This window comes from Lycorma delicatula, chromosome 3, assembly GCF_047948215.1.
Source record: "Lycorma delicatula isolate Av1 chromosome 3, ASM4794821v1, whole genome shotgun sequence".
NCBI classification, from domain to species: domain Eukaryota; kingdom Metazoa; phylum Arthropoda; class Insecta; order Hemiptera; family Fulgoridae; genus Lycorma; species Lycorma delicatula.
The window spans coordinates 88617041-89062871 of NC_134457.1; the positions used below are offsets into that span (position 1 = coordinate 88617041).

At 29.3% G+C, this 445831-nt stretch overlaps 2 protein-coding genes and 1 long non-coding RNA gene across 7 annotated transcripts; 1 reads left to right on the forward strand and 2 right to left on the reverse strand.

Annotated features, from left to right (window-relative positions):
- Positions 1-21914: 21914 nt before the first annotated feature.
- LOC142321167 (uncharacterized) lies at positions 21915-31201 on the reverse strand. The gene is made up of 4 exons (XM_075359162.1): positions 31068-31201; positions 29967-30216; positions 23956-24150; positions 21915-22004 (listed from the first exon to the last, which is right to left on the reverse strand). Exons 1-4 carry the CDS (start codon positions 31199-31201, stop codon positions 21915-21917), a joined length of 669 nt encoding a protein of 222 aa, XP_075215277.1.
- A 47290-nt stretch (positions 31202-78491) lies between these two features.
- Positions 78492-440130, forward strand: LOC142321782 (myosin-IIIa-like). Of its 5 annotated transcripts, XM_075360162.1 has the most exons (27): positions 157688-157789; positions 270122-270260; positions 352288-352463; positions 352906-353010; positions 355851-356027; positions 361354-361650; positions 363813-363977; positions 367718-367834; positions 368054-368242; positions 371285-371487; positions 379508-379652; positions 383116-383308; positions 385350-385554; positions 387411-387555; positions 388217-388367; positions 390856-391121; positions 394004-394281; positions 398245-398410; positions 402094-402484; positions 403325-403395; positions 406940-407014; positions 409353-409451; positions 412687-412763; positions 419983-420066; positions 423803-423898; positions 431133-431150; positions 435291-435419. In XM_075360162.1, the coding sequence occupies exons 2-26, from the start codon at positions 270128-270130 to the stop codon at positions 431137-431139; spliced, it is 4011 nt and encodes a 1336-aa protein (XP_075216277.1). In that variant the 5' UTR covers positions 157688-157789; positions 270122-270127; the 3' UTR covers positions 431140-431150; positions 435291-435419. The 5 variants fall into 5 exon arrangements, with proteins under 5 accessions (XP_075216275.1, XP_075216277.1, XP_075216273.1 ...); XM_075360160.1 differs by lacking the exons at positions 157688-157789; positions 431133-431150 and adding an exon at positions 78492-78593 and having other exon boundaries at positions 435291-440130; XM_075360158.1 differs by lacking the exon at positions 431133-431150 and having other exon boundaries at positions 435291-440129.
- On the reverse strand, positions 297835-311450 carry LOC142321783 (uncharacterized). The gene is made up of 3 exons (XR_012755715.1): positions 311342-311450; positions 307585-307720; positions 297835-297957 (listed from the first exon to the last, which is right to left on the reverse strand). It is a non-coding gene; the product is annotated as an uncharacterized LOC142321783 (long non-coding RNA).
- Positions 440131-445831: the final 5701 nt, after the last annotated feature.

A 445831-nucleotide genomic window follows, 5' to 3' on the forward strand; every position in this document is an offset into this window, starting at 1 on the left:
CGTAATTCTCATACCTCAAGACTTAATAACTCAAGAACGACTCAACCAGTCTTTATCAAATGTTCACATGCACAAATTTAGATAAACTACTACAGCATATGACAATTCAATTTCACCCTCCATTCCTACTCTGCAACCGAAAGTAATACTGTATTTTTCTTCGAAAATTCGGTAATAGAATATCTGAAGTGATCTTAAAGTCGCTTTTGTGATTTACTAGAAAAAAAATATTTTTTCCAAAATATACGATAAATATAAATTAAAAAAAAAAAAAACGGATAATTACATAAAATTTATTTTTATTAAATAATTTAGTCCCTTAACAAAAGACACTGTATAATTTCATTTTATTATTAATATTAAATTATTCAGGACAACAAACATATATATCCCCCTGGAAATTTTCGGGGATTATAACATTAATATCTTTATTAGAATTAGGTAAAGTTGACACTGCTTTCATATTAATTTTTCTTTCACCAAACGCTGATGCTGTTTCTTGAGGAAAACAAGTTGGCCATGGAGAATCATTGCATTCAGGTCGTCCAGCACAATCCCATCTTGGACAATCATCTTGTAATCCATTTCTTCGTACGCAATCGCACTCTTTAAAATGCAACCCACCTCGTAATTCTACTGATGAACTACGGGGATGTACGTTGGGTGGTGATCTCTAAATAAAAAAAAAATATATATTTATATATATATATATATTATGATTATGTTGGAGACTGAATTAATATTAAAGGTGTATATAACTTTCCTTTGAAGGAAAGTGCTGATTAAAATACTGATTGAAAATCAACAGAAAGTGCGAACAATAAAAAATTAAAGTCTAAAAATTATAACTAAAAAAAATTTAACCAAAATTAAAAAAAAACAGATTATGGTGGTACCTGCAAAGCGGTAACCTTTTTATCATATAAATACATGAAATTTGTAGAAAAATTAAATTTAAAAAATGTCTTAATTACAAAATTATAAACAAAAGATTTAGACTATCCCTGCTCTCCTCGTCAGACCACTCAACTACTTAGCTATAAGAATCCATAGTATAACCCAAATATCTATTTTATTGTATCACGTAATCGGAATTTTTCAACTTTTTACAAACTGTGGAATTTTTTATTTTGCGAATTTTGATTTGCGAAAAATTCTGACGAGATAGAAAAAAATAAAGGTTATTTGCGGATTTTCAGAGTTGGGAAATAAATAGAACAAGTCCCGAACTCAATCAGATTTTATGATATCCTACGTAAAACAGATATTCGGTGTCGAAAAATTGTTATTTTTTTTTTTTTTAGGTATGTAGTACAGTAGATTTCTTAAATGATTAATAAATGCGGAAGATTTATTAACAACACTTGTAGAGAATTTACTTCTGAAAAAAATTATTGTAAATACAACCAATTTAAAAGTAAATAAAAACCAAAAAAATCGGGTTTTTATTGAATCTAAACAAACGAAAACAGACAGTTTATTCTTTTTGTATCTAATAAACATTCTTTTTAAATATTTTTCGATGTATCAGCATTTACTAACGAAAGGTTCATTTCCAATGTGCTCTTTTTCTGTTGAACACCAAGTAAATCATTGCGTTAATGATGACCATTTGGTTAACTGGCATTTCTGCCACCACCCCATTCGGTCGCCCTAGAGCATAGACCAAATGTCAGTGCCATGATACGGCTACTGTGCCTCTAAAACAGTTTAGCGACCTCGTTACCCAAGAGCTCCTAGTGAGCTACCTATCAGCGTGAGCGGATTAAGCAGGGTGCTATTCACCACCCGCTTATGTGTTCCAACTGCTCACTTGTTAAACTAAATCTAGACCGGAGAGGCGCACCCCTTGTTACTAATTACTAAAAGTCATTAACGTTAATAAAATAAAAGACAGCAATTTAGGCTGTCACGCCTCGGTCGCTGTATGCCAGCTAGTGCCTGTCCACCATTTAAAGAGCTTGGAGCTTGTATCTGGCTGGTGGCCAGCCATTATCTCAGGAAAAACTTCCCACGGCGGCGCTACAGGAATCAGTATAACCCAGATTAATTAAAAAACACTAGCGATGCCCGTTGAACTTCGCAACCTCATCGAGGAACTCCCACACGTCCGACAATGCGGCTCTCGCCACACTGACTCGCCGTTTATGAGAGGCCAATTTTCCCCCGACCTCTAAGTTCCAGGGTGGCCCGGTCTCTGGCCCCCCCAAGAGCAGGGCAGTCGAACATCATATGCTCGTTCGACTGGACTCCCCGCAGACACACAACTCATCAGCCGCTAGGCGAAACCGAAACAGATATTGCTTCAAATCCACATGGTCGGTGAGCACTTGGGCATCCGCTACCCTTAAAAATGAATTCGTGGCATACCATCCCCCCAGATCCTGTATAAACCTATACAAGGATCTTCCCTTAGTCGTGGTGTGCCATTCAAGCTGCCATGCCTCCATCGCGAGGCTCCATAGCCTCATCCGCAGGCGGGAAATGGACAACTGAACGAAATTTAGATCCGGTGCATTGTGATCGCCGTTCCGCTCCAGTTCTAGTCCGGCTTGAAACCGCATCCCAAATGCCTCGGCTTCTCGACCTCTTCGCAACTTCCACATGGCTGTCCGAACTTTCACCACTAAATCAATTGGGAGAGCCTTTCCCAATACGGCGGTAGCCTCGTAGGAAGTTGTTTTAAAAACACCAGTGTAAACTATCAAGGCTCTGCGCTGGGCACTCCTTAAATTTTGAAGCAGTGCTCTATTTCTATCCAATCTATGTTCCCAAATTGGCGCCGCGTATGCGATCATAATCTCGAAGATACCTCGGTACACCAAGTACATTTGACGACCCGACAACCCGTAATCCTTCAGAGCAATCCTAAGTTTGTGCATCACAGACGGCGTTCGCCGCAACTTGCTTAATGTGGTTACTAAAAAGTAACTTGTCATCAAACAAAACACCTAGGAACTTATGAACCCTTATTCGGCTGATTACACAGCCTTTATACTTAATGTGGGGGTTACGACTGCTCGATAATTTGTCTGTACCCTTCAGAAGCATAAACTTCGTCTGGAGCACAGAAATCTTTAAATTTTGCATGTCCATCCAGCCCTCGGCGGTTGACAAAGCCGCCTGCGCCCTATTCTCTAGCGATCGTGAATTGCCACGAAATAAAAGGAGACAATCATGGCGAAAGCCTGGGCCGTGACCCCTTCTGGGAATGTCAACCCCAGAAATCCATCAAACACCAGGTTTCACAGCAGGGGACCGAGAACGGAACCCTGCGGGCTTCCCCTGGTGATTCTTTTCCACAACTAGGTGGGCATCCTTAAACAGTGCCGTGCGGTTAGACAAATAGTTTCTTACCACGACCTGCAGGGGTTCGGTAACATTGCGGCGTTCCAATTCATAGAGGACAGAACTCCAACAGAAGGAAGGAAATGTTGCCTCTATGTCAATAAAAATTGCCAAAACGTATTTGTAGTCGGCGCTTTGCACCTCGGCGAGAGCATTTAAGATGCAATCCTCGGTGCCAACCCCTTTTATGAAGCCATATTGGCCTCGATTTAGAAAACAGTTCATATCGATGTTTTCCCAGAGCCGTTCTACAACCAGCCTTTCCAGCAACTTGCCGAGGACCGGCAAGAGGCTGATGGGCCGATAACTGCTGACCTCACCAGGATCCTTTTCAGGTTTTAAGAGCACCTTCACCAAAGCCACCTTCCAGCAATCCGGAAAGCAGCCCCAGCTTAGATACCCCGATAACAGTCTGCCAAGCGGCTCTCTTATGACAGGCAGCAGATGGTAAAAAATATCCGGGTCATGTTGGTCGATCCCCGGTGCTTTCCTCATTGCCATTCGAGAAACCACTCGGTCTATATCTTCGGGTTCCACGGTCCGAACGCCAGGGAATGGTGTTTCACCCTACCTAACGCCGATTTCCGCTTCACCTCCGGATCATCTGGAAAGAGTATCCAGGAACGCCTGGGTAGGTCGCCACAGATGTTAATGTGTGGTACCTTATCCTCGTGGACCTCACTCTTGCGCGCAGCACGATAAGGTCAGAGGACCACCATTTCTTACCGGGTCTCCGTCTGCGTTCCACAGACGCCCCCCTCCCCCGGAAGAAGGGGTCATGACGGCTCCAGGCCCGCTAAGATCAGCGGACTGGCTGTCTATGATGGGTCATCTATTGGCCTAGGCCGCCGTAGGACAACATCACAGCCAATCTTGATGGCTCGGCCGATTTGCTCCGCCATCAATTCCACCTCCTCCCTACTCGCCATGCGCCACTGCAATCCCTGTAAGATGATAACCTGTAATGATGACCATACTGTGATTCAGCATATTCAGCGTAACCCAGGTTCTAGAACAAGGCGAATTTCATGCCGCCCTGGTTTTTCATAAACAAAGTGGCGCATCCAACCGAAAAAAAATCTTTATCCTTTCCGCCAGCAGAAGGTTCAATATTCGTGGCGGACAGATTACTACCCAGTGGTTAATCATCTGTCATTGGCTTTTAGACAACGTTGATAAGGCAAATTCAATTTTATTTACTGATAAAGCCACTTTATTAATGTTTAGTGTAGCATTATTTATGACAAAATCTGGGACCATTTTTTTTTCAATGGAAACCTTAAGGGAGTTGCACACGGCTTTCTTTTGAGGATGTTCCTTTACAAACTAGATTACAAATGATTTTCCAGCACGATGGTGCAACGCCAAGTTTTTCTTTAATAACTAGAAATTACTTGAATGCAAATTTCTTAAACTGGATTGAACCTGGTGGACCAGTCGATTAGCCACCACGATCACCTTACTTAACGTCACCGAATAATTCATTTGGGGCATATGAAAACGATAGTATTGCAACATAAAGTTAATTCTAAAGAGTTACTCATTAAAATACGGAATGCTATTGCATTTATACAAAACGATCCTGAGATGACACGGACAGTCATGCTGTGTACAGCATGTACACTGCTGTGTACAGCAATGTACACAGCACAGAGTGCTGTGTACATTGTGAAGGAGAGAATTTGAAACAATTAATGTTACTGAGGTTTGTTTTTCTGTTACCATTTATCATTTCATGTATTTTATTTTTTGTTCTGCTGTATTTTGAATTATGTTTATTAGGTACAGAAAGAATAATACGATTTTCTGTCTATCTTTTATCTGTTTGCTTCAATAAAAAACCGATTTTTAAAAGTTTTTGTTTATTTTTTATTGGCTGTTTTTAGATTAATTAGGATTGCGTCCGTTTGGACGCATAGGTTGGACAGAAGTAGAGCACTTATTCAGAATTAAGGAGTTCCCGGCGCAGAGCATTAATAGCATGCACTGTTGTTTTATACAACCTCCTAATAGACCTTGGATAAGATATAAATTGCATTTCTTCTTACATCCTAAGGTTCCAAACATTTGAAATATCTCACAAATTAGATCCTGGAAATTGAAAGGTATGAATTAAGATGAAACAGAACGGACAAACCCACGTTTAGTGAACGGTTTCTCTAGGTCTTAAACTTTATTGACGGCTAATAACCATAGCAATGGAGAAAAATTATATCAACATACGTAAGAGAAGTTTTCTTTTTTAATACAACAAGGTTTCTCGAAGACCTTTCTCCCATCAATGGTAACTTTAATCGGGAGAACCTTTTGTTTTGGAGGAATTTTAACATACTGCTGTGTCTGCGGTGAGATTCCGATACAAGGATTTCTGGTTCCTTGCTTTCGCTTTTCTGTAAACTTTGAATCATCTCTTTCTCTTCTGCACATGATATCTTCACATAGCTCTTCACAATAACTGTAATCATAGAAATAAAAATAATTATTGATTATTATAATTGGTTGACTACTATTTGATAAAATGTTTACACAGTACATCCATTAAATGCGAATCATAAAGACGATAATATTACAACCTGCTTGGGGTTTTTCTCAAATTTTTGTCAGTTATTCCTAAATATGTCGTCCTTATATATTATTAGACGATTTAGGGGTCGCAGCCCAGGCTTTCGCTGATGACTGTCGTAACCCCCACATTAAGTATAAAAGCTATGTGATAAATCGAGCTAAAGTTCATAAGTACCTAGGTGTTTTGTTTGATGAGAAGTTGCTGTTTAGCAACCACATTAGGCAAGTAGCGGCGATGCACAAGCTTGGGAGGATTGCTCGGAAGGATTACTGGCTGTCGGGCCGTCATTTGTACTTGGTGTACCGAGATGTCTTCGAAAGTATGGCCTATTATGCTGCGTCCGTTTGTGCGCATAGGTTGGACAGAAGTAGAGCACTTATTCAGAATTTAAGGAGTTCCCAGCGCAAAGCATTAATAGTATGCACTGGTGTTTTTAAAAGAACCTCCTACGAGACTACTACTGTATTGGGAGAGGCTCTCCCAATCGATCTAGTGGTGAAAGATAGGGCGGCCATGTGAAAATTGCGAAGAGACAAAGCCGAGGTATTTGGGATGCGGTTTCGAACCGGGCCTGTATCGGAACGGAACGGTGATCACAATGCACCGGTTCTAATTTCGTTCAGTTGCTCATCTTCCGCCTGAGGAGGGGGTTTGCAGCCTCGCGATGGATGTATGGCAGCAAGAATAGCACACCACGACTAAGGGAAGGTCCTTGTATAGATTTATACAAGACTTGGGGGGATGGTATGCTTCGTTTTTAAGGGCAACGGGTGCCTAGGTGCTCTCCAACCACGCAAACTTGAACCAATATTTGTTACGGTTCCGCCTGGCAGCTGATGAGCTGTCGTCTGCAGGGAAGTCCAGTCGAACAAACATATGATGTTCGACCTCCCAGCTCTTGAGGGGGGGGGCAGAACTCGGACCACACTGAAAATTGGCCACTCATAAGCGGCGAGTCAACCGCATTAAGTGGCGTCAGCCGCATTGTCGGACCATATGGGTGTTCCTTGATGCCGTTGCGCTGTTCAACCGGCATCAGTAGTTTATTTAAGGGAATGACTCCTACCTCGCTGCTGTGGGAAGGTTACCCGAGAGTTATAGCTGGCCATCAGCCAATTAAAACTAAGCGCTTTAATATTGGTGGACAGGTACTTGATGGCATTCAGCGACCTAGCCGTGGCAGCGAATTGCTGTCTTAATGAAATAAATTAATTTATTGAGTGTCATATATATTTTAGTAGTTGACGGGGTGCGCCGACCCATTTTAGAATATATCACAAGTGAGCGGTGAAACACGAAGCAAGTGGTGTGTGGCAACATGCTTAGATCGCTTACGCAATTAGGTTAGCTCTAGGAGCTAGTTAGGACACTGGTCGCTAAACTGATTCGAGGCTCAGTAGCCGTTTGTGGTACAGACATTCGGTCTTATGCTTTAGAGCGACCGAATGGGTGGTGGCGGGAGAAATAAATCAAATTATTAGTAATTATAAATCAAATTATTAGTCGATGGATATAGTAAAATTAAATATTTCGAGGTGGGTGAAGTCATATACCATCTACTACGTTATAGTAACTACACTTTCTGAACAGGGATCAGAACTCGTAGAGAAGAATAAAGAAATTTTAATTATAACTAAAATACAATCTAAGAAAGTGATTGAAATTTAAGAAGTTGGCGATACGATATTGAGAAATGCCATTTTGCACACTGCTATATAGGAAGACTGGAAGAAAATGAAATTTAAAAGAACTGTGTTAACGACTCGATGGATTTTTTTGTTATATACTCATAGATAATATAATTTATGTATAATAAATTGTGTTTACCGCTCGAAAATATACGAGCAGTAATAGTGAACCCGGTTTATGTTTTTCTAACCTTGTTGGTTGACAGTTGCAACCTTGCAATTTCACAATGTAACGACTTTCTCATTGACAAACAGAAGCCAGCGACCTTTCCACATCTGCTAAGTTCTACCACATTTATATCGATCATAAACTTACATCTTGTTAGCTTAGATAAATTACTTAGATGTTTCATTAATCATAAAAATGTACGGTAAGGTTCTGAATAGTTTATAATTTTCTCGGTCAATCCAAGCACTGAATTGGTCTTGACTTTATGTCATCGTTGCCAATTATGACCCCTACTGTGCCTTCGTTTCCCTCCTTCATGGAATGGGTATCTATGATTTTGAATATACATTCACTGACAGTCGGAATTAATCTTTATGCTCCGTTTTTATTTTTTATTTTATGCAAAAACAGTTATTAACTTTTCTCTCCACCCACTACTTTGTCTCCGTACATTCGTATAAAGAACAAGTTATATTAGAAGACTATTTCCATTCTTATAGGCCAACTGTAAACATTTAACTAATATTTTTTATGAAAATAGATAATCACACATTAAATATTCAATACACATTAATTTTAGATGATTTAATTAAAAAATTATTACTGAAAATTCCATTGTATTTGCATTAATAAAAAAATAATAAGTATTATCAAATGCATTGTGTAATTAAATATATGCTAATAATTATCGTTATATATTAATTATGTAAAAGTAGCATATTTTTTATTAAAGAAGTCACTGTTAATTAAATGTATTGTTGTATTTATACAATATACAAATGCACCAGAATTAAAAACACCTATTTTTTTTTAATTCATTACATTTCCAAAAATTAAAATTTATTTCTGTAAATATGATAAATGAAGAAAAAATCGTTTGCAAAATAAAAGTAGATTTGTTTAAAAGGAGTACTCTTTTGTTCCATTTAAAATCGAATTTCAAGAAAATCTAACTTTGTTTAGTAAAAAAATGACATGAAGTTTATGAACCTACTGACGTATATCCTGGAAGTTTTTACTCAAATTTGCAGCTTCCGTCCAAACGTGTAAACTAAACTATAATAACTCAGATTCCTTTGTAAACTAAGTGTATAAGCTAATTACAATAATAATAATAATAACAACAACAATAATAAATAAACATTATGAACAAAAAATTGTTTAATTTTTAATTCTAAAAAATTCCAAAAATTTATTTCTTGGTACGTAATAATTCCATTCCTCTCACCAGACCCTCCACCAGCACAAAAAATTTACCTAAATTACGCACGAATACCCAAGTTTATCAAATTTAATAATGTTATGTTAACCTTGATTTCATTAAAAAAATTTTTTATAGTTATGAATCTCCTCTTCTGACTAAGTCCCTTCTTCTTGATTAAGTCAACCATGAAAATATAATTAGACAAATAATAACGTCACAGTACCCTTGTAACTCATTTATTTGACAGTTGATTTCGAATCTATATTTTTTTTTATGGAAGTACAACTATAGTCTTAACATTTGCAAAGAATGCAATGGAAAAATGCTGGAAAACAAGCAAAAATCTATTGGCGCCAAGACAAGAATGTATATTGAGCATTCCAAAGAGATTACATTATGCTGTATAAGCTACTTCTAACCAGCATGTATAGATCCGCTGACACATCAAGGGAATCCAATTGTTTCTTATCACTATTTCAGGACGTTTTCTTCTGATTTCATTCCATACACGACGAAGGATTTTTACATAAATTTATTTTTCACTATTTGGCCTGCCTGTATGAATTCATATCGAACAATACTCCCCTACTTTGATTATTCGTAATCAAATAAATTTTAATTACGAATTTCTACGTTGGCAGAGATGATATCGTTTTTCATTCTGACTACTAACAATTTATCTGAGAGTAGTATAAAAATCTCCAAGCCTCTTGTACTGTAATAATCTTTAGTCATTTTTCTTTATTGGTCAGTCATGTACTTTCATTGTCATTCCTCTTTTATTCTGATCAGTAAAGAAAATTTGTAGAACAATATTTGATAAATACGATTAATTTTCAAATACTTGCGAGAATATTGCAATAAATGTCCACCAGTAGCGTAACTTCTGAGGTTATTTCCTTATAGAAGTTCCTTATATCACTTGAAATAAGCATTTTTTGTTTTATCTGTCATTTATCATAGTAGATGGCCGTCTGCTACGAACATAATTATTATCATCATCGTCAATGATACTAACATCCTTGACAATCCTTCATGAAAAACGCGTATTTTTTTAAAGTACATTATGACCTATTATAGTAATATTTTAAGAAAAACAGTACATTTGATATTTGTATATTGTTCAATAAGGAACTGCTTGTCCTCAGTTACATCACATGCACGTTACACAAACGCAAAGCTATTGTTATGGGAGAAACAAAAACACGATTTATACATTTGTATATAGCTTAGATAAACCTTGTATATTGATTTGTTTTTTGGTTTTTTTACTGTTTCATTACTGTATTATTATTTTGTTGTACTTACCTGGCATCAAGTGCTTCGACGAGTTCTTTAAGTTTTGCGTTGATGTTTCTATTATTGACACATTGTACTTCGCACGATTCCATGGCAGTGTCATTGGTTCTGTAAGTGATTAGTGTTTGTGTGTTTATGTAAAATGGAACATGGTGTTTTAGCATATATGAAAATATATTTATACAAGTGTTGTCATGGTAACTAGAATTTTTCCTGTGTATGTTTTTAAAAATAAAAAATTGTTTTTTTGTAATTATTTCAGGAAAAAAAGAATTGTAGTATCAGTTCGTAGATTGCCTTATTCAAAATTTGCAGCCCGTTCCACAGAGTCAAAATTGTATACATTAGAAAATTGAAAACATACTTCAATGAAGCTAACATTGTATTAAGAAAGGCTAGTTTGTTACTGATTGTGTGAGCTACTATGTGCAGTTTGGCAAGATGGAAAAGGATGAAGATGTTTGATTAAAGATATAAGGGTGGATGAAGGCCAAATGAAAACCTTATGATCACTGTAGATCCCAATTTAAATTATGTTATTTCAAACCCTGTTCTGTAAAAATGATGAAGATATCTCGTCGAAGAGTAAAATTGAACACCTGACGTGAGGAAAGATTTATGCATCAATTCATACCGATTACATTTTTGATCAGGACTCATCCGTATCCGACCTTGATGATTTTTCCCAATATTATAAGAGGTTTTGGATGTCATCAGTAGATGAATTTAATGCTTGTAGTTCTGTTGATCCAACACTTGACTACCTTTTGGGAGTTTGTACCACGTTTTTACGATGGTGAGGATTAGAAAACATTGTTTCTGATTAAGGAAATAATTTTTGGTGATAACGTAAGCTTTTTTATATATCCGTGAGAGTTAATTGATGAGATTGCTCTTGAACAATCTTCATTCTTACACCTAAGCAAATCCTTCATTTCATTTGCAAAACGAAACATATTTACTCCCCAAATTAAATCTTTCATCAATTAGAGAGATGGCGTTTATTGGTCTACCAATATTCACTGACACTTCTGTTATATTTAGCCGCTTTAACCTTCATTTACCGTTACTTCAACTCGAATTAAGCCGTCTTAATAATAAGATAAATTAATGTTCTTAAGATTAAGAATGTTGTTAACTGTTTGCATCTTCCTATAAAAGTTTTTATAGGTTGAGGTTTTATTTTATGAGTAAGCAGCAAATAATTTATAAATGATTAGATTTCTTTGGAACTTACTGGTAAATTTATTGAAATTTTTAATTAAATAAGTATAAAAAAGCTGTTATGACTTGTAAGTTGATATGACCGCCGTAATTTTCTTTTGGTTGCCACTGACAATGTACCAATGTGTTCATTTGACAATTAGAGTTAATTGCACCTACAGATAAATATATTTTATACTTAACCTCCTTCAATAATAATTCTGATAACGATATTTTATTTTAATTTTTTAAATTAATTTCTTGTTTAAGAGATTAGTAGTAAAAATTGTGTGTGTGTGTGTTGGTGTGTGTGTGTGTGTGTGTGTGTGTGTGTGTGTGTGTGTGTGTGTGTGTGTGTGTTTTGTGTGAAGAGCACAGGGGAAAAAAGATAAGGTCCGTAAAAAAAGCTATTTTCCAGAAAACAGAATTTTTCTCTACAAGACTTGTACCGAATGATACGACAAATAAACACAAGTTATGTATCCAATGGAATGTATGTTTAGCATATTTTACAACTTTAGCAGTCTGTTGAAATAGCCCTCAGCTTCTTCGGAACATAACTTCTTGAGACGTATATCTGTATATTTAGTTTGTGTAATTAGCAAAGTTGCCTCATATGCCAGGTAAAGAAAAGTAAATTTCTCTTCTGCTTGGTGACAGCCCTGTTAGTTACTGGTCCATTTTAAATGGGGCTTTTTTCATATAATGTTGAAAGAAATTTTGTCCAAGCCTTGAAAACAGTTTGATCTTCTCAGAATATAACTGTACATGGAACAGGTTTCCGCTCGACCATTTTATATAATTACATTACTCTTTATTGGAAGTTCTACATGCTACTCCTGATTGATCAGTCTCATATTTTTATCACATTCAAGATATGAATGTTCACGTATCGGGAAAACAAATTTAATTTTTATAGTTTCTTCGTGAAATTGACAATATAGTGGGCCATTCTGAATAATACGTATTTTTTTCAGGTACTCAAACGAGCCACAAAATAATTGTCAATTCTTTCACTTGTGGGTCCAATGAATGAATAAAAAGTCAAATAGCATAGATGCTATATCATCTGCACGTTTTTTACCATAAATCTCTGCATAATTGTAAAACAACTGATTCAGAACTAGACAGTATGTGTATGAAACAAATAAAACGTGAACTGCCTACGGTGGTAAACATCGTTCGTACTGAGCACCTAAAGATTTTTTTGAAAATCCATGACTACGGCTTCCTTAAAAAGTGATTTTTGAGCCTCAGATCTGGCAGCACTTTTCTTTTTGTAAACGATTTCTGCTCTACGAAGGTGAGTTCTGTATTTCTAAATTTTTCAGCTCTAAATGTAACTGCTTATAAAATTCAGTATTAAGGCTAGCTTTTTTAAGTTTTTAACAACAGTACTGATTTTAACATTTATTTAATTTGCAAAAACTGCATGTATCACTGCGTGGTTAGCCAAAAGCGATGTTGAATATTTCATTGCATACTTCTCTATACTTTTCCTAAGTACAGCATTTTCTGCAAATTTTTTTGTGTACATATTGTACATTATTTTATAATTCAGCTCTTCAGGTAAGTATTTTTTTTTTTTTGGATAAAAAGCAAACGCCCTAAGCTATAGTGAAAGTTTCTCGTTTTGAATGACTTAATATGTACAGTAATGGAATTAACAATGACTTCCTGACTGTTTTCTAGCCCGATTTTCATGTTTCCACGCTTCTTTCAAGGTGTTTAACTCGTAGTTTTTGGACCTTCCTGTAACGTTTACACTCTTTTGACAGTTATTCCGTGCATTGCCAGAAACGCAAGGAAATCATTTTTCTTTATCATTCATACCTTGTAGGTAAAATAATAGGAATGGAAATCTGCATTTTCTTCAGGTTTTCTCAGGCGATGACGAGCAACAGATTTGCAAATTATCAGGAATACAAATAGACAGATTGTTTATCATAGCGTTTTAGTAAATTAAAATCTTTAATGATGTTTTTTCTTGATTCGGTATTAACTTTTTCAAAACATTTCAGTTTTTTGTATTTATAGTTGTTACCTGTATGTTGACTATTTTTTAAAGTTTTTTTGCAACATCTTTCATACGTCCGAATGACTTCCTTTTCTTCGTTGAAGATCCAATCTCCCACGTAATTTGTTCACTACTCATTTTGAAAACTTAATACACTAATACCTTTTTATTAACACTACACTTACACACCACTATTATATCAAAAAATACAGCACAAAATAAAAAAATATAGAACGACGAATGTAAACAAACAGCATGAGTAAGCCACTGCCATCTGCCGTCATCTGACATTGGACGCTCATTTTTATTCCCCACATTCCCTGACACCCTCATCTTTCTTCTCCACATGCCGTTTACTTCTAACAGCAATAACATATCTTCCCCATCTGTGATAAAATTTTATGCTAATCTTTTTTCCCTATACTCTTAATATATAAAAATGTAGTGGTGTCTCACTTATTGCTTCACGAAAAAACTGCTCAACTGAATGAGGTGAAAGGTTCACATGAACATAAGTTTTATATCTATAAAGAGCATAGCACTATTTCTGTTACAAAATGTTTCACAGCTTTAATATGGTGGCCGTTTTAATGGCTTGCGTTAACAACCAGATTATGTTCCATAAACATAGAACATAGGAAAACTTGAAACAAAAATCAACTTTATAAAAAACGTTCTTCACAAGAAACTGAAATTAGCACATTTTCAATTCTTTAATAATGCTCACACTCTTTTATCTCTTCTCATACGAGCAGCAATTTTTGAACTTAAATTTTTACGAAAAAAAAAGAAAATAACAAACGAAAAAAATAACAGTTCGCGGTTTCACCGGGGTAGTTATGCAATTCCACCTAACGATGATTTCATCCTCGGCAGGCTTCTACTTCGAAAAGAAAATTACATGAACATTAAAGTATGTAATTATGGAAGTAAAAGTTATCTAAAACATTATTCTATTTTGAGTACAATTTTAAAATACTGAACCTATTGGGACTGTGTCTGTCCATTCCTTCACCGTTTGTTAAATGAATTAAATAGCGTCGACATTAAGAAATAGATCAAACAAAACCATTTCTGACAAAAAAAAGGCAAAATAATTAGGCTTATTATCTCCCATTTCTGAACGAAATTGCCCAAATACATAACAGAAATGACAATATTATTGTAATGGAATCATCTAATTAGTACAAGGGTGTGACTTATTTTCAAAAACGACAAAATAAAAAAATATTTCTTGCCCTCATTCCATATACAGGTTTGAAACGCTTCTAAGGCCAAATATAATTAGAAACTATCTTAACAGGTATTAAATTATCTGAAAAGATTTTACATGTTAATATTTAGCTTAATAAATATTTTGATATACAGGACTCGTGCGATCCGAATCTTCCTGACCCGTTAACCAACCGTGAGCAAAGTTTGATTGCATCGTTGCAATTTCATTTAAAAATCATGCCAAAATACAATTTTTGGGGGAATTTTTCACTGGGAAAACTGTGTTATTTGATAAGAGGAGGGTGATCTAACACCATTCCCCTCATTCAATATTGGATAAAATTAAAAAATTGGGATGAGTAGTTTTCGAAATTTTAAATGTTAATTTTTGTGTAGAGATATTACTTAAGTTATATACAATTATTCTAAAGATTTAAATTATTCGGATTTAGGGGTGAGGGACATTCAGTATTATTTCTAAACAGTTTTTCTACGTATATTGAAAACTTATAAAAGGGGAATTTGCGAAATATTTGACATATGTACCAAATTTTGCTCGGTTTTCGAAACCATCGGCCAAGGAACATCAAGCTACCCATTCTTTTTTAATTTTATTTGTTTTGGCAATAAATAATTTTATTTTAACCATGTTGATTAACAGTGTACCCAATCGGGTAAACTTTTTGAAGTAAATAATTATTTCAGTAAATATAATTTTAAGCTGAGTTGAATCCATACCTAAAATATTAATTATTTTAAACTATAATTCTCAAGCCTTCTAATGTTATCTGGTATTCATGAGGATGATGGCATCGGAACGTTTTTTAAAAAGGAGTCCCATCAATCCGACTTAAGTATAAAAAATTTATTGGAAAAACTTTGTTTTTACTTCCTTGTACAAAGTAAAGTATTGACATCGCGAAAAATTTTTAAGATTTCAACGGACATATCCATTTTCACCATCCCTGAATCCATTTTGACTAGTTTCGGCGTGACGTCTGTACGTACGTATGTATCTCGCAGTAGAATGTTGAAATTTTGGATGTAGGACTGGTGTACCATCTAGTTGTGCGCCTCCCCTTTTGATTGCAATCGGCTGAACCAAAAGTGTCCAAAAAAGCCCAAAATCCGGACTTATTTTTAACTGCAGTAATAAGCCGTCATTGAAAGCGTTTCAACGATATATTATAAGTGGTACTTATTTTCATTGGTTCCAGAGTTAAAATCCAAATCAAATCTTAAGCAATGACATATTTAGATCTTACAAGGGAAGGCACATCGCATCGAATAATTATTTATTGTAAAACTTTTTTACAATCACGGGTTAATAATTCTTAATAAATCAATATATTTATAATTAAAAAAAAGTAAAAAAGAAAGAAAATGAGATGAAGTCTTGATACGAATCGAGTGCCGTCCCTTGTAATAGCCAAATATTTCATTAATTAAAATTTTATTTGGCTATAACTCTGGAACCAATCATAACTAAGCATATATCGTTGAAAAGCTCTCAATGAGGGCTTATTACTGCAGTTAAGAAAAAGTTCAATATCCTAACGTTTTTGGATTAACTCCTTTGGTTCAGTCGATTGCAATCAAAAGGGGAGGTGCACAACTATATATATAGCAGTACTAAATACAAAATTTCAACCTACTATGGCTAATCGTTTTTTAATTATACCAGGTACATACGTACATGCATACATACGTACAGACGTCACGCCGAAACTAGTCAAAATGGATTTAGAGATGGTGAAAATGGAAATTCTGAAAACTGAAATTTTTCGCCATCACAATACTTTCTTTACTTCGTTCAAGGATGTAAGAAGCCATTTAATCAATCGAATCAAAAGACCTTTTAACTGAATATTTGATCATTTTCACAATTGTACTCAAAAAATTGCATAATAATATTTAGAATCAATATGCCGTATTTGAAATAAAAATCTGTGAACTGTAAAGATAAATATTGTACGAAAATTAATTCTGTATCTAATGAAAGGTGTTAATGTTGAAAGGGTTGGAAGTTCAACTGCAATGCGGTTTCGTGCATAATTGTAATATAATACCTTAACTGTTCAGTACAGTATTATAATTCTTAGTTTTATTTTCGCTGTTCAAGAAAATTTTTTTTTTTCAAATTAAAAAAATAAATTAAAATAAACAAATAAAATAATTTGTTTCAGTAACTACAAGATGATCAATTATAAATATGATTCTCTTTTTTTATGATAAAAATAATCTTGTCTCGTATGAATAATTGATTGAGAATCTTATTACTTTATTAAAAATCTTATTACTATAAGTAATTTTATTAAAAGATTAAAATCTTATTTTCTTTTATGTTTTATTTTTTTTTTTTACAAAAAGCAGACAAAATAATTACAAGTTTTCATTGACAAACAATATCTTGCTTCACAAATCTTTAAAAAAAATTAAAAATTTTCATCTATTCACTGATAAGCAAGTAAATTATGTAATTCATTGCGATGTAAATTACTAAAGAACGATTGAAAAATTATATTGCAGATTGATATAAATTAATTGTATTGAAAAATTATAAAATCTAATAAATAAATGCTCAAGTTTATAGCGGGTTCTGTCTATCCGTTTGCAGCAGCATCACGCGAGAGGCAAACCTGTTTCAAATTTTCAAGATACATTCCTGTTATCCCGGGGTTGGACTTAAGCCAATGATAGAGGCCTTATCCTCTTGCTTTGGAGTAAAATTTGAGTTTTCTTTGCCAAAATTTTTTGTACTTTACTTTTTTTTGTAATTTAGTTTCTTTTTCAGGTGTAGTAGAGCCTACTTTATTCATTATAACCGTGAGGATAAACGACGCTCAGCCACCTGGCTAGACGAGAAGGACATGGAAGCGAGCCCTGAACGGCTACGCAATGCTTAAACATATACTACCTGTTATCGAACCTTTGTAACTTGTACAATTTTACCTCTGCTCTTTTTACAATATTGACTTCACCAATCAATCTGAAGATACCTTACTTCATGGGGAATTTTTTTGTTGTAATATTCTGGTTCATATAGATTACCCTCTGTATCTTCTCACTCCTTCACTTACTCGTAATTTGTAAATTCCATCTATTACAAAAAAAAACCACTTGCCAACAAAAAATCTCCTGATGGTTGAGAACATATTTATTTTTTGCAGATAGTGTGGTTAAAAACGTTATAATTTTTAATTATTAAAATATATCAGCGAAAACCATGTTTAAGAGAATTATCCATGTATTACGTGTCATTGTTTTCGGTTTTTTTCCCGTAATTACACTTTAACGGCGTTTTTACTTAGGTGGATAATATGGATATATGGTGTTTTTGATAGAAAATTATTTCTTGATAGAGATTTAATTAATATGTCATATTAAAACACCTGAGTTTATATTGAATCACTTAAGCTCTACAGCTTAAGCTTATCCGAAATTTCAAAAATAACATAAAATGTTGAAATGAGAATTATGGTTAATATCGTATAAAACTTTTCAATTTTCTACGCTAGTAATTTACCGAATACTGCATACTACCGCTACCTGATAGAAATATAGATAACTAATACAACATGCCGAATACTGCATACTCCCGCTGTCTGGTAGTAATTTAGTTAACCAACACAACAGAAAAACTATGTAAAGACTATGTTTTTACAAAAAATTTAAACTGCATTTATAATTCAAACTATTGGCATAAGTACTATCTTATTCACATTCTGAACGCCCGATATTTTCTTCGTATGTTGACTAATAAAATAATTAAAATAAAAACAAAATTTAAAGAATTTTCTACAAAGTCAAAAATAGAATAAAATAAATTTGATTGTCCAATCAACAGACCTGGGTTCGGATATGATATTTCTATTAAAACAGAACGAAGGCATAAAACGTCTGTTTCGGTTCCTCTCCTTTCTTTTTTTTTTGTTCTTTATGATTTTTGTTTTATATAATACTACACGATAGTGTTACTGTAGTCGCTAATGACAAATTGTTTAACGACTAAATTTGTTTATATTTTAGTAATCACAGCCAGTCACCGGCTTCCGTGGCGTGAATGGTAGAGTCTAGGCCTTTCATCCGGAGGTCCCGGGTTCGAATCCCGGTCAGGTATGGCATTTTCACACAGCTACAAATGCTCCGCATACACCGCTTCTCATCCTCTGAAGCAATACCTAACTGTATATAGCCCATTGGGTAGGCCTAGTGGAGTGGTTAACTCATCGCAAATCAGCTGATTTTGAAGTCTATAGTTCAAATCCTAGTAAAGGCAGTTAATTTTACACAGATTTTTATACTGATCGTGGATACCGGTGATCTTTGGTGGTTAGGTTACCCACGATTATTTTTATTTTAAAATTATAATTTTGTAATTCTTAATTACCCGCACTTCTCAGGAGTGGTCGACCGGAGACTGTACAAGTGTCATTTACATTCATATCATTCATCCTCTGAGTAATACCTTACGTAGTTCCTTAGTGCTATACAATCCAATTTTGCCATTTATTGCTGGAATCGTATATGGTGGTTTATAATTAACTGTTTATAAATCATTGGAATTGTCTTTCCTTTAAAATAGTTTTGATAAACTTTTTCGCTTGTACAATGTTTGATCAGTTTGATCATCTCTAAACACAAACGCAACAATAGTCACCCACCATTCCAGAATCCTATCTTACTTGGTACCGATGCTCCATGGTCAGAATATCCTGATTGAACAATATCCTTGCTCATCGTGACAAACCCATATTTTCGGGAAGAGTGGCGCACTTCTCTAGTTTTCTGGATAGTTGAAACCATGAGCAGTTTAAGATCGCTTAATTTAGGAAAAATTTAAAAGTCAAAGAGTTTTATGCGAAGAGGTGGCAGTATGATTTTTTACCACTTAATTGCTTACATTTTCTTTACCAGCCACAAAGTTCTAACTCGGTGGCCAATCCTTTTTTTTTTGTAATGACTTAGTAACGCAATAAAATACAGAGAGCATAAGTGGTAACTTTGCAGTGATATGAAAACCTCGTAAACCAAGAAATAACGTAACTTTCACATCACTGCAAACTTGCCATTTTTGCTCTTTGTATTTTATTGTTACTAACACTGATGCCATAGTTTCATACTTTTCTTTCATGTCGAATACTGAGCTAATGGAATGACTATTCATTAAATTATACAAATAAAAACTGCTTCCATGCTAACCGAGTCAAAAAGACGCCATTCTTCACGAGTATGCTGAATTCCAAGCTCTTTTCATTATGCCATTGACATCCGTACAAACGCACAAGTTCTAGAAGTTGTAAATTGTTTTTCCCGCTAAAGATTCTCCACTGTTACAATCTAGACCACAGATTCAGCTTGCTGCTTTGAATTAAATGAGGGCATTTCCCATCATACTGGAATAAATTCTTCAACATCCTCTACATCATTGTTGTTCAGCAATGTCGGATTAGATGGTAGTACAGGTAAAGTAAAATTATGATTACTACTCTGTATGGTACCGGCTTCAAAGGTGAGGATACTGCAAATTTTATTAACTTAAAATTATAAAGTTTACTACTACTCTTTATAAATGCTACTCATTATAAAGAGTAGCATTCCTACAAATGTCATGGCTTTCCCCTTCAACCACTCAAGAATTAATGAGAATATTATGTGAATAATATGAGGCGCCCAGATTTATTTTGATCCAGAGTGTGCCATCAAAATAAAATTTTATCGATTCAGAAATAGTATTTGAGATTTAGGAATAAATTTACAGAGACAAAAATTGTCTATGATTTGAACATCCACGAACTTTTGCAGATGCAATGATATTTGCAACTTCTCATTTTCTTTATTAAGCGTAGACAAATTGTTTAAAATTAAAAATACAGAATCTATTCTAATTGTGACCAGTAGTTGTTCAAAATGATTTTTATAAAAATCATAACGTAAAACGTTTTACTCTGGTAACACACAAGTTACCCAAATTACTGGGAGAAAGTTGTGCAACATGTTAAGATGCAAATTAAGAATTTATTATGAAGGAATTTATTATTAGGAATATGCATTTATATAATTTTCAACTGTTATTGTTCGAAGAATGTACTTGTTAGGAACTAGGCCATTGAATAGCCTATTAAAACACTAACTTATATAGCAGAGTATAACAAATGTCAACTATAACTATAACAAATGATCGACTTTCAACCATTGGATTAGATTTTATCAAACCTTTTGCCTAAAACTAACAAACCTGTTTTATAATTAATCCTCTCTGCCGAGTACCAGCTCCAGTAAACAATTTTTAAAAACCTTTTAAGGATCTGTTTTGCGATAAATTTGTTTTAGAATATTCAGTGCAATATGAATTCGACTGAATTTGAAATTGAAATAAATTTGAGACTCATTGTAGATTTAAACCTACTTCACAAACAGTTTAAAATCTATTACCATGCGTCTCCAGTTTGTCAACCGAATTTTGAAAAAAGTCTCGCTTATTTTGAAAAACCGTCATGGGCGTTTTTCATATACTAGTACTCGGCAGAGTGTGATTAATAAAGATTAAATTAAATTGAAAGAAAATTTTAAATTTTATCCGATCTAATTCCACATTTTATCCCAATAAAAATACTTAAGACACTTAAGGGTGGTGGTTTAAATATTTTATGTAGAAAACATTTCTAAACTTTTTAAATTTTTTGTAGTTTTTTTTGACGACAAAGTCACTTGCCATGTTATGTGGGGATTATTTAATCCCCACATTATTTAATCAGTTTAAAGCTGTTATGTAATAAAATAAACCAATATTAACAATTTTTAACTTTTAGGCACAAATTGCATGTTTCATATTGCTAAATAATTTTGTTAATTAGTTAAGAATTTTTTAGTAAAACCACAGTTTTTCACTTTCAAGAAACAAGTTTACAAATTTTTATTACACAAACTCACAATGTCTTGTGACAAATAATTGAAACTTTTTCATGCATTAAATTATATTGACATTACATTTAAATCCTTTTCTTATGTATTTTACATTCATTAAAACTGTAAAATTTTATATTTTGTGTTGGCTGAATATTAGCGTAAATGTTTTAAAACTCATATTTATGGCTGCTTATCTTAAATGAATTATATATACCAATACTTTTCTATTACACTTCATCCCGCTAACGTAATGTCAATATAAACATTTTAAATAATGTTTTATTTAATGTATAAGGTTAATATTCATGACAGCAACAACACAACGCAACAGGACGATTTATATGACACATTTCTTTAGACGGAGTTAACTCTTGTGGAGATTTTTCCTGAAACAGAAAAAGGTTAAAATAGATAATAAAATCGAACAAGACGGGGGTGAAGGCCTATCGCCAATATATTTTCCTGACAAATTCAATCAAGTCAATATTAATTATTTCAAAGTTCTCAGAGATCATGCAGTACTCTCAGAAGATATGGAATCAGTCCACAACAGGACTGATTAGTCATTAGTCCTATCAGTCGATAGGACTAATGACAAACATAAAAATACAAAGAAACTGAAATAAAGAAATAAAGAATTCAGTTCTAGAGAAAATGGATTAGAACCTCAACAATAAAAAATAAAAAATTATAATGTAGTAATAAGAGCAGAAGATCTATATTTGATGTTCTCTTGATTGATATGTTTGATTTTACAAAATTAAAATAATCTTAAGTTAGATTTGCTTTAGAGTATTTTTTTCTTTTTTGACTTTAATCTTTGTATTTCGTTAACTGTACTTATTTTGTATTTCGTTGTGTGCGACGCAAATACAAGTCCAAACGAGTTTTCAAATTAACAATTTCATTTTGATTAAATATACAATTTTAATCAATTCCATATTTCTTCAATAATCTTTTTGCCTGTAAACCTCGTACAGGTGTGCTATGATGATTTGTAAAGCTACTTATATTCTTTATCACGTACATAATCGGCCAATCAAAAGAACAATGGTTAAAAATTTCTTAAGTATTTTCTCGAGAATAAGTAATCATGAGAATAAGTACAAATGTTCGTGTAAATCGAAATGTTCGCGTAAATTTAACGTTCAAATCGTTCGTTCACTACAACTGGGTCTTTTTTCAACAACATCAAAGAATTTAGACCAACTCAAAGAATTTAGGCCACAGGACATTATTTGCGTAGACGGTTTGCTGAATAGACTTTTTGCCTAGCAAAAAATGTTCGCACTTGATTCCAATCTACAAATGGTTTAACAGCAATAATCCAAAAGTTTGGATTATTGACTGGTGGTATCATAGGGCCATTTTGCTGAAACAAAGTCAGGTTATTCCATCAAAAGTTTGGCGATTCAATAATTTCACGAAATTGTTTTGTCCTGAAATTCGACATAGAATTATGATATTATAGATAACTAGTTATTCGACATTGTCGATAATGTCTCATTCCCGTGAGGTAACCATCAAGATAGCGCGATGTTATATTAAAAAACGTCTACAGAAACAAACTACTAACGACTGATGACTTATAGGACGCGTTATTAGTGGGGATTCAAGGTGGTGTATGAAAGTCACGCAAAACTTTCTTGATAGACAGATGTAAAGCAAAGCCATGGGGAGGTCGTATTTAAGGGTAGGGGTATTCAAAATTCAGTTTGTCTCATAACTGTTAGATTGGTTGGTAAAAAGGATTTGATTTTTCCCACCTCCGACCACATTTTTCGCCCCGTGGACAAAGAGAACACCTGCACCCATATTTATTTTTACCAAATTAATCTTTTTAACCTTATTGCATAAAATTGCCTCAAATCGGGTGGATAAATAAATCAATTTTAAAAACTAATTTTATTTGATAAAGGGGATCCTACTGCGACCCAAATCAGTAAACTTAATATACAAAAGGTTTTTGTATATATGATGTATATATAATGGGTTGTAATTTTTTTTGAGTAGGGGGTATTTATTCGAAAAAACGTCAATTAGTTTTATTTGCTATTTGTTATTTTATTTTGTTTTTCAAATGTCTATTCTTTTTAAACATCATTGCATATTTAATTCCGGAAGTGAAATGTTGAATATCTTGATCGTAAATCATGTAGATTAACAGATCGGGAAATCTTGATCTTTAAAATACGGATATGTTATCTATTTTCAAAGATAAGAATTAATATTCATGTACGCCTGTTATAAAAAATTAAAGAAATTTTGTAAAAAAGACTTTGGAAATTCTGTAGTTATGAAATTTTTAATATCTTCATTTTTCAAATTTATACGTACCGGAGGAAGCATAGCGGCTTGATAAGCTAATGCTGGAGGACAACAGGGTCCAGGATTCATTGCGATACATTCTGGCTTTCCACCACATTCTCGTCTTGGACACTGGTCTTGTAGTCCATTTCTTTTTACACATAAACACTGATTGTAAACAACACCACCTCGTAACTCAACCGATGTCCCTGATTGATTGGAAGGCTGTAATAAATTTAAAAAGCGATAATTTTTAGTTACATGCACATATGGCCGCAAGCGGGAACGATGGATAAACTATACGACGAATAATTACATTTTTATTTAATCTGCGTTAGATCTTTGTCGATGAATTTAAAGCTTAACACACTTCATAGCAGTGTAAAATCTTAAATCTTATATTAGTGGTTTTCAATTATCACTAAGTAAAACTAAAGCAAATTACGTTAACCCAATTTTCTCGTTTCAAGCTTTGTCCAGTTTCATACTTTTTATTTATTGAACATTTTTAAAGACATCAAACAACTTTCCGTTCTAATCAGAAATTTTTAAAAATTTATTCAGCTCCTTTTTGTTTCTATACATAAAAAAACTTCAAAATTAATAATTATGAGTTATCGCTATTAACAACTTACAGGATAAAACTTTCTCCTGAGCACAGCAAATTTCAGACATATTTTAATCACGTTTGAATATATTTCCTCATTCCATTTTTTTAGCATTGCAGTTGTTATACATTACTCGTTTGAATAATTTCAAATTCATATCTATTCAGAGATTCAATTGAGATCGAAGGTTAAAATTTATTTTGAGGCGAGCGTATACGTGAGTACACTCATGTGTTTACGATCTCAATTCTTAATTGAGTGCTTCTTTGCTTGCGTGGGAGGTTGGGAGGTCTTCGCCAGATTAGACAAATTTAAATTTTGTAAAATAAATCAACTTTCTACGACTATCAATATCGAAATTTAATATTTCGATAAACCATCAAAACTAATTATTTTTATGTATTTACGATAATGTTATATATTATTAATATTACATATTAAGTACATTACGGAAAGGATAGTATAAATTTGCCTGAAGAAGTTTATATATAGATGACAAAATGTTCTAGATGAGATTGGTGAGTTTAACTATGCAAACATTCGAGGCTCGAAAGAAAGCTAAAGTTAAAATTTTTATTTTTCAGTTAATTTTTCGTGAAAATTTAAATTAGTTTAAATTCTTGTGAATTTTTCGTACAAACAAACTAAAAAGAACTATCAATAAAAATTTAAATTTCGATTAAAAATATCACGAATAATGTGCTTTTAGAACATATTATACTGGTGAAAAAGAAACTTCATAAAGGAGGTTCGGAAACGCATTGTTTACTAGTGTTAGCTGGTTAAAGATTCTAGAATAATTCTTGGGACCTTAAGGGTTAAATTTAATGATTTTATATGAAATTGACCTGAAAAATTGAAAAATAGGACCCAGAACTGATTATTAGTAGTTTAAGAAATCTGGAGTAATAACGTTTGGGTCAGAAACTCTTTATATTGTCTACAAAATTTTTAAAAGTTATACTAAATACAAACTTATTTCGTAAACAGAGTAATTTAATAAGAAATTCTCATAAGCTTTTTGATTTGAAATTACATAAAATTAAAAACTTAAATTGTGTCGACATACGTAAAATAAGACTTTTATGAATCCCTGCAAAAAACAGAATGTAGCATACACTGAACAAACTTCCGTAACGTTTTCAAGTATAGCTAAAACATTACCTTGGACAAAATCCAACTCCGCCTCTACATACACTTAGAGTGCGGGCAGTAACTTTGTACTTTGAATACGGGATTGGCGGTCCCGAGCTGTCCGCGGTTGTACTTCTTGCTTTGGCTTCTTGAAGCGAGTATACGGGAGGCATAACCGTGGCCTGTTTTTATGAGATGTTGGGCAGGGCCAGTGATCTGGGCATGCACAATCACCTCTCCATCCGCACCTCGTATTGACTGGCAACAACAACTATTTTATAGAAAAATCCTACTTGTACACTTTATGGAAGAGTACACAAAAACCTTTATCCTGGAGAGCTTTTGTCTTCAAATGTGAAGCGAAGGAAAAGTTTCGAGTCTATATAAGTGAAGAACACACTACGAAGATTAGTTCTTTTGTAATATCGCGAGGAATAAGTTCCAAGCTGCCGGAAAACCGCTTAAGGTTAGAATTAAGTACTAGAGTAGAGTAAACATACTAATATGGCAGAAGAACCTTTATCCGGTCCTAGCCAGAGGTACAGGAGCCAGATAAGGAGAGATATTGAAAGGCCAGAAAAAGATGGATGCAGGAAAACAGGTAGTACTGCTTAATCCATGAAAGTAAAGGATTACACTTATCTTTTATAAACTAATTGGCAATTTTAAACAACTTCAGAAAGATACTATATTTTTTTACATAAATTCCCGTAATTTTATTTAATAAAATTACGGAAATTTTTTCCGCACTATTTTTGGGTGTAAAAAATAAAATTTTATTATCAGTCAATTTTTATATTAGTTTTAACAATGATGCGCTGCGGTAAATAAACTTACCGAACCACTAACGGATGTGGTTCGTAGATAGATTTCTCAAAATTATTACTTTTGTGGTTTTCGTATTTCGTCAAATTTCATTCGTAATATTTCTAGACCGCAGATTTTATTTCCATGAAAATAGAATGTCACCTCTTTTTAACTGTATTCTGTTTTAATATTTAATGTTTGTAGTAACGTTATACTCTTATACATACGGATTTTTTTAATATAGCTGATAAGGTAATTTGACAAGACTGGTACTACTAAAGTTTCATTTTAAGATTCCTTCATCTGTTTTGCTATTATGAACATGATTAAACATCCCATTGTTTAACACATTTAAGCAGTTTTAAAAGAACACATTAGATTTAAAAAAGATGTTTTAATGTTATTTTGTCTATAATAAAATAAGCATTATATTTTCCATTAACTTTAGGGTGTTCCATACTCTTCTAGTAAAGTAATCAGTTAATCATCTACAATAGTCATTTATGATTATAAAAATTAGTTAAAATATATCTTGTAAAATGGTTGAGGTTATGAACTGTTTATAACATCAAGATAGCAATAGGATGGTACCAGTTTACCTCAAATGCTTTATTATTTTCACATCAAAGCTTGAAATATATGGGGGAATGAATATAGGATTGAGATTTTTACCGAACGAAAAATATCAAGCTGATCAGAATTTTTAAACAGGCATTCTTGGATGAAAAATTTCTACCCCTTGGTCACTGAAATCGCAACATTGATATTAAATTCTTTTGAGGAATGTTAGCGTTCAAATCTTTTAAAGAATGTTTAATACAATTTTAATAGAATCTGGGTCACAAATCATTTATATATATTGGGGTAGCAAGAGAAGTTTTCCTTGCTTAAATCTCCCATCAGAAATTTTAAAAATTATATTCATAATTTTCAAGAAAAGCAATTTTAAATTTGTTAAATTTAAATTCTTTTTTACTCTAATACTAATACAGTATTAGCCTCACCTGATCGCTTACTAAATTTAACAGATCGGTTCAGTCTACTACAGGATCTACCTTCTAACAGGAATTTTTTTTAAATAAAGATTTTTTTTGTCATCAGGGATTCATAACATACGTTCGACGAAAAAGTGAATTTTTATACAATGATATAAAAATGTTTTTTATATCGGTTTCTTAGTATAGATGATTTTTGTCAGCACTAATCATCAAGAATGATCAAATGACGTAAAACTAACCTATCATATATCTACCTTACCTCGGGAACAGTAAGTAGTGTTAAATATCAATATAATTGACAAAAGTCCAACCAGCCTGTTAACTGCTCTGTATTCAGTTTTATTATGGCTGACATCCTGTAACAGTTGCCGAGAATTGTAATGAAAATTTTTTATAGCGAATGAAAAATTTCATGTCCGACCGCGACTCGAACCTAAATTCTCAGATGAATAGAGTACGTTACCACTCAAAATAATTTTACATTACTCTGAACAATCAACTAAGAGTTGGTAACGTTCATTATGATAACATTTTAAACTTGCAATAAAATCCTTGTTTAATTCGAATTACGTTCGTTTACAATGCATAAAGCATTTATTATAACATCCAATACTTTTAACACACAAGTAGCGAAATAATTCAAGTACGTAGAATACCAGCAGAAGGCAGTACACACTATTAATAATAAATAATAAACATTGACAAATAACCTTTATGATAACTAAAACATCCATCGATTAATTTGTTACAGTCATTTCAGAGTAAAATTTTGATTTATATAAAATTAAGAAAAAGGAAAGATTCCTTAACTGTCTTAATGAGAGCCAATACTAACCTCATACCAAATGTTTAACAAAGTTTTCTTCATACGTTTACTAAAAGTTTGCCAAAAGTCACAATCGTAAGACAGTTAAACATTGTTTACACTTTTAAAGCTAACAAAATAGCTTTAATAGTGTTATATGTGTGTTACAAATGAATTGTTTTACTTTCAATAAAATTTGGGTTTATCATTACACACCAGAAATATGATTTACCAAATCTTGAACAACGGGTGCTAACCAGTTAGAGTGACAATACATATACAAAGGCAAGAATCATGCTTCACCTAGGATTGGTATGTTTTTGTTACGATAATTTACGGTGTCAGTACAGACATCTCAACGCAACCCACTAGAGAATATTGATGGATGAATGAAATGAGTTTTATTGATCGATGAATGAAATCAAGATAAAATACGATCACTAATATATGACAGTGCAACACCTCAGTTTCATCCGAAAAGCAGTTGTGACTATTAATTCCTTATAAAGCTATAAGGAATTAAAGCTAACAGAATTAAAGCTAACTTGTTAAAGCTAACAGCTAAAAGACAGTTGAAAATTTTTTTTTAATTTACAATGTGTTTTCATTGCTATTCCGAAAAGTTGTCACACTATACGTTTAACTGTTATCCTTATATATTTATATTTCTGATTGACAAAGCTATAAAATACGCTCGTGTAAATTTTTATTGATGCGCACTGCATCACTTTAGGTTAGGTGTAATGTCACTACTCAAATACGTAACAAAAAATTTGTACGTTATAACATAAAACCAATAATAAATTAGGGATCGACTCTAGTGCAGAACTATACTCTCTTCATGAGTTTCTCAGTCATACTAACCTCAAATTTCTCCAAATTTGGACGATGAATTTTTAAATATTCATTTCTTCGTCTTAGAGGGCGTCCTGATGAATATACGTATCCGCGTTGGTTCTCTGTCATCACACAATCGGCTCGGTCTCTAAACAAATTTACAGCTCTTTACTAAATTTAAAATATTTAAAATATTTTTGTTACAAAAATGTACGTAAACAAGTACAAAAAATATCCTTTAACGCTTAAAATTTCGCATGTTTTCAAAATTTCATGAATTTTCTTTTTCGTTTAAAAGAGAAACTTTTAGGTAAATCATACAATAACCATATTTTCAGCACAGTTTTTATTTCTGGATTTCCCAACTTGTTTAATTAAATTTCTTGTATACAGTCTTAAAAAATAAAAAATAAACAGAATTTTTTTTTTAAGTGATTAATTACTAAATATTAAGGCAGTGTGCGATTGATCTTTTAAACAAACATATGCAAAATTAATTATATTTCCGTTATGTCTGTTTATATTACCACGCATTTTCTTGCTTATAACTATAAATATTGAAAATTACAAATAAATAAAAATTATGTGTGTATTTTCTTCTACAGTACTAAATATAAAATTATAAAAACTTTCTCCTGTCATATTTAGAGGAATTTCTTTTTTCAGATTAGGCTACCCTCAAATACCATTAACAAGCGAAATTTAAAACGCGGTAAGCTTCAAATCCATCGACAAATGCATAGCGCGTCAAGTAGTGAGCATTTAAATTAAAAATTAATTCACAATTTAGATTAAATACTATTTCATAAGGCATTTATAAATATAGCACGTAATATTTTTAATATTACTTACACGAAGGTTTTGATATTGCATAGCTTTAAAACAACAGTTTGGTGGATCGTCAGCTACTCTTTTTGGCTCGCTAGTCGGCCGAACTTCAGTAACACAAACATTTGTAACAATCGGCCTTGCCCACTTTGATGTTTCTGGTAATGGTGATGGTGGTGAATATGCTGGATGACGTTTATCTACATATCCAGGGTATTTCATTAGAGGACGATTACTTTGATCCTTTGTCCTTGTATCCGGAATAAGACATGGCCTGTGCAAAATATGTAAAATTATGTTGAGTATTTATCTATTTCAAATAGCGTAATTACATAAAATTTAAAGCCCTGCCCACTCATTGCACATGAAAATTCTGAAATTTTACCTTTGTTACAAAAACAATACTTAAATTGTACTTAGTGAATTGGCTTTGTAATTGTACGTCATCTACGGTTCTTCTAAAGGGTTTATAAACGGTCGTCTTTAAAGGTTCCTCTTAGGTGTTATATAATTTATGTTTTACGGGATCGGCTACCGGTTGAGTCAATCCTTCACAAATCATGTAAATAAAATTAAAAAATCTTATACAAATTACGTAAAACGCTACGCTAATTCTCAGAAAATGAGAAACAAGATAAAAGATAAATAAGAAAAGATAAATAAATAAATAAAAAAAGAAAAAAGATAAATGAGAAAAGATAAAAAAAGTACACATTTAAACAAATTTGGGGTTATAAAGAATTTAGAGATTATGCACCAACAACATTGTACCAGATCAGGAAAATTAAGTATATTTCATACACAACATTAAATTGCAAAAAATATACATGCTAACAGCACAATATACTCAAAGCATACCACAATGCCACCTCCCCCTCGCAACACACACAAAAATAAACAGGCTCGCGCGCTCACAAATACAAACGCACACACAGAGACATGTACAGAAACAACACACGTTAGTTCAAGGTACTTGGGTTAAACTATGAAAGTAGCGTTCCTATGAAAACTTTTTCTAATAAAATATTTAATTTTTATGTAAATATGCAAATATTTTAATTTTTATACGTTCATGATCTCTTTAGAAAAATTATACTTAGGCTAAAAAAAATTAGTTGTAAATACCTGTCATCTGCTTTATCTAGAAGAATCTTCAATTCGTTTATAATATTCTGACGTTCCTCACCTACAGCATGACATATACATTCATCATGCGGACGTGGAGCATGTGTTCGGCACATTTCTTCTATGCCCACCATATTTATTTATAGTTTGTCCTCTCTTTGTAAACTTTATAATAGTATAGTAAAATCTTACCAGCTCTAATTTAACAGATTTTTATTCCTTGTTGTTATAGCTATTCTCCTGTTAGTTATTTTAATTAATTTCACTTTGGTTTCACTCTTTGGCTGTCGTGAGTATCACCTATATGTTTGTATGGATATGTTTGTTTTGTTTTAGTCCATTTTTTAAGTCTAATTTGGATATAATATATGAATGTAATTTATCTGTTAGTGAATAAACTTTACATGTTAGCGACTGTAAATTTAGGTAGTGTATAAATATAATTTGTGTATCAGTGAATGTAATTCATGTTTATTATGGACTGTGTCTAGTCATGTAAAATAAATATGTGAATGAAATTTGTATTAATGAGTATAATTAGTGTGTCAGTGATTGTAATTTTGTGTTAGTAAATGTAATTCATGATTTATGTTGTGAATTGGGTGAGTATTTATGTCGTGCAGTTGTCTGTCTTTGAAAGTGAAGTGGCAATGTAACAATACATTCATTTATTTAGCAGCAGGGCCTACGTAACTTCTTATTATTCATTAATTTTTTAAAAAATATTAATAAATAAATAACTTGTTACTAAAATTAATTATTTATTAAAATTGTTGTAATTCTTATATATATATATTTTTTTTTTAATTACCCAAGCTATTTTTATAGCTTGGAATTTTTATAGCTTTATTACCCAAGCAATAGCATTTTTCTTATATTTGTTTCTGTTGCTAACGTAAAACTGATGATAATTTAGAGACCTCTATTGTTAACTCTAAGAATCTTGTAGGTAAAGCCTTTATCGCATTCATTTTAGTCAGCTTTTCCTTATATATCATTCATAAATTTTGTAAAAAGAAATCAATTGAAAATTTCAATGTAGTAAAATTTTAGAAAAATAATGAAAATTAAATTTTATAAATTTTGACATTTTAAAGATCGTGCCGAATTAAAAACACTATCAAATTAATGAAGAATTGATAAAATATAATATTTTTACTTTACCGGCAATAGCTGGTGATCAATAAAAATTTTGAGAATAAGGATTTTTGCATGAAAAATTCTGCAAGGATTTATATATATATAAAAATATATATGTGTTAGTCTATATTTTAATAAATACCTCCAGACTGTCTAAATATTAAAGTTTGAAATTTGGCTCAGATACTGCTATACATGAGATGGTATTGTTGCCGTTGTATTTTGAATTTACTTAGACAAAGGAATAGGGTATTTACTGCCATTTAAAATTTTGGCTCTGAGTCTACAAGGGGGTAACCACCGTGCCCTAAATAATTTGTTTATACATTTTCTTAATATTTCTAAACCATATTAACTATTAAGCACCAAATTAGGCCAAAATATTTCTGTTCGTAAGTTCTTAATATATTAAGTCTCCATACAGATTTAAGACGGTACCCAGTTTCGCATTTTACACTATAAAGTGCGTAATGTAATTAAAATTTTTCCTCTTAAGGAATAGTAGGAGTTATTAATTTTAAAGATTTAGAAGCCCATCAGGTCAAAAGTGATAAAACGGTGGCACACCGGCTTGTGAGGGTGATCGGTGGCACACCGGCTATTACTCCGACCGTTGCCCCGTCTACTGTTCGATATGCCATAGCTGACGCGATCGCCAACCCTGGAATGACTGTAAACGCCCACAGCTCCTTTTAATTTCTCGAACTGTCCTCTAGTCCGGAGCCGCGTATAGCAGTACAGATGTTGCTACTGATAAAATAAACTTCCTTACACCAGCTCTGGGTCCAGACTCTGTCGGCAGTCATGGTCCTCTCAGCTTTTGCTACAGCCTCCCTGGCAAGGGGTAGTAAATTTCCTGGATCTCTCCAAGTATACCCCTAAGTACTTAACTATCCTATCCTCCTTCATTATTTGTCTGTCTACTACAACATCTCGATTCCCCCCCCCCCCCGAGGGGAGAAGAACCCACCTCGTAGCGTGTCCGGTCGCTACACCACCCCCTCCGTTCCTAGCCAGCAGTGGCTTTAACGGAGGACTTCTTCTCGCCCTCAAACTGATGCGTACCACAGCTTACAGTTCAGGCCCCGCAGAGATGCCACCGATGCAGATGCCCCAAGGGACGTCTACTACAACAGCCATATCCCTCAATTTCCGTCGGCCAACCAACGGCAACACCGCCGTCTTATTGGGAGCCATCTCCATCCCCCTTTCTGAGCCAGCCACTGACTCTCCTTATAGCTTCGTTGGCAAACTCTTCCAACTCGGTTCTCTGTGTCTGCAGCCACCAACAGGGTCAAATCGTCAGCGTACGCGACTATCTCGGAGCTCCCCGGTAACTCCATGCGCAGAAGACCGTCGTACGCCGCATTCCACAGTATTGGTCCAAGAACCGAACCCTGTGGGATGCCACCGAACGAATTAAATTCTTCCCGTCGTCCTTCCACCAGTAGAGTATATCTACCAGTAGAGTTCGTTCGTGCAGATACCTGTTGATGACTGCCATCAAGTAACATGACTGACACACACCACACTATTAAACACACACTACGCATATGTCCAGGAAAATTAACAAGGGAATTTGTCTCTTCCTCCTTGTTCCAGCGGCCTTGTTCGCAGCCCATCGCATTACGTAGTTAATAGCATCAACAGTAGAACGTCCCTGGGTGAAGCCGTACTGATTGTCTGAGAAACCACCGGAGAGCTCTATCTTCTCCAGTATCCGTCTAGCAATCATCCATTCGTACAGTTTTCCTATTGAGTTAAGACATATTGGTCTATAATTCTTATTCTCATGCATACGGTTTCCGGGTTTAGGGACCAGGACTAACCTTGCAACTTTCCAGTTGTAGGGGAAGTTTCCCCTTCCAAGGGCCACGTTCAGCACCTCCAACAGGCCCAGGGATGGCACTCTGCCAATCTTCTTATAACCGACCCCGGCACCACCATCCGGACCTGCGCTTTTCTTTTTATTCATCTTTTTCTTCGCCAACTGAAACTCCCCTAGAGAGAACCTGTGTACCTCATCACCGAGAATCTCAGTCCACTCCTTTTCTACAACAGAGAAAAGGGATAATATCGCCCTCTTTGTCTGCTCGGGGGGAGTTTAAGAGGGGGTTTAGGTTTACTGGGTAGGGCTCAGAAACACATACGCACTTTAATAAACACCTTGCAGAACCTGTGGCGAGTCCGACAGTGTCCCTTATGACAACTTATTGAAAAAAAGATTTTATTTAATTTCAATATTTAATATTAAATTTTTTTTATTAATGTTATTAAAATTTTGCTTACTTCAGCGAAAAATGCATGTATTCAAATGAAATTAAATGCAACTGGAAGTTCTTTGTTTACTTTAATTTAAGCTTCAAAAAAAACAAAAAAAAAAAAACAGCGGATAGACCGCAAGATCGATTTCGCATTTGTAGCGTAGATTTCCTAGAACTTTTGGGCCCATTTGGAATACACTAAACATTTGTATATGAATATTTCATATTTTTCGAAAATCTATTTATGACGAGACAACTGTTTGCTGAACCCAAGGCTGTATTCAAGTTACACATGAACACTGGATTTACTCTTCGCAAACTGTAGCAAACAAAACGACTTCTCTAGCGTCACATTTGAGCTGTATTGGTATTGAATGTAACTAAAAAGCGGGCTTTTAAAATTTTGAATCTTCCTCCTTACATTTATGTCTGATATGTAATTTCTCTTTCATAGCTTATAATAAATAAAAATTTAAAAACTGCACAGTTTTATAAATAACAATTACAAAAATAAAACAGACATTTTCATATGTATACCGTACACATCAGTGTAATAATAATTGGAAAACAACTTTAATTCATTTTTTCGAAGAATCTTCATTACAACTCGTATTGCAATACACAAATTTTTTGAAATACGAAACAAAATTATTGTAAAATCAAATGATTTTGAAATGAAATGGATATATAAATTAATTTTGTTGATACCAATATTAGATGAATTATCTGAAGTTTATTCCTGTAATTGTTATGTTTTATTCCTTTGTTATACTTAAACCTTCGTTTAAAAATCACCTTCGTTTTAAAATTTACCTAAAAACCTTCGATCAAAATTTCTTCCCCAAAAGATATTCAACCAAAAATGACAAAAAAATTTATTCGCTGTAATTCTGACTGTTAAAATCTTCTAATAAATTTAGAATTCATCTTTAAAGGATAAATTAAAAAAAGCATTTTTTGTATTAAATAAGGAAAATGTGTCGCATCGTAGTTTAATTACAAAATACATCATTTCCTCTCGGGTTTAGATTATAGACCTGTTAGATTTCCGACGTTCTCTTGGTTTCTTCAAACCGGTGCGTAGTTTAATGTTTCAGTATTCATTCTATCGTCCTGCATTCTTAACAAATGTTCGTGTCTATTTCTCTATAAGCAAAAAGTTTTGTACTGGATAGAAACTGTTAAATTTTTTTAGAAAATCGTTTCTAATTTTTTCCATGCAGGACACACCCATGATACTCCGAAGAAAAGACATTTCGGCAACCTGTGTAGAGTTCAGATCTTTAAATTTTATTACTTTTATTTATTTCTATCAATTCCTTAGCGAATTGCTACTAAAAAAAATTATGGAATCCTAATTTTGCTCTTTTTCTTTTAATATTTTTCTTATCCCGTTGTAAAGTACTGTAGATGAAAATAATCTTTAGAAAGTAAATCGTAAAAAAAAATTCCTTGCAACAATATTTTGCTTATGTTTTCCTTTGTATTACAGTAACATTCGATTTTTAATAAAAAAAAACTACATTATGGCCATCCATAATGAAACTTTCAAAAAAATTTTGTTTTCGTATGTAATCTAAGAACTGAAGAGTCGCAGTGCCAGCTAGCTGGATTTTTTGTTAAGGAATGAAGGGACAAAAGCTATAAATCCTACTAATCCACGTATATATTTTTTCTATCTGGCTCTCGGATTTCTTCACTTTCTTAAATTAAGTGCCAAAACCAACATTTTCCCAATGTTTCATTGAACCTCTAACGAGTTCCTTATTATAATAATTTTAGTGTACTATAAATTGTATTCGTTCTGTAAAAAAATTAACATTTTTTTAAAAATAATATTTTCAAATTTTATTTATTTTAGTTAAGTATAGAAACCATTTTATTAATACTGAAAAGAATTTGATGTTCTTCGTTACAGTTAGATTTTTTTTATTTTATGCATGTAAAGTGTTTGAAGTACTAATATTGCTAACCAGAGCATTATTACTCAAAGAGTTATGAAAAAGTAACAACAGTGTCTGTTCATTATATAGAGTAATTGAACCGTTTTTACTGCTGAATAGCATCTGAAATTTGATTGGCTGCTCAATGAAGAAAGAAAGTAGGTATCCACTGCTTTCCTTACTTTCCTTGGTAAGCCTGTCATGTGACACTTATGTTCATGGTAATGGCTGTGCTATATTCAACCAGTGATCTACACCCAAAGTCCATTAAGTGTAGTAGAAGTTTGTAAAGAAAAATGACGTAAATATAATGATAATTTTTATCTACTACTATTTTAACTACTTTTGATAAGTTTTATAAAATTTTTTTTTTTTAAATTCATAATCGCTAAAATAATTGTTAACACGTACACGTACATCGGTGTGATACTTTTATTTAAAATGTATTATTCACAAAGGCTACCAAAAAATAACAAATAAATAAAACCAAAACAAAAATTAGCCAAATTCTTTTAGTATGTGTGAAATCGGGCAGTCTGAGAACTAGAACAGAGTTGTTATACTTTATTCGAAATCGTAGGCATTTTAACACACTATCGGCTCATTAAAGGACCTCTTAAAGGATCAACTTCCATCGTCTGAAGAGTTTTATGGAACTGTCCTTCGAAAGTTTGCTGAAAAAATCAAAAAATTTTATACATTAACATCGTTTCTTCTACTTCATTCTAAAATATTTTATTTCATATTTCATCTACATTTTATTACTTTCCCGGGTTTACAGAGTTATGCCGTATAGCTACATAAAGGAAAGTACACTAAACCAGTCAAATTTTGCACATCAACATTTTTTCAGATCTTTTCAAGTTTCATAAGACGCCCTCTATTATTATTCAAAAATTCTGGAAGGATGTATGCAGTACGTTTGTATTCTGGCCTGATTTGCTTGATATCTCAGACAATGGACCGATTCGGATGAAATTCAGAACAATGATTTCTGTATATGGGTGCCATTTAATTTTGTTCGCTTGGTCAAGGCGGTCGATTTCATAATAAAATAAATAAATAAGCCTGTTTTTGTTTCAATCTTACATTATAAATATCCATAAAGTAACGAATACACACACATTTATAAATATAAAAATATTAAATGTAGCATTTAGTAAGTTTCCTGTACTTCACGTAACTAAGTGTATATATTACACTTTGTAAATTTAACGAAGCCTATATATTATAGGCTTATTCCAATACACTCAACATTTCTTCTAATATTTCTGGAGATAAAGGAAATAGTACCAGACCATTTGCAAACTTTAAATTTGTCAATCTTCTACCGCTAATATTAATTTCAGATTTTTTTTCTGTCCATTTTAGTATTACAAATATTTCTTCCAAGGTTGCACTGAACAAAGCCGACTGTAAAGGGTTTCCTTGTTTCACTTATCCTATTTTAAAATATGAACCTGCCTATATTCAATCTGTCTATAAATATTCAATCTGCCTATACTGCTCAGCAACTACATGAATGACCGTACCTTCCAAGTACGCGTCAACAATGAATATTCATGTGAAAGAATCTTGGAAAATGGCATACCGCAGGGTTCGCCGTTGAGCGGTACCTTGTTTACCATTGCCATTAATAAATTGATACTAGACATTCCAGTAGAAATCAGCAAAAGCGTCTATGTTGATGATCTGGCAATTGTGTATGCCAGCAACAAGACTGCTATGGTGAGGTACAAATTGCAACGAGCGATCAATGCTCTAAATGAAGTTGCAAGAAATAACGGATTCCAATTCTCACCAGAGAAAACGTGCTGTGTACACTTTTGTAGGAAGAGAATTCCTCATCAAAGTCCTGCGTTGACAATTGACGATAATCCAATACAATATAAAGATAGCGTAAGATATTTAGGACTAGTATTGGATAAATCCCTTACATGGGGATTACATATACAGGACTTGAGTGATAGATGGAAAAGAGTCCTAAACATTATAAAATGTTTATCGAATTTAAATTGGGGTTCAGACAAAGAGATATTATTGAGATTGTATAAAGCATTGGTTCAATCTAAACTAGACTACGGATGTATAGTATATTCATCCGCTAGAAAGTCGCACTTAAGAAAGTTAGACGTAGTTCATAATAGCGGAATAAGATATGCAACAGGAGCTTTCCGCACAAATCCGGCGGCTAGTCTGATGTCTGAAGCCGGAATAATGCCACTACATTATAGAAGAGAGATCCTTTTGTTAAGATATGCAGCAAACATGGGGCTTTCCCTGCTCACATAAATAATAAATTGTTTACGAATCATACTATGGCTGCAGTATATGAACATCGTGCTACCTATTCCAGACCAACCGGAATTAGGTACCACGAATTAAGAAGAAAATATGAAATTGCTATACCAGAGACACTAGCAATTTCTACTAGAGAAATACCGCCATGGCTCTTGCCAGCGGTAAATACAAGTTTGGATCTCCCTCAAGGAAAAATAAAAAAGAAACCAGCAGTGATCAACCAGCAGGAATTTTTAGCAACCGTCAGTAGTTACGAAGAACATATTAAAATTTATACTGACGGTTCTAAAACCGAACATGGTGTTGGATGCTCGATATATGTAAATGAAGAAGCCCACTTTTGGAGACTGCCAGATGTGGCCAGTGTCTACACGGCAGAACTCACTGCAATTCAGCAAGCTCTTCGCTACACTGAATACTATTGCGAAGAGAGAGTGCTAATATGTTCCGATTCATTAAGTGCACTCGTCGCAATTCGAAACAAGAACATTAAGGATGTCCTAATTGCAAACATCCTGTCCATTTTATACGTACTAAAACAACGAGGACAGCGATGCGTATTTGTATGGACTCCAGGGCATGCTGGTATTACAGGTAATGAAATCGCAGACGAAGCTGCCAGAAAGGCAACAGTCTGCGATGACTTGGATGCATTTCCTGTAAGAGTGGCAGATGTTAAAAACCGATAACAAACATAGTAAGAAACAAGTGGAACGCTGAATGGAGGAGTTTAAATACAAAATTAAACTCAGTTAAAACTTCTCCTTACAAATGGAAAAGCGACTTTAAGTTGACTCGCCGTGAACAAGTAGCGGTGACCAGACTTAGAATCGGTCACACGCGATTAACAAATTTATATTTGTTAACCGGCGAAGTGAGACCAATGTGCGGTGTTTGTAATAAAACACTGACAATCAAGCATCTAATAGAAGAGTGTACCATATATGAGGACCTCAGAAAGAGGTTCCGTCTTACAAATAATATTAGTGCTGATCTGGATAATGGAAATGAAGAAAATATAGTTGCATTTTTACACGCCAGTGGACTTCTTAAAAGTCTATAAAATGGAAGTTTAAAGCTGTGGTAAAAGATACTCTAAGCGGTAGTTTTATATATACGTATCAGGGAGTCTCGAAGCGTGGCACGTATAGTGACGGGAGGTAGCCCTCTTGCCTAGGCCATTTTGGCTCACCTGCATTCAAGAGCAGTGAGTCGGGGTGTGTCCGATGATGGCATGGGGGACACTCAAGGGTGGATTGAGGGCGCGAGGCTATGGGTGTACGCCGTGCATGCCTATGGCCTGATATAAGAAGGATTCAACTGCCACGGCACCCTGGCACGACTGATATACTGCTCAACGGCGGTTCTGGTCGCCCCGAGGGTGCTTAAACAAACTATAAATGAGACTAAGTAGAAGAAAGAAAGATATGGTATTGATAAGTTTAATTTTAATTTTAATTTCATGGTCTTTTGAGAACCTATCTCAAATTTTAATATTGGGGCCCTTTACACCCCGTAAGTGTTTGTGATTGTCCTTGTCTTTTATGTTTTAATGTTTATCGTGATGTTTGTGTTTTTAAATAAAATGTAAGGGCCCTTTACACCCTTACATATGACGATCCTGATGGAAATAATAATTTCTTTTAAAGAATGTGACGAGGGCTAATGACCTTAGCAGTCGATGCCCGTAAAAATTCAGTTAAAAAAAAGAAAAATATGAACCGACTTAGTTAATCACTATTCAAGCCTTATTGAGGTATATAGGAAGGATGTTTCGGGAGCTTAACGTTCTGTATAGGAATTGATGGTTTATAGAATCATTGAGGTTTATACTGTTTACCTGTATTTGAAATTTTATTACTTTTTCAATATTTGATTTGCATGACATTTGCACAATGATTTCTGTATATAGGATGTTGATGCTATTTAATTTTGGTCACAATTGTAGGAAAATACGGATTTTGTATATCAGAAATTATCTCAAAATTCTATTCAAAGGATAAGTAAAATTTTTCTCAAATTAATGCCCCTCAAATCGGTAATATACTTTTGTCACAAATCAATGATATATGCCACCACAATGATATATTTGAGTAATTTGATTTAGGAGTGAGGCATAATAAGCCAATTTCTTTTCCTTTTTTCGGTATTATCTTTTACCTTGATTTCATTAGAATGAAAATGATTTTCACGGTAAACAATGAAAAGATTTTGAGAAGGTAGGCTTGCAGCAAAACCTTGTCAAAGTAGTTTAGTAAACTTATACAACAAGAAGACATTAGGTATCCAGTTTTATTTGTTATGTATGTCATTTTAAGCCGATAGCGGTAATTGCATTTGCCTATGACACATACCCAGACTTTGGGTGTATGAAATTATAAGGGGTAACAAATTTACCTTCTAGTAATTTCATTCTTACGTTCCTGGCATTATAGCTCTCAAGCATAGAGTTGAGTTTTTCATTTTCAATGTTTCATGAGCCAGGGACCCGAGAAAACAATAAAAAAGCGGAGGCACGGAGGTCACAATTAGATTTATCCATATTTGGATGGTACGTGCGTTGGCGTATTTGAAGTTTAATAACTTTTGACAGGATAAACTGAACCTTCACCTTCGAAAATCAGCTGTTAAACAACTGATTTGCGATGACGAGTTAACCATCATTATACGAGTCTGGTGGCCAATGTCAAATATAATATCAAATTATACAATTTGTTAATATATGTCAAATTATAAAAAGTATAAATATTAGGTTTCGAGTAACTAAATTAGGTTAAAACATTATTAACAAACTAAAATACTAGGGGGTTATATTACGTACGTCGTAGCAGTTGTTTTGCGATTCTTCTGGCATCAGATATGGACAGGGCGACACTTGCTCAGACGAGATACAAGGTGACACTTGTTCAGATGGGATACAATCAGACTGTTTATGCTCAATGCGATATCGTTTTTCTTTTGCTCTTGATTTTCGTTGTTTTTGTCGCCAACAATTCAATGGACATTTGCAGCAAACTTCTAATGCAGATCTAGAACTTCTGCCAGGATATGGCCATATCCTGGAAACCTGAAAATCCGATCTACGTTTACCCGGCACCTAAAATTTATTTTAAAAAATGTTTTAAAATAACTTACACCTAATAAAAAATTTAAATATATATTTCCGTTAACTTTATGATTATAATGATCTGAGTGGTAGCGCCTATGCCTTTCATCGGGAGGTTCCAGATTTGGATCCCAGTCAGGCATGGCATTTCTTCACGCGCTATAAAATTCATCATCCATCGCTATATATTATTGGACATCAGCTTGTAGTCGCTGTATAAATAAATATTTGTTATCATATACCTGATAACGAAGGCAGCTATATTAAACTTGCTACATCTCTAAAACAGTAACTAAAAAATAACTAATTACGCAGATTTTACTATTTTGGTATTTTAGTAAACGTGCATACATCTTTTTCTAACTTTTTACAAATCATTCTATTGAAAGCTCAAACTCAAGCTTATATTCCGGCTCCTCAGGAGAATGGTCAAGGAATTCTATCAGATTCCATTATATATTGGAGTTTTATATGTAACAAAATTAAAGATTATCTGGTAGACATACACTTAGAATCATTCCAAGTCAATGAGTACACCAGCCTTTTCGAGAGAGTCGGCAGAAGAATAATTTACATCCTCTATATTCTAATACATTATTCTCCATGTTCATTGTTTCCTTTCTTTTATTGAAGGAATGCTAGAAAATTTTTTTTAGAAGATCTAATACTACTAAACTACTCAGTTTTGACTGCTACATTAATTAGTTTGTAAAGCTCGTCTTTCAGGGTCACGCTGGACTTACCATTTAACCATCTTACGATCTGCTGCTTTAGGGGAAGAATGGACCTCCAATTCTACCACGGCCTCAATAGGGGAGGAATTGGGACGTGGAAATTTTTCAAGAAAAGATTTTTCTGATAGGTTTTCTAAGACAGGTCAACTTGAACTATATAAGATATATGGAGTCTGACAGAAAGAATGTTCAGAAGCTTCACTTCAACTATATAAAATAAATGGAGTCTGACAGAAAAAACGTTCAGAAGCTTGTTTCAATCAGCTATGGTAAGCTGAACGATCTACTAAGCAGGGAAATTAACTCTAGACACTGCACAACCCATTACGTATTTAAAAAATTAGTGATAACTAACACAATCAATTACTAACCGGTTAGAAACTACCAGGGATATCTCGTCCATCGGTTACATCAATGCTTATAGCGCGAACTGCCTCCTTTCATTGAAATAGGGGTACAAAACCATCAGTAGTTTTAAAAAATTCAAGCTTACATTGAACACTAAATTTTACCGCTTTTATCTCCCACCCTCACTGCGGAAAAAAAATGAGATTCGCTTCAGGCCTATCGGATTCAAAAGACCTGGTAATGTGTATGATCTGATTGAAAGTATATTAATTAAAAATAATAAATTAAATCCAAATATCTCACGATAATCTTAACGTTATATAATGCTATAATTATACGTTATATAATGTTATGATTTCACATTTGTGTGCGCTGTCAAATTAATTCCTCCACAGAATAGGAGAAATACTGTTGTGACTAGTATAAATCCTATTCCAATTTCTAAAACATACTCATAACATTTTATCAAAATCATTAATAATAATGGTGAATGGATTTTACAGCTATGTAATTTTATTGAAAGATATTTGAACCAAATTCATTCTGTTTTATCTACATTACTAAAAAAAATAATTTTAATTTAACTTTTTTCTGTACATGTTCTCTTTTTAAACAAATTTATATATGAATGATTTTTGTGAATCATGTTGTATAACTACATATGAATAATGTATGAAAGTAGCTGGCTAGCTTCAAAAAACATTATGCACACACAAATGTATTTTTTAAATGTATATATACATATATATATACGCGCGAGTGTGTGGTTGTGTGTGTGTGTGTGTGTGTGTGTGTGTGTGTGTGTGTGTGTGTGTGTGTGTGTGTGTGATTGTGTGTATTTTTGAATTTGAATTTAAATATATATATATATATATATATTTATATTTATACACAGTAAGTATCGTTTATAGCGACATCGGATATAATGACATTCTGATGTGGTGACCAAAAACTTGGCTCTTGATTGGTTTGGTATGCTGTTAATACATAGATACACTATGAATATTGTTTATAATTACGACGGTTGTAGTGACATATCGGTTATTAGACTTATTACAAAAAATTAAATCCAAAAATTACTTATTAAATTCAAAAAAATACATATTCCAAACGTTGCCTGTCTGCACAGTTTTTCCTTCTACCTGTCCCTCCAATTTTAAAGCAACTATTCCAGGATGCCTTAATATGTGACCTATAACGTCTGTCTCGTCTTTTCACTATATTTTTCCAAATGCTTCTTTCTTCATCAATTTGTCACTTTATCCACCCATCTGATTTTTAACATTCTTCTGTAGCACCACATTTCAAAAGCTTCTAATTTTTTCTTCTCAGGTACTCTGATCGTCTGGAATGGAAGTTTCACTTCCGTATAAAGCTACACTCCAAACATATACTTTCAAAAATGTTTTCCTGACGTTAAAATTAATTTTTGATGTAAAGAAATTATATTTCTGATTGAAGGCTCGTTTCGCTTGTGCTATTCGGCATTTTATACCTTTCCTGCTTCGATCATCTTTAGTAATTCTACTTCCCAAACAACAAAGTTCTTCTACCTTCATAATCTTTTCTCTTCCTATTTTTACATTCACTGGTCGATCTTAGTTATTTCTACTACACTTTATTACTTTCGTTTTGTTCATATACTATTTAAATTCAAATTTAAAATTTGTAAGTTAACGATACAATTTAAATACATTCCTTAATGACTGAAATTATTAAATTTTAAAGTAAATTATTCTACTTAGTGCTTTTCACTAGTGATTTATAACCTTAAGTGTCATTACCTTATAACGATCACGCGAGCCTGGTACGCAAGATGGTTCAGGTTTTGTTAGACATTCAGGCCTGCCGCGACATTCTACTTTCTTGCACTGATCTTGTAAACCATTACGTCTTGTACATTCACAATTACTTACTAGTGTTCCACCAACGATTACTTTGCTGTTTCTTCTTCCGACTTCAAAAGTTAATTTCTGTTTAAAAAAATAATAAAAATCTCACTTTTTTACAACATATATATTAACTATTTATAAATCTTTTGTTTTCGCTGTAGTATTATTAAGGAAATTCTTAATTTACGTATTACTTATAAATTTACTAATAATATTAATGTAGTATTATTTATTATTAATTGAACTTAAAATTTAATCTATTGCTAATTATAGATTAATTTAAACTTACGTTTGGAGGTGTCCTTGGTCTGTATTCGTGCGGGGGATAATCCGGGTAAACAATAAGCGGGCTTTTTAATGAATCCGTTTTCATATACCTGTATTTATAATGATGTCCAGTTCCTATATCAATGAAAATAACAGTTAAAATTTTATTTTTTTTGTAATGTAAATTAATTGTAATTATAAAAAATGATTTACATGATAGTTTATTTTTCTCGTTAAAACAGATGGTAACAAATAATGAAATATTTTTACCTCTCTACCAATTCCTGTTTGTTACATGAACTCACATATTCTGAGGGATTATTGTTTAAGTTAAGGATCAATGTACCTTATGGTTCTTATATCTCTTATAATTTAGCTGCATCTTCTGCTCTTTCTTGAACGGTTATTTAAAGACTAACAGATTGGAGGTATGTACACAGTTTATAGTAGATTTTAAGGAAATTAACGTAAATATTTTAGCAAAGTAATAAAAGAAAGATCGAAAAATGTAGACACAGCTTACCAAATTCCAATTTTATTTTTCTCCAGCTTTTTTGCCATCTTCAAGAGGAGTATAATTGTGATTAACATATATAAAATTATAATCTTACATATATAAATGTATATATATATATATATATATATATACATTTATATATAACGTATTTCATTATTTTGTATATATATATATATATATATATATATACAAAACAGTTGATCGTCATTTTGTTAGAGTTTGTCAAAAGTAGTTAACGTTTTAAGTGTAAGTGATTACGTCCGTATTGTAATAGTTTCTCAATTTTTTTATTTTTACTCCAAGCACTCATGGAGGACAACTCCAAAATTTCAAATAAAAGAAGTTGAATTGTGAGAAAAATAAAACTTCGGGGTATGACAATCCTAACCAAAATGGTGACTAATTAAGCTAGTTCCAGTAGTGGTCTATAATATCTTAAATAATTGCTCAGCAATGAAACCCTAAAAAAATAAAATTTACCACATCCTTGCAACACAGGTCGATCTACTTTTCTGTATGAGGCCACTACTTGGGGTATACTACAGGCCAAGTTTGAAACTAATTCTGAAAATATTAATAGACCGCCATTTTGTTTGATGTTATAGTTTGAAATTTTTAACATCAAAATTTTTGTTTTTCAATATTCTTTTTAATATAATTTGTCACAATCGCACCTTTCCCTATGAGGGATATTTGGGATCAGTGTGTTCTCAAACCAAAAGATTGATGGTTTCAGGGAAGGAGCACTTACTAAAATTTCTTTTATCTCTGTTTTTACTATTAAAAAATTATTTAAGGGTTTTTTCCCGTCCATTATGACTTCATTTAAAAATGTTTAATAAAAAGTTACTTATTCAAAAAATAAACCTGATAAATTACAACATCTCATTTAATTTAGTGTATACAAATTATTCATTATTATATTCTACTGAAAATTATATGGATATGAATTTGGTAATTGGAAATTTAAAATATTAAAAATCTACGATAAGGTTACATTATTTTTACTTACCCTGGTCGTCTGATAATTCATTACAACAACAGCAATCCGAATTTTCACTAGGCTGTCTACAAGGTAATGTGTAAGATTCAGCTTGCATACCCAGCCCTTCCCTAACATTGTTTTCACAACTGAAAATTAACATTACATTGATTAAAATTAATATTTCTACATATTAAAAAAAAAAATTAATTATGAAAGATTAATGTATAAAAATTCTATGATATAAATTATCTTAACAATTTAGTAAAATATTAAAAATAAAGCCGAAAGATGAAATTTAATCATTAATTTGCAGTTTTTTGACCGAAATTAAAAATTCTATTCCAATAAATTTCGTTCGGTAATCGGGAGTGATTTAAACTTAAAAGTAGCCACTCGGATATCCTCAATATTCGTATTCCGAACAGCAGTGAGTGCACTTAATAAAGGATCAGAATACTCTCTCTTCGCAAAGATATTCTGTAGCTAAGAGATTGTTGTGCAGCCACGAGCACTGCCGTGTATACATATCTGATATTTTCCACCAATAAGCTTTACCATTTGGTAAAGCTTTTTGTAGCCCGAAGATATTTACGCCAAAATTTGTTGTTTTTCAGTGCAGTTTAAAATGTCATATCCCTATATATTCCATTTGAAATTTTTGAGTTTCTCCTCCATTTTGATTTGGGAATGTGCAGAAAAAATGATCGTTCTGAGCATTTGCAAAAATTTTGTTTTTCTATGTTTCACTGTTGAAAGTTATTTAAAGGTTGCCAGACTTTGTTTACACACGGGATAAACTAATCAGTATTTATAAATATATAAACATTATGCGTGTGATATAATTTCATTATTTCGTATTAATTATTATTCTTTCTTTTTTTTAAAAGTAATCTGTTATATATTATTGTTTTAACGTAGAAAACTCTATGCACTTTTATATTAATATAGTCGTATTAAATAATAAGTTTAATGTTATAATATATATTACATAAATAATTACAATTTAAAAATTAAAACACGCATGTGCCACAAATTTAAACCACATTTACAAACAGAAAATAATGCAATTTTGTGGTTTATAATCGTTCACAGATTCAGACAATTATTTTTAACTATGATTATTGTTCGCGTGATTGATGTAAATAAAAATATAGGAAAAAATGTAATGATACGGTTGAATAAATTAAAATATTTCTCATTATGACGATTATTTTGTAACAAATAAAATAGATAAAGATTTACCTAATAATAATTGTGTAATTTAGCACGTAATTATATTTTATTTACAGTACAAAGTGATTTCACTGCACTAGATAGCAATGGGAAAAATATGACGGTAATTAACAATTGATCATTTTTAATGAAGTGGATATATGTTATCTAACTCTTTGTTACGAAATTGTAATTATTACTGTCTATGAGAAATATTGTTGTGTACTATATGAAGAAACAAACGCGCGGTAATTTAGTAAAAAAATATTATTGTGCTGTATTTAGTATTCGATAACAGTGATATACTTATATATAAACAGTGATACTTATATCTAACTATAAAGAGTATCCCGGGAGTTGCTGACCAAACGTAACGAATTGATTCACGACATCAAAATAAACAAAAAATTTCATGTGGGAAAATGTTTATCTCGCTTTATTCCACTCTCCCGCCATTTTGTTTTTATTCGTAAAAAATCCATATCTTAAGAACGGATTGAGATGTTTTAATGAAATTTGATATAAATAAACGCAATAGCTTCTTTTACAAATTAAATATTTAAAAAATTTTACCTTTAAGAATTCCAAAATGGAGGCTATTAAAATATTTTAATCATTAATAACTTCATAAATATTAGTTTCACCGATATAAATCTTTTATTATCGAGTTAATTTTTTTATATTTATAATGAGTGCTACAATTCCTCATCCCTGCAAGAGTGTAGTATGAGGAGTTATCCATTTTTTGGTGGCGAAAAAATTCTGCGACTGAAATTCATTGAAAAATGAATGATGTTTAAAGGCCGAATATTATGAGTGATGCTCAAGTAAGACATTTCGTGATGAACGTAACGGTCAGCTGTCGGTGATAGCCAATGATTTTAATTAAAAACGTTAACGAAATAATTCTAGAAAACCGAAGCTTCACCGTGTCACAATTGTCTTTGATGTTTCCTGTTCTACCATTTATGAGGTTTTGTTTGAAAAATTGACTTATAAAAAATGTTGTGCCGGATGGGTGCCAAAGATCTTAACGAACAAGGAAAAACGTCCTGATGCAGAGCATGATTTTTTATGAGATTACGAAACTGAAGGTGACGACGAATTGTTTGATCGCATTGTTTCCTGAGATGAAACCTAAATTTCTTATTCAAACGTCGAGATAAAGCAGCAATCAATGCATTGGCATTATTAATCATCTAAACTGAAGAAATTCAAACAAGAAAGTTCGGTAAAGAAACTTATGGTTATAGTTCTTTGGGAAAAAAAGGGTGTCTTGACTGTCGAATTTAGTAATAAATTAATTGCTGTACTACCGATTCGTATAGCAAAACGTTAAAAAGTCTTAGATCAATAAAAAACAGACGGCGTGGGATAATATCCTCTGGGATTTTGTTTTTTCGTGACAGTGGCCAGCTAAACACGGTAAATAAAACATCGGGCGATCAGAGAAATCTTGTTAGAAAATCTTCAATCGTTTACCATAAACATAGCCTCGACCTAGCTTCCAGCGATTATTTTACTTATCTTCACGTTAAACAGTGGGTCGCATCATAAAGGTTTGACGGTAACGACCAATTGAAGAATGGTGTTACTGCGTGGTTTAAGTCATTGGCGGCGGAATTTCCTGAAGACGGAATGAAAAAGCTAGTGTAACGCTATGAAAGATTTGTTAAAGTTGAAGGCAGCTGTGTAGAAAAGTAGTTAATAAATGTAGTTTTTTGCGTAAGTAATAAAATTTCTTGATTTTTTCAGTTTTAATTTTATTTCAAAACGGACTTTACTTTAAAAATAATATTGATTTAACTTATTATATTTGTATAGATGTTATATTAAGCAAAAGAGCTTTGATTCGATTCCCATCAAGAGTGCTGTACTCATTCCATTTATTTTAAGTTGAAATTTGTACAAGAATGTGTTTAGAGGTCGTGACAATTAAAAATAAATTAAAATTAGAATTATAAATTTATCAAAAATGATTTTAATTTAACACAAGAGTATGTACTCACAATCTGGAAATGTATTCAATATCGCACTGAATACATTGTTGTTACCAATATGTACTAGGTACTTATACTAAATATTTAAGCAAAAATACTATTCAATGTAGATCATTGTAATTTCATTTTTTTATTTTTTTATTAAAAAAAGAATAATAGTGGTAAAATAAAATGACTGGTACAAATAAAGTGAAAATAACATTTATTCCTTAAGTGTCTGAACCTCTTAAACAAAATAACAGAAGCGTAACATAATTCTTCATGTTGGTCAAAGTCCAGAGCTAATGGTTTGAAAAACTACCATTAATTTGAATACTTCCGTGTACAAATTCTGCTTGATTTATTCCAAGACTAAAATAAATTACAGTTTTTGAGATTTAGAATATTTTTTTTTTTTTTAATAAAATAAAATAACAGTGATTACCTTTTCTTATTTTTAATTTTATATAATTTATTTAAAAAATATTAAGAAATATTTATTATCCATAAATTAATAATATTTTATTAATCTCCGTGGCGGAGTGATAGCATCTGTGCTGCATTGTGTTAATTGCTCAACAGATTTTTACCTAAAATTTTTTGTTTTCATAATTTTAGTATTGTGATATGTTGTATATTTTGTAAAAATGTCTCTTAAGATAATAATATTTTTAACCTCCAGGCTACATAGCTATACTTTACACTATATGAAGGACAGTATACCCGACTCAACTCGGGATCAAATTTTGCATGTCGGGTTTTGTAAATCTTAAAGTTTCATGACTTCCTCAAACCAAAATCACAATTTTTGCTCTAAAAAATTCCAAAAGGATGGTATGTATGTATGTATATTGAATGGCCTGTTTTTATCTCCATTTGGATAGAAATAATTGAATGAAATTTGTATAAATTTATGAAAGAAAAATGAGTAAAAATTTAAGCGTATAAAATATAAGCAAACTAGTATTTTTTTTTAATACCGTTCTTTTAAATACTCTAAAATAAATATCAATTTATTTCTCAGATTTGTTTACTCGTTTATTAAAAATGTGTTAAAATACATTAATTTTTGGCCGAATTATAGTTCTTTGATCGAAATTTCTTGAATTTAGAAATAAAAATCACAAAATGTTTTCCTTTGAAAGCTACCATCAACAAATCCGTTAAACATCGAATAATAGCTTCTTATTCTAAATTAGTTGGATTCCATATAAAAAAAAAATAATTAAAATTAGAAAGTTAAACTATTCTTGCAGTGTCAAACTAAATGAGTTCTGCAAACAGGAAATTAATTATAAACGTTTGTAAATAAAAGTGTAATCCTTTCTGCTCACATTCTTGTCAAATAAAGCAGTTGTATCATTTAAAAAATTTATTTAACATAAAAACTTAGAAAAAAATAATTTCTACATTTTAGTAGATAAATAGAAGCGTATTTTAACTACGTACATCGTATATGTATTTAGTAATAAATTTAACAGAATAAACAATTAAGCTACTACGTATATTAAGCTCTATGAAATAACACCGTAGCTGTAAAAAAAAATATATATTGACTCCAAGCAAATAAAATCCTCCTACTTTTTTAAATAACTGTCTTAAATCTAGATGTTATGTTATATATATATATATATATATATTGTATTTATTTCAGTTGTGTTATACTATTTGTAGTAATGTGTTCTAATTAAGTTATATTGCATATTACTTTACATAATATTTTGAATTCAAATCAGTTACTACAGTATTCTATTTTCAATTAGATTATTAGATACAGTGCTAAAAAAAAAGGCTGTACAATTTCGATTACCATAATTTAAAGATCCGAAAAAATTAAGGAAAATAGACATAGCTCAAAAAACTGTAATACTGTACATTACATATCCAGTACTGTATTTTCATTTTTCTATATTTTATTTGATCTTAACATATTCTTATTTTTAACTCTAAATATTTTAATTTGTTCCAGTTTTAACTCAGTTGACATTGTTTTTTTCGTAATCTTCGAAATAACGGAGTTAGCCTATAATGCGGATATAAAAGTTGCCTCCGTATGGCAATGTTCTAGCGGGATCATACTGTTTTAAAAAATTGTGACAAAATCGAAAAATGACAAAAAAGGAAATTTTTTCTCTCCTTTATAGGATTTGAATAAAAACAAACACCATCAGAAATTATGTAGCTACTCCAGATTATTAAATTATGTGAATAAATTAATTCGCCTTTCGAGTGAAGGTTTTAATTACTACACTCATGAGGTCCTTATCTCTACGCCTGTTTGACCGATTGTGAGCGTAATTAAATGGCTTTAATGCAACGTATAGAAATAATTGTACCAAATTTCATCCAAATCGATCAATTCAGTTTGAAGATTAAAAAAAAAATAGGCCAATAATATACATGCATATATCCTCTAGAATTTTTCAGAACTAAAATTATGGTTTTGGTTAGTGAGGGTCACAAAGACCCTGTCATGTAAAATTTGATCCGGTTAGCATACTTTTCCTATATATTGTAAAGTATAGCTACGTGTAAAAAGTATTGTAAAAATTTTAACTGTAAAATCTGATGAGCAATTAAATACATCCCTCTATGGACTACCGGACAATACGAAAACTGTCCACACTTTTAGACTATTACTTGGTTTATAAATTTATTACAATTAATAAATTTGTTGATTTACTCTTTTAATCATTTTTCCTAGTCTTTATTATGACTTCGACAGATGTGAAACACTTAAATGTTCTACTCCGAGGTATTTCTTTGAAAGTAATGATTTTCATTATTCATCTAATCCTTGCGAATGAAATTGTTTCTTTCAACAACACTTAAGCGAGTTTGGCATGATAATATGCAAAAATACATTCGGCTTAGTGCCACCGAAAATTAAATAATTTATCACTTTACGTTGAGGGTTTGACATAGGAATGTTGTTAAGAACCGCTACGTATATTTTTAAGATGCTTGGGTCTGATTTCAAGTTGCCAAAATCTTTCTGGTTAATCTTTCATGATTATACAGTCTTTCAGAAAAATATTAATAAAGATTTTTGGAAATATATTTGAATAAAAATATGTCTTTTTTTGATCAAAAATTCACTGAAAAGTTTTTTCTTAGGTTTTGTTTGAGTCTGTATCTTTTGTGAAAGAACATAACCACCATAGTTTACCGCGTGTTTATTCCGCTTTGCCTGTAACTACGAGTGATCGATAATTACATGTTTCACTGTAATTTAACGTCCAGCATTTAAAATTATAAAAATGTTATGTGAAATAGCTACTTACTTTTCCAACTGTAATGTTAACGCTCGTAGTTGTTCTAAAATCCTCCGCCTGTTCTCGGAAGCTGTATGACAAAATCCAGAATCATGTTCTGGTGTAATTGTAGTTGCCATATTTATTTTTTATTTTTTTTTAGTGATTTTATTTATTTTGTTACTTGAGAATACTACAAAAAATTTAGAATTTTTATAAATAAACAGGAATTTAGGTCGTAGCTTTTTGTGAATAAATGTTTATAAATTATTTTGGTTACTATGGCATCATTTTTTATATATTTTATATGATTTATTCTTTTTTTTTAATGTTGGTAATTATTTTATTTAAATTCTTGCTACGATATTGTCTACATTTCCAGACATTTGGACAGAACTAAAATTAATCTTTTCTTCAATTGTAAACTTATACTGTAGAGTAACTCGAAATTTTTTTTGTGTGTTTTCATCGGTAAGACATCCAGTGATATTTTCGATACTATTATTTTTTTTTATTTTTGGAGTTAAATAAAAATATGTTCGAGTAAAATTTTTATAAAATCAAATCCCGTTTGAGATGGCCCACCCTCTCATTATCATCCCATCTTCGTATCCTGTTAAAAAAAATGTTAAAATTATTCGTCCTAATATGTAAAATATAACTCTGAATTTAATAAATATTAAACCTTAAACCGTTTATGAAATTTAAAAATAAATAGAGGCCAAAACACGTGCGCACTTAAAAATATTACACGCAAGCGTTCTTAAAATATTTTGATACACAGATTTTTGTATTTTTCTAATTACGGATCTAAAAGCAGACAAATTGGAGTCCTTAGGAGTCAATATTTATCGGTAACAATATCACCCCTAACCACATCCTGTAATAGCTAGGAAAGTAAGATTAATTTATATCACTTTCATTAATAGAAAACGGTTTCTCAATTCGACCCATATCTATATTTTTTATCTCACAAAATTTCTGATATTCTTTGTATGCGTATTCTTCTTAATTATAATAATGAAATAGGTTTATATAAACAGAAGTCTGGATATGCTTTGTTTTCGAATTAAAGGTAGCGAAAGAGTTTTGGTCTAAATATTAGATAATACTGAAATTTTACATACAGAAGCTATTGAACAAAATTAGTAATTTTTTATATTAAATCTTACATGAAAAATTGGAAAATAATGGGTTCCACAACTGTATCTCTGAAATGTACGAGAAAATTATTCTAAAACCAAGTTGAAAAGTACTCTTTATTCGATTTAGCCCAAATATTCTATGATAAATTGCCAAACTAAATGAAACTTCAAAATAAAATTTGTAGAAAATTTATGTAATTATGAAAAAAATTTATATTACATCGTTTAAAATCATTTATAGTAAAGGATTTTCAGAATTTCTTAGAAAAAATTTATGCCAAGAAAGTAGAGAAAAAAGTGAATAACAGAAAAAGAAAGTAGAAAAAAATTTTGCTAGTGCTCTTAGATTTCAATCTTTTGTATTGCTTAATAATAACTTGTGTCAATAGAGTTTTTAGTATAACATTATTTTACCTTTAAACAAAATTTTCTTCGCTACTTGTAACGTGAAAACAAGGCCTTTCCAGACGTATGTTTACGTGAACTTTTTTCCATTATTTTGATGAGAGGACTACACGTAGAAAGTAAGGGAAAAATTTCCTAAAACGTTCTATACATATGCTTGTATGTATGTGTACAGTGATTCACGAAGAATGTAACAAACTTTTAGGACATGTTCAGTGGTAAGAATAAACAAAGTTCATATAAATTTAGGTTGGGAAACGCTTCGTTACCGAGTGTAGGCTGGCGAACGTTTTCGCCCTTATTTTTGTCCCTTTGTTAAAATTAGGCCATAATATAGTGTTTTTAGCCTTTTTGTTATCCGAGAATGGGCCCTTTAGACCCATCTTGGACTTTGTTAAATTCTATTTACTTTTGGTATTATTTTAGATTTTATCTCTGATATTAGTTGTAAGTTTTATCTTTTAAGCCATCTTTTAAATTAGTTTTACTTTCTTTTATTTTTTTATTAAAAAAAAAAAATCCGAGCGATGATAACGCGTAGGCGTTTTTCGCCTTCAAAAATAAAAAAAAATATAGTTCATGAGACCCAAATTAAAGGGTAAATTTAATAGTTTTATATGAATCTGACCTGAAAATAGATCCCAAAACTGTATTTTTAGTAGTGTTAGAGAAATTTCTGGTAAACGATAAAGAATTGGAATCGAAAAATATAGTGTGTTTTTCTAGGTTAGGCGTAAAATAGCTTTTTTAAATGGATAATAAACATTTAAAATTTTAAACAAACCTTTTAGATCATTTGACTCTCAGTAAAATGGTACGAGTAAAATCTACAGCAATTATATATAAACGTAAGAATTTCGAAGTTTATTAAAAACAAACGTATCAAAATCTGGTTGATTTAAATAGATAAACAAAATGTTAAATATTACAAAACAAAAGAATAAAATATTTTATAAAAATAACAAATACAAACAATAAAACCGACTTATAAACAATTAATTAATTGCTGAAAATATCCTCCGCCAAAGTGGACACAGCACCGCTGGACGAATAATGTTAGTGGCTTTCCGTATTTCAACACGGTTGTTTATTTTGAATCGTGCTGAGAATTCTAGTAACAAAATATCCTCTTTTATTACACTTTTGTTCATATACTAATGATTTCAAATGGCCCTACAGGTAGTAGTCCAGAGGTATTAAGTCAGCCGACCTTAGAGGCCAATTGATATTTCCGCCACGTCCAATCCACCCGTTTAAAAAAGTTACATTAAATGATTTTCTAACAGCTACAGAAAAGTGTGAAGTTGTTCCATCATGCTGAAAATTAATTTGCCTTCTTATTATCAGAAAAACATCTTCTCATACACCTGACAAATTCAGTTGAACATGTCCTGAATTTTGTACATTCTTTGTGAATCGCTCTCTACTACTCTTTGGATCGACTCCGTGATTTTTTTAAAATTTATATAGCAATTCCTCTGATGATAATGTTGCAAATTTTTTAAGTGAAAAATACATAATTTTTGTAAAAGATTTGAAGGTTTTTTTCGCATTCAGTGCTTAGAATTTGATTATTATAGGGTAATGTTAACTTATCATGATATTATTCAGGTTTTGAGACTATTTTCATCTAAAAATCATAAAAAAACGTTAGGATAAAATGTGATACAGTTTTCTAGGGAGACATAGATAACTTTAATTAACAATCCCACATCATTTCTCTGATATTACCATATGTATTTTTATGCTAGAAGAGTTGTTGATAATTTTTAACCTTTACTTTCAATTTTGAATTTTTTGGTTCTATGTCTTTAATTTTATTATCCGAGAAGGGAGCCTTTTGCACAATCCTTCGGAATTAGGTAAGTTTTATATAGTTTCTTTATTCGATTATTTTAACTTTTATATTTTAAAGACTTCGTCTGCGTATTAGTTTTGAGTTTTATTTTACCTTCTTGGCTCTTGTTTTAATACATTTTTATTATATGATTAATATTAATTTTATACCTTATGAGTTTTATTATTTTGGAGTTATATAATACCCTTTTATTAATAAAATTCCGGGCGATGATAACGCCCAGGCGTTTTTCGCCCACAAAAAAAAATCATTTCTCTGACTCCATTTTTTTTAATGAAAAAGGCAATAGTAATACGTATTGATTCCAGTGAACTTTAGTCAAACTCGCTAATAGCCTTTTTACGTCGTTTCTTTTTGAATTCCTTTTCTTTCTTTTATCAAGTTTCATTTTTTTTAGTAGGGTTTTTTCATACCTAAAATTTTTTGCTTATTCAAACCTTAAATAGAAATAATATTTGAATAAAAAAAATAATAAATAAATAAATTAACTGGCATCACAATAATCTCTTCTTAAAGCTAAATATTTTTCTCTTATTACCTGTATTACAAAATACGTAGTTACCTATCATTCCCTTAACACTTTATTTATTTGTTCATACTTTTTCGTTTAGAATAGTGTAGATATTGTAAGAATATTGTTTTTTTTAAGAGAAAAAAAAAAAAAATATTTTTCGTACTCAGAAAGATTATACATTTTACAATTTACTGTTAGAAAGTATTTAAAATAAAAACATATATGTATAATTAATTTTTTTACGCGGTTTTTCTTTGGTTTTTGGTTCCTAATTTACAATTATTTATGTATACGTAGGTACGAAAGAAAAGGTGTAATAAAAGAAAATTCCTGTTTTTAATCTGAATTGAAATTTAAAAATTTTTAAATATACGACTGAACGTTTTTATCCTTTTTCATAAAAAAACGTATTAAATATAGACTCATTTATATTTTCGCGCGCGCGTCTCTCTCTCTCTCTCTCTCTCTCTCTCTCTCTCCCTCTCTCTCCCTCTCCCTCCCTCACTCTCTCTCTCTCTCTCTCTCTCCCTCTCCCTCTCTCTCTCTCTCTCTCACTCTCTCTCTCTCTCTCTCTCTCTCTCTCTCTCTCTCTCTCTCTCTCTCTCTCTCTCTCTCTCTCTCTCTCTCTCTCTCTCTCTCTCTGTGTGTGTGTGTGTGTGTGTGTGTGTGTGTGTGTTGTGTGTGTGTGTGTGTGTGTTGGGTGTGTGTGTGTGTGTGTGTGTGTGTGTGTGTGTGTGTGTGTGTGTGTGTGTGTGTGTGTGTGTGTGTGTGTGTGTGTGTGTGTGTGTGTGTGTGTGTGTGTGTGTGTGTGTGTACAAATCATTAGTAAAAAGATTCTTTCTCTCTCTCTCTCTCTCTCACATATATATGTATAAATTTATTCCAGATATTAACTTTTAAAGTTTAAATGTCTGAAAAAATTGATTAATTTATATGGAAGCAGCTGCACAAATTCAATATAATTTAATTCTTTAAATTCAGACCTAATCATTCATCTATTGTAATTTTCTATTTTGATATAAATATCAAATGGATTTATGTTACAGTATTATTGGCTGAAGATACCTTGTAACGAGTGATTTTTAAAACGGCCTATGTTAATTTTTTCTTTTATTTCCTAACGTATGGCAGCACTGATATACAAGGTCACGGTTTAACTAGGGTTCAGTCTGCGGTTTGTTTTATGTTTGTGGTGAAAGAAGTTACTCGTGCAGTTTTATCTTGTTTTTTTTATTTTCTAACTGTAATATTCTCTGCAATACAAAATTGCCGTAGTTGAAGCTTACGTGTGTACATGATCGATTGAGGAAACGCGCAAATGATTTGCGTACATTTTTTTCTTCTCGTAATTTCTATATCTGGAGAAATTACTTAAAAGGATAGCCATTATACAAATCTTCATTATTTGGACCAAAACAAAACATCACCTCTAGTCTACTCAGTAAAAATGATTTTCCTGTACAAGGAACGCACTTGGATCATCTGTTGTAAAAAGTAAAGAAATAATTTGTATTTATTTTTCTGCAAATAAAAAATTTATTAAAACGGGTAATAGTTTTCAACAGACTGACTTATCGTAATTTACGCTGTAGTTAATTTGTTGATATAATTATACAATATCCGCTTTTAAATTGATCAAGCCATACAAGCAGAAAACTTCATAAGTTATTTTAATTATATTAAGACGTCAGAATAAAAAGATAATTCAATATAAGTGGGCATGTACGTTTGTAAAAAATTTTAACAATTGATTTGTATTTTAGATACCGCTGCTACAATCTGAATCAATCTCTCCCAGTATTTATTGAAATTTGATTTACATTCCAATTATTTTATTTAAACGTTACTTCTCGACGTTTACTTAACATACGAACAGTTTTTTTTTCATACGGACGTCATAGTTTTGTAAGCGTACCCACATTTTAATTAATTAAAAATATAACTAAACTGTTTAAAATAAAATTAACTCCTTTTTAAAATGAAACAAATTAAAAAAAAAAACAATACAAACGTAACAATAAATACCGTTTGTATTGTTTCTGTTATTTTTTTTTTTTTTTGAAATGGGCTAAAAATTACGGTTGATTTAATTTAAACGACTAAAAAAAAAAAATGAATAAAATAACAATATTTAAAGAATTGAGTAATGTACATATTTTTTTAGAGGAAAAAATGGATTTTTAGGTATATTTTCAGCTATTTTTCGTTCTACTGAGCGTAACTTTTTTTTTTCATTTCCTTCTATTTTCTTAAGAATAAATTATTTTAAGAGGTAATACTTGTTTGATGCTTAGCAAATTTCAGTACAAAGCCTTTGTAGCACTGGTGAAGCATACGAAATACTTTTATTTATGCTGTCATAGGCAATATTTATTAAATATATGATAATATATAGTAATTAAATTTTTAATTTCATGCCACTACAAATATTTATTTGATTAAGTTTTGGTATCCTAACCGCGAAACTTGAATATTTAAACAATAATACAATAAACATTAATTTTTTTATCGGATTTACAAATAATTTGTAGAAATCGCTACTGCGCCCGGTCAGATTATATAAGGACTGTAGAGGGGAGAGATGGCCAACTTTTCTTTACGTATTGGTAGTCTCCTGAACACGATTCTGCAAATTTTTATAAACATTTGTATCTTTGTATATTTAAGATATTTTCATCTGCTTTACCGGATGCATATCTTCACCGATTTTAACGAAACTTGGTGGGGTGATTTAAACCTACTGGGAATAGAGTCGTATTGATTTTCAAAGGAACCGGTTTTCAGAAACCGAAAACCGGAGAGAGCCAAAAAAGAGGGGTTTGGTTCCATTTTCGTATTTTTTGTCTACTGGGCAAAATTTTTAACCCATTTTGATGAAACTTGTTATGGTGATGTAAACCTAGTAGAAATAGAAATCTATTTCCTGCTTCCTGCAATTGCCATGTTGTTACATCTTGTAGGCTTTGGAGGCTTGTTGGTAGACCTCCTAGGACACCCTATTATTATTAATTTTATAATGGTCTTTTCCATACATTTTTGATCTCAATTTATAAGTCCAAGTTCTTCTTCTTGGAGTCGAAAATCACCGGGATTAGCGATATCTATTATCCAAACGCTCTCTCCCCCACCCTATAAACACTGATTGTCTGGGGTGTTGTGCTCCAAGTGGTGGTCAATTTGAATTCTGAAGACCAGAATATTTCAACTATTTTGCTCTGATAGGCTAAAAATTGGCATGACGTATCTAAATAAAAGATCAAGGAAGAGGCATAATCCCAAGAAAGTTGAGGCTAATAACCTATCTTCCTACCACCTTCAAGTTTATGACAAGAATAATATCCGACGCAATACAAGGACACCTAGAGAACAATTTTTAGTCACCAGAAAAAAAATAAAACAGGAAGAATTGAAGAGGAAAAAAGATCTACTCCTCACTGACAAAATGAGAGTAGAAAATTTTAAAAAGCGCAAAAAAATTTTAACATGATGTTGATAGATTACAGAAAAAGCCTTTGACTCCTTACCACCCGGCTAAATCCTAAAATGCTTGGACATTGTAGGAATCAGCAACAACATCAGACAATTTTTTAGAAAGGCAATGGATATTTAGACAACTAAACTGACGTCAGGGGGAGAGATTGTGGGCAATTTTAAAATTCGCCGCGATATATTCCAAGGAGATTCACTCTCCTTACTCCTTTTTGTAATCGCATTAGTATCATATTTGAACAAAACAGGCCACAGATACCAATCTTCAAGTCATTAGCAAAGCTAAGCCATCTTTTTTTAAAAGAATGTTTTAAAATTGTACAGCAAATCACAATTAAAATCACTGTTAAATATGTCCATATGAATCCCTATTAAAAACAGTACAAATCTGTTGCTCTGACATTTCCTTGGGATTCGGGTTGGATAAATACGCGTTCTTGACAATAAATAGAGGGGAAATGGTCACACCAATGGCATATTAATGTCAAATAACAATCAAATAAAGAGCCTGGCCTCTGAAGCAAGATAGGAATTCCACAGATGATAACATCAAGCACAAAGAACTAAAAGCCAGAATAAGCAAGGAGTACATCAATGAATTAGGAAATTATTAAATTCAAAACTCAATGCTGGCTGAACTTCAAACCATGAGCACCTGAACTAAGCCATTTGTTAGGTATATTCCTGGAATAGTCAATTGTAAACAAGCTGAATTACAGAACATAGATCGAAAGACTCGAAATATAATGACAATTAATCATGCCTTGCACCAAAAATGTGATACTGACAGATAGCACTTGCCTAGGAATGAAGGAGCAAGAGGCATGATTCAAGTGCAGCAATCTTATATATTCTTTCTTTCTTTATTCACCTTTTAGAGTCCCTTCTTTGCATGCTGCCTTCAACCATTGTTCTTGACTTTCTTCAATATATTCCGCCATTATTATTATTATTATTATTTTTATTGTATTTAATCATGAATATTTGTTAGCAACTGTTAGGCTTTATACGAGTAACCCTAAAACGGTTAAATCAACAATCATGAATTTAGAATATTAGGGTTAATTTTTCTTTACCTGTTAATTTCTTTTTTAATTGAATGAACAGTTGAAGAAGAGAGGTATGAGAAGTTACATAACTCAAACGAGTTGGACTTCATGGAAACTAAAATGTTGAGTTTTTTAACTTTTCGTAAAATTTATGAAAGTATAACAAAATCGTTTCCAGCCTTTTTTTTTTGTTGATACTTCGTATTACGTTTTAATTACCTCCTGAACTCTTACTTTCAACGGAGTTTTTTTAATCAAGACTTCATATTTTTATATAATATTACGTATTTATTCATTTAATTAAACGTTAATTGGAATTATGGTCTGATTTTTTTACTATTTTATAAAATAAAGGAAATAAAATTTGTTTAATTAGAAATAATTCAAAAAATTCAATTGAAAAAGAATTTTGTAGTAATTATCCTAACTCAGAACTTATGATAAGTTTTATACCAGAGTAACATAAAAAAAAAAATAGCTAATTGTGTAATGGAAGTGCTTTTAAAAAACAGATAGTGTAGATAAATGTCCATTAAATTTTTGTAATAATTGTTGCAGTTTCCAAATAATGAAAAATAAATAATTATATTATTTTTTATATATCAAGGTCGTGCATTACTTTATCTAATGAAACATAATAGCGCAAAAAAAATGACAGTTGAAGGTCAGTGTGTATTTTTATATTATAATGCCTTTGAATGGATTCTAAACACCCTCTTTAATGAAAACGATCGATGATACCCACGTGAGAGGACTTAGTCTACTTTCAGTGTGATAGAGAAAGAGAGCTTATCTAGGCGAGCAGTTTGCAGGTAAGTCTTTCTTTTAGTAATATTATGTACGTTTTTAACAACCACATTTTACTTCCTTATTCCTATACTCATACGTAAAGACGATTGATATTTTAATAAGTGACTGTTATGTATAATGTTTTCAAAATTATTTTTTTTATTTTACTTAAAATAAGCTAAATTGATATGTATATTTTTTAAATTTATATACTCGTGTATATATACATACACGAGTATATGCTTGCCAGAACCTGGACCCTCCGGCTCGTGTCAGCCCAGGCGAATTCTGAAGCCAACTCAGGGGCTTCTCGAGGCCTTCCTGGGCCAAGGGGCCTACTCCATAGCAGTAGAGGTCGCCATTCCCAATTTTCCAGGGGGAACGGCGCCTGAACAACCGCAGAGCTTGCTTCGGTCACCATTACCATCTACTCAGAGAGCTCCACCCGCTGGACTCCCGCACTCTACGTTATTCTCATGGTTGTGAGGATAATACTGATAAATAATAATTATAGTATTCAGGCTTTATAGAAACCTGAAAAAAAACTAAATTACAAAAGATGGAATAGTAGTAACTATGGTAACTAAAGTACACAACACATTTGACGACAAAAAATGCAAAACTTATTTATTTGCCATGATGGCAGAAATATAATAATGAAGTAAAAGGATTAATCTATTTTTTCCTTAATGAATATCTTTAATTCACAACTTCACCCTCCTTGGGAGCGAAGAAATAATGAATATTTTTGATATCTCAATCTTCAAGAGAGATATCTGACTCGTATCTGAGATATATCTGAGATATCATTGACTTCGGTCAATGCTTAAAACCTTCCCTGGAATAACACGAATGTGTCCTCCTGCAAATTTGCAAGTAATCGATCGGTTAGTTCTCGCGTGATGCGATAACAAACAAATAGGCAAACTTTATATATATATATATATATACACATTTCCGAATAACCGTGATCTGGTAGATCGAGAGGGTACCTGATCTATTCAAAAGTTACCCTTGAACCTATTAACAAATACCCCGTTTGAATTTTCAAAATTGGACGATTGTTTGCCGTGATATTATAAGACCACCCCCCATTGCACCTCCCAAAACAGCGCCCCAGGAGCAACCCGTTTGTTACCAGTTGATGGTGATGATTGTCTAGCCTCCCAGTAGGTGCTCCCATACCCCACCATTCTAGCCTCACACTCAGTCCTCACGGGATGCCCATTATTGTTAAACAGATTTTTTCAATATTAATAATTTCAATTTATTCAATATTATTTTATTTAACGTAAATTTAATTCTATTACTTTTGTAATATTATTCATTCAATTAATTCGAATCATTCAGTTCAAACCCAGTTCACGCAGTGATAGACACTCTCAGTTCACATGTCATTAATTCAATTCATTAAAGCTTTAACTAGCAAATCTCCACTACTACTATTACACACGCGCACACACACTTTTTTTTCTAAATTTTTATATCTAAAAATCTTCTCAGTTATGCCAAGATATGTTGTTAAACTTGGTTGCGATTGATCGTGTAGGTTTTAGCTTATCCCGAACAAACAAGAACCCCTGAAATCAGCTGATTTGCGAAGAAGCGTTCACCACTAGACCAATCCGGTGGGTTAGTTTTTATCTTAAGTCTTTTGTTCTCCTTCTAGTTTTCAAGAATTAATCCTGAAAACTTTACTGGAATTTTTAAAGTCATTTAAAAAGTAATTCTGAGATAAATTTAAAATATTCAAACGTGTACTGTATAAAATATACAGTATTTACGGCGAAGTCGACACCTTCTTCTTTTCCATTTCTTCTTATTCCTTCAGTTAACGTCACAGTTATTTTCATTACTTGTTTTTTACTATCATTAAATTTTAAAAATTAACTGAATACCAGATTGCATAGTTCTAAGAATGCTGTTATAACTTTTATTTTTAGGAAATGATTTAATTTCATTATTTATAAGCATTTTTATTTATTATTCTGTACGTTAAGATAAATTTTCATCATTCAAGTCACGTATCACTACAATAGTACTACATAAAACCACAATTTACGATACCTTCATTTAAATAAACAAGAACATACGAGAAGAAATCTCCTTTTCACTCATAAATAAGTTCATGGTTTTTTTTTATTCACTATCTTTGCCAGTGTTAATTTGCTAATACGCAATTTAGAGAAACGAAAAAACTGAACGTGAATTAGACCTGAGAATTAATACCTTTTAATAAACAGCTCTAATGTTTCTGAATTTGTTTTTAGTTTTTATAAAATTAAAATTTCATTATAAAAAAAAAAAAACGAGTTGAAAGGTAGAAACTAAATGAATCTTTAAAAATTAAGTAAATATATAATAGTAAACAGACAAAAACGTCATCTTGAAAAGACTTTACATTGTTTTAACTTGTTTTCCTTTAAAAAAGTATCATTAATTCTAATCTAAAATTTAAAAAAAAAAATGAATATTTAAATAATAATCAACACGATTAAGAAATAGTGAAAAAGTTTGCATATAATGGGTATCCGATAAAGAATTCCATGGATTTAAATTAAATTTATTTTATTACATTCAGAATTACAAATATATGTGTTTTATTATATGATAGTACAAAGGCTATCGTTTATTTACCTCATACTAATTCAACGTTAGTACTGTTTACAGCCCTGCAAACGTGAAAATTCTAATCCACCTCATTCCACACTCTGGCGTACATTTCTGCAGGAATCGTTTCCTCGGCTGCTGTTATTCTTTCCCGCAGTTGGTTGAGTGTCTCGATTTTTCTTGGTATACGAGTCTTTTACATAGTCCCAAAAAGAAATCCATTGTCGTCAAATCGGGACTTCGCGATGGCCAAGTGTTGGAAGCTTCTCTGCCTATTTAGCCTTCTGGGAAACTAGTTTTAAGCGCAGTCCGCACTACTTCTGAATGATATGGCGGCCTCCATCGTGTTGAAAAATTAGACGCGCTATATTTTCAATCTGCGTAAACGCAAAGTTCAACATATCGGAGTACATTATGCCCATAGTAGTCTGTTCATGGGAAAGAATGGTAAAAATTTCGATTATGCATGATACCCCAGCAAATATTCACTTTCGGACATTTAGGAAATTCCATCGATTCGTGTACTTTTTCTCAGAACCATACTCGATGTTTATGGTGATTCACGACTCTATGAATATTAAATACTGCTTCATCAGAAAATAAAATGCACTACAGGTAGTTTTCATAGGCAGAAATGAAGACTAACACGGTCACAAATTGGAATCTTTGTGGCTTATCGTTGAACGTAATTTCATAGAGTAGTTGCAGTTTATAAGCATGAAGTTTAAATCGTTTGCAAACATCATAGACTGAGCTTTTAGGAATGTTTAGTCGACAACAAATAATACGAACTTAACGACTTGGACTTCGTTACGTATGTTTTTATTACTTAGAGAATTTCTACGATAGAAACTCGTATAAATTTTTTGTATGATAGTCACAAACATTTGTAGAAGTAAGAAGGTCCGATATCATAATAATGCAAAGAAAACTAACTCAGTGTATAAGATCGCAAAGCCCGTGACTTTTATACTATGCTGTAAACATTAAAAGATTAAGTAACAATGGAGCAGATATAATTTGACCTACTAGCTGTCGAAATTTGTGCCACGTAAAAACGCTTTAAGAGCACCAGACAAACAGGTTGGAGGTTGGAGCTGTAAGATGGGTGTGGCAACCCCTCCCGACCCGTTTTTTGAATGAATAGCTTCTACAATCTTTTGAGCGGTGGGGTGGTGTGGATGTTACCATGGAGAAGAATTACACCTTTGGAGAACGGGTTTCAATTTATATCCTAGGATATCAGAATAATATTCACTGTTTTTTGTTTTTTTTTAGGCGGGAGAACTCTGGTGTTTTGATTCCATATACTGAGGTTAGGATTACGGCAAAAAAAATGAATCCAAGTCTCAAGTTATTATGCGAAATAAAACCTTACACTAAAAACTGTCGTTCGGATATCTTGGTGATTTGAGTCGACCGTCTCAGAGCTTACCTCGAACACATTTTGCAGTAATTCAAATTATATGAATGGAATAGACAGTTTCGATGTTTGCACTACAAATTTAAATGATTTATAAAATTTTCATGCGCCTGTTCTCGCTAATAATAACATTAATGTAATCTTGCAAAGCATCAGTCAATAGTTCCATTGCTACGATGAAAATCGGTGACACTTTTTCCGCCGGATTTAAACTGTTTATCCACTTATAAAATTTACGCGATTAATATACTTTTTAACATAATGCTTTATCATTCTCGAGTGAATTTCATCCGGTTTACATATTCAGAAAACAAAAGCTTTATCACGGCAAATTGTTCTTCCATGATACAATTCACGCAGACACGCGGAACCGATATCTTGAAATAAACAAAAGAGGTGATAATGGATATTGTTTTCGAACAGATGATATATTTTATATCAGGGGTTCCAACTTGTACGTTAGACTGTTTCAGTTCATTCTATTAAATAATTTTTCTGCAATGTATTTCACTTTTTAATTATTGAAAGACCCTCGCAAAAGTATTATTGACTTTTATAATAAGTATTGCTTATTTGTAGATCTTCAATAGTTTTGATTTTATTTGGTTATAGGCCTAAATCTTGTATTTCAGTAATATAAAGCAGCAATTCATAAAAACATTTTTCGTTATGGTGATTTTTGGATTTTACTTACAAAAGTTTATATGTTTTGCTGTCTTACATTATGAGTACTAAGTTGATTTAAGTATTTTGTTTCAAAAATTGGAACTTCTTGACGCATTATACGAATAAAAGTTGTTTGTTGATCTCAACAAAATTCTGTTCATAAATATTGTTTATTTATTGTGGTTATTTCAATGTTATTTTCTGTAATTTATTCTAGAAACATAATACCTAAAAACATAATAAGGAAAACACTTTTCCTTAGAGTTTGTAACCCGCTTCATACTGAATCTAATAAAGTAAGTGTCTCAGATTATCATAATTTATGTAAACAACAATAACAGGCTGATGCTCAATAACAGTTAATGACAGATGACAATAATTTTGTACCGTAAAAAAATAGTTTTTTACCGTGGGAGAACATTAGAGTTCTCCTGCCAGAAAAAAATTCAGCTCCTACGCATCAGCCTGTAAAGTGATAGTAATGATATTTTTGTAATAACCCATACACACCCAACTTGCATGAACCGGACTCGAACCCGAAATCTGCGGGTGAAAGGTAGATATTCTATATTCCACCACGGAAATCGTAATAAAAGTATTTATCACAATTATCACAATAATAGCAGGGCCAGCTCTAGCGTTTTTGCCACGGTAGGCAAACCAAAAAAGTGCCGCTCCCCAAGCTTCAAAAAAACTTAAAATTAAAAAAAAAAAACAGAATTAGGAAAGAACCACGTTAACCAGAAAAATTAAATAATTGAGTTAAGACAATAATACTATTAAGATGGAAAATTGTTTAATGTATTGTAAATGTATTGAAAAAATAAAATTTATATTTCTAACGAACAGACTTACAAACTAAAAGCAGTACTATTTTCAGAGTTAAATACACTTTTAAAACAATAGACAAAACTAGGAAAATAATAATATTATTGTACTAATAAATAGTAAATAATATTATTTTGTAGATTCAAGTAATCGAAATATATTTTTGTGGGTTGTGTTTATTTTTTTGCGCTCTGGTTCAGGCGGTTTTAACGCTCCTAAATTTTGCCGCCGTAGTCAGTTTCCTACCTTGCCTACCGCCTAGGGCTGGCAACAGTATAGTAGTTTGTAAATAATAATATAAATTCTGTTGAGGATTAATTTAGTAATATATTTGTATCTGAATTAATTTTAATAAAAATGAATTTATTAAAAAAATATTACGTTGAATATATAAATTCATGAAATATAGCATCATTTTTTTTTAACCTCCGTGACCACCATTAGGTGTAGTAAGTATTGCTTCAGAGGAAGAGGTGAATGATTTGTAACGTGTGAAAATGTCATGCCTGACCGGGATTCGAACCTAGAGACCTACGGATGAAAGGCCGAGACGCTACCACTCGCACCATGGAGGCCGGCAAATTTTTATTTTTGACGTACAGTTGAATCGCTGGAAATAAACCAGTTGGACGTACTACATTTCTCTTATTATTTATCTTTTTGTTTAAAAAAAATTTCCTTTTTTCCATTCTTTTAATATTATCTTTTACTACTTTACGTTAAATTATAAATCGATTCAACTGATAATATTAAACAAAAGAATGATTCTACTTTCTTTGTTTAAGTTATTTTTTAAAAATAATGGAAAAAACAACCAGTTCTTAAAACTACGCTGTTTTCTTCTTTATGAAAAAATTGACCCGGATTTTTCTTTGATTATAACAAAATCTATTCATTCAATGCAACTTTCTATTTGATGTAAAAATTGGATTTTTTTTTTTTTTTTGTAAAAAATCGATGGTTTTCATTGTCTTCTTTTAACCATGACTAATAGGTTAAAGAATAGCTGTTGGCTGTTGTGGTTTATTTAATCATCATTGCTTATTGTTATCTAGGTTGTAATGTAATTGAAGGTCACAGTGCCATAGATATTTATTTACTGCTCTCTCTAAGAACTATGTACATCAATCAATCAATTGATTTTTTTTTAAGTAAAAATAATTTTAATAGTAGAAAAATTAAAAAAATAATATCCGACACATTTTTTTTATAATTTTTTCTTTGTTATAGAAAATAAAACTTTTATTATTCTTTTTTAAAAACTTTTTTTGTATGTTCTACTCCCAGAATAACATTTTAATTATAAATATTTGTTCCAAAATTACAAAAACATATTTCTGACATAATACTTCCGCATTTTTGAGGACTCTCTTACGGGTAAGATTAAAAATAATGAATAGAAATCTTTCCTTTCTAATTAACGTACAGTACAATACGTAATCCATTATTTCTAATTTAAGAATCTTTTGGGCGTTTCTAAATGAAAGTTTTTTTAATTAAATTTTGTTCTGCAACCAAAATAACCCCCAAAAAAATCTTCTTTTTTACTTTTCCTACTGTATAATTGTACTATATAGCCGTAAAAGTAAACTTACTGTTTGCTATATATTGGAAAATATGCTAATCGACTTAGGTATTCCATGTCAGGAGTTTTACAGATTTTGACATTTCATATCCCTTTCTAACAAAGCAACATAATTTTAGCATTAAAAAATTATCAAAGGATATAGATATACGTAAATATATATGCAAATATGAAAGCCTGTTTTTTGTTTAATACCTCCAGACTGAATGGTTCGATCTAAATGAAATTGGGCTTGATATTTTTTTAAATTTTTAATAGATGACATTAAATTTTAATACAATCGGTGAAGGGAGTAAGTATATATGGATCTTACGGGTTCTGTATCCCAAAGTTTTACTCAAAACATAGGAAAATTTGTTCACTTACTTTAATGCCCCTTAGGTACCTAAAATAAGATGGTACTTAAAATTTATCAAATCGGTTATAAAATATAAATTGAAAAACAATTTTAAAAATCTATTTTATATAATAAATTTTACGAACAATTTTTTAAAAAAATTGTAGAAATTGATTTCTACACGGTATTCCTAAAGATTGAGTGTAACACTTATTCTGAAAGACCTAAAACTGGATTTTTTTTTTTAAATTGGGCGAGTATAACCCACTTAACAGTCCCCAAAATCCTCAGAAGTAATATTAATTTTCCCTAATACATATTTTAAAGGCAGAATATTACAAAAAAAAAAATGAAAAGATTGAATTCCGTTTGACACCTTCATAGACAGATTATAGACAATTATAGTGTAATACACATTTTTTAAGGATATGAATCTTTTTTTCATTCTGAATCCAGTCTTATCCTTTTTATGCTATGGAACCACAGAAACCTTAAAATTAATGTTCAGTTATAGAATTCCCTTTGTTAAATTACATTTTCATTAGATGTCAAGATTTAATGCAACATGTGTTTAAGAATATTCTAAGAAGACTAGTAAAATTTTAAATCAAGTACCGCCTTGCCCACTTGTCTGTAGAGTTTAAAGTGTAATAAAATTAAGATCTCTTGCAAATAATCATTTTGACTTAGTTTGGTGTTTAATGCTTTAGCCTGTTTCCCAATATTAACAATTATTTTGGGTACGACTGCAATTTCTAATCGGACCGTGCGCAACATTTAATGAGTAATGAATTTAGCGAACGATTTTAGAAAACAGTAGAGACATTGATTTCTACACAGTATTCCTAAAGATTCTGGTAATATTTCATTAAGAGAAAACTCATTGAGTGTAACAGTTATTCTGAAAAAATAAAATTGAATTTTTTTTTTTTTTTAATTTGGTCCGGTGTAAACTTCTTAAACCCGATAATCCTCAAAATCCTCAGAAGTAATATTAATTTTAGCGTAATACATATAAGAAGTTAGAACCCATATGGACGAATATTTTTTTCAAGTTTCATGAGTTTTTAGTTATCCTTTTTGGAAATATATAATAAAAACCAAAAAAAAATTGAGATTAATTATATTCACATCGCCATGTCCGACCGACCTAAAATTCAAGTAATGTAAGCAAATCTGCAAGTATATTTTAATATCTGTAAGTATACATACATATGCAAATGCTGAAATATTAAATTTTAAGTGATGCTAAATATTGACCCCATCCCTTTTTTGATTAAGTGCAATGTTTAATAACATCAATGTGTAACATAGAAATATTTGAACTAAATTTCAAGTTTTAATGTTCTTGAAACAAATATCGATAAATATTTTTTTTTAATATAGGCCAACATAAGTATGTATGTACATAACCATATCCTTCTTAAGTTTCTCCAGGAGATTTTTGTGTTTTTGATTGGAAATAGCCATAAATCGTCGCAATTTGCAAAAACTTCAACATTTAAAATTTTGTCCGATCACCATGCTTTCCTCTACAGTTGTTGCAGCAGAAGTTAAATAGTTATTGCCATGAAAGAAAAAACTCTGTTAAGTAGCTATTATTAAATAATAAAATATCTATGTTATTATTAAACGTTCAATGAATTAAAATACATATCTTAAGCATTTTCTTTTAAATACATTAGATATCACTTGAAATACTATTTTTGTAAAATTTCGGTCTTCGTCTGCAAGTTTATCTTAAAATTTCAAGCGTAGATATAAATATAAAATTACGAAAATTAGTTGATTACTGTATACAGAGGTTTAAAAATATACTTACTCTTTTTTTTCTAAAAAAAATTTAAAGTAGAATCTGTATCAGATCAAGTAGCAAAATAAATTTATTACGCATTTTATTGCTGGGAAAGAAAACAAATTTAACTCGAAGTTTTATTCAATTTTTAAAAAAAATTTGACCGTTTTAAATCTGCCATCGTGATTAAAAGAAAACTATCAATAAATAAAGTATGATTTAGATGGAAGCAGTTTACAACTTTTGCTATAGCAATGAGTTATTAACTCACACAATTTAATGTAGAAATAATTTCTGTTTTAATTTGTCGACTTTAAAACATTTTAATGGTATTTTTTTCTTTAAATAAAGCAATATTAAGGATAACAATAGTTTTCAACCTTTATTTTTGAATCGGAATAATTTTTTTCATTCTTTTTTTTATAAAGTAGTTTTTCGTTCATGATCTAAAAATATTTTTAAATCTGCAAGTATATTTTAATATCTGTAAGTATGCATACATATGCAAGTGCTGAAACTGCGTTTTTTAATTAGAGGAGATCATGAAAAGAAGAGGTCATAAAACATCAAAATGTGTAAAAACCCGACATGTAAAATTTGACCTCATTGCCATACTTACATAGTATATACTATATAGCTACGCAATATAATTATATAGCTATTTAAAATGACAATGTAAACCTAAATACAATAAATATTTCAATACATACATTCTTTCAAACGATTTGTCAATGTTTTTTTTCCTTTTAATAAAATTACGATAAATATGAATAACACTGAGCTTAAACTTTTTTAACTTTTTACGGGTTTAACAAATCAGTATCGGTAATTCCTCATATTCATCTTTTTAAATCGTTTTTCTTCAGATAGTAAAATAAGTGTAACTAAGTGTAATAATAATGCTGTAAAAATAAAATATTTTTTTTTTACTGATGAATTAGTCACCACAAAAAATCTTACAAAGAAGCTTGTACGTGGGAATTTGGAAATTTGTGTGTATGAAAAATGACAGACCTAACCAGAATTCGAACCCGAGACTTCTGATTGAAAGGCCGAGATAGGCGGAGTGGTAATGTTAAATTAATTAGAGCAGATTGGATTAAAGATATATTAAAATATTCTTCAATTTTAAGAATTAAAAACAAGCTTTACGAGTATAAAAATAATTTTAAAGATAACGTACTGTTTCTTTAAAGATTAATTAATAGATTAACCACCACCGTTTGAGAATTTTAAACGTTTATGATTTACCGTTAGTTTCAAAAAAAAATATTTTATTTTTCAGAAAATTATTATTTCTTTGTATATATTTATATTTTCAAGCTTTATTACTGTTATTAAATAAATATTATTTATTTTCTTTGAAGAAGAGAAATAATTATCACTTTCCGTCCTGCACGTAATGCAGGGTTAATTGAATATAACGTATCTTTTAAACGGTTCCGTCATCAAAATTCTGTTACGGTATTTTAAAATTATTTTTTTCTGTTATTTCTTTCCTCTTAGCTGCTTATTTTTATTTTATTACAATTTATGTAGTGAGACCTGTAGCGAAATTGTTAGAAATTTAGTAAATTATAAAATATTTAATTCCTTCAATAATATTTTAAGATATGTCTGTATTTTTTTTATCATTAAATGATATGATCAGCTAAATTTTGGTATTCACTGACAAAAAGCCTGCATAGATTTTCGTTACAAGAAGATAACACGAGTACGTGAGACGGATGAAATAAAATATTTTTAATGCACTTTCTTTTAGTGCTTCTAAAGATTAGTATACTAATTACAAAAAAATAGATAAATATTTATGCCCAGAATTTATCCTACATAAAATTATTTAAAATGGTTTATCGTATGTCCTAAATGTAATTGCGATTAAAAAAAATGTTCAAGAAAATAAAACTCTTTCGAAAAAACTCATAAAAACTAGGTAACTCCGGCCACCGAAAAAGATACTTCTCATGAGAAAAATTAAGTGGAACATTGAAATATATAATAATGTAAGTGAAGAATTAGGTCAAAAAATTATTCTCTTTGAGTATAATTTTAAAAGTTGAAATAATTTTAATAAAGTATTAGTATTTTGGTGAACCAAAATTAAAAGCATCAGTGACCCGTACTCGGAAGTCATCGTACAAAATTTTATCATAATTGGTTTATCTACTCAGAAGATATTAAGCAAAAAACTATACTCTCACACATAGGTATATAAGTATGTGTGCGTTACATAAGTACATACGTATACATGCACTTATACATAAAACTGTGGTTTTGGAGGAGTTCATGAAACATCAAAATCTGTACAACCCGACATGTAAAATTTGATCTCATCGGCATACTTTCCCTTATGTAGTATACTGTATAGCTACATAATATAATTATACAGCTGATCAAAGTGACAATATAAAACAGATTGAAAAGAGAATATAACAAATACTAATCAATTATTCTTTAAATTTTGACTTTTTGAAGTCGTCGGAAAAATTAAGGGTTGGTAAATTTTATCGAGCTCAAAGATTGAAATTTAAAAAAATAATATATCTATTTACAACACTTATACGTTGTTTTAAGATTGAATATATTTAAAATAACTGTATAAAAAATATCTAGGAGAAAACCTAAATTACTTCTAGACGTATTGTTAAGTTTGGGTTCGACAGGACACAGCATAAACTGCTTAAGCCTCGTAAGAGATATTAAATTATATAGAACGACTCATGAATAATGTAACAAACTTTCAAGATATATACTACTGGTGAAAATAAAGAAGAAAATTCATATAAATATAGGTTCGGAAACACTTTTGGCAGTCGGCTAGCAAAAGATTATTTCGCTAGCCGACTACCAAAAATCGCTGATTTCATGCGCCTTCGGTAAAATTAAGGCTGACTGTAATTCTTGGAACCCAAATTAAGGGATAAATTTTGTGAATTTATATGAAAGCTGCTCTCAGAAATTAAAAAAATAAAGGTTTCAGGACTATATTTTTAGTAGTGTTTGAGAAACCTGCAGTAAAAGACAAATATTGAGGTCAAAAACACATTTATGTTTGGCGTAAAGTAACTTTGTCATATGGTAATAACCACATAAAATTTGTAAACAAAACTTGAGAGAATTTGATTCCGAGTAAGGCAGTATGAATAAAGTCCACAGATACTAAACACAAACATAAGATACGTTGAAGTTTATTAAAAAAACAAGACCTGGTGGGAGATCTTCTTGGGGGTTCCCCATTAGAGGCAGGACATAAAGACCGGAGTCCCGGTGAGGGGACCCTTTTGGGGCCCTCTTATTACAGGCATAGCATGTACTGCAAGACCGAGTCCCGGCTACCTGGGCGGGACCTTGTGTTCTGCCGAGATAATTTGAGGCGGAGGCACCCCCCCCCCCCCCAAACGAGCTGAGCTATGGTTAGATGCGTGTCCGGCACTGGGTGGCGGGATAAATGAATGTGAATAAAAAAATAAACAACAACAGAATTAAATATTTTATAATAGTAACGAATATAAAAGATGCAAACTATAAAACTAATTTAAAAACAGATAAACTACTGAAAATATCCTTCGCCACAATGAATACAGCAAGCTGGCCTACGAACAATACTTTTAGTGGCTTTCCGAATTTTAACAGGGTTGTTTTCTTTTAGTTGTACCGCACTGAGAATTCTAATAACTAATCTTCTCTTATATTACACTTTGTTCTTGTACTAATGATCTCAAATGGCCCTTCAGGTACTAGTCCAGCGGTCTTAAGTCAGAGGACCTTGGAGGCCAGATCTTTTGTCTTTTACCCCAGATTTTTCGAAAACTACAAAAACGTTTTCAGTTTTATAGATCAGCTTTTATATAAAACCATTAAATTTACCCCTTAATTTGCGTCCCAAGAATTACCTCCTGGCTTAATTTTATTGAAGGCACAGAAATCACGGCGAGATATTTCTTCAGCCGATATTAGCTAACAAAGTGTTTCCGAACCTATCTTCTTTATTTTCTATTTTTCTTTATTCTCACAAGTAGAAAATTTCATTAAAATTATTTACATGCTTTGTGAGTCAATCTGTATAAATAAATTATTCTACTCTTTGAGTAAAATTGTAAAACAGAACCCTGGAGTCATATCAAGCAAAAAACAGGTCAGCATCTAAATATTACGTTCAGATATTCATCCTTCCAGAATTTTCAGTGTTAAAATTGTGTTTGTTTCGGTTACGGAGTTCATGAAACGTTAAGATAAAATTTTTTTAAGTCGGAGAAATAGCAAAATTTGACCGATTAGTTTACTTTCCCTTGTCAATTGTATACACTATAACATAGGTGGCAGAACAAAAATTCGATAAAGTAATTATAAATTTCAGATGTGCATAACACGTAAAAAGTAAAAAAATTGGTTTAGTTTTATTTTTTTAATTTTAATTTTTCTAATTTAAGAAAACTGTATATTCTCGTATCATAACTTGAAGATTCTTATCTCTATAGATATTATATATTACCCTGATTTTAACTCATTTGTATAAATTTTATAATAGTATAATATATTTATTAATATTTCATGGTTATCTTAAATTTATCATTTTAATTTAAATGTAGTTTTACATATATAGCAGAATTTCATTTTCTTAAATTTGCTTTTTTCTTTTTTTAAGTAAAACGGTTACTTATACAAAAAAAGGAAATAAATAAAAATTAACATTTTTTATTGCGCCTAGAGAAACTAATGAAATTAATTTTTTTTTTCAGAAGGAAATCTAGTATTTCTCTGTTTACATATAATAATAAAATTAATATATTATAAGACTCTTACAACCGGTTTTTCTACTTTTTAATTCGTTTTCACATAAAATCTGGAAGACTGACGAACTAAACACTGCATATCCTGTCTGTCTCGTACTTTTAACTTTGCTTTATATTCATTTATATAGAAGTTGTACAGTAGTGTGTATATTATTCGAGAAAGTAGAATGTTACTTTGATAAAATAGCCGTCGGGTGTAACCACGTATTTTTAAATGAACGTGTATATATATATATATATATATATATATATATATAAAATCTTCCTTTTTCAGAACACGACTTCCTGACTTGTCTTCTTGCTCATCTGTTTGTGAAATGCATTTATGTAGTCCTACTTCGATTTCTCTACAAACCATCGATTTTAATTTTGATTTCTTTCTTTTTCAATAGTATTATCTTTTATTGGTTTTAATTTATCAATATTTTGACCTCCTTATAAAATACCTAAAATGTATTTTTAAATCGATGGTAAAAAATATCTAGTAAAATATATAGTCCATAGAGTAATATTAAATTTTACTTATCGTTGAGAGCTGAAGATATTTTTTAATTAATTTACAAGCTGACCTCAAAGCTGTAAATTGTAAAGAGGAACTCAGCGTATTCGACGCAAAGAAATTTATATATAATTTCCTAAAAGTAGAAAACATTGTTTTTTAAAAGAATGAATATATCATTTTTCTGGATGGTAAAACGTGGTTGACAATATAATTAAATATAGAATCCCATTTGTTAGGGAAAAACTTCTAGGAAATTATTTTAATAAGATAATATAGTAAATAAATAAATCTCTTATTTTAATTTGTACAATATAATAATAATAATAAAACTCACATCAGCAAAAAAAAGTTTATGTCTGTCTAAATAACCGTCTATTGAGTTTAAGGTTGTGTTAATCCTAGATAAATATAATTTTTATACGAATACCTTTTAAATTTTATTACTTTTAATCTTAATTTCAATGTTGTAATTTTATTATGGATTTTTGTTAATGATGAAGTAATAAATAAGAATGTTATGTGTACATAATAGACTTGAATTTTGTGATTTATTATTTGAAATAGAAATTCTTTTAATTCTTTCTTTAAAAGAGAATATCTGTTTAAGCTTTTCATGTTATGCGGGAGCTTGTCAAGAATTTGTTAGTAGATATTTCTGGTGTTGATTTACCAATCTCATTGAATTTATAAGCATATTATAACATTAAAGCATTTATAATACTATAAGCATAATAATAATAGTAATTAAAAAAACTATACGAAAACTCTGAATTTTTGTTACTGTTCAACGTGCACATAAATACAAAAAAAAACTTAGCATTCTGCCCTTAAGATATTTGTATGTTTTTAGAGTCCTAAAAATGTCTGTAAAAGTTTTTAAGTACAGAGTTACTCACACGTATATCAAGAGTAATTTAGGTAGGAATGATAAATTCTTGTTATATTTGCCAAAATTGTAACTGTAGACATTTTTATTCATTTGTGGCTCCAAAGTTTTATTATTTATTACCTAATACTATAAAGGAATCAAGAAACTTTACGGAATACAATGCTCTGTTATTTGTATGGTTACTAGAAATCGATTAAATTGAAAAATTATTTTTCTAATTTAATTACTGAAGAGATTGTTGAAAGAAATTACTATTTTAGGATTACAGTATTCATAAATGTTTATTAATATTTTAAGTTGCTGGCAGTGTATCTCAGAATTTCTGTTTCACTTTATTGTGATTGTAACGCTCAACATGTAAATAATATCTATTTTTTGTTTTATAATAATTCATTTTCTATTTTTTTTATGTTGCTTTGATCATGGTTATTACAACGGTTTCCCTTGATCTATCCAGACAAATAGTAGGGCAGTTCGTTTTTTTATTCATAAAATACCTTATCTATCCATTCCTAACATGTTATCTATAATGAATTATTATGTAAGATTCAGAATAAAAGATTTACTTATTTATTTATAAGTAAGTACGCTACAGAGATTAATTTATCAGTCCCTAGTTTAATAAATAAAAAATATTCTTTTTTAAACATTCAAGGATAAATATCGGATAATTAATTATATTTAGTATTATATCTTTTATTTTCATAATTACGATGTTTCTCATTTATCGACCCTATTATCGCTGACTTCACGTGGATGTAAACCGAAGCCGTATAGAAGATAGAATGGAATTTCTGCAGTAGCAGTCTTAATCGCAGTGCAGTGCTAACTGCTGCACACTGCCATATATCGTGGGTGTATTGTGAGTGGCAGAACGCCATAAATATTACACGTGTAATACTTATTGGTGAGTAAAAATAAATTAATAATTTTTTTCTTAATTTAACATATTTGTTAATATATTTTTAATATCACTTATCTCAAAAATTAGATGTACATTAAATTTTAAACTAATTTCTTTCATAAATATACCAGTAAAAGTAATTTTCATAAAATTTTTAAATATATTAATTTATTTTGTTGCATTTTTGCTACATTTATTTTATTTATTTTTTGACATAAAAAGTAATAAAAATTACAGATATTTTGTGGTTTATGTAAATTAATCTTTATTTATTTAACCTTTATTAATTACTTGTATCTTCATGTATTTACCTAAATATTATTTCATGTGCATATACTTTACATAGTTAATATGGACTTAAGTTACATCTATTTTTTTATTTTATAATAATTAATATTAATTTTGTATTTTTTATTTCGCTCTGACCAAGGATTTTACTCCTGTTTCCTTGGATCCGTCCAGGAAAATGCTAGGGCAGTTCGTTTATTATCCGTGGAATAGCCTTTATTAACCTTTATTAGTATTATTATGTTTTTACAGATTGAACGTATCATCAATCATAATAAAATAAATAATTAGATTTCCAGTGGAGCTGAATGAAGATAAATTTGAAATTGTAGATAATTACAACATTTTAGTGTGACATTGAGTTTTTTATAACTAATTTTTTTTTAAATAATAATTTTTATTTTTTTAAATCATTTATCTGAATTCGTATTGATTAATTTATTTGGGACACCTTATTTTGTAAAATATGTATCACAATATAGGGTACTTCATATCTATCCAAATTAAGAATCATATCTTGTACTCTATGGTAATTGTAAGAAAACTAAGTACATCAGCTGATCGGTAAGATTATTAAATTATTTGTAGGTCATAATAAAACCATAGGCAAATTATCTACTCAGATTGCCGGGTCACTATAACAGTAGTTTGTTTCAGGTACGTTTCAAAAGCAATATTAAACACCATTAAATATTTCATACTTCAATCATTTAGAGTATGAATTTAAAAGATGCAAATTTGAATTTTCGTTATATTTTTTTTTCATACCAAACAAGTTTTTAAACTTTTATGGTGGTAGAATAATTATTTTTATACTATTTAACCTGTATACATAATTTATAATGTAATTTAAATAATATTTTTAAAGAAATTTCATGATTATTTGATATTTTATTATTAATTATGTATGTATTGTTAATAGCGTATTATATTTTTAAATATTTTATTCAACATAAAAACCTTGATTACGTTTTGATGTTTTCTTGAGAAAACATTAGTTGTAGTTTACTTTTCCGTTATATCTTAAAATAGATTTACCTTAACATTATTCAAGAAAAAGCAATATAATGAAGATTAATTAAAAAGTTTTATAAAATAGATCAAGATACGGTGTTTCATTAATATGAATCGTTCAGATAGATGCTTATGAATTATTAATGGTTTTTTTTTTATTCATACAATTTGTGCAACTAAATTGAAACACCGATTAGATATAGTTTATTAGATATAGTAACACTATTTGAAAATGATTCACGTTGAAAATTATTCTTGTAATTTTTCTATATATATATATATATATAATAAATAGTAAGCTAATTAAACTAATAAGACTGATCACATTAGGGAAATAAATATATTTAAATTTTAAGATTTCAAAAATAGTCAAAATGCTAGAAAATAAATTTAAATTTCATATTCTGAAGGAAATACACATAATAAATAACAATAAAAATATAACTAATGAACAAGTTAAATTTGAACACTATAATTGCATTCGGATAAATAATACATTAGGCTTAAATTATTCGATTTAATTTAAAATACATAAAATTATGATAGTACCGAAACTAATAGTTCCATTATCTACCACAGTATGTAATAGCAGATCGTTTATTTTATATCAGATAAAATCAATTATATCAAATATCAAGAATGACAAAAGAATGAAAACTGTTGCTTCATGTGGTCCTCAGTCAACCAAACTCGAAGAAAAATCAGCATTTACAACACGTACGCGAGCGCGCATGATTGTAGAACTTATGAGCATTTCGATTGATCTTAAATCATTAATATGAATTAACAAGATAATGTAAAATTAATATAATTCCAAAGAGGTGATATTAGAAAATGTGTATTAAAAACATAAAAATAATACTTAAAAAAAAAAAGATTTAAAAGTATAATAATTTTTTTTTTTAATTTTATAAATGCAAAATTGAGGCTTTTGAATACGGTGAATCGTCTATAAGCGTTGTATGCTGTAAAATGTTTGATAAATGATCAACAATGGGGTTTAAAAGAAAATTTTAAGAAAAGTATTTGAACCTATATAAAGGACAACCCAATATATATATATATAATACATTAATATCCCCACAAAATTCTGTTCCAGAAACTTTAAGAAATAACACATGCAAGGCGGTTGGTTTTCGTAAGCCACATTTTAAAAATTATAATTATAAACTTTCTAAAAAAATTCTTGTTTTCTAAAAAGAAAATTTTTTTTTAAATATTATGATAAAATTAAAAACGCTAAAATAAAACAGGAATATTAATTCTGAAATTACAAAACTCGAGATATATCAAGAAAAGATTGAAATAAAACCAATAAAGGACGACTTCTTTTACAAAGAAAAAGGTCCAACACAAAAAAAAAGGAAAATAGTGACAGAAAAAAGGCCATGAGAGACTTAAAAAAATAATGATGGGAAAGAGAGAAAAGCGATGCTAAAAAAAGTGTTAAACGTGATCCATAGTTGGCCGAAACGAAAAAATAATAATACAAACTCGTTATGATCTGTCCAAGTAGTAAACATTAACTTTACTTATAATGTAGCCTATACTATCTTAACTGTCATCTGGTTTGGCCAGTTTTATTAATGATTAACGTAATTTATTACACTTTCTTCGTTTATTCTCTGAAAAAAAAAAAAATATATATATATATATATATATATATATAAATAAAAATATTATAAAAGCTCTTTTAGTGTAAATAATACGAAAATATGGTGACTAAAAAATACCTGCAGAATATAATTAAAATTTTTCAACATTTTAGTAGATAAATCCCTCAATATTTTCCTACCATTTATTTATTGTTTAATATCTTTTACAGTTCCGTATGGGCGTTCACTATTTAGTCTTCGAATCACTGTTTTTATTATACTTTGAAATATAAATTTCAATTTCTTTGACATATAAACATTTTGAAAATTAAGTAAAAGAAAATAAAGATGTGTAAATTTGAAAACGGATTTTAAAATTAGGTAAAAGGTAAAAGAAAAGATAAACGAACCACATTTACAACATAAAAAAAAAAAAAAAAAACAGTTTATCTTCTATATACATTCGTTTTATACTGAAAGAGCGACATTGCAGAAATAATAATAATTTATTTCTTAATTTTGTTTTATATAATGTAGTATCCTAGAGATACATTCCAATCTTAAATCTACTTATACTCCATATAAAAACAATGGGTAAGAGAAATTAGGTATCTCTTATAGAGTATTCCTTGTTGGAGATTACCATTAAAATTAAAAATAACAAAAAAATCTATAAATTAAAATTATTTATTTATTTTTATTGCCAGCATACTTTACACCATTCAATACAATCATATTTTCTCATTTTAAGGTAATTCCTTCAAACATTGCATTTTATTAATCGAACAAAAATTTCTCTATATGTACTTCACGTAACCAGAAGAAAACATTTTCTCTAAATTTAGTTTTGTTTCTACATTTCTTGGTTTCTTCTGGGAGTAAGTAATACATTTTTAGTATAAAAAAGGTGTAGAAATGTTATTACAATTCAATTTTTGTTTTAGGAGTATAAAAATGTATTTTCTACATGATTTTCTTGTATTTTTTTCGTTATGAACTGTATACTTCTGTTAAAAAATATCCTTAAAATTTATAAACATATAAACACCTAAGGTGCGAAATATTAAGTTTCTTAAAAAGGGGAAAATTTTTTCCAGTAGATTTTTATTTAAAATTAGTCTAATTTTATGTTTCTGAGCAATAAATATCGGTTCTTTATTTGCATAATATGCTCCTCCCCGATATTGCAAACCAAAAATTAATCCTTGACTCCATTATTGCGTGTTATAACATTTTTAAAACAGTTGGAGGTCAATAACTCTTAAACAAATAGAATAGATAATTATCTACACCTAACTCTACTAAATTTTTTAAAATGCTTAAACCACGTGATATCAGCATCTAGAATCACTCTTAAATATTTTATCATGATAACCTGTAGTATTGTTGGACGCAAGTCATATCTTTTTAACGTACAATTTAAATTATGATATTTAATATTTTCCAAAGAGTTTGATGAGCATTTTAATTGAAAAATTAGATAATTAGTCTTTTCTACTTTAATGTTATTTCATGCTTTGTTAACCACCATCTAATTGTAATTAGGTCTTCCATATCCATTTTTTATTATTTTCACATTCTTTCCTGCATAATTAAGTGTCGTATCATCAGCAAGCACGTTATGTATCATCAAAAAATTAGAAAAAAAGATGTTTTTAATTTTAAAATTAATATTTTTGAAAGATCAAAAATTATATTTTGATCCACTCTTAAATGATTTATTTTTAGAATGCGCAAATATAACAGGTTTGTCATCTTTCAGAAATTCATAACCCTAATGAGAATACTGGATTGACAAATAGCCTAAAATCTATACCTTTTTAAAATAGAAAAAAATATGTTTACAAGTAAAACTAAATAATAATTATACAACTGTAATGTTAGATAATTTAGAGGTCATTAGTTCTGATTAGTAACAAGTTTTAAATTTACCTTCGTCAGTATCCTTTACTATTGATGCTTAACGTTAGAAACTTTAAAAATATATATAAATAATCTACTTACCAAAAAAAAACTAATTCTAATTTTTTCATGTAAATTAATTTTTTTCATGTGTGTTTGTGCTCGAACACACTATAATGTATACAAACATACACTATTTCTCTCTTGTTCTATTAGAAATTTTAATTTTTAAAAAAGTCTATAAACTGATTTATGAAAAAGCAATAACCTAGTAGTTTAAGAAATTCAAGAGTAAAAATTCTGATATGGATACAACATGACTTCCTCGTACGCCTATTCAATTACATATAAAATTTTTTGCTGCACTTCATTTATACTTATTTCTTTGAAAGTGAGATACGATCGTCCAATCGTTAATAAAGTGGACATTTACACAGTTGCTTAAATATTAGTTTTTATTAACATCAAATATTTATATAATTATTTATTCAACAATCTTACATGAAATATTAGGATAGAATAAAAGTCCCTTTATTACTAGTATTACTACATCAGTAATATTCATATGTGTAAGTTGCTGATTATCAAAAGTTTTAGATCTCTTCTGTATTGTATAAACAAAAGTTAATTAATAATAATTAAACTATTCCGTTTAATGAACTCCTGTATACTGGTTACAAATGTTAATTTCGACCTAACAGTGTAAAATATTCAGTTTTTATTATTGGATTATTTGGTGAATAATCAAAAATAAAAAAGACATAATCATACAGGAACAAGAAAGATAACATAAACAAAAATATATCTCAAAACATATGAAGGAAAGAAAATGTTGAAAACAAGGGAAGAATAAGAAAATTAAGAGATGGTGATAAACATAAAGAGGAAGAAAATGTTAAAAACAAAGAATAAAAATATTAAGAGAAGATGATAAAAGGGAATAAGACGTTAAGACCAAGCAAATAATAAAAATATTAAGATAGGATTATGAATATAAAGAGAGAGAAAATTTGTAAACTAGAGAACGTGTGCACAAATTAAGATCAGAAGAATTATATCAAACCAAAGAGCTATTAAATGATTGGCAACAAAAAACAAATAAACGAAATGATGATCTACTCCGACCTAGGAAAAATATTGTCCGACAATATCAGAGGAGTAATGAACTAAAAGATAAGAATCTTTTGCAATTTATTAAAGATCGGGCACGTATACCCGATCTTTAATAAATTGCAACTGATGCATGTATACCTCAGTGTATATGTTCTTGTGAGGGTCTATTTTTCACTCACTCTGTAGTTAACTTTAATGTAGATAAAATTAAACAGAAATTCCCGAATAATTAAATAAAATTAAACTAGAAAATCCAAAAATAATACGATTCTAAATTACGTATAATTTTCAATTAATATCATATGTTTCACCAAATCTATTACATATACACATTTTTAAAAGTACATAAAATTTTATTTCAGCAATAATATTTATTTTTTATTATCATTGAATTATTATTTATCGATTTTTTTATAATCACAGGTTGGTAATTATTAAATAAATATATTTAAATTAAAAAAAAAAAAAAGTTAAAAAAGAGATTTAAAATGTCTGATTCGAAACGGTGTGCCTTCCCTTTAAGATCCAAATATTTCATTAATGATAATTTTAATTTTAATTTCGATTGCTGTCAAAACGGGAGGTGCACAACTAGACGTTACAACAGTGCTAAATCCAAACTGTCAACATCCTACAGCTAATCATTTTTGAGTTATGCGAGATACATACGTACATACGTACGTGCAGATGACACGCGGAAACTAGTCAAAATGGATTCAGGAATGGTCAAAATGGATATTTCCGTTGAATTATGAAAACCGAAATGTTTCGCGATCACAATACTTCCTTTACTTCGTACAAGGGAGTACAAAAAGAAATGGTGTTTGGTTCATTTTATTAAAATATTTAATTTCACTGTAAGTGAAATGTACAATGTGTTGCTGTACCGTTTTAAATATATAAAACTATATAATAACTGAAAATTACAATAATAATTCAGGATAATGATAAATTATTTAAAAATTTCTGGAATCTTTTAATGGTTTTTTTTTTCAATCATTTACTCCATTTCTGTTCCCGTTCTTTTTTTTTAAAAATAACTGGTTTAAAAATTTTTTTAGAGTGACAGTGATGAGTTTGTGGTGTTACTGTGCCCTAAAAAAAATCGAGAAAAATGTAATTGCACCATTAGAATCTTCAAAATATTTTCTGAATAAAATGTATAAAACAACACTAATTATTTGTTGCAAAGATGTATGGCATTTTAGACACATTAGCTTCAATATCTGTCTATTAGAATCAACAATATTACGTAATTAGTATTATTTTTAGTATGTTAAATTGAATTGTTTAAGATGCCTGTCAATATGAGTATAGTTATACGGAAGAATTAATTTACTGATTAATTTTTTACCATTATTGTAAGAGTACTTTAGGCTTCATTAACATTTTTATTTTTTTTTTATTATTAAATTGGTTTTTGTATTTTCAATGGATAAATTTTTATGTGTAATATAAAGAAGGTCGAAAGAATGGGAGTTCATTCTAATTAAAGAATATCATTTTTTTTATTATATTATTGTAATACTTATTTATTTTTTTGTTTTCAAAAGTCAAAGTATTATTTCTAATGGAATCATTAATGGATAGTATGAATTGTTCTAAGTAGCGAAAAGAAACCTGGTAAATAGGTAAAATTTTAGATAAAAATTTATTTATTAGTTTAGTTAATGTTATTGTATAGAGTTACTTTATTACTTTTTGGATTGAGTGTATTTATTATTGTTATTTATCTTTTTTTTCTGGATTTTCGTTTTTTATTATGTTATATTGTTGCCATTGTTCCACTTCTCAGACTGTCGCGTGACCACGAGTATTGTGTCTAATGTTCAAATCTATTTTATTGTATTGTATGTGATTTATTATGTTATGTATTAAAGACACTTTTTATTATTATTATTTATTATTATTATTATTATTATATTTATTGACATTAAGTTAAGGTTGCAGACATACCTTTGAATATTAAGCTTGATAAGGGCACGGATATTATTTATGACTTGACGTCAAAGCTGATGCATTGCTTAACGCAATTGACATTATGAATCGTGAACTGTGTTTGCTCAAGAGAGAAAACGCTCAGCTTAGAGAAGTTATTAAAGAGCTGAACAAGCACATTAAATTTAATATTAATAAATCTATTGTAGAAAATGTGGCTTAACCTTCCTGTGTGGAGCATTCAGCATCTCCTGATGAAAATAAGGTAAATGTATGATATGCAGGCGATGGGGTCTACTTGGACCATGGTAGCTTCTGAAAAGAAAAAACATTGGAGAGGCTCAAGACCCCAAGGAATAAGTCGTTAATAGCTCTCATGTCCATACGAAACCAGTGAAATCCTTTTCAACGAAGGCGAGAATTACAGGTCTCGTGCTACTGATACGGACATTGTGGTCATGAAACCAAGAAGAAAGGCTCTATTCTTCAGTAGATTTAAACCAAATACGAGAGCCTCCGAGCTAGAGCTGTTCATTAAGAAATGCTCGTCTGTCTCTTCGCTTCAGTGTATGAAGTTAAACTGCAAATTCTCTGATAAGTATAGTTCTTTTCACGTTTCAGCAATTGAAGCTGAATTTAACGAACTTAAAAAGGCAGATTATCTGGCCTGTGGGAGCTTTGTTTTTTTATATTTTATAGAAAGCTGAAGGATGGGAATATTGCCACTTTTTCGCATAGAGAGAATGATATAGTTCAACGATCTAAAATTGTTGAAGTGCTCACGGTGAAGAGTAAATTTTTTGACTATTAATGGGAGATATGAAGCATCTTAAGACCCTTTATCAGAATGTTCGGGGACTTCGTACAAAATCTGAAGGGTTTTTGGCTTCCACGGCAGCCTAAAACATCAGATTGTTGCTGTGACTGAGACTCTTCTCTGATTCTTCACTCAGAACCAATTACTTCACTGATAAGTACCTTGTATATAGCGCTGACAGAGATCAAGAGTCCATTAACAAACACCGTGGGGGAAGATCCCTCACTGCAGTCAGCACGGACTTGCGCAGTTTTAAAAGACATGAACTGGAACTGACAGAGGAATGTGTATGGATCGAGGTGAAATTTTACTATGGGTTTAATTTACTGATCGGTAACCATTATTTTTATCCTAATTCTTCTCCTACGATACTAAAAAATTACATTGACGCGATCGAGCCTGTTCTGGACATCGCACGTTATCGAATCATTATGCTTGGTGACTTCAACATTCCAAATGTATCTAGGAAGGATCGTTGTTTGGAACCCGGTATTTACTTTTATACCAAGAAAAAAGCAAAGCTATTTATTATTTGAATTTATGGATAGCATAAATTTAATACAGCTAAATAACCACATCCCTTTTCAGGGTAAATCTGTATTTGATTTGGTGCTGTCCAATACTGGTGTATATGTCTCTGCAGAAGCCTTCTGTTTAGTCTACCCTGATGAACGTCGTGATCCCCTGTTGATGTCTGTATGCATGGTGTTAATCGTAACCTCGAGGCATGTTTTATAAGAAATTATCATAAGACCGATTTCATGGACTCTATAGAGAAGCTGAGGCCACAGATTGGGAAATCATCCTTTTCGCTGTTGATCCGGAGGTGGCTGCTGGTGATCTGAATGACGCTGTTGATGATTTAGTGAACAGATTTGTTCCATTTCATCGCACCAGAGTGCAGAAGTTCCCCTCTTGGTTCTCAAGCGATTTAATTGTACCTCTAAGCAACAAGAAAAATTCACAGGAAATTTAAGAAGTCTGATCTTTCGAGGGAGTATATTACATTCCCTGAATACAGGAAAAAAGTGAAGATGCTTACAGCCCGTAACAGAGACAGAAAGTCACAGTTAGCTGAGAACAATCTCCACGAGAAGCCTTCTGACATTTTTAAATACATAAAGTCTCACTTAAATGATAGTTCTAGTGCTAGACCCATCAATATGAATGAAGAGATTATTACAGATCCTTCATTGGTAAGTAATTTATTTGGGGAATATTTCCATTCTGTTTATAAGTCTGATAGTGGTAAAATATTTTATAATAAAATAGAGACGGACAAAATTATTACTGTTCCTACTATAGAACCTGGCGATGTCCTGAAGGCTATAAAATGTCTTAGATGAAACTCTGCTTGTGGATTTGATAAAATCTCCCCGATAGTGATTAAGAGAATTGGAAGTATTTTAGCACCAGTGCTACGCTCTGTGTTTAATTTAAATTTAAAATGTGGTAAGTTCCCCGAAATTTTGAATATTGCAGTTGTATCTCCAGTTCCCAAAAAAGGTAACCTGCCTGACATAAATAATTATAGGCCGATCTCTGTATTGGGAGACATCCATAAGCTATTTGAGAAGATTGTTCACGATTATCTATATGATGTACTTAGAGGCCAAATTTCGTTCCAACACCATGGATTTATTAAAAATAAGTCTACAAACACCAAACTTGTTGATATGTTGACTTACATTGTGCCTAAGCTTCAACATCGAACTCAGGTGGATGCCGTCTGTTTTGATTTCAGTAAGGCATTCGATACTGTTCCTCACAGTATCTTTATGAGTAGATTGAGGTCTTATGGTCTCATTGATCCAATGATATGTTGGGTAAAGTTTTATTTAGCGGAACGAAAATTTAAAGTGAATGTTAAGGAAAAGCTTTCTGCTGAGTTCCCGATTTCTTCTGGAGTTCCTCAGAGTTCCAACTTGGGCCCATTGTAGTTCGCATTGTTTATTAACGACATAGCCAGGCGTATATCCTCACATTATTCATGTATGCTGATGATCTCAAGATATGTGCCGAGATTAGGAGTGCATCTGACTGGGTTGCGCTGCAGCAGGACATTGATCAAGTGGTCAGATGCTCGAGACTCAATGAGATGGAACTTAACATCAGTAAGGCTAATACGTCGTTACGTATACTAGAAAAACCGTACCGGTTATATACATATAAAGTGAATGACGTTATTTCCAGAGTCAAAAGACCTCGAAATCAAAGATCTCGATGTTAATATCGACGCTAAGCTTTTACTTAATGAGCTTGTAGCTAGAACTATATCTCTGCTAGGAAGAACTTAGGACTGGTTTTCTGGATTGGTGGACATTTTAAACATCCTACCACATTCCTTCCTTTGTATAATGCGATCGTTCGTCCATTGCTGGAGTACTGCAGCGTCGCCTGGAATTACGAGCGCAAGTCTACTATAGGATGTATTGAGGCCATCCAGAGAAAATTCATTCATTCCTGGTTATTAGAGGTTTTGTTGATCCAGCCCCTTATGTGCTGCTGTGCAGATTCTTTCAACTGCCTTTACTCAGTCAGCGTAGTAATAGAGCTTCTATCTTGTATCTCTACAAGCTGCTGCATGGTCGGATAGATGGACCTATTGAGCTTATTAGTCTGAGAGTGCCTTGTGGAGGGATAAAACAATTTCGGCAATTTCAGTACATGAAGCGTTCCTTTAATGCTGTTCTGGTCTGGAATGTTAAATATTGTAACTCTGTGGATTTCTTCACTTTGTCTAGTCAATACTTTAAAAAGGGGAGCTTCAGGCATTTATCAGCATTCTGTGATATTTATGTTTTTTTGTTAATTCATGTTCTATATGTTCTTCAATGTTTAATGTTTTTCATTGTTTATATATATATGTATATTGCTTGGTGTTTCTTACTTGTAACATCGACTTGTGACGTTGCTTGTTATTAAGTATGAATATTTAATCAATGACAGTGAATCAATGAGGTTTTTTCTTGATATTATTTCTACTGTTTATATTTTATCTTTGTATATGTGCTTTTTATGAGTTAAAAATAATAAATATGTGGCATATTAAGGCTTAAGGCTGTTCTGTCACATTGTTTCCCACTTGTTACCTGCCTGCGGGTCACATTTGTGGGAGAAGACGGCAGATTATAGGATAGAGTGGGAGCACTGCAAAAAAAAATTATTATTATTCTTTGAGATGATTATTATAATTAAAAAAATAATAATTATCTTTATAAAAACATACGGAAGATTCAGACATAATAGTTGTTTAAATATTGTTACCTAAACAGTTAAAAAAAATACTAGTAGTTGTGGCACTTTTATGAACAATTATAGCATATTGAAAACAGTCTTGCCCTAACATTTCACAATGAAAATGTTATTTACAAAATTTATGTACATAGATTGTAATTATTACATAAAGTACGTGTTAAATAATCGATTTATATAAATATATATTTTGTTGTTTATTATAACGAATTTAGTGTGATTGATCAATAAACAGATTTTTTTTGTATTTACAAAATATCAAAAATATTAAATTCTTTGCTTAATTTGAGTGCACTAATTACATTTATGATGTGAAATAGCCATTATGTTATAATAAAAATTTGTATCAATTTTAATCATGATAAAAAAGGGGAATTTATTTAATGGTTGTATTTTGTTTTTCCTTTATTAAATTACAGTCATAATTATAGTCTTATTATGATTTATTTTTGGTGACCATAAAATAATGTGAAAAAATTATGTTTGTCATTTTTATTATGTTTATTATTATGTCTTGCGTAGATTCATGTTATTTACGTTTATTATTACTTTTTTTTATTACCATTTTTTAAATACAGCAAGGGGCAACCGGTAACCGTCTAAAAGACGTTGTCTCGGCCGCAGCCGTGTGTCGTGGCGTTGACTAGCCTCCCCCCTACCTTAGGAGGACCCGAATGGACGCTCCCTTCGGGGTCCCCCCTGGATCACAAGAGCATCCGACCTCCTCATCTGGATGACCGGATTGCCCCTCTCCAGGAGAGCTACACTTCTTGTTCCTGCCCTACTTGGGGTCCGAGTATGCGTTCCACGCATACCCCCCCCCCCCCCAAACAAACGCGCCCACCCAGCATACCACGAGAATCCTTTACTCGTCATCGAAACGCCCCGACCTAGCCACACTCTTGCGTGCGGATGAGCCAAGACACCCTCAGCAAAAAGGCTACGTCCCTGGCCCTACACGGTTCCACGCTTCGACCCTCTGGCGACATTATTTCTTCCGCCAGCTCCCTTAAACGTTTATTACTACTTGTGTGTGTATATATGTTAACCTTATGTGTACATAAGTATTTTGTGTTGCCTGAGTTGAATGTACAATATACCAAGGCTTAAATAGCTGTTCTGTTGTACAAATTAAAATAAAAATTAAAAAGATTCTTAAGCAGTTCTATTCAAGAAGATCGACTTTTCGGATTTTTTATTTTGTATAATATTTTACGCCAGAATTATACAAAACATGAATTAAATAAGAAAAATAAAATGCTATAATATTTTTTTTATTTATTATTAAAATATATCTCTATGTATAAGAAAATTAAATTATTATAACCATAATTTGATGAAATAATTAAACGAGCAGATCCTACACAGAAGCATAAATTTTGACTAACCACTTTGACTAACTACATAATTGCGTACGAAAAATAGCCAATATAAACCTAAAATTTGGGTTATGTTGTCTGTTGTCAAACTTAAATTGGGCTTAACTGAAGAATGACTCAACCAATCTTCAACAAATTTTCACATGCACAACTTCAGATACCCTTCTACAGTATATCTGAATTTCAGTCAAATTGATCAAGTAGTTTTCGAAAATTTTGACCCACAAATTTTATACAAGGTTTTTATATATATATTTATTTATTTATTATTTATATATATATATATATATATATATATATATATATATATTATTTATGTATGTATGTAATACCAGGTTACATAGAAACAGCACAGGGACATAATATCAACAGTACTCTGCAGAGATGCTAAGACGTTCCCAATCTGGCGTGAATGTGTAAATGTGTAATCTTGAACAGACTCAGGCTGACCACTCCTGAGTTGTATGGTTAATTAAAACCCAACCACCAAAGAACACCGGCATCTACAATCTAGCATTCAAATCCGTAAAAGTCAGTAAAACGAATAAGAATTATTATTATATAAAACAATGCATGCGTATATTTTTCCGTAGTGTGCTTTTTTTTATTCTTAGGAAAATAGAAAAAAACATGATTTTTCTGAAAATTTTCGGGAAGGTAAAACTTAAATAGCTATGAAAAACATAATCAATTGCGACAAAAATTTGATATTATAACATATTGTTTATTTAACCCTTATTTATCACTCTGCCGAGTATCAATTTGATTAAACGATTTTTAAACGTTGATCATGTCTTCTTTTTCACCGAAATAATAAGTAGCTTGATGAACCTAGTTTTAAAAACATCTGATTGTTAAAAAAGCGCGCGTGGAATGACAATTCTCTTGCTCAGGTACACACACACTTTAAACTGAAGAACATTATTAAGTCACGATAAATTTTTAAAGAAGGTAATTGCAGTCAAAGAATTCATTACAACCAGACGGTATTTGAACAAGTTATATGGCACTTAATATATCTATAACAAGTTAAAATCATCCCCCCTGAACAACAGGCTGTATTCAATAGAGGCGAAAAATTCAGTATCTTTTACTTCACAGAAAAAGAAGGGGATATAAATAATATACAATGAGGAGCTACAATCTAATATCATTTGTAATATGAGTAACCTTATTCAACCGTCTCTGACTTCCCCTTTCAGTGAAGATAAGCAGTTTATAGTATAACTAAGTAGATTATAGAACGGTGGGTGGATGACTTGTTGATGTATCAGTGTCACCTTGGCATTTCAACTATGTAAGGTTGTTCTCCTCACGATAACTTATAAATGGCTTCAATAAAGATTTAAAGGATTTTTCCTGGAACCTTGGAATAGTACTACTATGTTTCTTAAAAATAAAATCGATTTAATGGTTTGCCTTCTTTTATGGGAAATGATGTTTTCATTTTTTTAAATTCTATTACCAACATATTTTTTCTGTTTGTTTTACTAATAATAAAATAATTTACTTAAAACGTAAGCTATATTTAAAATTATCTTCAAAATTCAACGATTTTATTTTATTAGAAGACTGTATAGATAGAAGTTTGATTTTTAATTAATTTTTTAAAATTAAATTTTAAAGAACATATTTATCTTGACATAGAATTCATTCTCTAAGTTTTGAATAGTTCACTTGAGCTAAAAGAGATTAACCCAAAATTAGAAGAGATGTTATTTTGAATATTTAATAAACTTTTATATGACTTCGGTTTTTTAAACATTCAAATTATTTTATATCAGTTAAAGTGCTGTTGAACTATATTGTTTGTTTTGAAATTACACTGCCTCTTACTGGCGTAATAGATATATCTGTAACAGTTTGGCTCATCTGGCAACTACGTTTTGATATACGGATTTTCAATAATAAATATCGAATTACTGTATAAACTTCCAAAAAAGTTTACATGATATTTTGAATTTTTTAAGTTATTGATTATTAAGCTACAAAGAATATTAAATTATAAATACTTTTAAAAAAATCTGCACTTAGTAGCCTTCATACGAAGTCAATGACTTGTTAGCGGGAGGTAATATAATCCAATCCTATTAAAAAAAAAACAATGGTATATAAAATAAATTAGTTATCTTTCAAATTAACCAATAAATATAAAAATAATTATGTAACAAATATTTATAATCTTAAGCAAGATAATAAAAATAGTTTTGAAAATTTTAACAAAAAACTTACGTAAAAGATAACAATTTATTATCTATTTCAAAAATACCAAAAATATAAAATAATTTAAAAAATTGTCACACAAAATAAATTAATAAAATTTTAAAAAAATAAAAAAATCAATTATAAAATAATTAGCAAGCCAAAGGATTTTAATTTAACCAAGACAATAAAAATCTTTGACAATTTTAATAGAAAATTGTAGATAAAAAATAAAGATTTTTAATTCTTCATTTAATATCTGTATTTATTTCAGTAAATATTTATTCAGTTAATATATTACTAATACTTATTAAATCTTTGAAATAATACTATTGAAATCTAATATATAAATAGATATTAAAATTCTTCAATATCTTTCACTTAGGATCTTTCTTACTTAAAATGCCTAAAATAGAATACCGAAAGATTAAAATCTATAATACAAGCGCGCGAGAGGAGACGTGCGCACGCGCACACACACATACATTAATAGTAATAGTCATATATAATCAGTAACACATATACTATCGGTACAATAACAACAACAAATAAATGTAAGAATAACGCTTGTTATTCGTATTTTTCAATTATAGTAGAAATTAAATCAAAAGTAAATTGTTGAAATCTCTCTTCAATCTGTTGGCAGTGTAAATAAATTTCCTAATATTTAATTTAAATTTTATTAAAATCTAAGAATGTGCAAATTAGCATTGTTTCTTTACAAGTAGTGTTATTAGTTTTCGTATTTGTACATTCCAACTGTAAATTTAATTTTTCTATACATATAGTAGAAAACAATTCTTAGAAAATTTGAGGAAAAAAAAATTAAAGAATAATTATATATTTTTATCTAAGTATTATCTAAGTTAAAATATGTAAACTTGTTATTAGGGCTCTTAAATGGCAGACATTAGTAGTTGCCCAGATAACATTACCATTTTATAATTAGAACTGTAATATTGGTTAATAATTCTATCACAATTTTAGATAATCGTGCCTTATCCCTTAATAGATTTAAGGTTATTTATTTTTAATAATTTTCAGTTTAAAAAAAAAATAATATGTTTGAAGTGCATTTTATTCAGATTTAATCACTTCGTATATATATAAATTACTCCTACACTAATAAAATTATAGAAAAATTAATTAAATCATATAATAAGAGTAATAAAAAATATAAACCTTCTTATAAACCCGATAACTATGTAATAAAAAAATTGAAATATAATAAACAAAAAAATAATAAATATAATTTTTCTGGTATTTATAAAATAAAATGCAATAATTGTGAAAAAATATATGTATTGGAAAACAAATACGTCTTTTAAGATAGATATGATAGTAGATAAAAAAGTAGGTTTTTCAAATGTAGCTGACCATTTAATAATCAATAAACATAATATAACTCGTTTGAAAAATAGTTTAGAAATAATTGAAAAAAGTAAATATTGAACATGAAAATAATAATAAAAAATTTTAAATTTTAGAAAAATTTTATATATATAAAAATAAACGTGAATTTAGCCTCATGAATCTGCAGACAGAATTTGTTGGGAAATTCATATAAAAATTATTTAAGTTGGTAATACGTTTGATAAGATTTTAAATAAAATTAAATAATTATTTACAGAACCGTATTAACATTATATAAAACAACATATTGAAAGAAAATTTAAATAAATTTTGGTAAATTTTAGTAAAAAATTTTAATTGTAATTTTTAGTAAATGTTTTTAACTTTTTTTTTAATTTTTTCTCTGAACAAATGTTTGTTTTGTAAATGTAAATATGTAATTTCTTATATTTTACTCAATAATCAAGTTATAAAAAGTAACCAAAGTGTAAAGGTGTTGAATAGTAGGTATATGTGTAAATGTAAATGAAGATAAATCAGAAAACATTACTGAGGGTGGGCTTATGCTTAGAAGCGCTCTAATGTAAAGAAATAATTAACAATATATATATATATATATATATTGTTATGTTGTTATGATGTGCAGTTTACACAGATATTTTAACGAGGAAAGTGAGATAAAATGAACTAAAACGTGAAAATATGCCATATTTAGTTGGATATTGAACTCTAGGTTACCCGATTTAGAAGATAGCAGATGTCTATCCTATTAACTGGTGATTTCTAATTCGTAACGTTACATTCCGTATCTAACATATAATCTGATTTGTAAAGATAAAACTATGTAATGATAAAATCTACCTTTTATAACATGATTAATGCTAATTTTTTTTACAGCAACTGTAATAAAGAAATCTGAGTTGAAAAGTAAAATAAATAAAAATATGAATTTTTAAGATTTTAAAAAGATAAATGTGTAGAAACTCTTCACAAAACTTGTGTAATTAATTTACTCTTTGTTTATAAAAAGAAAGATTACTCTTAGAATAGAAAAAATCCGCTCATTTCTACCTTTTTTATTTCTTTCATAAAAAATTATATATATATATATAATTGTTTTTAAATAGACATGCATCGTTACGTTATTTGCTGTAGCACAACTCAAAGACTGGCATACAAAGTGTAAATTTTTGCTGGATCTCTTAATGTATAATAATAACAAATCAGAAATATTATTCGCTGATAACTCCTTTTTATAAATAAAACATTGCTTTAAAATGTATTAAATTATAGACATTTATCAAGGTTAAAGAAAAAACTAAAATAAATAAATTTAAAAAATGTTAATACACACACACACACACACACACACACACACACACATGTATAGAAAGAGAGAGTGATAGAGAGATAGTTTCAACAAGGAAATCTACACGCGCGCGCTCGCGCTCGTACACACACATAGTGAAATTCAAGAAAACTCAAGATCTAATTCTGTAGCCACATTTCTCGAATAACATAAGACTCACAAAACGTATTATCACGTACATCAACACTCAGTAGATGGATGATCGACGACATCCATAAAGATATATAAAAAAACATCGCCGATGAAGAAACACAAGACCGAAACAGATTAGAAACAAAATCAAGAATTTCAATGGGTTTCAAAAATAAACGAAACAAGACAACAACTTGACGTGATCTGAAGAGAAAACAACAGCTCCATTCACAAAAAAATGAAAAATTACTGGAGTAAAATATTGAAAACCATACCTAAAGTTTTTCACGCGCTTCGTAGATGGCTTAAATTGTGAGAAAAAATATAAACAAAACTATGATTAGTTTTTTAAGTTATCGAATATAAGGATGAACATAAAGAAGAACAATTTCAAGATTACGACAAGAAGATATACGAGTATATTATATCTGCAATAATAAACTTTCTTTTATGTTAAATAAAAAATGTATGAGTATATGAATCTAAATATAATTTAAACTTACTAAAAGTAATTTAATAAAGTAACTTAATATAGACAGCAAGAAAAAACAACTTCAAAATCAAATTAATTTTGGTAGGGCACCACAGATTACCCTCAAAAAAAAATTATATAGAGCAGCAGTAGGAGTAGCAGTAGAAGTAGTAGTAGTAGTAGTAGTAGTAGTAGTAGTAGTAGTAGTAGTAGTAGTAGTAGTAGTAGTAGTAGTAGTAGTAGTAATAAATAATAATAATAGATTTTGCTTAAAAAATTATTAAACAGCCTACCTCAAAGTATAAAAACGTTAAACTTTAAAATACTCCTAGTAGATAATATTTCAGGAATTGTTTTTTGAAATAAAAAATACGTAATATACACTATATAGCTTTATAAAGTATTTATAGCTATTTATAAAGAAAATTATGTCTAACCAAATTTCTGATTACCAATCTCTCATCACACAAATATGCTGAAACACATTCATCCTATATGAAATTTTATTTTTAAATAATAATAAAACGACCATTTTGTCTTATTTTATAAGAAAATTAAATAAAATTTTATTCAAATTTTGAGAATAAAGAAAATTTAAATAATAAAATGAATCTATGAATAACGATTAGAATACTAGTAGCGTAATACAAAATCAATCCCGTTTGGTGATGGAAGATCAATAAACGAAATAATTCGACCAGAGTAGCTAAGCTTCAAACGATCGCTTCAGTTGGACACAGCAATTTTGTTTCTTTCCCGTAAAAAAGTATGGTGGGTGGGTTTGTTTTTTGTTTGATGTAATTGCTCAAATTTTTATTTTAGCTGCTAATGAACGATTCATTCGTTCGAACAATTTATACTTCTTTATTCGAACGATTACTGAACGATATCTAATATTATATTTTTGTTTTCGGTAAAAAAAGGAAAATCAAAACTTAGAAAATCAAAACTCAAGAAACAGCTAAAAATGTTCAGGAATTAAAAATATTTCGTTGTAAAATTTTTTATTGTTTTTAGTACGCTAAATTCTTGAACAGTATTTATTTACAGTTGGAAAAAATATTTAACAAAATCATTTGTAGTGAAACATAAACCGTTTTCGCGGCGGGCCGCCTTTTTTCTAATTTAAATAAAAACTGCTGCAAACTAATATAAGGCGATCGCAACTTGATTAATACCAGTAAGTTTGGAAGTTAATAATAATGGTTGGAAAATGATGTACATATGCGTCATAATTTATAGGATTTTTATAAAAATAAAATTTAATACAAAGATTGCCATGCTTCAAATCATCTTCGTGGTTACGCCTCCAGAGGAATGGGTCAGGCTGTAAGGTTCATTTTCAGTTGGATACCATCACATGCCACTCAGTTTCGGCGATAGGTTCTAGGAAAAAATCATTTTTGTTGTATCATATATTTAAGATAGTAAAAGCATAATTGTTGATTTTTAATGTTCTAGATAAAATATTAATGAAATCATTTGAGCAGGAATAGGAACCAACTGAAAGAGGAGCCTTAAACTTTACATTGGATGAAATGTTTGTTTTTACAGTTTATCCGAAAGAAGGTCGCCCTTTTTTCACCATCCTTTTTTTCTTAATTTATTCAACCTTATTTTTTGTTTTCTAGGAAAGGATCCTTCTAGATCCACGGTGAAGATACCGACCTCTGGTGTACCTGATGTGTTTAATGCCCTCTAGATCAATCCAGATATTCTATTTCCTGTTCCAATAATAGAATAGAAGTCCAAGTAAAAGTTTAGTCTACTCAGAATGATTAAAATTGTAAAGTCTAAAATATTCCTGAACGAGTATTATGGTTTATTTTATTCAACAAAACAATTAATAATTATGCATATCTCATAAACTTCTTATAAATGAGATGTGTTTTGAAGTTTCGGTGTCAGTTTATTTTTTTAGATAACCCAAGATTTTAGAACTCCATGATTAACAAAGAAAAGTGGGAAATGTTTCAGCAGCTTCTTTTCAATCAACAGTTCATTTGTTTAACTAATTATTTTTCTTTTTTTTTTTTAGTTTTTAAATAATGTATATTAAAATAAGATGTTAGGAAACTCTGGTTTTTGTTTGTTTTTTTTTTAGTAGATGAATAATTATTTTATAATGGAATTAATTCTTGATTTTCATACTTCGTTTTAAACAATTACATTTTCATAAACTAATAGTGTCCTTCTGAGGCTTATGTATAGGTTACGTAACAACCATTATTTTAGAGGCTGTTAACCCTTTTTCCATACCTAAACCTAGAGGACCAGGGTTCTTCTACCACGAATTTCCTTCTCTGGGCAAAAAATTCTTCGTTTTATGGTGCCGAAATCCGCCTTTTCACTTTTTTTTAATATATAACTGCAATCCAAATGAGATCACCCATTGTCCATGATTCAAGTGAACAAGTCATGGATGTGATTTGCTGGCAACGCTATCCAGTAAAATAGGTCTGTTCCATCAACGGAAATATTAATGGAATTTAAACAGTATAAATTTCCCACCAGTGCCTTTAACCACAGCCAAAGAACCTTCCTGATTTATTCCCAGGGCCTTAATTGATTTGTTTAATATTATTACTATTGTAGTACATTAGTTGTCATGTAACAACACATAACACTGAACCTTCCTGAATAAAGATTCAGGAAGAGATTGGATGCAAAGGCATCCAATCTCCTTTTAAGAAAAACTATTATTTTTTTATTAAAAAAAAATATATATATAATAATTATAGTAATATAATATTATTATAGTATATTATTATTAAAAATAATAATAAGAATTATAATTTGAGAAAAGCACCCATTGAAAATAACTCAACCGTGTAGTTCCTTATCGCGTAAGTCTTTTTCAGCGTTCTGTATAGGATAAAGTTTATTTTAAGTTTAGTGAGTAAGTTTTGCATTAGAATTTTATTAAGGCGTACGTGACTTATTCGACCGTAGCTTTCAAATAAACGGATCACTGCTAGGGTTTCCAACCGACCGCATTCTATTTTTACTTGTATTTTATCCATTCGCTTTTTACAGGATTCAGTCTTATTACCGATTTATGCAATTTAAGTAAACTTCTCGGTTTGCTAGTTTACTTCCTGACTTCTACTCATTTACTTACGAACAAGTATACTTTTATACTGGGAAATATCTATTTTAACTAATTTCACTCATTAATTAAATGGATTTTAATTTTTAGAAAATAGTAATATATGTAAATATACAAAATATACATGTATATTTACATATATTTGCATATGTATATTTTTGTGTGTGTGTGTGTGTGTGTGTGTATACACAGTGTTTCTAAAATGGTAGGCTGGCTAAACTTTTTCGGATTCTATTCGTAAAAACTAAACAAAAAATATCCTTAAGAAAAATGACAATTTTTCCTTCATTCTACCCCTGTCAGCCATTTTATTATTTTTATATAAAAATGTATATCTCAAGTTCAATAAGTTATATCTCATGTAGTTTTGAAAATTGGTTAATAAATAGCCGAGTTATGGCAGAAAATTGATATTGTAATTATGTGTTTATTTTCATGTCCTCCACTTTATGTTCAATGGATGAAATATTAATTGTTTTAATTCATTATTAATTCTCGTATTGTAAATTAGTATCAAATTATGTAATAATTTTCTCACAATAATAGACCTACTAATTATGACACAAAATTACAACATCAATTTTCTCCCATAGCTCGACTATTTGTAAATCAATTTAAAAAATTAAAATGTAATTTTGTTCAAAATAAAAGCCTTAATAATTTATCATATCATAAAGTTTGATAAAACTAATATTTATAGAGATGTAACGGATTGAAAAATGAACATAGCCGCCATTTTGTAATTTGCAAAGGTATTTAATTCCTGATTTTTTGATAATTTTAAAATTTTATTACCAAGACGCTTACTAAATAATAATGTGATTCGTCTATCCAAACTTGAGATATAAATTATTATATAAAAATAACAAAATGGCGGACAGGGGAAGAACGAAGGAGAAATTGCCATTTTTCCAAAGGATATTTTTTGTTTGGTTTTACAAATAGAATCCGAAAAAGTATAGCCAGTTCACCATTTTAGAAATACGTTGTATATTAAACTAATATCCTTTCCTTTAAATCTATTAGTACTTGGAAAAAATTCTGTACTTAGTTTTTTATTCTTTCTTACCATCATTCCAGTAATTCTGTTAGTTCTTTTGTTGATATCATAGCATTTACAACCCTGTATAAGTTAAATTGTCCTTTTATATTGTCTTACAATTCCCTTCATGTGCTGAAACCCTTCCCCACCCAACCAAAACTGTATTCTTTTTATATTAACTTTTATTTATATTTATGAATGCTCGTGCTGTATTTACTGAAAAAATTATTTAAAATCTTCAACCATTTATTACTACCATCGTCACATCAACACAACTGTAAATATAACCGAAAATACTTATTTAAATGGACTCAAAAATACTTTCAAAAGATTATTCATCGAACTGAACATAAAAACCATCTAATCTTAAATAACAATAAAATGTTGCATTGTGCTTCTCTTTTTCTTTTTTATGTTTAGCATCCGGAACCATCGTAATGTATTTTACTTCAGAGGATGAGTGAGGATGATACGTATGAATGTAAATGAAGTGTAGTTTTGTACAGTCTCACGTCGCCAATTCCTGAGATGTGTGGTTAACTGAAACCCAACCAAAGAGCACCGTATCCACGATTTAGTATTCAAAGTTCAAAATTCAACGAAAGAGATGTAATGAACAAAATGTACAACTTATTTTTAAATAGTATTCTTAATAGTGTTTCGTATCTTATTGAATTCATCTTATAGAATTCGTTGTAGTATAAAAACAATATGTTTCTTATTAAAATGGGATCCGTATAGAAAAAAATTTTGAATCAACCAAATAATCCAGATCCGTTACTAGATTTATTTTTAATCAAAACACGCAGAACATTGACCATACGTGACCGGTCCGCCGAAAGAGATTTTAGACTAACTATTCTCTTATTTAGAAATAATTGGTCTGCATAAACGTGAAAAGTTTTTGTATTATAATACGTGTTTAAATTTTTTGAATATATTTTATATTTTCATTTAGCAGTGTAACTTATAAATGTGGTAAAAAATTAGATTTAAACATCCACTCCGAGCTGATACTGATTTTGTCACCTCTGCTAACTTCAGATTCCATGAATGTTCGTGTGTACCAACTTGGACCAATATTTGTCCTTTCTTTAACTTCAAGTCGCTCCAGCTCCATTTAAAATACAGGAGGATGCCAAGCAACTTAAATTACCTGAGTAAAAATAATTTTTTCTGTGAGTGCATTTCTAATACAGAGCCTCAATCTTCTTGAAGTTAATAAAGGTACTGAAGCGATGTTAATGGGAGAACTAATTGAATCCGTATGTTTGAAATTCAAATGAAAAGATGGAAATCAGAAATTCATTAAAAAACTCTTAGCATAGTTGAATAAAGTTTTACTTTTTAGATGCTTCAGTCTGCTTTGGCGGTCCGCTCAAAATGGTCGAATAAAAGTTTAACCTTGATAGAATATGTTTTTATTTCATTGTTTTTTTGCGTAGAGTTGAAGATGAATGTGGAGTTAACAAAAATTATCTCTAGATGAAAGCTTGACAGAATGTGTTTTAATTTCATTTTGCATCGAGTTGAAGATGGAATTGTCCATAGAGTTCCACCTACAATTAATAAAACTGTCTTATACTGAAATGAAAAAAACCTTTACGTAGTAGGCAAATTATAGAATGAAAGTTTAATCCACAGAGTAGTGGGGACCATAAAGTCACACTTGCGCCGAAATAATATTTTTTGTAAAAAAAAAAAATCATCATTAATTTTTGTGAAATTTCCTTGTATTTATATTTTTTAATTTGCGCATCTTTGTTGAACTGGAATAATTACTTATGAATAAAAAATAATGATATCCTTTATCAAAGCAGGTAACAGAACTATTCTTACAACACAATACAAACAAATCTTCGGTTTTTGAGAAAGAATCTTATTAGGTTTCCGTCATCATTTTTAATAATATATCATTTAAAAAATCTTCCCTCCAGTTTATTTAAAATAAAATTAAAGGATATTTTTTACAGAAACATTATTACTCTGTCAATAAATGGTTAAAAAATAATAATTAACAAAGAAAAAAAACCCTGAATATCCTAAATTCCGTTCAACGTGTACATAAATGTGTGTTCAAATAATTTTTATTACCCCCTTCTAAATTGTTAATTATTTTTTATAATTAGTAAATGTAAATGTAATTAGTAAATAATTAAAAATTATTAACTTTATTTCATATATTCTATATTTTTAAATACCTAATATTAGTCAATCTATTTTTTTATTTTATAACTATCCGGTCGGGTGAGTGAAGCGAGCCCCGACTACCCAAGGAGCACCGCCTTCTGAGCTCCGGGGTCGAGGTTTACCCAAGCGATCGTGGAACCGATCCAGGGACTCTCTGGGCCTAAGGGAACACAGAACTGATTTTTTTTTCATCAATGAATATCTTAATTCACAATTTTAACCCAAGGAGGCTAGGGCTCGAACCAAGGCTGAAAACACTCCCTGTAATGACACGAATGTATCCTTCAATTTTCAAAGGGATCGGTCGGTTGGTTCTCGCTTAACGCTGATATAAACAAACAACCAGAAAAACTTTCGCATTTATATATACAAAATTAACTGTGGTTTTTTATACTGATCTGATCAAGGTTTTACTACGGTTTCCCTTGTTCCATGCAGATAAATGCAGTTATTTTTTTATAAGTAGAGTAGCATATCTGTCCATTCCTGATTTATTATTATTGTGTATTGTTATTATTATAACAATAAATAATAATATTTATTGTTATTATTTTTATAAACTTACATTTATCCTTATTATTTTTTTTTTTTTAAATTGTGTAAGCGGCCACGTTTAGAATATGTAAAACAAATTGTTAGGGATGTAGGATGTAGAGGGTATACTGAAATGAAACGACTAGCACTAGATAGAGAATCTTGGAGAGCTGCATCAAACCAGTCAAATGACTGAAGACAAAAAAAAATTGTTATTGTTATATACCGTAAGAATAATATTAAGTACGAATAGAAGACGTATTTAATTATTTATTTATCAGACTCATTCTGCTATTAATACTACGTTATGTCTTAATATAACTGTTATTTTTTTATTTTGTGGTATAAAGAAATACCGTGTTTCTTCGTGCAGAAAGTTGACAGTTCGAATTCAGAGCGGACCAGTTATATTTTAGTTCCACCGGCTTCTCAGTGCTGTTTTCCAGCCGCCATTGTGTTATTAGATTGTAAATATCCGAAGATAAACAAGCAATGCAGCTACCTATTGACCCCAATTTCATAAAGATTCACTAGTTATCCTTATTATACTTCCTAAATTGCAGAAAAATATTTTTTTTCTGTTCGTTGATGTATATAAGCTATATTCACAGAGTGCTTACATTAAGTTAAGCTTTATATTAGTGCTTATATTAGCACTTTGTCAATCCTGTAATACAGGATTCATTTAAAAAATATAATTCTTGTTAATTAAGGATTATTTTACAAAATACAAAATTCATGAATGATTTATGTAAAATATTTGTTTTGTCCAACCTTAAACTAAGATTTTAATAATTTTTCTAAAAAATTGATAGCATACAGCTTTTAAACGATAGAAACTTACTTCATAAAGTCGGACATACGATGATTTCATACATAAATGATGTTGCTGTGTTGCGTTATAAGTTTTCATGTCTTATGAATATAGTATGCATTTTAGTAATAATGGCACAACTCTTAATCATTAAGCGTACGTGTATGATTGTTAGTTGTTCCGTGCTGTACAGTATTCTTAACAGAAATAATTATTTACTGTTATAACGTAGGACATGTTTTTTAACACGTACGTACTTCAACGAGTAAGATAGAATGAACGAAATAATTGTATTATATCTTGCCAGCTAATGAACCCAGGACTAAAAAATTTCGAAGACCACGTGATGACATTACACCAAGGGATCAACAGAACTTTGTGTATTTATTTATAAGTCAAAATAAAAATCATAGTAACGGTAAGAATCATTTACAGTTTTATATCGATAAATTTTAGAAATAGTTCACGTTAGAAATGATGAAGTGTATTGTACTGAATGTTAACAAAGAATAGCGACAGTTAGATAACTTTTCAACAGTTAAGCATTTAGCAGAAACTCCTATTTCCTAAGCATCCAGGTTCCCTTGAAGGATATTCGAGAATTTTAAATGAAATATAACTGTGATGTATAATTTTAAAAAGCATTAAAAAACAAAAATTATGACTTAAGAAATGTCCGGACCGCAGGTAATCTAACCAAAGTGATGAATATTTAATGTTTTTTACAGCAATTTTCAACAGTGGCTCACAGAAGATCCCAAGTAGTGATATGATATCGAAAAATAGATCGTTTGAAATAGAGGTATTTGCAAAATTTTTAACTGTTGAAAGTTTTTTAAGGATTGCCATACTTTGTTAACACTGTATATTCAAATAATATAGAAAGCTCATTATGTTTAAATATTATAAGTGTAATTTTCTTATATAGAAGTTTTAGGTAAATTTCCCAAGAAAAAACTACGTAATGGTACGATGATTTGACTTACGGAAAATTTCTACATACCTTTGCGTTTCACATCCCCCAGACCCCAAAACCAGCGTCAGTTCAAAAGATTATATATACATTTATATGTGAAAGTTTGTGTGTGTGTGTGTGTGTGTGTGTGTGTGTGTGTGTGTGTGTGTGTGTGTGTGTGTGTGTGTGTGTGTGTGTGTGTGTGTGTGTGTGTGTGTGTGTGTGTGTGTGTGTGTGTGTGTGTGTGTGTGTGTGTGTGTGTGTGTGTGTGTGTGTGTGTGTGTAATAGTATATATATATATATATATATATATATAAATTTCTTCATATTCTTGTGGACACGATAACTGTCGTAATTTTCGCCAATCACTTCCAAGTTGATACATAAAATTTAACGATGCAACATCTCGGCCGAGTTCGTTAATGGCCAAAATCGGACCACGGGGTGAAAATGGTGGTGGGGGGCTTTCTCGAAAAACAAAAATTGAAAAAAGAAATGTCTTATTAACTAAAATACCGAATTTATTATAAGTTCCTACTATTCTTTGGATAAGCGCCTAAAACTTAAATAAGTTAAGTTTTTTGATATCACGAACCATTGGCCCAGGGGATGGAAAAAAATGGGGTTTCGAAGACAAAAAAAATCATACCTCCCTTAATATATACAGCGTCTAATCGAAACAGTTTTTGATATGACATCATCCTTACGTCAAAGGATGACCAAAATATTGCTGGAATTGTAAGAAGATGGGACTTGTCGTATGCTAAACATGTGAAAATTTTTTCACATGCAACCATTGTCGTATTAAGTAAATTTGAAGTTTTTCTTAACTTATACATGTATGAAATCTTTTTTATCCCCTACTTTGCACCGGTGAAATTTACCTCCGCCTTTCGGTGTGCTGAAAGGAATATTTTTTTATCGACTTTAAAATATATTTTCAGATACCCATAATATAAAATCTAAGTTATACGTAATCAAAGGGAAGAGTCCAGATTGTGTAATAATCGGTTGTGCGTGTCTGTATTTTATGTTTTGTCTCTATTTATTTATTTACATGCATATTTTAATGAAAATTTCACGGGAGAAATTTTTACTTTTCCTGTTATAATGATATATTCAGCTATTGCTAGATAGGAGAATATATAGATCGGTAAAAATGAAAAACAAAAGTATTGGTCTTTTTTAAGTTTTGTTCCTAGAGACATTTAAAAAAAATAGATTTAAATAAATTGTTAATAATCTGCGGAAAAAAAATTTTCCAGTGCTCTCAAGTCAAAAAAAATCTATTTTTGTCAACTTGGTATGCAGATATTATCTTACTACCTTTGGGGGTAAAAAATGGATTAAAATCTTTGTAAAAATTGCAAAAACGTGGTAAGGTGTTTTGACCGAAATAGAAAATCAGATCTTTACTGCGGGACTTAGCAAAAAAATTTATCTTACAAAAGTTGAAATTTTTATTACCAAAGATTTTTAATTAATATTCATCCCCCTCCCCAAGATACATTTTTTCTTTCTTTAGCTAAAAGAAAGAACATTTTTCTTTCTTCAGAAAAGAAGTTAGTGGAAGTATTTTGCATCTATATTTTCGACATCAATAAGCCTTCAAACTATTACATAATTCCCGTCCCACTTCAATAGTCTATGGTAACAAAAAATATTTTTTTAATTTTAAAAAAATTTTTTTAAATTTATTTTTTATTTAAATCCACCTTGAAAGTTACCCACTGCATTTCAAATGTAAAAATCTTAATTTTCTGATATGCATTACTCTTTAATAATTAGCCAATCATTTTAACCCTTTCCTAGAAAATTACAACTTTCTTTATTTAGAATTACGGCTGTATCTTTGTATTTTTTTTAAATCTTCAAAACTTTTTTCTAAGTTTATTATCACCACTTTGGGAATACAATTTTTTTAAATTAATTTTACCTGAATGCTTCTCCTTGAATGTGGGAGTCCCAAAATGAAAAAAATGTTTTTTTTTCATTTTTCAAGAATATAAAACAATAGTCCCAACGTTTAACTTTCATTGAGTCCTCTACAAGTATAGAAATAATCAGTTTTTTCTGTATTTATTTAACTATTATCATAAAATTATAAATAAATATTTTTACATAAAAATGTGAAAAAAAGAATTCATAATTTTGGTAATTGTTGTTTTAATAAAAATAATTATTTTATCATAAAGATACAAATAAAGCTTAAATGATTGAATTGAAAAAACGTTCTGACTAAGCCAAAAATTAATTGCATCACTTGATCGGCGAAGCAGGGAAAGTTATGCAACTCATTTCCGCCTTTTTTTAGACTGTTAGTGTCGTTATTTTTTTTTGTTAACTTAATTTCTTACTTCCTCAAGATTAGATAAACTGCGGAATGACCTTTTCTGGGCCCATGATAATTACTTTCTCAAGCCTTACAAATATTTAATTAAACGTTTTTTTTTTTAAATAAAAAAAAATATATATAATGAATATTGCCAAAGAAAATACAGTTTTTAAGGATTAAAGAACAATGAGATGATATGTCGGACTAGCCTCCGTTGTAGTTTGATAATGTACAACGTCTGTAACGTTTCTAACTTCGTGGCCTAAGTTCATGAATTCATCAGTGATCAGTGATTTATCTTCTGAGTGATTCATGCCTCGTATGACCGCTCTATATGCTCTTCCATGTTTAAGTTTATATGTACAGCGACTGATGTTTTCAAGCATTTTCTGACCTAATAATTTGATATGTTTCAATATCAACAGACAGAACTTTTACCGTGTGGCCCTATTTCATTGTTGTTAATTTATATTTAATAGCATTACAATTAGAAAATAATTATGACAGACCCTTTTTTTCAGTTCAGTTATTGCATTAATGCCAGTTACAAAAATAGGCTCAGGTTTTAAGGTTTTTCCATGAAAACTTCCGCCAACAATTTTTTCAGGAAGACTAAATTTATTAGACATAGGAACAGCAAAATTGGATTGTACAAACTAATTGTACGCGAATATTAGGTTCATTCAGGTCAGGAAGACTAAATTTATTAGACATAGGAACAGCAAAATTGGATTGTACAAACTAATTGTACGCGAATATTAGGTTCATTCAGGTCATATTAGGTTCAATTTGTGCATTGGCGTTTTTTTTTCACTGGATTTCATCGTTCTGCCAACTGACATTATCGTTTTATATAAGTAATACTGGTATTGCTCGGCAGTGAGGGTTTGCCTCGCTGAAATCCGTAATATCACTTTCACTCTCTGTTCCTGAAAAATCACTCATGTTATCGATAATGTCATCTCTAATTACCTTACGCCGCGTCGATTTCCAAGAGTCCCTGACAGAACATTTTAGAAGCTCACATATTGTAACCCTAACATACAAGGTAATACAATATGTGGGCTTCTAAAGTGTTCTGTCAGGGACTCTTGGAAATCAACGCGGCGTAAGGTAATTAGAGATGACATTATCGATAACATGAGTGATTTTTCAAGAACAGACCTTGTATGTTAGGGTTTACATTAGGTAATAGATTATTGTTTACATGCAATGATTTGCCGTTGCTAGGAGTAACAACTTGTAGCTGGTACATAGCAATACGCTATGTACCAATACGCAGTAACAGTCTACCGTAACAGTCTACTGAACATTTCCTGTTAGAGAAAACGATTCTGAATAGTGAACCTTATACTTCAGGAGCATTACATATTTTATAACCATAAGAAGTTAGGAAGATATAATGTTATTTTTTTTATTCAGAATGCAAGGCATTTTATATTATTTACATGCGTAGCATACGATTTTATTTTATCGGTAGGGTAGAATGATATTTGGATTTTTTTCATTAGAAGTTTCCTACATATTTACCTCCTTCCACTTGTGAAAATTTTATTTTCGGATTAAACATTTTATTTATAATGTCTTAATTAAAAATCTTACCTTACTTTGTTTCAGTTCTCTCTTTTTTTGATGTTTTACGTTCTGTACAACGAATCGGGCTAATACATTTTTTATATTACTATTACCACAAACGATGCTTAACACTTATATTTTATATTATTTAAATTTCCTTCATTTGTTGTAAAATAGCTCTTACCATTTTTAACTTTTGTTATCTTTGTTTAATTAATAAGCTTTTGAATTTTTTTTAAATATATATATTTTTTTAAATTTCAGTTGTATTTTAATTATCTCATTCCGAAGAATTATAAACGTTTTTACGCCTTCGTTTATGGTATTTGAGCTCTCAATATCTTTGTTTTGTGTTTGTAGTATATATACATAGTGTATATATATATATATATATATATATATACACTAGTATATATATATATACACACACTTTTGTGTGTGTGTATATATATATATATATATATAAATGAAATTAAGAAAATTTGGTCATTCCCATTATTTATATTTTTACCTTTATTTAGATAAAATTTTATTAGAAGTAAATTTTAATAGATGCAGTAGTACTTAGGTTCGGGTTGTATAGGATATATTATTGTGTTGCATCTAATACTTTTAGAGATAGATTCTGCTTTGTTATATTTCTTTTTAAAATTTCATCCTAACTTTTATTTAATATTTCTATTTTGTAACTCAATGCTGTAAAGCATTTTTTTATATTTTCATTATTGTTAACAGTATTACGTTAAAAATTCTACGACAAGACAATGGAATACGTTACGGTTTAAAAATTGAAGGTTAGTGTGCTCTGATGCTTCGTGTATTATTTGTGTATTTTTACCCAAGGGAAGCAGAAGCAATTATTAAGTGCGATTTGTAAATTCTGAACGTACTTTACGATTAGTAAAGTGCATTTTGGAGCATTAGTAAATTGCACAATATTTTAGCAATATTGTGCAATATATTGCTGGAAAACTTGGTCTTTTAAGTAAAAAAAAATTTAAATTCATAAAAACAACTTATTTTACACTTATAAATTTTGTAATTATGTACATTAAAAAACAAATTACAATAGTTGTAAAACAACGTATTTTACACTTATAAATTTTAATTTACATTATATTATTTTTTCTAATATTATATCTTGATTATTTACACGATTATTTTTCACTTAATAATTTCGATTATTTACATTATATTATTTTTTTAATATTATATCTTGATTATTTACACGATTATTTTTCTAATATTTTATTTTTATATACATGTGTTATTTGCAATATATCCATAAATTTCGATTTAATACATGAAATTATTTTTCTAATATTTTATTTTTATATACATGTGTTATTTGCAATATATCCATAAATTTCGATTTAATACATGAAATTATTTTTCTAATATTTTATTTTTATATACATGTGTTGTTTACAATAATCCATAAATTTCGATTTAATACATGAAATTATTTTTCTAATATTTTATACTTATATACATGTGCTATTTACAATATATACAAATTGTTCTTAGAACTTGTTTCCTGTGAACATAAATTATAAAGTTGTATTAGAATTAATTTTAAATTCTTAATGATTTTAAATACTTAAGTCTAGTTTATCAAGGTGTAATGACAATATGGAAGCGTAATCTGTCTTTTGTATACAGTATTTTTCAAATACAAAAATTAATTTGTAGGAGGCGGTAACTGTTGAATGGCAAATGACCAGTTAGGGTCAAAAATAATCTAAAATCCAAAAGTAAAATGTTTAGAATCTGATTATTTATATAACATAGTGGTCGGGAGAAAGAAAAGGAAAAGGGAGACTATTTACATAGTATGTACGCGGTAGTCATCTGTAATAGATTATTCGTTACATTTCACTGGAATATGTAAATTTAATAAGAATCATTTCAAGTCTGATGATTCATATATTTTCATGTCATTTACCGCTTGAATTTGAGTCGAATATAAATGACCGAGGTTTACAAAGTAAACCTCCTTTGTAAGTGCGCGAACATAAACCTCCTTAGAAGGTGAAACAAGTAGATGCACCTTTAAAAAACTGGCAAATCATGCGATAGGATACGAAGTAGCTGTATTAATTGTAATAGAAAAATTTATTATCTTTGAAAATCTCATTTTCACAGGTGGTTTGATGACGATGCGGTTTGGTTCAGTCCGAAGTGAGTAGTTAAAATTGTATAAGAAGAATGAAAATACGTTGAATGTTATGTGTTCGCTTTCTATGTATCTTAAGAAGGTTGTTGATAAACTTTAGAAAGAAAGGATTATAAACGAGCTTTGAGCGAGTACAGGTATCTTTAAAAGTGAAAAGTTAAAATTATATTCGCAGAAAAAGCTGCAAAAAACGGGTTGATTATTTCCAAAATCGTAACGCGGATGAAATTCTTAGCATGTGTAGCATGTGAAATATCTTTTGTGCTGCTTCAATAATTCTTGTTTCGTTTTGTTAGATTTATGTTTTAGTTTCAATGAGTTGAATGAGGTGTTGAAGAAAGTTTATTAAATCCCGGGAATCGGTCGTATCCTTACTTATTATTAATTATTTTAATAAAATATTGAACTGTAGAAAAGTGTCTACAGTTTCTCTACAGTGTCTACTCTACCAGAAAGTTACTCTTTCTGGTAGTTAGAGGGATATTTTGTTATTAATGGAATTTTACTGAAAAAAATATTTTAAATTTAATAAGCATGTATTATTATGAATAACTTAAAAGGCTAGAAAATAAGAATGAACTTATACAGTTCTCTAAACCGTTCGGTTCAGTTACTACGTGATCGATTGTTTTTTTGTCATACTCCGTGACAACTAATCTCTGTTGACTATTACTTTAATTTTATTTGGAATCGTGTCATGTTTACATCGTTACTGTTTACCCTTCTTTTATTAATTTATTGTAATAAAAAAATTAAGTAATTTTGAATAGATTTTTTTACCTGCAAAATTTCAGTCACCGGAGCTTGCTCCCTGTGAATCAAACAAGTTTGTAGTTCCATATGATCTTTTAATTGGTATCACAGAGACTTCATCGCTGTCATAAGTGGCAACAGATGATGAGGAAGATGAATCTTGGTCGAAGGGTACATCATCGTCACTAGCTTCTGTTGGAGTGCTCTTGCGACTAAAAAATACAAATTTCTTAGATTAAACAAACAAATTTATTTATATTTTAGTTCTGTTCTAATTTATTTAAAGTTTTTTTTATAATCATCGATAGATGATTATAAAAATTGCTTAGTAGAGCAAAATAATAAATTAGAAATAGAATAAATAAGAAATGTAATGTCGAGTATTTTATCAGCATCAATTTTATACGGTGTAATATTTCTTTTTGAACGATTAGACCTGCCGGTAGAGATTAGAGTCTATAAATTTTCGGGTTTTGTGTGATGAAGACAGGCATGGAATAGAACCGATTGATTCATAGCAAAAAACAAAAGGGTGAACGAACATGTGGCAAATTATGTCCACAAGGTACCACTACAAATATAAAATAAATGTGCAGCAACAACGAAAAATGTAGAAGAAAACAAAACTAATAAAAGAAAGCACTAATAGTAACTAAAATCAAATGGAAAAATAAATTGAAATCATAAAAAATAATAATTTTGTGAAAAATTCGTCGATACCCGATAAAAGAAAAAATCTCTCGAATTACCATTTAATTCAAGTGAATTCAAGTTTGGTGGATCGTCAACATTTAGTCACATACTCGTATTACTCGATCTTGAGACGACCGTGTTATAATACTCCTTTCCACCGTTCATAGTTTCGCATTCACTATACCGGTAAGCGAGATAAACGAGTAAAAGTTAACCGGTTTCGTCAGGAAAAGCAACGTAACAAAATTTTTTTGTGATGGTGATGCAGAGGGGCTCGTTTCGAATCGCACTCATACAGACGAGATGAAACACAAGCACATCACTCAATATACGCCACTGACGAATCGGTTCTGTGTTGAACTACGAAGAAAAGGTCAGAACCAGGTACAGGGAAAGCTAAAATAAATTTGCCAAGGCATAAATACTGCACATTATATGCCTGTTTTGCAAGATCGAGGGAAAACTTATCGCTTTAAAAGGCGTAAAATTCCGATCCTCAACATTTCCTCCTATAATCCGAACATCTTAATGCTAGATCACACTTCACCGCAATAATCGAACAATTATTTCAAATGCATTAATCTCCATCTTCAGCTGTGCGACTATTAGCTTGGACCACTAGAGGAGGAATCAGGAGATCAACGACTTGAAAGTGATAAAGAAGTAAAGGTGGAATAACCAGGTGTATTATTATTTTCTATGAAAGTAGCACTTTCTACGATAAATGAAGAAGTTGTTTTGAACAAATAAAAACTCGCTACAAAATTTCGATTTGTTTTTGACCAGCCCTGACATGACTCAAAGTCAGTTGTTCCATTTCATTTGTACATGTTGCTATCACTAATATTATTAGAACATCTAAATAATAGGTTCGCAAACATTAAATTTTAATCACGAACCTATTAATCCCCGATTAGATTTTAATTGTCAGTAACATTGTGCGGGTTGATAGGAATACCTACCGACTCGATTTTCTAGAGGGTTAATTGCTAATGATCAATCTGTATTAACCAGTACGCAAAGAAATTTTGGTTATCCGAAAGTTTACAGGTTAATAAAGTTTGTAACGTGTATGAATATGAATTACGATTAATCGGAACGAAGATAGATTTTATGTCGCTTGTAACTAGTAGAAACAGGACGGTGTGTGATGCATTATAATGTATCAGGCGATGTACATTTACAGTAGAATTGTACAAATTAAAGTTATTTATGGAAAAGAGACATTCTTATACGTGAGGATATTTTAATACGTATATTTTTATACTTGAGGAGATTCGTCAAGGAAATGTAATTGTGAATCGAATGAAACTATCGTTAGCAGAAAAGAGCAAAGGCGAGTAAAGGGAGAGAACAGATAGAGCAGAATTCAATAACTTGTGTAAGGATTTGTTTCGGGACCTCGGGAAACTCTGGTATTTTTAGTTTACATAGGGACCATTTGTAAAGCCGGAGTAATAAAATCTCAGGAAGAGAAGAGTTTTAAAAATGTATATAAATTATGTGCTTATTGTTTTATTTACTTATCGATCCATTATATTAGAAAAATGAGAGCTCTGTTAGTTTGCCTTATAAATTTTCAGATAAAATGTTTAGTTTCTAGACATCGAAACGGGCAGGAAATTCCGCTGATCGATAGGAAAAAGTTGTTACAAGTAAGCGTGTTGAATGAATTATTATTTATCTAAACAATTGTTTCACTTCGGTGCAACGTGAGGCGATTATTCTATTCTCTGAGAGAAAATCCTGGAATTGAATACATGTTATCTTGGTAATAATGAATACGTATCTATTTCATGGAGTAACTTATGTACGAATGTCAGTTCATCAACAAACGTTATGCTTATTATATCTAAAATAATATCGGGTTGGCTTGAAGTTATGAATACTCATTATGCTGGAAAACTCCCATATTAATTTACTAATTAAATAGGCAATTAATTATATTTATAATAGCAATAAATATCCAGTAAATATTTTTAACCAGTTTCATTTAACAAAGCTGTTTCCGCCTAACCGACTTTGTTGTAATTTGACATGAATCCTTCCAAATTATCTATTTACTTAATAAATTTTAGAAGAAAGAAGCACGAATAAATGTGTAAGCATGATTTTTTAAACAACTCTTGAGACTTTTGTATAACTAATTAATTAATAATATATATTAATAAGTATATATATGTTAATTATTTGTTTAATTAATAAACAGAAACTTCTTAATTTATGCCATAAATTTCACATTCGTTTAAGCACATTTTTTAGCGATCTGGAATGATTGACAGTGTACATTATTGTATTCCGTCCCATAACTATAACCTTAAAGAATAAATATAAATTTCATCATGTTAATAAATAATATAAAATGGAAGTCATTTTAAACTTATCTACAATAGATATTCATATATATTTCTTTTAATGTAAAGGTGTACACAAAGTGTTCAAAGTGTAAAGTGTTCAAAACGTCAGATCTAAAAATAATACCTGGAAGTGAAGGTAAATACTGTCATGTTTCGATTACTTGCAGTTCATAAATGTACTCCGGATTTTCACTGCTAGATAACTAATTAAGTTACGGTTTCTATTAAAAAAATGTTTTTGCCCCTTTAAGATAAAAAAAATTCCAAAGTGGAATTGCTGCTATTCGAAACAGTGACCATTAAGTTAAAATTAGTCACACTTCAGACAATTACTTTAACTATCTTTCTTTCTAAAATTATTTTAATTTCATTAGATGCAGGTAATGAATCTCATTCCATGTCTCTTAGATATGTGTTACCTCATTAAAATTATTATAATAGACTGTAAATTAGTAAAAAAATTAATGAAGTATTTTCAAAGAATTTTTATTGAAAAATGTTACTTACTTCATATAGTAATAAATCGCGGCAATCCCGCCAGCTACAGCTATTGTTGATATTATTATTTTTGAATACATTTTATAAAATAAAACCGAAAATTAAAACGACTTCACTAGATTAGATCAATTTCAGGAATAATTATGTAAAGAGATCGAATAGTTAGATCGAATAATATATTGTTTCCATAGAAATAATGTAAGTTTAATTTCTATAGAAACTATTATTATATATTTGAAAACAATCGGCAACTAAACCGTAGTATACCTCGTATAACCTTCAATTACTCTGTCATATATAAGCGAGTAATTGAATTGTCATTTACAATTAAATAAGTAACATTTAAGCACTCAAAAGTTAATTTCGACTTATTTATTAAATTTTATTCTTAACTTTCCTTTATTCTAACATACGCGTCTTAGTTTGTTAACCGAAGTAAGATATTTGGAGGTCTGCATTTTTAGACTGTCATGGTCGTCCTGAAGAATTGCAATTACTTCAGTTAATAAAAATGTTCTGAATTATCGAAGTTGTATCTCTATGGAATTTCTTATCCAATTTTTCGCAAGAGCGCTCGGATTAGCAGAGGTATCTCTTGAAGCTAAGATGTTAAGGTTGAAATGAGAGAGACTAGGGGAATTCTTTTGAATGGATCATTCATCAAAACCTAGATGTTTTCACGGTTATCAGCAGGGTTGATGGATTATACAAACATATAGTTCTTTAAGTGCTAAATGGACCGCACCAGTTTAATTTATACAAAATATTTGATCGTAATAAGAAAGCGTATTCTCAGTTCAAAAATCCGGAAATTTCAATAATTCTGATGAGAATCGCATTCCTGCAATTCGTTTTCAGTTATTTCTGTTTATTTTTACATTAAAATATTCAATTCATAATAATCTTAGTTGTAATGTTTTTTAAGTTTTATGGATATCAACTGCTGTAATCTTAGCTCTATGGAAGTTATAGCGTATGGTAAATGCTATGCCTGACCGGGATTCGAACCCGGAATCTCCGGATGAAAGACCGAGACGCTACTACACCACAACGGAGATCGGCTGTAATCTTATTAATTCGATTTATGTATTCATACATTATGCAGAAGTTTTCAGTACATTGTTTCTCAATAGTAAGGAATCATTTAATTTGAATTGTTTTTAATACCTACATATTCCATCTTTCTTATAACTATGAGATGCTTAAAATATTTTTTGTGCAAGATGCAACGGTCCGAGCCACATTCTTTTAAGGTAATGATATTTTTGACGCGTTTGTGTCGGGTTATAACAATACGGTTAAAATTTGGTTAATTTGACTATTGTCCCTTATAGGTATAGTTTATTGTATATATATATATATATATATATATATATATATATATATATATATATATACATATATATATATACCTATACAATATATATATATATATATATATATATATATGTTTTTGTTTGCACCGGCCACTATAGGATCACTTATATTAGTTATTTCTGGCTGGTTTTTAACTCTCCAATACCTCCTTTTTCTTTCACTGTGCTGCTTCCTTCTGTCTTCCGACCACTTTAGATTAGAGCATTCTTTCCTCTCTTGGGTCCTTTGATTTTTAAGGTTTTTTTCCTAAGCATTGCGCTGTCTTTTAAATCTGTCACGTTTTTGTTTGCTGGACTTTGATCCTGTAACTTGTGTGAACTATTTAACGTTCATCTTTTCGCCATAACGCTGGTCAAAAATTCTCTTCGTAAGTCTGCTTGAATCCAATCTTGTCAGAAGTCCGTCGAATTCCAGTCTTTCCTTACGTATTGCTTTCGTGATGTTAAATAGTGAATAAATATATTAATTGGTTATTAAAGTTTTTACTATTTAATAAGATTAGTAAACAATATAATTCTGAAAGAGAAAAGAAACTGTCCCTTCATTCCATAAAACATCTGATCAACATCTAGGGTTACGTAAGTTTGTTGATTGCAGTAGTAATTCACTGGTAGAATTTAGAGCGAAGTTGGACTGTATATTCGTAGGTGATGAATGAAGATAAGGCCTTGTTGCTTGTTGAATAACGGTTTAATGAATTGTCGTCTTGACAGTAAATGAAATATATAATTGAACTTGATACATATCTTTACATATATAATTAAATTAAATAACATATAACTTATACTAATAAACTAAACGTTCATCCGAATATTTCCATCCGGACTGAAAGTGCATACGACTGCTCTGAATCGGATTCTGACGTAGAATGTTAGTAGGAGCTTCACTTTCCGGTTAGCGCTAGCACCCATAGATCGCAGCACAGAACGGCTCTACGTGGAACGGAACATTCACTCATATCGATTTTTATTCTGATGAAATACAGATCCATGATTATTTGTACGTGTTTTATTTCATATTTCCTATACTAATCGTTTAAATTTTTTTGTTTGTTTCAGGTATGATTTGTATCCAGAAGTAAAAATATTATTTCGTTAGTTACACATTTTGCCATAAGTAAACAGTTTTAATTTTATTTTTTAATTATTAAAAAAAACTAGGAAAGTTTTTTAAATTAATAATCTATTTTACATATTTTAAGCTCTCTATAATTTTAAATTGTTCTTACAGTTTTGTGTTGATTCAAAGCATCTAGATAAAATTATTCATGTAATATTAATAAGCGTTTAATATCTAAACTCTGTGCATAAGTTTTGATCTGTTGCCAGAGCTAATTTATATATTTGTTTTATATATATATATAATGAATTTAAGTAAAAAACTTTTTGGTTTAAAAAACCAAAAAATTTGATGTACATTTTCCGGATGTTAATGTTCGTTTGTTTGGTATTGGCTCTATCTACTTATCATCTTATATCTCCAGAAGTATTAAACGATTTTGACCAAACTTGGTAAGATTACTTCTATATATAGGGCATTGATGCCATTATATTTTCTACTTAAAAGGTCAAGGAGATGAGTCTATAGAGCAAGGTCACCCTCAGAATCTCGATATTTCGCCTAATTAAGATCATATTTTTCTTAGGTACATTTGTTAACAAAAAAATAACAGTATTTGCAGAAAAATACATTTTGAAAAATTGCAATTCATCACAACAAATGCTGTTTTAGTCATCTGCTACGTTGTGAAGTCTCAGTTGAGCGGTATAATTAAATAAATGAATGATGAAGTCAAAAATAGTTAAATAACTATTAATTTAAATTTTAGCAGTACTCTTCGGACGATTCTTTCTTAATGGAAAGCTATCTAATCCGAACCCGTCCTCCTTCTAGCAATATTAGGGATAATATATAATAGTAACTAGTAATATTATAGGGAAATTCTAGCAATATTGACCCGTTTGCTCCAAGAAAAATCTCTAAAGGACTGTATTCAGTCCATCATAGAGTGACTCATTAACCTGCTATCTATGATTAGGCAAACTATTAGATTGCTACAGTGGAACGCCAACTCAGTAGTAGGCAAGACGGCAGAACGTGCCGTCTGTCCGAGGATCTACTAGTAGACATGATACTGTTGTCTTAGACGTGTCTGAGCGCGAACAAACAACTGACCATTCCGAATTACTTTACGTATAGGACGGATATTGTTGGTTAGTTGGCAACTCTCCTGCCACCACCCCATTCGGTCGCCCTAGAGCATAGACCAAATGTCCGTGCCAAGAAACGGCTACTGTACCTCAGAACGGTTTTGCGACCTCGTCTCCTACTGCTCCTACAAGCTCCTAATGAGCAACCTAACAGCGTGAGCGGATTAAGCAGGGTGCTATACACTACCCGCTTATGTGTCCCTACCGCTCACTTGTCAACTTAATCTAGATTGGGGAGGCGCACCCCTTGTACTAATTACAAAAATAAATAAAGTCAGTATAAAATAAAACACAGCAATTTAAGCTGCGACGCCTCAGTCGCTGTCTGCCAGCTAGTGCCTGTCCACCATTTAAAGCGCTTGGAGCTTTTCTTGCTGGTGGCCAGCCATTATCTCAAGAAAAACTTCCCACAGCAGCGCTATAGGAATCGGTAAAACCCAAATTAAATAAAAATCTAACGATGATGGTTGAACATCGCAACCTCATCGAGGAACTCCCACACGGTCCGAGAATGCGACTCTCGCCACACTGACTCGCCGTTTATGAGCGGCCAGTTTTCCCCCTGACATCCAGGGTGTTCCAGGGTGGCCCGGTCTCTGGCACCCCCAAGAGCAGGGCGATTATGAGGAAGCCTGAACGGCAGGAAGCCTTTGGGGACAGCTTTCACCAGTACGAACGCCTGCGCCTGGGGCAGATTAACCTGCACCATTCCCGGGCGGCCACGAGCGACGCCATAAGGCTCCTTGAAGAGTACGACCTCGAGGTCCTCTTGGTCCAGGAGCCGTACGCGGTCGCGGATAGGGTGGTCGGCTTCCGCGGGGTCAAGGTGATTCATTCTCGTGGGGGACGGCCGCTCTCTGCGATCGTGGTGGGCTTTGATTCTTTGGGTGTCTTCTGGATGCCCCAGTGGTCTGACGAGCAATTCACCGTCGTGCGGATCACGAGGGGTACGCTCGATGTCGTACTAGTGTCGGGATACTACCAGCTTGGATGGGGTATCGACGACTTGCTGGCGAAGTTGGGTAGGATTCTGGACGGTCTCCCAGGCGCCAGAGTGTTGGTTGCTCTGAACGCTAACGCCAAGTCCACTGCCTGGGGTTCACCACTCACCGACATCAGAGGCGCTGGTCTTGAACAGTTCACAGAAGCCAGGAATCTCTACTTGATTAATGATGCGGAGCAGCCGCCAACTTTCTCCAGCGAACTGGGAGAGAGTTACATAGACGTCACTTTGGTGACGGGCGACTTGCTTCGGAAAACAAGTAGTTCGACTGTCTGGCCCGAGGCCAGTGTGAGCGATCATAGGCTTATAACCTATGATTGCTTACGGAGGCGGTCTAAGAGCGCCAGATTGAGGTCGCTATAACCTAAGGGGCCTGGATCGGCACAGGCTGAGGCGTGTATGCGATGCTGCCTTACAGGGATTGCAGTGGCGCATTGGGAGTAGGGAGGAGGTGGAATTGATGGCGGAGCAAATCGGCCGGGCCATCAAGACTGGCTGTGATGTGGTCCTACGGCGGCCTAGGCCATTGGATGGACCCGTCATGAGCAGCCAGTCCGCTGATCTTAGCGTGCCTGGAGCCGTCATGACCCTTTCTTCCGGGGGGGGGGGGGCGTCTATGGAACGCAGACGGAGGCCCGGTAAGAAATGGCGGTCCTCTGACCTAAGTGTGCTGCGCGCAAGAGTGAGGTCCCCTAACGGGGAATATCGTTAACCACGTGCGCGCTGAGCGTCTTCGGATCTACCGGCGTGCCCGTAATGAATACGTTCACGCCATCAAGGAAGCCAAACTCAAATTTTGGAAGGACTCCATGCGCGAGTTGCAACGCGATCCCTGGCAGCTCGCAAAGACTTGTTACAAGCCACTGCACGTGTTGTCCAGTGTTCGGTGCGGGTTTGGTGGTCGTGACCACACATTAACATATGTGGCGACTTACCAGGCGTTCCTGGATACTCTGTTTCCAGATGCTCCGGGGGGGGGAAGCGGAAATCAGCGTCAGGGCGGGTGAAACACCATTCCCTGGCGTTCGGACCGTGGAAGCCGAAGATATAGACCGAGTGGTTTCTCGAATGTCATTGATGTAAACACCGGGGATTGACCAACTTGACCCGGATGTTTTTCACCATCTGCTGCCTGTCATAAGAGAGCCGCTCGGCAGACTGTTCTCAGGGTGCCTAAGCTGGGGCTGCTTTCCGGCAGCATTGAACTCCAACCACTAAAGTATACCAATGTATGTCTAGTATTCAAATTCATATAAAAGCAACTAACCTTTACTAGGATTTGAACCAAGAACCTTTGACTTTGAAAATCAACTTCTTTAAACAACTGATTTGTGACGACGAGTTAACCACTAGGTGGGTTACTTTTAGTACTCAGGAAAATTATTTTTCTTAATAGATTTTTTAATTTTTATCAATTTTAATTTAATTTTTATCGATTAATAATGCAGTAAAATAAAACATTTCAACAAAATTGGACTTACTATACAAAAAACTCCCAATCTAAAAAAAAAATTGTGATTTATTTTAAACTATCCATCAGTAAAGGGAGAAATTTCTTAAAAGCCTTCCTAATTTTGCATATGGGTAATATAACGAACAAGTATATTTATTTTTGTTGTTTTAAATAATAGAAACATTTCTTTCCCAATTTTCCGATTAATATTTTCGATAAAAGAAATAATTATGAAAAATTGAATTATGAAAAAAAATTCTAATTTACCATAAATGATTAAATCTTACCTAATTTGAAAATCTATAAATCAGATAAATAGTTCATTTTGTTTATTTAGTCGTATTAGTGCTTATAGCGTTAGAATGTCTACGTTTAAAAAAAATACTAATTCAACAATATATGTTTTAGCAGTCTACCAGAATTCCTTATAGTTTTAAAGGTAACTCTTGAAAACTGTTTTTTATGTTCTTAAACATCTTGCCTTGTCCGTAATAAATTACAATCGTGATATAAAGAACATGTAGTTAATATTTCGGTAATTATTAGTGCTTTCCATCATTTTTTTATGTCAAGGTTCCACTGAACATTCTCTCTGTGACGTAATAATGCGAAATAGTACTGCTCCCCGAATTAAAATTAAAATCTGACGACCAGTTATTTTATATTTTTAAGCAAAGATTTTGTTGTTATAAAAAAGTAGATTTTATGCCCGTTCTTAATAATAGATATCGAAAAGAAATATTTCAAATTGCGAAAGTTTATATTACAATACAATTTTTTCGTAGTAAATTTATGTGAAATATTCTGTTTTAGGTGAAATCGATGTGGTAATGGCTGCCTACCAATGAAATTATGTTAAAAATAACTTTATGATATAATAACAAAAACCTAGTACAACAATTAGCGATCGTTTTGGATGAACGGTTGGGATAACTACCAACCGATTGTAGTAACAGAAATTGGAAATTTTTCGAACTAACATGAACAAAATTGTTATCTACATTTCATTTTGAGAATCTAATCTCTTTTCACTCGCTTAGAGTAGTTTCTAACCAACCTCTAATTTTGCGGTTACGTTTACAAAAATATAGTAACAAAACAAAGTCGTTTCTATGGAAATCGATGATTACTGGAAAAATTATTTTCGAAGACGTAACGGTGTTATGGTTTAAGAAATCACTTTGTTCGGCAAACATTAACTTGGAAAATCGATGTTTTTTCGCATTGCCAATCATATGTAGTTTGCTCAAGAGTAGGCACACCAAAAAATTTATTTGTCTGTGTTCAGGACGAACAAATGAAAAACGCAGTGCACTTCAAGCCTTAAAATAAAAGTTTTAAGATAAATAAACTGTTGTCGTATGCCATCTACTAACCCCCCCCCCCCTCTTCTATTACTGTGTTACACACAAGAAACAAAAATATTTAGATGAAGCCGATATTTAAATGAATTATGATAAGGATCGTGCTCTGCGCAAACCCGGGAAACCAAGATTGTAAATTTATTAATTTGTATATGCACTTTTAAAAATATGTCAAGTTATGGTAATAATAAACGTTTTCAGTTCTCATAGAACCCACGTTGAGGATTACTGGTTAAAATTATATTATTATTATTTATAATTATTATAATAAAATGCTAGATTCGAGTCCTAGTCAGAATTTTTTTTATGAGCAAGAAAAATTTTATTTCATCATAAAAAAGAAGGAATTCTTTTAGGCTGTAATTTTTATAAGTAAAATATAGGAATATAGTTACAAAAGGTGATCATAAATCACTAGATAAACTACAGCAAAAAAACACATTTCCGTAATAAATATTTTAATTAACAGTGTTAAAAATATTATAGTTTTTTTTTTTTTTAATATGCACATTTAAGTGATTTATAGTCAGTAGCCATCATATAATAAAGATAAAATGATTAATAATGACTACATTAAGAAAGTATTTAAAACTAATTAATCACTCGCTCTTTGCAACACAAAAAAAAATAAATACTATCCGTTACTACAGGTTGATCGATGTTTTTAATTTACGCTTCCTTGATCGTCGAAGGTAGCTGAGCGTGAACCGTGGACAGTCACGGGCATGGTCTCTTCTCATTTTATTTCTTTCTAGCTCTTTCCGCTTCCACCTAGAATCGGTTCAATTTGTACTCCTGACTTTCATCAGTTTTGTTGTCGCTTGATCACTCTGGCCACGGAAACCACAGTCACACCTCTCACTTTAAAACTGCTCGTAGTAAGAAGAAACAGCACATTCGGTCATTTACCTGGTCTTTAATGTTAATGGTAAAGGAGTCCATTGGAGCGAAAAAAAGACTTCAATGTCAGGTTAAGTCACTACATACACACGCGGATTAACACAACCCGCCATATATATTACCAACAAAAGATGATTCATTGAAATAATAGAAAGTATTTCAATACTTTGGAACATTATCAAATTTCACAGTTAAAACTTTTTAAAATTAATTAAAAAAAGAAATAAGTAATGTTTCATGAAGTGTCGTAAAATCTGTAGTGCCAATAAAAAAATCCTTTGCAACTATATGTTTAATGGCAATGTAACATCATTTTCTAGTTTAATAACGAATGTTTTACTACTGTATTAAAAAAAGGCGATACGATATGGTCAATTTTCTTTTGTATCAACATAAAATAAAAATTGTTAACTCTTCTCTTCGTAATTAAAATAAATTTAAATTTGGAGTGTTTGAACGAAAAATTCATTCACTTTTTTTTTAAACTTATTCCACGTATAATAAAAATTGAAAATTATTTCAGTCATACTGGTATTAGGTCGCTTTTATTATTATTTCTTATGTTTATATTTTAAATAATTAATGTGGGCTTGAATCACATTTATTTTTAATTTGTCGGAAATAATTGTTAGCTTCTCCAGCAGCTGCAGGAATAAGGGAATGAGGAAAAGTATAATGATCTGTCAGAATTTTGAGCGTGACGGTTTTAGAAAATATCCATATTTCATGGTCTCACTAATCAAACATGTTTTTAAAAATCGATACAAAATTTAAAAAAAAAGTATTTATTTATGTAAATATACCGAGTGATTCATAAAGAATGTAACAAACTTCCAGGACATGTACTACTAGTGAAAATAGAGAAGAAATTTCACTTAACCATAGGTTCAGCAGCCATTCGTATAGAAAGTCGACTGGCGAAAGATTTCGCTCTGATTTCTACGTCTTTGGTAAAATTAAGCTCGACGACTGTGATTCTTGGCACACAAAAAAAATTTGTGGTTTCATATAAAATCTTACCTGAAAAAATGAAAGAAATAAGACCTGTATTTTTAGTTGTTTTTGAGAAATCTGGGGTAAAAGACAAAATATTAGGGTCGAAAAATACACTATTTTATATTTGTTGTAACATAACATTGTTAAATGGGTAATAAACACAAAAAAAGTTTTTAAAAACTTGTAGAGAATTTGATTCTGAATAAAACAGTATGAATAAAGTACACAAACTAAATTCAAACGAAAGGATTTCAAATTAAAAATAATAACATATTAAATAATAACAAAATAAATAATAAATAATAAATAAATAAATAATAATAAATAATAAATAAATAATAAATAAATAATAATAAACAAAATAAATAATAACAAATTAATTAATAATAAATTATTAAAAATAATAATAAATAAAAACAAAACATATCAATATGTGGCAAATTTTAACTAGGTATTAAATGAAACAAAATTTTCAATATTATGAAAGATAAGTTTTCCTCAAAAACTTAAGTTTTATAGGATAAGGCGGAATCCGATTCCAAATTTTATTAGTTATCTTCTAATATTATAGAACAAATTTTATATTAAAGTGTTTAATTGAGGCTGTTTTAAATGTTGCTTTCGGCTTAAAAATTCCTAAAGAATACTACTCCTAAAAAACGTTGTATTTTTTATATTATGAATGCAAAAAAATTCAATTCAATTTCATTTTGTGGCTCTTGGATATCAATAATTATATTTTTTGCATATGTATTTCATTTTTCTAAATAATAATCAATCGCGCTATGACGAATTGCGATCTCTAATTATTCAAGAAGTGGTTAACAAGGGAAATAATATTCTGATTCTATTCTAGGAGATACCACTTATCGGCTATCCGTAGAGAATTCCTCAAATTTTTAAGTCTTATTCTACTAATGGTGAATATTCCGATATCGTGAATATTGCGACCGCAGCAAAAATTTTCCCACAATTTCAGTTTCGAATTTTTATTGAGAATTTATAAGCTTACACAACAATCGGGAATTGCGCTAAAATGTGTAATCTAAGATTGTCAGGACAACCAAATAGGAGAAATTATGATGTGGATGTTAATGATGATGGGGATACGTCTTCTGTGACTGAGTTCCCTCATGGTAGTTTGATTCATGGCCGCTCAAAAAAACAAAATGACACCGTTTTCCAACGGTGTCGGATCGTCGTGAATTAATGAAAAATTGCAACCAAGTAAAACAAAGCAGAGATAAAAGAAATGAAAATGTTACCACCCACGAAGCTCTAAACCACATTGGTGATGAAAATGAAGTGGGTAGACACTCATGAGGGCTCATAGACAGACCTGTCAGTTTTATAGCGCGAAATATTTTCTTGGAGACGTATATTCCGAACAAAACGTATTCTACATGTTGCTCCAAAGGAGCAGTTAAACTGGACCACATTCGTATTTCCCCATTAATTCAATAAATTATGAAAAATGGACATGGGTATTCCAACTTTATTGAAAATATACGTTCAATGAATAGTTCTCTGGCATTTGCTTCAATGGGGGTAAAAGTGACTCCTTCACCAGGTTATAAACCTATTGTTTTAGAATTAATGGAACAATATATCAATGCGCTGGAGTACTGTACCCTGATAATGGTGAGCACCGCAAATAAACTCAATTATATATTCTTGATCTTGAAGAGGCTGCAGTCAAAAGAATTAAAACAACAGAAAAAGGTTAGTGCAATGAAAGTCTGTTGCAAATACTAAGTACGTTTATGACAAAATAATCCGTTTGAAGATGCGTGTTTTAGATTCGTTTATGAAGTTCGAGAGAATATTCAAGATGCTGATGTGAATATTGCATTCCCTTCTAATGTATCAATCAATGACATTATTCAAAATTGCAAAAATAATCAAAGGAAATATATTGCATCACGATCTAATGAGATTGTCATTATATTTCAAAACGTAGTAGGTGAACCACCGGCCAACCATGACTTATTGATTCATTGCCGGGTAAATGAAAGCACTAAACCAGAAAGAATTAACATTCTTGACTAAAATTTAGAGCCTTTGGTGTACCCACTTCTTTTCTCATATGGGTATAAAAGCTGGAGAATCAACATCCCACAACACAGACCAAGAACTATTTCAAATTTACAGAAGCAGACTTTAAATCCAAATTGAGAGTCACCTCAATGCAATAATATCAGTGCCGTCTTTAAATTCGTGATGAATTCAATCTGTTTGAGAGTGCAGATAAGCTTATGAAATAGTGCATTGTTGACGCCTATCTAAAAATTGAGGTTAACAGATTGAATTATATAAGACAAAATCAATCTCAACTACAGTCAACAAGTACATGTGTCTCATGCATGAAACCCAGAGTGCTGAGAATAATGAAGATTTACTTCCTGTAAAACTCTCATTTTACTATCGTCATTTCACGAGAGCGCACGAAATATAATCCAGCACCATTAAGATGCAATAGCAGTAATTAGAAATTATGGTAAGCCTAATCTATTTGTTACCATGGCTCATCCAAAGTGGGAAGAAATTTCAGAAACTTTGAACGACCAATTAGTAAAACATCGTCCTGATATAGTAGCAAGATTCTTTCAACTAAAACTGAAAGCACTGCTAAATGATATAACAAAAAAAATAGATTTTTGAAGTTCCTGCAATTTAATTTCAAAAACAAGGGCTACCTTATGCTCACATCCTTTTAATTCTGAAGAAAAGAAGAAGATAAACCGAAATTACTGAAAAATAGATTGAATTGTATCAGTAGAGCTTCTAAACTCAGAAAAATTTCCGGCTTTACATATCCTTTTTAACCATTCTTAGCACAATTCGTTGAGATCAAACTATGTTTTACCTGTTTCATCAACGGAAATTGCTGCTAATCTACTTGAAGTTGAATAAATATATTTCAATAAATTAAAATTAGTACTATCTTTAACTGAAACGTCCACTACAAATATTAAGTTAAAATCTTAATGAAGAATTTATTCGATCAAGTAAAGCCATAAGTTGGGATGAAGATACAATGGCTCCCGGTTTTACTTTAACTGTATTGGTCGACTACTGAAAGAAATTAACAAAAAATCAAAAACCTTTTGGGGGTAAGGTAATTTTACTTGTGAGTGATATTAGGCAAAGTCTTCCTGTTGTCAAACATGGTGGCAGAACAAAAGCAGTCGAAGTGAACATTAAATTCCACCTTGGAAAAAATTTTAAATCTTATGACTTAAAAATAATGTTCGCTCAGTTGATTCCACTTTCAGCGAGTGGCTGTTACGGCTTGGCAGTAGTTACCATAAAGCAACTGATAGTTTACCAGAGGAAATGATAGAAATATCTTCCCGTATTTTATTTGACGGAGATATACAAAAAAAAAAATTTGGTGACTGTTTAAATGTTTCAGATTGTTATGCAGTTGCTAAAAAAACCATTCTTTATTCCAAAAATTCAGGTGTAGACGACCTAAATGAGAATGTTCTAAATCTTTTAGACGGAACAACAAACACATATTTAAGTTTTAACTCCGTTGATTCTGATGATAGAGAAAATAAGGAAGAGTATTATCCAGTAGAATTTTTGAATGCGCAAACTCCTTTAGGAATATCTGTTCATGAACTGAAATTAAAGGTAGGAGCTGTGTCATCATACTTTTTTGAAATCTTAATACAGAACGAGGTCTGTGCAATGGAATACGGTTAACAGTCAAAGAACTAAAACCAAATTTAATTATTACGGAAGTAATAATTAAAGTTCGTTGTCAAGTGTAATGGTTTTCATTCCCCGAATTGAACTTGCATTTATCGATACCAGTTTTCCCTTTATACTAAAAGAATGATAGTTTCCTGTAAAAATTACATTTCCAATGATAATCAATAAATCTCAAAGTCAAACACTAGAAAAAGTAGGTATGTTGCCTTGTCAAGAGTGCGAAAATTCTATTACATAAATTTCAAATCGTCCACAGGCCAGAGAAAGGTATGTTACTTCCAAATTCAGAAAAAATTTGAAAAAACTAACGTTTACAAAGAAATTTTCCAGTATAACTAAATTACAACATATTATAGTGAAAATACAAATTAAAACTGTAAATTAATAAGTAATTAAGGAATTTAAATCAAGAAATAACAGTACGTAAAAATCTTCTGAGTCAGGGAGGACTATTTTAAAACCGAAAACTAAAGAATAGGACTTTAGGAAAACCAGTAGCAACTTGTATTTTATACATTTTCTGTTAAAGGTAATAGCATATATTGCATGGGATACCAAATATATTTATATTGCGTATTCTAGCCCCCGTTGTACTTATTTTTCTTGCAACAGGCTTTATTGCTAGTAAATTAATAACTTTTCATCTAGATTAAATATTTAATCTATAAATGTATGAATCGATAAAAAGCTATATTCAAAACCTTTATACAACAGAAGCAACCAGAAGAGACATTCGGCTGAGGATAGGACTCACAAAGCTAACCCATGCCATCTATTTGACTCTCCTCAGGAGAACTTTGAGGGTGCAATGTAAAATGGACCGTAAACCGCTTACTCTTAGATTGCCCAATGTTCGGTTCTATTAGAAAACAATTAAGCCTGAGTTCAGACGTGAAACCCACCGGGTTGGTGTATTGGTGAACGTGTCTTCCCAAATCAGCTGATTTGGAAGTCGAGAGTTCCAGTGTTCAAGTCCTAGTAAAAGCAGTTACTTTTATTCGGATTTGAGGGTTTCAATTAACCACACATCTCAGGTATGGTTGAACTGAGACTACGAGACCACACTTCATTTACACTCATACATATCATTCTCATTAATCCTCTGAAGTAATATCTGAACGGTAATTCCCGGAGGCTAAACAGGACAAGAAAGAAAGGGTTCAAATGTAAAGACTTTACTCAACCGGACGAAATATATCAAAAGACTGTTGCGGTTTCTCTTTGGTAGTAGGATGAAGAACTTACAGAGAACTGTATGCCCAGTGAAAATAATCGAGTCGAGTCGATGTTCCAGTGTTTCGTGTTTATTGTCTAATTATTATTTATGATCATATAGTTTTATTTAAGTCGCTAATGGCTATTATCGTTGATCCGAATATAAACAAACCACGGAACAAAAGACCTTTAAAAAAAATTTCAAAAACAATATTTAATTTTTTTATATTTAAATGGTGCCATTTAATGTCATTAGTGAGAAAAATTTTTTTAAATATAAATATTTTTTCAGTAAAAAAGATTAATGAAAAAAAGACAGCAAAAAATAATAAAGCAAGAAAAGAAAAAAAATCTGTCATGCTTAAAGAGGGTTACGTATTTATATAATTGGTTATTAAATAATAGCCGAGATATTTTTTTTAATAAATAAATATCTTCTATTGTTTCATCGCTTCGCATTTAGAAAAGATATAACAACTAACTAGTCACTGGAGAATAGTCACGTCTAATTAGATAGAGATAGGAAATTGTCAAGATTTATTTGTATTTAATTACACGATACTTATCACGTAATATGTAGTGAAGGTTAATAAAACAAACACGGGCTTTGAAATGCATATTAGCGAATTTGAAGCAATTGATTTTATTCAAGCTTTAAAATTATTATTTGTTAAATTGTAATTTGCAAATCAGTTGTTTATATTTAATTAATTTATTATTATTGTTATAATATTTTAATCGTAGGTACGTTGTTTATCACAGTAGCATATTGGTAACAGTTTTATAAATTTCCCTTCATACATTATCGAAGATTGATGATTGAGTGTTTTAAATCAATCGGTTCACGAACTAAATTGTAGTTAAGCATAACTGCTATTGCTATCTTGTCAAAATTAACTGTCTTTCGCTTCCGGCGCGATTTTCATTAAACAGATCGTATCAGTAGAGCAATACGTTAAAAAGTGAGCGTATAACGGTTGGACAATTTTTAAATAATTATATCGGCATTTGTAGCCTATACAAGTAGATTATATCTGATCAATTCTGACAGACTGAACAAGTACTACTGTACCCCGCCGCCAACCATCTAGTTCCACTCTACTTATCGAAATACTCATTAAGGCATAGTAGTATCATTTATTATTGCTTATCATAACAAGTTTTTTTAATGTCCACTAGTTTACGATTAAAACTCTTTTCCTTTCCGCAGTTACCCATCATTTTTATAACGCAAACGGGAAATTATAAATTGACCTTGTACGAGTCCAATCGTAGTAGTTTTAGAACTCAATACTATCGAAATTCTACTCTATTTTATATAATAAACGCAAGTGTAATATTATTTCATTAAATTTTTTAAGTAGATTTCATAAAAAAGCTACCTATTGTAATGGGTACCATGATTCGACTTCCGGAAAATTTTGACATATCTTCGCGTTTCACAACCCCTGACCCCCAAAACCACCGTCAGCTCAAAAGTTTATATATATATTTCACTTTCTTGTGGATACGAAACTGCCGTAATTTTTCCCCAATCACTTTCAAATTGTTCCTTAAAAATAACTCGTTTCAAAATCTCGGTCGAGTTTGTTAACGACCAAAATTGGACCATGGGGGTAAATATGGAGGGCTTTTTTGAAAAAAACAAAATATCGCTATAACTTTCTTATTAAGTAAAATATCGAATTCCTTTATACTTCCTACTATTCTTTGGATAAGGACCTAAAACTTATATACGTTAATTTTTTTTATATCACCTACCATTGGCCCAGGGGATTGAGAGATAGGGTTTCGAAGACAAAAAATCATATCTGCCTTAATAGGCGCAGCATCGAATCTGTTTAAAGTGGTCGTTAATCCTCTAAACATTACCTAAAACCTTTCTCTGAAACAATTTTTTTATATGACCAATCCTTACGGCAAGGGATGACCAAAATTTTGCTGGAATTATAAGAAGATGCTGAATATGCCGTATGCTAAATATGTGAATCTTTTTTTTCACATGCAACCATTGTTGCATTGAGTAAATTTTATATTTTTCTTAACTTTAAGGAAGAAATATTTTTTATCTCCTACTTAGCACCGGTGAAATCTACCTCCGCCATCCGGCGTGCCGAAAGGGATTTTCAGTTTTTATTTTTTTTTATTTGGACAGTATGGACCGTGTAACAACTTTTATTTCGGCTTATTATGTTGTTTTCTCTTTTTCAAATATTCCTTATTCAAATTATCCTAATATTCCTTATTCAAATATTCCCAAATATTTTTCATTTTTTAATTTTTTTTTACAACTGGATCTTACTTAATTCGTGGTATTTTATTTCGGCTTGAAATTTTTTTTTTGTTTCCTAAAGATTTTCTATATGGATTTTCTTTTTAAATTTCCGTTTCATGTCTTGAGAATTGAAGTCTTTTTAATCGCATGAACAGTCTTTTTAACAGCATATTAAATCTTAACCGTCTAACGTCGCTACCGTTATCCAACAGGTTTAAAGCTAAATGGTTATCTTGCGTATTAAGTGTTGTACAACAAATTATTTTTTTAGTAATTTGGTACAGTGTGCAGTGTAATGTTCAACATACGTATTAGCCTTTTACTGTTGTGTGTATCTAACGTCATGTTACTATTCTAGGTTCTAAGAACATTATTATCAATTGACGTTGCCAATTTTCTGGCATTCTAACATACTGATACTGGTTGTCAGGACTCAGCACTGACATTATTATATGTTTTTCATTCATTTATTACTATTTTTTGTTCCCTTAATATGTTTTTAAACCTAGCTATTAATTCCTGTTGATGTAATCGTTACTTTACTTTTATTTTTGTTTCTACTATCGACTGTTCTGATGTTATAATTTCATAAAGTGCTGTTTTGGAGGTTTGTTATGTATTATAATGTTTTTATCCAACGAGAATTGGATAGCCTTCATTCTTGACATAATTTCTCATTCGATTTACTTATGTTTTGAACTCTATTTAGGGAACCGATTATAATTAAAGCTGATTAGAAAAATAAAGATATCTGTTTTCTCCTGAATTCTGAAAAACAAGTTAATTCAGTTTTCTGTTTTTAAAAATTCAGATATTTTTTCTTTATCAATTGTTTTTTTTTAATTCTTGAAATATACCCGTAAAACATTAATATTTATTTTTTATCGAATCAAAAGTTTTTTGGATTTTTCATTCTCCCGGTTTTTTGTGGATGTTAAAATTAGTTCCTTTTTCTAATTTTTTTTATATTTCTTCTTTCTAATTTGTTATAATAATTTTAATGCGTAAAGACTTTCAGGGTTAATTATTCTGTTTTAATTCTTATTTTTGCGTATATGAAATTTTATTTTTATTGTAGATTCCTTTAGTTATTCCGTACGCTTTCTGTATTTTTCCAGTATTTTCATGGATTACTATTCTTTTCTAAGCAACTTTATTCCATCATTTCTCTGTAATAATTAATTTTCTTTGGACGAAATTAAAATTTTCTATTTTGTTTGTACCAATATTTTTCATTGATATATTGCAAACAAGTTTTTTATTCAAATTTAGAGTATTACAAGCTTTGACTGAATATTGTAGAGAGATTGTGTAAAAAAAAAAAGAAATAATAATAACAATAAGGAAAAACAGAGATTGTAAAAATAAAATGGATGTGAATATATTTATACTGTTTTACCTGGTATGAGGCAATAAATACAGGATGCCCCATATAAAACGCAACCCATCAATTACTCATCCAAGAAATTTCAAAAGTCAAGCCTACTCCCCTACTCGTTACTGAAATGGACTCGTCCAACATCTGAACATCGCGGCAACGCATTAGAACACTACCGATAGTAACAACAATGCAATCATAACGTTCAGTGTATTGCTAGAGACAAGATGGTGTTTTCGTTAGATGAACGTGTTTTCATTGTTGAGTCGTAGTTCAGTACGAAATCAGTGGTTGCAGTGCAAGATTTGTTTCACCATAAGTACCCAGATAAACCAGCTCCTAACAAAACATCAGTATTAAGGTTAGTAGCAAATTTAGAGAGACTGGTTCTGTTAATAACAAGGAACACAAAAGATCTGCGTCAGTGTTGAATACAGATACAGTCACTGAAATCAAAGACCGATTACTCGCCTCGCCAAATAAATCGATCAGACTTTTGTCTGCTGAAATTAATTTCTCTAAATCAACTCTTCATCGGGCGACCAAACAATTACAATTACGACCTTATCGCATTCAAACGGTTCATCAACTTCTTGAGCCCGACAAAGAAAAACGGCTACAATATTGTCAATGGTTCCGTCGATTTCTGCTTGAGGGAATTAATGTTATGGATTCGTTATTTTTCACAGATGAAGCACGGTTTCATTTGGATGGCTACGTAAACAGCCAAAACAGTAGAATTTGTGCTGAAAATCCCCACGTTTATCACGAAAAACAATTACACCCGCAGAAGTTCGGCGTGTGGTGCGCGATATCGCGGAAGAAAATAATTGGTCCTTTTTTTTCGAGTACATTAATGCAGAACGCTATCAGGATATTTTATTTCAGTTCATCGCACTCTTGGAATAGGAAGACAGACACTGCTGGCTACAACATGACGGTGCGACATCGCACTACGCAGGTTCAACTTCTGATTCGTTGAGGAATTCTTTGGTAATCGTGTTATCGGTCGAGGCTTGTGGCCTCCAAGATCTCCAGATTTGACTGCGGCGGATTTTTTTCTATGGGATTACCTCAAAGAAAAAGCCTACAGCAACAAACTACGAACACTTGAACGATTGAAAGTCAATTTTGAACAAGCTGTGTTAAATATCCAGCCACAAACTTTGAAAAAGTTGCCAGAAACGCTGTAAAAAGAATTGAAGCTTGTATTCAAGAAGGTGGCGGCCACTTCCAACATTTACTCTAAATGTAAGGTAATGGATGGTAATAATAAAAATTACATTTGCATTTACACATGCCTTTTTATTATTTCAATACCTACCAATATAAGGTTGGGCTGCGTTTTATATGGGACACTCTGTACTTACAATTCCGAGGAAGTCGAGGCCACATTATCGGTGACAACTGCAATCTTACTCTAAGCATTACTACCGTGTTAGTCTGATAACCACACCGGTAGTCGTTTTATCTTTCTGGGATATTTTTAGATCCGTGGTCTTTTGCAGATCTTGACGATCCATGAGTCAACTCAAACCAAAAAATACCTAAACGAAAAGTCTGGAAAGAAGTATATACGTATGCATGTGTGTTGACCTATTTTTTTATTTTTATCTCTAGACTGGATTCACCGATTTGAATGAAATTTGATACAATAATAATCTGAATATAGGGAATTGATTCCATTTAATTTTGGTCACAATTCATCAAAGGGTAGAAGATATATAGAATTTATAGATCTCGTATGTCAAACATTTACTCTTAGGTTCGGTAAATTTTTTCATATAATGCCTCTTAGATAGCTAAAATTCTATCTATTCTGATCGTTATTGATCTTTTCAAACTCTCATTTTGGTGGGGAGGAGGGAAAAAATTTTTTTTTGTAGTTTCTGGATTCAAAGTCAGATTATTATATTAATTAGATAATTTTATTAAATTAATTTCACTTTGCTTATGTATTTGGGCGATTTCATTCAAAGTTGAAAGATAATAAGGTTAAATACAATTAAACGATTGTTTTTTTAGAGACCGTAATTAGTCTGTAAATAAATTTTTAAATAATATTATTTTTTTAAATTTAAAAACCCTGAATTTTCTATATCTCGTTCAAGATGTTTACATGTGTTTAAAATTGTTCATTAACACCTTTTGAATTGTGATTTATTTTGTATATTTATTTATCTTCATATATTTGTCTTAAACATTATTTCATTTATTTATATTTTAAATGATTAATATATAGTTAAATCACATCTAATTTTTAATTTATAATAAACCGCTTGGTCAAGGTTTTACCATGGTTTTGGTATATCCAACCAAATGCTGGGGCAGTTCCTTATTTATCCGTGGAGTAGCATATCTAACAGTTTCTTACGAAATCTATATTCATATAATGTACTCTTATTTACCGATCAGAATAAAATATTATTTAATGTTTGTTTAATTCCTTTCTCGATAGCTTTTTGGTAATGTTTGATCAAGAATACGTGCTGGTATGCATTTAGTCAACTATCGTAAGATGGTAATATTTGAAATGAATATAATTTCAGGTAAATTACATATTTTATATTTTTATTATTTTTCATTCATTCAGATAACAATAGATACTATGCCTAATTTACACTTATCTGACAATGATAAACTTTTTAACGTATGAAAAATGTCAAGTTTCAGATTCAAACTTGTCTTCTTGATAAAAGTAAATACGTTACCAATCCGTCGTTTATATTATTGTTTTAACAAATAATTAAATATACCATAAGTTTCTTCATTGTTAAAAAAAAGCTTTCATTATTTTTCTTATAAAATCATAGTGTTATGAATTTTTTTTTTCATTTTATGCCGATTTATTATTTATTTTCAGTATTTCGTTAGGTAAATTTATTCCTTGTTCGAGGTCAATTTTAAGACTTTTCAGTGAAACAAAAATAATTCTATTCTGCTTTCTAGTTATTGTAAACAAAATAATATGAATACTCTCAATTAAACTTTAAAAAAATAATAAATTGTCAATAGAAACTAATTTTGTCAAAATTTCCTTGAATGTGACAAATTGATGATAAAAATCCTATTATTCTAAATTTATACAATATTGCCTGAACCTATAATTCAGTGAACGTCTTTAATTTTCTATAGCTTTCTCCTTTAAATGATAAATTCATAATAAAAAATTGGTGGTGTTTTCCAACGTGAAGTCGTAATTTTGTTTTTATATTAAAGTAATAACATTTTTGCAAATCATTATGAACAACATCAAACCTGGTACTAGTTTATTGGTTGTTTGTAAACCATTCTTGGCTTATATCAATCTGGATTCTGATAACGTCCTATCTTCGTTACTTTTCTTAACATGTCAAAAAAAAAAAATAGATTTTAAAAAATAGTAAAAAATTCTATAACATCTGGTGAATCACATTTATCTACTTTAAAATTTAAATACTTTTTTATTCTTTCTTTCACATTTAATTACCTTTGTTTTATTCTTTTTTACTACCAAATTGAATCTCTCTTTTACGAATAAATCCTTACGTGTTCATTACTTACCCATTTTTCAACTTGTTGCTTTCTCTGCTATACTGTTATACTGTAAACTATATAAGAGAAATTTTGCTATTCGGAACCCATTTTCTATAATTGGGTTCTTGTAGATCTTAACCTTTCATGACCCCCTCTAACCAAAATACAGTTTTAGTTTTAAAAATTTCCCGAAGAATGTATGCAAATATATTGGCCTATTTTTACATTCCCCCTCGCCTAGCACTATAACAGAGCTATAGCTCTAGAAGGGAAAGTATGGTAATCGGTCCAATTTGAGCACATGCGTTTTCACCGGATTTTTATGTTTTGACAACTAAGGAATCAAAAAAAAACTGGATGCAAATTTTCCAGTTGTACGTGTGTTCGGTGTTAGGTGTCGCACCCTAAATCACCTTATATTTCCAGAACTACTCGACCAATTTTGACTAAACTTGGTGATACTTCTTTATATGGGGCATTGATGTCATTAAATTTTCAACTTAAAAGGTCAAGGGGATCAGGTTGTAGAGCAAGGTCATCCTCAGTATCTCGAGATTTCGCCTATTTAAGGTATTATTTTTCTTAGGCGCATTTTTTAACTATTAAAAAATAATAATATTTCCAAAAAAAGATTTTTGCAAAATTCCACCCCATCCCAAAAAGTTTTCTAAATAAATTAGTGGCTAAGTGGGTATGGTGTGTCATTAGTATCTTCTCTCACCACAAGGAACGCTAGTGCAACACTGACGTAGCGCTGCTGTAGTCGTCTTCATTTTTCTTTCTCTTTTCTCTGTTTAGCCTCCGGAACCACCGTAACGTATTACTTTAGAGGATGATAGATATGAATGTAAACGAAGTGTGGTCTTATACAGTCTCAGGTCGATCATCCCTGAGATGTGCGGTTAGTTGAAACCCAACCACCAAAGAACACCACTATCCACAATCTAGTATTCAAATCCATATAAAAGTAACTGCTGTAGTCGTCTCCTACTTTGTAACGTCACAGGTGAGTGGTAGAATTAAATGAATAATATTTAAACTGTAGAAAAGTATTTAAAGTGGCCGCTAGTACAGTCACACCTGCGCGAATGAAATACGGTATGCGCGCACGCTTTAGTTAGTATCACTGAATTAAATAAACCAAAAAAATATTATATTTAAATAAAATGATTAATATTTTCAATTAAGTTGTGTGTGTAACCCGTGCATCAGAAAAAATACGCGTGGCGGTAAAGTTCTACAACTGTGTTGTCAGATTTTTAATTTATGTCTCTAGCCTGCGTAGATCAATTTGAGTGAAATTTAGCACTATAATTTCTATATATAGGACATCAGTGACATTTAATTTTGGTTACAATCGATCAAAAGGGCAATGAGATAGAGACCTTAAATTCAGAACCGTATCTCAAATGTTTACTCAAAGAATAAGTAAACTTTTTTCACATAATTTAACGCTCATTAGGACTTAGTGATGGTATTTGGTCTTATTCAGATTTCCCCCTCATAAAGAGTTGAGAAAAAAAAAATATTTTTTTTTTTTGTCCATAGATTCGAAGTCACATTCGTATACTATTAGATGATTCCATTTCATCAGTACGTCAATTCGGACAATTTCATTCTGTGAAGTCTGTGAAGGAAAATAATAAACCTAATTTTTTTATCCTTTTTTGTCAGTTATTGTTTTGCTTTATATTTTCACAATGAATAAACCGGTATTTATCAAATTGACTACTTATTATCACTGAGGTCATTTAATTTAGTTAGAATTGTTTAAGGATGTGGAAAATTGGTCTATTTAAAATAAAATGTTGATATACAGTTACCATAGGTCCCGTATCTCAGAATTTTATTCAAGAGTAGAATAATTTTTTTTTCACAATTTCTTACTTGCATACTAACATATTTTAATATTTCACTTTATTTTATCTTAAGAATTAGCGTCTTCTTTTTTCTGTTTAGCCTCCGCAGCCACGTAAGGTATTACTTCAGAGGATGAATGTGGATGATATGTATGAGTGCAAATTAAGTGCAGCCTTGTACAGTCTACATAGGTTAAGCCATGGGTCCTGAGGGATTTTGTGAGCTCGGTTACGAGCTCACACAGTTCCTGACGAGCCACGGCTGTTTCCGCCAATATCTCCACAAGTTCAAGAGAGCGGATGATAACGCGTGTCCATTTTGTGGAGAACTGGATAACGTGAACACGTTGCGTTCCACTTTTTACGTTGGGAACCCTTGCGGCATAATTACAGACATCTGGGTCCTCTCACAGCAGAGAATATAATAGAGAAGATGCTTTACAATGAGGAATCACAAAGCTTTACAACCAGGAGATGGGATTCCATCTCCCGTTTGGTCACCCGTATTATTAGGAGTAAGAAGTAAGATGTGAGAACAAAATAGCCTGAGAAAGTCCTAAGAATTCCAGCTTCTAGGTGATGAATTGGACCAGAGAGCGATGGGGGACGGACAACCTCCTGCGGAGCCGTAGTTCGTTCGCGTTTGCGTGATGGGCTACGGTGATGATGCACGAGAACTTTCGAACCTCTGAATTTGAAGGCACCCCCCGGAGCTGAGAGTGCTTCATTGTGGCCCAGCCCCGGTGGGGAGAAGTGGTGACATAGGAGTTTTAGTTGGTGGAGTGGAAGTACAGATACGCTCTTATCAACATCTAGCGGAACCTGTGCGAGTCAGACATTTATGAGGCGTGCGTAAATGGCACTTCTCCGACTCATCAACAAAAAAAAGAAAAAAGAAGTCGACTATTCCTGAGATGTGCGGTTAATTGAAATAATCCAACCACCAAAGAACACCGGTACCCACGATCTAGTTTAATCTGTATAAAAGTAATTGTCTTTACTAGGATTAAGTAGTCTATGTAAACTGCGAAGCCCGCGGTACTCAGATTTAAAATATATAATTTTCTCGAATTCACCGGGAAAGATGTGCAATTTTTTGACTGTTTTTTTATATTCTACGTAAAAAAGATAAATAAAAACAGAATACAATTCAGTAACTTCTCTCGGGTCATACTCTTCAACGTTAAAATTTATATAATCTTTACGTACTTTCTTTAACGTTTAATATTACTTTTTGTTTATCATCAAATTGTATTTCTAACAAACCAATAAATACCTAACTGTTTATTACTTGTTCTATTTCCAGTCCTTGTTTATTTTAAAGGATATTTTATATAGTTATGAAGGACGTTTATAAACATCTCTTAAAAATTATATTTGTTTATTTGGTTGCTAAGAGACTCACTTGTTGATCGTAAAACTATTTTAAATAGATTCCGATTATAATGTTTTGAATTCTAAGTGACGCGTTTTGTGTGTGTGTGTTTTTTTCTTTATTATTAAAGTGTTTCACAAAGATTTACAAAAAGTTTAAGTCAATGAAAGATTTTTCGCTTTATGTATCAACTTAGACAATAACCTTGGCAATAACAACCACTTTATACGCGATTTAGATATGTAAAATTATCTTCCAGGTAACCTCTTTTGTGATATAAGGAAATGGAATAGAGGCAATTAATGTTAGTATAACTTTCATACTAAACTTATATTGCATTATATGTTTGTTTTATTTTTTTCCTGTGGGAGTCGCATTACTTTATGTTGTTCTTCTCGCATATTACGCTGTTCTTTTAAGTTTCAACTTTTGAAAATGCTTAATACACTTTGACATCTGAATTGTTACTAACTGTACTTTTAAATTTTTTTAGAAAAAAGTAAAGAATATATTTTTATACCTCCGCACACTGTAATCGTCTATAATGGTCTATAATCACCAGTTGTGTAATTTTATATCTACATTTATGTTTGAAATTTTAAGATAAAATTGCAGTCGAGGACCAGTAAGTAGTTAACACAAATATTGAAATCGAGTATTTCAACTGATATCTAATGTACTCGTATTTGAATGAAATTATTTAGGTTGGATATTTTAATTCGCTGAACATTTAATAATAATAGTAATTTATATTTTATAATTTATTAATAACTATTTAATTTAATTTTTACTTTCCTGACAATAAGTGTATAGCTCCTGCAGTAACTGTAGCTATAAACGAAGCATGGTAATCGAACAAAATTTTGGATATGGAATTTTTTGTAAAACTTGACGTTTCATTAATTCAAACCAAAAATCACTGGAAAAAAAAATCAAAACACGTACAATCCTGAAAGGATATATATATAAGTTCTCCTGCAGTTTGACAAATATCTTTGGATCTACTAACATTAAAACCTGAAATTAGGCTCAAATATCTCTATAAATTAGACATTTATGGCATTTGAATTAATCAGATATGAGAGTGGGATTTTTACTGCCTATCTACAATTTTTTCGAGCGTCATAGGAACTTGAAATTCAGTACAGTGGTAATACTTTATAAATTGTTTACAGTACTGAAATTTTAAGTCCGATCGGAATTAGGAGTGGGTAAATAATTAGCATAATTGTTTTAGAATTTTTTAAATATATTTTGAAAACAGATCACTAAAAATTCATGAAATTTGGAAAAATTATTCGTTTATATACTTTTAACATCTGTTAAAATTTGTTCACGATCCGACAAGAGTGTTAGTTGAGCCATACTCAAAATAATTTTTTTTAGGTAGATTTCATAAGAAAGCTACCATGATTCGACTTACGAATAATGTCGACATATCTTCGCGTTTCACAACCCCCACACCCCGAAGCCACCGTCAGCTCAAAAGTTTTTTATATTACACACACACATATATATATATATATATATATATATATATTTATTTATTTCACTCTCTTGTGGACACAATAACTGCCGCAATTTTGTGCAAGCCACTTTCAAATTGTTTCTTAAAAATAACTCGTTCCAAAATCTCGGTCGAGTTTAATAACGGCCAAAATTGGACCATGGAGTGGTAATAGGAGGGGGGGGGCTTTATGGAAAAAACAAAATATCTCTTATTAGTAAAATATCAAATCCGTTTAAAGTTCCTATTATTCTTTGGATAAGGGCCTAAAACTTATCTAAGTAATTTTTTTTTATGCAACCACCCATTGGCCCAAGGGAAGGAAAAAATAGGGTTTTGAAGACAAAAATGAATCATACCTCCATTAAATAGGTACAGTATCGAATCGGTTTAAAGTGGTTGTTAGTTCTCTAAACATTACCTAAAACCTTTGTCTGAAAATTTTTTATAAGACCAACTCTTATGGTAAGGGATGAACAAATGTTGCTGGAATTGTAAGAATATGGGGTCTGTCATATGTTAAATATGTGAAACTTTTATTCACATGCAACCATTGTATTATTGAGTAAATATGACGTTTTTCTTAACTTTAAGGTGGAAATCTTTTTTATCCCCCACTTAGCAGCGGTGAAATCTACCTTCGCCTAGCGGCGTGCCGAAAGGGATGTTTTTTTTAGTTTTTGCTTAACATTTTTAAACTGGGTTAACCATTAAATTAGGCAAAGTATTTGTATACATGAGATCTCAATTTTATTAAGTTTAGACTCCCTCCAGAAAACTGAATAAGACGGTATCCGATTTCACATTCTATTATTTGTCTTCTAATATCATTAAACAAATTTTAAATTAAAGCTCACAATCTAATTAAAATGTAATAAAAAAAAGTAAAATAATACAACGGATATTACTATTAGGTACTCTGGAGCCCCATTAACAAATGGGTTAAAACAGGATCCAGATTCTTTAAAAAGATTTTAATTAATGATGTCTTCAAAAATGTGTATTGCACTAAAACTAATATTACTGCTGTGAATTACAAGTGCCTGTAGGACAAGAGAGTTAGATGGGACAAAAATTTGTTTGACTTAATTATTTTCTTTTTTTTCTAATCTTTGTCTGTGTCTTACGCTGAAATTACCTCTGAGGATTCTTGGGCTTTTATCATACAAGGGAATTTCACGGAACCGAAAGTTTTTTAAAACGTTTTCTTCAATGTTATGTCTTTAAGAATGTGTATTAAATACATTGTAATTACACTAATCTCCAAAACCTTTATGAACACTGTAGAAATACACTTCTAAATTTATTTTCTAAAGTCTTTTACCAACTTTGTTATCTAAAATCAATTTCCAAGTCGTTTTTTATTTTATATTTTTGTAACTGATTCGCTCGATTTTAAATAACATTAATAAAAACAAAAATATTAATATTTAAAAATCCCATTGCGTATTTGAAATAAAAATCTGCCATGGATGAAGCCGGGGAAAATATGTAACAATTCACCGGCTTTTTTTTAGGTTATCAATTTTTTTTTTATTAATTTCAAGGTATTCTCCATTTCTTTCTATTTTTTAAGTTAAATATAATTACTACGAGTATATTATTGATTATTCTGCAATGTATTTCAATCTATGCCGTATTCCAAAGGTTTTGCCTTTTACTTATTGTGTTATTCTAAGCCAACCTAAATGCCCTAATATATGCTAAAAAACTTAGCTCATCTGTTTACAAGATTGTGTACATATTTTTTATGCATAAATTCACGTTCAAAAATAGTGGAAAGTAACGGCGTCCTTATCAGGACACAACTACCAATTCAAACAATTAAGGTGATTGTATTGTTTACGATTTTATGGGTAATGAATAAATTCGATTAATTTATACATTCGATTCGGTGTTTTGCATATATACTCATATTTAAAACCTTTTTATGATATTAATTATGTTTATCTTCATCTATTTACTTTTTTTTAATTGACTTGATATAACTTTCAGCAATAATTCTCTCTACACTGTATCGGTTGTTGCTCGCTTCGCTGTTTCTGACAAATATTTATATAATTCTTATTAATCAGCTAGTATCTTGTTTAAAAGTAAAGGTTCAAGTTTGGATAAATATGGGTATAAGCTACATAAAAATTGCATTATGTTGAGTAGAAAATATGTCTGCATACGAGTACAGTTCATATATATATATATATATATATATATATATATATTGGTGTCCCACAAGAAAACGGAGAAACTTTCAGGACATGTTCTGCTGGTGAAAATAATGAAAAACTTCATACAAACATAAGTCTGGAAACGCCTTGTTTTCGAGTTAGTCAGTGGCTACATCACGCTGAATATGCAGAATCACACTATGATTTACTTGGCGTTCAACAGAAAACGAACACGTTGGAAATGATCTTTTAAATGCTGATGAACCAAAGAATGTTTAAAAATTGAATGTTTAAATTGGATTCCTAAAATTACAGTAGGGCTTCTTTTTATTAGAACTGAAATTCGGGCGAAATATGTAGCTAACCGTAACTCGAAAACAAAGCGTTTCCAGTCCTATGTTTATAATTAACCTTTTTCATTATTTTCACCAGTAGAACATATCCTGAAAATTTCTCTGTTTCTGCGTGAGACACTACACACACACACACACACACACACACACACACACACACACACACACACACACACACACACACACACACACACACACACACACACACACACACACATGCGCGCGCGCGCGCGCACATGCATACACACACACACATAAACGTGGTTCAAACGTCTCATTCGAGTTTGTATGCTTGTTTTGGACAATATTTTTTATTAAATAAAACGTGTTGTTTTCATTTTTCTGGATATATTCTGAGAATTTTCATATTTGTCATGAAAGACTATTAAGATTGTTAAAAAATTTGTATTTGGTGGTGCGTAATTTCGTGATCAGAGTGGTTGAGCCCATTTTTTTTCATAAGAACCGCAGAACATTATTCAGAGATTATTACAAATTTCGTGGCTCGTATGTAAGTGAAGAACAAAACTGCTGATTACATCAAGATGATACGGCGAACCAGACTGCCGATTTGATTAGGGAGTTGTTAGTTAATTTTTCTATGATAGTGTAATTTCCCGCAGAGTATGTACTTCACGGTCCTCGGATCTCTTATCGCCAAATTTTTATTTATGGGGTCATCTGAGAAGTACTGTTTTCAAGAACCACTCGTACACTTCGGATGAATTAGAAGAAAATATCGAAGACAGCAGCTCTATCATCAGTGTAACAACTCTAAAAAAAGTTGCAGTGATCATGAAGAAATGAGTTGACGTCTGCATCAACGCTCAATTTTTTAACTTTTTTGAGGCATAAATTGAAAACAATTAAACTATATTCTGCTTAGTTTAATTTATTACACAATACAATTACTCTTGTCATAATATAAATATATCTCACACATGGGTGACTTTCTGAATACTCTGTATAAAACATTAGAATTTTTTTTAAGTAAAAAATTTTATTTTTTCGAATACTTTTCTGAATACATAGTTAAAACACATAAGGAATTTTTTAATGATTTCAAAGATTATGGAAGCCGGAAAAGGATTGCATAGGATTGTATGCTTTGCCCTTGACAGATTTTTATTTTAAATGTACCATGGGATTTTTAAATATTAATGATTTAATTATGCAATATTTAGAATACAATAGCGAAAAATATCAAAATATTCAGTTAAAAAATCTGATGTGGGCATCACATGACTTCCTTGTTCACTTATTAAATTATACATACACATTTTTTTAAATGAAAAGTACATAAAATTTCATTTCATTAATAACTTCCGATATTTTTTTTATTATTATAATTGAATTATTATTTATTGTAAAAATTTTTAACAATCAGAGGTTAATAATTATTAATAAATCAATATATTTAAATTAAAAAAAAGGAGATGAAGTCTAATTCGAACCGATGTGCCATCCTCTTCTAAGATCCAATTATTTCATTAATTAAAATTTCATTTGACTGTAACTTTGGAATCAATGAAAATAAGTACCACTTATGATATTTCGTTGAAAAGCTCACAATGAGGGCTTATTACTCCAGTTAAGAAAAAGTCCAAAATTTGTATTTTGGGCTTTTTTGGACACTTTTGGTTCAGTCAATTGCAATCAAAAAGGGACGTGCACAACTAGATGTTACAACAATCCTAAATTCAAAATTTCAATATTCTACGCCTAATTGTTTTTTTTTAATATGCGAGATACATACGTACGTACAGATGTCACTCCAAAACTAGTCAAAATGGATCCAGGAATGGTCAAAATTGATATTTCCGTTGAAATCTGAAAACCGTAATTTCTCACGATCGCAATACTTCTTCCTTCTTCCAATACTTTCTTTCCACGATCGCCATACTTTCCTTCTCACGATCGCAATACTTTATATTCTTGTACGAAGTACAAGGAAATAAAAATGTGTGTCCCTATTGGTCAAATGACTTTTTTAACAACAAAATTATGTTGTATTCAGAAAACAATTGCTAAAAAGAAAAAAAAAATCAAAATATTTTTGTAAAAATATTTGCTTTTTCCCATTTAACCCCTTGTTCGATAGCTACCTAACATAACATTTTTAATAACAGCCGGCAATTAAAAAATATAAAATTATCAAAATTTATAAAAAAATTTAAATTATTTACTGGGGTTCCATAGGACTCCCTTTTTTAAATAAATTCCCAAATTTCGTCTACAGTAATACTAGTTACAGCTGGATTTTCAATCTTTAAAATTAAGATTAAAAAAATTGATTTGAGTACTGATCCCATTCAGCTCCCTTGTTTTTTGGGGCTTAAAAGAACCCGTTTATTGGAGGAATTATTTTCTTCAGTAAGTTGGTCCAAATCGTTGCAGTATTGTTCAACACGCTAAAAATATTATAGTTTATTAAAAAAATTAATTAACTTTTTAATTAATTAACTAGCGATTTAAAATAGTTTTATATTTTTATAAATAATTACATTTTTGTCAAATCTTAAAACGTTTTCGTTGTTAAACCAGTCTGATTAAATTTAAGCTGTAATTTAAATTTCTAGGATCTCTGTAAATAACCTTCAATACGTAGTTAGAGAATGTCACAGAAATGTTAACAAGGAAATTACATTTAACATTAAAAATTTTGTACATAGTGATGTATTAATAAATAAATTTCTCCTTTAATTTCTCTTCTTTTTATTATTAATATTTATCAAATAATTTGATTTTTTATTATTATTAAAATAAGATAATATTTTATTATAAAAATCATTAAATAATATTTGTCGGTTTTAATTTCAGAATATCTTGTTAAAAATGTTTTAATCTAAGCTGATTAATTTTTTTGAAGTTCATTAAGCATGTATGTAAATAATTTGTCAAAAAGAATTTCTTATTTAAAAATAAAACTATTTGTCACTTTAAACACTTTTACTATCATCAGATCTTTATTTCTACATTTTTTTTTATATTTATTATTTATTTTTTGTTGAAATAATCAATTATTATTTATGATATTATTATTATGTATAAAAATGTTATGTTCAATTTTACTTTTACTATTAGAAATGTTAAAATCAGTAGTAGTAAGATTTGTATGATTATTAATTACGATACTTTCATTTTAATGGTATATGTAATGAATATAAAAATAATAAATCTAAAAAACAGAAGGTATGTGTTTAATAATGAATGAAAATGTAAAAGATATATATAGGTATATCATTCAGAAATTGCTGCTGCTGCTGCATAGAAATAAATGAAAAGTATAACGATCGAACAAAATTTTGGGTATCGAAATTCTTTTTGCAAATGTTAATGTTTCAAGCCCCCCTTAACACAAAAATCACAAAAAAAAATTATAGAAATTTCCGGAAGATGTACCTACAGGTGTTGGGCCTGTACTTTTAATATCTCTCAATTGACTCGATATAAATTCTTTGAAAATAGCTCAAAACACTTTTATATATATTATTGATGACATTAATGTATGGACAATATTCAAAAAATGGGAAGGATACTTTTCGCCATTTTTAATTTTTGATTTTATACAGTGGTCGTTGAAAATTGAATTTTAATGCGATGAAAATATACGTATTAAGTTATATCTCAAAACGTGACTGCCCAAAAAAGTTGCAATTAGGCAAAAATATTTAGTTTTATATATATTTTTGTAAATACGAAATTTTGTGGATCTGTTTGTTTGTTTGTTTGTTTGTTTGTTTGCAACAGGGTTACGCGAGAACCAACTGACCGACTGTTTCCAAATTTTCAGGATATTTTCCCTGTTATTGCAGGAAAGGTTTAGCCGTAAATCGAGATCCTAGTCCCCTTGGGAGTTAAGATATTAAAGATATTCATTAAAGAAACAAATTTAATCCTTTCATTTCATTATATTTTTTTTTAACTATAATTGTTGTAGCCGTGTTGAATAATATAGCACCGATTTAGACCAACTTATTAAAAAAAAACAGTTACTCTAATAAATATACGAGTAATTTTAAGGCCCCCCCCCCAAAAAAAAAAGGGTAGCAGAATGGGAGCCGTACCTAAAATATATTTCCATTTTTTTTAAATTTTTATTTTAAAGATTGAAAATCCAACTGTAACTAGTATTAATGTACGTTATAGGAACTTTTTTTTATATAAAGGTCGTATGGAACACTTCAAGAATTAAATATTTGTTCAATTTTTTATAATTTTTGATACTTTATATTTTTAATTTGTAGTTACTATTAAAAATGATATTGAGGTAGCTATCGAACAAGTGGCTAAACGAGACGCAAATATTGTTATTAAAGATTTTAATTTTCTTTTTTTTTAGCAACATTTTTTTGTATTCTAAATAAAACACAATTTTGATGGTATAAAAGTAATTTGATCAAGGGGGTTAAGCAGGATGCAAATTTTTTTATTAATCATTCTGATCTTTTCCCCTGTTCTACTCTACATACTGGGTATTTAAATAATTAATATTTTAAAATCTTATGATACATTTTAATAAAAGTCTGTCAGTGCCAAAGCTGGAAAAGTATTGCAACCCTTTATAGGTTTCTGTTTTTAATTTCCATAATCTTTAAAAACGAATTAAAAAAAGCTTAAGATATTGTTCTATCTTTGAATTCAGAGAATATAATAAATACAGAAAAGATTACAATAATTTTTAGTGTTCATAAAGTCCACCCACGTGTAAGACAAAATATATTTGTATCATAGCAAGATTAATTTAATTATATAATAAACTAAACTACGCAGAATAATATATATATATATTTTTTTTTTCTATTCACTTGTCACAAAAAAATGTTTAAAACGTCCATGTTGAGCGTTAATGCAGACTTTAACTTGTTTCTTAATGTTCAGTGCAACTTATTTTAGAGAGCTGCTGTTTTCGATATATATTTTTTTAATTCATTCAAAATATGGAATTGTTCTTGAAAACAGTACCTTTTATGACTCCATAAATAAAAATCTGCTGATGAAAGTGTGGCACCATGGAGTCTGCGGGAAATTACACGGGCATCGAAAAATTCACATAATTCCGTAGTTGAATCTAGAGCACAATCTTACTCTAACCTTATGATTAAAGCCTGGCTATGAAATGTGTAATAATTTATAAATAACATTCCGCAATTAACGTTTCAGTGAAAACATTTGGTCTGACCATTCTTTAGTCATAAAATACCAACTTTTTGAAAATGCAATAATCTTTCTTGTGAGGAGTTTATGAATCCCATACTCTGTTGTTTTGGCTGTTAATGTATCGAACGAGATGAAACCACGCTTTATTAGATTAAAAACAAGCATACTACTTTGAATTAAATCCTTTAATCACGTATAACACTGAAGTCGTTTGTTGAAATTAGGTTCCCAAAATTGTGACACTCGAATTTGGCTGCATCGTAACTTAGGTTTTCTGTGCCTTAAACTCTGACAGAAAGTTCAGTTTGTTGAGAAAGTTTCCTTAGTGATTTTCCTGAAGGACGTAAAAGCGACTGATGAATGTCGTGCAACCTGAAGGACGATCACTACGTTTACGATAGGTTTCGCTTCCTGTTTAACAGAACCTAGATGTAAAACGAAGTTTATTAGTATTTGGTACTGCTTTATCGATAAAATTAGATATAAAAATATTCTGGCATTCAGAATACGACCAAATGATTAAATAATGTTCTATAGTAAATATTTTATGTGAAATTAATAAATTTTAGTAATAAAACTAGCCGGGCCTCCGTGGCGCGAATGGTAACGTCTCGGCCTTTCATCCGGTGATCCCGGGTTCGAATCCCGGTCAGGCATGGAATTTTCACACACGCTACAATTCGTTCATCTCATCCTCTGAAGTAATACCTAACGGTAGTCCCGGAGGTAAAAAAATTAATAGAACAATAACACTTTAAAAATTATACAACTGTTATATTATGTATCAAAGGTTTATTAATTCCCTAATAGTCTATCAGCTTTACTCTTAAAGCTTAGTCTTGATAACACCTAATTTATGAAAAAATTATAATAAATTTTGAAATATTCTGTGTAGGTGAACAGTAAAAAATTATAAAATTTAAATTTTTATCGGTAGGTGACTTAAATCGAATATTAACTTTTTATCAATAACTAATGAAAGAGACAGCATGTTAAAAAAAGACCACATTTTTAATAGATAGATTTCATAATAAGAATGTGCAACAATTACAAATAAAATTACATACTGTTAAAAAATGTTTAAAATTTCAATTACCAAGTTATAATTGTTCTACATGACCTACATTTGCTGCAAGGATAACATCAAAACGATAAGTCTTGAACAAAAACTGTGAACAGTTTTCAGTTCATACAAATCCGAAGGTAATGGTGGAATATAAACATTTTTTAAAAATATCCTCAAGAAAAAGTTGCAAGGTGTAATGACCGTGGATCTTGGGGCCAAGAGTGTAATGGGTGTCTTCTGTACGCTCTATTCAGCGTCGAGGCGATGCTTCATTTAGAAACCTATGAATTCGTATATGATGATGTGGTGGGTCCCAATCTTATTGAAAAATGAATTTTTCTGTTTTAATTTGGTTGTGGGAAGAGCCAGTCCGCAGCATCTCAAGATAAGAAATTACTGTTATTGTTTCCTTCAAAAAAGAAAATGCCATATTTTTTGTAAATGAAAATGCAGAAAAAAACATTAAATTTTAATGTTCCTTCTGTACAATCTTGTGCGGATTAGTGATGTGAAACTTTACCGCATAAATGAAATATTGCTTTATCACTATAAAACAATAACGGTAAGCGTCTCTGTACTTCCGTATCATCTAAGAGCATATCACAGAAATCTTTACGTTTTCTTTTTTCATTTACAGGAAGAGCTTAGACTTGCTGTAATCGGTAAGGCCTGAAATTCAACTGTTGTCTTTACCTACGCCAAGCTAGTATTGCAATCTCCGTCATTTAACACTCTAGGACGCGCAATTTCAAACGATACAAATTTTATTCATTTGCCATGAATGGTTGCAAAGGTGTTTGGTTTTGAAATCGGGTCATTCTGTTTGATACGCCTTCAAAGTCAAATTTTACCACTTTAAATCACGTAAATTTTGTCAGACCGATTTAAATCCAAACGCAGTAATTTAAACGTAGACCTTTTATCGGCACAAAAGAAGGTCCTTTACTCTCACTTACCTTTGTAAACCTTGCATCGTACGCTTATTATTCTTCAGTATGTTTGAAATTTTTGAGAAAGACTCGTATCTGATGTAAAGTTTTTTACAATCATTCATTTGTAACACCTATCATACTGGCATATATATTTCTTTACGCTATGAAAATATTTTGCAATTTTCATTCACACAAAACACAACATATACGTAATAACTAGTTATTAGGATATCCAATTTTACATCGGTTAGTATAATAGTGATCTCCTTTTATCTATATTTTACAGTAGCTAAATCTCTGAAATTATATTAATTGTCTCTTAATACAATCTAAGTTTACAGTTACGTTACGGTTTGAAAAGATGACTTGTAGATTTAGTGATGTTAATTCAGCTACTGGCAAATCCAATTCTTTATAGATTAACAAATCGGTTGAATATACAACATTAATGTACACAAGACATAATCAAGTATAGTATATATAATTTATATTAGTAATGTACGTACAAAAGAGAAGGAAAGGATGTGGGTTTTGGGGTTAACAGTCGTGCATGACCAGCCCCCTCCTCGTTCCTCACCGTATCTCATCCATCCATCCATCCATCCATCCATCGTCGATTAAATTTAGTCCCTTTCAAAATCTCAACCTTCTATCAAATATGTTCATTGTTGGAGCATATTTTCCAACGATTACGTACTCTGCTCTATTTATTTTCACATTTTCTTTGCTATTACGCACTGTTGTTCATTTACGCACGCTTTAATGACTATTCTTTATTACTTACAATATGTTAATGTTATTCTGTTAATTTTGTTTGTATTCTATCAGATTAGTATTTAATTTAAGGTAAAAGCCTTGGTCCATAACATATTTTAGACCAGAGAAAAAAAAAACTGTAGTGTTTATTTTGTTTTATTTAATTTTACACCAGTTAATATTACAATATAGAAAATATTTTAATTTATTAAGAATTTTTAAAACAAAATCGAAATTTACAGATAGGCATATAATGATAAATGATAGAGTAAATTAGGCTAATTATTAGAAAGAAAGCTTTAGGGGGAAAAAATCGCAATAGACTGGGCCTTCTTAGTAACAAAATATCGTTAGTACCATTTTACTGGCTGACGCGCAAGTTTTGAATTTTTCGCTAGCGGGCGAACAAAACTTTTTCTACTCTATAATTTGACGTTTGCGAAAAATTCCGACTGGAAAATTATGAATCAAAGTTTTATCACAAGTGACATCTGAAAAAAGTTCTACCTTTCGCTAAAAATCGTTTTTTAAGCCCTGTGCAAATGTGAATTTGGGTATCTTGAATTATCGTGGATAATGAAATGGGCAGTATCGATACTCGCACTACAATTCAACTATTTCTCAAATTTTTATCCGTCTGTCCTTGAGAATAAAATCATTAATTTGATTTTAGAAAACGTCACCTTTATGCTAAGATGAAAATCGGTAACACTTATTCTGTCCGATTTAAATCCAGTTATAAAAATTTGCGCAGTTAATTTATTTTTTATCATACTGTTCTAACACCCGAGAATAAATTTCGCCCGTTTTACACCTTCAAAAAATAGAAATGTTATCACAGTACGCTGTTCTTCCAAGATAGACGTTTGAAACGGATCCGATATTTTGAAATAAACCAAAGAAGTTATAATAATGGAAATTATTTTCAAACAACTGATATTTTGTTAGTCAGGATGCCAATTTGATCGTCAGCTTCAGTTTATTCAAATACATAGTTTTTCCGCAGTTCCTATTTATTTCTGTAACTATTATACAACACTCAAATATCCTATCTTACGTGCCATCAAGGTTTGAAATTCTCTGTATTTGTTTCTCTCATACCATAGTGGGTGTATGGTATAGTAATACCATACACCCACTACCATTTATTCCATAAAAAATCTAGTTTATGTGGATTACACCATGTGGATAACACATGACTACCCCTATTAAATTATATATACACATTTTTAAAAGTACATAAAATTCTATTTCACTAATAACTTCTGATTTTCTTCATATTTTTTTGTTTGTTATTATTGAATTATTATTTATTGTAATTTTTTTTTACAATCAGAGGTTAATAATTATTATTAATAAATCAATGTTCTTAAATTTAAAAAAAGTAAATGAAGTCGGATTTGAACCGATGTGCCTTCCCATTGTAAGATCCAAATATTTCATTAATTAAAATCTTATTTGACTATAACTCTGGAACCGATGAAAATAACTACCACTTATGATATGTTGTTGAAAAGTTCTCAATGAGGGCTTATTACTGCAGTTAAGAAAAAATACAAAAGTCGATTTCAATCAAAAGGGGAGGTGCACAACTAGATGTTACAACAATCATAAATCCAAAATTTCAACATGCTACAGTAAGATCGGTTTTTAATTATGCGAGTTACATACATACGTACTGATGTCACGCCGAAACTAATAAAAATAGATTCAAGGATGGTCATAATGGATATTTCCGTTGAAATCTGAAAACCGTAATTTTTCACGATCACAATGCTTCCTTTACGAAGTACAAGGAAGTAAAAATACAGGACTGCGTCGTTAAAAAAAAAATGAAGAAATTTGAACAGCCAGAATCTCCTCAATAAAAAAAGTTTGATTTTCTTTTTTTTATTTCTTTTAAAAATTTATGTATCCATAAAAAAAATTAACATCTAAATTTATTATTGGTTAATTAGCTGAATTAGAGATATTTATCTAATATGTCTAATTTAGCTAATATAATTTTTTTTATCACCCAAAAAAGATTATTTAGCTTCTACAAGGTGGTTTATAACAATTAGCCCTGAGGGATTCAGGCTTCTTGTAAGATTTTAATTTACGACATGAGTTTAATCAGGAATTACAGGATTATTTATGAAACGTGTATGTAAATAATTTCATAATTTATTAAATAGTTAAAATATTTTTATAGCCTACATCTATGTTTAAAATTTCTATTTTTCAACTTTTTATATATTTTAATGAATATAAGTTAGTGATATTTACTTTCTGTTATCTGATTTTCATTAAAAATTTAGAAAAAAGCTACTCGACTTCCTATAATGCATACGTTTATACAAATAGATATCTGTAAAGTAAAATTACGTATTTGTTTTCTTTTTATTATTTCCAGTTTGTTGTAAATTTATAAAAAAATGTATTTCAAAAAGAGAAATTTTTATGTATAAAAGTAAATAAATTTATACTATTGAAAACACAGGCTCATTAATTTCTACAATAGTTTCAGGTCCACCTATTTTTGTCTTATTTTATAATAATTTAAAGGTACATATTTCAGTAACAAATATAATAATGAAATAATAATTATTATTATTAAAGTAAATGTAGTTTTTTTATTGGTTTACTTGATTATTGTTACACAAATGTAAAAATCTGATGTGGACACCGCATGACTTCCTTGTACGCCAGTTAAATTACATATACATTTTTTTAAATGAAAAGTACATAAAATTTTATTTCATCAATAACTTCTGATATTTTTTTTTTATTATTATTGAATTATTATCCATCGTAAATACTTCCTACAATCAGAGGTTAATAATTATTAGTAAATCAATATATTTAAAATAAAAAAAAGGAGATAATGTCGGATTTGAACCGATGTGCCTTCCCCATGTCAGATCTAAATATTTTATTAATTAAAATTTTATTTGACTATAACTCTGGAACCAATGAAAATAAGTACCACTTATGATATACCGTTGAAAAGATCTCAATGAGGGTTTATTAGTGCAGTTAAGAAAAAGTTCAAAATTTGTTTTGGATTTTGAGCTTTTTTTGGACAGTTTTGGTCTAGTCGATTCCAATAAAAAGCGGAGGTGTACAATTAGATGTCACAACAATCCTACGGCTTCAAAATTTCAATATCCTACGGCTAATAGTTTTTGAGTTATGCGAGATACATTCGCACATACGTTCGTACGCACAGACGTCAAGCCGAAACTAATTAAAATGGATTCAGGGATAGTCAAAATGAATATTTCCGTTGAAATCTGAAAATCGAAATATTTCGTCATCACAATACTTCCTTTACTTCGCACAGGAAAGTAAAACTACTCGTTTTTACTGTTATTATTAGAAAAAAAGAAAACAAAGTTGTACACGCTTACCGAAAAAGGTCAAAGAATTTGACATTTAGTTGAGAAGTGAATAAAGAAATGTCTTTTTGCTCCCACTTCTTTACGGGGGTTTGAATAAGAACAAACACCATCAGAAAGTATTCTAGCTGCTTAAAGGGTATTAAATTATGTGAAAAAATTGACCTAATCTTTGAGAAAAAGTTTGAAATAGAGTACCCATAAGATTCATATTTCCCTAACCCTTAGACTAATTATGGCCAAAATTAAAGAATATCAATGTCCATATACAGAAATGAGTGACCCAAATTTTATCCAAATCGGTTTATCCAGTCTTGAGATATCAAGCAACAGGCCGATATACTTGCACACGTTCGTACATAATCTTTTCGGAATATTTTAATGCTAAAATTGTGATTTTTGGTTAGAGGGGGACATAAACTCAAGATCTCAAGAATTAAACTTCAACATCTGCATTAACCTCGGTGTCCAAAATTTTATCCAATTAGAATACTTTCCCATATATAGTAATGATGAAATCGAATGAAGATTTAAAATAGTGTTTTAGACAATAATCGTTTTTAAATTATGTTTATTCTAATTTTATGCTATAAAACTTTTAATAGAATACAAAATAAGCGAGCAAAATAGCAAAAAAATATTTTTCTTTAAGAGGATGCATCTCATAGCTAATTATATTTTTTGAAATGTTCTGTATGTATCCTATTACTTATTTTAATACAAGCTTTCTAACAAAAAAAATTTCATTTAAGTCGGATCAGTGATTCTGAATTTAAAGTAAGTTTCAAACCGGAAGGCCAAAAAAACAATTTTTTTTTTTAATTTTATTATTTATAAATCTGTGAGGCAAGACTAAAAAAATGTACAAAATTTATAAAATTTCAGTACTATTAAATATAAATATTATTTTTAATACCCATTATCAGGTATCGTATTCCGTCTTAGCGTGTTCTTATTTGTATATGATTTATTTTTGTTAGAACTAAAATATCAACTGTGATTTGATCTAGTATTAAAATTAAACGATATATTTAATATCGATTAATCTTTAGTTTATTTTTTGGTATATAAAAGTGTCTGGTAAATCTTATCTATAACAGATCAGCTTTTTCATAAACCAGTATAAATCATTTTCGTAAGTTGTTACATACAGTGGGGATAATGTGGCAGCTGATTTAATCGAGCGTAGTACGAGCTAGTATCAGAAGAGGGCGTTCCGGTCGCTGTCTGCTAGCCGACAAGCGTCTCTCCTGCTCTTCTCTCCAGCCGACAGTGCAGTGTACGGTGTTGTTCTGACAATAGTGTTTTTCCCACCGTATGCGGTGGGAGTGTTCAGTTCTGTTGTTTTTATTTCGTCATGTAAGCCGGCATATAATACGTAAGTTTCATTTTCGGTTTATAATTCTTTTGAATTAAAATATGTATTTTTTATTTCTAGTAAGCAACTGCTTATTAATACTATTACATTTTTTATTTTAATAAAATTAAACTATTATTTTTGTATTCAGAAACTGCATCACTGTGATTTCAAATCTGTTATATATCTAATTTTGTTATTATGTTTATTTATTATCATGCACGAATTAGGATATTTATCTACTGCTTGATAGAACTGTCTTCCTGTTTGAGTTATCGTGTGTTTATCAGTCCTGCTATTTCAATAGATTGATGTTTACAAAGTCATTTTGAATTGATAATATTTTATTTAATTATTATCAGTATTTTTATTTTTTTTGTAATAAATTCATCTAAATTAATTTATAAAATTATGAAAATAGTTAAAAATTATTTTAATTATAAATTAAATTTCCTTTTATTTATTTATTGTTTACTTCCAACTTATTATATCCTACATTAAATAGTTTATTGTACTAAGATCTAATATTTAAACAAGAATATTAATTATCTATTATCAAAAATAATTTATATAGTTTTAATATTTGTTTAAAATTAATATTATTTTTATTTAAATAGATTATTTATTCATGAATTCTTTCTTAAAAAAGTATTTATTCAGAAATATAACATTTATATTATATAAATATATAACAGATTTGTAAGTATATTATATACTAAAATTTATTATTAACGATGGGGAGGAATAAATTACTGAAAATTAAACTTGACATAATTAAATAAATACATCTAATTAAATATTTTAAGAAAAAAGAAATAGATTATTAAAATTAAAAAAAAAATTTTTTTTATTATTGCATTTGTACACAATAGTTATTGAATTTAACAAAAATTCAGCTTAGATAATTTGTTAGCAAGAAAGAAATTCTATTTTTGTATTCCGTTATTAGTTATATTTTGTTTTTGTTTACGTTCAACAAATCGTAAAATTAACTACAGTATGTCAGAATGAATGTTTATTAAATAAATTTGTTAAGTTATTTTTTTATGGACATTTATTTTAATATTTTCTTTTTTTAGATTTTTTCGAATCGGTCTACTAGGAACTATGCCAATATCATTTCTTTTTTGCTTCTTTTCCATACTTCCTTCATTTTTTCGGAATGCACCAGTTTTCTTTCCTTCGTCCACTTTTCTTCTGATGCTCTTTCTTTCATCATCCACAATAAACATTTCATTTAAACTTATTTCCCAAAACTATGCAAGTAGCCCTACTATTTTTTCCTTAGGTTTGAAAGTTCCCCTTTCATCTGTTTTATGTATCCTGTTTGGTTTTCAAAGGTTTTTGTAGATTTGTTTATTTAGTCGTTTTAAATTCATTCGGATCTTATGTCAGGAGGAATTTTAATCTTCTATTTAATTGGGGTTTCCAAATCTTCTTTGTTTATAAAAATCTCCTTATTCGATTTTAGTTTGTATCTTTCTGTTTGTTTTTATTGTAAATTATATCTTTATTTTAAAATTAAAAATATTAACATTCTCGCATACCACAGTACTTTTCAAAAGAACGGATTTTTTATGACTGTAAATTGTAAAAAAAAGGAAAGAAATACAGAATAAAAGGTAGACGAATTCAATTTCTCTTATCATTCAAATATACAATGTAAAGCAACTATACAATAGAATATACTTCCGCGAACGTAATATTTACATATTTAAATTCTTGAAAATATGATTAATAATTTTTACTTTTTGCTTATCTTAAAAAACAAACTTAATACGTTCCGGCTCATCCTTACAGTATAAATACAATTAAATAATTTTCAATGGGATAATTTATGAAATGCTTAAGTTAATTAATTATTAATCAGTTCATTTAATCAGAAATTATAAAAAGAAAGAATTAAATTATTTTCCCCCGATCTTAAACTATTTTATAACTGTACATCCGACTATAAGTAGAAAAAAACTAAAATTTTGTAATCTAATAGACATATTTCATTTAAATACCGTACCGTAACGATATAAGTAGATCTATAGTACGGGTGTTGAATTACAATATACGTAAGATTAATTGAACTTGAATCTAGGTCCGGCATTGGCACGGAGCAATAATAACTGTTGTTCAGTGACAATGCGATGAAGAATTATTCCCTCAAGTGTATTGACTTTTTATCGATTTATTTTCAAGAATTTTTTTACTTTAGAACTTTAACACTATTAAAAACAAAAATTTTACAAAAACGTAGTTTGATTTAATGTAGTTTCCAGTCTTTATTATTTAAAGTGTATAATAGATTATTTCGTTCTAAATAATTACCAGACTACATCCATAGTAGGAGTGGTAATGTATTTAACTGTTATGTATTTTTGTTTGTTCCCTTCTGTAGCTTCACTGATCCAATCAATTGCAACCAACTTTTAGATAGGAACGGGTCTTCAATCTGGAAGTAACATAGGCTATCTTAAATTGTTTTATCTAAAGGGGTGCGCTACGCTGTGGGATTAAAATTTAAAAATTATGCTATTTTCAAATTTTAATGATAGTATTCCATGAAACAATAAAAACGAAACACTTTTTGCCTTTTGAAATGTTTTTAGAAAAATTCATCGTCCTCGATATATGAGCGAAAAATGTTCTCGGCAAAAGGAAGCAGGAATAATCGTGGCTAGCAATAAATGCGTTATTTCAAATTTTAAATGTTGATTTTCTATAGAATGATAAAAAGGAAACACTTTTCCCTATTGTATCGAGATATAAGAAAAAAAATGTACTTAAGCAAAAGGAATCAAATAAAGTTTTTTAAACTTGGCACAATTGGTATATAATATTATTTATATATAAATGAATGACATTTAACCTTACCAAGGTGGAATTTCGGTCATTCCACCTTCCTCAAGAAAAGATATTTTTCAATTTAGATAATTAAAATTAAATTATGTAAAATGTAAATCTATAAAATTTTAAAATCACAGCAACTGGTCGTCATAGTATAAAGTTAGTCATGTTTGTTATGTAAGAAGGTCGCAGTTGTTATAAATATTAGTGGTTGGAGGGAGACAGTTTAGGAATCCTGATAATTATTAATTATTTGTTTAAACAAAATATCGTCCTCAAATCTGGTCTGTTCATTGATTAATTTATTGTTACAATAGTATATATTAATTTTGATTAATTTATTGTTACAATAGTATATATTAATTTTAATGATATAAATTGAAGAATAACATTTCCTGAGGATGGTCGAATGACCGAAAGTACTAGAAAAGAGACTGAGAACGAATTGTTGGTAAGGTTGAATTTAATTTATTTTTATATAAATAAAAAGGAATCAAGAATGCATCGCGGCTAGCGTACGCCTACGCACTATGTTGCCGATATGCATTGCATTGCTGTTATGTTGGAGTATGACAGGTAAGAACCTGTACGCGATATCTGTACCTGTTATAATTTTACATGTTTGAACCTGTACAATCCTCTTATCTCTCGTCAAATATTGATTTTTTTCTTGATGATATCACTACAGCTTGAACCTTCTGCGTGGGATGTGGGAATGGAATATTTTAGCGTATGAAAAATGCCATACCTGATCGGGATTCGAATCCGGGATATCCTTTATGAAAAGGCGAGGCGCTACCACATGGCTACGGAGATCGGCCTAGTTTGTCGTAATAAAATAATCATTTTATTGAACTGATACACAAATACGTTACACGCACATACATTTCAAATTGAAATGCATTAAAATAAAAGTTTTATTTAAATAGCTCAACATTTTTAAAAAACAGATTGTACCTGTATCGTATCTAGATGACTTCTATATTGAATGGTAAAGTTATGGAAACAACAAAAAAGCTCTATATAAAATAATTATTATAATACAAAAGACCCGACTGCTAATTGTACGCATCTACCTAGAATAATTATGAAAAACGAACAAAACATTTTATGTTGTGGTCGGGTACTTGTGTAGGCTATATGAGATGGTGACTTTAATGGCCTCCACTTTGTTAAGACTAACAAGCATCCCGAATAAAACATAATATGTAGAAGTAATATTAAATTTCACATCACAGACTAAGTTACTGTATCCTGAACAAATGCCTGTAACAAAATAAAGAAAAACTTGTTTAACGATTTTTTGTTCGTTTTTCATAATTATTTTAAATAGATTTGTATAATTAGTAGTCGGGGTTTTTTTTTAATAATAACAGTTATTTTTTATTTTCTTAGTTGACTATACAGGTTTATAAGACAAACTATACAGATTAAAAAAAAAAACGTATTACTCTTCTAAATCCATACGTGTCTTTTAAAGGAGGAAACTTTAACGGTAAATAATAATTAACAATTATGTTGACCATATTGCGTTAATAGGATTAGAACTCTAAACTTTGCTGAAATCGAAACTTTCCAACCGGTTTTGGATTTGTACTTAAAATAAATTTTCAATAGAAACATAGATTTTTTGTCAAAATTCTAACATAATTTAAAGATTAATGTTTTGTGGGTGTATGACAATTTTTTATATTTACAAAGTCCAAGATTTTGATCTTGTCAAATTGATTCAAGTGGTTTATTCTATCTTGGGATTGTTCTTACATTTTCTTGTTTAGCGTTTGTGGAGGACGCGTTCTTTAGGCGAGTAGAAAACGCTTCAAAAATTCTCTGTGACACTTCTTTGTAAACAACATTAGTGGTTATCCTACAGCTGGAGAATGAACCACATAAATATCTTAATCGTGTATTCAAAATTAAATTTAGTATAAATTATTTTTTTATCGTATGATTTTATAGTATTTTATTTTGTAAGTTTTATGCGTAGGATGTAATAAATTTTATGTAATTTGTTTTCGTATGAATATGTAAACTATTTACGACTTTGAATTGCATCTTGAAGCTAAATATTTATTGAGAACAGTACCAAACAAAGTAACAGCGAGCAAAAATAATAAACTAAAACTCCCGTGTACGAAAAAATAAGTTGAGCGAAAAAGTAACAATATTTCGCATCGAATTTGAAAGATAAAACGATGAAGAAACTGAACTGGAATCGTTTCGTAGAATATAATCAGTTTCCATTACATAATGTTGATATTCCGAATTTTCATACAAAATTTTGTGGTCTGCCCTCTGCTCCACAAATTAGATTTTTAAAAAACGGTGAAACACCTGTCAGTTTGTTTTTAAAGAGAAGTCTAAATATCAATTTTTATTACTTTAACACTCGGCATCATATAGTTTCACAAAAATCTTCCCCCTCCCCCTTTACAACCACTACAAATTGGGTATTTTAAAAATGGTGAAATATAATTTTATTTTCAAAAATGTATTATAATACCCATTTTCACGAATGTAACACCTTGTTATAGATTTATCCAAAGTCCTTCCATAGTGGTTGTCTACGTTATAAAAACAATATACTCTGAAAAATTTATCTACTTAGGTTAAGCGGTTTAAGCTGTGCATTGCTGAATTAGTCAGTCAAGACACTGTTTTACATACTCGTATATTTATAAAACCTAAAACGACAATAAAGAAAATGTTTAATTTGATTGCATGCTCTAATAATAATTATTAATGTTAATCGACTGATTCTTGATAAGAAATTGAAGTCACAAATTCTTAACAATTAAATATTTATAAGTTTTTTTAATTTGTAATTTAGGAATAAGCAGGGTGCAAAAAATTATACCTGAAGTGCCGATTCTGTTTTACCCCCTAGGCCAAGAAGGAAGTTTTCGAAAGATACTTTGATAGTAGTCATTCTTGGCTGTTAAAACTTACAAATATTTACTGTTGATACCATTTGGTTAAAATGGTTAAAAACCATTTTTATTCTTGACTATTCACAAATGACATCGTTAACAAATTATTTAAATTAATATAAGACAGAAAATAATTTTGTTTATTTTGCACGACTATTTACAAGTTAGGTTTGTTTTTGTAGATTTACGTTTTTATAGATAATGTTCTATGCCAATCCGAGCACTATAGCTTTTAAGTTTTTCTTATTTTTGTCTTTTTTTTATCTTTATAAACTTAAATTGATTTCAAACCTTATAATTAGGTGTTAAATTTTTATTAATAATGTTTTGTACGATAATACTTAAGTATCTGTATACAAACTAAAGATGTTACACATTATTTACGAAAATGTTGAAATTATAGACTATCATTTTCATTGGTGATTAACGGTGGATAAATACGCGGAAGTGTACCTCATTGAGGCGAAAAGACATTTCCTTATTTCCCTAAATTATTATTTGTTTAGTTAATTCATCCGTATTGTTATTTTAAATTTAAATAACAGTTGAACGGGCAGTTTAATTTTATTGTAGGCATTAAAATTATTGGTTTAATTTAAAAGAAGTAAACATTTTTAAATATCCATTATTCAGGATTTCTACGTTTTCCTTTTATATATATTATATATAAACTAAGATTATTATTATTGAATGATATAATTATTGATATATATATCTGTAGAAAGAAAATATCTATGTGAGTAAATTTTAAATGTAAATAAATAAAAGTTGTTCTTCTTTTTTAAAAAAAAAAAACAAAAAGACTTAACTGTCGGTAGGATGTCTTCAAGTAAAAATAAAGCAAATAATTATTCGTCGTTTTTCACCGTTGGTAAAGACAATCATCTCACGAGATAACATATTGTTTTTCGAGGTGTAATGAAATAAATGCATATTATTCAAAATAATTATTATTTAATTCTCTTGTGTGTAGTGTATATTTCAATAAGTTTATGTTTTTAAAAGTGAAAAGGTGAAATCGGAGAAAAAAAATTTAATAGAAGTCGACGAACATCATATGCATCGTGTACAAAATAATAATGATTTTACTGCACGTAGAAGAATAATAATTAATATAAAGCTTTATAATTATTACTAATCATTTTAATTTGTGTAATATTTAGTGTGAAGAAATTTTAATTTCGGTAAAATGTCGATAATAGTGTTAAAAAAGGAATATTTGTATATGATCCCTGAATTTTCAGGCGATCCAGCTCTATTAAATTAATTTATTACTCTGTGTGGCAGACTTGTAGCTAAATTCTATGTAAAGAGTAATCTATACGATTTGTAGAATGGATATTTGTTTTAAATAGTTTTGTCTGAGATAAAATCACTGGCTTTAGAATTAGTTGTAAGTTCAAATGGGCCAATGTTAGGCAAGTATTATTAAATGATTATTTAGATAAACGTGATTGTTTTACATTAAATTTAGAAATGGCAAAATTAAAACAAAAAACAAACAAAACACCTTTTAATTTTTACGAAAAAAATTCAAAATTTACAAATAGCTTACTTTATGAATAGAGAACCAGTAACAGGTAATATTTTGTGCGAGTATGTTAAAAAGTTAGCTTTAAGAGTTTTGTTAAGAGGTTTGCAGGAATCGTGAGGTTCACTTATGCACACAAAAAATTCGAATTCATTTAAAAAGTCATTGAGTATCTTAGCAAATGATTTTCAGTTTAAAATAAATAAATTTAATAATAATAATAATAGATTTTAAAGAAAGGTGCTCCAAACAAAGATCAAAATAATTTTAGATTTAACCAATAATAAATCCTATAATATATTTATTGAAACCAAAATTACGTTCCAAAACTCAATTCCTTAGAGATAACCTTACAGAAATTCAATTCCTTTTTGTAAGACCTCAATTTTATCATGCACAACAAAATTTTAGTCGACGACCATCTTTTCAACCCGAATCACAGACTTCAGTTTAAACGAACTCAAGAAACACCCATGAGTATTACAACAAGAGATTCAAATAACCCAAATTGTATCAAATGTCGGGGAATAATATTAGTGTCGCAAAAGCTATGAATGTACATTAAACGTCGGAACAATATGATGACTTTTCCCAAGAAATGGATAATTTTAATTTGATAAATAAATTAGTTTAGAAAATAATAAAACAGAGAATCATATGAAACCGAATATTTTTTAGGGTAAACTAATTTAGGAACCGTTTTTCAATTATGAATTTTCTTTCGGAAATTAATGAACTGCCATATATAATCCATCCAGGAACTAGATTTAAGATGTTAATCGATACTGAAAGTACCAGATCTTTTGTAAAAAAATTTATTGGATTTGAATATTTTAAAGAGTCTAATTAAAGACCCTTTCGAAGTAAACATGACACATGGCACGCCAAAAGAAGAATTTTGTACTTTAATATCATTATTAGGAAATGTTAATCGACAAGAAGATAATATGTAGTAAATTAAGTTTCGTAAAACCATTAAGTAATTATACTAGTGTACCAATAATTAATAATAATCAAATGAAAAATAGTAATAATAAAAAGAATAGTAATTTTAATACGATTAGTCACGGAATGAAAAATTAGATTTATGTAAAATCAGAACTGATCATATGAATTTGCAAGAAAAAGAGGTAATATTAGATTTCTTAAAAAGTTATGCGATATATTCCAGGTTGAAGGAATCTATTTAACTTTTACCAATCAAATAAAACATAAAATTCGGATAATACAGATGAGATACAAGTTTATACACGAAATTATCGATATCCCGAAAAATATAAGAATAAAGTAGAAAACCACTCAAGATACGTTAAATCAAAAAATTATTCAACCCTCATATTCGCCTGAAACTCACCTATTTGGATAGTACTGAAAAATCCTGACGTCTCAGGAAAACAAAAACTTAGATTAGTGACTGATTTTAAGGGATTAAATTCAAAAAGAATAGATTATAAATTTCCGCTTCTAATATAACAGACATTTTAGACAAGCTAGGAACAGCCCGTTATTTTAGTACGTTGAATTTCACCTAAGGATTTCATCAAATAGAGATGAAACGGAGAAGAATAGAAAAAAAATGGCGTTCTCCACTGAACAGGACAACGGATTTTTAATGATGCCATTTGGATTAAAAAATAGCCCACCCACCTTCCAACGTATTATGAAGAATTAAAAATTAAATTTGCCTTGTTTACCTTGAAGATATTTTTATTTATTCGACTAGTTTAAAAGAACATATTTTAAGACTTACAAGTCCTTGATAGGCTTAAATCCTCTAACTTCACAATTCAATTAGATAAATAAGAATTTTTACGAAAAGAGGTAGCCCATTTAAGACATATTTTGACCGCTGATGGTGATAAACCCAATCAGATAAAGTTAATGTAATTAAACGATAACTGTTACCAAGGATCACTAAAGATATTAAAGGATTTTTGGATTTATTAGGATATTATAGAGAATGTAGTAAACACTTTGCTAATATAACGAAACCGCTAGCTAACTAAACGTTTAAAAAAGGATGCGAAGATTAATAATGAGGGTCAAAATTACATAAAATGTTTTCAAATTTGTAAAAATATTATGTCAAATGAACCGGTACTTCAACACACAGATTTTCGAAAGAATTTAACTTTACAACAGATGCCAGCAATTTTGCTATCGGTGCTGTATAAAGGTAAAATAAAAACGGCGTAGATATACCCATCATATATGAAGGTCGGACCCTTAGTGACAACGAAACAAATTATTCCACAACAGGAAAAGAATTCCTCGCTGCTGTAGTATGAAATATTTTCGTCCATACCTTTACGAAATATAATTTAAAATATTCACAGATCATAAATCTCCACAATGATTATTTTCTATTAAGGAACCAAATTGCAAGCTTTTAAGGTAGCGATTAAAATTAGAATAATTTGACTACGAAATAGTCTATAAAAAAGGAAAGAAAAATCAGAATACGAATGGTTTATCAAGAATACAGTCAAATATAAATGAAAAACAAATAAAAATTTTGAAAACACACCAGGGGATGCTAGTGAAATAGATCAAATTATTAATGAAACTTATTTTATATTTTCCAGAATGAGATGATTTCCAGAATCGATGACCAATCAGTTATTGTAAATGTGGATGACAGCGAAAATAGAAAATAAATTCAACCAATTGAAAACCAGAAGAAGGTTAAGTCGAGGAATACAAAAAACCTTTCAACAAATTAAACTAAAATATTATACCCCGATTTAAAAGTACATATCCAAAAGTACATAAATAAATGTGAAATCTGTTTAAAACTAAATACAAAAGAATTCCTTTAAATCTAGAAATAAATTTGACTCAAACACTGCAAATAGTTCATATCGACACAGTTTTTCTTTTGAAAAACAAAAGTTTTTGTCAATTCTAGATAGTTTTTTAGGTATGCACAAGTATATCGGATTGCAGAACCACAAGCATCCAAAGTAGCTGATAAATTATTAAATTATTTATTCATAATGGAATATTTGAAACAATTATTTCTGATAGCGGTACCGAATTTAAAAATATTATTAGTAAATAATTAATAACATAAAATTAAGATATATTTTACAAGTACAAAATATCCACTGTTTAATGGAATATGTGAAAGATTTCATTCTAAACTAATCAAACATATTAGAATTTTTAATAACCGAGCAGAATTTAAACGAAGTATTGAAAATACTTCGCGTACAACAGCAGAATTCATTTCGTAACAAAATCAACACGTTGGAAATTTTTTATAGACATATTAACCCAAATTCATTATTAGAAGCAGATATACAGCAGAAGGAAATAAACGATTATTTTAACACTCATAAAGAAAAAGTGAAAAAACCATTTGAACATGTAAAGGAAACTAATGAAAAAGACAAAATTAAAAATTCCAGAAAATATAAATATAAATAAAGAAAATTACCGGAAAACCCACATGAATAAAAAGAAAATAAAAAGAGAATAAAAAGGAAAATATAAGTAAGAAAAGTCACTTCTGTGAATAAACAACGAAAAATAAATAGAAATAGAAGTAAGATATTATAATACAAAAAATAAAATTTATTTGTCGAAAATTAAATAAACGACCTCGAAGAATTAAACAGATACAAGATAAAAATCCTTTCTCCAATGCAAAAACTAATTATTATTTAAATTCTGTTGATCTAAATAAAGGAATTCCTCTCTAAGAAATAGATGAACTACTCCAAACTCCAACTTAATTAATTAATTAATAACATAAAAAAAGAAAAGGAACAAATTAAAATGAACTAACAACTAAAACACAACCACTAATTAAAGGAATTCCTCCCTAAGAAAATAGATGAAGCTACCCCAAATCCAACTTTAAAGTTATTTAGTCCTTTCTGCTCCTAAAAGGAATTCATCTCGGGGCAGCCAGAATAAGAGAATAGCTACTATTAATTCTGGAATAGTCCCGATAAAATTAGGTTTAACCAAATTGGAAGCCTCTTACCATACATTTATACATTATTGTAGTTTAGATAATTTTTTAGTTATTTAGAATATTTGAATAATATTTATCAATATGTATTAAATTGTTTTAATAGTAGTCAATTTAATGTAATTAAAAAATAAGATTTTGTAACCGATAGTAGTCATAAGTCTAGAGATGTTAGTAATCATTTTAAATTTATTAATCATACGAAAGTGTTGATAAATGAAAAGTTAGAGATAGTTTTTGCAAATAGTAAAATAAGAATTAAAAGAGGAATTGTCAATGAACTCTGTTCAACTGTTAAATTCTTAACTGGTAATTTAGACGCATATGATGGAGAAAAGTATTATATTATACAAAGTATTATTTATGAATAATTGTTCGAACAAATAAAATATAAACAATATGATAATGTAATAAAATTAATGGCCATGACCAGTACTCTGTTAGTAGAGATATAAATAAATTTAATAAAACAGTTAATATAATTGAAGATAATTTTAAGGAATAAGTTGTTAATAATGAATAAGAATGTTAATAATTTTATTGAATTAGAAAAATTAAGAAATATTTTTTAAAATGGTTTAAATAATTTAAATTTAATTAAATGGGTACCAGATATAAAATATATGTTGACAATTTTGTCGCAAGATGGAAAAATATAAATTGTAAATTATAATAAAACAATAACGAAAACACCTAAAGGAATATATCTTATTAATCCTAATAATAGTAAAATTGTATGTAGAAATAACCCACTACAGTTGCAGGTGAAAGTATCGGGCATCCAAAATGTTTAGACATAAATGAATTAAATTTTGATAAGGCTCAACACTCAGAATTTTCTGTAAAATTAAACATTAGTTTTATATAGACTTGATTTGAATACAGTCACATGTTAGAAAACGAACAGTTATTACTAAGCAAAGATTTATACGGATTTTGTTATTGTATTTAATTTTGGTAATTGTTATTATTCATGTATTGTATTGTAAAATATTTAAACAGCCTGAGCATGCTAATCAGCAGACCCTCTGGATGTTTTATTTGGAGAAGGAGGTAAAACATTGAAATTAGCACATGTTAGCACTATTACTAGATAGATTGTATTCCTGCAAATGGAGTAATTCTAAATAATGTTATTATGTTGAAGCGTTTGCTCTTTATGTAATTTTTCTTTAGTCGTGTCCTCACTTCGTTACAATGAACATGTAATGTAAAGTCTCTTTTTAGGACGAACTCTATTAGCATGTGCGCATAACATTATTTATTAAATTTGTATTTGGAAGGTGTATCCAAAATAATATTATAGAAAGAATATCTATGTAAACAAAATAAAAGTTATTTTTTAAAAAAGGAAATCGTTAAGAAAATACTTTATTATATACATTTCTTCTGTCCGTGTGTATGTGACTGAACTCCTCCTAAACGGCTGGACTGATTTTGATGAAATTTTGTGTGTGATGTAAGTTGATTCGAGAATGGTTTAGATTCACAATTTGATCCGATAGAAAATGTTATTTTAATTAATTTATTTATTTATGTGTTGTTGTTGATCTTGGGATGATTAAGGTTCACACACACACACACACACATATATATACATATTCCATATATATATATATATATATATATATATGGAACGAAACGCAAGGGTAGCTGGAGTTTATTATTCTTCCTATTAATCACAGAATCTGGACAATGTCTCTTGCTGCTGCGTCTTTCTTTTATCGGTCGGGTCGTTAGTTAGTGGCGGTTATAGATTCTCAAGTTTTATTTATGGACGGATTTAGTTTTTGCGTTCCGGTCCTTTAGACCAATGCGAAGTAATTTACCGGGGCTGATCGTGGGAGACTAGGCGCATATGAGCCTCGTACTCCCAGCGTAATTCCCCTTCATTCCGTCCGCTGAAGTCCTTTCGGTGCTAGCGCCTTTCGAGCTAACAGAAGTACGCGTACCATGGCCCTAGTTTTTGGAGGAAGCAATGTGCTCCCTTCTCCGGAGGGAATCGCAAATGTATATATATATATATATATACTTCTAAATAATGTAACTTGTCCTGCTGACAGATACATCAACGCCCACCAAAAACTACTGAAAATAAATTGATGAAAATTTGTGTGTATGTTCTTCCTACAGTGAAGTGCACACTATTAAAGGATTTTTTAAAATTCCGAGTGTAAAGGGTTCAAATTTAGTAACAATGAAATTACAATTTCTTTGTGACAAATGAAGACATCAACTTGATTTTTGATTCGTGTAATAATATTCATGCGAGTATGTAAAAACTAATTTCTAGATTTTTTGATTCCAAGTTTAAAGAGTTAAAATAGATTTTGAATTTTCTTTTGAAATTCAGCAATTTTTTTTTATTTTTATTTAATTGGCTCGCTTTGAATAGTCTAAGAATGTGAGTTTGAAAACAGTCAACCTCAGTCTTAAAGATATTACTATAACTGGTTACCCGTACTTCGAAGGGTTAAAAACGTATTTTTCCCGTTTCTTAGCGTTACCCGACAAACACCACTAGGAGTGACCGTAATTCGTTCTTATTTTTTAAATTTTTTAGTTACTTTTATATCTTAGTCACCGGAGACATATGCAGTCAGTCGCGTCGCACATAACAGTAAGAGTGGCTTTGTTTGTTTTTAACTCTTTAAACTCGGAATTTCAATTATACAAAAATTAGACAAAATATTCACATAAATATTGATATCTTAATTTGATACCGAGAAATTAAAAATTAATAAATTTCATTGTTACTCCATTTTAGATTAGAATTTTTGTTAGCCTTAAAATGTTTGTCTCAAGTAGGAGTATGGAATCTTTTAGCGTATGAAACTTGCCATACCTGATCGGGATTAGAACCCGGAATCTTTTAGATGAAAGACTGAGATTCTACCACTCCACCATGAAAGTCGGCAAAATATTTAAATTTAAATAGGTACTTTTTTCCAAAATGTGTACTGTAACATTAGTACAAAAAAACGCAAAAAAAAATTTGTCAAGAAATATTTTCTTTAATAAATTTGATATTAGTTTAAGTAAATAAAAATATATTTGTTATTTAAAATAAAAATATATTTGTTATTTAAAATAAAAATACTTGAATCGTAATTAATACAGATTGTTATAAAATAGTTTGCCTTTTATGTATTCAATTATTTTTTATAATCATCAATAAATTAAAAAGTTTTACGAGCTAATAAAAACATCCAGAATAATTTATAATTCTACTTTGTTCGAATTATTTGAATCTTTATATAAGGTTGAGTCTAATGAAATATTTATTACGTATAAATGATGTGACGTTAAATATTACGAAAGTATTTTTTTTTAATATAGATTATGCTAAAAAAGAGACTTGTTAAAAAGTGTTGTGTATGTGTATTTATGAAGTTAAATAATGAAAATAAGATTATTGTTATTTATTGTTACTTGCATAACAATAAATAAACAGATATATCTATTTGTATATCTGTAAAGTATGTACCCTTTTCTTTTTTTAATATAATAGGTGTAAATATTAGATTATTTCCTTCAGATATATGTAACACAAATCAGAACTTATCCCAACCTTCGTTAAATTTTATTACGTTTATTTCTTAATAATTTGATTCTATTGTATTGCTTAATTTAGTATAAATATCCTATTACAATTTGTACATTATTTTTAATTATGTATTCTTACTCCAGGCGATATATGTTTTGGGTTGGACTTTTTCTATATGATCGCTCATTTTTGCTTTAATGCCTCCGGAATATCATCAGAAATGATTATTTCGTTACGCGCCAGTTGAAAAAGATATGGTAAGTTTTTATTAAACAAAAAAAAAATCGCAAAAATATCCATTCTATTTCTTTAGATAACTCGATAACTGTTAATTTTAGAGAAAAAATTAAGACAGAAAAGTTTTTTTTATTATGCACGCAATATATCGGTTCCAAATCCAAAAATACGTTATTATTGATGCAAAAATAGTAACAACTGTCAAAAAAATGAAAAAAAAACAAGATTTTTTTGGGGAATTTTTTTCGAGTACTTATATACATAGGACCTTCAGATTTTACCTCAAAAGACTTTTTGATACGATAAAGCAACACGTCAAATTTCAACAAAATCGCTCTGACAGCTTTGCACAATAACTTTGCAACCCAGATTTAAAAAAAAATTGATTTTTCCAAATTTTGTTAGCCTAAAATAAAGTCTCTTTTTTCTGTTTAGCCTCCGGACCTCCGTAAGGTATTACTTCAGAGGATGAATGAGGATGATATGTATGAGTGTTAATGAAGTGTAGTCTTATAAATTCTCAGGTCGACCCATTGCTGAGATGTATGGTTAAATGAAACCCAACCACCAAAGAACATCGCTAATCACGATCTAGTATTCAAATCCGTATTAAAAAAGATACTTGAACATTTAATCACATATAAAAGAGCACTCAAACTTTCAAATGCATTTTGAAAAATTTAAATTTGTTAATTAGAAGATCCTAGGGAATTTTTCAAACATACCTGCAATTATTTTGCTGTTAAATTGAATATCTTCGGGAATTTTTATCTAAATTAGCTTTAAAAAGTACAGCTTAAAAGTACTCGGAAAGGTGCTTCTTAAAAAGAAAATTTCGATTAGTTAATTAATTCCGGAGATATAACCTATCAGAGTTGATCGCTATCGTGCATCTTTTGGAATAAGTTATTATCGATTAATTAATAGACTAATAATTAGTAATAATTCGCGTTTGCCAGGATGATATTTGAACTTTTTAGTTTACATGACATCCATTTAAAAACAATTTTGTTTGTTGAAATTGCAAGTATGTTTGAAAAATGCCCTAGGCTTTCCTAACTAATCGATTTAAATGTTTCAAAATGCATTTGAAAGTTTGAGTACTCTTTTCTATGAAATTAAATTTGCAAGTATCTAGAGACTTTATTTCAGGCTCTACACGATTTGGAAAAATCGTATTTTTTTAAAATCTGGATTGCAAAATTATTGTACAAAAACTGTCAAACCGATTTTTTTTTAAATTTGTCGTGTCGCTTTATCATATCAAAACGTTTTTTGGGGAAAAATCTGAAGGTCCTATGTGTAATATAAGTACTCGAAAATCCCTAAAAAATCTTGTTTTTTATTTTATTTTTTTGACAGTTATTGCTATTTTTGCATCAATAATAACGTATTATTCGTATTTTAGCCGATGATTTTGTGTTTAAGATTTAATAACAAAACTTTTCTTTCTCTCTCGATCTTTTCTCTAAAATGAAAGATATCGAGTTATCTAGGGAAATGAATATTTTAGCGATTTTTTTTTTACAATAGTTTAACAGAAATTTAAGCACACCTTTTTCAAATTAACGCAAATTTTTCATAAAAGCAAAATTAACGATCATATTCAACGATTAACGTTTACAGCAAAATTAAATTAAAGCAAAAATTAATGATCATATAGAAAAATTCCAAATATGCCCATTTTAAAACATATACCGCTTGGACTATCTATTTATTCTACGAAATCCCGTTTATCATGGACGAATACAATTTAACTACTGAGTTTTTAATAGCTCCCATTTTCTTATAATTTTTCTACAACTTTTTAATTTTTTCTGATCTTTTTTTGTAATATTACTGTTCCTTTTATTATTCATCTCATAATATAACTTAGCCAAATAGCTATACAGTATTATTCTGGTTTTTTTTTTATTTTTTATTTTATTATACTTTTATTTTCATTTATTTTTTAAATGGGTTATCACGTCATTGTTTACCGTTCATAAGTATGAATCAAGTAGACCGATAGTTAGAAAATAAAAATGTTATCTTTGTGTTGAGGGTCATTCGGAAAGTTCTCGGCCTGACAAAAAACAAAACATTTTTCAGAATTTATTTTTAGTTTTCAACTTTTTTTTTATTTCGATCAGTCACATTCTAACATTTTAATACCCTAATTAAAATACGATCAATCCACTTCTGCCAAATAAAAGGTTTTTTTTAGCTTTGGACCTCATCCTTTGAAGTGAATCTTCGTTCACCGAGTCATTTTTTCACGTTTGGAAAGAGGAAAAAATCGCTAGTCAGAAATTCACTCAAGTTCTGCACATATCTTTATATCGTACCATTTTCTGCCTTATAGGCTGAAAGGGGTTATTATATTTCTGATAATAGTGTGGGTTGAAATTCTAAACCACCTGGTATCTAGATTTAAATACTGATTTAGGTATAAAAGGCTTTATTAATTTCAATAATTTTATATACCTCATTATAAAATAATAACTTATAAGACAATATTTTTATAGAAAAAGTATAATTCAATAAAGCAGTGAATTTATTTAATATTATTATTATTATTTATGTAATAAAGCAGTAGTCAATTTATCTAATACCTTTAAAAATTAAAAGGCTTCTTCTTAATGTAGCATACCTTTAAAGATTAAACTTCTTTCGTTTTAAATTTATAAAATATTTGAAGAATTATTAAACAGTTTAAAAATTGTTTAAACCCGTTTTTATATTTATTTTCTCTTAAATACATTTTTTCATTTATTTAAATATTTAAAAAAATATTATTAAAATATTTTTAAATTATCGATAAACATTATTATAAGAATGCAACTAATACGTCTATGATAAATGGAATCGTGAAAGAACTATACTAATTAACCTAGACATTAGTTTAATTATGCGTATAGCATAAGTGTCTAAGATGCTTGTGTTACGTCTGTTAAAATAAAAGTAATAATAATAATATATACACGCAATTATATACTTAAAATCACATCAGTCTCTTTTTTTCTAATACGTTTTATTAGCGTGAAAAGTATCTGCTTAATATTCTTCTTTTACTTTTACCGATCTAGTAAAAGTCATGATTTTTTAGATAAATTTCAAAAGTTTTAATTGAAACCAAAATGTAAAGGTAAAGTGATGACGGTGATTTTTGGAGAAAATATAAATTAAAAGTTTGTGCGGCTAATTTCACGTTAAATAATTATAGCTAAGTATAGATGTGAAATTAAAACAGAAATTTACATTTACACTGCTTCCGGACTCCCATGATAGTTTACATCCTCTAATAGTTCTCAGATAAAAACGTAATTATGGTAGATTTACGTAATTTATTTCGCAGGATATAAAAAAGTAATAACTGAATTATTAATTATTGATATGTATGAAGTATTAACGTTATAATTATTAAGAATTGCTATTAATTAAAATATGAACTTGCATAAAACAATGTAACATTTTGTTAGAAACAAAAATAAAGGGAACATTAAAGTTAATCGCTCTAAAATTGATAACATATCTATACTACGTTTCCTGGAACGTACTATAGATATGTTATCTATAGTAAACAAGTGTATAATTTATATACTATCTAATATATAAATGCGAAAGTTTTTGACGGGTTCTATCTCTCCTTTGCAACAGTATCACGCGAGAACCAACCGACCGATTGCTTTCAGATTTTCAGGATACATTCGTGTTATTCCAAGGAAGGCTTTAAGCCAAAGATTGAAGCCTAGCCCAACCTAGCCCTCTTGGGGTTGAAGTTGTCAATTTTTCCTTGTTTGTATTAGTATTTGAGCTAATATAATTTGTGAAAAAGAAGGTAAAAAAAAAAAATGCTTAAGATTAAATATCAATTTATAAGTTAAATTTTGCATTTTAGAAAGTCGCTCCCGTAAATGACAGAAAGAATTGGAGTATGTATCTCATAACTGTGCTTACTAGAAAAAGTCAAGAGTGAAGAGGTTTCCCGTTGCTTTGTTTATTTAGCCTAATCTACGGTTGTATTTCAGAATACAAAGCTAACGAAATACAGGGGATATTCATCCTCCCAAACAAATGTTTTTATTCAGTTAACCGCAAGGATTGGATGAACGATTAACATTAGCATCTCAGATAAAGGATCTCTTTTGAATTTTGCAAATCGGGTACATATCTTGCGTTACAGTTATAAAAAAAAAATTGGGGAAAGTAGTGTAAAACCACAAATTAATTTCTGCGACACACAAAACATTATTATAAGCACTGATTCAACTCAGCGAGAGATGTACAGTTTTGTTAATATACTGCTCAACTGAAATACTGATTTAATTATACATTTGTTATTTATACCATTTTTACCATTGTTAAATTATATATACATTAATTGCATTTACTGTTAATCTTCATAACTGTTATTTCTTAGAGGTACATGAATGTAATATTAAGCTAGAAGTAATTCAGATGGTTGTGAGTATGCGATTCTGAAATGAAGACAAAAATTTATTATCACAAATTGACTAATATCTACGTAGGCAAGTATATAGTTAAAAACATAACAGTTTTTTCTGTTGAATTTTTAATCAGCTACAGGACAAACTCCCAATTAAAATCATTGATGGGAAGTAAGAGTTTGTAGCATGTGAAAAATTCCAAGTGTGACCGGAATTCAAGCACAGAACCTTATCTTAATTGCAAAATATTTTTTACAAAAAAATATGTATCTACTAAAAATTGTTTAGGAAAACAAATTCTTTAAGCTTAAAACCCGTAACAATTTTATCTATTCACGGCTTCAACCTTGTCAGAGTACTACTTAGGAAGAAACTTAAGTGGAACATTAAAGTATTAAATAAAAAATTATACTAAAAAAATGCTCCACTCTCTGAGAAAAATCTTTACATACAGGAGCCATGGTGACGGTATCGCCCCACCAGTATTCAAGCCATCCGGCACTTTTCATCAGTAAATAAAACCGCATTTTCTGTTAATACGGGGTCATGAAACGTAGGATCTGAAAAATATTGACGTATAAAATTTGACCCGATTAGCATTCTTTTTTCCCTTATGCTACATACTAACTAATACATTCAGAAAATAAAAATCACAATATACCTTTGGCATTATGTGAAAATTATAGATAGAATGAATTTATTCGAAATTTTATATGCAAATTAATATATTTTGTGTTAAAATCTTCAATAATAAAAGTTATTCAAGTACGTAATCAAGAACATTTCTTGATTAAAAAAATATATATTGTAATTACTTTAGATGTATGTTAATTTAACCTAGTATTTACGCTTGTTTATATGAATAAAATTACATTTTACATTTCATGCAGAACAAAAATACTAGTAATTCATGAAGTCTGACAGTAGATTGTAATTTAAAATAATAATTTTTATAATAATGGTTTTTATATTAAGCAAATGCATACTTTCATGATAATTTTTATTTTGTGGTTTTATGATGTTTCTTTTGAGTATTATTGCCGAGAATTAAAAATTTATTTTTAATTTTATTTTGCATTTTGCATGTATGTATGTATGTACGTACGTACGTGTGTGTGTGTGTTTCTTTAATTTTCTTTTAGAAAGTTTGTATGTAGTGATAAAGTTGTATTTATCAGTACGTTTTTCGTTTTATTTGAATTATTAATAATATTACACAGCATAACTTTTGACATTAAAACTGATTTTTATGTTTAAATTTATAATTTTACTTAATTCAAAGGGAGTGAATTTTTTATTTTATTTAAAAAATTCATCTACATTTTATCTGAATATTATTCATTATTTATTTAATAATAAATAAACAATATAATCTAATAATATAATAATTTTTAAATATTTTATATTTTAACAGACCTGCATTTTTTTGGATCGACTTTCATTCTACATCTGTTAATCTAATTACAAAATTGTTCCGTATTCTTAATGTCATTAAGCTACCCCAGTTCTAGTGTTTGGATATTGTGTTATGCTTTTGCTTATTTAAACTATTTTTCTTTCATTACATAGGGTAATCCAAGGATAAAACTTAATTCCTTAATCTGATTACGTTAAAATTTTCGGATTTTTTAACGAATATCGAATTTTTCACGAAAAATTTCGGTTTTCAGATTTCAACGGAAATATCCATTTTGACCATTCCTGAATTAATTTTAACAAGTTTCGGCCTGACGTCTATACGTACGTATGTATCTCGCATAACTCAAAAACGATTAGCCGTAGGATGTTGAAATTTTGGATTTAGGACTGTTGTAACATCCAGTTGTTCACCTCCTTTTTATTGCTATCAACTGAACCAGAAGTGTCTAAAAAATCCCAAAATCAAAAAAAAATTGAATTTTGAACTTTTCTTAGCTGCAGTAATAAGCCTAGATTAAGAGCTTTTCAACTATATATCATAAGTCGTACTTATTTTCACTGGTTCCAGAGTTATAGCCAAATAAAAGTTTAATTAATGAAGCATCTGGATCTTACAAGGGGAAGGCACATCGGTTCAAATCCGACTTAATCTACTTTTATTTAATTTAAATATATTGATTTATTAATAATTATTTACCTCTGATGGTAAAAAATTATTTACGATAAATAATAATTCATTAATAACGATAAAAAAAAATTATGAAAAAATATCAGAAATTATTAATGAAATAAAATTTTATGTAGTTTTCATTTTAAAAAAGTATGTATATGTAATTTAATAGGCGTACAAGGAAGTCATGTGGTGTTCACATCAGTTTTTTATTCGTTTTTATTATTATACCATCAAAATAAATTATCATAATTTGTATAATTATCTTCAGTTAAGTACCTAATAAACTAACACGTATTTGTTTAGACAATGATTGGTGTTTAATGATCAATTTTGTTGTGTGTATTTTAATACGGCTAATTTATAGTCACTTGAAAATTTGTTTTATGTATATATTTCTTAATCTTATTTTTAACGAATACTTATTCCTATAATTTTTATTCACTTATCCGAACGTTGTTTGTATTAGTAGAACTCTTTCTGTATCTATAACCAGCATCCCCGTCGCGGCTTTACCCGCACTGTATGTTTACTTACGTTTTCAGTTGCGTTCATTTTTATTATACATTGTCACACCCCTTAAAAAAATCAAAATTCAAAAAAACTAGAAATCGTTTTTAGATATTTATCTGAAGAATATGTGCAAGCCCAGTCTAGCGAATATTTCGTTTAGTATAATCGAAAAAGGGGAAAATTTACAATCATTGTTCAAAACCTTTTTACCTTCGCCTCTTTCAAGGTCGAATCTCATAAAATATAGTAATTAGTTTTTAGATATTCACATGAAAATTACACACCAAAAATCAAGATGATATCTTCATATAGTATCCAGAAATTAAAAAAAAAATTTCATTATTACTCATATTTTAGCCGTTTAAACTTGGAGTTTCAAAAAATCCTGTCTTAGAGTGCACTTAACACCATAAGAAGAACTTGTATACAAATTTTCATCAATTTATATTCAGTAGTTTTTGTTAGACATGGATTATAAATCATTCACGACTTGTTATTTTGTAAATATAAATTATTATATATTGTTTTATTTTTTTGAGGGTGTTCTTATTGGATTTTCAGATGTAAAGTTTTATTTAGTGAGGAATGGATTTATATTAATAATTACTGTGAGTAGTATTAGTGTTATTGTTGTTCCTATAACGTCATTAATAGTAAAATATGTACGGAAAGATTTTTGCAAAGGATTTTATAAATGTATACACGTACATCGGCGTGCGTTTTGTTAAATGTGTAAATCCAAAAAATTAGATTTTTGACTTTTTCTTAACTGCAATAAGCCCTCATTGAGAGCTTTTCAACGATATCATAAGTATTACTTATTTTCATTGGTTCTAGAATTATAGCCAAATAAAATTTTAATTAATGAAATATTTGGATCTTAGGGGAAGGCACATCGGTTCGAATCAGACTTCATCTTCTTTTTTTAACTTTTTTCTTTAATTTAAATATATTGATTTATTAATAATGTTTAACCTCTCATTGTAAAAAAAAAAAATGTACGGTGAATAAAAAAAAAAGTCTGAGGTTTTTAATGAAATAGAATTCTATATACTTTTCCTTTAAAAAAAAATGTATAAATGTAATTTAATAGGCGTACAAGGAAGTAATGTGTTCACCACATCAGATTTTTAACTTAATCAGACAAGGTCTGATTAAATCTCTGACCTCTTGATTTAAAAAATATAATTTAAACTTTAAACCGTCATTTTAAAGTTAAAACTTGTTGTTTGGCATCGTAAAAACCTGAAATTCTCTACAATGATAATAAGACTATATGAATTGTTTACAATTATGAAATTTTAATCGATCAGACGTTGGAGTTTGTATGAACGTGTTCGTTGTTTAAACAACAAACGAGTAAACCTTAATTTTTTTAGAATTTCTGTTATATATTTCAAAAACAGATCACTAAAATTCAATGAGACAAGGAAAAAAAGTCTTATACAAGTTTTAACTTTGTTAAATTTGGGTCCTGATCCGACAAAGCGGTACGGCCGAACCCAAAATAATTGTTTTTATTTAAGAATATTATCTCTTTAATATTATTTTATTTTTAGTACTATTTTTTATTTCATGTGTGTGTATATATTCTAAATAATAAATATAATTTAAATCACGTCTACTTAAATTAATATTTTTTTTTCAATTTATCTTTTTTATTTTATAAAAAAAATGTGTATTTTGTTATACTCTGTCCTAACCAGATTTTTGTTACGTGATTCCCTTGATGTATCTAGGTAAATGCTGGGAAAATTCCTTTTTTTATTCGTAAATTTGTATATTTATTCATTCCTGGCGTGATTTGTATAGCTTATTATGTACCTATCAGAATAAAAGATTTGTTTATTGGTAAATAATATCTCAATTTTTTTTTTTTATTGTACTTACAAAGGTATTACTCTTTAGGTATTACAAAGGTATTAATCTTTACATTATTTTGTTGAAATGCTAGTGGTTAAGACATTATTGTACATTTTTCTTTTTTAAATATTACACACATGTTTATGTAATTTACACCATTTTAAATAGAGCAAGTACGTTAAAGAATTAATGTTTTTGTTGTTTTAAAACTTATTAAATTTTGTATATATATATATATATATATATATATACAAAATTTAATAAGTGTGTGTGTGTAACACAGTGTGTTTAATGGAAATTTAAAGGAGAGGATGACGTATTAATTACTTTTATTGAATACTGATAAGTTTTACTTGGATGAGGGTCTATCGAGTTACAAGAGTGGCTCATTGAGGTGTCGGTTTGGTTTCTGTATAATGTCAGAACATTTTTTCCCTTGTGGTTTAATAAACCGTTCTATAAGCTATAGATGTACGCTCTTGAATTATCAACAGCTTTTTTAGTCATCATAACAATGTTGTAGCATGTTACTTATTCATTAAGCCGAAATAATTAAAGTATAGGTTTCACAATCTTATTAAATTGGTGATCTTAATAATTTTTTTAATGTTGGTTATTTTAATTACAATTCGATCATATTGAAGTGGGTGTTACAATAAATTAAACACATTGTTGTGATTGAAATTTTTAAAAAATTGGTTCATAATTTTTGCATTACATTTCTTTAATATCCGATATTTTTATTTTATATAAACTTCAAGGTAGGTAACAAAAATTTAATGGTTTTTAGAAAATTGAAATTTATTTTTTTATTAGCTACAATCTTGAATTCTTCTTACTAAAAATTAGTTTAAACAAAATATTTTATTATCTAAACTACTAATCAATACAGTAAAAGAAATTAAATATAACCAAATTTTTAATTTGACCCGCAACTAAACAAATGTTTTTTAAATTTGGATTTTAGAAATACTCATTTTTTCCTTTAGCAAAGATTCATAGTCATACATATAAGCACATTAATAAAGGATGGAAATAAGCAGAAAAAGACGTTTATTAATAAAATAAACAGTTATAAGTAATTATTTCGTTATAAACACGATTTGTTATTTCCCCGTTATTCCAAGTAATAACAGAATTATTTAATTTAACACTATGAAATAAGTAAATAAGTATAAACATTTATTATAAATATATTTAAAAAAATCGTACTTTTTCTTACGTATACGGATATATTTTTATTATGTAAACATTTATTTTAAGAAATTACATGATTTGTTGCAATTGAATAAGTAAAAAAAAAAAAAAAAAAAATACGGGATGAGTAATAGAAACGTATTGAAAATATAAGCAGTTTAATACTTTATAAAGTGATAATACATAAGTACTCTTCAATTTATTATATAAATAAAGTATGAATAATTAATAAAAAAACAGCTCAGATTTATATTCTATTCAAGACTTCTTCAGCCAACCAAACGAATGGCAATGTTATGATACCGCAAATATTTTTAGACTTAGTTAAGATTAGATACCACAGATCAAATAACAAAAAAGATCTGGTTTTCTTCTTCATATCTCATTGATAAACATCTAAGCACGAAAGTTTTATATCCAAAAATATTTTCTATAAAAAAAGTCTACATTTTTTTAGTTTAATTGAAAAACCTTAAACCTTAAAATGAAATCATCCCGAAAAAATCAGATTGCTTTTAAATTAATTTTTAAAGTGATTTATTTTATGTATGATTAAAAACCATGAACAGGTTATAATACAAAATAATTAAATTAGAAAATATTTAATTTGTTGGGCCATTGCTCTGGGTAGCAAAAATCTTAATTTTTTACTGCCTACAACAATAAAATACGATTTAGCTGTCTACAACTAACTCGTATTATGTGTGTACGTTTTGTTTTACTTTGTAAAAAAAAGTAAAATATTTACTTTCTCGGCTATATTTATGCTGTAAAACTATATAGAATATATGTAAGGGAATTTATGCTAGTTAGATTTAGATGTTGAAATTTTTGAAGATCTTAATGTTTCCCAATATCTTATAACGAAAAACAACAATTTTACTATTGAAAAAATACGTAAGTACATTAATTTTGGTCATAATCGATGATGGGAGTAGGGTGATACAAGCGTTATGGGTATCGTAATAGAGAATTTTACAAGGAGTAGGTAAATTTTTTCCATAATTTAATGTTCCGTTTCATGTTGACCTTTTTCAACATCAAAAAAAGTTTTCATCAGGATTTTTTTTAAGGAAGTACAAAAAGTATTACAAAGGTTGAAGAATCAAATTTATCAGGTTAGATGGTTTGAATTAAAAAATTCTAACAACCGTCATACAGTCAACATACAAGTCATTATCTACCTTTGACGTATAATAGTCAAATCTATCTTAACATGTCATTTTATCACTAAAAGGAATTACAACAACGAACCAATTATCTGAACCTCCCTTTTACAATTTCTTCAAATCCGGACCGTCCACAGATTATGTTTTGTTTCTTATAACCAAAAACGTCATGAAATAGAAGTAATACGGAAAAATAGAGGACATCCAGGCTGAAATGACTATTCATTTGAAAGAAATGTCGTAGAAAAGATACAGAAAGTGTTCCCAAAACGTTTACCAAAGATCTAAATAATGGAGGAGACTACTTCGAAAATCTTATTTTGACGTATTGGCATAATCTGTCTGAAGGGTTCCTAAAAATAAATTAGATGTTCCAAAACTTCAATTCCATGTGGTTTTGTCAAAAACTTCAAATGTATATATATATTCTACATGTATGTAAATATTGTTTCAAAATAAAAAGAATAAAATAATCCTCTTTGTACAAAAAGACAGCACTCTACTGCTCACATAATAAGCTAAACTAATCTAAGCCCTTGTAGATAACCTACTTTCTTTTGGTGTTCCTTCTTATTCAAATCCCTATAAAGAGATGGAAGCCAAATTTTTTTTTTTGTCACCTCTGGACTCGAAGTAGAATTCTTATACTAATTAAGTGATACATTAGTATGTCAATTTGGTTGTTAGGTGATTTAATTCGGGAGCTGAGATCTTTTTCTCGTTAGTAATCGTTCTCGATATTTTCGAACTGATTTAATGAAATTATTTTCCCGAGAGCGAATTTTGGTTGCATTTGGTTAACGAGTAATCTCATCACAATGAAACAATGAAGCTTGTATCTCAAAATTTTATTCAAAGAATAAAATAGTTTTTTTACAATATTCTTTAATTGCATTCTTACATATTTTAACCTTCACTCGGTTTTTGTTATGATTAGTAGTCGGTTGAATTAATTAGTAAATTCATTGTAGATCACTTTTATAATTTTCACGAACTGAAATTTATAATTAAATTAGTAATGCAAAATAACAGTAATGAATTTTAATCATATCTTAGAAACTTGGTTAGAAAAATTTCACGAATTATTTTTAATTTCTCCAAACTTTGTCTTTTTGTTTTTAATATTGTACTTATAATTTTCAAATAAGTTTTATGTAAAATTACTGACGAATTCATAACATTTGAGTAAAACACGCACAAAAATCAAGAAAGGTATAAAAATAAAATTTAAAGGTCTTATTTAATCTTTACATTATGCACATAAAATTATCCGAGAATTTACCTCTTAAAGTTCATAGCGAATGTAAAATAACGTAATGAAAGGCAAAAACCTTCACCTTCTTGTGAAATGAACAAAAAGAAGATAATTACGTCATAATGATTAAACAAGGAATTTTCAATTCTATTGTAAATAGACACTCCCTTTATTGCATTTTTTATATCAAACTTTTACTTCTTCTATCTCTTGGCCACTTATAATGAAGTGATTTTACTTCATTTAATTATGCATATAAGAAATGATGATATTGTTTATTATTAGATGTGAAGTATTTGAAGAAAATTATTTTTAAAGAGTGATTATTGATATCAAGAGTATTGATTAGCTTTGAATCGCTTTTCAAACATTTTTTCCATTTTTTTTTCATATAAGCTTAAAATATATTAATCATGTGATCATGATGGAACAGAGCAGAATAATATAAAACAGAATCGATAATCAAATATTTCATTAGTTCTTTTATTAATTTGGTTTTGGATATTAATCAACTAAAAAGAAAGCAACTACAAAACTAAAAAAAAAAAAATCCTATATTCTACACTGTACATTCACACTATATTCTACACCTTCGTCATTTTTTTAATTTGTGTAATTTCTAAACGATTCACTGATGTAGCTAATCGTTACATCAGAAGTGTTCTATTTCAGTCATTTAACACATTACGTAAGGAATGACCGCAACGAAAAGTTTGAATAAAGGACTGCATCATTCAACATTCAGTATAATTTCTATCAACTGTTTTTTTTTTTTTTATGAATATTACTTGATTTTTTTTAATTTTTAAGTGGTTATGTTTAATTTTGTTATTTATAATAAGTAGACTAAAATTTATAAAAAAAAATCTGCAATTAGATAGCCCAGGGAGTCACTAGACCCGTACTTTTAAAAATACCATGATGAAATAATTGTAATACAAAATTTGTTAAATTAAATTATTCTGAACGTTTCATTAAATATGGTTCAGTTATTCTTAATTTATTGATAGATAATTACAAAAAAAATTCATTTTTGTATGAGCTTCGTGGTAAAATTTATTTTCATAAAAATTATCGTGATCAGAAAATGAAATATTACTCGTAATATAATGGTCTTATAAATTGAACAACATAAAACCGAACCCATAAAGTAACCGCTGCATAATCGGTAGGTTATGTAGGAATGAAATTTTAAAAATGATACGGATAAATTAAATAAGAAAAACATAAAACGTAATTAACATGTTAAATTTATTTACCTTATTGTTACAAAAGATGTTCATAATGACCAACCTGGGCATCGGCATCGATGCACTTTTGTGCTCGACTGATCATACTGAAAGTTTTCTGACGCAAAACGTTGTCAATTGCGTTGATTGTTCACCTACATTTCTTTTTCTGCAAATTAACATGGCCGGATAAATGAAACCATGCCTCGTCTGACATGAAATACGACATCGCGTCTATCTGTCCATTAACAATGTTTTCGAGAAGCCAGTTGCAATAATCAAGTCGTTTTGGTTTGTCCGTCTCCTTCAGTTGTTGCACAGTTGTAACGCGGTATGGTTTAAATTTTAATTCATGAAGAATTTTAAGACAAGATTTGTATTTAACACCAGATTGTTGGGATAACTTGCGTAGTGAATTTTTTGGACTGGCAGTAATTATCGGCAATGGCCTGTGGAGTCCTAACGGAAGTTTGCCAATTTCGTGTTTCATTTAAAACCAAACCTGTTGTATGCCATTTTTTAACAAATCGTGTATGCTACTCTTCGCTGGCATACAGGCATTCGGAAATTTTTCTACCAATTCTTGACGTGATTCTTCAAAAGATCCAGAACGAGTATAGACCTCAACTATAGCTACCCTTTCCTGGATTGAATAAGGCATTTTACACAAACACAACTGCACTCACAATACTGCCCTGCAACAAAATGTATACGGTACTGACACGTAACCACCTGAAGACGGCAACAACATCAGTAGTAACATATACATCCACTAGTCGCGATAGTTGTGTGTCTTTCATAAATAATGTTGGTAGCGGTTTCATTCTGGATTCGGTTTTATGTTATTCACTCTGTAGATTACAAATTATATAATAATTTGACGAAAATCGTTAAAAAATTGTTAAATTTTTAGTAAAAATGTTCATTTTATCTTTATGCAAACCAGTATCTTATTATGTGATAGCGTCTCGGCCTTTCATCCGGAGGTCCCGGTTTCGAATCCCGGTCAGGCATGGCATTTTCACACACGCTTCAAATCATTCATCTCATCCTTTGAAGCAATATCTAACGGTGATCCCGGAGGTTAAACGAGGAAAAAAATCTTATATGCAATGCAGTTATCTTATTATGCTTATTATATTACTATTCAGGAAGATATTTGTTGATTCCGTTAATCGTAATAGTTGTTGACATTCTGATATAAAACAAACACTACCGGAAACGGCATAGCTATTTTTTAGGGTAACAACAGTCCATGAAAGAGTTAAAAAGAGAAGAATGAGGAGTAAAGTGGTTTCCCGTTGCCTTCTTCGATTAGTCTAATTCCGTTGCATATTCGAATATCAAGCTCACTGAATTCAGGCAAGTTACACGTTCATACTGCTCTCCACAGGGAGTGGCTATATGATGAACGCAATACTTGTAAAGAAAGCAGATTAGTGTTACTTATATCTCCCATGATTTGCATAAGGTACAGTCATATAAAAGTCCGTGTAAAACAACAAATTAATAATTTACTAACCAAAAAGGTACAGGTGATACGAAGGAAATGGGCTTTTTCGATGATTTATAAAGAATGTATTTTTTTAAATACAGAGATTATTACTTACATGGTGTAATTTTGTATTCACAAATGTTCCATGAGTACTCCATCCCGAACACATAAAACGATATTCCGCTCAACATTAGCAACAGCGTTTTGTGATACGTTATAAGTCTCTACATCAAGAGGAAGGGAAGAGACAAAAACTCTTTGTCTTTTATTAAACCTCAAAAAAAATAGTCAGAAGGCGTTAAGTTTGGATTTCTTGGTGACCAGTGTATCAACGCCATGTCTGCATAACTTGCATTGTAAATCTATCGTCTTAAGAAGATGTTTATCCAGATAATTTCGAATTCTATATGCCTGTGCGGCAGAACTCATCTTGTATGCAAGTGAGAGACAAGTTCTTATTATCTCCATCGAGTTGAGACACAACTCGAGTAGATTCACTTAACATATCGTGATAAATTCCTCCAGTTTTCTACTATATTTTCGTGAAAAAATATTCCTTTTACAAATAGCAAAAAACAAAGACAGATCTGGAAACACTTCGTTTTCGTGTTGTAGCTTGCGAAAAATTGACAGCTGATTTTTTTGAAGGTATTCAAAGATTAAAAGTCGGATTTCTACTCCAGTTGTAAAATGAAGCCATGCTGAAATTTTTTGAATCTAAGTTAAGATGTAAATTTGATGTTTTTTATGGTTTTTTACCTCTAAAATTGAATAAAATAGGTCGCTGAACTGTATCTCTAGTAATTTTTGAGAAAATTATTATAAAATATAAAAACTTGATGTAGGAAAATACAATTTTTTTAGGTTTAACTCGGAATAAATTTTTTAAATTGTCAGTAAATAAATAAAATTATGTGGGGAATTTAACTGAGAAATTATATCTATGTAAATAGCGTCGGCTGAACATGAAGAATTTAATGTAATTTGACTTTTATTAAAAAACAAAATACACCGAAACGTTGTATTATAATTTAGACCAAAACAAGTAGAAATCATTTCAATGTTGGAAAATATTTTAGAAAAATAAATCAATTATTAAAAATAAATAAAAACAAAAATTAAATTTAATCCTTGAATATTAAATTTAACATATAAGAATTAATTTAAAAACGAAAATGGTTTTGTTATGAAAGAGTGAGCATCAACAGATGTGGTCATTAGCCATGTGGAAATCGGTAACATATAAAAAGATACCATCCCTTTTCGGGATTCGGACCCGGGATTTCCGCACGAAATGCCGAGATGCTACCTACTCAGCCAAGGTGATCGGCAAACGAAAATTTATTATTTGAAAATAGCTTTGCAAAGCAAATTGAGAAATTGTTTATTTTATAAGATGGCATCATTAATAGCTTATCAATAATTAAAATCCGTGTATCGCATTTAAGAAGATATATTATCTGTTTAAGATACTTATTTTTTGCCTACAAGTCAAGTGGCATTACAATAAAACTAAAACAAATCTGATGTAGACACCACATGACTTCCTTGTACGCCTATTAAATTGCATATACCCATTTTCTGCTGCACTTCATTTAAACTTATTTCATTTGAAAGCGAAATACAATCCTCCAATTCTTTAATAAAATGGAAAGTCACACAATTGCATTGTGGTGTACAATCACATTTTTTTTGTGGTGTCTATATCAGTATTTTATATTAGTTTATATATTAATTTTGTTTCACGTCAGTGAAGTAGTTATGCGGTGTAACTGGAACGTGTCGGATCCGTAACCATGCACACATCGGTTCGAATCCGACTTCATATACATATATTTATTTTTAACTTTTTTTTTTAAATTTAAATATATTGAGTTATTAATAAATATTAATCTCTATAAAAACGTTTGAATTAAAACGAAAGTACATAAAATTTTATTTAACTGATAACTTTTGATTTTTCTTTCAGTCCGAGAATAATAATTATTAATAAATCAGTGTATTTAAATTTAAAAAAAAGAAAAAAGGTTAAAAAAAGGAGATGAAGTCGGATTCGAACCGATGTGCCTCCTCTTGTAAGATCCAAATATTTCATTAAATAAAATTTTATTTGGCTATAACTCTGGAACCTGTGAAAATAAGAAACAACTTACATCATTGAAAAGCTTTCAATGAGGGCTTGTTACTGCAGCTAAAAAAATTTCCAAAATACTTTTTTTTTTATTTTGCACGACTAGATATTACAACAGTCCTAAATCCAAAATTTCAACATTCTATAGCTAATCCTTTTTGAGTTATGCGATATATATACGTACGTACAGACGTCACGTCGAAACTAGTCAAAATGGAATCAGGGATTGTCAAAAAGGATATTTCCGTTGAAATCTGAAAACCTAAATTTTTCGCGATCACAATACTTCCTTTACTTCGTACAAGGAAGTAAAAAGTAGTACTCATATTACATTTTTTTTTTATAAAAGGGTTTATATAATTTTATAATAATTGCGTGTTAAATTATCTTTGGCGTTAGTCATGATCAACAAGGAAGAAAGAAACTTTTTTTAAAGTTTAAAAACCGTAACGTAACATTTATCTATTTCCGGTGTAAAATAATTTTGTAAAACTGGCGATGCATGTAAGCACCGCTATGTTTAGCAACCTTTTTACAGTACATTATAACAGTGAAACAGGTTCAAGTTTGTTTACACAGTGAGCTATCAACAAGTTCAAATTTTATAATTCCGTATCTATAATTTTACTTTTAATTGTTTTATTTATCTTTTTTAAGATTCTGATAACATTTTTGTAATTTACATTTAAGAGGTCATTTATTTGATTTACTTATCAGTTTCCTGTTGTTATAATTTCCATACATTTTCCTAGTTCAATTTTAAATTATACGCTACAATAAAACAGAAAAGATTTATTTTTCAGCAATCTGTTCTTTAAAGATATCGGATTAAATATTTGGAAAAAATATATAGGTAAAATTCATCGTAAACGACTTCAAATAACAAGAAATAAGTCTTCTTTTATTGGGTGTACATAATAAGATAAGCAAGTACCTTTTGCCAAGGGTTGAGATCTCTGATTATCTTAATGTATTTTAGTTGCAACTATAAATCTATTATTTCTATAACGCTAAGTAATTAATTAAAATGCAATAGTACAAAATTATTTAATTCTATTATTAATTGGATAAAATTATGTTGTTTTTACTTCCTTGTACGAAATATTGTGGTCGCCAAAAATTTCGGTTTTCAGTTGTCAACGGAAATATCCATTTTGACCATCCCTGAATCCACTTTGATTAGTTTCAGCGTGACGTCTATACATACGTATGTATCTCGCATAACTCAAAAACGATTAGCCGTAGGGTATTGAAATTTTGCATTTAGGACTTTTATAACATCTAGTTGTGCACCTTCCCTTTTTATTGCAATCGACTGAAACAAAAGTGACCAAAAAAGCCCAAAATCCAAAAGAAAATTGTATTTTGAACTTTTCTTAACTGCAGTAATAAGCCCACATTGAGAGCTTTTCAACGATATATCATAAGTGGTATTTATTTTCATTGGTTCCAGAGTTGTAGCCAAATAAAATTTTAACTATTTAAATATTTGGTCAAGGGAAAGGCACTGAATGCCTTTCCCTTGACCAAATATTTAATTTTTCCAAATATTTTAATTTTTATATTTTTTTCAAATATTTAATAATTCCCCCCCCCCAAGGGGGGGGGGAATTATCTCTAGAAAACAACTAGAACAGGTAGATCATTGCATATATCTTGGTCAACTGAGGGTGATAAAATCAAAGAACTTGATCGACGAGGTAGGCTTGGGTAGAAGGCATTTGGGAGACTAATATCATCTTCGAGAACAAGCTTTCCTTTTACCTTAAAAAGAAGATTTTTGATCAATGCATCGCTAGTCCTTATCTATGGAAGAAAACCTTGGACGTTAGCCGTTCAATCATTACAGAAGCTGCGGATAGCACAAAGAAATATGGAACAATGTATGTGGAATTAGCAGACGGAATAGAAAGAATATTTTCACATCTAGCTTTCAAAATTGGTCGTCACTTTGAAGGTGAAAAACTGCAAACTTAATAAATTTCGTAATTTGATATATATATTTTTTTTTAAGAGACCATTACATGAAATGTACTGAAAGCCAATTTTAAAACTAGCTATGAACTAATTATTAAATAACCTCCATTTTTGATTAAAATCGTTGTAACCCGAAGTGTTTTACGAGAAAACTTTTGTTTTTTAAAATCATTTTAAAAAATTTGTCGCAATCCTGCTATTTGCATTTAAAATTTTTTGGGTTGTTTTTCCTTATTGCTTGGGTTGTAGGGTTATATCAAAAAATATATCGAGGTAACATTTGCTATATTTCATTTTTCTTTGTTTAACAGTTGAAAAATTATGTAATTGTTTTTTTATTGATGGTTACGTAATTTATTCAAAATTCAGTTTCTAACGCTTTTACTAAAGTGAAATTTGAGAAAAATTTATAATTTTTGAATAATAAAAGAATTATCAATTAAAAAAAAATAAGTGACCGCAGACAGAAACCAAACTACTTACAACTAAAAAACGTAATCGAATTACAAGATACATTTTTTAATTATTAATTTTTACATTTTTAATGCTTTTTAATGTTCGAGTATGCTAAAATTTATTACATAATTCTTTCTCTCAGTTATGACGATCTCTTAAAGAAACTCAAAACTGTAACTGATGTTTACAAAATTATATTGAAATTAATTACATGAGATGTAATTAATAAATGATTAGGTAATCATGACATAATGTATTAATGAAAACAGTTTATTTAGATTGTGGCTGCTGCCATCTTAACTTATTATAGTGTTAGGAAAGGTAAGAAAATTATTCTTAAAAATCATTCAGAAAATTCCTTTAGATAAGCCCGAAAAATCTGTGATGAAACGAAAACAAAACAGTAAGTTAGATAGAGAACAGTAATTATACTGTACTGTATGAGTTGTTTACAATACTTACATTTATGTTGATTAGACTTAAAGGGGTGGGTGTAATTAGATTAATTATTTTATAGTTTTTGTCATATGTTTTAAAAGCATATGAAATATGCGAAAAATTGTGTCTTTACACTCAAAAAAGAGAGAAATCGTATCATTACACCAAAATATGCAAAAAATCGTGGCATTACACACTTATATTTCCAAATAATGGTTGCAAAACACGCAAATATGCTCTAAAAGTCGTTGCATTACACCCGAATATGTAAAAAAATCATATCATTACATCCAAATATGCGAATAATAGTGGGATTTTCGCAAATATGCGAAAATCGTGGCTTTACTAGCAAATATAGGAAAAATCGTGGCATTACTCATGAAACTTGGAAAAAACGATCGTCTACATAAGTTGTAACTTCTGTATTATTTTTGCCTCGATCCGACAAGAGGTTCAAGTCGTACCTACATTAATATTAGAATTTGCTCAATATGTAAACCGGCTTAACCATTAAGCTTAAAATTAAGCTAAGTATATATAGATAGATTTAAAATATACATAAGATCTTAATTGTTCTAAGTTTTAGGCACCTACAGATAAATGGGAAAGGATGTATTCGATTTCACATTTTATTAATTACTTTTCTTCTAATATTAAATCGATTTTATTTAATGCACGAAATTTAATTAAAATATTTCCTCACAAGGGAATCGTACGAGATGTTAATTTTTACACGAAATAAATATTATTACATTCGACACCCTCTATCATCTAGTAAAATATTTCTTTTGAAATATTCTATAGAAACTGATTTCTAAAATTGTTTACTAAATTCTTTATCTAGAATCGTTTTCAGTTTTATAGTTTTATAATTGATTTGATTGATTTTAAATAATAGTACTCGTAATAATAGAAAAGTCATTAATATTTTTAAATAATATAGTTTAACTGAAATACCGGTCGGGAAAGTTATGTAAGTCTTTGTAGCTTTCTTCATTATAATATTATTTTATATCATAATAAAAGCCAATTAACATAAATTGCACATTAGTTTTTTTTTTTACCAAATTACTAACTACTTGTAATAAATAACTTGTATTTACAACAAACTTACTTGTATTACTAACAAACTAATAATTTAAAGGAATTAAATAAAGTAGAAAGTTATGATTATAAATAAAATAAAGTGAAAGAATGATGAAAATGAAGAGCGTGAAATATGATTGGTTAAATCGGTACCAATAATCGTACAGATATCACATGATGGTGGATCCTATCCCGTTACATACGCCTACAAGTTTAGCGATATTATCGCCCTTCGACGGTAAACGTTTAATATATTTTTATTGACCCTATTTATTGTTAAGATAGATTCAATTATCATGTGTGTAGCCAATGCGTAAAAATAATAATAATAATGCTGAGAGAAAATATTATCTGGGGTATACTTTCGAACTACGGTTTAAATACTGTACACTATTTCCACTACAGACGAGAATTTCCCTTTCTAACTGTATTGGTCCAGTACGCAATCGGTTCATCAGCTTGGTTCGATCTATTATCCGTTTCTTATGAATAATAAATAACCATTATAACAAGCAACGCATATTATTATTTAAATAATTAATATCAAAATTGATTAATTCATGGACAGAGAAATTATAACCTTACAACGCTAACGCAATAAATTTAAATTTAGCCCTTAATTTAACTGTAATTTGTGATTTTATAATTCTGTTTTTCATAATTTTCCTTTTTGAACATAAAAAAATGATTTTTTATGATGTCCAATCATTATTAGGAGTCTTTAACTGATCAACACTTAAAGAATAATTTCCCTACTAATTTATCAAGTTAAAAAGTACGCACTATGCGAATTAGTACAAATTATTCGAAATATTTATTATGTAAAATTAATTTGCCGGTATTACATAATTTCCAGTAGGAAATATAGTATTTTTATCCTGGAGCATAAAGTTAGAGGATATTCTAGGAAAGCAAAGATGGGATGTCAATATTTTCTCTGTCAAAGATCGAGTATATTTAGTCGTTTGTAAATATTTAGTAATGTTTATTTTGTAAAAAAGAAAAAATGTTAACATTTCTATTCGTTTTTATTTATGATTTTTTTTTAACAAAAATAATAATGTACACTTCTTCAAAGCTCTATACATCGGCATAAAAAAATGAAATTTATTATTATGCTTCCCTTTACATTTTGCATAAATTACTGATCTATTTAATAAATCTGATGAATTTATGTAAAAGAAAATTTTAAAGGTTTATTTTTAAAGGACTAATATTAATTTTTTAAGAAATTTAAAAAGAAGCAGCAATTAAAAAATAGAATAAATTTTTTGTACCCTAAATGACTTTAGTCACCCTCTCTCCATCAATCTCTCTCTCTCTCTCTCTCTCCCTCTATATATATATATATATATATATATATATATATATATATAAAAATGTAAATGTCCTTTTGTTCAAAATCTTAAATCTCCGAAAGTTCTTCACCGATTGCTTTGAAATTTTGACACAACGTTGCATTCGAATACGCTTGTGTTTTTATATACCTACTATTTATATGCTTAAGATATCACACCTGTGACAAGTAAAAACATGCATCTTTTTGAAAAACAGCGCTATCTGTTGGACGTAAAAGCAACACACGCTATACTAAATGTTTTACGATTTCATTGCAATGTTTCCGATATGTGTGTCTGCTACAGTCTAAAAAACTGCTGTACTGATTTACGCGCAGAGAAAAGGGAGAAACGGAAAAATAGGATAAGGGAAAATCGAAAAAGGGAAAATGGAGAAAAGGAAAAAGGGAAAACGAGGAAAAGGAAATGGAAAGGTGAAAAGAGAAAAAAAGGTAAATAAGGGAAAGAGGAGTGGCGGAAAAAAATATAAGGGGAAAATGGGAAAGGGGAATAGGGGAAAGGTAAATGTAATATGGTAAAAATGAAAATGGGAAAAAGGAAAATGTAGAAAAGAAGAAAAAGGAAAAGGGAGAAAAGGAAAAAAGGAAAGGTTTAATTTCTGAAGTTCCGTAATGTCATTTTGTTAATGTATTATCAAACATTCAATTGTGTTGATTTATAAATATACTCAAATCTTGCAATAGCGAAGCATTGCCGTGTCTGCTAGTATATTTATATATATATTTAAAAGCAACTTGTCTTAACTGACTGACAAACTGATTAAACAACGCTCAGCAAAGACTACTGAAGATAAATTGATGACAATTTGAATACACGTTTTTCTTACTGTGTAAGTGCGCACTAAAGGATATTTTGATATTCCGAGTTCAGATTGTTAAAATTGAGTAACAATAAATTTACTATTTTTTTATGTTTTTGGTAACGTATGAAGATATCCACTTGATTTTTAGTGTGGGTAATCATCATTTGTACATTTAAAACCAATTACAAAATCTTTTGAAATGATTAAAATGGATTTTTGAATTTTATCGAAACGGGCTACATTTTTTAATTTCTCTGTTATACATGAAGATATAATCCTGGATTTTTGGTGTGTGTAATCTTCATGTGAATATATAACAATCAATTCTTAGATTTTTCGAAATTCGATTTTGAAATTTGAAGAAGAAAGGTAAAAACATTTTCAATAATGATTGCAAATTTTCCCCTTTTCCGACTATACTAAACAAGGCATTCACTTAGGGGCTTATTTATACATACTCTATAAGTAAACATCTAATAACCGTTTTTGAGTTTTTTCAATTTCGATTTTTTAAGGGGTGCGACGGTGTACGACGCGGCCGGCTCACCACCACAGCATTGCTACAGTTACTGTATATGCGACGTAATTGGTTGCCCCTGCCTCTGGTTACTTAATAAAAAAGCATAAAAATAAATAATATTGACCGTAACGGGAAGCTCAAGTAACCATAAAGCGCGGGCGAAGCCGCGACGTAGATGCTAGTATATGCATATATATATCTCTTATATAAAAGAGAATGTCCTGACTGATTCACTGACTCATAATCAACGTACAACCAAATTGATTATAGGTAGAGACTTGACATTTTCAGGGTATCTTCGTATATTTAAGTAGGATTAAGTAAGTAGGACTAAGAAAGGATTTTGCGAAATTTTGATTTTAAGGGGTTCAAATCGATTTAACTAAATTTCGTGTTAACAGCGCTATCTGTTGGACGTAAAAACAACATACATACTAAATATTTTACAGTTCCATTGCAATGTTTCGGATATGTGTGTCCGCTATAGACTAAAAAACCACTGGACCGATTTACTCACGGGGAAGAAGGGAAAATCGGAAAAGGGAAATAGGGAAAAATCGAAAAAAGTAAAAGGGAAGAAGGGAAAAATGGAAAAAAGAAAAACAAGGAAATTGGGAAAAGGAAAAACGGAAAAAAGGAAATTGAAAGGGGAACGATAAAAAATAAAAGAGGAAGGGAAATTGGGGAAGAGGAAGGGGATTAAATAAATTTAATTAAAATTAAATAAAATAATATTAAATTAAATTAAAGATAAATAATTAAATTAAAAATTAGAAATGTAAAGCAAATAATTGAAGATGTCAGATGCAAAAAAATTGATTGAGATTAAAAGCGTACGTAGGTAAAGCAAGGAAATGAAGTAATTCATTACGTCTGTCTAATATATAATATTAATACAATGTGTGCGCGCGCGCAGAGCGACAGAATGAGTGTGTGAGTGCTGCAGAAGAATGCCGTTAAATTTTACAGCTGTATTTCTCTGCTTAAAATAATGAAAAAAGTTCATAATAAACACGTGTCCGGAAAAGGATTTGTTTATAAATTAGAAATAACAAAACATTTGGCAAAATGAACCTATACCGTAATTCATCGTAAACCAACTGGAATCGAAAACCGTGGAAGAAGGAAGAAAGGGAAAAATCGAAAAAGGTAAAAGGGAAGAGGGTAAAAAGGGAAGAATGGGAAAAAGAAAAAGGAGGAAACGGGGAAAAGGAAAATTAAAGGGAAAAGAGAAAAAAGAAAAGAGGAAAGAGGGAGGGAGAAATGGAAATGGGGAAAGAGAAGTAAGGGAAAGAGAAACGGGAGAAGAAAAGGGAAACGTGAGAAAACGGGAAGGGAGAGCGAAGCGAGCCATGTCACTCTGATAGAGACGGGAAGCGCAAGTAACCATAGATCACGGGAGAAGCCGCGATAGGGATGCTAGATTTGGGATTTTTAATAAATTTTTTGTTTATCTTTATTGGACTTTTATATTGAACTATTTTAATTCATTCATAAAATGGATTGGTCTAACAAATATTGTTCAATTTTCTTATCTTCCTTTTTTTGTTTTCCTTTATTTAAGTTTTGGGTAACAATTCATTGTTTATCGTATATACCTTCAGTATTTTTCATAAAAATATTAATTTACCGTTTTATTAAGATTTAATGAAAATCTACATATAATATTGTTGATTAAATATTTTTTATTTATAAAAAAATAAGTTTGCTATTAAAAAAAGCATTGCGACTGAAGCTACATCTATATTGTGGGCGACGTCGCGACACTGCCCACGTCGTGGGGCACGCTAGTGTATATATATATATATATATATATATATACGATCCTACGAAGCAGGATTTTGACATATAATTTTAATGGCAATGAAAAGGAAAACAAATCTTCAACAACTGACATGAAAAACTTTAAACTGACAATCCTAATCAAATTAGAGACCATTTATAATTGGCATACCTATGCTATTGTCAAAAGGGGCGTACAAATTTACGCGTTTGTAGAAAACTGTTGAGACTAGGTGTGAAGTAGATGCTCGCAATCTTTATGGTTGTGGTTGTAATTTGAAGTTTTTACGTCAAAATTTTGTCACAGCGTTACACTTTCCATTTAATATTTTTGAGTTGCTGCTTCTTTCGAGTACTTGTGGTGTGGTGATCTCATACTGAAAAACAGATACTTTGAGATATTACGTTTCTTAAATCCAATTTTTCTGTGTTTAACGGTTGAAAAGTTATTTAAAGTCGCCGCAGTTTGGCAAATTCTCCTTGTTTGTCACACTCTCTCTCACTCTCTCTCTCTGTGTGTGTGTAATTATTTTAAAACGCTGTGATTTCACTCACGTTCAGGTATGATCCTCAGGGAAATGATGGGGCAGTTCCTTTCTTCTATCACTGGCGTAGCACACTTACCCACAGCTCACGTAATTGATGTAATTAACAATTTTCTTGATAGAATAAATATTTATTTTATTAATTTTTTTACGATGTATTTAAAAGATTGAGGAATTGCTTATCATTCTCATATTTCCCTTTCTGTCTTTCCCTCTGTGTGTCCCTCCCTAAGCGACTTATTTTCGGAGATTAATGATTAGAAAGGTTTTTCAGTATAACGTGATAGAAAACGGAATAACGTGATAGAGAAACTTATCTTATAACTTTCTTACCATTAACTATGTAAAAAAGGAATTTTGCGAATTATAATAAGAAACGTTTTTGAAAATCTGCTGAATTATGTAAAATTTATATATATATATATATATAAAACATTAAGAAATGCTTTATAATATGTTAATTTTTTAATTATTAAAAAATAATAACGAATATTCTCTACTTTCAAATCGTAGAACTAGAAGCATTGTAATAATTTATAAAACAAAAAGTCGCGCGATATACGTGCGAATTTTTTTTTCTATTTCGCTCCAAGGTTTTATAATCAACAATCATTTCTCTTGCGTGTTCAACCGTGTAAGAAAAATATTAAACTAAATTATTAGTATAATTTTGTGAATAAATACTATCACAATATTTCTGTTTCTGTTTCGATACTTCCAAATTAGACAAATTAATTTATTAGATAAAAATAAATTAAAAACTGAATATGGATAATAAGATTGTCTTTAAGATTTATTTATCCGTTTTTTAATTTTGAGATAGGTGTTATTATCAATATATAGTAGCTCTAAATTTATATTTAAAATAGCATTATTATTGTCAACTTCTTAGATGGAGTGGTAGCATATCTGCATTTTATCCGCTAAGTCCTGGGTTGGTATTTTCACACACTTCAAAAATTGATCTCAAATCAGCGGCTGTAATTGTAACGGGTGGTTAGCTTGTAGTTGCTTTAAAAAGTTAATAAATTATTATTATTATTAATTTCTGTAGAGGAGTTGTAGCGTCATTGCCTTTCATCCGTAAAGATCTAGGTTCGAATCCCAGTCAATGTATTGGTATTTTCCATACACTAGAAAATTCATCTATCACAAAATGAATGTAATCGATCGTAAGGATTTTTTGTTGCTTTGAGAATAAATAAATAAATAATAATTATAGGCATTGTACTTACATAATTATATATTATTTATGGAGAGGAAAAAAAAATTTATCCCTTGGTCAAGGGATGTACATATATATATACGTATTACGTAGGACGTATTAATAAGTTGCAGCGTACTAATTTAGTCGTATTACTGCAATGTTAGTAAACTATTATAACTACATTATTATATATTAATTATATGAGACCTGTTACTAGCGAAAATGGTACAGCCGTGTTCAAAATCAACAATTATTTCACGTCAAGTTTTCAATTAAGTTCTTCAATGAATGAAATTTGTTAATATGTTTTGTTGTGGATGACCCAACTTTAAAAGTAACTCTTAAATCATGTTAAATTCAATGAATGGAAGTTTAGTGAAAATAATTTTTTTTAGAGAAAGCAAATTTGATTGGTACTTTTTTTACTTCAGGTTTTTGTACTTATCATGTTTCACCTACATAAAAAAACTAAAAAAACGGTTAATGTACTGACTGCAACAAGTTAATTACTTTTTATTTTTATAAATTAAAAACTTGTAAAACGAGAAAATGTTAATTTAAAAGAAGAAGAAATATTGGCTGTTAAATATAAATTAATATGGTAACAGGTTATTTTACGTATTCTAGTTGCATTTTAATTAAAATTAAATTAAAAAAAAAAAAATACTAAAAAAACTTAATAAAATTTCATACTTCTAGTTTAAGTAATGTAACGTTAAAAAAAGAATAGTTGAAATCAAGCATTTAATGTTCTACCTAGATCAAGTTATGCGGTGAATTGAATCAGATGAAAACAGGTTTATTATTATTATTATTATTATTATTTCCTTCACGAAATAAAAATTATTACTGTTCATGATCTCATATTACCAGTCCTTTACTAACACTCATGCAGATATTAAATAGAGAAAGAGAGAAAAAGAACATTTGCAGTATGTGCTATATGCAGGTGTAGCTCACTTTCAAAATACGGGGCTATATGTTAAAAGGCCTTTCTTTACTACCGTGACCTACCTCTCAGCTTTGTATTCGTGTAAATTGTTAATTTAAAATGTTAATAAAAATTGTTTACAGTTTAGTAATCACGAAATAAAAATACCATACCCTACTTTTTAACATATTTCAAAAACTGAAATCTTTTTCGATCTACCAGTATTTTTTTTATTTTTTTTTTTTTTTAATGTATGCCCAGTACGATCAATTTAATTATAATTTCAAGTATAGATTTTACTTTCCCGACGAATAAAACTAAAGTAGTCATTTTTTTTAAAGGAGAAAGTATGATGATGATCGTGGCAAAATTTAGAAATAGATTTTTTTTTTTGCAAATATTTACGTTTTAGGGTCCAACTTGTTTATCTAGACAAAAAACATATGTATGTATATAATTATGTATGTGTGACGCACTGATTTTGGTCTCGATCAGGATTGACCGAATTGATTTTCTTCAAATTTGACTTTAATATTTCTGTATGTGCGGGATCGATCATAATTTTTTTTTCAAGATTCATTTAGGAGGTAGGATATCGCGGAAAACCAATTTCGATTTTCTTTACAGGTACTCTACAAAAAACTTTGGCAAATTTGTTACCACATTTCATACATAAATCCAAAAATCCTCTTTTCAAGAAATCAATTCCCAACTCTTAGAACTTAAATGTATGTTTTTTTTCTTTTATTTATTGCCCTTTCGATTTTAATAATTAAAAAAATCTGATGTGGACACCAGAGACATACATTTCTTGTACGCCTGTAAATTACTTTTTTCTTTTGTTATTATTGAATTATTATTTATTGTAATTTGTTTTTACAATCAGAGGTTAATAATTATATAAATAGATTAAAATAATAATAATTATAAAAATAGATTAATTAATAGATAAATATATTTAAATTTAGAAAAGTTAAAAAAAATTAGATGAAATCGGATTCCAACCGATGTCCCTTCCCGTTGTAAGACTCAAATATTTCATTAATTAAAATTTCATTTCCCTATAACTCTGGAACCAATGAATATAAGTACCACTTATATCTTTGAAAAACTCTCAATGAGGACTTATTACTGCAGTTAAGAAATGCCCAAAATCCAAAAGAATTTTGATTTTGGACTTTTTTTGAAACTTTTGGTCTTGTCGATTGCAATTAAAAGGGAAGATGTACAACTAGACGTTAAAAATCCTAAATCCAAAATTTCAACATTCTACGCCTAATCGTTTTTGAGTTATGCGAGATACATACGTATCTGTACGTACGTACAGACGTCACGCCGAAACTAGTCAAAATGGATATTTCCGTTGAAATCTGAAAACCGAATTTTTCTCGATTACAATACTTCCTTTACTTCGTATAAGGAAGTAGAAAGGAAAAAAAATAGGTTTATTATTCTCTATCCTTCAATGAAATTACCCAAAAAAAACAACTAAAGGGATTTACTAATGCAATGGAATGATCTAATTAGTAGCAGAATGTAATTTTCAGTCAAGAAAAGTTAAAAAAGTTTTTCCTCCCACCCCATTAATGGAGTTTGAATAAGATCCAAACACCATCGGAAACTATCTTGGCTACCGAAAAGGTATTAAATTATATGGAAAAATTTACCTACTCTTTTAATATAATTTTGAGATACGGAACCCATAAGGTCTGTATCTCTCCGCACATGGACCGATTATGATCAAAATTAAGTGGCATTTAATTTCAATTTATATGGGGTATATCAGTATATGTTGCTTTATGTAGAAATAATTGCAGTACGAACAGAAATCATATACGTACATACATGAGTACATCAGTAAATATTCCGACATGTAAAATTTTACCCGATTATAGCCGGGAAAAGAAAAATAAACTTAGAAAAAAGTATCATTTTACTTTCTTTACGAAAGGATTTAATTCATTAATTAATAGGTAATTTTTCAATATGTAATTAATTTTATAGCTTTGTTAATTTCACATCTATTGAAGTTATATTATACAGTATATCTATATAGCATTGAAAGTTGCAGTAACACTACTAATTCTTATTGAATTTTTTTTTTTAATTTGGCCTGAAATTAAGAGTTAATAGGTATTTGTTTTTAATATCAAAACAAAAAGTAAAAATTTGAAGAAAATCGACGTCAACTCCCAGTAGTCATGTACGGCGTTGACATCTGGACCATCAAGGTGGAAAACCGGAGGAGAATTGATGCATTCAAAATACGGGCCTAGAGAAGAATGCTCCTAAAGAAGAATGAATAGAAAAGAGGACAAACAATTCGATTATAAACGAGCAGGGTATTCAGAGTAGGTAGTCCGTAATACGCTTCCAGCGCATCCTCCACTTTTTTTGCCGTACAGTTTGTAGGCCCGGTGAAAATCTTGAGAAGAGTCACAAAGGAAAAATATTGAGGGAAGAGATCACATGGAAGACTGCCGAAAATATGGCTGGACCAAATTGAAAAGGCGAGTGGAGAAACGCTAGGCTCGTTGATTCGAATGGCAGAGGATCGTGAGCTATGGCGAAAAATTATCAGTGAGATATGAATCGGGTCGTTAGCTCTCAGACATGAGAGGAAGGATCACTGATGATGATTATATACATTATTTTTTAGTATTCTTTTATTCATTTTTGAAGTTGATGTTATTTATTTAAATATATATTTATGTATTTATATTAACTTGATTTACTGTACTTTAGTTAATATTTTATTATAACTTGTGTAGTCTTTGTTTTTTTTTTATTTATCTTTCTTGCTGATGTCATCAGCAAAAAAAATGTTAACACCACACGTAAGACGGAATGGATATTACAACTAGGGTTATATCTAATAAATTCATTGCTCTTTGGATAATTAAAAACGACTTTAGCGGTGATATTTAACAACTGCTTCACTTTTTTCACTTTCTAGATCTCTCTCTATCTCGCTCTGATATGCTTCATTTTTTGTGGTCCCTGCTTGTACAACAAAATACTTTTGCCTGTGACAAAAAAAACTATTTTTAATTTTTTTCTCTTTTATCATTATAATTTATATATATATTTATGAAAACTGTAATTATATTAGTATAATGTTGACAAAAAAATTGTATTATTGTGATTTTACATTGAACCTTACCAGTATTCTTAGTCATTTTACTAGTTCCCATACAAACACGGAAGTTAAATTAACATCCGTCGCAATAAGGAAACAGATGTGAAAGTTCATATGTATCTTGTCGTTTGTTAGTACCTGGAAGGGTATTCATTTGTAAAAAAAAACCATTACATTAAACAGATGATAGAGATTAAAAAACAATGAAGAAAGGGCATAATAAACAAAAAAAATTGTATTGAAATATAAATTCCCGTTGATTTTTTTTTTTTAGCACAACGCGCTGGTCTAGTGTTTAACTCATCATCGCAAATTACTTGTTTAAAAGTTGATTTTCAAACTGGAAAGTTCTGAAGTTCAAATTGCAGTAAATATTGATTACTTTTATACGAACTTGAATACTTGACAGTGGATCCCGGTTTACAGTGGTGGTTGGGGTTTAATCAATCACACATCTCAAGAATGGGGGATCAGGGTCTGCACAAGACTACATCTCATTTACATCACATTCATCCTCATCTCATTAGTCCGGAAGGGGTTGTTGCTTATTGTTCACTAATTGAACAGATTGCAACGTACACTTTGGAATAATAAATTTTTTTTCAACAGGGAATTTTTTTATCGGTCTGTGAGATTAAACCCAGACCAATTGGTTTAAAATAACCGCTTTGCTCTAACTTCCATGACATTTTTTTATAGTTTTCTTATGTTAAATGAAGTAATACTTGCTATCTTAGTATTTTTCGTTAGTGAATAGTCCACAGATTAATTAATTCGCATGCAGTTATTCTAAAACGTTAAACCGTTTATATATATATATAAGCAAGAAAAAAATCGTCAACGATTATAGTATTTTATCATTGGTTACGCGAATGTGAGAAAATAATGTTCAGTACTGCATTTTTTAGTTCGTATCACTAACATTCTTACGTTCATGACATTCACTTATTTGTCATTGACATTTCGTAAATTTGTCATGCACAGCAGCAGTTTTTCAGTTTTACTTTCGCGGCAGTTATATTATAGCCTATATATAAAAAGGGAAAGTTCAAGACCATTTGGCAAAAAATTCATCCGTTCTCCTCCTGCCCAACCAGATTTTTTTTTTGTTTGTAGATTTTTTGAGGTCTTCCAAAAAAAATATTTTTCTAAATATCACACAGAATTCTTTAGATGTAGATATGTGATGTTTGGTTACTGGCATCTACTTTTCTGAATACTTGGAGTTTTACGTAAAATTATGAAATTGTTGTTTTTCGGTAGAATTAAGCTTGACTAAATTCTTGGGACCCAAATTAGGGGTAAATTAAGTAGTTTTATATGAAATTTGACCTAAAAAATTGAAAAAAATAAGTCCCAAAACTGTATTTTTAGCAGACTTCAAGAAATCTGAAATAATACTAATTAAAAAAAAAATACTAAATATTAAATATTACTAAATACTAAATATTAAAAAATACTAAATTTTGATTGTTTCATTCTTCATGAATCACTCAGTATATTTAGATAATTAAATATTGATATTTGTAAAATTCATTCATTTGCCGGTAACACTGTTAAATTTTTTAAACATAACCACTGTAAACACAGTAGTTTTGTTTACAAAAATTATCATTAATAAACATTAATGATAATGTTTCATAGTAATTGACACCGGTTGCCGAAAATCACTTGACGTGTAAATAAAATTTCAATTACTATATCCTCTAAAGTAGAATTTTTACTCCTTGGACAGGGTATAAAGGCGAAGTTAACTTCTCTCAGTAAAAGAGTTATGACCCACCGGGTTGGTCTAGTGGTGAACGCGTCATCCCAAATCAGCTGATTTGGAAGTCGAGAGTTCCAGCGTTCAAGTCCTAGTAAAGTCAGTTATTTTTACACGGATTTGAATACTAGATCGCGGATACAGGTGTTCTTTGGTGGTTGGTTTTCAATTAACCACGCATCTCAGAAATGGTCGAACTGTATAAGATTACACTTCATTTACACTCATACATATCATCATCATTCATCCTCTGAATTAATATCTGAACGGTAATTATCGAAGGCTAAACAGGAAAAAGTAAAAAAAAAGTAAAAGAATTATGAAAATAAAATACTCATTATAGTCAGAAGATTAAAACTATTAACTTGTATTAGCCGGTTTTGAACCGGGCTACCTTTGTATTAGTATACTCTAAAACTACTGAGCCATTATCATTTTCTATTTATCGTTTCTTTCTTTAAAGGACACCTTTTATTTAAATCAATCAAACAGTAATAAATCGGCTACTCCATTTGTACCTGAACATAATAATAATATCAGTAACAGAATATAAAATTAAGGTCACAGATGTGGAAGGAACATTATGATTAATTACGTATATCAGTCTGCCTAGAGCCAGCGCTATTTTGTATTTGTATTTAACTTCTGATGTTGGTGTTAAAATAAACAGGTTAAATTTAATAGCACGTTTCACTTGTTTACGCCCTTTTATTTATTTATTTCTATTAAGTAGAAGGAAAGTAACTTCAGGTACTATTGTGTACTATTTGTTACAACCACAATTTATGTTTCACAGTGTACTTATTTTACCGCTGAATTATTTGGATTCGGAAATGCTCTGAGAGTTCTTTATTACATAGTATTCTTTTTTTTATTGTTCCCTGTCATTACGTTTTATAAATATTATTATTATTATGTTATTACTGTACTCTTATTATTATTTTGCGTTGATTTCATTGTAAATAGTAATTTGCTAGTAATTGCATTGATGGCTGTAAAAAATACTTATATTTCTTTACTATCTCATGTAACCGTTCTTCGTACGGGCAAATGTTTAACTTATAATCTTAGGAATTCACTTTTTAACATATTACAGATTTATAAAGTAATTAATTTTAATTATTTTTTCTAAAGGTCCCATTAGAAATATTTACTTTTTATCTATTCCACAAATGGAACAATTAACCATTAACATATCAGTGAGGTTTTTCCTACTTATCCAATAATTCAGTAGTATCTCAATGTTTTAAAAATTTCTAATTATAAACTAGAAATATGAAACTTCCTTATGTATTTTCACCCTCTTGATTGTTTGAATTAAATTCCCCAAACACGGTATTAAAGAATTTCGTTAATATTATTATTATCTTTGTTGATTCTTTCTTCTTTTATAGTGCAACAGGTTGTATCTTGTTTCACCCTTTTAAAGTATTTTAAAAAGAAGGCCGATTTTTTCTCTTTTCTTATATTAGAGTAATTTTCAAAATAGAATTCTAGCTTTCATCGTAATTATATCCCCAAATAAACGTCGGCAACTATGAAATACCGTTTTATCGAACTTTACTCGTTTAGGTTTAGTAATAAGATTTGTTTTAATAAATTTTTAGAAATATTATTTGTGATTAGTTTTATGTTTCTATTGCAACAGGTTCCAAAGGTGTACAGATATTAAGAAACTCCGATTATCACTGTTAGGGATGATTTTAAAGGAAATACAGAATGATGTTAAAGTATGAAAACGGCTTCATATTTCAAAACTGATGGATAATGGGATAATGATACAAGTTCGGATTTACACAGTTACATAGATACTACTTTTTATGATGTGTATGAATTTTTACTCCGCCATATTCAATCAATTTTTTTTTTAAATTAGAAGGTGGACAAATCATACATAATTTTAATGTAAAGCATTTTACGAGAAAATCAATGGCAAAATCGTTTCTTGATAAATGCTTTATTTTTAGAATAATAAGCAAAGTTGAAAAAACTGAAAAATTGCAATAGTAATAAAACGATGTAAAACGCCCCGTAGTAACTTTTTGTTTCGTATTACATTTAGAATTGCATCCAGTAACGCACTTTAATCAATTAATGATGGATTAATGGCCAAAACACTAATAATATCAACCTTCACAATACAACTACACTACTACAAATTAAATATTATTTACTATATTGTTGCAATATTTAATTAAAAATTTAGTTAAATGTTTTCGGTCCAAAATTACTTAATACAGTAATTTCTTTGTTTTAATTTAAACAATTTCAGAAATATATATTATAAATTTAGAATAGAAAATCAGCTGTTACTTTACAACAATTCAATTTGTATTACATTACACATTGCAAGTTATTAACATTTAATTTTGGCTTCTTACTTCAACATACATGTACACCCAAGTTTGATTTACTCTAAATTAATTACATGTTGGAAATGAATTTAGTAGTTCAAATCGTTGTTCTCTAGTGCAAATTTTATTAATATCGTTTATTCATTTAGTTTTATCAAATAATAATGCGTCTTCTAACTGAAACCGAAAGATTAATTCTATTTGATGTACGGGAAATTTGTGTTCGTCGTAAAAACCTACTCCAGACGGATCGGTACGGGCGGTTCAAGAAAATTTTGTTTGGCGCTCTCGAGACCATCCTAATTACAGGATTTTGATTCACAAACGGTTCATTACACTTTCGGCTGGCAAGTCTATATGAACCTTCAAGAAAGAAATGTGAAGGTTAAAGAATAGTCCCAATTTTAGCAAAAAAATGTTTATCTAAACAATTATTAATATTTATTGACTGGTATATGAACCGGTTCTTTAATATCTTTTATAAATTTAAACTTTATTCACAGCTGGAGGGATTATTCAGTTTAAAGTATATACTGTGATAACGTAACTATTGTGTGTGTGTGTGTGTGTGTGTGTGTGTGTGTGTGTGTGTGTGTGTGTGTGTGTTTAAGATTTATGTAGTAAAAGTGTTAGTTTTGCGTTAGCATCCTGAGATTATCAGTTACTTATCAACTTTTCTTTGTCGGTGGTTTCAGATAATTATCTCATGAATGTCCATGTTCATCAAACGACTTTATCACGATTTGGAAAGCAGTCTTTTTATAAACTAAATATAGTTATGTGCTTATCTTAAATACTTTATATGTATGTAGTTAGTGCCAATTACATTGCAGAGGTCGCCGTAATCAGTGAAAGAGGTCATAATAGTCAAACGTATGAGGGTGAAATTAAATTTTAGGTATAATTATGGTGAAATTTTAACAAGAATTCAAAATAATTTGTGTGTGTGTGTGTGTGCGCGCGCGAGTACGCGTTTGTGTGTTATGTTAATTTATATTTAGAGAAAAGAGTTACTTGCAAGTATATTGTTCTTTATATTTGATCAAAAATAAACTGGTTGATCCTATTATTTTTTATTTAGTTTTATTAGTAACTTCTCCCAAATAATAGCTTTACAATTTTAACCGTTCTTTTTTTCTTCTAGTTAAACTACAATTTAAAAAAAATATATAACCTATATCAATATTGGGTTTTTCAAAGTGCTTTAAAGACAAATATTAGAAATATGAATGTTTTCCGTACTTTACGGACAGTATATATATATATATATATATATATATATATATATATATATATATATATATATGTGTATATATAAAATATAGCCAGCCTCCGTGGCGCGAGTAGTAGCGTCTCGACCTTTCTTCCGGAGGTCCCGAGTTCGAATCCTGGTCAGGCATGACATTTTTCATACGCTTCAAAATTCCATTTTGCACGCAGAAGCTTCAAACTTATTTGACGATATCATCAGCCAAAAAAAAAATTCGGGAGAAAATCAGCATAAATTAAATTATATATATATATAAAATACATGATGTATAAAAAAAAGTAGAACCTATAAGATTTATTTTTTAACGCTCCTCGATGCAGCATTTCTTATAGCCGTAACGTATCTAAAGAATATGAGCTACAAATATCATACGTTCGAGTTGCTGTTTCTGATAGTAATGGTGCTTATTATATAGACTGTCCCTTTGGTAAAAAGAATGAATTTATGTCACTTGTAGGGCTCAAGTATCACCCGTATTTTAGTGGGTTTACCACGCTAATATATACCATATTATATTTTTAATAAAGATCACTTTGCTCCTTAATTTTCACAGCAAGCCTAATGTAGAACCTTATTACTCTGGCAAACGACTATATCATTTTCGTAAGTAATTAGTGTCACACTACTGGTTGCCTATAGCCATTTATGGGATCTAAAATATCTCAATAAATTTTTATATGCTTTTAAAGTTGTTAAGTCCTTTTTGAATCGCCCGGTATTTACATATATATAGTGTATAACAAATGAAGTGTAACTGGATTTTCATATTCGGATTCTCTGTATAAAATGAACAAAAAATGTTTACAAAAAAATTTTGATTTACCCAATCGTTTTCCTTCTGTTTCCCATTTGTGACTTTTAAAGGCAAAATTATGATGTATGGTGCATATTTTTGTGTTAACTTTCTTTGATAAATAAAAAATGACGGTATAAACTCGTTCACTAATTTCATAATGCTTGCTACGTCATTTTTGAATCTTCCCTGTAATCGTTAGTTTTATTAGCTAAAATGATAAGCCATTCTTTTTTAAACAAAATGATACCTATTTTTTTTTTCTTTTTTAATGAGTCGACAAACAAAATTATTTTATTGCAGTAAAATTATTATTTATTTCCAGCTGAATTTCATCTCCATCAGTATTAAATTAATAATTAATCTGCATAAGCTTGAATTTTTTTCGAGAAGTAAAATACCGGTAAAGAAGTAAAGAAAATACTCGGCAGATTTCCCACTTCTGATTATTATTATTATTATTATTAGTTTCTAAACAAGAAGAAGTGGGTTTCTGAAAAGAAATTTATGCTATATGATGATGTTATTGCCGGAACATTTGGTTTTTAAAGATTTGGATAATCATATTATAAGTGTGGGATCCGTATTGGACTTGAATGACCGTGTGTTGACTTGAATGGAGATTATGTTTAGAAGTAAAAGTGATTTTTTCCCAAAGAAAATTATGTCTTCATTATTTTTACACGGAATTATCAAAAACATTTTTCGTAATTTTAATAGTGTTATTTTATTATTTGGTATCTTATTTTATGTAAGTTCCAACCGAGGGTAATTATTGTTAAATGTATGTATTGATACCACCGATTGGTCGTGAAACGACAAAAAAAAAAAATGAAAAAGAGTCTATCAACTTGTGTATTTTACGCGAAAGTTTCTTTTTTTCTATCTGTTACATATTTAAATGTTAATTGCCGGAAGAATATTAATCGAAAAAGTCTGAAATATTTTCGAATGTGCTCTTTTGATTGAATTTTGAAATTAAAAATAAATTATCTCAGTTCATATTGGTCCGTAACTGTTTAGTCCTTAATAGTAAATAATCCTTAAATAGTTTCAACTGTTAATCCTTAAATAATTTTTTTTATAAATCAAGTCTTAAAAACAAATTAGCTTTTTCTCTGACCATTAGTGAGCGTGGGTTTCACAATTTTTTCACCGGTTGCCACTTTGTCCTTAAGTTCGTCCATGCTTATTATGCGTTATACTTAATAAGTAAAAATAACACACCTTATCAGTTATTTGCGAATTTATAAAAAAATTCAAGTACAAGGATAACGATTTATTTATTTATAAGACGGTTTTATCATAAAAAATATAAAATTTTGTGAAACAAAACGACAATATGGTTTTCATTTTTTTTATGACATAAACTTACCACGTCTACATCACCGTTCATTATTACGATAAGTTTTCTAACTTATTTCGACAATTTTTACTCGATTATTTTTGTACAAGCACGAATTTGTGGCCATCTAGGAGATCTGGACACATTCTGCTAGAACGCAACAAAGAACATTAACACGCTGCCGCACTGAATCTCTCCAAACGTCTAAGCAAGTGCAGCATTATGTAAAATGGAAGATCAATTATATACTGTAGTGAGCATCATTTTTCATACTGATACATCTTTTGAGAAACGACATTTCACAAGCATGGTAAAACAAATAAGAGATGGTCCGTATAAACGATGAAAAAGTTACATTACAATATGAAAACTGACCAAGAAATGCAAAAGATGCTTATCTCTTTATACAGAAAGAGGATTAAAACCTGAAAGTAACTGTAATTAACAAAAAAGTAATATCTATCTTTTTCCGATTAATAACGAAACAAATTCATGGATATCAAAATAATATGAAATCAGTTATTTTACTTCATTACTTCATTCCTCAAATTATTGAAATTCATACTAAGTTATAAATACTGTTGAAAAACAAGCTCTGATATCACTCCTCAAAAAAATTTCCAATGTTAAAAAAAGAGAGCGCCAGACTTAGTATATTTCACGAAATTGCACTGCGACAAAAACTAATATCATCGCTGTACGCCAGTAATTTACTCCGAACCAGAATGTCTCATTAAACGTTTAGGACTGATATATTTAATATTGAACTACGAGTGACAGATTACGTTGGTGTAAGACAACCTGAAAAGTGTTATTGCGGTGCTCTTGTACTCGAAACATCTGCCTTTGAAAAATGTCAACGATGTATAAAGAATTCCCTTTCAGTATTATAAGTTACCTTTAATTTAATTATCAGGTCATTTACAATTGCCGTGTAAAACGTCAATAATTATAAATAATATAAAGCATTTCTAATAACACTATGAAAAGTTATAGTGATCACGATAATATTTTTTGAGATTGTAGGAATTGGTCGCAAAAATTTTCATTAGTTAAATCATTTATAGGGCAAATAAAAAACATGTACTTATAATTTACACAGCTCGAACTTGTCTTTATTTTATTGTACTATTTCATAAACAGAATCATATCAATTACTATAAATTATTTTTTCATGTTTATTTTAGTTCATTCTTAAGTCCCGACTTTTCTCAGAGTTTAGATATTAATTTATTATTACTAAATTAGTACTATTACATAGAAATTACGTGATTTAGTAACTCAATAATTGATCTAATGCGTAATTTAAAGACAATTTATTAAAAATTATGACCGAATGTTATACTTAACCGAGTATAGACCAAAATCTTCTAGTTTCTACATTGTAAAGTCTCTTTGTAAAGTCTCTGTTTAGTCTCCGGAACCACCGTAACGTATTACTTCATAGTGTATCTTGAACAGTCTCAAATCGACCATTCTTGAGATGAGTGGTTAATTGAAACCCAACCACCAAAGAACACCGGTATCCAAGATCTAGTATTTAAATTCTTATCTACCTTTACTAGGATTTGAATTTTAGAACTATCGACTTAGAAATCATCTGATTTGCGATGACGAGTTCATCACAAGATAACCCGGTGGGCTATTGTAAATACTAATATTACTGCCCTCTAGTTAATCTACAGATATAATTTACTCTTCTGTGTGTGGTACTTCATTTTATTTTGTTTTCTCCATGTGATACCATAATTTCGTGAAAAAGATCTGATAAATACGAAAAGATTAAATAATTGAACATTTCAAAGCGGGAAGATATTTTGAATACGAGAGCATTACAATAAAATGTATCAGATTGCCCTATACCAACATCTCTCCACTAGTCGTTCAGTGTTAAGTATATCAGTCCTAAAAATTTACTGAAATATTCTGGTTACAGTAAAGTATTAGCGTATTGAGATATCGTTAGTTTTGTCGCAGAGCAATTTCGTAAAATATACTAAGTCTGGCGCCCTCTTTTATTACATTGGAAATGTTTTTGAGGAATGATATCAATACTTTTTATATCACGATTGATATTAGTGAACGGACCAACTTTAGACTACGGTAAAAATAATCTGTTTCAAAATATGAAGAAATGACTTTTACTAGTATGTATGAATTTATTACCAAAGCGTTTTCTTGTTTTGAAGATTTGGATAAGTCATACTATAAGGATGGAATAGAAAAATTTGGGCATCGTTGGGTTAGAACTTGAAAGGAGATTACGTTGTTAAATAAAAAATATTTTTTCCCGAAGAATTGTACCTTCTTTATTTTTGCACAAACTTATTAAAAAAATCGAAGAAATTTAATATTTACCTTTATTTACAATTTAAAATCTGAAAATTTATTTGTGTTCAACATTTTTTATTTATTTGCAGTCGGTCATAATACTGTATATAAATTGCATAAGCGTGTTAAATTGATTTATTTTGCTGCATTGATAAGTATGTTTCATATTTTTATTGAATTGTACGCATTCTTTAGTATCGTTCTGCCCTTGTAAACTTTATATCGGTCTCTTTTTATTGTGGTAAAAATTATAGTCCTGGAATGTTAAAAAAAAAATCCATTATTGAAAATGAAATACACCACGTCCATATAAGAGCGTAACCGCACGATATTGTCAACGTGAGCCACACCCAACATTTTTTTTTGTCCGATCGCGTTTCTTGATCCTTTTGCTCTATAATTTTCAATGTGCTACGGTGGCTGAGTTTTAACAATTAAATTCTTTCTTAATACGTGACGGTTCAACATTCTATAGCATTCTGTCCGCTTAATTCGGCTGTATAGTTCCACTGTTGCTATTAATATTTCCATACATGAAAATTATGTCATATAAATTTTAATATTCGGGTACAGTATTTCTATTTTAACCTACATTCGTTAATTTTTTATGGTTGTATTTCATTAAAATATAAGTTTTTTGCCCTTGTTCTTTATTCATTTTTTTTTTACTTTAACTAATCAAGGTATCCGTTTTTCCCTTGGTTTTTGCCCTCGGGAATATTGCTGAATTTAGTGATTTATCAGTTCTATTCTAATCTGCATATTATCTGAAGAATTTTTAACTACCTCGTCTTCTATTTATACAGTGTTAACAGAATATGGGAATTCATAAATAACTTTTCAACCGTTAAAGAAAGAAAATTTTACCAAATGCTCGCTCCTACCGTGAGACGATCTATTTTTTTTATGAGACTACCCTAAAACCCCCAACCTCACCACAGGATTAAAACAACCCTAACCAAAATAGGTGACTATTTAATGTTTTTCAAATCTAGTTTAAAAAATAGTCTAATACACCCCTTAAGTAATAGTGAAATATTACTAAAAATAAAATTTATATAATTTCAGTCTCAAAATGATTTATTTTTCGGTGTGATATGATTACTTGGGGTGCACTTTCCCAAACTTGAAAGTAGCTGTAAAACGTATTAAATTGGGCTCTATTTGATTAGGGTCGTCATAATTTGAAGTTTTTTATGTTTAATTTTTTTTTTTCAGTACCCTTTAAAATGATATTTCAGAAACTTATTCTTTCCATTTGAATTTTTGAGATTTTTCCAATGGAGACTTATGGGTGTGATGGTCTCGTACCGAAAAATAAATCGTTTTGAATTACAAAATATTTACTAAATTTCATTATTCTAACTATACCTATGGAAAAAGGTTGTCATATTTTGTTAACACTGTTTATATGAAAGAAAAAAGATTGTTTTAATTTTATATATTTTAATGTTTTTTTTTTTTTTTTAATTTTGCTTATCTTGTTATTGATTTGTAAATTGTTTATTATTATTTTTATTAGATGAACATACTGGTATTAAACTCAAAAATTTCAATTATTTTTTCTCATGAGGGAAACATCGCGTATTGATTTTTTAATAGGTCGTTTAATTTATTATTGTTATTATTATTCACGCTGCTGGAGAAAAAAACTGACGGAGACCGTGGATGCAGACCCTTGGGGGCTGTGTTACAAGATAGTTACTCGGTGATTGGGGGTCTCGCGGTCACCAGCTCCACTAGACGAGGCTAAAGCGGAGCACGTCGTTAATATGTTCCAGGTCTACTCGGTCCGTACCGAGCGGGACTTCGGCAACGTGGGCGACTTCCCGCTCTTCTCGATGGAGGAACTGGAGGAAGTCCTGCGATCGCTGAAAGGCAAAAAAGCCCCTGGTCCCGACGGTATACCAACTGAGGTACTCAAGCTAGCGGGGCTTTGCAGACCCCATCTTCTAATAGACATGTATAATACATGTCTGAAGGCTAGGACTTTTAGCGCCAGGTGGAAGACCGCGCGTCTTGCGCTAATTCCCAAGGCAAAAGAAAACCCATAGTCCCCGTTCTCCTACCGCCCATTGTGTATGCTTGACACAGCTGGGAAGGTATTGGAGAAGCTGTTGCGACTAGTTGCGGCGATCAATCAGGCAGGTGGCCTGTCACCTAACTAGAACGGTTTCCGGCAGGGTCGGTCGACCCTAGACGCAATTCAAGAGATTCTTGAGGCAGTGCGGCGAACAGAGGACTACAATCATTTTTCGCGACGTGTGGTGCTTCTTGTTACGTAGGAGGTTAAAAATGCTTTCAACTCCGCACGGTGGAGCGATATGATTCGGGCCCTGGAGCATTCGTTCCATGTGCCTCAATACATGGTGGACGCATACCTGAGGAACCGCGGTCTCATTTACTAGACCGCGGCAGGCTGGCGTAGGACTACGATCACTGAGCCATGCACAGAGTCGGTGCCTGGCTGGACGAGATTGGATTGTCTCTAGCCCTCAGCAAAACGGAGATCGTGGTTCTAACGAAGAAGCGTATCGACACCCTTCTCTCCCTGCGGGTCGAGATAGAGGTTGTCGAGACCAAGCCGGCCGCAAAGTACCTCGGTATGATGATTGACCGGAAACTCAGCTTTGCTGAGCAGCTTCGTAGAGCCGCCGACAAAGCTGCGAGAGCCGTAACTGCTCTCAGCCGGCTCATGGCGAATGGCCGGCTCACAAGTACTGCAGGCTCTCCGAGCCTGCAGTACTTGTGATCGCCGGCGTCGTACCATTACTATTTTGGCAAGAGAGCGCCAGGTGATCTACAGGAAGCGACGGGCAGGCGAAGACCGGGAGACCATTGCCAACGAGGAACGCAACGTGGTCCCAGAGACCTGGGACCACGAGACCAGAGAACGATGGACCGCAAGACTTATCCCTCTGGTCAGACCGTGGACGGAGCGTCAGCATGGAGAGGTGGAGTAGTACACGACCCAATTTTTAACGGGTCACGCGTACTTCCACGCTTACCTCCATGTCATAGGGAAAGCGCCGTCCCCCGACTTCCTCTATTATCCCGGTGTACGGGACGACGCTGAGCACACCTTTTTCAAATGTGCTCGGTGGGCGGCAGATCGAGGGACACTAGAGGCGGATCTCGGAGCACTGAGCCCCTACAACGTGGTTGTGATGATGCTCACGAAGCATCATCGCAACCGGGCAGCTAGAAAAGCTGGGAAAGTGTAGCCCGCCGATTCGTCGACAACATTCTCAGGGCCAAAACTGTTGACCTGGATAGTCCTGAAAATTAGGTAGCACCTAATCAGGCTAATATAGTAGGACTCGACCGGAAGTAATGTGTTAAACGGTTCCCGGTCGAGTCCTGGTAGAATGGGGGGTGGTTTTAGTCGGTAGTTTGCTGATAGTGATTGGATAATACCATCTGCGGTAGCCAGAAACTTCGTGCGTAAATACATTTCCACCTCCCTCCACAAAAAAAAATATTATTATTACTATTATAAACAATGAACAAACAACTGTGCATAAAAATAATTTAGATTACCTCTTTAGAACAAGTGGTATTGTATTTATCTATTTTACTGAAGGGTCTTGGTTCTATTCTTGACTAAGTTCTGTAACCTTTATATTTATAAACCAAAAAATATTAAAATAATATTATATAAAAAATAAGTTTTATTTAAATGTTATTTGTTTTTTTTTTTTATTTAATCATAAATAATCTTAATATTTAATATGACTTAAAATATCAGATAAAATTAAAAAAAGTGTTGATGAGCACAATTCTTTAAAAATTATACATCGGCATTTATTATTAATTGGAAACTACTATTAATTATTCAGAAGTGGAACTTTTAAATCCTGTTATTAAGTCCGAATTGAAAAACGTTTCTTTAGAATAACGAGTGATAAAATTATTTCATTACCATCTATAACCACAAAGATTATAGAAGATATTAAATTTACACCTAGATGTTAAAGAAGTTTAATTAAAGTTATATAAATCGTGCAGTATTTTTATTGATTTTTTATTTTTTTTTATTGATTTTATTAAACTAATTTTATCAGAATTAAATTCGATATAGATTTTGTTCCAATGTATTATCTATTCATTGGAAATTAATCAAGTTAAAAAATATCAATATAACGTATGGGTAGAAGAATTGGAAAGTTACCTAATAAATGTTTACAATAACCAAATTAGGGATAACCAGTTAAATGTTCAGTTCCAGCCCTGCAATCTTAAACCGGTGAAATTCACCAGATGGACTGGCTACTACCACTTACACTTATTCTACTTATTACCACGACTAGTTATTCTAGTAGTAGCGGCTAATTATACTAGAAATAAGTGCTGAAAATTGTAATATTTGGGTTTGTACAACTCAGATTTTGACCTGCTTTATTGAAAGAAAAAGTAGAATTTCTTAATTCTACTTTTTCTACTTTTTTTTTATTGATTTTATTAAACTAATTTTATCAGAATTAAATTCGATATAGATTTTGTTCCGATGTATTATCTATTCATTGGAAATTAATCAAGTTAAAAAATATCAAACGTCTTGTAATTTTTTTTCGAAAATTACAGAAGTTTTTGGGTTCAAATCCCAGTCAGGTATGTCAATCAATAAATATTACTGGGCATTTGCCACTCCTGCCACTCTATTGTATGAATAAATAAATTACCATTCTTGAGAGCTTTTTTTTTCCAGGTCAAAAGGTATATTAAACCATTATGTTTGTTCCATAATTATTTCAGAAGAATTTTAGCATCGCATTACTTTACCTATGGTTTATAAATAAGGGAGGAATTTTCCGTTCTCTATAACTAAAAAACAAATAAATTTTGGGTATATGTTTATGTAGACTTTCTAGTTTTTACAATAATATAAACTGAGATCCAACATTAACATTTCAGTGTTTGTAGAAATTTGCGTTATTTTAGTTGTGATATATTTCGGTAAATATTTACTTCGTTAACTTACGAACACATAACTACTTTTTTTATGTAAAACATCATATGGCTGTGTCTGTTTTATGGCAGGTCCTTTGCATTATATACATTTTAATTACTCCAAGCTAAATTTTAAAATCTTGATATCCGACATTTTCTTTTAAATCATCTATGTAATTTTTAATCTGTTTTTCTACTCGACTTCCTAGGATTGTTTTCATAAATCCTTCTCTCATGATATGTCCCAAATAGTGAGATAGTTTTCCTATTCAGAATTCCTTTGACTTCGTTAATTTATATTTTATATATTTTAATATTTTATACTTAGTTTACTATTTTATTTATATTTTCGTTAATTCCTTGAATATTTTTTTCATTTTTCTTTTTTCCTCATTTAATCTTCTACAACCTCACATTTCAGATGCTTTTTTACCATTTAATATATATATATATATATATTTATATAAATGTTCTCGCGCTCGCATACTTTATAAATTTTATTCTTTTTTTTATACTTATATTTCTTTCTTTTTATAATTATATTTCTTTCAACTATTTGAGCTACATATTACGACAGCTGTCATAGTTGCACGATAACCATCAGCATTATTTATCAAGAGCAACGCTCAATGGTATGACAATTTCATTATGAAAACATCGTGCTGTAAATCGTTTCTAGCATTTGCTCCGTTATAAAATGAATTAAATATAGTATAACAGAGATAGATAATGTGATTCATATTCAATTTATAATGTATTACGTTAGAGAGAGCTTCTGTTTAAAAATATCAACGCCCTCAATATTATGATAGTTGACATTCATTGTGAAGGTCATGTAATTATAAAGCATACCAACTCTTAAGAAGGAATTTTTTTTAACTTTTTAATGAACTTTTACGTACTTTTACTTCTTTAATTTTTAAACTTTCTCTTTCACATCGGTTAGACTGTTTATTTATTTTTGTTACAGTTATAGTTTTTAGTAATAATTTGTATGAGAACTAGCTTATGTACTTCATAATATTTTTATATTCTATTTTACATTGATTGCTGCTTTCTTTGGAGTAGAATACAGTACACTATATACTTCACAGTTTTTATTATTGTCGATGATATCATATTTTTAAGTGCATAGTAACAATAAAAAATAATAATAAAAATATATATATTATGCGATTTATTATATATAATATGTATATAAACAAATATATATATTAAATAGTTAATGAGCAATTGTTATTTTATTTACAACAGTACTAAATATTTTTAATAAACAGGGGACATTTTTAGTTTACAATAAACAACGTGAAGTATGTAAGAGATTATGTTTTTATTTACTGATCATTATTATTGGACGAAAATAGTAATTCCTATTAAGATGTAATATATTCTAAATCTTAATATAAAATCATTTAGTGAAGTTAAAGGGAAAAAATATTGAAATTCCTTATAGCGATATATGCTATATAAACATACATCAGTAAGACAGTAAAGGTACATCCATCCATCTTATTTATTATCCAGGCGTAAATTTTTTCGTATTGTACATTATTTCATCACACAACAATTCAATGCATTTCAAGAATTTTATAAGCTGAAAATTTTATTTTAAAGAGCGAGCAGAGAAAAACATAATCCATTGGTAATTTTTTATTAAAAACTTTTAAAAAAGATTTAATTTTTTTAAGTGGCTTAAACTGTTGTAGTATAATGAATACATTGTACCCGTCAAATGATAATGGGATTTCAAATAGGCAAAGTTTTGAAATAAACAAGACAGTGACATGACGTTTACGTCAAAATGGAGAGAAGCTCTCCAATTTTTCGGTATATAACAATTTCTGTTACCAGCTCATGCATACTGTGTTACAAAATCAATATCTGCATACATGAAGCTCGTTAGTCAGTATGATTATAGTGCAGAGTAAAATTCAATCTGTTTTGTGGTTTGTTAAATTTGAATAGGTTATATTTGTTAGGCGTAAATACCGTAGTATATTCAATGAAGGGCTCATAACATTCGCCGATCGGGCAAACAAGTTAGAGAAAAAACGGCAGCCAATTGAAGTAGTTACATTCAGGACAACTATCATTATCTTACGAGATCGTTATAGCAATTCGAGTTACGTTATTTGCATATCCGGAAAAAAATTAGTAGGGACGTGTTCCGAAGAGCTAGTTGCAACTATTGTATTTGTTAGGCGATTTAATTTTGTTTAAAATTATTTTTTAAATTATATAATTTTTAAAATTTTTATTTTTAAATAGCAAGAACATCAAGTGAGGTAGGTGTATGATTGTCATATACTTCACATGATTTTTTAATGAATAGAATATGTGTATAAGTACCATTTGAATATTAAAAAAAAGTTGATGTAAAAATAAAATGTAATAGTTTAAATGAAAATGCTTTTCTGTAACAAGCATTCAAACTGAAGGTTTTTACAGTTTGAGTGGCTTACAGATATTATAATAAAACATAAATAACATAAACAAACATAACCGAACTGAAATCTCTTTTATATGACAAAAACTTAAGCGATATCTGCTTTAAGTTCTGCCATTTTTAATGTATAGCTAAATATATTTTTAAGCATAATAATGTATTAATGATATAAGGAAAAAAATGTCCGAGACTTCAGGCTATTTTTCATTTCAGATGATAATTTTCAGCTCAGATTTTCAAAATTGCATTGGAAAAACGATGATAAACCTTTTTTTTTTGATAACTTCTCTTGTATGGTTTTTTTTTTAGTGTACTATAAAATTTTCAATTATGAAAATATCGTACAAAAAATTAAAGTAATAAAATGTGATTCATAAATGTTATGGCTAGGTTTCACCTTTATACTGTATTCAGTAATGTACTTGAACAGTTACTGTTGAAAAGCATTCCAATTATTAAAACCATTAATATTTTATTTCATAACTTGGCAACAATGTACACTATTAAAGATTTAAAATTTAAATGGCAAATCAGTTATAAAATTTGATTATTACTTTTCAACATTGTTTTTTAATTTTTTTTTACATTATACTCGGCCTGATTAGATTGTGATATCTTGATAGACGTAAAATTGACTAAACTATAAAATTGATTATATATTGAAAAATTTACTTAATGAATTAATATCCTTTTTCTGTAATCCAATCAAATGATATTAATCCGAATTTATTTTTTTACTTTCCCGGCTATATGGTTATACCGTGTAGCTATTTTAGCTACTGTAGCATTAAACTACGATTTTTACTTTCTTTTACGAAGTAAAGGAGGTATTGTGATCACGAAAAATTTCGGTTTTCAGATTTCAACGGAAATATCCATTTTGACCATTCCTGAATCTATTTTGACTAGTTTCAGCGTGACGTCTATTCGTACGTATGTACATAATACGTACTATAATCGTAGGATGTTGAAATTTTGGATTTAGGACTGTTGTAACAGCAAGTTGTACACCTCCCCTTTTTATTGCAATTGACTTGACCAAAAATTAAAAAAAAAAGCCCAAAATCCTAAACATCTGGATTTTGGCCTTTTTGTTAACTGCAGTAATAAGCCATCATTGAGAGTTTTTCAACGATACATCATAAGTGGTATTTATTTTCATTGATTCCAGAGTTACAGCCAAATAAAATTTTAATTAATAAAATATTTTGTACATCGACTCGAATTCGACTTAATTTCCTTTTTTTTAACTTTTTTTTTAATTTAAATGTATTGATTTATTAATAATTATTAACCTGCGATTTAAAAAAAAATATACAATGAATAATAATCCAATAATAAGTTTTTAGTGAAATAAAATTTTATGTACTTTTAAAATTGTGTTTATGTAATTTAATAAGTTTAGATGGAAGTCATATGGTATCCACATCAGATTTTTTAAGCTACATATTGAGTATGTATTATTCAATAATATCTACATTTTTAGTAATAGCCTTATTTAGTAATAAATATATATTTAGTAATATCCTTACGTAAAGGATAATTTTAATTCCTTATTGTGAAGGAAAGTGTACTTATCGGATCAGATTTTGCATGTTGATATTTTTACAGAGCTTGTCGTTTCATGAACCCTCTGATCAAAAATTATAATTTTAGCATTGAACATGTTCGGTGGGATATACTTTATGTACATACATAGACTATTATGTATGTTGGTCTGTTCTTTCCTTGATTTCTCCAGATTTGGATGGACTGATTTGGATAAAATTTGACACGATTATTTCCATATATATAGTGACATTTAATTTTGGACACAATCGTCGTTGGTGCAGTTAGATACAGTTCTTATTGGTCCCGTATCTCAAAATTTTACTGAAAGAATGGGCGAAATGTTTACATAATTTAAGTACTTTCTTACATAAGTAAGTACTTTCTTACGGTGTTAGGTCTGATACAAATTCACATTAAAAAGTAGTGTCAAAGAACCTCATTTTTTTCTCTCGTTTGTGGATTTTCATTCTTTTACTAATTAGAGATTTCATTACATTAGTACGTTAATTTGGTTATGTATTTGGGTGATTTAATTCGAAAGCCAGGAATAATAAGTAATAAAAAAGTTCAAATCCAAAACAGTTAGGATTTTGCACTTTTTCTTAACTGCAGTAATAAGCCCTTATTGAGAGCTTTTTAACGATATATATTATAAGTGGTACTTATTTTCATTGGTTCCAGAGTTATAGCCAAATAAAAGTTTAATTATTAAAATTACAAGTGGAAGGCACCTTGGTTCGAATTCGACTTCATTTCCTTTTTTTAATTTTTTTTTAATTTAAATATATTGATTTATTAATAAATCAATATATGATTTATTAATAATTACTCTGATTGTAAAAAAAAAAAATTTACAATAAATAATAACTCGATAATAACAATAAAACAAACAATATGGAAAATATCAGAGTTATTAATGAAATAAAATTTTGTACTTTTAAAAATGTGTATATGTAATTTAATAGACGTACAAGGAAGTCATGTAGTGTCCACATCAGATTTTTTTTTTAATTTAAAAGTAAATTAATGTAGGCTAATAATAAGTGTGGATAGTAGTAAAATTAGCAAACAGATAAACTTGAAAATTTGTGTTCATTACGTAAGCCGTTATCTATAAAATGAAGAATACTAATACAACTAGAAATCGGATGCATGTTAAAAGAATGAGGTAAAATTATGGAAGATTAAACGTCATGATAAAGAATAAAGACGATAAAAGAACATCATTATATACTCATCGTTCTACCGAACAAATAGGAAAAGAAAGAAAAAAACAATTTGCTATTACAGGCTGTTTAACATATATTCAAATTTATTTACGTTCATCAGTATGTTAGTAGGTGAAAGCTTATTTATCAACAAAAATAATAATATTGTTTGTTCTTTCGGCCTTATTTAATATAATAACAGCCTACCGGAAACAAACATATAAAGATTATTTATTTTTTTCTTTATTTATACGTATAACATACTGTAAATTTGTTGTACGTTTTTTTGCTACTGTGGTATGTAATGATTACTTTATAGAACACGTGTTAAAAAGTAAATAATTTAATTTTTATTTGTTAGTACACGCGCGTCTACATTATTATTGTTGTTTGTGTGCGTGTGCGCGTGTGTTTAACTTTCGGTATTCTACTTTAGGTAATTATATGAAAGATTCTATAAGTAAAATGTATTAAAGAATTTTAATTCTATTTTGGTTGATAAATTGATCACAAAAGCTTACAGAGAAGCTTGTCAGAGGAAATATGGAAATTGAATTTTGTTGCGTATGAAAAATGTCATGCCTGACCGGGATTCGAACCCGAGACCACCGGATGAAAGGCCGAGACGCGCTATCGCTCCACCACGGAGATAGGCATTTACATTGATTTAAAAATTAATTTTTTTGTTAATTAAATATTGAAGTTTAAAAGGAAATTTAATGAAGAATTAAAAATTAAAAATTTGTATCCTTTATGTATTGTTTTAAAACTTTTTCATTGTAATTTTCATAGACGTTATTATTGTCTTATCTTGACTAAATTAAAAACTTTAGCTTGTTTATTTAATAAACGTAATTAACGCATTTTGTTTTCTAGACTTTTTATTGTTTTTGGTAATATATTAAATTTTATATTTTTATGAACTAGATTAAACATTTTTAATTTGTTTCTTTTATATATGTCTATTTTTCAAATGTCATACATTTTTTTATTCTCTTGAGTAAATTTTAAAAAATTTGCTTTTTAATTATTATTTTGCTGAACTTTTATTTTGTACACTACATGTCATTTTTTTTCATTCAAAATTGGATTACGCTATTTCTTCCTAACCAGCATAAGTCTTAACTTTTGCTATGGCGGGCTATTAAATACTTTTTTTTTATGTAATTTATATTTTCTGTGAAGCTGAATAATAAATTAAAATTCAGTAGAAAAATAACTTATATATATGTTAATTGCGGTAACCGTCGAGCTAGTGGGCAACCTGACACGAAATGAAATCACTTCCAAAATTGGTAAACATTTCATAGAATGAAAAGCATCCCATGTCGCAATTTCTAAGGAAAATGATAATTTAGTAGTTCACGGTTATTTCCTCTTTGAGTTATATGCGTAAAATGTAAAATCAATCTCCGATATATTGAAAAAATTCTTTCAAATTTCAAAATTTCTACGTCAAGACATAACTGAGATATTTTGCGAAATAGAAAGCAATACACTTGCATACATCAACATGCGCGCGCGCGCAGACACAAATTTTTATATTGATTCTTTTTTGATCTGGCGTTTCATGTTTCCCTGAATAAGAAAATATATTTCGATGGGTGATTTTTGACACATCAGCAACTTTTTTTATCTTTTATTGTATTCTACTCGTATAATAATCAAGGAATAAAAAACTTTATGAAATTAAGTTTTTGTCGCCTGTAAAAGATGAATACACAAGTTTATGTCCAAAACTTATTGATGAACACTTTGTGAACCCTGAAAAGTTATTATTTTTCAAGAGAATGTAATTTCATTATTCTCAACGTTTTTATTTCGTGAAATGAATAGCTACATAAATAAATATTTATGTAGCTAGTCTATTAATTTTAATTTTTTTATATTATAATTCCAGTTATATTATATCAGTTATTCAATTTTCAGTCATTCTATTCGAAGAAGGTAATTCTTGTTCTTTGCTTATTAAAACTGGTAGACATCCATTAGCCAAAACTATAAAGATCTCTTTCAGAAGATACAGAGAGAAATTTGTGGGAGAGATAAATATAATCTGGTAATTTTCGCTTATTGAGTTTTTTAACAAGTGTATTGTCTTAATTATTGACTGTTTGTTAAAACTTCTTTTATATACAAGGTTTAACACTTTTTCCTTCCCCTTCCTTCTCAAAATTCCGTAATGGTTCTTTTGTTTTTGCTGTTCATAATAGACTACAACCTTCCTCCTACTGGAAATAATTGATATAAGCCTAACGTAAATTTATTTTAATCAGAAATAAATATTATATTTAAGTATTTTATAATACATTGTATAGTAACTACAACAGAAGTAGGTGATGGTATATTAGGAATAGACATTCTCAAGAATAAAAAGCATCCCACACCAGACTTTTCTGTAGAAAAAATTAAATAATGCCTTCTTTGTAACCGAATTCAGCATAAATTCTTCAGTATGTTTGTGCCATGTCCATTGAAATTTTTTTTGCCCTCTTTATATGTGACATCTTCACTTTATAGTCAGGATGTACAATAATTATCATTACCCTTGGAGGAAGCAATTCTAAATAGCAGTGCTTGTTATGCAGGAAGTATGATGTATTATCTCGACTATGAATAGAGGAATTATATAGGAATTATATGGGTGAAGTACGCGGGATAATGTAAATTTATTTCTACGTTACTAATGTTTTAATAAAACGCTATACTTGTCATCGTTATTAGATATTTATTATTCTTACGTATACTTATCGGAAGCATATTTAATATAATCTCTTTGGGCTACCTCAAAGAATCAGAACGAATTTTCAAGACAAAAACATTCGGCTATTATATTATTGTTTCCCACCCATAAGTATAAATTGTGTAAACGATATTTTAGAAAATTAAAAATGTTAAATTATGTTCGTGTTTATGTCTATGAGGAATCTTTAATAAAGAAAATATTTTCATTTTTTGAAGAAAAAAATAATATCACTCCACAAAACCAGATGTAGACTGCAGAACTATTCTCACATAGCTTTATATTTTTCTGTTTACCATAAGGTAACCACCATAAGGTATTACTTCAGAGGATGAATGAGGATATGTATGAATGTAATTGAAATGTAGTCTTGTACAGCCACAGGACGACCGTTCCTGAGATGTGTGGTTAATTGTAACCTAACCACCAAAGAACACCGGTATCCTCGATCTAGTATTCAAATTCGTGTAAAAGTAAAGGCAGTTTCCTTTACTAGGATTTGAATCTTAGAACTTCAAAATTTGCTGATTTTCGATGACGAGTTCACCACTAGACCAACCTAGTGGGTTGTTTTCACATAGCTTAACAAAACACTTTGGCTTACGAGAAAGGGTAAATTGTATTTCCGCTCTCATTTTTCATTAACAAACAATTAAAAAAGTTTTCAAGCCAATCTGTTTAATTTATAATTAATGATTTTCTTTTATAGAAACAATTTTTTTTTATAGATGACGTTTTAATTAATATTAATAAAGAAAATTTAAAAAACCTTAAATTTTCTTCATCCTGTCGAACGTTTGCATATATATTTGTTAAAATAAATTTCATTAATGCCTACTGAATTGTGAGTTATTCTATATTACTTTTCTTTAAGTAGTGTATTTACCTTAAATAATTTCACGTACGAGTATTTATATGTTAGATAATTAATATAGACTTTACTTACATCTGTTTTTTATATTGTAATTAATTGTGTATTTTTTATGCTGGTCTGATCAACTACGGTTTTCCTTTGATCCACTTAGTTAAATGTCCTTTTTATAAATATGAAGTAGCATAACTACCTTTTCCTAACATGGGTTTTATAATATATCAATCATTTTTTTTTCTGTTTAGCCTCCGGAACCACCGTAACGTATTAATTCAGAGGATGAATGAGGATGATATGTATGAATGTGAATGATGTGCAGTCTTGTATAATCTCAGGTCGACCACTCCTGAGATGTATGGTTGAAACCCAACCACCAAAGAGCACTGGCATCCACGATCTAGTGTTCAAATCCGTATAAAAGTGCCTGCCTTTACTAGAATTTGAACCTTCGAACTCTTGACTTTGAAATCAGCTGATTTGCGATGATGAGTTAAATACTAGACCAGCCCACAGGTGGGCTACACATCAGTCATAACAAATGATTTATTAATTATCTATTCGCGTAATTCACCGACTACTTGAACGTCATGGTCATATGAATGATTATATTTTTTTTCTTTTTTTGTTTTGCTGCTCCTTCTTGGGAGCCTGGTTTAATTTTTATATGAACACTATCCCCAGGGAGATTCAGGAGGAATTACTAATCCCTACACTTGTTTCGCTATCTTTGGATGATCTTAACTAACATGGAGGACACCGCGTGTCAGCACCGTTCGGTCTGCAGCATAGTTCCCATGGTATTCTCTGAGTTAAGCCCCTCTAGCATTGTTTTCATTAAATTTCTTCTCTTACGTTATGTCCCAACCAGTTAACAACTGATTTAATTTGAATTATTTTTATTAATTTGTTTTCATTAATTTTCCTAATTAATTCTTTATTCTTTTATCCTTCTTGTATACTTAATTTTCTCCAGTATTTTCCATATCATCCGATGAAATGCTTTTAACTTTTCTTTGACCATTTTTCTTAGTATTCACATTTTACATCCGTATAGAAGTACACTTGAAAAACAATACAAATAACACGTTTTTACAACTCTTCCCCGATCTTAATACATAACTTCCGTAGATGTTATTTTTTTCTTTTTCCCTTTTGTAATCTTCTATTAACATGTACTCTTACGTTCTTATATTGTTTTACTTGTTCAGTTATGCTATTTAAAGGGAAATTTACTATTAATAATTTTACCGATCTCTCACACACCGTCTTGATAATTAGTTAAGTACTAGTTAAGTTCCATAAAAATAATTTATTAGGTTTAACTTTATTTATCGCTAGGTTCATTAAGTAATTTTTTGAATTAATGAATACTCGTTTTTAATTACGTTTTTAATCATTGATAGTATCATAGTTTCACCAAGTTTTATGTAGGGGAAAATGGCAAATAAATTACAATGTAAAGTCATGTTTTTATCTGCTATTATTATTATTATCCTAATTGTCTTGCATTGACGTCATAAATACACAGTTAATCAAGTTTCTTGTAAATCTAGTGTTTTACATATGTATAAGACTAAGAGATCGCATCGTGAGCACTTTTTTTTATATTAAATTCATATTTATATCATACAAGAAAATACGTTTTATACATATATATATCCTAACCATAACCGTTCATATTATTTTTAATAATACACATCTTCACAGGACAATTTCAAGCATATTTTATTAATTTTTTCAATAATAAAATCATTCTGTCCGGCTCGTTGGGTGCAAACAAAATTCGATGAATCGGTAATGTTAACTGGGTTTTCTTATATTATTATCATGTCTGTGTTTATAATGATTTTTCCCCCATAAATGTATTCATTTATACTTTTACTTACTTATTACCAAACAATAATTTTCCTGATGTTTTATTTTTGACCAAGAATTGAAATGGAGGCCTCCCTCTTCATTTATCTCTTCTTATAGGAACATCTGTTTTGTGATGCTTCTTCTTTTTCTTCATCCTTCAGGATATAGGCAAATTGCCTATTCCGATCTTAAGAGAATGAGATAAAAATTTATAACACCGCTGTTATAAATGTAGTCTGTAGTCTTCCCACTTCTCATCGACCTATAGGTTATTTCTTCATACCTTCTTGGATAATCATTCACCCGGCATCCTCTTCACGTACGCAAACCATATTTGTTTATTCTCTAAAATTTTATCTTCTATCTTAAATATATTTCACTCCTTCCGGATATCATCATTGTAGAACCTACCCGGTCACTTACAACCTTTCACAAATCTCAGAAATCGCATTTCCAATGCTTTTACTAGACATCCACCTCTCTGAACCATGTAATAAAATCGGTACGGCGATCATTTTGTAAAATTTTAGTCTGATCTCTTTCCTACTTTTCTTTGTCAGTGTTCGCCAGATTATTCTACATATTGACTGAAACTCGTTCAGTTTATAATATCCTGATCAATACCATATGTGATATCGCAATCCGGGTAACTGGAATGAGATATCTACTCTATTAACTTTTTATCTATTACTATTTTCGTTACACGAGGTTCGGCTGATAAACTTTGCACATGTATGCGTAGTACGGGAATGAAAAGAGATATTGGAATGAAATAAAAAATGAATAAAAATACAATACCTTAGCTAGAAATTGCATTATTTATTTTTCAACATAATTCCCGTTGACACTGATACACTTTTCCCAACGTGTGACAAGTTTTTGCTTTCCGTCACTGAAAACGTCTGGCGATCTTTCTCGGATCCAAATGGCCTCAGCTTCTTTCACCTCATCTTCGGTGGTGTAATGATTACCTTTGAAATCCCTCTTGAGATGAGGGAAGAAGTGGAAGTCGCACGGAGCCAAATCCGGCGAGTATGGCGGATGCGGAATAGGTTCAAACTTCAGTTTGCGGAGATCCATCGGAGAGTTTACGCGATACCCATAATGCACAGATTTTACGGTTACCCAATCGCTCGATAATATGGCGTACTCGTTCTTTAGGTATGCCTAACTGAATAGCGATGCGTTGCTCGGTGATTCGCCGGTCACTTTGAAGCAAATCGTCCAGCTCCTTTCGATGTTTCTCGTCAGTCACAGAAACTGGTCGTCCGCTGCGAGGTGCGTTCTCAATTGTCGCTTTACCAGCTTTAAATTCGCAAGATTTCAACGCCATCTATTCACAGAACTCCTGTCAACAGTTTCACTACCATAAAGCGCTTTTAAACGATGAAAAATATTATTAGGATTCACTTTTTCTGCTGTTAAAAATTCGATCACTGCGCACTGTTTTAACCGTGTTGACATATTGGCCGTACTTGACCGCATCTTAACTGCTACAGAAAACAAACAGGTAAACGGGTTTCAACGCATTATCGCAGGGTTATATGGTGAAGTTTTGATATCATGTGTTGTCACGCCCAACTCAATAGTAACTTTTGTCTCTATGTAGCACGCTAGTGTGCAATATTTATCAGCCGAGTCTCGTACAATTGGTCTTCTGTTCAAAAATTATCTTGTTTTAGTTTAAAAAATATTTATAGTCTATATGCGGCTCTTTAAAGCTCATATTCATTCTGCTGTATAATAACTTTGTCGTCAGCAAACATTGTATTTAAGTTTGAATTGTTCTCAATACACAGCCTTGGCGTACACTGTGATTAATCTAAATCTCTTCCGATAATTCATCACTCGACAGTTTTAATATTATCCTTGTACGATAGTACATAAGTACATACACTTAATAACCTCTATAATGTGTTTAGGGTAACCTCTTTTATTCGTGATATCCCACAAAAGCGATCTCTTAACTTAGGCGAAAGCTTTCTAATAATCAAAGTAGGCGAGGTGCGCCTCTATATTAATCTCTTATCCTTTTTGAATCAATATTTTTATAATAAATATATTCTTAATACAGAATCGTCCTTTGTGGAATTCTGCCTGTTTCTCCAGTAGTAAGACACTCCAGCGCATTCTTCAGAACATATTAAAAAAGTGCATACTAAAAAGAAAAAAAGAAAAAAAAAATTAAATATTAGCCTATTTAATTAGTTTTGAATTTAATTCATCAATACCATTTGCCTTTCGGTTCTTCATAGACGAAGTGGTTTTTCCCAAATCATCAATGTTATTGGATCCACGCTTTCCTCTTCTGCAATTTCCTCAAACTTCACTTACAATTTCGTCAGCAACCTTCCGGGTCATACCATACATTTTTACAATCCTTAATCCTGTGAATTTGTGAAATTAACTTCAGATTTACTGTTTCCTTCACCTCTTTTTTCAGTTTGTTATTTTGTATCCAATGGTTTGATGTCCATGCGTATCAGTCATCTTTTATATTAATAATAAACCTGTTCCATGACTGATTTACGAATGAAAGTCTAAGCAAAATTCTGTCTCTGCTCTTAAACTGCCAAAAACGCAGATGTTTTCTTTGCAAATAAAAACAATTTGCCAATTACTTATCATCTATTGCTTGCTTTATCTCATCGTTCCATATTCTTTTTTAACTAAATCAAAAATGTAATTAAAAGATAATAATTTCATTTCGTTTTAGTTAAGTCAGTGGTTTCTGTAAAAGATCGTTTAATATTTTATTTTTTTAAAATGTATTATTTGAAGTTATCTTTAAATTTTTATGGCACAATTAAGTAAGCTATATTTCACTTATCCTTTTTGTTATTTACTATGTAAATTAATATTGTTATTATAAATAAGAACAAAAGCTTTATAATAAAGAAATTTCTCTTAATTATACTTAAATAGATTTTATGCTTTCATTTTTTGTTGTTTTTTTAAAAAACCTTCATAGTCTCTTTTTTAAATTGATGCAAATATATTAACAAGTATATTAATTTGTATAACACATAAAAAGACAAGGTTGGTTGAAGTTAAAAAGAAATGAAAATGTTGTACGCGACCTCGTTTCTTCTAACAAAGACTAAAATTATTTTCTTCTACATAATACTAGTACATCAATTGTAAAGAGAATATAATTAATTTGATTGTAACTCTTGAGTTGGTGAAAGGACTTGTTTTAATCTTCCGATAAATTATGTAAATAAGTTACGATAATTTATGTAAAACTGTTACATTTTAAATGTACTAATATTTCACTTTTTTCACTTTTTCCTAGTTTTTGTTAAATGTATGTCAGTGAACGCGTATTTTTGTAAAAATAATAATTTATGTATTTTATTATTTTAAAAATATGGTTATATATTTTAGAAAGTAAGAAAATTACTATTTGTGGTAACTCTAATCATGTTGTTATTAAAATTGCTTGTTAGATCATTCCGAGCTCAAACGAGAAGTTATGATTCTTTAAAATTACTTTTGATATTGATAAATAATATTGACTTTTTTACTTATAATTTGAAATAGTTGAATAATAATAATACAAAAAATCTGATGTGGACACCACATGACTTCCTTGTACACATTTTTTGTTGCACTTCATTTAAACTTATTTCATTTGAAAGTGAGATACGATCTTCCAATTCTTTAATAAAGTGGACAGTTACACAATTGCATTATGGTGGGCACCACATTACATCACATTTTTTTTTGTGGTGTCCGTATCAGCATTTTATATTAGTTTATATATTAATTTTGTTTCTCGTCGCTCAAGTAGTTATGTGGTGTGAGTAAGAACGTGTCGGATCCGTAACCATGGACACATCGGTTCGAATCTGACTTCATATACATGTATTTATTTTAACTATTGTTTTTTAGTTTAAATATATTATTGATTTACTTATAATTAACCTCTGTAAAATATGTTCTATTAAAATTAAAAGTATATAAAATCTTATTTCACTAATGTCTGATTTATAAAATTTTGTTTATATTCTTATTACAGAATTTTAATTTATTGTAAAACGTTTTTACAATCAGAGGTTAATAATTATTAATAAATCAATATATATAAATAAATAAAATTTATTTTAAAAATGTATATGAAGTCAGATTCGAACTGATGTGTGCCTTCCGCGTGTACAATCCAAATATTTAATTAATTAAAGTTTTATTTGGTTATAACTCTGGAACCAATGAAAATAAATACCACTTATGATATATCGTTAAAAAGCTTTCAACGAGGGCTTATTACTGCACTTAAGTAAAAGTCCAGAATCCAAATTGTTTGGATTTTGGGCTTTTTTGTACACTTTTGGTCCAGTCGATTGCAATCAAAAGGGAGTTGTACAACTAGATGTTACAACAGTCCTAAATCCAAAATTTCAACATTCTACGACTAACCCTTTTTGAGTTAAACGATATACATACTAAATACGTACGTACAAACCTCACGACGAAACTAGTCAAAATGGATTCAGGAATGGTCGAAATGGATATTTCCGTTGAAATCTGAAAACCGGAATTTTTCGCGATCACAATTCTTCCTTTATTTCAAACAGGGAAGTAAAAAACAAACACAGCTAGGGTTTCTGGTGTTAATTTAAACTGTTAAATAATTTGAGTGCCCAAAATTTTCTTAAAAATTTAACTCTTAATAATGTCAGATTTATAAATTAGTCGTATTTTTTTTAATAGTTGTTTAATAAAAAAGTAATTCGTCTCAGTTCTTTTTTAAATGTTTAGTGCAAACAAAACTTCCAACAGCTTAGTAATTGGCTTCAACAGTGAAACGTGAACTTTAAAGAAGATAAATAATTTTTTTTCATTTTAAGTGAATCTTTAAACGTATGATTTATTTTTTAAGTTAGTTTGATTATAAATCTTTAATTTGGTTTTTTCTATTAGATACGGGTAAAACTACAAAAAATTCTGCCCATATGGAATAAAAGGAATTTATTTTAAATATTTCAAGGAAATAATCTAAATTAATTGTTAGGTAGCCGATGAAACTAATACTATAAAGAAACTAATCAAATAATTAGAAAATTGAATTGGCCAATCAAATAACAAAATATATTTACAACAAATAAAATTAATTAATTTGGCTCAATAAAAACAAAAATCAGGCATCACAATACGGTAATCAAACCAGATGCATACGACTGTACGCATCAGTATGCGTCTTCAGTTAGAAATCAGGTGAAATAAATGAAATAGAAAAAAAAGAAAATAAAATCTTAAGAAAAGTCGTAGAACATGTAAAAATAGATGAAATAGATGATAGAAAATTTAGAAGTTATATAAATCATTACAAATATAATTAAACTGAGAAAATGTCAAATTTTATTAGAAAAAGAACTGCCAAACTTTCCGTCTGCCTTATGAGAATGAATTATAACAGACTCGCATACCAAATCTTCAGCCACATTTGCAACAAAAAGAATGAAAATGGTTCAGAATAATGAAATGAAAATAACTGAAGAAATAATACAATAGAGAACAACGTTGAGAAAACTGCTACAAATTTCAAGTTCCAAGAGAAGGAGAAAAAAAACCAACATCTATTCAAAAGAGATAAGAAAAAACAAAGAGTAAGAAAGAAGAGCTATTGGAAGACCAGGAAAGAAAACGCACAAAAGAAAAAACAATGAATCCAAAATTTTTTGATTCACGTGATCCTCAGTCGGCCAAACTCGAAAAAAGCGTTCAAAATTTTACTCTATAAAGGTAAATTTTTTAACTTGATCTAAAACCTATAGGTTCCAATATAGTTGTTCACACTATTGGGATCTCATCCAAATCCCTATAAAGGGGTGTTTGAAGATTTGGCCACTCTAAGGTGACCAAGATTCTTTTTTCTTTTTTATCGTTTCTGGACTTACGATCATTTCATGAATAAGAGTGCTGTCACACTCTTGTTTTAATTAGATGATTCCATTTTATTAGGATCTCAATTTGGTTTTGTATGTGGTCAGGAATGGGGAATGATAACCTTAATTTTTTCTTCTTTTTCTTCATTTGTCGTTTTGCTTTATATCTTCAGACTGATTTAATGAAGTTTTATACAATGACTTCTGAATACGCCTGATTTATGCCGTTTAATTTTGATTATAATTGGTCAATGTGTAGGAAGATATCAACTTGAGTCCTGTATCTCTAGGATTAACATTTTTTTACGTAATTCTTTACTTGCATACTTATATAATTTAATTTTCTCTAAATATTTTTTGCTGAATAATTTTGATAGGTTCAATTTATTATTTTTTTTCTTTGGAGGCAACCAAAATTGCCTCAACAGTAATAATTTATCGGTAACCAGAGGTGGATAACTTACTTGAGTTTGTCGGAAAGGTTTTGCAACTCTTTACCGGTTTTTTTTTATTATTAATGAATGTTAAATATAAAAAAGATTGTAGTTACGAAAAAAAGTTCTATACTTAATTAAAAAAACCTGTTATATCTAAATTTATGTTTTTAAATATGTTTACCTTGTATTTACTTATGCAGATTAGGTAATATTTTTAATATTAACTTACATTAAGTATTGCTATTGTAGAATTACCTTTCACTTACTCAAGGATTAGTCTTGAAGAAAATTAAATAATAAAAATTAAATAGGTCTAATATTTATGTTCATGATAAAATGTTGTGTAATAACTATTATAAAAGGAAATAGTAACTGTATTTTTTATACAATTATTATTTTAACAAAAAAAAATCCATTTGCCATTCTTCCGCTTCAATATCCTTATTTCACATTTCCAACAATGTAATTAAATTTTTAAAAAGGAATAAAAGCCTATATTTTGTCGATTAGTAATTGTATTTATTCTTGTATTGAAACACAGATGAATTTTAAATGATGTAAATTTATATATATAACGAATATATACATATTTTTCAATACGCATACATTATCTTTAAAGATACATACATACATTACTTTCATTTAAATAATTTTATCTGTATTATTTAATCTTTTTTCTTTTGTATAAAGGATTATTACGTAATTAGTTGTATGATCAACTAGTTCTTAGTTCAACTGTTCTCAGTAACAAATTTTCGAAATGATTGTAGAAGAATTTTCCCAAATATTTTTAATTAATTAAAAACTGTTGCTCTTTAAAGAAAAACAAAAAAGTATTTTTTCATGTTTTCTACAATTCATAGTAGTTTTTTTTTTAATTAAGTGAAATATTGAAATATGTACCAGTACAAGTAAAGAATTATGTAAAAAAAAATTATTTTACTTTTTCAGTAAAGTTTTTAGATAACTGACTCATGATGAACGTAGCTCACCATTCCCTTCACCAGATGTTTCCAAAATTAAATGGTATCGATTTATCCAATTTTATGATATCAAGCAAAACGGTAATCAACGATAAAAGACGAAAGAAATTACCTTAATTACCCCCACCCATTATAAAACTGCTCCAATACATAACAAAAGTTAGATATTAAAGTAATGAAATCGTCTTATTTGTACAATAATATGATTTTGAGTCCAGATACGATAAATATATTAAAAAAAAGGGGGTTTTGTTCCTTCTGTAAGGGGAATTTAATAAAACCGAAACACGTCAGAAAGTATGTTAGGTACCTAAGAGGCATTAAATTATGTTAGCCATAGGGTATGATTTTTTGTTGTGCAAGAAGGCTATTTAATGTTCTTTTTAAAGGATTTTGCAACAGTCCGTAATTCCTTGTATAGTACAGGTAATATAAATTTTAAGATTTTGTTTTTTCATTGGCATGGAATCATAAAGAAATAAATCTTCGAAAAATTACACGCACACTATGACAGTTACATATTGAAACTGACTATTACAAACAAAACAAAAAAACAAAAATCAATAGTAGTTAGAGCAAAATAATATTTCCGAAGTAATTCCTTTTATTTTGGAAAAACTTCTGTAACTTTTCTGGTTCTTTTTTGAACTGGTTATATAACCAGTAAACAATAACTTGGTTAGTTATTATTTACTGGTTAGTTGGATGTTCTCTATCGATCGTACCACTTCCTTCATAGCTTTTTTATTTTTGGTAACAAAACGTAATTTCCGAAAGACTAGACCTAAAGTATTGGACATGGGAAGTTTAAAAAATTAGTTGTTAAATGTAATCCATTTCAGTACCAAAAATGGCTCATGTTTACAATACAATTGGTGATTTCATAAGCAAGCAATAATTAATGTTTGTATTCAAACATTTCCCGATTAATCTGTCAAATTCGATTCTGCAACTCCTGTTAATACTTTTCGTGACCACCTGAGGAAACAATTCTTGATATAAAAATATAATGATTATTTTTTTCGCTCGCGACATTTTCAAAATTACTTTTTTGTACAATAGAAGTGATTATTGATCGCCATTCTAAAATTGTTGTTTCGACCCGGAATCGGTATTGAAATAATCAGATAATTTCACCATTACTTTCAGAATAACAGAATGATTTTTAACGTACGCCTTCAGATCAGTGTAACAATTTACGCTCTCTTCTCTTAGCTCGAAACTCAATTAATACGTTAAAATTGGGAGTATCATTTTTTATTTTCCGTAATTTTTTTCAGAAGTACTTTTACAGATTATTATTGATGGTTTTGGCTAGCAAACTCATTGAATTCGAATTTCAAGTATGGAAAGTCGAACATTCTATAGTTTTTCTAATTTTTTTTTAATTTTTGGTCTTGGGATAGAGATCGGTCGGCAGGTCGCGTGAATCATCATCTAACGATAAGAAAATCGCAATTCAGACAGTTGTGGTCATGACAAACATTCATCTCCATAGTGTTTAAAATCTTTAAAATTTCCCTATTACTGTTTCTAGATAAAAACATTTTTTTAATTGCTGTTTTTTACTCTACTTTTAGTTTTTTGATAATACAAGCTACGAAGTTTACAATATTATTTGAGGTATAAATCACGATCTGAAACTCGATATTCGACTTTATTGATAAAAAAGAGCACATTCTTAGCGGATCATTTCAATACTAAACGCACAGCGGACGAAATCTGGTTATTTAATTGCCATACTGTTTTATGGTTTGTAACTGAAATAATCGTAGTCTGATCAAGTTTATTATATAGACACCCAAAGCATTTGTTCTGCTTTCTGCTTTACGTTCGTTTTTTACTGTTTGTATATTATGTTTATTCGTTTTCCATTTTCCTATTTCGGTTATTATTACCAAATAATTTTGTCATATTTAATTTTTTAACCTTTCATTTTACGAAAGAATGTAATGTACAATAAACTACGTTTATATATCTTTTTAATCTTTTAGAATGTGGAAAGTTCTACACGTTCTTTAAAAAAAATCCAATTATTCGTCAATGACTTATTTGATTCAAATGCATTTTAATAGATTTTAATTAAAGTCGGAGGTTCTCTAATCGGTTCATACTTTAGAGCTTATGTTTATTAAATTCATCGATTTTACAACATAATCTAATAAACCTCTTTTAAAATAGATTTTTTTAATCAAATCAATTTAAAAATGAAATTTATTGCTGGTAAGTTTTTTCAAATAATAATCTCCGATTCCTCAGATATATATACTTCTATATATATATTTTTTTTCTTTTTTTTATTGATTGTAATTTACATGTAACCGTTTTACGTCAATTTTAATAGTGCAACAAAATTTACTTATTCGATTTATTTAAATTAACCATATTAAAACTCTTATATCAAAACCGGGTAAACATGTTTTATGTGTGTATTTTGCGCATTAATGTATGGTGAGCTTGATTATTATAGTTCAATACGTTTTAATCTAATGTAACGAGTTTTTTACGTAATGAATATATATATAAATAATAAACGAATAACGAACAGATTTTATGACTGTTAATTTTTTTTTTTTTTTTTTGTAGTAATATTAGTCTGGTTTCATACTGCTCACTGTTTATGATATTCACTCTGTAATCTAAATAACTACTTCAGTGTAATCATTTATGCTACAATTATGAATATTTTTATTTTTGTTTAATGACTATATTCACGCGGTTGCTTGCATTAAAAACTTTGCTGTTGCATATTTATGTTATTGATGAACTTAATGAAAATCTTTATGGACTAAATTTAATTTACCTTTGTCTAGTTTAATTAAAATTTGTGGTCGTAGTTATTTTCATTTAGCATAGAATTTTTTTTAATTTTTATTTTAGTTTATTTTAAGATTAACTTAAATGAAATATTCTACTTTATTAAAGTTTATATTTGTAAAAACAATAATTCGTCTTAATATTTTGATTCATCTTCTTCTTCATGTAGATTTCATTCAAGTCTTAAGAGGAATCAAAATGCATTTTTATTAATCGTTAATATATTAAATTAAAGCTTTGTAAATTAAAACTATTTTTCTAACGTTCTTAAAATATTTTTTTTATAATATTATTACATTCAATACAAAATTGAATCTTTCTGATATTTTCTTGATTTACGTCTGGTTTCTCTACTCTTCATTTAAGAATGGTTAAGTCGATTTTATTAAAAAAGAAATAGCATGATTATTTTATTGTAACTAATAAAACGTTTTAGCTGTCATAATTAAGAGGGATAGTCGTCTCCGTCCCTTCAGGTAGATGAAATATATGTTTTTTTTTGTTTTTTTTTCATTTACTCGTTGAGAATATACTTTTATTTATAAGAAAAATCGAACCCAAAAAAAGTTGTAAGGATATTCTTGTAGGAAATATTATTTAAAAATTTAAATAGACTTTCATTCTGGAAGAGAATAATTTTTTACGATTTACTTACTGAGAATACATTTAACAAAAAATGCAATGGACAAAAAGTAAAGAAAATATAACTTAAAATTTCAGACGATACTATATCCTTCTAATTTCATTGTAAAATATTAATTTTTGTGATATATTTACTTCAGATGCATTTTTAAGAGACTTTTATAAACGTAGAAGATCTCAATTCCATCCTACGTATCCTTTTTTTTAAATACCAAGTATTACTCTTTATTACCAAATAAATCGATGATTTTTCCTCGTCTCCAAATATTTTTAATGGCAGCTTGTTTTAAATTTTAAAAATAAGTTGTCTACATAGACGATTTAAAGATACTTTTTATTAATTGTTATAATTCAAATATATACAGATTTTTTGACGCAGAAGGATCTTTCTTTCTTTTTATCCTCTTTGTTATTCACCTTGGGGCCAGGCCTAATGTAAAAAGAACACAGCCTAAAGGAAGATTTACGGGTATTGTTCACTCCTGCACTTTTTCCTTCATCTTTGTACGGATAATCTTGACAGCTTTGCAGACACCGCGAGCCACGCCAGTTCGGTCTACAGCATACTTCACATGACGTTGTCTTCGGTAAGAGCGCCGAATTCTCTTCGGCATGCTTCCCTACGCTGCAGGAACCGAACGTACATGAACACCGTGTGTTCTACGGTGTCCTCCACCACGCAAGTCCCATTCCTCAGTGAGTCTCAACGTCCACGTGTACAGATATGCTTTAAAATACCTGTTATCGGTAAGGAACTGATCAACTCGTATTTAAATTCTCTGTTTTTTCGCTCTATGTTTGGAAGCCCGAGATAAGTCTGTCTGTCCTTCAACAACTGGTCTCATATCCCCAGCCGCTTATAATCAAGCGACGCCCCCGCGTGAGCCTTATTCCCCTGTACATTTTTTTCTTCTTTCGAACGAGGGTGCAAATCCGGCCACTACGCCGGGAGCATCGCATGATTTGGTCCTGTACCCGCAGCATATCCGTAGTTAGATAGCCCTGTGTCTTCCCTTTTCCAGCGCGACGAATCTAACTAGTGCTCCGTACAGCACTGCTTGAGCACCATCTGGGACAAGACTTACCGCTTCTAGTGCAGTAATCTGTGTTCAGTTTCATGCCCTCCTTATTAACGGTAAATAAGGTATCTAACTCTTTCTTCTTACTTATGTAAAGCATATAAATTTGTTATTCTAGTTGAACAGCTGTTTTTTATGATATATTTTTTTTCTAATTGTATTGTTGGTCTAAATAAATCACTAAAGGATGTAACCTAAATATTAAAATAAATATAAATACATTAATTATATAATACTCTTTTTAAACATTAATGTTCTACATGTACATCATTTTAAACTTAAAATGTGAGATAATTTACTAATGATATAATATTTAATTAAGTGACAATGTATCTAAATGTGTTATAAATTAAATATAAATAAAACATATATTGTTCAGACTAACAAAGGTTGTATTTAAAGATATTAATGATCCAGTGGCATAAGTTCTGAATAATGAAAGTTGCACTTAGGCACAGTTATTCGAACCATGAAGATTAAGAGATACGCTGCTGAAACTAGGGATCTCGGTCTCTCCCTCCGAGCTGCTGCTTCTATTACCGTTTGTGTGCTGCAGGGCAATCGCACTAACTTTACCCCGTTTATAAGAATCACAATCCAATATGTGCAGGGGAAGTAGAGTCGACAAATTGAAGTGGAATAGGGTTTCCTGAAGCAAACTTCTGGGTAGTCTTGTGTTTCTGTGTATTAATTTTCGGTCTCTTCGTGTTGAAGGCAGTGATATCCTGATTTTTTTGGCATATCGTTCGATATATGTGGTTTAAATGTAATACATATTTACACTTCACTGATTTCAATCTGATTTACTCCCTTAGACGTCACCCATCTTATTTAATAATCAGGTTGTGCTGTATAAACTGTGGATATTAACCCTAGTCACCCGATTCGAATCTGTTCTTTGGCTTATCTTCTCCCTATCGATATACAGTATTTTAGAAGATTTCTCTACTTAACAGGAAAACCTCTTTTTGGTTAAGTTGGTACTAGAGAAAGATTAAGATAATTAATTATCTTCAATCAATTCTTACATTATCTAATGCGGTTGGACCACACTTCATTACATAATTACTTATTGTTATTATTTTTCCTGTTTATCACTTGAAATTTTTTCGGGATAAAAACTCCAATTCAGGATATTTTTTTCTTATTTCAAAAAATGACGCTCTCTTCGTCTGATGGAAATATTTTTTGTGATTTATTGCCTAGGAAAACATTTCAGTATAAGAAATAAAAGTTAAATATAATTTGGTACATTTTTAAATTCGAAAGAGAAGGTTTGCTAATAAAAAGTAATCCAAAAGTGTTTTAAATGTTCTGCATATCCTTTTAATCGGTTATTTTATTAATTAAAAGATCCTACCAGTATGAATAAATAATAATTTTATGTTAATTTGTTAACTGTATTTTAAATACTTTTTCTTCCTTAAAATACTGATACAGTTTTTAAGAAATTGTTGGAAGAAAGTTTTCAGGTTTTAACCCACTTATTCTTCTAGTGCATAATTTTACAAGAATAAAATGTGATGAAGATTACAGAACACTTTCTCCAGTCATTTATTTATTATTTTTTTTTTAATATGTTACTTTTTTGTAAAATTTTTACTCAAGAGTAAGTCGATAACTACTGCTTGGAAGAATTAATTCATTCAGAAAACAAGGTACAAGATAATGTTTCAAGAAATAACTTAAATATTTGTATAAATCGGTTAAAATTTTATGTAGAAAAGACATTAAATATTTTTCACCAGTAATTTTTGTTTTCTAAAAACAGTTTTTCATTAAATTAAAAGACAAGTGAGTAGACTTGGAGAGACCGTAGTGTGTTTAGTTAATATATTTATATTGAAAAAGCTATTTACTTGTGGTTAAAAAGTTTTTTATATTTTTTAAAGATTCTTTGTTTTCATTATTTTTAGGTTTTTAAATTTTATTTATTGAAATTATTAAAGTTAAAGGTTTATTTTGTTTTTTAACAATTAATATTATAGTAGCCCAGTATAAGTTATTAATTTAAAAAATCTGTAAATATTATATCTCAAGTGTGTTTAATCTAACAACTAAAATAACAGTTTTATTCGCAATCTCTTTGTCTTTTTAATTTAATAACAGTTACATTATAAAAGTACCTGAAACCAAGTTTATGTAGGATTTTTTTATAAACTATTTTAAATAAATAAGTAAGGCGTTAATATAACGGAATAATCCTACATTGAAGTGGATATTTTCTAAATCATGTCAACACAACTACGCAAAAAGTTATTCAAATATCTATTATAAGTACGAGTAGTAGGTGGAAGTACAATAATATGACTTCTGGTAACAGATGTTTCAATTCTTATTTTTTAGATTTTGATAAAATGGTGGTTACGATATATATATATATATATATACTATTTTTTTTAAACAGATTCCAAGAAAAATTATTCTCAATTCAATTTGTGTTTTTACTTTTTTTATGTACGTCAGACCTTATTTTTCATCAAATGGAATGAATTGATCATATATATATATTAAAGGAAGTTCTGTGATAGGTCCCGTTGTAAACTGTTTTTAGAGATTTACTTAAGTGAAAGATTTAAAAACTAAATTTATATTCTTCACGTAGAAACAGAAGTCTTCTTTTCAAATTGAGTTGTTATTACGTGATAATATCATCACCTTTTATATTCAGCGTATTTTCGTGCAGAAATTTGTGAAAAATTATTTGGAAAACTTACGGGAAAAATGTAATATACATTTTTACACCTCGGAAATTCCAACCTCATTTTTGTTAGTTTCTTTCTATTTTTATTATTTTTTTAAATCTTCTTTTTTATTTTTATTGAAACATAGTAAAAGAGATATCATATATTACTGCATTCCAGGGAAACTTAGATGGCTGTTCGGTAGTATTAAATTTTTATCAAAATATCAGTTTTGTTATTTTCTATTGTAATATCATCATCGTATGTTAAATATATACTATATCGGTTTTAGGCTACCTGACACGTGTCATAGTCTAAAAAGGGCGTACTTATTCTTAATAATAATAATAATAATAACCAGCATGTATGCCAGACTTGTTAAGGAAATAAAGGAATAAAGTGGTTTCCCGTTTCCTTCTTCGTTGAACCGAATATACTACGTACACATCAATATGCAAAGTTCAAAGCAATACAGATGTGATATTTCTCTATAGTCACTATAAGGTTTCAATCTGTTTAGAAAAGGAGTAACTTAGTTAATGAACGATGTGTTTTAAAGAAAAGAGACTTGATCGGTGCTAAAATGATTTATTATCTTAAGTGATTTATTACAGACTGGATTAAATAAAAAATTTAATTAATGTACTCCTTTCTGTTTGTGAAAGGTTTATTTCTTGCACATTCTCATCTCATCAGAAAAAAAGCAATTCACAAGTCACTATGTAACTTCGCAGTAGTTGGCAATTATCTATTATTATATTCGGTTATTCCATAAATTCGTATAGTATGTTCAAATATTGAATTGATTGAAATATTGATACAAAACCATGAAGATAGATATTATTGATATTAAACAAACCGATCTACAGTATCAATTTGCAAAAATGAAATTACCCATCCGGTTATTCTTCAGTGTAAACCAATCAAACGATCATATTTTTCTTTACACGGTCAATATAACCAGCAACGTAAGTTATGTGTGTATATATATATAAAAAAAGCATCTCTAATATATATATATATATATATATATATATATATTAGAGATGCTGATAAGAAATAAGGCGTAAAATTTATTGAAACTGTATTCTCCACATGCCGAGTGTCTTAGACAACAGAAAGAATTTCAAAACTATTTTGTTTTTAATAAAAGATAAATTTTGTAAACTTTTCCTCATATTCAATTGAGATTAGTAAGAAATATTTATGATGATGAATCATCAATAACAAAAAAAAAAAAATAGAAGTTTTTAAAGAAATAAAATGTCATATACTTTTCATTTTAAAAAAAGTATGTAAATGTAATTTAATACTCGAAGGAAGTCATGTGTTGCCCATATAATTTTTTTTTTTTTACTAAAGATTTCCATTTTTTAGCAGTTATACACTAAATAAAGCGTAATGTTTGAAAATAAAAATATCATTTGGTAAAAGGGAATCAAATGGTACCCAGAATTTCTAACTTAAAATTTTGGTTTTTTATTCTCAACATAGTTTTAATATTGCATAATTTTAAAAGTAAAAACATAATTTAATCAAAGAAATCAATCCGGACTCGAGTTTTTTTACCGAACATTTTGATTTTTTCCTAATTGTTCTGTAGATATTGCGTAATTAAATCATTAATATTTAAATACGCTGTAGCATATTTTAAATTTGTCAAGAGCAAAGCCGGGAAAATTATGCTATCCTTTACCGATTGTTTTTCTTTTTAAGTTAAGTTTTTCATAAACTTTTATTTATATTTATTATGTTAATAAAATCAATCAAACTATTAATATAATCAATTTCAAACTATTCATGTCTATATGCAATATAATTATTTTTCTTTGTTACATATAAAACATGCAAAAACTTTTTAAAAAACATAAAATTACTTCAAACAGTTACTTAAGATATTGGTTATATCGCTATAGTAGACCTCCCATTTCCCGTAAGGACGATAAATGATATTTAATACTCTATTACATAAGTATAAAAAAATTATTAAGTTAACATCAACTGTCAAATAGGTTAACTGATTTTTATTTTTAATTTATTCTTATCCGAAGTATTAATTGAAATGGATTTAATATAAAAGTATAGAAGTAATGATTTTTTTCTGTAGTTGACAATTTGATATATTGGACTATATTGGAGTACTGTTCTTCCTGTCTTGAATTTTAGGTGTGTATCAGGTTACAAACTGAGAAGTTTATCTTAAACTAACCTACATGGGTTCACATTACAAGAGAAGAAAGATAATACCGGTAAGAAATATGATTATCATTATTGCCAATCGGCTAGATACGGTACGCTGAATGGGTTACGACTGGGTTAGTCCCTTATGAATATCTCCTTTCTCGGGATTGAATGCAGATTATTCAACAAATTTAGTATAGAATATCAAGAGAATTGATACAAAATCACGTTATATTTAAATCCGATATTACATCATTACACAATTTTACTTCATTATTAAAAACATACATAATAAATTATTTTATTTTTTTTTAGTATAGAAAAAAATACACGTTTTTCATTATGTGACAATCAGATAACGTAAAGAATAATATAATATACGTTAATTTAATTTTTCGTATAATATTATTTGACTTTTAAAAAATATGAATACAATACTGGCCTACACGTAAAATCAAAGATATTTAATTTTAAAATAAAACAATAAACAATGGAATTATATGTTGAAGGTCACTTATAATACTAACAATCAATTTTTATTTATTAAAAAAAAATGTTATAAGAATAAAAGAAGAATATAACTACTCTTTTTTTCTGGAACATACAGAGTGATTCACAAAGATATAACAAACTTTCAGGAGTTGTTCTAATGTTGAAAATAAACCAAAACGTTCATATACGTAGGTCCGGAAACGCTTCATTAACGATTTTAAAATTTTACACGAGTGTTTTAATTTTACCTTCGATAAAATTAAGCCGACTGTAATTCTTGGGATTTAAATTAAGTATAAATTTATGTGAAAATAGGAAAAAATAGGTCCCAGAACTGTATTTTTAGTAGTCTTCATGAAATCTGGGGTAAAAGACAAAATATTAGAGTTGAAAACTTACTATTTTGTTAGGCGTAAACAAACTTTGTTAAATGGATAATAAACATAAAAAATGTTTAAACAAAACTTATAGAAAATTTTATTTTTAGTAAATCAATATGAATAAAGTACTTAAACTAAACACAAATATGAGAATTTCGAAGTTTATTAAAGTCAAAATCTGGCATATTTTAATTAGCTATTAAACGAAACAAAATTATCAATCTTTAAAATCTGCCACATTTTTATATGCTTTATTTTTAATATACTTTAAAATTATTATGTTTGTATTTAGTTTCTGTGAACTTTATTCATACTATTTTACTCAGAATCAAATTCTCTACAAGTTTTGTTTAAAACGTTTATGTATTTGTTATTATTTAACAAAGTTATTTTACGCCAAATATTAGTGTCTTTTTCGATCCCAATCTTTTGTCTTTTACGTCAGGTTTTACGAAAACTATTAAAAATATAATTCTGAGACCTACTTTTTTTTTCAATTCTTCAGGTCAGATTTCATACAAAATCACTAAATTTACCTCTTAACTTGGATCCCATGAACTACAGCCTGGCTTAATTTTACTAAGGCGGAGAAATCAAGGCGAAATCTTCTGCCTACCGACACTCGAATAAAGCATTTCCGAACCAACCTATGTTTATATGAACTTTCTTTCTTTAACTTAACCAGTAGAACAAGTTCTGAAAGTTTGTTACATTTTTCGGAATCATTCTGTATATAAACTAAACCAAAAATGTGAAAATACAAATATATAAACTGAATTAAAGTATGAAAGTTTTTTTTAATTTATATCATAATTGCGTACTATCTGATGTCATAATTAAAAATAACTGAATAAAAATAAAACATATTTCATTATTTTCATTATTTTAACTATATAATAAGCATTACATAAAAATGAATATGTATTATTAATTTTTAAATAGTATTGTATTGTTGTTTGAATATGACCTTCAATATTTCTCACATTAATACAGACATTAAATTACCTTCATTATAATTTTTTTTATCAGTTTTTATTATTTAAGAAATACATTCATTAAACAACCATTCTTGTACTCATTTTTATTTCACGTTCAATAATTTTGCAATTAAAAAAAAATAATTTTTAACCGTATATGTGTCAGTATATGGAAATGAAGAATTGATTAAGATGGTAAAGAAAGGATAAATGTGAAATTTAATGAAAAAATTCGCCTTTTTATTAACCAGACGGCATTAAAGAAAATTGAATAATTACTGTGATTTATTAATTTTTAAAAATTTTCTACATATATTATGAAAAATAAATACTAACTTTAACTGTTATGGTACAAAGGTGATATGGAATATTGTAAAATTTTAATGATATTGAATCACTAACATGCTCATTGTTTTTGGTATGCACCTTTATAAAGGGTTACACGAATTATCATGAAAAATCACCAAACATTTATTTTATTAGTAATACTGAGAATATAATATGTAAAATAAAATTATTTTTTTTCTTATTAAAATAGATTAATAAAAGAGAAATTCCATTTCTCTTCTACATCTTTTACATCCTTTCAACTTGTACTACCCTTCGCCACAGCTTTGTTTGTCCAAGCTTCAAATCACGAGTAGTCAAAATCTTGTGAAGGTCGTCTTACCTTTTTTTATTACAATCTTCAACTGTTACGATTGTTTTTCCTTCTCCAGTTATTAAACCGTAAATTCTTTTCTTCATATTTTTGCTCTGATTTCTTTTCACGGGTTAAGAAACTTGTCATGTGTGTTAGGAGGTTCCATTACCTTAACGCAGTGGTGTGGCTGTAAATATCCAGGCACACAATTTTGGAGGAATTCTTTCAGCAAAGTTTGGTCGGTAAACTTATGAAGTTTACATCCGTTCAAGTTAAAGCTCCCTTAACTGAAGATAAAATCTCAAACTCCTCAACACAAATTTATACATCCACCCGGTTTCCCTCTAATGTTAGGTACCTTAGGTTTTGCTGGGTTATTCAGCTTAATAGGGACACTCCGCGCAGATTAAGTATTACAATTTGAATGAGGGAGGCTGTTTCCATGAATTCTTATATTTGGTAAATGGTAATTGCCACTACGAATGCTCCCATTGCCACTGCTAATGGGAGTGCCCATTAGCAACAGCCGAATCTCTCCCCAGTTTCTAAGGCGTGTAAAATAAGTAAATATTTTTTCAGTTCCATAATTTTCGACTTTTACAAGGTAGCACAAAATTAAAACGATTAAAAATATTCTGAAAATGGCACCGAATTAAACAATCGACAAGAATTAATTACATTATACTTTTTAATGTCGTTATTTTCAGTCAAAGATTTTGGAAGTGTATTTTTCCTACAAAAACTTCGCCCATTTTTGAATCCCAAAAATTATTCAAATAAAAGCTTCGCAAAAACACAAAAACAAGAAATTTACGTCTTAAAAACGATAAGAAAATTAATCCGTAACAATTAACAATTACACACCATTACCGGGCGTAAACGAAGGCTCAATAGAATGCAGAGTATGTAATATATTTAAAAGTATTTTTAATAAAATACTTTTAAGAAATATAGAAAAACCCGTAAAGAAATTACTACCGAGTGTGAGCTTAGTTTTTTAAATTTGTTTGCCGAAAAACGTTGCCATTATGAAAAAGGCGCCCTACAAAATACGAAGGCGGTAAGTCTGCGTCTTGTATGCAAGATATCGCAATTTAACTATTAATAATTGTTAAAAAAATAAATTAATTTGTATATTTGTGGTTTGTCGTGATACAGTAAGGTTTCACCTATTGCTGAACGTATATACATATATGCAAAAGTTGTGTGGCATATCAGTTGTTATAATCTTCTACTAAAACTACAAAGTAGATTTTAAAAACCAATCTTTAACTCAAAATTTTCGTTTAATATTACGTTTTGGGAAAAAATTTAGTATGTAGAACATAAAACTAAACATTACAAGTTGTACATTACAACTTGTAAATAATAAGTACAGTAATACTTAGTTTTATACCATTATAATTCGTACAATTTTTAATAACACGTATATATATTTTAGTCACAAATATCTACAAAAAATGGCATAGTCATGCTTAAGAGTAAAAGATTTTTGTTTAGTCGTGTCACTGAATTTTTACGTGATAATGAGTTCAACAATAATGAGCGGATCAGAATTCGGTACACATTCTTGTACAGAACTGACGCATATTTTGAAACTGCTGAAATTTGTAGTCAAGTATCGGCACTCTCCAGTCCATTATCCATGGTAAGCTGAATTACCGTAAAATGTGTTCGAGGTGGGTTCCGTTACAAGGGATTCAAAATCACAAAGGTAAACGATTTCACATTTGTACGGAACTTAAACACCGTTTTTTTTGTTGTTTTTTTTTTTTTTGCAAAAGACTTACGTAGATTGTTGCATAATATTTTATGATAAAACTTAGATTTATCATTTTGAGCCGAAATCCAAAAGTCCTAGTATGGAACCGAGATATCCGATTTCGCCCGCCAAGAAAAATTCTAAACCTACTTATCAACTATTAAAGCGATACTTACGGTGTTTGGGACTGCATAAAAAACCAGTTTATTGCAATTACTCGGAAGAAACACGTACAATCAGAAGTATGTACTAATGTGACATATTATAAAATAAAATGAATCCGCAGGAGGGTACGTTCTTCTTCTCTTTCAAAAAGCATAAATCTGTATGTAAGCACCGGCTCCCACATCGCTCAAAGACACGGGAAGCTATTCAAAAGTCGGATCGGGAAGTATTACCATCCATTCTACAGTCCCGATTTCGCACTATCAGATTTTTTTTAGGTCTGTTTCTCTCACTACCTTTTTGGTCCACCGAATTCAGCAACAATGAACGGGTTGAATATGCGATTCAAGGATAGCTCAGATAGTGGTGAACAGTTCTTTACTACTACGCAGAATAATCAGCTCACAGAAAGTTCGGAGAAATCTCTAAATTTACCCGGAAATTATATGGAAAACTAGCGTTAGTTTTATTGACATTGAATACATAATAATTGTTCTACAGTCATTTGTCTTTTTAATTTTTGAAAAACGCTCATAAAAGAAATAATACATATTTTGAAAATAAATCTAGTTCACTCTTGTCAATATAGTTTGCTTTGTTTAAATACGAAAATGATGTATTTATTTTTATTTAAAATATGCTAAAAAATATTCACGAATAAAAAACTTAAATTATTATTCATTTATTTAAATTAAACTGTAATATTAATTTAATATCAATAAAAATATTAACAATTCAATATCTCGTTTTTAAATTATTTATTCTGCTGTTACTCAACAGTTCAAAGAAATATTATCTTTTACTGTTATAAAGGAAATATAATTCATACCAGATAAAAACTAGTTCCGTTAATTGTATATAATACTAGCTAACTCTCATTTTAATTGTATTTTTCCACTTAATTTAATTTAAATGCAGTGTTACAAGTGACGAGGGTAATATTTTCTTTTTTATGATAATGAAAAATGCATACTCATACGTGTGCAGTCATTCGATTACAAAAGATTTATGAGTATTATAATGGAACTTTTCGTTCAGAATATAAATCATACATATAAAACCCACAGTTGATTAAATATAAAATCTAATTCCGTCTCTAGTTATACACAGGACATTATATATCGAAGTTTTCTCAAAATTCCAAGTACTAATCACGTACACCCTTACTCAACTCTTAAATCTACAAAAATCTACTTTTGTTAGTAATAAGTTTTTTTAATTATTATAATTCTATGTAAAGGTTCTGAAAGTTTTTCTGTTTACAATTAATATTCTATACGTAATGGAATTTGAAAAAAGTAAATTGTGAAAGAATTTAAAATTGTAATAATTTTTTTTATATATCCAACTCTTAACCTACTTGGAGAAACTATGTGTTCGTTTACATTCTTTAAGTAACATACTTTATATTAAAAAAAACGTTTATGATTAAAATTATAAAGTGATTTTTCTTGTTTTTTTCCACTATCGTAAGTAACTGAATGCCAACATTATTTTTTTAAATCAAATAATGTTATAAAATATTTGTGTTGTTTATGTAAAAGATAAAGTAAAGTGATTTTTTATTATCTCTTCCATTTTAGATAATGTTTAATAATTTAATGAATTTCTGACAGCTTCTTTCTCTTGATTGCCTTACATTTATGTTTTAAAATGTTTTTTTTTTTTTAATCTGCCATAATGAATAGCAAAGAGGGAACATTTACCGAGAAGTGAATAAGTCAGTGGTAAATTCCCATAAAATATATTTTCCATTTTCCGATAACGCTACATGTAGTACCAAAACATTAGTTTTGATAATTAAATTTGGCGTATAACATTCAGAAAGTATATCACACTTTTTATATATTGATTATTATTATTAATCTCCCTTTCTCGTCTGTTTTGAACGCTTTAGCAGAGATCTTTGCTTTATCAGAACGCACGGTAATAAGTATTTTACATCATTGGTTTAGGTGATAGACATACCTTTTCGTCTTTTACTTTTTAACTGTCTTTTAATTCAAAGTTTATATATTCTAGCATTTTGATGAAGTTTTTTGCATTTTGATGAAGATCTCTCCGAAATCGCTCAACACAAAGGAAAAGGGGAGATTAATCATTTTTATTTTTCTTATAACTTCAAAAACTTTGGTTAAACATATCTTTACAAGCTTAAAAACTTAATTAGTAACAAAACTAAAACCACTTTATTAACTCCAATTAAAATATTTTTTCTATCATGTGTCAAAAAATATTTAAACGAACAATTTATAATTATTATTATAATGATATCTCTACTAAGAAAAATCATACTTCTTGCAAATTGTGATAATATCCATAATCGCACGCAGGAGTACACTCGACTTACATAGTTTAACCATACTCAAATATACACAATAAAGAAATTTTCAAGTATTTATTTTTTTTAATATATTAATTTAATAAAACATTGCTTAATTAAAACGTTTCCAAAACATTGTTATTTTATTAAAAAATTATATCCGGTTGTTAAAACAGAAATAAAATTACATTACTGTATGAAAAAAATGAATCAATTTCTTCATTTGTCAATCTAAATAATCAATTTTTAACAATAAACTTAAAGATTTGCAAAACTAAAAAAATAATACTATTTAAACAATGTTAATAATAATGATAAAACGGTTTTATTTGTACGAGAGCAGTAGGATCGAGAGGTCCTGACCATTTTCCAGTTAGTATTTTAGATTATATACAGTTCCAACCGGAACTGTATATTATCTACATCAGCAACTTCCCCTCAATTCCCATTTATTATGAAAAATATGATAAGCATTTATTTTTTAATATGATAATATGAAATATTATCATATTTTATTATTATAAAATGTGATAATATGTAAAGATAAATAAACAACTTAAAATAATAATAATAATAATGATAATAATAAGCAATAAATTAATGAAGATTTGTTTTTATAAAACATGTAATGTTCGTTAAGTTTGGCGACTTTTAATAATTTTCCAACCGTTGAAGGTAGAAAGATTAAATTTAACATATACCCCTCTAAACGATCTACTTTTTCGGCATGAAACAATATATACCCCACATATCAACGGGATTCCTATGAAATACAACTTAAAAATTCTAAACACAAAGGACAGATGATTTTAAAAGGCAGTAAAAAAAAGACTTAAAAATATTTGGACTGCAATAATCCTAAATAAAATAGCAGTCATTTAATGGTATTTTTTACAGTTATTTTCGAAAGGGGTCTACAGTAAGTACTGTAGATCCCTTTTCACTGCCTTTTAAAGTCATCTGCCCTTTCCATTTAGAATTGTATAGTTGTATTTCATATCGAAAAAACTTGTCTCATACAAAAAAAAAACTTCAAACTTAAATTAAGGGTTAAATTTAATGAGTTTTAACCTGAAAAAACTAATTGAATAAAAGAGGTCTCAAATCTGTATCTTTAGTAATTTTTTAGAAAATTATTGTAAAACAAAAAAATCGTCACAAACAATTTTTTTTTGACTTACAACATAGTTAGATTTACCAGTAAACAATAATAACGTTACAAATTCCAAGAACTTCGATAAGGCTTCATTTTACTGTTGGGGCAAAAATCAGGGAGAAATGTTTTGCAATCTGTAACTCGAAAACGAGTCGTTTCTAGATCCAAATTTATATGAACGGTTTGCTTTATTTTCACTTGTAAACCTGAAACTCATTTCCCATTTCTTCGTGAGACACTCTGTTGTGTGTGTTGGTGTGTGCGTGTGTGTGTGTGTGTGTGTGTGTGTGTGTTATATATTAGAGTCCATTAAGAAAGAAATAATCTGTTTATAGTATTTTTATAGTAATTTAATGTTTATTCATCGTATTAACAAAACATAAAATTCTGTTCGTTTTTATAAAAAATTTTTATGTTTTTTTAATTCTTTTTATTAAAAATCTCCAATGAAATTTTCAAATAAGAACTCAATTATACGTGTGAATTAAAATACCAATCTACATAAAAAAGAAAGTAAATTATTAAACCGTAAAAGAACTAAAGACAACTTAGAAGACAATTAGAAATGTCTCTAATGTTTGTTTATTTATTTTTGTCATGGTATATTGTTACAAATGTACTCATTTTACTTGAAACTAAAATAAATATGTCTCCGTGAATTTATTATTATTATCTTTTTTAATGTACGATGTTAATCTAAGATAAAAAATAAAATTAGATACAATAGTAGGTTAATGAAAGAAAAGTGCTATGTAAAATTTCTAATAAAGTACTCTTTTTATATTATCACATTTAAACAATTATATTCATAATATTAATAATCTTAACAATAATAATAACAAATTTTATAAATACAGTTGAAATTATTAAATAGAAAAAAACGTCTTGTACTAGTAATTATAGTTGACGACACATCATCTGTTAATACATCCTTCATAATTATGGAGATTCACTACTGAAACAAAGAAAAAAATCCATAATTTTTTTTTTACTACAGATCTGTTAAATATGTATAAAAATTATAAAATAATATTTATTAGATTGAAAAAGTGAGTGAAACCCTTACTTTGTTAGTAGATCTTTTTATGAATTCTCTTCCTGCACTAATAGTTCAGCACTTGTACGAGATCCAGTACCGTACAGATTAGTTATATAATTTTTCTGTGGAAATCCGGTCTACGTAGATACTTCTACATTCAGGAAATTCTTGTCAGCGTCTGTCTTGGACCTCGCAAGCCCACTGATATATCTACATACTATTGTTATAATAATAAATCGGAAGTTACATATTACTTCAAGTTCAGTAACAGGAAGTTAAATCCCGTTCCTTAATCTAAAATTTAAACATAACTTAACTGCTTTATTTAAGTCTTTTAATAAATGTATCGATATAAATTACTAATTTTTCCATTCCCTACTGTTATAGCGTTTTATAAAGAGAAAATATTTGTATGAATAAAAAAAATAATTCCTTGTGGATTATTTTTGTATTTTTCGGGTTTTTAAGATTCCCTTAATCTAACAATAAAAAATTTAGTGACATAATTTCTCATCTGTACATTTGCGTTTAGCATCTATTTTGTTTTATATTTGTGAAAAAGATTTAAATAAAATTTCTTTTGGTATCTTTTGGGGGAATTGGCTATATTACTTTTTTTTTAATTCAGACAAATGAAGGGGTTGTTGATGTAGGGTTATTTATCCGAAAGGGTTGGATTCATACAAATTTTACTACTATGGTTTTTTTTTTTTTTTTAATTTACAATAAAAGTAGAATTTAAAAACAAATAAAATTGAATTAGCATCAGTTGACAAGAAATATTTACGTTAAAAAATCTATTTCGTATAACGTTAAATTTAAACATTACAATACACCGATAAAACCTGAATGTTTATATTCAGAAGAACATTGAAGCTAGTAAATAAATCAAGAATTGAAAAAATCTTTAAAAACGAAAGGAAAATATTAAGCCCAAGATGGAGAGATAAAAATATACTAAGGTCAAATGATGAGTTACATCAGAAATTTGAAAAAATTACAATTTACTAAAAAAGATAATGCTTATTTGGACATTTAAAACAAAAAATAAACTATTTCTAAAATCTTAAGAACAAATCTCATTGGTTTAAAGAAAAGGAGAAAAAATTCAAAGAAATAGATTTAAACGAAGAGGAAAATATATAATAGAGAAATATTTAGAAACAAAAATACTTAATCTACAGTTAACAGGAAAAATAAAGTAGAGTGATTGAAACCTAGAACATAAGAACAAAACGAACTCAAAGTTCGAATGTTCTCAAAATTCAGAATGACAAAATATTGGTAACACATCAAAGGAAAAAAACAAAATGTTAAATAAAATTGTTTTTCACGTGGTTAGTAGAAAACCACACAGAAAGATTCTTCAAAAAACTAACGAAAAAACTTTTAAATATATTATTTTGAAGTTGGCGCCAGAAAAAAAATAATAATCTTTTTTATTATTTATTATCAATTTTTTTTCATTTATTTCCCAGTTTTTTAAAGTATATATATATAAAAATTATTTTATTTTCATTTAAAATGTAAGTATGGCTACAATAAACGAGCCTGTTTAATAAAGAATCAGTTTGTAAAAAACACGTAGATTTCACGTTATGGTGTTTTATCTTAATAAAATTAAGAAAGAGAATACACGGAAACTGCGAAACCGAAAGAAAAATACATAGAGAAACCAAAAATAAATTAAAATATTTTCTATTGTTGGAATATAACCTGCACTAAATTTCTGTTGGTACATTTTCAACTAATTTTCTTGAATTACTGTATTTAAATTCTATGGTTATTATATTACTGTTTTAAAGTAAAAGTAAAGTCGGTTAAAAAATAAATAAAAATAGTGTCAGAAATAAAATTGGAAATTACGGCTAAAAAGTGCGATGAAAAGTTTTTTATAAAGTTTTTCTGGTATAACAACTGAATCTTGTACATTATATAAACAAAATTAAGTAAAGATGTAAGTGTAAAGATTATTACCGAGTAAAATTGTATCGCTCAAGGTTAAATTAACTGAAAATATATGAAAGTTTTACATTACCAGCATTTTATTATCAAAGTAAATATGTATAATACCACATCCTGACTGGGTAGGGAATTGAACCGGGTATTCATTCTTCAGATAACAAATAATGAAAAGATACAAAGAAAATTATTATTTTATTTAATAAATTGGGATAACTTAACGAACATATAAAAAATTATTTCCTTTTTGATAAAGTTTAAGTTGAAGAACTAATCGATTTTTTACACACACATATCGATACGTGAAATGGTTTTATTTTACATAACAACAAAGATAGTAAAAAATGTTTACATAAATTATCTAATCTAAAATTTTATTGTAATTCAATTTTTACATTAATCTGTCATTTACTATTGAAATATTTTATAGGCTTACTCGTATGAAGGGATCATTCATTTTTTACTATCAGAATGTCTTTTTCCTTATCACCGTCAAAGTTTAGAAAGTTGTAAACATATAGATACGCAGTAATCTACTTTTTTTTAGCCTCCAGGACCACGGTTAGGTATTACTTCAGAGGATGAGAAGAAATAACAGTTTTTTGCAGCGTGCGAAAATGCCACGCCTGACCGGGTTTCGAACCTGGAACCTCCGGATGAAAGGCCGAAACGATACCGTTTGCGCCACGCCGGCTGGCATATAGTAGTACTTCTCTTCTACTTTTGCTGTCTGAAGTATCGTTGGCAATCTTTAACAGAGTGGAGGGGTTAGTGTGTCGCGTCAACGATATATTCCTTGTGCCACCACCCGTCAAGCAAGCCATCCCCACCATCTTCATCAACCGAGCTTTCTTTCTTAAACTTTGATGAATAATAATCAACTTAATTAAATTATTTGATGCAGTTAATTGGTGGAAATTTGTCGATTCAATTTCAAATAATTTCGATGTATTATGTTTGGGAAAATTAAAATTCAGTAACAAGTTTCTCTTGAAAAAACTTGTATGATTTTGAGGGAAGATGAGTCCATAAATTTCTCATAGTGATAAAAATTGTCATAAGATTTTCAAATGCAAATATACTACGGATGTGGGATAATGAATTACTAGATTCAGATTTTTATCTTACTGGAGATTGGAGAAAAACAAAGGATATAAACATATTTCAGATATTCCTGATTGTTTAATAATTTCGTATTTGCTTTTAGTTGTTTTTAATCTTATTTTTAAAAAAGAAGCGATTCTCAATTATATCGATATGTATTTAAATTTATTTTTATGTATATTTAAGGCTTCAAGTCCTTCTTTTCAGGTTTTTTCTCTTTTTGACACAGAAAGTTCCAATGGTGGTTTTATTGAATTTTATTCTGCAGATAATTTAAGTGGAACATTTTTTTAAAAAAATATTGTTTGTTAATATAAAAAAAGAATTCGTTAATGCTGGACTACTGTTTGTAATGATATATAATAATATTCTGATACTAATAATATTTTCCTAAAAGATTTTAGAAAATTACTTTGAACTTACTTAAAAGAATATTAATTAACAAGAAAAACGTAATATACATTTATTTCCTCCAGACGATCTTAGCTTTCGGCTGCAGTTTATTTACAACGTTTTTTTAAAATTACTTTTCTTTTTTTATCACGATGGCGGTTTGTCCTGTGCATTTGTTACAAAAATCTTTATTTCAAAATAACAGTATTATTTTCTCCTACTCAATAATATTTTAAATAAAAATAAAACTTAAAGATGATAAAAAGAGGTTTTTCTTTAAAAAAAAAAAAATAATAATAATAAATAAAGAATATACTTTATTCATTCTTTTTTAAATTTCGACTTTTTTAAATCAACACCAAATTAAGAATACAGATTAAGAATCTGCTGAAGGTAAAAAACCCTCTCTACCCTCGGCAGATTCTGACTTAGGAGGAAAATACTTGTATTTTCTTCATCCAGTATATACCAATACAAATAATATTGTTTATTTGGTAGAAATATTGACAGGATTTGTGTAAACTGTAGTTTTTGTATGGTGATAAAAGATATGAAAATCTCCTAAGAGGTATTGAATTAACGTAAAAAAATTACGTAATTTTTACACATTGAGTAAAGTTGTGGTACGGAAACAATGGGGACCTTATATCCTCACTTCCTTGACCATTTGTAATCAAATTTAAATGCCCTGAATCTATTGACCTATTCTAATATAATTTTATAATCTAATGACTCAGTGACCTTTATTATACAAAATATCATAAATATCGGTTAATTTAATCTGAAGATTTAAGTAAAACAATTTTAAAAAACAAAAAACAGTTATTCCTCACCCCTGAATGAAATCAGGAGTGAATGAAAAACCCCTGAATGAATTTTTCCGATCTCCGTGGCAGATTAGCTACTTCTCTGCCGTTCATCTGGAGGTTCCAGGTTCGAATCGCGGTCAGGCGTGGCATTTTCCATATCCCACCCATAAGCTTCAAGCTTATGTGGTGATGTCATCAAGCAAAAAAATCGCCAAAATACATAACCAAAAATGGAATCATCCAATTATTACAAGAATAAGACTTTAAGCTCACAAAATAGATAAAAGGGTTTTTAGTCCCCACTTATTTTTGGGGGTGTGAATAAGTTCTAACATCAGAAAGTATCTCAAAGGTATCTGAAGGATGTTAAATTAGTGATAGAAGTGTACCTACACTGAGTAAAATGTAAGATACGGAAATAATAACAATGTTTCTGTTTCCCTGTTTCCTTGGAACAATTGTGACAAAACTTAATACCCTATATACAGAAATCATCGTGACAAATTTGATCCATCCAATCTGGAGGTATCAAGAAATAAAAGGCAAACACACATACGTATCTATGAACTTCCACCTTTCCAGAATTTTTTAATGGTAAAATTCCGCTTTTTTTGTAAGAGAGAATTATGAAACATCAAAATCTTTAAAAATTCCGTCATGTAAAATTTGACTCCATTAGTATACTTTCCCTTATCTAGTGTACTGCAGAACTGTACAGTATAAATATACAACCAGGAAAGTAAAGTATTATTTTTGAACTTTTTAGGACGCGTTTCTTTAATTATTGATTTAGTTTAATTTGTATGCCTAGACAACTATTTAAAAGTATTCGGATATAAATTATATTCGCAACTTATTTAAAGTTAATTGATATTGAGTAACTTATTTGCTTAAATATCTTATGTAAAATCTATTACCATCAATTAAAGTAAATGTTAATTTTTTTTTAATTTATCAGATAGTATTATTTAATACTTAATAGTTGTATATTTAGCTCATTTATGTTCTCAATGTTGTGGCAATTTTTTTTAGTGAAAGCAAATAGCGACATTTTTGACCTTCAATGAGACAGTTTTAAGATTTTCAAGGCCAAATGTTACATTATATTTTTAACTGTCGTACAGATAAAATAATGCGATCTGTTCTTACGTACAAATCTATCTTAATGACCTTTTAATTAGATTTCCTTTTTAGGAGACGAAACTGTTAACTTCTTCGCCATCTATTTACACTATGTTTTAATGTTTATGCCATATTTCATTCGCGTTTTGTTTTAACGCAATATACTATCGCTGTATTAACATGAAATACAAGAAATAACTTCTTTTTTTACTACTTAAAAGTTTACAACTATTAAGATGATGACTTCCATATAAAAAGAAGTTTATTGGGGAAAGAAAGTAAGCATTGTTCTTTTTTTATTTGCGAAGGACAAAGGTCACAAAAATTTTAATGAATAACTCTGATTATTTTTAAAACCTTATATTCTCAAACAATATGATTTTTTCCAGTGTTAATTACGACAGGAAAAACTTCATATAAACATATACATAATTTTATAAATAAAAAACTTAAAAATCTAACTACGGTCTAAGTGATGATTATTAGTTTATGTCAACGCCAATACAGGATAAACGAAATATTACATAACCCTGACTTCCTTAATCCATCGAAATGGGAAATTTGCTTTTAGGTTAGAACTAATGGGTGGGTTGGTAATGCTTCATCATAGCAAAAACGTATTCACAACTACCAAGAAATTTTTCCTATTTTGTCGTATCAGTGGCATGTACAAAAAAAAGACTGTCATGCGTTTTACACAGTCTCAACATGTATTTATTCTTGGAAAGTGTTTTTTTAAAAAACAATCCCAGGAAGTATTATAGTTCCAGTGTCCTAGTGTAGTGTTTTTTATAGTCCCAGGAAGACTTTGGCTGTAGCTTTTCCTCGAACAAAAGTACCCAATAAGCCCACGATTTCAAGCATAATCACTAATTTTATAGGATTCGTAGGGTAAATGAAAGAAAACAGTCGAGAGTTCTAATGTTCAAATCCTAGTAAAGGCAGTTACTTTTATTCGGATTGAATATTAGATCGTGAATACAGGTGTTCTTTGGTGGTTGGGTTTCAATTAACCAAACATCTTAACAATGGTCGATCTGAGACTGTACAAGTCTAAACATCATTTATTTTTATACATATCAGCCTCATTCATCCTCTGAAGTAATATCTTACGCTGGTTCCGGAGGTTAAACAGAAAAGAAAGAACAAAAACGGTCCTGCCGGCCAACAGTTTCAAATGACAAATCGTTAGTACGTGTTCGTACGTCCTTTGAAATATCTCTTTAAAAATCAGTAACAACGCTATCTCAGCAGATTAGAATGCCAAGCGGGAGTATCCACAACAGCCTCAAAGAAATTAATATCCGTATCGCATTCATGTCGTGCAAGAATTGTGAGAGGTCAATCATAGAAAAATATCTATTATTGCAAATGGTTTATATGTTTTATTTGAGGCAATTTTCGGATAACATTTTCTTTAGTAATTAGACGTTGGTTCTCATCTAGCTGGCCATGTAAACAGCCAGAACAACCGAGATCGGAATGTTGAGAACCGTCACTTTTTCCACGAGACTATATGATATACAGAAAAAATCGGAGTTTGGTTTGCGATTTCTCGTAAAAAAATAGTCGGTTATTAGATTTTATCTGAATGCTACCAGCAGATTACAACAGACTTCATAGCGCTACTGGAATATGAAGGCTATTGCAGCAAGACATGCAACAGCCCAAACAGTGAATAACATAATATTGCTGCTACATTAGTTCTTTGGGAAGAAACGTCACCTAGGATATCTCCCACGGATTTCTTTTTTGCCGTTATTTAAACGAAAACGTATTCAGAAATAATCCTCGCACAATTGAACGTCTCAAACGGAACAAAGTCAAAATATTCCGTATCAGTTTTGCAATCTCTAAAAGAGTGGCTGCTATCATAAAAAAAAAAAAAAAAAACATGTAATGCTTGTATAGTTGCATTTGAATGACGATTCGAAATTTTATTATAACAAAATTAGTGTAAGTTATGAAATTATTTAATATTTATTTAATAACTTTTTATATATTGGATTCCCTAAATATTTTTGTTCTGTATGGGTTGTGTAACATTTCACTCGCTCTATAAAATGAGGAACCACTGAAAGTATATACTCATAAACTAATTGGCCAGGTGGTATTAAATGTGTAGATTAAGTAACCGGATCACGAATGTTAAAAAAACTGCCTCTATTTCCGGTCTATCAGGAAGAAAGATGTTCTACGCACCTGTATTTCAAAAAGAATTCAAGTACATTTAATTAAACAATAACTTTTAAAGGTTATAACCCCAATTAATTCGTTTCCTAAAGTAACTGTAAGAACAGAAACACATTTTTATAACTTCATTAACAGAGATTTAATTTATTATTATAACTATAAAATTATTATTAATAATAATTAATTGTTTTTATGTTTTAATTTAAAAAGAATTAAAAATTCATTCAAAATTTCACAACTTTTATTCATATATTGATTTTATGTTTATTATAATTAAACATGTTATTTCTGGATATGATAAATACTTTTACGTCGTATTATTCAGATAAGATTTTAAGCTTTCCTGTTCCTTAATTTAAGATATCTTACTAAACAATGCTTCATTATCAATATTTATTGTTTCATTAATCAAGTTTCTTTAATATTTTTTTTTTTTTAATACAAACCCATTTTTCTCTGTTGATATTTTTATATTTATTTACATACTTATTGCCTTAAAAATGTTTATTGGTTTTTTCAAACGTTGTAATGTTAACGATATCTTTTTGATACGCGCGCACATATTATAAAAAAAAGATTAGTCATTCAGTCGAGTTCAACCCTTGGCGATTCCAATACCTTTGAATTTTCCTGGCAGTTTGCCATTGCCTTCTCAATACAATTAATTGAAACCCAAGCGTCAAAAGAACTCCAGTATTCACAGTCTAGTATTCAAATCCATATAAAAGCAACAACTAACTTTACAAGGACTCAAACCTTAGAACTCTCGACTTCGAAAATCAATTGATTTTGCGATGACAAGTTTAACCACTATAATAACTCGGCGGGTTGAGTACATGATATATATATATATCATGTATTCACGTTTCTTTTTGTTAATTTTTTTTTCATTTTGAAATTTTAAATTAAGGTGGATAAGCTCTTTTTTTTTATATAATTTTTTTTTTTTGTTGGATTAATATCTTTTATCATTTTAAGTTCGTTGTAGATTAATTATTTATTTTTTACTGGATTTAAATTAATTATTTTATTTTTAATTATGATTAAATTATTCGATTTAAAAATTTTAATTATGAATTAGGCAAGAAATAATTTCGCCTGTTTTATATATATATATATATACTAGCTTATTAAATCAACGCGACGCGCTCGCGTGGATTTTGGATGTGTACTTAGAATATTGTCAAAATGAACATTAAATTTTTGTTACAATTCTACAACGAAGGCAAAGGAAAATTCAAAAAATCAATTATTTATTTGTACTTACATAAATGATCCATCTTTTAACGAGCTTTTGAATTCCTTCCTGGAAGAAAGTTTTCGGTCTGGTGTGCAGAAAATTTTTCACCGCATCTATGGCCTCTTCATCAGATCGATAATGATTCCCTTGCAACTCTTCTTTTAAAGTACCAAAAAGATGAAAATCGCTTGGAGCCAGGTCCGACCTGAATGGAGGATGGACCAGCAGCTCAAACCGAGATCTTGAAGCCAAAGGACTGTTTTTTTTACCGTATAAGGTCGAGCGCGTTACCCTGAAGCAAAATCACGCCTTTAGAAAGTTTATCACGTCTTTTGGATTTGATTTTTTGCTTCAGTAAACGCAGTAACTCATAATACTTATTGTCACTGTTTACTGATTGACCTTTAGGTTTGAAGTAAACCAAAAGTGAACCTTTCATATCCCAGAATAGCGTCATCATTACCTTTCCTATAGATATTTGAGTTTTGAACTTTTGCTGTGGGAGAAGAAGGATGTTCCCACACTAAACTTTGTCGCTTACTCTAGGGTTCAAAGTGACGGACCCATGTCTCATCAACGGTTATTATTCGCTTAAGAAATGAGTCTCCTTCATCTTCGTAACGTTTCAAAAGCTTCTGGGAAATTTTCAAACGTTTCTCATTGTGGATGCTGGTCTATTGACGTGTAACCCAACGAGTACGAAAGCGCTCCGAAAGTTTAAAGAATCATGGATGATTGGAAATGCTTATACTCAACTCACTTGCAATGTCATCAACTGTAATTCGTCGATTACCTAGAATCATTTGTTTAACCGTTTGAATATTATCGCTAGTTTTTGAAGTGGAACCTTGCAGCTGTTCATCACACACCGAAATCCTACCATTTTTAAAAGGATCAATCCATTCGTAGATCTTGCTTTCACTCAAGCAACTCTCTTTATTCGATGAATAATCTCTGCTGGTTTCACTCCTTCTGAACTGAGGAAAAGTATCACTGCTCGCATTGTGCAATCAGACAAAAAAGCACTCATTTTAAACAGTCTTTTAAACACAGTCACAACTAGTTAACAATGATGCAATACTTTCAATTCAAAAAATCCCAAATTGGATTCTTGGAAAATGGTAAAATACACATCAATCTGTTTGTAAAGATGAATCTAAATGCCATTCTTCACCGCTGTAACACTTTCGGTTTCTGAGATGTAGAATTATCATGAAAAACTGAGTTTTCCATCCTTTGGAAGCCCATGAGTACGTAGGGTATGAGGTTTCATACCGAAAAAGCGTTTCTATGTTTAACTGTTATTTAAGTTGTAATCATATTTATATAGTTATCTACCATATAGTTATAGTTATATATAGTTAGTTAATTATGGATTATCTAATCATATTTATATACTTAAGTTATAAATAGTTACATATTACATTTTAAGTGAATAGTATTTTCAAAGCCGTCGTCATACCTAAAACGTAAAGAAAATTCATTTCGTCCCTCAGTCTCATCACGCTAATGAAAGTAATACCGTACTTTTTTTCGAAAAGTTTGTTAAAAATCAGAAAATAAACAATTTTGGTTATATATTATGATCTTTACTCAAACATAAACAATACCCATTTAGTAAATGAGAACCGGATAGCAGTGAGAACAACATTGCGAGTCAAAAAATTATTTATACAATTCTTTTTATTTACTCATTTGTAACATGGAACATGTTTTAAAAACAAATTCTTCTTTTGATATTTATCCATAATGGATGGAAAACATATTTTAAAGTACGAAAATGTTTAAATAATTTCTCTTTTGAATATAGAATAAATCTTAAAGCGGTGTTTTAAATGAGGTTTTATAAACGTATTTGGAAATCGAACCTGTATAAAAATTTCTTTTGAACAACTAACTAGGTTGGTAGTTCATATTTTAACGTAGTCGAAGCTATTTAATATAATTTGTAATTTAAAAGAAATGTAAAAGGTAAAAACTGTAAGGAGAAAAAATATTAAATATTACTATTATTATTAAAAAATTAATAATTGAAAATGAAGTATAAAAAAGTTAACCCAAAACAGAAATAAATGTGAAGTATATAAGGTAATTAATGACAAAAATAATGTTTTATGATAAGTAAAAAATTATACTTACTTTTAAATCAATTACGAATGAAAAATTCAAATCAATTTTGAATCTAAATTTGCACATCTTAGTTTAAAATCTAAAATGTGTATATAAAAAACTTATTTTTTTTCATTATAAACTTTAATGCGATAATTTGATATAAATAAAGATCTACTTTATTAAATTATATGCCATCTGAACTGTAACCGCTGATAGAATTTGTTTTTTTTCTTCCGTATCTTTTATACATCCATGAATGCGTTCTTTAAAATCCATTATCTCAAAACTTCCTGTTTAATTTTATAAAATTACAATCTCCGTGTTTCTTTTTAGCAGTTTATATGTAATCTTGTTTGTTTATAAAGTTATTTATATTATTATCAGTTGTATGTTATACAAATGAATTTTTATTATTTATTACATTTAATTTACTTTCTACACTATTGAATTCAATAATAAAATAAATTTGATCATTAAAATATACTGTATTGAAGTCTAGAAGAATTTCTTTTTACTATTATTATTATTTGTTATCTTAAAACCATTTTGAATAAGAATTATTTTTTTAATTCTAAGGGACACTTTCCATAAAATGTGTTATTTTTATTTATTTGTCAGTTATCGTACCTATAAAATTTGTAATAATTGAGCTAACATTAATCATAAGTCAATCCAGGAAATAGAACAACCATTTTCAAAGCAAAACGAACATCCAGCGTCAGGTATAATAAAGAAAGTATAGAAAGAACTGGGTTCTTCTTTTCAATTAATTGAATATACAGTTCCATATCAGCATGACAAGCCTGCTGAAATTGACATGATATTCAGATCGATATGTGAGGTTTTATTTCCTGAGTTTTTTAATACTTGTCTACGTAGATTTTAACTTTATTAAATTTTGTCCTCGAGCCGACAAATGGGCAAGGCCGTACTCAAAATAATTGTTTTTCTTTATATTTGTAAAACGGCTTGACCATTAAATACCAAATTTAGGCAGAGTATTTCTATATATAAGGCCTTAATTGGTTCCCTACAGACAAGTGAGGAAGGCAATAACCAGTTTCTCATTTATTTTGACTTTGATTCTCCAAAATCGATTTCCAAAATGATTTTCCAGTTTTATATTTTATAATTGCTATGATCGATTTAAAGTATCATTAATAAAACGAACCCGTTAAAGTTATGCAATTTTTCCTCTGGTTTTTTTTCAATTTTTATTTAAAGATATTTACAATATTTTTACATAATTATTATTTTTAAGGTTTAACTTTATTTTTCATATATGAGGAGTGGCAGAGGAAAATCAAACCTCTCTTAATTTTCTCTATTCTCAAATATCATTTATATAGAATTGTCGCATAATCGCCCCTTGTACCTCAAGTCCTTTTGTGTATGTCATAAATACATTTAAGAATAATTAGAGTAGATAAAGTAAACAACAAATTAATTTACCTCGTTTCGTTGAAACAATACATTAAACTAGTTCAACTTACTGAGTTGCGATGAATAAATGGAACTCAGAATTGTCTAAGTAATTTGTTAGACTTATGATTGTTTTAACAGAGTGTGTATTTCAACAAATTTCACCGGTTCTAAATAAATTAACATTGTTTTAAACTTCAGAAACATATAAATGATTAGTTTCAATTGACTTGTAAAAAATTATTAACAGAAAATAATTTTCACAGTAATTAAATGCTGGATACTTAATTTTTTATGTTTGTAATTTTATTTTAACACTTACAGATAATTGGGTTGTACTGTTAGGAACATGCCCTTGAATCTCCACTCCCCCTAGCTTCTTTAGTAAATATATGTCCTTGCACTTTAATTTGGCTTCAGAGTATTTTAAAATGTAATAAATTTATTTAAAATAATAAATTCCATTATAAAAAAGAAATTTTTTGATAGAATTATACATCCTGCAATTCTGCAAATCAGCTGAAATACATCAGCTACATACTGGATAATATGCTTACGCATTGTAGGACTTACAGGATCGGATGTCTCTTGATAAAGAAAAGAATTCTATATAACATTAAAAATAATATGTTAAAAGTAGTAAAATATTATGAGCTGTCTAACTACATTTACAATTAAAATTCATGGTTCGTAGAATTAAAAGTAATAAATGTATATTTTATATTATTTATTTGCCCAGCGGTTTAAGTTACAGCCTCATCATCTAACTACCGCATGTTCCAACCCCATGTCTGTTTAAACCACTACTTCTCCTTCTACAGCCGTGTTTATATTTCTACCATCTCAACAACCTCGGTTTTATTTTTATTTTTTTGTGTCCTTTCTGCTGGTTTCCACTCCCAGATTCTGCTTGGCAATCTTTCAGAATCAAATTCATACAAGTGGTTGTTTAACATAGCAATGGTGAATTCAACCAAATTAGTAAGTCTCTATCCATTACTACAGATTATACTTATGAATAATAACATTTTCTCACATTATGTCCTAAAATAAAAGCAAAATTATTCCATTAAAATTTTGTAAAATAATTTTTAGATGAATTTGGTTGGTCATTTAGAAATTCAAATATGCAAAAAATCGTTTTCTATCTATCTGGAAAGTTCTGCTTAGAAACAACATACACCCATAAGATACTAATGAAGATAATCAGTAGTGAAGACTCTCTAACACTTTCCAAGATTCCAGATTTTTTGGTTATATTCTAATTTCTCTATATAAAAGTTTAGCTCTGTTTCTGTACGTATTAGAATAAATGTTATTAAAATATCCGTTGCATTATATTGCTTGTACCAATTTTTTTTAGTACTAACAAAGCATTTGAATTACGGCCGGCTATAGTGAGTATGATTACTTTTGAGGAAGTAGAGAGGTGTCACATCTAGGGCTACATATCATCTACATTTCTATGGGTTTGGATTGCCGATAAGCAACAGCATATTCGACTCAATGAAGAAGCCGATTAAAAATTCCCCTTCCCTCTAAAATTTTCGTACTTAATCTTGCATAAAAACTAATTCTTTTTCAGAATGGCTTTCGTTCGTTAATGAATTTTGAATCATGTCAGGTCGCTACATTGGCGTGTCCTGATGACGCTAGGGAGACTCCGGTGGGATGCCCCTACAGGGGGCTTGACAGGGAGGTCACGACACCCTAGTGATGCTTAATCGCCGGACTGGTTACCTTACGGGTATTTAAATCAGAAAAAAAAAGGGTTGCTACATTGAAAATTATTTTTAAAATTGAGTTACCGATAAATAAAGATATCAGTTTAGCTAAATAAAATTGTTAAGATATTTGAACTATGATAACTTGTAATAAAAATTCAAAAGAGGGGAAGATAGATACTGACGCAGAGGGGTAGGCAGCTGGATTATAACAGTCCTCCAGCTGCCGTTCTTCTATAACTCTCTTCACGTATTACATTTTTCTGGTACGATCCATTGTTTTTAGAAAAGTAGTTAGAGCAATTGTGAAGTATGAACTATCCTCTGAGCTTTTATATATGAATCCAGGGATTTTTAAAAACTTTTTTGTATCGTAATAAGAAATGAAATATACATTAGTTATATAAAAATAACTACAATTAATATTAAAATTACTAATTTTTTTTTTTTTTCATGTGTTATATAGGTAAGAATGTCTTATCGAGGTATAAGCCGTCATGTGGACGTCGAATCACTCCAGGAGCCTGGCTCCCGGTTTACATTACAAGAATTAATCGGTGAAGGAACTTACGGAGAAGTTTATAGTGCAAGGGATACCGTAACCGGTAAGCTTTGCACAGATTATTATTTTATCATTTCTTTCTACTTCACCTTTCTTACCTATTCAAAATATTAAAAAATAAATAATTTGTTTTTAATCCCGTGGTTTATCGTTTGTGTCTTTCATCCATCGTTTGTTTTTGGATTGTAATTAACAAGATATTTTGTCTGGTAAATAAAGAATAAAATACAATTTACTTGTATGCTGCCACTTCATGAAAAATGGATTCAGGTATTAAAGATATACCGAATATCTGGAGAGTTTTGGATTATTAAAGCATTCATTTACTTTAACTAAAAAATATCTCATCTATCAGGTAGATGTCTATATCTTGCAATTATTTTTTCTTTTATTTATTAGCTGATATTGGTGTAAATATCTTTTAAGTGCGCAATTTAATTAATTTATTTTTTTTATTTTTTGTTCCTAATTTTTACATTGCAATCTGTTCAACGTTGGAACAATAAGCAACCCAATGGCCCAGCGAGATGATGATCACATTTATGACATGTATATAGGCTCATGCTGATCATTCCTGAGAGGCGTGGTGGTTAATTGAACCGTAACCATTAAAATACACTAGTATCCACTGTCTAGTATTCAAATCCGTATAAAATTAACTTGCTTTTACTAGAATTTTAACCTCAGAATAAACTTCTACTTCGAAAATTAGCTGTTAAACAACTGATTTACGACGACGAGATTACCACTAATTTACCGTTTTAACCCGGTAGTACTACTAAATACCTAAATTTTTTCGATAAACTTATTTTTTGTCACTTTATTTCTTGATATCTTATTTCAAAAAATAAAAAAGATTGAAAAATACTAAATATTATGGGCATATATTGCTAGTATACCGCCTACAGTCATAACTGGTGTCTTGTGATCCTGAAAAAAATTCTCAAGGAAAAAGATTTCACAAAAAATTAAAATAAATAAAATGCATTTTGTGTTTTATTTTTATTTATTAATTCACTTTTTTTTGTCAAGCTCAATTTGTTAAATTCAGTAGAAAATGAGAAAGTGAATGATATTTATTGTTAACAGAACTACCAGTTTTTTCTTTTTTGAGTTTTTTTATTTTAGATTTTTTTTTATTAATATATTATTTATTCCTTTTTTTTAAGAATTACTAAAAATTTATTTATTATTAAAAATTATTATTAAATTCTTTCCCGTTTGAAAATAATAATCCAAAGTGATTACTGTAAGATTTTGATGAACTTCATTGGTAGAGGATTCTAAACAAATATTATTCAGTAGAGATTTTAAACTAATGTTAAAAATATTACAATATGTTAAGTTTTCATCTAGTACACCACGAAAAAACGTGACAGGAACAACATTTAAAAACGACCGGTGTTTTTTTATAGCCAATTACAAGGTCATGCTGTGATTTTTTTAGATAAAATAAATGAGAGACATAGCAGTACGTACGTATTAGGTTATTAATGCAATATGTAATTAAAACTGGTACAGTTCTCAAGGCCGATTCATAGGTTGTACGTCTGTACTCGGTTATGTCTTTTGTGTACATTCAAACACGTTTTGTTTGATTTATACAACATTTATATGGTGTAAAAAAAACATATTTATATCATTAAACAAAAATATGTTGTACTATCTTGTTCTGTAAGAAGTTTATTTTCTTTTTTAGATCAGATCATGTGTTGTAAATTTAAAAAAAAAATAATATTTCTTATTTAAATAAATTTTTATTTTTTATTTACAGGAATCTATTATGTAGAAAGAAATATGTATGTTTTGTAGTACTAAATTTAATTTCCTAAAAACATGTTATTGAAACATGTCAAGAGATATTTATTATCTTATTTATCTAAGAATAAATTCAATCTTTAAACCCCACTACGTAAGGATTACATAATATTTACAGACCTGTACGTTTTCTTACGAAAGATTTTTATTAGTTTACCACCTTTTAAACACATTATTTTATTTTAAAGCCTACACCACCTTGTCTAAGTCACTAATCACTTTTCTATTACAACACCGATAACAACAGTTACATTAAACAAATACCACAAACTACCTGAGACCAAGGTTTGTAACTTTTATATAAAAAGTTCATATACAAATAAAAACATTATTATATTCTAACTAAAAATATTGGCTTTTATAAAGAATTATATAAGTTAAAGTATATTGAACTGAGATAGATTCTTTTTTCCCCTTTTCGATTTTTCCCACTTTAAGACCTTACAACTTCCTTCACTCCTTTCTTCATGGCTGCTTTCTCTCTTATCAGTATACCTTTTCATCCTCTCCGCATACGTTTTTGCATTCTTTCGATAACTTCATTTTAAGACCATTTTTCCTGGTATTTTTTTCTTTGAAACCCTCTAGGGTTCTGAAGGTGTTATAATTTTAAATTTGAATTCTTTTTTAATCTCTTTAATCCCGTTTATTTTTGTTTTCCTACTACAGACGAAATCAAATCTTTGATTTCGTCTGTAGTAAACATTTAATGTTAAAAACATTAAATGTTTTTACTCATTCTGACGAGGTGACCAAAGAATATCAATTTTCTCTTTTTTATTGTTCATTTATCCTTTTTTTTAATTTTGATATATTTCATTGCTACTTCAAAGTTTAAAGGTGTTTATTCTTTAACTTAACCCAATATTTTTCCAGTTATTTTCCTTTAAGTTTTCTGTATTTCCTATATCCGTGTTCATGATTAAATTTATATATATGTATAAACTGTCTAGTTTTATTACTTTATATAATATCTGATATTCAAGTTTTTTATAAACATTTTGTATTATATGTATTTTCGATTACTCCGTAAATTTTTCAATCTTTCAAACTCTTGAATTACTGATTTTTCTAATCCATTTTTCTTATAAGTTCACCTATATTTTCTTGAGAATATAATTCTCAATTATAAAAGAATTTTTCTATTATTTTTACTTTTCCTATTCCTATCTGAATGTATTTTTTTTTTAATATTTGTTTTTTCGATTGATATTTTTAATCCTGTTTTACTAGTGATTGTATTTAAAATATTGATTTGTGCTCTTGCCGATTCCAGATCAGTTAAGAGAATTGCAAATCATCTGAAAAGCTAAAAAACTGATTTTAATTCCATGTTTCCTTACTAATATTATTTATCTGATATTCTGATTCTCCAGTTCAATGTTCCACAGTCTAATTATGAATTAGTCTTTTATTTATTTTTTTAAGTATAAGGATTAATTCTATAATTTTTATTTTTATTTAAAAATAAATTTTACAGTATTTTGATTGAATGTGGTCCAGCAAGCGGATATGAATCACTTTAAGAATAAGATATGGGAGAAAGAATTCATGAATAAGAGAAAAGAATCGCCAAGAAGTAGAAGAATTTATCTGGAGCCTCCCGTGGATCCCTGGCGGTCCAGGTGGACCCCCAGGGATCCACGGGAGATTTGACGGGGGTCTACGTTGGCGTGACAAAAAAATGGGGGTTCACAATTCGTAAGCTAGGATCCACGAAAATTCATCTGGTTTCGATAGTGAAGAACTAAAATATTGGCTTGACTTTGCGTATCAATCTAGGCAGATAATGTTTTTAGAAGCTCAGCGACTGTAACTTACAATTACAAGGGGACAGTCTCAATTTAATAAAAACAAAGGGTGTAATTTCAGCTTTTCTTGGAAAATTGAAATTTATGAAGCAAAATATTAGTCGGCGCGTATTTTTCCAGTTTTCAAACTTGTCACAGGTAGAATGCCTTGATGAGGATATTCAGACATACGTTCAACATTTAATTGCCCAGCATGATGACTTCAAAATCTTTTTTTAAGATATTCTGACGATGGAAATACCACCACGGATCATAAATCCATTTGATGAAACGGAAGTGGAGAATGTGATATTACAAGAGAAGCTACTCGAGCTTAGCACTAATGAGGAGCTGAAGGTGAAATTTAAAAGAGGGTATCAAACATTTTGGCTGCAGGCAGAAATACCAGAAAAATATCCTAGACTGTGGGGAATTGCGAGAAAGCTTTTGATAGCGTTTCCCTCGTCATATCTTGTCGAAAAAAGTTTTAGTGTCGTTACAAACCTTTTATCAAAAAAAAAGGAGCAGATTCAATATCACAGAACGGGGAGTTTTGCGCTTATTCCTAACAAAACTGAAGCCAAATATTGATAATTTGCTGTCATTCCATCAAGTACATCCCTCCCATTAAAATTGTAACTATTTTGTGATTGTCATTGTAGAAGTTACATTACGTTATTAATTTTAATTATATTACGACAATTTTATTACATTACATTGCAATACGATAACAATAATAATTAATAGCGTAATGATTACATATTTGAATAAATGCAACACAAAAAAATATACTATTTTTCTTTTGCTTTTTACCACTCTGAATGGGAAGTTTTCTTTTTATTTGATTGGCCAATTTTACATTTTTGACATCCACTCACTCAATCAAAAATAACGCAAATTTTCATAGTTAGATCTAATCTTCACATTTTCCGTCGACTGGAAATATGGTAGAAATGTAGCTGCAGGGGGTCCACCGAAACCAGCAAAATTTTGAAAGTTGTCTATGAGAAAAATAAGTTTGGGAATCTCTGCGCTAGAGATATCTTTCACAGAATAAGGGCAACACAATTCTGATCATGACCGGCTCAATTACATGTTTTATCAATTCGACTTTTTTCCAGATACTTACTAACCACCCCAAAAAAAAGCCTTGATTTTCCTTAAAGAAAACCTTCGCCTTTTCCCAGTTTTTAGTTTCTTATACGAAGTTCAAGAAAGCATTGTATTGCGAAAAATTTTGGTTTTCAGATTTCAACGGAAATATAAATTTGGACCATCCTTGAATCCATTTTGACTAGTTTCGGCGTGACGTCTGTTCCTACATATGTAACTCGTTCGTTTGTATGGCTGTTTGTACGTATGTATGTTTGTTTACACTGCAAATGTAAATTATATTTGCCAGTGTAGTTGACAGAATCAAAAAGCAGGCGGATATTCAAGAAACTATCTTGAATATTAGCTCTACAATAACAAAGTAATCGATTTTTTTTAAAATGTAGGAATTATTTTGTTTAATTATTACTACTCTAGATTTCAATATTAAAATTAAAATTTAAAAAAATTACGGCCAAAATTTAATTTAGTAGACAGGTTTAAAATAATGTAGTTTAGTTACCGAAATTGAGATTTAGTACATAATTTAACGGTAATTATAATAATTATTCTAATATTCTGCTCTTTTTTTAGCTAAAATTATTCTCTAATCTAAATTCTAAATCTTTTTTTCATCTATAATATAAAGAAAAACCAGTTATTTATTTTTACTAGTTATGGAAATAAAATTTGATTAAATATTACTTTTATTTGTGAATATCTAGTTTACTTAGTTTTACCTATGTATAATTTTAAATTGAGTATTTCTATTTAAAAAAATGAACAGTACCTTTCTAATTTTGTCATAAATTTAAAAGCATTCCCCTCTTTATAAAAATACAGCTCTCTCTCTCTCTCTCTCCCTCTCTCTCTCTCTCTCTCTCTCTCTCTCTCTCTCTCTCTCTCTCTCTCTCTCTCTCTCTCTCTCTCTCTCTCTCTCTCTCTCTCTCTCTCTCTCTCTCTCTCTCTCTCTCTCTCTCTGTGTGTGTGTGTGTGTATGTGTGTGTGTGTGTGTGTGTGTGTGTGTGTGTGTGTGTGTGTGTGTGTGTGTGTGCGTGTGCGTGTGTGCGTGCGTGCGTGTGCTAGTACTAAATTTTTCTTAAACGTTTAGTTTTAATTTAAATGAATAGTATTTAAATAAATGCTACCTTTTTTATGAAGATAGTTTCTAAAATTTTACTGAATATGTCTTATATTTTATTGTCATTTAATGTTCAATACTTTTATGTGTGTAGGTAAGGAATTTTTATTTCCTTTTATTTACATTTTCATAATTTAAAAATAATGTATATTTTTGGACGAGAAGTAATAAACTATAATATCAGTTTATTTTTTTTAAAAATAACTTTATTTTTATTATGACAGTTTTATTTATTTATTTTTTTTATAAATATCCATTTCAGTTTTCCAGATTATAATCTCAAAATAATAAGATTATTTTATTTGGATTATAATCTTATCATAGTATTACATTATAACATAAAAAGTTAAGTAATTGAGAGTTTTGTAGTTATTAGAACTTGATTTTTCAATTAAATATGATCTCAATTCCATCCATCCGATTAAATTTTCCACTTTAAAATTTTTATAAAATAAAACGTATATAGTGACTTCTTGGTGCTCCGCCGCGTTATTGTTACAAAATAATGTTATATATTTAAAATATCGATTAAAAACCTATTCAATTTACAAGTCTCATTCCAACCACCTTGCTTTTCTCTTTTCTTTCCTACCACAGGTAAAATTCGTGCTCAAAATCTATTCCCATTCCGTTCAGACGTTCTACTGGACGGATCGGGTTGATTTTTTTTATTCTGCTCGGAATGACTCGCAGATATGTCATCAAGCAACGATGGACCTTCAGAGTGATTTTCCTGCGAGTAATAAGATCCGAAGACTCCTAAATTAAATAATAAATGAGGAATTTTCAGACGAAACTAAAATTTGGAGTCGGATGACGTTTGACGATATATCTGTGGATCATTACCAGTAGAATAAAAAAAAATCAACCCGATTCGTCTATTAGTTTCCCAAAATCTTTTTTTAATCGTTAATTAAATTCGTAAAACCGATTTCAAAAATCTTATCCGTTTCGTATTTTTTAACTGATTCCATCGATGTTTTTAAGTAATAATAATAATAATGTCAATTATATTTTAAAATTCTATGGAATATTTGAAATAAAAATGTCAAGGATGAAGCCGGGAAAGTTATTCAACTTTTTTTTGGCTTTTTTAGTTTTGTTTGATTGATTAATTAGTAATTTGTAACGATATCCGTTGTGTAATTTTTTATTTTTATTCATCAATTCGTATTTATTTGTTATTGCATGTAGACAGTTAAGTTTTTAGATGATTATAAAAATATTATTTGGAAATTGAAACGTGTAACTTTCATTAGGTCCGGTTTTTTTAATTTAATTTTTATTTGTGTAATATAATTGATGAATTAATTAAAGTAATACCCATTAAATTTTAATGTTCTAATTTTCCTTTTTTTATTTCATATCATTATTATTAGTAGTAGACATTAATAGTTGGAATAAATTTTATTAAATTTAATTAAGTTACATACACGCGCACGTGCGCACACACACTCACTTTGTTAATTATGGAGAATTTATATCATTTTAATTCATTTACTTATTTAAATTTTTAATTAAGACATTTTTTTTTAATAGTTAATCAATAATACTGGTATAAATATTTTTATTGATTTTTCTCATTATTTTATTTTATGCTTGCAATGCTTGATTACACTGTTAGTTTATTCGATTATACTTCCGGAAAGGTATTAATCCTCCGATGAATCTTTTCAGCTGCATCCGGTTTTTAAAACGAAGATTCTAAAATTACATATTTTTGCTCTCAACCACTTGTATGATTTCCTTGCTACTATTTAAAAAAAAAGAAAGAAAGTAATACTCTATATTCGAAGTATATACAGTGTATAGTGCAATGTGCATTACAATGCACTAAGGTACATTTCAAATAGGTGTAATTATTAAATTATAGAGTTTTAGATAAGAAATAATCATTAAAAAATATTAATGGTCACTGTTAATATCTTTCAGTAAAGTTTTTTCCTTTTAGAAATAATTTTTTTTCTTTGTAACTAAAAGAAAGATATATAGATTTAGTTTTATGATTTCTTTAACTTATATGGTAGTATCGCTGTATAGAATTTCAAATAACCGCGATGCCAATACAAAAGAGTTTAAATTTTTAAATAACTGTAAATACTCTGCACCTTAGTCTGATTAAGTTTAAATTTAATGGTATCAGTATCCGGAATATACATCCTACCGGAATTTTCTAAGACTATTTTTGTGTCCTTATTTTGTTATAGAGAATCATGAAAGCTCGAGATTTAAAAAAAAACACCTAAACTTTTGATCGATCATCACACTTTCCCATATAGCTGTTGCTATAGCAACATATAGTATAGTTATAGTATATAGTATATACTATATATAGTATATATAAATAGTATAGTTATTTTCCGGAAAATAGATAAAAGTAAAAATGTCAAGAAAGATTAAATTGACAATTTTAAAAAATATGGCTCAAACAAATGGGTTTTAAATTCCGATAACTTTCTTAGTTTAATGTATGTCTCAGTGGCTATACCTGGTTAAACGGTTTAAAATTCAGTTTGAATTTGAAAATATCTTACTTACTTAGATGATTACATATAGGACCATAAAACGTTTTTCTTGGGATATAGTTGTTTCTCTCTTTTATATGTACTCCTGAGGTTGATCGTCCTTTTTTTAGCATAAATTACTTTTCCTTTTTTTATCGTTTTATCTTTAAATTGGTGTAGAACGCAGTTTTCCATTAGTTTCATTCTGAAGATGTTTAAACATAAAGTCAATGTATCATTGGTGAGAGGCGGTTACCCTTATGAAACTGTCCAAAAACTAGATTTCTTGTTTGTAGCTACATTATAAGGCCGATAGTTGAACTGTATATTAGTTAGGAGGTAGACCTCCTGTTTCCATTTTAAAAAAAAATTAATAATGCTTGGAATATAGCTTTACAACGCTTGATGTTAAATATTATATGTTCATTCTTAGAAGGAGATATGAAATAAACAAACTGCAAGTGTGTAGTACATGTTTATACAGCACTATTGTACGCGCCGAGTTGTTGTAACTACCGGATGTTTATAAACAAAACATCGTGTTTCTTACCGACTTCAAAAATGACAGTACAAATTCTCTTATTCCATCCTGGATATTTTTAATCTTCTTTTAATTGTAGTTCTGTGTTACAGTACTTTTTTTGGTACGCGTGACTGTGTGTGTATATTCGGTTATTGCGATTTATTTATGTGCGATTATTACTGATTATTGTGAGATTTGATAGTGTGATTAGCCTATATGTGTTTGTTCAGTTTCATGTCCTTATTAATTATGTAACTCTTTCTTCTTAATTATGCAAAGCATATAAATATGTTAACCTAATTGAGTTCAGCAGCTGTTTTATAATATACATTTTGTCTTTGAAATACTACTGTTAATTAATTCAGTTCAGTTGAAAGATGTATAAATAGTCATTTCAATTCATTTAAAGATGTATTTAAAGTTAATTCAATTCTGTTAAAGATGTAATTTAAATGTGAATCTAAATAAAATGCTTTAATATAATACTTCTTAAAATATAAATAATGTACATGATAATTTAAATGCCGAATAGCACAGGCGAAACAAGCCTTCAGTCAGAAATATAGTTTGTTTACATCAAAAATTAATTTAAATGTCAGGAAAAGATTTTTGAAAGTATATGTTTGGAGTGTCGCTTTATATGGAAGTGAAACTTGGACGATCGGAGTATCTGAGAAGAAAAGATTAGAAGCTTTTGAAATGCGGTGCTATAGGAGAATTTTAAAAATCAGATGGGTGGATAAAGTGACAAATGAAGAGATATTGCTGCAAATAGATGAAGAAAGAAGCATTTGGAAAAATATAGTTAAAGAAGAGACAGAATTATAGGCCACATATTAAGGCATCCTGTAATAGTCGCTTTAATGTTGGAGGGACAGGTAGAAGAAAAAAATTGTGTCTGTTAAAAATAAAATGCTTAACATTTTCGCAAATATAAACATATGATAAAACTACCGAGTTATAAAAGATTGAAAAATTAACATTTTTGCCATTTTGAAATCGGTAAATATGTTTACTGTAATTTTTTTATTTATTAGAGAACGTTTGTGTAAATGGATGTACAAAATACTATTGTGATTTCTCAATCCAATCTTCAGATAAATCTTTATTAACAAACACAAAATGGCGGAAAAAATGAATAGGAAATCGACTTTTTTTCATAGAACATTTTTTCTTCTTATGATACGAAGAATCCGAAAATGTATCTCTACCCCAGCATTTTAGGTGCACTCTGTATATGGTAGACTAGTTAATAATTTAGAATCTTATTCTTTTGTAGTTAATATATTCCCAAATTTACTGTATTAAAATCGGATTATATCCACTACATTATAAAATATAACTGAATAAAATTACGTCAAAACCAGTTGATATAATAGGTATAAATGTAATACCGAATACGATGTTAGAGAATTGATATGAAAAATTATTACTTATTACTGTCAAGCTCACTGAAATATCTGTTTTTTCGTAATAACAATAATAATATTAAAATTTATTTGAAATTAAAAATGTGAATATTTCTAGTGCTCTTAATATTGTTATCTTGTTTACCCATTTAATATCAATTTATCTTACCTTTGATTACACATTTTTAGATAAAATTTAAAAGAATTTTTAAACATTGTATTAAATATATTATTCCTTTCGATTTACTTTGTTTTCTAAAAATCTCGTATAATATAAACGTTAATGAAAAGTTGTGTTGAATTATAAATACTATTGTTCGATGTATAATGTCCGAGTATTTCTTAATGTTGTGCCTTAAGCATTCAAACCGTAGATGAAACAACCGGTTGGATTACTGTTCGTATTATATACTTATAATAGCATCTTCATAATATTTTCATTTTATTTGTAGATCACTCTCTCACTCATTTATATGCATATATATACACGCACACTCTCTTTCCTTTTAGTTCATTCTCTGCAATCAGCAAATTGCAATAATAAATAGTATGGGCTGGTGATTGGAAGATTATGTTGCTTTCTAATAAACTTGTTTGTTGTTTATTTATTTTACTTATTTTATTATAGAAGTTCTCTTTTTACGTGTATTATTTATCATTTCGTACAACATTTTGACTATTTCTTTTTTTTAAATTATTTTTATTTTTTTTTGCATGTAAAAGGTGTGTCGTAAAAGTTCTGTTAATAGTAGATAATAAATAAAGTAGGATTTACTGACCACATCAACTTCATTGAGATTTGTAATATTTGAATTAATCTAACTACATTTTGCGTGTAGAATTGGTAAAATTTATATATTAGATTAAAAATATACATATTTTGTAAAAAAAAAGAGAAAAACTAAAATAATTTTAATTATCTGAATTTTAAAATAAAAGAAAACTTAAACTTATATTTTTTATGTTTTTATGTTATGACATCATGGAGTTCGTTAGAACTTCGTCGGTAAGAGGCGGCGAAGTCAACGAACTACGTTTACAGTTCTAAACATGACCTAACCTAACAGTGAAATGAAAATGGTACCTTTACGAATCGCGCCGCTAGATAGCGGCGCGATAGTACTAGGTAGCGGTACAAAAACGTTCTAATGTACTTGAAATAATAAAATGTAAAAGAAAATATACTACACCTTGTTTTAATAGTAAATGCTATTATGTAAATGAAAGTACAGAAGATGAAACAATTTTTTTAATCACTTCTTTAAAAAATAATGAAAGTTTTAGTTTACAAGAGATTATACTAGTTTTATTAATAAATGAATAAATAAAACAGAAATAAATTCGATTGGTAAAATCAAATCCAAAAAAATTACAATGAAATTCTAAACCGTACGGTAAGAGTCTCGCAGATATCATTTCTTCCGCTCAAAAAACAAAAATTTCTGTAATATAAATTAAACTGTTTTTAACAAAACGATACTGATATCAAAAAAGGTAAGACTATAACTATAAGGTTAATAAAAATATGTTATTAATTTAAAATTTTCTTTAAAAAATACATGTTAAATATATGTAATAGACAATAGATAAACAATTTTTAAGCGTTCCATATACGAAAAAAAGAAAAATTTTGAGATGCTAATAACATGAGATTTCAGTTTTTCTAGTGCTATATAACACTGTTACATCATGTTTTACCACAAAATGTAAACAAACGCACTTCAGCTCTGTGTGAAATGTAAACTACACTTTCGAATAGAATACACCCGTTTAGAAATTAAGCTTTATTTTTTACTGAACTGAGCCTATAGAAATAATTGAGATTTACGTAGAATAATTTCAAAATTGATAAGTAATTAATATTACAGCTATAAAAGTATTGAAATAGAAATATAGTGTTTCATTTATTATGTAACCGATATAAATATTATATACCTTGTTCTTAAGTTAAAGAAAAGATCAGAATACAAATATTATTTATTATAGGTCTTATAAAAAGTTAACTTTTATTACTGTTCTAGGTAAGCAAAAAATGTAAGAGTATTTTTATATCAAATATTAATAGTTATTAATTGATTCTTATCCTTAATGTTTAATTGTCCTAAAATGAAAGTCACATTTACGCTTAAGAGTAATGATGTTTATTAAACAACCGCTCCCTTTGTTATCGTAATAAAATAGACTTATTTTATTAAAAAATCTGATGTGGGCACTACTTCTTTGTACGCCTATTAAATTACATATACACATTTTATTTCATTAATAAATTTTGATATTTTTTGATATTTTTTTCTATTATTTATCTTATTTTTTTGTTTATAATCAGAAGTTCATAATTATTAATAAATGAATACATTTAAATTTAAAAAAAAGTTAAAAAAAGAGATGAAGTCTGATTCGAGCCGATGTGCCTTCTTCTTCTAAGACTGAAATATTTTATTAATTAAAATTTCATTTGGCTATAACTCTGGAACCAATGATAATAAGTATCACTTATGACATATCGTTGAAAAGCTCTCTCAATGAGAGCTTATTACTGCAGTTAAGAAAAAGTCCAAAATCCAGATTCTTTTGAATTTTGCGCTTTTTTGGACACTTTTGGTTCAGTCGATTGCAATCAAAAAGGAAGATGCTCAACTAGATATTACAACAGTCCTAAATTCAAAATGTCAACATCCTACGGCTAATCGTTTTTGAGTTATACGAGATACGTACGTACGTAGAGACGCCACGCCGAAACTAGTCAAAATGGATTCAGGGATGGTCAAAATGGATATTTCCGTTGAAATCTGAAAACCGAAATTTTTCGCGATCACAATACTTCCTTTCCTTCGTAGAAGGAAGTAAAAATTATAGCTGGAATTGGTATCCTGACGTGTGGTAAGACGACTTAGGCACTAATGTCTTACTATGCGTGACTTAATCTCTACTAAACAAACTAATGTATTAAAACATAAGTTTCCTCAAATGTTTTCTGTTATTGTTTGATATTTATGAGTAATTATATTGCTTAATATTATATCCTCTGGGATTACCGGGTAAGCAAATTAAAACCAAATTGCTACAGACGAAGCGCATTTGCGATAAGAAAAACTTTAGTAACGAAACGAAACAACGTAAATTGAATTAAATTCTGTATTTACATTAGCAAAAGTTCACATGTTTACCATATTTTTACAAATAATGTTCAAAGTGAACGCTCTGCGCAGCGATGCACTTTTGTGCTCGAGTGATCACATTGAGTGTATTGATACAAAACGTTGTCGTCAATCCCATCGATCTCTTATTGAATGTTCATCTTCAGTTCATCGATAGTGCGGGGATTTGATTCAGAAACGCTTTCCTTCAAATAGCCCTGGAAGAAAAAATTGTAATTAAACAAACCTGGGGAATGGAGGCGACCGCCTTCTGCTGATTGTACGTTCTTCTGTAAAAGCCTTACGAACGCGTGCTAGCGAATGGTTCGATGTGAGAGAGGTTGTTCTGCCTTGTTGGAAGAAGACGTACTCCTTTTCACGATCTATTAACCGAGAATAGGATTCTTCGAAAATCGTACGGAACACTTCTCTATTGACAGTTTGATAAAAAATATTGGCCTTGCTATACAACTACTAGAAACAATACACTCTACACCGATCTTCTCATCTTTATTTTGTTTCATAGGGACGCTCAGACATTCAGTGTGTATACTTTAGTTATCTGATGCTTGGTAATGTGGTAATTAACAAACCCAGATAAATGAAACCGTGTTTTTTCTGACGTGAAATACAGTATCGGGTTTTTTTGTTCATCAACAGGGGTTTTGTGAAGCTAGTTGCAATAATTAAGACATTTCCGTTTGTCTGATCTCTTAAATTGTTGTACAGTTTTTGTACGATACGTTTTCAAATTTAAATCATGAATAATCTTACGGCATGATCTGTATTTTACACTGCTTTGATATATATATATATATAAATTTTTTCTGACTGACAGAAATTCTTTCTTTAAATAGCGGCTCTGGCCTCTGGTGTTCTAAGGGAAGGTCGCCTACTGCGTTTTTCGGTGTTCGTTAGAATCCGGAAACTTTTCCACGAATATTTGACGAGTTTCTTGAAAGGATTCAGAATGCACATTCGCTTCCACTACAGCAACTCTTTCCTCGATCGACTATGGCATATTAAGAAAAACAAAACAGCGAAGAACGAAAATTCATTCCACTGAATCAGAAGAGAAGTAACACTCACAACCAACAGTGGCGCTAGTAGTAGCAGCGTTAAAGGTGACGCTCAAATAACTGCAGTCGAGCCGGTTCGGTTCGGTTTTAATGTGTTCCAACTTAAAACTATATTTTTCAATTTAGATTGTGAATGAATTAAGCTATTCTTTTTTCTTATTCGCTTATTATTTCATTGACAACAACGTTCAGTGTTTCTCACTGTAGAAAAATAAACTGAGTAGCTCTGTCGAATGTATTATAATGTTCTCTGTAGCAGGGCTAATATTAAAACATTTTTTTTTTTTGGATGTGGATTTGTGTCTAGTAATGTCTTATTCTGTAGTGACTCATGCAGGACAGCGTTCAAATATAGTTAATGAGTAAACGTCAGTATTAACGTAATTGCTAATTTTTAATTTTTTTAATTTACTGTTTATTGATTAAAAGACATGTAAAAAGTACTATTCCATATAACACTACGTTAATTTTGCTCCATTTGAAGATACTTTCCTGTATATGTAAATTTATAATTCATCTCCCCTAACTTATCTTGAAATTTTAGGAGGGTCCTGAACAATAGCGTTCAAAGTAGATTTTCCCCTTCAATAACAGTCTATTTCCGGTCGGTTTCCCTGACCTCTATTTCGTCCATCTATTACATTATTTATTTTTCTATGTAGCTAGATATTATGTTACTAGGTAGATATTTATTACATATAATCCTTCTAAAATTAAATAATTCAACTAGTACGTTTAAATGATTTTTTATTTCTATATCAAGCAAACATTAAAAAAAACACAAATATATATATATATATATATTTATTATCGGGATTTTAATCGCATAAAATATTGTTTGCTGTTCGTTTGACTGCTACTACCATTCCCGTAATGATGTAGATGATTAAAAAGGTGACACGTCACTAAAAAATGGCATAACTAAGCTCAAGAAATACTACCAGGGAAAGTTAAACAGTGAAATTATTTCTAATTAACTTCTTTTTTCTTCATTTTTTCGATGTAAGGCTTTCCTTTTAAGTACTTTGATGAGTCTCTTTTAAGCTTAAAATGAGTCCTCTAAGACTTGAACAAACAAAACTTGTTCGATTTGCTGTCTCCATTCTTGTTTTAATTTTTTTTTTAAATCGTTGTAATAAAGTTTCCATATTTAGTGAGGTAAATTTAGAAAATACAAGTTGTCTAATAAATGAAAAAATTTTGAGAAGGGACAAAAAACCAGGCTTGTTTATTGTTTTGTTTTTTTAAGTTTTCATAAAACTGCCGTAAATATATTTATGTTATAGAAAATATTATAACACATACATTTCAATCACTAAAATCTTATCGTTAATCTAACTTAAAAAAAATTATTGGAAATTTATTAAAATTCGGTTTGATTTTAATCATGCTTATTAATGGAATTAAGGTATTAGAAAGCGGTAAAATTCCCGATATAAAAATTTGATGGCCGGAAAGGAAGTCTGGTAACATTGAGCCCATTCCCAGCGCGTAAGTAATAAAATTTAAAAAAATATTGCTTATTGTAACATTAATTCAGTCTTTTATATTACTTTATTATTAATGAAATTCATTACAAAGCAATAATAATAATAATAATAATTACATCACAATAATTGTTACTTAACAATTATTGTTAAGTAAAAATAGACTTTTATCAAGGGACTAAATAAAGGCTCAATGAAGCTGTGGTAAAATATCTGTTTTGGTATATAAACTGAAGAATCCCAAGTACCAGATCGGGGTACTTGGGGTAAGTTTGGTTAAATTATACTCATAATTTATAATTATAAGCAGATTGCTTAAATTGTATCTCTCTTAGGTACGTCTGGAAGATGTTTGAATAAAATTGGACGAGTAGAAACAAAAAAAAAAGGTTAGTGACTGAATCCCAAGTACCAGATCGGGGTGGTTTTTTTTTTAATGAGAGTTGATGGTGTTACTAGAATATTTGTGAATAACTCAAAATCTAGAAATCCTAGGTGATCCATATATTTTTTGGCGAAACCAAAATCAAATTCCGAACAAAACCTTTTTTGAAGCAACTTTTTTCTATCAAAATTCATAGAATTTTGCTATGTTTAAATGTTTGTTCCACACATTTCAATCAATATATTTCTTTTTTTGTAATACTGAGTTAAATCGATTTCCCCAAGATAGTGAAAATTTATTGATTTTGATCAATGTGTTGGAAACCAGAGGCCTAATAATTACACTGTTTACGGCATCTTAAAATATGATTAGAAACTTCAAAATGTCATAGTACTTGAATTTTTTCTGCGCAACCATTTGATCTGTTTATGTAGTCCTCAAAATACCATCACCTCTGATTCTTTCCTTATTTTACCGCTACATTTTCCCTAATCAACTTTCCTAAGTACAGATGTCCTGCATATATATATGAAACTTAGTTTTAAAAATATCACGTCTTTATAAAAAGAGAAAGTAAAAATAAAAAAATAAATAAAGAAAGAAAAATATATGAATATTAATAATTTGACGTTCGGTAGATCCAATGAAAATTATGACGAATAATTTTTAAAAATTTAAAATACGATCTAACTTTAAAATTAATACTAGATTTTAACGCCCCCAGAAATTTTTAATTGAGGTACTTTTTCAGAATCCGACAGCCACTTTTTTTTTCTTCCAAATCAGTAGGTATTTGCAGAGAAATTATAAATATAATCTAAGCAAACTTAACCTACGCTCGCTAGTCTAGGTTTGCGAGCGAAGCGAGTTTAGGTTAAGTTTGGTTAGATTATACTCATAATTTATAATTATAAGCAGATTGCTTAAATTGGACCTCTCTCAGGTACGTTTGAAAGATCCATGTTTGAATAAAATTGAACGAGTAGAAACAAAAAAAAAGGCTAGTGACTGAAGCAAGCGTAGGTTAAGTTTGGTTAGATTATTTTCACAATTTCTCTGCAAATACCTCAAAATACCCATTGATTTGGAAGAAAAAACTGAAAAACGTGGCTGTCGGATTCCGAAAAAGAACCTAAATTGATGTCGAAAAAATGAGGAATCCAGTTAAAATCAGCTGAAGTAGAACCTTCAGACTCAGAGCTCTGAAACAGTTTTACTTTTATCGAATTTACCAGTTTAAAACCTCTTAAATAAAGCGTAAAAAATTAATAATTTTTTTAAGTCAATCAGTAATCGTAAAATTGATCAGGCTAAATTTTTAATTATAATTGATGAAAAATTTAACAAATAATTTCCGAGATATCGATTTTAAACTCCATATTACACAACATTTAATCAGGTAATATTTGATATATTACCTATGGTTTGTGAACGATTGTATTTTATAAATATAGCCTAATTTTTATTTCCTACAAAACTTAACAATAGGTTATGGCATTAATTTACAATTTTATTTTTAAATCTACACGTAGATTTAAAACGTTGTCACTCTTTCCATGAATTATTTATTATAATTCAAACTGGATGTATATAAAAAAAACATACTTGTAGATTTAATAATAATTTAATCAGGCTAGATATAAAGAATATTTTCATAAGAAAATGAAATTCCAAATTTTATTCATATGTTTTTGTTTTGTAGACATTAAAATTTTTAATTTACAAAAGAAAAACCTAAAGAAATGTGAGTTCTCTTTCTCTGCAATAAATACTGATAATTGAATTAGAAATTGCAGGTAGAAGTTCATTTCCCTCCCACCGCACCGTTTCGGGGAATTATGGGCTACCTCAACAATTTTCTTGGCGTTCCTTCCTTCCCTGTCAGTATTTTTAAATCTCTTACTTTTCTTTTTTCTTTATTTCTTCTGTTACTATTTTGTTTTCTTTTTTTGAAGCTTATACTTCGTATAAATCTTTTTTATCTAGACTTTTTGATTCATTTTTTCTCGATTAATTATTAATTTTTTAAGTACGAGATTTCTATTTCTGCTTTGTTTAAACCTTTCTTAACTTTTTCACAATATGTGCTTTTAGGTTTTTTTTTTTATATAATAGGAGAATTTTGTTTGAAATTCTATAATCCATAAAATATATCTTATGAAAATATATCTCCTCTTGTGCATTATTTTTGTTGGTACAGCATTTTTTAAGGGCGGGTTTTTTTATCTGATAAATTAATTCACCAAAAAACTTGAGAAGCTTAAAAATGTAAATTTGTAGCGTGTGAAAAATGCCACGCCTGACCGGGGTTCGAACCCGGAATCTCTGAATTAAAGGCCGAGGCGCTAACCGCTCCACCAGGGAGATCGGTTTTATAAAATATATATATTAAATGTTTCGTTCTTTATAGGAACAAATATATTCTTTAAAAATTTATTTTCTTACTTTTTTATTTCTTTTAAAAGATCCGTGTTTGTCATAATCAAACATTCTGCAGCCTACAGAGCGAATTTGCATTTACAGAGATAGATTTTTAGTTGTATATTAAAAGTTAATTTATATTATTGATTTGTAGAATATTTTTTGTTTTCGTATGAAGTTATTTTCTAAGTTTTTCTTTCTCTTTCTGGGGTAGGAAAAATATATAGCTGTTTAAACACTAGTGTAGATTTTAATACTGTACAATTTTTTCCTGTTATGCCTTTTGAGATAGTTTATTTACACATTCTAATATCTTGATAAATTATCTTGTCTTATTATTTTTTTTTTGTAAGTATTTATTTTTATTTTGGAGATAAATAAAAACATTATTTTATTTTAATTAGTTGTATTTTTTAGCAAAAGAATTCTGTTGAATTGTATTAGAATATAAAATTACTGATATTATTTTTACTTGAATTTTTTTCTGTATTTATAACATTTTCAAATTACAATAGTTTACACGTTTTTTTTTTTTTTTATTATAAATGATTTTTAAAGTTCTAAATGATTTTATTTTAAACCTTAAGATTCATTATTAATTAACTGAATATAAAATACTACATAATATTCTCAAGATTTACACTACACATAACAGTTTTTATCAATATAAATTAAGGCTTCTATTTGAATATTTGTAGAAATTATTAGATATAAAAAAATAGTCATAATTAAAGTATATTAAAAAAAATAAATATGTAAGCTAATTAATACGTGACAACTCTGTTCATTAAATAGCACTAGAAACTGTGATATATTTGTGGTTATAACACAACAAATTTATTAAGCGGACGGCAAATCTTAAGTAAACAATTTCACTAAATCGCTGGTTAGGTCGTAGAGGAGTCATAGAATGACCTGCCAGGTCACCAGACCTGTCTCCTTTGGATTACTTTTTTTGGGAGTATCTGAAACATATGTTTACAAAACAAAACCTCCAGACATTGACTAATTGAAAATAAGAATAACTGACGAATCTGCTCGTAAACCACAAGACATGATACAAGTTAAAAACGGATATTACTTGAGGTTAGCACACTGCCAACTGTAGAGGGGAAGCATTTTGAACATGTATCGTAGAATTTATGTTTTCAAAATTTTTTTCATAAGTAATTTACGATCGAAAACATTTACTGAAAATTGTAAAATAAACATTGTAATATTTGAAGTAAATAATATCAGTTTATTTAGCCCTTTAATTTGTTGTTAATTATTAGTTATTATTTATTATTATCAATAGTATAGCACTGTTTAAAGTTTGTTATTGTATGCATTATCAATGTAAAATTGCAGTAAAAGTATTCATGTAGCGCGTTTTACTTCGTTTTATTATTAACACGATTTTTCCGTCATGCAGCTTTGAATGCTTCGAAGCATTCAAAGTTGAAATGAAGCGTTCAAAGTTGCAATAACTCGATAACGAAGGCATTAACAAAAACGGGTTTCACCATTGTTTTTCTAACAAAATTTTAAATCAAAATCATATGTCATATGTTCACCTTCCTGTTTAAAAAAAATTAAGTTTGATTCAATGTGACAGATTCTAGACGACAACGGACAAAAATTAAGAACCCACCATAATGCAGGTTTTTTTAGCTGTGTAGAACCCCATTTCCTTCTGTCTCCAAATTCCTTTCAGATGTATAATATAATGCTGTTTCCATAGTTAAATATCATCCTGTAAATATCATCTGTACCGGTAAAGTAGCATATCCTTCTTTCTTTTTCCTGTTTAGACTCCGGTACTACCGTTTAGATAATACTTCAGAGGATGAATGAGAATGATATGTATGAGTGAGAATGAAGTGTAGTCTTGTACATTCTCAGTTCGACCATACCTGAGATGTGTGGTTAATTGAAACCCAACCACCAAAGAACACCGGTATCCACGATCTAGTATTCAAGTCCGTGTAAAAATAGCTGGCTTTACTAGGACTTGCCAGCTATTTTTACACGTAGCATATCCTGACCGATTCATAATCAACGCCTAGTAAAAACTACTGAAGATAAATTGATGAAAATTTGTATACACGTTTTTCTTATTGTATAAGTGCACACTAAGAAAGTATTTTTTTTAAATTACGCGTTAAAAGGATTAAAATGGAGTAACCATTAAATTTATTATTTTTTTTATTTCTAGGTAACAAATTTAGATATCAACTTGATTTTTGGTCTGTGTAATCTTCATGTGAATAACTAAAAACCAATTTGTAGATTTTCTGAAATTCTATCCTGAAAGTAGTGATGAAAGGTAAAGAAATTATGAAAAGTGGTCGTAAATTTTTTCGATTTATGACTATAATAAACGAAATATTCATTAGGTTTGGACTTATACATACTCATCAGGTAAACATCTAAAAAACCATTTTCGTTTTGTTTTTAAATTTTGATTGTTTAAGGTGTGCGACAGAGTACTGCGCGGCGGCTTAACCAACACACCTTCTGTCACTGTTACTATACGTGCCACGTGACTGGATGCATCTACCTTCGGTTACTTGAATAAAATCTTTATAATTAAAAAAAAAATTAGAAGCGAAGTACGGTGACCGTACTTCGGTTAAAATAGTAGTGTTTGTCGCTAGTAGTTTGTCGCTTTGATTTGAATCGCTAGTAGTGTTTGTCGGGAGTGACAACAGAAATGCGGGTAAGGCACAATGAACCAATAGAATTGCAGTATTTCGGTCACGTGCCCCTTGTCACACCTATCCACCACCTTACAATATCTCTTTTTCCCTCTGGGAAATTTCCTTTTCCCACACAGTGTTACCAGTCATTATTTTTTTACACAATAGATATTATTTAATTATTCAAATATTTCAAACGTTGATAGAACGGGACTACAGCTGTTGTTGTCGTTTGCTAAGATGTGACGTAATAGAACGGAGAGAGAATTAAATAAATAAATAATATTTAAATTATTAAAAAAGTAACTGAAGTCCTGAACTTAGTGGCTTGGTAAGTCTCCCGACTTACCAAGTCTCCCGACTGTTAACCCGCGCCGACACGGTATCTCACAGACCGTCAAACCGAAATTTGTTGTACATAAGCCATGAAAAATACGAAAATAAAATTAAGTAAATGATTATATTTTAATAAAGTCACGCGCGCGTGTGGGAGTGTGAATAAGATACCTTACCTGAAGACGATTCTGATCGTTGTGGGCTGCTGCACCGGGTGGCAGCAATTGAGGAAGAGATGCTAGTCGAGATCTGGTCACGGACGCGCGGGACATGTACTGTCCTGCGAATACTGTCGGGCGATGAGGGCGTTGAGACCAATATTTCACAACTTTATTTCATTAGATGATTATTTGAATTACGTTAGCGATTTTTGTGTTCGGCACGTGGCAATGACAATTGAATAAATGTTAAATTTAAATATTACTTGTGCGTGCTATTATCCACAAATGTAATAGTATTACAAATTATGAATGAATAATGTTAATAAAAATATAAATATATTATGATGGATAATATTTTAATTGGTAACATTGCGAGGGAAAAGGGAATTTTCCATAAGGAAAAAGGGAAATTTCAATATGGCGGGGCTGTCGTCACGTGAACAAAATACTGCAATCCTTTTGGTTCGTGGCGCCTTATCGGTATTTCTATACTACTTTCGGATAAGTTCAAAATCGGGCAAAATATATTTTATCCATATGAAAGGTGGGTAATCAGCTATAACTAATATTTCTAAAATGGAGGTCTACTATTTTGAAACCCGCATTCATGTAATCACTCAAAGTTTTGGGTCCTATATTGACCAAACAATTCTCTGAAGAAATTACAAAATACTGATAAATAAATTGAACAAGCTTTAATTTTCATTTATCATTATTATTCTCACGATATGAATTTAATAAACACAGAAGGGCCCAGGGTGTGCCCAGCCCCCTGATTTTATGGTATATATATATATATATATATATATATATATATGTACAGAGTGTTACTTTTTAATCGCTCCAGGCGATTTTCTCGTAAAATACCCTCAATAAGAAAATGACATAAACATAAGTTATCAGATTGGAGAGGGACAACTCATGGTGACCTTATATTTAATCTTGAATGTGACCTTGACCTTAATTCAAGATTAACACGATTTTTCAAATGGATTGACCTATTTTTTACCTCACCAATGAAAAGAGCAGAACAGTTTACATTGGAATATGTAGTCACACATATGACCTTGGACCTTTTTTGAAGGTCATACAGCTAGCCATCAAAGATAGTGTTATACAATAGTGTAAAGTCATTTTTTTTGCTCTTTCCCATAGTTTGCGAGATAAATGGCCTAGAATATAAATATTCCAGGAATACTGTATGATTTTCAAAAACGTGTTACTCATATAACACTATCGTCGTATATTAGTATCATTCATATAACACTATCTCTGACGGTTAGCCGTATGACCTTCAAGAAAGGTCCTAACTTATACTTTTTTCTATGTATTCCAATGTAAAATCTTCTGCTCTTTTCTTCGCTAAGTCAAAAATTGGCTAATCCATTTGAAAAATCGTGTTAACTTGAAATAACGGTCAAGCTCAAGGACAAATCCAAGGTTACCATGAGTTGTCTTCCTCCAATTTGAGTAACTTTTGTTTAGGTCACTTTTTTTGTGCGTAGTTTACGAGAAAATCGTCTGGGGTGATTGCAGTGAAACACCATATATATATTTTATATAGAATATTAATAAAATACAGGAACATTGACATAACATTATAACAGTTAAACATAGAAAAAAAAATTGTAATTTAAACTTTTTTTCCTACTTGAAAACGATCTATTTTTCGGTAAGAGACCATTCACTATTTTAGGTATCCTATGAGGTATACTATTTTAGGCATCTCTAAATGTAAAAGGTATTATATTACGTCATTTTTATTAGGGTTGGGTAACCAGATAGTTTTTACGTCAAATGGTTTTTTCAACGGCTTTTTTTAAAAAGGTGTGTCGCATCGCTACCTTTTCCTTTTAAACGTTTTGAGTTGCCCCCATTGGGGAGGCTTGAAGATGTGGTGGTATTTATAAAAAAAATTATGGAGTAATTTTAATGCATTACGGTACTTTAATAGATAGAATTCTCATTGTATATTAATTAATATTTTCTACTCATCAAACAATTAATTATAATCAACTTACTTTTTTATCAGTAACATTATGATAAAGATGAAAATAATCTGTTTCTATTTATATCACTATTAATTTTCATTAAATAGTGAAAATTTAATGAAAATTTTCTTCTTTTTCTTCTTTTTTGCCTTTTATAAAATATGTATAATCCTACTTAAATATTTTTTTTTGTCTTCAGTCATTTGACTGGTTTGATGCAGCTCTCCAAGATTCCCTATCTAGTGCTAGTCGTTTCATTTCAGTATACCTTCTACATCCCATATTTAATAATAAATATTAAATATTTAATATGTTAAATTAATAGACTATGTCCTTCTCTAGGTCATTTTTTAGGCTTTATTAAAAAACGAGATTATTTCAAGTCCTAACGCCCTTTGAAAACTTCTTTAATAAGACAGCTTAAACCTGTTGGAATAAAAAGTTCTATTTATTTATATATTTCATAGTTTAAGCCATTCCAACAGCTTTTACTGGGTTGTTAAGTAAGTATATTGTTCAAAGTATAGCATCGTGTAACATAATCTTGGATTCTTTAAGACGTTTACCGAATGAAGCGCTACATTTTTACTATTTTTTATATAGTTAAATAGGTTCGATTCTAAAAACTAATATCATAAATGAAAGAAAATGGTAATTTATTCCGTAAATCAATCGATACGGTAAAATCATTCAGTGTTCATCTGCTAATTTCAATATACTTTAATTTTTCAACCAGTTTATCTTCGTATTATATATGATTGCTAACAATCGATAATCCCATTTATGGTTATATTTTTAAGTTATTCCCACATTATATTTTTAGCATACGTATTAGATAATATATAGAAGCTATTGCATACTCTAAAAAATCTTAAAGACCATCCAAAATATAAATACCGAAAAATAAAATAAGAAGGTAAAAAATAAAATGTAAATAAAAAAATTATAAGAACGTAAATTTAAAAATATACTAAACCTTTTAAATATTGTGCAACCCTGTTAAAAAATGCTTATTATGCCTACTTGACATTACGTTGAATGGAATTTTCATTTGCTAATGTTCTGTTGAAAGGCAAGCTGAAAGCGATTCATTTAATTTTAACCAAAATTTCAATATTTTTTATTAGGATCAGTCATGGGCATTATATTTTCTTAACAATTTTTTTAAATTTCTATTTTTTCCCGAATTCGTAATGGTTTACATAAAAAGTTAAAAAATTATATATACCGAGTTTTAATAAAATATAAAATCCTGTAAATAACTTTTCAACTGTTAAACAGGAAAAAATCAAATTAAGCAAATGCACGTACCTCGAAACGATCTGTTTTTTCTATATGAGACCAACACATCCTAAGCTCTCAATGGACAATTCAAAATATTTAAAAAACAAATTGTAGATTTGTAACAAGAACTTTAAAGAGCATTGAAAAAAAAAAACAAAAAAAAATATTGGCATAAAAATCTTGATGCTAAAACAACTCTAATCAAAATTAAAAAATGTATTTTTTGCATTTAGTTAAAAAATTTTAAAGTTGTTTACAGTATACCTTAAATTGCTATACAACAATTAAAAATGAAAAAATAATAAAATTTATGTAATAATCTTATCTCAAAACGATATATATCTCAATATGATATCAATATATGGGGAAGGTACTACAGATCATTTTTGAAACTACCTGTTAAAATATTAGATAGTCGCCATTTATCTTTGGGCTCTCTCTCTCTCTCTCTTTTATCTGTTTAGCTCCGGAATCCCTGTAAGGTATTACTTCAGAGTATGTATGAATATAAATAAAATATAATCTTGTACAGTCTCAGATCGACCATTTCTGAGGTATGGTTAATTGAAATCCAACCACAAAAGTACACTGGTGCCCACAATCTAGTACTCAAATCCGTATAAAAGTAACTGCCTTTACTAGGATTTAAACCTTAGAACTTTCGACTTCGAAATCAACTGATTTGCGATGGCGAGTTAACGACGAGACGAGCCCCGTGGGCTATTTTGGTTTGGGCTATCGTAGTCTGAAGTTATTATGTAAAAGTTTGGTCTTTAAGTGCTCTTTAAAATAATGTTTGCATCCTGTCTTTCCATTTTAATTTTGGAGTTCCTCAATGGAGTTTTGGGGGTGCGGTAGTGTCATACCAAAAATGGTGGCACAGATCGATTCTGCCTTCTGTGTTTAGTATATATATATATATATATTTAAGTTAAGAGATTTTGCTCTTTCTTTTTGGAATTATTTATTTCACCAGATCTTCTCCTGGTGAATTTAATGAATTTAAATTCATTTTATTAAAACGTGAAATTTTACGTGGAGTTTTAACAGTATTTAAAACTAAATATTTAACAATATTACGGCTACTGTTAAAATCTATTGTTATACATTTGTAATATTTTTATCAATATAATATGTCACAGTTTAAAACATCTTTCTTTGTAAAAATATTTTCTCTCGTGTTTCTTTTGCTCTTGAAAATGTTTTTATATAAAATAAATCTTGATGAAAAAGATTTTATAACTTAAATTTAAATCTTATTACTTAATATTTGGCGTAGGTGATCTTTTCCTAAATATTTTCCTTAGCCAAAAAATTTTATGTTAAAAAAAATTAATACATTTTTTAATCTAATTAAAAATAAAAACAATACTTTTAATTAAAATAAAGGTGTGTTTACCTTAAGATTCCTGTTTGTAATTTTTTTGGTAGTTACACAGGATGTTCTTTTTGAATGCGGTACAACTCTTGTTCTTCTTATGGTCTTAGGACTGCGTACCTTTTTATTTTTTATTTTACTACTCTCACTTTTACTATCATCTGAAGTTCTTTTTGAATGCGGTACAACTCTTGTTCTTGTTATGGTCTTTCGACCGCGTACCTTTTTTTTTTTTATTTTACTGCTGCTACTTTTACTATCATCTGAAGATAATCTTTTAGCAAAATGTTCACGAAGCTTTCTCTGCATTTTTATATTAAGCTTTGTTTTAAAATCGCTACTATCTATCGTATCGCTCGAAGGATATGTAACATCGGAACTCGTCGAAGAACTAGAAGTGCTATCAGAATCTGTAGAACTTTCAATTGCTGAAAAGGTTTCAAATGAACTGGTGTCTGCTGACGCTGATGATTTTGGTAATATTTTTGACGATGATGATGCTGAAAGATGTGATGAATCTTTTTTCTTTTTCCCAGAAATGCTGCTACTGCTACTTCTCTTTGCACAATAACCACCATAATTACACAAACTAGTTATAATTAAAATTAAAAATACAACTTTCATACTTTTAATAACTAAAAAATTATTCTTATACCTAAAAAACAGATATATATATATTTTTAAATAACAGTTAAACCACATATAATAAATAACAGTATTTTAAGTATAACTGAACCTTTTCAATTATTTTCCACAATGTTATAAAAACTACCTATTTAACGAATAATAAATATAATTAATGTTATCATACGTAATTACTAACACTAAGTTCTAGATGATAAGAAAGTCAAAAAAGTAAACATGATAAAAATCAGATTATAATTAAATAATTGATAATAATAATAATGTTGATGATGAAAGAACAATACTAAAATCGCTTCGTTATCTTTTATTATGTTTGAGTAACACTTTTAAAAATTTTTTAGTACCTTACCCTCATCATTGATAAAACTGTCTGCCTGAACAAGTGCGTATCGTTAATGTTATTACTCCTGTTTCTTCCAGTCAACTCATTATAAAGTTGGTATTACTTCGTTGTACAGCATTTTACGTAGGTATATGCCTGATAATAGAAATATTAAAAATTATATAAGGTTACTTTCAATCCTGAGTTTATATAGGATGTCTTATGAAGAAACGAAAGACTTTCAGGGCATGTTCTATAACTAAAGAAAATGTAAAAAGAAAGGTTCATGTGAATGTTGGTCTGGAAAGCTTCGTATTAGAGTTAAAGGTTATGAAAAGTGTTGCCCTAATTTCTGTTCCCCAGGTAAAATGACCATTCTGAAGTTCTTGGACTAAGAGGTAAATTTGATGGTTTTTGATTTGAAAAATGGAATAAAACAGATGCCAGAAATATATCTCTAATACGTTTTTTATGATTATTTGGTGTCTCAACACATTTATTTTTAGATTATCCTTGTATGGCTTTAAAAAATTACAAAGTAGAAAAGCTGCCAGTACAGCGAGTTTTGAAAATTGAATAAACTCGAAACGCGTCAACATGTGATTTAATTAGGATGAAGCTAAGAAAGGTAGATAATTGTACTCAATATAAAAGTTATATTGGTAGAAAAAGAGGAGAACAGGAAGAAAATAAAAAAGAAACCATTCCGAAAAAAATGAGGAAGGCACGGAAGAAGAGAAACGAAGCTAAAAAGAAGAGATATTTGCGTGGTCCTTGGTTGGCATTTTTGCATAAATAAAAAAATACCAGACTGAATTGCGGTAGAAAAAATATTTTATGTAAAAATGCTATTTAATTATATATATATTGTATATCAAACATAAAAAATTATGTTTTGCGATAACAGTGTTTTGCGTTTTACAATAATTTCCTTTGTAATTATTAGAGATGTAGTTCTATGACCTATTTTATACAGTTTTCAGATAAAACCCTTGTAAAATAATCCCTTAGTTTAAGTTTAAAGCATTTCAGTATGGCTTCATTTTACTCTTGGAGCAGAAATGAGATCGACAGTTTTTGCAAACTATAATTCAAAATTACGGATTCATTTATTTTATCATCTTTTCTTAATTTAACTTTTAGAAAATATCGTGAAATTTTTTTCGTTTCTTTGTAAGGCAATTTGACCAAAGGAAAAAATTTGATGTGGATACTACATGGCTTCCTAGTACGCCTATTAAATTACATATACACATTTTTAAAAGTACATAAAATTTTATTTCACTGATAACTTTTGTTTTTTTTTTTTTTTATTGAATTATTATTTATTGTAAAAATATTTTTACAGTCATAGGTTAGTAATTATTAATAAATCGATATATTTGAATTAAAAAAAGTTTAAAAAAAAGAAACGAAGTCAAATTCGAACCGATGTACCATCCCCTAGTAAGATTAAAATATTGCATTAATTAAAATTTTATTTGGCTGTAACTCTGAAACCAATGAAAATAAGTACCACATGATATATCTTTTAAAAGGTCTCGATGAGGGCTTATTACTGCAGTTAAGAAAATGTCCAAAATCCAAAAGAATTTGGATTTTGGACACAACTAGATTTTTAGTTCACAACTAGACGTTACAACAGTCCTAAATCGAAAATTTACATCCTACGGCTAATCGTTTTTAAGTTATGGAAGATATATACGTACAGACGTTACGCCGAAATTAGTCAAAAGGGATTCAGGGATGATTAAAATGGATATTTCCGTTGAAATCTGAAAACCGCAATTTTTTGCGATTACAAATACTTTCTTTACTTCGTACAAGGAAGTAAAAAATGTTAGGTTGTTCAGTATTTGTGTAAATATCAGGTGTGTATTAAAATGATAAGGGCGAATCTATTCTGTAACTACAACTTAATTATAAATTTGAAATGTAATAACTCGCTCATGTAGCCTCATTCCATTTTCCAACTGATTATTGGTTAACGTCAGTAATGTTTTTTCACTACTGAAATTTTTCTTCAAATAAATGACGGAAGACTAACGAAAAGTCAATATAAAACTAAAATAAATGAAGTAAGTAAAGTAAAATTAATGAAAAGTATCATCCCTTTTTCGAATACTTTTTTACTTCATACAAATTTACACTCTTGTAAAACACCCTTAAAATCCTAGAAAGAAAAATATATATATATATATATATATATATATATATATATATATACAAATAATTAATCTTTCTTATAGCCATTAAAAATTTTGAACGTATTGTAGTAGTGGTATCTTTCCAGTAATAATTGATAAGTATTTATTTATAAGAATTATTGTTTTTAAAAATTCATTAATATTCTGATTCAAATAAATACATTTGATACAATTAAACTACATTTATAAACAAAAATTTGATTAAGTATCTCTTACCCTTGCGGGCGATCGTAATTGTCATAAAATAATTATTGACGTAGATTTTTACCTTTCCTGGCATCGTAGCTTTAGAGCTATGCTTTTAGAAGGAAAGTATGGTAACAATCAAAAAATGGGTGTAAATTTTGTTATATTTCTTGACGTTTCATGACCTGGAGACCCAAAAAAAGCAAAAATGGGGGAGGGCTAATGTTCGTTATGTTATCGTTTTTGAAGCTTAATAACTTAGGTCTGGATAACCCGATTTTGATAAAGCTTTATGCACTCACGTACTTGGGGCAACTTGGTAAAATTTTGAGATCAGTTTTCTAAACATTTTGAAATCATAACCCTACATTTTACCAAGCATGGCACATGCGTGCCATTAAAAAATAAAAATAATATCTTACCATTAAAAAATAAAAATTGCCCCAAAATTCTACCTTCCCCAAAAATCGAAAAAACTATCTTTTTATTTATTGCATATTTTTTTAACCCCTTTTTTGTGTTTACGTAGGCATAATAATAGTGACAGTAACCCAAAAAAATGCTCTTGGGTCATAATCAGGGGTGGGGGAGCCGATCAAAGTTTAAAATATAGATTTTTTGAGTTTTTTTAAAATTTTTTTGGTTATTTAAACTTTTAATATTCTTAAAACTTTAAATAATAAAATTTTAATAATATTACGGTAAAATTCCATCATAATTCTCTTCTACTCACCACCAAAGAAGAAATATTTGTTAGCTTTTTATTGGTTGTACATTTTTCAGTGGTTTTTTTTGTTTCTTCCATTTAAAATAGTAAATTAGAAAAATTAAAAAAAAAAATGTAAAAAGTTCTTTTTGATTTTATAGGTGAGAGTGAAGAAAATAATAAAATTTTATTGAGTTTAAGGATTTTTTTTTGGTTTATTTAAACAATAATGATAATTTTACAATATAACTTCATGATAAATTACCCCCAACCCAAAAAAGAAATCTTTGGTAACTTTTTTCATGTATAATTATTTTTCCACTATATAAAAATAAATAGCCAATGCCAGCAAAATATAAAAAATTTGTTGCCACCTTTTTTTTACTATATAATTACATCCCATTGTTGCGATTACGTTTCATAGTACATATATTTTCTTACTGTTTATTCAAAAGAATTCACCAGTGTTTTTTTTTTTTGTATTTTTTAAATAACATTCCTAATTGATAAAGGAATTACTTGGAAAATAGCTGCTGATGAATACCCTTTTTCCAAAAACGCTCAAATTTGGAAAGGACAATTAGAATAGTTATTAGGCAGTTAATAGGACATTTTATTAGGTTTATCCACTTTCTAAAGGATGTAATATCTTCGTAGGTTAAAAAATAGTTGTGTAAAGTATTTTCCTTAAGTTTTTAATAAAAATTTAATGAAATGAACTTGTTTAGGTAAAAGAAAATAAATAGAAAGTAAAATAAGATAATCTTCGAATTTTTATCTTTATTTTGAAGTAAATTATGATATTCAAATTCACTGGTAAGATATAATAAAGTGAATGTTTAGTAAACTGCATAATCTTTCTAAATGTAGGTGTGAAGGTTTTCTGTAGGTGTGGTATGCAGCTTGTATGTTGTTGGCTAACTATACATTAGTTCAAGACCTGAGACCATTATCGGTCACCAGTATACAGCATTCTTGTATCATGTGTAAACAGAAAGATAAAATTGTTGTCGTATGCCGCTTTCAAAAATATCGTTTCTTATATATTTCCCTTCCCTTTCAACTAATTGATGAGTCTTAATCCTGCCCACTTTCTTGAAATGCGAGAATAATACTTCCCGTAATATATTGAGTTAAAAAAAAATATTTCTTTCGTGAAGAAATAAAGATAAAAAGCAATTTTTTTAATAAAGCTGGCAAAATTATTATTTATTTTTTTTAAGTTTTTTTATTATTTTCTCTTAGTGCTAAGTTCGAATTTTATTCACAGTCGGAAGATTCGAGATAAAAATTATATCATAAGAAATCAAAAAGTATGACTTCTTTTTGATCATAAAAATAAACCAAATTTTGACCAAAAACAATCAAATTAAAAAAAAACACATTGTTATTTGTGTTATTAAACTACATGATATAGAAAAAAGTTGTTAGAAACTTTTTTGTGTTTTTTCTTTTATTGATAAACATAATACAAGAATTATGTTTTAAGAAAAGAAAATTTTGCTCCTATACAAAATGTTTTTTTATACAAAAATTGCTATTTTTAAAGAACTTTTTACTTTGTAGTAATTTTTAAACATATTATTTTTAATTAACCGGGAAATTTTAGAATGGTACGGCCAAGAAAAAAATAGTCCTAAGAAATTGAACGAACAAAATGAAATTGGCCTAACACCTAACACTAGGGTTCGATGATTAATCCAGAAAAGTTGTACGCTGGAGAATATTTGACGATGATTCACCACTGGATTTTTAAAAGAAATACAAATGAAAGAAAAAAGATTTTTAACCCCTCCCCCCGAAAATAATATATCAGAAATTTGAAGACAACAGAAATACTGCATGAAAGGAAATCGGTTTTTTGATAGGATACATTTTAAGTATAATAACAGAATTTCCAAGAAAATGTTTATTTTATCTAAAATGAAAATTAGTTCTTCTTTTTTACTTTCTTGTACGAAATAAAGGAAGTATTATGATCGCGAAAAATTTCGGTTTTCAGATTTCAATGGAAATATCCATTTTGACGATCCCTGAATCCATTTTGACTAGTTTTGGCGTAACGTCTGTACGCACGTACGTATGTATCTCGTATCCCCAAAAAATAGGATTTTGGACTTTTTCTTAACTGCAGTAATAAGCTCTTACTGAGAGCTTTTCAACAATATATCATTAGTGGTACTTATTTTCATTGGTTCCAGAGTTATAGCCAAATAAAATTTTAATTAATGAAATTTGTTGAGCTTACAAGGAGAAGGCATATCGGTTGGAATTCGACTTCATTCCTCTTTTTACTCTTTTCTTTTTTAATATATTGATTTATTATTAATTATTAACCTGTGATTATTAAAAAAAATTTTACAATAAATAATAATTCAATAATAACAATAAAAAATATATATATGAGAAAAAATCAGAAGTTATTAGTGAAATAAAATTTTATGTACTTTTAAAAATGTGTATATGTAATTTAATAGGCGTACAGGGAATTTATGTGGTGTCCACATCAGATTTGGTGAAACACCTGATTATTTAATAATAATTGAAAATTATAATGTAGAATCGTGTTATTTTTATTTATGCATTTGTTTCAGTCTACTTGATAATAAATATCGCTATGAAATTTATTAACCATCTGTTTCTTTTTTGTTCCCATTTTGTTGGTGGTTACTTCATAATAATTTAAAAAACATAGTATTACATACATGTAAGACTTACATTTATTTAAAGAGTAATAAACGGACTTTTAGTATAACCTAATGTTTCAGGTAAGATTGATGAATTAATTGTATGAATATTTGATGTTAATAAAAACTAATATTTTAGCAATTACGTAACTGTCTACTTTTATTAAAGAATTGGAGGATCGTATCTTACTTTCAAATGAAATAAGTTTAAATGAAGTGCAGCAAAAATGTCTAAATGAAATTTAATAAGCGTACAAGGAATCATGTAGTGTCCACTTCAGATGTTTCTAAAAAGAAAAACTAAAAGCATATACTGTATTGTGATAAAGTTAAAAAGACTTAGAACAGGAATAGAAATTACAGATTTATAGAATAGGGAATTAATCAAGGAAAAGTAAAAAAAATCTCGGAGAGGAGAGATTTCTACGAAGAAGAAATTTCAAAATAAAGAATAATGACAGAAAAGTTTATGAAAAAGGCCAGTAAGAGATTAAAAAAATACTAACTATTAGGAAAGAATGTTGAGGGACGATAAAAACTGTATTAAAGTGGTCCATAGTTGGCCGGAAAAAGTAAGCCATTATGACTCGATTTTAAAAATTATTAAATTAATAATATGTATTCAAAGAAAATACAAAAAACATAATTTGAGGCTGTTTATATTTAATTTCTTTTTGTATGATTAATTTGAACGAAATAGCACACACGTGCGCTTTCACGTAAGATGATCAAACGTGCATAAATCTATAAAAAATATCAACAGTGAAAATTTTCTCAATTATGACGACACTTTCCCTGTTACTTGGAGAAAGTAATAAATTAGAAAATAATTTCCACAAAGCCTTTATGTTATCATTATAATGGGAGTATATTATATTAATGTGCCTTTCAGAAACATAGTATCAGGAAATTTAATTTTTAAAACTTCTGATCATTCCATTTATTTTTACTGAATGTTCTTTAAAAATGAAACATTTCTATTTAAATGATTTCTTAAAATGTGAATTTATGTATAATTTCCATTTAAATTTAAAAGTTCTTAATTTTTATTTGAATTTAATTGCAAAAGTATTATCTCGTTTTCATATGATTGCACTTATTCTTGTAGTCGTATTTAGATTAAACTTCTTAACAAAGCGAATTTTTCTTTCTTTACGTAATATTCTTTGTAATTCAAGGCAATTTATATGTGTAACTATTTGTTGCTTAAACAACAACAACAAGTTTATTTAAATCTTAATTGTTTTAATTCATTAGAATTAAAACGTTTTACTTTATTTTGCTTGAATGTTCGGTTCGGTCAAGGCACGTTACTATTATACATTTTATTCGGTATTCTTGTTCCAGTGGATGAATCCGTTATTAAGAAACGGACATTGCGTCACCTTCCGCCTTCGATCTGGATTCCTCAATAAACCCGTGAAATACGAATGCATACACCGTAATGTTGCCTCCAGCTTGACATTCCCTTTGATATTCTGTACAATTTCCTAGTAATAGTTTCAATGACCGGCTCTTTTTTATGCTTTTCAAAATACGGTATTTACATCGATTTTTTGTAAGTCAATTTTAGGCTAGTTTTGAAAATCGCTTGGACTATCTTTTGTTAATAAGAATAAGTAAATCCCGGAATTATATTTCCTTTTACCATTATAGGACATTTTTTCTTATAAACAAATTAAGTCTTATTAAGCAATTTGTATTACTTCAATTGTTTCTGTTTATTAATTCACCATATTAGCTTGAAGGTTGTGCGTGGGAATATGAAATGAAAATTTTGTATTATGAAAAATGCCATGCTAGACCGGAATTCAAACCCGGGATCTCAGGATGAAAGGCCTAGATTTTATCATATATATGATAAATATCATGTATGGTTTAAAATATCTGAGAATTTAACAGTGTATTTGACAGTTTTTTCTCAATGGCTCTATAATACTCAAAATTGTGTTTATTGAAAATAGAAATGTACGAGTATATAAATAAACGAATACAATTATGTATGTTATTAGCAAGTAGAGACAGTTTTAAGATATCTTTTGTGGTTAAAATATCCTCAATAGTAAAAAATAAATAAAAATTATGGTGAAGTATAGATTAATTTAAAAATCATTATTTCAATATTAATAACCTCGGTTGTTTTTTAATTAAAAAAACAAACTTTGCAAATAAATTAAAATTAGGGTACATTCATTTTTTATTTATCTTTTCAGGTAATGATGAGATAACATCATCGATTATAAAAATTTAAAAAAGAAGAAAGGGAAGGGAATATTTTACGAATATCTAAAAACAATAACGGTTTTATCAAACAATGGAATCTTTTAATTCCTTTTAATTTGATTTTTGTTTTGTCGCTGCACAATAAAAATTAGCTGAAATACAATTTTTGAATGTTATCAGCCATTAAAAATATTCTGTTTTTTAAATATTTTGGTAAGTGTGTGTAACTCCCTGTATATGAGTGTTAAGTGTAATCGTATAGTGTCGTTTTTTACTTCCTTGTACGAAGTAAAGGAAGTATTGTGATCGCGAAAAATTTCGGTTACAGATTTCAAATCTCAAATATATTAAATATATATAAATATATATTATAAATCTCAAATATCTTAAATATCCATTTTGACCATCCTTGAATCCATTTTGACTAGTTTCGACGTGACGTCTGTACGTTTGTACATATGTCTTGCATAACTCAAAAACGATTAGCCGTAGGATATTGAAATTTAGGATTTAGGACTATTGTAACATCTAGTTGTGCACCTTACCTTTCGATTGCAATCGACTGGATCAAAAGTATCCAAAAAAAGCCCACAATCCAAAAAAACTTGGATTTTGGACTTTGTCTTAACTGCAGTAATAAGTCTTCAATGAGAGATTTCCAACGATATACCATAAGTGGTACTTATTTTCATTGGTTCCAGAGTTATAACGAAATAAAATTTTAATTAATGAAATATTTTGATCTTACAAGGGGAAAGCACATCGCTTCAAATCCGACTTCATCTCCTTTTTTTAATTTAAATATAATGATTTATTAATAATTATTATAACCTGTTAATTTAATTTTTATTTACAATAAAAAATAATTCAATCATAACAATAAAAAAAATCAGAAGAATAAAATTTTACGTACTTTTCAATTTTTTTAAAATGTGTGCGTGTAATTTAATAGGCGTACAAGGAAGTCATGTGATGTCCACATCAGGATTTTTATTATTATATTCTATTTAAATAAGTAATCACCAAATAAAGTTCAATAATTTTGTTGTTCTTTATATTCATCCATTTATAATGAGTGATAAAAGTGTGAAGTATGAGGCTGAAATTAACGGGATAATTTGTGACGTTTACGGGCCAAATATTATGAGTAACATTAAAGTAAGACAGTGGTGCCGTTCGTTTCCACAAGGGCTAACGAATGTTGACGATGAAGAACGTAGCGGCAGGCCGTCTGATAACGGGTAGTTTGATTGACAATGTGAAGTTTTGACTGGAAAATTGGGCTATAAAAACTGTTTGTCGGACCAGTGCCGAAGATGTTAACCGATACACGCGAGGAAAAAGTCTGGCTGCAGCTCATGAATTTTGTACCATTACGAAAATGTTGGGGATGAATTGTTTGATTACATTGTTGCTGGAGGTGAAAGCTGAATTTCTTATTTGAGCGATCAGACGAAAAAGCATTCATTACGTTGGCGGTATTCATCAGTTACTTATTCGAAGAAGTTTCAGACAAGAACGTTTGGTAAATAAGCTGCTTATGGCTACTGTTTTTTTGGGGTGTGTGTTGCTTGTCGAATTTAGTGATCGCGTAATTACTGTGATTGCCTACTCGTATTACGAAATGTTGAAGAATATTAACCATAATGTACATAGAATAAGTCGGTATTAAATAAAGAATAGAGTGTTTCAAGTACTGTTACTAATAATGTGTAAACAGAATACGTATTTATTAACTCAGTTTTTTTATTTGTTTGAATTAGGAACTAAATACCTTTAGGTGTTTCAGTCTCAATTCCGATTTCTAATCCGATTCTATTCCGACTGATAATCTAACTGATATTAAAAAGTCGTGTTGCAAAAATGTTCAGTTATATCCAATTTCTGTACAGTGTTCGTAAAGTACAGGTCTGAAATAAATATAGATAAGTATGTTAATATGTAAGTAAGTATTGGTGCTCGTATAAATAATATAATTTATTAAATAACTTTTCAACAGCTGAAAACAGAAATGAAATCTAGCAAATGCTTCTACTTAAAAACGATCCATTTTTCGGTATGTATCCACTCATTAGGATGTATTGTGGGCCACTTTTAAAACTAGCTGTGAATAATAAATTAGATGGCCACCGTTTTGGTTAGGGCAGTTGTAACCCGAAGTTTTTTGTCAACATTTTTATTCAAAACCTGTTAAAATGATGTTTTACAACCCTATTCTTTTAATTTAAAACTTTTGTGTCCCCCTCTGCATGCTTTCCGGAAAAATGTTGTATTGGAGGTAGAAGCATTTGCTAAAAAATTATATTTAACTGTAGAAAAATTATTTAAGGATTGCCATACTTTATGAATATTTTATTTATTTATATTTTTAAAAAAATTTTCCACTGTATTAAACTACAATTTTTAATGATGATAAAATTATAAAATCAAAATCACCAAATACAGTAGATTAAAGCATAAGACACACTTAACAACTGTAGCGCTTTCGAAGTCAGTACTTCATCGTCAGCAAATATCCGCAAATAGTTCTTTGTCTTTTACTCTATCCCATACCATGGCATGATATTGATTGATTACTTCTTATTGAAATATTATAAAACTCTGATGTCAGTTCTATCAATTTATGTAACGTACCATCGTATTCTCTTTGTTTACTTATTAGTTAATTTTTAAATTTATTGTTATAATATCTTTCCGGAAATCAATTTCCCTATTTTTCTTTTTAGGGATAAAAGTAAAATTACTTTCCCACCCTATAATATCACTATTCTTGTCATGACGGATGATCTGGATGATATTTGGGGTCTTAATATCCTGTAGGATATAACAAAATAAACAAATATGACAAGTGTGTAAAGGCCACTTGAAAACTTAAGCAGCAAGGCCTTGCCACTTAAGTATTTTAAACTGACTAATGAATAACGTACAACACTTTCATCTATGTAGGATTTTCCTGTAGAATCTTCTATTCAAGATCGTTTCGTTTTGTAGTTTTGAGGTTTTTTTTGGCTTTTCTAGAAAGTTTAAAGTTCGGCCGAAGTTATTTTATCGTAGCTGTGTTGTCGTTCAATGCCAGAAGAATAGGAATGAATGTCTGTACATCATTCATTCATCACGTAATGAATCAGGAATATGTTAAGCACGTCCATCGTGCGTAGAATTAGCATAGGTGAACCAAAATATAACAAATTTGGTTCTTGTTTAATTAAACAAAGAAAGTGAAATTTCATAATCATATGAAATTTAAAATTGAAAGATTGTGTCTATTGATGATCACAATTACGTATTTGATCAAGTTTTGCATACAATATTTGGCTTCCGCTATAATGATTTCCTTTTATTGCACAAAGAAACAGTAATCCGCTGACAACAGTAATTCTGGATAACCGGTGTTGATTACTTCTATTTTAAATAAGTGGTTTCATAATATAACAATTTTCTTAAATCTATTAAAAAAACAATAATTTTTTATAATCATAAACAATTTTAAATATTATGTAGTATATCATATCTTGGATTACATAATTATCTGGTTTCTTTCATCAGTTATTTTTATAAACTTGTGTCTTAATATCAAAAATTGTTTTCTGTCCTATGTAGGAAAATACAAAGAATTTTCGATATTTAATATTATTATATAACTAAAATTTGTGATCATCTCTTTTAATGAGTTTAACATCAATCAGTCAACCAATAAATAATTTTTTAAATTTCAGTTTTTTTTATATTTATGTTACTTAAAAAAAAAATATATATATACAGTACAAATTAATTCTACAAACATAATGATTAGATGTTATTTAATATATGAAATTACTATTATATTATTACCAAATAATATACGAGTAGAACTTGTATTTATATTTTTCAAAAATACGTAATTTATATATATCTATAATACTTAAGCTGCACATATTACTTAAGATCCAGCATCGGGTCTCAGAATAGTCAATATATTGGTGATTCTACAAATTCTCTATAAATATAAGTTCTATAGAATAGTATATTCTATAAATATATTATTCTATAAATGTTTATATATACGAGTAATAATTTGCCTGTTATAAGACCCGATTCGGGATCTTAAGTTTTATGTGCAGTTGGGCTGAGACCCGTTTTGATGTCTCAGTTTAATAGTGATTTCCAGCTGCTAAGGCGTCTTATTATTCCGGAAAAAACGTCATACTGTAATATGTCATAATCATGGTTTCAACGGTATACTTAGCTTCTTTGTGCATTGCCTCATTCGAAGGTAACGAAGCTATTTCCCATAATTATAAGTTTTGCATTATTATTTTTAATAAAATAACAGCTAATTATTCTAAATAAATTTAATTTTTATAATTTTGTTATTTAGGTCGGCAAACAAGTTAAGACCCATTTAGGGGATTAAATCGAAATAATTTTACATAAAAAGACTTAGATAATGTACATAAATTTCTTTTAAATATTTTAAAATAAAAAATATTTTTCCTCGTTGGAATTTCTCATTAGAAATTTTTAAAGTTCAAAGTTCCTTTCGATTTATGTTATTTCAAAGTGATATAAAGAAACTGTATGCAAATTTTTTTTCCGTTACGAACCACATAAACATAAATTCTTGGATTCCATTATTTCAGATGACTTAATCGTTATAAACTGTTATAGGGATATTTATCCTTGTAAACAGAATAGTGTATGGTAATTACTAGACCCCATTTACGTCTCATTCGATGATTTTTTTTTTTTTTTTTTGATGCATCAGTTTGTGTCTCGCTCTATGAAATGCTGAGAAGCCCAAATTTCTATTTTACTTTTTTTATTGTAATTACATAGAATTTAAAGGTAGAATGAAATTTTGTGTAGAAACTGTACAATTAAAAGAGAAAAAACTTTATACTAGCATTGTAGTTAAGTATTGCTGTTTTGGGTGTACCAGTCAACCTGTTAAATAACTTATTCGACGTAGACAAATTAAATTTAGCAAATGTTTCTAAACGATCTATTTTTAAATATGAGATTTTTAAATGAAAAGGTTAGGTTTATGGTACACATCATTTTAAAGGGCACTGAAAAACAAGAATTTCAAGGAAAAATTTAGGAATATGACAACCCTAACCAAAACAACGGTCATTTAGTTATTTTTTCACAGCTAGATTTAGCATTGGTCTTTTAAATAACTGCTCAACCGTTAACCTTGAGAAAACATAAAATGTAGCAAATGTTCCTACCTCAAAACGATACATTTTTCGCTATGAAACAACTATTTAGGGTGTACTTTAGACCACTTTTGAAATAAGCTATGAAAAATAGTATGACCACCAATTTGATTTGAATATCATAACCTGATCTTTTTTTTTATTATACCCTCTAAAATTATTTGACCCATCCCGGCCGTTTACAGTTAAAATGTTTAAGTTATCCCCCTTCTGGAATCCCCGAGTGATAGAAGATGGTGGTACTGAAAAATAAATCGTTTTGAAGTACAAGTATTTGCTATATCTAATTTTTCTATTTTTAAGTGATGAAAAATAATTTAAAGATTTACATACTTTGTAATATTCCGTATACAGGTCCAACATTGATCAGTTTAAAAAACAAAATGTTTAGTTTGGCATTACTGCATAAATAAAAATTTGTTCGTCTGTAGCAATCGTTAAAGAATACTTATTCATACTACTCTTATCATTAAAACTCGATATAAAATTAAATTAATATAATAAATGCAATAAACAACCAGTATTAAGTAAAATAGATATAAAACTTAAAAGATTAAAACAACAAAGGTAAAGCATTAATAATTAGATCCCATTATCATGAAAATGATCAAATGATATGCAGAATAATGAGTTATTAAATTATTAATTACTATATATTAAAATGTAATTTAAAATAAAAATGTTTTGTAATTCGCATCCAAAGTCGATTCTTGTTACTTTTAATGAGATAATTTGCTATTTAAATGCTAATTTTGGTACTTAATAGGTCAAATTGTCGACGATAAAACGGTAAATTTGAATTTATATTCATAAAGCTCTTATGCGAAATATTTCTAAGATAATATGTATAAATTTTTTTAAACCTTGGATCTTAAGTTGCCCTTGAAAATGCATTGGTGTAGGATTTTCTCTTAAAATTGCTTACAAATAGTTAATACATTCTTTTTTTTAACATATTAAAAAACAAGTATATCTTTTTATAATATATACATTTTTCTTTTTTGTAGTAGTTGCTTTACTTTTTTTATTTACTTACTATATATATATATATTTTTTTTTTTTTTTTTTTTTTTTTATTTACTTTCCCGGCTACATAGTTAAATTTATCATGTTGTGAGTTTTGCAGATGTTGACGTTTCATGACTACTCTGTAACAAATAAAAAAACATAATATTAGTACTGAAAAATTTAAAAACATTTACGAATACTAACCTGTTTTTTTTATGGATATCTCCAGAATGGATGGATGGACTGATTTGGATAAAATTTAGCTAGATAAGGTATTAATGTCATTTAATTTTTGTCAGAATTATGAGCAGGGAGATACGAACCTTATAGACCCGTACCTTATTTATAGGAGTCTATACCTCTATACCTATAGGTAAGTCAAAATCTCCTTTTTCGACCTTCTAGACACAAAGTATCATTCTTTTTCTAATTGGATGACCCATTACATTAATATATGACTTTGGTTGTACATTTGGGCAATTTCATTCAGTGGTGGGAAATAATAAGCTTAATCCTATTGCTTTTTTCGTCAGTAATGGGTTTTAGGTAGATTTCATAAACTACCTATTGTAATGAGTACCATGATTTCGAAAAATTTCGACACATTTCGTTTCACATCCTCCAACCACAAAACCACCGTCAGTTCAAAGTTTATTTATATATATATATATATATATATATATATATATATATATATATATACATATAAAACGCAACCCAACCTTATATTGGTAGGTATTGAAATAATAAAAAGGTATGTGTAAATGTAAATGTAATTTTTATTATTACCATCCATTACCTTACATTTAGAGTAAATGTTGGAAGTGGCCGCCATCTTCTTTATTACAAGCTTCAATTCTTTTTACAGCGTTTCTTGCAACTTTTTTCAAAGTTTGTGGCTGGATATTTAATACAGCTTGTTCAATATTGACTTTCAATTGTTCAAGTGTTCGTGGTTTGTTGCTGTAGGCTTTTTCTTTGAGGTAACCCTATAGAAAAAATCCGCCGCAGTCAAATCTGGAGATCTTGGTGGCCACAAGCCTCGACCGATAACACGATTACCAAAGAATTCCTCAACGAATCAGAAGTTGAACCTGCGTAGTGCGATGTCGCACCGTCATGTTGTAGCCAGCAGTCCTATTCCTATTCCTTCCTATTCCAAGAGTGCGATGAACTGAAATAAAATATCCTGATAGCGTTCTGCATTAATGTACTCGAAAAAAATAGGACCGATTATTTTCTTCTGCGATATCGCGCACCACACGCCCAACTTCTGCGGGTGTAATTGTTTTTCGGGATAAACGTAGGGATTTTCAGTACTCCAAATTCTACTGTTTTGGCTGTTTACGTAGCCATCCAAATGAAACCGTGCTTCATCTGTGAAAAATAACGAATCCATAACATTAATTTCCTCACGCAGAAATCGACGGAACCGTTGACAATATTGTAGCCGTTTTTCTTTGTCGGGCTCAAGAAGTTGATGAACCGTTTGAATGCGATAAGGTCGTAATTTTAATTGTTTGGTCGCCCGATGAACAGTTGATTTAGACAAATTTATTTTAGCAGACAAACGTCTCATCGATTTATTTGGCGAGGCGAGTAATCGGTCTTTGATTTCAGTGACTGTATCTGTATTCAACACTGACGCAGATCCTTTGAGTTCCTTGTTATTAACAGAACCAGTCTCTCTAAATTTTGCAACTAACCTTAATACGGATGTTTTGTTAGGAGCTGGTTTGTCTGGGTACTTATGGCGAAACAAATCTTGCACTGCAACCACTGATTTCATCCTGAAGTACGACTCAACAATGAAAACACGTTCATCTAGCGAAAACACCATCTTGTCTCTAGCAATACACTGAACGTTATGATTGCATTGTTGTTACTATCGGTAGTGTTCTACTGCGTCGCCGCGATGTTCAGATGTTGGACGAGTCCATTTCAGTAACCAGTAGGGGAGTAAGCTTGACTTTTGAAATTTCATGGATGAGTGATTGATGGGTTGTGTTTTATATGGGACACTCTGTATTTCACTTTCTTGTGGACACGATAATTGCCGTAATTTTGCGACAATTACTTTCAAATTGAAACATAAAATATAATCATAAATTATATATATATATATATAAAATATATTTAATTTTGCTTCCAATTGGTCAAGATGTGGAAAGATATGGTCAACATGGGTTCAGTATTTCAAAACTTTGCTCAAAGAGTAAAATAAGTTTTTTATATTAATCCACTTAATTTTCCTGTCGAGGACGAAAACAACGAAAGCCTCGGTAATCGATGGCGAAGCAGGGAAAATTGTGAAAATGTTTGCGGCCCTTTTTTTTATTTTGAACCAACTATTTAAATAGTGTATGCCTACCTACATAATTTTAGTGAAGTTGAGAATTTTCATTAACATTGCTGAGAATCTCGACCGTCTGTTAATAAACAGTACAGATTTCTTCATATAAGCGTAGAATACAATACAGATGTAATTAATTTTATAATTTTGTCCGTCTAGCGCTAAGAATCGACTGTTCTCTTTTCTAACAGTCCAGTTTTTTTTTTATTTTCAGTATTATTTATTACATAAATTTTATACGTAAGGTAATTTTTACATCTATTACACCTATTACTCTAACTCTTATCTAATTCTTACATTCAATAAACAAATAAGTCGATGTTTCCACTTATTAAAAAAAAAGTACTTGCAGTGCTCAAAAAACGCCTGTTGGAGTTCAACTTCCTCATTTAGTTATTAACTTCTCTTAATATCCTGGCTTCATTGCTCTAGAGTTATGCTGAAAGAAGGAAAGTATGGTAATCCAGTCAATGAAAGAGGTATGAATTTGTTTTACATTTCACGACGTTTCGTGACCTAGGGACCCAAAAAACAGAATAAAATGAGGGGTTAATGTTTGTACTTATGTACGTGCATTGGCGTGTTTGAAACTTAAAAACGTTTGACTGGATAACCCGATTTTGATGAAATTTTTAGACTCTTGTAAGTGGGACAATTTTTGTTGAAAACCATTTGGGGTTAATATCTCCAGAGGGTGGGGTGGCATTTTGGTGGTCAGTTTTCTCAAATTTTTGCAAACATAACCCCACTTTATATTAAGCTTGCAAGCTTGCACTTTATATTATGCGTGCAAGCTTAGCTTACCATTAAAAAAATATATTTTCCCCATAATTCTCCCTTCCCGAAAACTCGAAAAGTTATCTTTTATTTTTTTAATTTTAACCAAATTTTTTTAAATATATTTCTAGGCATAGTAATACTGCAAACAACCCAGAAAATATACCTTTGGGGCAATGTTGTGAGGATGGGGGAACAAATCAAAGTAAAAATATAGATTTTTTTTTGCATATTTGGGTCTATTTAAACTTAATATTAAAAGTTTTTCTAGTAAATTCTTGGTAATAATATTACACTTCACCATCCACCTCCAAAAAAAGAAATCGTTGGTATCCTTTTATTGGTTGTACATTTTCAATGGAATTTTTTTTTTGTTTCTTCCACTTAAAACAGTAAACGTAAAAAAATCAAAAACCTTTCTTGTCTTGGATGGTGATTTTGGAGATGGGGAGCAGAAAAAAAAATTACGTTTTTTGAACTTTCAAAACTCTTTTTGGTTTATTTAGACATCATTTTACGATAAAGCTTCATCATAAATTATACTCCCACTGCAGAAAATAAATCTTAACTTTTTTCATGTATAATTATTTTTACACGACTGCCCAGAAGAAAAAAACAGTAATTTATTTAGTTAAGGTGTATGTATATTCCACCATAACAGCTCAACGACTGAACCGATGTAGATGTATGACCTCGCGTTAGAATCCTTACGTTATCGGAAGTGTCATAGGCTATATAATTTTATATATATAATGTATATGTATATATATATATATATATATATATATATATATGTTTAAATAAAATTTAAAAAAATTATAAGATAAATGAGTCGTTTTTGAATAACTTGCATCTCAACTCTTCATTCTGAACTATTCGGAAATCTCGTACCTCATACGTGAGAAGTTGTCTTACTACTGTTTTTTACATGACTGCCCAAAAAGGGCAAACATATATATATATATATATATATGTTTGTTCCACTGTAGCATCTCAATGGCTGAACTGATTTAATGTATTACCTTAGGTTAGAATCCTTATGTTACCATATATATATATATATATATATATATATATATATATATATATATATATGTATATAGGCTATATAAATGTATATAGGCTATATAAATATCTATATACTCGTATATGTTTAAATAATTTTTCTTTTAAATTATACTATATACAAATATTGTATACAAAATTGTTACCCGCGCGCTCTTTAATTATCCTATATTAAAGAGCAATTATTTTTTTGGCAGTTGTGTTTTTTAATTTTTAATATTTATCTCTTGTTTCATTTTATAAGAATTAATAACCATTGGCATGAAAGTATTACAACTTTGTTGTCAGATTTTTTCTTACATTAAAAAAAAACTAAGATCGTTGATTTATATGTATTTATAATAAATCGTGAATTTCTATTTTTTAATTCAGAATTAGAAATTGTGAAATTAAGTACTTTCTAATATTGATGTTATACTAAATATTCTTAAGTTTAAAATTAAAAGTTCCTGAATGAAAAAAATGTTACATATATATATATATATATATATATATATATATATTATAAAGTAAAACGTTGTTTTAATCTTTAATTTTTTGTGCGGTATTATGTAGATACTTTTTTTAATTAACTACCAGATGTTAATTGAACTTGTCAATGCGTGAGATGGAGGCAAGCTATCAGCTGGTCACTGTCTTGTTTTGTTAAACAGATGTTTCTTTACATTTTAAAGTGTCCTTGTTCTAGTTAAAGAAGTCAGCCGACGTGAAGGCCTATAAAATGTTATTTTATCTAAAAATTTTTGTTTATTAAATCTTTACAAACAATTTAAAAATGCTGTTTATCTATTTATCTTTTTAATAAATGATAATTTTCTCATTAAATAAATTAATATTTTTAATAATTTTATTTCTTTTTAGCAATAATTATGTAACTACTGTTACAGTAAAGCTATAACTAGGGTAAATAGGATGGATCTGTCAAAATTTTGGGTGTATGGGTTGTTGCAATCCTCGACGTTTTATAACCCCCAATCTTACCGAAAACACAAAAAATTCCATGGAAAATTCCGGAAGGATGTATGTATGGCCTGTATTTTGGTAAATTCTGCGGACAGTTTGAACTCTTAAACTTGAAATTTGGATCAAATATTTTTATACCATAAATATAGAACATTGATCCTATTAAATTTTTAACTTATTCGTGGAAAGGGACTGAAATATTTGCCGCCATTTATAATTCCAACTTTTTTGTAGGCTTTAAAGGGAATTCAACAGAATAGTAGTGATATATGAGTTATTTATAGTACCGAAATTTTAAATCTATTGTACGTAGGAGTGGGCTTAATTGTTTAGAGTTCTTTTTATATATTTTCAAAACGGATTACTAAAAACTCATGAAACTGGAAAAAATAATCTCTATATAACCTTTAACTTCTGCTAAATGTTTGCCCAGATCCGATAATTAAAGGGATACAGCAGTACTAAAAATAATTCTTTTTGCTCTGATTTATGAGCTTTATTAAAGTTATTTTAAATTTAAAACACTGAATCCCTTTCTTCATGAATTAATAACGTTTAATTGCGATTACGTTGGAGTTTGACTCGATTATAAATTCTGTACATCTTAATCTGGAATCGAGGCGGGACCTCGGTTAAGTAATAAGTACGCATGCAACCGCTCACGTACCAATAACCTACCATTTCTTAAATATTTAATAATTTTATTTTATATTCTTTATTCAACTTAGGTGATAATATAAATATTCCACTACCAAATTAATCTTTTTTTTAACTGCAGAATAAATTTTAAAGCGGAAATAACACTTGTCTAATATCAAGTAGCGCTTACGTGGATTTAAGCGGAACTGTCAGCTATTCATTTCATTAAAATTAATGATTAAATAAGTACAAAGCTCTATAATACTTTATAATGAATAAAATTAGTTATTCTAAGAATTAATCAAATTATAAGTTATTTTTAATAATGTACGTCCTACCAATTAACTCCATTTAACTTTTTTCTATTTAAAAAAATAAAATAAAATATTATTTACTATTGATTAACGGCAGTGCAGGGTTTTTAATTTACATTTTTTGTTAATTTTTATATGTTTTGTATTTTATACTAGGCGTGTTTTTAAGGTACGGTTCGTTTTGAAGTAAAAACAAAACTGGTTAATATGAGAAAACTTTATTACTTGCTCATAAAAACTACATTTATTAACTACATACTGACCCTTGTAGAGGAAGACACCCACCTTGTGACGATCCCGATCGCTACACTATCCTCTTCGTTCCTAGTCCTGAGGGGATTTAGCGGAGGTCGTCTTTTAGACCTTCTAAACGGCATAACACAACACAGTCATCAGTGTGGCCGCTGTCAGGATACCACAGATGCCACAAATGTCTCGGCAGACATTTCCTATTTTTCTGTATAGCCGCCTTTAACTTCAACACGTTTTTTCATAGCGTTTCACTAGCTTTTACATTCCCTCTTCAAGAAATTCCGCCACCAATGACTTAAACCATTCAATAAGGCCATTTTTCAATTCATCGTCAACGTCAAATAATGTGATGCAAGCCACTGTTTAAGGAAAAAGAAAATAATGTCTGGGAGTTAAGTCAGGTTTATGAGATGGACGATTGAAGATTTGCCATAGAAGGTTTTCCAATTCCCTCATCATCTGATTTCCTGTGTGTGGGCGGGAATTGTCGTACAGAAACAAACTTCTTTGTTTTTCGTCTATTTTAAAAATCCTAACCCCTGTAGGGGAAAACAACTGCCTTGTAACGAGCCTGGTAGCCACACTACCAGGATCGCTACCAGGTAGCCACACTACCTTCCGTGCCTAGCCCTGATCGGCTTTACTGGAGGTCGTCTTTTAGATCCTCTAAATCTGATAACACATCCAGACATCAGTTCGATATATTTCAGTTGTTTTCCGTTTGTTTTTTGTAACTCTTCAAGATTTTTTATTGTTTCGCAATACGTATCGGCATTCAAAGTAGTTCCGCGATCACTAAATTCGACAAGCAACACACCATTTTTGTCCCAAAAAGTAGTTCTTTACCGAATGATCTTAATTGAACTTCTTCGATCTAAGAATTGATGAAATACCTTCATCTTATTGACTGCTCTTTCGTCTGGACGTTCGAATAACAAATTCAACTTTCATCTACGGCAACAATGCGATCAAACAATTAATCGCCTTTATTTTCGTAAGGTGACAAAAATTCATGAGCTGCAGCAAGACGGGTTTTCCTCGCGTGAATCGGTTAAAATTTTCAACACCCCTCCGGAAACAGTTTTTTTATAGCCCAACTTTTCGGTCAAAACTTCATAAATCAAAGCTCGTGAAAAGTCGAAGACGATTATAACACGTTGAAATTCCGGTCTTCTTGAATTTTTTCGTCGACGTTTTCAATCAAATCATCCGTTATTACCGATGGCCGGCCGCTATGTCCTTCATCCTTCTCGAAACGAATGGCACTGTTGTCTTACTTTAGTGTCATTCATAATATTTGGCCAAAACAGTTACAAACTTGCCTGTTAATTTCAGCCGCAATTATTCCTCATACTTCACAATTGGCGGGAATACAAATTATAACACTCATTATAAATGGATGTATATAAATAACTAATTACAAAATGACTAAACTATACTTGTTAACAGCTGTATCGATTAAAATAATTCAGCCACGCAAGCGCCATTTGTTTACATTGCGTGTATAAGCGGTAAATTAATAACGGACCTTATTTTAAAAACACGCCTCGAATTTATATGCGGAGTGTTTTAATTTGTTTACGGAGTGTAATTCAACCTTTAAATAATATTTCAACAGGTATGCAAGGAGAAATAAAATTTAGCAAATGTTCCTACCTCGAAACAATCTTCGTTTTGAGTGACACCACCAAAATCCCAGTCCCATACGGAAGAATAACATAAAAATTTCAAATAAAAAGAGTACGATTAAAACATTTCATTTTAAAGATCATTGAAAAGAAAAAAGAAGACGTAAAAAAATTCAGTTTACAACGACCTAACCAAAATGGTAACCATTTAACTTTTTTCACATTTAGTTTTAAAAGTGATCTGCAGAACTTTTAAATAATTTCTCGAAGTAAAACCCCAAAAACAGCAAATTTAGAAAATTCTTCTACCTCAAAACGGTCTATTTTTTTAAACGAAACCCCTTTTTTTTCTTTTCTTTTTTTTCCTGTTTAGCCTCCGGTAACTACCGTTTAGATAATACTTCAGAGGATGAATGAGGATGATATGTATGAGTGTGAATGAAGTGTAGTTCTCAGTTCGACCATACCTGAGATGTGTGGTTAATTGAAACCCAACCACCAAAGAACACCGGTATCCACGATCTAGTATTCAAGTCCGTGTAAAAATAGTTGGCTTTACTAGGACTTGAACGCTGGAACTCTCGACTTCCAAATCAGCTGATTTGGGAAGACGCGTTCACCACTAGACCAACCCGGTGGGTTTACACGAGACCCCTACTTGGGATGAACTATAAGTCACTTTAGGTAGATTTCATAAGAAAGCTACCTATTGTAATGGGTACCATGGATCGACTTCCGGAAAATTTCGACATATCTTCGCGTTTCACATCCCCCAGACCCCAAAACCACCGTCAGTCCAAAAGTTTATATATGTATATATATATATATATATATATATATATACACACACACACACACATCTATATATTTCACTTTCTTGTGGACACGATAACTGCCGTAATTTTGCGCAAATCACTTTCAAATTGATACATAAAATATAACGACAAAAAATCTCGGTCGAGTTCGTTAGTGGGCAAAATCGGACTTTGGGGGTTGAAATGGGGGGTTGCTTTTTCAAAAAACAAAATATCGCTATAACTTTCTTATTAAATAAATATCAAATTCATTACAAATTCCTACTATTCATTGGATAAGGCCCTAAAACTTATTTAAGTAAAATTTTTTGATATCGCCAACCATTGGCCCAGGGGATGGAAAAATGGGGTTTCGAAGACAAAAAAATCATACCTCCCTTTATAGGAACAGTATTGAATCGGTTTTAACATGACCTAAAAATTTTCCCTGAAACAATTTTTGATGTGGCAATCCTTACGGCAAGGGATGACCAAAACCAAAAAACAAACAGTAAAAACAAAATATCGCTTTAACTCTGTTATTAAGTAAAATATCGAATTCTTTTAAATTTCCTTTTTCTTTAAATAAGAGCCAATGGGTAGAAAAAATGGGATTTAAAGGACAAAATTAAATAAAACTTTCTGAAAACATTACCTTTTTTTACCAACACGAAGAGAAAAAACCTAGAATCTCCCACTAATTCTTAAATAAGTGTGTTGTCAAGCAGTTCAGGAAAAATCATAAGGAAGTCTTGATAAATTTAGCAATAGCCTGTAGTCTAATGAGAAAACGTGTTGTGTCCATAAAACATGGAAACTAATGTTTGATACGAGCTCGAACAATCCGAGTTCGCCTACCCCCCATTTTGCCCTGGTGATATCTACCTCCGCCTTCCGGCGTGTCGAAAGGAATTTTTTTAAACAGAATGTAAAAAATATTAAACGGTCGTTATCTTGATTAGAATTGACGTAGCCCAATGTTTTTTTTAATGCTCTTTATAATGATGTATCACAACTTTACCCTTAACGTTTAAAATTTTTCACCTGCTCTCCCATGTTAGTGGTGTCTTACCCAAAAAAAATTTGAGATTTTCAAGGTGCCAAATTTCATTTACCTGTGTTTGACGGTTGAAAAATTGTTTAAGGGTTTCCATTCTTTATCAACAGTGTGTGTTATATATATATATATATATATATATATATACACACACACACACACACACACACTGTGTGTGTGTGTGTGTGTGTGTGTGTGTGTGTGTGTGTGTGTGTGTGTGTGTGTGTGTAAATATCACTGATAGTAATGTTACTTTCTGAAAATGATATCAACAAATAAGTAATATTAGCAAAAAAATCTGATGTAGACACCACATGACTTCCTTGTACGTCTATTATACATATTTTTAAAAGTAAATAACATTTTATTTCATAATAACTTCTGATATTTTCATTTTTTTTATTGTTATTATTGAATTATTATTTATTGTTACAATTTTCTTACAATCGGAGATTAATAATTATTAATAAATCAGTATATTTAAAGTAAAAAAAGGAGATGAAGTCGGATTTGAATCGATGTGCCTTACAAAGACCCAAATATTTCATTAATTAAAATTTCATTTGGCTAAAACTCTGGAACCAATGAAAATAAGTACCAGATATAAAATATCGTTAAAAATCTCTCAATGAGTTAATCTTTTTGGGTCTTTTTGGACACTTTTCATCAGTCGATTGCAATCAAAAGAGGAGATGCACAACTAGATATTATAAAAGTCCTAAATCCAAAATTTCTACATCCTACGGCTAATTGTTTTTGAGTTATGCGAGATACCTACGTACATACGTATGTACAGACGTCACGCCGAAACTAGTCAAAATGGATTCAGGGATGGTCAAAATGGATATTTCCTTTGAAATCTGAAAACCGAAATTTTTGAGATCACAATACTTCGTACAAGGAAGTAAAAAAAAATATGTAAATAAGATTTATCATCCAACAGCATACGGAAAAAGTCTATATACTCTTAAAAAATGTTTACTTTAATGTAAATATTAAATGTAATGTTTACTTATATGTAAATATTAATAATATATATATATATATATATATACATAATTAATCTATTGTGAACTAATAATTAAATCCAGTTTAACGTTTGTGATTGGTTTTTATTTTTCTCTACACTTCTTCAGTTCGCAACAGCATGTGTTGTCTTAGTCTGTCGTCTTCCAAGGTTAAACATTTTGTAAACATTCTGTATTTTAATTATTAAGTAATCCATATGGAATCTTACAGCCCAACGAGAGGTTTTTATTGATAGGAGAATTATATCCTATATAATATCCAAATATTCTGATTTTTAAAAGTACAGAGAAAGAAGTAGTTCATGGGTTTTTATGTTTATATACTGTAAATGTTAGTTGAATTTTATTATTTTTTAGAGAATATGTTAATGTTTCTGTTGGTAGGTGTGGTATATGGGTGGGATTAACTTCCGGTATGTAGCTAAAATAAAGGGTTCTATTAGTTCAGACCGTAGGGTTGGTTGTAAGTCCTTGTACCCTCAAAATGAGTGCTATGAAAGGACCAGTAATAATCAGGTCAGATTTCATATATAATCACTAAATTTACTCCTTAATTTGGATCCCAAGAATTACAGTCTGGCTTAATTTTACTGAAGACGCAGAAATCAGGGTTAAATCCTTGCCAGCCGACACTATCTAACAAAGCGTTTTCGAACCTTTGTTTAAATGAACTTTCTTACATTTCCACCACTAGAACATGTCCTGAAATTTTGTTTCATTCTTTGTGAATAATTTTGAAATAAGAAACGTATTGACTACGTTTAAAAGATTTTATAGATCTAATGAATGGTTCCTTTATTATTTATTTATGAAACAGTAATCAATTAATTATAAGTAGACAGACCGTAAAGGATATTTAGATATTTATTTAGTTATTCTCAAAACAAGACACCCTTAACACAATTTTACAATCACTTTACTATAAAATAAATAAATGGAACGTCTTAATAATTCGCTAAGCTTGTCTTCATTAATAAATAATTTTTATACCTACGTAGATTCCCGTCTTAAGTATAGTTTCACCTCTTGAGCTCCCTCAAAGCGTCAGAACGAGTTTTTAAGATACCAAAATGGGCTGTCGGATCATTATCTGGCACCCATAAGTATGAATCACGTAGACCTATATTTAGAAAATTAAATACGTTAACTCACCCTTGTGTTTATATTTATGAACGTGCAATTTTTACTAAAGATAATAGTTACTTATTCTTAAAAGATTTAAAATATCTTCTACTACCAAATCAGATAACAGAATTCTTTTCGTATAACTCAAGATAATACTTCGGTTTACGAAGAAGAACCTTTAAGAAGAAACTTTAATAGATTACCAAACAATTAAAGAAAAATCTTCCCCAATTTATTTAAAGTAAAATTAAACGATTTTCTTTTACGGAAACAATATTACTATCAATGAATTTTTAGATTATACTAATTAAAAAATTAATAAAATTAATAATAATAATGAATCAAAAAACCATTGATTTGTCTGCTTCCCATTTAACAATTACATATGAGCACAATAATTTTCGGTAGTACCTTCCGAATTTTGAACTATTTTTTTGTCATTTTTTTATGTTTTAATTATCTACCTTAACATTATTTCATGTATGTGAATTTAAATAATTAATATGGACTTTACCGTACCTATTTTTATCTTATAATTTATGTTTCTATATCTGTAACATACTTTATTAAGACATGACTTATATAATGTATTATTATTTAACGATCTGAATAAAAAATGTATATATTTATTTAATTTTTTCACGTATAAACAATACCAAGCCCAGGATTCGAACCTAGAACTTTCCGGATGAAACTCAGAGATGCTTCCACGCCTCGCGCGATCGGCAAACGAGAAATGGAACAAGTAGATTTAAGGAAGTACAATAAAATGATTTCATTGTAGGCTATCTTTATTTAGAGCTAAAATTCAATGAGTAATTATCATAAAATATTAATAATATATTATTATATAACATTTGATATAATAATTTAATATTTGATATGATAACATATGATATATAATATTTAAAATAAAAGAAAGAGAAACTCGAATAAACTCTAGTTAAGCTAAGCCTAATGTAGAATATTAGGCTTAAAGTTTTCTTCCTTGTTTTAATTTTCATTTTAAATAATTTCATAATTTTATTTTTTACATTATTAACTTTTTTTATTACACGTTTTGATGCATTACATTAAAAAAAATTCTATTTTTGTAGTTTTTGTAAAATATACCTGATATCAACATTTAGTAAAGAAGATGGTTGGGTTTCTTTATAGTAGTTTTCTATTTATGTTGTCAATGTACGTGACCCGTGTCGACATTTGTATCGTAAGTGGTATATCGTATGGCCTTGTTCCATCGGGTGACGGTAAAAGGGGAACTGTGTACTGCTGGTAGGCTTATAACTTAGCTTACACTGGGAGTGTCGCGTGACACACAACTCGACTGAAACGGGTGAATTCAGTTCAGATGACATTCTATATTATACTACATGTTACTCCTCTGGTTATGGAATCCTGCTGACTATAGTTGCTGTGTATAGTTAGTTCTATCTTTACAGCTTTGTCACTCCGAAATTGATTCCATGTTCTACTTTATTACAAGTGGCGCCATTATGTTACGTTACAATAACTATTTTATACCGTGAAGATATATCTATCAATTGCCAAAATAAACTTAAAAGAAAATGATTAACGATTAGTATGGGAAACTTAACGATTAGTATGGGAAAGTTTGGATAAACGTACCTTTTTTATTTGCAATTATTTCTGTAATACTTTCTTTTTTTATTGTACGTTTACGTTTTTGAATATTTTATAGACCAAAACTGAAACACAAAAGTTTATTTTACTATTAACTGTACACCAACAATAACTCTTATTTTTATTCTCGTATCTCAAACGAATTACATGTATATATAAATTTACCGGACAAGAAGGACCGGATAAAGGATAGAAAAAACCACTAACAGTAAGGGAAAAAAATTCATAACTTTATTTAGCGTTAGCAAAGTAAGGTATGTCTAAGAAATTGACCTTAAAGATAAAATAAAAACCTGACAAAAAAACGAGATTCATCTATAAATTGATTTCTACGGAAAATGTTTGCGATTTAGATTAAGTAAGATAACCCAAAAGAAATACTGAAGTTAGAATACGAGAGGATTTCGCAAATTATAAGTAAAATCAACAGAAATACAATTAATAAATCGGTCAACCAAACTTTTAAAAATGTTCATGATAAACATAAATTCGATAGACCGATTGTACACAATTAAATGGTATTAATACTCTATATTTAGAAATCATCAGACCAAATTCCATACAAATCGGTCCTTCCAATCTGAAGATATCAAGTAAACATTAGACCTACATATAAAATTACGTACATCCTTCCATTCTGTATGCTAAAAATGTTTTTTTTTTTTTTTTTTTTTTTTATTAGAAGGGATCATAAAAGGTTAAACGACATCATAAATCTGTTAAACGACAAGTAAAATTTCACCAGATTAATTTATTAATATTTTTACGAAAGATTTTAATATCTTAAGAATATTATATATCTACACTTATTTTAATTAGTTTCCCTTAGATGGAATTTCTATATAGATTGAAGTCGTAATTCAGTTTTTCTTGAGATTAATCTTCGTAGTCTTATCTTACCCTTGGCTTGAATTAAAACTTGATAGCCGATCCTCATTGGGATTTAAAGTAGGTTAAACTTCAAACTAGCTTTCTATTTTCGACTTAGACTGCCTAAAATGAAATCTTATAATTTTTCATTCAATAGTTATTTTTAAGTTTTTATTGTTAATTTTCTGTTTGTATTTATTTATTTTCATTTATAGTTTTTATACGTATTTATATCGACCTTTACTAATTACTCTTACATGTACTGACGATGATTACTTAACGATCAAATGTGCATGTAGATTTTTTTTCACGAGTTTTTAAAGGTTATGATTATCCCATAAATGTTTTTTTAGCTTCCACGATTTACTAACTTTTTTACTTCCTTGTGAGAAGTACTGCAATCGCGAAAAATTTCGGTTTTCAGATTTCAACGGAATTATCCATTTTGACCATTCCTGAATCCATTTTGACTAGTTTTGGCGTAACGTCTGTATGTACGTATGTATCTCGCATAACTCAAAAACGATTAGTCGTAGAATGTTGAAATTTTGGATTTAGGGCTTTGTAACATCTAGTTGCGCACTTTCCCTTTTGATTGCAATTAACTTGACCAAAAATGTCCAAAAAAGCCCAAAACCCAAAAAAATCTGGATTTTTTATTTTTTCTTAACTGCAGTAATAAGCCCTCATTGAGAGCTTTTCAACGATATACCATAAGTGGTATTTATTTTCATTGGTTCCAGAGTTACAGCCAAATAAAATTTTAATTAATGAAATATTTTGATCTTACAAGGGGAAGGCAGATCGGTTCGAATTCGACTTCATTTCGCTTTTTTTTCTTTTTTTTAATTTAAATATATTGATTTATTAATAATTATTAACCTCCGATTGTAAAAATATTTTTACAATTAATAATAATCACAGAAAAACAGAAGTTATCAGTGAAATAAAATTTTATGTACTTTTAAAAATGTGGAAATGTAATTTAATACTCGTACAAGGAAGTCATGTGGTGTCCACATCAAATTTTTTTAATCGATCATACTATTTATTCATACGATTGGTTGAATACGAAATTAGCTTCATTGTTACTCAAGAGTTGTTACTGGTGTTTACTTGGTAGTTAGATATTGTTGAATCTTGGTTCAAATCCAATTTAAAAAATGATTATTGTTTACTATGTATAAATATTTCTAATTTGTCATTAAGGGTTAACGGAAATGTGCCAAAATTGGTTGGTCTGAGACAAACTAAATGAGCTGTCGAGCTGTAATTTAATTTACAATCTTATATGGAAAATAAGATTTCATAAATAAAAATTAAAATGCTCTTAATATTATTATTTTATGATATATACAAAAGAGGAATAGGGAGGGAGGAAAGAGAGAAAGGATATTAAAAAATTACGATAACCCGTAAATAAGTTTTCAACTGGTAAACATAAAAGTGAAATTTAGCAAGTGCTCCTACTTTTTCGCATTGAAAAATAAAACTTCTGACGTAAAATATTTTGGACTACGATATCAAACCAAAACTGGGGCCTTTTAATGTTTTTTGCAGTTATCTTTAAAATAAATCTTCAGTACGTCTTAAATAACTTCTTAACAGTAAAACATTAAAAAAAATTACTAAATATTCCATTGCAAATCGATTTATTTTTCAGTAAGAGACAATTACTCTCTTCTGTAGACTACTTTTGAAACTAGCTGTAAAAATTTTTTTAAGACTCCCATTTTGGTATGTTATACCTCCTGGAGCTTTCTAGGTTTGGGGCGGTCTGCTATAAAAAAAATAGATTATTAACACATTTTCTCTCTCTCTCCCTCTCTGTGTGTGTTTGTGTCTGTGTGTGTGTGTGTGTGTGTGTGTGTGTGTGTGTGTGTGTGTGTGCGTGTATAAAAAGAAAAATGTGTGTTAACGTTTTTATTATAAACTACAATGTGTTGAAGTGAAAGGCTGAATTCTATATAAGTTGAAGGGCGGAAACATTTTAAAACGCCTTCTTCCTTTTCATCTACAATTTACAAATTTCTATATTATTTGCTTGAAGCATTGAAGAAAATGTAGAAATAGTTCAACATAACAAATAATAGTGAAAGTTTTAGTAGTAAACATAAATAAACGCGCGCGCGCGCACGTGTGTGTGTGTGTGTGTGTGTGTGTGTGTTTAAACTCTTATAAACTCCAAAATTATTTATTGTTCTTTGTAGGCATTTTTACTCGTATATTGTTAGATTTAGTTTATTTTCGGAAAGTTTAACTTAAACATTCTCTCTTTGATTAACTGAAAACTTTTTTATTTATTTTTTTAATTTAACTGTTAGAAATGCATTAATAAAAAAGTAAATAGGTAGAATGTAAAACCGACAAAATTGTAAATAATTGTAGTACAAAACTTTTTGCGTTGATTACTTTCCTGGCTATATAGTTATATTATGTAGCTATAAAATGTACTTCTATAAGAGAAAATATGGTTAATCAAGTTAGATTTTTGAAATCATGACGTTTCATGAATTCCTCTAATCAAAAAACATAATTTTTTAACGTTACAAAATTCCGGAAAGATGTATTTATGTTGACCAGTTTCTTGCGTGATATCTCCAGATTGAATGAATTGATTTGTGTGAAATTTGGTACGATTATTTCTGTATATTTGGCATTGATACTACTTAATTTTGGCCACGGTAGCCAAGGGATCCATGGAGATGCGAATTTATGGGTTCCGTATCTCGAAATTTTACTCAGAATATAGATATATTTTTTTCATAATTTAATGCCGCTCAAGTAGCTAACTTAGTTTCTGATAGTTTGATATCAATTGATATCTTTAGTAGGATCATCAACTGATAATGTGTAAAATTATTTATAAAAGACAATTATAAAATATGTTTAGCTTTTTATGATTTTAACCGGTTAGGATGAAATATATGAAAACAATTAATAACTATTTACTTTGTGAAACATAATCACTCTATTATATAATATCCTCTATTGGCTGACACAAATAAAGCTACTGTTATCTAAAATTTCAATTAAATGTCCTAGCTTTTAGTTTTCACTATTTATTACTTAATTAATTACGCTAATGACTTTTTTAGCATTTGATTAAAAAGAAATCGGACACAAATTGTTGATGTAATTTAAAATTGAGAACATTTTCGAAATTTCACAGCCAAAAACAGTTTTCACCAATAAGGTGAAAACTTTTATCACATTTGTTATTAATAAGTCGTATATAGATTGTATATTTAACGTTAATTGGATTAGGTTAGCGAGTGTTGGTTATGTTTGGTTAGGTTATGTTGATATTCATACATATCATCCTCTGAAATATTGTCTGAAAGGTAATTAGTGGAGACTAAACAGGAAAAAGAAAGGTTATGTTGATATACGTACGATTTGTCAGTACACGGAGTCAACATAACACTAAACGTAACCTAAGGTCGCTCGCTCGCTAACCTCGTCTAATTAACGTTAAATATACAAATATTTACAACTTGTTAATAAAAGTAAACTAAAAAAATAATAAAATTAAAATATAACTAAAAAAGTAAACTAAATATAATGATTAACGATATTTAAAAAAAAAGAAGCAAATCGAATGGCTGTAAAATTTATAAAAAGTACCTAAAGGTGCAGTAAACAAATCCTGGATACGTGTTCCAATATGGATTTAATACTAGATCGTGGATACTGGTGTTCTTTGGCGGTTGGGTTTCAAATAACCACACATCTCAGAAACGGTCAATCTGAGACTGTACAAGACTACACTTCATTCATACATTCATATCATATCATACATATCATCCTCATTCATCCTCTGAAGTAATAACTTACGCTGGTTTCGGAGGCTAAACAGAAAAAAGGATTCATAATCCAGAACGAAAATATAATTTTGTTTATTTTTATGACTAGTCAGTTGCATTAATTAATTAATCGTCAATATCATTTAGCTACCTGGATTTAGACAGGTTCCTTGCACTATCTTTGTCTCCATTCTCGTCTGCTCAGGTAAACCTTTAAGCTTCCACTTCTTTTTGGGTCGTCGATAATCAGACTCTCTTTAAACTTTCTTTTTTGCACCTTCTACCGATCCTCTTAGCAGTTTTAATCAGCCATACGTCTCTCCCATACGTCTTCTCCCATTTCTTCTTCCATACTTTCTTCTCCCATACGTCTAAATAGAAATCCTATTCTGAATTGTTCTGATTAATCTCCTGTTCATTTATCACTCTGTTTATTTAATATTCACCAATCTCACCTCCGCCAACATTTTAAATGTTTGAATCCTTCTTTATCTCTTTTTCTTAGTACTCGTGCAGAACGTACACTCCAAAAGTAACACTTCACAAGTAGCTTCCTCAACACAAATTCCACCTTGGTATGTAATTTTTTTGTTTATCTAGTTAAAACTATTTAGTTTTTCTTTCTTAAATATCGATTTATTTCATAAAAAGAATCTTTTTTTAAAAATCGGGATCATACAAAAAAAATTTTTGATTTTACAAAACCTGAACTATTACAAATTATCAAATTTTATTAGAAGTGAAAGCTGATTTTACAAAGATAATAATTTTTAAGTAAAATGCAGCTTAAAAAAAGACGTTTTTTGTAAACAACAAGTAAAGCGGGAGAGTAGAAAATTTAGGATTTTTGAATACTTTTTTGTGGTTTGATGTAGCATAAATTTTTTTAAAATTTATTTGGAGAGATAGATTAAAGAAATACGAGTAAAAAATAATAATATTTAAAACGAGTTAAGTTTCTCAATCTAAACGCAATCTACTTTTATTTTTTCATATTTATGTACGATTTTGATGGAAATTTTGTTCGCTAAAAGGTTTTTGTGTACTTAACACACATACAAGCACATTATATTTTTATAAAATAGATGAAAGTGTTTATTAGTATAGAGAGATAGATAGTAAAATACTAAGAATGATGCACGTTGGATCAGAAACGATTAATCGTAATAAACACGAAAATATTCTCACTGACCGAATAGATATTAATTATGTAAGATTCCGTTGATGCATATTTTAGGTTTAACAAATCTAACATATTTGAATCTTTCGTATGTTTACTTAACACCGGTATTACACTTTACATTTCAGATCGCTGATGGTTTTTTTATATAAGTAATAAATGTTCTGATTACAGCTTTTTAAAGCGCATTTATTCGGTAATGTACTATATTCTATTGCTCAGATTTTCAAAAATTAGAATCAATTTCCCCTTCTTGGCTGTTCGGAATTAGTAAGATTTTATTATACAAGTATTTATGTACTGTTTTTATATATATGCAAAATTATGTTCCTCTTGTCACGGTGACACTCTAATCTTTTCATAATGACTCCTTATCATCTCTTATTACTGTCGAAAATAATCTTCTGCGGCACGACTTCCGTGAGTTAAGATAAGAGAAATAAGGATATATCTTCTAACTGACTCGTTAAGTATCAGTAGTGATCGGTAAATTTCAAGAACAGTTATGAATATGTGCTATAATTTTATATATATTTTTCAAAAACAAGTTTTTTCCCATGAGGGATTAAAATAAAAGGAAAATGTTAATAGATGATAAAAAACTGTAATCAAGTTATAATTTCATACAATTTTTCTTTTTCAGAATATTTTTTCTTGTTACCATGAATAATTTCATGCTCAAACGCTATTCGGTACTTTCAAGTTATCATATTCCTAACGTTTTATCATTTGTACCTTACACTGGCGGAAATTTCATTTAATATCTAGTTGAACTCATGTAAGTTACGATTTTTAACTCTGAAACACCATATAAATTCACTAAAATAACTGTCGAGTAGTTCCCGACGAATGTCATACATTTCTTGTTTCTTGTTTTTACATCCATTCCAAGTTATGAGTAAGTGTTTGTATTTCCTTTACAGTGAACTTTTGCTTATGGTTAAAAGTTAGGTACTTAAAGTTTAATCATCACCGACCGTATTATACAGTTATTACAGATGGTTAATAGTTAGGTGATTAAATGTTCCATCATCATCCACCATATTAAACTGCTTCCACAATTATGTGATAACAGTGGATCCCGGTCTCACGTACTACTCTAATACTGAAATAAAATCTCAGAGGAGCAGTTCGATACAGCGACTAGGAAAATTTTCTTTGCCTCTCTACTAACCCCGCCGAATATCCTTTGTTGAAGGAGAACACGCTCTTAATTGTATTTCCTCCTGCTAAACAGACATTCGTGAATTTCCACTATTATTCCAAGTCCCACGAACGCCACTGATTTTCTAACAACTAGCTAGTGCAAAATTTGATCGCAATTAAATGTAGGCGTAATAATTAAACTGATCAACATGCAAACATGAATGAATAGTACTCTAAGAAATGTACTAAAGCCGTATTCTAGTTAGATGTACAATGTTATCTAATTAATTTCTGATCTATTGAATTCAATATAACGAGTGAACAACAACCGCAAGTTATTAAAACTGCTAAATAGAAACAAATCCAAGTAGTAGTCCGATAACCTAAAATTACCAGCTATTCAATTTCAAATTAAACACATACAAATAAATAATAAACTAATAATCATAGAATAAGTTAAAAATAAATTTTTCCGTAATCTTTCTTATACGATCAAGATAATATATTTATGCTTTTAATTTTTTTTTACATCAATTACAAATTAATGAAAATTGGTAACGTAAAAAGTTAACAGATTGTATTTACTTTTAACGTAAGTTCAGTTAAAGTTGTAAACATATGTGTGAATTGATTCAAGTAAGTTTTCCATTTATTTTAAATTTTTCCCTATTGATTCGAGTACTACGTGTGTTATTTCAGAACAGAAAAGTTTCAATTAATCGGTTTACACCATTTGTTCCAGTGATTTTTATAGATAGACTAAATGTAAATCTTATATGTTACCGAGTTCCTTTGCCTAACGGAATGGAAATGTTATTTTTAACGTTACTATCGCTTTCATTTGGTGCGCCTGGAAACCACTTTAAATTAAATTTTATTTTCCTCTATAAATCCTGGCATTGAATTCTTGTTATTCTTGGAAATTGTAATACTATTTCTGGACTTGCATATATCTCATAAAAGTCGCCAAACGTTCGATTGTGACACCTTACATTTTTTTTTTAACAATCGTTTTTAATTAAATTCAAGAAAAATATAATTTTATAGAAATTGTTTAAATGAAGTATTATCTAAACGGTAGTTACCGGAGGCTAAACAGGAAAAAGAAAGAAAGAAATTTTTTAAATAGAATACTTATAAAATTTTATAAGACTACAAATAACTTCGCCCAGGACAAACTACTACTTAGAAGGAAAATTAAACAAATCGTTAAAATACGTAAGTGTGCAAATACAGAATTATTGTTTAAGAATTACTCTTCAGTAAAATTTTTGAGATGAAAGAAGCATGGTGACCACATCTCTTCACCAGTTATAACAAAAATGAAATGTCATCAATTACGCATATACAACGGTCGAACAAAATTTCATGATAATCGGTTTATCTGGTCTGAAGATTTCATTCCAAACGAAAATTGTCGAAGAAACAAAAAAAAAGGCGTTATCGCCTTCTCTTAATAAAAACATCTAAATACATAACCGAAGTGACATACTGATGAAATGGAATCAAATAATTAGTATAAGTATGTGATTTTAAGTCCAGAAACGAAAAAACGTGTTTTTGGCCCCTACCATCTTATTTGAGGAAGACGAAACCATCATTAAATATGTTAGCTACCTTAAGAGACATTATATTATGTGAAGAAATTTAACTACCCTTTTAGTAAAATTTACATTTAAAGAAATAGGGACATAAAGCTTCTCCAGCCTCCTTGATAAATTATGATCAAAATTAAACGTTACTGATATCGCATATTCAGAAATCTTCGTGTGGAATGTCATTCAGATTAATCCATCCAGATTGGAGAAGTCAAACATAAAAACAGGCCAACATACATACGTAGAACTTAAGTACAAACATCATTTCGTAATTTTTCAACCCTAAAATTGTGGTTTTATTTTTGTGTTGGGTTTCATGAAACGTCAAGATCTCCAAAAACCCGATACGCAAAATATGACCCAATTAGCATCATTAACTTATATATTATATCGTAGTTAAACAGTATAAATAACTATATAGACGGAAAAAAATAATAATTGTATCAACATTCTTGCCTTTGGTGTTTTGTATATAAAAATGATTTAAGTTAAAAAATCTATTGTAAAATTTTTGTTCTAATTTACCAGTGTAGGCCTTATTAACCAATTATAAAATTAGTTAAATAATAGTCTAATGTGTAACACAGTTAACTGGGTCGTTATTTAATTAAAAGCAGATACCATTTTAAAATGCCGGATCGGTCACGCACGATTCATGGTACGTTGAGTTCCCACGACACGTATTCGGCGTGCTGCGGTGAGCGATCTGCTGCTAGTACTCAACAGCCATAATGTTTTATAGCCCACATCTAATACAGAGAATATACACATAGTATAATCTACGAGTATTTCCCAGATATGAATAATGAGAAATATGTTGAATGAAATATGCATTTGTTGACTACATTTAACCGGTATTGTTTATACCGTCATAAAATTAATAGTTTCGTTAGGGATATAAAAATTACAATTTATAACTTCTTAAATTAAATGCATTCGTCGTGATAAGATGTATATATATTTCTGAAATGTTTAATATTTTTGTTTTCATAATTTTTTATAACATTTGCTTCAAATAATTTAAATGTAATAATTTGTAGAATAACAAAAAATCCCTTTTTTGTTATTCTTGTTTAACAAACAAGGTTTAACAAGGCGGAGGTAGATTTCACTCGTGCTAAGTAGAGGATAAAAAATATTTCTACCTTAAAGTTAAGAAAAACTTCAAATATACTCAATACAACAAGGGTTGCATGTGAAAAAAAGTTTCACATATTTGGCATACGACAAGCCCCATCTTCTTACAATTCCAGCAACATTTTGGTCATCTCTTGCCGTAAAGGTTGGTCATATCAAAAATTGTTTCAGACAAAAGGTTAGGTAATGTTTAGAGGACTAACGACCACTTTAAACCAATTTATATTGTGCCTATTAAAGGTGGTATGATTTTTATGTTTTCGAAACCGCATTTTTTCCACCCCCTGGGCCAATGGTTGGCGATATCAAAAAACTTTACTTAGTTAAGTTTTAGGCCCTTATCAAAAAAATAGTAGGAACTTTAAATGAATCCGATATTTTACTTAATAAGAAAGCTCTAGCGATTTTTTTTTTTTAAAGGTCCCCTATTTCCATCCCATTAGTCCGATTTTAACCCATTAACGAACTCGACCGAGATTTTGGGTCATCATATTTTACATATCAATTTAAAAGTGATTGGTGCAAAATTACGGCAGTTATCGTGTCTGCATGAAAGTGAACTATACAACTTTTGAACTGCAGTAGTTTTGGGGCCTGGGGAATGTGAAACGCGAAGATATGTCAAAATTTCTGGAAGTCGGATCATGGTACCCATTACAATAGGTAGCTTTCTTATGAAATCTACCTAATAACCCTAAGGAAACAAATAACACGGACAGAAATTGTATTTTCGTTTTTCAATTTAAGAATATTAAATAAGATTTTTTGTTTCTTTCCACTTATTTTCTATTAATGCTATGAAGTAATATGAAGTAATTATTATATGAGGAAGAAGAATAAATTGTATAAGGTTTGCAAATGCCATGGTTTAATTTGTAGGAGATAAAATGCAGGATATTTAATGTATGATTTCAAAATTAGTTGACATTATAGCAGAATATGGAATGAAAATTATTATTAGGAAAACTAAATTAATAAGAATAGAAGATAATAAAGCAATGAATGTCTGCACAGAAGAATGAAAAATTTCACAAGTAAAACTGTTTAGCTACTTACAAATGTATTAACAGACGACTGCAAAAGTGAAAACAAGAATAGCAATGCCTAAGAAAGCATTTAACAGAAAAAACCATTAAGAGTTGAAGTGTTACATTTTGATTGTACAGATGTGAAACACAGACACTATGAAAAAGAGAGAAAAAAGTCTGGAGGCATTTGAAATGTAGGGATGGAGGAACTTTGAGAAGATTAAAAGGACAGAGTGGAAAAGAATAACCAATTAACAATAAGTTTAATCAGAACAACATAGAATATGAAAGTTAATTAACTAGTTTGGACATATCATGACAAAAACAGAATAAATTTTGTGTAGAAGGTTCTAAAAAAGATACAAATGAAAAAAAATTACAGATGATTTAAAAGGAAATAGTAGCTTAAAAATTTAGCAAATTTGTAACTTGCTATTTTGATGTCCTATAGGAATATTGTAATGCAATAAAAAGTTGATTATACATTTTTTTATAATTGTGTAATTTTTATTATTTTATAATGTAAAATATAATAAATCTGATAATATTATACTCATTTTTTGGAGCAACCACCTAAGTATCTCTTGATTACCAAAATGGTATTTTCTGGTAAATTTTCAATAAGTAATAGTTTTCAGTTATGCAGAATTTCCCATTGGGAACACTGCATATATGTGTCTGTTTTATATGTTTCTCTATCCATGTAGTAATATATGAGACCAGTATCGACCTCTATGGTAAACACTAGCATCTTCGTCTTTTAGCCAGACATTTCTTGATTTGAATCCTGACCTGGCTTAGAATTCTTTCTTAGGCGATAAATATTATACATTACATTACCACACATAAAAATATAGTTTAGTTGGTGAATTAAATATCTTAAATTAAAAATTTTAATCACATTGACAGAGTGCAGTAGTACAATATTAACATTTCATGTAGGAATGGTGTAACTCCCAGTTAGGGTACTCATTTTTCTCACTATAAATTTCTATGTCCTCTTGCCATGCATAAGCCCTACAGCTTTTTGTCTAAATTTTTAATTAAATATAACAATAATAAAAATAGATAAGATTGTTTTAAAAAGTATTATTGTTTCATACAATATTTATTGATTTATTAATATAATCTCTTTCTTTGAATTACAGTTTTTGTTTTATTCTTTATTCTGCTCTATCAAAGTTTTCACATGGTTTATATTGATCATTCGGGGCAATTGGTAGAGCAGTTTATTATTATACTGAGTTCTCTACCCTGCTCCAAGGCAAAGTAGCAAGCATCAAGATCTTCTAAGAATTCAGGTGTGGGGGAGATCAGTCCACTACCCTATCACAGTGGAGAGGCTACTTCCTTATAGCCTCTGTGCTGATGCTCAAGAGTACACTGAAGTTAAGCTAAGGTTGTTCTTTCTACTCCTCCTACTCTTTAAGATACTCGAATCATTCAAGCAGATTGCTAAACTAAGGATACAATCCCCGAAACAAATCTGTTCACCAAACCAGTATCAAGTGGGATTGTAATTTAACCTTCCAGTTGGTTGCTCAATTTAGCAGGAGCACTTCTTGCATGTGGAGTGAGAGAAGTTGAAAGAATTCTTTTGCTGGAATTCTTATTTTGTATGTTGTAGGTAATAAGTATCACTACACTTCATCATTCCTGTTCATTAGAACTGAGCTCCCTCCAGGTAGCTATAAGGCATTGCATTTTTCATACTATACAAAATCTCCATTGTGCAGTAAATGCCACACAAACTGTGTGAATTAATCATCATATGGTAAAGCGATTATCAATTTAAAAAAAAAAATTTTAAACAACTTTAAAAAGAAGTAGATATTCAATCCATATCCTTTACTGATAAGTCTTTATCTGATAAGTGATAAAACGTGATATATTTTTTATCTTCACTTAAGTCTTATTTTTCACAAAATGAACTATCAGTGATTCCTGTTTATCTTGTAAATTAAATTGCACTAATAGTTTTATTATAACATTCTATCAAATAATTTTAGTGGTAGTCTTTTTAAATTAAAACTGAAATTGCCTATTGTCTACATAGATGATTTGAACATATTTTGCATATTTTTGCTTAACAGTGGATTTTTACATTTATAGTGAAATATATATACATATACAGCCCAATGTCATTATGATATTAAAATTAATTTTGCATGAAATTCAGGAAAATATGTTAAAAAATCTTTAAAGTAGTTAATAATTTTGACTTAGGATTTTTATGGTGTGCAGAAATATATATTTACTCATTATTACACTGATCCTTAGCTCATGTTGAACAACAGATTCTTTATACCATTTCTCTGTAATATGTTTTATTTTATTATTATTTTTTTATTTATGCAGTGTTTTAAACTTTAAGAAATTGAAAAATCAATATTTTTATAAAGGTTTAATTTTTTAAGTTAATTTTCATTGAAAGAACTGGACATTATCATAAATTTCTCCAACTAATATTTCTAAAATTGTGTATGTTGTATAGTGTGCCTGGAAGTTTAAATATAATATTTGAAGGAATTATACCTCATAACATTAAACATATTTAAAATTTTATAATATTGTATGAATAATAAAATTAAATTTTGGAGTTTAATATTTTGTTATGATTGTTTGCAGTACCTAAATAATATTTTTTAAAAATACAGTATTTTACATAACAATAAAAACTTTTTTCAAAGGAATATAAATTATAATAAATTCATTTATCAAAATAGTATATATAAAGAAATATTTTATTCAAATTTTTACATAAAGTACATTGTATAGAGCTTGTCAGATACACTACTCCAGGGATAAAAAACTGTCCCAACATTTTCCTTGATGGATAAAACGAAACCATAGTGAAACTTTGATTAGAGCAATGATATAAAATGAACAACATTAATAATTTAAAAAAAAATATATATATATATATAACACTTAGGTTTAATTCCATATTATAATTGATGAAAATAATAATTTCACCCTCTGATTTAGGCTGAGTATATAATATTACATTAAATATGAAATAATGTTTAATTAATAGGATACTAATCATAATTTGTATAAAAAAAGTAAATTCCATTCAAACTAAATATAGTAAAAGATTAATTACCCATTAATAGATAACTTTATAGCATTAGGTAACCACTGATATTATTAAATATTGCTAAATTAATTAAATATTGTATAATTTATTAAATAAAAAAAAAACAAATGGAGAGAATATTTCAAATGACTGGATGCATGTTGTGTGGTGCGTGAAGTATTTTTTAACGGAAGAGATTCACAGAATCCCATGTGTTACATAAATAACAATGGTGAAACTGTCTATGTTTGCAGTAATTTAGTCTACTCAAAGGTCTTTGTTTATAAACATTTTTCCAATAGATGTTTGTTATCCTTTTCTCAAACCCGGTAAAAAAGGTATGCAGAGAAACTGTAATGTAATATAAAACAGATATGTATAGCTCTAGTTGGTTATATAATTTTTTTTTTAATACAGAACTTAAACTATGACTGGAAAACTTTTTAAATACAAAATTAGTTAATATAAAATAAAACCATATTGCAGTACATGTATTTGTACGCATATGTATATATACAGATTATTAATAAACTACAGGTATCCTTAAATACATTTTTAACTGTTAAACATAGAAAAAAAACTTAACAAATGCACCTACCTTAAAACTACCTATTTTTCAGTGTTAAACCACCACACTCCATGCGCCCAAAGAGCTCCCACAGGGATCAACTAAAAATTTTAATTTGAAAGGGTGGGATTGCGATAGAAAATTTTAAAGAGGATTGAAAAACAAAAATTTTGATATATAAATCTTAGGACTATGACAATCTTAACCAAAATGGCTGCCATTTAATGTTTTTCATACCTGAAACAAGTCGTCCGAAGTACCTCTTTAATAATTTTTCAACAGTAAAACACTGAAAACATGAAATTCAGAAAATTTTTCTACCTTAAAACTGTTTATTTTTTATATGAAACTACTATTTGGAATGTCCTACAATCACTTAGTACCTTAACAATATGGAAGTGGTGTGTGTGTGTGTGTGTGTGTGTGTGTGTGTGTGTGTGTGTGTGTGTGTGTGTGTGTGTGTGTGTGTGTGTGTGTGTGTGTGTGTGTGTGTGTGTGTGTGTGCATACATGCGCGTGTCTAAGTATTGCAGTATGCAATGTAATGCAAAAATTAGGCCTGAAATATATATGCCTTTCAGTTGACTGTAGATTATAATTGATACATTTTATATAATGGTCAATCTCATAAATAGGTGCCGAAGAGTTCATAAGCATTCCTTTCTTCAATTGATTAAAATGTAAACATCTACCTTAGATAAAAATTGTTCTAACTGTATATCATAATAATATAAATAAAGTTTAATTTGAATGTGTGTTATTTTAACTTTAAATAAAAAAATACTACTTAATGAAAAAGTATTATTGTGAACATTAATAGTATTTTCAAAATTACACAGTAAAAACTTTCAAATAATAAATTAAAAGCAGTCTCAAATTGTTTTTAAAAGTTTTAAATCGTTGGAATTGTATGATAATAGTGGTATTAAATTAACGAATGAAATGTGTCAAATAGTTCTAAGAAAAAAAAAATGTTTTTTTTTTAAATTTAACAATATAAAAATGTTGTACCATATATCTGCATTAACAAAATAATATTTGATAATACAATAATATGTTAATATTTGATGTTAATTTTAATTTTAAAATAAACAAATACAGTATAAAAATGCTTACATGTAAAATTTTTTTATTAATATGTGTTTGTTACACCTTAGATGACATAGATCACCTTAGATGATCTTAGATCATATTTAATACCTTTATTCTTATCTCAAAAACTTATAAATTAATAAAATTAACAATGCCCCTCATAGGATGATTATTGATATATTAGGTGTAACCAAAATTAATAAGTTTTTGATACAAATACATTCTTTGAAGTAAGAATGTATACAAAAATTATTTATTTGAATGCATACAAAAATTATTTATTTTTAAATATCGCTTTCATGCACAAGTAAAGCATCTACAGCCATTCACTAAGGCACACTTTTACAAAAAACAGCAATTACTGATCGTATGTCACTAGTCTGGCTTCCAGACATAGTTGCAGCTGGAGGCAGTTTCCAGCTTTACCAGTTTTGGTTAGAAGACAAGCCTGCTTCCTGTCTATCCCATTTAAGTCAATCCAAGTTGCTCTCCAGATGTTATTATAGGAAGATTGTTGTTTGAACAGTTTTATTATTGCACTGGTTACTATTAAAAAAAAAACCAGTATGAAAGTACTTAAACTTATTCTTTATATGTATCCATATCACATTTTTATGTGGAGAATTAAACAAATCTATATTTTAAAAACCTCTTGATAAATTAATGACCCTAATTATCTATTAAATTACTTCAGAAAATATTAAATTTTCAGCAGTAAAAGGTAATAAAACACAACAAGTATTGATTTATTTAAAATTTTTATATAGCTCCCTTTTGGCTAAATTACTGTTTTAAATAATTATTTCACATGGATACTTAAATTAATTTTAATTTTATTGTTTGAATTCTATTACAAAACCTGTATTTTGATATGATTTGCATAATAACTGTAAACAGAAATCAGCCTTTATGTATTTTCATTTCATTATTGTTATTATTTTTTGTTTTTATTACTCTATTATTTTTTTCTTAATTTGCTTCCCTTACTTTCTTTTAAGAGTTTTAGTATTGCAGCAGTATATTATGGGCACATTTCTCTCCATAATTTTATTAAACTTACTGTTTAGTGTTTGTAGTTAATAGTTGCTTACAAAACTCACTCATAAACACAAAATAGCTTAATATAAACTTGACAGTTTTTAAAAAGATCCCTTTGAATTAATGCATTCATCATCAATTACAAAATAAATTATAATCATCAGTTATTCTAAAATTGATGCTTTTGTTTTATTTGTGAAAAGCTTTTTATATAAATTGGAAGTTTGTATTAAGTTTACTAATAAAAGAACTTTTCTCTTACACCTGTTATGTTCAAAATTTTATAAATTTTCCTTTTTTCATTATTAAATTTTTAGGTTCATTACTTATGATGCACAGTAAGAGAAGTAACTGGATTATTTACAGTCATTATTTGTGGATATTGTATCCAAATTCACAATGAAAATTCATTTATCATTATGATTATTTAGATATTGAATTATTCAAGAAAATTCTAATAAACCTTTATTACACAAAAGAGCAACTTTTATAAAGTTTGTTTTTTCTTTAAATCTGTAAACAATTTTTATATGAAACAAAAATACAAACAGAAAGTAAAAAAAAAGCTCAGAAAGTATTGTATGACTTTCCCAGATAAATAACTGAAGTCATAATATCCCATGCAGCTTTTTCATTTCAAAATCTTTTTCTGCATTTAAGGTTCGGGTCTGTAATGTTAAAACATTGTAGACATTTCTTGATAGCTTTATATATGAAGTAAAAACTTCAAAAAATTTCTGGAAAGTATTTAAACCAAAGGGAGATAGATCAAAAGAACAATAAGCATATAATTCAATTTTAAGAGGTGGAGTTTGGTTTTTAGAAGAAAAAGATTTTTTGGGCTTGTAAATACACATGGATTAAAAATTTGCTTTAATTAAATTTTCTTTAATTGTCTCTGAATAAGATCAAAATTGACTTTATTTGCGATATCCCCCACCCCTTTAACAAATTTTGAAAAAAAAATTTATTTGATCAACGCCCAATATATAAAAATATTTGAGCCAAATTTAAAGAAAATCAATTTGGTCAATCCTGAATTATGTACACACCTACTTATATAGTGGGAACTTATATCAATTTGATTTAAAATTGTGCCACTAATGGAATATTAATAACAATATCTTCTGGTAATTTGTTAATGTAATAATATTTTTATTATAATTTGGTGCTAAAGGATCACATAACAGTTGATTAACAATGATTCAATATAACTAATAACCATTTTTACTGATTAAACTAAAAATGTTAGAAAAATTTATATCAATCTTTTTATGTATCTCTTAGTTACCCATTGAAATTAGTGAGTTGGAGGAATGTGCTTATGAATTGGATTTATTATCATATTTTTACTTTTTACATATGGAGAAAATATTATAAATTAGGTTCTGGTTGTATTTAAATTTATATTATGCAATCTTGTTATTATTTAATATATATAATCATATTTACTATTTATATATGTTTTTTGTTTTCATTAAAATTTATTTATTATAGTATTATTAATATTTTTATTATTTTTTTAAAAGACCATTTATACTTTCAAGATTTATTCCACAGGTAATTAAATAACATTTTGAATCACTTGAAGGACAAAAATTTTTAAGTCAACTGCTGTAAAAAATGAAATTTCACAGAGGCAAGAAACCATCTTGGAGTAAAATTTATAGATATTTATATGGGAAAAAAAATCCATTTTTTTCTAATTTGTTATTTTATAATTAGTGCTTGAGAATAAATATGGAATTTCTGCATCATATATGAGTAAAAATAATAATGAACATTAAGAATGTAACAAATGTAAGGTTAGAAATGAAGAATTTACAGAGAACAAAGTTTTCACAAAGAAGCTACAATAAGTTATCTTTCAAACAAGTATATACACCTAAGTTACAATGTCGTTAGAAATTATAGCACTCAGATGGCTAGAATGACATCACTGGATATAAAGATAGGCTGTCAGATCATTGTTTGTTGTTCATTAGTATGGTTCATATTGACCAATATATCAAAAATTAAAAATGTTAACTTATCCTTGTATTTATATTTATGAATATGCAGTCTTTGGTAAAAAGAACAGTAACTGATTGTTAAAAAATAACAATGTCGATGTCTATCAAAACAGACAATAGAACTGTTTTCATGTAACTCAATACAATACTTCAGTTTACTAGTAAGCACCTTATTATGCTTCTGTTGCCATTTTAATAAATTACTGAACCATCTAAAAATTTTTCCCACCAATCTATATAAAATAAAATAAAAATTTTTCTTCTACAGAAATAATATTGCTCTGTCACTGAATTTTTAAATACTACTAAAAAGTTTTAAAAAACCTGAAATTTTGTACCTCTGTTGAACATTTACATAAACACGTGCTCAAATAGTTTTCATTAATGCCTTCCAAATTATGACTTTTTGTTATTTTTTACATAGTACGTTCCATGTGTTAATTTCAATATATCAATAATCACCTTAACATTATTTCATATGTTTATATTTTTTAAGTAATTAATAGATTTTAATAATATCTTTTTTATTTTATAATTAATTGTGTATTTTGTGATACTGCTTTTATTGAGGTTTTACCATAGTTTACTTTTATCTATCCAGGCAGATGCTGGGGGAGATCCTTTTTTTATCTATTAAGTAACATATCTAACCATTCCTGTAATGATCTGTATATTGTATTATTATGTACTAATAAGAATAAAAAATTTATTTATTTACTTATTTATTGCAAATAAATTATTTCTCTTATCTAAAACTATCATTTTAGTTACTAGTGGTATTTCTGCATGTATTAAATGCCATCAGTATTTTCCAGACCATTTCTGAAGCAATTTACTACTGACATTACTCACCACTTTCAGTTTGGAAGTAATGTCAGTTCAGTTTGGAAGTGGTGAGTAATGTCAGTAGTAAACACGACGAGTGTTTATTCTGTCTATAAGATTAGTGTTTGTCTCTTGAGACCATGTACACTACTCTACAACTATACAGTCGTATCTTTCTTAGTACATCATTATTATAATAAGACTAATACTTAACTATAAATAGATTTTGATGAACCTTTTCTTTTATCATTTTTCATTTGAACTTATTGTTTAAAAAATAAAAAATCAAATACAAAAAACTGTGAGGATGTTGTGCTAGTACCTCCAAAACAACCATCATTTATTTTGGTGATTTATAGTATCCTTCAGATACAGTGTTTATCTTACTACTAATACAGTAAGATTACTTTAATTTTGACACTAACAAAAAGTGAACAAAAATCAGTTATGATAAAAAATAATTTAATTTTGAACTTTATGAATTCAATATCATTGCAAAACTCAGTCTGTTAAAATCAGTACAAAATGAGTGAGTTTTACTCCCCAAAGAACTACTAGTAAATGTTTGGATATAAAGAAAAATTTGTATTCCTTAAAATGGTGCCTAAATATATTTTAAATGTGTCACTATATTCTTTGCTATTTTTATACTGATTTTTGCTCTTGGATCTACCTATTTATTCTTTTATAATATATAATGGCATTCTTTCAAGATGTCATTTATCTGCCTTATGATAGAATAACTAACTCCACAAGACATCAAAATGTAGATTAAATATTGATAGAACTGTTATACAGTTAGGCACAATTAATTAATTTACTTAAAACATGCATTATTAATGTGTTGAGAGTATATATATATATATATATATATATATATATATATATAACCAAACAACATTCTTTAATAATCATCCAGAGGTCCTGGGTTCGAATACCAGTCAGGAATGGCATTTTTCACATACTATAAAAATTCATTATCATCCATCAGTAATTGTGAGTATAGCTTGTTATTACTGTACAAGCAAATAATTATAATTTTTATATTTAATTTCTCAATGTTAGTTTGTAATGATAAATGTAATAATGGAGATTCGTGTTATATATGAAGTTTGATGAAAAATTTATGTCATTTAATACCAATCTAAACTTTCATTTATATTATTTATTAAAAGTAGTCAATGATTTTGTACTCTATTTCATACCTGATATTAATGTACAATAAGTATAATGTATAAAATGTTACGACAGGCTTTTAATTTTTAAATATAATAATAATACATTAATTAATAATACTTTTAATTGTAAAAGTATTTATAAGTAAAAGAGAAATTAACATCATTTTTATGTATAATTAACTAATTATTTTAATATTTTATTTGAATTGATTTCATATTATACTTTCACTTAATATACTCTTCAATTAGGGAAAGTTTAACATTTTCATTCGCTTAACTAAACATACTCTATTTAGATTAATTTAAATTTGCTGGATAGCATATAAGTAAATAAATATTGATTTTATTATAGAGTAAAATTTTTTATTGCAACGTGAAGGTATTTTTTATCCTTAAGTAGATGTGTTGTGTTACAACACTGTCCCCCAAAAGTGTCCTTGAGCTTTGCTTTTCTTAAAATTTGTAAAATAATACAGCTGTATCTACATTAAAGGAAAATGTCTTAATTAGATTAGAAAATGTTACAATGGCATTTCAAAAAATCATTCTCTGGATGGATTATAAATATTATAATATAGATAAAACCAATGTGATGTGCTTTTCAGGTATGGTTGTTAGTTGAGTAGGCAATATTCTCATTAATGATAATAATCATATTTTATTTCACATAATGTGAAATGTTTTAATATTTTGTTAGGTGATATATTTCTGGGCACTGACTAAACTGATTTTCTTTACCAGGATTTTCAAAATGTAATGATTTGCTTTAAGCAAGTTAATTGATTACTAATGTTTGTATAATTGTTAATTTCTATTATGCCTACATAATTTATAATTCTGTTTAAATTAAAATTGGGGATACTTCAAACAGTTAGAGCAAGTTTTCAGGATATAAAAATCGTCTGTAAAATCTGTGTAATGATAATTATGATTCATGTACACCAATTTTTTAGTAAATTAAAATTTTCAAATTTTTATTAATATGAATTTGGAACATTTGACAAACAAAAATCATTTATTTCTAAATAATAACATTTGATTCATTTATATCAAATCAAAACAATTACTTTTACAATACATAGCATAACATTTTGGCTTATAAGAAAGGTCCTGTGTTCTTTAATTTTTATTAAATAAATATTTTATCCTGATCATATCTAATAATACATTTTACAGATCACATCAGGAGTAGATAGTTATACAGATTCATGAATAAAAAAAGGAACTGCCATAATATTTGCCTGGGTGGATCAAGGAAAACCATGAAAAAACTAGGACAGTACCATAAAATACACAATTAATTATAAAACAAAAAATAGATGTGATTACAGTCTATATTAATTACTTAAAAGATAATCATATGAAATAATATTTAAGTAACATGAAAATATTAAATTAAAAAAATAAAAACAAAATAAATTACAATTCAGAAGACAATATAAATTATTTGAGCATTTCTTTATGTACACAATGTGAGGTGCAGAAAATTCAGAATTTTTCTTTTTTTATAATTACTTAATAATTTAAATAATCTTCTAATTAAATTACTCAAAATTAAATTAAAAGAATGTCTTTTGCAGAAACAACAAACTCTCTTACTCAGGTGAAATTTTTAAATTAAAGTTTCTATAAAGACAAATTTTTTTAGTCCTGTACAATATTTACCATATTTTTAATACACTTTCAGAAATTTAAAATTGTATTTTATTATGTAATGATTTTATTTATCATTTTTGGATAGTTACATCAATGCACTATTTCATAAAATAATTTTTATGTATTAATGTATAGTATAACAATTTTTCTTTATTATAATTTTGTATTTGCTAATGCTGCTCTAATCATTGGTTTTCCATGATTCCTTTGTTATTTCTAGGCAAATAGCAAAGCTGTTCCTATTTTGTTTGCTGTGAAATAGCAATCCTGACATGATCAACATAATGTATAGTTATTTTATAATCTGAGTAATAATAAACATTCTATATTTATTCATGCTATTAAAATATTATTTTTTATTAGTATTATAAATAGTTACAAATAAGATTAGAAGTTATTCTAATTTTTTTTTGTAAATGGCATTAATGATATACACACAACAAATGAATGCATTACATACATACACTGAATTAAGAATAATTAAAAAAGTTAAATGATCAGTCATAACATTGGCGGCATGTACCATCAAATTCATTAATAGATAGCCTTACAAAATAAAAGGTTAATTTATGTTAAGTGATTAAATGAAAATAAGAAAAAACATCACTATGAGTAAAAACAAAAAAATAATTAATTGTATTAATTAGAAAAAATTCTACAGATAAATTAAAATTTTACATATAAAATTAAAATTTGAATGTTCTGTAATCGGTTGTTTTTTTTATAAATTATTTAATTCAGTAAAAATACATGCATATAATACATGTAATAATACATTTAAGACATGCAATAATACGAGTAACCTTAAAAAAAATATAATCGAACTTTTTAAATTGCCCACCAAAGTCTGCAGATGGCGTGCTTCGGCTACCGTGCGCACACCTAGTGGCAGATTTTGGTACCATATCGGCTTTTACTGGGATTTTCCGATCTGTGCGTTATTTGTCGACTAATTACCGGTTGAATGAGGCTGTAAATAAGCTGCTCAGCGGGAAAAAGCAAAAGTGAAGGAGCTGGAGGAACAACGCGTCCGTGTAAAATTTGTGTATAAAACTGTTAAATAATTCGTGAGGAATTGGTTCGCATTTGCCAGCAGTTACTGACAAATTAAATCTCGATTCTGTTTCTGATCATCTGTCAACAAACGCGGCACGAATTTTGTACTGACCCGTTGCATTGCAAGTTTTTTAGTCAGGATTTGATGACAAGATCCTACACTTATGCCAGCTTCTTCACGAACAGTTAAACGACGATTTTGACAAATTACAGCGTGCACACTTTGAACATGTTGGTCGTCTGTTGACGTGGTAGGTCGTCAGTCCTTGGATCTTCAACAACCGAACTTCTGCCCTACTTAAAACGCTTAAACCAATCATACCACTGCGTTCGGCTCATGCAGTCATCCTTGTATGCTTGATTAAGCATTTGGAATTTTTTCGTGAAAGTTGCCTTATTTTACGCAAAATCTCACACAGACACCGTATTCCCCTACTTCTTCATTTTTGCTTTTTATGGTCTTTTTTTTAATGAGCCAAGTATATAAATAACAAAAGAGGAGATAACAGTTAGAGTTTAGCACTTGCTGATGATTTAGCTTTACTAGTGGCATCAGAGAAGATGCAATTACCCAAATTGAAGATCTTTAAATTATAGCTGAACACACTGGTTTACAGTTTTCCTTTACCAAAACTGAAATCATGACACTTAACAAAATCTTCAACAGAAGAATAATCCATACCAAATTTGGAAATGTTAGAACAACAAAAAGCTTTAGATATTTAGAAGAAATATTCAGCTTTATACAACAGACAAAACTTCTTTAAAAAATGACAAAATTAGAATAATTACCATTATTAGCTAAAAATGTTTTTAACAAAAAAATTTATCAATCAGTACCAAAATTAAATACCATATACAATAATTAAATATATATATATATTAGAAATATATAGCCAGTTATATTACCAACCTAGAAAAAAATATTAAAAATAGAAAAAAGAATCCTCAGAAAAATACATGGATCTAAAAAAAAATATTTAAGTACTTTTAAATTAAGATCAAACAAAGTAATTTATCAAATTATCAACTCACTAGAAACAGATTGTAGTAAAAGAAGATTAAAACTCTAGGAAATACAAAAGCCAACAAGGTTACATCAAACAAGTAAAAATAGAAATTCAATCAACTCTGAATATTTTTCAGATATGAATTTAGAAAGTTCTTGTACAATCTGAATATACCTGTGGAACAGAAAAAGACAGTGATGGAAAGTGTACTGAAAAAGAAAAAAAGGTTAATCAGAAAAGGTGAAGAAATTCTGGGAAGAAAATATAAGAAAAAAGAGTGATTTTTGCTGATCCTCTGATGGTCTGTTCACAAAAAATGAATATATATGTTTATATCCATTTTATTTTATACTCATTTTTATAAAATTTTAACTTTTAATCACAGTAAACCTTTACTCATCGATATTTCTATTTAAAACATACTTAAATTTTGGTGGATTTCAGAAACTTCCTTTTTATTAATGAAATTTGAATGGCAAATCTTATTATTTATTTACTTTTAAATTACGCACATAGAATGTCAGTTTCATTAAGTGTTAAATTATTCAAATATTTTATTGCATTTGTATTTAATGGAAATATGGTATTAATTTATGCTTCAATATACACCAATAATCTATTGATAAACCACTGTCTTTATTTAATTATTTAAAAAGTCTCTATAAAATAATTTATGTTATTTTTTTTGCTTCTTAACTAGTTTAAATAAGCCAAATACAGTCAATGAAATGAGTAGCATTTAATAGTATCTGCATGTTGTAAATAGTATTTCTAAATAACTATTATTTTATGCTTTTCACTCGATTATCATTACTAGAGTAATTATTGGCTAGGCAGTTATAATGCATAGCTATATATGCCATATAGAAAAAGATTGCTATTCAGTAAAATTTTGGATGTCAAGATTTTTGCAGATCTTACCATTTCATGACCTCCTCTAACCAAGAAATATAATTTTGCCACTGGAAATTTATAGAAGCAGGTATATAGCATGTTTATTGGCCTATTTTTTCTTGATAACTTCAGACTGGATGAAATTTAGGTCAATTATTTCTATGCATGGGGTACTGATAACATTTACATTACAATTGCTCCAGGGGCAGGGAGATTCAAACCTTATGGTTTCAATATCATAAAATTTTACAGAATTTTATAGTTAAATTTTTTCAAATAGTTTATTACTATGTTTGCTACTTTGTAGGTAAGATAGATTCTCATGGTTTGTTCTTACTCAAACTCCCATAAATAGGTGCAGTAAAAAACATTTTTATTTGTTGTTTCTAGACTAAAAGTCACATTCTTGTGCTAGTTAGGTGATTCTGTTGCATTATTATGTTAGTTATAATTGGCAATTTCACTTAGGGGTGAGAGGTAATAAGCTTATTTTTTTTATTTTTTGCTTTTATTTCATCAGTTATTATTTTGCTTGATATCTTCAGTCTGGATTAACCGATTTTCATAAAGTTATCTAAGATAACTTTTGAATGTGGGTCCCTGATGCCATTTAATTTTAGTTACCAGTACTCCATTACATTATTAGTATGTTACAATATATTAGTCATTATATTAGTGACAGAGGACTGGAAGACAGTAATGAAAATAAAAGGAAGAATAGCACTGACAAAGGAAGTCATCAGTAAGAACAGGAAATTACTATATAATAAATATATGTACTTAGATTTAAAGAAGAGATTAGCCAAACATTATATATGAAGTGTCTTATATGGAAATGAAACATGGATGATGAGTAGGAAGGAAAGGGATTGGATTGAGGCTTTGAGATGTGGATATGAAGAAGGATGGAGAAAGTAAGATAGTTGGAGAGTGAGGAATGAAGAAGTAATGAACAGGATTAAAGAACAAAAAGTACTTATGCAGGAAGTACACAAAAGAAAAGAAAACTCGTTAGGAATGTGATTAGAGAAACTGGAATTTAATTACTGCATTGGAAGGGTTAATAAAAGGAGAAAGGAAGAAGAAGGATAAAAGTTAATGGAGGTGAGGAAAACTGGAGACTATAAGGAGAAGGCTTGGGACAAGAATGGATGGAGACAGAGATAACATAGGAGACATGAAATCAGTCAGTACACCATATGATGATGACAATTAGTGATGTAAGTGGGAAAATACAATCACCATTGGGCCTCACATCTCAAAATTTTAATACAATAATTTTTTTACACAATCCATATTTCCATACTTAAACATAATTTAATGATTCACTTAATTTTTCTCCAAGTAGAAGTCTGCTAAGGATGAAGCCCTCTTTGTTGGGTTTTTCTTTCTCAGTATTTTAAAATGTTTTATAATTATTTTTCAGGTTAATCTCAAAAATGATTAATTTTCTTTTTCAGGAGAGAGGGTGGCAATAAAAATTCTAGAAAATGTATCAGAAAATATTGAAGAGATAGAAGAGGAATATTTAGTTTTAAGAGATCTCAGTTTACATCCTAACATACCAGCTTTCAAAGGATTGTACTTAAGACGTGGTGTTCTTCCAGAAGAAGATCAGCTTTGGTTTGTGATGGAAGTAAGTGGAGTAACTTTTTTATTTGATCTTAATGATAATATAGTTAATGTAACAAATACACTTACAAGGTGGATAAAGTCAGAAAATTAACATTTAAAAATACTAATTTTTTAAATACACATACTCTACACCAATGGAGCTTAGACTTTTAACTCTCTTAACTGGTCTCCAACCTTCCCCCCATGAACATCCCAGATCTCTGCACGATCAGTGTCATACCATTACAAGAAATACTGTATTGTCAAATACTGTCATTATATTGACTCTTAACATTCTGATAAAGTTATAAATTATTTCTTTCCTTTGAAGTTTGTGCTTACTAATGTTTTGAATTAGTTTGCTTATTATTGATAACTGTTTACTGCATTCCATGCATGTGAGAATTACTCTACTTCAGATTATTTAGTAATAATATAATAATATCTGAATTTCTCTTTTGCAGTTATGTACTGGTGGTTCCATCACAGACTTGGTTCAGGGACTTAAAAAGCGAGGAGAAAATCTCACTGAAAATCAAATAGCATATATCTTACGAGAAACTATTGAGGTGAGTGTTGTTACTGATTAAATTTATATTGATTATAAAACATTATAATATATCAGTTGTTTTTTGTATTGTAAAAAAAAAATATTTTTACAAATGTAGAAAATATTTGGCAAACTCTGTATCTTGTTACTACTCTTTGGTATTGATCTACGCCTCTTCAGTGTTGGTATTGAAAATACTAGTTAGTTACCAGTATTTTAAAAGACTTTTCGGAAGAAAACCTTAAAGGGGTTAAAAGTGTGTCTGTGAAAGGTTTTTTTTTAATTGCACATTTAAAAATTTTATTTGCCATAGTACATGATTTTGTCCCAGTTATTCTTGAGGATAATCATTACTTGATGTTGGTGTGTATATTTCATTATTGTGTTCATGTGCTGTACATATTCTACATTAATAATCTATGACACAAGTTTTTGAGTTATATAATGTAAATGAAGCTCTGATATGTAATGTAGATTTTCTATTGAATTTTTTTATTCTATTTGAGTGAATTGTAGTAATGTATTTGTAATTTAAGAAATTATAAGTTTTATATTTGTTTTCATTGTCTAACATAACATTACCATTTATTGTAAACATTAAAAATTTCCAGAAATTAAAAATTTATGGAGTATTGTCGTGAAGTGTTTTTTTATAGATATTATTCAATAATAAATAAATAGTAATTAATTCAAAATTGCCAAATTACTACCACTGATTTCACAGTTGATGAACTCTTGAGAGTGAGACACAGTCAGACTGAACCATGTTTGATAGATGATGTAATGTTTATAACATGAAAACTAGGTCCCTCCATTGTTTTCAGAGTGATATTATTATTTGCCCTCATATATTTTAACTCTTTCTTATAATAAATAAAGATATGAGTATCATAATTTGTAAGGTACGAGTATTGTAATTTGTAATCACTTGACTTAGCTCAATAAGACTGTTGTTGTTTATATAAAAAATATTTATATGATTTTTTTTAGATTGGCATTAAATTATAAATTTAAAATTTTAATTACCTTAATTAGATTAATTAAATATATTAGATTACTAATTAAATTAGATTAATTTAATTATATTTATAAATTTAAAATTTTAGTATTACCTTAATTAGATTAATTAAGTATATTAGATTATTAATTAAATTAGATTATATTAATTATAATATTTATCAGAAGTGAATAAAAATAACAGATTTTGAATTATTGCAGATTAGAAATTGATATGTTAGCAACATAAGAACAGCTTTCAAACTGTTTGTTTAAATAACTGTAAAACTGCCAGAACAAGTGAATTAATATTAGTAAATAAATTTTTATATTTCAGGATTTTTTCACAGATTAAGACATCATTTGTTAATAAATTGTTAAAAAAATTAACCAAATCAGATATAAAAATTTAACAAACTAAACAAACTATAAGATGCATTTTAAAATTTTTTTTTAATTGTTGCATTGATATAAATATGATATGTACATCAGGCCATACTTATATTATATTTAATTTAGGGTTTTAGCATATTAGGGAGGGTTTTTATATCTAATTTTCTTATAAAAATTAAATTAATATTTTTTATAATATAACCATTATTCATTTTAATAAACTAAAAATATTTTGAAATTTCTGAAGGAAAAATAGCATACAAAACATCTTTGAAATACATTCAAAAGTTTGACAAAGAAACCATGAAAAGAAAAATCAGTGAATTTATCCTTCAAATGATTGATTTTTTGAGGAGTTAACACAGAATTTTCTACCTCTAAGTTATTTTATTTGGAAATACGTGTTGACAGGAAAATCATTAATGAAAATTCATCAGAAAACATCAAGAACACCTTCCTGTAAAACTTCTACGAGTATTCTACATTTTGGATAGAGATATATACATATTTTGTAGATCTTATCACAAAAAGGAAATTTTAACCATCAGTTTACTTAAGCTAAATCTTAGGATCCTTCTTAATTGCTTATCTGACACCCAATTAGTTAAGTTTTTCACTAGGAAGAAGTATTGAACTAAATCAGATGTTTACTGATTAAAAAAGAAAAATTAAATAGAGAAATGTTTTGTGTATGTATTATTTTAAATATGTTATCTGTCTGCTATTAAATTCTTCCTGAAACTATCCTGAAAGTTTGACAATATGCTTTCAATTAAATGTAAGAATCTATCATGTATAATTTTTTTCAATATACATTTTTGAAAATATTAATAATTGTAAATTATTAGTGTAATTATAAATCAATTATAGATCTCCTATGGATTGGAATATAACAACAGGATATAAATGAAAGTCAACTTAGAAATTCTGAAACTGTGAATTATTTGTTAATTACATTTGTTAAAGAGACAATAATGTTGCAAACAACTTCTTTTAATATATTGGCAGGAATTTCATCAGTATTACCTGAATTTTTACTCTATATATTATTTTAACTTCTTGTGTTTCAATTAGAAATTAAAATACTTAATTAGTAACAGAATTATCCAACTTGAATAATTTGTTCATATAAAGCTTACATAATCAAAAATATCCATAAACATTTCATAGCACTGAAAGTACCTCAACAGTTAATGCATGCATATCTTCATAGGCCTTACAGATGCATAAGGCACCTTTTAGCTACACGCAAAACATTTAGCGGCAGGGCAGTACTCAGCAAAATGAATTTACAACAAATTAACGAAAACAAAAAAAAAAAAAACAAATTGAGTTCAAAATGAATGAGTACAGTATACTAACTAACCTATGTGGTAACATAGTGGTATCACTTGCTTATATAATAGAAAAAAATTACTATAATCTACCCTGTGAAGTTAATACACTTTTCATTTAAATTATTTTTTTCAGGCTTTACAATATCTACATTCAAATTACTGTATGCACAGAGATATTAAAGGCCATAATATTCTCTTAACTGAAGAAGGACATGTTAAACTGGTAGACTTTGGTGTCTCATCACATCTTGCTGCTACAATGGGCCGTCGAAATACATCAGTTGGCACTCCTTATTGGATGGCTCCTGAGGTTTGTTTGTAGTTTAGCATGTGTTTAAATGTTTTTATTTAACCATATTCAAACTACTAAATTACTGATTTAAATATGTCAAATGTTAAACTGTAAATTAACATTTTTAAGAATTTCATTTCTAATAAATTAATAAAAATTATATGTTTTTTTCCAGTCTCCATACCAGGTGGTAGTATCTCAGTTTTTCATACAGATGTTATAGGTCCTCCTCTATGAATCATGAGACCTTGCCGTTGGTGAGGGGGCTTGAGTGCTCAGGGATACAGAGTAGCTGGACCGAAGGTGCAACCATATCGGAGAGGTATCTGTTGAGAGCCAGACTAAGGAATGATTCCTGAAAGAGGGCAGCAGCTCTTTCAGTAGTTGTTAGGGGCGTAAATCACAATGACTTAAACGGCCATATCAACATCACTCAGTCCTCTGAATACTGCGCAGCTGAAAGCAATGGAAAACTACAGCTGTTTTTTTTTCCAAGAAAATGTGGCTCTGCATTTTCAAAAGCAATAATGGAGGCGCCTTCCTTGGTATTCAAAACCTAAACCGACAACGATTGTTAACGTCTATATGCCTACAAGCGCCCATGATGATGATGAGGTAGAATGTGTATGTAAAACAAATTGTTAGGGATGTAGGGTGTAGAGGGTATACTGAAATGAAACGACTAGCACTAGATAGGGAATCTTGGAGAGCTGCATCAAACCAGTCAAATGACTGAAGACAAAAAAAAAAAAAAAAAATGTTATAGGTTCAAGTCCCAGTCAGGCAAGGCATTTTTCACACTCTAAAATATTTGCATTATCATTCACCATAAACTGTTATAGGACATAAGTTGGTTGTTACTGTATGAACAAATAAATACATTTCATGAATTTAATTTATTTTTAATACTTTGATTCAGACAACTAGATCAAGTCAGAACTGATTTATTCTAAATATTATGCAACAGAACACATCCATTACTCTAAAAAAAACATTACTAGAAATATTAATAATAGCATTCAATAAATATTCTGTTGCTATATGTTTACTTATTAAAGATATATCTTCATTAATATTTTAAAATGGGATTATTTTTTTATCAGTAGCATATCATTTTAAATCATTAACTACTGAGATCATTAACTAAAAAATCCTTATAGTACTATAGTATGCATTACAAAAGAAATGAAAATAGATTACAGTGTCATTTATCCTTGGAAATAAATAAAAAAGTTATCAAAAATAGGTTAGACTACTAGGTATCTTATACGGTTATGGAGTAACAATTCCCATTGGAATGTTTCTTAAAACATTGCAATTATTGTTGAATTATAATGTAAATGGATGTATTAATTATGATTTAAAATCAAATTTTTTTGTTCTAGTTGATAATAGTATTGAGCTTATTATTTTTTTTTTAAATCATTAAGGAAGTTATCAATCAAGATTTAAGAAAAATTACATCTCTTATAATCCTGGAAAAGTGATTATCAAATATACAGAGTGTCCCACGAATAAATGGAGAAACTTTCAGAACATGTTCTATTGGTAAAAATAATGAAAATGTTCATATAAACAAAGGTCTGAAAACACTTTGTTTTCGAGTTACAGCTAGCAAAAGATTTCACCAGAATTCAATTCTAATAAATAAAAGCCCTACTGTAATTTTTTAGACTCAAATTATGTTTTATCCTTAATTTTGGTCCCAAAATTATAGTAGAGCTTCTTTTTATTAGAAGAGCTGAAATCCAGGTGAAATCTTTTCGCTAAATGTAACTCGAAAACAAAGTGTTTTCAGACCTATGTTTATATGAATTTTTTACTTTATTTTCACCAGTATAACATGTCCTGAAAGTTTCTGTATTTCTTTGTGGGATATTCTGTATATATCCTTATTACATTATTTTATTGCACAGCTTTCTTTTTTTCTTCAATTGTAAGGCAGATTTCCTTTTACGTCATCCATAGATCTCTTATCTAAAATTGATCTCTCTTTTCTTCTTTCTTCACCCCAAACTTCTCTTCTTTTCTGTACATATTCTTTAATAATCTTTAGAATTTTATCTGCATCCATTCTTCCAGTGTTATTGAGGCTACTGTAGCATGTAATCATTAATCTTAATAAATTATATAGTAAAACACGTACTTTGTATTCATTGAACAGCTTTTCATATATCAACATAGGTAAAAAGCAATGGGTACAGTCACTTTGTATAACAAATGTAGTCACTGATGGTGACTATATCAAATAATTACCACCACTATAGTGGTTTTGATCCACCTCTAAATAAATATTTTTAGAAAGATGATTTACCCTTGATAATAGATGACTTCTTGGGGAGTTAGACACTTAATAATAAAACACTTAAAATAATAATTGGGTTTTACTTTAAAATCTTTTTTCCTTAGCTGCTTTATGTTGATACATAATCCTTTAATTTGCAAAATTTATTCCCTGAACATCAATAAATATTTTAACAGGTTCATAATAATAAATTATAGAAATCATGTCAGGAATGGGTTGGTGTATTAATTTTCAAATAAAATAAAGGAACTGCCCCATTATTTGCTGAGACAGATCATGTGATACTTACATATGAAAGTATCATGTGATACTTTTTTTAACAAACATTTCACATTCATAAATATGAAAACAAGGATAAATTGAACATTAAATTTCATTTACTAGATATAGGTTCATATTAAAAAAAAGTAATAATAATAATAAATTGACAACAATCAAACAATGAACTGACTCTCCATTTTTCTTAAGAAATTGTTTTGACTTTTAGTAGAAAATTTCAAGAAATAGTATACATTTTAAATGGCATAATAAATAATTTAATAAAGATGCTCAGCTTAGCATTATGTTAAGTGAAACAATGTGGTTTGATTTTGTTGCAAATTAAATCAAAATGACCTTCCCATGAGAAAAACACTCAGAATTTCACACTATATCAGAAATACTACCATTAACAGGAATGCTTTCCATACTGTTAACAGTGTTCTCAATCTGAAAAATAAATAAATGTATATATTAATAAATAACATATTGCTGAACTGGCACAATTTATTTAAAATATATATCCATTATTGATGATTCAGACCATAAAAAATTCTGGTCAATATTAGGAAACACAGCAATAACCTTTGCTTGTTATAAATGAAATGTGACGTAAAAATTTCTTCTTTTTTTTTTTGTCTTCAGTCATTTGACTGGTTTGATGCAGCTCTCCAAGATTCCCTATCTAGTGCTAGTCGTTTCATTTCAGTATACCCTCTACATCCTACATCCCCAACAATTTGTTTTACATACTCCAAACGTGGCCTGCCTACACAATTTTTCCCTTCTACCTGTCCTTCCAATATTAAAGCGACTATTCCAGGATGCCTTAGTATGTGGCCTATAAGTCTGTCTCTTCTTTTAACTATATTTTTCCAAATGCTACTTTCTTCATCTATTTGCCGCAATACCTCTTCATTTGTCACTTTATCCACCCATCTGATTTTTAACATTCTCCTATAGCACCACATTTCAAAAGCTTCTAATCTTTTCTTCTCAGATACTCCGATTGTCCAAGTTTCACTTCCATATAAAGCGACACTCCAAACATACACTTTCAAAAATCTTTTCCTGACATTTAAATTCATTTTTGATGTAAACAAATTATATTTCTTACTGAAGGCTCGTTTAGCTTGTGCTATTCGGCATTTTATATCGCTCCTGCTTCGTCCATCTTTAGTAATTTTACTTCCCAAATAACAAAATTCTTCTACCTCCATAATCTTTTCTCCTCCTATTTTCACATTCAGTGGTCCATCTTTGTTATTTCTACTACATTTCATTACTTTTGTTTTGTTCTTGTTTATTTTCATGCGATAGTTTTTGCGTAGGACTTCATCTATGCCGTTCATTGTTTCTTCTAAATCCTTTTTACTCTCGGCTAGAATTACTATATCATCAGCAAATCGTAGTATCTTTATCTTTTCACCTTGTACTGTTACTCCGAATCTAAATTGTTCTTTAACATCATTAACTGCTAGTTCCATGTAAAGATTAAAAAGTAACGGCGATAGGGAACATCCTTGTCGGACTCCCTTTCTTATTAGGGCTTCTTTCTTATGTTCTTCAATTGTTATTGTTGCTGTTTGGTTCCTGTACATGTTAGCAATTGTTCTTCTATCTCTGTATTTGAACCCTAATTTTTTTAAAATGCTGAACATTTTATTCCAGTCTATGTTATCGAAAGCCTTTTCTAGGTCTATAAACGCCAAGTATGTTGGTTTGTTTTTCTTTAATCTTCCTTCTACTATTAATCTGAGGCCTAAAATTGCTTCCCTTGTCCCTATACTTTTCCTGAAACCAAATTGGTCTTCTCCTAACACTTCTTCCACTCTCCTCTCAATTCTTCTGTGTAAAATTCTAGTTAAGATTTTTGATGCATGACTAGTTAAACTAATTGTTCTGTATTCTTCACATTTATCTGCCCCTGCTTTCTTTGGTATCATAACTATAACACTTTTTTTGAAGTCTGATGGAAATTCCCCATTTTCATAAATATTACACACCAGTTTGTATAATCTATCAATCGCTTCCTCACCTGCACTGCGCAGTAATTCTACAGGTATTCCGTCTACTCCAGGAGCCTTTCTGCCATTTAAATCTTTTAATGCTCTCTTAAATTCAGATCTCAGTATTGTTTCTCCCATTTCATCCTCCTCAACTTCCTCTTCTTCCTCTATAACACCATTTTCTAATTCATTTCCTCCGTATAACTCTTTACTTCAAAAAAATTTCTTTACTTCACTTTAACTACGGTAAAAAGTTTAAGATATCTTAAATCTTATGCACTGACAAAGATTACTTGGATGATGTTTCCTAACATATTTATATGTATCTGGATATAAGAAGATGTTGCTGTCTTAGATGTCTGGAAACTTATGTTGCTGGCAAACCAAGACTAAATGATATTACTAAAAAAAAATGGCGGCAAGAAATTCAGCTAGAAATCCTGCTCCCACTGTAGGCATGAAGCACTGAAGTTGCCATGTATCTGAATACAAGTTGCTATTAATGAAATAGATTCAGTTTAATAAATCTGTAGCTTTTAAGTTTTTAAAGGTAGATAAATCTGTGAATAAAAATTTTTGTAGATGAGTAAATAATTATACATAACACAGGTGGGAGTTATGCATAACTTAGGAATTATATCAGTACTAAAGAATAGACTTTTTTTTTTAATTCATGACTTCTTTTTTTCATTCATGATTTTTTTTTTTTAATTTGATTTGAATGTTTTCCCTTTGATTAATAATTATTAATAGTTTTATCATTTTTTAATAGGTTATTGCATGTGAGCAGCAGCTGGACTCATGGTATGATGCTCGTTGTGATATTTGGTCTCTTGGTATAACTGCAATTGAACTGGCACAGGGTGATCCTCCACTCTCTGATCTCCATCCTATGAGAGCATTATTTCAGATACCTCGAAACCCTCCTCCTATGCTTGAAAGAACTGATTGCCCTCTTTTATCAGATTTTGTCAGTGAAGTATTGGTAAAAGATCTTGAACAAAGGCCTTTTGCTAAAGAATTACTTAACCATCCTCTTATAAAACGTGGTTCAGTCATGGCATCAAAGGTAAGAATATTTTTCATTTTTTTAATGTAATTTTACAGATATGAAATTTTAATATTTTCTCAGCTGATATTATTTATGTATTTGTCCATTGATTCAGTTGATTAAAGCTACATAATTTCTTGAACAGATCTAGTTGTATATTGTTATAAGAATTTTTCAGTTACTGAAAGATAGCATCAAAGCTCTGTCTTATTTGAGATCTTGACAGCTTATAAAGATACAAACAGCTCACTACATGGCTGACATTCTTTTCAACTTGTAAACACATTTTACATTATATTAAACTGTTACAACATGCAATAGTATCAACAAAATGATGTTTACTATATCATTGTAGTAAACTGATAATTAGAGTTTCATGCAAAGCTATTATTGCATAACACTATGTAAATAGTGATAAATTTATATTGCCACTCGCAATATAAATTGCAGGTATATGCTGGTATTTTAGCCATCTAATTTCCATTTTTACTGAGACAACAAGTTAATATTTTTTTAATAAAGAAAATATATATTGATTAAATCTTCACAGTTTGACAATACAAGGGTAGGTTTCCTACCCTTGTAGGAAATTGTTAATATTTCCTACAAATATTAACAATTATATGTACCGCAGTCAGTTAAGGTATCTTAAAGTTTAAGAAAGCTTTTCATGAAATACTAAGTGATTAAATATTTTAAAATAGCATGTACAGGTTTGTTCTATATCTACCCCTACTAAATTGATATAATATGTAAAATACATTTCTATAAAAAGTGATACATTAATTTCTTATACTATCTCTCACCCTTTCTTATGACTGTGGTGCATATAAATCAACTGAAGTACAAATAGTACAGTAGTTGGTTTGACTCAGATTCATGATGTGTATTACAGGCAAGTACCTGTAATACATAGAATAAAGGTAATACTTAAATAGCTGAATATAACTTGCATTTTGAATGGCTTGGTGTACTGATATGTAATAAAATATTCAGCTGAATGAAGAAGGCAGTAAGAAACCACTTTACTCGTAGCATTTTTTAATAAATCTGGCATGGGATACTTATTCTTGGAAATGTGAGCCATTTTTAATCTGACTTATTTCTTGCAATTGTTGCCCGTAAATATTAGATTATGGCACCAAACATAAATAAATCCTTTATTCTTATTAATATAATTACGTGGATCATGTCAGTGGTAAATATGCTTCTCCATAGATAAAAAAGGAACTTTTCAAATAAACGTCATGATGGATAAAGAGAAAATATGGTAAAACCTTGATCAGAGTACTATCATAAAATACACAATTTACTACAAAATAAAAAATAAATGTGATTAAACTGCATATTAATTATTCAAAATATAAGATACTAGACATAAAATATAGCTACAAAATAAGTCACATTTCAGAAGGTATTAATGAAAATTATTGAAGCACATATTTATGAGGAAATTGAACAGAGATGCAGAAAATTCAGTGATTTTTAAATTAATATTATTTAAAAATTCTTTGACATAGTAAGTTTATAGTTGTTTCTATAAAAGAAGGTCTTTTAATTGTATTTTAAATAAATTGGTGGGAAGATGTTTTAAATGGTTTGATGGATTATTAAAGTTAGCCATGAAGGCCCAATAAGGCCCTTTCTCAAAAGCAAACATTTTATGTTAAGTTTCATAAAATAATTTTGTTACATATATTACTACAAATATTTTGTGTGTATTGATCATTATTCTAATGTATTCATTGTTGATAAAATTTGATTAGATGAACACAACAAGTATGATCTTTTCCAGTTAAAGAGGTGTTTATTTAATACTGTAACTATCAATCTCTGTATGATCAGCTTGTTTAAAAAAAATTTAATTAATTTATGTAACTTAATGAGCAGTTTAATAATAATTAATTGTAAATAATCTCATACTATTTTAGAAGTGTACATTAAAAGGATTTATATAAAGCAATAATATTAATAATACATGTTATTTTTATATTATTATTTTTTTTTTTATTGAATAAGTTATCTAATTATTGAACTTAGGTGAATTTTAAAATAAAATAAATAGTTAAATAAATTAATAAATAAATTTTAAAATGGAATTCATTAATATTTTATCTTTTGTACTATTTCAATTAATTATTTATTCTCAAATATGGTAACTAGATTTTTCTCGTTTCAAGGTAAGACAAGAACTACAAGCTGAGATAAAACGACAAAGAGTAAGTGGGCGATGTCCACGTCAACCAGAAGTAACAACAAAACATGGTCAATTAAAATCTGATCGTAAAGCTTTGCCAAGAAAAATGTACTTTGATGACCTTGCTGCATTAGATAATCTTACAGAGGTAAATTTTGTTTTGCAGTTACTTACAAATGAAAATTGTATTATTGTTTGTATAATTTAATATTTATTTTACAAGTTTCGATATTAATAATGAAATCATTATATTTTGTAGCCTTATAGAGTAAGGGAACAAAATACAAGGAATATATTAGTATAATAAAAAAATACAAGAATTTTAATTTTTATCAAAAAGTACTTACTTATTCTTCTGTATATTGATAATGTTCTTTTCAAAGTAGTCCCAGAGATGTAACACACTTACGCCAGTAATTCAATCTTTAAAACATTTGTAATGATCATTTTTTGTTGTAGCCTTAAGTTCAGTTCGGGATTTTTTCTTTATTTTATCTATCATCATAAATTGTTGTCCTTTAATGTTCTCTTAATCAGTAGGCACAAGAAAAAGTTGTAGAGTGCCTTGTCTGAAGCACATAGAGGCTGCAGCATCAGAATGGTGTAATCTTTGGTTAAATAATTACAAATTAATAGTGAAGTGCAAACAGGATCAGTTATTGTGTTACAAAATCCAAGATTTGTTTGCTCACAGTTGTGGTCAATTTTTTCAGAAATTGACTTATGTATAAATAGCCCAAAACTGCTCAAGTAATACTGTTGATGATACAACCTTTGGTAAGAATTCATAATGGGCCGTTGTTGTCAAAAAAAAAAAAGAAAGAGTAACGAGAACCATAACATTCAGTTGAATTTGATGTGCCTTTTTGGTCTTGGTTCTTCAGGAAGCTTCCGTTGTGATAACTAGACCTTCATTTTGGTATCAAAACTGTGCACCCACATTTTATCACCTGTTATGACATGTTTCAATAATTCTGAGTCATCAACGATATCAGCTAACAATTTTTCTGCAATTTTTTTGTAATATTGCTTTTGTTGACAATTCAACAGTTGTTTTGGAATAAATTTTGCTGCTATATATTTTATACCCAAAATACCAGTCAAAATTGTTTCACTCAAAGCCATAAGGCTCCTACTCCTCATTAACTTCTCTAATAATGATTTTGTCATTATTAAATACAATGTCCTTTTTTTTCAGTATTTTCATCATTTGTTGATCTGTTGGGATGTCCAACCCTTTTGTAATCTTCTGTGTCCTCACAGCCTTCTTGAAACTGTTTTTACAACTCACAACCCTTGGTATCAACATAACAACCTTGCCAAAAACTTTCTCTAACATTTTTCCCCTTATAACTTCACTGATCTTCAGTGCAAAACGTGGTGCAAATCCTTTGTTTCATCACTTTCAAACAAAATAAATCTTCACTCATATTTTATTATTAGTAGTTCAAATTACTCAGCTGCCAAATTTGAACTATGAGCCTAATATGGCTAAAAATCAGTAGACAATACTTCCATCACATGGGAAAAAAGATGAACTCAATCAAAAAGATAGCAAAGAATTAAAAAATTCTTATTTTGCTTTTTATCACATCTTGTACATCTCACCTTACTGATTGCCTTTTTTTTTATTACCTTTTTCTATTAAGATAATATTGTAACAAAACCAGTATAATGGACTTGAGTAATGGATTGAGAAGATTCACCAATTAAGAAGAAAGTAGTAGAAAGTATAATAATGGGAGGAATCCAGAAAGTGGCTAAAAGAAACCCTTTTAGTAAAGGTATTATTAGGTTTGTTACAATTATCTTTTGCAATATTGATCACTGACACACCTAAACAGATGTTGTTCTGTGAGAAGAGTTACCAGACCCAGGTTTGGAATTTCATGAGAAAATGTGAGGGCAGATGATATTTTTACATTCAGTCCTGCAGGTAAAAAGGATAGGAGTATAAATAGTCTGGGGAAGACCAGTTAAAATCACTCTAAGTGAGACGTTATGATGTCAGTCTGCGAGATCAGCCTAAGTGAGACGTTATGATGTGAGTCTGTGAGAGAATGCTACGATAGAGTTCTATGCGAAGAGTTATTTGAGAGTCTGTGAGAGAATGCTACGATAGAGTTCTATGCGAGTTTGAAGTGAGAGATTCTGCAAGGAGGAAGTGAAGGATCAAATTTCTAGTGAATTAAGTTCAACACAATTAGGATGATGTTACAAGTACTTCCAATACATGAAAACAAGAAATGGTTCTGTGAGTTACTGTTAGAATAAAAGTGGAAGAGATATGTACTAAATTTCATTCATAGATTGTTGAAGTAATTTTATTTGTGAACAGCAAAGATATTTGCAGTGAAAGAACTTTATACTTGTCTTATTTGCTGTACTATTGTTAATACAAGACTAGTGGTTAAAAGTGTTAAGATTAGTGGTCATGCTAATGTCTTTTGTCAATGGGACTGAATTATATTTAACTACCTGTAAATAAATCTTGTCAATTACTTTAAATTTTGTTTTGTATGTAATCATTGTTTACTGTTGTTATTATTGATTTGTCTTGCTTAACTTATGTTTTTAAACTATAAATTGTAATTATTTAAACATTTTCAACTGTCAATATTTCAGTATCTTAATCGAGCCGCAACCATGCAACAATATCAATATTATCTCATTAAAACCTTAATTTTATCACTCTCTTGAGTTCATGGTAACGCTGGACCAAGCCAGAGCCTAACCCCAGTGCCAGATGCTAGATTTAGAAAGCATAGAGCTTAGCTTTATAACCAATTATTGATCCATATGCAAACTCTGACTCTCTGGTACTGTAGGCAGCTATTATCCCCTAATTATATGGAGAAAATCTCACAACACTCACTTTTTAAAGTATTTTATTATTGAAGATGTGCACTTGACACTATCAGTGTTTACAGAACTGCAAACACAAATAAGTAGATGGCACCTGATTTTCTAGAGCCCCACAGGGCTGCGTATGGCTCATTTAACTTATGGTGCACCTTTTGTAGGTAAGACAGAATTCTATTCCATTTCTTTCGATTCTATTTTTAGTATTACCATGAATTGCAAATGCTATTAGTAGCTGATTGAATGAGGAATCCTACTATTGAGTAGCTTTTTTCAATTTAGATTTAAATAACAGAAACTTTTTTTTGCATTCTATCATTTATAATATAGAATAAAGACTCTGATTCTTAGGCATTTAAAAATATAAATAGAAGAAATGTATTCTTTGAAGTTATAATGCCAATTATATTTAATTAATCTGAATCTTTTATCTCTTTGAATTAAATGACTGGCTTTTGAAACGGAATAAGCTTTTTTCCAATCTTTGCTACAAAAAGCTCGTTTTGACCAACTGAATGATTGGCTAAACACTGCCATGAAACAATAGTACCACTTTTCAAAACTAATTTTTTCTAATGGTTTATGCGTATTGTATGTCACTACTATGCTGATTATTTTTGTTCAGGGATGTACACATTAGAGCTTGAAGATAAAAATTTGGTAACTGTTAACAAAAAAAGTTCATGATGGTGAATAGACAAAGAGAAAAATAAAAATTTTTATTTCATTAAAAATTAGACATTACATGTAACAGTAAAAGATCCCTACTGAACACACCACATCATATGTGAGTTGGACACATCTCTGATTCTGACTACTATCTACTTGACAGGAAGTAATTGGTATATCACCAACTCCAGTTACATTCCTCCACTGGACATCAGAGTTCTTTCAATTTAGAACAAAATTTCTCCTCTGGATCCTTAAGATTATCATTATATTGGAACCAATTTAATTTTATATTTTATCAACTAGAAAGTTCTGTAAACAGTTGAAATGTAAGTATAATTTATGTTAATGTTACAGGATGCAATTGTCGAACAATTGCAACAAAGGTATGGCATGAGTCAAATATACACATACATTGGTGACATTCTTGTGGCTGTTAACCCTTTTGCTGAATTAGGTCTCTACACAAGCATAGTAAGTTTTTTTTTCCAGTTTTTATTTAGATTAAATTATTAACTAACACTTATCGTATTGTATTTAAATAGAAAATACTTTATATTTTAATGTTATAATTATGTATTATATGGTAACAAGTACTATATAAAATTAATTATTTAAATTAACTAAATTTTATTTATAGTTGAATGAAAATGATTTATTTCCACATTTTCTCATTTTTTTCCTTTTCTTTAGGAACAGAAGCGGTATTGTGGTCAGTCACGGAGTACTAATCCACCCCATATATTTGCCGTTGCTGATGCTGCATATCAAGCTCTTTTACATCATCGTCAAAATCAGAGCATTGTTATCAGTGGGGAAAGTGGTGCAGGCAAAACTGAGAGTGGCAATCTTCTTCTTAAACAACTTGTATATCTCGGGAAGGTATTATTATTTATTTTTAACAAAGGATTCTTACTTTTTTTATAAACAAAATAAATATGAAAATGTATTGTTAGTAATAAACATTTTCACAATTTTATGTACGTGTATATATATATATATATATATATATATATATATAAAATATAAGTTAATGGACTGTCTAATTTAATGAGAACTGCAAATTTTAATAAATTCTAAATGGGATATGCATAGTGATTCATATTAATATTTGCATTGATTTATATTCTATGCTTACTGCTTGTATATGCAAATATACAAGCATTCTATGTAGTATTATATATAAACATTCATTCTCATAATTCTATGTTATTACTCTGACATAACTCTGTCTAGTCTAGTTCCCCAACTAACAAATCCACACTGATTTCTACATATTTTTTTTTAGTATTCTCGTATTTAGATACTCATTTCTAGTTTTAGCTATTTTTATTTTTTGTCACTGAACTGTTAGTCTGCTCTCAATTTCTTTTTTTTAATTTTTTTAACACTTCTTCCACATATAAATTAAATAGTAAAGCAAAAGAGCAACATTTTTGCCTCATTATTTTCTGTATTAAAATTTTCCTTTTTCTCTTTTTTCACTTAATATATTTGCCTGATTCTTTTAAAAATTATAAATTTCTCTTCTATTTCTACTCATATATATCATTCCTACTTTTTCTTAAAATCTTAAAGTGCTATTAAATTTTACGTAAACTATATTGAATACCATTAGAAGTTTGCAAATTATTGTCTTTCTTATGCACTCATTGCAGTATTTAACCTGCATCCACAAAATTGTACCTGTTATCCGTAAAGTTGTGTCATGATTTATAAAATCAACTGAGTTACCAGTCAGCTGTTTGACTGTTGATTGTTTGGCACTTCAGGTCATTTGGATTTAAAAATGCCATGTGTTTGATAATTCCTCAGAATGAAAAATTACAATGTAACATATATAGCCATCACATGATGTTATGAAAATCTCATTCATCATTGAACAGTTCATCATTCAGTTGTTGCTCAGCTTTCTATCCATACAGAATATGGTTGATTGAGGTAGTCCAACTTGTAGAAGACATGAGAAGGTGTACATCTTGCTCCCAAACATAATAATGGCCACTGTCAAACACAGCGTTATTTAATAGTTCATTAATCATCTGTTACAGATGTTACCTTACCTAGACTGCTGCATCCAGTCAATATCTGAGGTTGACTAGAGTGTTTAAATCTGGAACACTCAAGTCAATCACTCATGAGACATGTGGTTAATTGAAACTCAACCACCAAAGGACACCAGTATCCACAGTCTAGTAATTAAATTCATATAAAAGCAACTTACTTTACAAGGGTCAAACCTTAGAAATCTCAACTTCAAAAATCAACTGATTTTGCAATGACTAACCACTTGACTAAACCAGCAGGTTAGTCTATTGCATCCATTCAATAAATACTGTTATTTGCTCAGAATTTTTGCACAGATCTAACTATCAAAATTATGATAATTTCAAAGTCATTGTGAGTAAAAATCACCTTCATTTGGATTAAGCATATTGTATATTTTTGAAAATTTTATGAGACATATTCCACATAATGTTTAATTAAATATCTGTACTAGTGATGTTTTGGAATATCAAACACTTTGATTTAACTGTTGATCCTCAGAGGAAAAAAATGAACTGTTGTTTCATTTCAGTACTAACGGTTTTTTCTACTCAATAGTAATACTATGCAGCAAGCACGTTGCATCACCAAACAGACCTGTCAGCTCACTCTAACTATAATGTTAAGTTAATGAAAACAGAATAAATAAATAAAATGTTTGCCATTTGCCCAGCAAACTGTTGTTTTATCAATATTAAATTTGCTTATTAAACTGCTAAGATCGAACAGTTTCAAAACACAAAAAAATATATATTATTCATGAAAATACTGTAATATTAAAGTCAAGAATAAAAGGTTACTAAAATTTTCAAAACAAGGGATAAACTGATAAATGTTATTCAGTAGTGTAACCGAAACATCCTGCAGCCAATGCATTGATAAAAATATTAAAATGGAATTATTGTTTTTAAAAACAAAAATTAATCAGTTTAGCAGTGTAATAGAAAAATGAATCATGAACAATAACAGATTAATAATTCAAACTGTTTTTTCCCAATAGTTTGTACAAATTTTCATTAAACAGTTCATTTTCAGTTGACAGAAACAACAGAAATGCCCACCTCAAATCTGTACTCCTAATTTGTATTAATACGACTGATTAACTATAACAGCTATATAAACATGAAGAAGACAAGTTGTTAGCCTAATTATGAAGACAGTTTGTCTTATAAAAAAAGTACAATGTACACCAGAAAATTGAATAAAGTAAATGCGTAAATATAGTTTCATAAATTTATAAAGTAAATTGTCTTAAACATTTTTTCTTAAAGAAGTTTAACTTATTGCATCATACTGATGAAACAAATTTAAAAATTTTGATTTTTAATCTGTATTTGAAGATTTAAGTAAAATTTTATTAAAATATGATTTAAATTTTGGTTTTGGAAGAACAGGATTACTTGAATTTTGCTTTAAAAAATTACTTAAAGAAATATGTGTAACATTGCTTTGTTTCTTTTCTCCATTTAATAACTTAAAAATTTAAAAGATTAGTCAATAATTGAAATCAATCCAGTCATTTGATCAAAATTTCAGCATTCAAAATGTGAGCTGAATAAATCAGTTTATTGAAGATGCTGATGATGATGATGTAACTGATGAAATTGTTGATGTGTTAAAATTTTTGTATTCCCAGTTTTTAGTTTAGTTTAGTTTTTATTTTTAAATAACTTTTCCTTGTTCTGTGATTATGCATTTCTTTTAGTAATCATATTCACTATTCTAAAAGGTTTTACTGATTAGAAAGACAGGATCTTTGATGTTACATTATTTAATGATTACTTCTTCTTCCATTATTTCTCTTTTCATTATCAGACTTTTTACACCATGGAATAATAATTCCTTGGTTAAAATTTGTTTTATTATTTTTGTTCACAGGCTCCAAACAGAAATCTGGAGCAAAGGATATTACAAGTTAACCCTATTATGGAAGCATTTGGAAATGCACAAACTGGAATAAATGCAAATTCATCAAGGTTTGGAAAATTTCTTGAACTAAGTATGACCAAGGGTGGTAGAGTAACTGGAGCAAGACTTTGTGTCTATTTACTAGAACAATCAAGGGTTGTACAACAGACACAGTAAGTTATGATTTACTTAATCAATCTTACCAATATAAAATTGTTTTATGAAGTTAATATTTTTATTGAACGAAAAGTTACTTTAAATATGTTGTGAAAACATGTATACTAAAAAAAAAATATAATTTTAATAACTTATTAAAATTTATTGAAGGAAAGTACAAAATACAGTCTCCAAACTAAAGTGACTAATCCTTTCCTAGGTGAAGTTGGAGAATTTGAAATTTAGATAACTCAGGACAGCATATGATTTTGAAAGTTAATGCAATAGACAAAAAAAAACAACATTAATATGTCCCAATAACAAAATTACAACATACTTGCATAAAAATAACAACCACATCATAAAACACTCAAATTTTATGGAATTTATAAACAGCACAACAATAATATACTAAACAAAGAACGTACACCTTTGAATGCCACCATAAATTGTAGAACAAAAGTTAGTATCATTTGCTCAATGGTATTTTCAGTTGACAATCAAAGTCTAGCTTACATTCAGCATACCAAAATAAGGGATGAGCAAATCAGCCACTCCTTGTTTCAGGTTGAGCTTATATAGTAATAGATTTTTGTCTTCCCACTAAAAAAAAAGTGTTCAGTTGCTTTAGGTTTTGTCAAAAACATTTTATGTACAATAAAATAAAACTGAAAGAAACAGTTTTTTTTTATTTCTTAAGCTTTCTTGTATTAAAAAATAGCTTAATCATTTATCAGTTTAAAATACCAGTTATATAGTATTAGTAGTTCATGAACTTACTGGTAGTTTTGTTCATGAACTTGCTGCTGCTTTTCTGAGAATTCCTGTTTCTTTCAGCAGTGTAGTAAGCATAGACATGACTAGAGTCAGCCACAATCCATTGAGTGAGAATGAGCAGTTTGGTTGACATGTGAAGCACCTCTGTAGCCAGCACATGATTTTCTTCTTCTTGAATTGGCTGTCTTAGACCACAATAAATAACTTAATAATTTTTTTCTTTTGACTTTGTTTCTTCCCAATATTTCTTCATCCTTTCTCCATGCTTTTGTTTTCTCTCTTCACTCCATCTGTAGTGATGTTTCTTTTTCAGTTTTCCTGGAAACCCTTGCTTTCTAAAATAATTTTCTAAATTTATTTTTATTTAATATTATTTCTTCTGTGATAGTTTCTTTTATTATTTTTCGATTGTTGAAGTTTCGATTATTATTTCTTAGTTCTCTCATAGTTTCTTTTATTATTTTTCGATTGTTGAAGTTTCGATTATTATTTCTTAGTTCTCTCATATCCTTTAAAGCTTCATTAGACCAGGTGTGTTTTTGTTTTTTTTTTTTATTATAGACAAAATTAAAAATTCTTCTAGTCAGTCTTTTTTTTCCTTACTGAAAAGATGTCCAAAAAACATTAGTCTTCTTTTCCTTGTAACATCTGAAAGTCTGTCATTAAATCTATAAATCTCTTCATTTTTTCTAATGCTCCACATATTCTCTTCAATTTTAACTAGCCCTAATATTTTTCTTAATGTTTTCTTCTGTTTCTTCTCTAGCTCTTCAATTTTACCTACCTTAATCATACATACATAAACACTCAGAGGCAACAAACATTCAAGTCTAATAACTGTATTATAATTCCTAACTTTTGTTTTACAGAAATTGATTTTTTATTGTATAGATGCTTTGTTGGGTGATATGCGGCATCCATTTTATTAGTTCTAACTTTATTCAACTCGTTATCTAAAGTGTTAGGTTTAATTATTTCACTAAGATATTTAAATTTATTCTCTTTATTAATTTTTCCATATTCAGTTTTTAAAGTCTTTGGAGCATTTTTAATATTGGTCATAAATCCAATTTTATGAAAAGAAATTTGTGAACCTGTTTTTCAGCTAACATTTTTAAAGGATTAATTTGAATTTCTGCAGTTCTAATATCCAGAGACAAAATTTCCAGATCATCTGCAAATACCAAAGAATTGATTTTGAGATTCTTACCCTTACTTCCTAGTTTTACATTTTCTAACTTAAAAATTTCTCTCTGACTGTTCCATTCCCTAATTACTTTTTCCAAACTATATTAAACAGCATGGGCGATAGACCATAGACTTGCTAATTTAAAAGGTTCAGAGCTTAGTCCTAGAAATTTTATTTTTTAGAAAGTATTTATAAGGGTTTCTTTTACTAAATTCGACTTTTTATTGTCTACTCCAAATTCCTCTAATATGTTGAACAAATTTCTATCTATTGAATCATAAGCTTCTTAAAATCCATAAAAGTGATTACAATATTTTTCCCTTTTTGTAGTAATTTCAAATAATTGTTTTTAAACTAAAAATTTACTTTGAACAAGCCCGTCTCTTTCTGAAACCTCCTTTGTATTCTCCAATTCCTATATTAGAACCCTAGTTCTAATTGTTCTTCCATAATATGTAAAAGTTTTTCTGAGAAAATTTTATAAGTTACAGATATCAATGAGATGCCTCTATAGTTACAATGGTGGTCCAGAAAGTAACTTACGGTTATGCCTAGCATGGAAGTGGGTGGGGATAGAGCCGAGATTTGGCATCAAAACGTTTCTACACTAGTAGACATCAACCTGTCATAGCATATGAACTGTGATTTTTCTAATTTGTTCATTGTGAATTATTGAAATGTGCGCTTCAATAGAAAATCCTGCGAGTTGTAAGGTCCGTTCAGTGATTAGGTTTTTACTGGCAATAAACCTCAAACCAGTTGAAATTCATTAGCAACTTTGTGGGGTGTACAAAGATGGAATAATGAATGAAGTGGAGTGAGGCAGTGGTGCTTTCAATTTAAAAATGGCCGCACCAATGTTCATGATGAGCACCACAGTGGTCGGCCTAGCCTTGTGAATGATGAACTGAGGATGAAAATCAATCATAAAATTTGTGAAAATCGCCGCATTATGATTACAAAACTCTCGCTTCCTTTCCCCAAAATTTCATGTTGTTTCCTCCATGAAATTGTATCAGGAAAGCTTGGTTATCATAAGTTTTGTACAAGATGGGTGCCAAAAATCTAAGGCAGCACATTTCTACAGACAAGGAATTGAAAATCTTGTGCATGTAAGTTACTTTCTGGACAGCCCTCATATTTACATTTTTTTATTACCTTTTTTGTGGAGAGAGTTTATGAGAGCACCTTTCCAATCATCAGGATCTTTTCCTCTTTCTAGATTTGAATAAGTAACTTTTGGTACATAGACTTTATAATAACCCAAATCTTTTTGCTTTTAATATTTATTCATTAATTACATGAGTTACGTTAATTTTATGGGTTTGTTATTTCTACTTTATTATTAATCTATTATGTATAAAACCATATTCAACTGTAAATGGAAAAAGTAACTGTAATTAGACACTGACCTGATGTTACAATATATAAATAAAATAATTTGTTTCAAAAAGTTTCTATGAAAAATACCTATGATAGTACCAGCAAAACAATTATCCTTCCAGTCTTGCTACATAATTTAATCAATCAAGAATGCAATCTTTTAATTTCATCAATACATAATAATACATTATATTGATATAATGATATAATTGATATTGTCATTATATGATAAATTACACTGGCATACAAAATTTGATTTATTTTTTGTCCCAGAAGTGAAAATGGGTGAATCTAATAGCATTTTTCATGCTGAATTCAAGTGTGGTTTCAGAATTAGTCTATCACATAAGGATTTTTAGAAACAACTATTTTAATTTTACAACATTATGAATTTAAAATGTATTCTTCATATAATATCTTACCAAAAAAGTAGTAATGTTTGATTTTCTACAATATCTTGCATCATAAACATCTCTCTTTAGAGTCCAAAAATAGTCAGCTAGCTTGCTTGGACCCCACTTGCCCTGACATCACTTTTCCATATCTGAAATATCCTGATGGAACCATTCAGCATTTTTATTGCTAACTGCTTTTAGATTTGGTGGGAAATAGTGAGAGTCCAAGAAGTGAATCTTCAGTGACATTTTGCATCCCAAGATTTTAAAAGATCACGCTACTTCTTTGTAATTTTCCGATTTATTGTTTCCTAAAAAGTTTTGGCAAATGCTCTTAAAAGACTTCCATGCAGCTTTCTCCACCTAATTTAACATAAAGTCGAAGTTGTCATCTTTAAATAAATCTCTAATTTGAGGTCCTACAAACATTCCTTCTTTGAGTTTTGCCTCACTGATCTTTGGAAACTTACTTTTTAAGTAAGCTAATCCAAGCTCACTTTGATCCATTGCTTTCACAAAGTTTTTCATAATCCTCAGCTGTATATTGAGTGTAGGTAAATAAACGTTTTTTGAATCAACAAGTGGTGCATTAACAACATTATTCTTTCCTGCAGTTAATGCTATTCAGTTTGGCTACTCTTTCTGTACGTAATGAATTTTTCGGTCTCTGCTGTCCCACTGCAAAGAAAACAACAGTATTTGGTAAAACAAGTTGAAGATCTAGCAACAGAGCAATACTTTCAAGTCGCCATAGATATTCCATTGAAATTATTTATACTTTATTTTATCTAGCAGAAGTTTCATGTTCATGTAAGTTTCTTTCAGATCCGTAGAGTAAGCTAGTGGCACTGATGGAAACTCATTCCCAATGTGCAGAAGCATGGCTTTCAGACTTGCTTTAGACGAATCAGTAAACAAACGCCACTTCTCTATTTTATACTCATGACCAAATGATTCCATTACAGACAAAACAGTATTAAAAAAACAAGTCCACCTTCAAATACAAAGAAATTCGAAGTCATTATGTCTATTTCTAAAAACACATAATTTTGTTTTGTAGGGGAGGAGGTTCCAACCTTTTAATCATGAGCCTAAAATTTGTGCCTCCTTTTTTGATAAATTCAAATCTCATACAAGGCCATTGAGATCCCTTTATGTTAGAAAATATGGTTCACCAGACGAACACAAAGCTTCATAATTGGATCAACCTTACATCATAATTATCCTTCACCAAATTTTTGTTGCTGATCATTGTTAAGTATGATATTTTCTGGTAGTTTAGCCACAGGCCTCATGGCAACAATCAGGGGCATGATCTTTTGATTCCTGCCAAATCATTGGAACAGCAAAACTCATGTACCAGAAACCCTTTGACCAGCTTGTAAGGAATCTGACACAAGTAGCACAACAAATGTGAGGGGCCCAATATTTGTCTTGGCCACCAACTTTGCAGCCAAACTAAACTCATAATATTTTTTGATGAGAGAAGTAAAACTATGTTTCTGAAATTTAAATGTTACCTCACCACAAATGTAGCAAAAGCTGTCTGTGGATTTATACAGTTTCTAAGCATTTTGCAAAATCAGACAATACACAAACACTACAAAAAGTATTCACTACACATCTTGAATTCAAAATATGAAATGTAAATTTAGATTATGTCATAACTGAGAAACATTTTCACTGAACCATATTATATCTCATAACCTGAAGATGTACAAATGTCAACAGAGTGAACATTTGACACAGATGGTTATGGCTTGAACCAGTAACTCAGACATTACAATCAAAACAGATTTTGCTTGTAACATCACTTTTGGCTTATTTTAGAATTGCATCATCCATCAGTTATGACTAATTGCATTGTTCTATGCCACTGCAGATCTTCTTTCATAACAAACTAATCATTTTTAAATGCTTAATCAATACAATTTTTTTATTCATTTATATATTATAAATGTGTAATACCGTAACATAATTGCATGATTTCCATGATGTATATGACACTGAACAGGGTATAACTTGAAAACTAAGGATGGTAGAGAAATTCTGTTTAACATTTCTGAATTCAAGGGGAAAAATACTTATAGAGAAAATACACACATGAAAAATACACACACTTCTACCTGCTCTGGTACAAAATGTATACCAGTGTTATAAAAAAAAAAGAAGGTGATTAAGGTCAATATTAATCATTTATACAAACACATGAAATAATGTTAAAGTAAGTATATTAAATATGAAAACTCACTATAAAATAGTTCAAAATTGATATTTTTTATTTGTATTATTTAAAAATTTCTAGTAATATTGTTTCTGTAAAAGAAAATTTTCCAATATTATTTTAAATAAATTGCTGGGAAGATATTTCAAATGGTTTGGTAATTCGTTAAAAAGGGAAACAGAAAAATAATAAAGCCCTTTCTTATAAGCCAAAGTATTGTGTTGAGTTATAAGAAAAGAGTTACACAGTCTGATCTGATAGAAATGGATTTGTTATGTTTTTAAGAATAAGTGACCATTCTTTCTAACAAAGATTATACATTAATAAATATAAACCTTGTTATGGCCGTCAAACAATGACGTAACAGTCCATTTTTGTCTCATAAAAATTTATTGTGACTTTTTGAGCAAGTCCCAAGAAATTACATTATACTGTACTTAGATAAAAATAAATAATAATCAAGAAGCATAATGAATATTTAATAATGATGACTAGCTTCACTTTTTTTTGAAAGATATTTGAATCTCATGCCCCTTCCCTAACATCCAACTAATAAATCACTGGTTTTTCCTATGTATTAAAAAGCAAAATCAGTATCTTTCAAAATGACCAGACTGGTGGATGTCTTCATCATTCTATGTATCTCAAATAGGAGTTGCAAGATTACTCATTGTTTCCTATTAATAATTCCTGTACTAAACTTTTCAATCAGCCTATCTCTGATATAATGCATAGATGTTGCACACATAATGTAATTTAAACATAGCATATTAATGTATTTAATAACTGTACATTATATAAAATATATTTTTTAAGTTAATCTAAAACTGTGTAAAAAAGATGTCACATACTTCTGCTGCTTTCTAATCCCTTGTTTTACTGAACATATTAGCACTACTTACAGAGTATGGCCTTATCTGATGCAAATCTTGTTTTACTTCCACTGATATAAAGGAAAGATTCTACTTTTTGTGCCTCCTTTTTTATTCACAAATAAAAAGTTGATTTAACTTCTAGTACAGTATGTTACTACATTAGTAAAATATTTTGGACTCTTTAGTACCATTATTCAAAGATATGATTGTACTTAGTTAATATAACCATTCAGAGCATTTCAATTACTAAATTTACAAATTATTATTTTTTTTTTTTAATAAAATGTATACTAATTCAGAAATCAAAATATATTAAAAGGTAATGAAAAATTAACAGAATTAGTCCACAGCTTTACATTAAATTTATGTATTAGAAATGCATGTATGTTCACCTTATTTTTTGTATTTTTTTCTTTTGTCTGATTCTTGCTTAATTTGTTGTTCATATTTTTTTTCCATTATACCATTAGGTTTCTAAAGGCTAAGACCTTTGATTATAGAGTAATAAAAAAAGTAAAACTGAACACAGTATTGGATTGAATATATAATTTATAAATCTTCACTATATTTGAAATTTTATAATTTATAAATTACTGAACCCATTTTTCACTGTCTTAAAAAGATCAGTTAAATTGCAAAAAAACTGGTTGTAAAGTTTTAATATTTCACATTCCTTCTGAAAGTTATTCTCTTCTTTCTTGAATTTTGCTTCTCCTTTATTGGGAAAGGATTTTTGTTCCAGAATTCTTTCAAGTTTTTGATAATTTTTTCTAGATTTTTAATATCTTCTTCAGTTATTTGTTTTCTTTTAAATTTTTAGATGTTTCTGAAAACCAGTTTAGTTCTATGTCTTATTTATGAAGTGGTCGAATATTTTCTGTGTTAATCTATTATAATTCATTCTGTAAATTGGCCATTTAATTTTTATTTTACTTTTTTATTGCTTCTGATTTTGATGATGGCTACCTTTTGAAACCATTAAAGCACATGTAACAAATCATATGAAAGTAAATGAACTAGTTGCAAATACACAAAATAAGATGAAGAAAATAAATATTACTATCACACCTGTAAATTAAGTTTAAATTTAATCTTTTTTGACTTTCTGAATTCACACGTTCTAGTAGAACAATATTTATTTTATATTACAATATTTATTATTTATGTTACTTTAATTTTTCTATTTGTTTTCAGAACAGAGCGTAATTTTCACGTATTTTACTATATGTACGATGGCCTTCAAAATGATGGACGTACACCAGAATTTCATTTAGATCCAACGCTGAGATTAAATCATTGTTTTTTAACAGCAGATAGCCAGGATCAATTGTCTAGAAAGGTAATAATACAAAAAAATAATATTATAAATTTTTTATAACAATAAATAATATTTTATACTGATTACATCAGGAATGGATGGATATGCTATTCCATGGATAAAAAAAGAAACTTTTCAGTATTTTCCGAGTTTAATCAAGAGAAATCATGATTAGAGCAACATCACAAAATACACAATTATTTATAAATTAAAAAATAAATGTAATTGAAGTCCGTAATAATTATTTAAAATAAATAATTTAATACATAAAATAATGTTAAAGGTAACTAATGTTAAGGGAAATTAACAAATATACTATATAAATAAATAATCTATTAAATAATTCATAATTCAGAAGGCGTAAATGAAAATTTTAGTTTTGTTGAATGCTAAAAATTGAGGGGTTTTTTCATTTTTTAATTAGAATTATTTAAATATTCATTGACAGAGTAAAATTGTTTCTGAAAAAGAAAATTTTTTAATTGTATTTTAATTAAATTGTAGGAAGATTTTTTAAATGGTTTGGTAATGTATTTAAAGTGGCAAAAGATGCATAAGAATGCCCTTTCTCATAAGTCGAAGTATTATGTTAAGGAGTTATATAAAAACAATGCACATAAAGGTAACATAACAGTATGACTATTACCTAACTGACTGTTAGCTCTCATATGACCAATTCACAAAAGGGAGAACTGAGAAAATAAAAATCTGAAGATGAACAAAATCTATTAAATAAATTCCTGGTAGTATAATTTACAAATTGTACTTAGAAAGCCATTATTCATAAATTTAAAAAAAATATAAATATATCTGTTAAAAATTTACAGAGAGTTGCATAGATGTGAAAGAGTTAATTGCCTTACTTTTTTATGTTAGATATTTATATTGCAACTCAATATTCATTAATACTTACTTATACCCATTATGAAGACACCATATTTAATCGTTTACACTATGAGAAAAAGTGTTTCCTTCCACTAATCTGTTCAGTAATTAATCTTTTATTACAATTCAGGAAATCACTTCATGTTTTTCCTTGTGTGCCTGGCATAACACTTGTTCTTCAGTATAATGCTCAGCAGAAGTCACACTATTTTGATGTTAGTTTTTTTGTCTTATATCAGATTGCCTAAAACTGTTACAGTTATAACATTAACAGACAGGCTCGTTAAAACAAAAATACTTTAAGGAAATTGTCCAGCAATATTAAAAGCTTAATCCATAAAGGTTTTATACTTGGAAAATCATTCTTCTGATTCAGGCCTAGCTTCATGACCAAGCCCTTCCACAAATAACTTATTTGTTTGTATTCTTCTTGCTAATCAGCCTGTTTTGACTGTATATTTTAAGCAACATAAAAATTTGTTTTGAAAAAAAAAATAATAAAAATATATATATGTTGTTTTTTTAATACAGCTTGCTATGGACTACACTAAATATTGCGTTATTTATTTTTTTAATGTTTTTCTTCTTTTCCCAGCACTTCCTCATCCCCTTAGAATAGATTTTTTTTTCAGTCTTCTGATCAGGTGTTCAGTTATGTTTTTTCTCTTAGCGCAGTCTTGTAACCTTCTATCTAGAACTGTACTCTTGTCTATTTTTTATTATTTCCAGTTTTATATTGTTTTCTTTCATTCCTCAACTACCTCCTTGTACCAATTTATTTGTGACTTTCTATTTTTGATGAATTCTAGGATTCTTTTAGCTAACTTCTCCATAGGCACTCTCTTAACATAATAAGAGAAGCATTGTCTTCTTTTCCTAAAGGTGATTGTGAGTTTTTTCCTCTACAGCTCTTCATTGGATCTTAATGTGATTTCTTTTTGAACATAGGATCTTTCTGAGAATTTTCCTTTCTTTCTTTTCCATTTCTTCTAATATTGAAGTCTAAGTAGACTTTTATTGTTCATGAATACATCATTCAATTGCTTACAGGCTTTCTGGTCGATCACTGTGGTGGTTCTTTTTTGGCATTTATCAAAACGGATTTCTTGCTGTAAATGTCACAAAACTAAGTATTATGTTAAGGAGTTATATAAACAATGCACATAAAGGTAACATAGCATATATGGTATGCCATTTCATATCATTTTTTTTTTCTTTTCATTCCAACCACTAAGGATCATGTTTGCAGAGTTTTGACTTATTTTTCATTTCCCAAAAGTTCTTTTACTGTGTTGTCACCTAACTTTCATCCATCTATTTAGGTTTAAACCCTTCATTTCTTTCTCTCTAGAAACTTAGAGTCTTGAATCTTTTTCTAAATTTATCTGTGTCTTTACACAGATCCTTAGAAATGTTTAATGGTTTTAGATCTGTTTCTATTTCTTTAAACCAGTTGTTCTTTGTGTTTTTGTTTATGTGGAGATTAAATTTTTTTTTCAAATCTTTGGTTGGTCATTCTGCATAAATGTCCATAAAACTGTAATCCTTACCGGATTAAGTTCCTATTTTTCTCTATATTTGTAAATTTCTTTTTCGCTTTTCAATTTCTAATTTCCATCTTCATATTTTGGTCATAAATTTTTGTTAAAATTCTTTTTTCTACTTTTACTGTTAATGTTCTGAAAATAAAACTGCAGACATTCTGCCTTGTACAGTGTATCTGGTAGGACTGGACTACAGTTTTGTAATACCTCAATTTGGAGTTATATCACACGGATTTTTATTGTAAATGTTCTTCATGAGATGATAGACAGTTTCCATATTTTATACTCTATTCTTCATCCCATTTTTTTCCCAATTATATTCAGCTATATGATTTCTCCTGTATCTTTAAATTTTTTGAACTCTACTTATTTCCTTTTTGTCAGAAATTTTAAGGGTTTGAGTTCAGTTTCATTTGTCATTGGAAAACCAATTGGTTTTTTCATAAGAAATTTGAAGACCAAATTTTTACATTGATCATATTAGTCACATTGCATCATATCATTTTATTATGATGATAAAAATAATTTTATTCTTTATCTTACACATATTTTTATTCTTTATCTTATATATTATATTTTTAAATAATTCAAATATATATCATCCTACTTTATTCATTATCAATGTTTACATTGATAGATGAATTATCTAAACTAGAATAATTTAATAGAACTCACTGTTGCAGAGTTGTCTTTCAGTACTTAAACAATCTTCAATTTTTATTTTAATAAATAAACTACATTAAAAAATTAAAATTAGTTTTGATTTACAATTTTATTATTTATGTAATAATAATACAAATAATATAAAATACCCTAATTTATGTTTTGAAGACAGATAAAAACATAACATTTCTTATGCTCTGCCTATGTGACAATTTTTTTCCTTTACATTAATACAGTTTATTTATTAATATTGGTATAAAAAAATCTTGCTTGATAAGCTATGAAAAACACAATAATGTTCAATTGTTAGTCAGAAAGAATGATGAAAAATTAAATAAGATTCTGTTGCAGTTGTACCAATCATTATTCATAATTAACTATAATTGTTTCAGAACAACATAGAAAAATTCCAAGAACTAAAAGCTGCATTTGAATGTGTTGGATTTAGAGAAGAGGAAGTTTGTTCCATATATAGAGTATTAGCTGCCATTTTACATCTTGGAGATATTGAATTTGGAGAGGTTATATCAGAAGATAATACAGATAATAAAAGTAGAGTTGTTGATTTAGCACCATTACATAGAGGTAAAACTAAATTATTAACTCTTATAAAATTACAAATTAAATCACTGATTACATATAATTAATTTGCCTAGAAAAGAAATCAAATATAAAATCTATTATCGTTTCTTTCATAATCTTTAAAATCAATATTTCAAGTCCACTGGGGGCCAAACCTAACCTTGGTTAATACGGTTAATACTTTTTATTTAATAAATATCCTTCATATATAAGAAAAAAGCTATTTTACTGTGTAGTTTTTACTAACATCTATGCATGTTAGCTACCGAATTAGAAGTATTTTCATTCTTGTTTTGATGGAAGTAGGGGGGTGTTTTCGAAGGTCATAATTTTAAAATTTTTATGTTCCCAATTCCTCCAGGCATAGACTAAACAAATTTTAATTAATAATCACATTTTTGGGCTATAAAGGAATGTTAAAGAGTGGTCAAATGTACTTGGTATCTTTTTTCATGTTACAACCCATGCTACCAGGGCAATGTGGCATCCAGCATTATCATATAGGAGTAATACAGGATTAGCATGCTGCAAATGGAGGACACATCTCTTTTAGACCAATAGGCTTAAAAACTCACTCTAATAGTCAGCAGTAACTACTTTTTGACAGTTTAACAACATAAACAACTCCTTTAAAATCATAAAATAATTTTATGGTAAGAACCTTACCTTTGCAAAAATATGTTTTTGTCTTCAGTAGATTTTTACATATTTTCTTCATACTTCATACTAGTCTGCTTCAACTATGGAGAATAGTGATGAATCAGTGATGCATTACAGGTGAGAACATTAAAAAATTCTCCTTTTCTCTGTGTGTTATTAATTCAACAGAAATAATAAGAGAAGCATTGTTTTTTATTTTGTATTAAAAATATATAAAACCTGTATGCCAATTGTTTTTAGCAGCATATTTCAGATATATTATCCCAATCTCTGGACAAATTTTGCTCATTGTTAACTGGCAGTTGGTGCCTTCAATAAAGTGTCAAACTACTCAAATGTTATCTTGTGTGCTAGTCTTGGGGAACTAAGCATGAGTCAAGTTTAGGAATCATCCACCACATAATGAAGTTCAAAAACACTTGTTCGTTCGGTAAAAATTCAGTCCTGAAATTTACATGATTACATGATTTCAAAATTAATTTTATTAGTAATTTACAATCAAAAACATTTATTTAAAATTTCAAAATAAATTTTGTAATATTTAAAGTGAATAATATCAGTTAATGTAGTTGTTTAATCTATTTAATTTTTATTATTATCATTATTATAGCATTGTTGAACTCATGTTCATATGTCCACCATCCTATTTAAAAGAATTAAATTTGATTCAATATTGCAGATCCAAGATGGCAGACAAAGATTAAAAACCCACCATTGTGCAGATTTTTTTAACTATTCAGAACCCAATTTCTTTCTGCCTCCAAATACCTCTCAAACATACAGAATATAATTGTTTCTATACTTAAATATTACCTGGTATATCTTTAACCATAAATCTTTAAATTTTTTTAAATTAATTTTAAAAAATTAAAATAATTAATAATTAATTAAAATAATCTTAAAGTTCATATGTTTGATTATCAACAATAATGCAATATTAGTATTAGTTACATTCCAATATTAATTAATAATATAACTAATGATATATTAATTAATTTTTTGTGGTAAACTAAATCAAATTTAAAGTTATGTATGTTTTAAAACTATTTTTTCAGAAATGTAGAGTAAAATATTTTATACCCTTTAAAAAGAATGTAGTATTATCATTATGTATTTATTCTTAAATCAAGATGATATCTTACGAAAGACTGAAATCAGTTAGTATTCCTTCTGAATTGATTGAATGATAATCATTCATGAGTGAGATTATTATTGCATATGACAAGTATAATATTATTATGTTATTATCAGTTGGCAGAGACTTGTTATTTTCATTTATTCTGATATTTGTCAGTTATTAAATTAATGTTTGTATGTATTAATATATCAGAAATCAAGATTTACTATTGAAATGATTTTTATTTTTTATTCATTATTTAAACAGCATCAAATCTACTGGGCGTTGAGGCAAGTGACATGCTTGAATGTTTAACTGCAAACAGTGTTGTTACTCGAGGTGAAACAATAACTAGAAATAACTCTGTCATAGAAGCAAGTGCCACACGTGATGCAATGGCTAAAGCTCTTTATAGTCGTCTCTTTGATTGGCTTGTCAACTGTGTTAATAGTCTTCTCTCTTTCAATGCCAAGTAATTAAAATTAATCTATTTATATTGAAACTAATTTACTAGTCATTTTATTTAGTTATAAGATTTACTATGATTATTCCTTACAGAAGGCAATTATAAAATGCATTGTTCTTGACAGAAAGGATTACATGAATTTTCCATAATCTTTCCCAGCTTTACTTATAGTTTTAATGCATATAAAATATATAAGATTCGAAAGGCACATTCAGCATTGTTTTCTCTGATAATAATAATCATTATATAGTCAGTCACTATGGTCATCACAATAATATCACTTGTGAGGCTGAATATTATCACCTGCATTTCTACAGGCAACATATTGTTGTACAATAATTTATTCAGCTCAAGGAAGAAGACAATAGGAGACCACTTCAATCATATTTCATTATAAGCCTGGCATGGGATGATTCTTGAGAATGGTCATGCCATTTTAGTTAGTGATTTCTGTTTCAGAAGTTATTTCTGTTTCAGAAGATAAACCAACATCTTCTGTTTAATATTTTAAAGTATTTAGTGAAAAATTAAATAATTTTTAAATATATATTTATTTACATTACTTTTTTAATTTTTTTCAACACATATATTATATTAAATTAATAATACTGTTGTATATTGTTGATAAATGGTTTGGAAACAACATGTAATTAATTTCATTAAATGTATTATAATTTTAAATTACATGTACAATTTTCATACCATTTTAATTTATTGTAAAATAAATCTGACAACAATTAAAATAAATTAAAGAAATCTGACAACAATGTTGAACTCTCCAGGAATTTGCTGCATTGAACTTAAAATTTAACAAACCCCCCTCAAATGAAAAAATTGAAAATTACTTTTATCTTTATTAGTTATTTAATTTTTTTATTCATATATTTATTTATCTTAACCCATTTTATTTACAAGTACATTTTTTATTCAAATTCAATTTTCATCTACAAATTTTAGAATATGCCGTTTTGTGAACAAAGACAGGACTGTTCTTATTCTAGATTTTTAATAGATATACTACAATTAGATGCTGATACTTAAGAATATCAGAAATAATTTTAAAAAAATCAGAAATTAATAATATATTCTTCACTACATATTTATCAAAACTCCCAATTTATTAAATTTGAATTATATATTTTTTTAATCTTTACTTTCTTATCTTCCTTATTACTAGTTTTTGCAGTTTATTTAATTCCGACAGTTTCTGGTTTTGAAAATTTACTTTCTCTGTTAAAATCCAAAACATGATTTACATAGTTTAGCATGGCATTCTGATCAACTTGTAAGTAGTTTTGAATGGTAATTTTTTCTTTGTATCTCATTTGTGTATGTTCAATCAATAAAATGCCACTATCAAACCTAACTACTTCAAATACACCCAGAATGTTAATGTGTCCAATTAAGCTTTTATATCTCTGAATTACAACAATATTTCTTGAATATGTTTACAAATCATTTTAAAATTACTTGCTTTTTGAAATACAATCCAACTATTTATTATCATCACATGGATAATTAAAATAGCTAGGATCATTTTTATTTATGAATTCCAATAACACACTTCCAATAAACCAGGCCTAGTGGTCAGCTTATCCACATTTGAGTTATAGGGTTTTAAATATTTGACAGATCTGGTCTTGGTTTTATACCTAATCTTTTAATCTGAGATGACTCAATGTAAGGGTAGTTTGATGGTAAGTCCTATATAACAAATGTATGAGATGCTAAAAGATTTTTGCCTCAATTATTATTTTGTTATGTCTGTTATTTTTTATTATGGCTCATAATTCATTGATTAATCAATTAAATTATTTTTAACAGGTTTATCTTTATTATTTTGTTTAATGTTATGATTTTAGAGGTGAACCACTGGTTATTGGACTACTGGATATATTTGGCTTTGAAAATTTTGCTCGCAATTCTTTTGAGCAGCTTTGTATAAACATTGCTAATGAACAGATTCAGTATTATTTTAATCAACATATTTTCACATGGGAACAACAGGTAATATTTATTAATTATGTTCATCAAAATTAATAAAATATTAAATTAAATTTTAAAAGTTAACTATCTGACCAGTCAATTTAAAGATTAAAACACTGGCTTCTAGGTCAAGTTCAATTCCATTAATTGAACCTTACTAACTAGCATTTTTTTGAACACATAGAAATAAGTCAATGCTGATCAGTTATCTACTTATTATTAGTAAATCTTAATTGCTCATTTTATCTGTTTGATTATTATATTACACCTTAAATTTTCCTTCATTACCTTTTTATTAATTTTTCCTGTATGCAAATTAAAAGCAAAAGCAGTGGTATTTTATGACTTTAAAAAAAGATATTAATATATCTCCAAGGTTTTGATAACTGATGTTTGCTTTCCAAAGACATAATATTTGTTTAACATCATTCTGTATTTTCAATTAAAAAAAAATTAACATTTTATATTGTTATTTTATTCATACAGTAATTAAATTTTCACAAACGTTTTGGGTAAATATGCAGAAATAAAGAAAACTGATACATTTTATTGTTTAATTTTGCTTCAATCACAAAATGAGAAAGATTTTTCTGTTATAATGTAGTGTAATTATAATAATATTAGTAATTCTTTTAGTTTTTTATTTTCTGTTTAAAAAATATATTTATTTTCTCATTTACAGGAATATATGGCAGAAGGTATACCAGTTGATTTAGTTGAGTTTACTGATAACAGGCCTGTTTTGGACATGCTATTATCTCGCCCAATGGGATTACTTGCTTTGCTTGATGAAGAAAGTAGATTTCCACGATCAAATGATCGCTCTCTAATTGGTATGTTTTTATTTTAATTTCAAGATATATATTACAGAGAATATCTGTTACTTATGTAACAGATATAATATTTTTTTTTTTTTTTTTTTTATTAAGTTGTAGGAATTTATTTGTTTAGTAGAATAAGTAAGGTGTCTGTAATAGTTTATTTTAATATTTTGAGTTTGGTGTGCTTGTATTATAATAACATCCCACAAAGTAAATAGTTGTAACAGAATTTTTCCAACATCATGTAAGGAAGAAATTTTATTTGTAGAATATACTATGCAAGGCATTGGACGCATTATATTAAAAATCACTACTCCACCTCACAATTTTAGTATTTTCCCTTAACAGTGATATCCGTAACCTATATGAACCAAAAGGATATAACCTAAGCATAAGTTTTAGATGATATGGAGAAAGGCACATGATTGATTAAAAAAAGTATAAATTTGATAAATAAGATTTTGTTTTTAATAGAGAAGACAAATGACCTAATAGTAATTAAAAGCTCAACTAATAACAGAATTGAGCACTATGATCTTATTCTACCAAACTTTCTTTTTATAAAAAAATATTTAGAAAATGTTGTCTGTTTTTATTTCCTGTTGAGTAGAAATTGTCAATTATGCAATTTAAAATAAATTCCAACTTGATTTCAAACTAAAATTATAAATTTTAATAAGAGAAATAAATTTTTTACATGTTTTTGTTGAAATAAAATTAAAAAAGACTGATAATTTCATCAAAACATAGTACTGGGTATTCATGCTCGCACAACCCACATGTAAAACAAAGTATATTAACTTAATGACGAGAGTAATTTAATTATACATAAAACTAAGCAGATTCTATTTGGTTCTGCATTATTAGGAAAATATCTATAAAACATTCTGTCATTCAAAGTAAAACCAAATGTTTAAAAGTTCTACAATAAACATAACTGGGCTTGTGAAAACGAATGGTTGCTTGTTGTTCTGCAATGAAACCACACACACACACACAGACACAGACACAGACACAGACACAGACACAGACACACACACAGAGAGAGAGAGAGAGAGAGCAAGGAGGGGGAACAAGTCACATGATCTATACATTTTAACCTTGTTTAGTACAAGCTTAGCAAAATATCTACCTTGCCAAGAACAACAAACTTACAAGTGTAGGATTTTAGGTTGTCCACTTTGAGTTGTTTTGAGTTATGAAGTTATTTGTCCATTTTTGAGTTATGAACACGCTGAATTAGAATTCTACATGGTTTTTTAATTCCTTAGGGTCCTTGATAAGATAGTAAACTACTACTATTACTGATATTAAACCCTTACAAACAGATGCTTCTGTAACACTTGGAATGTCTCGGGGAATAGCATCCTGGAAATGATCATTCGAGCCAAAGTGATATTCACTGAACTAGTTTCTCTAGACTACCAAAGTTAAGAATGATAGGTACAGTTCACTACATGTTGTTGCAATTTTTTACTGGGTAATAAATATAAAAGTCAATGTAATTTTTAAAACAATCTGTAACCAGTTTTTGCTGATTAAGATAGAGCATAAGAAACCAAATGTCACGTAGTTTGTGTTTTTAACCTTTGAATAGTAATTAACTAAAAAAAATATATTATAGAAAAGTTAACAATTAATAATAGTTCACTTAAATTCTAAAACATATAACATCATTTCATGTAGTTTGTTAATAATAATAAACACAACTTTTGAAAACAGAAACATTTTAACCCAAAAAAAATTACTTTTGATCAATATACTGTTCAAAAGTCATCTGAAATTATGAAGTGAAACAGAATGTTAATATCAGTAGCTCAGATAATCAAAACTCTTGTATTTATTTTCTCACTAATTATACATTATAAGTCAATGGTACCAAAATGAAAGTTTCTTATTATTTTAAAGATAATTTAGAAGTGAAAGAAACTTTCTTCTTTCTTTATCATATGACATATTCCTTTATCAAATTTGTCTGTTTTAACAAATATCCTTTATGCTTCATCTTTCTCTTCCCTTTTTTTTTAAATATTTTCCTGAATTTGATCTTTCCAATTCTTCCAAAGGGATGCTAATGGTCTTATTTTCTGTTGTTCCCGACACTTTTGCTTTCCTATTTCTTTTGACATCAGTATATACCAACTAACTCAACCTAATGATCAAGTTTAATTGCTGATTATTATTTAATTCAGTTAAATATTTAATTATTTTAATTAAAATATTTGATTCATTCTAGTGTTCCTATTTATCACTCCTTATGGCACTCTTTACTTTTCCCTGATGTTCTTCCAGTAACTGCTTGTAACACTTCCATTTCCATTGAACCTCTTAAATTTTCATGTTTGTTAATTAATACCCAGGATTCCTTTCTTCTCAAATACTCACAGAACCATTGATATAGATTGAATAAATGTAATGTTATAATTTAGTATCATAATTAGTTTATTCTTGATATTTATTACAGTACTTATTTTTCAACCTTTTGTTTGGTATGTTTCAGACAAATTTCATAGTAACATAAAAAGTAAACTTTACGTGCGACCAAAATCAAATGCTCTTTGTTTCGCTATTCATCATTTTGCTGGAAGAGTAGTATACCAAGCTGAAGGATTTTTAGATAAGAACCGACATTTTCTTGCCCCAGAAGTAATACAGCTTTTGAGAGCATCTCAAGTTGATGCAGTACGTTATCTATTTCAGTGCCCTATTACAAAAACTGGTAACTTATATTCTGCTAATCCAGTTTCTTCTAGTAAAGGATCAAACGTAAGTGAAATTTGGTTTTTATTTTCATTTTGTGTAATAACCAAATATATTATTTATTGTATATATTTTTAGTAGAAATTATATGTACTATTAAAATTAATCCATCTGGTCGATAATAAAATGTTACCTGTAATTAATTAACAACTAAATTTAAATATATGACCTCAACTTCAGTTTTTTCTCAAAAAAAAAAAAAAATCGTAAACAATTTGTAATATAAGAATGAAGATACTAAAAGGATTATAATAGTTTACAGCATGTAGAAAGCAGACATTAATATAACTCCCAGTAAAAAAAAAAGTTTAATTATGTGATTTTTGTTTCTATTTTAAGTAAGAGTTTTAAAGTTTATTGGCTGAAAATAGTATGAATTGAAAAGAGCTGAGTGTTATGTTTTAGAGAAAAGTGCATCACACTCCCAACTGTTAACAAAAAATTTAATTAATTTGTAGCTTAACCATGAAAGCAAAGAAAAAGCTGTTCTTTTCGAGATACTGAATTTAAAAAAAAAAATATTCTGTACTTTACTAAGATAAAGAACATCTTATCACTAAAGAAAAGTATAATATTTAATTTAGATTAACAGAAATAGTTGCTGAAAGTAAGTAGATATACCCACAGTGCATAAACGACATCTATCTTCAGGATACTTGATGGATCCCTTAGTAGGGTACGCAGGATATCGTGAAATCATCCATAGAAAATAAAAAAAAAGTCTAGTCTTGCTAATATCAAAGGATATGTATGGAACATTTTTTATATCTAATATTTATGATTCCTAGAACATCTTAAGAGCATCACCTGGGATCTAATTGGAATATCCCCATATATTTACTTATGGATCTACTTCAAAGAATGTGATTTTTGTACTCCATAAACAAAATGTTAATTCTATTAAGTATGTATGTAGGTTATGTTATATTTTTGGATTATATTACTGTAGATTATAGAAGTACTTTAACTGTCATATGAATTATAAAATTATTAAAATAAAATCATTAAATAATATATTTCAGTAATTTATAATAATCTGTTGATAGTGTAAGAATTAATAGACAACTGAAAAATAAATCCAAAACAAGAAAAATAATTACACTCTAAAGGTAACCTCACTCAAGAAAGGAAGTAAGACAGACCCAGTATAATGCAGCAGCTACTTTGGCAATAGTTGATTTGTTACCTTGTTTTGGCGGGAATGCTGACAACAGCTATACATTTATATGGATATGATGGATGAATCAGGACTGAAAATTTTAAATGATTGACACTTCATTAAATCATAACACAAACCATTTACCCTGTTAACCAATAAGAAAAACTGAACATTTATCATAAATAGTAAAAACTTTATTTCAAACTGTTTACATATTACTAAAATTGTGATTTAAAGGTACAGGTTTATAAATCACACAGGCATATTATTTAACATTCATGTTATTCTCATTGCTATTTTATGTAAAAGAATTTAAAAATTCTACTATTTTTCCTAGGATTTGCAGAATGTCATACAGATAATCCACTTATCCTGGAAGAATGCAACAAATCAGAAGAACATTCCACGTATTTCAGGATATTCAAGATAAAATTTAGATAACCCTTGATATTTTAAAATATCCTTTGGATGCCCTGCATATTTCAGGATACCAGTTGCAAAATATGGGATGACTCTGGATGGCCCAGGGATAACATGTTCTGTATTGGTATTAACTTGCAAAATATCTGTGAGTGGAGTGGTGGTGGATGGGAATGATATCCGTAAATTAGAATTTTAATATTTATTTTATAAGCAAATTATTAATAAATGTAAAGACAGAAAATTAGCTGTGCCAAAATCATACTATATTTGGGTAGATCAGATTTACATTCACCTACTGATGTAACCACAAAAATCAACCTTTGTAAATCACTGCATAGAAGATAATTTTCATGTTATGGTTGCAACCAAGTGATACAAATTTAACATGTATCATATAAAGATCATGAACTCTTGAACAATAAAGTTTACAAACAGAACTTAAAAAATAATAATAAACATAGTAAACAAAACACTGATCAGTTATGCCTTCCGACCAATTTAGTACAAGCACTATTAATGATAGTGTCATTTGTAATATCACTGAGAAGAGGATTGATTAAAGTCTTAAAAGAATTACAAATTTCTAAGTACTGAGAAAGTAAGTCATGATTAAGTGAGCATTTTCTACAAGCATACATTTCATCATGTTGATCATCAAAGTTCTCAACTGTTTTTTTTAATACCTAGTTTTGTTTTTATTTAATAATGATTTAGGAGAGAGCATTCAAATTAAAAAGATAGAATTGATTAGTTTTGTATAAAGGTTATATTTTTTACCTCCTTGATATAATACTGCCTCAGAACTTAATTAGGGTATAAGCTCTCAGTTAGCCAGAGGATGCTGTACTTTATAACAATTCTCAGCTTCATTTATTACTGAATAAGTTAAATCATTAATCTTTAATATGGGTTGATCAAATTAATGACTTTACATGATTATTTAATTTCATTAATCTCAAACATTGTTTACTTTAAATATGTTGACTCACTCCTTTATCTACAGTCCATTTCACAAAATTCCTGTTTCATATTGTTCTATATTTTATCTTTTAACTAATGTTAACTAAAATAACCAATTTTCATATGGACAAATACTGAATTTCAAGCTGTTTCTTTTTTTGTCTTCACATACTGCCTTTGTTTAATGTTCCTAGCTAGAATTACAAAATATTTTAAATTAAATAAAAATTATATATATTATATTAGAATTTAGTGAATAAAAATATTGATAAAACAATATATACATATTTAAAATAAAAATATTTAATATATATATATATATATGTGTGTGTTGATTGTTCAACAGGATCGTTGCGCAAGTGTAATGGCTCTGCAGTCACAGTCAAGAGCACAACAAACTGCTGCAACATATTTTCGTTATTCATTAATGGAACTTCTTCAAAAAATGGTTTGTGGGTCTCCCCAGTTTGTTCGCTGTGTCAAACCAAATGATTCTCGCATGCCACGATTGTTTGATCCTGCAAAAGTTGTTCGTCAGCTCCGATACACAGGTGTTCTTGAAACAATACGAATTAGACAACATGGATTCTCACATCGTATTCCTTTTGCTGAATTTCTAAAAAGGTTAGTAAATAAATTATTAATTAAATTTATACTGCTTTTACTCATATTTTATCTATGCTTATGTCTTTGATAATTCTTTTGCTGTGCATTCATTTTCCTGTTTTTATCTGAAAATCTATTTGTCATATTTGCTTTATTCATGAAAATTTCTTCCCACCAGATATTCTTTCAAATTCATACAGAAATTATAGTCACCTGGTACAAGGTAAAGGATTAAACTTACATTTGAAGGTCTGCATCAACTTCTGTATGATGCAAGCAAGCAACATATGAGTATGGTAATACTCATATATACCTACTATATGGTAATATAGTAGGCAGAGTTCTCAACCCACCGAGCTGATGTAGTGGTTAACTTTTCATAGCAAATCAGCTGTTTTCGAAATCGAGAGTTCTAAGGTTCAAATCTTAGTCATGGCAGTTACTTTTTTATGGATTTGAATACTAGATCGTGGACACCAGTGTTCTTTCGTGGTTGTGTTTCAGTTAACCACACATCTCGGGAATGGTCGACCTGAGACTGTACAAGACTACACTTCATTTTCAATCATACATATCATCCTCATTTATCCTCTGAAGTGATACCTTATGGTGGTTACAGAGACTAAACAGAAAAAGAGAAAGGCAGATTCTCACTTCAACGTTCCTTACTGTTTGTTTTACATTGCCTGGCATAGTTTGTTCAGTCTCTCAGAATAAACAACAGTTTTATAGAAAGTTGATAAGAAGCCCACTATTACTGTGATAATCGATTGTTTCAAGTCTATAGATATTAACCCACCGGGTTGGTCTAGTGGTGAATGTGTGAAGTCGACTTCCAAATCAACTGATTTGGAAGTCGAGATCCAGCATTCAAGTCCTAGTAAAGTCAGTTATTTTTACACAGATTTGAATACTAGATCGTGGATACCGATGTTCTTTGGTGGTTAGGTTTTAATTAACCACACATATCAGTTCGACATAATGGTCGAACTGAGATTGTACAAGACTACACTTCATTTACACTCATATATATCATTCTCAATCATCCTCTGAAATATTATCTGAACGGTAATTACCAGAGGCTAAATGGGAAAAAGAAAGCTCTACAGACATGCCCACACACTTTATTTGTTACAATGCAGTCCAGGAAATCTTCACTTTTCCCCCATAATACATTTGCATCGTAGTTGCTAAATTTTTTGGTGATCATCTATTAGCTTATTTGGTACCCAATGCAGGTACAGTTTTCAATAACCTAATGCAACTTTTCCATAGTGGTTTCATAAATAACAGTTCCTGATACTTTTAAAAATTATTTATAAAAATTTAGAAGTTATTAATCCCCAGTCAACTAAAATTTTCTGTAGTTTCTGAATGACAATATTAATGATAATGGTTTGCCTTTCACCTTTTTTATCATGAACACCTTTTTTCTCTTTTAAGTTTACCTTACCATTTTGCCAGGTATTTATGCTTATTCATAATATTGTCATCATAAACGCAAAAAGATCATGATAATTTTAGCAGTAGTTTTTTATTTCAGCCAGGGAATCAAATTATAGATGATACCTTTAACTTAGATAGCACTTTAAATATATACTGCGACCACAATTTTGCTTTAAATGAGGCTTGCTAAACTGTACCTACCATGAAAATAACCTCTTATCTGACATGTAATACTACCGATTCTGGAAAAAAAATCCCTTGTATTTTTATTAGTTGTGCATCGTTAACTTCCAACTACTTCTCATATCCGAACATAAAAAAAATTAAAAGAAGTTTGTTAAAATACTTTATTTAGGAATTTAATAGAAACTTCTTAAATATATTTTTATGCAATAAAAAAATTTATTTATACAGCATTATAGAAAAGTTTATAGTAAAACATGAATCATAGAAAAGTCTGAAAGCAGAAAAATACTTATGAAAAAACAAAAAAGAGTTTATAAAAATAGGTAATCATTTAAAATTAGATAGATTGACAATGGTTAGAATGAAACTTTTTAAGATGTATTGGAGAAGAGAAAGTTTTGTTAGAATCTTATAAAAAGAATTAATAATTTAATAGTCCATTTTGAAATGTAACAAATTTTTTCAAGTAAATCCTGGAGTTTTCTAAGAAGCATAGTAAAGTAAAAAAGAAATGTACAACTGATATGCAGTATCACTAGTATTATTAATGTATGTGTAATATAAACTTAGTTTAATGAAAAAAGAATACATCAATTGAATAGAACATATTACCAGTTAATCAAAAATGTCTAATGATCTTTTGAATGATTTTCTATCTTTATAATTTGTTTTATTATGTTTGTAAAATTTTATATTAACTTACCTCCATATATTGTTTTTTGAATCAGTCTTAAATCATGTTATTCTTTATGAATATTTTTGTTGTATTTTTAGTTATGATCCCATATACACTCATTCTTTTTTAAGGCTAATTTTATATACATAACAGAAAATGTTTTTCATGTAAATTCAAACTTCAAACTTAGTCAATGATAAAAAAGCCTGTCTTATGTGATTATGATTTTTTTTCATATTTAAGAATTCTAATTACATCTTTCTGGATTCTTTTTAAATCAGAACATGAAGAAATAACTCACAAATAATTCTATATCTTTGATCATGATAAACTTTTTAATTTATTTTTTTATTATTCAGCCTTGCATAGCAATTTCTCTTCAAGTACATAAACCAGATGCTACTTTACCACATAAATCATCAATATATTTATTCCACTTTTATCATGGAATAAATAAGTTATCAACAGTGTAACTTCAAGAAATTTACAACTAGCATTTTCATTTACTGTATAAGTATACTTATTAATTAATATGCATAATTTGTGCCTTATTTTTTTTTCTGAGATATACAAACTTTTTTTTCTTTATTTCATATTAATTGTGGTATTTATAATTGTCATATTTATTTCATATTTTGTTTGTAGTGAGGAAATGTAAATCTTTATTTGGAAAAGATGATTGTTATATCATCTGTATGTACACATGGTAGTTGTACCCTGAATTAAACTGCTTCCTATTGTATTAATGTAAATAAAAAGTAAAGCATGATCTGAGATTGAACTCTATGAAATACCTAGTTCTGTTATTAGAATTTCCAAAAGTTATATCCTAACCTCACCTTTCTTATCTTAAGTGTTTTCTGTTATTGAAATAAGATTCTTACTAACTGATTGCAATGTTTGTTAACAGCTCTTAATTGCTTTCTCATAATTAAAGACATACATAAAAGATAACATAATTAAAGATGAAGTTTGTGATAAATTCCTCCAAAGAAAAGTGGAGAAGTGCATCAAGCATCATAACTGTCAAACAAACGACTGATAATTAAAAAAAAAAATGAAAGCATGATTACCTGATTAACCAATGTAAAATAAGTAAACAGCATAGTTACTAAACACTTTCATCTTATTGTAACTCTATGTTTAATTCTATTTAACTAAATCTTAAGAAAACTTAATAAATCATAGTGAAGAACAGTATCTTACATTATAAAATTGTAATCATATTATAAAAAGTAAAAGTTTCTTTTGATATATTAACAGAAAAGGTATATATCAAATAAAATGTTAATGGAAGAGTATTCAAGTATAATAAAATAATAAAGCAACCAAGCTATTACAAGTTGTAAAATGCAATTATCAAGAACTGCTGAATTTACTGAATGCTGTATTTGCTGATGCTAATGACTTTTTTTTAATTCTTGAAAACTGATCAGTTAACAGAAAAATTTCAGCTTTCTTCCTCCTCTCAATTCTGAATTCTTATAATCAGTTACTGAATATTTAATTTTAATTCTTTTCATTTATATTAATTATATTTATACACATACACAATTATCTGAAATATTTATATAATTCACTACTTTAAATGTATTTATGTTGAATTAACTATATTAAAACTGAAGAGAAATATAAACAGAAAAATGGTTTTATCTTAATTTTTTTCTGCTTAGGTATTGTTTTCTGGCATTTGGTTATGATGAGAGAGTAGTTGCATCAAGGGATAACTGCAGACTACTGTTAGTGAGGCTTAAAATGGATGGCTGGGCGCTTGGCAAGACTAAAGTTTTTCTTAAATATTATCATGTTGAGTATCTTGCTAAATTATATGAAGATCAGGTATGCATTGCAAAAGAAACATTTAAAAATAATCTGATTAATTAACTTATACTGTAAACTTAAATTTATTGACTATATTATAACCATTAAAAGTAAAATAGCAAAAAGATTAAAATATGTTTAAAAATGAATGCCTATTACTCAACATACATTTCAATTGTTGCTAATAATCCATAGATTAATCAGTTAGTTAAAAGTAAATAAAGATACTGATACTAGGCAGAATTAGTAAATACAAATTGTAATTTATTAATACAAGAATAAAACTACTTGTTTTTGTACTGTATACAGTAAGAAATATTTATAAGTACGCTAAAATGATAATACATTCTAAATGTGGAAAGAAATTTTGCTATTTCTGAAAATAGTTAAATACACTGTATTGCAGAATTGAATGACCCTAATGCTACGAGAAAAGATATAATACCCTGCACAGTGACTGTCTGCCTCATGCAAGCAAGCTTTTATTTCTTCATATGCATTGTACACGATTGAATACATAACTCTACTTTTGTAGCTGTTCTAATGGATTGGGCTGAGAAATTTGAAATTATTTTTGACAGTCGTAACTTAGTGTTGCAGTTTGTTTAATCACTGTGGCCTCGAAGAATTATCTCATAAATATATTAGTTAAATTTTTTGATAAGGCAAGTTTTTCACATTGGTTAAGCATTTTTTCACAAGCATTATTTTACAATTACAAGCATTCAGAAAGTCGCTGTGCAGTGTGCTTTAGAATTATGTGGTGAGTTTTGTATTTTCGGCGTTTGATTAGTTGTCCTGTGGGTTTGTTGGGCCTTACTCAGTAATGAATTAAGACGTAGTTGTTGAATTTTGATTGAATGTGCTTCATTTCGCTTCGTCTTTTGGAATCAATATTTGCGAGAAACGTAATAGTTCTTTCGTTAAAGGAACGCATTTTTCTCATTGAACACCTCTTTCGTGAATGTGACAAGTATACAGACTTATTAAAGCATAAGTTTTCTGAAAAGTTTCAAAATGCTCCTGTTCCTCATTGCACTGTAGTTCGAACTCTTATCAAAACATTTCAGGCAACAGCCTCTGTTGAGGATGCTGATCAATGTGAAAGACCACCTAAACTAAACACACAGAAGCTGCTTGATTTTTAAAATGTTATGGCCAAAAGTCCATAAAAGTCAATGCATACGTTAGCATAACAACAAGATGTCAGACTTGTTATTGCATATAAAGTGTAAGAAAGGAATTGAAACTTTTACTCCACAAAGTAATGTATTTAATGATATTTCCTACAATAACATAACCTTTAGTTCTTATCTCAATAAAAAGTGAAAGAGTGTGAACTACTTAAGTAAGCATTATTCAGAGATTCGTGAAGTTAAGTGAAACACATTTTTCTAGTTGTAGTTGATGACAAACTTTGTTTTATATCAGTTATATGAATAACAGTACACTACAGTTTACCGATAGTTAAATCACAGAAGTCAGCTAATGGGCAAGATAGTAAATCTATAACTTAATATGTGAACTTGCATTTGAACTTATTTTACAATTTAACAATGCAATCGGAGTGAACCCTATTTATCATCCAGAATGGATTATGATTATCCGATCACATTTAATCGGGACATTTGTTCCTGCACCACTAACATCCAACCATGATTTTGTACTCAAACAGGATGTTAAAATATACAATTTGTCCAAATAAACAGTCGAAGAATTTTCTTTACACCACAAAGCCTAACTCTTCCTCTTACACCGAATTTCTTCTTTCTCAATCTAATGTTTTCTGTTATTATCAGTTTTACACCACAAAGCCTAACTTTTTCAGGATAGCTGCTAGTGTAGTTCTAGAACCTTTAAATTGAATACTCTTCTGAAGTACATCGCATAGTTTAATATAGGCAGTTCATCATTTTCTGTGTGAAACTCGTTAACTGTTCAGCATATACAATGCCTTGATCAAAACTGTCTTATTCACTAACTGGTTTTGAACCTTTTTTATACTTTTTGCTGAACAGCACAACTGTGATTTAGATTTTAAAAGATCCTGCTTCTCTTTACAAAGTTTTTGAATTTGCAATTTTGAAATTCCACAAGCTGCAGCTTCAGCGGTTCTTTCTTCACATTTTTGAATGCGTATTAAATGTTTGTCATCTTATGATTTTGCTAACTTTATAAGTTCTTTTTTCATAAAATTGTGTACATTATCAACTATTTCATGTGCTTGATTCACACATGTTTGATCGTGTGTTTTACTCTCATTATCAATAACGTGTACAATGAATGTCTTAAATTTGTTTAGGTCTTCCACACACATGCCACCAAAAATACTCTCAGCCTCCTCCTACTAACCACCCACTCTCCTCCCAGTTACCACCCACCATCCGCCTTCCCTCCGTAGACTTGCTCAGTACTATAAGGTTCTCTTCTTTACTGCTGATTTCCCAATTAAACTTGCAGAATTGCATGTTTACTGTCTGATAAAGTTTGAGTCCTAACTGAAATCATATACACTAAAAGCATTCCTATGAAAATTAGCGTAGCATTCCTATGTGTCCACACATATTCCATTGTAGATGAATGCGAAACAAAAGATCCATTCTCATCTAAAAATTTTTTTTTTCATCTTACATATAGGGTTTAGTAAAGTGACTTATTCAGAATTTGAGATATTAAATTATATCAATAATTCATTGTTTTTATATACTTATATGAATAAAATCCTACACAATTACTGAAAGTACAAAATCCAACATTTTTTTCCAGTGCAGTCATTATGCATTATAATTGGGTTTTACAAGGGTCGTCCAGAAAGTAAAAGTTTTTGTTTTATAACAAATTTATTGTATTTATTTTAATTGTAATATATACATCAAAATCTACATTCTTGTTATTTTTCCACATAATCACCACCTAGTTCAAGCATTTGTCAAATTGTGGCACCAGTTTTTCCATTCTGTCATCAAAGAAGTTTGCCGCCAATCCATTAAGCCACTCATGAACAGCTGGCTTGATGTCAACGTCGGTTTCATATAACAGAGACCATGAACATACAGGAAATTTATCACTAGATCCATCTAATGTGAAACGCCGGTTCTCTTTAAGATGATGGTCAATCTGCTCTTTCAACTGTTCACTAATGAGAGTAGGGTGCCCTGAGTGTTGCTCATCATGAGCAGATGTTCTCTCTGCTTAAATAAACGACACCATTTCCTTGAATTTACTTCATTCATTACGCTGTCACCATATACAGCGATAATTTGATAATGAATTTCCACAAAACAATCACCTTGCGCATTCAAAAAATGTATAACCGATTGTATCTCACAGTGAGGAATTTTAAATTTTTTTTATTCATTATAAACACTCACATAATTACTCCATGTCACACTACCACTAAAATCCTTTACAGCGCTAGCAGAACAACTGAAACCAGCTGGCATTGACCCATTGTTGTGAGTGAAGCTGCATGCATGCAGTGCCCAAATGGTTCTTACATTCTGGACAACCTACATAATTAACAAAGAATAGAAAAATTTTAAGAAGACCCTACTCATTTAAAATATTAAGAATTTGTGGTGAAAATACACATTCATTAACATTGAATAGACTTCCTTATATATAAATGCATACGTGTATATATTCATTTCTCCACAGTTATTAATTTATAAGAATTATATATTCCAATTTTTCATTTCCAGGTGCGTAAAATTATTGTTGTTCAGGCAGCAGTGCGGCGTTGGCTTGCAAAAACAAGATATCAAAAAGCAAAATGGGCAATGGCCTCCAGTGTTGTTACATTGCAACGTTATGTTAGAGGTTGGATAGCCAGAAAAAATGTGGAAACATTGAAAAGTAGACGCCATTCAAAAGAACAAATAATAGAGGCTGAAATGTTAAAGAATGCTAGAAATGTTGAATTATTGAAAAATGAAGCTAACAAAGAAAATGATATCACTGCTAATCAAATTGCAGATTTTGGGAAAATCAATAGAGATGATATACCGACTCCTTGGGGTAATGTAAAAATGAAAAGAAAATTATTTTGTCAGTTAGAAGACAAAGATGAAGCTGCAACTGTGATACAAAGCCGTAAGTTAACATACAAGTATTTCCTTTAAATGAAGTCATTATAATTACTTTAATTAAGAATATTAAATTAAATAACCACAGTGAATTGCTGTAAGTTAGCACTTAAGTTCTGAGACTCATTTCGCTTGTTCCACTCTGAAAAACATGTTTACCAATAATTTTCGTTTTCTGAGTAAAACAATCTGTGTTACAAGACAAGTTACTAATTGCTGTTTATGAAATTATGAAATGTCCTTATCTATTGAAACCCTGTTTATGACTATTGAATTAACATTTTCAATCCATAGTTGTTTTTTTTTAACAGTCAACCTTTTTCTTTTTGTCATCACAAATCAGCTGATTTTAAAGTCAATGAGTTCTAAGGTTCAAATCCTAGTAAAGGCAGTTACTTTTATATGGATTGAATACTAGATCATGGATACTGGTGTGCTTTCGTGGTTGGGTTTCAATTAACCACACATCTCAGGAATGGTCAACCTGAGACTGTAGAAGATTGCACTTCATTAACATTCATGCATATCATCTCAATCATCCCCTGAAGTAATACCTTATGGTGTAGGTCAGGAGGCTAAATAGAAAAAGAGAGAATCTTTTGTCTTCTTTAATAGCACCTTCTTGTTCTTAATTATGCTTTTAATTGGCCAGTATTTCCTCCAGGATACAGTAATTCTCTCTACACATGGTGAAAAACTGCTCGTTCAGTTATTTGGTTATTTTAAAAGACATCTTTAATTTTTCTGAAGTTATCTTCATAAACACTTTACTCATGTTAATATCGTGATTAATATTATCATTTATGAAATTTTATTAGACAGAGTAACAGTAATTTATTTGTTACAGATTTTAGGGGATATACTGTTAGAAGAAGATGGGCTCCAGAAGTAGCCCGAAGAAAGCAGACTTCTGGACAGGTAATAAATATTGTTATTTTAATTACATCATTTTAGAATTATCATTAATCTTCTTCTCTTTATTGATTTAATTATTTATTATTTTTGTACTAATTATTAATACTGTTAGATGGGTGTAATTTATTTATCACACAGATTTTACAGTATTTTTTTGTTAGTTTAAATATTTAATTATTTTCTACAGTTCTTTCAGTATAGTTAATTAATCTCTTTTATATTGTTGTTTATTAATAAATGAATTTAGACGTTAAATTTATTCAGTGTTTATTGCTCATATTTTTTGGATGTTGCAACGTTCTGGTTTGTTAAGTCTCCAGACAATGTGTTTATAAAGTGCTAGATTTTACATGATTAACGCTGTTTTTTGAGTTCAATAACTCAGCCCAGAAGAACTAAAGTCTCAATTATGTTTCTCTATACTGTTCACTAATGAGAAGCAAATATAAATTATCCCATTTTTAATCCAGAGTAACCCATTTTTAATTCCAGTTTAATTTATTTCCATTTTTACTTTCCATCTGTAATGATTGTAAATAAACTGTGAAAAAAGTTTTTATTCCAATGAACCAAAACTCCAAAATATTTATTTTTGTCAGATGAATGTTCATGCATGTGTAAACACGTACATTGGACTGTATTTGGTCTTATAAAGCTTTCTTCAATTTTAGTAGACAGGTACTTACTACCTTCAGGGAGAAAGAATGTACAAGAGGTTATCTCTAAAGTAAAGACTGTTTCATTGTAAAAAAGTTTATCTTGAAAACTTTATAAATACTTTTTATTTTTTTAAACTACATACCTTATACTAGTTCTTTATATAATTGCCACATGAATTAAGAAATTTATCATAGCGATACACCAGCTTCAATACAATCTCATTGTACTCTTCTGCCACCAGTCCATTTAGCCACTGATTAACAGCATTTTTAAGTTCATCGTCATGAATTGCTTTCTACTCAAATATTCTTTCAATTTCCCAAACAATTAATCAGAAGAAGCCAGATGAAGTCCAGACTATATGGTGGGTGATCGAAAATTTCCCGTCCAAATGATCTCAGCATACCGCATGTCAGACTTGCAACATGAGGACGTGCAGCAAGACAATGCCATCAGTCAGCTGCCCACATTGCCAATTTTGAATGGCACGCTGTAACTTATGCAGAGTTTTGGAGTAGGCTTCTGCATTTATAGTCATTCCACATGGCATGAAATCAATCAGCAGTATGCCAAACCGATCCCAAAAGACTGTGGCCATCAGTTTGCATCCAAATGGCTGTAGCTTGACCTTTGTCGGTCTGGTTGGTGATTGAGGATGATGCCATTCACTTTATTGCTGTTTTCTCAGTGGCATGTAATACAAAATCCATTTTTCATCACCGGTAACAATTTAATTAAGGAACTCATCACCTTTTTCTTGTAGCACATCAAAATTCCAAAGCAGATCTCCTTCAGATTTTTTTGTGACGTAGCGTTAAAACGTGCAGCACCCAATGTGTACAAACCTTTCTAAAGCCTAAATGGTCATTAACAATGTGACCAATAACAGCTCTTGAAACATCAGGAAAAAAAAGGGCCAGGTCGGAAATTGTTGAGCGACAGTGTTTTCTGATTTTATCAACACATTGCAACAAGTCCTTGGTGATTGAGGGTCTTCCCTAATGTTCTTCATCATCTACATTAATTCTGTTATTTCTAAACCTTTCATACCATTTTCAGACGTTTCTTTCATTCACTACATTATCACCGTACACAGCAACCAACTGCCTATGAATTTCAGCCGGTTTAATATTTTAGTGGTTTAAAAAACATATGACTCCACACATTTCACAGTGTCGGTGGCAATATTCATTTTTCTATTCGTTTTATAACATAATAACTCACACTTAATCAAGGATACTACAATGCAATAACTTACAGATAATAATGCAGTGTGTACATTACTAGCGTGGCTATGAACGACACAGGTTTGCCAACCTTAAGGAGAGAAATCTCCCACCGGTCTTTACTTTAGAGATATCCCTCATATTAAAATTTTGCAAAAACTGGAAAAAGAGGTGGGGGTGTTTTGGCCAAAATAATATTTCAAATATTTTATTGGGGCACTTAAGCAAAAATGTTTTTCACAAAAGTTGAAATTTTTATAATCAAGGTCACAAATTACCAAAAGTTATTTAATATTCACTCCTTCCCCGGAAAATTACTTTATGAATTTTTCTTCTTGTAACCTTATCTTGCTTCAGAAAAGAAATTAATGGATGTTTTTCCATCTGTATTTTCTTAATTGATAGGTCTTCAAACCACTAAACAATGTTTTTGCCCACCCAACAATGATCTGTGGTAACAAAAAATATTTTTTAAACTTTTTTTTAATTTATTTTATATTTAAGCCCATCTCACAATTTACCTATTGCATTTAAAATGAAAAAAATCTTAATTTTCTGATAACCCTTACTTTTTAGTATTTCTTGAAAAAAAAATAATTAGCCAAAAATTTTCTCCCCTTTCTAGAATATTACAACTTCCTTTATTTAAAATTACGGTGTATCTTTGTATTTTTTTTTATACAATTTTAAATAGTTATTTTTTTAAAATTATTATTTCCACCTAGGGATTATTTTCTTAAAAATTAATTTTACTTGAATGCTTCCCTCTTAACTATGGGAGCTCAAAAATTAAAAAAAAAAAAACATTGTTTTGCAATTTCAGATTTGTAATGCCCAAAATGTATTTTATTAAACAATAAAGTCACTAAAATAACTTAACACCATTTCCCCGATGGGGAGCTCCCAAACTTTCTTAAAAATTAAAAAAAGATTTTTTTTCTATTTAACTTGACCTGCATAGCCAGTAAAGTTATGTAATTCATTGCTAGCTTTTTTCCCTAGTTTGCCAGTGACATTCTTTGGCTGTAATTTGCAAAAAAATTATTTATTTATTCAGTTTGATAAATGAACTTTTCAGTTGATGCCTTATAAAATAAAATAAATGAAAATAATTATGCTGTTTCTGCCCTATAAAACTTAAATTGAGCCATACAAAAAAAAAGAAGAAATCTTATAAAAAAGGACTATTTTGTGACAAAGTATTGACGTGAATTCAGTTGTAAAATCTGCTGTTTTACCAGCAGATTCAAATAGATTATATATTTTTATCAACTGTAATACCGTTAAATTAGTTTTACTTAATTTTCATATGTATCAGCCTTGAATCAATAATTTTATTGATTGTACAAAACAATATTATTCATTCAAAATGTGTTAACTTCCTTATTATAGATTTGTTTTAAGATAATATATTATTTTCTGATGAAAAAATATTGTATATAATTAATACAGTAATTATTATTTGTAATTAGTCGTATAAATGTTAACTCTTTATTTAATAATATAAATTATTTTTTAACAAAATTTAAAATTTTATTTGATCACTGTTGGAGTCATAATTTTTCTCTATTAAATAATTTATTAGTTTTAATAATAATACATTTAAAAAAGAAAATAAGAAGCAAAATACAATAGTGACATCAATATTTTATTTTTTACAGAAAGCTGTTCTTGTAGCACCATTAAAAAGGCCAACAACAGACCGTCAAGCTCAGCTGATTACTCTTTCACAGGATGTAAGTTTAATAGTGTTTATGGAATTTTTTTCATAAAGTTATATTTAGTTGACTAAATATAGTTCATTTAAAAAGTATCATACAGAAAATTTAAAGATTTTTCATCAAAAACTTTTAATTAATTATGCATTGCATTACAGCAAGTTTTTAGGTGAAAATAACGTAAGTCTGTGCAGGGATCTGTATGTGCTTTTGAGTTAAAAGCTTTTTAACAAGCTTTATAGTTTGGAACAAGCTTCTGATTGAATAGGAAGAGGCTATGAAGTCATGAAAGAGATAGAGATTCCAAAGAAGCTGAAATTGTCAGCATTCTGATGAGTTTATCAGCAGCATTTTTTTTCTTTTTTTCTTTTTCCTGTTTAGCCTCCGGTAACTACCGTTTAGATAATTCTTCAGAGGATGAATGAGGATGATATGTATGAGTGTAAATGAAGTGTAGTCTTGTACATTCTCAGTTCGACCATTCCTGAGATGTGTGGTTAATTGAAACCCAACCACCAAAGAACACCGGTATCCACGATCTAGTATTCAAATCCATGTAAAAACATCTGGCTTTACTAGGACTTGAACGCTGTAACTCTCGACTTCCAAATCAGCTGATTTGGGAAGACGCGTTAACCACTAGACCAACCGGTGGGTTAGCAGCATTATTTATACTAGCCTTACATTACGCTGTAAAGATCTGGATCAGGAAGACACAATTTTCAATAAGGCTAATCATAACTTTGCATATGCAGATGACATTTTCATTGTGACTAAGTCAAAGGAAAGATTAGATCAAGTGATTAGGGCACTTAGAAGCACAAGTGAAATAGGTCGTAAAGTAAATGGAAGTAAAATAAAATATATGGTTATGTCACTTTCAGAAGCTAGGAGGCAGACCTAAAATTTTAGTGAAAAATTGTTTGAGGGAGTTATAGCTTCAAACACTTGGGGAATGTAGTTGATAGTGATGTTAAGATAAATAGTGTGGTAATGAAAACAATACAACCTGGGAATAAAGCATACTTTGCCAATTTACAAAAGTTCTAAAGCAAGTTAACAAGCAGAAAGGCAAATCTGCAAATATACAAAACTCTAACAACACCAGTAGCTACTTATGGATCTGAGACCCTGGATGTTGACAGTATGACATTAATATATTAAGAACATTTGAAAGAAAAATAGCCAGGCAAATTTATGGTCCTGTACAGAAGAACAGAGTATGGAGAATTCATAACAATGAGGAGTTAAACAGAAAAGTTGAGGTGAAAAAAATTGTATGCTCTGTGAAGGCTCAGAGACTACCATGGCTGGAACAAGTAACAAGGATGACTGATGGGACAGTGCCTAAAAAGATATTAAGTGCAAAAATAAATATTATAAAAAAAAGAGGTAGATCAAGGTTGAGAAGAATGGAAAATATTTTATGATAGATTTGAGGGTGATAAAGGTCACATGATAGAAGGAGAGGATGAAGAATAGAATGAGGTGGAGGTAAGTTGTTATGGAAGCCAAGGCATACTTCAGGAAATGGCCATGAAAAGAAGAAGAAGAATTATTTAAAATAAAATCATGAAATAATGTTAAGGTAATTACAATAATGTTAAGGCACAATAAATTATACTTGTACATAGAAACATTAAATATAAAAAATAACTACGAAATAATTCACAATCCGAAGATTTAAATATCCAGATAGCAATTAAAATCCAAAGGTGTTAAAATATCCTGAAATTTCACTTTGTGGGCAACAGATATACTAACATTATCATTAATGAAATTCCATCCATGCAGTCAATAATGATATATCTACCTAAAACACAATACAATGGTTTTATCAATATTTACAACCCATCTAGTGAATAATCTTTTGAATTACTGTCATATATTTTCAATTCCTTTTAAATAATTATTTTCAAATTTAGATACAGTTGTGCCATCTGTGAAGAAGATAAAATGAATAGTACAAGTTGTTGATGCAGATCATTAATAAGCAGAAGAAATGCAAAGGACTGAAGACACTTTCAGTGGCACACCCTGAAGTGAGGACCTATGTTTTCTCCATAATTTGTTCAGATAAATTGCACTACTGTTCTTCAAATATCCTTTCTTTAAAATTCATTGGTATCTGTTTTTTGCTGCTAAATTAATTATTTATTTTTTATCTACAATCTGCAGTAACAAATCATCAGAGAATGAATTTTTGAAATTCTAATCCACTTTAAAAATGTAATAATAGAAATCAAATAAGGCCCCAAATTTATACATTAAAATATACTGAGAGAAGTAATTAGGATGTTTCTAGAGTTATGTATACTACTAAAAACAGCTATTTTGACAGAACTTTGTTTTATAGGTTCATATGAATAACCAAGAAGTACACAAGTACCTGCGCCGAAATAAACAAGGCATTCGATTAAATGAAGTTGAAGAAACTAAAAGAAATTATGCTCAGGTAATGTATCTTCTTTTTTTAATAAATTTTAAGAATTTCTCATCTGCATTTTTTATCACTTCATTGTAATAATAAAAAAAAAGTTTCTCTGATTAGGTTTGTCTCTTTTTTAAGTTTATAAATTGTGAGATTGTGAACCTGTTTATGGTGTTTATGATAACTACTGACCTGTAGCAAAAATCTTTCATTAAGTTATACTTTTTTGCATTGGAGATCTGCTTTAAGTTAGTAAATTTTATTTCAGAAATGACAAATAAAATGAATGACTTTCATCCAAGAAAATGCAGTTTGTTCTTTAATACTTATCCTCCAAATTATTTTTATGATGTTTTCACAAATTTTTCTAATTTTTAAGTAATATAAATGTTTTTATCTTGTATTATTGAAAAATAATGTTAATAAGGTAATGAAATTAGGTATTAATGAAAATTAATATTTTTTAATATTATTGTTTAAAAATAGGCATTCCGGTGACCTCCATGGCAGAGTGTTAACATTTCAGCATTCTGCGGAACCATGGATTCAGAGATCCCAGGTTCAAATCTCTGTCAAGCATGGCATTTTTCATACACTATAAATTTCCATTTTTATATTGCCATGTTCATGCATCATTGTAAGCTTCTGTGGTGAATTAATTTCTAATCTTGTTGAAAGAAAAAAGTCACATAAAAAAGTGGACCCCAAAGTTGTAATTCTTTCCTTGCATTGGTTATTTTATTCTTATATATTGGAAAAATAACTATACACGATAAAAGTTACCCAAGATTTCTTTTTAGAGTGGTTTATTATGAAGTTTTATTTTAAAATTGTCATTGTATGTTTAAATAAACAAAAAAAAAAATTTTTTTAAATTCACAATATCTTTATTTATTTCTGCTCCCCCACCTCCAAAATCACCTTTCAAGAAAATGTTTTGATTTTTCTATGGTTGCTATGTTAAATGGAAGAAAAGTAAAAAAAAAAATTCCACTAAAAATGTTTAACCAATAAAAGGCCTACCTAAAATTTCTTTTTTGTGGGTGGGGGTGAACAGTGATAACATTTTATAGTAATATTATTAGTAAAAGTGTATTATTTAATATTAAAAGTTAAAATAATTCAAAAAGTGTTTGAAAAATTTCAAAAACGTTTATTTTTTAATTTTGACCAGCTCCTCCACCCACAACAATGCCCTCAAAGAATTTTTTTGATTGCTTGTACTACTACTATTCCTCGGAAGATATTAAAAAAATTCAGTTTAATAATATATAATAAATAAAATATATCTTTTTCGGTTTTTGTAGAAGGCGGAAATTTTGGGGAAAGTTTTTTTCTTTTAAATAATAAGATAAGCATGCACGCATCTACTAGACTTAATATAAAGTTGGTTATTTTAACAAAAGTTTGAGCAGAAGACCCCAAAAACCCACTCCATGAAGATATTGACCTCAAAATTTTACTAATAAATTGTCAAAGTAATTAACCTTCAAACATACTGAGATGGGCAAAGTCTTGCTAATTAACTGTAGCCAACCCACCGGGTTAGTCTAGTGGTTAAAATCATCATCGCAAATCAGTTGATTTCAAAGTCGAGAATTCTAAGGTTCAAATTGTATTAAAGGCACTTACTTTTACACGAATTTGAATTCTGGATCCCGGATACTGTGTTCTTTAGTGGTTGGGTTTCAATTAACCACACATCTCAGAAATAGTCGACCTAAGACTGTACAAGACTGCACTTCATTCAAATTCATACATATCATCCTAATTCATCCTCTAAAGTAATACCTTACAGTGGTTCTGGAGGCTAAACAGAAAAAAAGAGAGAGAGTAATGGCGGCCTGCCATGGCTTGGATGGTAGAACCTTGTGGTTTTGCTGTAGAAGCATTTATAAAAGATATCTGTGATTGCAACGTAACAAGATTTTCATACACACTTCGATCTCGGTGCTGCTGATTTGGATAGGAAAACTCTTTTGCAACAGGTTTTAGGCATGGGACCAGCTAATCTTTTTAATCGACTAATATAATCGGACTGCTTGTTGAGTCGAGTGGAACACGCCACCAATGTAAATAATACCATTAGTCAAAGACTTAATTCTTTGACTGATAGTAGTCATTAGTCAGGAACAGTAAATAATAATAAATAAGGTGCATCGCAATTCAGCTGACACTGGCTTTGGTCATTATTGTGTAATTAATTACAAATAAATCATCCCCTCCCATTATTAATACTTCATTACAGTTTCTTTTCATCTGCGTAAATAAAAAGTCATGTCTTCTTATTTAGTACGACTTGTCTTATACTATACAGTGTGTTTAATTATAATTTTTGTTCTTTATTTTTCTGGACGGTAATCATCTGTAATTATTTAAAAAAACTGAATTCATTCTTATTTTTTTATTTTATAATTATCTTTTGGCGTAGTTTATTAGGTCCGATACAAAGTAGAGTATTTGTTTTGTTGTAATCATAAGTTTGTTGGTCTGCCCTGTTATAGTTGTTTGCAGTTTCTGTCCGTCCTGTTACAGTTTTTTATCAGGTGAATAAAAAATCTGGTAACTGGAATATTTTTTGAGATCAATTCTCTTACAACAGCAGTATGTATGTAAAAAAGAACCCAAAAGTTCCAATAATTCTTAAATTTTAAGAGAACACCTAAAACGAAAACACTATGAGATTGAGATAGCACTACTACATACCCAAACTGATTTTGAAATCACTGAATGTTTCAATATTACGGGAGAGCCAGTCCTTGAAAAAAATATTCAAAGATTGCAAACAGCAAGGAGTCCGTAGCATCCATGTAACTTCCGTATCGCTTGTGTTATATATGTCATCTACCATATCTTCTAAAAATTTAACCCAGCCATTTCTGCAATACAAATCTAAAGATTTGTCTGTAAAAGAGTTAATAAAGTTGATAATTTAGTGGCAAAAATGATTTTCAAAGATTTACAGCCCCTGATTGCTGTAGAAAATGAAGGGTTTAAAAGATTGGTACAAGAACTCGAGGTGTGCTACACATATTAAATACTTTGCTAAAAAGAAAAAAAGGAGTATATTCTTCATCTGTTTCAGTCACAAACTGTTAATTCATATTTTGCCTAAATGTGAAGTTAATTGATTGTAATGTAGACTGGCGTTGATCACAGTGCTGTGCCAATTAAGTTCAGATGCAATGTTAATTTGCTCATGCAGTATTAATAAAATGCAGCTATTGGTTTTAGTAATTTCTATCTTTGATTGTTACAGAAAGCAGTTGTTCACGAAGTGGCCAAGAAACATGGAGCTGGTTCATATTACAAAGCTGTACAACAAGAAATGAACAGGTTAGATCTTTATTTTTAAAAATATTTGTTGTTTTATCTTTAATGATTGTTTTGTTAACTTTGTGTGGATGATATTTTTTCCCCCATCTTGGAATTCAAACATTGATTTCAGTGATATATATATATATATATATATATATATATATATATAACATTGTAAATTTCTCTAGGATATGTAAAACATAATGTGATAAATGTTAGGTTTGTGTTTCTTGTTATGACGCAGTACATATCTCTTGTACATACCTTATTAAGCCTGCTTATACTGAGTAACTGTATGTTGCAGAACATATTTTCACCAAAAGAAGTGATATTTAGCATATTTCTTATCTTTGTAATTACCTTGAAATAATAATACTGCTTGTTATCCCCCCCAAAAAAAAACTACTCGACTATTTACAGTAAAACTTTCTTTTTTCCTGTTTAGCCTCCGGTAATTACCTATCAGATAATACTTCAGAGGATGATATTGTATGAGTGTAAATGAAGTGTGTAAGTCTTGTACAGTCTCAGTTCGACCATTCCTGAGATGTGTGGTTAATTGAAACCCAACCACCAAAGAACATCGGTATCCACGATCTAGTATTCAAATCCATGTAAAATTTACAGTAAAACTACCAGTTATGAAAGTTACTGTCAGTTACGAAGTTGATCTTATCAATTCATTTTTACTCACTAGAGTAAAAATAAATCTTTTCTTTGTACACTAACAAAAATTTGATAATTTCCATTGTAAATTAATTCATTAATTCTCAGAATTAAATTTTTCTCAACATACGGTAAGCATGTCATGAGAAAATTATGAAATCAAAACATGTATACACTAACTAAATGAGTAGATTACTATGCACTTTGAATTTTTTCTAATTACTTCCCCTTAAAGAAGGTTGAATCTAACTCAATTCATAAATGGTTTTACTTGATAAAGGTGAATAAAACAATAACAACCATAAAAATGTATTTTCACTTAATATAACTTCAACAGTATTCTTGAGTAGCTTGACAAGTTGAAATATTACTACCACTCCTTGATGTTTTTATGAATTTTCCATATAACACAAAGCTATAGAAAAAGTAATCTGATGATTAAATTACATTCAAAGAGAAATGTACAAAAAATATATAATATGGAAATTTAGTGTGATTATATTGGTATAGAAAAAAACTAGGAAATAGGTTTATGTTGTTTATTAGCCACCACAACTGTTGCAATCAGCATGATGCCTGTTGGTATAAATTGACAATCAGCTCTGCAAGAGACTGCTCTATTCATCACAGGGAGTGTGTAATAATAATAACCATTACTTGCATAAAGGGCATCTTGAAGACTAGTACCTCTTGTACCAAAGGTACTAAATATGTGTCAAAGCCATAAGAAAAATTAGCCCAGGTATTGTAAAGCAACAAATTAATGTAATCCTTCCGTAATGAAATGTGCATTATATACATTATCTCAAGAAAGTAAGAGAATATGGAATAAGTATACTATAAAACACCTAAAAATAAGGGCTCTAATAAAGCATGTTACCTTACTTCTGTAAAACAGGGCTTGTTCAATTTGTGGTTTAGTAAACTGTAGTCTGATTTTATAATGAAAGGTTACAAGCTGAATAGTTGTTCAGTTAGATTCCTACTGTTCATTTACAATCTTTGTTTACGTTTTTTTAATCTTTGCTTACACACACACACACACACACACATATATATATATATATATTAATTTTTATTAATAATACATTTATGCAATTCTTGTATAAAGAAATATATCTCTATTTTTACTCCAATATCTATTGCTTCTTTTTATTTAAATAATAAAATTTAACTAAAAAGTTAAATTTTATTGGTTTTATTGGTATACAAACCAATTTCATTGGTTTGTATATGTCTTTTGGAATTAATCTCTTGCTCTACAAATTGTCATACTTAATTAGTTTAATGGTAAATGTATGAGGGTTATTCACAAAGTAAAGAACATACTATAAATTTAAAATTAATAATAATTTGAAAAATATTTATTTTATTTACTACATACAACCAAAATATCTTTATTTTTCTACATAAACATCATTTTAATTTAATTATATTACTTCACATCCCAATATTGTGGAAATGTACAATTAGGTTTGGCACAATCTAAGTTGTGAACATTCAGTTTTTATTGAACACACATGTTTTCTGTCAACATTCAATTACAGCTTGTTTGTTCAGTGATGGCAGGTAGAAATTGGATGTGCTACAACACTGCAGCGAAAGTTTGTGTTGGGAGTAAACAACTTGTCAGTTGAGATCAGAACTCTGAGCATAAAACATTGTGGTTACATGCTTTTCTGAAAACATTGTATATGCTTTTTATAACCAATAACTGGTTTAATACTTACATAATCGAACTTTGTTCGGTTCATAGATTTAATGTATTGTAATGTAAACAGAAACCTATAATGTCGGCAAAAACTGGTAAAAGTGGGGGAAAGAGGATAGTCAGACTCTGCCAGTTATTCTCAATGTTTATAATTTTATGAAGAAAGAAGCCCAAGGACAAGCAAAAAATTTAAAACTAATTCATACTTGTGTTTCAAAAGCAACTAGAATATCCATTAGATCTCTTCAGCACATTTTAAAGCAACAAGAATGAAACTAATAGAAGTGAATTCAGTACTCGTAAAAAACAGCCAAGGAAAAAGTTGAAAACTGATCTCTGGACAATTTCAACAAATGTGTTATGCGCAGGACGGTGAATGAGTTTTATTTACAGTATGGAGAATGCCCCTCTCTGAGGAAACTTTTGCCATTAGTAAAAGAGCAAATAACATTTGAAAGTGGATTTGGTGTGTTCGTATAGTCAAGAAAAATTTAGGATTCCAGTGGATAAAAGCTGAAAACAGCAGAAAACTTTTGACCAAAAATGATGATATATGAGATAAAAGGTTGCATTATCTGTGCTCCAGAATGCTCTACAGAGAAGAAAACCATTCAGTTATATACATAGATGAAACCTACTTACATACAAAGGGTCAAGCATGGACCGATGGTTCTTCAGAAGGAATGAAGGTTCCCGTTTCTAAAGGGAGTTGAGGATTAATAGATAATGCAGGAGGAGAAGACAGCTTTATCGAAAATGCTCTCCTAATACTTAAGTCAGGTCAAAAAATGGGCAATTATCATGACGATATGAATTCCAATGATTTTTAAAAAAGGGTTGTGTCTAAATTGCTACCGAATTACTGAGATCTGTAATGGACATGTTTTGTTATTGAGATCTGTAATAGACATGGACAATGCACCATACCACAATGTTCAAATAAATCCAGCCCTTAATTTGGATTCAAAAAACCAGACATGATCGATTGGCTCACTAGAAACAATATACCATTTTCATATGAAAATATTAAAACCTGAATTGTATATGCTGATAAAACTACATAAACTGCGATTTAAAACATGCAAAATAGATTCTTTGTTTGCTGAAAAAGGACATACTGTTGTCAGACACCTTATCATCCCAACTTAAATGCTATTGAGAACGTCTAGGCATGTGTTAAAAATTACATTCCCCAAAAGAATATAACATTCAATTTAGAAAACCCAATAGAACTAGCTAAAGAAAAATTTAGAGAATTAAATGTAAACTTCAGGAAGACAGCTTGCAAAACAATGGAAAATTGTGAGACAAACTATTTAAAACTTGAATTGATGTTAGACGAAATTTCCAAGTGTTTTATTATAAAATTACATTAAACTAATTTCAGTTCTGACAGTTCCATAGACAACAGCCTCTTTAAAGATCTCTCCTCTTTAAAGAGGTTTCTCCTCTTTAAAGATTAAAGAGGAGAACATACTGAATGAAATTAAAGAAATAGTATAACTTGGAAAGAAATTAAATATGTTGTATGTTAGATAATGTGTTCTAGTAAAAATTATTTATGGAACCAATTTAGAAATGGTGTAATATGATAATATGATTAATTTTGGAATAAGGCAAGTTGTTGGTTTTTTAATAAATGATTTTTTTTACATTTTTGTTAGCATCATGATCATAATATTCTGTAATAATTTTTTTTGTTAATATTTTGCTGGCAGATTTATTGACATTAATTGAGTTAAGATTTATGAGATAATTTATAACATATGTTTTATTCAATATATTTGATTTGGGTGTAGTGTTGTTAATTTAGTACATTGGACATGTGGTAACATTCTTAGAAATAAAAATAATCATAAATTAATGTCACCATCCACGATCATACACGTAAATATAGAACTAAAACTAAAACACATAGTTAAAACAAAATCAAAGAGAAGCTTTGTTTTTACTGAAGTAGATGTATGATTAGCTACTGAAAGGTAATATACATGTAATATATTAGGAACATAATGAACTTTGGCAAAGGCGAAATTATGGAGCCAAGTGTTCTTAATTATGATTGTAAATGAAGATTTACTCTCTGTAATCCTATCTGCAGACCAAAACTTTCTATGCTACTGGATTGACAACTAAGCTTTCGCATTGCTCATACACCACTACTCGTCAAACAAATTATACCATACCCTTCCTTAAGTTGTATATTCAGTTTTCCCACTAGGAACAATTTTTATTGCACTTAATAACCAGATCATACTTTAATTTTATATTAAGTGGAACGTATTTATTTAGCTTGTTGTAAAAGTTCAGAAAACTATTAAAAATAGAATAAAAATAAAATATTATTTAAATATTGTTAAAACAGTTTGGAAAGTAGTATTGAAGTTTGGCTCAGTGTGGGCTGATGCAAAAGAGAGCTAACTTGTTTTCCCTCATTGGTGGTAGATCATCTACATCACCTAACAACTTGTACTTCTATGTCTTTTTTTTTAACCTGTGGGACCACCTTTAGGTATTGCTTCAAAGAATGATATGAATGTTTTGTAGCATGTGAAAATGCCATACCTGAGTTTATATTTTAATTCGAACCTGGGACCTCTGAATGAAAGGCTGAGATGCTACCACTCGTGCCACGGCGGCCGGCATATTTTTATACGTCTGCCATTTCATTAATTACAGTATACATAATAACAATTTTTCAAGAGACTAAATTCATTAACTTAAAAATTACTATTAGAAGTGATTTCATAAACTTGAACAGTTTCTCTTCATTTCACTTAAACTTCATGTCTTTGTCATGCTTTGTTCCAAAGTTATGACTGTTTGAAACCCTACCATTATTTTACAAATACGTTACTGATGTAAAAGATGTTATTTTAGTAATAAATAAGTGAGGTAAGTAGATGAGAGACAATTTTTTAAATATATATAAAATATTTAATTTGCAATATTTATTTTTTTATAGTAACCAAACAAATTTTATGCCAGTAATAATAAATAAACTCTTCAATAATTCAGACATTTTCTACAGCACGTGATTTTTTTAACATGAAAACATCATTCTAACAAATCACAATTTTCTCTAGAGAATCTATGAAATGTAAATATTAGCATTTTGAAGAGTTATTATTTCTTGTTTCTTGATTTTTTTCTCCTATGTAACCATAATTGTCTTTGCTAATTCATGGCAATTATACTTTTCCATATTTTACTACTGAGCCTTCTGAAGCATTATAATTATCAAAGAATATTTACTGTTGCCATTTTCATTTTATTTTCACTCTTCCATTTTTTTCTTTCTTTTTATATTTACACAAATAATATTTTCTGATTCTTAATCTTTTATCTTTTGATTAACAGTTTTTTACTTTTTCTACTAGTAATATCACAAAGCATATTGAAATCATTACAAGTAGAAGTGAATATGTAGAAAATAAATAAAATGCCCTAACTTATTTTTATTACAATAAACTTAGGTCTAAGGAGTGCAGGCCAAGTTTGGCAAGTTTCAGCACAAAGTAGGCTTCTAAGTCAATCAATATTTGGTCAGTCTTCTCATTTGTCCATACTTCCCTTCCAACTTGATCTCATCAATCAATTGAAACCACTTCTTCTCCCATCATAGTTTCTAAGGCCACCGCTGGAGTACTTTTCCTTCTTAGCCAGTATCCTATCCAGTTTATTGTAAATTAATTGTTTTTCTCTGGTCTCCAACTCCATTCAGGATGTCTTCATTTCTAATTCTATCAATACATTTTATCCTCTCTGTATTCACATTTCTAGTGAATACAGCGAAGATAAAATTATAAAATAGTCTTCTCTACTAGATCATATGACCCATTTCCAATGTTGCAAACTTTTATATCAAAAACCATTTGTGTATTTTTTAATCTGTAGCTTGACTTTAATATGATATTTATATTTATTGTATTTGCAATAAGTTATCTTTCTTTCTATGAGGATATTTTTACTTCAAAATAAATTAATTTAAAAATTTCATATACAACAAACATAATTTTTATATTTATAAAAAAGGAAGTGACTCATTACAATTTTTAACTTTTATCGGATTAATTTATATCTAGGTTCCTCGTGAAAGTGATTTCAAGATCCATCCAAGCCAACCTTAAAATTAACCTAAATATAGAAATTGCATATTTTAACTGAAAAAAAAATTGTTCACTCTGATTTTTAAATTTCAATCTTTGGAAAAAAGACCGGAAGCACTAAAAATGCAAATACAGAGAGGATAAAATGGATTGATTAAATTAGAAATGAAGATATTCTGAAGCAAGATGGAGAGCAGAGAAAAACAACTAAACTAAAATAAACTGGATATGATACCAGCTAAGAAGGAAAAGTATACCAGTGGTGGCTTTAGAAACTATGGTGGAAAGAAGGAGATGGTTTTAATTGATTGATGAGATCAAGCTTGAAGGGAAGAATGGACAAATGAAAGTTTGACCAACAAAAAGGGAACTAAAAGTTCCCTTTTAATAAATAAATTTATAAATTAGCTGCCAATTTTTTTTAACTGTATCTAATTGCATGATTCTTGCCTTCTGGATTTGCATGATCACCTTAATTATTGATTTAATTCAAATATTAATTAATCATTTAAAAAATCTAAATTGATAAAAACTTTATTGTAGCTACACTAACTTGTTCTCCATTATTAACATAGAAAATAATAATAATACTAAACATAGAAAATGCTCAATACAAGAATGAAACATGTTTGTTCTTCAAGAACAATCTACTACTACAGCAATATTTTTATTAATTATTTTTTTTTAATTTGCTGTTCAAGTTATTAGTGTAAATACTACAAAATTAAGTGAAATTGGTCATTGTTTACAGTCTGTCCTCAGAATCTGATGAGGATGAAACATCAATGTGGGATTTACCCATCATTCGTATAGAGAATCAACTTCGTCCCGAAAGGTACAATGCAAAATGCATAATCACGTAAATCAATCAGTAGTGCCTTTTTATGCTTCTTCATTTTTTTTTTATTTCTGTTGTTTTTTTACATTTTTTTTTTACATGCAGCTTTCTAATGACAGTTCAAATTTGTAGTTTTTGTTGTCATTGTAAATTGAAATGTAAATGTATTTTAAAAAGACTGTTTATTTAATACAATCTATAAATATATATTTTTATTTCATGTAGAGTATAATTATTTTATAATTAAAATTCTTTTAATGAAGATGTAAATGTTTGATTTTCTTACATCTGTTTAAAGAAAAACTGTTTTATAAATAAATAGATATGTTTGGATGCAGGAGTAAACAATCTTTTCAGCATTTCACCATGTGCTAATACAATTATTCATTGTTTCACAACTAACTTTGATGTAATAATTGACAATTGTTAAGATGATTAAAAATAGTTTTTTTTTGTTTCATGTAAACATTAACTAATGAATTGGTCGTGTATTTATTCTTCTAATTGTTTTTCTTTTATGAAAGTTTTTTTTGTTTTTTATCACAGTGCTGTTTAAATTTAAATCAAAAAATAAAATATGCACTTTTATATACTTAAAGAAATGGTTAAATTGAGGAGAACCTGAGATGGTTAAAAGTGATCATTGTAATAACTCGTGTAAGCCAAAAAAATACATTGTTATTAGAGAAAAAAATTATTAGTATTGAAATATTGAAACCAAAAATTACTAATTTAATTTTTTTTAAATGTGCTCAAGAATTAAATTTGAAATATATTACTTGGGTAATTTTATATTTATATAAAAACTATAAATGCAGAATTAAGCCATTTGAATACAGTGATTCATCCAGAGGCATTATACTCTGTAGAATTTTTAACAATGATCAACATAGAACTTTATCTTTAAAATTAAACCCAAAAGAAAGAAGAAATTTTTTAATGAAAATATTTGGTCCTATAAAATTCAACTTATTAATTGTATATAAATTTTGCCCCTGCAAAATGCTATATAATAATTTTAAAGAAATAACAAATTATTGCATGAGAGGAATCTTTAACAGGCCACACTTTAAGAATGAGAATAGAAATGCCAAGAATATCCTCCTCTTTTATTTATAAAGAAGAATTAAAATTGTGTATTGTAATAAAGATTTAAGCAAAACAAAACAGGAATAGAAAAATTCCTGGCCTACACATTTGGAAATTAATCTTGGGAAAGAAGGTTTATTATGAAAAAGAAGCTCCAAAACAAAAAAGAGTAGTGAGAAGAATTCAGGGAGAAAGGGCAGTGAGGGACTTAAAAAGTACTGGTAGAAGGAAAGGAGGGATGCTAAGAAAAGTATTGAATGTGGTCCTTAGGTGGCTGAAATATATATATATATATATATTATATATATATATATATAGAAAAAATATATATAGAATTATATCATTATATATTGTACAGATATTTGTATATATTTTTTTTATTACTATGCACTTATGAGTACATAAAAAATTAAAAATACAGCTGGTAAAAATCTCACTGGAATTAACTTTTTTGTGATAGCCACAAAAAAGCCATTAGAGTATGCAGTAAACTTGCATCTAATTGTTCTACAACTTTATTGAGACCTAATAAAATTTGGTTTAAGCTATTGTCATTAAATATTATAATTATAAAATTAAGAAGGCTGAAAAACTGAATAGAAAATACATAAATTATTATTCTTAAAATCAGAATTTACTATCTTCTTTTTAACCTATATGAAATACCAGTAATGTTTTTAGTAATTAGGCATTTGTAGATAGTGAATATTTTCAGCTTCAGTATTTTTTAGGTAGAAATAGAAACTGTGATAGTATTAAAAATATTGCTGAGAAATATTTTTTGTTTGCAAAATGTACAATTATTTTAAACTTCTCTTAGCCTTCTTTTATTGTGGAAAAATTTTGTTACTATGCCATTGTTATTTTTGGATTTTTCTGAGTAGAAATTTTATATAAGTAACTACTTAAAATAGCTGCTTTACTTGTTATGTAGTTCATTACTGTAATAAAAAACTTTTTTTGTGAGTGTAATCTTATTAAAATTACACTCTTATGGTAGTAGGAATACAAAAAATTATTTAGCAATTAATTATTTATCACATGTTGAAGATTTGTGAACAATTGAATTAAGTAGAAGATAAACAGTAGTTTCCATAGAGAACAACTCCCGACCTCATACTCTTCATCTAGTAATTAATGAAATCTTTTTTAAAACGGAACTGCTAATAAGTTATCACACCCAAAAAACAAAACTGTAAAATAAGATAGGGAAAAGTTATAATTTAACTGGCACTGAAAAAGCTTATAACAGCACTCCAAAAAGGATGGCGGAGGCAACTTTGCACCACATGAAAGTAAATTTTTTTAACTTTTACCCTATTATCATTATTAAATTTATCAGTTAATAAACCGGTTCAGTAGTAAATTTTAATGTAAACAATTATTAAAACAGCTTAGACAATTTTGTTTAAACAATTAAATTTGTAATAGTTTACTTCTGCATTCTATTTAAAATACTTCTTCTTAAATAAATGTTAGTATATTAAGTAGTATTAGATAGATAACTGGTTAAAAAATTATTTTTGAGAAAATCTGAAAAATTATTACATATTTTAATGATTTTTAGAGCTCAAAGTCTGTGTATATGTATAATTACTCATGATTTCCATTCAAATATATTAGGTTCAGTGTAATAGTAAATTGAGTATAAGTAGAATTATATTAGTGTTAATGATACCTGCCTAATGTTTAAGTTCTGAGTCACCTGGTATACAGAATAGATTCCTTTTCTCCTTTTCCTGTCCCTTATTACAAAATTATTGTGATTATGTATATATACACTGTTTTATAAATTATTTCCATCTGTATATTTTTGTTGTACAAATAGTTATAAATATTACTTGTCTACACTTAACTCTTTTGACTTAACTATATTAAAAAAGTTAAGTAACAACTAAGCAAGTACATTAAGAAAGTTAAAAAAAATTGATTAAAAAATCCTGAAAAATAACAATTACAGATTCAATTATATATATTATGAAAGTGATCAAACAATACAAGCACGCCATCTTCATTATTATTATTATTATTATTATTATTATTATTATCCATAATTTAATAATACTCCTTGGACAGATTTGATTGGAAATAATAATGAATCTAATTATTAAAATTCACAACTTAAAAATAAATATGTGCAATATAACCACAAAACTATTCACTAGCACATAGATACTGCAAACCACCATAACTATGCAAACCCTAGTACATAGTTTCTGATAAAATTTAGAAATTTCATCAACACTGCAACACAAAATAATCTAAAAGATACTTAAAACAATATACATTATAAAATAGATTTGCTCTTTGATCTATGTATTTTTTTGGATGAGACAACTTTCCTTAAAGTCAGATTGAAAAATACACTGTGTAGATCCACACGTTTGTACTAATTTAATACATAATTTAAACATCTCAGTTTATTTTTTTAAATATTTTTCCAGTTTTAAGCCATAATAATTCACAGATCTAAAAAGTCTTAAATTTTATAGTAAATTTTATACTGAAATATAACAAATGATTTATTCTGAAAACAATACCATGAAATTCGCATCTACTAATATAGTCAATGAGTGCTGTAGGCAAGTAATATTTTTTAGAGTTTAAATATATTTTATATTATATAAATTTATATTTGTTTTAGGCCAAGAATGGTGACATTAGATGTTGCATCTGAAAGGCAAGATCTTTTAAGTAGCGGTAGAAACAACAAAGTTCTGTGGCCTAGCCCATCGCCTAGGTACTATTGCAAACCATTTTTTTTTCTTTTTTAAGTACAATCTCTAACTCATTTATAAGAACATTTACATCTGATCTAGCAGTCATTTTATAAAAATTTAATTGTTGAATTTTTATTTTGTAAATTTATTTCAAAATGTTGCTCGAAAGAATTTCTAAGGATTGAAAATTAAGTAATGTTTAATTAATCATAATTTAGTCTGCAATTTTTTTGTATATGAGGAACAATCGGTTAAGTATTCAGATCAGCATTCACTTATTCTATCTTCTTTGATTAGATAAGTAATCCACAACGTTCTTGTTTTTACACCCATCATCACACACATCATGTCTAAAAAGATGTTAGCTGCTGCTATTAAATATGAATGTTATCTCCACTTCATGGAGAAATTCCAAGGTTTTCATTCTCCACAGAGCTGCATGAGAACATGTAGAATATGGTTTTATAGGTTATAATGTGTACAAACATCTAACTAAGGCAGTATAGAAATGTGTATATCAGATAAGAATTGAACTTGTAGTCTCATCAATCTCAAACACATACTCTTCTCAGTTCAGCTCATGTTAGTGGCGTAACACTGGCAAGTTTATGTCCCTGCTTTCTTCAATATCCTAAAAAAAAGCTTAGAAAAGTTTCTTCTTATAGTTTCAAGATGAGAAGAAACTTGTTCTGAAAGTTATCAGTTTTCATGGCTATTAAGAAAAAATGAATATAGTGTAAGATACATATGGAAAGTAAGCCTACTGAAAACAGTTTTGTTACTAGATGTTTTATGCACTACACACATGTATTTTCTTCTTACCATAAGAAAAGACAGTACACATAACATTTTTCATATCAAGAAGAGGTAGAATACTTTGTTGCTTTACATTATCTATCCCAGTTTTCCTTATCACTGTTGATGCACATAAAGCACCTGTTGGTCAAGGGGCTTTACACAGAATTTCTTTCCTTGAAAATAATGGCATTCTTTCTACAACCAGAACCTGTGGTGAACAAAGTGAAACTGGAATTTTAGTAGGGTAAATATCACATTTTTTTGGGCTTGGCTGATTGATTTGCAACAGTACATTTAGCTCAGTAAAGTATGCAGTGGGAAACTATATCACTCCTCATTTTCCTTTTTACATATGACATAGAATGTATGTCATTCTTAATGGATAGTTATACCATTTTATGAGTAATTTATAGCTTATTATGACAGCTCACTACTACTACTATGACCACAACAGTTAACGAATATTAGGCTGTTAGTTCATGCAGTTGCTAAGTTGCTATTAAGAGTTTAGAAAACTGAATTGATGTACAGATTGTGAATGGATTACTGAACTGGATACTGACTGACTTCTTGCTATTTACAACATCCTTTCATGTATATTACTCCATTCAGTAGACTATTAGTAGTGCCAATACTATTTCAGACTACTATGCATCTATATTTATACCTTCTAAACTTTGACAAGTTATACAGTTACTTAACTACTTTTTATAATGAGAAATAACTTTATACGAGGGTTATTTTTTTCAAGGTCTGATCAGTCGCGAAATAAAAATCCATGCAAAAATCGGATGAACCTTTGCGCATATGTGTTGCACAGCGTCTCTAGTATGGCCTTCAATCACACTGTGTCACCTCGTTTAGTTCTGAACATGCAGCTAGCACGTAAACATGTCTACAACAATACCATCTCCCGCCAAGTGTGAAGTGCTTGCGGTAATTCGATTTGTTCAGGCTGACGGGTATAATGCAGCTGAAATTCATCGATGAATAAGTAATGTGTACAGTGAAACTTCAATAAGTGACAGCAAAGTGCGACAATGGTGCAGGAACTTTAAAGCAGGACGTGCAAATGTTCATGATTTAGGCGGTCAGGGAAGGAAGCGAGTGTCAACCAATGATCTCGTTAAGTGAGTGGATGAGGCAATTTGAGAAAATCGTTGGTTCACAATTTCTGTCTTGAGTGATTCGTTTCCTGAAATTTCAAGGTCAGTTCTCTACACCATTGTGAGTGAGAGACTTCAGTACCGCAAACTGTGTATGAGATGGGTTCCCAAGATGCTGTCCGACCATCACAAAACAATGAGAATGGACGCCTCCCTAACGTTTCTCCAGCGCTACCACAATGAAGGAGAAGATTTTTTGAACAAAATTGTCACAGGGGATGAGACATGGGTCCATTTCGAAACTGAAGAAACAAAAGAACAATCCAAACAGTGGATGCATTCTCATTCTCCCAGTAAACCAAAGAAGTTCAAGCGAACCTTCTCCAACAGAAAGTGTATGGCTATTGTGTTCTGGGACCGGAATGGAGTTTTCTTGGTGGAATTCATGGAATGTGGCACAACCATTACTGCAGCCTCATACTGTGTGACTCTTCAACGTCTACGAAGGGCAATTCAGAATAAGCGGATAGAAATGTTGTCATCAAGCATTGTCTTTCTCCATGACAATGCTCGGCCGCACACTGCAGCTGTAACAAAGAAGCTCTTGCAGCGTTTTTGTTGGGAAGTGTTTGATCACCCACCATACAGCCCGGATTTGGCTCCATCTAATTTTCACATCTTTGCTCACATGAAACGCTGGCTAGAAGGACAACATTTTGGCACAGACATCAAGCTGCAGACCAGCGTAGAAACATGTCTGAAAACACAGGCGGCTCCGTTCTATGACGAGGGTAAGTTTGTACGTTGGTAAGTTGGAAAGTTGGTACCACGCTATGACAAATGTCTAAATCGGAGTGACAACTATGTAGAGAAATAGCGTAACTATGTAAGTACTTGTTACAAATTAAAATTTTTTTATTTTCACTGTGGTTTTAATTTCATGACCGATCGGACCTTGAAAAAAAAATAACCCTTGTATCTTTCACTTCCCAAAAAGGCATGATTGAATTTCTTAGCCACTTTTTTATTATCAGTCTGCACTTCCACATCAAGAAGTTTTGAAGATGCGTAAAATAATGTTAAATAAATTTTTAGATGAGATGGAGATACTGGTTTTATAATCTTGGACTGTTATATATCTATTTTTAACTGATTTAATGTGATTGAAATATTTCATTGACTTATCATGAAATTTATTGCATGAAATTTAAAGGAAATTATTTTTTAATTCCTTTTGACAAATAAATAATTTTGTAATTTTTTTTTGTTTTATTAATAATTCTGAAAGTGACACTGTAGCCTTCTATTCTAAAAATATTGGAAATTTTGTATTCCATCGTTATGTATTTTCTGTCACTAGGTGTGAATTCTTCTATATTTTATGAAATAAGCCTATAAGTGTGGGTGGGTAAATAACCTATTTAGAGGTTTTATGTTATTCTTCAATGTAACTGATGGATGTGACAGTATGTTAATATAACATGTCTTGTGTAACAAATAAGTTTGACAGAAAATATATTGTGTTAATTTTAATCAATTTTCTATATATTTTAAAAATGTGTTTGATCTCTACTTTGATTATGATAAAGTAAAAGAAGTTTATGTACTTGTGTACATATTCTGCAAAACTAAGGTTTCAACACATTTCAACAATTTACAAACATATATTCATTTGTAAAATATTTTATTCAACTACATGTTAAAATTACCTAAGATTTTTAAGATCAGAGCCATTAACAATAGGTTCATTGGTAAATGTATTGAAATTGAACTGCATAATTAGTTCTTAAAGGTCCTCTGGTAGCACAATTTCCACATAATTTGAAAGAAAGTTATGTATTTATAATTTTTAATAATTTTAAATTGTTAGAATTTTCAATTTGCTATTCAACAATTTATTAGATTAGCATAGAAGTGAAAAGAATTTAAGGTACTCGGATAATTATGAATAAAAAATATTAAAGAATATATTTACATATATATGAGAGGTTATCTCTAAAATAAAGACCATTTCTTTGTAAAAAAAACTTATTCTGAAAACTATAAATATTATTTATTTCTCTTAAACTATTATACCTTATACTACTCTATATAATCGCCACATGAATTAAGATATTTATCATAGTGATACACCAGCTTCAATATACTGTCATCGTATTCTTCTGCTGCTAATCCATTTAGCCAGTGATTAACACCATTTTTAAGTTCATTGTTGCCCGCGAACTGCTTACCACTCAAAAATTCTTTCAATTTGCCAAGCAAATGGTAATCAGAAGGAGCTAAGTCTGGACTATATGGTCGGTGATCATAAATTTCCCATCTAAATGTTCTCAGTAAATTATGTGTCGGACCTACAACATGTGGACATGCATTATCGTGCAGCAGTATGACACCATCGGCCAGCCGCTCATGTCATTGATTTTGAATGTTGCACCGTAACTTACATAGAGTTTCACAGTAGGCTCCTGCATTTATAGTCGTTCCACGTGACTTGAAATCAATCAGCAGTATGCCAAACTGATCCCAAAAGACTGTGGCCATTAGTTTGCATCCAAATGACTGTGGCTTGACCTTTGTCGGTCTGGTTGGTGATTGAGGATGATGCCATTCACTTTATTGCTGTTTTCTCAATGGCATGTAATACAAAATCCATGTTTCATCACCAGTAACAATTGAATTAAGGAACTCATCACCTTTTTCTTGTAGCACATCAAAATTCCAAAGCAGATCTCATTCAGATTTTTTTGTGACGTAGCGTTAAAGCGTGCAGCACCCAATGTGTACAAACCTTTCTAAAGCCTAAATGGACATTAACAATGTGACCAATAACAGCTCTTGAAACATCAGGAAAAAAAAGGGCCAGGTCGGAAATTGTTGAGCGACAGTCTTTTCTGATTTTATCAACACGTTTCTACAAGTCCTTAGTGATTGAGGGTCTCCCCGAATGTTCTTCATCATCTATATTAATTCTGTTATTTCTAAAACTGTCACACCATTTTCAAAAATTTGTTTCATTCACTACATTATCACCATACACAGCAACCAACTGCCTATAAATTTCAGCCAGTTTAATATTTTAGTGGTTTAAAAAACATATGACTCCACACATTTCACAGTCGGTGGCAATATTCATTTTTCTATTCGTTTTATAACATAATAACTCACACATAATCAAAGATACTACAGCGCGACAACTTACAGACAACAATGCAGTGTATACATTACTAGCATGGCCATGAACAACTCAGTTTCATCAACCTTAAGGAGAGAAATTTCCCAGCAGTCTTAACTTTAGAGATATCCCTTGTAATAATCTTAAGAAAAGGAATCTGGATTTCTACAAAGAAAATGTTTGGATTGGATATTCTTAATTTTCACATTATCTATCAGTAGAGTCTATTTTGAAATAAGTATTTAACCATTAGATCATTGTACACACATACTCAGTTTGTTGTTTGAAATTAAAAATAATAAATAAGGCATCCTTTCATGATAGTTTTTCCCTAGAATCTAATACTAAAACAAAAACAAAAAAATAGCAGCTTACCTTCTCTAGAAATGAGCTCATATATTTTTAAAATGCACCATAAAAGTGTTGGTTTTATTAGCTACAAAAGCAAAGTGTCATCTTAATTATACTATGCTACAGATAATAATTATCTGGTTCTTAGAGATTTGATATTTCTGATCTTAATTTCACAATTCAGCTTGGTTAATTTCAATATAAATAATGAATCTAATGTATTAAGTAGTATACTCCCAATAATCTGAGTTATTTGTGGAGGAGAGAATTTACAGATAAATGGTAAAATGTGTTAACTGTCACATATCACATAGCTTAAACAAAAATAACTTCAGTAACAAATGTCTACGTACTGTTTGGCATTTGTTTATGAGATTCAAACTAAAAATTAAGAAAGTAATACAACAGTGTCTTAAATTTTATGTAGAATAATATAATCTTTTAAAAATTATTTCATATAATCTATTTCATCTATGCATTCCTTCACCGAATTTCAACTGTAAAAGATATCATGTCAATCGATATGTTTAAGCAATCACATTAGATGGTAAATATGTTTGCTTATTGGACCATATTTATAATTATATTTGTTTGAGTGAGAGATTGTTTTATTTTATTTTTTTTTTTTTTAAGTTGATGGGAGAATGACTTTTCAATTCCACCCTTATATTTTAAATAGTTTCATTCTGTAAAACTGTTCCTTTCTATTCACTCCCCTTTCTGATTAAAATACTTCACAATTAAGTTATACTTTCCTTCTTTAAAAGACCCAGGTTATTTTTCTTTTCCTATAAAAATTAATTTTAACCCATAGATTTCTACTCTGTTTGAAGAACATAAGATTGTTTGCCTCTTCACTTGTATTATGGATCTACCAGTGCTTAATGTTCCATTTGAAATGATAAAGCTTTTATGGGCAATTATTTTTAGTTAAGACAAGTCTAATCGGCCTTATATATTAAATTAGTTAAAAGTTTTTCTTCAGGGGCCATACCATCTGTCCCCCTGTATAGGGAAAATGTGGATGTTGACCATCAGTGATAGAAGCAGACTTAAAGCTTCAGAGACACAGTTCCTGCATTCAGTTTTAGACTTATTGAAGAGTGACAGATTGAGAAATGAGAAAATTAAGATTTATCATGAGGAATGGTTATGACTTGATTATCAAATACAATGTAAATGTGTTTTGATAAACAGGTAACAGAATATACTCATAAGGGAAGGAGACATATAGAAAGGCTTTTAAAACATTGGTCTGATCAATTTATTGAAGGATGAAACCCACAACAGGCCAGAAGGTCTGATGCTTGAAGAAGAAAATTTACTTTTAAAATCAATTTTAGAGACTTTGTACAATCTAATGTACAATGATTTTGTACAAATCAATAGCTGCAGTATAGCTACTTATCTTTCCATGTCAGTTACTGATTTCATAGAAGTCATACTGACTTCAAACTTCCCTTATTAATCCAGATGATAAAAATGAAGATTTTATCAAATAAACTGAAAACTAATTTTTAATTTCTTCAAAATTTAAAGCAACAGTTTTTTTTTTGTTTCCCCGTAGATAAACATCAAACCAGTTAATGTAAGTTGAGTTAATCAGGAGTAAACTAAATAACTAAAATTATCTCTTTGCCTACTGAAAATGATATTCTTTGATCAATTAGGCATAATATTGCAAATGAATACTGCTTTAGAAGAACTAAAAATGAAAAACAATTTTATTATAGATTTTATTATTCCAGTTAGTTTATTATTAACACATTGCTTTAGTTATAGCCTTGTGTGATTTATATTTTTGTTTTATGTCTCATAATTACTAAGGACATGATATTGTTACAGGTAAGCTCTGTAATTCTAATTTATATACATAACTGTAATTTATAATTATAACAAATTATAAATTTTATGAAAGCAGTATTTTGGAAGCTTTTAAGTACATAATAATGTTTACTTCTTTAGAGCTTACTTAAAAATTAAATAACAATTTAAACTTGTATAGTAATTAATTATTCCAGTAATGTCTAGTAATAAATTATATACCATCATTTTTTCTTATATAATCAAGTAAGAAAAGTTGTTTTGTATTTTATAAATAAAACATCTCTTTGTATTCATAAAACTTTATGTAATGGAATGAAATAATATAATTTATTTAGTATATCTATAAAATAGATCCATTCTATTCGGAATTAGGGTAAAAACAGAAGTTTTGTTTTCAATGAAGTATAGTAAACATCTTGTACTTAAGTATGGTTACAATCTGAGGATGCCAGATTATTGGAATTAATGTAGAAATTGTTGCACCAATTTTTTTTTCTTATTCCTTATACTACCAAGAAAACAATGAAACTAATGTAACTAATTATTTATAATACACTTTGTTTAATTGTATTTTTCTTTTTAAATTTTCACAATATTTTAGTTTTTAAATTTTTTATTTCTTAATTATAAATTGAAAGTTAAATTATACATTTCTTTAGAAATGTGTGAAATTGTTTGTTTTGTCTTTTAAATTATGTTCATTCAAAATTAAAATTTTTATTTTAGTTACTTTGGCAGCTAACTCTATCTTAATTTCTCTTTGAACTGTTTACAAAAAATTATTTGCCTTATCAGATTCAAGTCTTCGCAGTTTTTTATTTTTATGTAACTGATCTGAGTAGGATTCATTGCAATTATTCTTCTATTTGTCCACTTGAAACCTATTTAAATTCACTTATAATTTTTACTTGATTTTAATTTTTTGAGGCTTACATAAATGATATTTATATACTTTTTGACTTTACTGTCCCTAAATAATAAAGACCCATTTTTAACAAGGGAAACCTTTCCCACCAATCCATCGCCTAAACTGTAGTTTCTTATTCTTTAATGAATGTTAATTTTTTTTTCTTTTGTAATGAATTATTCACCGCATAAGCTCAAAGCTTGTGCATGGGAATATGAAAATGGAAATTTTGTAGCATATGAAAAATGTCATGCCTGACTGAGATTCAAACCCAAGAAACTCCAAGAAAGGCCAAGTTGTTAATCTGTTTAGGAAAATTATGTAATAGAAATACAATTAAATATTAAGGTACTGAATAAAACATTTATGATGTTTCAGTAATTAAAATAAATTTACTTTAATTACTTTAAACATCTGAAGTAGACAAAACCACAGTTTGCAGATTGAACACAAAGTAATGTTTTAGATATGCAAAAAACTCATTAAAAATTACCTTGTAGTAGACAACAATTTTAATTTTCAGCAACACTATTTAAAACTCTTTTTTTTAAATTTTTTACTAATGTTTGATCATGGATTGTGTAATTTATAAAATATGACTTTTGATTGAATTAAGTTGTAACACTTTTACAATTAACATTTTTGCATCAAGTACTTTTTGGACTGAAGGAGTATTAGTTGCATTTTTTCACCTTCATTTTTGTCATCATTGATGTATTCATAGTTGTTTTCTTGAATCTTACCTCTATTACTTCTTTGTTAATCATTATTTGATATACTTGATTGATATTTTCAATATCCAGTCACTCCATACAGTAGAGATGTATTAAATCTGGTTTTCATGTTTCAATTTTTTTAAATTATTAATCTTTGTTAACCGATCTGAAAACACTTAATTTTCTGATTCAATATTTTCCACTATAAGAGAGAAAATGTTCAATTGTTTTTCCAGTAGTTTTTTTTTTACTTTTTCAATACTATGTTATTTAAATTTTATTTTGTAATAAAAGAATTGTCTGTTTCTTATTCAAAAAATATCATAAAAAATGTAGGATGACACGACTTACTTGTTCCAAATCCTGAATATAACAGAATTCAGTACAACCATGGAGCATTATATTATTTTATTTATTTTTTTGTTGGCAGTAATTATTACCTATCCATACTGTAAGGTGTAACTGATTCAGATTGAAATCACTATAATTATTTTTATATTTACTCATTTTGTAAACTGTATATGAATCTGTTAAATTCACTCATAATATGACATGGTTTTTAGCTTTTTCAAGTACATATAAATGTTATTTAAATTTTTCATGAATATAACATGTTCAGTAGTATTTTTACTGGTTGCCTTATTTGCTCTTGTCATGATATATATTTCTACTATCTGCAGTTACTTCTGAGTAAAAAAGTAAACTAGCATTCTCTTATAGTCTGTTATTTTTGCTATATCTGTCACATTTCAAGGTGTAGGATCTTGGAAGTAAAATAATTTTAAATGAATATTTTTTACTAAATTATTATCTGTAATTTTGTTTAATATCAAAGTAGATAATCCATGATACGTCTTTTTAATTGTTTTGTGTTAGTGCTTTTAATTGCATTTGATTGTAATTTATTATAAAAGTCTAATTTATTACCAAAAAATAGAAGTAGTATAAATGATTTAATTAATCAGTTTTGGAATAAAATAATCTTAATAGCATTAGATGGAATTCTGAACCTGCCCCAGGTAGATTCTGTGAAAGGATAGTAGGGAATATGTTTGCCTGAAAAACAAAAAATTAATTTACATCATGCAAAATACCAAAATATAATTTTATTATATGTGTACATTGAGGGACTCTACCATTATTTTATTCTGACTGCAACCAACCAATTATGACTGATCCTTCGATCTAAAAGGTTAATTAATAATATTATTAATAATTGTTTATTGATAAAGTACAAATTAAAAATTACTGTACAAAATTCAGTTTTGATTTTACTATAAGTAATAACTTATGTTACATTTAACGTTAATTATTATTCACTTAACTACAGTCTATTGTTATGCTTTGTAATTTAGTATGATTACAATTTAGTATGATTATAATTAATCATACTAAATATGTTTCTGACTAATTAAAAGTATTTAATGTTTCAATTAGTTTTTATTTTTTTAAATATTGAAACTTTGTTAATTCATGACTTACGTTTTGGTCTCGATCTTAAAAAAAATGTTTAACTGAGATATGTCTCCTAAAGAAGTTGCACAACCATTTGAACTGTAAGCAGCAGCAGAACAGTAGAACTTATATTCAGCTTCGACAGATTTGTCAACAAATTTAAACCCGAAATCAAAGAAAACTAAAATATTCTTATATGTGCAGAACGTCTTATGAAAAAACAAAAATTTAATATTCAGTTCCAAGTGGTAAGTTTTTTCTACAGTTATAAATAAAGAAAAAAGTTCATATAAACATTCATGGGTTCAGAAACACTTCATTTTTTTTTTTTTAGTTATTGCTTGCAGAAAATTTCACCCCAAATTCTCTCAAAGGATAAAATGAAGCCATACTGAAATTCTTGGAATTTTACTTTAGGGGTAAATTTGATGGATTCATTTGGTTTCTGAGCTGAAAAATTAAAAAAATAAATAAAAAACAGGACCCAAAACTGTAATTTTAGTACTTATGAGAAAATTATTGCAAACACAAAAAATTGATGTTGAAAAACAAATTTTTAAATTTTACTTACAGTGTTCTGATAAAATTTCCAATAAATAAATAAAAAATGTTGCGAACATATTTGTAGAGAATTAATTCATAAACATGGTAGACATGTTTCATACTGTATTTTATAATGCAATCCATAAATTTAATGTATCTGTATTTTATATATATAAATGTATTATACTTATTATAATGTATATTATATTTTTAAACCTAAACCAGAATCATTTCAATATTGAAAAATATCTACAAACAGTATAAATTATTAAAAATCAAAAGAAAAATTAAATAAGATTATAATTTAATAGCTAAATTGATTTCAATCAATGTTTCAGTTTCAGCATATTCTAAAACACAGAAATCTTATAATCGTGATGTATCATCAAGCATCTCCCATGAGTATTACTGTATCTCAAGTATTAACAATACTAATAATGATATCATAAATTAAGTTGCTAAATTTCTACTCAAAAAATATATGTACAAAAATAAATATACAGTGTATATTACTGATTTACTTTTTCTTTGTTACAGACAAATTCAGCCACCATCAGAGGATCTAAGTGGACCTTATAATTTCAGACAACTTCTTAGGCCAACAGAACATCTACCGACTGAATCGTTACGCAAGAGGCTAGGCTCTCGATGTCGAGCACCGAATGTTAAAGCCATGTAAATAATTTCTCCTAGTCAATCTTTTCCCCTCTTAGAACTATGTTCCTTCTCTCAAAAATGTTATTTTATTGTGTGTATAATGTATAAAGATGAATTAAAGAATTATAATGTAAGCATTAGTAAAAAAAAAAAAAAAAACTATAATGAGTGTTAATAAGAGTAATTGTAATATGTATAATTTTGAAACTGTGATGTCTGAAACTTGTGTTAATTTGATGAGATAAATTATAAATATTTTAATATGTAGTGTATAATTACAAACACATTGTACTCTCAATTATCCATGAAAATGATGGGTGTAAGTGTTACAGATAAACCAAACTAATTGTTAATTAAGAATTTATTTTAAAGCGCTTTAGCTAAAATGTTTATGTTTTTATTTTATTTTTCTTACAAATTAGAAGAATTTTTTTTTAATAAAAAAAAAAGTTTTATTATACATCCCACAAAATGTATGAGATCCAAGAAGGTAATTTACTTTAACACAGTGTGAATTCTTTATTACACCTTTATATTTCATTAGATACTATTACTTATGTAAATAATTTAAAAAAAATAAATCAACAAGATAGAATACATGTAGTATGTTATTTTTAATTTTTAGCCTTCTCTTTAATTTCTGATAAGATTGTTTTTAATTTGTTTTATTTTATAATGATAATGATCATTTTTTTTAATAAAACTTAAAGCAACTGAAAATATTTGTTTAAAAAATTCCATTTAATTCTTTAAATATAAATTGTTATATATTTTTAAAATAGAAGATTGAAGCTTTAAAAAAGCATTTTAACCAGTAATAGGCCATAATCCTCCCCAATGTTTCACTGCCATCCTGTGAATCATTTTTAGTTACACGCTACTTTTTTATTATTCTTAATCATGACTCTTTCCTACTTGAATTTCCCACTTCTTCTCCATCTCTTACTTTCCAAATGATTTTCTCACCTATTAAATGTTAAAAGACAAATTTATTTAATAATTGATGGATGATGCTTTTATTTTGTGAAAATTCATAATAAAAAGATTGAAACAAATTTTTTTTCACAGATTTGTTTAAACACAGCAGCTGTAAAAATTTCAATTATTTTTACAAATTTTTTTCTTAGTAACGTGTATTATACATTAGCTAAAATTTTTTATGAATTCAGTAGATGTAATTTATTTTTTAATGAATTCAGACAGTTCTTCCTCTTCTTTTTCTTATCTTTTAATAAATAAAAGAGAAGTTATTTTTCAAAACTTTTCTGTATTTTACAATAATATATATGTTTTATCATTGTTGTTTAGCTCTAATATGGTTAATCTGGTTTCAGATAATTGTTAGTACAGTGTATTATATTTAATAGAAAGTATACAAATAAATAATATATGTTTATAAAATAATTACCATTAGTAGATAAAATGATACAAAAAAGTTACTAAAATATAAAAACATTTTTGGTAATTTTAGTTTTAATTAGTGTGTTTAAATAGACATTAATTTTTTTTCTTCTAAAAGTTGTTAAAAGATAGATCAATGGGTGTGTATGCAGGGATTTATCAAAATTTTGATAAAATTATTTCAATTAATATTGTGAGTAATCCCTATATCATAGTCTTAGGACCAAAATATTTAAACTCCTCTAATCAAAGAAAAGACAAATATCTTAATGTGGTTAAAAAGTATGGATAGAAATGTTTTTTTTTAAATCATGCTCAATAAATAATATATGTCAAATTAAACATAAATATTACATATCTGAAGTTGACAAACTAGAGAAATTTAATTAATTACTGTACGGTCTTCTCTTTCTATACGAACACTTCTGCTTAAATAACATTGACTTTGGGTACAGATTAGGAGTTTTCAGTTGGCAATTTTTTCTTTTAATTTAAAATGTTTTTAAAAAAACAGATTTTTTGAAAAAGTATTTGCCCTAATAATTTTATTAGAATTTTATATTCAACCTGTAATTGAAAAAAAACAAGCCTTAAATAGAATGACAAATAATTAGCAATATGTTAGTTGGTTTTGGACAATTCCATGACAAAACAGTCATTTCAACTGATGTTAATTTATCTGTTATTAAAGAGTCCACCTAAGAAAGAATACAATATCTAATTTATCTAATAAAGTGTTTAAGTGAACTAATTTATTTTTTTATTTTTTAAGAAATTATTAATGTACTATTTTAGATGAGATGGTGAATTATTTTATTAAATTACTTATAATTAAAATTAAAAATTATACTTATAATATGATGTAATAAATGAAATTATAGATCTGTTACAGATAATTGTAATTCTTATTGATAATAATTTATTATTGATTTTTTATCTATTTATTTTTTCTATACATATTGTAAAAGAATATTCAGTGGATTATAAATAAGCATGGAAGATTGGATTTAAATTACTTAGAATTTCAGGTTTGAACTTAAAAACACACCTACCAGTCAGAAATTTGTTTGCTTCATTTCTCAACATTCATGGAATGAATTGTAATTTTTTTTTAATCTTCTTTGAGTGAAAAATAACTATATTTAGTTAGCCCTTAAGTTAGAAATACAGTTGGACTTCACTTATCAACCAAATCAGAAAGAAAGGAACTACCTCTACTCATAACTCACCCTACATAAAAAGAAAATACAGACCATGTCAATTTGAAAATAGACTGTCAAAATGTAGTTAATGTTAATGTTAATGTTAATGTAACTTAATGCAGTTAAATTAATCCCTTGAAGAAAAATAATTTCTTTCTACTTGTTCACAAATGTTCTTTCATCAGAGTTTTCAAAACGCTTTTAGCATGAACCTCTATACTGAATTTTTAAATAGAAAAAATTATTTTTTTATTATATAAATATATACAATTAATTTTTTTTTTAAATGCTATTAAAATTCATTTTACAAAACTTTATTCTCACTCGATTCATTTCTAATACCAGTATCAAATTAAATTGGTGAAAATAATACTGCTTAGGTAAATTTTTATAGTGTTTATATACTGAAAAGTACCTAATGTTCATGAATATTAATAATAATAATACTTACTGCAACATTTAATCAAGATGCAAGAAATAACAATTTCCGATTCCCTTCTAATGTTAAGGATGTGACTAAATCATGTATAACTTCAACAGAAATTTATCATTTTATTCTTTGAAATGGCAGTAGAAATATACACAAAACCAAAACTAACAAGTTATTCAAAAATGCATTTTTAAAAAACAAATATTTATTAGTAAAAAACATTATAAATAAAGTACACATATGGAACTTATCTGTAAGCAATTAAAACAATTATATTATAAAATTTCTCAACATAATTTTTTGTCTGTTTTACAACTTTAGAAATATCTACACCATTAGAAAACAAATTAAAATTTGTCTAGTAGATGATATGGTTGTAAATAAAGACTTGTCAAGAACAGCGGTATTAAAAAGTTATTTTTTAATAAATAATTTGTATCCGTTTTCATTTAAAATACCTTAATTATTATTTCACAGACCACCTTCCCTCATACCAGTGAACTTTATTCATCATAAAATGAGTAAAAACATGAAAACTTTAATATAACTGAAGAGAATGACATATAATTCTAGTCCCTGTAATAGTTCATCATTTTAATTATATTTCAGTTATATGAGTAATCTTGTTTGTCAATAAAAAGGAACAAATTATTTTGCTGTCATAATTCGATAATTGTTTACTTAATCATTTATTATTATATAATTTGTTTACTTAATCATCTGTTATGTGGATGATTTTAAAAAACTTATAATAAATCAGGGGTAATAACGTAAAAATGAATGTTGTAGTAAGTAAAAATTGTACTTATAAGATATGAACTTAAGGGAGTAATGAGATCAGTTCTTTTGAATGTAATAAGTAACATATTTTCTAAACATGGTGGTCTTCTCTGGTATCTGTACCAAATACTAGTAGATAAAGTAAAGCATTGCATGTATTCTAATACATGCAATGTTTTTCTCTATGTATTTTAACGTCAGGAAACTCATTAGATCTGTAGCACACCATATTTTCAAGTATTTAGGAAAAAAACAGTAAATGAACTTAGAAAATGAATCATCGTAACTAATGTTACATCACTTTTTTTTAATGAGAATTTAGTTTATGTTATGTATTCAAGTGTTTTAAAAATACACTATTATGTAAAAATATGAATGTGTATTATAATACATTTTAGAATTTAATTCTTTTTATTAAATTGTGATATTATTTTTCATCCTCATGTATATATATTTAAGTTTGTAAATTATGTTCAGTTGTAAAAACAGAGTTTAAAGAGATTCAGTGTTTAGATTACTCTGTTAATAATTTAAGTTTTGAAACCAAAGAAAAATACCAAATTTGTCAAAAAGAAATTCAGTTTTTATTTTGTATTGTGTTCAGATCACTTTATAATATATAGAATTGAATATATGTACCTTTTTATTTGTAATTTTTTTATTATTGATAATTTAGTTCATTAATTATAGCTAGTTAATTTTATTTGTTTATTTTTTTCAGTAAATTTAGAATCATATTTAGTTTAAAAAAAGTTCTACAGTTTTATACTTACTTGCATATATCTGGTAATAGTTTTATTTAATTTTTTTTTTAATAGTTTAAGTAAAAAGTAATTCTCATAAAAAATGAGTTGAACTGTGTTTGTACCTCTTTTTAATTGTTATTTTCTCGTGAAACTCATACTTATTTCAAATAAATTATAATAAAATTTCAAATTATGTAGTTTATACATATATACTAGTTGTACACCCAGTTTCACCCAAACCTCATGAAAAAGGGATTCTGTACTCATTAAATTTTTCCAACAAAATTAAGCCAATCTACTAAAGCTAGAGTAACCTATTTCACCAAATTTTATAAAAATTTGATATTTAGTTTGTACATGAAGTCCATGTAGAATGGATGCAGACATAGACTGATTAAAATCACTGAGCAGATTAAACATTCTTTTATTAACACTTGTTGCAATTTTTTTTAACTGAAAAAACAGATTTTTTAAAAGATCTTGAGAAGAGTATTTCAAATGTTTAAATTAAATATTCAAAATAGCAAAATCGCTCCAGGAATATAATCATCCTAGAATCCAATTAAAAAATTTTTAGACTTAATTTTACTTTCCCATCTAGGTAACATGTAGCAGAGCTAATGCTCTAGAACGGAAAGTATTGCAATCTACTCAATTTGGGCAGATGCAGTTTTCACTGGAAAACCGCATTGTAAAATGCGATCATGCAGTTTTCCTTAGGTGTCAAAATCTCTTGACATTAGCCTAGACATAAGAAACCTAAAAAATCAGATGAAAATTTTCCAGATGTTAATTTTCATATGTACATGTGTTCAGTGTTGGCCTCTAAATCACCTTATATCTACAGAACTACAGCACCAATTTTTACCAAACTTGGTCAGATTACTTATATATATATATATATATATATATATAAATGCCATTAAATTTTCAAGGTCAAGGGGGTGAGGCTAGAACAAGGTCACCCTCAGTATCTCAAGATTTCACCTCATAAGTTAACATTTTTCTTAGGCACATTTGTTAAGTAAAAAAAACAATATTTGCAAAAAAACGTTTTTGCAAAATTACACCGCCACCCCAAAAGATACTGTTGTCTGCTATGTTGTGACATCACAGAGTGAGTGGTACAATTAAAAAAAATTAATAATATTTAAACTGTAAAAAAGTACCTTGGTCTGGCTGGGTCTTGAACTCGATCGCCTGACTCAGTGCTTAGTGCGTTAAGCCTTTAAGCAGTTAAGCTTCACCAGTCTGCCAACCGTACAAGCAAAATTTGTTCTATGTTAGTTGTGTAATACATTAGTTTAGTTAGTGCTGACTGTCATCGTTAGTAACACCACACCCACATGAATTAAATATGGTATGCACATGGGGTTTAGTTAGAATCATTGAATTAAATAAATGAAAAAATGTTATATTTAAATAAAATGATAAATACTTTTAAGTTGTGTGTGTAAGTCGTGCATCAGAAACAACCCATAGTTGTAGTACTTTCTTGGAATACGGCTTTAGCTGCTTGATGGTAAAGTCCTAAAACTGTGCTGTCAGCTTTGTTACTTTCCCGATACGCAGTTTTATATATATATATATTCCCAAATGGGAATAAATCTTTTCACATAATTTAATTACCCTTAGATAGCGGAGATAGTTTCTGATGCTATTTGGTCTTAATCAAATCTCACCAAAGGAGTGAGGACAAAAACACTTTTTCTTTTTTGTCATTTCTGGACTCAGTCACATTTTTTATAACTAGATGATTTCAATGCATTAATCAGTCACGTTGCTTATATATTCAACTACTTTCATTTAGAGGTGGGGGTAAAAAGCTAAATCTTTTACCTTTTTATCAGTTTCACTTTGCCTGATATATTCAGACTCTTATTAACCTATTTTTATGTTGTTTTTTTTTGTATGATGAATTGTGAATATAGGTTATTGGTAAAATTTATTTTGGTTACGATTGGTTGAGGGTGTGGAGAGATAGTGTTAATGGTTCCATACCGAAACATTTTATTCAAAGAGTAGAATAATTTTTTTACATAATTCTTATTTCCATACTTAAATACTTTAATGTTGCACTTAATTCTCCTGTAGTAGTCTTAACAAGTGCAAAGCCCTCTGTAGCCAAAGCATCTTTGCCAGCTTTTTTAAATCCAGTGAATTTCAAACTGACTACCAGAAAGATGTAGTCATTGGCTCACTAGGCTATTCAGGTTAATCACCCAAGGTCTCACAATTCTTAAGTTAAAAACATTTTTTTAATTTTTCTGTTTGGTACTCTTGAAATTGTCTTCCTGCACCCTTACTAAGGCAGTGTAGGTTTTGCATAGTTTGGATACCTCATTCTGGAAATAGCATCAAGCATAATCTGTATAATATAATAACAAGATATTACGCGCGCACTCACACACACACACACACACACACTCACGCACGCACGCACACCCACACACACACACATATACACACACACACACACATACACACACACCCACACACATACACACACACACACACACATACACACACATACACACACATACACACACACATACACACACATACACACACACATACACACACACACACACACATACACATACACACACATACACACACATACACATACACACACACATACACACACACACACACACACACCATTTGATGGTCAAAAACCATCAAATAAGTTGATGAAACAGAGAACAGTAATAATAGGGAAAACCAAGGAGCCCTAAATCTGCAACAAATAAAAACAAATAATTAGAGATTATGCCAAGAATTTATTAAGAATCCTCATTCCTCAACTCGAACAGCAGCATGATAACTGGAACTGTAAAGTATACGGATAGGTTAGGTTAGGTTAAACATAACATTAACTATAGTTGAGTGATTCGAACATTAAAAAGTGAATATATCAAACCCTTCAAAAATTTTTTGGTAGAACTTAATGAAGATGACTACAATCGAAGACTTGAGTTCTGTGAAATTATGATGAACAATATTTGTCCAGAACCTAATTTGTTAAACAACATAGTTTTAGTGATGAGATCACATTCTATTTTTTTTAAATGGCAAAATAAATCATCATAATTGTCAAAACTGGACTGATATTAATCAGTTACACACTTGTATCATGAGGCACATTCACAGTATCCAGTCAAAGTAAATGCATGGGCAGGTATTGCTGATGGATTTGCCGGCCTCTGTGGCACGAGTGGTAGCGTCTCGGCCTTTCATCTGGAGGTCCTGGGTTCAAATGCCGGTCAGGCATGGCATTTTCACACATGCTACAAATCATTCATCTTCATCCTCTGAAGAATGCCTAATGGTGAATCTGGAGGTTAAAATAAAAGTATTGCTGATGGACGATTGATAGGGCCTCCTTATTGAAAGTTAGCAATTCAGTTTTCTATCCAAATGGTCTTGAGTTATAATCCTGGTTAAGCATGAAATTTTTTATACATAAAAAAATGTACACAGTATGTCTGAAAAGTTCCTGAACTAAATTAAATAAAAATACAGATTTAAAGATAAACGAATTTACTCACACTAACCTCTACATAGAACCCTTCTCTAGTTAGGTACTCGTTGCAGCGCCGGTAGCCCGTTAAACACTCTGAAGAAATCATTTTGTGGGATCGCCTTCAACTGCTCAGTGCAAGCCCTTTGGCCGGAATGTTGTCGAAAAAGCGGCCTTTCATCTTCAACTTGAGTTTTGGGAACAAAATATAGTCTGCTGGAGCCAATTCGGGTGAATAGGGCGGGTGGAATAAGACAATGATTTGATTTCGTTTCACCCTTAATTTTTGTTGCGCGACTTTCACCGGTCTTTGTACTACAGGACTCAACCAAGCAGTGGATTGACGCTTCGATTGCAGATGAAACATGAAGCACCAGCTTTTATCCCCAGTTGGAATTATTTGCAAAACATTCGGGTCACTATCGGCAGTTTCAACGAAGTTTTGAGCACAAGAAAGACTTTTTGTTCTTCGGTTGAGAAGTGTGGAACGAAATGTGAATAAAAATTTCGGCGGTTAAATTTTTCTGTTAGAATTGAACATACCGCGTCTTTACCGATGTTTAGTTCTTCTGCTATAGCTCGAAGGATAAGATGAGGTTGTTTGAGCAGGAGCGTGCGTACTTACGCAATATTTTCCTCGTGAACAGCTGTTGACGACCTCCCGCTTCTTTCGTCATCATCCAACGACTCAATACCGTCTTTAAACTGCTTCCACCACATGTTGTAGTGTGCGATTCGGCTTCATCACCGAATGCTTGCTGTATCATAGAATAAGTTTCAACGAAAAAGTTTTGATGTCGAACACAAAATTTTATCGTGCTTCTCTGTTCCATGTCGCGAGCTTGCACAAGGTCACATGAACACAGCATAAGCGGCAGAATATAACTCGAGACTGGAGTGAGAAAATGTGATGAAATTTGTCCACGTTCAACCATCGTACTATATAGTTCTTTGGTTGTCCGAGAGATGGCGCTACTTGAATCAACTACAGAAATTTAGTTCAGGAACTTTTCAGACGTACTGCGTAATGCCATATTCTTAAGTACAATTTATAAATCTAGGTAATAGTACCAGGACAGATATATATGTGAAGCTTAACAGGAATAAAATGGTTTCGCATTATTTTAAAAATTAAATTAATATGTGTAATATAAAGTGAAAACCTCCTTTATTGAGACAGGTTAAAAATATTGTATTTTCATAATTCTGTTTCCTTATGTAACTCCTATCTATGACAAGGTCTTTAGAAATAACATTAAAAATATGACTTGTATAGCATTAATATATTATCAGTTTGGAAGAAGACTGTTGCAACTCAAAATTAACAGATTTTCAAAGGAAAAATTTTACTTGATAAAAGTACTCAGATTTTGGTCTCATGAAGTAATTAGAAACCATTATCATTACAGGTGGCTTGCAGACAATTTAAGGTGCATTGCAAACCTATAGTTTTGCACTTGTGAGTAAATTCAACCTCTACTTTACCCCCTATTTTCAAAGATGCGACAGTCTTATTCAAAATAATTTTTATATTTTTGAATAATTTTTATAGAATTTTGGGTTATTTTTTGGTTACTTATGAAATAAATTTTAAGATATGAAATGAAAAGTTTATTTTAAGTAAATAAAAACTTTGTGAGAACAACTATAAATTATTACTATAAAAATCATAATAGGATCAAGGAACAACTTTTTTATTCTTTTTATAAGCTCTATTTAGTTAGTAAGTAAATAAAAGTCTGTTTTTGGGCCTTGAGTTTACAATATTTATAGTATAGAATTCCTCCTGCTGGTACAAAATTTTATAAAGGATTTTTCCAACCTGATCCTTCTTTACCATGAACATTTTCATGTCTGTGATTTTAACTACTTCACCCTCAGAGTTTTTGAATAAAAACATGGGTTTTGCCCATCTTTACAACAAGTTTTTTTAAGTTGAAACAAATCTTTGCAACACATTTCTTCTTCTGAAAGTGGCTTGCTATTTTTCTTTGTTTGCCTGATAAGTGCCACATACTGTTCAGGAACTTGGATCAGAGTGGACTTTTTGAATTTGTTGATATGTCGTTCAATCACTGAATGGGCACTATCATCTTCATTCCGGGTATTACCAATTATGAGGTATTTATGGGTCACTGATTGTATGTTTTCTAATTTTAAAATGGCGAACATGTACAAGCTGAAAATACATTTTTTTTATTTTGTCCCGTACAGTTATCGCTGTAGAATATTACCTCTATTAATTTTTTCTCAGTGTAAGCCTTAGTGTTTATACCATTAAGATAGCGCCACACACAGGAACCAATTTCATTAGCCCTCCTTTCCCTTGTTTTTCATGC

Coding starts and splice junctions, on each gene's coding strand:
- LOC142321167 (XM_075359162.1), bottom strand. CDS start 31,201: ATGGTGGGCATAGAAGAAATGTGCCGAACACATGCTCCACGTCCGCAT. Junction 30,217..31,067: donor CTAGATAAAGCAGATGACAG/GTATTTACAACT, acceptor TATTTTGCACAG/GCCATGTCTTATTCCGGATA. Junction 24,151..29,966: donor TGCAATATCAAAACCTTCGT/GTAAGTAATATT, acceptor AATTTATTACAG/CCTTCCAATCAATCAGGGAC.
- LOC142321782 (XM_075360160.1), top strand. CDS start 270,128: ATGTCTTATCGAGGTATAAGCCGTCATGTGGACGTCGAATCACTCCAG. Junction 352,464..352,905: donor AGCTTTGGTTTGTGATGGAA/GTAAGTGGAGTA, acceptor TCTCTTTTGCAG/TTATGTACTGGTGGTTCCAT. Junction 367,835..368,053: donor TAGGTCTCTACACAAGCATA/GTAAGTTTTTTT, acceptor CCTTTTCTTTAG/GAACAGAAGCGGTATTGTGG.